The sequence below is a fragment of the Amblyomma mixtum genome, chromosome 1 (assembly GCF_055824585.1).
Source record: "Amblyomma mixtum isolate Tamu chromosome 1, ASM5582458v1, whole genome shotgun sequence".
Classification (NCBI taxonomy): domain Eukaryota; kingdom Metazoa; phylum Arthropoda; class Arachnida; order Ixodida; family Ixodidae; genus Amblyomma; species Amblyomma mixtum.
In genome coordinates this window covers 240,643,145-241,165,553 of record NC_143012.1, presented here as the reverse complement: position 1 = coordinate 241,165,553, position 522,409 = coordinate 240,643,145, and the positions used below count along the sequence as shown (strand labels likewise).

The following is a 522,409-nucleotide window of genomic DNA, read 5'->3' as shown; positions in this document are numbered from 1 at the left end:
CAAGTCCTTCTGCAGCATTTCTGTCGCCGTTTTTAAGGGCAAGGAGGAAAGCAGCTACGCCGCTGGGGAGAGCACCTTTCCTCCTTTCGCTGTCTTGCGCTGCGGAAGAGCGGGTTGCCCTGCTTACGCTTCAATGAACTAAGAAACCATTAATCTTCTCGTAGTTTCAGCGCATTCTAACTCAACATGCTCTTTGAGGTCATGTTCATACATGAGCTACAAATGACTATTTTCCGAGAACATACCTGCCTATCACGATTTTGAGAAAAGAAAATGCGGGAACGAAATGTGCCCTGCGCTAGCTGTCGCGACTTCACTGGTTGGCGTTGGACATGAATGTGTAGACAATTAAGCATGGCGTTGGTACTTTATTAGGGCCGCGCTGGGCAGGCGTGTATAAAAAAACAAGCACATAAGGATTGATCTCAATTTTTTTCGATGCCTACAAGCTGTGTACTACACGCTCTTTACAAGTTTTCAGGAAACTTGCGTGGCATCTATGTACAGAAATTAGCCTTTTCGACAGCGCACAATGTGATTATGCATGTCGACAAGGCAAGTTCGGGCAGTGAATGCTGTCAGCGGAAGAGTGGAAGGAAATGATGTGCAGATCTGAACTGAACGCTGAAAATGTGTACTATTAGCCAGTATATGATCCGTTCGTCGTTTACGATGTATATACCGGCGGAAAAAATCATTAAGCACCAAGAATTTAATCCAAGTTCCGAACCACCAGACTGCCAACTAAATGTTTTACCGTAACATTGTTACGTGGGGGAGAACGCACTCAGGGCGAAGAACACAATATGAAGAGCAGGCACAGAGTCTCGAGGGTGCATTTTTAATGATGGATGCTCGAAGGTGCTGTTTTACCCGCAAGTGCCATGCGGTTTGCTCTCGAACGCCGACAACAAGGGCGCGAAACAGAGGAGAGAGCTAAGATCAGCTAATTGTGTAACCACAAGGCCGTAGCAGCGGGGGCCTATAGGTTAGCTCATCCGGCTCGTATTCGGGAGGTGCCACTAATCGGAGGAGATGGGCTCGTGTGTGTAAAATGCATTCTTACTTGTGGATGCCCAACAGGCGCTATGCGGACGCCACATTTTTGATGAACGAGTAAGGAGCAACCAACGCGGTAAAAAACAATGCCTTTTTTGATGATGTCCGTCCTACCCAGCGCAAACTTCGGCTACTGCGTAAACGTCGATGCCAGCGCGGGGACGTGGGCTTCATAGGAGGAGGGGGTAGAAGAGGAAAGGCAGGGAGATTAACCTGAATAATAATCGGTTTTCTACCCTACACGGGGGGAAAGGAGTGAGGGGATAAAAGAAATGAAAGAGAAAGGGGAGGAACAGAAAATTTAAGACACTCTAAAAAGTCAGCGTTCGGTGAAGTCACAACCTATCGTGCAGGCAAGAAGTCCGCAAGAAGCTTACCTTATTGTCCGTGAACAAGCGTCAGTTCTCAGAAGGTAATATGAACGTTTCTGCAGATTCCTTGCGATGCCTTGACACGTTACGAACGCGATCGACGCCAAAGCTTTTTGGCGGCTTCAAAAGCGGAATTGCAGACGCATGCAGTGCTCGTGCACCATACTAAACAACAAGCTCGTGACGCCAGCGCTCAGAAACGGCACACGAAGAAAAGCCACAAACATTTCAGCAGCGTGGAATACTTTTGAATAATTTCGCCTCATTGTGGTAATTTTCAATTTTACGAAGAACAAAGTTACACTCTCTGAGCAATTTGTAACGCTGCATTCCAACAGTATTCGTTTGGCTCACAGGGCAACGGCAACACGGTCCCGTCGACGACTCGTTTCAATAACCGCTAATCCAGTTTGAAACGTTCAGCTGCCCCAATCAGGAGAAAATAATCAACCAGCTCTTAAGACTAAAGCTTCACCTTCGATGTGAGAAGCGTAGCAATGCAATCGTCCGCATTATTTTAGCTACCTGGCGTTCCATCTCGCATTAGTCGAACCGTGACCACCATAGCTTGGTGTCGAACGCCCGACCTAGTCCTCACCACATGAACGCCGCAGCCACTGATTCGCCCTCGGAGGCCATGTGTTAGAAGTCCGCAAAGTTTCCAACCAAAGGTTTCATGCAAAAAACGTAAGATCCTGTATATCTCGCTCCCTATGTTCTCAAAACAGAACCTTTAGCCATGGCATAAGAACCAGCTAAAGTCCGAACTCCAAATTACTTGTTTTTTTTATTTCATTCCAAAAATTTACCCTTTTGCATCGAAACAAAATAAAAAGGTACAGGTGGTTTCATTAGCAAAAGAGCGTGAAGGCTCCCGCTTGCCAGCGCTGGTAATAGCTGAAATTCTACAGGATAATGAAAGGTATGGAAGTCAATCAGATGAAATCATGCAACCAACTTCCTGCGACAGCTACAGCAGTGACTTACATAAACCATAGTCCATAGCCCAACTGCAGTCCTCTAGCGTAATACCTAATTTTACCACCCTGAGTATCCTGTCACCAGAGCTCTTTTTTCCTACACGCACTCACAGAAGATGCCGACTGCAGCTGCAAGAGTAGAACGTCATGGACGGGTTGCACGGTTCACTGGTACTTTTTCTTACCAGTCCTAGGCAACGGAAGTGCACGCAAAGGATGCCCAAACCAGAAGCCTCCCGCTTGCCTCCTGTGAGAAAAGAAATCTACAGCATACCTCACCCAGCACTCGGCTCATGCACAGAACCTAAGTGCTATAATATACCTAGCCTGCAGCTGATGTGTAAGATTAAGGTTTCAAACTTTTGTGGCAGCCTAATCCAATGCTGGAAGGCGCACTTCGTGGTTCTCATTACGGCCAACTGAAGGATGACGTCACGCGCATATCTTCCAGCATGTCAGCTTGAAGGAGAGAACCGGAGGCAAAACTGTCATAGCACTGACTGATGCTTGTGAATGGGCCACCCAGTGAGTTCACTACGGAAATAGTATTATCATCATCATAATAATAAGCCCAGTCGCGTTTACTGCAAGTCAAAGGCCTCACCCATTGATCTCAAATCAACCTTGTGCTGCGCTAACTGCGGTGAAAATACTAAGTACTTAAGTATCTGTAAACGATTACAGGGACAATGGCCTCTTCTATAGCGTGCCCTTTCATGGACCATGGCGCGCTCTGTGCACCCAACAAAGAAAGCCAGGCGGGCCAGGAGTATGACCTTAGCGATGCTGGAACCGAAGAAACAATATGGGATAAAGAAAAATTATTGGCGGCGTCCGAAGGATGCGGCACAAGAGTGGGATCGAGTAAGCCTTCGGGGACGTAAATCAGGGGTAAAGCCACAGGCCGTCCACGGGGGTCCGATGCGGAAGGCATTTAGTGGTGATGGCCGCGGACGTATTCCCGGCGGGGTTCTTTGTCTGCGGATCACTTCAGTCTTCATTTCGACGTCGGGGTCCGTGGCAGCTGAGGCGAGATCGTGTGTTGAGTCCAGGCTGACTCCCGGAGGGCCGCATCACCAGCCAAGCGCAAGAAGTCGGGTGATGGAGTGAGACTGGCTTATTGGCCTTGTCCACTGGCTCTTTGATAAGGACAGAGACCGTCCGGGAAGACATGAAAAAGCAAAGTAAGGCGATGCTATATAAGATCAAAGCTACGTTTGGCGGAAGAATGCACGCTCTGCATAGCCGTGGTTAATAGTAAGTATGCCTGCCCTCGTGAGCCTGTCTTCACTGGACCAAGGTCTAGCCAGCTCCCGACGGACAGCGCTTGATTGCCTGTCGCCAGTATATCCCTCTGTAAAAGATAGGCTGGCCGACACAAAAGACGACATGCACGAAACAAAAAAAAAGCGCTGTGCTCCGCAGCTTCTTCTGAGGTCGAAATGACAATATTTTTTGATGAGATGAAAGGAACGAAATTACGCTCAATATGCCTCGCTTATAGTATATTTTACCGAACGGACGATCTGACTCTGGCGCTCTTACTTTTTGAAGCTTCCTTTCTTCAAAAGCCTCAACGATTCAAAAAGATGATGGCCCAGAAAACAAAACATGCCCTGCTTCATGTGCCCGACTGGCGAGATCGAGAGTTTGTTACTACAGTTGATGGTTTCTTGATCGGAGGAACAATTTGTGCTTCAGCCACTGAGCGCTGAGGTATTGCTGCAGCTGCGCGACGGTTAACAAGGTATTTCGAGGTGCTGAGAAACTGCAAGAATTACTGAGAAATTGCTACGTGTTCAGTATGGTGACCTGGAGGACCAAGTTCTCAGCTAACACGAGAGGCGAAATACTGCTAAATATGTTCTTAACACGCAGTAAAGCACCTCGTTTCCACGTTTTGCCTGGTAACAAAGTCAGGATTGACTTGTGCATGATTAGGAAGCGCCCATACCTGGTGATTGCAGATTCTCTGCCGCGACACACCGAATTAGCGCCTCCTGTCGTCAACACGGGGCGTCCTCAAGGCGACAGAGAGATTTAAACGGTGGTACAGATGGTGGAACACCTTGGGCAGAAACCTTAAAAACAGCTGACGGGCGCATCCGGACACAAGTGTCCATACTACCGCAACTTCAAAACTCAGGACAAGACATCCAGAAATGCGCAGCAGCAAAAAAGGCCTCTCTACATGATAACAGACGTGGTACTCTAACCAACGCCATCGAGTCGGAACTTTTTCTAAGTTGAAGCCTGGAGATCTAGTTTCGGTAACAGACCTTAACGTAGAGGCTCAAAGTTGTAAAGACTCCTTCAAATCCAATATCATACTTGGTTTCGGAGGCATCGGAGGATGCTCAATCGCCTGCCAAGAAAGGATCTCAACGTCGCTTTTTATGGTTTTCCCGTCAGCGGGAAAGAATTTTGTCCCGTCGAATTGGTTTCTCTTAGTCAAAGCTCTTTTACTGCGACTGCGGAAGAGAATACGAACACGTTGATGCCCGGGGACCAAACCGCGACAAGGTCCGGAAAAGCAACGAAGAAACTGGTTAGGTTAGGTTTGGGAACGATGAATGAAAAGTAAATTTTTCCCGTTGTTCTGTGGTCGGCAGTGTTGTTCGCGAAATGCTTGGGCTGGTTTCTCACAAAAGTAGTTAGAGTTTGTAAATTGGTAGCGATGTTGCCATGTATGCCATAAAAAGCGGATGTACTGGGAGACCCCTCATAGGCGCAGCGCTGTCGCAATGGGCAGAAGTCAATAGGCGGCCGCAGGCGTTTCATGATCTTTTATTGCCTATGCACGTCATATATACCTAGTGAAGCAAAATAAAATAGTCTTCTTTCCTCGCCGCCACGAGCAGAAGCTTGGTCTTGACTATCCGCTGAGCACGGCGATGTACGGCCGCGATTATGGTGGTCACGTGACATTCTATTATACGTGCCTTCTGACACGTGTGTAACTGGTTGTAGCCACCGGTAAAAGTTTCACATACTGCCATCCTCGCTCGCTTCCCAAAATCAAGCTAGACGCGTTGTGCACTGAAGCCCCGCGGGTCCTTGAACAACTTACTCCAACGCAAAGAATCTGCACCGACGGTACCGGCTGCGCCATCTATGGCCGTCCTGATCTACTAGGCCTATCGAGCAGCGCGCTTCGCCACCGCTCGAGTCCGGCCGCGATCGAGCGATTACGACGACCGAATACACCGAATATGAACGCCGCGGTCAGGGTCGCGCTGTTCGCGCTCCGCCTTGTTACACACATGCAGTTTAAGCTGCAAAATTTATTGCTTTTTTTTTTCTGGCGAAACAGCGTGTTGGGAGGTCTTTCTACTACAAGTCACGTGAATAAATTCGCATGCTGCCTTCCCAACTTCAATTCATGTGCCTTTAATAAATTTCTCTCGTTTCCATTGCTTGTTCTGAAATTTGGGTTCATTCCACTTAAAGGCACGTCGTCACAACCTTACATTCTTGTCCAGCGTGACCTTGGTGAAAATAGCGGCATACGCCCTCAGAAAAAGACAAATTGAGGCAAGTAAAAGCGGCTAGCTATTCTATGAAACATCTTGGGCTAGGCACAAAGTCAAAATACTATTCAGGCAGACAAGCCACAGGGTGAAACGTACTGTAAAACCTCAAGACATCCTTTTATTTTTTCATACTACTTGTGAACCCTGCCGTGACAAAGCCATCCACGGTCCGTGCCTCACACTTTGCAAAATTCCATCCCTATGTTCCATTATTAGGTATTTCGATTTTCATTCACGTTCTAGAGTTCTGTCTTCTTTCTTGTCCTCTTTTCATCTTCCGAATCGTTAGAGCAAGCTGCTTTGTGGCCTAGTGGTATGAGAATCCGCCTCGCATGCGGGGGGTACAAGGCTCGATCCCTAGTTCCGCAGGCTATCCACCGCGGATACAATGAGTACAGGTTTTCCCCTGGACTGGTACTCGGCTTATGTGGGGTGAAATGCTTAAGATATAAGTATCTGACCCCACCTTTAGTAAAGAAAAAAACGTGTTCTTGGCGCTCCTTGGCAAAAAGCTGCATTGCGCCACAATTCACCATCATCATCATTAACATGTATTCGTAATGCAGTAAATTCATCTTCGCAAATGCAATTTTCGCTCCGTGTTGCGTCGACGGAGTTAAAACAACATAACGCGCTTCACACAAACATATTCTGAACGCCCGTGTATTTTGCTCGGAAAATAAAACAGGGAACAGAAGCCATGGCCACAACGCATCGAAGGATGCATCACTTCAACCCAAATGACAAAAACATTTATGTAACTTTGTCGACGTTAACAGTGTCAGTTGCAGCGATAACATCCGATTATAAGAAACGCCGCTTGCCTTCGAGCACTGAAGGCGAAATTGTAGAGGCCCGTGTGCTGCGCGATGTCAGTGCACGTTAAAGAACCCCAGGTGGTCGAAATTTCCGGAGCCCTTCATTACGGCCTCTCGCATAGCCTGAGTCGCTTTGGGACGTTAAACCCCATAAACCAAAACCAAGCCAACCTTTTCTACCATCCAATTAATCTTATTTTGCTTTTCTTTATTCCGCGGAGTCCCCATTTGTGCTGGAAAGCGTGCCGCTGTCAGTGACAACTTGCACTGCAGGCGTGATGTTGGCATGGTAGTGAACCATAATCTATCAAACTAAACTATAAACTATAAAGTCGAACTTGCACGGTACCTGTACGATAGGCTTCGAAGCGTAACTAACGCCTCAGCGCTTCCCGCTCGACAACAAAATAAAGAATAACAATTAGTAAGCAGCGCTTAATCAAAATTCATTACCTCTCCCAAAATATCTTGTGTCGCTCAAACTATCACTAAATTTCATCATTTGCGCCAGCAAGCACTCTATGTGATCGTCTGCTGGAACTAGCACTTAGGCACGCTGCAACGCCATCGCTTCCAACACGTCTGCTTCTATACGGCTATCAGCTATTGCGTTCGTGTCGTTCTGAGTGGCAGCTGTAGTAATTACAACGGCTCTTCGCCTTCTTTTCACAACAAAAGCAGTATTCTCTCCGCTCTCTATGCGCAACAACTGCCGGTTTTGACAGCCTGTCATTACAGGGCAAGTCGGTGATGCCCCGAGCGCGAACGATAGATTTTCGCGCGCTCCGATTGCTGCCTTCTGCAGACTTGACGCGAGAAAACAGCGCTCTTTTTTTTTTTTGCTGGATGCATAGGTTGTTTTTTGGAATTTTTAGCGATCCTTTCTTGCCATTATATTTTGTTGTTGATCATGCAGACGAATGACGGATTTGGTGTAAAGGAAGCAGACGCAGTGCGCTAGTACGCTTGCGTCAAGAAGTCAAACCCAGATATCGGAAACCCGATATCTTCTTCACGCGCTGCCATCTTCTCACATTAGCTCATACTGCAAGGAAGTTCTCTGCTGAAACGAAGGCTGTCTAAACACCGAAAGCTGGCTGAGCAGCGCTGGTGCAAGTAGCTGCTCGCGAAATGATTTGCGAAAGGCCCCACAGTGTGGTGAGCGTGGAAATCGTCCTCTCATAAATGTTGCCGCTAATTGGGCTACTGGCGAAATCTGGCGTCATTACTAAACGCCGTACATTTTCTGTGAGCCGGATTAGTGCCAATTTCAATACCGGGGCCGCTCGTGGCTCTGTCGCCACCCTCGTGGCAATTTAGTCATTCCTTTGTCAACCAAGGTTTGCAAACGCTTCTGGCGAGAGGCCAGCTATTGAGCTTTAGAGCAGAACATTTGACCGAAGAGTTTGTTGAACGTCAATGAAGCTGGGGTAGTGCTCGGGCCACTGCATGGACACAACATATTTCAGCCATGGTTATAAGGCTCGGCGGCTGACCTTAATACGCGGGTTCGATCCCGGCCATGGCGGTCGCATTTCGATGGAAGCAAAATGTTAGAGACCCGAGTACTGAGCAATGTGAGGAAATGTTAAAGAACCTCAGGTGGTCGAAATTGTCCGCAGCCCTCTATTACAGTACCCCTCATAGCTTAAGTCGCTTTGGGACTTTAAATTCCTTAAATCAAGCAAACAAATGAATATATCTTATCGTCTTTCACGGTCGACCGTTCTGAATCTTCAGTAATCAGGGTATGTGTATAGCTTGCCCCTGATAATTATTCTCGAGTTTGCATCGCTACCATTGGTTCGCGAGTGGAAAATATTAGAGACAATATTTAGGACACAAAGTGCGTCCCGACTCTCTCTTTCAGTACACCACGTGAAGGGCTTGGCTGGTTGGTTCATCGTGCATTGAATCGTAATGCAGGTATGCGAGACACGCATCCAGGGCAGACAGAATAAAACCCCAGCTTTAAACTGTTTTTCTGTAGGTGCCGTCTCTTTTCATACAAGAACAGGACTCTTGTAATTCTTAACCTGTTCTTCATGGCGCGCATGACATTTCCTCGCGGATGGAACTTTACCCTTACCGTAATTTCCGCTAAAGAGCCCACCCTCGGAATGTCCGCACCGGTATGTCCGCACTGGTATGTCCGCACCTGTATGTCCGCATACCGGCATGTCCACACCGGTATGTACGTATACTGGTACCGCACCTGCTACATACAATCATGTTCATCTTTTCAAGCTATATGGATGAAACTGATAAAAAAATGCTGTATAGTCAGCAAAGACCAAATTTATAACTTTAAACATGAAAGTCCGTGAGCTGTATACCGGAATTAATGGTATCCCTTACTATGGATGAAGAATTTCTCGAGGTGAACTCCAGGAACTCCACGCCAGTGAGCAAAAAGCATGGAAGCTCAAAACACAATTCTCTTTTCTTTTACCTCAGTTTGCTGCTCGGCCTTTTTTGCAGAGATTAAAAAAAGCTTAAAGAAGGAACCAACGATCCGGTCTATTTCCTGCACCCGGTTGTATAGGTGCTTTACGGTTCACTAACTTCTGAGCTGTGGCTTTATCTAGAGATTCCAAAGGGCGTAAAATATAACTCAAGATACTGCACGAAAGCTGCCAAAATAGAAGACATTTGATTGATGTTCTCCCAGGAACGAAGCAGCAAGATCGAGTCCGGGAAACTCTGGTGTGTTACGAAGACCAGATAACAAAAAATAGTTCAGGTTAGTAGTCGTAAAGCTTGACGGTGTAGTGTTGTTATTTCCTTTTTGTTCACCAAACTCTGGGGCTTCTTCATACGAGAGGGAGTTTTGTAGCCCGCTTCTCGAGAACAGTTACTCCCGGGTAAATTGATCAGTTCCATGCGAAGGACTTCCCCGAGTTCCTTTTCTCGGGCTCTGCAGCTGTTTTCTTTTCTTTTTTTTTTTTTGCTTGTCCTTGTGTAACTACGTCTCTCGAGACACTTGTACTTTTCGAAGTTTTAAGCGTGATGTGGCGTGAAGTTCTAGCTGACAATATCCATTAGGGGTTTCGCTAATTTGTTTTGTTTGTGTTATTTTCCGGTGATGGTCCCATCTGCGCGTACGCGTATGCACCGAACCTAACGTGCCGTGTACCTTACCTAACCTGTACAGCCCTTACGAAAGTTAATAAAAACTCGGCGCATTTGTCGAAATTCTTTGGCTAGAAGCAGCCGCTGTCTTCTAAAAATGGATGACACGGAACAGACGTGCTAGTCTCTGTCTGCTATGTCTGTCTGCTACCTATGTAGGCCTTGCCACAGGACAATGAGAGCGAGTAAAAAACATCGGTTGTGCATTTGGTGAACATGCTCTGGTGTTTGACATTACATTTCTTTTTTGTGCTAATTTTAGAGATACGTGAACAAAGCGGCGACAGTTTGGTGGGCGCAGAAAAGACTACCTTAACACCGTATTTCATGGCTACCTTTTTAACGTTATGTGAGTCTTTATGCAGGTATGGCATTAAAGCAGGTCTCGATTCTTCACTAGGCGTTTCGTCTTTTTTTCTTGATGCTTTTTATTCGATTTCGGTTTTTACAACCGAAAGATGGTTGTGATGTTTAGTAGGTGCTTAGGTCACGTGAGCCACGAAAAAAAAACTAAAATATAATCCCTGATAAGTAGGTTTAATTCATTACAACACTTAAGACAGCCTGTTTCAAGAGCTTCAATGACAATAAACGAGGTATCAGCAGTTAGGCTGCTATTTTTTTTCATGCTTCATGTGACCAAACACCAACTACACGTCACAGCCTCGTTCGGCAGATGACAACGAAATCGAAATAGCATCAAGGAGAAATTCAATCATGAATTATTTAGTTGTCATTGTCGAATACAAGGGGGTGATTCATGTATACTAACATCCAAAGCATCATTTGAAAGAAGAAAATACGCGAACAAAAATTTCGTTTCTATTCTCCTTTAAGCCAGAGAATCTTCACAGTATTCTTTGTCACGAAGCCACATGATGCGAGCTTCGGACTGTCATGTGGATAAGGCAAAACAACTGCTCTTTTATCTACGTTCGCGTGCACAGACTAGTGCACCAATAATGAAAGTGCACCAGTGCTGGTGGAGACAGTATGATAATTTGAAGATCACAAAAAAAATACTAAATCATTTTATCGTACACCAGAGGACTGACACCATGCTTGGTCCTGTGCCTGTCTGTAATTGTGCCCTTTTCTTCTCCAAGTGCAGAAATAGTTATATCTATTGATGAACACAAATTATTAATTCAAAATGTTCATCATTTGGAGCACTAAGGAGAGCTGGCAGCCAAACGCTGCGATCAGGCAGGAGTGGAGTAGACAGAGCCATCAAACTCTACAAAAGTTGATGTTCTTTGAATGTTCACAGTTCCACTTTATGCAGGTTAGCGCTTGTGGTGGTTACTTGCATTAGGCACCCAGTCGCTTACGATAGCATTTGCTGTTTACCTCCTAGCGTGGCAACAAGGAAAGAGCACCTCGGAAGCGGCTTTGGTCAAGGCCTCGCTAAGGTCAACAGTGATGGCGTGAGCGACGAGGTCCTTGGCTGCCTTCTCGTAGCCCCAGATGAGCTTCTGCGTCTGCGGAGTCTCACTGAGGCCATCGAAGGACGAGCGCAGGTTGCTAAAGGTGGCGCCCACAGTGAGGTTGGCCACCGGGTCGTGCCAAGGCGCGAAGCGCACATCTAGTCGCGCCACGACATCCCGAAAGGTCACGTTGGCTTTGACCTCCAACACCTCTTCGCCATCGCGGGTCAGGAGGCTGTCCAAGTACACCTGCGTGGGCAGTTAAGCGAGTATCACTCTATAGCCCTGCGCGTAAGGCTTCTTTCGTATCTGGGATTCGAGCACAGCGCGACAATATGACGATGAAAACCTGCGTAGCTTTTAGCAGTATACTATACTGAACCATGAGCTAACGTCTATCATGTCCAACATTCTCGGATAAAAATTCTGAATATTCGAAAATTTTAATGCAATGTTATGGAAATATTGAAGGAAATTGTCCATTCTTCCTATGTGTAGTAAAATCTTTCTTCTAAGGTTCCATCGCTCGCATCAAACAGTTAAGGCTGCCACAGAAAACCAATGAGGAACGCTTTTGACAATTGCAAAAACGTTGATAGCAAAAAAATGCAACCCTCTTGAGGGGAGATATGCGGATATATTGTTATAGTGAAATCTTATAATGTATAACAAAAATTGCGTTCATAAACTCATTCCCGTTCAAAAATTATTTCGTGCAGAATAGTTGGGCACGTACCTCATGGGTTTAAAAAATGTGTAGCGTGTGCGAGCTTACAACTGATCAGTCGTCTTTATGCAAGGTGAAAGAGAACATGCTACTAGTTGGCGCTCGAGGTAGAATTTCGTGGTTTTTTCGCCGAATTTCTAAAATACGTCCCGTAGCCATGCTCACCCTTCAGTCTTCATGCTATATTTGTCATGTTAGCATAGCGGAGACGGTATACGCATGGCCATTGCAAATGCGAAGGAGTCACTGTTTCACACACGAAAAGATGCTTTGACGGAGCCTCTTATCTCAAGTTCCGAGGTTCATGACCACACTGAGCGAAACGTCGAACGGCGCTGGGTCTTCCGACGCCGAGGAGTTCGCGCGGTAGTTGTCTCTCTGCCACATCCGGCGACTGAGACTCGGCGTCTCTTTGGCAGGCCGAAGTAATTTGCGAGACTCATTAGGCCCCCAAGACTAGCTTCTAACTGCGCATGTCAGGTGCTGCAGTAAGGATGCTTCTGTATTCGACGCCTCTGCGTTAAAAATTTCAGCATCCCGCTGACTCGAGCGCACCGTGTTCAATGAGAGTGTAACAGACAAATTACGAGTAGAGGCTAGCGGTCCACGTGAGTTCGCACCACGTCGCCGTTCCTTTCGGCGTCGCCTGGCAACCCTGCTCAATTATCACAACAGTGTATCAGGGTTCAAAGCATGCACGGAAGTTCTTTTTGTGCTTTGACAAGCTGTTCGTGGGGAGATAGCTGGAGCTAAAGGCCGATATTCTGCTACAGTCAGAAAGACAATGTAAATCATCGCGAAATGTGTGCACTCTCACTATCCCATTGCTCTTTTTAGTGTTATGGGGCAGTTCTGTTACGCTCCGCGGTGGCTCAGTGGCTATTGGCGTGCGGCTGCACAGTACGATGTAGCGGGATCGAATCCCGGCGTCCGCACTGCAATGCCCATTTGATGTGCGGTGTCAATGCACATTGAAGGTCCAAATTAAACCGGTGCTATCAACTACGACGCGTTTTTCTCTCTGCAGTTTTTCACTCCCTCCATCCTTCCTTCCCTCCCGGCACGGTTCACCTGGCCACCGAGGGTGCTACAATCACTGCGTCTTTCCTGCGTTTTTTCACCTCCAAATTTCCGTTTGACAGCGCTCATCACCATGCTGAGTGTGCTCTCACCTTAATGGCCTCGAAGCGGATGTGGCAGGTGACGTTGGCGCCGTCTGGGAAGTCGTCGGTGGCACTGGCGCACTGGTCTCCCCTCTGCACGCGGGCCAGCCGGCTGAGGCCCGCTATGTTCGAAACGTGGAACCGCACGGGCCCGTACTGCTTGTCGTGGCTGTTGTGCAGCGCGAACGGCGCCACCTGGAGCGGGTCTAGGCGCGCACTGTGCGCCCCCAGCTGCGCCTGGATTATCTGGTCAACGTAGCTGTTGGCGTCCCAGAAGGCAAGCTGCTGGCCACTCGTCCCTCGGGATACAGCCGCTACTACTGTGCGTGCCGAAAGAGGAAACACAAGGTACTCAGAACGCACGTCTCAGAGTATTTATCAAGTATTATCCGCAGTTTTTTTTTTCCTGGGCAGAACTGAGGAACGACACCTTAGAAGGCTGCGAACGGGGTCGTTTCTAAGCCCCGCAATTCTAAAGCACATAAATCCGACTTTTTCGGGGCACTGCAAGTTTTCTGAAACGTGGGCGCACGCATATAATATGGTATGGGCCTGCAAGAACAATCAGGGAATAAAGAGAATAAATCAGCCAACGGGAGAGGGCTAGGAGGCGACCCTCTCCTCTTGCTTGGACCTGGAGTCCCAGAGGGCGCTGGTTCAAAGAGCGCGGGCAGCGGCTACCGCCAATGGTGTGTTGGAATGAGGACTACCACCCAGGCAAGGAAAAGGTGAAAATCTCCACTCTCCCCTAAAACCCACCCCAGTGCATCCAATAAATTCCGTCAGTCCTTATAATCTGGTTTAATTCCTGATGGCTGGCTTGTGCTGACCACTGCGACCCCCTCATCTATCGACCCATTGCACTGACTTGCACCATCTATAATATCTTTGAACACGTCAACCATACTGAAATTATTCCTTATGCTGAAGATTACAACATTATATTTGAGTCCTTAACACGTTTTCCATTAGGGACTCTCATGTAACAGCTCGCTGAATTCACTAACGACTTACTTCAATAGACGCGGGGTACAAGCTCATGCTTTCTTTCTTGACTTTTCCAAGGCAGTTCACCGCGTTCTTCACCATAAACTTCTGGACAAGTTAACGCACCTCACTATTTATACTCACTTTCTAGCATCGATTAAAGACTTCCTCTCATCTCGCGTTCAGTTCATGTCCGGTAACGATTCTAACTCTTGAATTTCCCAAGACACGTCTGACGTTCCAAAGAAGAGTGAGCTTGATCTCTTGCTCTAACATTTATTAATAATTAATGCAATCGTGTTTTGTCTCCGATTATAATATCTTCCGACGACTCTGTAGTATACTGTAACGTTACTAGTGACATTGTCCGTCAATCTTTACAAACTGATCTCTATTCGATCACCACTTCATGTTCATCGTGGCTGAAGATTTCAAATAAATCTGAAACAAAGCTCGCTCATTTTCTTCTCTACTTCTTGTCGCGTCCGAACTATTTACTTTCGTGATAGCAAAATAGTTGAGATAGCTCCTACTTGGAAATGCTCAGGAGTTCGTCTTCAGTCCGAGTTAACCTGTAACTACCATATTAACCTAATTCTAGCACCTGCTAACCACTTTGTTGTCCTCCTAAAAGGGAGCCTTCAACAATCTCCTAAGCATTTACGAAAACTTGCTCATACCAGCCTGTTGACCGAAAATTGAAAAGGCTTCAGCCATATCGGACCCAGATCAAGATTACAACATAGGTGGCATCGACTCCTTGCAGAACCATGCTGTTTGCTTCTTTTTTTCGTGGTAATCACGTTCCATTAGCGCCATCGTGTTAAAATCTCGTGCTGATTTAGGTAACCTTTCCTATGGACGTAAACTTGCTTACTTATTTCTGTTTAACCAAATTTCTCATCCTCCGTTGCTTTATGACGACTTAGTCTCACCGTCTGCATTTTTTTTATGTTATGGTCATGTTTCCAAGAATAAAAGTATTACATCCTAAACTTCTTTTTAAGCAAATTCATTTACACCTAGAATCAGTATTTACCAAAACCTGATGTCCTCTAACATTGTAACTAAACTGAACAGTACCAGTTTCAAGAACCTTTAAGAAGTGATATTCGCATGCAGTTTTCCTGTTATTTTTATTTTGTTTACAACTTGTATTTCTTACCTTTGTTTATTTTCACATCATGAAGTTTAACGCCCCGAAGCGACACATGGGCTGTGAGGGACGACGTGATGGAGGGCTCCGAATTAATTTACATCCCCTTGGGTTCATTAACGAGCACTCAGGTCGCAGCGCACTCGGACGTTTTTGTATTTCACTTGCATTAAAATGCGGCCGCCATTTCCGGGTTCGAACCCATGAACTTGGGATCAGCAGCCGAAAGCTAAAGCCACTGAGCTACTGAGGTTAGCCCTAGCTTTACTAATTGTTATGTTTCAGTTGCATTTTGGCATATCTTTAGGTTTATATTGCATTCTAGTATTTTTGCCATGTCTGACCTTTTCTCCCTACGTAATACCTTCTACTGAAGGCCTCTGAGGTATTAGGACTAAATAAATAAATTAGCTCTTCCACCCTATCCATAACCCGGGGAATGAAATGTTCTGAGGCCGTATTTTCGATGTTTCGTTTTCTCTTCTTTTGTCCTGCGTCACTGACGTCGTCCGCCAAAGCCCATGTCGTCGGGAAGCCGCGACCAATGCCAGAACAAAAAAAAAAAAAAAACGAAACGAAATCTTACAAAATATGGTTCTTAGAAGCCTTATGTTGTAACGACCGTTCCCACAGCCTCCCTTACTTTATTTTGCAAATTATTCTGTAAGCCTCCTTTTCCTCTGCATTTCAATTGACGCTTTGCCGTTGGTTAACTTGCTTTGGTTAAACAGCTGCCGAATGACACCACTTATCGGCTATCAGCCCGGACGAAACCGCCGGTGGCTGCTGCCATTGATTAAGGGACGAAAAAAAAAAGGAAATTAAAAAGTAGGCTTGCAGTATACGGCCCCCGGTCGGTACTGGTAATCGATATAGGCAGACGCGAGCCACAGCTTCCGCGACATTTTTCACAAGCGACAGTGCTTGGTGTGCGCTGGAGACATTTGCTGGAGTCAGCATTCAAGAGAGCAGGTTTCCTTTTTACAAAGTTGGCCGTTGCGTATGAAGCTGTCTTCTTTATAAAATCAGAACTTTGGGAAGGAAACTTCTGCTAGCGTGCTAATATATTGTCTCTGCTGATGTTTCTAAACCATCTGCGTTTCTAATTCATTCTTGAGACATGCCCCGCCATTAAGTAACGAACAATTGCTATAGAGAACTGTACTAACGGCGCACGACTTGCCAGTAGGTTCTAAATATTATCGTCGAACTAGAGCCTACACCCACGTGAACATGCTTTGTTAGATGCCGACATAATTCTGATGATGCAACAACATCATTTTCATATTCACGTCAGCAGGTAACATCTGTACTCAACTATAAGCTACTTGCCATATTTAACATCGAATCTGCATTCCTAGAAAACTTCAACGGAGCTTCGTAAACGTCCTTTCCACATCAAGGTAAGAATGCACAAAACATTCCTTTACTCTGAACAATGGTAATTAACCTTCAATGACATAGCACCGAAGACGTTAGGAATGCGTAACGTGTCCCATTTTATTAACCTACAACCACACCAGCAGTATCGTGACTAAAGAGAAAATGTTGCTCTTGCCGCTGCGTCAACTGGGTAAAATAATTTAATAACACTGCTTATAGTTTATTATCCAGCCGAACTGGATCATCGCGTGGAGCTTTTCGTTTATTTTCTGCCACTCAGATGAACAGCACATCGACGCGGGAGCAATAGTGTCCCTCAATTGTTCATTGTTGCTTAAAGTGCAGTGTGCATCCTGGAACACTAATGTTTTTTATTATTATTATTTCACAGGTGAAAGGGCATAACAAAAAAAAATCACCTAGTAAACTAAGCTGAAAACGTTTTTAACAGTTTCTGAAGAGACGAAAGCTGTCGTGCACGAAGGACTTGCTTAAAACTAACGCAAGCTGCATTTATATCCTGAAAAGAGAAAGGAACGAAATCCGACGTTTTTACGTACCACCTTTTCAAACGATTTTTAATGATATGATCAAAACAGTAACTTAAGCTAAACAAAAGTGAGTGTGCTTCTTTCTGATTACTTTTTGATTACCCCGCCTAGCGAGACACGGGACGGGAGTGGGCCTTACTAAGCGGGACACGACGCAACTGCCTGGCTGTATACAGCAGCTACGGAGGTCTCCTCTCACGCTATCTCTACTATGTGCTAAACTGTTGCGTCGTTTCCCATATTTTAGCCACTTCGAATTCCATCGAACCTTATCATTTCTTCTGAAGCACCATTCACTTGTGGTTGTGTTAATGATGACACGTTTGAATTCTGTAACGCTCGTGTATTTTTCAGCAACCCTTGGCATCAATAAAACTTCAGTATTTTGAAGCATTTCAGGCTCTCCATGGATAATTTGTTGTTACTACTGGCCTTTATAATGCAGCAGGCAACTGTAGATGAATCGAGAACCAAGGTGAAACGAGAAAATAAGAAATTCTCTGAGACATCTCCGTAAATTGTATGTTATTTTATGAAAGTATAGGCTGGCATGGTCACAAATATTTGTATGCTCGATCTTTAGAAATATGTACTGTCTATGGCTGTTCAATAATCAGGTGAGCCGTGCACCTACGGACCCTGTCCTATATCGCACCACTGGTCATGTGACGAGCTTGGTTACTCATGCAAAAACAGCTCTCAAAATGGTCGAGAAGTTTCATACACAGGATATCAACTGTAGCAAAAAAAAAATGCGTAAACGCAAAACTCACCTGTCAGAAAGAGCCACAGTGCCATCGTTGTCATGTCTGCCCTGAAAAACAGAAGGTACGACAAAAAAGAGGTTACTGAGTAAAGGCGGATTCATTTTCATTCGAGTTGTAATCTGTTAAGCAGTGCATTTGTAAAGTTTTACCCCTTGTGAAGTGGATATAATATTTTTTCGTCAGTTGATTAGCTCCTGCTTCACCTTGGCTTGCCGGAGCTAATGGTACTTATTTTGCAACAGGCCGTAGGTAAAGGTGCCTTGTATAAGTATGCGTTGTTCATTTTTTTCTACCTTCTTTGTCAAAAGGAATGCGATTTTTTTTTTCAACGTCGCACTTTTACTACTACATTGTTCTAGGTTCTGCCTCTCCTCCTTGGACCATATTTAGTGCGCTGTATATAGTAAACAAAAATTAAAATAATCATTAGTTGTAATTATTTTGATTTGGCAAATTTGTTTTAATTCGTGTAAATAGATACAAATGCCACCAGTCACGGTTGGCAGGTGGCAAAATGGAGAGAAGGAAATGACCTGCCACGTGTATACTACAACTCAGCCTAAGGCAAAGAGATTGGTATTTCTCAGGAAGAAAAAAAAAATCCCAGAGTGACCCTTGCCGAACAAGATCAGTCAGAAAGAGCGAATTTCTGCAGGTCGTTTCTTTTTTTGGTACTACAGAGCAGAACCGAAGAAATGGTCGAGAGGTTAATTTACGCATTTATTTCATGCACTTCATTATTCATCTTAAATTATGTAAGGTTTAAGTGGGCTTAGTCCTCGCGTTCTGATGAAAACATTTTAGCAGTAAGTCACGTATGCGCAGGGCTACTTGGCCTTCTGTACAGTTTAAAGTAAAAATAATGACTTTACTGCTTGCTGCGCAGCTCCACCTTTGTTTTCTCGCTATCTGGGATTGACGGCGTCCCTCATAGCCTGAGTCACTTTGGGACGTTAAACGACTATAAACTAAACTAACTATAGGCAATACAAATACTGTAGACAGTCTATAGACAATCTATAAATTTTTGGTCACACACTTTAGTAGACGTTTGTCTATAGGCAGTTTATAGACTATAAATAGTCAAGAAGAACTATCTATAGGAAGGAAGCCAACAGCCACAGAAACCAAGGGGCACAGGGGATTTTTTTTAATTAATTTATTTATTTTGTGGTGTTGAACAATTCATAATATTAAAAAAAATCCCCTGTGCCCCTTGGTTTCTGTGGCTGTTGGCTTCTCTCATATTTATAACGGGCCCCTCATTCCCCTTCCCTTGTTTGCTTAATTGCTTAGCGAGGGCCTCGGTTCTGGCAGCCTTGACGCCATAGGAAGCATAAGAGGGTTCTCACACAGCTTCCACCCTCGCCGTTCGATGACGTTCTACGTCACACCAGCGGTAACTCAGGACGTTCCACGTCCGCCGCTTATGAACGTGGGTGGCGCTGGTAAACACTCCCAAGGATAGGTTATTTGTAAACATAAATACCCCCGAAAGCAGAAGATTCGACAGCCGTCGCCGTAGCTCAGTGGTAGAGCACCGGACGCGTAATTCGGAGGTCGTGGGTTCGGATCCCACCGGCGGCATGTGGTTGTTTTTTCTTCTGCTTTTCTAATCAATTAGCTTTAAGCGATAACATATTCAGTAATATTATGAATTGATCAACACCACAAAATAAATAAATTAATTTTAAAAAAAATCCCCTGTGCCCCTTGGTTTCTGTGGCTGTTGGCTTCTCTCATATTTATAACGAGCCCCTCATTCCCCTTCCCTTGTTTGCTTAATCTATAGGAAGGCAATAGAGTCTATAAGTAGTCTATAGGCTGTCGATAGACCATTTTTGTAAGGGAAACACTCGTAAAAACTCATAAACGTAAAAAACTGATCTTCCAGCAGAGAATTGCTCCTACCGAGGTACGGTAGTTGCCTTTACATGAAAGTAAAAAAAATGATCGTTCTTTTATTACAGTTTTAAGGATCACCTGGAGTAATTAGAAAATGGCCGCCTAAATCTCCACCCACTAGTCTAACTTAAAATTCAGTAATAAGGTACCACCTTGTCAGCACACGCACGGAAATGTAATAATTGGTGTTCTTGCTGTCCAGATTAAATTTCTGACATAGCATCGAAGCAAAATCTCTCTGTATGCAAAATCAGAGTGCGTGAAAAATCGTTTCGCATACCTTTCTGCGGAGGTTGCTGAATGATTCAGCTGGCGAGCAGTTTAGGAGCAGCGCCTCGGCGTAGGCACTCCTGCGGACTTGGATGAGCGAAGACCGGTCGTAGGGACATTCCAGTGGAGGTGATGGCGCTGCATTTGGCGACCCTATCAGATTATCGCTAAGGCACCACCGCAACGTAAGACATGCGCAGGGCTACTTGAGTGATAAAGCAAAAGAAGGTAGGGATGCGGCCGATGATGCGTGGGTCGCCTTCTCTCCAGTTCGATGATAAGGCGAAACAACAAGACATCCAGAGAACGGCTTGAGGACTTTATCCAGAACTGGGTCGGCTTCCTTGTACCATCTTAATCTAATCTCTGAAGATGTCGGTCATTCTCAAAGGAATCAGGAAGACGTCTGAGGCATTGGCTGTAGATTTGCTAGGTACATACGTTACGTGTCGGTGTAGCCGAGTAGGGTAAAGCAGGAGAAAGGTTCTGGCATAGGTGAAAGAACTTCAGGGTATTCGAATTCGTTACTCTGCGCCGATTTTTGTATTATTTTTTAACATCATCGCCATCAGTCAAGTGAACCAACCAGATGGAACCAACGAAGTCTCTGGGATCACTCATTCCTCCCCACCCCCTCGTCTAAAATGTTACTTAATGCGGTTATCACAAATAAATTCATTTCTCACTTTGGGGTAAGGGTGAGTGGTAGCCCTGCTTCAAAATCCATTTTTCTCGATGGCTCTATTACCTATACAACAGCGTAAGAACTACATCATTCATGTCGTTTTCTTTCATTTATTCTTACACACGCCGTTCTTTACTTGACACTTGCTGCACGTTCCGTTCCTTTGCAAGTACGCTCTTCACCTTACGTATTTCTTTTCGTAAACATATGGTTTGACTAGCCGGAACCTATTTTCACAAGGTTTTTCATAATAGTGAGGTGTCCCCTCCCTCTTGCATTGCCACACGCTTCTATCTAAATTTGTAACGGCCGTTCCTTAAATCTAGCGTTTGTAATGCATTCCATGGCAGCAAACATATCACATTCTAGACTAGAACTTTGTCTAGGCCAATCCACCGTTCCCTAAAAACAAAAGCCATTCAACCCAACTTTCCAAATATACCCACGAATGCTTCCGCTGTTATTCTCTGCATTGAACACCGAAACTAGCGCGAAAGGCCTCCATGCCTTTCGCTATAATACTATCTTTTATTTTCTGTACATAAGGCTTCTTCAGTTTTTCCCTCCCGCCTGCAATAGTTTACCTAGCAATAAGGATGTAATTTCAACTCTTGACGAAAGTATAAAAAGCCCACATTTTCACCTTTCTCTAATCTATTTGATTTATGCCTATGTTAAATTTCTCTAAATGTGTAGCCTAAAAATATAGTGGAGTTGGCAGCAACTGTTTTGCTGACGTCATTCCACACACCTCCTCTATTCATGCGGCCGGTTTCGGCGGAACCGATCACGCTAGTTGGGAGTGCTGCGTCATTGAGCGAACACGTGCAACTGCATTCTGCCGGAAAAAATGTCTGATGTAAAAATCGAACAGCGAATCAACATCAAGTTTCTTGTGAAACTTCAGAAATCAGCCATGGAAACATTTCAAATATTAACCGAGGCTTATGGAGATGAAACTTTGTCTCGTGCACGTGTGTTTGAATGGCATAAGTGGTTCTCAGGAGGAAGGGAGAGTGTGGAAGATGATGAATGTGCTGGGCGCCCAAGGTCAGCGATTACAGACCAAAACATTGCCAAAGTTCGTGATGTGATCCGTGGTGACCGAAGATTAAGTGTTCGTGCAGTGGCGGAGTTGGTTAACTTGTATAGGAAAGCTTTTCAACGCATTTTAACGGACGAATTACACATGAGGAACATTTGTGCGAAGGTTGTTCCAAAAGTTCTGTCCGATGTACAAAAACAGTGCCGTAAACACGCATGTGTAGACATGTTAGAACGCATTGCAAACGAGCCAAATTTGTTGGAATATGTTGTAACATGTGATGAGACATGGATTTTTACCTATGACCCGGAAAGTTAGCGCCAGTCAATCCAGTGGATGTCTCCAGGATCCCCAAGACCCAAAAAAGCACGCATGTGAAAATCAAAATTCAAGGCAATGTTAATCGCCATAGCTCTAGCCCTGACTGAAGCCAATCGGCAGGGACTGAGTTACTGGATAGCGACGGATTCTCAGGCTGCAACGAGGGCATACATAGATGGGAGGATCGGCTGAAAAGCCCCGAGGATCCTCTTCGAACAAAAACAACACAGACATGGATCAAACAACAAAAACATTTAACACACCATCATTTAGGTCCCTGCCACTGGGGTTGAGGAAAATCTCATGATAGACACCATTATCCGAGGGTTCACGAACCGGAGGGCGGGTTTGCCGGTCGAACCCTTCAGCACACCAGAATCTTACGGGGAGGCAATGAAGGTGTTGTTGGGAGCGCGCAAGAAGTACTCGGCTCCGGCGGATATCCTCAAGAGAGAGCAGGCCACCACGCTCAGACGACTACAAGCAGACACCTACCCAAGCAGAGCCATGTATCACAAAATGTGGCCGAACAGATACGCGAAAGAGTGCGTGTGGTGTGGGGGCTACGCCGCAACGTACCACGCCACCAGGGCTGTGAAAAAAGCCCTTTACTACCAAAGATAAATAGCCCTAGTCTAGAGCAGTGGGAGGCCCTCCTGGCTGACTCCGACCCGAGCACACAGCTTATGCTGGTGACGAGGGCCAAGGCAGCGGCGGAGGCCAACGGGATCCTGGACTAGGGAAGACCGACCACTGAAGCTCCACGTCTATCTATCCCCCACCCCCTACTCCCTAACTCTTCCTTTTGCAACAATAAATGTTTTTACTACTACTACTAATCGTCTTCTTCAACATCAATGGAATTGTAATGATGGGTGGGCTCCCAGTGGCCAGGCTGTTAATCAACACTACTACATTGATGTACTAAAAAGACTCCATGAAAAAATTAGGAGAAAAAAGGTCACAGTTGTGGAGTGATGGATGGCTGTGACAATGGTGATGGGTGCTGGAGTGACAATGCACCCGCTCACACGGCCCTATCTGTCAAGCAGTTTCTGACCAGCAAAAACTTTACTGTTATGGGGCGTCCTCCTTAATCACGTGATTTGACTCCATGCGACATTTTTGTATTTCCTAAAGTTAAATCTTGCTTAAAGGGAACTCATTTTAACTCAGTTGAAGAGGTTGAGGCAAAAACGGAGAATCTCCTGAAGGGCCTTCCAAAAACCTGGTTCCAGAACTGTTAGCAGCAATGGCAACACCGAATGCAGAAGTGTGTGAATGCTGAAGGCGACTACTTTGAAGGTGATAATGTCACAGAGAACTGATTCTGTAAGTACAATAATTTATTGGACCAATCTCTTTTTTTGTGTGTGTCACACTTCGTATATATCAGGCCTCATAACACTTGCTTCTCTGCACTCTATGGTTTCCTCCCAACTTTTCGCAATCACATTGCATATCCGCCTCGTTTTCGCGTGTTCCGCTCACTATCCTGTGCATGCTCACGAATTTATTAGGATTTTTCACACTGCGACTCTACATATTTCCACGACTTTCAAAGGGGCTGTTTAGGGTTTTTTCTTCAGATTTACTTTCCACCATTTTCTCATAACTTTTTTATTTTCTTGCATCAGTCTTTGGCCGATGTGCTTTTTTTTCTGTATTCTTCTTTTTTGTCTTTAGCCTCACTTTATGGCCTGTTTCCATTTACTGCTTGTCGATTCTTCGTCGGAAACTGCTTGAACGCTGGATAATGTGATCTTTCCGTCAACGTTCCACTAGCACTTTTTTTTTTACCTCTCCATGGGCTTTTAGGCAGTATAAAATCATTATCCACTTGAATCAGAAAGTATTTATTGTACGCCCATGATCTATTAGAGGTTTCCTTTATATATTTTTCATCTGTTTGTTATATGGCCACCAAATGAACATCACTCAAGTGCTGAATTTTGTGCTTTTTGTACGCTTGCTAAAACATTACGAATGGACTATTAAAGCTAATGTTATTTGCATTTATCTGTTCCCCCTTCATTGTCGTGTTCATTCAGCCTATTTAGCAGCGTTTCTGATTTCAGGCAGTAGATAAGGCTGAAGTGGAAAGTTCTCAATTTTCACAGCATAAGCCCGTGACGTCTCTCTTCTTTCCTTGCAATGATAGGGGTGTGCGCCTTACACGTATTAAGCATCTCTCTTCCCTGTATTAATTTTATTTGAGCGTTTATTCCCCTTAATATAGTCGCCTTCTTGACCTCCCATTGTCTTGATATCTTCCGCTAGCACTCATAGAAAGATACTGCGTTCTCTTCGTGTTGCCATCAGTCCCCAACTACACTACTCTTGATAGTACTCTTTGTCTGCAACAGATCTGATTCATAAATGCTCGCCGCCTTGTCGAGTAGCCTCTGACGAGTAGCTGAGTTCATAATCAACGTTCCTTAGTCTGCGTATTTACCATATCGAACTTGCCTAACTGCAGTGTTCTTAACTTCCTTGAGTAAGCGGCTCTCCTTTAGGCTCCCTAAAATGCCTTTTTTTTAAGCGCATATCCCCGTGCTTCTAATTTCTGCTTGTTTCGAACCCATTTTACTGATATTCTATCTTCTTAAGCATTCATGGAGGCTATATTGGTAACTTTACACTTTTTCTTCCCGTGTTTTCTTTAACATTCTCGCTCATTTTCCTGCTTACATTTCATCTCAGTGCTCACACTTTGTACTCTTTAGCTCACACTTTGGCCAGTGTACTCGGCGCAGAGGCCATCACTGGGAACCGTGAATGTCGACAGCTGAAAAATGGTTTTTGAGGAAAGGAAACGACGCAGTAACTGGTTCGCTTATCTCGGTGGACACCTGAACCGCGCCGTAAGGGAAGGGTGGTGGTTAAAACATTTAATAGCAAGGGACAGGAGGTATGTTTGGATCAGCCTGTAAGGGACCGATCCTTACAAGCACTAGGTGGAGGTCCCTAATATGGGACCCCAGTGGCGGTGGCCGCCGCCCGGGCGCGCCCGACTAAGGCTTGATGGGCCTGTAAGTCGTGGCAGCCGAGCAGGGTCGCCTCCCAGTCCTCCCGGGTTGGGTTGGGGATGGGGGAAATAGCCGGGTTGGACGGGCAGGCCCACACCATGTGATAGGTGTCAAAAGACACCGCACTACAGTGTGGGCAGCTGCCGTTAAAGGAGGGGTCAAAATGTTTCAGTGCTTCCGGGCACAGAAATGTATCGGTGAGAAGGCGGAGAAGGAGCCGCTCATCCGCCTCCTTCAGGCCTTTACATGGGCGAGGGTAAAGGCGATGACTGTCTTGATAATACGTTGTAATATCTTTGAAGATATAGATCGGATTAGGATCGGGTTCCTGATCCGGTGGGGAGGAGAAAACAGCCCGGTTAGAAAGCGTGCGGGTGGCTGCGTCTGCTGCATCGTTTCCTGCCAACCCGTGATGAGCAGGGGCTCATTAAGGTAACGGTGTGCGGGGTCCGTATCCCGTATAAAATTTTGTTAGATGCGATAGACTAGGAATGAAGTGCCGCCTTGTTCGACGTTCCGACAGGCCCCTCGCGAGTCGGTGATTATGTATTTAGAATCGGAATGTGAGGCCGCGAGAGCAATCGCGGCCTCTTCTGCTTATGTTGCACTGCGGGCTCTGAAGGTGAGGCCGTTAACTGTGTTGCTGTTGTTAACTACCGCGACCGTGTAACATCCCCCGTGATGAGGGTCGGAGGCATCCACGTAGTATACACCTGTTCTGTTGTCATAATGTCGGGCTAGGGCTTCCGCTCGTGCCAGGCGCGAACCATTATGGTCTTCATGTGACATGTTTGCTGGAAGAGGCCGCACTTGGAACGTCTCCACAGTTCTGGGATTTGAAACCTCTCTTCCATGGGAGTGGAGTGTTCAATATGGAGTCAAGCCGACTTCGACCCGACTCCGTTAGCGACAAGCGCGTGTACTGGTTTGTAAGGTGCGCCTCCCGAAGCTGCCGAAAAGCATTCACCACCCCAAGGGCCATAAGCCGGCTGTTTGAAGTAGTGATGGGGAGGTCAAGGGCACGCTTAATAATTTTGCGAAGGATGACCTCAAGCGCATCCTCCTCTTGTTTCTGTAGGTGGAAATAAGGAGTCGAATAGAGAATTCGACTGGTTACAAAGGCGTTTGCCAGCCGCAAGGCATCCTTACTACATAACCCCCCGCGTTTGTTGGAAACCCGGCGGACCATGCGGCCCACCTGGTCCCCCGCCTTACGGAGTTTGGCCAAGGTAGTCTGGCCATCTGTGTTTGTGGATGTAGAGTCCGAGTACCCGTATCTCGTCAGTTACGCGTATGGGACCACTCTCAAGAGAAAGAAAGATTTTAGTTGTGCACTTTTATGAGGGGCGGAGGTGCACAAATTTCGATTTTTGAGGGGAACATAGAAGACCGCAGCGGCGGGCGTAGCGGTCTGCTATCATCGCCGCTGTTTGAAGGCTGGTTTCAATGTCCCCTGTGCTGCCCTGCGTTGCCCACAGTGTGATGTCATCGGCGTACAGGGCGTGCTGCACGCCGGCGACACCACTCAGCTGGGTCGGCAGGTGCATCATAGCCAGATTGAAGAGAAGCGGGGAAAGTACCGCGCCTTGGGGGGTTCCCCTCATGCCGAGTAGGTAAGGACCATGCTCTCTATCTTGGATGCGGATGTAGGATTGACGATGCATTAAAAATTGGCGTATGTATCGCAATGTGTTGAGGCCACAGTCGATCTGGCTTAGGTTAGTGAGTATGATCTCGTGTGTTACATTGTCAAATGCCCCTTTAAGATCCAAGGCGAGTACTACCCGGTCATTATGGGGGCATTCAATGGGGGCAAGGACTTCAAGGGCGGCAAGGGGGCAAGTAGTGAAAGAAGAAAGAGGTGCCGTAGTGCTGGTCTCCACAATAATTTGGACCACCTGAATCTTTAACGTGCACTGACATCGCACAGACCACGGGCGCCTTTTCCGTTCCACCTCCATCGAAAGCGGCCGCCGCGGTCGGGTTGAAAGCCGGGTACACCGGCTCAGTAGACGAGCGCCTTAACCACTGAGCTACCGCAGCAGGTCATTGTCGACAGCTGCCTGTCCCTTTTTGCTCCCTCCTTCTAAGCAAACTGGCCCCTCGCAAAGCCTGCCAGCGGCCTCCTTATGGTTGTTTTCCCTATCCTGTAGATGAAATAAATGCCGTAACGCCATGGTCGTTGAGGAATCCGGAATTACCGTGACGCGACTATGACGCCATCCTACGGCAGGTCTCGTTGTAAAAACAGAAATGAAAACAAAAATGCCACGCCTTACTAAAAGCGACGTAATTGTTTAAGCGTCTCAGTGTCGCTTTCGCTGGAAGATCCTCAAAATGCAGCCGTAAAAGCATAGAGCAAGCTTAAATTATTCCTAATCAACCGCACAGGCATGTCTTGTTGAATAAATAAGATAGGATGGCAAGGGAACAAAATCTGCTCATGTCTCCAGTAAGAGTTGAAGCGCCTGGCGTGGTTAAGTTCTTTCCCTCAAAAATAAAAATTCTCCAGAATATCATTCCATAAGGGCTAAGTTCTTGAAGAATACCTGCGCTTGGGGCTATCAGAACTTCGACGACAACTGCTCGAAGCATACAGTCTCTCCACTGACTACAGAGAATTGAGGACGCGGTTCTACTAAAGCAGTCTTAAGGCGAACACTCGCCTTTAAAATTCTGTCCTTTTCTTCTTCGCTATCACATGCCGGAAACTGTTTTAAATGTTATATTTTTCTAAGAAAATTTACTTTAGCAACGTTAAACCAAGCAGGCTCATGCGAAACTTAACTGGGAAGGTGACTCCATTCCCCAATGTGCCAAACACTCGCCTCTAAATCTGCTCTTTTGTTTCTTACTTACGGCATACGGCGCAAATTATTCGAAAAATTCATTTCCTTGGAGGAAACTTATTTCTACATTAGTGTAGGCAGGTTTCCAACAAACACAATAATGCGAAAATCTACTACTTTAATTCACTCGTAAGTTACATCGCATTCTTAGCAAGTCAGCTTAAGCAGGCTACTTTTTATTTAATACCGCGAGGTGGCTTTTGATGAATTGTGCTCTAAACAATTACTCCGTAAGTTAGATAATCTTAATCTAGCCCCCAAGCGTGTCAGATAATCTCAGTGTTTCTTTATTAACCAACGGCGATCATTTTCTTCCCACGGCTTTAATCAACACTCACTAATGAGCTATCAGGCATAGAAAAAGGCGTACCACTTACGTTAACTTTCCTCTTATTTTGACTTCCAACACTTTGTATTACTTGTTGCACTTCTGCCATAAACTTGGCGAAATTGGTCTGTGTCATTTCGGTGGGTTGACTTTGCGGGGGTGGTGGCGGCGGCATGGGAGGGCTGCCTGACCTGAGGTCCTGTATCTCCTGCTGTAGCCTGTTGATTTTTATGTCCTGCTCTTCGCGCACTCTGCGGGTAATTTCTAGGTCTCGCCTGAGTGCCCTGTTTTCTTCCTCTAGCTGTTTTTCTCTGTTGTTTTGATTGTTTCCCGAGTGCAGAGACAGAGTTTTGGGAGGGCCTGCTTCCCAGCTCACCTTCGTGCCGCCGTCGGGTTTCTTCTTCTTTTTCTGTTGCAGCTGTTGCTGCCCCTTGATGGCCGGGGGCGGCAGGTGTGGAAAGGACCCGGACCGGCTCCGTGACCTGCTCCGTGACTGGCTCCGTGACCCGTCCTATACCATACCACATGGGCTTGCCAGAAAATAGGCGAGCTACCCATAATAGAAAACCCGAGTGCGGAACAGTGGGAGAGGATGCTATCCAGCGATATCCTGAAAGTCCAACAAGGACTAGTAAGGCGTGCACGCAGGGCAGCTACCCTCAGCGGAGCCCTGGACTAGGGGAACCGACCCTGATGATTAGATCCATCTGAAGCCACAAAAAAATATTGTAAAATAGAGCAAATAAACGTTTTCCACCACCACCATCACCAACACTTCTGTTTTTTGCTGCTATTGTGCGATCTTTCGAGAAATAACCAGCGATATATAACGACATTAACCTTCTTCAGTTCGCCATTAAGGCTGTACTTAACAAATGTAGACAGCGACTGATGTGGTAGCCAGTATAACTACAAAATTACATACGTCTCTCTTTCTTCCAACACTTTGCTCTCGTATTGCCTGAACGATATTTCTCCTGATCACTTTTTATTTTTCATATTAAATGGTGATTTAGCTTGCATTACTCCTACTGAACACACAAGTAACAAATCTAACAGCATGGTAGAACATTTTCGTCGCAACTTCGCTGCCCGACGTTCGTAAAATCTATGCTTTATACAATATTTTTGTTTCGGAATCGGAATGACCCGCGTAAGCACATAACTGCAGGCCATGAATATACTGCAGCTTCTCCATAATTCATGAAGAACTCACTTCTAGTTGAAATGTATGCTAGCGGGTTGAGGCTCCCGTATACGACCTTCGACATTTGTTAATTTTGTTTTGTGCTGTCTGTTGGCTTTAGACTCTCAAAATGAAAGCATACTGCGAGAATCACGGCCGTAAAACTATTTCCGTCCGCTTCTCAGAATTATTTTGCAAAACCTGTCGATTTGATTAGATGCATTCTCTCGTCACCATAATTTTGCAATAATTTTGTTTCTTCACAGAAGTAGCTTTCCCACGCAGTAATCATCGCCGCAAGGTTAGCACAGAAAGGTGCAATATATATATTTTTTTTTTTGTAACCTACACTCGCTTACTCACCCGTCGCTTGGAACAAAATTTGTTCCGATGGGAGAAGCATGTAAGATAGCCGTCGTTTTCACGAAGCACTCGCTAACAGTTCACATTCCCGAGCAGGTTGAATTTCCTTTGTAACAATTGTCACCGCATTTTCTGTTTCTTTTGTTTGTCGTAAACCGCTGCGGAGTGAATTTCTTTGCTTTGAGGGTGCAATAATCAAGCCATTATGGAATGAGAGCAATCGCGCGAAACGCGGCACACTTCTAGTGACTTATCTCTTCCTGTGCCATTGTTATTGCAGCGATCGCTGAGGGGCATTCGCACAGCACGTCAAGCTACGACTCCGTAATCACCGCCGTCAATTGCTCACAGCGAGCTCAAGATGTCTGTTCACTGCTCCAATATGATAAACGCCCTCTATTTTAAGCTTTATTTCTTTCTGTAATCAGAGTTCGGCTCTAAAAATCGGGCCCGGCCTTTTTCAAATCGAGAGGAGTTTTCAAGTCAAGTAACAACCGAGTTTTTGAAAAAATCCTCCTTTAATTTCTCTTCGTTTGTGCAAGTTTGGCACAAAAACATTACCTTTCGCCATTCGTTTTTCTGCGGGCCATAAATTGCTCCATTCTTTTCTTTATTATTAGTTTACACAACATAGAAGTTGCACCAATTCAATGCTAACAAAACGAAATATTTAATGTTTCTTACCTATTGCAGTCAATTCGTCACGTGCACCGTCACGTTTAAGTCACAAGGGTAGACGTGGGGGCTTGTTGGTGGTCCATACTTCTTAAAACAGCGCAAAAGACACGGACGCAGACAGAAGAGACACACACAGCGCTGTATCTCTTCTGTCTGCGTCCGTGTCTTTTGCGCTGTTTTAAGAAACGTGTAAGTGAAACATGCCCACCTTTCTACGTACGCTTCGAAGCATCTGAAGACATTAAGCATAGCGGAGACGTGTTAGCGTAGACTTATACCGGTTTACCGGATGCCGGCTGCGGACGCGCAGGGTTATGGGCGTAGACACTATGAGCGCTCAGCCGACATCCGGTAAACCGGTATAAGTCTACGTTAACACGTTTCCGCTATGCTAAAATTCTCTACTCCCCAAGCATCACGCCTGCGACCTGAAACGCCCAGTAGTGCCTGAGCGTGGCTTCGTTTCTGTCGGTTGCGTCTAATAGAGTGATGCCGATACGACGTCATGACATTATCTGTTGTCATGCGGGTAGCGTCTATAAAGTGCGTCTGGCTCGTCCTTAGGTTAAGCCATGCAGCGGATAACAAGCGTTACAGGAGGATTACAACCTGGGAAGCATAAAAGTTACAACCTGGGAGGCGTAACTGATTCAGCATCCCTCGTAGTCACTGCATACTAGGTCAAAGCATAAGTTTTATTCACTTGTTTGTAGGTTTATAGGTGTTCTTACTGGTAAGACAAAAATGAAGACAAATTTTTACATCCGTGTTTCACTTGTCTGCCATTATCTGCCATGTTTCACTTGTCTGCCAGGAAGTCAATCATGCCAACGCCACTCAGGTCAGAAATTCGTTAGTTGTACGGCACAGGTCTGTAGGCTCCCATCGGTCATTTGTTTACAATGTTGCGGCGGAGTAAAAAGAGGTCATGTCCTCAAACGGCCATCGGCCAAATGTGCGCGTAACAAAGCTAAACTCAAAATACATATGCACAAAGGAGGAAGGGCGTAAAAAAAAAAGCAGTAGCACGACACCTCATCAACCTTGCCAGACGCACCTCTTTATTGTCTCGTTCTCCCCCCCCCCCCCCCCCCCTGTTCCCACCCAACCTCGTCGCTCTAACCCTCATGATAGTACTCGTCCCCTCCGATTGCCCGCTTCCGGTGACAGCGAAGCGAATGGGAGCTCGTTTTCACAACGTCCTGTTCGTAGCGTGCGGACGCGCGCACCGAGCTTAGGGTAAAAAATAAGCCAATGTCAAACGCCACGTGGCACTCCAGTGATACCGAAACAAACTCCCTGCCCCGGATGCGGAAGTATGGGTGTGGGTGTGAAACGATTCTTTTCGTTGCATCAGCCCCTTCACGCAATCATCTTATTTCTTGCGTGCATCCATCGGAACGCTATCACTTCTTTTCTCCTCGCCATTACCACATCCGGTGAACCCCATGGTGGTCTGACAGCAACATGACATCAGTAGGTTGTCAATGAATCCTCGCGGTGCCTGAAGTTACAGCCAGGTTAAAGGCATGTCATATCGTAGAGAGCTCCGGATCAACATCGCACATCTTGCCATTTTTTTAACTGCGCCATAATATCAATGCGCGTGTGCTTTCATGTTCAGTAACCTGCATTAAAATGTGGTTATAGTGGCCGAGAACCACCCTCACGAACTCCTACTCAGAACAAGCCGATAGGCGTTGACACTTCTATACTCGTTAGTATTCGTGTCTTCAACTTGTCTGTCACGTTAGGTGCGAAATAATATAGCTTGCCTTGACAAACTATTTATTACTCAACAGACAATGAGACAGCTGTCCCTTTAAGCTTATACCGCCTCCGGGAAGCCAAAATGAAGTGTGCGTCAGGTGTGACGTACACAGGTTGCCTTGAAGTCAAGTGATACTTCAGGGCGGGCTGATCTAATATTCTCTAACATTTGCACAATGTTGATACTTTGCCAATGAAGTGCCCATAGGCTAGCTTACAATGACTGCTCATCAGCAGCCTACAGAAAATTTTCTGGGGGCATGAATTTACTTGGCGATTATCAATAGACGGCCAAAAATAGTTCCCGCAAGTTCGACAAGTGTCCAGAGATTTAGCACAAAAAGCCTTCACTGGACACGTGTGTACACATGCCTAAAGAGGTGCACCCTGGATACATCCAAGTTCAGCTCAAACTATGAGTATTGCATTACCGGTCCTAGATTTTCAATAAAATCAGCAGCCGCTTGATGAAACCAAACAGGCCGGCGATCCATTGACCGATAATTTCAGGCATTATAAAGTGACATGATCCACTTCAATTGTCCTACTTTTTATTAAGCTGGAATATCTGGCATCGCTATGTACAAGTTGGCAATCCAAAAATGACAACACCGTGTACACGACGCCTGTTTCATCGTAAGCGTACTCAGCGGGCATCTCTATGGATTCACAAGCAATACATCTATGTCCTTGCGTTTTCACCTCTGAAGGGAAAGTACGGAGAAGGCGAAGGGCACTCATCGTCGACGTTGGTTTGCCCCGGAAGGGAAATTGCGATGCAAATAGTTTTCTTCTTTAACGTGCAGAACGTACTGGAGCTCGACTCAAGAAGCACAGCGCGATATTGCATGCTAAAAGGTAAACGCACTACGGAAGTCGGCAAAAAGCAGCGGCAATATAAACAGCGCTGCCACGTAGCCTTCGAAGTGGAATATAACCGCCCGAGTGAGCACTGTTCGATTATCTTCAGCGAGAACAACGCCGCCTACAACCTGCGCGGAGCCCGCTTCAAAAAGGTGGGCTGGTTCATTTTTTTATTGTATGGCGAACTCCCAGCATTCCGCCTTTGCTGTTATGAATTAAGCGCGCCCTAGTGTGGGCCATGAACACGCGCCCCTCGCTCTTGCTTTCGCGAAACTATCCCACCTGCCGAATTCTAAAACACGTTCACCTGAAGCGATGATTTCGAGATCTGACGCGGGCTGCCAGCTCGCTAGTTCTACTCGAGTGTATAAATCAGTTCAAGCAGTTATGCCTGCTATTCAGCAAGCCTACGAGCAATGCAATGGCTCACTGGGACAGCTTGGCTCACTTCATAAGTGCAGTAAACTTTTAGAACGTTTCAAACTTGTGAGTTTCGAGCGTTTTCAGGCGGCGTTCAGCGTTAGGCGGGGATCAGCTCGTCAACAGATATATACGTAAGCTGTTTCCAAGTCTTGAAAGTTTATTGCCATTTCAGATTCATAAAATGACTATGTGGGCACCTAACTTTTCTAGTTATAGAAGGATACAACTTTAAAAAAAACAGCAGTTGTTAACAATGGACCACGGTTCGCCGCGTACTGTATTACTCCGCTAGCCAGAAACAAAAGTGAATAAAATCAGCTTTTTAATGTTTGACTTTATTATACAAGCCAGGTATTAACAGTCTAGAGCTTATAACTTTTTTCTTTTGATTAGCTTCTTTTTTAGGCGACAAAATGAGTTTTAACAACGGACTACTTTTTTGTCGTGGAGGAATTCTGTGCGCCGGTCCTGAATGTGGGTGGAGCTTCACTACAGACGTAACTTGTATCCGACTACAGACAGAATAACTAGGCCCTGCGCAATGGTCCCCCCATTCGATTATTGCGCAAATATGTTATTTATTTTCGCTTATAAACTCGCAGTTAAGTTAACTACTTCGCCTTTCATGGCAATGCGGGGAAGTTTGTGACGTCCAGCGTGACGATATGGGGCAAGCGTCAAGACTGGCCCAGCAGTCTGCTATGACAGTATTACCGGATTCGGTCGTTTTCGTACTTTTTCCCAATTTGCATTGCATCCTTGAAGTGGAACTCTAAATACACCATGACAGTTTCTTGTCCTCTCGGTTATTTTTCTTGCAAAGAACAATTCTCAAAGTACGGAGAATCTATTCGCCCGTCACAAAATAATCACCGCTCCCTGTGCGGGAGAGCGTACGGCGGGCAGCAGCCATCGATTTATGAATTCAGCGCTGTTCTCGCTCTGAATAAAAGGCGGGTTCGGCAAGCCCTGGATTATTTTTGTGCGTGCAAGTTACTATAATAATTCATCCCGACTCCATACTGCGGCGTAAAGACCCGTTGACAAGTAAAAGATCCGCCCTCGTCCACACCCCGTCTGGGGTCAAGATAAGCCTCTTCAAGGCTTTATCAGCAACGCGTTTTACTTGTCAGTGATGCAACACTTCCGATCACTGCAGAGTGGTTCGATCCCCATCATGCGACAAGATAGGTGGATCATGTCGTGTCAGTCAGATGGGCTTGGATCAATTGCGCATGTCCAAGTCTGCCCTGCTGTCAGTAAGCTTTCTCTTGTCCCACGTTTCATCGGGGGGGAATTGTCATTTACTTGCACCCAACGTTAAGCTGTTACTGTATAAATCCTTCTTTATGTTGTAACTAAACTGTAGCCATTCAGTTTGTGGAAGAACTACGGCTATCAATAAAAATAAAATATACATCTTAAAAAAGATGACTATACGCAATATTAAGCGCTGTTTACGATGTAAACACATGTTATTTATTCCACCAACTCAGCACTATAAAAATATTTGAACTGTATATTATTAGACTGGCTGTAAAATTTAAAAAAAATGCCAGAAAAACATGAACAATCTGCGCAACATGGCATGTCTTTCTCTTAATGTACACCACCAGGTACACGGAATTGAGGCACGCCCCAACCTACCGCATTGTGAAAATATTAATCTGTGATGAACCCTCCGGAGAGTGGTACGGAGTCTACGTGCTGCTGTCTAGGTCTTCAAGTACCTTTAATGCCTTGATTTCTTTGCCAGGTAACGCTGGCATGACATGCGAAATCGCAGAATTTTCTCTCTCTTTTTTTGCACACTTCGACCTTTTATCATCTTTCCAATGTGTAACTATGCGATACGTAAGTTTCAGTTTGCTTTTCTTTTTTTCTTGTTACGGTTTCCTGCTTTTTCTTCCGATGTGATGCACCAGCAATTCGGCAACTATAGTTTATGCATGTGCTTCGCGAGTAGTTTCCTTGTCGTTTCCATATTCTTATATATTGTTTGTTCCCTGCTGCTTTCTGATGTAGGGGAACGTCAAACAGCATTTTTGGCTTTTTCCCGTCGGCCCTCTCTATGTCAACATGGCAGAATAAACTGAACTGAGGTGAACTAGTCAGCCCTTTCTCTTAGTGTCCTTCGTTGCCGCAACAGCCGGAACATTGCACGATTACCCTTTTGTGAGCCTTCAGGATTTAAAATTCTGTTTTTTAATTGCCTGAAGAGGCTCATTTCTGAGCGCCACAAACGATTATCCAACGTTCTGCGTGGTACGAGGCTGTAACCTCTTTGCCACAAAAAAAAAAAAATCGCAGAACCTTTTGTCCCGACCTTTTTGTCCCATTCACTCCCGAGGACACCCCATTCAATATCTCTTATGACTGAAGTCAATAGAGCAGCATCTATTGTTGGCAAAAGTAAACGAGGGGATTTTTAGTTGTGGAAGGCTACTAGCGCGAAGGTAGTGGAGGGCTCCGGAAGAACCCCAGGTGGTCGAAATTTCCGGAGCCCTCCACTACGGCGTCTCTCATAGCCTTAGTCGCTTTGCGACGTTAAACCCCATAAACCAGCCAGCCAACCAACTTCGCCGCTTATCCCTGTGAAAGTCCCTCGCACAGCTTCTCTGCAGCTTTGCCCGATTTTATATGGTGTCGCTGTTTCGGACAAGCTCTCTTCACTTCACCCTGTCATAAGCTCATTACCTCCGCACTGCCTTTCCACCTCTTCCTGGGTCACCCTCTGGGCCTCCTCTCACCAACTTGAAGCTTCATGGCCTTTTCCAATGTATTCGGCGTCCTTTTTGATTACATGACCAAGCCATAGCAGCATTTCTTGTGGAACTTTTTAAAATATCCGTGACTTTTAGCCTACTTCTAAGTCGTCGTTGCGGACTCGGTCCTTTCTCCTCCCTCCACATATCCATCTCATGACACTCGTCATTGTCAACCGTCGCACACTGGCCTCCTTTGCAAGCTACACTTCTGTCCCATGCAAGACTTTCGGCTTCATCACTTTTCCGTAGACTTGGCGACTCAGCTTAACAGGATTCTTTTATTCTTTGTTGTGACGAAGTTTGCCTGCGAAAGCCTTCTAATTGTTCAGTTCTACAGATGACTTCCCCTGCCGCTTCTCCCTCTTCATTAATTGTCAAGTCGAACGTCTTGAAATGTCTTATTCTTTTGACTGCAGTGTCTTGTTACCTCAGTTCTTCGCACGTATGACCTAATAGATTGCAAGCCACGCATTTTGTCTTGCTTGTGCTGGCTTCCAGATCGCGCTAATCAGTATATTTCTCGAGGAATCCAGCTTTTCTTTCGCTCTCTCTTAGCTCATTGAACACAGTGCTATATCATCAGCATACAGTATACATCAAGGTGCTGCTTATCCACACTGTCCTGTGACAATCATCACTTTACTGAAGAAGATACGGCTCAGTGCAAAGCCCTGGTGCAAACCCACTGTCACATTAAAGATTCCAGTTTTGTAAAGTGTGAAACTTTGCTCTTTCTTGTCGATATATTTCCTTAGTAAGCGTGACATATATATCTTTGACACATTCTTTTCTCTAAACATTATCCGCATGTCTTTCCTCGGGACTGTATCATAGGCCTCTATTAGGTCTATGAAAACGGTACAAAATGCTTTCTTGCTCTCCCGGAACTTTTCTGTTATATTACTAAGGGGGTTAGCTCAGCAGCAGGCGCGGCAGACCGCATTCAGAAGGCACACCAAAACCGAGTCACCCAAGCACTAGCTGCAGCGTCCTCATCGTCGTCAACTGCCCAGCGGCAAAACAACGTCCTCTTCGCGTTGCAGGTGTGCATCGTAACACTACCCCTCTCCGACCCGCGGAAGAACAGTCCCTGGGTGTCCTAAGTTGGAGGGCTCGAATGGTAGGGCTTAAGAAGTGCGACGTGCAGGAGCTGCGCACCGTGCGACTGAGCACCGTAACAATATTACTGCCGTTATTACTTGGGTTAAGGCTTTTCTTGCATGTCAATCCCAGTTCATTTCTATCAATAGCCATCTTTCTTCTTGCTCATCTGTTTCCTCCGGTGTGTCCCAGGGACGCGTTCTGGGACCTCTTCTTTTCCTGATCTTTAATGACTTACACACTTGCGTATCATCCAGGATCAGATTATTCGCAGATGACTATGCTATATACCATAAAATCACTAATGACACTAACCGTCAGACACTGACTGTCCACAGCAGCTCAGTGGATTCTGCGCACTGTTTAGCTCCATAAGTGCTATTTCCACATGGTTTGTATCTCATTCGGATAATTCAAAGCTTGTGTATTCACTGTCTTCCCCTGCTTGATGTTGTTGATAGCATTTGTTCTGTAATGTTTTCACGGCATCCTCTACATTCTTTTTCACTCACCTGTTTCCATATCCTCACACATGGTTTGGCACGCTTTGGCTCTGGCTTGCACTATCTTCCCTTTTTTTTCCTTCTCATGCAACTATACGCGTCGCTTATATGGAATCCACATCAGACCTATCTAATAAATAAAGTTGAATCTCTTCAAAACAAAGCTGCCCGGTTCATCGTAAAGAACTACTCACGCACAGCAAGCGTGTCAAATAAAAAGGTTTCTTAACTTAACTCTGCTCGAGAAACGCAGGTTGCTTCAACTCATGTCCTTCTTTCACAAACTTTACCACAGTCGTTCACCCTTTTCTGCGCTACACGTAGTACCAGCTAACCAAGTATTTCCGAGAGTGGATCACCAACACAAAGTACAGCCCATTTTCGCCCGCACAAATCTGTTTTTTCAGTCACCGCTTCTTATTTCCATTCGCAACTGAAATCAGCTCCCGGAAAACGTTGCGTCCATCACTGACCACGTCACATTTGTCGACAGTCTGAAGTGCTTCCTGGGGCTGTGAATGTTGTATGAGCCTCATATATCTACCTGCAATGACGTATTTGCTTCATGTTCGAATTTTGTGTGCACTCGCCTGTTTGTGTATTTTTTCCGCATTCTAAACTTTTATTGTACCCCCCCCCCCCCCCCCATGTAATGCCCTCACGGGCCTTTAGGGTAACTGAATAAATAAATAAATAAACTATCATCGTGAAAGAGGCAACGAAACGTGGCGGTTCCAAAGCAAGAGAAGCCAACGACGGCGACGCAGGCGACGAAGCGCGTAGGCAATTCGTTCCTTCGTGACTGCAACCCCCGCAGTATGTTGGCATAGAATGAAACCTCCTTCCCTCTTTATGTCATCGACAGATCACCTCTCGCATTTTCTTCGTATTTGTCTAGTAAGCAGGTTCTTCGGTCGGACAATGGAGGGCTAAGGTGCGCTCGCTTCCAGAGGCCCGAACGGCAGCCGACGCCCTGCATGTTTACGTTGGCTTCTCGGACGAACCCAACCTCAATGGGGAATGTTTTTCCGAGCATCACGAATTAAGAGGGCAGTTGCACCCGCGAAGGACGTAGAGATGCACCCGTTTATCACACCGCGTATGTTCGGAGATAGCACGCCCCAGCCGACCTACAAAAGGGCTGCCATTATTTGTTTTGGCTCTCGTTTGGTTTTCTTTTCATCACAAACCAGAGGCCGCGTCGACACTTGTTCTTTGTTAAACGCAGCCCTATGTTCAAGACGAGTGGTTATGTGCCTCCTCTATGTTCTGCATATTTCCTAGTCACAGATTGGATGGAATTTCACCTGCTGGATAAATGTATTGGAAGAAAGTTTACACCGCTGTCATTGACCAAGTATCAGATCGAAACGACGGTTCTGAACATTTGTATGGGGTCCTTTGGTCGCGTCTGTGCGAACAAAAAACGGGTAAGAAAACCATTCCCAAACGCAAGAGGCCCTTATGTGCTCCCAGCCTTCATTTTTAAACGCCGTTTTTGTATCAAACTGCAATGCTTTCTTCCACATATCTTGCGTTTTCATAGGGTGGAATAAGCCTCCCCATACTTGACACTAACGCTTTATGCACCGATTCTGGTTTATTCCGAGGAGGTGTAACAAGATTTTGCGGCGTCAGCCAGACTAAGTTCCAAGCCACTGTGTATCGACACTGCGAGACCAGTTGTCAGAAAACAAAAGGAATCCTGGAAAATCCCCTAGTTTATTTGTCTTTCATCAAGCAGCTCAATCGACTTCAAAAATTTTTCTTTTACGCAACTAGTTAGCTACAGCAAGCAATTATTTCGCTCTGAATTAACTTCTAAGCATAATGAACTCTTCTTAAACGTGCACTAACCTTCGTGTGTAATTCATCATCAAAGACAGCCTTCTCAAGAGTCACGCAATTAGATGGCAGGGAAAAAAAGGGGGACTAGATGTCGATGATGGCTCGATGATGGCTCGGTCAGCTCGGCCAAGAATCCCATTACGCTCTATCATAAGCTCCCGATCAGCTGCGTGAGTGGCAATGGGCTTCGGTGGAGATCGCAATACAAGTTTGATGTTGCAGATTATTGGTAATGGGCCGACAAAGATAGGGAAATGAGGACTCGTTATTACTTATGTAAGAAGGAAGCCAACAATCACTGAAACCAAGCAAAACATAAAGGAATGCTTCCATTTTTTTTATTTATCATATCCTTAATCAATCGAAAATTAATAGTGTAATCATATCGGTAAGAGATCATGATCAGTAAGGACGAAACAATTCTCGTCTTAGAATAGCTTGCCCGCAGGCACTCAATGCGCCTCAACCAGTTTGAGTTATTATTATTTTTTTTTTGCACATATAAAGCACAAACCCGAAGACAGCGCACAGAAAAGGCTTACAGACAACCATCAGCACTGGCACAGCACTTGACTGGAGCGAAGAAAAAAAAAGAGGGTAAAGAAAGTATCCGCAGAATACAAAAATAAGGCAAAGATATGAAAAGAAATGGTAGTATGGATCACCGCGTACAGCAGAAATATGAACGGCACCAGCACGAAATAAAAAGCATGGCCATCAAAACCTCCACTAAAGCAAGATTCTATTTATATTTCAAAACATATACAAGAAATAACACTTAGGTCATTGTCTTAAACATACACGAAATTGACGTTTTCATAAAAATCACAACGGCAACACGAGGTTTTAAGCACGCAACGTCAGCGCGGACGAGAGATTCTCCGAAGTCGAAGACAAAGCGCGCGAGCGACGAACCCAAATGAAGGCACTGATGATAATGGTGTCCACACCGACGCAGATGAAGCCTCCAGCAAAAGCGAGCGACGCAGAAGCATATACGGTGGCAGCCATTTACTAAACGACCTAAAAGCGCACTACACTACAACATCGTTAGGCCACGATGGTCCAAGAGATGAGAGAGTGCCGCTGTGTACACCTAAGAATCCCTCTCCCCTTTTGGTCTTTGCACATCTCAGTTATAATTTCTCGCCACTTATTGTCTTTTCTGTGCGAAAGCACTACATCACGGGGTTACCGGCTCACTGAATTTGTGTGAAGCTTGACCTTGAATGTGACCTTGGTTAAATTATAAATAAAATAAACACTGCCGCGACTGGGATTCCAATCTGAGGCGGCGCGACGAGATCAACTTTGCTGGTCACTGCACGAAAGCACTATGCTATGGCCGCAGCCGATGACGCAACACACTATCGCGCTGTTCATTGCACATCGTCGTCGTCTTCAATTTATACTGCTATTTAGCTAATACACGCACTCTCGCGCAGTGCATTGCACGTCGCCGTCTTTATCAACTATTAGTACTCTCAAACTAATATCGTCGTCAGACGTGCCGACGACCCAGCAAAGAAAAACCATGAGCCAACCACGCTAAACACATGCTTTCAAATGTCTACTCGATTTAACTACGTTAAAACCCCAGCATTTTTTCTTTCTTTATTTTTTCAAAATAACTGACCAATTTCAAGCAGTTTTCTTTTATGTGAACGCATCAAAACACTTTCATGTATTCGCGCTTGTGTCAGAACCTTCTTGACATGACATAAGTTTTATTGATTAAAAGGCGTTAAGGTGCGAAAGCAGCAGTTAGGGCTATGATCCACGCCACAGTGGAGGATTCCAGATTATTTCAACCATTTGAGCCGGCTTAATATGAATCCAAATTTCAAATACACGGGGCTTCTTTCATTTCGCCGCCGTATAGGAATGCGCATGCAGTCGAACCCACATTATCGAGATCAGCAGCCGGATGCCGCATTCGCTATGACGGGTATACCTTCAATGGAACCCGCTCCTCGTATATAGCGCATTCGGCCTCACAGGCTAAGTTTCCGAGTTGTTTTGAATGACGCACGCTGCGCCTTGTTTAAGGATCTTTTCGCACGCTCAAATATGCCGCGCACGCATCGAAGCAACAGTTTTTTTACACGCTCTTGATGGCGTCGACAGCCTGCGTTGCAAAGAAGAGAGGAGGAAGAGAAATTTCCGCGAACCGATACGCCGCGTGCTATAGACGATTGATTCTTTTTTTTTTCCTCATTCGAGCGTACCTCTACCAGGAATCCCTGTTTTAGGCCTTGGCACGGCTTTCATAACGGCCTGGCATCCCACTTACCGGGCGTCGCAAGCGTCCAGTCCCACCCCGCATGTATTTGAATCCCAGCGAACCCCATTAAAAGAACAAGTCTGGCTGGATCTTCATATGGGATATATTTAGTGGATGCTCGTCTGCTTTTTACGCACTGCTTTGTTTTCCACCTTGGAGCCTCCTCTCTTTGCTTTCGGTTGTCCAAAGTATTGCTTTTTGTTTTTCTCAAGTAGTAAATATCTACCCCCATGCTAAATAGGTTGGCTGTTGGCGAACAGTCCAATGTCACGGCCAAGCATCTCCGTTCAGTGTGGGAGGATGTGTGGGAGGACGAACAAAATGAAGGCAGATAGGAAAACACGGATTGCAAATGATGTTGTTCTTTTTTCCGCTCGGAAAAGCCGGCGTTTTGTTTTCGTGAAATCTGAACGCTGTACGCAACGATAGGTGTGACATCCTGAAAGACGTGCTTAGGCCGCGTGCTTCGGCGAAAGGTGCAAGGTCTGGCGGATAGTACAGCACAAAGTTTCGACTTTGCGACCTTGCTGGAGATGGCGGTTCAGATCTGAAGTCAGCACTCGGTCCAGCCTCAAACAACCTCGCCATTTAAACGCGTGAGGCCCGTTAGACTGAACCAGGATGCCCATGAGGTGCAAACCAGTACTGCAGACTTTCGTCGACGGCGTTGGTGAGTGTCATACAGGCTGCTGCCGCCTTTACCTCCTCAGTCATTGCACAAGTATACAAAAAGACCTTAAATGGCCATTACCGCCAAATCAGACGCGCGTGACTTATGGTAGTATTTCGATTGACAGCAGAGTCAAATGTAACTCTTAACATTAAAGAGGGACAGTCTTTTCTCGGAGGTAAGTTCATCGTGCCTGAGCGCTCAAGACACCTTCACAGCGATTTGCAGTATGAGGTACATTACAGAATTTTTCTAAGCGGACACTTATAAGTGTAGGCGCATGGTGGATTATCGAATACTTGCAGAGCACGCGCACTGGCAGATGAGTGCTCCGCCTGACAGCATAGTTGCCAATGCGCGTACGCAGAATGCAACCGGTAATCCGGTATATTTTTACATGAATAAGTATTTGGTGTGCGATAACTTTTTAGCACCCCTTTAGAGTACTGCATGTTATATTTGGAACGTTTTGCAAAAAGCAGCGTTTTACCATCTCAATTCCAGTCATAAGGAATTAACACAAAGGACGCCTCTGGGCTTCACGATATGCCTAATTAGGCTCCTCTGAGCGTGTGTGTTTTCGATGTAATGTAATCATGTCTGCTTTAAAGGGCTTTAAACATGTTGATTTGTTTGCATAACGTCTTTTGTTACAAGAATAAGTCAGATCATAATTAAGACACTAAAAGCATGTAAAGTACCTATGTGGTCATTAGAGGATTGGACAGAAATTGCTTATTTAATCATTTGGGTGCGTGGTATTTTTCTGTGCAATCTTCGAATGTTTTTTTTAAACTGGTACACACGAAGATTTTTAAATTTAATAGTTTGCAACTGAAGGGGCTGTCTTCGAATGCATTTAAGAGTTGTGGGGGCATGTACTAAAGCTACTTCTTTCATCCAAAGAAGGCAGGGGGAAAAAGTTAAATTTTTTAGCACTTCTGGATTAAAGTCAGCAGTATTCGGTGAGGCTATCACCGTGAGCATTTTTTTAACGTTCAGAAATTTTTATTTTAAAACAATGCAAGATACGTTTGTGTGGTTGTGCAGATGGATTTTGCAGCAAGGTGGACAATATGTACCTGATAGCGCTCAACTAAAAGATCATTAGTTAACTAAATTAGGTAATCAACATTTTCATTTTTTGTTTCAGAGCAAACAATTCTATTGCGAAATTTAAGGTCGCCAACATCGAAGGCGAGCCAAGTTCTTTAGTTTTCAGAATCGGCATTGTGGTTCGGAATACCGATCATCAGAAATACACATTTGTACCCTCGCAGAGTTGGTTTCATGCAGAAAATATAGACGCAGTTTGTTTGTTTTATGATTTGGAAGAGGAACGCGTGATTTCGGCCACGGTACTACGCGCAGCGACATCAGTTCATAAGTTGTTCCTGCTATGCACCCTGGCCAATCCCCCGCCTTGAGTATGCGCCATTAAAACTGAGGATATCGTCATCATCAGCAGCAGCAAATAGTTGCTGCAAGGCCAAATGGTGGCAGTTCGTACGACGGCAGTATGTCTCGGCGCTCTTGTATGTTGTTTATTGTGAAGCGGCCACGAGGTTGTGGCTCACCGTATGGGGTTACAATGCTACTCCGATTTTGTACACACTATTTTGCATACTTATGCATTCTGAGCATGCATCGTTGGGGAGCAGACAGACTTCATAAACAAATAGGTTAAGCACTTGGTTTCTCACTAACCGTAAGTAACTGCCGTTTAGACATGGGTCTAAAAATTAATATAGACAAAAGTAATATTCAGTAGTCTCAGAAGGGGAAAGCAGTTTACGATAGGTAGACAGGCGCTGGAAGAGGTAAAGGAATACACCCACTTAGGGTACGTAGTGATCGCAGATCCAGACCACAAGAATGAAATAACTGGAAGATTAAGAATGGGATGGAACTCATTTGACAGGCACTCTAAGGTCTTTAATGGCTCTTTACCAGTTTTCCTCCAAAAAAAAAAGTTACAAGGGCTGTAGGGGTTGGGTTTTTCGGCTTAAACCGAAAACCTTCGATAAAGGTACGAACGATGAATTTTTGTAAATTCGGCTTTTAACCGCAAAAGGCCAGTATTTCTGGCTTTTCTTTCGCAGTTACGGTAGGTCCTGCTACAGTCGGTCGTAGGAGAAAATTATAGTACGGGAACCCTGTCCGCGGTGAGATAAAGTTATCTTTGGAATTTAGTACCGTGGCTGTAAGTGTCGAGGCATTCATCCGCGAACTAATATCGGGGGCTCCACTTCCTTACAGGCTCAAAGCTTATAGGCTAGCGTTTTGGAACCGTAACAAGCAACCAGCAACGCGGAGACATGCATAAATGGCACGAAAGCGTGGTGTCCTTGCTTCAGCGACGGTTAGGTGGCAGTTCTATTGCCGCAGTCAGCCCGTGAACCATATTATGCGCGGTCCTCAACCAAACTTCATTTACGTTTCTCCCTCAAGGCCCGAACATTTAACCTCGAAACTTTTATTGCTTGTTATGATTTTCCGGCTTTCTTCTGCAAGGGTAGCTCTTAACACAACCGTATGTGTTTTCTTTACTGCCACGTCAGCTGCTCATTAAAAAAAATTGACGCAGGCTTGTCGCAGTTCTGCCTAACCTTAATGCAGGGCAAAAGCTGCTTTTTTATTATTTTTATCTTTAGGCTTTATTTCTTTTTTATTTTCTTGTTGATTTTTTTTAATTTTTGTTGTTTGGTGTTTGCTGCTTTGTTTCTGTTTTCAATTTATTTTCTATTCTTCTTAATTTTAATTCTTTGTTTCTCTTATTATTTTGTTATTTTATTCTTTTTTATTTTATTATTTCATGTTGTTTCGTTTTTGTTCTATTAATTTTATTTCGCGCTCCGCCGCCTCCCAAGGTCGTTTGCACACCGGCATGAATTTGAAGAAAGGGAGCTGCACAACTTTCGCTTTAAAAAAAAAAAGCCAAGATAAACACTGCGTTAGCCTTGACCGCTGAGGGACATCATATATTTCACCGAAAAAAAAAAACAGCGCAATTTCGTGCGCAGACGATAATATTCGCAAAAAAAAAGGAAAGTTGCGTTCTGAAAAAAACATCGAGTGAATTCAGCCGAATTCCCAGAAAATAAAAACCGAAGTCCAACCCATAGCTGTACCTTACACAGGGTGTTGAACCGGAATTTTTCCCGGTTCGGTTCGGGTTTGGGTTCGGGTACGCGCATTTCGGGCTCGTTCCGGGCTCGGCTCTGGAGCGACATTCCGTACCGGTTCGAACCAGTTCTGACCGAATCGAACCGGTTCAAACGGGTTCACGATTAAAAAATATTCTGAACGTAAATGGGTTTCAATCAACCTTGTTATGCTGTTTACTTGTGTGTCACATTGGTATATAAAATAAAGATGCAAAATTTCTTTAATGCGAGCTGCTTTTCACGTAACCCATTTATTGCTGTCCGTGGCAGAAAAAAAAGTTAGAAATTTAAAGCAACAACCGGAAAATAAAAGGAACTCAAAATTGATGTATATTGGCTAATTATGCGCTAGAATCCATATGATGAGATACACATGGCGAAATTCTAGTGGATTTTGCATCTACAAAACCTTGCAGCGTCAGTATTTTCGGAGATCTCGTTAAACGAATAACAGCTCTCCCCTGAAGGTTTTAGGGGGCACCACACGCTATTGAGAAAAGAAGCTGTCCTCTATCAACAATCGGCCGCTATAAACAGACACCTTTAATTAGGTCAGCGCATGAAATTAAGAATTTTGCGGTGATAAGGTAGTCACGGCTGGCACAGAACCATCTTTAATGGAGAGATATGAAAGTGTCATTTGCCCTGCAGTGGACGTAGTCAGGTCGATGATGATGATGACTACCGTTTTCTTTCAAGCTTCTGCTGCAACTAATTATGCATGAGACCACCTAGTGCACGTACACAGGCCTCCATTTTTTGCACGCCGAATAGGTGCCTTAAAGATTTGGTGAGCGCAATTTCTACCCTAAAATTCGTACTTAACAAGTCCCTAACGTTGGAGACACCCCACCAAATTTAGCGGATGTCTGGTGCTTATTCCAGAGGGGCATTTTCAGTTAGATGTTAATTTTAAACCTCTTTTAACGCTTGTTATTCACGACGCGCCTAAATTTCAGGACACGTCACAAAAATCCTTTTAGAAGCGAGGGGTAGAAACACGGGGATTGAGCGGACGACTTTTTGGCAAGATTGTGCCCAGTGCTACCAAAGCTAACGACGCTTTTGTCCGAGGCTCGTGTGCGCTCAAAATTGTCCTTGTGATGTTGAATGAATATTTTCGCAGGGTACAAACAAAGGCAGGCAGTTCTTGCTCGGAAGCGGAAGACCTTCGCTGGAGGTGATAATTACTGTAACAAATGTAGCCGGCAAGTAACTTTAGAAAATGAGAAAAAAAAATATTTAATATGGTAGTGTTTCAGCGCTATGGCATATTGTTGACAAAACAGCCAGAGAAAAATACAAAATTTTAAGTCCCGCACTAAAACGATCGCTTCTTTTCTTGCAAGAAATGACCTCGAAATCCTCGATATTGAACTTTTCGCTGAGTAATTCGAACTTCTGAATTTGAACTCAAGTACAAACTGCCTAGCTCTTACTCCTCTAGATCCTCAAATATGTTATTCACAAACGAAGGGCCTTAGTATAATTAACCAGGGTGGAAATTTGGGCAAGTCGGTATTGATCCATAACGTAAGAGTAGCGCAAAACCAGGACGACGGACACAAGGGGAGAGAACACACACCAACAACACAGGCGCTTAGTATACGTAGGCGGGGTTGTTTGTCCCCACCGTCTCGAATCCAAACTCCCTTTGTTTTTTCTTTTGTTTTTTTTTTCTAGTAACAAGCTCTACATGTTATGCAGTGTGCTGCATGCACGAAATCTTTTCTTGTGTTCAAAGCAATCGCGTTCATGGTCACGTGACAACCAGATGCTGCCCGAATATTCGTAAACTATTTGTGTTGCCTCTCTAAACAACTAGCGGACGAGTTTCAAGGTTCGCGCCGCTGTCAAGAGTTAACCGGTTTCGACTCCCGGCCACAGCGGTGCATTTCGGTCCGGTCTAAATGCAGAACGCTCGAACATTGATGTTTCGGCTGTGTCAAACAACCATGCACTACTGGGATTCTCTTAGCCCGAGCGTCGCTTTAACACGTTACAACCAAATTGTTTCAATGGTGTTTTGAAGTTTGACCGACCGACCGACTATGGCTCATGACTCACTGACCTTTTCCATTAATTCTTAGAAAACTAACAAGCCAGGGTCTTAGGCGTATGCGCTGCGGCTTTCTATCCCTGCGCACGGTAAACGAGGGAGCCGAAAGTGTGAAGCAGCCTTTGAAACAAAAAATCTATGGTGCGGCCATTACATACCACGTTAGTGAGTTTTAGCGAAGTAGACGACCTCGCGCGAGAAACAAAATCACTAAAGCTGGGTGAATAGTTCGGCCCTCGCCATACTTACAAGAGTTTAGCGAATTCAAGGCTGTTTACCAACGCCTCCCCAATAACCTGTTGCGCTAAGATCCCCTGAAGCCCGTTATAGTAGCGATGTACGCAACGTGGCAAGCGTACACGGTACGAACGGCACAGGAGAGACCGTCCGTTGTCGAACACGTGAAGCCGAAGGCGCATGACAATGGCCCGACCTGTAAACGGCCTTTTTCCCTCCAGTGCAATGTTTATGACGTAGTAGCACTGCGGGCAAGGTTCTTCCCGCGCCGATAATCGGCGCGTGCTTCCGGCTTCGCTGTCCTCCGTGCTGAACCACGAAGAAATAGCAAATGTTGAAATGCACCCCACTCCGTCCGTCCGCGAGTCCGGAAGCCAGCGTGTGCGTTTTGCCGACCAGCCTGCAACATTTACTCAGTAGTACAGAAAGCCCTCCTTGGACTACTGCCAAAGCTCATTTTTCTCTTGTATGCGGTGACGCTAAAATTTACAGAACCCGATTTCTTTCTCTAAAACCTGTAGGAACAGAACAAGACATGTAAATTAACAAATTTACGCGTCTGATTTACAGACAACTGGTTTAACTGATTTATTACAGACAACGTATTCCATTCCAACCCAAAACCTCTGACGGCTTCTTAGCTTGAAGAGTTTTCCTCACACAGATTGAATTCCCCTGTCTTAACGCCTGGTCAACAATCCAGCGCGGCGTGTACCTGACGTCGTGCCTCGGTATCTGACCCTCGACGTGCGGCAGACTTTAGCAAACGGAAATCAGACTTCGCGAGTCTAGTGAATTACTTGGGTGCGGGCTTTGAGAAATCAAATTGGTCACCGTATAGCTATCGCACCCAGCTGCGAGCTCGTTTTCAAGGATGCAGAGAGGCATTGTCCAGCCTAGCAACGGACACTGCGCGGTAAGTTCACGTGGTCTATGGTGGATGTCCAGACGCTGTCCCGGACACCATCGCAGTTAGCTACTAAATATCTGTATACAGCTACTATATATCTTCGTTTGTCCACTCCACAAACGGTGCGGCACACTCTCGCCCGTGCGCTACAAGTGGAAGTGATGCGCAAAGCCCTGCGCGAGCAGGTCCCTTATATACGAGAATGAGCTCCGTTGATTTCCCGGCAACCTCTCGCTAGGGCTGCGGAGGCCCTCCATGCAGTCTGGACATGACCCGCGCCAGTTCTGGAGACGCAGCCGGGACAGCAATTTACCATATCCTGCAAACGACCCACCACAGGAGAATTAGACCCGAACGTTCCCTCAGCCTTGGTTGAAGTTTGCGGGGGCCCGCCTACTTACAATATAGTTCTGCGACGGGGCGATGGTCGTTTTATTGAAGGACAGATGAACGACGTCACTTGTTGCATGTTAGTACGCACGAGTGCCGACGGAGAAGTTTTGTCCCGTCCAAACGTTGTTGTAGCGTTCAAGCCACCTACGATAAATGCCTCGCATGGTGGCCCAGTGTTTATGCGTTCTGCAACTGAGCGCGATGTTAAGGGTTCGCAACCCGCTACAGCAGCTGCACACGCAGGCGAAATGCAAAACCGCTCGTGTGACCACATTTCGGTCAGCATTTGAGAACCCCCCGATAAATGAATATAGTTGGGAGTAATCCGCTATAATCGCTCTCCTGCCATTCACACGCAAAAAGAAATTCGCACTTGATTTGATAATAAGTAAACAAACAGTCCGAAGCTTTGGCATTCCAGGGAATGGGCTTCAAGATTGACGCACTGTGGACAGACAAGTTGAGTTGCACACCTCTAACTACGGTATTGAAATAAATAAGTTTTAGTTTTATTTTATTTTAATCGTGTGCGATTGTGCCTCTATCACGAATGAAATATACTGCGACTTCGACTGCAGGCAGGTGCGCGAAGGGCCTCTCGTTGCCTCTACCACCGTGACGAAAGTGGAAAGCATAGTGGAAAGCCTTTAGTGGGAAGAATAGCGGGAGCTAACTAAACTGCAAGCTTTTATGAGCAGGTCGTAAAGAGTAAACAAAAAATGCTGCAATTTTGAATGTTACGCAGCCATGCTGGTTCGCAGCTCCGTTCTCACGCTGGTGGCAAAGCTCTTCGTGGCAAGAGCGGGAAAACACAAGCGCTGGTACCCAGCACGAGCCGAGTGTGCATCCGAAGTACCCAGTTTTGCTCGTTTCGCTCTAAGCTGAATTCAAAATATTCTCACCTGTGGCCCTGCAAGAAAGAATGCCACGTGGACTATTTATACCACTAGGTGCGAACACCAGATTCAAAGCGTGTTTTTGTTCAACACCAAGGATGTAAAGAGAAAAGGCGTAGTCGTCGCAACCAAAGGTAACGAAGAACAGTTCCGTGCCCACGCCTCTGAACAAAACTCGAAATTTACAACAAGAAAACATCAAACACGCTCAAAAGTGCGCGGAATGATAATATCCAACTATAACAGCGCATCCATCTCTCTCGCTCAGCATAATGGGAGCCCATCTGAGTGAGAAAGAATTGCTCCATTCAGAGCAAAAGCACTGACCGCCTGCCCTTCATCTAGCTGGGGCACAGATTTTCCCGCCTACTGGGGCTGATGCAACAGCGCCTAAGGTTTGCAGAATGTGTAATGTTATGAAGTGATAAGCTACCTTACTGTTTTATCTTTATTTTTTCTCGTGCAGATGCGTACCTGAAAAGCTTGAGACTCGCGCGCAGTGCGGCCACACTTTGCTACCCACTCAAGAGGCGTCTATAGTATGGATTTTTGCACTGATTACACAGAGGAGTCAAACTACGAGCTCTTTTGAGCGTTGTGAACATGTGCTTGACGCTCACACAGTGTGCTCAAAAGTGTTAAAAGAATACCAGTTTACCCATCTTTAAAAACTTTCTTCTTCAAACTTCACACCGGAACACTGTCGGTCAAAACATGGATGCATGATAAAGGACTCTTTGTCCCTTGGTCAACGGATTGTTTTCTATGTAAAAACCTGAAATAATAGATCACGTGTTTTTAGATTGTTGGGATGCGCTTTTCTTCTGGGATTTGCTTCAAAGAACCTTAAAGAAAGATTTACCGCTACACCCGCATGGCATCAGGTTTTTACCGGTAGGAAAACAGGACATCCCTTATGACACTATTATGCTCCTTGGCCTCCATAGTTTATGGAAGACAAGGACGCAGTTCAACAATGCAGAAGTAGTTGTGAGATCTCCACGCGAGCATTTCATTGAAGGTGTCATACGTCTGAAGGAAGTGTCTCAGGCACTGCCTGATCAGCCAACTTGGTTAAATGTGTTGGATGACTTGGTTGAACTGAAAAAATTTTAACCTGCCGTGTCAGTGCAAGTGTTGCTGACCTGTTTTACTTCTTTGTACCCGTTGTGAAAATGCAATAAAGAAAAAAAAGCACTCTAAACACGAATAAGCCTATATGAGAGTAAAAAAGGAGTCAGTACTCCTCTAGCGCACTGTCGTATATAAAACGGAGTGCGTTAGCTTACTCCACTTTATAAAACGTGATATAAAGGGACCCTTTTTACTCCTTTGTGCTCAGAGTGCACCTGCTCTGTCCTGTGTGTACAACGCGCACAGAGCAGTCCAGCGAGCAGTATGGCGACGCGGAGGGAACACTTCTTGCAAAGGTTGATGCTCGTTCACTGCCGTTTTTAAACTTGTTCAAGACAATCGTCGAGCAAACACAGGTGGCACGCGCCAGGGAATCGTCACCTCGTGTTTACTGCGCGATAAGCAGCGGCGAGACACGGGCGCACGTTGATCGCTGTCCACGCGGGCATCGGAAAAAAACTGAACGCACGAGACGGCCGCGGTTTCCCCTCGGTAGGCGCCAAGATGGGCGCGTCTGTGGCTTCGAGTGCCTGGCACTACACGCGTGCATAGGGGGAGAGATAACCGGCTAGGGCCGCTAATAACGGAAGCTTGTGCAAGGGATGCTATTAAAATCGCCAGAAGTGACTACGAAACTGTGCCATCCCCGGAGGCATTCTTACCCGGTCTGCGAAAAGGCATTCAGTACGTAGAAGACAGAAGGAAGAAGGCATAAAACCTACACAAGCAGGCGCTGATTACAAATTTTTCGTTTATTGAGAGAGTATTGTGGGAAAGAAAGCTTTTAACTGCAGACCTGGATTTGGTTGAGTTCTGTGACGCCAACAGCAAGAGTGGCCTCCGCGGTGGCTCACCGGTTTTGGCGCTCTGCTGCTGACCTGAAAGACGCGGGTTAGAACCCGGCCGAGGCGGTCAAATTTCGATGGAGACGAAATTTTAGAGGTCCGTGTACTGTGCTGCCAGTGCATGTTTAAGAACCCCAGGTGGTCGAAATTTCCGGAGCCCTCATAGCCTGAGTCACTTTTGGACGTTAAACCCACGTAGACTATAAACCAAGAGTGGATTTATAGGGAACTTTGGAGGAAAGGGTTGATGGGTTGAAAGGGTTGCTGTAGTTGTTAAATTTAAAACAAAAATAGCTAGCTCAAATACTGCTTAAAGAGACCGAAACCTATGGCGTATCGGGCAACTATACGGTGGCGGTGGCGGTTGTAAACTTTTATTAAACAATGTACAGAGAGGGTTTGGGGTCAGACCTCAAGGTTTCAGACCTTTAAAAATTCAAGGGGGGGGGGGGGGGGGGGGCGTTCCTAGTCCCGGACCTCCGTGGCTACCGCGGCGGCCCGGGCTCGAGCATCAGGGCTTGTTGAGCCTGGAGGTCGGAGCAACCAAGCAGCGTAGACTCTCAGTCCGCTCGGGTAGGGTGGGAATTGGGTGGGAGGGAAGGATTTGAGGGGCAAGCCTTGGCGTCCGTGATAGGTGCCCGCAAACACCTCCCCACAATGTGGGCACTATCCTGAGAATGCCGGACTGAAATGCTTTAGTACTACCGGGCACAGTACCGTGTTGATGTATAGACGGAGAAGCCAGCCCTCCTCTGCCTTTTTGAGGCCTTTACAGGGGGTGGCGTAGTGGCCGTGCAAATTTTGGTAGAGGAGGGAAATCTCACGGAAAGTAATAGGTGTGAGTTCCCCGTCCTGCACTGGTTGTAGGTGAGGCGATGCCCGGTGAGTGAGCGCGCGGGAGGCAGAATCAGCTGCCTCATTCCCCTCGATGCCTACATGCGCTGGAGCCTATACAATGGTGGTGGGGATTGGAAAACCCTGGTACTCACAAGTTTTCAAAATTTTGAAGGCCCTATATAGGACGCGACCTTGTTCAATGTTCCGGCAGGCGCTCCGAGAGTCGGTGATGATGACTCGAGACTCTGGATCCGCGGCAGCCAACGCGTTGGCGAATTCCTCCGCGTGAATAATGTATGGGGCACAGAAGGAGAGGCCCTGAACAGGTTTGCCTTGGTGGACGACGGTTGTGGTGTATATGTCCTTTTGGTGTGGGCCAACCGCATCCATGTAGAACACTTCCGGCTTAGTGCACTATTGATGAGAGATGGCCTCCGCCCACTCGAGGAGGCGACCCTCATGAGAGTCCTTTGTCATATTGCTAGGGAGGGGGCGCACCTTCAAAGCGAAGCTCCAGGCTTCGGAGATGTCCACCCGCTCTTCCGTACGTGCTGTGTATGATATATGTACAGTCATTGCCAAAAGTAACCCGGCACAGGTGGTTTGTTTCTTAGCCCCGTATCGAAGCACTCATGGCAGCCCTTAAGCTCTGATTCTGTGTGAAGAAAGGTGAGGCCTTGTCCTTACATTATGGCACCGTTCGGTCTTTAGGGCTGGTGTAAATGCTCCGTTATGCGTTTGAGAAGCAAGAACCTGTTGCTCGGTTACTTTTGGCAAAGACTGTACGTGGGCCAGGAGGCGGCTGCCCGCGTCTGCTTTGCTGAGTCACAAGAATTGATTAATAAGATGGGCCTCTCGTTGTTCCCCAAAGGTGTTGGTCATCCCCAAATTGATGGGACGCTGGTTGGACGTGGCAATGGGGAGGTCGAGGGCTCTCGTAAATTTTGAGGAGAATTGCCTCGAGGGCATCCTCACCGCATTTTCGTAGGTGGAGGTATGAGACCGAATGGAGAATTCGACTAGATGCGATGGCATCCGCCAGCCACAGAGCGTCTTTACAATGTAAGCCCCCCTTTTTGTTGGATGCCCGGCGGACCATGCGCCCCACCTGGTCCCCCACGTTGCGTAGTCTGCAGAGTGGTGTCAGTCTTGCGTAGCCTGTGTACATGAAGCCCCAGGACGCGTATTTCGTCGTGTTCGGTTATCGGGCCACTGCCTAGTGTTGGTTGTTTGGTTTATGGGGTTTAACGTCTCAAAGCGACTAAGGCTATGAGAAACGCCGTAGTGAAGCGCTCCGGAAATTTCGACCACCTGGGGTTCCTTAACGTGCACTGACATCGCACAGCGCACGGGCCTCTAGAATTTCGCTTCCATCGAAATTTGACCGCCACGGCCGGAATCGAACCCACGCCTTTCGGGTCAGCAGCCGAGCACCATAAAAACTCAGCCACCGCGGCGGCTGCTGTGTAGCGGCGGCTGTTGTGGACGAATACGCACGTCGTTGCGGTCTCGAATGCTCCCCAAGCAAACGTGAATTCGTGCGCAATTTCGGGTGTGCACTTGGGTTTGGGGTGAATATGCACGAAGCTGCCGCGCTCCATCAGTTTCGGAGCTTAAAGCGCGACTAAAGTGTCCACTGTCCCAGGGGGCCAGTTATGCGAATTTCCTTTTCTTTCGAAACTCAAGGCCATTTGAAGGTGAAACTTGCGTCCACCGCGAAGCTGGCTTTACCTAGCGTAGTGAAGCTTTTGCTTCAAAAGCAAACCCTACACCACGCTACTCCGCTAACGAACCCCAATGCTCCAGTAACAGAAACGAGAACACGGTACACGTTATGTTAAAAAAGAAATTGGCTGTGGCTTAGTTAACGTTAAGCCTGGATAAGCGAAAAGCTCTCGCTGCTTTTCAGCCAACTCCCAAGCTACCACTTCTGGACCGGTGTTTCTGCGCCGTCCGACTGTTGCTTCTTCTTCTCCTTCCATGGCGAGTGTCTGCGCCTGTTCTATGGGCAGGCGCGCCTTATATACCCCGCCTTTCAAATGTGAACTGCGCACGGCTGCGGCGAAAGGTCAAACGGTGGCGAGGATGGCCGCCTCTTCTATGGCCGCCGCCGCCGCCGCTCACGCGTTCTCCCAACTCATTGCGAAAGAACCTGCTCCTCTTGGGGCGGCGGCGGCGACCGCGCGGCAGCGGCGAAGGGTAAAACGGTGGCGAGGAGGAGAAGCGGCGACGCTCAGACGACGGAGTCAGCGCACGGCGGCGACGGCGGCTGCGGCAGCAGCGGCCACCTGAGCTCCGCATGACGTCGCTCGGTTTCGCGCCTGCGCAGCTGTGGCTAAAATTGATCACGGCGCACGCCAGACCGCTGCTGACGAGCCTAGTGAAGTTTTTCGCTTCAAAACCTATGTTAATGTTCAGGCACGAAGTCAGAAGTTGTCGCTCTGGGAAGTGCGAAGCTGCACTTCCCAGAGCGTTCACCGCGTCCGATCCGCGCTATCCGACACTACTGAGCAATAGACTTTTTGAAAAAGTCTTGCTGCCCCGAAACGAGCCTCAAAACACTACAGCGGAACAGGGGAAAGAAAGGGGGACGCCCCAAGATATAAAGAAAGCAGAACAGAGTTATCGCGAGTGCAATGCGTTCTCCAACCAGGCGCCTGTTGAATTTATCAGGAATCAGCGAAAACAAACGGCACGCGCCAAGACAGGAGCACGCAGCATTATCGCAACAAGCCCAGAGAAAGAGGAGGACGGAAGACCGGGGGAGGGGGAGAGAGATAAAGGAGTGCGGCGCGCGCAATCCTCCGCCGTGGCACGCGACTCCTCCTGCTGCTTCGCGCGTTCGATAACATTGTCTCCCCTGTTCTCACTTCGTTTTTATTTTGATCGGACGTCGGTGCAGCATTGGATGTACGGAATAATTCATAAGGAAAAGTGGGTACAAAGAAAAGGAAAACAAGGAAGTAAGAGAGCAATGAGGAGTTGAAAAGGAGGAAAGTGGATTCGGAAATATCAGTGTTACAAGCTCCACTATGTTTGGATAACAAACGGAAGTTAATCCCTTTGCTTCGTTATAATTAGGTGCAGTGTGACGGAAGATGCAACTGTACCAGCCTGTTTCAGTGCGGCTAAGAATAAACTTATATCCATCCGACTCCTGCTTATTCTTAAACACGCGGTGTTTTTGCGGCCCATAATCAAAGCCTACAGCGTACTCTAAGCAAATTACCAATATGTTTTCTTTTTTGTCTGCCTCTTCTCGGTGAGCCCCACACGATGTAATATCCCAGTTTTAAGTGTGATGTGCGTTTCAGTGAAAGTAGCAGGGCCTGAGGTAAATGTATCAAACCACCGTTGTAATGCAATGAAGTGAAAGTCCAAGGCTACGCGAAAGAAGCAAGGATAATAGTGAATATGACCACATTATGGTTAGATACTGTACTGTACCCGAAATATAACGGCATTATTAAATGAAGACATTGTGCGCGTCGTCACGAAGCTTCACTGCACAGAAATTCAGCAGAGAACCGGACGACGTAGGGTGAAGTGAACGCATTTCGATGCCTTCGTAGCCTTCTCAGTGCTGCACCGTACTAATGAGAAGGCCGCTCGTGAGAACGACGCTCGTCCGGTGCGTTCGAGTACAGGAGGACTTGACTGTTTTCGGTGCAAACTCGTACGGAGGGAGGAGGTGGAGGCCGCACGTTGGAGTGGACGACGTCGTCTACCGCAATCGACCTGTTGATGATGAGCGTCTGTGTGTGCAAGCGTTTGTGCGTTTCAGATGAAAGATAACTGGTCGCGAGCCGGGATGATGGGAGCAGAGATAATGGAGCGGCTATATTAACCGGCCTTCTCACATCGCTCTCGGCTTTGCGGCATCACGAGCACGAGATCTGAAGAGTTGTAGGGACGAACGTTGATTCGTAAGCGCGTAGAAATCGCTCTGCTGTATACCTAGTTCGCGCGGCGGCTTGAAGGCCTGACTCTATGGTGCACAGTCTTCGGAGTTTCTTGTTTCTAATATCTCTAAAGTTGTTCCCTCAGGCGACCCGGGGAGTACCCTGTTTAAAACAAAATATTCCGTTGTGCTTCCAGCGAAGAGCCGTGCACCGCTGAACTTGCCACTATTTCCGAGCGAAATATATCTTTCCTTGTGCTGGGTAAGTGAATGACAGTTTCTTTCTTTTTTTTACAGCTTACCTTATCGTACCTTGCCTACAGACCGCTGCACATTTGCTGCCTGACTCAAAAGATTCAGTGGATGTCGCCGCGGCGTTGTTAGTGTTCAGTTAGCATGTTCCTCAGTAGAAAAACAGACGCATTTAAAATCGACTTTCTAATGAAATGTAGACTGAAAAAACACTGTTTGTCTTTCAGTAATGACATCGCATACAAAAAAAACAAGCTTCCTGTGCGGCTTATTTCCCGCCATGCCTGCAGTGTCGGTGAAGCAATCATTTTCTTTTTAATAAATGACGCCGAGCAGTCAGCAATAGCGAACACCAGACAGCAGCTACAGAGTATACATGGTTCGCTTGCCCGGAGGCATACCATGATGACATTCAGATGCTGTTAATTACAGCCTCAAGTTTCGTTTGCGTAGGTCAGCACTGAAAATCAGGCGTTTTTTCTTTTCTGAGATCAAGGTACTCAGCTACAGTCGTGCGCTCAAATGGAACTCTAGAGTGGTCAGTACGTTTTCTCTTTTGGTGGTGCATCGATTGCACCCATCTTTTACGAAAAATTTTGAAGGAGAAGCTTTGCAGTTTGTTTCTGCATGTAAAGCTGTTTCTTACCGTGCACACCATGATTATCCGTTTATATTCTGCGCTTGTTGTGTTATCTTCTTGTCCTTGTCTTTTTGTGCGCAGTACCCCCCCCCCCCCCCCCCCTTGTATTCACCGTTTATATTCGCTTCCTTTATGGTCAGAGATGCGCAAAAGTATTTTCGCACTTCAGCTCATCCTATTCGCCGCGATAAATGGCAATGCCGAAAAAAAAAAAAAACACTCAGGACGAAGATGCTAGGTGCGCTTCCTACAAGGTTTTCTTCGCCCCAGTAACAGTTGCGCAGAGGAGAAGCATTCGCGGGGTGCCGGCGGAGCGGCCAGGGTGAATCGAAGCGCGACCACTCACCTGCATATACGGTACCCCGCTGAATGTTCCCTATGACGTGGCTGTGTAGTAAGAACGAAAGCTGACGGCGCACATATGCGTTGATCGAAGAGCTTGGCGAGCAAGCCTAAAATGATCACTATCCATTGTGTCGACCGTTGCATTGAAGATATAAAAATCGCGAGGAAGTGAATGAGTGAGCAGCGTACGGTAGTGATCGAGTACATTTTGCCGCACGCTACTGCGTGAGTTACGTATTTAAATTTATTCACGCGAGCTTCTTTTTCAGCGAATAAGAGAAAATAAGTATTTATTTTCTTTTTTTTTTCGTAGATCTTTGATTAGCCCCTATGAGACAAAGCAGTCTAAGGTAACGCTAAGATTTCCGTATTAACATCAAACCACATAAGGATTACTATTTAAGATATGCACCGTTAAAAACACGGCAGAAGTGTCATCTTAAAAAAGATAGAGCGCCTTGAACGCAAAACAAACATCAAATAGGCCAATGCCTGAAAAAAATCACCTTTGTTTTCAACACTTCTAAAGAGAAGCTCAAACGCTTTTTGGAGAATTCGACGACATACCAGAATTGGAATAGTTAGGAGTACCAAGTGATTTTGCGGAAGCATTTAATGTATTGACGTAATCGCCGATTAAAGTCGCGACGGTCTACAGGCTTTTTCTCAAAGCATAAAAGAAGTGCGGAGAAACTAGATGACGTCATTGTGTCTGGCGATTCAGATTTCCGCTGCCTTCGCCTTCATCCTGCCGTGCGTCGTCTGACGCCAACAAACAACGCTTCCTCTGAGCAAACATATCTGCGTTGAAAATGTTCCTCCGCTGCAGATGATGACGTCATCGTCGGGCTCCCTAACTGCCGTTGTGCACTGCGAAGATGCCTGAAAGTCGCCGCAGGTTTATTCAGCGATCACGTCATCAGTTCAAACGCTATCGCACAAAAAGACTTGGCATGCTTTCCCTGCAGCTTTCACACAACGACCTCTAAGGTCGTCGAGTTCTCAAACCCATTCAGTTGCCCTTTAAAGACTCTTTAATGCGTTTGGCGCTTTATTCATAGTCTTGAAGTAAGAAAAAAGAATGATCAAGACCAGGCCGGCGCTGTATATAAATGACGAAGTTGCTGCTTTCCTCTGACTATGTTCCCATTTGTGATTGAGACTGATCGTGTATCTCTCGAGGGCAGAAAGTTAATTATTCAGTAATAAGTGAATATTGGCTGATTATTAATTGCTGGTTAACCACAAGAGCGTTTGCACCTGCAACCAACGCTTCTTCAGTGTTATCACCAAACTGAGGGGTTTCACTACAGCAAGCAATCTTTTCGCAAATCTGGAAGTGAGAGACTGATAACAAGTTAATATCGGGACCTCTAACGTGGTTCAAAGCCCGCAGCCGAAACGAGAACACTGAACTGTACACACCAGAGTGCGAACAGGTCGGTTCGAGGCCAGCACGAGCACTCGTTCTCGTGACGTGTCGATACGCACCTTGAAGATAGCCCAGCCACCTATCGGCGTTTCCCACACCCGGCGATAGCTCTGAGCAAACAATTTATCGCGATGTACCCGCTCAATAACCTCTGAAACATACGAGCAAGTGGTGCATTGTGCATACGTGCCTATCTCTAATGGATATAAGGACGTTGTGCCCTCGAAAGTACACTGGCGGCTGCAACCAGCAACTCACGTATGGTACACAAGCCTATCGCACGTCTAGACTGAACGCATTGACACCTGACGCTTCCGGTTAGCGGAGCTGGGCATCCACTCAAAACTTGGCCACAGTAGATAGCTATCGAGCACAGTTGTAGTATATACCAGAATCTGTGCTTCATCTAAGCAGGCCGTCATTGGACATTACAATTTTGAGCGTTCGGGTAAGGACAGGCTAAAAATTATGCATGGAATGCGAGGGGACCACAATACGCATTTATACAAGTTTTCGCAACAGCTTTAACTCTTGGCAGAATATTTCATTACTGCGTCGTGCTACAGTACTATACAGTTACCGACGAGGAGCAGACATATCCTGTTGACCATGGGTATAGAGTTATCCGTTTGTCAGTGTCGTGTGCGCGAGACGACCGGGTATGGACTTCTCAATGAACCGCAAAAAGTCGAAGCGTTCGTCTTGCCAGACATTTTTAGGTGAACTGTCGCATCTCGAAGCTATGAGTGCTATTCATCTCCCATAATGCTGCAAGCAAAAAGGAGAGAAATTGTGCAGTGAAAATTTACCTAGTTATCCACGAGGACATCTCACTGACACCCTCACTTTTTGAGAAAAAAAAGTTCAAGGAATGCATTGGACAAATAGGGCCACCCCCTCCCCCTCCAAGCGGTCTCCATAAAACTGTTCCTGCACGGGTAAGCCTAAGAAGTATCATCTTTGTGCAGAGAGGAAAAGGACTCGGCAGGTGCCATGGACCTCGGTGACGCCATGTGGCAACTGGTTGCCGCTTCCATCATCCTCCTCCTGGTGCACTGGTACATGTGAGTACACCAACCAAGCACAGCGCTACAGTCCGTAAACCTAACCTAAATGTTCGTCTGAAACAGCGCCTCCTCTATTATTTCAATGCCAGCCTGATAGGGCTCATCCGATCGATCAAGGTCCATTCCTATCCTCCTTCCTTTCTCTTCCCCGTCGGCTAGGCTTCGATCCTGCTCCACGATTGTGGGGGAGAGTACTCTTGGCGGCGCGCTATACGACGGAACGCGAATGAACTAAGCCGCCTCAGAGATCAGTGCAAGCAAGCGCTCCTTGAGTCAGAAAAATATTCGCTTGGCTTGTTTTAGGTTTATGCGGTTTAACGTCCCAAAGTGACTCAGGCTATGAGGGGCGGCGTAGTGGAGGGCTCCGGATAATTTCGATCACCTGGGGTTCTTTAACGTGCACTGACATCGCACATTACAAGGGCCTCTAGAATTCCGCCTCCGTCGAATGCGACCGCTGCGGCTGGGATCGAAACCGCGCTTTTAGGGTCAGCGGCCGAGCTCCATAATCAATGAGCCACCGAGGCGGCTATCCGAGCTACGGTTAGTGCCACCTTGCCTAGTAAATTAAAGTAATTATCTGTTTTATCTCATTCGTACTCCCGACCTCCTCTTTTTTTTAATCATGTTTTATTTAGTTTTTCCTTTATACTAGGCTATTTTTTATGTTCTAAGCTTTATTACCTCAGCTTCTGTGACGTTTCGCGCAATTTCTCCATTCTGCTATCGTGAAATCAACACTAGTCTTCCCCTGGTCGTCTCTACATCTGATGTGTTAATTTTTCTTTCACTTTCCCTAAAACCCAAAGCTACTGGAAGAGTCCCTGTGTCCTGTTTAATATCTACGTAGATGTACAGCTTTGCAGTCTACCAGAACATGCTTAAGGTTTTCTACATTGCTCCCGCATGCTACACAAATATCTCTTTGTTCATACTTGCTTCTATACTGCCAAGTTTTGAGGCAACTTTATCTAGCCTCAGATACAATTTTCTGTCTCTCTTTAATTTTCAAACACGTTTCCTTCGGGATTTCACTCTTACCATATCTGTACTCACGCACTGACTATTTTGCTCCCATCTTTGTCTCCAGTTAGGCGTCGCGGTTTCGCGGACTTTCCTTTTGATATTCGTGACAACTTCCTTTTTCCTATTGTTGCCTGCGCTCCCAGTGCACTCCCAATCACTTCACATTGCTAGCGCCGCATCGCGGCAAGCATCTTAATTAAGGAGTCAAAGGGTTCCCATCATGAAGCAAGAGATGCGGCTAACATTGAAAAATCAGAGGAGGCGCTGTCTGAACCTGCAATGAATGTGACCGGTTGCATGTCGATCGAACTTACACTGGCTGACGAGAACTTGCTTTTTCATGGAAATGACAGTGTATAGGATGAGGCAACTATAGATCATGTTTTCTTGAATAGCTGACGAATTTTTTTCTCCTGTTTTCCTGAATCACTGATGCAATTTTTTTACTTCTCTTTAGAAATAACACTGAATGGAGTCTTTAAAGTCGCTTTGGTGAACCGTATCTATAATGAACCCGCTTTCTCGAGCAGAAAAAGCCTGAAATCATTCAAACTGTCCGGGGCCCGGCCGCTATACATGCTCAGCTGTTGGTAATCATCAAGAAGAGGCCACTTTTTTGAGTCCATGATGTTCGCGATAAGAGGCTGTCGGTCGGCTTCTGACCTACGCCTCCTTTAGCGGCACGCATCACCCTTACACTCATACGAACGTTCTCGTCCATGCTCATAAACAGGAAGAGGAAGCAGCACTTCTGCTACTTCAAGGACCTCGACATCCCGGGACCAGAGCCCAGCATTATCACCGGGAACATGAACGAAATATACAAGAAGGTAAACCGTCGTGACTTTACATCACAGAGCGCTATCGACGTTGCAATATCCGGAGCAAGAAATTCGCTAGCAGCCAAGGGACCAAAATCGCACAGGCTACACTATGTTTAGTTAACTTGCTCTCAAGAGCAGGGGCGGCAGGAAGTTAGATGGGCGGATGAGATTAAGAAGTTTGCGGGCATAAGGCGGTCGCAGCTGGCGCATGACAGGGCTAATTAGAGAGACTGGAAGAAGCCTTTGTTATGGAGTGGGAGTAGTCAGGTCGATGATGATGATGATGATTAGTAGCACGCTGCCGCGGTTAAAGCTTTGTAACACGCATTTCCATTCGTGATCCACATGCACACGTTACCGGTACCACCCAGGAAATTCGCTCGTGCTAGGGCCGCTTTCTGGACCGACGTTTGAAAAGCGGTTGATGGTACACCTTTGCTGGCGCCCGGACGTATTGAACTCGGATACATCGAATTACTGTTTATACCGAACGGTCAAAACGTGCCCTTGAAAATCACGTGCAAAAGTATATTATTGATCGCGTTTACCGAAATCGCGTTCAGCGGAACGTTAGATCTATCGAACGACGCGCCGCGCCTCTGAAAGTGGTGCTTCTTCCAACAGCACTCTTCGATCACTCTTCGATCGCAACCTTGGGCACCTGCCTGCAGTACTAGCGCTGCGAAACCACGTGATGACGTGAACGTGGGGTAGGCTTGATGGTGGTCTGCGGTCTCTAGTAGTATTCATTTTCCACGACACATTGCTGTCATGTGGTAAAGCCAACCTAACCACGGTTTAGCGGCGACCCTCATCTCGCGTGCTTCGCTCGCTCCGCTGACAAAGGCGTTGCGGAAACCAACTGTACCTTACTTTTAATAAGTCGATCTTATTTTTAGTGCACTTGTAGCAGGTTTAGAGATATTACGATATGTAGTGGCTAGTTCCAAAGCACTGCGGCACAGTTCCAAAGCACAGTGCAATGTACTTGTTTAATCGTTTTCGCAGACCCCCGTAAAGGCATATCGAGAATGGTTTGAGAAGTACGGGAAAGTAGTAGGGTAAGTTCACCCACTTGTTCCTCTTACGTGTTGTGCTGGTACGTACTTGAGAATGGTGTTCGTTCCTTCGAGCAGATACTTCAACGGTTACCGCCCAGTGCTGCTCGTCGCTGACCTCGACTTGCTCAAGATGATTCAAGTGAAGGACTTCCAGGATTTCATTGACCGAAGCGTATGTACTCCGCATGCATATTAATCATGCAATGAACACGTACTGTTTATCAGACGCAGGTACCCCTTTACAGCGCTCTAATCACACAGGAGGAGATAGATGCACGTCAGTTGTGGATACATTATCGTAGCAAAGAAGTGCTACAACGCAGCATGGCAAGAAGGAGAAACAAGTATGCGGTACTAAAAAGTGAAACTTGTGCTGGGATCAATAAATGTTTCAGTTGTTAATACCGCACTCTTGTGTCTCCCCTCTGCTATCGTGAAACGTTGCAGTTGCCTGTCTTAAAAACTTTAATAGCACTATGATCAATATTAACAGGCGGGTAGTTGACGCCTTGGCGAACTTTAAAGTTACATAGCAGAAGTTATCTTTAAGTAGAGTGCTGTGCGGCGGAGAAAATTTAGAACCAGTTAATTTTCAATCGCGCAAGCATGCATACCAGGTCAGGTGCTGCCAAACTGTTTGGAATTGCTTGCGTACTGCGCTCTGTGAACAACACGATCACAAAAAAAAAAGTGAGTGTGGAGTTGCAACAAGTTCGCATATCGTCTCAGGTTAGTGAGTTTACCTTGTTTTCTTTTTTATTTCGCTCCATCTCCTCCAGCTTCTGTTCCAGTCCAAGCGGCCGCCCAAACCGCACAACAAGAGCCTCATCCAACTGATGGGCAGGCGCTGGAAGGAAGTCCGGAGCGTACTGACGCCCTCCTTCACGACCAACAAACTCAAGATGGTGAGCGAATCTGCAGCTCTGCCTTTTCTCCTAGCAGGTACGATCGGCTCGTCATTGGACGGCGCATTGGTAGCGGACTTCTTGCCCATCGTGACTAACTGGCGCCGGACTTTCGTGATATGAGCTTCCACGCTCATATATCCCGTGAATTGTGGCCCACGGTTACCTGGTGAAGCTCAGTTAAAGCGACAATTCCAAGAAAGCAGACGTACTAGCAGCGGTCAGCAGCTAGCTTAAGAGGCCTAATGGGATAAAGACCCCAGATAAAAATACCATGTTTGCTATGCGAAGGCAATTTTCCTCTTCTTTTTTTACCCATTCTCTACGGACTGGGTACATCTTATGGCCCTCACCTACAGTGATTTTTTTCCTCTCTTCCCTTTCTATATTCCCTTCCGAACCCCTTCCCACGAGTAAATGTACAGTAAAAGGTAGCATTCTGGGCATCGGCTAGTTAACCTCTCTGCCTTTCCTTTCATCTTTCTCTCTCTCTCTTTTACTACAAATCACTACCGACAAGAAACAAAGTTAAAGAGATGATTCACGTCCTTTAGGTATTCCTCTTGACTAATAGGAGTACCTATAACCTCAATTGGAGCTCATATAGAGCCATATGTCTCTCTCTCTTTTAGGCTGTCTGCGCATTAAGAAGAATCTCGTCAATTAACCCTTTCAGATGATACCGCACTATAAAAGCAAAACCTCGCAATGTTTCCTTCTGTGAGCCTGCAAATATGTCCAGGCATCCGCCACTTATCGCACCGAATGACTGTGACCCTTGTGTAGTCAGCGCTCGAAGAAGCTAGTTCGTGTACATGCATGTTTGAAGCGAAGCACACTTCCTGCGTCGGTTTATTTATCTCGACGCCCACTTGCAGAGCCCACAATGCGTCATCCTGTTTCCCAATGCATACAGTATTACGTTATCGTGTTTCTGCTCCGGCCCGCTATACGATACACGACATCACAAGTGCTGCAATATTCCCTGGTCGCGTATGTGCGCCGCGGCTAGAACGGAAAGCTCCCATTATCTGACGCTGTAATGTGACAGAGTTGCGACAGTGTACTACGTGTGCTTGCGATAAAATCGTGATGAGTGTAAAGCATTCCCCACCAGTACGAAAGAAATTTGCCTGAATACACGGTTGTACAAAACCTAGAGTAGAGAAGAGTAGAAGAAGAAGGCGCCAGGTTTGCGTGTATAAACCTAGAGCGGCATGATGCAGAGCACAGAAAGTGAAATCTGATAATCGCACAGCAAATGTGGGGTATACGCACGAGGTGCGGCGCCCGCATCTCGCTGAGTTAGCAGTCGGGCGTTGCATCCGAAACCCATAAACTACTTTTGCCACGCAGCGCAGTGCTACAGCGCTGAAGACAAGTCTACAGCCTTCCGTACATGATAGTATGAGAAGAATAAGCGGAGCATCTCCCGACATAGACTTTGAAGGCAAGTACCAAGCTTAGGAAAACAGTTTTGTCGCATCGTTCGCTTCCATGTTAGTGCGTCTCGCACTGTCTATAATTGTATTACATCTGGGTTAGCAGTGTCAAGTGTTTCAACTTTCTCAAACACTGGTACTACAAGTCCTCACAGGACTTTTCAGAACACGTCAGACATGAAAACGATTAACTTACACGCTGCTTAGAGGGGTGGCACGGCGCTAAGCGGAGGAGGGGGGTGCAAAGATCACTCAAGGGAAGGTCGAACCCATCGTTCACTTCCTGGCTGCTAAGCGATTCAGCCTTTCCGTTATTTTCTTTTCACGATCAGTTCGTGGGCGCCTGTATGTATGATCCTCCGCGCATGGTAAGCATTCACTATAGTTGACGTATTCGTCAATGCTGCCTTGCGAATCATGCAATTGTTTTGCTACACGAACTGTTAACAGCGTTTCAGGTGGATCTCTCTTATCACTGGCTCACCGTAATACGCATACATGCACCCAAGCTCTGAGCTACCCAGGATCACTTGGACCGCAGCAGTGACCTTGTGGTTTGAGCATCCGTCTTTGATGCGGAAGGTGCAAGGTTTGTTCCCCAGTGCCGCAGGGAGTACACACCAGGGATGCAATGAATACAAACTTTTCCCCAGCCTGGTACTCGGCTTCTCTGGGGTAAAATGCTCGGAAATGGGTCTCCGACCACACCTTGTGTAACGATACCTTCAAGTACGAACATTACCTTGGATCACTTAAATTAATTTTAGGTATATTTCGCATACAGCTGGTATAAAGAACACGGTGCCGTCTGCAATAACCATTTGCACCTGCAGCTAGTTAGCGCTTCTGGCGCGGATGAAACGGAAAGGCTCGAACTGCGCTTAAGTGAAATACTACGTGGAAACCGTACGAAGACACTACAGGCAACGCCCTTCCAGGGGCGTTGCTTCTAGTGATTGCCAGGAGCGTTGCCTGTAGTGATGTCCTGGGTTGAAGGTCCGTGTGTTTCCCATACACAGCATTAGGATCAACACGTGACTCAAGCTTTCCGCGCACGCCGCAGATGGCTCCGGGCGTGGTGTGCAGCGTGCGTGAGTTCGAGGCCAAGATCGCGGAGTACGCGCGGACCGGCGAGGAGTTCGACATCGGCAACATGTACCAGGCGCTGACGCTGGACGTGATCTGCCGGAGCGCCATGGGCATCGAGTACAACATCCAGAAGAACCCCGAACACAGCCTGTTGGTCAGCAGCCGCCTGCTCTTCAGCAGCACCTTCTCCTGGATCGCGGTCTTGCTGGGTGAGTGCGCAGAACACGAGCTGGTCGCAACAAGATTTCAGAGCGACAGCTCTACTCCTCGAGGTACAACTCCTCGGCGGAAAATTTGGCGGACTTCTTGTAGTTTTTTTTGGCATCGGAATGCAGTTTTTTGTTTCTTTCGGCGAATATTATTTACCGAGGATGAATTAGTTTGTTAACATTTTTCAATGGTGTAATGTGATACTTCTGTGCGGTCAAAAGAAACATAGTATATTCTCTATTGGCTCTTATGGCAGCCTGAGCATTCAATATACAAGCAATTAAAACGCAAATAGTCGTTAATTGCTGTACTGGTAAAGCACTTACCGATGTGCTTCCAGAAGGAAATACCATCGCCAATGAAAAAAAAATACGGGAAGTTACATGGAGAAGAAACTGTTAGGCAAAAAAAGCAAATGGAAGTTGGTTTATAAAAAGTAGAGTGCCATGTTATCGCCGGGTTGCTGCTCCAAGTTGAGCGAGAGGGCGGAGCGTAACGTCGTCTGCGTGTTGATCATAGCGACAGGACTGCCGCTTTAACGTCGCGGTAACATGAACATGACACTTTTTTGTGACAATTATTCATGCTTTCGAGTGTCCTTACAATGCAGCAGAGAAACCTATTTAAATAAGCAACTGCATGCCTTAACAGTGCGATAAGAGCTAAAGGCCTTAGGGTAGCCAAAGACCTTATAGGGACACGGAGAACAGATTGAAGTTGGCCTGTATCGATAGAGTACTGCGTTGATTTTCTAAAGAGACCACTCTCATGGGAAACGGAACTTCTATAAGCTAAAAAAGAGCGAGAAATTAAATACAGGTGTCGCCACCACCGACCGATCTGGGAAGTAAACTGCGTGCGTCGACACCGATTTTTGTGCGGGTCTCAGAGGCTTGGCTACATTGCCGATCACCTCCATACGGTCATCACGAATTCTTCTTGGCGTAGACGTAACGAGCTTGAATAGAGTGGCGGGAAAATTCTCTTTCAATTTTCTCAACCATAATTTTTTTCTTGCTGCCGGGCAAGCGTTAATGTAGTGGGAAACAGCCAAGAATCAATTTTTACTAAGAAGAAAAATTTCATGTAGTAATAAAAACACTAAAAAGATTTGGTTTGGTCCGCTTGTACGTGGTTTAACGTCCCAAAGCGACTCAGGCTATGCGGGACACCATAGTGTAGGGCCCCGGTAACTTCGACCACTTCGCGACCACCAAAAGGAGTAAACAAAATGCCCTTGGCTACCTTTCACCAGCCTCCTTCCCTGAACTGGAGTTCGTGCTGAGGTACCTGAATGACTGGAGACTCGCCAGCACCAACAACGGCGTGCACCCCTTCAAGGAAGTTCAGGAAAAGTGCGGAAACATCGTCAAGCAGCGCCAGCTCGACAACACAACGGTGAGTAACCCGAGCTGCTCTTGTAACTGCGCTAGGGAGAAACACTCGGCGCATCTGCGAAGAACCCAACTGCACGCTTACTTATGAAATTGAATTCAAGAAAGCTTTTGAAATCGCACGCTTGCATCCTACGGCCTCTCATAAGAGAGAAGTTATTCGATAAGCGATAAATTTTTGGTCTTAAAAATAACGATTACTTGTGCTGAGCTAGCCGAATCTCACTTGCCATAAATGCGCACGTTACCTAAGTTTCTGTAGACCTCATAGAAATTTAAAGTTAAGTACTCATAGATGACATGAACTCTAATGTCAGGCGACAGCGGCCTTTCGTCAGAAGCAGAATTATGAGAAGTGGTCATGTACGACCACTGCATTTCTTTGCACTTCGGTCACAGCCGCATCTTTTCTCCTGAGCCTGTGAAGCAGTACAAGCTTTCAGTGACATCCATTTTCCCTCAAATAGCTGCGAGTGCATCTTCAAAAATGTTTCACAGCGAAGGCCTTACCTTCTTTAAAGAAGTTAAGGCCATGTAGAACGGAGGAAGGGAAGACTCAGATCTGAAGGAGCAGGGGCTCAAATCAACGCTTCACGTAGCCTGACTAGTGCACTAGAGGGACAAAGACTCATTAATGGCAGAGGCTAAGCTGGCCAGAGATGAGCACCATATTCTCGAACCTAGAGGTCAGTTCCGGAGCAGTAACTTGCTGCAGCCCGAAGTGCTGATGTAACTCCAGCCTATCGCACGCGTTTGAATCTAATGACGGAAACTAGTCAACGGGCTCGTACAGCAGTGGGCCATTGCATATTTCATTTTTTCGATTTCCACAAACCACCACTCAGCAGCTCTCCGGTAATATTTCGTCATGTGCAGGCGTCGCAGAAGGATTTGCTGCAGCTCATGATAGAAGCAAAGTCACACAGCGTGGACGTCGGGAGCGTCACCTCAGATCAGCTGACGGCCGCTGACGACAACGAGCACGAACTGAAGCAAACTGCGCGTAAGTTCACAACCGCATAGTGTTATAATTTTCTTTTTAATTTTTTGAGTAGCCCCTTTGTTCCAATGGTGCGTACGGTTGGTTTAGGTTGGTTTATGGGGTTTAACGTCCCAAAGCGACTAAGGCTATGAGAGACGCCGTAGTGGAGGGCTCCGGAAATTTCGACCACCAGGGGTTCTTTAACGTGCACTGACATCGCACAGTACACGGGCTTCGAATTTCTCCTCCAAAGAAATTCAACCGCCGCGGCCGGGATCGAACCCGCGTCTTTCGGGCCAGCAGCCGAGCACCGCCACTGGGCCACCGCGGCGGCCCAATGGCTATGCGTACGTCATTTTGCTAACAAGCAATGTAGCCACGGCACTTCTATTTCACCAGTGCGTTCAAAGAAGAGATAAAGTGAGGCCCCTCAGGTTTCCTTGGCTTCTTCGTTCCTTGTTGACGATGACTGCATGTTCATTTCTCAACGAGCACCTCATCGCATAATTTATGTGAGCCGGTTCAGGGCGTATTATCGCAGATATGCGCCAAAGTCGCTATGGAGACGACCTTATCTGTAACCTGCGACCTTATCTGTTATCTGTGAGACGACCATATAGCAGTAACGTTCTGTGGAAAGAGTCGGCACTTCGGTGCGCGAAAGCTTCGTCAAAGGAACAAAAAACTGCGATGCTTAACATTTACTTTGTGCGTGAGATTAATGATATCACCTACAATTATTCCCGCGCCTTTTAGACGCGGAAAACTGTTTGATACGCGGGATAATCCCAACAGAACGAACAAATGTTTATTTCGTGCCGGGCTAGTCGATCCCGCGCCTTAAGAGTGACGTTGCAAACTCGTGCGCCGTGATATCGTTCACGTGTGTAATGACACAACCGCAGACGACTGTCTCCTTTCTGCATTCAATAGGCTACGGTATTGTATCGTTACATTCTTCTTAGTTCGTCAATTCATTCTCCGTGCTGAAGCGTGTAGGCAGACTGAGCACCGGACTGCCAGGCTGCTAAAACACCGGTCGCCCAAAAAAAGATGCCCAGGCTTAGCTTGGTTAAGCCAAGAATGCGTTGCATATTGCGCGGTCTTTTTGCGCGAGGTATTGCTTGGCGGCACTCGATTTTCTCAGCAGCTTTTCCTCAGTGACATATGGATGGATGGATGGGTGGATAGGAGCGCCCCCTTTGAAACGCGGCGGTGGCAACCGCCACCATGATCAGCCGTCTTTTTTTTTTCCTTTTTTTTTGTGGTTTGGTGACGTCACGTCACGTGGTTTGGTGGCTACCCGGCCGCGCCCAAGGGCTGAACTGAGTGATTGCAATATGCTACGCATAATATGCCCGTTCTTCCCTCTTTCCAACAGCCCCATCGAACGGCTTAGTGCACACGAGCAAGACGGTTCTGGACGATGACGACATCACGCAGAATGCCTTCCTCGTCCTCGTCGCCGGGTGAGTGCGCGTGCGGCTTTGTCCCGCGGACAGCGACACTCAGCTAGCCGCACTGATAACGCGGTATACACGCGAGACCCACCGCAAGAGTACAACTCATCGGCCGTTATCTATTCCCCTCCTTATCAGGTACGAGACAACGAGCAACACCCTCACACTCGTCTCCCATATGCTGGTCAATTACCCCGAGGTTCAAGAGAAGGTGCGTCAGGAGCTTCTGGCCACACTGGGACCGGACGTGAGTTCATCTACGAGCATGCATCCTATATCCTGCCATGCACTGACTGCACGCTGTGGAGGTGGACAGCATTTCAGAGCCTGCGGCCCCTCTCTCTCTCTCTCTCTCTCTCTCTCTCTCTCTCTCTCTCTCTCTCTCTCTCTCTCTCTCTCTCGGTTCGCTTTCGTCAAATTCGAACGACCTTACTCCACGGCCGGGATACGCACCGACAAACGATAGGGTGTATTGTTCGAGCCCCAGTGATAAGACAACAATTGACTTATGTGAACGTAACTTCCAGGATGACCTGTCAGTCAGTCAGTCAGTCAGTCAATCAACTTTATTCAGCTAAGGCTTGCTTCCCCGTGGGCCTCAGCCTAAGCCGAGGGCCCGGGGGTTGAGCTACCGGGCCGGGGACGGTGCCGTTGGTCGGTCACGGCCTCAGCCGCCAGGCTGATGTAGTTTTTCTGCGTAGCGGAATCCTCGCTTCGACCTGTACTCTTAAGCGGCTTACGTAATACACCACGAGGATGCCTCTGTGCCCTTATCGCAGCCTTTGAAATACTGTCTTGCAGCGATCAAAAAATGCGTTTTTGGGCCAACTGTCTAACGCTGATATTGTGTACTTTTGTTAGAAACATACCTTAAATGACGAGTGTTACGAGTGCACTATGTTTTAGGAGGAAGCTACAGATTAACTGCAACTGGGGACTATATTCCGCTGCGTAGGAAAAGGAGCGTTTCGGCTCTGTAGCATTCGCTCTATTACCAAAAAAAAAAAAGATTGCTGCCTGGCGCAGCATTTTTCTTGCGAGAAAGATTGGTTTATAGGGTTTTTAACGTCCCAAAGCGACTAAGGCTATGAGAGACGCCGTAGTGGAGGGCTCCGGAAATTTCGACCACCTGGGGTTCTTTAACGTGCACTGACATCGCACAGTACACGGGCCTCGAATTTCTCCTCCAAAGAAATTCAACCGCCGCGGCCGGGATCGAACCCGCGTCTTTCGGGACAGCAGCCGAGCACCATAGCCACTGAGCCACCGCGGCGGCCGCTTGCGAGAAAGAGAACACAAGATACAGCGTACAGAAGCATGACAGGCGATTGACTGCGTGAGCTGCCCGCGCTCCGCAGGGTCTGTTTGGATCTTCGTAGCATCCGACATTTAGCAGTGGCGACAGGGTATGGAATGCTCTCAAGGTAAATAGGCTGCCCTATCAGCTAGGGGAGTTTTAGGTCACCTTTCAGTCAGTTTTCGGTCTGCGCGTGCGGTTTGACTTCGTTATCTCCGGACTTCCTTCACATATTATGTCCGGAAGTTGCCCCGATCCGCTGAGACCCCAAATGGCGCGGGGTTTACTGCCCACCTATCCATCGGCATCGGTGCCAAATTCTACACGCATGCATACACGGTAAACACACACAGAGACGCACCTACGGCTTTTTCGCCGAACGAGGCGCATTTCGAACTGTCATCTCAAATGACGTCCGTGCTATAGGAACACCGTGCAGCAGCGCGGGTGTCGAAAGCGTCAGTGCTAAGCAGCTACCGCCTCCTCGTGAGATTTGCGACCATACCCGCCGAATTTTTCGGTAGCCTAATTTCTCCTATAATTCTCTCATTGTGCTGCTCTTCCTCCTGTACCACAGACTGGTGGCACAGTTCAATGCCATGCTTGGTTTTCGTGTTGTACACCCGTTTAAAAAAAGAACGGTAGGGTCATCTGAGAAGTGCGCTATACTGGGGACAGAAGCCCCTAGGACTCGCGGGCGGCAACAGAAGCCGATAGCTCCACTATGAGTCTGTGGCTTGTTGAGACTGCACTGATGGAGGCGATGGTCGGGTCCATGTGCTCAGAGAAAGAGAGAGAGAGAGAAGAAAGCAAGGAGGTTAACCAGAAAATTGTTCCAGTTGGCTACCTTGCACGGGGAATGAGGGGGCCTAATAGAGAAAGAGGTATGAAGCAAGATTGCCGATTGCAGTGACTGGGATGTGTGGTCGTCGAGTACAAACACCTATGCATGTAAGTCGCTTTTCACGCGTCCTGGAGACTTTTGTCACCCAACTGTACAACCAAACACAGCTGGATGGTTTTTCCGCTATTTTTTGCGCATCTTTCTTATTTTGTACCAATATAGTAGGCGTTATTGGCCAACCCTTTTACCCTAAGACGTCATGCGCTCGCGGCCATACCCTTGCAGGAGGAGATCACCTACAGCACCATCCAGAAGCTCACCTACCTGAACTGCGTCATCCAGGAGACCATGCGCCTCTACCCACCCATCTTCGCGTAAGTGAAACTCCGGGTTACGCGTATGCACGCTAAGCGTCTACAAGCACGCCAAATATTCCAGAAATTTTCCACCTACCATTAATAACGACTTTCTTACGCTGAAACATATGTCATTGCGAATTGGTCTCAATCAGAGTCATGGTCAGACCACCTGGTCAACCATATAGGTAGTTATCGCGAGGATTTATTCAATTGTTCCGTTTACATTTCCAAATCCTTGACCATGCCACGACAACAGACCTAGACTCTGAAAATATGCACATGATCTTCCTACGCCTACATTAAAATGGCCCTGTGAACATATGGTGATACTTCACAAGGTCGTTCACAGCCGTGAAAATGGCATACGCAGGTTCACGACGAGGGAGGCGGTGGTGGACAAGCAATACGGCAAGCTCAAGATCCCAGCCGGCACAGCGGTCATGGCTGCCACCGAGTACATCCACCGTGATCCTAGCTACTGGGAGGAACCCGACAAGTTCGACCCGGACAGGTGATCACTTTCTCAGCTGCTCCTACTGAGCTGTGTGCATTCCAGGAAACTCGGTGCGGCCCCGCCACTGGCTTGGAGCCGTGCAACTGAACATAACTCCCCACCTTCTACCATTAACCCTCTGCTTTGTTACTGATAAAGAGTTCTGAGGTCGCTAGTGCAAGCGGGTGAGGCAGGAAGCTGGACACAATACTGTACTCTTTTGCCTGAATAGCCTGGCAGGTATCCGACCTCGAGAGCTCGTTGAATACAAAAAGAACTATCGGCAGCGCGTGTTCACGCTGTTGCGAAAGGAAAACAAGACAAAGTACTCCGAAAGACTTCTAATGTGAACCCGTCAACTACGCACAGTTCTTGCGGCTTCCCAACATATGCTAGCCATAGAAAGGAGGCACAAAACCGTCACGTCAGCGTCGTCCGCTTTATTAGACACCTTTAGCATACCGTGTACCGTGTTACAGCTACCGCAATACCGGGAGCTCGCGCGCCGTCACAGCGCATGCGCAGATCGCCTGAGGGGCGCCAGATGGCGCCAGGTACCCGGCAGCTGCGCGCAAACCTGCAACATCGGAACCAGTCAGACGTGTGCGGACTGGCGGTGGGCGGACTCCCAGTACTCCGGTAACGCTAACATGGTACACGGTACGCTAAAGGTGTAAGTGAAACGTATATACGTGCGGGCGAAGTACAGATGCAGCGCCCTGCTGATCCTGTTGTCACCTGTGGCTGCAGGTTCCTCCCGGAGCGGCGCAAGGGCCAGAACCCGCTGGCCTTCCAGCCGTTCGGCGCCGGGCCGCGCAACTGCATCGGCATGCGGTTCGCTCAGATGGAGATGCGCTTCACGCTTGCCCACCTCCTGCGCAAGTACCGCCTCGAGGCGACGCCCAACAGCGACAAGGTATACGGGTGGCCTCCTTCTCCACGCTTGACGCTGACGGAGCATAGATCGCAGTCATTGTCAGACACGTAGCATGTGGCCTGAACTTCACCTCTGTATGCGCCGAAGCGTAACTCGAACACACCTGGGAGCAACAAGCAACGCTAGAACGTTTCTATGCCGTTGGCAATCTGCAGAAGCTGTCTTAGTACCGGTATACACTAACGGCATACTACTGCAAGCGATGTGGCTCTTTCGAGGTCGTCCTTTGGAGCTCCAAATGTGCCTGTTCAATCCCGCTTCCGCAACGTAGTATAATCTACCGCCTTGTGTGACACCGGACAGCTTAATATGCGACAAGAACAAGCTGTGCTACGCTAGAGATCATTGCAAAGCTAAATGAGTACTATGCGAAAGCTGCTTGCTATGAGGGGTGGCCAATGCTCCAGACGACGCGGGTTTATGATTCTGATTAAATCATTAAAATAAATCATCCAAACTTGGTGTTGAAATAACAAGACTGTCGTATGCCATCTCTGCGTCAAATTCCAGCGCGAATAAGCGAGCGGTTTAACCGAGAGAAGCATTTTACAGAGCGCGTTTAGCGTTGCATATACAAAGAATTCCGTTTTTATCTGCGGGATTTCAAAAAATTCCTGTGAGCAAACTACTGGCCTAATCGAGAGCAAACTTCACTCACGGGGTAGCATATTATGGTCTACGTTCTTTGAGACGTAATTAAACATCGGTACTTGCCTGCATTTCCTGAAATTAAGAAAAAAACTGCTGTCAACTGCGAGTAAAGCTGTCGCAGACGCGAGCTATACGCGAGCCGAGCAGCTGGTTTGGCAGGTCGCGCCATCTGCCGGAAGGCGAGGCAAACGACGTCCCGGCTCAGTGGGTGAGAGGGTAGCGCGCTGGCTTCGAAGATGCGGCTCGTCTGCTCGTCGAACCTTGCCTTCCGGCAGATGGCACGCCCTGTCAAACCAGCTGCTCGGCTCGCGTAAAGCTCGCGTCTACGACAGCATTACTTGCAGTTGACAGCAGTTTTTTTCTTAATTTCAGGAAACGCAGGCAAGTACCCACGTTTAATTACGTCTCAAAGAACGTAGACCATAATATGCTACCCCGTGAGTGAAGTTTGCTCTCGATTAGGCCAGTAGTTTGCTCACAGGAATTTTTTAAAATCCCGCAGATAAAAACGGAATTCTTTGTATATATGTGTACATATCTGTGTATACACTAAACAGCTGGAGTCCGGACAACTGGTAGTAAAACAAATGTCTCGCCTGCAACAGTTTCATACCCTTTCGCCGGACGTTTATTTTATTTTCCCGTCAGAATCGCATGCTAAACACATCCACACTCACCTCTATGGCGGAGTACGTTCACTCTATCGAATCACCCAAAAGGAGTTAAAGCTGAGAAACAGGCCCTCAAAAAAAGTGCGCAACACTCCCTGTTAAGGAAGTAACTCTGCTCCTTTTTGTGGGAGCAGTGTGTTCCGCAGATCCAGACCATGTATCCAAGAAATACAGCTGTGCGCACACTTCATCAACACGTGTAGTTTCGTGTTACGTTGCAGAGGTTGTAGACGAAGTTTCTCCCATGCAGTGGGACAACAAAACCACTCCGACAATATCTGCGCTGCATCTCATGTGACACTTTTGCGAGCCTTCACCAACTGGCCTCAAGAAGGCATGGTGGCGGTTATTTTCTAATTCCACACGTCTTTTACGGAAAACAAGAGCTCAAATTACCGCATGTCTTTTTCAGGACCCTGCCGAGATCGATATGAACCCACTGGTACTACGGATCAAGCGAGGAGTGAACGTCAAGGCAGTGCGAATCTGAGAAACGGATTCCGCGCCCACCCTGTAAATAGACGTGCAAAACAAAGTGTGCCACGAGCCCAGACCAAGGCACAACTGCTGGGTAGTTGAACTGAAACTCATTTACTCAGCAGCATGACCTCACCTGTATACTTTCTCATCATGTTCATACGCATTTCTAATCATTATCTGTGTGACTAATAGTGATAATAAAAAGTTCTTAACAAAGAATGCGGCATCACTTCTGCAGCCATTACTCGTTGCAAAAAAGGTAAGGCATCGTGTGAGAAACTTACCGGTCCTGGGTGTAGAACTAAGTGGGGTTTTATGAGTGCGCATGCTTAGCTGTCCGAATATGCTTCCAAAATCGAAGTTCTTCAGATGTCAGTTTCAGTTTATGGGGTTTAGCGCCCACAAGCGACTCAGGCTATTAGGGACGCCGTAGTTGAGGATTCCGGAGAACTTCGACCACCTGGGGTTCTTTAAAGGGACACTGAGGAGAGCACTATTAATATATTTTTTATAGCAAAATCCGATAGTTCGGCATGTCATGGCTTTGTTGCCACTTGGCCGGCAGCGAAAAATGCATTTATTTCTAAGAAATTTGGATTCGAAGTTGAAAAGGTTTTTCCCGCCGCTGTGATTCAAACTTTGGATTCGGCTATGACTACAGAGGACTAAGTGACGTGAAACATGACGTGCACATGACGTAACGCAGACTCCGTGATTTCTGCCGGCCAGCAGTGCGGCCCAGCAGCAGCCGAAAAGAAAGCTACCGCCGGCGGCCGCACGTTGAAGGCATCTGTCGGCTATTGCGGCCGTCGCTACAGTTGCTTCGCTTACGTTTGCACCGGCGTTTTGCGAGCGTTACGATGGATCTCGTTCTCGAAGTCGTCAACGAAGTTCTCGCAAATAGACACCTTTAGCATACCGTGTACCTTGATACCGCTAGCGGAATACCGGGAGGCCGCCTAACGCCGGCGAGCAGGCGCTGATTGGTCCCGATGCTTCAGGCGAGCGCGTAGCTGCCCGGCACGTGGCGCCATCTGGCGACGTCAAGGAGATTTGCGCATGCATTGGCTGCGCCTCAGTGATTTGTGCTTCTCGTGTCCTAGCGTTGCTAGAACCATTGGTTCTAGCAACACTGTTTTGTTATATGACGTCATGACGCTTGTACTTGCGAGTTTGGCCTGTGGCGGCGATACCTGTATTTTGGTTCTTGCTCTTTTCTACGTTACAAGAGCTTTGTTGTCAGTATGAGTGGCGTTTTTGTAATCAGGAGCTGGTATTCTGTCGATACAAGCCAACTTCAATTTCTCCTCAGTGTCCCTTTAACGTGCACTGACACCGCAAAGTACACGGGTCTCCAGAATTTCGCCTCCATCCAACTGCGACCGCCGCGGCCGTGATCAAACCCGCGACTTTCGAGGTGTAGGTAAACCACTGAACCACTGCGGCGGCACATATTTTTCGTATTTCGTCCAGGATCAGCCTCATGGCATAATTTCGTTGAGGCTCAAATCGGTTCGGGAAAAGCCAACTCCCATATCGGCGGCTACTGCTCACAGCAGAAGCCGTTTTTTTCGCACGAAACTCCATCGTTTCGTGAAGCGTCATGAGGCAGCGATGATACATTATTAGACGCACAAAATGTAAACACACTTACGTTATCAGCTGGCGTATGAGGCACCGAAAATTCGGCCTATGTCTGATCATCGGCCTAACTATACGTCCACTCCAAGATAAACACCTCTCCTATTCACCTCCAATTAACACCGCATTATGCCAGCTGCGGCCACATTATCCTTGCAAACTTCCTCATTTCATCCGCCCACTCCTACGCTTGCCTTCCCTCGGAATCCACTCCGTTATCCGAAGGGACGATCGCTTATCTTCTCATTGCACGCACTGCATACGTCCTCTACGACCTGATACGCACCACTGCCCACCCAGATGGTGCGCTTGTTTCTCAGTGCGTAAACTGCATCCGGGTGGAACGCTCCTTTGCGGCCATGTAACTGTGCTTATAGTGCAGTGCATCCACAGTCGAATGCAGCATAAAAAAAAAAGGTTGGTAACGGCGGCCCACAGTCCGCGGCGTCCTGTTACTCTGCTAGCCAATCCCAACAGTGAACAAGATAAGCCTCTTAATGTATCAAACAAGCAAGCATCATCAAAATTATCGAGCTTAAAATTTTTTCTCGTGATTAGCTTCTTGTTTAGGCAACAAGAAAAGCTTTAACGACGGTCTATCTTTTGTCACGGAGGAATTCTATTCGCCGGTCCTGAATGTGGGCGGAGCTTCACTGCAGACTTCAGTTGTATCCTACTATGATCAACATGTGTGCAAAAAGAAGCAAAAGTATGTGCGCAAACGCAGTGTAGAACAGTTCAAAGAGAATTATATGTGGAAACTATGCTGTGATAAATGTGTTAATATGAACATATAACAGTGACTGCATATGAAGAGAAACCGCAGAAGGGAGCCAATAACGCTACCGTTCCCACAAAGGCGGAGCTTAAAGGCCCGATCACAAAGCAGCGCTTCTTCCATGCCGCGCTACAGCGTCACCTACCGAAGAAGAGGGCGACCAAACACATGAAGGCATACGAAATGGCACCTCCATACGGAGGCGTGGTGAGGTCGTGGATAGAGCCCGTCAATTATCCGCTGTCCGTCGCTAATCGTCCTATTCAGCGGCGACTGGAATAACTATGTGGGGGCAAGGGGGACAATGCACAAGAACACAGGGGGCGCTGCAGCCTTCGCACCAGCTAAAAAGGGACAAGGAACCCGCCCCGGTGGCTCAGTGGTTAAGGCACTCGTCTACCGAGCCGGAGTACCCGAGTTCGAACCTGACCGCGGCGGCCGCGTTTCGATGGAGGCAGAACGCAAAAGGCGCCCGTGTGCTGCGATTTCAGTGCACGTTAAATATCCCCAGGCGGTCGAAATTATTCTGGAGACCTCTCTCTTTCTCTTCTTTCACTCTCAACTTCCTCCCTTCCCTTACGGCGTGGTTCAGGTGTCCGCCGAGATATGTGAGACAGATACTGCGCCATTTTCCTTTCCTCAAAAACCAATTTACCAACAAGCGATTTTGATGCCACGGTACAGTAGCGTGGTGTATTGTACGAAAAAAGTTGACAGTAGCTTAGCTCTGCTATGCCAGGATATTCGTAGCGTGAGCAGTGACGTCACGTGGCTCTGAGCGTCTGCAAAATTATACGGAAATTGTTGAAAATTATAGGTTACAGAGGAGACTGGTGCCACCACCGGATAAAAGTCTAAACAATAGGGAGGCAATCGCATGGCGACGCCTCCAAGCTGGGAACTTCGTAAACCCGGTCTGGGCCTATCATGTTCATAAAGATAAAGAAAACGATAAGTGCAAGCACTGTGCGGCGAGAGGAACCCTCGCCAACATAATCTGGGAATGCGCTAGCTCCCCAGGGGCTAACGAAAACATAAACTGTAGAGAATCCTGGGAAGCCCTGCTGCGGAGAGAGGCCCCTACTTCACAGCAACAAGCCATCCGCCTGGCGGAAGAAGCATCGAGGAATCAAGATCTCTTCGCCTGGTCCCGGCCCCCGTCACCAAGGCCTGCGTGCCGGTTGATGGAGACCACGGTCCGTGACAGACTATCCACCTACCTAGAAACGCACAACGCCTAAGGCAACAAAGCGAGCATTGGACCTCCCGGTGGCTACCTCCAACGCCAAACTGAAGGCGTTGGGAGCGGTAAACTCCTATCAGGAGTTGCGGGAGGCTCACCTCGTGAACCAAATACGCGGCTATCGCAGACGGTTCCTGGGCGCCGCCTGCTAAACCGCTTACACATCCAACACACATGCATACTAGAGGGGACGGAGAACATCCCGGTGCTGTGGCGCCACATGCTCTTGGTCGCTCTGCTCCCTCGTAACATGGACATGGCTTCACATGAAGGCAGACGACAAGCGCGGGTTCGCACGCTTGAGAGGCAGTATAGATATAAAGAGGGCGTTTACTACGTGGACATCACAGGGCCGTCGCCCACGGGATTCTTCATGGCTGCCGTAGTCCACCGGGGAATGAATGTCGATGGCCTATCTTTTCGGGCCCCCAATTCAACGCGAGCGGAGGAAGTCGCAATAGCTCTCGCTGCCGCCGATCCAAAATCGAGAACAGTTATCACGGACTCTCGCCGGGCCTGTGAACATTATCTTGCAGGCGAAATATCCCCTCTTGCCTCCCAAATTCTAAGACGCGCTCCCGCCGATCCAACTCGCACAAAAGTGATCTGGGCTCCTGGCCACCAGGGTCTAACGAGGCAATGAGGCCGCTGATGCGGCCGCCCGAGCGCTCACACACCGGGCTCCTCATCCTATCTCCTGGCTCAGAAACTCATAAACCGCTTCTGTGGTTCCGCGAAATCCTAATTCATTATTGCGACAGCCACCGTCTCTACCCAGTACCTGCCAAGGGGCTGAGTAAGGCGGAGGAGCGAACTCTGCGGCGCCTGCAGACAGGAACTCTTCTCTGTCCTGTCATAGCAAAACACTTCGATCCGAACACAGATGGGCGCTGCCCGCACTGTGGAGAGATCTGCGATATCTTTCACATGGTGTGGGCATGTACTCGGAATCCTCACCTTCCCCCTTCCCCCACCCCCACCCGAGAGGCATGGGAGACTGCCCTCCTCAACTGCTCCACACTGGAGTCTCAAAGGGCTCTAGTAAAGCGGGCGCGAGACGGGGCCTCGTCATGCGGTGTCCCGGACTAAGGATACCGACCATGTAGCAGGGTTTCTTGACCCTCAAACTCTCTCTTTGTAAATAAAAGTTTTTCACCACCACCACCACCAGACACCATGTATGGGTTCCGCCCACACCGCTCCGCACAAGATGTGCTGCTGCAACTTCATAAAGAGATTCTTGATCCCGTCGAGCACCCTAGCGATGACAAGGTGGTCCTCGCATTGGACTTGCGGGGTGCTTTCGGCAATGTGACGCATGACATCATCTTCTCCCACCTGTCCCAAGTGAACTGTGGGTACAACACATTCCAATACATTAAGCAATTCCTCACAGATCGGCAATCATATATCCGACTCCAAGACAGTGAACATTGCCCGTACCAACTTGGTACACAAGGGACTCCACAGGGAGCAGTCCTCTCGCCTCTTCTCTTCAATCTGGTCATGATGAAGCTCCCTACCCTGCTGGGTGAGGTCCCGGGTGTACAGCATGCCCTGTACGCGGACGACATCACCCTCTGGGCAACACACGGTTCGGTTGGAGAAATCGAGGCCAACCTGCAGCAAGCGGCGGCTATTGTGGACGATTATGCACACCGCTGCGGCCTTGAGTGCTCCCCGAGCAAATCGGAATTCGTGCACATACGTCCCAATCCAAGGTGCACAACAAAAATTGCCCTCTCCCTGCTTAGTGGCCCGATACCTGAACACGATGAAATCAGAGTATTGGGACTCTGCATACAAAAGAACCGCAAGATTGACATCACGCTGAAGAAACTCCGCAAGGTGGGGGATCAGGTGGGCCGTATGGTCCGCCGGGTATCAAACAAACGAGGGGGGTTGCGATGCAAAGACGCCCTGCGGCTGGCCAATGCATTCGTAACCAGTCGAATCCTGTATTCGGCACCGTACCTCCACCTGCGCAAATGCGATGAGAACGCTCTCGAAGTGATTCTCCGAAAAATCTATAAGAGAGCTCTCGACCTCCCAATTGCAACATCCAACCAACGTCTCCTCGGCCTGGGGATGACGAACACCTTCGGGGAGCTGCGCGGAGGCTCATCTCAGCAATCAATACTTGCGGTTACGCAAAACACGTGCGGGTAGCCGCCTACTGACCCGCCTCCACATCAATTACACAACCCAAGAGGAGAAGCGGGTATCCATGCCCGAGGCCTGGCGCTTCGCACTAAAGGTTCGCCCCCTCCCCAATAACATGACAAAAGATGCCCATGATGGCCGCCGCCTCGCACGAGCGGAGGCAATTTCCAAGCAGTATGGTGCTCGACCAGGGGTATTTTACACGGACGCGGCCGGTCCACACCATGGGGGTTGGTACACGGCTGCCGTTGTCCACCAAAACAACCCAGTTCAGGACCTCACCTTCCGTGCCCTCAACATTACATTCGCGGAGGAAGTTGCTATCGCACTTGCAGCTGCGGATCCAGCGTCCCGAGTCATTATCACCGACTCAAGGGAAGCTTGCCGCAATTTTGAACAGGGCCAAATTCCAGATCGTGCTTTCCAAATTTTACACAGATGTGAGTACCGGGATTTCCCAACCCGGCGCACCATCATCTGGGCCCCAGCACATGCGCCGATAGAGGGAAATAAGGTAGCGGACACTACCGCCCGCGCGCTTAACCACCGGGCATCGCCTCTCTCGCCGCCTGATCCGGCTACTGATTTTAATCCGGCTATAACTTATCGGGAGATCTCTCTCCTGTATCAAAACGCTCACGGCCGATACCCACCTCCCTGTAAAGGCCTCAAGAAGGCAGAGGAGCGTTGACTACTTCGCCTCTACACCAACACAGTACTGTGCCCGGCAGTGCTCAAACATTTCAATTCGGCCTTTTCGGGCGAGTGTCCACACTGTGGGGAAGTGTTTGCGGACACGTATCACATGGTGTGGGCATGCCCTGTCAATCCTGCTTTCCCACCCCACCCCCACCCCCCCCCCCCCCCCCCCCCCGAGAGGACTGGGAGGCTGCCCTGCTCGGCTGCTCAACTCTCCAGGACCAACGAGCCCTGGTGACAAGAGCCCGGGCCGCCGCGGAGGCCACAGGGGTCCCGGACTAGGGATCCCTCCTAGTGATTGTGAGGGCCGGCCCTTCAGGCACGGTCCAAGCAATACCTCTGTATATAGTATAAATAAATATTTTACACCACCACCACCACCCGGGGACGGGGAGTAGGAGGCTTCCTTGTCAGGCGGAAAATAAAGTTATCATCATCATCGCCGGCGGCAGCGGCGAGCCAGCTTTGGGCGAGCGCGCGCGTCAAGGCGCACAGCTGTCAGGAGTGACGTCACTCCTCGCGCATGCGCAGTATGGTCGACGGAGGGAGCACGCGAAACGGCGAGACTGTGGCCAATGTTGCTCACGCTACAAAACTATGATCCTTTGAACGTAAATATGGTTACTGAAGCAGAGCGGCAACCGCTGTACTGAGCAAACCAATGTTCCCTTCGTGGCCAGCGAGGAAAAGAGGGCTAATTGAAATGAATAGGATGTTGTGCCTTATACGCGTTTGAAGCATAAAGATGTCATGCCAGCGTCATTAGACCACGAGCTAAGCACTTGCAGTGCGGTAGCAATTCACGGCAGACCATCGCGTCGATTTCAGTCGGCAATATAGTATCCCTTGCGACTTAACCATTTTTCCAGCTGCGCGAAATTTCCCCGACAATTGCAGGTTTTCCAGGGGCCGAATTAGGGAACGATCCCAATTTCAAAACAGGCGCAAAACGATCGCAAAGCCCCGCTTCTTTCGGTCGGCACGGACTAGCGGACATATCGACCAGCAACTGCGGGGCCAATAGATTCTTTTGCGACAGTTTTGCAGTTTGATCGCTCCGCAATTCGAACCCCGGATACAGCGTGGTTTTATGGCTTTCGTTCCTTCTTTGCCGTTTTCCCCTCGAACTCGCAGTTTTAGTATTCCAGAAGGCTGTAGAGTTTACGCGCCGTTCATTGCCAGTCTTCGCAACGGATACTACCAGACTACGATAACCTTTACCCGGTAACCTTCACCGAGAGTTAGCGCTCAAAAAACAGCGAGGCTTGGCCCACGGCAAATTAAAGGCCGGTTACCGGCTCAAGGCCCTGCCAGTGCTGCGTTCCACAGCCATTCAGGTTTGAGGCAGAGCTTCTAAACGCTGCCATATCAATAAAATTCTCGCCCACTATTTTCGAGAAACGGTTACAATTTTGATATCAGCCATTGTGTGGTATAGAACATGTAGATTGTCTGAAATAGTGACGCTCCACTTAACTAGTGCATCCCATGACCGCTTGATGACACCACCCTATTTCAATTGCAAGTACACTAGCACACACCGCCGGCTTTTCTCGTAATGGGGCTAGTAATGCTTTCATGTCATAAATCTCAACTTGTGCTAATCAATGCACACGCATGTGATAAGACGCCCAGTGAGGCCTTTACAGCCTCACTAAAGTGACTACCGCACCTGATTAACATTTCATCAATGGGCCAAATGACTGACTTGTCATGCAGCAAGCACAAACAAGCAACACAGGTTGGAGTTGGAAAGTCTTTAATGGGACGATAGCCAATTCATGATGGACACTACACAACACATCGTGGTTCTGATTTTCATCTCTCCACTATTTTTTTTTGCTGGAAACAAACTTAACATGACAAAAAAAAAGTAATGGAATCACACAAGCAAGATGGTGGAAACGGCAAGCCCATTCTTCTGTCTTCCCACAGTTCTTCACAGGATGCCAGCAGCACAGCAGAGAGGCCAGTCCTCGGCCCTGCGTAGTTGGGACGCCACCCTTGCGCTATAGATCACTGCCGACTCTCGCAAAGCGAAGCAGACGCATGCGATGCGAAGAAGGCTCGCTGATAATGCTTTTAAGCCGAGAGGCGTCAACAGTATTCGGCGAAGGACGCAGGTCTTTGTTGGCAAGTCGATGAGCAGATATCTGCAGCGCCCTGGAATGCAATAAACTCAGGCTGCCTACCTGTCAACGCCTCTCCCGAGAGAGGGAGCGGCTTCCAGTGGACCTGCGCAAGCTGCGGGAGCGGCTACGGCTGCGGCTTCGGGAGTAGCGTCTTCTTGGAGAACGAGACCTGCAACGGCAGTTTAGGAGTTGAACCACTGCCCTAAGTGCAGGTTACAACAACTAGACCTAAGTGTCAGCCCACCACAACGGTACCCGCTCTTCGTTAAAGCATTCCAAGCCCATGCATCTGCCAATCAGGATCTTTTTACCAAATGAATGGTTTATTCATCTACTTATGCCCTCACAGCACCAACCAATAACAGCCTCTCCATCAGGCAATAGCTCCTTCCTCGACCAGCGCGAGCTAATCCTGTTTTGTACCCATGCGTTACCATCCTGCCTGCACGAATCCTTACATGCTCACTACGTGCTTACACGAATGTTAACTCAAACACAGACATAAACTGCTTTCTAGTTTTATGAAGAGCTAAAAAAATCACCTGTGCAAGGCAGCAAACTGGAAACTGTGCTAAAAGACAAAACCTCTCGCTGGTCAGATCAGATTTGCACAGCACACAGAGGGGCACAGAAGGTGCCCAGCAAAAAGGCCTGCCTCTCCCCTCCCCCAACTGCCAGTGACGCGAAAATGACATACAAACGGGTAACCTGTGCCAGTGGCAAAGAAGAGCGTTGAGCGCCGACCGGCCAGCTAGGCGAGCGGTGGCGAGCGAAGGGGGGCACGAGAAGGGAAGAAGGCATCTGCCGCTGAATGCGCTGCCATCCCCCAGCGGAAGTGTGTTGGTTGGGGAAGCTGTTGGCGCTGGCATTGCTGCCTTGATTTGCTCGCACGGGGGCGTCCCGACGTTTTCTCTCTCTCAAGGGGTGAGGGGGGTTGGTGGCTCAGCCAGCCGCGTTGGCGGCAAACCCTTCCCGCGCAGCGAGATAGAAGTGTGGCGGTGGTTGTAGTTGACGGAGGAGAAAGGTGGTGGTGGTGGTGGTGGGTTGGGTCACTTTAGTCCCTCGGGGGGCAGAGTTAGAGATGATGTCGCATGCCCTGTAAGATGCCCCGTCACGAGAATCATTACAGGAACCTGCACAGCAATGGCCCAAACGCCAAACCCAGGCACCAAGTGTGCCAAGTTTAAATATACATCACAAAATATTGCATGAAGTGTGAAAAAATAGGCAACAAAGGCTTTACGCATTAATGCTATTCCTAGACGCTAGCCTTAATGAAGCAGTACAGGTTACAAAGAGAACTTGTCTGGCATTAAGTCTGACAAGCTGTCATAAATGTTACGAAATGCTGAGCAATTATCAAAAAAATGGCAACAAAAGCTAGTACATTATGTCTATATCTAAGCCACACTGCAGTGATCATATTTAAACAAAGCAGTGCCAACTACAAAATGAACAATTTATCTCGGCATCAAGTGTGACAAGCTCAGATACACATCTTTACAAAATGCTATGTAGAATATATAATAGGTAACAAAGGCTTACAAATTATCGCCACACTATTTTCAACAATGCTGCGCCAACTACCTAAACCAGCTCACCAACAGCAGTATGAGCTTCAGCCAAAATTTGTTCAAAATATGACACGCAACACAAGACTTGCAACACTAACACTATAGGACAAAGGAACAGCCTATTGTCACAAAAAAGTCACTGGCTGCCTGGGCTTGGGCATGGCCTTTCCACTTATTTACCAGAGGTCAAAACAAGATAACAGTCGTTTTCATCGCAGCATCTAATATAAGCAATCTAAGGACTCTCCTCCCACCACCAACATTTTGAGCACAACACCTGCAGGTACAAAACAAGACCAGCAAAGAGGTGAAGAAACCAAAGCGCAGTAAAGCATGTCACTAGGGTCTAAGCAGTGACAAAAAAAGCACAAGGACCAACGGACCAACCAGGCACACAATCAGCCCGGAAAAAAACCTACCTGGACCGCCTAGCTCCATAACCTCCGTAGCTAGAAAAGCAAAAGAAAAAAAAGGAGGGACACAGATTTGGCATGCGTCTTTAACAAAACGATAAAGCTCAGACGTTTCTTCAGAAGCAAATTAAGACTACAAATCTGAGAACGCAGCTGCCCTTGTCCAGCCAAGTTTTAGGTTACATTTTGTGCACTCTATGCAAAAGCGACACAAAATTCAAAATCAGATGCATATCCAGTGTCAAGCCAAATTGAACCAGCAATGATCCAAGCTAGCTGACACTTTCCAGCAAAGAAAGGAAATAAGCGGTAAACAAGCTCCCAACCACGTAACACAAAAAGTATATGCTGCAAAGTCTGAAATAAACTTATTGTAATACAAGATGAGCTTGCCAGTGACTAATCAAGATACCAGCTCATTTAGCACTACAGTGAAATCTCATTTCCATGAACCTCACATTAATGATTATTTCAGATTTACGAAGCTCCCATAAATCCCTGCCAGAAGCCAATACTTGCAATGTAAAAATATTTCATTGCTTTGAACTCCAAGTTACCAAATATTTCAAAAGAACATGGGAAATTTATTTGCTCACCTATAATAAAGCCACCTCATTATTACAAACTAACCTTGAAGTAACAGGCCCTAAAGTCAAGCGCCTACTGAGACCAGATTTAAGACATCCTGACTATGCTGCTAGCTACCATCATCCATCTCGTACCAGATTAGTTACGGTTTATGGCGTTTAGCATCCCAAAGCGACTCAGGCTATCAGGGACACCATAGTGAAGGGCTCCAGAAATTTCGACCACCTGGGGTTCTTTACCATACACTGACATCGCACAGTACACGGGCCTCCAGAATTTAGCCTCCAAAATTCTACCACCGCGGCTGGGATTGAACCCATTTCTTTCGGGTCTGCAGCCAAGTGCCATAACCACTCAGAAATACGGTGGCTCGTACTACAAATTGGGTACAGGACTATCGATGGAAGGAGCAAATGGTGTGCAGAAGCACGGGACTTCCACCCCATTTTTCTTCACTTACAGGTGTAGCTTGGTTTTACTGTTTGTGCTTCTGCCGTCCTGCGTGCTCAGTCGTGCCAGCGAGCTTCATGCAGCACTGGGACAAAGTGCTTGCTGACACTAAGTCCTGACACCCGATTCAAGAGGAAGCAACTACTACTTTCACAGAAGGAGAAGGAACCCCTACTTTGCTCCCAGAGACCTCCCAGAGACCTGGCCTCCATCAGCAAGCTTTGCACCGTTACCTGATGCTGTAAAGATGTTCCCCATGATGTACACAAAAAAGTTGACATCGAAAATTTCAACCTAGCATGTGCCCTTTCTGGAAATGCGGAATTTTCATAGTCCAGTGCAATTACTAACTTCAAGCTTCAGAGTGTCAATACTCTTATATTTCAATACAACAAAGATTCCTCATAATTCAATGTATCGAGATTTCACTGTAGTAGCTCTGAAGCGATACAAGGCAGCTGTATCAATTTCACCAATGAGGTACCACCCACACACACCAACCAGCCTCCACATGCAACATATGCACAGGGACTGTTTCCTGTTGAAGAGCCACACGAACCAGAACCTCCACCTAGTCTGCACTGCAACACATGGCAATTCACTGTGACAAGAATGCTACTAGTAAGGACCAAAGCTTACCGAGGCGGCGGCGCAGGCGGGCGCCTGCTAGCCCCACCACGGCGCGAGCGGCCGTGAGACATTTCCACCCTCACCCTTGTTCCACAGAGACGGCTGCAATGCCCAAAAGGGAAGAATGACGTTAGGCCCCCACCCATAACCGAAAAAATTGCAAAGCCAATAGGTGCAATTTCTATGCAATTCGCAGAGTGCTACAACACACAAGGATCGCATTCGCAAGTTTCTTAAAGTGGTCACAATATGGCTAAGCAAGGAAGCAGATGTGGGACTCTGCTGTAACATATAGTAGTCAGACCAACCGTCAAGACCGACAGGTGCTTACAAAATGTGATTTGGTGACTATTCTTTCTGAGGCTCCAACCTCAAACACTGCAGACCACAGTATCAGCCATCTTTCAAAAATGCGCCAGTTTGGGAATAATTGCTTGGGACGTCAAGGCAACACTGCTTGTGCATCACAGCAGTCGCATAGCAGCTGTGCTCAAAAGCAGCAGCCACAAACCGCTTTTACAATGCTTCAACCAACCAGCGAGTAATTTTCCCTTGAAGGATCAATGTTACAATATGGGCCCATTAGGTGAAGTAATGTTTTATGAGAAGATAATCTACTCAAGCACCACAGGTCATCAACAGGTAGGTACCCAGTGGGACAGAACCACGCACTTCATTGTGCTCACCTGCCATCCAAAGCACGGCAGGCATCCTCAGCATCGCGAGAGTCTTCAAACTCTACGAAAGCAAAGCCTGGTGGGTTGCGGGCCACCCAGACATTGCGCAAGGGGCCAAACTTGGTGAAGGCCGCCTCGATCTCGTGCTTGGCTGCCCCGCTCCCCAGGTTCCCAACATACACCTTGCAGTCAAGGCTCCACTCCCTGTAGGTGCAGAAAGACAGAACAAGTTTTAATGCTAGAAACCACAAACATGCATAAGACAAAACGTGCTTCCGCAACTGCTTCATCAGGTGCATTTTGAGCAGTGGCTCACAGCTACACAGCTGGTCAAGTAAAACACCTGCAATTTTGATTTTCTGCAAGTTTCCATCAAACTTGGATGTCTAAAGCGGATGCAGAAAGCACAATTTCATCTGCCAGCTATAAAGGCAATTTGTACCTATTCTACAACAGGCTACAAGGTGGCTGCACAAACTACCACCATATCCGCACAGTACTGTCGCGCTCAATATGATTTGGAAACCCGTCAGGAGTGAACCTGTCGAGGATTCCGTTTCGGCCTATGATCTTTGCATCAACGGGTAAGCGCTCAAATTTCCAGCAGTGATGGGATGGCAATCACAGCTCTTGCAGTGCAGCTCTTACTGAGCGAGATAGTACTAATAACACACGGGTTGCTCAAACACCGGAGCAAATGATTATCCTGCAAACAAAAGCAGAATTATAAAAATTAAACAGGTATATCACGCCCTGTAGCGAGACACGGGCTATGAGGGATGCTGTCGTGAAGAGCTCCGCGTTAATTTAGACCACCCAAGGGTTCTTTAACGTGCGCAGACATCGCATGAAGGTTGCACAGGCGAATCCGAAACAAAGTAGTATTAGTAGAACGATTTTTGTGCACAAATGAGAAGGGATATTCGGGCCACATGACTTATACCCCTGTCACACGGCAAATTTAATGTCATTTCCATCTAATGTCATTCGTTCAAAACGACATTAGTTTGCTGCCACACGAGAAAACCTAATGTCATTCGATGAAAACGACATTAGGTATCGAATGAGTTCCCTGAACACATTCGCCTGCGACGTCCGAGCTAATGTGTTCCCTCGACACCAGAGACTTGGTGAGAATATACACCGAAAAACACGATTACAAAAACGTCACAAGCACTGTAATATTTCCGCGTCCCTACGATTGTGCTGTCGTTCATTTATGTATATAAAAATGCCAAATAGAATTGGAAAAAAATAAAACTCACTCTCGCTACCAGCCTTGCGTGGTTAACATTCACAACATGGCGACGCCCAGCTCGCCCGCTTCGGACCGAATACTGCGTCGCCGCTGCATTTTTCGACGCGATAGCTTGCTCTAAACGGTTGTATTCGCTTTTATTTTGTGCATTCTTATCCCGCCGTAACAATATAGGTTTGAAATATCAGTCGCTTTTGAGATAAATTTCAGAATTTCTTGATGCTAGGCTTAACTATGTACGGCGTACACTGTCGTCATAGCAACGACCCCGAGCGAAGTATTTCTTCAACTTTGCACTAGAATCTACATTTTCATTTCATCCAATTGATTTACATTAAAAAAACAAAGCCTTCGAATGCATTCATTACTGCCGTTAATAAAAGAGAAAAACGTTTTTTCGGCACTCAGTTCAGGAGGTTTGACTTGCTATCGTCTAGATGGCGCCACAGTATGTTATGCTTCTCGCGCGCTACGCTACGCTACGCTAGTCACACCCAACCACCGTGCTCCCTATCAAAACTGTTGTGAGGACGGGCGGCAGTGCGCGCAAGGTGCGCCCGTAGCATGCGCAAAGCTTTTGCGGACGCACAGCTAATACTGTCTAATTTCACCATAGAGAGCATTTCACAATATGACGTCCGCCATTTGCCTGCCGCCGCTGGCCGAGGTTTGGCTTGGCTTGGACTTGTGGTGGATAGCAGTGATCACCACGTTATTGAAATCAACGTTTTTAGATCCCTCGCACAGCGCGCCTATCTAAATACGTTGATTAAAATGAGGATGAAGATTTTAGAATCGGTTTCCATTAGCAAAGCAATACTTTTTGCAACGTATTGAAGCATACATCGAAATTTTTGTATGCTGTACTCTCTTTCCATCGCAATCGCCATCATTTGCAAATGACATTAGTTTTTGCCGTGTAGCAGCGCGCAGAAAAAATGACATTAAGTCGAACAAATGTCATTCGATGAGAATGACATTAAATTTGCCGTGTGGCAGGGGTATTGTTTTCAAGCAGTACGCGGCACGACGATAAGATACGACAAAGCTGAAAAGTAGTAGATAACACGCACGAGTCCACACAAATGCAGCAGCGCAACCGCGAAATATTAAAATTCAGGTAATGCGTCGAACGCTTAAATACCACCCTATGAAATTTCCAGTTTTACTTTCTCAGAATGATCGCCAGCCAGTACGGAAACCGGCGCGCTGATCGGCACGCGCTGTTCGGCTATGACCGCCCTTCAACGCTAAAGCGACGTGTGACGCAGATCGCACCGGAGCCACCTGCACAGATGTTGTGCACGCAATACACATGTCCTAGCGATCCCCAGGTAAAGCGTGATAACAGCTTGAATATAAAACCGCCGCTCCGACCATCGCTACCACCACCTTAGCGGAACCTAAATTCGACTCAACTGCGAAACGTTGGGGCCGTCTCGTTGCACCGCGCTGTTCTACAAGTTTCGTTCGAAACATATGTTCTAAAATTAAGCGTACAAAGTGCGCCACACAAATCAAGGCAACAACGATAAACAACCCAGGCGAGGCGTAGCTCCAACTAGGCTTAGAACACTTGCGTACGCAAATTCGCCAATTATGTTCCACTAAAACGGAGATAAACAGCCACACTCTCGTTAGAAGGTGTAACTGAGAAAAAAAAAACATACTCACATCTCGCAAAACTGCGGCGTTCAGCACTTTCTTCGGGCTTCGATCACTTGAGGACCTGTCCTGCGCCTCCAACACCGCAGAACGACGCAACGAACGTTCCAATCACCCGGATGAAGAAGCCCTCTGCCAATGACTGACCTGCCACTACCCACAATCAGCATTACATATGTGTAGATGGCGCTGCTTTTAAGTCTAGAAAGAAGCCGGAATATTTTGCTCCAATAAAAATTGGTCTTGAGGAAAGAAAATGACGCAGTAACTGTCGCACATATCTTTGTGGACACCCGAACAGCGCCGTAATAAGAGATAAAAAGAGGGAGTGAAATAATATAGAGAGGTGTCGTAGTGAAGGTTTCTAATTTCTCATCCACTAGTTTTCCCCCCTCTGTAAACGGAGTTGGAAGCAAACCACAACCTAGCCTTCATCGAACGTTCTTTCCAAAGTACTTCGTCCAAACTTCCCTAATACTACGACAGTCTCACTCCAATTTCAGTTTTTGCCATTTTCATCCTCCCATATCCGTTCCCCAGATTATAGTGCCTAAGAGCATTCGTGGCACTATACCGAGATATAATGGTTAAATTACAAGCGCAAACACGGTAGCTGCGATATTCTAGTACACTCTAGCTGCGATTAGGCATGTCGTACTCCACGCAAATGTCCTCATGCTGAAAGGGACAGTGAGGAGAAACTGAAGTTGGTTTGTATCGACAGAATACCAGCTCCTGATACAAAAGCGCCACTCATACTGACAACAAAGCTCTTGTAACGGAGAAAACAGCAAGAACCAAAATTCTGGTATCGCCGCCACAGGCCAAACTCGCAAGTACAAGCGTGATGACGTCATAGGACAAAACAGTGTTGCTAGAACCAATGGTTCTAGCATCACTAGGACACGAGAAGTCACGAATCACTGAGGCGCAGCCAATGCCATGGCCGCCGCGATCGGCTCCGGCGGCGGCACGCGCCGTTGCTTCGATCGCGGAGGCCACGCCAATGCATGCGCAACTCTTTCTCTGTCCCGTGTCCGCTGCGGTGTCTAGCTCCTTCATGTCTCACCAACTGGCCTACACATCTACCCTCCTAAGCATGCGCAAATATCCTTGACGTCGCCCGATGGCGCCACGTACCCGGCAGCTACGCGCGCGCCTGCAGCATCAGGACCAATCAGCGCCTGCTCATCGGCGGTAGGCGGACTCCCGGTATTCCGCTAACGGTAACAAGGTACTGTAACCAAGGTACACGGTTTGCTAAAGGTGTCTATTTGCGAGAACTTCGTTGACGACTTCGAGAGCGGGATCCATCGTAACGCTGGCAAAACGCCGGTGCAAATGTAAACGAAGCGACGGCCGCAATAGCCGATAGATGCCTTCAACGTGCGGCCGGCGGTAGCTTTCTTTTCGGCTGCTGCTAGCCGCCAGAAATCACGGAGTCTGCGTTACGTCATGTTCACGTCACTTAGTCCTGTGTCGTCATAAGAGAATCCCAAGTTTGAATCAGAGCGGCGGGAAAAACTTTTTCAACTTCGAATCCAAATTTCTTAGAAATAAATGCATCTTTCGATGCCGGCCAAGTGGCAACAAAGCCATGAAATGCCGAACTATCGGGTTTTGCTTTTTAAAAAAAATAGAGCTCTCCTCACTGTCCCTTTAATGGCACATACCCACGGCGGTGGATGCCTTTGAAATGTAGGGAGAGAACTACAAAAGAGACTCCCTATGATGGGTTAGAGAACTGTGCAGTTACTTCAAAGCTATAGCATTAAATTCTGCAAGCTACCATCAAATGGTGCAAAAGCCAATCCTAATAATATGCGAGAATGGCATTTCAGCAAGCAATGCATCCCATCATATCAAATTTAGAAGGCAGAGCGTAATTCTATCGCCCACATCCCTTCCTAGCACTGACAAAACCACAGCAGAAAACCACCACCCGCATCTAACTATACTCTCGACAGCATACTACCATTCAAGCAAATAGAGCACCCCAACTTTTTATTCATAATGATGCTCTGGTCCTGCCCACCTCAAGTACAATCACATAATTCAAATATTTGGTCCAAACAAGATGCGGCCAGAGTTGCACGAAGACTCCAAACTAGGGGTGTGCAAATATTTTTTTAGTATTCGTGTTGTTTCGAATACTCGACACGACGCGAATATTCGTATCTAGCCGAATATTCTATTGCGAGCACCAGCGTTCATTTCCGTCCGCAAGTCCCATCGACAGACATAACATGGCGGCGCCCAGAGCAATGCGTAACGTTAGGCCATACAGTAGCTGACTGCGCTGGTGAACTTTTGTGGCTATACCTGCGAAGCTGGTATAGTCAACCTCACAATACGCGTCAGTTCAGTGCCAATTGAGAGGGCATTTTCTTTGACTGGAGAAGTCGTTTCAACAAGGGGACTACTACTGCCCGACCATGTGGAGCAGCCGGTTTTTCCTTCACAACCTTTTACGTTCATCCCAGCAACGCGCTTTTGTGCTTATGGCAAGCTAGCCTTGATCAATGCTGTGTACTAGCCATCTTCTCTGATATTTCCACTCTTCTAAGAACAATGTTCGACACCGATACTTTTTGTGCAGCCACACACACCTTTTGTGCTGATTTCATCACTGTTAGTTGAACTGTGATGTTCTTGGGTGCTGAAATAAATGGTTTGTAGTGGTTAAATGCGTCTGTCCTTGATTATTCGATTCGATATTCGGAAACAAGTATTCGTATTCGAAAAATTTGATATTCGCACACCCCTACTCCAAACCTACAGTAACAACACAACCACAACAAATGATGACAGCACATTTTATTTTGGACACACAGGGAGACGTATGGCGGTATTGAATGTTCCGCAGCAAGACATCGTGGGCAGCTCGGCGCCAGGGTGTGCACTTGGAATGTCCTTGACATAAAAGACAAGTGTGCCCCTCCTGCACTTTTGTACAAATTAAATTGCTAGCACGATTAAAAGGACAGCACATCTTCCAAGGAGCAAACAATCAACACAGACTATATGCCTAGCCAAACTGAAGAGGAGGAGGTAACATGAAATTACTGCAACAAAATGGTGGTTTCGGGAAAGATGCTGATGCAAGTTTTCTGGGTGATGAGGGACTGATGAAGGCTTGCTCTGCTGGCAACTGCATTCAGCATACAAGCGTGCAATGCTTTAATCAAGGTTTCCGTTGCGAGAGTCCCTGCGGCTGGGCGACTTTGATCCACTGCGGCCCCTCTTGCCAATGGGGGACCTGGTGCGAGAAAATGTGAAGACGGCACATTGTTCATCACACAACCCACCTGTCACGTGACACTGCATTGCAAATAAAATGTAAGCAGCATCTAGAAAGCAGACTGCAACTGGTTAATTGGCAACACTAACTGGCAAGCAGATTCACATAAAAGTTACTGAACTTCAGAAAGTTTAAAAATGCAGCAAACAGAAGCACAACAAACTGGCTGCCATATTCATGGGCACGCTTTAGTTGCAGTTTTTGTTACTAGCATGTTTTTTTAAAGGGACCAAAAACTGATAACACCATAACCAATTTCAAAACAAAATTCAAAACCAAATCTAGTAAGCATGTGCAAAACGAGTTTAAGGGGGGATGAGGGTCTTGAAAACTTGCCGTTTTTTATTTTTCGACATAACTTGTTGAAACTTAGCACGCAGGTGTATCATAGAATGCTGATTTCAAATATGCATTTAGATTTCAAATATCTCACCTGGAAGGAAATTTATCGCAAAACAACATTCAAATTAGGCAATTTCTTACGGGCCTTTATAGTAATTTATCAGTTAAAGAATGATTTTTAAGAATAAGTAGACATTTGCAAAGGCCCAAAGCACATGCTAAAGCTTTCTTTTTTCCTTTAAACATGATATATGAGCAATTAGGCCAAGTGTGGGCTAATTACCACCACGTCATTTTTTCTTTCCAACTTTGTTGTTTATTTATGATCAACAAAATTAGTTTGTAGACATTCTGTTAGCTTTAGGATGTGCTTTGGGCCTTTGCAAATGTCTGCTTATTCTTTAAAAATGTTTATTTAACTGATAAGTTACTAAAAAGGCCCGTAAGAAATGACCTAATTAGGATATTTTATTTTGCCATATATTTTCTTCCAGGTGAGATATTTGAAATCTAAATGCATATTCGAAATCAGCATTCAATGATACACCCAGGTGCCAAGTTTCAGAAGGATATGTTAACAAATAAAAAAAAAGTTTTCAAGACCCTCATCCCCCCTTAAATTAACAGGGTACTTGTGGTCTCTAGTTCTTACACTTCTCTCCGCACAAACTTGAATTCTAGTCACAGTTCATGAGACTTATCCATCCAGAGTCTTTCACCCCGAATACGAAAAGCGGTAGCAGCAAATAGGCAGAACATGGGATGCAGATTTCAGAAATGCTATCCCCGGAAAACTTTTTTTCACAACTTTTGGGCCCCAAAGATCCCTGTCCCATTTAAATTCAGGCAAACTACACTGCTTGTTGTGCTTATGCAACACACTGTGCTCCGGCGTCATCAGCTACCCTGCGTCGTAAATGCAGTAGGTTTCCACAGCTGTCGCTTCATCAACGATTCATCTTCAAAAGTAATGCAGAACACCGAGACCTAACAGGGAAGACTCAGTACGAGCAGTGCATGCCCTCTTGCTGCCACTCGCAAAGTTCACAAGATTTCAGCAGTGCCAGCTGACGTGCACCGGGAACAGGGACTGCAAAAATGCTGGCCACGTGAGGACACAGTCCATTTCTAGGGGCTTGAGTTTTCAATTTAAAACAATAAAAGTTCACCGAACTCCTCCTTCAAAATTCAGTTTAAACTGAAAAAGGTCAGTATTCTTGACATGCGCCTGCAGCTGGCTGGCTATAAAGCAGGAGTTACACTTGGTCAACGGAGTAAGATTGACGAAACGTTGCCAGGGGCGTTTTGAGTTGGTTCACTATTTAGGTAGTGCACTGCGCATTATGAGGTATCATCACTCTGTTACTTTGCATGCCTCCGCTGGCTGTGGGGGCTACACCTTGTCACCATGTGTCTGCTGGCGAGCACTGTTCCCAGTCATCGCGAAATGACCACCAAAAAAAGTCAGCTGAATTTTTTTTAAAAAAAAGGCCAAAAAGTACAGCCCCTATCCACTTCTTAAGGCAGAGATGGCCAGGCCAATCAAGAGAGCAGACATGCAGGAAGCAGCAGGTGTCTCCAAAGCCATCCCTTCCCACGTGTAGCAGCGTCATGCGTGCCACAGCAAAGATGCTGGTAGCTGTTTGCCCTAGCCATGTTGACTGCAAAACGTTTCTCCATTTTCACGTACATTTACTTCTCATTTTCTGCGTGGTCCTCGTGCAGTGAAAAGTTGCCAATTCACCACCTTGCTATATAATTCCAACATCCACAAAAATCAGTTTTCAGTCCCTTGAAAAATGCGGCGATAGACAAACAGCAGAAAAGTTGAAAGCGCATACTAAGGTTCCTAGTGCATATATTCAATTCAGCTTGCTGATGAAATAACTGCATCAACTAGCCAGCTAACTTAACCACTGTCCAATAGTTGCTCACCAAACAATAGCATTATCGCAAACACTGACACACATCCGCAGAAAAAAAAAAAAAAAAAACTGCAATGCAACTAACAATCCCCGAGGCACATGCAGCAAACAAGTGTGATAGAGTACAGGAGCCAAAATAAAGAAAAAAAAGAAGAGACAGGCCAGAACACCCAAAACCAGACTGGCAAACGGAAAGCACTAGTTACATGCCACATGATGACACAGCAGACACTATGTTTATGACAGCATGGCTGCTACTCGCTAGAGAACCCTCAAGCACAGACTGAGCAAAAAAAGGGCTTAGCCTGAAATTGTGGTTACGCTGTATGGCAGAAGATCTTTCACGTTAGTGTCAGTTTAAACGTCAATGCTGAAGTAAACTTTTTTTTAAATAGCTTCAGAACTGACAGCGTCATCACTCACTGGTGTTTTTAAACATAGGTATACCGGGTGTTTTTTTTTAGAAGGTCCAAAATTTTTAAAGAAAGGTAAATTCCATTAGATTTATTTTAACCCTGGGGCTATACTGAGGGCTACGGCGGACACCAAGTAAGAGGCAAACTACTTTAATTAGTTCGCTGATTAACTGAATACATTAATTAACTTTTATAATTTTTATTTTAGGGGATATGTTGTATTAGCAGAATTGGAGATCGTCTTCCAAACAGTCCAGCCAAAAAAAAAAAAAAGATTTTCATGAAAAAATTTTTTGCGCGCGTAACGAAGCAAGAAAAAGTCACCCTGGTAGGCAGCTTCACACTGTAACACAGCGTCTTTGAGCGCCTGTGACGTAGCTCGCTCCGCCCTGCACTTTGTGTCAATGCGTTTTTGTTCCAGCATGGCATTCCGTGAGGCCACGGAGCGAAGCGAGATAAGCAGTGATAGCGCAGGCCGCCAGTCTGGGATGCGTGACGCAAAGTGCAGGGCGGAGGGACCTACGTCAGATGCGCTCCCGCCGCTGCGTTACGGTGTGAAGATGCCTACCAGGGTGAATTTTTCGCGCCTCGTAACGTGCGTGAAAAAATTTTTAATTGAAATTGTTTTTTCTCGGTTGGACTGTTTAGAGGACGATCTCCAATTCTGCGAATACAACATATCCCCTAAAATAAAAATGAGAAAAGTTAATTAACATATTTAGTTAATCAGCGAACTAATTAAAGCAGTTTTACTCTTGCCTGGCGCCCGTCGTAGCCTCCAGTATAGCCCCAGTGCTAAAATAAATCTAAAGCAATTTACCTTTTTTTAAGAATTTTGGACCTTCTAAAAAAAAACACCGGTATATGGTGCGCGCCACGCCACAGTAAAAGCTCGTTCATTTTAATTTCAACAGAAAGTAAATAATTTCCAATTTATCCAAAGTTCAGATTATCAAATGACAAAAAAAAAAAACAAGCGACAAGAACCACTCGCATCCCAGCAAGTTTATTTGGTGGGCAATAATCATTTGATTTTGAGTTGACAACAGTGTGACAATGACTTTTTTTTTTCCACATTCCTTTCAATGCCGTGTCTGGTGTGAAGAAGCAGAACTGCTCTAAAATGGTTAGGGCTTCATGATGCGACATGGTAGCGGTGGAGCTCCCTCACGAGTGACTTGTGAGAAGGCTTCACCTACGACTGCCTGGACTGGAACCATGGCCGTACTTCACTGTGCACACGAACAGCAAACGGCATGCGACGAGCCCATACTTTTGGAGCACAGGACGAACTACGCTACGCGGAAGCAAGGGAGACGCTCTGCGGTGCCAATCAGTCCAAACCGGTGCATAGCTAGGCTCAGTTCGCTGGCCAAAACGCGGCCGACAGCCGCAGTCTCCGAGGGCTGGCACGAAGCTCAGAAGAGCGAAACCAAAACTACACAACCGCACATCTTCGGAGATGGCGCACAGGTGACTCTGCAGCAAGCAATTCAGGTTTGAGTTAAGGCTATTCTGACAACGCAGGTGTTGGCCAGGACCAAGCCCACAGATAGAATTATCGGGATTTCCGAACTAACAGGGGTTGATGAGCTTTTACTGCATATGCGGGTGTCTCGACGAATAGATAATAATGAATTAGCAATTTTTCAATGCAGAGGCAAAAATGTGCACTGGGCTACGCCCATGACGCTTCACACAAAAATGCCATAAAACGAGAGGAAGGCATCAACAATGCAATGGCAGCACGTGTGCTAGTATTGAGAGATGTGCACCGAACTCTCATGCTCCAAGAACTTCACAGCCAGCCAAGCCATGCGCCATCACCAAGCATGTGGAGTAGCCCTATACACACTGAGTGAATGCAAAACAATGTTGGGACAGGGTCTCAAATAAAAGCATTTCCCATCGCAACTGCCAAAAGCAAGCTAGTGCTGCACTACCCAATGATTCGAGGCACGTTCTTCACCATCAACAGAGAATAAAATGTTCCAAAGCTGGCCTGACACCTGCTCAGAATCGGGTAAGTAACAGGTTCTAGGAAAAGTTGAGCCAAGAGGTTAGGAACCAGACTATAGTGCTACACAAACACTACTCCTGCTGGCTATAGTCATGACAACATCTTGGCACGTACATGCATGTTTCACTTCTACTCCGGCCACCGACAAGCAGGACTACATTTCAGTTTCCTACATCAATATTCCCCGCTGTCAAACAATTGGTCATGATGCCAATAGCCACTACCAGAGTTGAGAGCTAGCAGGCAAAAGCTGCAGACTTTTCATTTGTATGTGATTACGACGAATAGCGCAATGCTATGAGCTGGGATGAGCGCCTAGACACATGCTTATCACCTACACAACTGCCTAGATTCTTCAGCCAGTTCACAAGCTCAACTTTAGCCAGCGAAGACATTCCTTGTCACCAACTAAGTATGTACAGAGGGCAATATGCTTGCCTAGAACACATCCTAGGAGTGTTTCGGCCTGAACACATGATATAGAACGATAACATTTGATTCAAAATGGTCTGGATGTAAGCATGTGCAGTTACACTCATAGGATTTCATCGCAATTTTTTTGCATTTATGGTCGCAGCGGCTTTGGGGGCTGCATAACACAGTTCGGTCGTTCTAGACATGTTTTTTGCCCTCTGTACTGTATTCACTTGTGCAATATGCGCAGTTTTTTTTTCTTTTTAATTAAGCCTTCAAAAAGGGGGGTGCAGAAATTACGTGAAAATTTTCAGAACATGTCCTAAAGAAACTCTACAGAGGTCATAACGCGCCATATATACTGTATATTGCCGCCTTTATGTAGAACTCCGATCTCACACCCCTCGCTGGATTTTGGACTAAAACTTTTAATTCCGACCGTTTGAGAGGCCTCAGGCCTCTCACCTAAACGACGGCCAGAAGGTCTTGGCTCCTGGCAGCGTTTTCGGCCAATTGGACAAGCTTTTTTCGAGTCTCCGGATCAGAGTTGAGTAGGAAAGCCTTCCATTGGTCAAGCGGGCATTTCCAAAGAAAATGAAAAGAATATGATTAAGATCCGCTTTGCCATTACACAGCCTGCACTCATTTGATTACTGCCCCGGATAATAAAGACTACACACAACCTAACTCTTAAGCAATGATTTATCAAAGTTGGGCGGGGGGGGGGGGGGGGGGGGGTACTTTGCTCTTTGAGTCTGTAATGTGTGATCTCTATGTAACACACAGAGATCCTGGGTCACACAGAGATCCCTGGCTCCCTGGGTCAGTTCAGAACACCTCAATCATGCTTGCAGGTATGTGGCGGTGGTGTCCACCTGCGAAAACTTACTTTATGTTTAGTGCTCAGCACTGCTAAACCACCAGCAATTTTTTGCTTTTCGATGGAGGCAAAATGCACCAGGCAGGCTAGGCAGTAATTTTATAAAGGGCACTAAACCTGCGTTTTGAAACGCAATATACTCATGTCACAATTTCTGTCACTAATGTCAATGACAGAAAGAGACCAAAAAAAAAAAAAATGCTGCAGCCAAAAATAAGGAGAGCACCTGAACTGTCCTCTGCCCCTTTACAGCATGCTCACCACCTACGTTCCCATGCAGCAGCAGCAGCAGCAGCGGTGGCAGTGCACAGCATGCAGTTGTGAGGCAGCCCAAGCCGGCGGGAAAGCAGGCAGACACAGCGTCGTCGAGTGCAGTTACCTGCTGTGGCCGTAGGGAAGGGTTGCGCGCCACTCACCGGCTGCGTGAGCGGCTCCGGGATCCGGCAGGCGGGGACCTCCGGGGTGACCGGCTCAGGGACCGGGACCGTCCACCTCCACGGCGAGGGCTGAACGACCGGCTCCGGGATCTTGATCGGCTACGGCTGCGCGAAGGACGGCCCAGGGACCCCGACCTGTCACTGCAGCCGATGGACTAGGGCATCGCGGGCCTCTCCCAAGTACAACTGGGCCACTGGGGGCCGTCTCCCAGCCTGCCTTCTACGCTCGCCTGCCCACCCACATCGTTCCTCAGCGCGGCAGGACAAGATGGATTGCCAAATGAGACCACACATGGACAGCGACAAGATATCAAATGTTGCAACAGCTACAGCTACGCAGATGTCCACCACAGATATAGTGTCATGCTTCGCCCGTTTAGAGCCTGGCGCCTACTAAGTCGTCTGCTACAACTAGCCTGCCCACTAGTTCCTAGACAGTTAGCCCCTTTATAAAGCTATGCACCGGAAGACAACACAGTGGATGGTAACACACTGTGCAACCAGTCTCAAGATGTGCAGTAATGCCTGTGCACCAGAAAGATGCAGTACTGCAGCCGCGTATGAGCTCATGGCTGCAGCCTGCCGGTCTCTACCGTTTGGAACAATTCGTGCCAAGCTCTGCTACCACCACGCGTCAGTATGCTACCCCAACAAGGCAGCTTTGAAATGGTACAGGCAGTCATCCACCAAGCTTCCTTTCTTCATTAACAAAGAGGTGAAGTGATCAGGCTTAACAAAAAAAATGAGATCAAGCTGTGCAGAGATATGAAGCAACTGTGAAAAATCTAAAAAAAAATGAATCTTTAGGGAAGGAATGATTGATGCCCCCCCCCCCCCCCCCCCCCCCCCCCTCCATTATCTGAATGATACATGAAAAACAGCTTATGTCAACTATCATTACAGTACACCAAAGGCTTCTAGAACTTTTTGAGAATTTCCACACTTAACCACCCCCATAGCAATGAATGCGCTGCGAAAAGTGACCATCCAAACCTCTCTCACCAAAGCGCTTACAACTGCTACAACCTCATCACACCATGGCGCAGTAAACAAGTACAGGTCACAGATTTATAACTCCCTAGAATCCCACCCCCAGGATTCTCTCTAGGCTATGAATGCTAGTGTACGACTTAACTCAAGTACATGTAATGTGCAAGGGATATCCTCCACCCAACACAACATGCAGCACAGTGCTACCTATTCCCCCCCCCCCCCCCCCCCCTAACAACAGGCATGTAAACTTGGCCAAACTGCAGCAACTGAATGCAGAGCCGTTCTTCGCAACGTCACACCACATCAAGGCCATTCCCCATCCGGTGTGCGCCCACAACCTTTCCCACAGGCCACACGGTGCTCAAAGTGACAGCTTAGTGAACACTGCTCCTGTGCTGCTGCATCTCCAGCATGCCTCAACAGAACGGCACACACTCCTCCACAGTCCACAACCACTATAGACACCCACCATTTTTTTTCCGGTCTAAACCTCTCAGCAACCAGAGGACAAGAGCTCCTCTCTCTGCATACCCACTCCCACATCCCAAAAGCAAGCCTCCCTGCCGTTCCCACCTTTACGAAGAGAGCGCCCACTACAAACCAATGGGGAGGGGCCCAACTTTTCACTGACTCCAACGGGAGCAGGGCGGCAGCCCACCAAACCTTGACGACACCACCACTCACCTTTAGGCAGCCAGAAGCTGCAGCCGCTGCCGCACATTCTGCCCACGTTTGCAGAGGCGCAATCTCTTGCCGCTAGTGGCAACTCTCGCTCGCTCTCTTCCCGACACCCTCTCAGTGGAAGTAGTAGTAGTAGTAGCGGAAGTGCGCAGTGGAAGTAGTAGTGTGTTCCGCGGAGCGCCTCGCCCCCATCGTGTCTCAGTGGCAGAAGAGCACTCTAGCAGACTCTTAGCAGAAACGGCAGCAGTGGGAGAGCAGTGCCGGTCGCCGCCGCCGCCGCCCCCGTGCAGTTGCAGCAGAGTGGCGGCCTCTCTCGCTCATGTGATCATCTCTAGTAGCTGCCCTTCTCTCTAGGAGCTGCAGTAGTAGTAGTAGTAGGGGCAGTAGTGGTGGCGCTGTGGCACCGTGCGCTGCTGCCAACCCCCGGCCGACTCAACCGAAGCCTCTCGGGCGCAGACATTTACGACAACGGGGGCGAGGCTCAGGCCTACAAAACATGGGGCACCACCATTACTCGCCACACACAGGTTCACATCCCCCACACACACACACGCACGCACACATTCGCTCACACACAACACACCTCCCCACCACTTCCACCCAACAAGTTTAGAGGAAAATTCCAACACCAGAGACTTCACTAAACTGCTCTACCCTTGCCGACAAAGTAATTGAAAACTGCATTGGCGCAAGAGGATGAACAGTGAAAGACATGACAGAGCACAGACGCTCACTTTGGCAAGAATGCTGCAACTATTCTGTCCTGACCAACTGAAAAATGCACACAGCTACTGCCCATGCACGGGACTGACGGCACTTACCGGGAGGAATTCCTGCGCGAGTAGACTCTGCAGTCTCTGGCGTAGTGGCCCCTTTCTCCGCAATCATAGCAGCGGTCGGTCGGTTGGAAAGGACGCGAGGAGCCACGGTAAGAGTTACGGGACTTCCCCGTGGACAACTCTACACGCACACGCCGGCCGCATAGCATTCTGTAAAGGAAGAAGAAAGCAGCCACCATGGTTATAATGTGGCCGCCATTCCTCTGCACTACCAAGAGCCTTGTCAACACAGTGCATGCTGGACAGAAGTGAATACTGCCTACACCTTTGGAGTTGTTTAGCCCCCCCATCTTGCTAAGCACTCACACGTGCAACCGAGTTTGGGACTGCTGTGAAAGACTGGCTACATGTGCATTCAGCAAATGCAGTGCAGTCCATGCATGCACAACGAATACAGCATTCTGCAAATGCCAGGCTGCACTAACAGACAACAATTTGGGGCAAACTGGGAAGACTATGGCACTAATATCACGGCAAACCGGAAACACAGGTTAACCTGTATGTTTAATCCATGTATTGCAATGTACACCACACAAGCTATGTGTGGTGCTCCATTATGGCACCGAAAACGTCAAGCTCGAGCCATTTAGAGCATGCACATTTCAGCCATTGGTTCAATCCAATAACACAAGTTTCACCAACAGGTTGAAATTAACTTGCACCATACGTTTTCACAGATGCATCTGAGTGAACATTGCTGACGCCAGCTGACAAAAGCAATCTAAAGTGACCATGCAATTCACCACTGGTCTTTCAAAGGTTTTCATACTCTGTGAGGGTTTTCTGCACATTTCTACTTTAGCCCCGAGATTGCAACTTCATCTGTACCGTCCTCAGCACGCTTAACACGAACGCTCGACTGCGCGTCCTGCACTGATATTACAGCCCCTGAGCGTTGGGCGCTGAGTCCGGTGTGTTTGCACGATTGAGAAAGCTCGTGCCCTGCTTCCACCCTAATATTGTCTCAGACGCAGCGGTCGACGCCCAGCGACGCTAATGTCAGTGGAAGACACGCGCTCGAGCATTCGTGTTAAGCGTGCTGACGACTGTATACATGCCACACTAACGAAAGCCAGTTTTTGATCATGCGCGAGCAGCATCCATCAGCACATCAAGGGCATGCAAGATTTCACGAAGGTGGGCAACCAAGAAACGCGTGCGAACGCAGTACTCACTTGCCGTCCAGTGCGCGCACAGCGTCCCGTGCGTCGCGGGGGTCTTCGAACTCGACGAATGCGAAGCCGGGCGGACTTCGGGCCACCCAGACATTGCGCAGGGGCCCATAGTAGCCAAAAGCCTCCTCCAACTCATGCTTGGTGCCACTGTTGCCCAACTCACCCACGTACACCTTGCAGTCTATGGGGCAGGTGTCTCTGTAGCGTGCCATCTGCGGAGAATCCCGGGAGGAGGACATTTTTGCGCGGGACTGCTGACGCCGGGGTCAAAAGCTGACAGCGCATCCACTGGAGCTGTCCTGGCGAATACCACACGCGCGAGCGCCGCCACACAAACACACTGTTAGCGGCACACACACACACACACGCACGTCGGGCGGCAAATGGGCAACGAGATGAAAGGCAGTGCTCAAAAACAAATGCTCCACATCCTTACTTCAGCCCATGCGCCTTAATAAAAATACACAACACGCAGCAAAACCGAGTACCAATTCAGCCGAGCTTTACTGCTAAATCCGAAGCCTCTTCTTGCGTTCTAAGCCCACAACGTGGGACGTGATCGGTTAAAGCCGCCGAGTACCAATGCGTCCGCTACGCGCGGTGGTGAAACAAACTTCCACGCTAACAGAACATGCACACGCTAAGAGTAGCCGGCACTAATTTATTTATTCCTTCAAATACCCCAAAGGCCCTCCGGGGAGGGTATTACATTACATACAACTCTAATAGTGCTGCATTTTCACTCCACAGTTCAGATCTGCACAGAGGTATTACGAGGGGCCAAGTTTTGTAAACAGGAAAGTAGTATTTAAGCATGGGGTACGCGAGCAATATATTTAAAGCCTTCAGATGTCAATGGCCTCACTGAGCACGATAGAAGCTGTTCAATAGAAGAAAACCAACTGCAGAGTGCAGTCAGACACCGCTTGTTGACGACGCTAAAGCGCTACAGTCCGTCACTAGTTAGTAGTTACGTTTACTAAACAAGGGAGAATGCACTGGTAAGATCGCCATACTGGAACAAGTACTACCGCGGTGATAAACGTAAAAGCGGGAGCTAGTGCCGCCATGTTGATGCCGGCATGTGCCAGCTTACGCTAATCGCTGATGAACGCCCTCCGCAAATAGGCAAGTTATAATTAAACACCACAGTATGCGCCCGATACCGCCTAAGCATGTGTGACAGCGTTTAGAGGAGAAAAAATAGCTTCTTTCACCGAGAGTACCCGGCTAGAGGTAAGCCTAAAAGCTCCGGGCTCTTTGTTACAAGAGTTTGTTTCTTGCACGAGGCACATGAGCAGCACGTGCATTCTTTTAATATGTGTTTGAAACTATGCCGAGCCGCTGGCTATAAAATTATACAAGTGAAATGCGTCAAACCAACTCACCTTTTTGTTAATAGTGCGGCGAGCCGAACACCACTACCCACAACGCCACGAGAAGCGCCAAGACCTGGTCCCAGCATGCAACGCCACAAACGCGATAACTCGAACTTCTGATGGAACGCGCAAACAAAAATTATCATCGCAGTAGAAATAAATAACGAATAAAATAAAAATATTTTACTTCAGTGTTGCTGCGTTTATAAGTGGAATAGTGCTGAACGTGGTGAAAACGGCGCAGCGCTGTATTACTCGTAAAAAAAATAATTAAACAAATGCGCCAGCAGGCGTCATCGCAGTCGCAGTACTGCATTGTGAACGCTATGAACTTGCCATAATAATTTTAATAGCAGTTTTTACTTTTAAATTCTGCGTACTGCATGTCAGGCAGACCCAAGGGCAGAGCTTCTGTATTTCTGAGCGTCGAAAATGGGCAAAATTAGACAGGACGTATGATCACCTGAGACACGCCGGACATCAGCGTTTGCTCTGCGTGTGTCTTTCCTACGTCCTGTTTTTCGCTGAAAAAATGCACTCGAATTGCGAGTAATAAGATCTTCCCTTCCCTCTTCCCACCTTGCGCTTAAAAACAAACTTCTCGCGTCGAGAGAAACAGAAAGACTCTATTCCAGCGGTTCAAACGCGAACAGTTAATTTGCTTGGCTGTTGCGCGCGGTTTTTGAGCTTCCGCTACGAACGCTTGCATGTCTGAATTGTAGTTTCACGGTGGCCAGCTGAGCCAAGCTTTCCCCTATGCATAAATGCGTATCGCCCTGTCCCGAGGCACGCCTACAAATTGGGCTGTACCTTTTGCTCCAATACACCTCGTACTTCCATACCCCCTGACTACACTCATTACCACCCACTGCTTAACAATTAAGCCAACCCCACCCCCAACCCTCCCCGCTTACTCATGAAAGCTCACACAAACACGAGCATGCCCACACACACACTGTAACACAGAAAAAAATGCAATGCTTCCTACCTTTCTTGAGCACTTTTTGCGTCTGCGAAATTAATTTTGCACGCCTAGCTTGGTCTTCACTGCAACCTTTTTCTTCCTTACCGTACATGTGCAGAGTACGTATAAATGGCATGAAAGAGAATTTTTTTTTGTTGACTGCTTACCAATTAGCAAAATCATACAATGCATGCCTTCATGTGCTCGATTAAACGGTCGAGTTTTGCCACTAGGAATCAGAAAAACATTCTGATATTAGGTAAAATGTGAACAAAGTCCCAAATTATGCATAGAACACCAACAGTAGTCCTCACAAAGAATTGTGTAGTCCCTCGACACTTGAATTATCACATCTAAGCTGGCCACGGAAGTATTGTTCCGTATATAAATTGCAATCATGTAGGTACCAGCGGTCCCAATGCGCTTCAGCTGTGAAAGACTTGCTCAGATCACTCAATGGCCTTTCGTTCAACAGGAATGAAGGATTAGTGTCTTCCGCATGCCGTAGCCAACAAGTGAATTAGTAAAACATTTCATTGCATGACGATTTGTCTAGACTTGATGACTACAACCTGGGAGACCAGGTGACGACAATAAACTGGCCGTGGTGGCGGTATGCAAGGTTTGACATCCCAAAGTAGCACATGAGCTGTAAGGGACAGCATAATGGAGGGCTACTGGGTTATGATGGTAGGAGACACAAGACCAGAGCTCAGGAAAAAAAAAGGAATGGGGGCCCAACACTCGCATAAAATGATGGGAAAATGATGGGCATTCGCATGATGGGAATGTTAGGCCAGGTTATAGTGTGACGTGTTGTTAGGCACACAGGAGTGCGCAAGCTAGTGGAACACGGTATGTGCCATTTGTAATCATGCAATCCAAGTCTGTCTGTGGGGATGGGAATAGGCCTCATATACAAGGGTGGAAGCACAATCGGCACGCTGCTTATATCGCATTATAAAAGAAAGGCAAAGTCTAAAAAATTTTCCACTCTTGGTAAAAATCGATTACACGGCTCTTTCTGGGTATGCTAGAAGTTTGTCCAGCAGCAAAAAAAAAGTTTAAGGCTGAGAAAACTTACGTAGACATCGACACCAAGAAGCACTGGTTGCCGCAGGTTTGAAATAAATAGCTTTATAGCATAGACTCTAGAACTTCGCCAAAAGTTAGTGTAGATGCATACAGTTTACTTGCGAAATCAGCCGGTGATGGAAACACCTGCATTTATTTATAGTCTTTTCTAGCTTATAAAAGCTACATTTTCAGTGAAAATATCAACTATGTTGTTAGAATGCAGTTATATATCGATTTAGGTGCTCTCAGGGTGCCTTTAAATGGCATCAGGTGTCAATGGCTTCCTCGCTCTGTGGGAGAGCAAAGTGTCTGGGAGTTTTTCTGGTTGAGAACCTGCTCGATAACTCAGTAGATTGAAAAAATGTGGGTACTGCTTCATCCACATTCTTTATGCATGAACATTGATACTGTTGGAAGCAGTGATACTGTTGGAAGTAGTAAGAGAATATGTCTACTTAGGACAGGTAGTGACCGCAGATCCGGATCATGAGAGGGAAATAACTAGAAGAATAAGAATGGGGTGGAGCGCATATGGCAGGTTCTCTCAGATCATGAATGGTAGCTTACCAATATCCCTGAAAACAAAAGTATACAACAGCTGTATCCTACCGGTACTCACCTATGGGGCAGAAACGTGGAGGCTAACAAAGAGGGTTCAGCTTAAGTTAAGAACAACGCAGCGAGCTATGGAAAGGAAAATGATAGGTGTAACGTTAAGAGATCGAAAGCGGGCGGAGTGGGTGAGGGAACAAACGCGGGTTAATGACATCCTAGTTGAAATCAAGAGGAAGAAATGGGCTTGGGCAGGGCATGTAATGCGAAGGCAAGATAACCGCTGGTCCTTAAGGGTAACGGAGTGGATTCCAAGAGAAAGCAAATGTAGCAGGGGACGGCAGAAAGTTAGGTGGGCGGATGAGGTTAAGAAGTTTGCGGGGATACGGTGGCAGCAACTGACAAAGGACAGGGTTAATTGGAGAGACATGGGAGAGGCCTTTGCCCTGCAGCGGGTGTAGTCAGGCTGATGATGATGATTGATACTGTAGCGATTACTCTTGGTAAAGTCAGGGGCATAACACTACACGTATGTGGAATACAGGAAAACATCTTTATTATGCTCACAATCTTACAGGGCTGTGGAACTTTCATAATAATAAAAAAAAATGATGCACAACAGAGATCATAACTGTGTACACATTTGCTCTTTTTTATGTATTGCAAATACAAGCACAAGAATACTCTGTCAGCGCAGTGGGACAATGAATATAAACATGATACCATGTTGATGCAGCAGTGCTTTGACTGCTACTAAATGTACACACAGTACAAATACTTGAACCGCAGAACAAATACTTCTGTCGAGAGATATATTAGCAACATTTAGGCAGATCTGCAAACACAGCTACACGCACACACGCACGCAAAAAAATAAAAACGAATGACAATAATTATAGGCCGACTCATTCAGAACAAGGTGATGAAGGTTGTAATTATTAATGAGATGAAAATAACGAGAAGCATGAAACAGGAGACTCATCTTATAGGTAATGCGCAGCTCAGTCAGAATCGTTGAGCAAACATTTTTCAGATTTTTTCCTTTCAAATTCTAAGTCTGTGCCAACAGAATGTGCAGCCTCCTTGTAAAAAGAATAAGGCGCATACAATGACAGAAGACAACGTCTGTCCGGTCTGCTGCGACACAATGCTTGACATTGGCCCCATACAATAAGCTTTGTTCATGCGCTTCTGTAAATGGCCAAAGGTTCAACAGCATATGAATATAAAAATCTCAGCAGTTCACTCCCTCGAAAACTACGCGTCAAAACTTGAGTTCAGAGCACTTCACAACAGACACAGCAGAGTGTGCGGCAGAATTCCAACATGCACCGTGCAACAATGATGCAGTGGCAGCCTTTTCCTAGTGCGTAAGTTTGTGTGGAATAAAAGTCCAACAGTTAGGCAACTAATTAGCTAGCCAGGGCTTCTGAAAATTCAAGGCCACAAGCACTTTGCTAACCAATGGAAGGCTAGCTTCGTTGCAACAAAAAGCGACTATCTCACTCTTGGCAACTGAAGCCGTTTCAAACTTGCAACACCCAAGAGCAACACCCGACAAGGCTTCTAAGATGCCACATTACACAACTTCCATCGAATTAGTTCTTGTTTGCGAGCTCAAGCTTTTAAGACACAAGATTTTCGCGAGAAATATATAAATTATAAAGATCGATCGACAAACCAATTCATGCTCTAAATTGCCTTGCCGTCTGTCGCAAGACAATCAAATTAACAATCAGTTTGCAAATAGTGCGAGTATGTGCTGAGCCTCACAGCATTTCTACTACAACAGCCAAACAGTTAAGGTCCACAAATTACAAGCCCATAAAAAATAAATGCACACACATCTAGTCCGAGCAGCAAACCGTCACATGGCACGCGACTGTGGTGTGCTTACAATGCTAGTAGTATGTGTACGTGCGTCACCCGTATGCCAAGTACAGCTAGCAACAGGCAGCATGCAAAAGCGCACTTTTCTCGCGCGTGCGTAAATCACCTCCGCAAAACAGCGCACCCTGCAGAGAGCACAAAAACAAACAAACAAACAAAAAAATGGAGCGAACATTGGTGGCAGTCCAATTGAGAGACGCGAAGAAGGCTCCTTACAACCATATGCACAAACAGGTGTGTGGCAGTCAAAGAAGTTGATCCCATCAACATCTTTGTCTCGGCAAATTCACCCTCAAACTATTAACACAGCCTTGAGCCCCAATCCCAACCTCTCTCTCCACAAATTCCAACCTTCTACTTCTTTTCTGCAGGAATCCGGAATGATGCAAAAAAAAAAAGAAGAGAGTTTCGAGAAGCAAACAATAAACCATGGCAAGTAAGCCTGGTAAAGAAATAAGTACAAACATGGAAGTGCTCAACTTTTCGTGGTGAAGGTGATTGCGTTACCACTGTAATGTGAACTGAACATGACACTCAGGAGGGCAGTATGCAGCCATCTTTTTTTGTGTGTGAAATCACTAGCACTATTACACCAAGGCCATCTTCTTTGAAATGCCTCAACAACAAACACTGGCAGTTAGTACTTTCATGGCATACAAAAAAAGGGCAAAACAAATCACTACGGAACTAATCTCAAGAAAAACACAGCTAGTCATTGTGATGGGACTACAAGTGGTTACAGACACTCAACATTGCTTTGAACTGGGACTTACCCATCATTAAATCAGTGAAATATTGAAATACAGTTTTTTCTTTTTTTAGAACTGTGTGTCTTTAGTAAATGCACTAAAAACCAAGTAAGAGCTCTTGCAGCATCGCTGCTGCAGAGCAACCGGCAGCTGAAAGGTTCGTCCTATCTCCATCTCCCACTGAGACGAGCACAAAGGCCTAGCCGGAGGACCACAATGTCTGCCGGCCTCTTGCTTTGATTAGTAGCGGGGGGGGGGGGGAGAGAGAGAGAGACTGAGAGAGAGGCGGGACAGCTGCATCTGCTGCCGAAGAGGCGCGAACACACAAGCGCTGAGTGCAGAGCGAGGGGAAAGCGCAGTGGGAACCGCGTTCAGGCCTTGAAGCTGGTCCCGCTGTCCCTTCGCACCGCACAGCACAGCACCATGGTGAAGATCAGGCCGAGGATCTGCACAACAGTGAAGAAAACGGGGCATTCAGGCACCGCTCCAGCCAGGAATTGCAAAGGGTGTCAGACAGCAATAAGGCGAACAGTGGAGGATGGAGCCAAACTTGCGCTTCATTTGCGAGTGCTACGAGCTGAGTGAAATCATGTAACATGGTTCGGGTGTTCACTATCGTGTACTCGGATATTTAATGAAGTTTTCCTTTCAATGAATGTCAGCAATCAGTCAGCATTATCCAGTGTCTTTTCTGTCCTGCATATAGTTCCAGTGCACTGTTAGGAGCATGAATGCTAACACACAGCAAAGCTACGCACACCGTCATCATCTGCATAACGCTAATGATGCGTGCTGCATTTGGCATCTGCAGCAAGCAAAACCTGACAACCGATTTTTCTTTCTTTTTCACTCAAAACAGCGTTCTTTTAGTCTGACATTAGAACAATGCATTAGAGATTGAAAAAGAAAAGGAAAATCTGTGACAACCTAATTAAGTAAGCAGGTCAAACTTCACTGCACCTAAAATGTGCATTAGCAAGACCGGTCCGAGTCAGTGATGAAGAAGTACACCTGCGCACCATGTCAGGTGGCCATAGGCACTCACCTGCAACACTGCAATGCCCAGGCCAATGGCACAAACAAGGACGAGATTGTTGTACAGCCCATTCCACAGTGCTGTTCCGCAACCCTGCAGATGCAAGAGGAAAGCAGAGAGGAAGAAAAAAAAAATTGTCAGTCGGGGAGATTGATCTCCGGAAGAGTGCCGAAAAATGAAAATTAAAAATTAGTTTTGGGCAAGGGCACAGTATCTGTCACTTCTCAGAGACATCTCAACCCAACTGTGCCATGAAAGAAGGGAGGAAGGAGAGAATGAAAGAATAAAGAGAGAAAAGTGCGTCACACTCTGGCAAGCTGCACACCATACTTCATTAGCATGCACGCTTCTGTACCTAGACGTCAAGAATGCTCAGCGAAAGGAGAAATGACAACGTTTTTGCACCCCTTGTTGCACAACAGCTCGCGGCGCACCGCAAAGTGTGCTGCACCACTTGAGACCAGTGTTAAAAAGGGAAAAAGTGGTGCAATATGCGAGTGCCCCAAACACTAGCTAGCAGGGTCATCACGCAAAATGGAGCACCGCTATTTTCCAAATAACTGGATGAAATGAATAGCCTTTCTGGCAGTGAAAACATCACAAAGATGTGAACTACCAGCAGTACAATTTTCACAATGACAGCTTTGTTACGAAGCATTACCTTGTGTTTTAAAATAAAGGCAGTGACAACAAATAGTCTATGGCAGGATCACCCAATCTGAGCATGTTTCATCTGAGACTAGCATATGGCTTTAGGCCATGGCCAGTAAGCAGCCAGTGCTGCGGACTGGCCTAAGCCGTGGTGCGTCACAGCTACAGCACGCCTATGTCAATCCAACAGTTATACCTAGCTGATGAACCGCACAACAGCATGCATACTTATAAAGCTCTTCCTTTCCATCACATCATCACGTATGGTTTACCGAGAAAGCACAGCTGGTGGCAGATGTGCATGTCAGCACTGCCCGATGCACACCTGCAGTCAAAAGAAATTGCGAGGACACTTTGGCAACTAAGGTGTTGAGAGGCGAAAGCTGAGGACCCTATGCCGAGACGACTTCCGGTGAATGTGACGTCACACCATTCCCGTGGCTATATCGATACCCAATTTATACATCTTTCGGGGATCTTAAGTGCTAATTACGCTTAATTACACATTTTTCCATCTAATTTGACACAAATCAGACGTTTTCCCAACCATTCTGTGACAATTTTCACTATGCCGTGACGGCTACCGGTCGATGTGACGTCATACCATGGCTATATCGACGTCCGTGCTATTTTGATGCAGTTTTGACATTTCTGCCTATAATTAATTAACTAATTTCTCTACAGTCATCACACCTGGCTTCTAGGTTCATTTTTTCCTCCTCTATCTGAAGCAACCATTTATTTTCTTCTATCTTTCTTAGTTCCCGAGTTAACAGAGTTTAACGCTGCCAAAGGTATGACACCCTCTGCTAACGGACGACAGTATGAGCCATTACAGGCTTTCGCCTTAATATGCCCAGAGTGCCCTACCTAATATGTGCTCACCCGCATCGCTTCCAAGCAGGCGCTGCTCTTTCCATGCAAAACCTACAACCACCGCCATTCACACAGTCTCTCCACTTTTGTGCATGTTTGCACTACAACCTTTACTCAAGCCATTTCCCAACTCAGAAACAGTAAACTGGCAGCAAGCAAGCTGACAAACAACACCAATAAAGAAAAGAGCTGCAAGGAACTGGAGGGCACAGCACCTACCTGTGTATTCAGGCCTTCAAACAGTTTGCCGCCTCCACCAAAACGGCGCTTGCCTTCGCAGGACGCCGTCCCCTCTTCAACGCAGCAGGAGCTTGGCACATCGTAGACACCAATGGCCTGGATGCCGGCCTCCACGAACGGCTCCAGGGATCCCTGCTTTGTTTTCTGGTTAATCCGGGCCTGGGCCCAGTCCTGGGGACCATTCACCCCACAGCAACGCAGCTGAAAGAATGAAACGTTCGAATAAGCACGCTGTCAGGAAGTGGCTGCGACAACTCAGGCAGGCCAATGTCTCTGAGAGTTGATGAACTTGTGCTCACAAAGAAAACTGAGAACCTGCAACGCCAACAGTTACAGATTTACTCAGCAGATGTACGTCTCAACAGCTGTGGCTCACTGCTGCACTTCTTTTCAGCAAGACATAAGGACGCCTAGAAAACCAACATACACTGCTGAAAACAGGACTGGCGTATGTACGCATGTGTGCACATACACACAGCTATGGAAAGTATGGCCAGGCCAGAAACAAAGGTGCATTTGCAAAAAAGTGCATGCAGATCGCCTACTGTTGATGACGTTTGCACGGCCCCCCGCCTTCAATTGGTTGACACAGAAGGAGCAGCACATTTTTGAATGGCAAGGACATTGGTGTCATTTTGCTGTGCCACTTCACACCATTTTCGTGTAAGGCAGCTCTTAATGTGCCTGTGGCGTGATGTACACCATGCAAAATTTGTAGTTGCCCCCGAGATTAAACATGGACTTTCTCTCTTTATCTTTAGTGTGTTCCAAGACACATGGCAAGCTGCCCCATAAGAAGGCTCAAGGGCGCTGCTTCTGCCCAGTTACAAAATGCAACTGCCTAAGGTGTGGGCAAAAGAACAAGAGCTGCCACGGTGGCTCAGTGGCGTATGATGCTCAGCTGCTGACACAAAAACATGCGGGCTCGGTCCCAGCCGCTGTGGTTTCATTTCGATGGAGGCAAAATGCTAGAGATCTGTGTATTATGTGATATCAGTGCACGTTAAAACCCCAGGTGGCCAATATTATCTGGAGCCCTCCACTATGGCATCCCTCATAGCCCAAGTGGCTTTGAGAACCAAACCAAAGTAAAAGAGCACAAAATGAATAGTAAACTCCAGGCTGAAGCTGCAGTGAGATACCGAATGGTTTTCACACGTTAAATGAATAGAAAAAGTTATTTCCTTTTTTCTTTCATATGCCATCTCTATCCCTCCGCTGAATGTCACAGTTGCTAGCTGAACGCTATGTTAATCTGGAACATTCACCTTTCTCATGCCCCACTGCCATCCAATCCCCCCCAACGTCACTGCGTTGCAATGAAGTTCTTTCTCTCTATGCCGAATCCTGCTCTTGATGGGTACAAAAACATCCGTTCACTGCAGCCTGAAGAGCTGGTACACATAGATGTGAGCGAAGTGCCATTGCAACAAGCACCATTAGGGCATAAAAACTGCTGGCATAAAAAATGTGCCATATCAACCATACTGGCAAAATCAAGGCATGCACTGTGATGGGGACGTGCAACCACGATTATGTTTCCTTCTGGCCCAGCTAGAAGGCGCCGGTATGCAGCTCAGCTGCTGCTCACATGCTCTACTTTCTTCTGCCGGCGCCTACAGAGTGACGAGCAGGAAGAATATGTGGAGGATACCAGTACAAAAATATACACTAGTTCACACAAAGCACATGCAGATGCGAAATGCATTTTCAAGTGGGTAGCCGAGAAGCCACCTGGTTTCACTCGAGGAGATCATAGATAGCCTAGCATTACGGGGCAAAGGGAGCTTGCTGCATTGGAACATTGGATCCAGTGTCATTGGTTAATGTGCTGAATTCCCACTTCACGGGACATATTTTCTACTCTACTTCTCAGACCCTTGGTTTGCAAGGTACAAACAGGTCTCACAGTTTTTACTGTGAAGCTGACTGCAGTTTTATGTGTTCGTTCACTGCATTAGGCAGAAACACAGAAATGAAGGATGCAAGGCCTGGTTTCATAAAGCATGCCATTGCAACAGTTAAAATGGGCATAAAATAAGACAAAAAGAAGCAGAATGCAGGTAAGGTGTTCCTGTCACCATTTCCATATATCATTTTTGTGGTTTTTTTTAGATTTTGATGACTACATTTCAAGAACAGGGAACATCTCGAGGCAATGGCAGGTGTGATGCAAAGTATGAGACGAGGTGGGGTAAGCGCATTCTCCAAGCACAGAATTCAGGAACACACGACAGAAGGCAGGGCACAACACACCACCACAATCAATGCAGCGAGGAATGTGCCTGAATAAAATTGTGCAACTAAACAAGAAAAATACCTTTACTTGTGCGTCTTGAGCAGCATACATTTGCAGCTATAAAAATGGGTTTTTCATTATTTTGGCACGAGCAGCATGCAAGAGCATTGAGACATGTCCAAAATGCAAATTTCACTACCATCTCTGCTGCCCTGAGGCAACTGCAATGTCTTCCCAATAAAGGCAACAGCAAAAAATTTACAAAATGCACATCAGAACATGCTCCAGTCAGGTGACCAATGAAATGAAAAAAAAAAAAAAAATCCAGACAACAAAGCCTCGGTAAGGGACTTGATGCTGAACACAGAACTACAAGCACACTTCAATGATGCAAATGGTCAAAAGAAAAAAAAAATGCAAACAGCAGACTCACATCGCGTTGCATGGTGTCGATGGTCTTTGTGATCACTTCGGACACGTTGTAGTCCTTGTGGATCATGTGCTCCACCTGACCCTTCACCGCTTTTTCAAACTGAAAAGGTAACAAGACACAGATATGTGAAACGAGAGCAGTATTGCCTCATTCGCGAACAAAACTGGCACCTGAAAGCACTAATGCTTAGGCTACATCATGATCATCAGCCTGACTATGCCCGCTGCAGGGCAAAGGCCCGTCCCATGTCTCTCCAATTAACCCTGTCCTTCGCCAGTTGCAGCCACCTGAACCCTGCAAACTTCTTAATCTCATCCGCCCACCTAACTTGCTGTCGTGCCCTGTTATACTTGCCTTCTTTTACAAACCAATTACAAACATAAATTACAGCGAAAAAAAAAAAAATTGCCAACCCTCTTTGTGCTACATAGGATGTTGAACTGCAATAGCTGTGGGAGCTCCCTCAAAGATCAACTCTTCCGATGGGGATTGTCACACATTCTAGGACGAGGCATAGGTGCTGCCAGCCATACTCAGTCGATGTGGTCCTGGTGTTAAGGACAGTGCTCATCTGCCCCTTCTTGGGATCACAGGCAGCCACACAATGCTACAGTCGCTGAGTGGTCAAGCGCTTCTCTGCTCTGGCATCAAACCCAGTTGGCATTAGAGCTGTGCACGGGCTCGGGCCTTGCGGACGTCTGTTCACCCGGGCCCGGGCCGGGCTCGGGCCACGGTATATTTGTCTCGGACGGGCCGGCCGGGCTTCGCGATCGCGATTGCTCCTGCGTGGCTCACGCCGCCCTACTGAGGTTCGAAACTAACCTCCACATTCAGCGCTGCCGGGTTCATTGTGCAGGAGCGCCGCACTTGCCTCAAGCCGTCATCAATGGACGATTTGTTGTTTTTACATAATAACTTGGAGCGATAACTCTCTACATGCGCCGTGTTTGCATATACTCACTAATTTTAATCTACACCATGAGAGCCAAGCATTTTAAAAACATTGAAATAAACTGGTTTTCCTTAAAGGGAAGCTGAAGAGATTTTCGAATTCATTAAGATGCTCACGTATGGATGTGGGAACCTTAAAAATCATGCGGGTGAAATTTTTTTGCAGATTAATCACTTAAGAGCGACGTAATCGCCGTATAAAATTGCGCGGTAGCTCCGCCCCCCGCTGTCCGCCGAGCGCTGCTGATGACACTGACGATGCGAGCCGAAACCGGAAACCGTGGGGTGGTGACGTAAACGTTGGTGTTCCGTCGCCTCGCAGTCTCCACGACCGTGCTTGTTTCTGCGTGCGTGCCATCATAAGCTGCTTCGAGCTGCCGTGTGTTTCTTTATTTGTGCGTTTTTATGTTTGTGATGACGTACAGAAACGTGTGCAGCATCGAGTGAAGCGGTGAACCATCATGCCGGCGTTCTGCGCAGCCTTCGGCTGCACTAACACCAGCGGCCGCGAAGATGTGGTCTCATTATTTCCCGCAAAATAAGAAGCTTTCCGCGAGGTGGGTCGCTGCTGTGAAGCGAAGGGATTTCAAGCCCTCAACGACTACAGTGCTATGCTCTGACCACTTTCGTGATGAAGACTATAACCAGAGCCAGTCGATAATGCGTTCATTGGGCCTGTCAACAAAGTCAGCTCGACTGAAACCCGGCGCAATACAGTCTGTCTCCGCGCACAGGAGCTCGTCACCGGCATCGAGGCCAGCTTTCGCGAAAAGGAGGAAGCTCGAGGTAAGAATTTTTGTATTAACTCTATGATAATTTGACTGCTCAAACCGGTGTTCTGTGTAGTGTATGGCGCGTTATTTCTTGGATGCAAGACTTTTGGTAGTAGAGAGATGAACGGCGCTGGAATAAGAACATCAGGACGGCAGCAAACTGCAGCTTACAAAATAAGTCCTTGGCTTTTATGCTTGCAGGCATGCATCATGCATCTCGTACAGCATTACTCATATCAGAGCTCGGCCCTAAATTTTTTGGCTGAATAAAAATCTTAAACTGCTACTAATACTGCAAGAGCTGGAGCGACGCGAAGTGCGCCTCACAACCGGAGACTGCGCACCGCGCGTGAGAAGAGAACTTCGTTCGGTATGCGAGCATGTGAAAAGACGTTATATGCAGCCTCTTTACTCAATTATGTTGGAGCTCACATATTCAAGGATTCATGCGTAGCCCTCAGTGGCGAGAACATAGGGAGTAATACGCGGCTCATTTTTCTTCGTGCTCGGAGCGCCGAGAAAACTCTTTGCAGATGTTTCTGGTATACGGGCGCGCGGCGGTTCATTTTCAATTTTGTTTCGCCTGGGGCCTGGCTGATAGCCGCCTCGTCAGCGCCCAATGTGCGCAGTCATGACGCTTGCAGTCCGGCCCCAAAGCGTAGACTTTTTTTTTTCAGCAATCTACGTCGGACGCACCGCAGGCGCTGTGTTAGCGCGTGAAGTTGCCTGCCAGGGTGTAAGTTTTTAAAGAGATATTTTTTGCTTGGCTATAGTATTTGCAGGAGGTGCTCCAAATCTACAAATACAACATAATATGAAAATAAAAATTTAATTAAGATATGCAGTTTAGTGAGCTAATGGAAGCCTTCTGCCTATTACTGGTGTCTTCCATATCCCCCAATATAGCCCCAGGGATAAAATTAATACAAGGTTAGTTACCCATTTTATAAAATAAATTTTGGACCTTCTAAAGAAACACCTGGTATATAATAAATGACCTCACTTTGCACGGAGCTCGCCAATCAACAAAATGGTTTAAGAAATGAACCAGAAGATTTTACTCATACTGAAGCACACTTTTGTTCTGTTTGCAACAATAACATCATATGGCTTATGCCTTTCAGGTTCTTGCCGAACTGCTGCAAGATCAAGACTGCACACCAGACGATAGTGCAAATCAAGAGTGCATGGAAAATGACATCACACCTGGAGGCTGCACACCAGACAGTCAAGAATGCACACCAAACAGCAATACAAATCAGGACTGTGCAACAAGTCGAATGCCACTGGCAGATGCTGCTGAGGATCCTGCACTGAACTTTTGTAAAAGTGCTGACAAGTCTGTTCAAGTTCTAATGCAGCCAATACCAGTAAAGTGTTCTGGCAGGAATACATTTATCATAACACATGTAGTCGTAAAAAATTGCCGAGTGCAGCATGGCTTCATACATTAATAATAATATATAATTGTGCGCCACGTGTGCTACAGCCAGCCTTGCGATTCGGCCTGCTGGGTTGCAGCCCGAGGCCATCGAGTTAATGAAAAAAATCACTTGTCGCTTGATCTGAGAACAGCACGATAAAGGCGGCCGCAAACGGATGGAGATATTCCTACAAGGGCTTGCAGTATGAAGCAACTCGCCTAAACAAGGATTTTAATTTACTGCCAGATACCATCTTGGCACGCAGAACGGAAGGCGCACGTTTGTCACCTCGACGAATTCTGCCGCAAAGCGCCGCGAACTTCTGTTTTACGCGTGTGTTATGAACCGAGCCGGCACGCAGCGACCGTGAAGCGATGCCAGCATAAAATTTGCCTGCAAAAAGAGCCTGATAACTTCTTGCGCATGTCAGTGGTCTGTGTGGATTACAAGCAGATTTACGGCAGCACCGACAAGCGGCAAGACAACAGTGCCGACGATCGCATCCCGCTTACATTGCATTAGGAAAATTTCGTGGAGCAGTGCTATACAACATTTGCTCGCTTCAAAATGAATTTATTGTATCTCTGAATGAAGTTTCGCTAGAAAAGTATGCTTAAGAAAGAACACTTCCAACACGTGGAGATGCTGACACTTCGCTTTCGTTCAAGCCAAAAGCGCCGCTTGCGCCAGCATCTTTGCTTCCTTGGAGCGGTTTGCTCTTTGCGATTGGTTCGCACATGTAGGGGATGACGACAAGATCCTCCTGGTAATCTTCGATGTGTTCCATTGTGATATAAGCATCAAACCAACAGCCCGAACCACCGCGCGACGCGCTTCATGTGCTACATCGGCGGCGGCCAAGCCGGGCTCACCGAGCCGACGCCAGTGTTGACGTCACGAGGCGCCCAACCAATCACAGGCGGCAACGAGGCGCGCGAGCTGGCCCGAGGCTGCTGCTGCACTTTTCGCCAAAATAAAATAGGTTTACGCTTTCCTCTGCCTAATTTCGATGAGAAATTCGAATTCCGAGGGTGGAAAACTGTAAAGTGCATCTCTTCACTCAATTTTCTTGGGAAACCTTTCAGCATCCCTTTAAATTATCTCTTTCTGTGTCATCGTCACTTCAATTTCAGTATTGCAGGTCGGGCCGGGCCCGGGCCGGGCCTTAACTCGGGCCGGGTCCGGGCGGGCTTAGGTTTCTTCAGTGTCGGGCCGGGCCGGGCCTCCGTCAGTAGTGTAGGGCTCGGGCCGGGCGCGGGCTGAAATTTGCGGCCCGTGCACAGCTCTAGTTGGCATTCCATGTTCGAATGCACTTACTGTCTCCTGAGTCATCCAACCCCACCAACTGGCTGTGGCACCACTGCTTCCAAGCACATGGACGCAGTTTGCACATACAAATACTTCACGAGGTGTACCACCCGCAGCCTGGCAGCGACAGCTTAGTGGTCAACTGAGGCAAACTATCCGTCTCCCTGCAGGTTCAAAACCCACTTGGAATTCTTTTTTAACCAAAAACTGGCGTTCAGCATGTTTTTCTTGCACAAAATTTCTCACTTAAGGCAGGGATCATCCCCCCCCCCCCCTTAAATTCACCCAACCAGTTGCTGCGCATTGTTGTGCCCATATAGCAACTACAGATTTGGGTGCTTTTTTATTTTTCTGGTACATAGTCCTTTTTTCTACTGTAACAGCAACGATAACTACCAGTAAACTCTTGGAGTACATCCCAAAAGAGTGTATGCCAGTTTTCTCCTTTGCTGTTTCATGCCACAACCGATACGAGGCTGTTCACTTCTGCGTTCAGATGGGACACATGGATGCTACTGTGTGCATGGGTCCTTGCCAGCTGGAAAGAGGTTTCTCATATGAGAGCAAGGGCACTGGAGAAATCACACAACACCAACTCTGCTCTCTCTTCACCCTTTCCTTTGTACCTTCTCCCCTGTCCCCCATGCATAGTGCAGCAAGACAATAGCTTGAACCCACTCACCTCACTACCCTTCTTTTATCCCCCGCCCCTCTCCGTCTCTCTACACAACACTAATGTGTGTGCAACATGTGTTTATACGGTGTGAATTCATCTCTGTTGTGCTCCGGTACACAAACTAGCTTGAACCTATAGCACCTGTACGGCTATGACGCTGACTCTTCCACTCTTAACAACTGCTTTCCAGACTCTGGAACATGACAATGGAGCCCGACAGTCATTGATCACTGACTGGTTAGTTTCTTGTTGGTTACTGGCATCTAACAAGCAGCCTTCAATGCTAGAGTCACCACCATAAAAGGAAAATGACAGCTTTCCCAGCAGGCCACGCAGGTCACCTCACTCTCCATAGCTGAGTGCCTCTGCACGAATAGGGGCCACTGCTACAAATGTGTTTAACGCATTTTCTAGCAAAAAAAACTTACGCTCTCCAGGTGCATCCATGCCCAGATTCCACCAGTGACTTCAGCAGCAATGATGATCACCAGGAATATGAAGAACTGCAAGTGAAATGAACAGCACCAAACATTAGAAACCATGAATACAGCACTCAAAAGGCACCCCAACACTCATGATGTAAAAATAGCGCACAAGGAACACAAGGGATGGATAGGAAACGACCCAGACAAGCGCGTCCTATCCGTCCCTTGTGTTCCTTGTGCGCTATTTTTACATCATGAACGTTATCCAACTTGCCCAACTTTCGGCTTCACCCCAACACCCTTTGCTAATCCAATCCCTTAGTTACCAGCTAGACAAAGTGCTAATTGCCAAATGTCTGAATATGTCTGTGACAGAAACAATTTACACACAGCGTGCTGGCATTAGCATGTGCACTTCACCTAATGAGCTCACCTAGCTTTTTATGCCATGACATGCGTGAAACTGCATACATGCTCTCTGCCCTACCGTCATCGTATTGAGAAGAAAAGTTAATGGAAAGAAATGCTCGTTATGGTGGCTGTTGGATTTTGTCATAGTAGTGGGCGACTAAGGCAGCATGTCGCAGCTTTCCCCTCAGCTCCTTACAATTTTCGCAAATGGAAATATACAATAGAGCAAGCAAAACCACTCAACACAAAACTGATTTTTTCCCCCTTCTGACTCATCGACTAAGGGCAATATCTCTGCATTACTGAGCATCTATTTGCTGAAGCACTGGATATAATATTTAGCAGCAAAAACTCATTTTACATACAGTATGCACCATCCCTAGGCCTTCCACCATTGCCAGAGTCAAAAAGAAAAAGAAAATTACCACTACAGCTTTTATCTCATTCCCCACTTTCATATTTTGTCGCACTGTTATGATGTGTAGCTCCTTAGATCACAAGGCAGCAATGGCCAGGTATGGAAAGTGCTTACTCTGGCTATACAACTTTAATGGCACAGCCTCTCCTTGACAGCACTGTTGGTGCTGTTGATTTTGACATATGACGGTGACAGTGATGCTGCGTTCTTCAGAGAAGGTCCCCATACAGCTATCAGTACAGTAGCAGTAAAAGCAATTACTCTCAAAGTGATCTGACTCAAGTAACGCGAATTGTGCAGCAGGGGGCAGAGAAATGAAGCTGTTCGAGCTCAACATTAATTGGCTGTGAAAGGGAAAAGACCTGAATCTGCAAGCCTCAAAACAATCGATCTCACAGCCCCTCACCCTAATACATGGGTGTGTAATACAACGTGGTGAAATGCACCCATCAACAATGGCTGCCATAGCACTTCACTTCCTGGAGAATGTGAGGAACAATTTCATGTGGGGTTTACAACATGTGCAGATTGCACCTTGTATACGAGGTGAGAATACGCAGAAATGGAAACCTCACTCTCTAGCATGATGAGTGTTTCAAATGCTTCAAGCAGCCTGGGGCTACTCACAAGCTTGCGGTGCCTCTTGATCATAGAAACAACTATTTCCGTGCCCATTACAGTACACTCATGCCTGCTTACTAGACACCCAAAGGGGGCCCTGGCAAGGTTTAGACATTTTATGTAAGGAAGTGAGTTGCGTAGATCATGGCAGTTACTACAGGCTTCGAAAAACATTATGGTGATGCATGCTGCAAAGAACGGTAAAAGTTAAAATCGAAGCCTGCTTGCGCTTCTCAACACATCAAACAAAGATTTACAGGTGCACTGGGGACAGATCAAAGTGAGCCTGTATCGATATATTCATCGTTATCAGCCTGACTATGCCCACTGCGGAACAAAGGCCTCACCCATACCTCCCCAAGTAACCGTGTCCTGTGCCACCTGCGCCCACGTTACACCTACACGCTCCTTGATCTCATCCGCCCATTTAATTTTCTGCTACCCCCAGCTATGCTTGCCATCTATTCCAATCCAATCTGTTACTCTTACGGACCATCGATTTTCGTGCCTTCAGATTATTCTGCCCTGCCCAAGTCCAGTTCTTCCATTTGATTTTGGCCAGAATGTCTTTCATCCGTGTTTGTTCCCTAGTCCACTCGGCCCTCCTCCAGTTACAAATAGCATGTATAGTGGGTCAAAGTGAGTATCGACAGATTATCGTGTTCTAATGAAAAAGAGGCTAGCTTCGCTGAAAACAGCATTAATAAGCCAGAAAATGCTAAGAACTGAATTACAGGTACCGCTACCACCAGTCATTTCCGCAAGCCAACGAAGTCAAGACAGTTTTATTCTTTTATTGTGGATCTCTGAAGCTAGGCTGCAGAGTCATACACTTCCAAATAACAATCACAGAGTGATCGCTGCAATGATCGCCATAACACCAAGACTTTTTAGGCCCTGACATCTCTTCCACCATACACTTCCGAATGATGACCACAGAGTGATCACCGCAATGAACACTGTGACCTTTCCAGCTTTTCCATCAAGACCAAATGAGTGGAGCATAAGTTGAAATGCTCCACTCCCTGAACAAGTGTGCCGTACCTGTGCTTCTTTCTCACCTCCACTCTTACAATTAATGGTAGCACATCTTCACAAGTGGCAACAAGAACCTTTCACCAGAGCATGGTAGGGGGCATTTAAGATTCCTAAGCACACCACAGGTGGGCATTTAATTGCTGACTGGCAGTTTACCCTGACGCACAATAAGGCTTGCTCCATGGCTTTGTAGCATTTAAAATACCAAACTACAGACAGGTGGGACCGTACTGAAGAAATGCTCATTCTGGCTCCTGCTGCTCCTTCAGCTCCTATCTCATCAACCCCCCCGATATAAGCCCAAGTTGTTCAACAAGTTTCATTTGCCTTCCATGACCAATTAAGAAATGAGCCGCACTGTAATGGAAGTGAAAAGATACCAATGCTGCATGAATGTCAGGGCACGTTAAAGTAGCCCAGGTGGTTGAATTTAATCTGGAGCCCTTCACTACAGCACCTCTTCCTTCTTGCATCCCCTCCTTGATCCCTTCCCTGGTAGCATGGTTTAGGCGTCCACCGAGAGCAAGGTAGCTACTGCACCCTTCCTTTCCTTGTGACCAATTTTTGACACACCCATTGTTACCAGAAGGGGGCCCTGCCAACACCCACCGTGCAGAGCATGCAGGGGCTCTCCCTGAGTGCCCCGCAGCAGCCGAAGAAGCCCACGATGGCCATGAAGCAGCCGGCACCCAATAGGATGTAGATGATGGAGAAGTACAGCTGGCTGTCCTGGCCGTCCCCTTCGTAGGCCAGGTACTTGCTGCTGTCCAGCAGGAGCATCACGGACACCACCACCACCGCAATGCCCGCAAGCTGCAGGGAGGGCAAGAAAGACAGTGGCACACTTAACACCAGGGGCCGCATTTACACACCACACACTGCCTATGAGACAACACCTCTCTCAAGCGAGTATCACAAATGAGCTTTACTCTGCCATAACCACATTTACCATTCTGCCAAGACACAGACATGAGCGACAGCGGCAACAGTAACCCCTCAGAGGTTTCTGCTTGGCGAGAACACGGCAGAGAGTTCCTTGTGTTCAGCAGAAAACTAGCAACAGTGAGCACGTTATGATGAAGCAAGATCTTTTGTGCCATATTGTTCCCTGCTACCCAGAAGACATGAACGGGCGGGCTCAACCATGAACTTTGCCCCCCTAAAGAGAGAACTCTGCACGTCTATGGTAGCACAGCACAGTTGTATGTTATAATGCAATAATGGGTAACAACAGTAGCATACAATGTCGTCATTGGTGCTGCAACAGTTAGTACATCTGGGGCCAAAGAACAATAAATCTATTGCAGAGCTGTGTATGAAATGGACTTTCTGAGCCCATCCGGAATGGCGACAGTAAAAAGTTCAAACAACCGGAAAGGAACTCTGTCCAATGGAAACTAATTGAGCCAGGCATCTAGTGTGAGCACAAGTTGCAATTTTGATAGAGCAATCTTATATTAAGTGCTAGAAATGTTTCATCAGGTCAGCTAAAACAGGCGTTCAAGTTAAATTCATGAAAGTGCTCAAATGTATGAATAAATAAATATAACAATCGAGAGGAACCAGCTTCCAAATACACTTAGGATGCTTTTCCAGTAGAGTACCTTTCGAAGCAAACAGTGTACTCCGTTCAAGATTCAGTTAGAATGCATTGCTGTGTTATTTTCTGACACAGCCTCCACAAGAAACAAGCGAACAGCTGACAAATTTTATCTAGGGGCAGGTCAGCTTGCTTGTTGAAATACAGGACTTTTGCTCTCGATAGCCCCAGTAACCATACTCAATCTTCATGGGCAGTATAAACAATAAGAACAGTTTTCAATTGCCATTTTGAACTACCGCGACACCTAACTAGGCATCTTATATTAGTACACAAGGCCATCCGATATGGAATGTTTTCTTGCACACCCCCCTAGGCGCACAAATCGTGGCATATCTCCAAGAGCAAACGGCAGAAGGAAAAAAAAACTGTCGCTTGCTTCCCATTTCTTGGCCTTCCCACATTGCTATGGGGCAAGCACATCCTCTGTAGTAGCGGCGCAAATAAGAAGCTGGCAGCGATCCAGCACAGACACGCGTTATAAAACATGTTTATGGTGCTGCTATCTGAACCCCAGCAGCGTTATGTACAATTGCACACGTCTAATTAGCTTCTGCAGGCCAGCAGAAAAGTGCTATCTAACTTAGACAGTGGTACCATAACTGATAACTTTGGCTTCCCACCTACTAAATGCACACAGCCCCTAAACTGCGCGGACTGAGCTTATCAAGAAAGCAACCACCTCCTTGAATGATAACGTGACAGCTGGTCGGGATACCAGTATGCGCTAGCTTCTACCACATAGTGGTTAAAGTAACCAGTTAGCAACGGTAAGCAAAACGCCACTTCAAACACAAACGTAACAGGCACGCGAAGAACGCTCTCTTAAAATTTGGCAATCAATTAATGCCGAGCATTTGGGTGTAAACAAATTTTAACTCGTAGCGCACCAAACAGCTGCAAGGTTGAAGTACAGTAACCGTCGGAGCAGCCGCGTTTGCTCCGAGCCAAAGATCGTTGTTACGAAAGCAATTGTGCTTAAAAGGAAACGCGCTAATTGCGGACCGTGCGCGCTTATAAGGAAGCTGCTATTTTGAGAACGCAGGGTTGCGCAATATATATATTTCGCCGACGGCTCGCTCGAGACAACGTAGAGTGACTACACCCACAGGAATCAGCGGTACGCCACCAGAATTATCGTCGGCTTCATCCGTATCTAGACTGCGAAGGCTGTGGGGGCATGTTACCACGCACGACAGCCAACGTTTGTACAGCTGCAAGCCGCGCACACGCAAGGTTGCACACGCTGTCTCGGCGTGCGCGCGCGCTCAGCGCATAAACTGCACCTGTCGGGACAAACAAGGAACACAAACCAGCGGGGTACCGAGCAAACTGAACCGAATTAACCTGCAAAGAGGCACACACATGGGCGATGCGCGCGATATATCCACTCACAATAAACGCCGTGGTGAAGAAAATGCAATGCGCCAGAGTCCCGCTCAGAACCAGTCGCTTCCATCTGGCCCGGGCAGCGTCGACGAGATGGAAGCCCATGATTCAGATCAATCGACGATGTTCAGCATCACATCGACGGAACAGAGGATAAATGTTCGCTCGCAGGGTAGGCGCCGCACGCACGCACGCACACGGCCCGCGCATCCAGAGAGCTTTTCTGGGTGCGCACCGAGATGCTACCCGAACGTTTCGACAATCGAGCGTCAGTGGCGGCAGCTCGGCGGATCCTCTCGCTCACACCAAGATAACATCGCGGAGTTTGCTAATTTCACACGCACACGACACGGGGTTCGAACTAACGGTGCCCGTCGACGCATCCCGCACCATTGACCATCTGCGTGCGTGCTATGGCCAAGGGAGTGACACTCTCATAGAGCCAATGGGGACGTTTTTTTTAGAAGGCGATGGTGGAGACACCTGGGAGAGGCGGTAAACGCATGAATTGCTCAAAACTCCCCGAGCCAAGCCAATCCAAGCCAACAAGTCAATCCAGAAATCCAATATGGCGGCGCACGATCGGGCGGCTGGTTGCGACCGGTTGCTCGCGCGTTCCTGGTGCTGGCGGCCGCTAGCTCGATCCAAGCTTTGTAAATACTGGGGATTAACTGCTCCCGCGCTGCATTCATGCTTGATTTCCTGAGTACTTACCGAATCTGTTCCCTCGCTTTTGTATTTCGATGTATCTGTTGATGTAGCATGGTGGCGAGCGGCGCGACTGCTTTTAGCAGCTGCGCTCGCTCGAGAACGAAAAGCGTAAATGGTTTTGTACAAAGAACAATTTATTAAAAGAACATCAGCAGTGACAAACTGTGTTCAAAAAGTGATTTCAGGCATCAGTGGCATTGCAATGTCAGTGACAGGCATCCTAAAAATCAAAATTAAAAAAAACCATTATGTAAACTTAAAAGACATGAGCGCGCAGAGAATATATAGAGAATAAAAAAAGGTATCAAGGTAGGTACAGTATACATAATCAAATGCTACATGACTGAATATAGGTTTGTACATGACTTTGTAGGAGAGTCAGGTAAATAGCAGGCAAGTAAAACATCTGACATCTATTGAAATGCATCAGTCTGTGGCTATGAATGTACACACACAGAGAAAGGAACCGAAAAGTTTCAGCCTTTGACTCGTGCAGAAGCAATCACAGTGCATTGGGCTAGGGACAACATAATATGCTGCAGTGCTAGTGCTTAGTATAAAGACTCCAAGAAAAGCTCACTGTATGACTCGGCTAACCTTGGGCATGTTTAGCTAACTTTTGCAGATGAGTTACAGGCTGGCATGCTGTACGGCATAGCTCATCTGCCATTCCCTGTTTCGGTTACTTGTTTTTTTGTTGATGCCAAGGGTAGGAAGTTGCAACCAAGGCAGGTCGAGAGTCATGTGCAGAGAAGACTTTTTGAAAATCCACCGAACAATTGCGGCCATGGCCGGAGAGGTCATTAATTCAGTTTGCCGTTACGATACACTGGGTGGCAACCAAAAGTATGCGTGCATATAAATAGGTCGTTAGAGAAATGAAAACAACGCACAGAGTGTAAAACAAACCGGCAATTCTTCTCTTTGTTACAATATATTGCATCCACCACAGTGTCAAATTAATATATTACTGAGTGGTAAATTGCAAGCGGTCCGTGTACTGTACAGTATCAACACACAAAATTAGGGACGCTGTATAGTTTAATATAATCTGCAGGCCACTGATACTGCGTCCCTCATAGCCCATGTATTACTTCAGGAAGTGAAACCTCAAACGTTACAACTTCATGAAAAAAAAACGCACATCAACTGTGAATAGCAGTGCAGCATAGTCTGAGCACGCTTCTATTCGACATGAGCACATATGTCAACCAATTTGCATCTTATGCGTACAGCCCTCTTAACTGGTACAGAGCCGAGCACCTGAGCCAGTCTGTTTTTGCTGCCTGTAGGTTCTAGCCATCAGTAAATTTTCCAGCTGCACAACCGAGTGGAAGCCATGACCAGGGGTTGCCAAGTAATATACCACAAACCCCTTGGGTATGCACAGCACCTTTGGTTTTTGTGGGCACCTGTGTCTACGTGTGCCTCGACATTATGTATGATGTGTTTCACAATTTTAATTTTGCCCAAATCATGCTGCATACAACCAGTTATTATAAACTGATTTTTGGCATTCCTTAAGGGGCTCTGTGACTGCGTGGTTGTCGCACAGGAAGAGAAAGAAGCTGAAACACACGGGTTTTCCGCGGCACCCTGTGTAAGCTGTTGCCATCCGGCATTATTGAGTAAATTGCAAACCACTGGTCATAGCAATGTTCAAACTAACAGGGCACACAACCCCTCCAGAAAGCAAACTTGTACTTTCTAAAGGAAGTAACGCAGCAGGAGCAAAAGCAGTCGACATAGTATATGGGCAATCGGAGCAGGACTGTGTATAAACAGGCACATAAACACTTGTATACATTAAAAAAAGTAAAAAAGAAGTTAAAGAGAGGGCACATGTTCAGTAAGCAGCATTAAATAACCTGGTGCTTGGCTGCTGACCCGAAAGACACGGGTTCATTCCTGGCCACGGCAGTCGAATTTTGATGGAGGCGAACTGCTAGAGGCCCGTGTAGTGTGCAATGTCAGTGCACGTTAAAGAGCACCAGGCGGTCGAAATTTATGGAGCCCTCCACTACGGCATCTCTCATAGCCTGAGTTGCTTTGGGACGTTAAGCCCCAATAAACCATACCAAACCAAAAAAAAAACAAATATAATAATCCTAACTCAGTGCACCATTAATTTAGCCAGCTAATTTACGCTTTTTTCTAGCAGGAGCACTCTGTTTTGTTTTTGTTATTGTGTTCCTGTTTACGAATGAAAGGTGCCAATGTAGCCTTGTGTGGCAGAATAATTTGAGAAATTTCATTCTGCAGCCTAGTGAACAGAAAATGGTTTCCTGGCTTGGCATCCTTTCAACAAGGGTCCTGCACACATTGGATAAATGGGCACAGTACAAAATTTCTTTTCTGAAGGCCGAATCCAATTCCTTTATATAATTTAGGCATTCCTCAGATGTTGTGGCAATTGAGCTGAAAAGGTGCTCAGGAACACCATCCTCCTTGAGTAGTGCAAAGAACTGATGGCGCCCATGGAGAGAGCCACCGTCTGCTGCAAGGAGTGTTCCTTCACATGTGCAACCTGTAGTCCTCTGGTCAAGAAAGCTCTTCACAAGAGTGCCAGCGACATGGTATACGACATTTTCATATACTATGTCAAAGGCATCTTGTGAAAATGCCGGCACGTCAGATGAATCTGAGCCTTGCTGCCTGCTGTGGTTTGTGGTTGGAGTGCTGCTTGATGACAATAATGCAGGAACACTCCCCAAATTGGTGAGGAACGCATTTGTTGTCACTTCGCAGTTTCCTTGAGATAGTTTAAAGAGTTTGCCAATCCAAATATGTTTTAGAGCAGACACGAATTGGTACACATTAGGTGTCTCATTGCAGCCATGTTTTTGGCGAATTGTTGCAAAAAAATTTTCCAAGGGATCTTGCTGCAATCGACGAGTGAAAAGATGAGTGAAATCGAAATCTTCTTTTAGATCTGTCCACAGCAGAAGCAAGGCTTTGATTGTGATCTGCCAACCTTTGATGGTGTGAGGTTGCTTGTCCAGAGGACTACCAAAATGCCACTGAGCGATCCATTCTATGCACGACTCAAGAAAGACATGGTGCTCTGAGCCCTCAGCCATTGCGTACCGTAACTTGTCGTCCTGCTTTTTCAGGGCCGAACTATTCAGGCAGTCAAAAAGCTTATCCATCCTTTCCGTAAACTCTGCTGTAAATTTGGCATCTACAGGAAGCTCCTGAATGGCGATGAGAGTGAGGAGTGCCACAGACACAGATTCGCTGAACACTTGTGTGGCATACTTAACTCTCATGTCAGTAAAGGGCATCCTGTAGATGTGTTGGTCTTTTAGTTTTTTTGCCAATCTGCTTTTGAGATGTTCAGTCGGTGTGGTAGAGGCCTGATCTATGCTACGAGTTTTTTGGTAAAGGGTTTTGATGTATGTCCAGTCAACAACCTCAGAGCCAATTGTGAGCTTATGTGTTCGCAAATTATTCCTTGTGCATTTGATTAAGTGTGGGGTGTCAAACATGAAGTATATTTTGCGGTTGTTGACAATGAAATATGGCTCACGGATAGAATGGATGAGCATTTTTGACAAGCTGACATTGTTCGACCCTTGATCACAGATGACCGCTTTCACCAGAAGACCTTTTCTTTCAAGCTGCTGAATTAAATCTAATAGCAGCTTGCGCATTGCAAGGGCAGAAGTTGCATTGTGGGACGCTGCAAAGGCTACTGGCTGCATCCAACTTCTTGATATGCCAGACACAGCCACAACAAGAGCTGTGTTTGCCACACAAGAAGTCCTGGTACTCCCATCATCTGTGAAGCCAATTACAATGTCTTTGGATTGATCATACATCAAATTTTTTTTCAAGGATATTTCATCGAATAAAAGACAGCATGCTTTGTCTTGTAGTGGCCAATCTTTTGTAATTGATTCTATTGCATCCATGGCACCTGGAATAATACCAGGTGTCATTGGGATGTCTGCCAGCCAGCGCCTCAGCGTCCTCACATGTGGCAAATGCAGCATTTCTCTGAGGAATCGATAAGCTTTTGGAGAATGAAAGAACAAATTGAGAGCGAATTGTTTCATTTGTCTTGACCAATGCTTTTTGGATTTTGGAAAAGAATAGAGCCTGATTTGAGCTTTAACCAATTCAAAAAGGTCTTGTGGCAAATGCGGTTCAAGCTTCTTCAAAGCCTCCTGCTGCGTTATTCGGCTTGATTGGTGCCTTTTTGTGATCCTGCCCAGAGCTTTACGGTACCTGTCGCTTCGAGAATGCAATTTCTCGAAGCGCCTTTTTGTGCGAGGGCTGTACGCAGTTGTGCGTTTTTTACTTCTCCTTTTTGGTGTTTCTGGCACTGGCGTCACCTCTGGCCGTGCAGCGCTGACCTCTGTGGTACTACTCAGGCCGCTAGGACCAGCTTCAGCTGAAAAAAACATAGAAGAAAGCAAAGAATTATTTTTTGTGAGCCTCATAGAGAAACCTATATCCCACACAAAATCATGATTAGGGTGCAGTCATAGGGCTACTAATTGCCCACCACACAGTGCCATGTCGTTTTTTGTGCGAATCGATGAATGCAGTCGTGCCCCATTAATATGACCGCTCTGATATAGACAGCTTTACTGGTGACCAAACTTTTCCACTACATTTACGCGTTGCTTTATGGAAACTCACTGCGCAGACAACAGACAGGTTAAAAATGTATGGAGCCCATTGGTATCCATGTGTTTTTGTTCCTTTAATATGGACAGCAACGAGAACAAAGTCCTTATGCCTCTACCTGTTGTTCTACCGCTTATGATTTAAGTGCAGAAACCTGGCAGAAGGCAGCGAATGAGCAAATGTCGTTGTAATGGCCTTTCTATGTGTCTATGGTTTCATGCTTTACAGTGGCTAGGTGCCCGGTCAACATGCCTGACCATTTGCTGCATTGCACGAGTGCCTGTGACAACAAAATTCTGTATGCTGCATTGAAAACCACATTCAGCTGCTTCAGACGAGTGAGCACAGGGTCCTTGGATCCGAACAGTCGTAGTAGCAGATACTTCAACAACGCCAAGAAGCACTATCATGTGCCTCAAACACTGGTCCACTTTATGGAACCCTTTATGCGAAACCAAAGTGTCTCTATTAACGAGGCATGACTTATACTGTTCTTGGGACAGAAATGACCATTCATAAGGGAATTTTATCCTTTAATGGTCTGAGAATTTTCCTGTCAAAGGACCACAAATTCCCAACCACAGAAAATACAGTTGGCAAAAAAGAATTTGAACACAGAGCATGCAAAATTTCATGAAATAATGAAAGAAACCAACAGCCCTTACAAAGTATGGCTTTCCTATTAACAGTTGTCTGAGGGAATTTTCGAGGATACATAAGCAATATTTACAGAAATGTTACCATGGTGCATTATATACTTCCTTGTGTCTCTCGTTCAGCTGTTGTGCCATCATTTACATGCACCACATCAAGTCTAGTGGCGACATGTCCAGTGCAGGCTGCGGAGGGTCAAGCCGCACGCACTTTCTGCGTAGGCTGCTTTTATCTTCCGCTGGGAAGTGCTCTGTCCAGTGCAGGTGTTGGGAGGCAATCCAACTGGCTACACGTCACCTGTTTCCATTCACTGCTGCACTCTGCTTTCCCTTCTTGATCTATCCTCGTCTGGCTGGGTATAGGTGAGTGCTAGCAAAATGCAGAGAGGGACACACACACAGGACGAAGCACTCATATGTTCGTCCCTTTGTATTTTTGCTGGCACTTCCTTATACCCACAAGGATGCATTTCCAACTAGCCCCAGTAGTAGCTCTTTCGCTTACCACAATATGTATGCTGTCCTGATGCATTTCCCTCGTACAATACACCAGAAAGTTGAGACTAGTCACATTCATGTAAACACTGCTATGATACAGTTGGCATCACGAGTGCTCTATACATGTTGTTCTATCAGTAAATTAACAACTTTGAGAACAAAGCCGCTAAATGTAGGCTTGTAACTGCATGTTTTGTTTCGACAACATTACACAGCTTGGGTATTTACCCAACAGTGCCTGAAAAATGTGTACATTTTTCATGGAATACTTGAGTTAGGCAAATGAAAAAATCCAGGAATATAAACATATTTTTTTTGCGGTCAAGCACAACTTACCCACTATTATGGGCCCGTCAATGCCCACTATGAAACTATCAAGGTTACTGGTCCATAGTTTGCAATGTAGATGGGAGGTTGTATTTTGCAATAAATTCTCATGCTTTCTTGGAGAACCTACCATAATCAATTGATTCCCGTGGTGCTGGTGTGGGCTCTCTGAAGGTAGCGGTCTGGGTAGCGCCTGTCAAAGAAAGAAAAACTCAGCGACCACAAACGATTTAAATCAGGTATTTTACTGCTCAGGTTCACTTTCTTAGGCTAGATTTAAAGCATATATCTGAATGATGAGCAACAAGCTAGTGAAGCAAGTTTCACGACGTCTGCCTGAGAAGGGTATTCAACGTGTTCATTGAGCTGAACAAAAAAGTAACGTATATATAAAATGCTCTACAGAAAACAGAGATGTCCACCACGTAAACAATGCCTTCAAACATAGTCTCACAGAAAAAGATATGAAATACTACGTGGTAAGCATAAAGTTAAAACTTATTTCTTCTCTTTCAAAAGAATTTGTGGCGTTCGAAGTGGTAGTGTAGCGCGATGTGTGACGCAGCTAATTATTGAACACCCGCGACATTACTGTGCACTGATATAACTGCATAGTGTTAAGCTATGTGCAATGCTGTAGCAATAGTGGTGCAGTTAACTTTTCAATTTTCGTACATTGTCACTGCTGTAACAGTTCACTATACACACCTTCGTCGCCAGGGAGGGGAGGAGTGCTAGTCTCAGCAGCAGTAAACTGCGGGGAACCGGTGGTGTGCTGGTAGCCTGCAATTAAAGCACTATACTTAGTTGCTCCCAATTTAAACACATCAATTAGTAAAGTATACGCGTATTTTGCTGTGTGAAGACATAGCTCTCAATACCTTACGTGAGGATTGCGCATGTTATAAATCTTCACTAAGAAGTAATGCTCGATTGCAGTATTAGCCTCAACCAAATGGAAATTTCTTCACCTCGAGCATTTATGTAAAACAGATCCCCGCTTATTGCACTTACCTGTGCCATGGACGACGGAATCTGCGGCAATGGATGTCCCTGACGCATATGTCAGTGGTGTAAGACAGTAGTCTGAAATAGAGGTACCACAAAGTTACTTCCAAGGAAAACAAACCAACTAGTGTAGTGAATGCGTAGGGATGCTTTCCTATGTAAGAACGCAGGAAGACTTACCGTGGTCAAGCAAGATTTCCACTGGTGCACCAGCGGACTGCAATGCTGCAGCGGAACCGATACCTATGGGAAGAAGGAAAAAAACAGATAACCGGTCAAGCTCTGCATAGCAGCAGCTTCTGCTCAATACACAGTCTAGCAGTGGTGTTCTATTCGCAACGGTTTATCTTCCTCTCAGTTTGTCTGATCCTAAATTGGGCTGAAAGGGGTTTTGCAAGTTTGTAAGAAATTCAATTATAAAAGAACATTTTGCCAGATGAATATACCGCAACATACAAAATAGTGCTACAGCACACAGGGGCAAAAAAGAAAGCACACAAGCGTTAAACAGTTCATTGGAAACCACGAGGCCGTAAATGCATGGTGTGCATTGCAGAAATGCAAATGCAAAGTCCAGCAATTTTGTATCAGAGTTGGAACGTCATCTCTTTATTTCGTGAGTTTTGTTTGTTTTTGCCTGTTTATATATTCAATTCTGATTGATTGTCTGACTTATTATTATTATTTTTTTTTCTCTATGCATATGCTTGTCATTTCTTGTATTGAAAAATGTTTGAATGTGCCCCTCCTGCTAGGATCATGCATGGTCCGCAGTATTTCAAATAAATAAAAACTTTTTTTTTGAACAATGCAGTGTCACCACTATTAATGCTTGCAAACTTACTCGCGAAAAGGCAGAAATCAGATAGCTTAAGTGACATGTGCATCGTTAAACAACCTGGTGGCCTATATCTCAAAGAATTAGTTTGTCTAAGAAACCACTAAAATGTTCACCTCGAATGTTTGTGCAATATGTGGCCACTAAATGTATATTTACCACCTTGTGGTTCACAATAAACTGCTCGCAGTTAGTGCTTGTGTGTTTGTGTTTATTTGTACTTGGCTCTGTGTGCTGTTGTGCTATTTTGTATGTCATGCTACCAGCAAGCCCAAACTGCCACATTACTATTAGAATTTACCACAATTGTCTCAGTGAATTCCCGCACTTTGCCCTTGATTCATTCCAATGAGCAGCAAATATTATTGACAAGAATATAAATACCAAGCTGTAAGAATAGCTTTCCAAACTTCTGCAGGGGTGCATTGTCCAGCTCCTGTCTCTATAGTTTAGAGAAATTTAAGCTACAGCATGGTACATCACTGCAGACTGATGTAACTGAAGCAATGGCGACAGGACATTGAAGTAGGAAAGTTTTGTGCTCGGCAAGTTACGCTTGCAGTTGGCCCCGCTTTCCTTTTATCTTAGATTTACAGGATGAATTTTTCTGAAGAAAGTGCCTCACCTTGTGCCGCACCACCTTCCTCATAGAAATCTGCGATAAAAAGAGACAGAAGATATATTGAAGGATCAAGCTTGAGAAGAATTTACTGTGACAGGAATTTTGCTTACCCGGGTGGACCAAGGACCTCAGGCGAGGCTCTTGCACCTTCACGGAAGGGATTGCTCCACGCGTCAACCTTGTGCGGGCATCACTAGTGAAGCAATCCCTCGTGAAGTGTTTTGCGCAGAGCCTGTAGGTCCTGTGGATGTTATCCTTTTGATTGTGAAGAAGGTCTGCCCTGTTGGCATATTTGAGCCAAGGTGAAAATCTGAAAAAAACAGCCAAATAATAATTTTTTTTATGTCTGGTTGTAGTAATCAAGCCACAATCCTTAAAATCCTTGAGGGTACGATTTCATTTTGTGATCTGTTTTTCGCTTAGGTAGCAAAAACTACTTTTATGTTTAAGTACTTTTTGGGAGCGGCATAATTTTACGCAGCGGATGGGAATGGAGGCAGAGCTGCACAGCAGACTGAAGCCGAATCTTACCATAGAAATTATAACTCGCACTTTTCTCCAGACATTAGCAGGCTGACCACCACCCATGATCCAATTTTTTTTTATTCTTGCATGGAACCCACGCCAATGTAGCTATGCCAACAATGCTGTGGCAGAAAGCAGCTTTCCCAGAAGTTTGAAGTCTAGATTGAGAACAGGAGGAGGATGTAGAAGAGGAAAGGCAGGGAGGTTAACCGAAAGAATAATCGGCTTGCTACCCTACAGATTGAGAACAGCTGGTCAATGAACCAGTAGGCATAGTTTTTCACCTTGTGCTTTCACTGTGCAAAACAATAATAGGAAACACTGCTTTTTCAAAAAAAGTGAGGGGGGAGGGGGGGGGGGAGAGGCAAGAAAGTTGGGTCCCCAAAAAGTAAAAAAAAAATGCCCCCCCCCCCCTTCCCCACCGTGCAAAACGCGCTGCCTCGAAGACGGGTACCTAAGAAAAAAAAAGATGCTTCCCCCCCTCCTCCCCCTTTCCTCTCTTTCCGTACAAAAGGCGCTGCCTCTCCCGTGGATATCCCAAAGCTACATTGCCTTCAACCATCCGCCGGAAACGACGCGCGGAAAGGAAACACGAACTAGGCGAACTTATCCGAAAGCAGTCAAGGACCACGCATGAGATAAGAGATATGTCAGGGGATAGGAATCGACTTTCAGCGCGGTGTTCCAAACTACTGGTGTTAGTCAGGCCAGCTCGATAATTTTAGGTGCGACGCGCGCATCGCTGCTGCAGAAACCACGCACGTAATAATATGTAAGCGCTAAACATCGTAAAAAAACTGAACCGGAATGAGCATTAAAATTGCTCCGCTGTCGACGTTGCGGTGCAGCAGTTAGTATAAACATATACAAAAAAGACTTTGAGGGCACCAAAATCTAAGAGGGATTAAAGTTAGCGAGACAAGTCAGGCATTGAGCACACGCAAACACACAAATGCGAACGAGAAAAGCAAGGTAGCAAATCGCCCCACGCTTATGAGAGGCAAGTGACCGTTGGGCCATCTCGAACTACAGCACCGTCCCTTAAATTTGCTTTAATGTCCCTTAAACGTCCTTATCAAACTCATTTCGCAAAAAAACAAAGCCGCTGCAGTAAACCGTACAGGGAAAATTCGTTCTGTTCCATTGGCAATTTCAAATTGTAGCGCTCAAGGGCGGTCAGAAAGGCGCACAGGTGACTAACGGTTTTGTAAACTTGTTACGCAAAGAGGGGTGCGCTAGGTCGTGAATTCATAAATACCTTTGGTCGACAGGAACACTGAAGAGATGCTCTCCGCTCTTGCCGGATGTGCTGCACCACTTCGCGCAACAATACATATGCGACATGACTCTGCAGTGACGCTGGTGCAGCAGTGCAGTGCGAACGTCGCCGAAGTCGCCGTTTTCTGTGGTTTTCTCTTGCGCGGCTGACCGTGCGTCGTCTGCTTGTCGTCTGCTGCCGCGTTACCCCCATCGTCATCTTCGCAACTAATTTCTGTGATATCTTATTTTTAATACCTATGGCTGGTTATAATTTAATTCATAAGCACATTTTTATTATTGATAGTGGTCGAAAAATTTTACTTTTATTAGGCTTAACTGCAGCCGCGTTTACCGCCGATACCAGGATCGCTGCAATCGTTTCGACCGTGGCGGCACCCTCGGCGCGGACGCGCAACTTGCAACATGCCACAGCCCTGCTATGGCAACAATCACGTGACGTCGCTGTGCCTAGACTCGTGGCGCCCTCTCTTGTGAACGAAAAGAAGTGCTGGCATCGCGGCGCGCGCGCCTTTTTTTTTTCTTTGTTTAGCGTCCTGGTGGTTGTTCCTCGGAATGGTTGTTGGCCAGGGCCTTGTTCTGTAGTTTGAAACTGCGGAGACAAAATTTACGCAGCTAGCGAGCGACTTCCTCGGTTCACATGCCCGACGACACCATAACGCTGACGACAAAGCGAAACGCACTCGGCGACTGCTACCGGTTGCTGCGAGGGAAAAAAAGAAAAGCAGCCACGTGATCTGCGGCGCGCCGTTGAAAGATAGATGGGCAGAATCAGTGCGCGGGCGGGCCTGACCATACTGAAGAGCAATTACCTTGCCATTATTGCCGGCGATAATGGAGCCGGTCAATGTTCCTTGTTCGAGAAGAGCAGGCGATCGCACCCGCGATAACGCTAGCGTGCACGATCTTCAAGACTCTCTCGCTTGTTCCGTCTTTCTCTGCTTCATTACTTTTTGACGTCTGAGACGTCCTGGTCAGAAGCGCTGTTAGCGAAGTCCCTCGCACGGTGATTACAGCAATTATATCGTTAGAACGAGGAAGCAGCTTCCAGAGACCGTGTAATGGCTCGCCACACAGCTTTTGCTGCTTTTATTTCAAAGGAAGAGGCCCGCACTGGAAGCAGCAAATAAAACAGGCAGACGTAAGCACGACGCTTCCGTCCCATATCACGAGTGACAGCCAGCTCACAATTAGCTGCCACTCAGGAGAGATTCTGATTCATCAGAATACTTGCTGCGCACAACCTGTCGGTCGAGACGTTTCAAAGATATTGCACACACTATTACAGTGTTTTTTTTTTTTTTCCTCAATGAGCGTGTTAGTTACGTTTCAACATGAGTTACGTTTCAATGACGGATCGACCTATTAGTAACATGTAAAACCAGCAAATTGGGAAAAGCAACGAGAAAGAGAATGAGAAAAAAGTGGTTCAATCCCTTCACTACTGACCGATCACTCTGCAGCGAGAAAATCGCATTACGGGCTGGCGTTCTCGACCCGCTGCCATGGCATCCCCGCCATCAGAGTTGATGTTGTGGTATAGACTTTATTCGCCTTGAAAAAGACACAACCTAAGAATCAGCCACGTTTCTGAACACACAAGCGAATCTCGCAGAAAATCCCAAAGAAAAACAAAACGCCTGTACCGAAAACTAAACAGGCCGCTTTCGCTCAAGGACGGCGGCTGGCGCGGCGGGCGTCGAATTGCCGACCGCTCCGCGAATCGCGAAGCTGTCTTCCCCGCACGGCTCCCGAGCATTGCGCAAGGCCCAACTCAAATTTCGCAGGCAGGCGCTGGTCGCGGACGGGCTTCAAAAAGGGTCGTCCTCAAGGGCGCCAAAGCGCGCCGCAGAAAGCATTCTCATGAAACGCACACAACGAGAAAGAAGGAACTGCAGCGCCCTCAATCAGGTTTGATCGATAAGACGAAAGGATCCATATGCGCCAAATGAAATTGTGTAAAGAAAGTTAGGCTAACACGGCGCTTACTGAATGCCCCCCCCCCCCCCCCCCCCCCCCCCCCCCCCCCCCCCAAGGGCGCCCTTTTCTTTTTCCTTGACCCCTTCAGGTTTTCCGAGTTGCCATACTAGAGTGATAGGAGGAAAAGGGCAAAGCGAGACATGGTGCAACGGCGCCAGCGCGCATGATGGCAGTGCCGCCCTCGGACGTGACAAAGAGGGCGAACGCCACGTGCCGAAAGAGTCACTGGCGCGATCCCGATCCGGGCGTGGCCACCGATACGTGAGTGTGTCCGATATACAGCATCACCGGTACAATACCGCGCGACAGACCCGCCCGTGATTGCGGCGGTCAGGGCGGCAAACACGGCAGTCGCTGCTGGCCGATATGGAGCCGTCTGCAGGGTCGCGGAATTCGCAAATAGAGCGACAGATACGGCACCTCTACTGGAGTTTTTCGCCTCACTCGCGGTTAGCAGTTTCCTTTGCGACTGCACATGTATGATGGTTCGGTTGGTCCGGTGCAAATTGTTCCCCCGTAATTTAACGAACACACTAAATGAGAAAATTCGCGATACATTTCGCACTTACTCCGCCATTGCGTTCACAATCCCACTAAATGGCGCCGCGTTCTTCGAATTCGTTGCTACGAAAACTGCAGCAAATTAATAAAAAAAAAATAAATACCTCGAAATAGACGCCACTAGCGACGCTGAAAACATCACCAGACCTCACTGAACGCAACCAGCACGAGAAACGCATAGGTTAAAATTGGTAAATTGGTTTTTGAGGAAAGGAAAATGGCGCAGTATCTGTCTCACATATCTCGGTGGACACCTGAACCGCGCCGTAAGGGAAGGGAGGAAGGTGGGACTAAAAGAGGAAAGAGAGAAAGAGGTGCCGTAGTGGTCTCCGGAATAATTACGATCACCTGGGGATCTTCAACGTGCACTGACATCGCACAGTACACGGGCCTCTAGAATTTCGCCTTCATCGAAAAGCGGCCACAGGTTCAGATTTTATCTTTTGAAGCCTATTCACACTGAAGTACACCGCGGCGACTTCAGCGGCATCCATCAAATTAAGAAACCGCGGGTCACAATTAATAACAGTGCTATATTATGTTAATATAGTGAACGTTCTTGCTCTTTCTGGGTCACTCGATCGATGTGACGTCAGTAAAGACGTGCGAAATGGGTCTCGTGACAAATCAGAAACGTACTTCCGTTATAGGCTAGGCAGCTGGTACAAAGATACATTGTCTTGGTTTGGTTTACGGGGGTTTAACGTCCCAAAGCGACTGAGGCTATGAGGGACGCCGTAGTGAAGGGCTCCGGAAATTTCGACCGCCTGGGGTTCTTTAACGTGCACCGACATCGCACAGCACACGGGCCTCTAGAATTTCGCCTCGATCGAAATTCGACCGCCGCGGCCGGTCAGCAGCCGAGCGCCGTAGCCACTTAGCCACTGCGGCGGCTTTTATAAAGAGACACTGTGCCAGAGGGGTTCAATGCTTAATTACGTCCAAGAATTAAAACTCCCCTACACAGACTCCGAGGGTACACTTCCAAACTTAACTTGCTATTTCGACGTATCTCTTACTGTCGGTTCTTCCAACTTCTACCACCGAGACACTGAACCACCGCCGGCCACACACACACACCACCGACTCGTGCGGCCACTGTCAGCGAGCCTCTTCGAGCTCTGTCGCGCGCACTCATTCTGTTACTTTCCTGCCAGATTCGGTCTGAGCCAATTTCGATGTTCCCACTTTTTTCACGGCTAAGCCATTAGACAGTATAAGGCAAAAAGCGAATCAAAAACACACAAAAAAAACACAATAATCACTCCCCAGCGTGCCTCGGGCCTGTTTCGCTATCCCCTTTTCTTCCCATCCCATCTATCCCCCCCCCCCCCCCCCCCCCCGCCCTGGAATGCCTGCGTCACAACACCGCGCAAGCTACAGTTAAAAGTTTGTCCGGACTATAGACCGGACTCCGATACCCGCACGAGGACACTGCAAGGAAGTTCTGCCTGCCTTTCCCATCAGCGCTGTTATTGTCTCTCTATCAGGCGTCGTTATCACCCTGCTTCGCAGGACGCGATCTAGTACCTATATATAACATAGTTCGCAAGTATACACTCGCGCGATATGGGACTGCCTCGTTCGCAAGGGATTCGCTCAGGCGCCCACCGGGTTATCGGGAAGGTTGAAAGCTGTGGTCGTTCCGATTCCAGCGAGTCGTGGTTGTCTACATCCTATTCGAATCTCCAGAGGACCCACCCCCTCTAAGACTCGAAATCTCAAACCAAAAGTCAGTGGGAGAGTGCGTTGCTCAGCCCACAGCCGGAGGTACAACTCCGGATAGTGGGCTGGGCCACGAAGGTTGCCAAGAAGCGTCAACTTCAAGTCACCAATAAAACATTCGAGAGGACCCATGCGCTTGCCTAAACCTCACCCCTAACCTCCACTCTCTTTGTCATATGACAGATAAAAGTTTGCTCCTCCTCCTCCTTCAAGCGGGTCGCTCGCTATCGGCTTAACAAAGTTCGGCGCTCTTTCTGTTCAGTGAATTGGTTCGCCCAAAAACATGCTCCCAAAAACTTCTCCACGCCTGGCTTCTTGAAGCACTCGAGGTTTCCCGTCAAATTCTACACCCTCCCGAGAAAGGGAGAAGTGGCGGCGAAAATCTCGCCACACATCCTTTTCTGTCAGCACGGGCCCGCATTCTTAATTCGCTACGTATAAACGGGCATTGATCTTAATTATCAATACCCGGCGCGCGTGATGATACGGAAAACAGTACGATGACGCTGGGGACGACGCTGTTCCCAATATGATGGTCCGAGTGGCTGCCATGGCGAGTGGAGGTGGGGCAGCTAGTCCTTAAATACATCGCGCAGCAGACAAAAAACCAGCGTGAGGTGATCGGGCTGCAAATGTTTTGCGCTCCTGCGTTTCCTGTCGGCGTGTGCGACCCTGTTCGCGACCTTTGTGCGATGGCGCGAGTCTACTGTCGCCTGGCGGCGAGAAACCTCAACAGCGCGCTGACCCGGACACAGTAACGCGTGAGCATCACATGGGGTAGCAGAAAGCCCAACGGACTAAAGTCGTCCTTCGGCGCTATAGTTCGATTCTGGGCGGCCTTTTGCGCCGGACGCTGCAGAAGCACAAATAGACGAGTGCACACAGATAGTATATATGTTATCACGAGGTCCTGTGATGACCTTTTCTTTGTGTACTACAGTCCCTTCACACTCAGCCGCTCAGCTCACCGGAGATGACACGAGACGAGCAAACTACGAAGCACGACGCGCGTAGACGAACATCGAGCGTTATATACAGAGGACTGTGTGTCTCTCTTGCGTGCGTGCGTGTACGTGTGTGTGTGTCAACCTGTAGCAAAGTCTTAATTACATCCGAAGCCTAATTAAGTTCCCTCATCTTCCGATTGACCGCCTATCTTAGCTTCGACCAAAGCGCGCATTTCTTCCCTTCGCGAACTCCGTAGGCCCACTGCGCCGTACAGTTTCACCGAGCGACAATACCCAGAGCTGAGCCACACGGCTTCGCCATGCACGACGCAATTCCTCGCAATCGCGCGCAGCCCACTCCGGCGGCACGAGCATCTCTGGAATCAGGCTCCGCAAATAGCACCGCCCAGCGGAGCGTGCGTTGGCGCGCGTGCCATAATGAATGGGTTCAAGATGGAATGAGTTGCAACCATTCACCGGATGAGAGCGTGAGACGACGGCGATGTATATATGACTGAGCGAGCTGCTTAATGATAAGATTCCACGGTGTCGGCGCCGTGTGCAAGTATTTCGTGCGCGCAGACTTTTCATATCGCACAGAGACGGGACGGGACTTAGTTATGTCCGCTTTAGAGTTGTATTAGCGCCGACTTGATGTGCTTATTTTGCATCAAGGGTCGATTTCTTAACAATAGAAAAACTGGCCGGCACCGACTGCAGAACCGACTTTTAGATGCTCAAACATGGATCTAAAATTAAAAGGGAGGGAGGGAGGGAGGGAGGGAGGGAGGGGGCTTCATCATTACTGCACCTTCATCACTTACACCTTCATCACTTACACCTTCATCACTTCATCATTACTGCACTCAGGCAATGCATACAGCGTCCACGTGAACAGCGACGGTATTCCGAAACATTGCAACTAGGGCAGAAGGAATTCCTCTCCCCCTGAAAAAAAAAAAAAGAAAGAAAGCGGGGAAAGGATATCCTTCGGGCGCCAAATGTTCCGCGTGGCGTAACATAGCGGCAACAGCGCGACGGGACGCTTATTCTTGAGCTACTCGTACGTGCGCCTATGCGGCGCCACTGTGGAATGCGACAAAAGAGAGTAGGCCTCGCCAGCGCTTCGTTTCAGTGCACATCGCATGCTGCGCAGTGACACCTCTAAAGCTGCTGGTCGTTCGTTTGCTTGCCACAGTGTGGCTCTACTTAGACGCGTATCGGGAGCTTTCTTTATGCAACGCGACCTGCGCTGCGCTATGGTTGGCGAATGCTCCTCACAAAGAAGGCGAGAACGCAAACGTGGGGTATCCAGTTTCTTGTCGAAGCACGTTAGATGCCCTCTCTCACTGCACGTGCAGGCCAGGCTGGCGGATGAGAGGGAGAGAGAATAATCTGCAATTGAGAAGAGTTATGGTCACCCGTAGCCGCAGGTCAGGACCGCATGGCTTCAGTGACTGTCCTGGCCCGATCTACCTGCCAAAGCCGGATCTCGAGTGTGGCGTCGGTCGCGTTCATCCTACAAGGCAGGACTCGGTTTATACTGAGGCGTGGTACTGGGTATGCTATCAACCATGGTATACATACACCCAGAAAATGTGGAACGACGCAAGAGATATGCTCCTCGCAAAACGGACATACCCGCCGATACACATCCATGTCCGTGTGTGCGCACTGCAGCGTGGTATATGGACCTTGCAAAGACTCATATAAACACAGAGCAATGCGTGTCCTGTGAACAGGCAACGTATCGGGCAAAGTGCCACTCAAGCCTATCATTCCCCTGGCACGCCACCTGGATAGCTTTCCTCAGAAAAGAACAGAAGAAAAAAAAACTTGTCCAAGTCGCAATACGGGCTCCGCCCCCTCTGTGGGAAGGATGCAAAGCACTCGAGTCACAGAAATGCTCAAAAGACCTGCGCGCTGCACGGACGATATTCAACTTTCACGCGTCATATAATATCGCCTCCAATAGTAAAGTTGCAAAGTGATGCATTCGGGATGCCGTGTCTTAACCGCCGTCGCATCGCTATACCACTTCTGTAGAGGTCTGCAATTTTAACTCCCAGCCACCGCCAAATGAGATGCTCCCGACAGGCTGAACGACAATTCGTCCCTTCGGAGCTCATAGCCCGACAGGAGCCGTCTTGCATACGCCGCCATTCGCGGAATGAACTCCGCACAGACACCGTGTCAGGCAAATGGCAGGAGGTCACGCAGTTATGCAATTGTCGTCAGGGCGAGCCAAATGACTCGAGAACGGTGCAGGCACACTCGACGACCAACGTTACGCAGCAGGCCCCTCGACGGCGAGCAAGCACGCAGCGTACTACACATAGCCGGCTCATTAGTATTCATCGCTCGCGCCCCCGCGGCAGCAGGCGTTTCCGTCGTGTAGATAAAAAAAAAAGCTCGCGCGCGCGGTGCGGCGAGTTGGGCATGCAGGAAGCGGCGCACATCTCGGCACCCCATGCCAGCCTCTGCAATACTGGAAAAAGAAAAGTTCGCTCCCGCAGGCGTTGTTCTTCTCTACGGCGGCCGCGGTCGCTTTAAAATGCGCACGGCGCTCCGATACACACAGGATGTGGGCGGCGACGCCGGCGGCAAGGGCCACCGCGAACTGCGTATACGTACACTTGCACACACACAGAGACAGGCACGCACAAACGCACGAACCAACAAAAAGAAATCACAAGGGGCACGTGGTAAAACATCCGGCCGCGTCCGTCTTTCTCCGCGGTGTTTGTCGAGCGGCGCGGCCGACGTGTGCACGTACGTACACTGCCTGGGAATCGGCGACGGGCACCGCAATACAGGGGTTCCCGCGGTGCGCACACGCTAATACGGCGCGCTGCAGCCACTCCGCAGTGTTTGCCCAGACGCCCAATAAGCCGACCGGCTGATGGGCCCACAAATGGCAGGCGGACACTGCCGCTATACTCAGCACATGGAAATCTACCCCAGGGCTTTGGCAGCATACCCTGCCCCTTAAAGCGAGTGCGCTAGAAGACAGCTTACTCCCCTTTTTACTCCTTTCGTGTTTAGAATGGATGGGCGTGCTGGAGTGGAGCGGCAATGCGATGTCCCAGAGTTGATTTGCTGCTGGCGGTGCGAGCCCATGTGGGATGCCACGGGCCGGCCAAGTCGACGTTAATCCACGATGGAAAGAAGGTACACAGGACACGACAAACACGCACAACGTTAATTACTCGCGCATGATTTGCATTCTACCTTACCCATAACATTCAAGAAACGCTACACAAGAGAACAGGCGTCGCATGGCAATGGCCCTCGATTTCCTTCGTGCGGTCGACTCCTCGCTTCAGGAATCGCGGGATATCGAGAACTACAGACCCCCCAGCGTGATCATGTGATCAATCCTGCTGTGAGAACACAGCCTGCACAAACACAGAGCTGCGTGAAACATGCAGGAACGGGAAGCCCTCGAAGACATCGCTCTGCTATAAGGTGGCTAGCCCGAGACACAGCTACTCCTCCGCGGAAAGTCCAGAGTACTGCGGGCCACAGCTGACCCGCTTCATACATCCCGTGGTGCTGAATCAACAATGCGAGCGAGCCGTACTGCATCCTCACGTAGTTAAACAGACCATCTCTGCTACGCTTGCAGCGGAAGACTCTAAGAACTGGTACTCTTCTGATAGTGTACATAACGGCTACAGTACTTTCTCTAGAAGCAGTTTGCCCCGCACGAATCACCTAAGGAGTGAAACGCCTCCAGCGGCTAAGAGAACAACTTACAGTGCACTTTCTTTACGGCCAGAATTAAGGAGTTGGGGGATGTTTATTTTCTTCGCTTGTGTAATGAAGCGGGGATATATACAGTCACCTGTGCCCCGCATCTCACGCCAACTATAGGCTCGTCCCTGATTCCGCTGAAAGTAAAGAAAAAGCTCTCCTTTTAAGCTGCAGGGAAGAAGAGATATGCCTGAGCAAAGATTCTGAATAAGTATCTTTCAGCGAAGGCTGCGCTTACGTACATGCGTATACGAGAACGCAATTTATGCGAAGCACAGCTCTATCGCTAAGTCAAAACATTTCACGCCTTACGGAGCCGCTATTCAGATTTTGATACACCTGTTTCGAAGCAGCGATGACCTTCAGAGGAAAAACGCTTCGCACAAACGATCAATGCTTCGGTTCAAGCAAAACACTTCTGTGAGGTCCTGTAAAACTTCTCGGTTCGCCGCGAAACATCCGGTCTAGACACTTCATACTGCACTGCTATACTATGGTGTGAATGCTAGACGTGCTCAAGTCAACTCCAAGGGCGCTTCCTGGACGTACGCGCCCAGCGTCGGCGCTTTTCGCGTACGCCGGAACCCGTCTGCGCATGCGCACGGCAGGAGACTCCGGCGAACCTAGGCGAGTCTGGCGAGGCGCCGAGCCCCTGCTAGTAGACATCGGAGCCCACGCTCTGGCGCTCGCGTCAGAGGCGAGGTGCGGTTTGCAACAATCGGACGACCGCAAGGCTCTCCGAGACACTTGATTGCTTGAAGTTACCCCAACCTTTCTTCACGGCTTGAAATTCTTTCACTCGGCTCGAGAGGGGGAGCAAGCTATAGCACCAGGAATTGGAGACGCACTCTTCTTTTCGACGCCCGTCGCGACGCGGCGCTGGCGCTCTGCGAGTGCGCCTAGCGTCTACCGAGTTCGCGAAACGTATGCTGGAAGCAGCCGCTGAACTCAAAATTAAAGCATATATATGTGCTCAAAGGCATTATAGATACTTTAGTCTTAAAATTCGCCAGTTCCTTTAAATACGTTCTCAGTCCTACACTTCTAACCGAATGTCACCTTTATACTTCTGAGCCACCAATCTTCCAATCGCTTTTTATTGCGAAAGCAATACTACGCCAGGTCTAACCGCTCGTCGCGTGGACCCCCCTGCTCCATGAGGAGCCGCCGCCGCACCTAACAGATGGTGTGACGTACCAGCCTCCCCGTTGCTATGGCGACGCGTGACGTCAGCTTGCTCTCTCCACCGCAGCCAGGAGAGGAGTCTCGCCATGGAATTCACCGACGAATAGTCTATATCGCAATCTAGTAGCTATACTGCTTCTATTGTTTTCACAACCAACCATGTTTAACCAGAGCTAAACCACACCAATTTTTTGGTTAACTTCCACCACAGATTTATTTACATGACCATTATCATCTATAAACCCTATAGGGCCTCAGGGTGAGTGACTGATGCCTGCATCGACATCCGGATGGATATCATCACGTTCGATTATGAGGCGTTCAATTATTCCTACAGATTTTCCACACGCAGCACATGTTAGTGGATCGCGCTATGTTATAAATATGTAATATCTACAAACCACGATGCTAACACGGTGCTATTGACTCGTCCCAGTGGTAGTCAACAGGTAGCGCTCCCGGTTCGCAACGGAGAGGTCCTCGCTCCAGCGCAGTTTTTATTTTTATTTTTTCCAGTAGTTTCGTAATAAAGGAGTATATCTACTCCTGCAAAGAGCGTTGCTCTTTAAGGAGTGCGGCGATTCTGGGTAAAAGGAGTTGGATATGGGACAGGCGTACAGTTCATCCAAAGGCGTTCCCATCACTCCTTCAACAGAGTGTAGAACGGACGATGACAGCCAGGCACACACGCGAACACACACAGGCCGCTAGGTAGCCCGGGTTCCCGGTGGACTTCATACGACGCTCATAACTCCGAACCAATTGACCCAAATTTCTGCGCACGCGCACCTCCGTGCAAAGAACACCGGGGCGGTGATAAGTGGAGCACGGCCGATGGATCAGCTCCGCGCAGATTGCGTCGAAGACCGGAGCTCCACGATCGACGCGGAGGAGCAAGAGACGGAAGTAAGAAGAAAAAAAAGAAAAGAGCGAGAAGCCAGCGAAACAAGGGCCGCGCGGCAAACTACGCCAGAAACAATGACGGCGCCAAAGAGGAAAGAATTTGGCGTTCCATTTTTCTTGTTCTCCTCGCCGGGACAAGAGCGCCGCCACCGCCCCCACCGCGAAGGGGTCGGGTCGCGGATCGACGACGAGCGGTCGCTTCCTGCGCGGACTTCCTCCCACCCCCCTCCTCCTCTTTTTCATTAGCCGCCTCCTCTCCACTGCTGTTAAGAGCAGAGGGTGCCTGTGTGTGTCGTGCGGCGTCTCTTCTTCCGCAGAAACACACGAGAGTGAGAGAGACGATGGGGGAGGGAGTCCACATGCTGCCGGAACGACGAAGTCGGGGGTGTTCCTTTTAATCACCACCCCAGCGTGGAGAAAAACACTTCCGCCCCGCGCCGAGAATGCGTATATGCCGAGGCACCGCGAAAAGCAACAACACCACGCGTTCTTTCTAATTGAGGGCATCTTCCTTTTCACCTCCGCTGTCACCAGCCTCGCTGTGTGTTCCCAATCCAGCTCCGCGGACGTCTTTTGGGCACCACGGCTCAGTGGTGTCTCCCGGCCGCGGCGATCACGCACTTCGATGGAGGAAAAATGCGAAATACCCCCGTGCGCTGTAGTAAGTGCTTCTTCAGTGCAAGTTAAAGAACTGCACGAGGGAAAAATTAATCCAGAGCATTCAATGCGGCAACTCTGTCTCTCTCACCTTCATTTCGCCCCGTCTCTGATTGGCTCTTTCGCAGCTTCTCCGACCACCCGAAACCGCTAATAAAGAACAACACGGTCTCGTCTTGTTTCGCAGAGCCTAAATGCGCAGGGTCTGAACATGTTAATAGTGAACTTGAGGAGTTGAAGTAACAAACTGACACACTGGAGTAGGCAGGTACCGATGGATTTTATACCGCGTTCTTATAACAAAGAGGCTGCTTTCGTTCAATCCAGGAGCTTCTGTAATTTAGGAAAGGCAAAAAAAAAAAATGAAATGCTGCGTATCGCCGCCACCCGCCGTTTTCTTTTAAGCAAATTGCGATGACGTCATGATAGTTTTCTCCGCCACGGATCCCTGAGGCTAGGTCGAACTGCCATTCACTTGGAAGCGGTGATCACGGAATCTTTGTCGGACTTGACGTAAAGCGATTGATTACAGTAGTGGGGGAAAAAAAAGCTGCATTTTCAAACTCAATTTTCTCAGCGCCGACATGATGCCGGACAAACTTATAGCCAGAAAGGAAGAGCGGCAGAATTATTTTTCACTGGGAACAGTAATTGGACGGAGTTGCCCTCAGTGCTACTAGGCCGCCTCCTAGCGGCAGGCAGAGGTGGCCGCGGCACGAAGTAAAAAAACAACAGTAGCCACAACAGATCACACGTCCTGATACACGATAATCGGCGCTTCCGGCAAAACATCACACGCGAGTATCCACGTCGAAGACGGCGCTCCAGTCAAAACATCAACACGAAAAGCTGCCACTTGATTCGCTGCACTTCAACAGACCAGGAGAAAGAGCCCTTTTGTTTATTTATCTTTTTTTTTTGAAAAGCTGACGCATAGCACTCTACGCACCCTGGCGGTGGTATGCTGGTGGCATGCTTTAGTGGACGACACCTGATTAATCCCTACTTCAGCGCGTGCACCAAACTACCGGTGCGCACAGGGCGTTTTCGCATTTCGCTTCCATCGCGACGGGGCCGCCCGGTGCAAAACAACGAACCGACATGCGCTCAACGAAAACAGCTTCACATCCCAAGTAGTTCGTAAAACACGCTGCCTCCGCGCTGCCACTGCATGGACGAACGCTGAGAGAACCAGGAGGTGCGATAGGGGCATGCACTCCGCGAGATGAAGGGCGACTTTATACGCCGCTGGGCGACGGTTTAATGCACGCTCGAGATGCGTGCGATGTTGAGGCGCCATTTGGAACCCATTTCCGAGCCCTCCCTCTTCGCCATCATCACAGCCTAGCCGCAGATGCCGTCGGCACGCCCGGGGAACTGACACAGCGAAACGGCTCTCGGCGGAAGAGCCGAGCGCTGTAATATGCAGAGGCGCCAACGGGGAACGCGACGAGGACGAGCCTTCTCTCCGCAGTGCCAACGCCGCCAACTGTGCCCAGTCACGACCCCGACCCGCTTCTTCTCCCCTATTCTATTAATCCCCTTCCCAGCAAAGCCCGGTTGAGGTGACCCCCACGTGGAGGCAATTACCAGGCTGAGCTTTCCCACACTTCACCCCCCCCCTTCCCCCAGCGCACTACCGCGGCAATAACCACTATTATTATTATGCATCCACAACGCGAGGGACTCGCAGGCGTCCACCGCGACCGGGTTATATGAGCAGGCCTGTGTACGCGCGGAGAAGCCCTGCCAGCAGCCTTCCTCCGATACGACGCGAGCGGGGCAGAGTTTCACTTTCGCTGGAAGTGGCAGGCTTGAGCTAGAAGGGCGGACGGAGTAACGGAGACACTGACGCAACTTCCCGCCAGAGGTAAACTGGACTCCCGAAGTGGAGTGAATAATAACGAGGCGTGGGGAACTGGAGAGATGAACCACGTGGAAGATGAGGCACCGGTGACAGTGATTCCGTCGTATGAGGGACAGTGTTCGTCAAAAAAAAAAAGAAACAAACAATGGAGTCAGGTAGAACATACGATGCTTATAAAAGGGGGAAAAAAAAAACGTGAGCAAAACAGTGCAGTTACCGCGTGACGAAAAGAAAAACAGTGACCTACGCGATGAACAGAGGGGTTGACGCATGTAACGATCTCTCTTATTCAGAGAGGTACAGCGCAAGAAGCGTGGACAGAGACAGAGAGAGGTTTTTAACCATGCTCAACTCTGCACATGCTACGTAGGTATCAAAATTCGGCACGCTGTCTCCCCAGAATATGGAGGTGAAGCACAGAGGGGGTTGCTGTGCAACCCTCTGAGCCGCCATCACGGTATGCGACTGGTAGTGATAGCTTTAAAAAAAAATAATACTCCACTGCTTCGAAAGTTGGAAAGCAGTCGATGGAGAATAAACAATGCTGTGTGTAAAGTTTGTTTCACAGTAATAGCGGCAGTCACGGCACCTGGCCTTTAGAATCTTGAATTTAAAGAATCGTTACTGATGGACTAGCGGGCCCTATATCTGGTCCGCAAAGTAAGGGGTTCACTATCAAGCGGCGTTACCTCACTGGCTGCCACCACGGTTAGCAAAAATGTGGACAGCGTGTGGATGGGACTGCGGAAAAACTCGGTGTAATTCGCAAATAGTCGCAACACACGTGGCAGCAAGACGAACTACCCGCAATATATTGTACGTCACCGCTGGCAGGTGACGCCAAAGATCACAGCCAGCTAAAGCCCCTCTATAACAGCCAGCGCATCCTTCTGCTAACGTCTACGAAGTGCCATGCTGAGCTGAGATGCGCGCAGGTCCGCCACACTGCTCCCTTACATAGCTCCCGAGCTATGAGGAAAAGCACCTCTTCGTGCCGAAGGGAGTCATTGTACAAAGCTTATGTGGAAAAGCCACTCTTCACGTTCGCAGGAGCCACAACATGGCGAAGGAGTAGTATTGAGTACTGAATAAGACCGCGCCGATTACGTGGTTTTGCGAACCGAAGGTTGGGGGAGGAAAGGAGGAGTGAGGTTCGAGTCTCCCACATTATCAGGGAGCTCTCGCCATTCGCCGCTGTTTTCAATGCTCAAACGCGTGTCAGCCTTGAGCGCATCGCTGAAATTCTACAAATATACCGTAGAGCACTGACAACGACATTTTCCCTATAGCCAGACGGGATTCCGCAGCAGCATTGGATTGCACCGAACATCAAAGAGACGAAAGCGAAAAATGGACACTTCGCAGCAGCTTTGCTCGATGACCGAAGTACAGCACGGAGAATCTTCTAAAGTGATACAGAGAGAGGAGGGAGAGAGAGAAGATATTTACTACGAGGCATTCCGTCGACGTAGGAGTAAAGTCGTCGTTATGTCGTAACCAAAAAACTCTCGCGTTTACGAGCTTGCCAATGCGAGCATTATCCTTAGTTTTTATTAGTTGGGAACAAGTTTGCTAACTTTAGAAAGAGAGGCGGGCTTCCATAGGGTATTGATTGGGCCCGAAACCGCACAGAGGCCCAACCGTTTCTGGGGCAAAGCCGCCCGTCGCTGGGGTCCCCATTCGCATTCTACAACACGAGAGAGAGAGAGAGAAAGAGCGGTCAATACGCGATCGGTGCAGTGCGAGTGCACGGTGCGCTGACCCAGCACCGCGCCGTCACTGCGCCCGCTGCCGACGACACGAATATACAGCAAATAAATAAATAAACAAATAAACAGATATAAAGAACAGAATGAGAATTCGAACCAGCGCGCACGCCGGGTAAACGACATCAACGGCGAGGTTCGCGACAACTCAATTTGCACAATAACTCGCCCAATCTAAAACTCCCCAAATCCGCCCCGAGTTGACGAGAAAAAAAAAAGAAGAAAGAAGATAAAACTCGATCTCGCTTCCACGCTCCGCGTATCCGTCCCGAACATTTCAGCCGCCGGGTGGGCGGACGCGTCCACGTGGAGGATTATATAGACCGGTGCGGACCCCGTCCGCCCACGCCGTGCCCCATTTTCTGTGCACGCGATAACCGCGCTGGCCACGCTGCTCTTCGAAGGAGAAACGACTTTTCTCTCGCGCCGCTCCGTGAGCGGCTTAACACGCATATTTCTGGCACCGCCGTTCCCCTCTTCGGGGGTAAATTGCCTTCCATTTTACGCAAGCCGCAGGGAAAAGAGATGGGAACAATTCTTTAAGCGGTTTAAAGGAACCGGGGGAGAGCTTAACTCAAACTGGGAACGAGTGAACAAAAAAAAAAAACTGTCCAAGTTATTAAGTGTTTCGGGTGAGAAACTTTGAAGCGAGATTGCAACAAAACGCGAGGTTCGGATGCCGGGGCACAGCGAAAGAAGTGAAAGCTTGAAGCGCGTAGTTTTTATTAACTCTTGACCCATGAACTGTTTTGCCAGAAAATGATAAAGAGGCATAAAAAAGCCGAAATTTGTTTACGCATAGAACACTGAAATAAATTATTGAAAAGTGCGACCGAGTTCGGCTTCACTGCACACCTTTTTCGGGAGTTCGTGGTTATGCTTAAGGTGTTCACCCGTAAAGTTCACTTTAAAAAAAATGGTAGGGGTTCAACGCCGTTAAACCGACTAGACGTGCGAAAAAAAAAAAGAAGTTCATTCTTCAATTGGAGTGGGCACTTATGCCCCTCCTTAAAGGGAAACTGTATAGGCTTTAGAAATCAACGAGCTTAAGAGGGTTAAATGTCTGAAACTTGCAGGTAAAGCATGCGAAGTCTTTTCGGGTTAGTACTTGAAATAGTGAAGTAATCACCCATTAAAATCCGGCCGCCCTTCAAGCTTCTCCGCAGCGCACAACGCCAAGTGTGTGTGAGGGGGGGGGGGGGGGGGGGGCATGATGACATCATCGAAGGCGTCGGCACATTTCCAACGCACAAACGCCTGCTTTGAAGGAAAAGAACGCCACCGAAATCGAACCCCGAGCGTCTAACGCTGTTTCCCTGCACTTCTCCGGTGCATTGAGGAGAAGCGCAAAATTCAATCGTCGATTATACCACTATTTTGAATGCTAGAGCAAAAACACTTGGCGTGCTTCACCTACAGCTTATATAGATTTGAATCCTTGAATATCGCGAAATTCTCAAAAAAAGCTGCAGCTGCCCTTTAAGGGTACGACGTGATATCTTCAGTCGCATATATGCAGAATCGGTCATTTTCTACTTTAACATTCATAGCGCAGTGGCACAGCGGTTAAGCGATGCGCGCCACTGCACCGGCAGGTGGCGGTTCCTGTCACAGCCACCCGTAGGGATTGTGCGAGCCATGTGGCTCTTCCCGAGCAACTTCACGCTCAGCTTGGCGCGACACTCCTCCGAACTTACCCGAGCTTACCCGAGTTACTGCCCGAGCTTACCCGAGTACGGATAATAACTCCGTACAGTGAGAAGATTCTTGATCGGTGTTGGAAAGCGTATACGAGTGTTTTCGCACTAAAGTTTGTTACTGTCGCGAAAAGTGGTTAGAAGCAATAACTTCGTGGAAGAGCCGTTCTGACAGCTAACTCTGACACTCTCAGAGTAGGGTACCGCGCACAGCGCCACACCAGTCTTCGCACCACGTCCGGGTTTCTTTTCCGGTGATCTGCGCTTTGTCGGCCTATGACCGCGATTGAAGCAAATGAAGCAGCGAGCGCGGAAAGTGATAGCGAAAGACCTGACGCCAAATCGTCGGACACGCTGCATTTCTTATTTTGGTACTGAGGATGAACATTTTCAGCCATCCGAATCAAACTACGTTAATCCTGAAGTCCAGATGCGTCTCCTTTCCACCTCTAAATGGAAAAGTGGAGGCGAAGGCGGTGGATTGTCGACGTCGATCCTCGTCCACTGCCGGCACGCCTTATAAACGTCGTCGTCTTCAGAATCCGTCGCATACGAAGTGAAACACGACGGCACAATGGCATCGCTTTTACTATCAGAAGAGCTTCTATATCTGAGGAAACATCGACACACCTTTGTTATCGGCCAGTTTTTCTGGGCAGACTCGTTCAGGCAGGAATTGTCCCCACCGCAGGCCGCTATATCTAAAGCTGCCCGTTATTAGCGTTCGAATTATTAACAATAAAGGGGGAAATTACACATTTTTACCAACATGTTTGAATTATTTTCAGCCGCATTTGCCCGCCCAACAATTTCTTTTTTATTTTCCCCTGAAGCATCATATGTTTATGGCAGCGCATACTATAGAAGCACTGGGACAACCAAGCTCGCCTTAGAAACGGGATGGGAACCTTCACGAGAGACGACGTGCCGAAGTGGTACAGTGTGGACGAACCCAGCCCCAGCTCGTCTTCGGTAGCGAAAGGGTTAAATGGAAGGAAGGATGTAGGTGAAACATGTTATCCGTTATAAAGTGCCTGCAGAAAGAGGCGCAAAAGCCCGATGCTATCGAAAAAGGAAAAGAAAAAAAAAAGGCTATCAGTTCATCTTCCCCACACAGTTTCTGTTCTTTGTCATAAGCACGAAAAAAAAAAAAAAACTAAAGGGGGAGGACAGGCCCGTTCGTTCGTTATACGGCTTGTGTACACATAGTGACCATCTTCCCTCTTTGTTTGCTTTCAACCGAGTCTTTTACAGTCTATAAATCCACCGTTAGCCACCCCGCTCTCCTCAACGAGAAATTTTGAAGGGGGAAAACATGAAAAACCCCAACTTTCCGACGAAGGAAAAGATCTACAGAAATAGAAAGCAGTTCTGGAAGTAGCTATAGCTCCATAAACAGGGCCACCCCGTCGAAGAGGTACCCATAAATCCGCCCATGAATATATAACGTGGATGTAAGTAAGCATGCTGAGGCGACCGTAAACATGTTCTATCGACAGCGAGGCGAGATACGAGCAGCATTCGTTACGGCCATGGGCAGGTGTCCAAACCGCACGGCGAAGCGCACCTCAATCACAGATGTTTGGAGCTGGATATATCTGTTTCAACGCCCTATAGAAACACTCCAGAAGAGGAGAAATACGGGCTGGTTGGTAAATGCTTGAAGAATTGGATAAAACAGCGCAACGGAAGACGAGACAAGAGAAGGACAAACACCAGCGCTGAAAAGCTGTTGGCAGCGTTGCAGTGCCGCAAATTATGGGAGCTGTGGGTCCACCGATCGAATAACCGCGCAACGAACGCTCGCACAAGACCAGAAGGAGGCAACGTGCAAGTGCTGCCATAAACCACTGAAATATAAGTACGAGGTTCAATGTAAGCTTACTGAACAGTTCCACCGCCATAGAAGAAACGTGGTGTCACCATTTGGAGCCGGCGCCAAAACAGCAGTTCACGCAGAGTCGGCGACGTGTGAAGACGCCATTGCAGAGAAAATGTTCGCGACAAAGCTATCAACAAGTAACCGATGCGCACTCGCTTTGGGACACCGTAGGGCTGGTCCTTCCGCAGACTGCTCGAAATCCGAAGAGAGACACTGCTAAATGCGGATGCTACATCACAACGCTGGCTTGTTTGCGCTGCCCTCTATAACGTTTCAAGTATGACCCAACTAGCCCAAGCTCCACAATTACGTCACACGTCACTGCCTGTTTTAAAACTGCGCTGCAGCATGCAGATGCTATGCCGTTCGCATCAGTCACAGATCTCCAAAAAAACTAATAGTTGGCATACAAGGCTTTGTAGCCGTGTGGATGCGCTCAAGCGGACGTTAATCAGTAATTACTCCTAGATTCAAAATCTACTCCACATTGGGGGCTTTCCTGTATAAGTATATAACACTAACATCGTTCCCGCTTCGAGACGTTGACCAATTTGGCTTCGCATTGACCTCTGCTAACTGTCGCAGTTATCTCAGTTGTTAGAGCGACTTCCGCGGATAGACGGTGGTCACGGGTTCGATCCCCGGACCAGGACGAATTTCTCTTAAATTTCGAAGCTGCTGAGAAAGCTGCATAGCTTTCCTATGTAGCAGTAAGGGTGCGTTCAGGTGGACGCCAATCAGAAATCGCTCCCTAATTAAAAATTCACTCCATCTTGGGAGTTTCCCCTAAATACATTGGACTAATAGGATACGCGACCTTTGGTAAATGATCGTGTGTTGCACAATAGGTTTTCACCCTTATTGAGGGCTCGTAATAATACGGCGATTATGGAGTCCGTGGAAAATCACGAAAATCTATACACCTCAAAAATTCAACTGTGTGCGCGGTGCTTGTATGTTTGATAGTTCGATCCTCGAACGCATCACTTTACGGGCCGCTAATAGAGAATGAGATGGGCCGCCAGAGACAAAGCCGAGGCCTTCACCTTGGACGACATTGTGCTGTCAGTCGAGCGACTCCCATCAGGGCGGCGCTGCGATTCACGAGGCAAGACCATTTGTTTACGGGCCTCTGTCCTCGTCATCTCCGAGTCAAGTGCATGTACATTTAAAGGCACGTCCATGACAGGCCTGTACACCACCTCGGTCCCATATGCGCCGGCTCCGACTCAGAGGTAAACACAACATCCACATGCCGCACCTGATACGCGCACGAAACATTGGACGCACTGTTCGAGTGTACAAAACAAAGCTTGTGACGTCAGCAATCGATCATGTGTAAATATTTTTCACTTGTCAGGCTACACCTATAACTGTCGTGTTCAAATCAACTTCGTAACTGCAGAGGAAATCACGCCTCGACGCAGTCATTTGCTGGATTCCCTTAAGGCTTGCTGAGCCCCATAAAGTGCAAGGTGCCGTCGGCCAGTCTGCAAGCCCGCATTAACCCTTCACATTAACCCTCCTTCCCTTTGAAAATTTTCCGAGTGCCACAATGCGTACCACCGTCAGCACGTTTAACACGAACGCTCGAGCGCGTGTCTTCCACTGACTTTAGCGGCGCTGGGGGACGGCCGCTGGGTCTGAGTCAATATTAGGCTGGAAGCAGGGCACGAGCTGTCTCCAATCGCCGCAAACACACCGATCAGCATGGTCTTGGATTCAGCGCCCAGCGCTCAGGGGCTGTAATATCTGTGCAGGACGCTCAATCGAGCGTTCGTGTTAAGCGTGCTGGCGACTGTACATGCATGCCAGACTGCGTCGTCTTCTGACGGCGCTTCCCAGAAACGTAACAAGTCGCTCGTAAACGTGCGCTTGCAACAAGTCGTGATGTGAGGATCTAACAGCAGGCTCCTTTCTGCCGCTGCGTTTCAATTTTTACATTTTGCCTTCACGGCCATCCATGCGCGCAAAAGTGCGGCAGGGGCCTACCGCAACTATCAGCTATACTATACACTGCCTGTAACCCTAGTAGTCGCACTGCACTCCTTTCGCGCATTTAACCCCCCCCCCCCCCCCCCCCCCCCCATAAAAAAAGTGAAATAAGAAGCTTGCGTAAGCATGCAGTGGCGTTTAAGCCGACCAAATGTTGGTCGCCAATCTCCTTGGGCTAGTTTTATTGTTTTTTTTAGTCGATTACATATTCGAAAACGAATTTTTACCGAATAGAAACACTCGGCCGAGGGAGACGAACGCAAGGCAGTGCAACCAAAACAAGTACGAAAGAATAAAAGAAACGGTGCCAGCCTCCCCACCCCCCTCTGCTCGACATTTCGGCACCGCAGAGGCTGCAGCTTCGTTGCCCCATCAAGCCTGTCCTTTGTCTCACTGCTGAGCACCCGAATGTGCATTTCAGGGCGGAAAGCTAACCCCAACTTCCCTTTCACCCGCGCGCCCCTTTCCCCCTTTCTCCTCCTCCTCGTCTGTGACCGAAAAGCGTGTCACCCGCCAATGACAGTGACGAGCGGGGGGCCCTTTCGCAAGCGGCGGCCCTCGAGGGTCAGCTTCCCGTCCGTTTCCGAGAGCCCGTCCAGCTCGTACAACGCAGCTCCCTAGCTTTGCGCAGCAACACAGCCGAAGCAGCGCGAGAACAAAAGGAGACGACGGCCGTCTCGAGGAGTGCGCACGGGGCAGCGTTAAGAGGACACGCCATTAGCGTAGACAGCGATCGGGCTGCTGCTGCTGCTGTAGCCGTCGTGACGAAATGGGACACTCGGGCATAGACAAGCAAGAGCAAGCCCTTTAACGATCGCCCGTAGTGACGACACCGTGCGCTCTGATGATAGCCACGGGGAAACGAATGCCAACGGGCTTCGTAGTAAAGCTGGAGAAAAAGAACGAAAAAAAAAAAACGAAAATAATATAGATCGCTGCGCGCGCGCTTGAAACGCCCCAGCGATGCCTGTAGACGCCGCCTCAAATTAGTCGGGACGCAAGTTGACCGCGCGCTGTCAAGTCATTTCGAAACTACGCCCTAACTCCTGGACAATTACGAGGTCTACAGAGGGCGTTGCTCGCGTTGTATACTTCGTTCTTGCAGTGGATAACGAAACTTCGATTCCCCCCCGACCGACGAAGCTATACGAGGGCACGAGCAAAAACAAAGAAGCTCAGAAAGAACGCCCTCGTTTAATGACGTCTCGCTGAAGGCTTAGCGACGAGCAACGCAGGCTATACGACGCTTCCCGCAAGATATGCCCTGCGGACCTCTCCGCTTTGTCCGCTTGTGAGGCCGAGAGAGAGATAAAACGTGTTTATTGAAACACCAAGATCGCCGTTATCACGATAGGGCAGCTGTGATGTGCTCAACCAAGCTTCTTGGGATTTACGGAGAAGCTACAGGGTTTAAAGCATGGATTAGCGACAACGACTGGTTGACCGAGGGACTGTGAGCCCGAATACGAAATCTAATCACTCGGAAAATCCGCAGGCCACTGGTTGGTGTCTTAAAGGGCAACTCCGTCGATTTTTCGATGTGCATCGATTGAAATGAAATTTTAAGTCTGTATTCTTTATGATAGTCTGATGCCTCATGTAAAATTTCGCACCTGAAACTGGCGTAGTTTTTCCGCAAGCGAATATTGAAGACAAGCGCTCCTCGACGCGAGCTGACGCGAGCGACCCACTGATCGAGCAACTTCTACAGGCCACCCTGTTCTGTGACGTCACTGGCGGGGCGCGCGCTGGCGCTGGCAGTGCAGGGGAAAACTGAAAATTGGTTTCGAGGAAAGTAAATGACGCAGTAATGGACACCCGAAGCGGGACGTAAGGGAGGTGTGAAAGAAGAAAGGAAGAAAGTAGTCCGTAGTGGAGCTCTCCGGAATTATTTCGACCACCTGTGCAATATCGCGCCATCTCAACGTGCTTGATGTGATGTGTACGCCAGAGTGATGGGTCACGGCAGCTTCTGTTGTGCTGTGGGGTGCACAAATTCTTGATCTGTGACAACGGGCGTGATCTAGCGTAGGTTTCCTAGCGATAAGAACCTTCGAGACAAGTTGGTGAGAGCTGTCCGCCGTGTAAACTGGTATCCGAGGAAGCATTCCCGCTTGTGCTCGGAACATTTCGCTCCAGATTGCTATGAAGACAGCGTGTACTTCAAAGAGAGCTTTGGACTCGCTAAGGCTTCGTTCAACTGGCGCTTGAAGGCATATTTTGTGCCAACGTTATTCTAGTACAACCGTCTATCGCAGCGGCCAGCTGTACGAAGCGCGGCCGTCAAGAAGAAGCGGTATGTTGGATTGTAGAACTGTAGTAGCTGGCGTGACCTCACTTCCAAAAGCTCGCCGTCGAGATAAAGCTTCGCAGAGAGGACTGTTGGTGATGCATGCCCCTGCAAGGACGTTATGCACCGCGGCAACGTTCCGGCAGCAGATTCTTTCATCAGGCTGGGTCGGCCGGCCGGCACTGGCCACGCGAACAGCTGTCGGCGGGAGCATCTCATTAACTTTAGTTCTGACGACTCTGTCACAAATGCATGCACGAGAAATGACTCAAGTAATCACCTCTCCGAGTTCAGACCGTCTCCGTGCTGCAGGTGATGCTGCCTCTGGTGTGACTCGGCTGGCTCGCGCGGCGGTGGATCATACCTGAAAGGCGACTCGTCCAGTCCAAAATCGTCGAATGAGTCATCTTCTAAAGACTCGCTGGTCTCGGAAAAGCTGTCCTCCGCGCTTTCAGTCATGTCGACAGCGCGGCTCAGGGTAGTTGTGAAATCTCCGGGGGACTTCACAGCGCGGCGAACCCGCTCGTGACGTCACAGTCAATACCGCACGAAGGCACCTCCCCGGTTTCGGTTTTGCGGTTTCGGTTTCGAGTTTTGCGTTTTTTGCTGTTTAAAAATTATTTTACGGTTGCTTTTGAAAACCTTGTATCGTACACGTTACAGGAGGTTCTTAGGAACACAAAACAGCCATTAACTTAAAATGGCTGAAAAACGCCGGAGTTGCCCTTTAAGTACTCCTTCGTATACAAACCAAGAAAACAGGCGATAAGCTGTAAGCGTAGCGTACTGATCGATGTCTTAACTGGCCCGACCAGTTGAAGTCTGACCTCATTACAAAATTGCACAAACTACAGGCTCAGCAGCGAGCCATTCCACTACAAACGGCTCCATCAGAGCTACGCACGCTACGGAGCGCAGCGCGCAAACAGGTGTGAAGGACTGCGTACGGAAGGCCTAGGCATGGCCCAAAAGAACCCTCCATCGACTAACACCAGAGACACTGTGTCTGGCTCAAAATTATCGCCCTGCTCCGTCAGCGAAGGCGGTTGTGTAGAATGCAGCGGGCGCAACACAAAGACGTGCGAAATAGCCAGAGGGCAAAAGAGGAGAGGCCGCGCGCGGAGCCCTGCGCGACCACACGCATCCCTGCGGCCCGTTTTGCAGCGCGTCCCCAACTCCCCCCCCCCTTTGGCACAGAGACAGGCACGTTTGTGCGTTTGTGTGTGCGCGCATGCACGCCTGCAGACGGCCTTGTTGCGAGGGACGGTCTGTGGACTCGGAGGAGGCTGGGAGTTGGGTCTTTATTAAGGGAAGTTAACCCAAAAGAAAAGAGGGCCCCATGCCCTTGGAAAACAGACTGTCTCCCCGGGCAGCTGCTCTCTTCCGCTACTGAAGGAGGACTCCCTTTGTCCGTTGACGGCCAAGTTTTCGAATGCCCTGATCACGTGTCCAAGCCGCGGTTCTTGGAAGAGACCACCCCGGGTTCCGATGCGAGAAGAGAGAGGACAGCCGTGACCCTCATAAATATGTCAACTTCGAGAGGAGTGCGTCTTCGGCTGAGCAATGAGCCCCGCGTTCGCGAAGAGGCCGGCACCCTGCGGCGCCGAGGGTAGGCCGGGACGCTCGCGGCAAAAACAGTTTCCCGGAATTCGCGGGCCCACTGGCCTGCAGTGTCTTGCAACGCGACGGCCTTACTAATGGCTCGAGGTGGCGAGGGAGGCCGGCCAGTTAGCACCAAGAGGGCTCCCAGCAGAGGAGGCGAGGAGGACACCGAAGAAAAAGAAAGGGAGTCCTCAGAGAGACGCGTTGGGGACAGAGACAAACGACAGAACGAAGGGGAGAACGGGCAGAGACGGGCGAAGTGTACGGACGGGAGCAGATCGCGCTGGTCTGTAGTCGGTGAGGCCGGACCCGAGGGCATCCGTGGCAAACTGACCGCCAGCCGAGACGCTCAAGAAGCCGGACGCCACAACCCGTCAGAGGAGCGCCAGCCGAGACGCCCAAGAAGCCGGACGCCACCACCCGTCAGAGTACCGCCAGCTGAGACGCCCAAGAAGCCTGGCGCCACAACCCGTCACAGTCACCGAAACGTGGGACCGCCACCAGGCTGAGCGCCACCCCCGCCAGAGCAGCCGAGAGCGAGGCAGCGGTGACAGCGATGAGCGGAAGACAGCGGTGAGCGGAACTCCCAGTTTCACCTTCAGGCAGAGTGAGAATAAATTAGGTTGATTCGGAGGCGTTGTGTGTTGGCTCATTTCTCCTCGCTTCAGCAGAACCCGTAGATAGCAACAAACAACTGTGTTGCATTGTGACTGACCCCCGACAGGCGGGAACGTCACAAGTGGTGGCAGCGGTGGGATCTTGCTGAAGTTTTGGTGCGAGACCATTAACCCTCGTACCCGAGGAGAAGGGAGCCAACATGTCGCTACAGGAACCACCGAGTCTTCACGAAGGGATGATAGGTGCTAATGAAATGCTGTTGGGAGCTGTGATTCCATCATTCACGGGGGGTGACAACGGTCCCAAGATAAGGGATTTTCTGCAAATTTTAGAGCAGGTCGGTAATCTGGGCGGATGGCAGGAGAAACAGTTAGTCGGGATGGCGAGATGTAAGATGGTCGGGGCTGCTCTGGACTTTGCATGGTTGGATGAGGAGGTGGCAGGCGTGACTTCGTATAAATCGTTTAAAGCGCTCGCGCTGAAACGATATGATACTGAGCCGGCGTGCAGGAAGTTTGAGAAGTTTCTAAGCGCAAGGCAGAGTGCTGGTGAGCATGTGCGCTCGTTCGCGAGCCGGTTGCGTAGGCTCGGAACGGAGGCTTTTGAGCATGTCGATGGCGATGACGCGTCGAAGAGAGAAGCGAGGCGCGAAATCCTTAGGGAGCAGCTGACCTCTATTTTTCTGAATGGGCTCCGCGATCCGGTAAGAAGATTTGCTCTGTCACACGATCCCAAGACATTCGAAGAGGCAGTGGAGGTAGCGTCTAGAGAAGAGCAGTTAGAGGAAGTGACGAGCACGAGCACCGCGACTGTCCGGCTTGTAGAAAGCAGAGGGGAGACGGGTGATTTTCGTGAACGTCTGGATCGGCTGGAGAAGCTGCTCGAAAAGGTCCTTCGGATACGTGAGGGCCCTCCATCTGGGCAGGCGCGAGAATTGAATATACGCGTCAAGTCAATCGCCTGCTTCTCGTGCGGCAGGTTAGGGCACATCTCACGTTTTTGTCGTCTGCGTCAGATATCGCACGGGCACATATCAGGGCGCGTGGACCACTCCGAGCAGCGTAAGAAGGAAGGCGAGGGTAGCCCTGAAGGTATCAAGGAGCTAGATAGGACATCCACTGAGAGCCGTCACGAGCGAGGGTGTTCAGAAGCGGTAGTGAGCCTATGCACGGACAAAGCAGAAGGAGATCGCGAGCCAAGGGAGGCCAATCGCCATTCAGACGCGCTCAGCAGCGCGGCGGACGCAAGGCTAACCGAGGTTCCCCCTGTGATTGAGAAAACCCGCCTGTACGAGGAGCAAAGGAAAGATTCGTCTGTGCTAAAATTGATAAACGAGTGTGACAGCTCAGAAGGAAAAAAGTCAAGATTGTATAATTTGGACTCTTTTGGTATACTCCGTTTCAGAGACAAAGCGCACGGTACCGCAGATCGAGTAGTTGTCCCTTTGCTAATGAGGAGTGAAGTTGTGAGGTTATGCCACGATAAGGAAGGCAGAAGACAGTTAGGATTTCAAAAGACCCGCCGGGCGGTTAGCAAGGGCTATTTTTGGCATGGACTTAGACAAGATGTTGCAGAACACTGCAGAAACTGCCAGTGGAGAAAGACACCTAGGGTGAGAAAATTGCATGGACCACCTCCTGATCTTAGTGTGACTTAGGGGAAGTCTGGCAGTTGCCACGACCATCGAACTGTGTTCATGACTTTTCTGCGGTTGCTTGTTTTACTTAGAATGCGGAATTGTCCGCCGTGTGAAATTTACTCCTCTGCCTGGGGGGACTGAGGGTCCGCCCACATTGTGCCGTGTTGTGAAACCAGTGCTTGTGCGCGACGACGATGTTTGGCAGCTTTGTTGTGCTCGAAATATGACCGCTGCCATAAGATTGAGTTTGCAACTTTGCGACGTACTGTTGGTTGTGAAAGTGCGGTGACCACAAAATTTTCATAGAAAATTTCTTTATAAGAAGAGGGGGTTGTGAAGGACTGCGTACGGAAGGCCTAGGCATGGCCCAAAAGAACCCTCCATCGACTAACACCAGAGACACTGTGTCTGGCTCAAAATTATCGCCCTGCTCCGTCAGCGAAGGCGGTTGTGTAGAATGCAGCGGGCGCAACACAAAGACGTGCGAAATAGCCAGAGGGCAAAAGAGGAGAGGCCGCGCGCGGAGCCCTGCGCGACCACACGCATCCCTGCGGCCCGTTTTGCAGCGCGTCCCCAACTCCCCCCCCCTTTGGCACAGAGACAGGCACGTTTGTGCGTTTGTGTGTGCGCGCATGCACGCCTGCAGACGGCCTTGTTGCGAGGGACGGTCTGTGGACTCGGAGGAGGCTGGGAGTTGGGTCTTTATTAAGGGAAGTTAACCCAAAAGAAAAGAGGGCCCCATGCCCTTGGAAAACAGACTGTCTCCCCGGGCAGCTGCTCTCTTCCGCTACTGAAGGAGGACTCCCTTTGTCCGTTGACGGCCAAGTTTTCGAATGCCCTGATCACGTGTCCAAGCCGCGGTTCTTGGAAGAGACCACCCCGGGTTCCGATGCGAGAAGAGAGAGGACAGCCGTGACCCTCATAAATATGTCAACTTCGAGAGGAGTGCGTCTTCGGCTGAGCAATGAGCCCCGCGTTCGCGAAGAGGCCGGCACCCTGCGGCGCCGAGGGTAGGCCGGGACGCTCGCGGCAAAAACAGTTTCCCGGAATTCGCGGGCCCACTGGCCTGCAGTGTCTTGCAACGCGACGGCCTTACTAATGGCTCGAGGTGGCGAGGGAGGCCGGCCAGTTAGCACCAAGAGGGCTCCCAGCAGAGGAGGCGAGGAGGACACCGAAGAAAAAGAAAGGGAGTCCTCAGAGAGACGCGTTGGGGACAGAGACAAACGACAGAACGAAGGGGAGAACGGGCAGAGACGGGCGAAGTGTACGGACGGGAGCAGATCGCGCTGGTCTGTAGTCGGTGAGGCCGGACCCGAGGGCATCCGTGGCAAACTGACCGCCAGCCGAGACGCTCAAGAAGCCGGACGCCACAACCCGTCAGAGGAGCGCCAGCCGAGACGCCCAAGAAGCCGGACGCCACCACCCGTCAGAGTACCGCCAGCTGAGACGCCCAAGAAGCCTGGCGCCACAACCCGTCACAGTCACCGAAACGTGGGACCGCCACCAGGCTGAGCGCCACCCCCGCCAGAGCAGCCGAGAGCGAGGCAGCGGTGACAGCGATGAGCGGAAGACAGCGGTGAGCGGAACTCCCAGTTTCACCTTCAGGCAGAGTGAGAATAAATTAGGTTGATTCGGAGGCGTTGTGTGTTGGCTCATTTCTCCTCGCTTCAGCAGAACCCGTAGATAGCAACAAACAACTGTGTTGCATTGTGACTGACCCCCGACAGGCGGGAACGTCACACAGGCACCGCTGCACGGACCGAAATTACGCACAATCCCCGGAAAGTCGAGCGTGACCTTCAACGCCCTACGACCAATGAAAACGTATACGTCACACACACAAACACACGGCATAGATGGTCAGCGCAGTCGTTAGACGGACTAACGGCGCTTTTCAAGGCGACGTCTGGGCCGACGCCGGGGCACCGAAGTGATCGATGTCCGTCAAGGAGGAATCGGACATCCAAGGCAACGATAAAGGGACAAAGGCGACAAGCTAAAGAGCAGGGGAAGCAGACCGGCACAGGGCGGCTCACAAAAAAAGTCTCAAGGCGACGGCGGCAAAGCCAATCGTACGAGACGATGGCCCTTGGTGTTCGGAGGAGATAGCAGCCGCGTCTCTCTGTACAAGCTCGATGGGCCAGAGTCAAAGGAAAAGGAGGGGAAGACGACGCATTGTGGAAGAAGATAGCAGGCGACGGAAACGAATAGAAATAGAAGAAAACGAATCATGGAATAACGGGGAAGAGCGAAAAGAAATGGGGAACAAAGGCGGCGACGGGGGAACGAAGAAGAAAAGCGTGAACGTTTTCCCATCCAAAGCAGCAGCTAGCAGACGACCCGCGGAGGCAGGCGCCGACGAGTCGCCGGATCACAGGGACAAAGAGGGGAGAGTTCCCCCGCTGAGAGTGGAGATGGGAGGAATGGGGAGAACGGAGGGGGGAAGAGAAATAAGTTTGCGGATAGAAAGGCGCGAGGAGCTTGGGCAGCGGGGGGGGGGCAATCCACGGGACGCTAAACACGACGAAGGCTCGTCCCAGTCCTCCCGACCGTAAATGCGTGCAGCGTAGCTGCAGCGCCGTCAAAGCCATAGGGGAGACGAATGCACGCCAAGGTCTAGCGAAGACATTCGGTTGGACGCGCCCATCTCTCCTGCTATCTCGAGCTAAAAATTTTTGTTCAGCCAGCCCGCGAACGAAAGCACGCAGCAATCGTCTACAGGTGACGCAACGGTGCCCCTTTTTTTTCCCAAGGCACGCACCAACGATTTAAACAACCACAGGATAGCAACTCAACGTCACGAAAGCGTCAAGATTCGCTTCAGCATCTTGCGCATGAAATCACGTCGCAAATCTGTGCAGTGGGTAACTTCGGTGCTATAAAGGCTAGCCTTGATAGCGAAGGCAGTACTTGCTTGCCGCTGGCCCTCTGACACAATGCTTGTGCGCAAAAAACCAAAGACACTATGTCAGTTTCTGTAAGTACCATAAAAAATATAGAAAGTCGATATGCGAATCCTCGACGATGACGCCGGCAGACAACGCGAGCTCGCATCTGGCATCCGTAGCTGAAAGCTAAGCAGGCCCTTCAGCCGCTTTTGCAGTGGTGCACACAACTGGGAGACAGCGCGTTTCCTCAGCATGCAAAGAGACCGGGACCGAGAGAAAGCACTATTGAGGGGGAAGAACTGGGCATGCCCAGTTCTGCAGGGAAGAACGGCTGCTGGGGAAGGAAAATAGGGAAGGGAGGAAGAGTGCACCCTAACCTCCTTTCCCGACCTCATGCATGCGACCGCCCTGCGTAACGACGCCGGAGTCCTGATCGCCGCACGACGTCATCCAAGGATGCGTGTGCGATGGATGCGCGATGGGCAGAGGGCGTCGAGGACCCGCACATTTGGCAAAGCAGAGAACGCTATAGCTGCGCGTGCTTCATAGATCGCTGCGGAAAAGGAAGAAGATGGGAGATCCTGGCGAAAGCGGCTGCGAAAAGCCAAGCATGCCAAGGGAACTGGGGAGGGGAGGGGGGGGGGGGGGGGGGGAATGAGGCTTCAAAAAGGGCAAATCAGCGGGGGTTCTGAGCTGATTAGCGCCCTCTCCTTCTGGGTTACAACGAGCGGCGCACAATGCTCCGGACGGACAGACGAATGAGCGCGGCTCCCGCACCGACTGGCTGAGTCAAACTGCGCGCTGTGGTCAATGGCGATGAACGGTTGCCCCCCCCCCTGTTCTTTTTTTTTTTTCTGGCTAAAAGTTTCTCCTTTTACACTCGTCTTCAGCGTGTACTGACACTGAAAAGTGGATGTGCCAGTTCCCAAATAACGGAACGAGAAACTAACCTTCTCTTTTTTTGTTCTCAGATTCTACTGCGCACAAGGGCGGCACTGCAGTTCACTGGGGCAGCAAACAGATTTCTTATGCTAAAGCTTATAATAAAGCTTATACCAAAGGTGAGAGAGAGAGGGAAAAAAAGAAGCAAGCGTGAAATACGGGAGAAAAGTGTTGGAGGACAGCTTTCAAAAGAAACAAGAAAACGAACACTGCACAGCACCGCAGCACCTGTCGCGAAATTTTGGCAGCTCAACGTTTCCCAAACTGTGAGGCATCCCCCGGGTTCTCCTCGCTCCCTCGCCACTGTTGCCCCTTCACTTTCCAGCCACTGCAAAAAGCCAACCTTCACCCAGGAAGTTCCTCCTCCTCAGTCTTGCTTTTACGCATAACAAGCAGCCGGCCACGGCAACGATGAGCCAAGGGCGACGCTGCTGGTTAAAGAAAAACTGCAATACAAAACACGAAGGCCAGCGCAGGACCGCGCACAGGAGCACGCGACACCGCTGCTGGCAGCGTCCCGCAGACTCGCTCTTTCACCCGAACGAAGCACTGCCGCCAGTAAACAGAGTGAGCGAAAGTCGAGAAAAGACAAATAAAATTAAATAAAAATTTAAGTGAGGTGCGCTTCGCGAGGATGAAGCAGCGGGGCGACGCCGGCGCAACGAGGCGCCGACGAAGAACGGGGGAAGGGGGGGTCTGTGGCGCTAGAAAGAAGAGCTGCACCCGTCTCTCCCTTCCGGCCTGCGGCAACAAGAGGCATGCCCAGACGAATGCGCCGCACAGGACGCGAGAAACACACAGACAGAGCAAAACGGCACTGAACGAACGAGAGTTTGGCGCCCGTGGCCAGAGTTCCGAGTGCCAGGGAGCGGCGGCGCCGCTGCAACGTCTCGAAATAGAGCAAAACACACATACAGAGAAAGGACGCAGTGGGGAAAGAGGCGCCAATTTCTTGTTTCTTGTCGGTCGCTGCCGAAATTCGGCAGCAGCGCGGAGGCGACGGCCACCGCACGCCCCTCCCTCTCACCCCTTTACACGCACCCTCCCCCTTTTCGCTGAGAGGCGCTGCGCCAGCACTGCCTTCAGACTCTCTCTCTCCCGGATGAAAGACGAGGAAGAGAAAGAAAAGGTAGAAGAAGAGCTTGCGAAGATGCCAGTCGACGCTCCGGTGACTCTCTCCTCCTCCCCCGCTCCTCGGCCGGATTTCAAGGCAGACGCCGAGCAGCTGCGACGAGTGACGCGCATTTCCTGCGCTTCCTCCACTGGGGGCGGGTGGGGGAGTCACCACCACGCCCTTGGTAAACATACACTCGCTGCCTGCCACGCGTCCACAGCCCCCCCCCCCCCCCCCCCCCCCCCCCTCCGGGGCCGCCTTTCGACAATGCTCTTCGTCCCGGTTTCTTCTATCCGAGGAAACGCGGGAATGCTGTTGTGAGGTCACCATTTCCTTTCCCTTCTCCCTGGACTTGATTCCCGCTCTGCCGATATGCCAAAAATAAAATGACCAAGAGTATCTCCCGCCAAGCTACACCGGCGCCCGAGGGGACGCGCCAAAGGCTTCCACAAGCGCGAGGCTTCCACAAGTGCGATGTTCGCACGATCGCGAAGGCGTCAACTATGCAGGTCTGGATGCTGACGGCTCGCGCTCGTATCATCCTCACACGGACAAATACGACGGACAAACACGACGTTAGCGGAAGGCGCCGCCACCAACAAGAAGCAAAAAAGCCGAACACTACAAAGCATCAGAAAGAAAGAAAAAAAAACCCTCCTTTCCTCAACCATACCCGCCACTCAACGACAAACAGGCACAGCACGTACAGGCTCAACAGTGAAACAGCTCGGTGTCCTGACTGTCCTGAGACGGCACCGCAGCTTCGCAGGGGGGCGCTGCGGACGCCAGTGAAAAGCGCCCTCTCCGACCCACTCCGTATTTTTGTCCGGGCAAACCGGTCACCCCTCCCATTGAGTAGCTGCGCGAGCAGCGCGCTTTCCCCCGAAAAAAAGCCAGTTCTGCACGTACTTTGCACGTGTTGGCCAGCGTGCAAATCTCTTTGTACAGTCCCGAGCTTTTTCCCTCGTGGTTGAACGCTGGCGAGCTTCAGAGGATTAGCAAAAAGTACAGGGGCGCTAGAAAAAAATGCGAACAGCACGGCGCCCACGCGCTGCGCAGTCGGAATTTATCTTCAATGCGTTTTTATCGCGGTAATAACAAAAAGACGCTAGAGTGGTACATTATTGTATCACGGATGTCTCTAGCGTATTTGTGTTGCGAGCCAAGTATAAGCGTGACGAAAATAAATTCCAACAGCGGAGAGCCTAGGCACTCCGCTGTTCGCACTTCTTTCGGTCGCGGCAGTACGCTCTGAGATGTAGGTTAAAAGAAATAGTGGACAGTGAATTTTTTTTTCGCTGCGAACTTGAAAAAAGAACTGCTAGTGGATCAGGCCCACTACGTGAAGCAGATTGTTGACGAAAAAGCCGGTACCGTAACGGCGAAATGTGGATCGCAAGTAAATGACGAGATCATTTAAGACGTGGAATTCGAGGTAAATACCATTTTTTTTTTTGGCACGGCCATCTTCGCAAGATGCTTAATTTCGTTGGGTGACTGAGCACTTCGGTGCATGCAGGTTTGTTGGCCAAATAATAATGATTTTGTTACGTGTTTCGATGAATAATGATGGAAATAATTTTTATTTTAACTTAAAATAAAGTGGTCTTAAGGCGACACGCGAGGCTGAGGAGAAAAACGAAAACACGCACGAAATGCGCCTACCAGCTGCTTGCTATATACGGCTAAGAGAAAAAATGCTCTAGTTTGTCAATCGCTACAACGGAGATAAGCGGTTCGTATATTTATTTTAATTCCGATTACAGCGCACGCGCATTCCCAAAACAATTATTTGCAGAGCCATCGCTCATATGCAAACGCTCATTCATGTGCAAGCAAACATTATGATTATTTTTATTTTTTGAAATTTTTTACATGTAAAGCAACTTCGAAAATTGAGCCCGGCGTCACAAGTCGGAACATTCAGGCGATCACTGACCTTGCCTCACACGCGTCTGCATAATGCCGCTAGCTGCAGTCAGTCTCCAAAATAAAAAACGGTAAAAAAAATGAGTTTCGTTAGCGCGAGCTTTACTAAACACTGCATGCTTAGTGAATTACAGCAAAAACGGCGCAGAAATAATATTACGCGTGCGACATACCAAACGTGTTTAGTAACAGGAAAAAGCTTACTTCACCCTGCCCATAGCAGTTATCGAGGCCTGCCGTTTCTCGTTCTGATCCATTTCATACGCAACAATTCCGGACAAAAACATTTTTGAATAGTAAAAAATGCATGACCGCATTTTTTTTTTCATATACTGGAAGATTTGACTATAGCAATCTCCCATCGATAGGCTTGCATTTTTTTTTTCGTATTAACGTTTTTCCTATCGTCAACTGCTCGATACGAGCGATGAAAAATATTTAAGATTTTGCTGCATATAGAAAGGGTGGACCATTACCTTCAATATTTCGGTTACTGTACGTTACAATTTTCCAATATAAATTTTTTTTTTCCAAGAATGTAGGACATCACCAGGAAATCTGTAGATTTACACGGGCATTCCTTGGCCGTTGATGTTCAGAGAACTATTGTGACAGCCGCACACACAACCAGTTTCTCCACTCTTAGAATGTCGCGGAATTCACAGCGAGCGGCAACACCACTTTTGTGCGCCCGCGAGCAGGACGACACGTGCTCACAATGAAAGAGAGAGTGCCAGCTGCGCGAGCAGCACGCGCGTACCAGCCGACAGGCTGCTGGCTCAATGCGCTCCGCCGGCGACGTGCCCGGACAGCAACGCCAAAATGACCGGCAGGGGAGAAGTGGCGCTGGTGCAGTGGAAGCAAACTTCAGGTGCGCTTCCCTATAGAGAATATATTCTTCACGCATGCAACGCTTCCTTACCCTCCCTTTATTCCCAACGCCCTCCCCCTGTCTCCTGAAGTGCCTGGCTTCATTCGGACTCGGCGGATCACGATCGGGCCCGAGCAGAACAAACGCTTTCTTTTCTTGAGGCCTTATTCTTGGGCTGAAACAAAAAAGTGTTTTCCTTCTCCTTACATTATATGAAAAATTGCGTTCATTAACGCTTTTGTCCAGAATTGCTGGGTACGGCTAGCCGATTGTCACGCCACTTGCGGCATTCAGATGAACTACTTAGCAGTACTCGAAACACGGGCGCGGAGGAAAAATAGCACTCGCAGGGAGCCACCAATGGTTCACTGCGTAGGCGACAGGCGGCGCCTCCGTCGGCCCTACCTCCAGACGCACAGGCCGCGCTCGGATTTCTATCCGGGGTTCCGCAACTTGAATTATCGAAGAGCTGCGACGCAAGCGCATAGGCCCTGCTTTCTTGCAGCGGTACTCTTCCGGAGGAAACGGCTCTCGCAGCGCGGACGGAAAGGAAAAACAAACGTTCGCGGCCGGGGCCGTCTTTCTCAGGCGAACACAGCAGCAGCAGCCACTGACGTCACGACGAGCGTCATAACCCGAGAAGCTCCGGATGAGAACCTAGCGCCGAGACCGCGAATGGCGGACACTGCATCCGTAAGGTGCGTATACACGAGCATCGCTCGAAGCGGACATACACGTGAATGGCCGGATAATAGAGTCAGCGGGGTATGCGAGCCTTGGGAAGCAACGTCACCGCCTCGACGAGGGCGTTTCCGTAGCTGAGCCAGCGACGATATAAAGACGACTCAAGCTGGTGCACAGCCATGCTCATGCGCGTCTTTTCTTTCCTTTTTCTCTTTCCTCTGATCTTTTAACTCTCCTCTATCTGCACGTGGCAGCGGTGGTGGCTTGGCTAGAGCCAGTAGCAGGCCCGTGCAATTTCCTCTTCATCCTTCTCTCAGTCACAACAACAACAACAGCCATGCTCAGAATGACCTGAAGCGACCGTGCAGTGCGATTACTGCTTTTTCAGGAATTGAATACGCGTTGATCCGCAATGCGAAAAGGCCTCCAGGTTCCTACTGTCACCCGGATTTGTGGCAGCTTATCTCTTCGGATTCCTACCGTGCCCTCCGCATAACCTCGCCCTGCAAATGTAATGTATTGAGAAAATAAGAAAATTAATCGACAATTTAATCCCTTACGTCAGCACGCTATCACGAGAAACTGTTACGTGATCGCCACAATCTACGCCACCCGCCCCGTTACCACAGTCTATAAGCAGTGGTGTGCGCCCTAGCACGTATCGACGTATATGATAACGGATAACGGTATCTGATAACGGTAAGAGTCAAAATCGCATCCGATTATTCTCGCATCCAAAATATGTATACCGATAGCGTACACAACAGGCCACGGTTTAGGACGCAGTCCCGTGAAAAATCGCACACTGTCCACATCTACATACTATATAGCGCATGCCATACGTACATCCAGTAAAGAAACAAAGAAAATGATTGAGGCAACTAACAACCGATCAATACGGGAAAAATAACAGGGGTAGAAAGCACACGCAGCCCACCCGAAACCTTGGCAGCTCCCAGCCTTGTATCGCCCCGACCGGACAGAGAGCTAGAACACTGTGATCTGGCTCGGCTGCCAGCAGCGTAATCGCATTTACCCTCAATCCGATTACCGCGCGCCGCCCCTCCGGCGAATGAATTGACAGCACAACCGGGAAAGCAACAGTATGACCAGCTCCCCTTCGTCCCGAGCCCACTCGCCCGAAGCGAGCGCCTTTTCATCCAATGGAGAGCACAGCGGCTTCACGAAAAACACTGGCAGTATGTGTGTGTGTGCGGAGAACCAGTGGCGCCGCGCCGCGGAGAACGGCAACGTAACAAGTGGGAGCCACCAGCGGCGGCGCCATGCATCCCCATCACTAGGACCAAATAGAGAGAAGCGCCAGCTTTCAAGCGACATTCCAATATAGGGGACGCGACCTTACTTTCGAGCGAAAGGAAGGAAAAAAAAAGAAAAAGAACCGACGGATACGAAGCTCCGGCAAAACGCGATACAAAGAGCAACTCTTATTTCGTTTGTCGTCCACTGGACCCTATTTACCGCGCAGAAGCGGCGCAGCTCCCTGTTCTACACAGCGCCACATACACACAAACATACACAGCACGGAACGAAAGTGGGTCAGATGGCGGGCGCCAACTAGCCGAGAAAAAAATTTGGGAAGGGAAGGGAGGCAAGCTCCTCTTCCAAGGATGCAGGAGTAGCGGGGGAAGCGGCGCCGCACGCTGCTTCCCCATCGCATCCCAATCTTCCCGGGGATCTGGGGAGAAAAGGCGGGAGTAAATGGAGACGTGAGCGCCGTCGCCGCGGTGACGCGAACTTGGATGCAACCCGAAGCCCTGCAGGAGTCCAGCGACTCGACTGGGCGAAGGCGGAAAATAGTAAATAATACGCCAATGTACGGTTGTTTGTGCACACGTGGGAGCGACAGCGTGATGAAAAAAAAAAAGCCCATGTTTCACACCAAGCGTGCACGCTCAGTGCACGACCCTGTAAGGTTTCGACGGGAACCATCGAGCAAAAATCAGCCACAACGTGAGGTGCCCTATAGCTCCGTGAATTTTGGATTTTTACCGTCGTCTCGTCTTATACCGGCGTGCTTCTCCATAGGTGCTTCGACAGGCACTAGCACGCTGATTGCTTCTTCGTACAAGTATAGAATGTATGAAAAAATTCCGGGAGCACTTTGACGATCTAAAGTGCGCGAGCGAAAGCCTTGCCACCAACGAGACGACGGCAGTAGGCACACACGAGGCGGCTATGGGGCGACTTCGAATGGCTAGTCATGACTAATTAGGCATGATTGGTTAAACACTAAGTAGTCATGACTGCTTAATGACTAACTAGCCATGACTAATTGGTTGATTAGCGAGTCATTGTTAGTTAATCACTAACTAGACGTGACTGGTTAATGAAGGTCGGAGGGGGGAGAGAGGATGGGAACGTGCGAGTGATTATGGCATGTTGCATTAACTGGCCAATCGGCGGATCGGGTGACCGTTAAGTGCACATCCGCGACAGGCGCGCCAGCCTGCAAAAGCGCAGACGACTGGCCTCAATAGGCTCCCTTTTCACGGGGTTCCTGGAACAGCACAACCGCGAGCAAACACGCGTCCTCCATTCCCGGCAAAGAAACAGCTCCCATCAACGGCTCTCTTTCGCTCTCTTAAAAGAGCCGTCTCTGAAGAAGGACTGGCAGCGGGAGGGAGAGACCATCGTCTTCGGTCCACTGGCACCGACGAATTATGGTGTTGGTAGCGGTTTTTAAATCCCTTTATTACTTCATGCAGCTCCGCCTGTGGCCATGGTGGTGCATGAGACAACTACAGGTGGCTATAAAGCAGCACGTTTCACTGCGTTAAGTGAATAAACTGTTGCATCAACTAGCGGCAATTAACAGCTCACAAACCAGTGACGCAGCACGCGCACTGACAAGTACACATACACAGAGTTCGCATATGAGATCCAGTGCAGGCCCGCCCTAGGCACTTGCGTCTCGGTCAGGTGGAAAATTCGCGCCCTGGCGAACACCGTCACTCACACTATTCATTTACTTGCTTTCACACAAACAGTCTGAGCATTCATCCGGCCCCTACTCTGTACACAACTAACAGCATCAGCACACGATTTTCAAAGCGCTCGTGTTCCGCTGTCAACAGCGGTAACGCCACAGTTTAAAGGAATACGGCTCTTAGGTATACTGCATGAACCCGGCATGTTCCGCCCATTCCGTCGCACCGGTGAGTTCTGCCTCCCCGTCACGTTTCGGTTTGCCATTTTCCATTAGAGAAACTTTTCTTTCTTTCTTTTTTTTTTTTGCTATAATATATGCACAATAGGCTTCCTGACGTGTGTCATCAGCCATTTTATAGCACGCCTCAAAACACCAGGGCCACGCCGCGGTGGCTCAGTGCTGACCCGAAAGACGTGGGTTCGATTCCGGCCGCGGCGATTGAATTTCGATGGAGGTGAAATTCTAGAGGCCCGTGTACTGTGCGATGTCAGTGCACGTTAAAGAGCGCCAGGTGGTCGAAATTTCCGGAGCCCTCCACTGCGGCGTCTCTCATAGCCTGAGTTGCTTTGGGACATAAAGCCCCAATAAACCAATCTGAGTCTTATTTTTTTTTAACCGAGAGCTCCTCTTCGTGTGCTGCCTGGCTAAAACCTGCCTCACATCCACCGTTGGAGCACGGCGCCTCAAACCGCGCAGTCTCCGCGAGGCTTTCCAACACGTCCACTATTTCGCTCCAATAAATGCACCACAAGCAACGCCACCACCTATCAAGCAAAACCTTGACGAAAACATGCTATGGGCTCAGTTCGTTCGAAGCACGAAAAGAGCTAAAGAAGCGTCATGGGACGAGTCTCTTGGATTGCACTACAAAAGTGACACTCCGAAAGCGGGCTTTTTCCCTATGCACAACGCCGCTATAGCGACACGGATGAGGACGCCTTGCTTTACGGTGAACCTAAGTTCTTAAGAAATTTGATATTTTTCCGCACTGTGTTGATTGCATCTTGCGAGTGAGTCTTAAAAATTGAGAGATTCGGAAGGCTTCGTGCACAGATACTAAATAAAACGAAAATTTTTTAGTGCTTCGCAGTTTAAATAATTCCCACGACAACAATAAGAAATTCCGTTCAAAATTTTGTAAGCCAGCTTCTCTCTGAGACGGTCCATCAAGCATATACGAAATTGTGCTTCGCAGGTCAGCTTACTTGCAAAATTTCAAGCCCCCTCCACTATATAAGCAGGGCAGCGAATATTTAAAATAGAACAATACCTGAGCCCAAATCCGCTGCTCGAGCCACCTCCCAATAAAAAATTAACAAATAAGAACACTTTATATGAACTATGACATACGCCAATGAACCATTAGAACTCCACGTTGCCTTAAAACGGAAGAAGCTTAACAGTGAGGATGGATGGCTGAGGTCTCGCAGAGACGAGTTGTTAGGGGCTTCATGCGGGGCAACGTGGTCGACACAGAACGTTTGTACCAAAGTCTGCCGTTCCTACCGGCTCCCTAAAGCGACGAGTGAACAGGACGGCCAGCCTAAGCCCCAAATGACACGTGGTCTGGTGAGGCTACTTCCTCGGCAGTGTGCCATCTATGGCCATGTAATCGGATTTAGAAAGACACTGCCGCTTCTCGTCCTGGTAAAGGAAAAGGACCTTGTTTTGTCCCATAAATCCGGCAGCTTAAAATCCACGCTATAGCACGCGACGTACAGAACAAAAACGCTGCACGCTAGTGCACTGCCCGGAGAGCCACGTGCCCCGGAGCGATCAATACGGAGGGCATCGGGCGCAGGCGCGCGAGGCGCGGGAGTAGAATGGACAGCCGCGCGATAGAAGTAAATGAGAAAAAAAGACTGCTGGCAAAGGCGCGCCCGAGCCGCGAATTCCAGAAGCCCGCGCTCGCCGCGATGGAGTGGCTTCCCCCCCTCCCTCCTTCGGCCAACGCGCCCTGGGCGTGGTGTGTAAGTGGGGAGCGCCGCGAAGGCAACAAGTGACGGAGGGCAGCAGCATATGGGGCCTGCCGAACTGACCCGGCCGCTGTCGCAACCCACTGCTGCTGCTGGTCCCAATTAGCCTCCAACAGCGCCCTAGTCGAATATTGGTCCGAGGCTGACAAGGCGCGCGTGCTCAGCGTTACGTAAATCCCTGTCAGACGAGATTTTTTTTTCGCAAATTGACAAAGTGAAACCAAAAGAAAAAGAAAGTGGTAGGGTTTTTAACGTAGTTAAGCTGAGTAGAAGTGCGAAAGCGTGTGTTTAGCCGCGTTGGCTCATGGTTTTGCTTTGCTGGGTCGTCGGCACCCGTCTGGCGCTGGCATTAGTACGGAAGTAGTATTAGTTCATGAAGACGAGGAATGTGCCATGCACAGCGTGAGAGTGCGTATATTAGTTTCATAGTGGTATCAGTGGATGAAGACGACGCTGTGCAATGCACAGCACGAGAGTGTGTTGCTGTTTAAATAGTGCTCTCGTGCAGTGGCCAGCGAAGTTGTTCGACACCCAGTCGCGGCAGTATTTATTTTACTTAAGTAAATTTACGGTTTGGCCAAGGTCACCCTCAAGGTCAGGCTTCACACAAACCTCGGTGAGCCGGTTTTACCTCGTGAAGTCGTGCTTTCGCACCAAGTACCACTGGCATAGGCGTGCGCAGAGCGGGAGGGGGGCAGCTGCCCTCCCAAGAGACATGGAAAAGAAGGGCGCAAATTTCGCACCAATTTTGCACAGGACGGTGGGGAAAAACATAAATAATCTGTTCGTGTTCCTCAATCTACAACGCTTTTCAAAAATATGGTGACATACCAACCATCCCCTGTTCTATTTCTCCAATCACTCCCTTTCTCTTTTATCTCCTTCTCTCAATGGTAAAGTAACGTCTCATATGGAAATGAATATAATCCCGCTGAGCCAGAAGCCCACCTTTATCCTCGATACACGAGAAAAGGAGAGCGCAGCTGGTGGTTGCACGTAAGGTTGAACAAAGGGTGCAAGTCTCGAGCAATAATCAGTCAGCACAGCTTGGCTGGTGCACCCTCTGTCAACTTGATGAAGATAGCTCCCAATGTCTGCCGTAATGGACCGTCCGGAGAGGATCTATTGCTCCAATCATCGTGCTGGGCCGTGTCACAGTGCCGCCATTGTCCACAGAAAAGAACGTCGCGCTTACTTTTCGAGCATAGAAGGCCTCTTTTGCGGTGGTTCCTCGGCGTGCCGCCGAGCAACGCGGCGGCGGGTGAGCGTGCGTTATCCCCTTCCGCCATGTGTGGGGACAAAGGACCAGTTTCTGCCGGTTTCCTCCACCCCACGTGCCTGACAAAACGAACTCTCAAAGCGTCGCCTAGTAAAACGAGCGTCTGCTGGGGTGCGCGGGCGTATGCATAGTATTTGAGACAGAAAAGGAAAAAAGCGCTGCAAAAAGACGTACACAAGAGAGACTGACACAGGACTTGCGCGTTTTTCCTTTTCTGTCTCAAATAATGCACCATCTAGCCCAAATTGATGTTCTTCTAAAAGTATGCATAGTAGCACACGCATTTTCGTTTTTCGAAATTTTTCGTTGGCTTATTTTAGACTGGCGTGAAAGTTGGCGGTGTAAACATCGGCACAAGCAGCGCTAAGTACTGCGTTGTCTTACCAGAACAGACAACGGAGAGGCTTCCTGAATAAACTGTCTAGCCGGTTCTCATCTGCCATGCCAGAGGGCAGTGAGAGAGAGAGAGATAGACAATGGTAAGACTCAGAAAACAGGTGAATACAGTTGTCAGTAAGCTGGTGAACTACATTTTAGAGTTAACTTTAAGTGCTACAGTTATTATACGCCAAACTGTAATTAGCGCTTTAGAGATGAGTGGCTGTCAGTACCATCTACATCATTTTTTTTAGAACTCTGAGAGCGCTATCTCGTTGCGCAGTGTGTGCGTGAGAGAGAGAGAGAGAGAGACAGACAGAGATAGAGAGAGATGGTTTTTTGGGGGGCTTGGTTGAGAACACGTTTGGAGGAGGACACACGATTACACGTGTGTGAACATCCACAATGCACATCTACGCACACTTGGTTCTTCCATCAGCAAAGAATTGGGCTTTGATGCAGGCTAACTTGTACAATACAGTTGCCTGCTTGGAGACGAGGACGAGGAGGAAAACTGTACTAGTAAACAAAAAAGGAGCTGCCTGAGCTCATGGGTGAAGTCCTTATTCCAGGGCTTCACTGGCTTGAGCCGCCACACCAGATTAAGGCCGTTACGGTCAATCGTTTTTTCCTCCTAGGATTGATGGTCGGCAGTATTTTTCCTTCCTCTAGTCGTTTCAGCAATCCTCCCTTTACCCTTCCATTTTTTCTATCTTTCTCGTATACCTAAACCATTAGACAGAAAAAGAGCTTCAGAGATTGCGCAACGCTCCCCTTTCGCCTTTTTTTGTGTGTGTGTTTTCTTTCCGTTTCCCTCCAAGCCCATGGCCTCTCGCTCCGAGCTTGTTTCGCTTCGTTACATATAGAGTCTTACGCAGGCAGCGCCGGGTTCGAGACGACGTGCACAAAGGTCAGCCGATCGCCAAGCTGAGAACCGGAGCTCAGAGCAGCCTTCGGAGTCCCGAGAAAAAGCCCGAACCCCAGGGCCAATTTCGCCACCATATGCGTGGCTATTGCGCGAGTGTTACGCCACGGCACACGCTTTCGAAAGTGCGTTACGTCACATGGAGTAGTCAAAACAAGAGATTCCGCGAATCGTCCTCTCTTGAGCGCTGAGAAAGGGAACTAACACGCCATTAATTTTCTTTCCTCCTAACCCTCACCCCCCCCCCCCCCCCCCCCCTTCTTCCACTTTCCGCACACTGAACAAGGAACGTACGTTACGCGAGCCACAACGACGGTTGCACAACAAAATCTATAACTGCGTTCGGTGCGCAGTGCGCGGCACCGCGCGGCACCGCGCGGCACCGCGCTCACTGATGAGCTATCCCTGCCAAACACAATTCCGCGCTTACAGTGTTGAGAATCGGCCCCCGTGGGCACAGACATAACCCGCGCTAGACGAAAGTGAGAGCCAAGTGTAAGTAATACAGCGAGCAACGCAATCACCGGCGTTATCGGTTCGTTACGTCACGTGGTAGCGCAAACAACTGCACGACGACAGTTTCAACCCACAACGGTCGAAACGAGTGATGTTACTCCATGCACGGATACGTGAGAAACAAAAACAGAGATGAAAGATGGTGCGGTTTCTTCAGCCTGGAATTTTCGGGACCTTGTCGGTCGGTCTCTGTCAGCATTGTTTTTTTTTTTATGTCCGATATACAGGAATGTTGTGAAGACAGTGTATAGACGATCGCGTGGTGCACACTGCTCGACACACTCGCAGGTTAATTTTCACGGCCGACACTCCGACGAGAGGCAAAAACCGACTGATTACTGAACCACATTGCAAGCATGGCCCTATAGGGTGTGTTTTTTTAACCGTTTACAGATTTTTTTTTTTTTAAATGGAGCTGATAGCATCGTGAATGCCGCCTTCACGGAATGTATATTAGGCTCGGCGAACACAAGATAAGGACATAGCGGTCAAATTTATTTAATTAATTGGCCAAATTTCGTCAATTACCTTTTAAACTCCTCACTTTACGCTGCATATTGCAATCGCAATACTGAAGACCGCAAATATTCAAAGCTAATACAATTTGCATAATGTCCCCAAGTGCAACAGATATTGAGATATTCGCGATTGAATTTCCAGCCTTTTTGGATCCGATTCGGGAACTGAACGCCCAGAGTGCGCCGGAAATCCCGCCCGTGATACTACGTAAGAGATTGACAAAATGATGACGACAACCGACGGCACCAAGGCTAGCTCTGACTGCGGCAGGCAGGCGCTCTTTGCCCTTTGAAAAAAAAAACGCTTAATAAGCTAATCAAAACTTCTCATACCGACTGCACTCTGCGATCAGCGATGACTCGGAAGCGTCTTTTTTTTTTCGTTCTTTTTTTCTCTTTTTCGTTATGCGTAGGATGAAGAGATGAAACTAAGTGGAACTTTACGCAAGACTCCCAGCAATCCCTTTGCTGTTCTGGAGGGCGATATTTACCACAGCAGTTTTCGACAGTCATGTCCTTGAAAGTACTGTTAGGCGACGACTGCCGACGGCATAGCACTCCCCGGTCATTCGTCTTCTGCGTCATTAATCCATATCAGTGCTCTTCGACTTTCAGGCGGGACTACGGTTGCTGCCAACGCCACAACAAAAAACCTGCTAGAACCGGCTACCGCAAAACTAGTATTTGCACATTTGTACCCTTCCTTGAGCAGAACGCAAAAAAAAAAAAGAAAACAAGATTATACGCGTCATCACGGTGATCGTAAACGAACTCTAAAAATCGGCAACCTCGCCATAAAACAGTAATACTTTTCCCGTACGCCGACAAGGAACAGCATTTGAATTATGCAAAACCGTTGAAAGACGTTTCCCGGCTACCGAACGGAATTCGGCGCCCCCGATATGGCTTCCACGATTTCGATCTCTCTCACTTCTCGATGCCTAAAAGGCTCCGTTTTGGCAAAGGAAAAAAGTCTCGGCTCCAAAGTCATCGTGAAAATACATTAGACGCATTGTGGGAAACCCTTCACTGCAGTAATGCTGTTTTTTTTTCGTTTTTTTTTTTTTTTTGGGGGGGGGGGGGGGGGGCGCAAGGGCATCTAAGGCCGAAGAGCGGCTACAGCGTTGATCCAACTTGCACGAACTGATCTCTTGGCCTGAAATCTCCAGCAGCATTTCAATACTTTTTTTTTCTCTTTTTGTTTCGCTCACAACCTGAGGAAGCTGACGTTCAAAGAAAGCTGTAGCTGATTCACCTCCAACGTGGCCTTCGTAACACTGAGCGCACGCAGCGTTCATGCATGGAAGTGAACGTAACTCGACAAAGACTTCGCACGCACGGCTGCCCGCTTTTCCCAAAGCGTCTTTCAGCCGCAGCATTGCGAAGATAGCGAACGTTGGCAAATGTGCCGAAGGCAGACCAAGCAACGAGGCATATAGGACAAGAACCCAAGAATACAGAGAGGGCACACTATATAGTCTTCACTCCTAGTTTCTTACTGGCCTTCTGTCTTCCTCTGGCAGTAAGCATTTTCGCACAAAGCAGCCACCCAAAGCTTTCCAGACACTTCGCGTTTACGTATACTGAATAACAAAACGCTAGTGCCATGGCTGACACGCCACGCGGGTCTGTCGTCCGGGCAGCCATCGGCTTCGAGACCTCTAACAGCGCCGCAGACGACAGCTTATGAACACAGGAAGAAGAAGAAAGAATGCGACGCTGAATCGGCCTCCTGTTACGCTGCCCGTTACGACACCGTCGGCACGCCTACAGGCGACGGAGCCGGATGTGAGGCGTCATTTCCACCAGCGCAGCGATGGCGACGAGGCGGTGACCGGCCATAACTGCAACCGCAGGGGAAACAGAAAAAAAAAAATAGACGGCGCCGAGTTCCTCCTTCGCGGGCTATGTGTCACTCGGGTGACTGAGCGGCGGCGCACAAAAGGAGACCGGTGGACGACCAACGTTTTACAGGTCGCCGACGCGGCAGACAGCCAGGCATACCAGTGACTTTACGCATACCAAAGAGCGCGCGCGCGAATGGGGAAAGTGCCCTTGGGGTCATGGCACTTTCAGCCTACACCGATACCAGAGTCATTCGAATGCTTTGCCGATACCTATAGGAAACAACGTAGAGGAACTTTCCAACTGATCACGAAAGGTGGGATAGCCGGTTCCGTCCCGAAGACCGAGACGTCAACGCACAAGGTATCCAACAAAAACGACGCTTTTCAAAGCTAGCTTGGTGCGAACTTCGCCCAGCTGAAAAATCTGCCTATTGTCTTCGAGGCCCGTTGCTTCAATAGCGGCGGTCAGGATGCCCCAGTTCTTGCGCTAGAAATTGTTTCTCGACACCATGACACATCGACGCCCTCTGAGCTTGCCACGGTCATTGCTTTTCGGCACAAAAAACAAGACTGGTGTTGCGATGACCAATCCCTAAGAAGCCGTGCTCATCATCAACCTCCTTTATGCAGACAGTCCACAATACAGTCCATGGATAGTCCTCGGACTGTCTACTAAAACTCTTGCAAAGGATGGCCCCGACTCACCCTGCCCTTATTACAGACGGCCCTCTCCACCTTTCCTGGTGTATTAAGTATTTACCACTCTCTCAGCCCCGACGGCCAAGACATCGTCAACAACACAGCAGGCAGAAATCGCCAGCTTCAACACCGCTATGGCAACGGAACAGCCCAATTCTATCTTTAAGGGCTCGGTGCAATTATAGGACACCTCCAGTACCTCGCGTATACACACTCGTGTCCGCCACCTCGATCGCGAGGCGCGTGTGACAGCGAACGAAGCCAGCCAGCTTAGTCAGTCAACCAGCCATCGCCGAGGCAGCAGGCGCCGAATTATTCATCGCCACGACGCGTTCCCCGCGCTACGCACGCAAACACGCAAACAGCCCAGACGCGCCCAACGCGACGCGTGTGGCTGGCTGTACATGTGGGCCTCGCCGCCTTCTACACATACACACACACAGAGACGCGGCGGCACGCGGTGTCCGCCCGATGCGCGAAGGCTTCCGCGGGCGTCACCTGTCGCTCGAACTACGTCGACGTCGCGACATGCTGCCAGTCAGGCATGCGGGCAGCACGAAACACACGCGTTCGCTCTCTGCGCGTCGAGGTAAGTTGCACAGGCGGCCTTGGGAGGGGCTGATCTGAGCGGTTTTCGATTCAACGCATACGTATGCGTTCATACTGTACGTGTCAAAAGTGTCGTGTGAAGACGGCCGCTCGGGTGAATCGTCATGTACCTTGAATGGGCGCACGCTTATTTTACGTCCCCAAGGCGGCGTTTCCCAACCGTGTACTCTCTCTCCTGCAGAACGCCAGCGGAATTGAGCGATCACACCGGCCTCGCGTGACTTCGAGTAGCGCTGAGGAAATTAGGCAACTAAATCTGAAAAGAGACGGCATTTTAGGGTGAAGAAAGTATTTTGAGAGGTGTTGTAAAATGTACTAATTTTCCTTGCCAGGTAGGCATCAGCAAAAGGTTAAAAAAAAAGTAGTGTATACATAAAAAGGCAGCTCGCAACGGCCCCTGTCGGCAAAATTTCGTCCAACTTCTACACAGTCCAGCCCTGACTGTGTACAGTGTAAACGACTGCGAAGCTAATGAAAAACTGCTGGTATAGCCATCTAAATGGCTTTACAGCAGTTAAATGTAAACCGCGAAGGAAGTGAACAACCGTTGCTTATAAGAAGTTCACTCTCCCCTGTAACTGCGTTCACGGAAACTGATTATTACCCTGGGATCCCGAGTGGGATCGTTGCCCGGAGCCTTACTTCATATGCGGAGATTTCCCCATGTGGGGAGGCAAGAACAGAGCTTGTGGATTTGCTGGACCCACTTAAAGATGTCTGTTGCCAATGATGGATCGCCAACTTTCTTCCGTGCGCCTTCTTCCTACAGCGCCATAGACATCACCATGCACTCTGAAGACCTGTTGTCATCGTTGCCAGCGGAGTCTGAATGAAGGGGACCTTGATCGATTGATCCATTTATTGCCCGTGATGTTGACGGGATAAGTTCGAATGAGCCGGAAGATCCAATTCAGCGAGTCGGAATGAACGAGATCCCCCTGTAATAAATCCGTCGCCCTCATCAACACGACGTGCACCATCGGAAACTGAGAGCCTGAGAACACCACGAGTTCCCCTTCGAATGCGCTAGCGGCGGTCACGGGTAGATGCAGGCAGCTGGGCCAGCTGCGCATTTCGGCGAGCGTCGCTGCGACTCCGGCGTTAACTTGAGAAGGGATGGAGTTCGTCTGGGCCAGCAGCGCTTCCCACGAACCCTCGGAGCGATATGTCTGGCTCGGGTGGCTCAGGCGCATCTCGCTGCGGCCGTTTACGAACTACTCGACGCAATGTATGCTGCCCGGGCGTAAGGCGAGCCCGCGCCACGGCAAGTGCGATCCGGCGGCAGGACCTCTCACGTGAGATGAGCGGCGGGCAACAAGAACCCCGTTCCCCGGGATGCGAGGCTCGCGCTGCGCGTGATGCCGACTGCGGATTACGAAAGCCGCGCAGTATGGACGACCACGAGAGATTGCGTACGGAGTCGTGAGTGGTGCAGTGCAAGGAGAAAGCGTGAAAAAACGGCCCGTTCCGCCCGGAGACCGGAACCTCACGCCTTGTTGGTGCAGTTTGTTCTTTGTCCGACGAGGCTATTTAATGACAAGTCTTCGGGGGTTTTGGGGGGAGATCGAGATGCAATAAACGAATGAAAACTCCGCCAGTCGAGAATCCTAGCAGTCCTCTCCAAGGTGACCGGCAGGCACAGCCCAACTGACCGCCGGCCAGCAAGTTCGAGCACGGCGAGTGAGGGGAGGACCTTTTGCGTCGCCTCTCGGGACGAGCACGGCGCGGTTGAAAGCGGCTTCGAAACGTAATTCAGTCGCTGTATAGATTGCTGGCAGGCTGTTACCACCCCTTGCCCACTTATAAATCGACGACCTACTTGTCCGGCGTATCATGGAAAAGGAATCCGGAAGGGTTCCGAAACGTCGAGTCCGCTTTTCCACCCCATCAGGGACTACTTTTTAATGCGTTTTTCCAAGCTCAAGAAATCTACAGAAACGCTCCCAGTTCAAAACGCCTTCCACCCACTTGCCGCGTAGCTCTGAACGCTCAAAATCACCGCGGTAATTTCGAATGTTCGGCATGTCCAGATGATATTCTACTGCCGTCGTAAATAGCTGGTGTGAACGCAAGGAACGTTTTATAGGTCAGATTTTGCAGCGACGAGGAAGAGTCAGCCACGATAATCACCATGTACGCGAATATCTCTCGTGACTCTAGCTTTCTCAAAATTCCGCGTATAAAATATCCCCGTGGAGTTACGCGGTATTCGCTACCGGCGCTCTCAACAGATGGCGCTAGCTGCTAACGTCCACGAAAGCTGGCCATGCTCTCGTTCGAAGCAACTTTTCGTCGAACACGGGATTACGACAAATCCTACCACGACGCCGGAGGGGACGTGTGGTGGCTCATCTAACTAAACAAAAAGTGGACAGTATACAAGCGTGTCACTGACGCGTATCGCAAGACATGCTTGAGGGACTGCAAACATTAACACTGCTGGGCCGGGCCCAACCGCACACATCCGCATCAAAAGCACACACTTCCGACGAATCGCAGATTTGCCTCGCCCAGCCATTGTCTCGCCGGCCCATAGCAACACACAAAAGAATAACCGCAGCCTCTTTGATAACTTGCGCTTATCAGTCAGTGCAGCAGAGTTAATGACGACAGCCCGCGAGTCCGATACCACGGCCGCTTGATGCAAAGCGCGAAGCGAGTTATATCTAGCGGCCGTGCCGATACATCATCGGTATGCACGCCTGTCTGTTTTTCAGAAGTTCTATGCGTCAGTTACGGGCGCAAAATGTAGACCGGAAAATCGGACCTTCGCAAACCACGCTGTTCGCAAGAGGAGCCGCCGGCATCTACCAACTAAACCTCGCCGATCATCAAAGCGCGCTCCGTCTCAATTCCTCCGAAGGAAAAAAAGACAAAGGCCCCCCCGGAGGCGACAAAAGCGCGGAAGAGACGGTTTCGATGCGAATTCCTCCACGAAACAAGCGAATCAGGCGCGCACGCCAGCTCATTGCGCAATCTCGAGAGAAGAACAAGGCACGCTATATATATAACGCTGTGCAAAGCATTCCGCCGCAATCGCGCATGCGCGCACGCAAAGAAAAGGCGACCCAGAATCGCAGGCGCGCCACAACGCGGCAGCAGCGGGGCTCTCTTCAGGGCCAAGGTCGACCGTCGCGATGAGATCAGCTTCCGCGGCCGGCGGCACGCATTCGGCGCGCACGGCGATCTCGCAACGCGAGCGGACGGACACCTGCGGGGCACACTTGTGCGCCCTTGACGAGCGGCGGCGCCGTTAAGCGGGGAACCGGTCCCGTTGGGCGGCCGGAAGAAAGGGCCCCGAGGCACCGGCACGCAGGGGCGGGGAAGATCACCACCACCTGGAAGATGCGTCGATTGGGCAACCCGTCCGGAGTACGGCTCGGTTCCACGAAGACCCCGGGGCGGCTCATCCCGCGTGTACACCTCCCTCTTCCTAAGTGCGCGGAACGACCGGGTCCTCTCTCGGTGCCAGCAGGCCGGCGCCGCCGGGCAACACCACGTGGCCGGACGAGCAGATCTTTCGACTCTCCCATAAGCCAGGGTGTCGCCAGGATGAGGGATACATGCGGCCGGGGCTCCCCTCGAAGACGGAGACGTGGTAGAAGGAGCGTGCCCAAACGCACAGGGTCCAATGAGCATACGTCAAATGCCCCGACGAAATAGATTTCCAACAAAGGTGTACTAGCATGTTTCTGGGTGCAGCGACGGCTACAAAGAGACGTTACTGAGACGTACAGACTTTGTCAAAAGTAACCAGGCTGCATGTTCTGCTTCTAGCTTGTATAGTGGAGCCCTTGTGGGCTTCCTAAAGACCAAAAGTTGTTGGAAGGTAAGAAGACCCCCAGTCCTTACCTTCAACGACCATTTCAGCTTCAGAGAAGCTGTAAGGGATTCACTGTACGAGCTGGAAGCACAACATGCAGCCTGGTTACTTTTGACAAAGACTGTACACGTGTCACCAATTTTCGCAGTTAAAGAAATATTTGTCCTTGGGGGCTCGAACCTGTCTTGAATGGGTTTAGAACAAATCCCCTCGTGTCCAGAAGACTTCGAACAAGGGAGTAATATGTCATCAGTATCCACCTGTCGGCACTCCCATAACTTACACGCCACGAGGTCTCAACACGCCCGCGCAAGAGAGCGCTCCTGCACAGTATCCACGAAGCGCCCCGCATCCGACTCTCAGATTCAAGCGGCGAGCGCCGAGCGGAACAACCATCCTGCCTTCGAGCCAAGCTGAGTGGGGATCGGCGGCACATTCGTTCCCAAGCTTGTCAGAACACAGACCGTGCGGCCCGGGACATTCGGCGCCGTGAAACGTAAACCACGCACTCAGAGCGTGCCCGGGCCCGCATTCGGACTCCGAACCGGTAAATTTCCGAAGCCTCTGCAACCACTCAAGCGAAGAATGCCGGCGTGTGAGCCGTCGACAGGCACGCCGGGGAAAACGCAGAGCGACGAATGCTTCGAGCGAGGCCCAGGAGAGACGACCGAGAGACGCCGACGAAACGAGACGCGTCGGCAAAGCCCTCCCTACTCTGCAGAGCCGCCGAACCTCCTACGTATCTGTGATCCAGTTATCTCATTCTTGTATCATTAAGTTTAAATAAACCAGTTTGCTTTATTCGAGAAGAACCCGGCCACTTCTTGCTAACACACCTGAACGCAGCCTTTCCAAGAGAAGCGATCTCTGTGCGCCGCCTTGTTGTCGCTCAACTGTTGTGTAGTACATGTCATTGAAGCACTGGGAAAGAGGTAGCAGTCAGAAGAGCAAGAGCTTTTGCTTCTGCCTGAACAGAACGAAGGGTCTATATACAAATGAAATGTACACAACTTTCCAAAATCGTCGCAGTCGAAACACTGAGAAAGGAAGATAGCTTCGCGTTAGTATGCGAACGAATAAAGAGAAAGAATCAGTCCAAGGAAAAGACGACACCGGAAAATAAACGAGCCGATCTGGTAAATAATGCATAGCGTGAAACACGCGCGTTCTTCCTGTTCGGTTTTAAGCAGACGCGTGATGTCCAAGTTAAACGACTGCCACTCGGGCAGAAAAAAAAAAATCGAGAAGATTTCTACGGGCGACTTTACGTGTGTGACGTCACTGGACGCAAGGCCGTCAGTATTCGCTCTGCGTTTGCTGAAGGAGACAATTTCGTGACTTTCGGTCATCGCACACGAATAATGACCCAATCTCTCACTTACAGTCTCGCACGATAGGTTTTATGACAGTACTCGTGACGTCATGGGAGGGTCTGTTTTGACGCAATCGTTTGGTCGAGGGCCGGTTTCAGTTCCTGCTTTTTTAAAATACTTCTACTTGGTATTTTGAAAAACGGTTTTTGTGCCGGCGCGAGGGGTGTGAGGAATGAAATCAATTCAAAATGTTAAAAAAATCCCTGGAGTTGGCCTTTACGCAGCACCGCTGTTTACCTACGGCCGTTGATGGATATTAGACATTGCCGTGTGCTTCCCACACGCTTTGCTGCTTTCTCTTGGAGTGCTTGCGACGAAGAGACTCGGTTCAGATTTCCTAGCACGCACCGCAGCACAATTCAAGCTCATGTGGCGAAAGAGGACCGGCAACGGCACAAACTCGACACCACGAGAGCAGTGTCACGCCTGATCTGGTCAGCGTATGCGGACTCACGGAGAACGCCACCCCATAATTGGAAGTGGGTCAGTTTAGTCAGAACTCCTATTTATATGAACCACCTTTCTACCCTGAAACCTCGAGTTTACTTGCTTCTACTGCACAAAATAAATAAATAAATAAACGTAAGTTCGGTTGCGGACGGCGCTGGTAAACCGAGCAAGAATGAGGTCCGTGGAATCGAGCTTTCAGTTAGAGCGTGTCCAAATTTCCCTTTCTCGCGGTCTTACATCGAACTTAGGGGACACGTGACGGTGCTGCGAAAAAGCAGGCCCCACATTTAGTACTAGTTGAGCTTCGCCAAAGCAAATATTTCTTTGCGTATGCATTCACCATGTTTGGATTTTGAGAGCACCTCCGGAGTAGATGTGCAAAAAACACGCGCTCACAGCGTGTAACAGTAGGCGGCAAAAGGGCTAGAAAGCGAAACTGGACAGGTTTGGTTTTGTGGGGTTTAACGTCCCAAAGCGACTAAGGCTATGAGAGACGCCGTAGTGAAGGGCTCCGGAAATTTCGACCACCTGGGGTTCTTTAACGTGCACTGACATCGCACAGCACACGGGCCTCTAGAATTTCTCCTCCAAAGAAATTATAGCCGCCGCGGCCGGGATCGAACCCGCGTCTTTTGGGCCAGCAGCCGAGCACCATAGCCACTGAGCCACCGCGGCGGCAATGAAACTGGACAGGGCTGGATTCCATAGAGCTAATATACCAACTGCTGGATTCCGTCGGTCATCTTTCTCATCACACACCGGAAGAACGAACCAGAGTCATGCCCGTGCACATTAGGCGGCAGCCTCAGAGCCTGCGCATTCGCCGGGGCTTTTAGTCGCCGCAACAGCATTTTGGCGCAGGCTTGGCGCAATTTCATCAAAAGCCACCAATTTGTAGCAGCGTGTAGCGCGATCAATGCAGTGTCACAACATTCCCACCACTGCGAGGATAAAACAAAAACCCAAGTACAGCAGACATGGCGTTATAAGTGCCCACGCACACTGCCCCGTATCCGGCGTTCTAATAACGTGCGCAGTCCGAACAACGCGGCCACGTAACTCAATGAACAGCCGCGCGAGCAACGCGCCGGCGCACAGCGAAGCCACCCAAGCGTGTCAGCTCGCCGGAGAAACACTGCTGCTCGCTCAGCGGTCGATGGGATACACACAACACGCTCGTCTAACCCCCTCCCCCATCGTGGCGTGCGTTGCCGAAGCCAGGAGGGATCGTTCACCCTGCTGCCGAACACGACGGGGAACCCAAGGAGCGGTCCGGCGGGCTCATCGCCATCATCAGCGTGCGCGTACTCCTCCTCACCGTCCTCCTCTCCATCTCCACCCTCCTCGCACTTCCGCTGACCCTCCGCACACATCATACAGAGGCCGCCCTCTCCGAAAGTTTGCCGCGGCGGCGTCCCCAAAGACAAAAGACAAGCATGCGCAGACGCGCAGAAGCAACGCGCGTGAGAGTCAAACACGCACCAGCGCTTCAACGCATACCGAAATAAAGCCCCACCGTTCCACGCTGCAGTTGCGGTAGGAATTACCAATTCCTAGCTGCTAGCATACAGCGACGGACCAGGCGCGAGGGCATCCTGCTCATGCGCAGTGGCAAAGCAGATGGCGCTGGCCGGGCGAAGACACGCAGCTCCAGTGCGCAGGCGCAACAGGCACCCGGCTGTTCCGGTATGCGCCTACGTTAGCACACGTTCGTTTATGCGCGCAGATAGAGGAAGAAAACGTTGCGGTGCGGTCAGCGCAACGGTCACGCCTTCGCTGCATCCTCGGCAGGCAAGGTTCGCCGCGCAGTCGATGACGCGCGCGTAACTTGATTCGTAGTAAAACTCAGCGCAGTATACGTTAACGCACAACTAGACGGCTGAATCGGGCATAGCGCGATTCGCGGCGTCATCTGTATGCAGCGCACGGCCATGCAAACTCGCGCCGCGCACGGAATATGCAACGAATAACGGCCGGCCGAGCGGAATAAATTCCGCGCGAAGTCGGCTACGCGCATGTGTACTATACGTATATGTAAAGCCCGGGGGGGTTCGCAAGCGGTGGTGAAGCGAACGGGACGTTTCGTGGAAGGCTGGCGAGCGAGTACTACACGCATAGCATAATGCGGCTTCCAACCACCTACCTCTTTCTCGAAATGAACGGAGACACGCAGAACGACGGCCGAACTGAGCGTTCGTATACGAAGCATATAAGATACAAAGATATAGGGGTCGCTCCGATAGTTCAGCCCATGCATCAAAAGCGGACACCACCGCGCGGAATCGCTCATCGAAAACCAGCACACGCCGTAGGCGCATAAACGTAAGCTAATGCGACGATGCTGGGAGATACGAATTACTAACTACACGCCATCACACAGGTCGACAAACCAGGGCACGTGAAAAGGGTCGTGAAATGAGTGGCCTCGCTAACAGACGGGATCACGTGTCGCCGCGACATCGCAGGTATAGGTCGTGCTTCAGATGGGGCCGAACGAACTGACTGACGAATGCACTCCGCGTATTCCCATCCGCTCCCGTTGGAAACTGCCGAAGTAAAATAACTATACCGATGTGCAGGATCCTCATTCACGCATTCGACGTCTGCAAGCGTGCATTCAGTTCATACCGAGACGGCTAATCTGTACTATGCACACGACATTACGCTTAGAGGGACGCCGAAAACAAATGAAGTTGGCCTCTACATCGATAGTGTACCGCGCTCTACTCACCGAGAGGCCACTCTCATCGAGAAATACAGCTACTGTTGAACCTCGTCATAACGAAGTTGAAGCCCGGCAATTACTTCGTTACAACCATAGTTTCGTTATAGCCCGTGTTGCCCGAGCTTCCACGGGGAACCATCATTCCTTCGTTACATCCATTACTTCGTTATAAGGAGGTTCGACTGTATCGCCGTCACCGGCCGATATCACAGGTAAGTGCTTGCTTACGTCGACACCGATCTTTTTCGCGTGGATGCCAGAGGCAACGCTACGCAGCCATTTCCCTTCAAAACGGTCGGCATACCAGTCTCTCTCAGTGCGGACGTCACGAGTTTAAATCGACTGGCGGGAAGAGATTTTTTAATCCAACTTTCTCGGCGAAAAACGCATGCTTCTGCTATGGCACAGACGTGCAACGTACCCGTAGAATGAGGCGCAGAACCAATTTTCACTGAGAACAATAAATGAAAGTCCCTTTTAACGATTCAGAAAGCAAAGCGGTCGCTGTCAGCCACCGCAAAGTCTCTGGACCGACGACCAATAACGCTATACGCACTCTGTACAACCACCGTTCATTCCCAAATACGGGCACCGACAAATCACGTCACCGCTCCACGAGCGAAACAAAAGAATAAAGGGCGGCAAAGCAGGAAGGCATCCCCCCTCCTCCTCCGGCAAGCGCGCAACACCTCTTCTCACTGGGAGCCCGTTTCCCGGGCTTAATGAGTGCGTGGAAGCGTCCGACGCGCCGTATAAGAGGAGCCGATACAAATCAGCACGTCTCTCTCTCTCTCGGGGCGCTGAAACAAACAGACGGACAAAAGGCACCGCGAGCGAGGGAACAGGAGACAAAAAAAAAAAGAAAAACTAAACGAAGCGAAGACGCACAAATATTCCTCACGAGCACGCAGCGCGCACAGGGCACGGGCAGAAAATAGCAAAGACAGCAGAAGCAACGGCGCCGGCGACGCCAGGAAACGAGCATCCGAGACCAGGAAGTCCGGGGGGCAAACAGAACCGAGCTCCGAAGGAGGAGGGGGGAGGGGAGAGGGAGAAGAGGAGTGGACTGAAGCCAAGGGCATAAAGCCGTGGTGCAGAAATATGGGAGGAGGAGATGAGGGCTGCCGTAAGACGCGTTCCAGAGACATGTCACGCCCACACCGCTGGTTTTTTGTTGTTTGTTTGTTACGTGCGTGTGTTTGTGCGAGCTTGTCCCTTCGTCGCGCGTGTTGGTGCGGGACGATGCCAAGAGGCGGCCTGCAGCACTGCACGGAGCCGCCCTAGCTGGCTCCTCTTTGCTGGACCGCTTCCACGCTCGTAAAACCTGAACCTGACCCGACAGGGGAACCCTCGAGGCGGCGGCTGCTGCAGCAACAGAGACTCACTGCTCCGTTATATGGGAAGCGCACGTCCGGCCTCGCCGGTTCGCTTTGTAGAACCCGCCTCGATTCAGACAGCGCTTGCCACCACGAGCGCCGGTCATTTCATTAATCAACGTCTGGTTCAATTAACCTCTAACGTCATTCACTCTAGAAGGAAAGAGAAAAGGGGGAGGGTGTATAGGCAAAGCACTCGTGAAAAGTATGCGCAACATGTATCACGCGCTTCCCGAGCTTTTGGACCGGACGCGCTTCATCCGAGTCCTGTACTTCTGGGGCCTTGCTGAAACTCCATGTCTCCGGAGATCTTGACGTATTCGCATCTTGACCAAATAGACAACAGCCACTGCTGAAATTTTATTGAAAAGTAGCCGTCCGAATTGCACGTAATGAAAGCAACTGTCGTCCTTCGGGTACGGTTCTTTCTACGGAGGGGAAATTCTAGAGGCCCGAGTACTGTGCGATGTCAGTGCATGTTAAAGAACCCCCTGGTGGCCGAAATTTCCTGAGCCCTCCACTACGGCGTCCATCATAGCCCGAGTCGCTTTGGGACGTTAAAACCCCATAAACCAATCAGGTACGGTTCGGGCAAGGCATTTTCGCGCGTAGCACCTGTCTATCGAACATATTATGTTGGTATACAGCTTCGCTTTTTCCAGACACTCTGGTTATTCATGATTAAACTGCGCGTAAAAAACACGGACAGAGACAGAAAACACGTACACACTAGAGCGCAGACTCTGGTTAGCTCAGTCAGGCGAGGTGAAACTGCATCCCCTATACCCTAACGACGGTATCGGGTTCGAGAATCACGAATGCAACTTCCCTCGATCAATAGGAATTAATTCATCATCATCATCAGCCCGACTACGCCACTGGAGGGCAAAGACGACTGCGATGTTTCTCCAATTAACTCTGTCTATTGCCAGCTGCGGCCACTGTATCCCTGCAAGCTTCTTCATAAATGGGCTAGATTTTCCTCAGCACCCGTATGAATGCGGTCAGGTTGGTTTTGACAGTACTAGGCCGGAGGCCATGCGCCAATCCCTCCTATGCGCTATGAAAGATGAGTCGCACTCAATCTGCCTGCATACAAAAAAAAAGGGGGGCTCGAGATCCTAGCCATGCATTCAATTTGACGTAGTGCCTGCGTGTACCTACCAACCAATCTCCCAAGTCCTCGCTGCTCAATCCAGCAACATTTCCACTCGTAATCAGAGAATCACCGAAGGCATACAAGTCCCTATACGCACGCAATCGCTCGCCGACCGACACGCGATCACGTAAGAAGGACCGCGCCAGCCCGAGCTCAAGCGCAGGGCTCGACATCCTGTAGGACGGCAAACCTATATACGCCTCACATCCGAACGCTCGATACCCGCGCTGTGCATATACAGGCCGTCTTCCGACACCCTCGCCTCCCTGGACCATGGCAGCGGTGTAAGCATGGAGGGCAGCCCTTTGATTCGTCCGCGTTTCCCAGTGGCACCGTTCCTGCGAGAAACTCCCACGCGTGCGATCCATACCGGCGCGTCACTCCATCTCGCCCACGCAGCACGAGCGGAATTGCCAACAATTGCGCGGAACAGGGAAAAAAAAAAAAGTAATCGAATCGCGCCGCAACTCATCGCATGCAGGGAGCCCAATACGCAAGCCTAACCCACACTTTGCGTGCTCTGCTCTCTTCTCTGTAGCGGGCGACATTCATCAATGCCTCGCGAGGCGCGCGCGCCTTTGTGCCGGAATATACAGCAAGGTACCGAGGCCGCGGTGCAGACGCCAGCGAAGACCGCGTACACGCGATCTTGCGCGAAAGAACGAAAAAAAAAAAAAAACGTTCCACAGCCGACCGGCAATAGGGAATGGAACGTTGCAACGCAAAGTGTACCGCACAGAGAAGAGTGGTTTCAGTGGCCTGTCTATATGCACGGAGCGGAGAGGAATGCACAGCGGATAGTTGATAACCCTGCATTTCCCGGGCTCGTGACTCAGTCCGCTGTATTAAACAACGCCGGAGCGCGATCAGTGCGCGAGGAATCCCATGCGAGCAAGTTTCAGATAGCTCCAACCTTCGGTGCGAACGAACCGGTGTTTTGCAGGTTTTACCCATTCGCGGAGCGATGAAGCGATTGTTTCGAAGAAATCTCGCACGGGCTCAGTCGTTATAATCGCGTTCATTCGCGATTTGCGCCCCACACCCGCGATAAAGGACTATTTCGCCGGTGTCCATACGCTACCTTGACCGATGCGTCACGAATAACTGGCCGACAGAATTGAAACTTCCACGCTTGACGGGGCATAACGTCCTTTCGGCACAACTGTAATGCGCTGGCACAGGACTCGAAGGTATAGACCTTATGCAAAATTGCTGCCATCTATCGGAGAAAAGAAGAACCAGCGGAAATCCGCCATGTTGGAGGATGACTGAAGCTCGTTCCGCCTCTGCTCTCTGGATTTAGGCGTGCCCTGCGTTAGCTTCCTTACTGCTGTGCTGGCTCGAAAATCTTGTTTCCTGTCACTTGACCCTGTAAACATGACTGAATGGTCAGTCGACCTGTTTCTGCTGCCCAAGTTTCCAAGCGACTTCGCAGACACTTACTACGCGTTCAAAACACTTTCCGAACGCCACCGGGTACGGAGATACAAGTTTTTCACGGAGTCCTACGTCAGTTTGCCGACGCTGAACACCAAGAAATGTACGAAGCAAGTCTAATTTTCGTTTACGGCTGAAAATGTGCGCATTTCAGTCTAGTTTGAGTCAGTTTTTATTTGGTTGGATACTTTTTGCGAACGGGCATGCCGCTTGAATTGCTGCTGTTGTGGTAGCGTTTTCTGTGTGTTGCGTCGACACCGAAAGCAAACGATAGTAAACTTCACGCTCATGTTGGCAGTGTCGAAAAAAGTGGCCTGTCAACATGCGACACTTTTCATTTTCCTTGAAAAGTTCATACAGCATTTGTTTGTTTGCCCTAGTGCTCTAGCGCCCAGAGCCCCTAGTTTGCCCTAGTGCCCTAGACAGAGAAAGAAAACACGTTATTATTATTACCGGGCACATAGACCCCTAGGTCCTCGCACGACCCCACTACGCAACTGTTCACCATTCTTGGACTATCGCCGTTAAAAACACGTAGCCCGTGAATGCAGCAGTGTCTATGGCTTTACCACGACGAGCAAGCAGTTGTGCTCTGAGATTTTTGGAGGATTCTACATGCGTTATGCATTCCCGCTACTAGTTGGAACTATGGTACCGCTTGAGCGGCTTCCCTTACGGTCCTTTATTTTTTTTTACACAACACACGGTTTCGTGGAAACCGGTCGGTTAAGTGAAATCGCTACATGCAATCAAGCCGTCGCTCCACAAAATAGGCACCTTTCCCTGGTCTAACAGAAACGATTGACTGACTTGCAGTGCACAAACGTTCCGTGCCACGGGCACTTGATACCTGCTGGTGTTTCCGTCGAAACAAATATTCATACTTAAAACTCACGCGTGTGACCGCTGCGGCGGATAACGCTAGGAGCGACGGTTCTCACAAAGCGCGACCCGTACCACTGAACAGCTGATCAAGATTACTCTCTTGCGAGGCCGATAATCGCAGCATTTCACGGGCAATCGCAGGAGAAAAACAGGCATTGTGTGATATTTTCTTCGTGCCTACAAAGCTTATTTCTAATTTCATTTGCTACATAGCGATAACGAAATGCGTTTCGCGACGTCTCGACATGTAGGGACGGTACTGCAACATTTGTGTCGCCGATGTCGGGGATCGCAGTCCAAAAATAGAAATGCGCTCAAATCAAGTGCTCTTGCCTTTTTTCCCTGGGCGTCTTTGTGACCCTTCTGCGTACAGCAAGGCACTAAGCAATATGTGGGCATACTGAGGACGGTGAAACTCGAGCGCGCGCGACGAGCGTGTACCATTACGTGCTGCGAATCCGGCGGCTATCCTCCAACATGGCGGATCGCGCGCGGCGACCGCTAGATGGCAGTGCATTTCGCATATTTCAAAAAGTCTGCAGCCTACCTGGCCGCAGGGATTATACTTCTGGGGTCTCCGCAGTACGGCTCGAACGGCATCGCCATTGCGCGACGAGGAAACTTTCCTTCTCACCCTGCCACTGCCATGAATCATCAAAGGTGCTACTAGACCTCTACCAAACAGTATTTTTACACAGAGAGAAGCATTTTATTTCGCGACATATCAAGTGCCTGGCAAATGCACCAGAACTATAGTTAATGGGCCAGTTGTGCCGACCACAACCCTGCAGCCACGCCAAATGGTGGGTGGGGAGATGGGGCCTGTAGCCGGTTTGCAGTGCGATGCAAGAGGCAGTGCTCTAGGTTATCACGTAGGTGGGGGCTACTGAAGGGCTCGGAAAGCGCCTGAAAGAGGACTAATCGGGCTGGAGACAGGAGTGTGTTCTCCTGATTTTTCCGGAAGGGGTGAGAGTGAACAATGGAGATATTCGGTAGGGGAAAGGAGGAGGGATTCATGCAGATGATAGTATAGTGTTTCGTGATTTGCTTCTTGTAGAGGAGGGCTTCGTCGTCACCTGAGGTTGGAACATAATAGCCAGGAAACACTTGAGAAGGAAGACGACAGCGCGTTTGGTTAGTGGCTGTGTCTGGCCGACGGTTTCCTACCGACTCTTTACCCTCAATACGACAGAGAAAATTAAGGCGCTCACAAATGAGCAACCGATCTCATTTATACGCACGCGAATGAAAAGGCCCCCCCCCCCCCCCCCCCCCCCGAGAAGCTCGTGTCTGCACCCGCGATCTCCCTCCCGAGCAAACCGCGAACATTCCAACCCTGTTCCGCTAAGAACGGCGTACGTTCGTCACAGCCACCGATCCGTCATCGAAGGCAAATGGGCGTGCGAGAGGTGCCGGGGGCCAACACGCATTCCTAGCCGATCACGTCTCTCCGGCGGCAGAAAGAGAGAAGCGAGCGTGACGAATCGGAATGCCTCGCGGGTGACGAGGAAGAAGATTCGCCCTTTTCCGCCTTCGCTTCAACGCGCGCGCGCGGAACGTCGCGACAAATGCATCCCCCCTTCCGTGCCCGAAGAGGACCCAGCTGGAGTAAAGGGGCTGAAAGGACTGGAGAAGGGGAGGAGGTGGGGGGGGGAGGGGGGAAGAGGTGGGGGGGGGGGGGGCGAAAGAAGAAGAACAGAGCGACCCCGGGAGCTCTAGCGCCGGGTCCATCCCGTCAGCCGGCGAGCCTTATCTCGGTGGGGATCGCCCGCAGCAGGATGGGGATGGGGAAGAGGGTGTCGGGCACGAGAAGGCCAACGCCAAAAAGCGCGTAGACAGGGTTCCACGCGCCCCAACAACGCACGCGACACACTTCCCGGTCGCGAGAGACGACGCACCAGCCAAGGCGTCGGCCTCAATGGCGCGGAGGCGCCCACGCTGACGGGCTGAAATAATGCGTGGCGTAGAGTACGATGACAAAAAGCACACCTGCGGCGTGCCAAAGGCTTAGAAGTGCATTGTTCTTTTTGCCCGGCAAAGGACGGGAGGCCTCGACTTGTCTCGGGAAGTTGATTGGTTTGGTTTATGGGGTTTAACGTCCCAAAGCGACTAAGGCTGTGAGAGACGCCGTGGTGGAGGGCTCCAGAAATTTCTACCACCTGGGGTTCTTTAACGTGCACTGACATCGCACAGTACACGGGCCTCTAGAATTTCTCCTCCAAAGAAATTCAGCCGCCGCGGCCGGGATCGAACCCGCGTCTTTCGGGTCAGCAGCCGAGCACCATAACCACTGAGCCACCGCGGCGGCCGTTGAAGTTGTCGAAGACCCCTCGAACCGATAGTCTACACGGGCAGTTTCAATGGCCATCGGGTCAATAGTATATCGAGTTAACGGAGCAGCGCGGAACTCTATCGAGATTTGCAGGGCCTTCGAGCGTTGCCCAAGGTTGCTAGCATTGCTTCGAGCGGCGCGAACGCTCACTTTCGCTCACGATACAAAAGCATGAACAAACATTATTCTCCTAAGCTTCAACGCAAGCAGTAAACCATTAGTCTATACAATAATTTCAATAATGTATCGGTCTGGTCTAGAGCGCATTATTTTTACTCACACCGCAAAAGACAGAGACGCCAGCGGTATCAATGTTGCCAGAGCGCTGCAAAACAGAGAGAAAATAGTATAAAAGGAAGTGTCTTTCAAAACAACGCAACTGGTTTTTAATAACAACTAAAAACCTCCCACGACTCCAAAAGGTCCATCGCAAAATTTAATTTAAAAAATATTTGTTATTTGCGCGAAATCTAAAGCAGTGATTGTGGCACCATGCAAGCTTGGCATAAAACAAGAGAACCATTTCAATGGCCATTGAGAATTGCCGTGTAGCAGCGACACAACTCCTTCGAGTTCGATAGTGATTCAGAATCTCGAAGGCTCTTGACTCAGTGGCCATTGCGGCCCGGAACAAACCCGCATATTTTGGGTCAGCTGCCGAGCGCCATAAGCATGAGCCACCGAGGCAGCTGAAAAAAAAAAAAGGTTAGCAAAATGACATCAGAGAAGAGACGAAAAATGAGACCATGCGGCTGGCACAGCGTCGTGTTTCGCGGACACGCCTGGCACTTTCGCTATCGGCATGCTCGTATAACCGCAGAGCCGAGCGTTGCAATATGCCGCTCCGGTGACACGTCACAGTGCTAATTCTTTTTCGTTGCGACTGTGCGTGCGAGGTCAGGCGCTAATTTCGCAAGGGCACGTGAAAGTGTTCACGTTCTCCACCCTCCAAGAGAAAATTCAATATACTAATAGACCCCCGCCGTAATATGTTCTCCAACAACAAAGTTTGCAGGAGGAGGCAAGTTACGCCATTCAGAAAGAAAGAAAGAAAGAAAGAAAGAAAGAAAGAAAGAAAGAAAGAAAGAAAGAAAGAAAGAAAGAAAGAAAGAAAGAAAGAAAGAAAGAAAGAAAGAAAGAAAGAACGCCACCACTCCTTTGCCTTGTCTTACACCGTTCACATTCCGTCGCGCCCCGCCGCGGTGGCTCAGTGGTTACGGCGCTCGACTGCTGACCCGAAAGATGCGGGTTCGATCCCGGCCGCGGCGGCTGAATTTCGATGAAGGCGAAATGCCAGAGGCCGAAATTTCCGGAGCCCTTCACTACGGCGTCCCTCATAGCCTGAGTTGCTTCGGGACGTCAAACACCAATAAACCAAACTAAACCAAACATTCCGTCGCTTCACACGAGCCGATTTTTAACGGAGAAAATAAACGTACACGTATATTGCATGTAGGAGTATATATAATCATCTGATCCGATCGTGATTAGGATGTATGCTTAAGGTGATATGTACTGCTGCGCCCGGCGAGGCCAAGACCTAGTCAGGAGACCAATAGTCTCCTTTTGTCTTGCCTCGTGGGCAATACTTGTATTGCCTAAAAAATGAATAAATGAAATGAATGAAATGAAAATGAAGCATCGAGTAAGTGCGGCGTACATTCCGCAGGAATGGGAGCTTGAAGACGCGGAGAAAAAGAAAAGGAAACAAGGAAAGCGGCCCTGCTCCGTAGTTTTTGACCTATGTTAGTGAGCGCTACGGGCGCTCAGCCTGCGAGTATCAACGTGCGGCCGGTGTCCGCTTGCTCCGAGGCAAGTTGTGACGTCACACGAATCGTCAGCACGAGAGGAAAAGCACCCCGCGACACTGAAAAGACGCGCCGTAATCGTTTTTCGCCACCTCCTCCCTTTTGGAGCCGCGACGGGAGTTCCAGCCCAAGCGATAAGACAGATTCACAGACGAGCCTAATGCGGTGTGGACAACGTCGCCCGACTCATCAGCCGGCCCGTTTCTCTCCGTATACACACTTTTTTTTTTTCGCACTGCTCACATCTTCCTGCCATACAAAGGCAGCCATGCTACACACTTCACGGCCCAGCGTTCAGGGGATGATGTGCATCTCCCGAACATTGAACACGCTTTGTCTGCTGGCGCGTCGTGTGACACCACCAAACTAGAACAACCCCGGTAAGTGCTCGGGCCCGCAGCTCGCATCCCGCACGGTACATATCGAGGGCGGTATAATATGCAGTGCATGTCGTCGAACTCGTGTACATGAACAAAATGGCCTATAACAACACATCGCGAAGAAACTATTAATTTTCTCTTTCTTTGTGATCACAAGTTCTTAAAAGCCAAGCGCTGCACGTGACAACGCGCACTTCTAACAAGCATCCCCTCAACTACTGTACTCCCCCCCCCCCCCCCCCCCCCCCTTTCTTCTTAGCGACAGCGCCCTTTCTGTCGGGAGACTGCGGTACAGCGCTAGAAAAGGCAGGGTGCGAACTCGGCAGATATAATTACCAGCATACTTCTGCAAAAGGAACTGAAGCAGCGGAACCACGCAAATAAGGGTCGAAGCGGATGCGTGTCACCCGTTGTCGAGCAGAAAGAAAACCGGTGACTAACACGCGATACAGGGAAGTGGAAAAAAAAAAAAACGATAGACCCCGCTAGAACGTTCGTGTAAGGAAGGAACGTATGCAGCGCCCAAGAGCCAGCAACATCATCTTGTCCGGACAGACAACAAGTCCGCCTGATATGACCACGCTCGGCAGTCACAAAAGGGTGTGCGGAGCACAGATATCCAGGCCGCAGATATAGCAGAAAAAGAATGCTCAAACATTACACGCAGGGGAAGAACGCCAAGGAGCTGCTCTTTCAAGCTGTCAGGAGAGGCCACACACGGGCGCACTCTCAAAAGTTGTGTACGTACTCCGCCAACCGAATGCGCTTATATACGTACACCTCTGTCCAATGTACTCAATGCAATGTGGCCAGAGGTTGTCTACAGTAGAACACTGACTTGGCGCACTGAATTCAGAACGCCATCGGAGATACGGTCACTGAGCGCGGTTATCTTGATGCGTTACAGTTTACAAAGGCGTGCAATGCTGTCACGCAAACGGGGAAAAAGAGATAAACGAGAACTGTTCATCAGTTAGCCAGGAGCAGCGGCAAGCATCTCCGCTATAAGACTCACTGAAAGAAGGCACGCAACGGACAGCAAGAAGCCATCGGTATGCACACTTTCCCGTCGTTTCTTCAAAAGGGGCAATAAGGGAAAGGCTTCGCATTCCAGAGCCGCGGAAACGTCGAGACAGCGAGCATTCTCCGAAACATAAGGGCCGTGTTTAAACCCGGCGTAACTAAACAAATCCCCTCTCTTTCTTGCTTCTGGGAACAGCTGTGAGCGACGAGACTTTCCAGCGCGCCCGCGTACGAGGCAATAACCCTTGCCTTCGGCTCTTGAGCCGTCGCAAAAAAAAAAAAAAGAAAAAAAAAATCAGGGTTCGGAACAAGTTGAGTAAAAAAGAAAGACGTCCAACGAGAGCTACGGGCTCACAACGCCTTCTTTCCGGCCGGGGCTGCTTGTAGCACGCGCCATGCGGTAGTGCGCTAACACACGCGCGCACAGACCACAGGGACGTGTCAGCTGGAGGGAGGCCCTCGTGTGCTGGCCCTCAGTTTCAGACCTGGGTAGTTTGAAACAGTCCGACAGGCAGCATGCCACGACGGAACATCGGATCGCGGGCCGGCGCCTTTGCGGCTCCCTCTCTTAACAAGGGAGACGGAGGAGCAGAACCAGCAGCCGCGTACAAAGACGCGTGCCATCCCCCCCCCCCCCCCCCCCCCTCTCGAGCAAGAGAAACCCAACGAGGAGGAGGAGGAGACCACGAGAGTACAGGAGACGCCGCGGTTACGTGGAACGGCGCCAAGGCGTCCTAAAATACGGCAGACGCACCGGGTTGCGCATCCATCCATCGGAAGAAGAGTCGCCGCACCTATCGCCGCCGCTCCGCGGACAGAACAGACACGGCCGCTTGAAAGAAGGGCCCGGATAGAAAAACTACGCGAGTCGAAAAGCACCAGGAGGCGAGAAAGCCCAGCGACGGCGAGGGCCGAGGTCGGCGTTCAGGGTCGCGGAGCAACGCTCGCTGGGGGGAACGGACGAGCGGCGGCGGGACGCGCGCCGGAAAGAGGAGGGGCGGGCACCTCCGCGGCTACCCCACCCCCACGCGACGCTACATGGCGAGCTATGGACCCGCATATGTTCGCCCCATATATGGACCCGTGTAATATACCCGCACGACCCCAATACACACTCGCATACACGCGTACGACTCGCACGCACTCCTGTATTCAAATATACCTGCATGTGCTCTAATATACCCGCCGACATATGCTTCCATATTTGGAGGCACGTCAGGAGTAGGAAACTTCCTATATATACCATTGTTCAGCCAATGCGGACGTCTGCGCCGAGTGCTGCCATAGCGGCCGGTGGAAAGCCACTTGGAGCGTCGTATCGTTGCTATGGCAACGTTATTCAGAAAAAAAAAAAAGAAACTAATCGCCGAGTGGGATTCGAACCACCGCCGGCGAAAAGAAAGCAGTTTCGTTTCCCGCTGCCTCAACAAATTCAGCCGTGAGTATTTTTTTTTTCTTCAACATGGTACTTAGTACAGTGATGTAATGTTCTATGTACATGAACTATATACAAGCCATTATGAAAACAGTGTTAAACAATACATATTGAAAAGACCATGCACTAGAAAAGGGGCAATGCAGAGCACATCACTAATAGTGAGTGCCACTCCGGTTCGTACTCAGTCTGGGCATACACGTCTCTTAGATGAACAACCATTCGACTGAAGTAATCCTTTGTAGACACAACAGGTTCACAGTGTCTGTTCAGCCGTGAGTATTACTTCAGCCGTTAGAGTATTAACACAGTGCCAAGCCAGGTGCACGGTGAGACAGCGGGGTTGTTGGACTGAACAGTCATCGTCAAGCTTCGTCTACTAGTGCAGCGCCTGCAGTTCACAGACTGTCATCACCTTATAACATAGACCTTGCTTGGTTAAGGAGCTTTCTCATGACATGCAAGAACACTGACGTTTGTAGCCGTGACAAACGATCGTAAACTATAGAAGCCACGCTAAAGCGCGAAGAAAAAGTGCAATATCCTGATTTCTGAAACGGTTCAGCGGCACAGCTATCGCAACCATCATCACGCGGACTACGTGATCGGAGGCCTTCTGGCTCCTTCTGTATTACGGCCGCGGTCACTTTTCCTCTATTTGGTTTGGTTTGGTTTATGGGGTTTAACGTCCCAAAGCGACTCAGGCTATGAGAGACACCGTAGTGAAGGGCTCCGGAAATTTCGACCACCTGGGGTTCCTTAACGTGCACTGACATCGCACAGTATACACGGGCCTCTAGAATTTCTCCTCCAAAGAAATTCCGCCGCCGCGGCCGGGATCGAACCAATCCGAAACTTTGCTGCTTCCGCAGTTGGCTGCGTGACTGAAGGAGTGAGCAGTGTTTCGCAAGCAATAAATAAGCGTGCATTCATCACAACCGGATAAAGCCGTTACATGAAGGCGACTAGACGGAAAGGCGTTGTTTCACATGCATAAGCGAGGCTGATGTATATGTGTGCATTGCTCCGCTGTGGCTATCTATCGCTTGTTTTTTTTTTTTTTCTCTCTCTCTCTCTATCATTGTCTTGTGGTCCGATTACCAGCTTCCCCATTCTTTTCTTCTTTTACAGCGACTGAATTTCATACAGCAACAACTAGTCTAAACACGGCCATATGTTGGCTAATTACTTGTACATGTGTTACTTTCGCTAAGGAACAAGCCAAAATAACTATGATTACTGAACCCACAAGGGTGCCCATATATCAGCGAAAATTAAAAAAGGTAATTCTTCCACAGGAAATAGTATCCACCGAAAAACAAAGCGGAAATTACGTTCTCTCAGTGGTTAAGGCGCTCGTCTACCGAGCCGGAGTACCCGGGTTCGAACCCGACCGCGGCGGCCGCGTTTCGACGGAGGCGAAACGCAAAAGGCGCCCGTGTGCTGTGCGATGTGAGTGCACGTTAAAGATGCGATCGAAATGATTCCAGAGCCCTCCACTGCGGCACCTCTTTCTCTCTTTCTTCTTTCACTCCATCCTTTCTCCCTTCCCTTACGGCGCGGTTCAGGTGTCCACCGAGACATCTGAGACAGTTACTGCGTCATTTCCTATCCTCAAAAGCCAATTTTCAATTTTAAACCGAAAAAAGCCCGCCAAGTTAAAAAAAGAAAACGAATAGTCCGACCACTAAATATATTCAGAGACGCGGCCTTTCCGAACGGCGGCTAACGCGTAAACGCACTACAGAGCCCCAGTGGCAGCGCTTCAGAGGGCGCCCATGTTCTGTTTCGATCGAGGCTTCTGATGTTTCAGGAGATTTCACACTGAAGTGAGCGCAGCAGATATCAGTAAGTTTTACATTCGCGTCTAATGTACTTCCCGGCGTTTTCAGCAAACACGGCCGAAAAGGCTATACGCGAAAGGAGGATCGATAGGTACCGAGGTCGATTAGTCGCAAGCAACAAGACCCAGTAAAAAGCAGTTACTTACGCCTCAGAGCCCTGCGCTTTTTTTTTTTTTTTCGACCAGTGCGACACGCAGCCGTATTGTTCTATTTCTGAGTTGGCCTGTTTTCGGGAGCCCATAGTTTGTATAATCGATCCGACGTAAAGTTGGGACTGGCGCGTGTCCAGAGCTGCCATATCCACTCCTACAGTGACACCTTGACATTTTGAGCGATCGCGACTTCTGCTACAGCAAACGAGAGCCGCCTAAACATTAACCGTCAGCCTCAACATAAGAGATGCCGGGAAATACACTTTTTTTTTTCTCGCTCATTTTGCCCGGTCATTATACTGTGGGTGGGTTCCAATTCGGCACGTTAGCGAGGATAACCTTGGCCCGGTGCGAAAGGTAGTAAAAATAAAGCGCAACGTTACTGCGAAAGCACTCCGCTAATGAGTGTCCAGCACGAAGCGTTGCCTAGCACGCTCCGTTCAACGCAAGAAAAGGTAAACATTGCCAAAGGTTACCTTTGCTGCCACGAATGTCCCTGCAAAGCGTACAATAACTTCTGCAAAGCGTGAAACGCAGTTCGTACTCCAAGCGGCTATACTTAAAAATAGTTAAATCGCGTTATAGTTCAAATTCGTTTGACTCGAACTTTCCCTACTCGATCGTCCCCCCGTATATATATATATATATATATATATATATATATATATATATATATATATATATATATATATATATAGAGAGAGAGAGAGAGAGAGAGAGTGTGTGTGTGTGTGTGTGTGCGTGCGTGCTTGCGTGCGTGCGTGCGTGCGTGCGTGCGTGCGTGCGTGCGCGCGCGCGCGCGCGCTTTTTCCACGGTTCGAATATATGAAGACACCCAGCAGCTTTCCTTTACTTACTTTCTTTTTTTTCTGTGTCGAGTACCTTTTGCAATCATGTTTCGTTATTGAAGGTTAGCAGATCAAATGCAACGCACAAGACAAATTACGCGTGAATTAACCTGTTACAGCTACATAACCAGCAAAGAAATGCTGCAAGGCTGCCCTGATTTCAGGCTAAAACAGAAGCTTGGACGAGTTGGTAATCCACACTGATAAGAAAACAGCGCGATTTTGATGAAACTGGGACGAACGAAAGACACACAAGGACTAGCGCTCGTCCTTGTGTGTCTTCCTTCGTCCAAATTTCAAATCGCACTGTTTTCTTACCTTGATTTCAAGACGCGCTCATATAGTAAAGGGAAAATCCTTGCTATCCTTTCCCTGTCCCTTTACTTCCTCCGGTTGCAGCTCGGGTGCTTAAGATATTAGATAACCGCCGCGGCTGGAAACATTTTTTCCTTCCTTTTTCTTTTCAATAAATCACTATACTGAAGTCTAATGTTTGACGAAATCTCGTCTGGTTGGGTAGCAGGGTCATTATTAGTATCAAAAAAGGAAAACGCCTTTAGGAAGTCATCACGAAGAGCACCCACACGGGAAGGTAGGTGCCTGCATTTCAACTCTGTGAACCCGACCTGTCATAAACGCACCGTTGCGGATTCATTAATTCAACGATCACGCAAAGTCTGCTCACGACCTGAGCACCAGGCCTCAGATCTGAAGCAAGTACACCGTGAGTTGGCCAGCTGCGGCTACCTCAAGAAATTTGTAGACTCAGTGGAGCGCCGCGCTGTGCACCCAGAAAACCCGGACCGCAGCCATTGCCCATCACGTGTCGCCATTCCGTATCTACCGGGCATAAGTGAGGCACTGGGACGTGTGCTACGTACATACAACGTTCACGTTGCCCACGTTCCCACCCGCAAGCTACGGCGCGAGTTGGTGAACGTGAAGGACAAACAAAGAAAAGAAGAATTTCCCGGCGTCGTGTACAAGATTCCCTGCGCTGGGTGCGACCATGTTTGCTTAGGCGAAGGTGGGAATTTTAAAAGGCGCTTGAAGGAACACATGAAGGACGTCGAAAACAAGAAAGTCAGTTCCAGAGCACTTGCAGAGCACGCCATATCAACTGGACAAGATATCTGCTGGGAAGAGGCTTCCGACATCGCCAAGGAGATCAAAGGGTTTCAAGCCAGTATCTCGAGTCTCTGCTGATACAGACGACGGAACAGACGCTTAATCGCAACGATGGCAACCTGCCGCCTGCGTATGGTGGTGGTGGTGAAAAACATTTTTAATACTCAGAGAGAGTTTGGGGATCACAAGACCCCGCTGCATGGTCGGTATCCTTAGTCCGGGACACCGCACGACGAGGCCCCGTCTCGCGCCCGCTTTACCAGAACCCTTTGGGACTCCAGTGTGGAGCAGTTGAGGAGGGCAGTCTCCCATGCCTCTCGGGTGGCGGTGGGAAAAGGGGGAAGGTGAGGATTCTAAGTACATGCCCACACCATGTGAAAGATATCGCAGATCTCTCCACAGTGCGGGAAGCGCCCATCTGTGCTCGGATCGAAGTGTTTTGCTATGGCAGGACAGAGAAGAGTTCCTGTCTGCAGGCGCCGCAGAGTTCGCTCCTCCGCCTTACTCAGCCCCTTGGCAGGTGCCGGGTAGAGACGGTGGCTGTCGCAATAACGAATTAGGATTTCGCGGAATCGCAGAAGCGGTTTATGAGCTTCTGAGCCAGGAGAGCTAGGATGAGGAGCCCGGTGTGTGAGCGCTCGGGCGGCCGCATCAGCGGCCTCATTGCCTCGTAGACCATCCTGGTGGCCAGGAGCCCAGATCACTTTTGTGCGAGTTGGATCGGCGGGAGCGCGTCTTAGAATTTGGAAGGCAAGAGTTGATATTTCCCCGGCAAGATAATGTTCACAGGCTCGGCGAGAGTCTGTGATAACCGTTCTCGATTTCAGATCGGCGGCAGCGAGAGCTATTGCGACTTCCTCCGCTCGTATGCTAGATGCCTCGGACGATTATTGAAACGTTCTTAAACAGAGCTCCTCGAGCGAAGTTTTCAGTGAACAAGGCTTCCGTATGGAAGCCGAAACGTCTACATTTTTTTTACCCAAACCTTTGGTCGGCGTTTTCCTTTTCTGGTACTAATAAATCACTATACTACCACGATGCGCGTACTGAAAGGGGGGAAAGGGCGCGTTTAAAAAACAGAAAATCCCAGGGGCCATCGGGTCCGGAATGCCCCGCTCTTGCAAGCAACGCTAAAACGAAGTCGAGCTATGCCTACGCCGATGCTCAGCAAAAAAAGAAATGAGAAAGAAATCGAATACACCGCGAAGCACGAATGAGAGGGCGAGAACGGGAGAGAGAGGGAACAGGGTACGGCGCAAGACGGCGAGCAACAGGCGAAAGGCGTTCCCGTCGTAAACATCTGCACAGCGTCCAGTGACCAGCATGGCCCGCGGAATGTGGCCCGCGTGCTTCGACCATCACTGATGGTTCCGCAAACGACAGCCGCCTGCGAACATCGCGGTGATGGTGAAAGTTCGACGGCTCCGGCGCTCAAGATGCCACAAAAGGCCGCGTCAGCGGCGCAACAAAGAATAAAGAGCTCCCATCCTCCGTGCCCAACCGACTACTGTTATTACGGTTAGCAAATGGCGCACTACGGAGTGGGAAGCCGCGCGTTTAAGCGTGTCAGGTTCAAGGCGCGCTCATACAAGTTCGGTACGCCGGTCTCGTATTTCAGGCATCCTGCTGCAACTTGCATCGAAATGTGCTCAAGCAGAGCAGAGACAGTAGTAGTAGTAAAGCATCTTGCAAAAAAGTTTGACGATCGCTTCACTCCGTTGCGGGAACCACCACGACGTACGCGCAATCTAAACTATACAATTAAACAGACTTGGCTATTGCCAGTTTATTAAGTGTTAGTGAGTGAAAAGCACCATTTACTCGCTTCTAACGATCCGAAACACGGAGGTCCCGTGAGCAGCCAACCATACGCAACGGAGCAACGTTCAGGGCAAGCTCTCGTCTCTTTCCAACTACGACGGGCCGCGGCTGAAAAAGCTGAAAACAGAGTGCGATCAGCGAATGCGGAGTGGACGTTACGCAACCCATGCGCGTTGCCAAGGCCCGAATTTTGCATTGTAGCGGTGAGGTTTCCATGCCAGGGCAAATTTTGCCGGCGTCCCGTAATGAGATCGTCGGAGCGGCAGAACTTCAGAACTAATACAAATGACCAAGGTTTGTCACCTCACATAGTCACGACTGGACTTCATTTCACGTTTACTTTTTTCTTTTCTCGAAGAGCTCCGGCCAGACGAACAATCGAATTATTCCACAACACGCTATCCACGTCTGTGTTATTGAAAAGTCACCAATTGATGCTCTGAAACGAATTGAAAGCCCCGAAAACCGGCGTTCGTTGCGAAGCACGAGATCCGATGCATTTGGCAGGTTCTTAATCTACCGCCCTGAGAACACGCGCGCGCGCGCGGCAACGCGGGCTGGATCGCGAACCGTCAGAAGTTGCAGGCGGCACGACAGGACGCCGCTGTCGCGTCGCTGGCGACAAAGTTCGGCGGCAAAATCGGTTCGCTTGTCTTCCGGACGCCACTTACCCAGAAGAGAAAGTTTAGGATGACCACCGTGTACTTGAGACAAGCGTAGCATCCTTTTAGTGCCATCTTGTCCTGGCGGAGAGTTTAGTCCGGGCTCGAGATCACACGGTTCAGAGCGTAGAAATCCTCACGTCGAACGACCTATCGCCACTACGTCCACTGTTCCGAACACACACACGCTCGCCAAGTTTCCTGAGGAAGAACGAGAAGAGCCGCTCCTCCTTCCTCCGCCGATCAATAATGGTTTGTGCGCATGCGCGCAATGTTGATCTCGCTTCACTCTCTTCCTCAGAGGACAACACTCCTCCTCTCTTTTGAGTTCGCACAGCCCTCTATCGGTAGGGAGAAGAAAGAAATATTCCTAACTAGACGTATGGCAGGCCTTTTAAGCTACGCGGCGCTGCGTACCTTACAAAATGCAACTAGTAACTCATTCCTCCATGGTACTGGCCCATCTGAGGACTCGCATTAAAGGGTGCCGATCTCGGAGCCCGTACAGTTTCCCGAATAGTGTTGTGATAACTCGTCAGAGGGCGATACCTAACGCAGACAGCGAAACTCGGCGCCTTGTTTTTGCAGAAACCTCTTGCGAATTCGTTACAAAGCACCGCATTACGGGTGAATTAACAACCCAGGGATACAGCTATTTAGTGGAGGTGTGTGGGGGAGGACCACAAAAGAAGGCTGTGCGACAGACGAAGACAAAGGAGGCACACAAAACGACTCGACAGGTTGAGGACCATGGCCACTCTACCATGGCGCTGAGGGCTATTAAATGAGCGGACAGAGGCGCCGCCTTTGAGCTAGGCAGTCATCAGCAACTTATCGTTTCTGAACTACATGCTCCGCCGAGAAGTTCATCCCCATGCAGAGAGAGGACCTTCAGCGTACCGTTTACAGCTAACTCGCAGCTACTGCTCTAGCGCACAGGTACAGGTACTGCGCAGGGACAGATGCAATCGAAGCATGCAAGGAACTGCGCGTATTCTACCTTACGGGCTCTACGTACGCATCTACTGCCACCTTGCGGCAGCGGCAACGCCACGTTAAACTTCGCTAGCAATGTAACCAAAGCCGCGCGATCCGATCCCGGAGTGCAACACGCCAATGTAGCTTGCTTTTACAGCAGCTTAGTGCAACCTGCTACTGGAAAGCAAGTGGGAATTTCATCTGTGATACTCAACCAAACATACCGCCAGATGAATTTTACCTTACCAACACCCTGGCCTCCCTCCGCCATGAAGTCAAGGCAGCGCACCAAAGTGTAGCCTGAACAGTGCCAACTGACGCATATGCATGTCATATATAAATCCAAAATTCACCACCACCGATATGCATACGAACAACAGTCTTTATTGCAAACACTGGCCGAAATGATGCTTGGAAGAATCGTAGACACTGCTTGGGCTTACAGGGCGCACAAGGAATGATAAGACTTGCAAGTTTGCCTTGGCTGGCTGGCAACAGTAGCCATGGAGGTAGAGAACAAAACGTCGATAGTGTCACAGAAATGGAAAAAAAAAAAAAAAGAGTGCTTCTCTTCACTTTTCAGACAAACTTGAAAGCCAAATGACTTGATCACTGGGTGCAGAGAAAAAACTATGATGACGCGGGGACAGATTCAGGTGGTGGTGGTACGTCTTTCTCTGCTTCTGCAGCAGTTTTATACTCTTCTGGTGTTGCAGCCTCTTGGTTGTTCTCATCAGAGCGGTTCCAAACACCTGGCTCCAGTGGTTCCTGGCTACCAGATTCCTTCACAACACTGGGCGGAGCGTTCTGTTCAAGCAATAAAAACAAACAGCATATGCATTCAGGTAGCGGCACATGAAGATTTCATACAGTGGTGTTTCCAGCAAACAAACCACTGACATGCCAGGGCACATTGCACAGTAAGAAATCCCCTTCTTTACTTTATTTGACAAGAAGCATACTGCACCGCTCTTTCAACAATCCATTAACAGCTTGTGACGTTACGGCAATTTTGCCAGTGCAATATTCAACAGAATATCTTGCCTAACAGCAGAACAAGAATTCACAAGCAAATGTGTTTCACGGATTAAAATGAAGACTTGCTGTTACAAGGTTTTCCAGCAATGAATTTAAGCAACATCTAAAGAAGCGATTTTGCACAAAATGATGGCAATAAACATAGAGAACATATTTGAACACTCCTCGCAATGGCCTCGCAGTTGGCTCTTGTACAAAATACAGGTGGTGTGCAAACAAAAATGTCTATGCCATGACACCTTAATTACTTGCTGCTGTGACATAAACCGCCTGCCATGAAAATATTCTGCTTTATTTCAGGGCTCCCACTACTAAAGCCATCATTGCAAGAGAAAAAATAATAAAAAAGTAAACAGAGCTGAGAAGCAAAGTCTGTTTTCAATGAGCCGCAAATAAAATAAAATAGCTGCAGCCCAATATTTTCATCTGGGTGTGTAGACTATCACAGCTACTTTCAGATAAGCTGCAAGACAGACTTTTGCAGAAAAATATGGCAAGACTAAAACTCCGGCTCCTCTTTAACATGCCTCTGCCCTGCAAATATGACAGCAGCCAGTACGCTTCAAGTCTTGCTCCTCCATCACTTTCATGCGCAATATGCTGAACCAAATGATCTACCATGTTATCCATCATGTGCAAACTCTCTCCAAAGAAGAAACAGAGAAAGTTTGATAAGCCCTTCTCACACATTGATCAACTTATGAGCTGCACAGTCTTCAGCCTGCTCCCCTTTTGCACAACAAATGCTGCAAAGCGTGCACTCACAGCTTGAGCCTGGGCGGCCATGCGCTCGAAGATGTGCTTGTACATCTGCTTCTCCTTCTGCAGCTGCTGCTTCAGCTTGACCGTGCAGATGCTGAGCTGGTTTCGTGCAGCCTTGTTGTTGGCGTCAATCTGCAGCACCTCCTCAAAGTCCTTGCGGGCCAGGTCAAACTCGTTGCACCCAACATACGCCTGAGAGGGTTGAGAACGAGGAGACGAGGGCTCAGGTCTCAACAAAGACTGCCTCCCAGTGTTGGTCGAATATGACCAACATGGCAGGCATCATGGGCCTGCCTAGCTCACAGCAGAAGCACAGTGCAATTTCATAACATGGCTGAAAGCTTGCACAAACCTCAACCTTGACTTCTGATGACAGCATGAAAATCAGTATGTAGTGTTACTTGACAGCATAACCAAAGGCAGTGGAGAACACAAATCAAAAACTCTGCTGGCTGAAGCCACAGAGAGAGATGAAAGATGCACAACTCTGTAGAAGCAAGATCGAACCAGTAACTAATGTCACAACTTTGTTTAAACTTTTCGGCATTCACTGAATAACCAAACTACACTCTCCATGTTGCTGGCTGCAGGCAAAACTGCTTTCTTGATTTCACAGAACCTCTCAGACGTGCAATTAACAACATCTTTGTTCTTAGAAGCTGGCCCCGAAACATAGAGGTCATGATTCATCTAAAAATGTTTCATTGCGGCATGCACACAAAAAAGAAAAGAAAATGCAAACAACAGGGCACGAGTGGCTAACACCCCTAAAGCAAAGTAAGTTCCCAAAATGAAAGGTCCCACTGCGTGAACCTAGAGGCACATGTCCAATAATGCTCTCGTGCAAGAGCATGTAGTAGATAACTATACTTCATGAAGTGCATGAAGTAGATAACTATACTTCAGTTATCCTTCATGTAATGTCCATGAAGACCTTTATGGTAAATGAACACCTCCAGCTGGCAATGGTTATATGAGTACTAAGTACCATACTAACTCGCACAATAAATGCATTTCTTTCTAAAAAATTCTGAAAAATTTCTTTTGGGGGGAAGAGAGCATTCATTTGCGTTTATACGATATCTACCCAAGCCCAGTCCAGTGACATCCACACCCTAGTGCCCACGCCTGTCCGCTGTAGTGCAAGTCCAAGCTCAGGAGTGTTGTATGCACCGACGAGGAGACAACGCACAGACCACACGCTGTTCAAATGCTCAGCTCTGTTTTGGAAGGCGCTTAGAACAATGCTGTGGTAGCTGCTACGCGCCGGGAGGCAGACACCCACCTGACCCCTGCGGAAGTAGGCCTTCTCAGAGCGGGGGTCCAGCTCGAGTGCCTTGTTGCAGGCTTTAACGGCCTCCAAGGTGTCGCTCAGCTTGAGGTAACACAGTGCCATGTTCAGGTGAGTGGCCAGCAGCACCGCCTGGCGCTTCTCTTTCTGCTCCCCCTCCAGGTTGTCCTCATGTTCCAGCAGGCCCACCGCCCGCCGGTACTTGCCCAGTGCCGTCTGGTACTTCTCCGCCTGCACCCAGAAACACCCATCAGTTTAGATGCAGGGACACAAGGTCACTGTCAGCGAGAAGAAGGCCAGGAAAACATGTAAAACCCAAGCCCCACGCAGCATCGCATCAAATATCCTGCTTAGGTCAACGAAGTGACAAGTTTTAGAGCCACGAAAAGATACCAAAGGAGCGGTGACATAAAATATCAAAGCTCAGCCTACCAGTACGCTCAAAAGTGACTTTCAGAGAGTATTACCAGCTGGACTAGTATGCGGGATTCCTCAATGTGAAGCTGCATGCAGGCTGTGAAGGCTCCTGATTAATTTTGACACTCCCGATTCATTTCGACCTCCCAAGGTTCTTTATATGCACAGCACACACTCAGTTTGCATTTCGTCTCCATTGAAATACAACTGCCGGGGAGATTTAATCCCACAACCTTGGGCTAAGCAGCCAAACACCAAAGCCACCAAGCCACACAGCTATGTCAATAAAGCAGTTACCACATTGACATTCCTCGCAACGAGACGTACAATGGCGACAGCCGCCCCCTACGGCTTCCAATGGTACAACCAGCACAATGCGACGACCAAGTCTCGAGACTTGGTGGCAGAGCAGTGCATTTCAGCAGTGTTAGCACCTAACTACATTTCTGAGGTGCTAAGAGTTGTAACAAGTAAGAGGCGTACCTTACAACACCCTTTGCTGTTTCTCGACTCAAAACAAGCTCTCACTGAACTATTTCTATGCTTGAGCGATGAAGTGAGTGTTGGCTGCTTCTTCGCTGAAACCACACTTTTGCAAAATAGAGCGGAAATCATGTTTCCACAATTCATTCTGCTATTGGCTAGTCTTGCAAGCCATTTCCAGGTAATCGGTGAAATTTTCTGCAAACCCAGAACCCGAGTGATGCGACGAGTGACAGTGGCTCACCGGCTCTAAACTTATCGCATAAAGCCAATGCACGGCATGTTGCCGCAAATTATAGCCATATGCACTTGGTGCTTAAAGACAGCGCACGTGACTTGACTATAAAGGGCGGCACCTAACAATGTGGGCAAACATGCGATGAGGTGGATTTTCTCAACACATAGCATGGCCCTGGTAAGCTTCTCCAAATTTAGTTCAGTGGAGAAAACCAATGTTAGGGATTCATCTTCTACTTGTGGTTGAAGCAAAGGCCTGTTGATAACAATAGAAGCAGTCACAACCTATCTAGGAGCAGAGACACCTGCATCTGAATTGAATTGTTTAGAAATTGCCTGAAAATGAAATGCCACGCTCAGAGCCATTCCTGGGATTTCAGTTTACGACAAGCAACTTTCACAGTTACAAAACAGCATCCTGACATCTCCATTGGCACCTGCTCCCTCCTTTGTCTTGTAGATGTGAGATCTGTAGAAGTGGGACACTGTACATGTCGGATCACTGTATGCTCCCAGGTGCAGGTCAAACCAGGAATGATTCAGTAATTAACTAAATGACTTTGAACTCAGTATTTCAGTATTTCAGCGAATGGAATTTCACCAACATGCATGAAAATGAAGACAAGCAATGGTGGAAAATTGGCAAGATATATTAAATAATCTTACTCCAGTAGTGCCCGATCAGCCATACATTCGCAGCAGTGGGTAACCGAGGCCTTGACGCCATGCAAACACACATGCACATAATACAGTAACACAAAAAACACAGAGTGACACTGAGTCTCAGCTTCACCTAAAGGTGAGCTCTGCCACCAAGAACAGGTTAAAAGCAGAAAGGAAGAACAGCACTTACTTTCAGGAACTCTGTGCCCTTTGCCTTGGAGATTTCTGCCTGTTCAATCTTCTCCTCTGTTTCCATCTCCCAAGACTCTTTGATCTGAAAAAAAGCAGTGTAGTCCTCCATTTCAGGAAATGCACTACTCAAGCGCTTTCAAACTGCTACGTTTTTTTGAAGCAAACAGACAACACTCTTGCATAGAATGCAGCCACACACTAGAAGGAAACTTCAGTAAAACTAGAAACAAAACTGAAGACCACTAGACGGGCGTACAGAAAGTGAAACAGTGCACCACACTATAGCTCTGCAACACAATAAGAAAAAAAGAAAGAAGAATAAAGCTCACAATCCAAAACAAAGCACGAACCACAACACCCAATTGCAGTTTGTTTTGAGTAAACAGAGAGCTGATGAACAGCAAGAGGCATAATAAACAGGCGTTCAGTTTCATCGATTCAAGAACAGTCTATAATTCTGCTGATGAACAAATAACAGCAATAAATTTCAGTTGGCCTTAAGGGACACAGAGATGACACACACAACCTACAAGCAAGAACCATACTTCAATTGCACCAGTTCATTACTGCATGAAAGGTGCACTTACGGCACATCAGGAAAAAAAAACTTGCTATAAGCCTGAACATGCTGCAAAACTACTTAAGGACTTATCTAAAGACTGTGTGCAGTCACACAAGAGCACCGGGTGAATATAATACCCGTGCCACACAGACAAATTTAATGCCAGTAAGTGTTTACTCCCTCAACACAATTCATTCGCCCGACAAATGCCTACTCTTGATGCTGTTCGTCAAGCTGAAAAGCATGCAACTCCGTTAGAAACAACCTGCGATCGAAGTAGCAAATGCGTTATTCATAACCTTCAGTCAGATAAGCCACCTCAACTGCATTTTTCATTGTGAATGGCACCATTTCTACTGGCATTTCTGACTGACACCAAGAGCTTGAACGTTCACACGACAGTTTATGGCAACTTTTTCGACTTGTCAACCAAGAATACCAGCATTTTCTGCAAGATGATTCTACATTACATTTGGACAACATTGACGAAATTTAACCGACATATAATAAGATGAAATCTGGATGTGCAGCACCAATCCTTAAAATAATGGCATTAACATATTTTAGGAATCGCACGTTTACTGTCGTTTCTTGTGCGCATGTGGCACGAGTAGAACAGCGCGTTCCTGTGTCACTGTCTGTCAGTGCTGTTAATTCTGGAAATGCTGCCCCATGTTCAAACAGCCGCACCAAAGGTTCAAATCGAGACTATGAATCAACTCTAGCACCACTGGAAAAGAGCATACTGCAAGAGGAGATGAAGTTGAACAGATTCTAGAGCCAGCCATCTATCTCCCCTGAACAAAGAGGCACTCACGTTCTCAAAGCTCTTCAGGGTGACCTCATACTCAACGGTCGCATCAGGTGGGATGCTAAACTGTGTGTTGCCCGCAGCACCAAAGGCCTTGCTAGGGGCGATCCGCAGCCGAGACTTCTCTCCTTTCTTGAACTTGAGCAGGCCGTCCTCAACACCTCGCACCACACCATGGTTGTCGCCCTCGCCTATCACAAACTCAATGTCCCGCTCCTCAAAAACACGGCCTTCGTACTTGCCCTTGAGGTGAACTAGAAGTAAAGGGGGAAATGAATGAGAGAGATGACATTAAGGCCCCTCGTTTAGGGGAATCCCCCAAGGTGGAGTAAATTTGTACTCCACCTAATCTACTCCACCTTGGGGGATTCCCCTAAACATTTGACCAACACTGTTCCCACTTCGAGTTATTGATCAATTCGCTATCGCCCTACCATAAGCTTGCCGTCCCGGTTAGCTCAGTTGGTAGAGTGACTGCTCCGGTGTAGCGGTGGTCCCGGGTTCGAACCCCGGACCAAGACGAATTTTTCTTTAACTACGAAGTTTCTGAGAAAGCTGTATAGCTTTCCTTTGTAGCCGTATGGCTGCGCTTGGGTGGATGCCAATGAGTAATTACTCCCTTATTACAAATTTACTCCACCTTGGGGGATTCCCCTAAACATTTGACTAGCCCTATCATCATATCAGAATCTATGAAGCACATCAAATATGGCACCATTCAGAGTGCTTTGCCACCCTGCTCACTCAGTTTCGCTCAGGGATGGTATTCACCAGTTTTCTATGTTAAGTTTGAGTAGTAGTGCCATGTTTCCGTCTCACTGAATTAAGACTGTAAGTAGCCTGCAGCAGTTCCAGATCAGAAGAAAAATTTTTTGCACTAGCTGGAGCAGCGGCGCCATCTGTTGGCATGGAGATGAAATGCCTTTCATGATAGTGGCAGAAAGCAGTGGCAACGTGTAAAGCACATTTTGCCTCCATAGCGATGGATGACGCCACCATTCCCACCAGTGGAGAAAGAAAAAAAAAAAATCTAGGCTTAGCACAGCTGTAGACATCGAATTTCCCAATTCATTCTATGCTTTATCTCACAAATTATTTGCAGCGCTCATTCTACGCTTTATTTCACAAGTCGTTTGCTGCGCTGTTAAGGCTGCGGCGATCTGAGCAATCAGAATGGTGTGCGTCACACAACTATATACAGAGGAAAAATTTAATGGGGGGAGGGGGAATCATAGGCTTGGTGGTGCAAGCTGCTGCCCTATACAAACGGTACCGCCATTAACACCCATCCATCCATCCACACCATAAGTACTCGCAGGAATATCTTTCAATCATATTTTCTCAACCATAAATATATCTTTTGCTGCTGGACAAACGTCAACATAGTCAGAAAGCGACAGGGAATCAGTATTTACTGAGAACAAGAACTGGATGGAGCCGCCCTTAGTATCCCTTTGTTATGCACCAGGTGACATAACCTCTCTCCTCCTCCCCATTCTCAGCTGAGCTTTGTTCTAGTCCACATTTCTCGGCCTCTCACCTTTCACAGTGCCTCCCTCTTTGGGATTTGTGTAGAGCTCGCCAGCAGTGATGATGCTGCGCAGAATGGATCCATCACTGTCCGGGCTGATGTCCTCTAGCTTCCAGTCAAGCAGCTCAACCTCAAAGATGAGCGTTGCATCAGGTGGGATTTTCGGCGGGCTGCCCTGCTTCCCGTAGCCGTATTCGGACTGGCAGGTGAAGATGGCCACTTCACCCTTCTTCATGGTCTTTATGCCAATTTCCCATGCCTTGATTACCGAACCTGCAACCGCCAAGATAATAGGTGAACACCTATTTACAGCAAGGCTCAACATGAGCCTACATGCAAATGCATATCCTATCTCATTTATCAATGGTATCCGGTAAATTTACAGCAGTAGAGGGAAAAATGCCTGCCTAGAGCTGCTGGGTGCAGCTTTTCTTCCATCTTCCTTGCCTCAAACTGCACTATTTATACAAACAAGTCTGTATATTTCACATTTTCTGCATTTATTCTTTAAGAGCACAGTGCAACTGTCCATTGAATAACTGTGAGCTCCTGCAAAGATCATAATTTGTCGTGTGAAAAGTAACAATAAAGCAAGAAATTAAGAAAGTCCATAGTGAATGCATGATATGACTGAAAGTGAATGGATGATCAGCCATTACAACAAAAATTTGAAAGTTCTTTAAGGACAACCCCAGAGGCATCACAGAGACAAAATGACAGCATACATTTTCTTTTAGATGGGCCTACTACAGTCCTTTGATCATCGACACCAAGCTGAACCCTTTCTTGAAGCATACTTCATGCCTTACATCTTGTGTGCGTGATGGATTTAGTGGCGCATAATCATCTAAAGCCATCATGCGCCAAGCTCATCATGCCTTACATTCATCCTTTTAATTAGCCTTGATAGCTTTCCTATGAAGCAAGTTGCCCACTCACCTAAAAATCGATTGAAGAGCTACCATGACCAAAATGTTGGCGCGGGAAAGGCAATTTGCACGCAAAACAATACAGTAAGAGGCGTGATCATAAATCGTTCGCGCATATCCTTATTCGTTCGCTTTGCAGCTGCTGCGCGCGCTGGAAGGTTCCAGAAACACGCAACTTCGTCCTACAATTTTCAATCTTGATTTTCAATCTGGAATCCTCTGGAGAAAGCTCACAGCATTTTTTGCGATGCCCCGTTGGTTAGAGCAGGGAAGACGTTTAAAGACCCTGGTTAGAGACACATGATCACGCGATGTAAATTATGATACGTTGGAAAAAGCGAATGCGCAGCGCGCGATATCCATCCATCCATCCATCATCTTGATCGGACCGCAGAACAAGCACAATAAGAGCAAGTGAGCGTTTTTATTCTTGCCATGTTTTCGTTCGCGAGGGACGAACGAGGGCGTATAAACCTTGATGCGGAGCGCAATGAAATGATAAGTTCGCACCATAACCAGAAAGGCTGCATTCCGCGTGGCCAAGCGCTTACCGGCAACGGTGCGACAAAGCTACAGGCCATTCTCACGCTCAGTAGACTCGCGATCATGCTAGGTATACACTGTTTGGGAATAGCTCCCAAAGGGGTGCCGATCGGGGCGAAAACGGCTCGCGAGGACGACGCCACGCCGGCTTTCGGCGCTAGAGCACGAAGAAAGGCGTCTACAACCGACAAAACCCGAAAGTTAGGGCGATAACGCTTCCATATTCACGCTTCGGCGCTTAAAACCAGGCAAGGAAGAGCAACGTAAACAGAGACTGAATTTAATTACGACCTACCGGGAGAAGGGAGGCTGTATACTCACCATTGCCCAGGGTGAAGTCAAATTTTCCTCGCTTGCGGCTCGAGTCGAACTCTGTGCCGTCCAGCAGCTTTCCTGTGTAGTGAACGGAGACAGAGTTTCCATTCTGCGGGGTCTCATCGCCCGTTCCGGCCCGGACGATCTCCTTGAGCACGCCGCCGTCCTGATTGGGAGTAATGTCCACCGCATTGGGATTCACCGTCGCCGCGTGCTCGCCCTGGGACGCGGCCGTTGTTTGTTCATCGCCCTCAGTCATCGTAGATGCGGTGTCAATTAATTTGCTACGAGCTGCAAGAAAACTGCTCGTCCGCTGGCTCGAAGACAAATATCTCCAAAATGCTGGACACCGATCCCTGGCCTCGCTCTCGGAGCGTGCTCCTCGCGGTTATTCTAGAACTTTCGCGTCGGCGATCTGTCGGGCTCCTTTCTGCAGGCGCAACTGGGCGCAACAATCGCCGCTTACAGCGGCACCTAGGCGAAGCCGAACTGCTGCAGCGAGCCGGCCTTGCAGCTGCTGTGCCGAAAATGCCGTAGCCGTAGTGACGTAGTTTCCTGGCTGGCTGCATACCGTCGTGTGTGTGCGCTTCGGCGAAGGATGCCTCTCCCAGATCGTGCCGGGTTTCGGCTTGATGTGCTAGCTCGTGTTTGCCCGGTCTGAGCTGGTCCTCATGACCGCAGGTCAGGAGACTGCCTGAAAGCGGGCTCTGCCTTTGGCGAAGGCTTCCCGCGGCGTGGTCATCAGCTGTGCTGTCGGCAGAGTGCAGTGGGTAAACGCCCGACGGTCCACTACGGCGACATTTGCAGCTGCTCCGACCTGCACTCTTCGACCCGAAAAGATGCTGCCGATTCGGCCTAGATAGCCCACAAGAAAGCTATCCGACACGCTCATCTGAACGCTAGTAAGCATACATCGATGGCTTACATTAGTAACGTAAACTCGTGCACCGGCGGCGTGTTACCAGTACGCCCGCTTGCCAAGCTAGCGCAAAACACTCCAGCGTCAGCAGCTGCTCAAGTCTAGAAATAAACGATCAGCAATCGTCACGCACACGTAATCCGCACAGTGCATGTAGAAATGCATACACATGTTACTGAAAGGCGGGTGTTAACGTGGGCGGGTCATTCAGGTGCAGTCAGACAGGAAGAACCGAATTTCAAGAAGCGTTTAAGGTAAACAGCGATCGCCACGGTTTCTGAGCTATGATAAATGTGTTGTCATTGTAAATCCGTGACGCATTCTGTGCCGGACTTGGATAGTCCGTGTCATCGTGTATTAAGAGAGCCGTTAAGTGCTTATGCTAAACGGTATGGTTTTTCCCCTCCTGCAAACACAGTTCACCATGGACGTGTTCAACCGGCTAAGGACCACAGTATCAAACCTGAGCACCGTGTTGCCAGGCAATCCAGTGACACGAGAGTACGAAATCGTCAAACATGTGGGCAGTGCTGGGCCTGGGCTCCTGTGGAAAGTATTCCAAGCCACAAAGCGAAGCACCAAAGAGGTACTCACTTGCTCATGCTATGTGTACTCTGCCTTCTAGGAGTGCAGTTGTACGGTGACATTAGTGAATATATCTACAAACGACTAAGTGACTTGTGGAAGTTTAAACACTTAGTTGGTTTAGTGAGTGTTTGTTTGGCTGCACCGCTGTCTTAGCCATCAAGTTGCCTGTTAATTATTCTCAAACAAGCTGGCGCAGTAATGTGCAGGGCTCGATCTGTGCAGAACTATTTATTGTTTCTGTTTGGTTTATAACACCCCATAACAATATCAAATAGCGCAATGGAGAGGCAGCAATATGTTTGCCTCATAGCAGCAATTTTGTAATGGCCTTAATTCTTTTAATTACAGGAAGCAGCTGTGTTTGTTCTTGAAAAGAAGCTATTAGACCGCTACTCAAAGAGGGATAGAGAGCACATAATTGAGCTTCTCAAGCAAGGAGTGGCTCAATTAACGCGCCTTCGGCATCCCAGCATTCTCACGGTTCAGCATCCCATGGAAGAATCAAGGTGACACCACATTCAGGCACTCCTTCATTATGAATCATTTTGAGAAGGTGGGCCCAAAGAATGTACAATTCAAACAAACCTGAGACGCCATGCTTTTTTGGAGTGATTGGGCACATTTGTTTACATATTGAGAAATTGTGAATGGTTCATGGAGGTTTAACGTCCCAAAGTGTCTCAGGCTATGAGGGACGCTGTAGTGAAGGGCTCTGGAAATTTCGACTGCCTGGGGTTCTTTAATGTGCACTAACATTGCACAGTATACAGGCCTCTAGAATTTCGCCTCTATCGAAATAGGACCGCCTCAGCCAAGATTGAAATTGCGTCTTTTGGGTCATCAGCCAAGAACCACAACCACTGAGCCACCGCGCTGGCTTGCATATTGAGAAATGAATGTATATGTACTGATACTAATGCCAGAGAACATCAGGTTAGTGGTGTTGTGAATATGCTTAAATTACCTTTTATAATGTGTGCTGCATTGGCATCAGCTTGTTAGTTTCAGATTCCTTCAGATGTTGCACTTTTAAACTGCTGAGACTCATGGTGAAAAAGAAAAATAAAGTAACCGTGCACTGCTCACACCTCTTTTTGTGCGTGCAGGGAAAGTCTGGCATTTGCAACAGAGCCAGTGTTCTGCAGTTTAGCCAACGTCCTCGGCGAAAATGAGAACATGCCCATTCCACCTCCTCCTGAGTTGAAAGATTATCAACTGTACGACGTAGAAATCAAGTATGGCTTTTTACAGGTACGTTTTGCACAACACCTTGATTTGTTCACAAACAATACGGACAATATGCAGTTACGTGTAGTACTCAAGTGAGGTTCTTGATATACTTTTGTGTGGTATTAGCAGTCATATACGTATGCTTTCATTGCTCAGAAAGATAGAAATGAATGGTTCTCCCTGCCAAACTGCTGACTGTGCATTTAAACATTGCACGGAAGTGGCATTCAATAAAGAATTTAGTTTTATACCATGTTTAGGTGTTACCTATTTTGGCAAGAATGGGTTGCAAATGTGTATTGTCTCTGCTGTGATGCCAAGCCAGAAAAGATTTTTTTTTTCACTGCTGAAAACCATGCATTTGTTGCTGTTGAAGTAAAACTTCAGCTGCACCATGCCTCCCACCTGGCCTGTGCATTTTACTGTTTCTTCCATATCACTACAACCTGTACAAAGTGCTTGACAGTAAATTATAATAGCAGCAATAGCAGTATCACAGTGCCATTTACATGTAATACTCCACTGAATGAAAGACAAAATAAATGTTCTTTCCTCAAATTTTAGTCAGTCATCACGATATTGGGTGTTGTTCTGTACTTGAGTAATCTTTGCTTACTCTCATGTAGCATTACAAGGTCGACATACATTCGTGCCCAACCCATATTCAAATGAGTTTAGTGTACCTGTCTTCCTGAGCAGTGCTGCTGTCAGTTGACAGTTTTGGTTTGTAGGTCTAGCCATATTGGAAATGCCAGATTGGCAATACAGAATTCTCATTCTGGCACTTGTCTGTGTTAATGTATGCGTTAGTGCAGACACTTCTACTTTTTGGACATCAGTCATAATGGCAAACATTTCAAGCGTGCAAATACTTAGTAATTAGTAATTATAGACTACTGCTGCGAATGGGAGGTCAAAGTAACACTTCCACCATATTTTTGTCAAACAGTTTCCTGAACTGTTGCAAATAGCATGTCAGGTTCTGGCTGTGTGTCATTTGTAGCTCTTCACGGATGAATCTCTTTATAGATGTAGTTGTCTTCTCACTATATTGCAATAAATGAGAGAGAGCAATTAGCTGATTCGTCTTGGTGACCGTTTGTAGCTTGATAACCAGTTGTTTTCACAGCTGTCATAGCTAGGCCTTGTTGAGATCTCATGGTCATTGTTCTCATGAAATGACATCACCATATAGCAGGGTCGTGTTATCTGTCCCATGAATGGTCATGTGACTGAAGCCCTGAACTCATGCCTTTGTCACATTCTTGCTTCCACATCTCTTTTACGCATACAGTTGATGCTGAAACTTTTACTTTATGTGACTGCCTTTTCAGCCAGTCTTATCTAGTTAAGGGTCGCATGCCGGGAAGAGCTGCCAACTAAACCTTTTATATCTCCAGCTCATGCACTCAACTTCCAAACTTCCAGGTCTCCGAAGGTTTAGCATTTCTTCACAATGACGTCAAGCGCCTCCACCGTAACCTGTGCCCGCAGTCAATTGTGGTCAACAAGAAAGGTGCCTGGAAGATTGCTGGTTTTGACTTCAGCGTAGGCGCCAGCAATCCACAGGACCCACAGGTGGGCCCGTTTCACTCTGCTTCAGAGAACACAGCACGTGTGTAGCCAGCCACACTGTTGTTAGCTTAGAAAAGGCAGTTGGGAGATAGGCTGCCGTAACTTAGAAAAGGCTGCGCTTGAGATTTTTAGTGTGAAAGCACTACTTCACCGAGTCAAACCCAACCAAGAATCTTGTGGTGTCCCTGACCTTCAGGGTGCAGATAAAATAAATATTGCTGTAACTGGGTTTCGAACCCATGGTGGTGTGAACAGATCTGCTGCGCTGGCCACTGCACAAGAGCACTGTGCTATCGCTGTAGCCGATAACAGCTCATGTTAAACTGCAACACACTCTCGCGCTGTGCATTGCACATTGTCTTCATCAATTTCTATCTGCGGCGCGAACAGAACAGAAAGACATGAGGCAGCCAGGCTAAGCACATGCTTTTGCACATCTACTCAGTTTAACTGCATTAAAACCCTACCACTTTTTTTTTTTCCTTTTGCTTCATCTTTCATGGCCATGGCTGCCTTCTTAAAGCTAATATGATATTCGTGTTGTTGAGTTTTGCTTTTCATCTGAAACCTTTGAAAAGCCATGTTTTCATGCCATATTTTCGGTCTCCTTGCATGTGTATATGGCACAGAGTGGTCACTGACAAGCTCAGCTTATTGTGGATTAAACTACATCCTGCAGACAGTTGCTGTTTGAACCAGATCAGTTTGAACCTATCTACAGTTACTGGCTTGCTATGACAATCGGTGTTCTAGACATTGGCGTTTTGCCTGGAAATTTTTTTATCGAATCGTCTTTGTCGTAGTGACTGTGCCACTCAGAAACTGCAGGTAATTTTGGTGCAGCCTCAGTTGTTCACTATAGTAGTGAGATTTACCTGCCCACGAAATGGTGCTTGAAAAGTATGAGACGGTGTGTTGTCGTGCCTTCGCTTGATGCACAGCCCACATACCGAAGTCTAAACCTGGAGCCAGACCTGCCACCTGTAGCCCAGCCAGACCTGAACTACCTGGCACCCGAATGCATCCTGGCGGACTCTAATGACTCTGCGAGTGACATGTTCAGCCTCGGCGTTCTCGTCTATGCCGTCTACAACAAGGGCAGCACCCTGTACGATGCAAACAATAGCGTGGCTGCGCTCAAGCAGTGCATAAACAAGGTGATTAAAACTCGATGCACTCGAGGTGCACGCATTTGCAGTGTGATTTGTGTTGCTCAGCACGCTCTTCTTCCTCAGCACTTGAAGCATCTGTCTGCCGGGAGGCTTGGCTCCCTGCCCGAAGATGCCAAGGAGCACGTGAGGATGCTGCTCAGCGTGACACCCGACATTAGACCCGATGCGCACCAGTTCTCTAAAGTGAGTGCCACCTTGTTTTGAGGTTGTTCATCCCCACCTGTTCTCTGCGCCTGTAACTTCAATTTATTTGCAACATTACATTGCTGAGAACAAGGCTGCCAGTCAAATTATGTCCTTATTTTAGTGGAAGGGTTTTGAAACTGGATTCCAGGGAACGACTCCCTGGAGTGCTTTTCGGGTTTGCCAAGCACCTAAATCTATGCATGCTTCAAGCTGTAAACCTTTCATTCAACCACTTTATTTTGGTGCTGACAATACTGTAATTGCTTGTACCAAACTGTTTCAGTCTACAGCCAGTTATTGTTAATTGAATCTGAACATGATTCGAGGGGCCATGCATCTGCATGCTCATTTTTGCATGAATTTTAGGCGGGAAGGAATGAAAGCCAAGACATGTGGGGTTCCTTAGCACCTTATGCAAGCCATCGGGGCTGCTCCCAGCGGCCAAAAAGATTGAGAATTCCTTTTTTATGTATTGTTTATCAGAAGCATACAAACCACTTTTTGCGAGACTGGCAACTTTATTACACAAATGGCAGGGCTTTAGTGGCATTTCGTTGTTCGCTATCTACAACTTTCATGACTGCCCCGCAGAGGTATGCGAACTGACATGATCACTGTGAACAAACACTGCATGCATGCAAATGAGCATAGGTAAGTGGTGTGTAGTCATGTGTTAGCAGGGGTGCTGCCAAGCGTTGTTTTAACAATCTCACTTCCATCTCCAGCTGAAGTTCTTGGAGGATGTGGGTGTGAAGACACTGCAGTACTTGGACTCCCTCTACCAGTGGGACAACCTCCAGAAGTCTCATGTGTACAAGGGACTGCCCCAAGTGCTTGCCCAGATGCCCAAGGTGCGACAGTGCAACACCAGGCAGGGTTGTGCGATGTCCCAGCCCTCTCGCCTTGGTCATAACTCGTGATTATTCTAAGTTCCTTCTGTAATTAATGGTGCGTGGAGCTTCTGCACTGTCTGTGTCTATTCTACTTTTGCTTCCCGTGTCCTGTTGGCTGTGTTTAGTTTCTGTTACAGCAATACTACTTGTGTCAGCGTACTGGTGTTGCAGTTTGTTTTTCTTTGTTTTGCCATTCTTGAAAGAGTACAGGAATGCACATGTAATTGCAAAAGCAAAGTCATGTAGTCTGCGGTGGAAATGTTTGCAAAGCAGTGCTGTACATTTCTGTCTTCCAAGTCTTCCACAAGCCTCTTAAAATATTGGTCCTACTGAAAAACAAGTAGATCTGCCGATCGAACTCTTCAGTGGTAAAAGGCAAGCCCATTTTTTGTTGTTGTCATTGAACATACCTTTACCACGAACCCATGCTTTTGTACCTTTAAAGCTACCCATACAGTTTTAGGTGGAGGTCACTTGCAGACTGTCACTCGTGACTCTGCAACTGGTTGAGAACTGTGTTGCCTGTAACAAGCATTTGGCTGCAGTTTGCCACCTCCAAAACCCACCTCTTTTGGCTTCATTGCCTGCAATTGTACTGACATTACACGTGGCCATAAGACTACCTCATTTTAGTGCTATGCAGAGGTGAAGGTGTAAGAAGCACGGTTTCTGCCGTGCTTTCTGAGGCTTGCTCCATGAAGCGACTTTATTGAGGCACTTAGGGAGGCCACTAATGTCTCCTTTTGTGGAAGACAGCTTTGGAGCAACGTTGCCTTTTAATTCTGAGCCTTACATCATGCGTTTGCGCTCTGATCCCTTTCTGGCTGCAATTTCAGCGAGTGGCACTGCACCGTGTACTGCCGTGCCTGGCCAAGGAGTACGCCAATGTGGACATGGTGCCGTTTGTGCTGCCCAGCGTGCTGCTCATCTCTGAGCAGGCCACCAAGGAAGAGTTTTGCTCTGTCATCCTGCCGGACCTGATCCCAATCTTCAGACTCAGAGAACCTGTGCAGGTATGCACGTGCCTGTGGGCAGATGATGCTGCTTCTACGATTCTGGCTTTTGAAGTTGTGTCCTATTTTACGTTACATGGTGATGCCCATTCTATGACCATTCTCATGTCAAGCAGCAAGTTCCATCTGCCAGCAACCCAACTGCATGCTGTGCACATACATAAAAATGGCAGTGGTAATAAAAGAACAGCCGTAACATTTTGGCAGAACTTGGCTGGAGAATATGCGCAAAATGAATGCCTTTAACAAAGCACCACTGTTGGCCTTCCCAGTTTTGTCTGCAGGAGATGACAGTGGGTCTCGGAGCTTTTACCGTGGGCACAAAATTTTAGAGAAAGGCTGCCACAGGTTTAAAGCAGCTGAGTTTGGCTAATGAAAGCGGACAGCTAAGTGCCGCAAATTTTAAATATTCGCTGTTGCAGGTAGGGATGTCAGGTATCTGAAATTCAGCTATGTCAATCTGAAATTTAGCTGTGTCATTCTCTTGCGTTGTGGCTTTAGAAATGCACTCGAAACGTGAAGTTGTTTCAGTTCCACTGGCATTGACGACTGTTTTCATTGTTTTCCTAATTCCAGCGAAAAGTAAGCAAACTCTCTGCTGTTCATTGAGAACAGCAAGCTGAGCCTGGGCAAGAACTGTTAAACATTGAGCTTATTCTTTTGTTTTCTTGCAGATACTGCTGATATTCATGCAGAAAATGGAGCTGCTTTTGACCAAGTGCCCTCCCGATGACATCAAGAACCACGTCCTGCCAATGATTTATGGGTCACTGGAGTCAGATGCCCAGCAGATTCAGGTATGACGAACAAAAACAGCTGTGACTAGTTGTGGTGTAACGGCAGACAGCTGATTATAGCTAAGATTCCAGGATCGTTAACAACGGTTTTTTTAGAAGGGCTCATGTGTCAGAGCATGTCATGGGTTTGACAAATTGCTAGGTTGTGTAAGTGAGTGATTCAATAAACAGCTTTCATAAACTGCACCCAACTTCGTGATCTACTTGGGTGCTCACTTGCTGCTTCTTTTTTTTCTCGTTTTGTCTAGGAACTGTGCCTCAACATCATTCCGGACTTTGCCCATCTGATAGACTACCCATCTATGAAGAATGCCCTGCTGCCCAGGATTAAAAGGCTGTGCCTTCAGACAAGTTTCCTATCGGTATGACTGATGTGCTGTTGTTGTGCACATTTTACGGTATACAGCGGACCTTCATTGATCATTTTCTAAAAAATTGGGTGGGAGAAAGCGTATCATCTGAGAGCACGCATGATCCAAAACCACCAGTATTTTGAAAAATGCAATTTGTTTACACTTTCGCTGCCTGCAATAGCATTTTTTGCAAGATCCAAAAAATCGTTTATGGTGCTTGTAGGCTTCTGTCGGCATTTGCGATATCTTTAGCATGAAAGAAACATCGCCACATATCTAGTCCGACGATGGCAGAGGCAAAAGTAACTGGAAACGCCACTTGTCACCATTGGTTTCGGGTGGTGCTTCATCCCATGGCACATTTGCACTGCAGAGAAGCCACTCAACCCCCTGTTTACATATTGTTCTTGTTTTTTTAATGCTTTACCCAAGTCCACTGATATGCGCGGAAAAGCTGCCCCGGTAGCTCTCCACCACTGCAGTCCAGGCTTAGCCCGCTCGTTAGTTTGCTTAACATATCGTTGATCAGAATTCTATGAAATTATGAACACACTTACTGGGAAGTCATCATGTTAACCTGAAGATAAACTGTAACTGTACGGAACATTGCCATCGCTCATGATTTTGAGTGTATTAATCGGGAATGCATCAACGAGGTTTTGCTGCACCTGTTGCAGTGTGGTAGATATCAGCATTGTAGGTTACGAGGATTTCTGCATATTTAAAAAGATAAAGAGAAGCAGCTCTTTCCTAGCGGCTTTTATACTCAGAATCAGTTTTCTTCGCACAGCACATGTTGATGTGTAAAAGTTTTGCAAGTCCCATAGTTTACGGACTGTGTTGACACTTCTTGTATCGGTAACAATAACAGTGTGGAGATGGTTTTTCTTTGCATATGTTACGTATTAAGAAAAAAGCAAGGACAAAACATGACATACATGACATGACATACATGATGACATACATGATTAACCATGTATGTCATGAAAAGTAATAGACAAAAGTAATAGCAGTTTTGTATTATGGTGAATCGCAAGAACAGAGAGTACAAAGTAAAATCACAATATTAATGAAATAGTGTAACGCTTTAGTACATACGAAATACCACGTGCAACATTAAGTTAATGCTATGAATGAAAGTGATAGATGAAACTTTTGAATGACAGCTGTCCTGTTTCAGTGATACCTGCTCCTAATGCTACAGAAGAGTAGTCAATAGACTAACATTTCGAGATAGCTCATTTGTTATGCGATCACAATCATATGTGGCCTGCTCTGCTTGACGTCACAGGCACTGACACGAGTTTTGATTGCGGAGTCACTGTGCACACTTCTCTCTCACATCACTTTCTGGTTTGCAGAAGCTCTGTTCTTGGTAAAATGACAGTGTTCGCTACCAAGAATGCTCATAGGAACACTCATGGCATATTTTCTCCTAGTGTCCTTATTAAGTATTTGGTCACAAAATTGGAGTCTGCGACCTAATACTATAAGTTGTACCTGAATGTGCTTCTGTATATGCCTCAAGTGCACGCATTGCACATACTCAGTAGGAGTGATTAACAGCTGTGAATGTAGTGAGGACTGCTTGAGTCCAGTGAATATGGTTTAGGGACCTTGGCGCGGGGAGCAGGAGCTACAGACCATGAATTGAACTTGCTTTATGAATATATATATACTGTATAGAAGAGATTTTTGGCTTGTTGTTCAGACTTGCAGCAATTGATTTCACTAGTTCAACCGTGTGCTGTGTGGTTGCATTGCCGCTCTGAACTCTGAAGGACTGCTCTTTAAGTACGTGTTCCTGGATTATATCTTGTTTCTTTTGGGTCTTGTCAACTTGCTGAGTTAATGTGGATGCTTCATGTGATAAGATGTGTAGTATGTGTTTATTAGAATAAGCTCATTTCGAACATCAGCCAGGCTGGGAATACTGTTATCACGTTTTCTTTTTCCTTGTTTTGTAGAGCCGCTGCGGTGGCTCAGTGGCTATGGTGCCTGGCTGCTGACCCGAAAGACGCGGGTACGATCTTGGCTGTGGTGGTCGCATTTTGATGGGGGCGAAATGCTAGAGACCCATATGCTGTGCAATGTCAGTGCACTTTGAAGAACCCCAGATGGTCATACTTATTCGGAGCATTCCACTGTGGCACCCCTCATAGCCAGAGTTGCTTTGGGACGTTAAACCCCATGAACCCAAAACCAACCTTTTCTTGCTGGTCAATTTGATGCCTGTAGTAAAGCCAAGGCTGTGAGCTAAGCTGTCAGCAATTTTTTTTTTTATTTTTCATTGCTTGGACATCTTCCTCATTTACAGTAAACTCTCAGTTGTATGAACGCTGGTTTATCGAATATTTCAGAATAGCGAACTTTTTAAAAATCCCCGGCAATTTTCTTATAGATTCTATGTACAAATGTTTCACTTAAACGAATTTCGGAATAGTGAATATTTCAGTTGAACGAACTCGCTCAGAGGACCCAAGATTATTTTTCCGATCAGTTCAACGAATTTTTCAACCGATGCCCACCCTTATCGAACCGCCGCTCCTGCGGCAGTGTAACGTCACAGGCGCTACAGCGCCCATGGGGCAAAGCGGCGGTGCGGAAGAAAAACGGCAGCGAGGCATGGTCTCCGAGATGAGCGGCACAAGTGGGCGCGTAATCTTGGCGCCCTTGAACAAAATAATATTGCTGGCGTTTACAGCATGTACAGCCTTTGTCAAAAGTTTGGAGCCCAGGGGGTTTGCTTCTGAGCCTCACTGTGTGGTTCGTGATGCATCTCCAGCGCTCCAAATTTCATCTGGGTAAGAAGATTTCTGGTTCTGCATTCTCCAATGGGTAGGACTTCCCAGAATGCTTCAGTAGTCCCACTACAAGGCTAAGAAGTAAACCGCCTGGGCTCTAAACTTTTGACAAAGACTGTACCTATAAAAGCAACCAAAAGGCATGGATGACCAGGAATATATTCAGCGAATAACTTGAGCCTGAACGAAGAAATGAGGAAGGCAAAGAGAAAAATTCTTCTGATAGTGGACAATTGTTCAGCCCACCTTGTTGATGTTGATTTGAGCAATATTCGTGTCGAATACCTCCCGCCCTACTGCACGGCTGTGCTTCAACTGCTCGACCTGGGAATCATTCAAAACTTGAAGGTGGAGCACCGACAGCGGCTGGTTTAGCGAATTTTGATCAATCTTGGGATTGGCAGCAATGCCCCCATCAACATCAAGCAGGCGGCCGTGATGGTGACAGGCTCCTGGTGGTCAGTACCTCCGGCTGCCATTAGAAACTGCTGGCAGAAATCTGGCCTTTCCCCCCGGGCAATGAATGTGAGCCTGAGGAAGCGCGACGAGATGATAGACTCCGCGATGTGGACAGAGATCTGTCATGAGCTTGAGGTCGATAACAATACTTCGTTTGAAGACTATGCACAGTGTGACAGTGCACTGATTACCTGTGCTGGACAGACGGATCTGGAGATTGTTTCCATTGTTTGTCCTGAAGAAGAAGAGTGCGATGAAGAGGAGGCAACTGCAGAGCTAGTTTCAAGCCCTATAACTCTAGCTGAGGTTATAGGGTGCATTGGAAAGTTCAGAGATTTTGTGTCTCAACAGCAAGGTGTGCCAGAAGTGTACAAAAACATTGACTCTTTGGACAGTTTTGTTACTTCCTGTGCTTTAAAAGTACAAGTGCAGAAGAAGATTACAGATTTTTTTTTCAAAGTGAGAAAGGCAGCATTATAACAGCAATGCATTTTGTATATGTTGATATGTATAAATTCCATTTCACACTTTTGACACTATGGATGCCATGTCTTATGCTCCATGAATTGCACTTCAAACTTTTGACTCTGTATGCCATGTCTTGTGTTGGTCTAGTGAATATTCAGTTTAGTGAACTTTCAGTTTAGTGAACTAATTCTTCGGTCCCTTGAAGTTCACTCAAGTGAGAGTTCACTGTATTACTATCTATCATTATTTCAGGTGCGTGTCAACTGCCTGGTGTGCTTAGGAAAGCTGCTTGAGCACCTGGATAAGTGGCTAGTGCTCGATGAAATCCTTCCTGTGCTGCCAGAGATAAGATCCAAGGAGCCTGCAGTCCTCATGGGAATACTTGGTATGCCCTTTTTTTTTATAAATATATCCCCGACTTGCAAGGTGGTTATGCTCATGCATGGTGCACGGCACCAGAGGCTGCTGGTGCTTTCCTTGATACATGCTAGTCATGTAAAGATAACAGATGACACATAGTTTTATTTCAACTATTTGCCAGGTCATGGTCCTATTCACCTTTTGACACTAAGATAGTTTGGCTTGACAAGATGTGACGTGTACAGTATGACGTGCTATAGCTGTTGATGTGTCATTATACTGCAGGAATATACAGTACTCTGTATCTATCAGAACCAGCAAGACTGAATGTTTTATATAATAGCCGAGCTATGCAGATTATGACAGAATGTGTTTAAATATCAGCTCGTACATCTTACTGTACAATGACGCTCCAGGAACCAACCAGTCGGAAATGCAGTGTGTTCAAAATATATCTGCATTTCCTGTCTTTTCCATGAATGTTGCTACAGCAAAGCCGCTGAGCACCCAAATCACAGTTTCAATTTGAGCATTGTACCAGGACACTAAGCATTGTGTTGGCAGCGCGATAGGAGGTAACACACATTGAGTGGTTCATTTTAATAAGAAAGTTTTACCGTAGCCGATGTGCACAACTCTTAGCCTTCAAATGTAAAACCTCACATACATTCCACCTGTGCCGTCCAGGCATCTACAAACTGGCCATGTCACACAAAAAGCTGGGGCTCACCAAGGACGTGATGGCATGCAAGGTGATCCCATTTCTGATGCCACTGACCATTGAGAATGGGCTGACACTCAACCAATTTCAAGCCATCATGGGCGTCGTCAAGGACATGGTCGCCGCCGTCGAGCTGGAACACAAGGCAAAGCTCGAGCAGCTCAACTCCATAAAACAGGAGCAGAGGTCTGTGAACTCCCCTGCTTTTTTTACTTTTGGGCTTCCAGCTTGTATTACCACTGTTAGAGTAAAGGATGCTTCAGTGTGAACTCTTCTGTCACCTACAAAAACAGAAAAAGCTCTCTTGCCGGTGTAGAAAAGGCAGGGCACCATTGCGCCTACACTGGTGCAGATCTTGGCATCGTGCATGCGTCACGTGCCACGCGTTGCCCCCTGCTTACTAAAAAGTGCTTATGCTCAAAGTGTACCTGCTTGGTGACTTGGGGCTTGAAAACTCTGGCGCCACATTTCCAGCAGACATGGCATTGCAACACGTGTTATTGCAGTGCAGATATTGCCAGATGTCGGCGCTGCACACGTTGCCTGCAGCGTAAGGAAAGGCACATGGTGTGCCTACTCCTGGTAACAGCTATGCTGTAGAAGGAGCCAGGTAAGAGAGAGAGGCACGGATATCCTGTTGGGCATCTTCAAAGTGCTCAGAGCTGTATGGAAAGCGAAAATCAGAAGAAAAAAAAAACAAATAGCAGCCACTGTTGGATACAATGAGAAAAACAGAGGAAAAAAGAACACTAGAACTATGCCATTTCAAGTAGGATAACATAAGCTTTTTTAACGCCCTGTCGTCAGCTCACTTCATGCATAGTGCAATAAATGCTCTATTTGCAATTATCCCCTCTCTCTCTCTCTCTCAACACACGCGCGTACACACACACATGTACGCACATGTGCTCACATATATTTTTAGATGCATTTCTGACAAGGTGAACAATTTCTCTGGTCTCTTCAACTTTGTTTTAAAGGGAGTCTACTGTACAGTGAAATTTCTTCAAGCTGCATGATCACTTGTGCAAGTTCCTGCATTCGTGTATAAATGTGCAAAACCTTTGTTACTTCTTGGCAAGTGTAAAACTTGCAGATCTGAATGAGCATTGCAGAGTCCTTTTTTAAGTTACAAACTTTCTAATGCTAGGAGTAGCATTATACTTTTTTCCTATTATTCCATTGTGTTCTGGATTATAGACTTTTCAAATGCGTCATGCCGATATTTACACTGCTTGCACATGAAATGCAGCATTATGTTTGATGGACCAAGTGTATGACTGCTCATTCCAATGTCTGTTTGGATTTTGTTAAAAAAAGTACCTTGCGGTTTTAACCTAGGTGCTGGCCATTTGTTTTGTTCTATGACCTAAGGTACTACTTCCAAGCAGGCCTGTGCCAACTGCTTGGCACATGGGTGGATACATATGGAGCCCCCACTTAAATAGACGAGGCTCTCGAAGGCAGGTCGTTCACTTCTGAAAAGAAACCTCCACTTTGGTGGCATGCATTTCTCTCTTCCATATTTATGAGAGGATATGGCATACCAACAATATCAGGAGGCGGGATATGCGAAGCCTAGTTGGTAGTGTGTCAGAAAACCACGTCAAACAAGGTTCTTGACAATGTTATATGTGTTTCAGGCTTTCTGTTGTTATTAGAGTGAAATATCTGAGCTCTCGGCTTGTGCGCTATGCCTGGGTTGTTCTTGCGTTATAGTTACCTTAATCAGCGTAACAATATAGGTAATCCTCTTTTTGTTTATGCTTACAGCTCAGCGATGGAGATGGCCAATCCTAACGAAATTGTTCCTGGTCTCACACTCTCAGGCAAGGCCAACTCTACGGTATGTAAAAAGAAGAGTGTTCCTAATACTGTGGGCCTAAACAGTGCGGCTTATTAGATTTATCATTATTGATTTCCTTTTCCTTCTTTTTTTTTTTAGACAAGCAGTGTGTATGATGACCTAGGCATTTCCAATTTCTCCGCTCAATCACCAAATGCCAACGCCACAAAGTCACCTACACAGAAGGCCAAGGTAAGAGGATTCACAACAAAACTTGCTTTCAGGCTATTGCATTCAATTTTTTTTTACTGTCTCCTGCAGACTGTTTTGCTCAGGTTTATTGATACACTAGCGTGGTTTAGGGCAGTGATTGCTAGGATGCTTGAGCGAACGTACTTGTGGAGTTGTGCAGCAGCATGTGTGCCAGAATAGATAACGGGGCTAGTGAGATTCAGCTGCATGTTTAATAAAGCTCGAGCCATTGCTTACGTCAATGTCAGCTAGGCAGAGCCAGTTTGTCATGTCATTCATTCATTTCAGACACGTTGCATATATGGGTAAAACTTTTGGAGATAGTGCAGCTTGCATGTTTTTTGGAGATTTTAACATGGAACTTCTCCCTGTCTTTAATTAGCGTTAGGACTTAAAAAAAAACCTGCAGATGCATAAGTCACTATGATTTTGTCAGATGGGCTGGAGATTTATTGTGTCTGACATTATCGGCAGCAAACTGGAGAGCAAAGACCATCAAGCAGCTTTACTTCTGCCTGTCAAGCAGGGTACAGCAGTTCCAAGCAGTTTCGAACAGACCAGTGGTGTATGCTAATTGGTGCTTAAACATATTTCACTGCAATGCAGAGACTTTTTTTACACAACTAAAAAGAGAGGACTCTGTTGGCGCCCTATTTATTTTGCCTTTCATGTCTCTCAAATTGACGCAGCAACAGTCCCTCACCATAGAAGAAAAGCAGAGGCTAGCCCGTGAGCAAGAATTCCAGCAGCGTGTGAAGTCACAGCCATCGCTGATTCCCGCCAAGCCCACTCCCGCTCGGCCAGTGCACGAACCGAAGGACCTCACATCCACCCTTATCAACTCCAACTTGGCCTCGCTCAATATCCGCAGTCCGAGTGGATCGTCCAATCCATTTGGGGGCTCACCCGGCTTTGCATCCTCGCCTGCCGGCGACTTCTCTGCGACTGGACCACCAGCAGCGAGCATGCCTCAGTGGACATTCCAGACCCAGCAGGCCATGGCATCACCAATGGGAATGCCTTCACGTTTTGCAACACCATCGCCACAGCCGAAGCAGCAGCAGCAGCAGCAGGTTAACATGTCGGCGTTCGACAGCCTGTTCCCTCGCATGACTTCGGGGCCACCGATGGGTGCACCACGCCCCACGCTCAACCAGATGGCAGCACCCGCAAGTTTTGGGAACTTTGTGAGCGCCCCGCCAGTGCAGAATTCAGCACCTGTGAAGCCCTTGTCCAAGAGCGAAATGGATGACTTTCTCAGCTGAGCACCTGATGCTAGAGGGACAGGGCACTGTGACAAAAGGACTGGGAATGTGAGACTGCGTTTGTAGCAGCTGCCCTGTGCTTCGGGAGGCATGGTGGACAGAATTTTTGCAAATATTGGTGCAATGTGTCAACGGCTTGAACATGCGGGACATTGATGAATGGCTTATTTAACAGAATGAACGCTGTTATGCATTGCTCTGTCCTTGTGCTATGCTTAGTTCCATGCCTTGGCCATTCAGTGCATTAGCCTTGAAACATTTGATTGCTTATGACATGCACTGACAGAGAAGCACAATGTGTACTGTTTTTTATGCACCGAGCGGTATGTACAGTGGCGGCCATTATTGTGATGTAGATCAGAGCCTAAGAAGCAAGACTTGTCGTGAAAAGCGGAAGTAAAAGGTTTAGCGAGCTTTCTGGGCAACATGGCTTCCATGCAGCAGTAATAACGAGTTTCAGGCTACTTGTCTACTTTATTTGGCTGCACCTATTGTTTTCTGACTCATATTTAGGGGTGTGCGAGGAGTACTTTTTCACATCCAAATCGAATACAAATTGACTATTTGTATGGTTATTCACCACTTGTGTGAATATTCACACAAAACGAGTATTTATGCAAAAAAACAAAAAGCTAGCAGGAGCGTAAACTCTCAGATTAAAAGCTTTCGCTGTCGAAAGATGCAACAGAGATCTCCACTATGAGGCATGCAGCACGAAGCCAGTATGTTAACTTTGTGACCCTCATTTCATGCGCCTTGGAAAATTACCTTTTGCTACAGATGACGGCGGCGAACAAACCAGCGCCCCTCTCGGTTGATGAGAGGGACAATAGTCATGAGCTATGGCCTTTGATATCAGGCATGAAGTCAGGGTTTGTTGTACCTGACTGAACCCTGCCGCATCACCCAGGCTTGGAGGCCATATATTTGAAGCATGCTGCACAACATAGGAGCGGGCTGTGTTTTAACGCGAAAGCATTAAGGCTCCCATTCTACAGAAAATTAGGTATCGTCAGTGCATGGACCACCTAGGTCATGTGATCTTGTAACGTCATCACAACCTGCCCACCAAACTATGAGCAAACTGACCACCATAGCAGGTGGCAGTTCAGTTAATGATTGGTTGCGAGAAGCCCCACTGGTGGCTGTATCTGCCATTGCAGGGCCGTGGTGCATCGCTCAACTGCTGCACCTTTGTGCTGGGAGTGGTATGAGCACACCCAGGGATCTGTGAATGGAGAGAATGACCAATTCCACATATATGGGCATTAACCCATTAATGCTATTGCATCATACCCTGAAGGCAGAGGTTAAGTGCCCCTTCGATTTTTTTAAACAGCCATCGAAGGAAACTACGGCATGCCCGATTCCAACTGTGTGCCTGTTATTTGAAAACTTAAAATCAAATTTGAATAGTTTCGAATAATTTTGTTTATGCACTATTTAATTTGTTCAGTGAATTGGACAGAAGGATATTTAATTTGATTATTGAAAATTTCGAATATTTGCACACCCCTACTCATATCCTTACTGTCCTCAAAATTCAGAGATAAATTAACCATGAGACTTGCGTTGTTAATAGAGTTGGCTTTAAACAATCACTTGCAACACAGTGTTTGTGCACGTCGTTTTGCTGGCATCAACACAGCTCATTTTATCTAGGCTGACTTGGCTTATCTCGTGAACTAAAGTAAATTTTCAATGCTTGTGACCTTGTTTAAAAACAATTAAAACTGTGCTAGCAACCACAAGTACTGTTTCTTAGCTTTTTTTATGTATTAAGCCCTTTTTCAAAAATTTGCAAGCAACAAAAAGTGATGGGAAAATTATGGGTAAGTTAAAAAAATTACTTTTAACTGTACATGCTTCACGCTGATCAAGCAGTCTGAAAATGTTAGTACATACGAAGCCACATGGTTGTTTCAAGCCAGCTCTGTAAGTGCGACCAAAACACATAAACAGAAGTGGCCTACCTGCGATATGCTGAAGTTCAGTTGAACGACAGCTCTTCCATGCCATGTTTACTCCTCTCACTATTCCTCCGATATATGTATTGCCACACCAGCAGCCCCAGTGCTCACAGCAACATGTACACTGAATCGGACTGCCTCATAACAAATCTAATCTGATGAAGTTCATATGTATTTTATTTTAATTTCTTCGTTTCAATTCGATCATAAACCTTTTTTTCATGATTTAGCGAAGTAATCTATCACTGAAGATGCATTATAATGAGATTCTTTCACATGACGTGCACATACTAGATACCCTCATGACAAGCACAAGAGAAGGTACAGGTGCGGTCACAAGAAAACAAAGCACACAGTTCCGTTCCAAGAGCAATCGTGCCTTCCCCACTGGAAGTGAAGAAACATTGTTTGTCTTTGAGAAAGCACACACCATAGCTGGCAATTTCGATTGGGCAACACGCGAGAAATGTTAGAAGGAAGTAGCACGCTCCATTTACTTTTGGCTGCACCTGTACGTACAGCTGTGACTTCACTCACTGTACTGTGGGGAACCTATTACATGCAGGTGCTGTACAGTACAGCGAGTGAAATGTGAAATACTATACGGCACCTGCATGAGTTCAGGTTTATTACATAAGACCCTTCATACACGAACACCAGCTGTTGAAATGTACATACTACAACTGTGCCACCTGTTGTGCAGACACGAGAGCCATGCTGAGTGCCCAAATTTCAAGCTTGTGACACATGTATGTTCCAGAATGTGTCAGCTGCCAGTCACAATTGGGAAACTGCAGATAGAAATGTGCATGCCTCATGCATGGTTTCCTTGTGTATTGACAGTCCTTTCCTTTGGAATGATGAGCAGTATGTCTCACACGAAGTTGCATCCTTTGATGTGAAAGTCCAGATAACTCATCCAGACAGCGCAAGAAACGCTAAACTTCACTTCATACATAGCAGGCAACGCTGCGGAAGTAGTGCATCCGCGAAACAATGTTATTCCGCCACGTATCATTAACTCTTCCCGAAGCCTCCGTCAGTGTCTGGACGAAAACAAAGGTCGGTATAAAGCAAAGTGCTAGCATCGGGAATTGTGAATGAAGCTGTGAGGCGCTCAAGTGTTCGTGCCCTCTGGCTGTAATTTGCACCGAGTGTGAACCATTTTTTATGCATGGAAGGGGGTAAGAGCAATTCACCCTTCCAGCCGCGTATCATTACCGGCACATGTCATTTTTACTTCTTAAAGTCTCATTGAGTCATGGGACAACAATCTGGCAAGACGTAAAACTAAGTGCAGAAGGTGCCAGTCGCGGTACTTGAGATTTGTCGCAACGAAATATGCCTGTGTTCACTTTGGTTGTATAGTGAACTACTTTTTGAGCGTGGACTTAGCCTGCTCAAACAGGCGTGCTAGCTTTGTCAGTGTTGGTTGCTATGTATGAAACAGCATATAATGGAGGAGTTCATTCTTTCCTCTATCCATGTTTTTCCTGCAGTTGAGATGAATCCTTTGCTCAGTTTCGTGTTCTGCCAAGATAATCACTGACAATCACTCCATTGATGAATGGAGTAAAGAACAAGCGAGATGGCTGCATCGAAATTCTTGAAAGGGCGATCTGAATTGCATGCTGGCAGTGCTGTCTGCAACATAATTTGCTGCAGTGTGTTCATGGTGGTGAGGTAGTTTGTTTTACTGGAAGATGAGCAGCGTTCACCCAAGGAGAGAAAAAGAACACTCGCTCCTTGAATGAAATAAAGGCCAGCAAAATGCCCCAGAAATACTCTAGCTTGATCCAAGGTCAATGTTGCACCATTCGCCAAGAGTACACGTCACCACTTCAGCCCTGAATTTTCCACGAATGTTGTTAACAAGATGCTATGTTGGCTGCTGAGCTGTACGAATCCTCAACTGATAAAATTTGCAATACAACAAAGCTTAAGGATGCAATTACAACTTTGTTATGTCATGATTCCACTGTACGATGTACTTGGCATTAAAAACAACACTAAATAGGATAGGTGTGAAATTAGTTTTCAAGACATTAGATATCGTCAAACTTTTACCAGTAGCCGAGAGAAAACCTAGTACTTCCTCAAGCTGAATGACCTGGAAATATTTAAAAATATCAGCAGTCACAATTTTGAACAGAATGGGCTACCACACATACACTAAAAAGACTACAGACTACAGCTGTACGTAGCAACAACATTGACACAAAATGAACGAAAACATTGCTTACAAGCTTGAGCTTAGTGGACTAGACGTGATCTATCTAAAGAAAAGACCTCCCACAGTGGCTCAGCGGTTTTGGCACTCGGTTACTGATACCAAGGTCACAAGTTCAATCCCGGTTGTGGCGGCCGGATTCCGATGGAGCACAATACAAAAATACCCGTGTGCTTTATGATGTCAGCTCACGTTAAAAAACCAAAGGCGATTTATGAGTAAATTATTCCACAGCCCTTCACTACGTTAATTCTCACAGTCCATGTATTTCTTTGGGAAATTAATACCGCACAATTTTATAAAGAAAAGCGTTACTGAAATGCAGTTACTGAGAAAATAAGTTTTCTGTACACAAATGCAAATTGGACAAGAATAATCTTTCCACATCAGAAATGCAAAAGAGGCACTTTCTCAAAATAAATGGCCAACACTGATGCACTAATATACTAGAATATTTTTAACTGTTTATCAACAGAGAAGTGTTTCTAACTTTTTTGAATACTACCAGTTTAGCAGGACTCTCATCTCACTCTTTATATACAGGATTGTTGATCTCAAAAACTGCCATGAAAACACAGAACAATTTAAAAATTCATTAATATATCTTACATTCCCGGAACTCAGTCACAAATGCAACCTTTAAAGTTCTTGCTACAGACTAGGCACTGTAAATTAAAAAGTTCACACAATCAGCAACAGTGGCGCAATTTTTCTGTTAAAGTCATTTTATTTACTGAGAGCTTCAGTGAGTGAAGCTACAAATTCATTTCAGCGCTTCGCATTCTTGTCTATAAATTACATTAATACGCTGCTCGCTCCAGCTGGCTGAAGCTGCAGCTATGCGATCACTGCAATATTATTCCATTCCTAATGACTACTACTTCACCAAAGGCCGAACAACACAGCAGCAACTGCCACAAGACCCTGAATCTGCTGCAAACAATGTTCGTGCAGCATGGACCCTCAAGATCGCCATGATGGAAGACCATTGTGAAAAGAGGCACTTTTTGGCTTCGTCTCTGATGGTTTCTTGAAAGGTGATGTGCTCTCCGAAAAGGTGAGGTTCTCCTTATTGAATTCCAGCGGCACTGATCCGATGTCTCCATCAAATCTGTTCTTGGTCACCTAAGGGACCAAAATTCCGTTAATACACAAGCACTATATCAGGAAAACAAGATATGCACAGACTACCTTTCAAACAAAAATCCAGGTGAGTTCTGTTCACAAGCTACCAACAAGACAAATGGTTGTCGTTGTTAGATATCAGACTCGAAGTAATACCAGGCAGTGCGGAACGGGCCCAGCTTTCAAACAAAACCAAGATGGCGGCCAATGGGGATGAGGTCGTGGGAAGCGACGGACGCAAGGTTCTCCGCATTTCGCTCCAAAATCGATATTTCCGGGTTTGTTAGGTGCGAAATATATATATTCCTATTTTAGTAGTTGAAGATCGAATTTACCCATGTAACTTTTTAGGCAAAACTTGTACTGAGCTCGAATCTGCCATTTTTGCAAAATCGAAATTTTCGCATTTTGTGATCATTTAAAGACCCACGTCCCCCTTTAATATCAGAATTCACAAGCATTTGTTGCAGCACCTTTCTAATTTGCCAGGCTCTCTTAAAAACGGCACAGTTGCATTTTGCCTGGTGTCTTCTTTTTCAATTTCCACTGTGCTTGTCACGATCTACAGTGAGATTCAAGACGGGAACATGCCAACACATGGCCTCTGTTCTGAGCAGCCTAGGTAATTTAATTCTGTTACGAGCCATATCATATTGGACACAGCAGGAACAGATGGCGCAGAAACTGTGGCTGCTTAGCGGTTGGCAAATGCACTAAGTTTCCTTGCATGTCACCTGCTCGCTTAGCCTGAAACACAGGCTTACGTGCTCTCTACTCCGCCATGCAAGGGACTACTAACCTGCAGGTGTTTGCGCCCCTGTTGAGAGCTCAGCCGCCTGTCCTGCAGGATGAGCACATTGTCTGCCTCCTGGCTGGCCTTGGCTCCACCAAAGATGGAACTTGTGCTGAGCTCCTCAGAGTCACGCTCCTGAGATGATGGCGTGAGGTTACTTTCAGCAGTCAGTACACGCACAACTGCATTTGCCAGCACATACCCCTGAGGCTATAGATGCAATGCCTTTCAACAAGCTTCTTTGGTATCTTTCCGATGTCTATCTTGCTCCTTATTGGTGAATTTTCCAGCAAAATCCTGAACAATGCCATGCCCTTCGACAAGCTTCTCATATCTTTCCAATGTCTACTTTGCTCCTTATTGGTGGGTTAGACAACTACTATCACATAACCACAGTGGCCGAAACATAATACCGTATTTTCCGGTGTATAAGACGCATTTTTTTTTCAAAAATCTTGCTGGTGCGTCCTATACAAGGGTGCGTCTCATATGCAAATTTTCCATTTTTTTTTTTTTGCGAATTCAGAAATTACTCAGGTTTATGTTCAAGCTTTCTTCACCGAGAAAATATTACTACCAATAACGCGGTCGTAACATGGTTAATACTTCAATACGGAGACCGCCGTGCGCAACTTTTTTAGGTGAACTTTATCATGAAACGGCGGGGTTGACCACTTCCGGGATCTTAAACACGCGGCCGTTTCGGAGGTCCCAAGCAAAGGTAATGTGAAATGCCAAAAGATGGCGACAGTCGCGCTTCTCGGCATTGTCAAGACAAGCCAAGAGAAGCCGATGTTTTTTTTTAGTCACCCTTTGCAAGTACGTAGTGCGAAGAGAATGCTTTAGACGTGTTGCCTTTTCGATAGCGCATCCGAAGATGAAGACTTTGAAGGTTTTATGTAAAAATAAATTGTTATGGACATAAAGAGAGTTCTTTCACTTTTTTTTTTCTTTTGTGCTTTTGGCACTGCTTGTATGCCGTGGTATAGCTCCCGTAGAATTTCTCGATGCGATAGTTCATCCAGCATGGAGAGACGCAGGAATGCCGGGAATACGAAGTTTCGTATTTGGCTGGTATGGCGTGAGTGTTGCCTTTTTCGATCACTTAGCGTTGCTTAAGAACTTCTCACACGTACGGTGCATTTTGCGATGGTCGCATAAGCATGTTTAATTAAGCCTCACTAGCCTAACTGGGTAAATTGGGGTGCGTCTTATATACCAACTTTTTCAATGACAGCCTGCATATATGGCGGGTGCGTGTTATACAAGGGTGCGTCTTGTACACCGGAAAATACGGTACATGCCATAAAATTTTTGCCACGAAAGGGACTGCCATAGCAGCAATACACTGTAGAAAGCTGCTTGCTGTCCACAAATTGGGCAAAGTTCCCATAAACTGGCTCTTTCTGGACAATTTTCTGGGGTCTTAACGGACTCTAGCCCACTATACAGCTTATCCCAGATATGCCAAATTATTGTTCAAATTTATTATCCAGAACAACATCCCCTTAGAAATCCCATAAAAAGGTATAGCACTACTGTTCGCGCTTACAGAACTCCCATTCACCGGAACATTTGAAATACCGAACAATGCATTGCGATCCTGCAGTAGTACTTCTAACAGCGCTCTCGCGATCACTTTTTGTGCACACAGCCACGTTGGCTACAAAGACTTGGGCACCTGCTAGCAAGGCTGGTGCTGTAAAACAAAGTGGCAATGTGAACACAGAGTGTGCTTGAGGCTAGATCAGTCTCTCGTATTCAGTGGTGGCCCTTGCCTGGCATAATATGCTCGCTTCACTGCCATGGACATAGCAGAAACAGACTGTACCCTAACTTTAATAAGTTTACACAGTACTAGTCACATGATTACACCACTTATGATGGGCAGTGGTTAGTTCCAACTTCCAAGGCATTGTTCGCTGCGGCTTCGATGCGAAGCAGGCTAGGCCTAGCGACGCCTAGCGAGGGGGCGCTATCATTACCCCAGTGGGTGGCACATCGCTAGCATGGACGCAGGGTGTTGTTATTGCATCTAGGTTACAGATAAGCTTACCTACTGCCATTTTTATGCATTGAATTACCGCTCTGGCAAACTATTTTACGATACCCTTCAATTTCAATGCATCTGGCATCAACTGCAACACACGCAGCCAATGCGATGACTTAAAAGTGAAGTAAGCCGATACTGAGGCTCGTTTGGCTTGCAGCATTTTTCAACAGCTTCCATGCATCACGCTTGAAAGCACAGACCCGTACCTTCCGTGGGTGCATGACGAGAGTAACGTGACAGTTGTGCTGGGTGGCAAAGCGTCGAAAAGCTGCGATCAGGAGGTCCTGCCTCCAGAAGCGGTCCACATTTGAGCTGTCCATGCCAACGCCCATCATGAACTGTACGTTGTCCACTACCACATGCTGAATGTCATGCACATAGACAGCATGAGACATGGCCTGTAGAATTAAATAAAAAATGGGAAGAGAGCAAAGGCAAGAGGTCAGAAAGCCTTGAATCTTGCCAAGCAAGCACAAGCCCTAGACATCACCTTACACTAAATTACAAGCTGGAACTAAACCAAATATTTGTGAACTCAGTACCATTCCATTGGCGCCTCTGAAATCGCACAGAGGCGCATCATTAACACCCCCATGTAAATTCAAGAACATCACGAAAAAGAATGAGGAAGCACACAACCCCGCTCATCCCACCTTGCCCAAAATTACTACATTAGAGTCTCGTCAATTTGAACATGCTTACTTTCATTATAACGGTTTGGTCCTGTCAATGTCAAGGTTACTAACAAGATTCCCGTCAATCTTACTTTCGCATTAATTGAACAAGTTTGCACTCCCGTTCGAACAATAGTCCACTGTATGCATGCATGACCCGGCTGTGATCCTATGTTAAAGCCCCAAAAATATGATCCCAAAGCATTTCCAAAAGCTGCCCCCCCCCCCCCCCCCCCCTAAAAAAAAAAGATATAGCATGACAAGCAGAGTCCCTACACATATTCTCTGCACAAAAATTTCTAACATTTATTGTGCAGATTCTGTCTGTTGTAGGTGTTTGAAGCTCTCAAAGCATTTGTGATAAAGTTTCTTTTTTCTTTAATCCGACCATAAATCCAGTCCTTACAGAACTTCTTTGTAAGCAAAGACTTCACCTAGCAAGCACATGGTTTTGTAGTCTTCCCATACAGAACACTGGGTCAGTTATGCTACTCTTAGGACCCTCATCTTTCAGGGTTTCCTTGACAGATAAGAATCTTTTAACTTCCATAGCTACAGTAGTACCCCCTATAGTAAGTCACTCAGACCAGCAAAAATCTTTACTATATCTGTTGTTGGCGATGGCATGGCTCTCAGAATGCTGTCTGGTAATTAGGCCACTAACTAAACACACACTGTCGGTCTACAAAAGAAACACTTGTAAACACCTTCTATCCTGCTCTTATCATTCATTAGCACTAATTATTTATTTCCAGTTATCACATTTTACGTTATAGTGTTTTCAATTTTGTCTAGGCTTGTATGCACGAGTATGATGTGACCATGTATATAACATGAGGGCAGGGGTTTGATTTCATAAGCAAACCAAAGCTTTACACGAAGATGGCATCATCTTCAGAGGCCTCAGTATCATTTAGGAGGCGACAGTTCAGAAATGAACCCAAAGCAACCGATCGATCGCGACAAAACCATCCACATATTTTCGCCATGCATCTGCTTCTTGCCACTGCTGCTTTGTGGTTCACGCAACTCAATGTAACGAATGCTCGCCAGCCTTTCTCCTCTCCTTCCCTACTTCTTATTGTTCTTTTACTGCCTTCCCTTTCTCAGTGGCCTGTGCTGCCTTCTTCAAGGGTTTAAGGCCAGCTGTTCTTTCTTCTTTTTATTTTTTCGCTCACGCTGCACACTTTGCCTTACAGCCCCAAGGCCTCTGAAAAGTTGGCTTCTCTTCACAGCTTAACAGCCTGGTGGTGAAGCTAACTAAAAGAGCACCATTTCAGTGCTTTTTACCCCCATTGGCCTCCAACTGTGGGCCTTTAAATTACGCTGCTACTTGTCTGTGGCACTGAGATGTCCCAGACTGCGAGTGTGCCATGACATCATCATTCTGTGGGAGCACGTCGCCATGGCCAGACGCTCTTTACTATAACTATTTCTTTATTAGCCTATACTACAAACGGAAAAAATGTACAGTTGTCTATGGAAGGCAAAATGGAACCGCAGTTTCACTTTACTATATCTGAGTTTACTGTAGTGGGGTTCAACTATAATTCCAAAATGTAAAGTAATAGAGACCCAGCGCACTCCATAATTAGCCCTGAACACATAACAAAGCTGATATTCTGGATGCTGATACACCAGCCAGAATGTCTGCGACGTGATTTGAATGTCTTCTGCAAACAACTGAGAAGCGTGGCACCTGGGAAAGAAAAACTATCCTGTTATGGTGCCTCAACCTCCCTTGCCTTCAAAAGGTCCTTGTTTAATTATCCAGAGAATTAGCAAGAGCAAAGTAAAGAAATAAAAAACAAAGGCTTACATCCATCACATTCTTCATGGTCTCCTCCCCATGAAATGTCATAAAATAAAGAGGCAGAAGCTCAAATTTGTCAGCCCATGAATCAAACTCTTCCATGTTGTTCTCTAGTGAAATCCTGAAAGAGACATAAGAGGCATACGCATCAAATGCAAGGGCACTTCCAGTTTGATTCCGAGAAGCTTGAAAAATGGCAAGGCAAATCGCTTTCCTGAATGCGCTTACCTGGAAAACTGGGTCAGCATTATCTTGGCCAATTTCTCGTTCTGAATTTCAAAGCTTCCCCACAGAGTGTTAACCTGCAAAAAATTGTTGCAAAGTGCAACAGCACATGTACAAAAGTTCGTGGAGGACTAAGTGAAGCTGCTTATATCGAATGGTCACCAGGTTATATAATGACAGAGAAGCTGCTTTCACTGAGAATGGAGCTTTTATAAGCTGGAAAGGGCCAAAAAATGAAACACAGGTATTGCCACTACAGGCTGTTTGCTACAAGAGCGAGATATATGCAGGGTGTCTTATGTGTGCGTGTATGGCCCTTTAGTTTTTCCAATCTGGCTTTTGTTGCCTTTGTGCAAACAAACATGCGGAACCAACAAACAAACTGTGAGAAAGTCAAGTACCTTTCTGTTGCGGATCTCCCAAGCTAGATCACATTACTATTTACCCGCAGCCAGTGATCACGTTGTCCACATTAATTTCGATATCATTAGTTTCAACTCAGTGGCAGAAAAAAAATATTCCAGCTTCAACTTTTTCTCAGCAATAAATCTGTCTTCCGCTGCCTAACAGACGTCAATGGAACCAAAATAAAGCCGAATAACTTAATTTCACTAGCAGAAAAAATATTGGATGGCACTACTCTAAGTGTCCCTTCAACTATTAGTCTGTGTACTAGTCAAAATGCACACCTGTGATGGTAATGCAATTACCCCACCGCATGAGAGCTTGTGGCCATTATATACAGCGGCAAATAAACAATAAAGCGGGTACTTTGCATCGGCTTGTAATGCACACTTCTCACACAGGGACTCCAAAAGCCAGAAGAAAAACCAAAGAACCAGAGATAAACAGGATGCCCTGTGTGCGATTTCATCCTTCGGTATACCTCATCAGGCTTTTGACGCCGCTGTACGAAAAATACACAGGACCAACTGGTCCAACAGTAGGTTTTAACCGGTTTAACCAAAACGCTCACCACAGCTGATTAATTCTACAACAGACTGCATGTGTTAAATTGCATAAGCTAGAAAGGCATCTCACAAGTAAAAACTGCAACACAGGGCATCCCTTACTGCACAGGAGACTAAAATACATGTACCTAATATTCCGACAAAAACATCAAAAAGACAGCCTAGGTGAACTTATAATAAAGAAACTGAACTTTAATTGTGTGATGTAATGATTGCACAGTTACAACATTTCATTTCATTTATTGTTTCCTTCTGTAATGTTTAACCGTCCAAAACCATGGCTTGATCTGATCCTCACTGCTCAAAAATTTCGCTGGAGTACAGCCCTGCTATCAACGTTTTTCATGAGACCGCAAAAAAAAAAAAAAGAGAAAATAGTAACAGTCAAGAAACGTAGTAGCCGACTACAGCGCATGTAAAAATTGCACATCGTTGTCTGCCACAATTTTTTGCCTTTCCTCGCAAGCACAACACGCTTCTCTGGAATACGCAAGGCTTTGCGGCTCTCGATTATTTTGCACGCACAGAAAGTCTGAAATGCCCTGCAATGGCTCTCCATCTGCCTGAACACCTGTCTACGGGTGGCGTCGAGGCAGCATGCATGGAGCAAGCCAAGTTAAAGGTGCACTGAAGAGGAATCTGAACTTGTCTTTTTGCCGCGGGAACTCCATCTACACGTTCCGAGCTTTCTTACAAACTGCGATTTACTGCCCTGTGTGGCCGATTTCCCCAATTAAATCGAATTAACGTCCGGCTCCCGCCTTTTTTTTTTAAATTCTGCCTCGTACGGTGGGCGGAGTCGACCAACGCGTGCAGTGCCTTTCACCCAGTCCCGTGGCGGCTTGCCGCTCTGTCATCGGCGGAGTAATACGTAGTAGTCCGCAGAAGCAAATAGTCAGCGCGTATTTTTATTTCTGTGGGCTTATTTTGCGGCTATATTATCTGCGAATGAAACTATTTATTCATGGAAACCTAAAAAACAAAATAAAGCGAAAGCAAAGCCTCCACGGGACTGGGTGAAAGGCGCTCCACGCGTTGGTCGACTCTGCCCACCGTACGAGGCAGAATTAAAAAAAAAAGGCGGGAGCCGGACGTTAATTCGTTTTAATTGGGGAAATCGGCCACACCGGGCAATAAGTGACTGTTTCTAAGAATGCTAGGAACGTGTGGATCGAGTTCCCGCGGTAAAAAGACATGTTCAGAATCCTCTTCAGTGCACCTTTAAGCTACAGCATCCGGGCGCTGTTTTCACAGTGGCAGCTTTAATCCTGCACAATCCTCACCTGTCTGAATCTATAAACGGTGTCTTTTAGCAACACAAGGAAAGCGGATGACAGACACAAAAGCCTCAGAGCCAATTTGCGCAACTGCATCTGGTACAATGCTGTCCGCACGGTGTCTGCCACGACAGAGCTTCATTTCTGTGTCTTAGGTTGTTTGCACTCACAGTGCAATGGCGATGGAAGTGTATCAACTGCCACAACAAAGTTTGGGCCTCCCGTAAGATTGCATGGCACTAGCATGATAGAGTGCTCCAGAGGCTGCCGAACATGGTGGCATTCAAGTGCCTACGAAGTGCAGAGTTCCACTTTGGCCGGTATGCTGTCTCCATTCCACATGAGCTCAATGTAGGACATCAAAATGCCAGCATGAGAGAAAACACTACCGCGATGTGACAATAGCAACATACCAAGCAGAACGCTGCCACAATTTTAAATTCAGTGAATGGAGATCAAACAAACTGCAGTATCCTGTTGGAAGCCTGAAGCGAATTAACACATGCGGACATTCGTGCAGCAGCGGCCACCATGCTGCCACTTCTTGACTCGCTACTTTCATGTTTTGTGCTGCACAGTTCAGTGCCCATTTTGCCCTTTCTTCCCTTCCCTACTCCTCATGGTTCTTTCATTCACTGTCTTCTCTTCTTTCCAAACAGCCTGCACCGTCTTCTTTCCGCATTTGTAGCAGCTCTTTCTCGCCACAGCATGCCATAGGCTTTGCCTCGATGATCAGGGTCATCAAAGGTGGCTTTTCCCCGCATCTCACAAGCCTGGTGGCTGAGCTCCAGTGCGTATATCAAAGAACAGCGAAAAAAAAAAAACTACAGACGATCAATACAGTTGATGCGGCAGAGTAATGCACCAGCATTGGTGCGAATGGCTGCATTTGTTAACACGCAGAAGGCTCCCCGTGGAATACTGAAGATTCTTTGTTCTCAATTTGTGCAATTAAAAAGTTTCCTGTCGCACAAAATACTAATGGGCCTTAAGCATGGTTGCCCGTGGAAGCTAGGACGGGACCGGCTCATGAAAATGTAAAACCCAGGAAAACGCAGCATCTGGGAACGCGACAATGGGATTCTACTGTATAAGCCACAAAAAAATGAAGTTGAAAGAAATATGCATACCCCCTGCATGCAAAGGTCCAGGGAATACTCGCACATAAACGTGGTCTTGCCTGAACCAGTGGGACCCGTAAACACCGTCAACTCCCCTGTCCGAAAACCCTTGAGCAGTCGAACAAGCCCAGGAAACCTGAAAGCAAAGCACAGGCTGCATTGAAAATGCTTCATGGCCCAGCAGGTCCATCTGTTAGTTATTTAACCTTACTTAATCTGACAGAGTACAAAAATGTGCATGTTCTAATGAGTGGCCAACATGAGTTGCATCCTTCTATAGAGCGCTATGTATTTTTTTACATTTCGAAACGAAAGCTTTACTAGCTTAGCGGCGCCGATTCCACGGTGTCTGCACGAATGATCTTGAACAGGAGGAGCGGCGCTGCGTAAGTAACCACATGAAGTACCACGTGACTCACAGCAGCTGCAGCCGCGTGCTACACCACCACCGTGGTCACTGCACGGACCGCTGCACGCTGCCTATCCAGTGTCTCGCTACGGATGAAGCAAGTCAGCCAGAGCTGGTGTCCTCGAGAGTGGACATTGCCAACATTGCCAACCGTGCAAGGGATTTAGCAATCAACAGGGGGCACAAATGCGCTAAACAGCCAGCTGAAACCGATGAAAAGCGGGAGCTTCAAAAGCAAAGGAAAGGCGCATAACTGGCCCCCTAGGACAGCGGACGCCTCAGACGTGGCATGGTGTGGCGGTAGTGACAGATGTGTGCCGCATGCGCTGGCATCGGCAATGCTGTGGCAGAAAGGCGGCACTGAAGCTATAGGCTAGGGTGGCAGGGTGGGCGCGCTGCCTATCTAGTGTCCAAACACACTCAACCTAACAGACGCCAACAGACGCCAAGATTGTGTTCATTGGCATTGGAGCGCTGACAACCTTCTAGACTCCCTTGATTTTGAGAAAAGGAAGGGCGCATAAATGGCTCCCTGGGTCAGTAGACGCCTCAATCGCACTTTGAGGTACATGGCAGTGGTGCCAGTGAGATGTAAGCTGCATGCCTTAGCCCTGACAACGTTGTGGCAGACATGCAGCACTGCAGAAATAGGCCGCAGCATGACTGCACACCGGTTATGCAAGCGTGACTTTCTCTTGCATAGCCAGGGTTAGCTGAGCTAAGTTGCAGACATTTTTTAACCCTTAGCTCAAGTTACAATGAGCACTCTGCATAACCCAGCCGTGCATACTAATCATGTTTAGCTAAACGACTCTGGTTAAATTTGACCATGTTGGTTTCTTTAACGTACATCAAATCGTCCAAAAATGGGCATTTCTGTACACTGCCCATGTTGAGATGTGGCCAACAACTCAAAGCTCGGTAGCAAAACAAAATTATAGCCAGAAAACCATATTAGAACATTCGCAACAGAAAACAGGAATGCAAATTCGAATTACCACCTGCAAACAAAAAGGCTAACAGAAAGAATGGCTAATGCCAAAACGCTGAAGCAGTACTATTTGACCAGTGTCATGTCACTGTGCTCAGACTCAGTGGGTGACTGACCTCTGCCAGCGAACGCCCACAAACGTGTCCATGTTCTGCAGCAGGTCGGCCACCGCTGCCCTCAGGCTGTGGAAAGTGGTGATGGCACGATGGCTCACTGGCTGGCACCTCTTCAGCACATCTGGAAGCTGGCTTCGAGGCTTGGCCTGCAGGGCTGCCAGTGGGTAGCCCTCCTTGGGCCTAAAGGGAAAGAAAACTGACTTCAAACTCATTTCACTCCTGACATTTCACTGTAGCTGTAGAGATGTGAAAGCTTTCTTTGGCTCCTCAAAAATTATTTCATCTACTGAGGGACATTGAGGACAAACTAAGCTTACCTTTATTATTGATTACTGCCTCCTAATGACAAACAGGCAATTTTGACTCAGAACGGAGCGTTCATAAGCAGGTGTCACTGGCACCATGGTTTTCAAAAACAAATGACAATAATATTGATACTGATTTTCACACACGGATCTCTGACACCGGGCCACATTACCTTCACTTCCAAATAGTGATCATGAAATCCTTTTAAGTCTTGACGACATCCCTCCGGATCAATTGGCGGGAAAAAGGTGTTTAATTTTTTAAATCCAATTTTCTCAGCAATGCAGCTTCTACTGCCACAACAATACCAACATAACCAAAAAGATAAAAATATTCAATTGTCAAAAAGAACAAAAATTGTATGGAGTTGTCCTTTGCATGATAGCAACTGAAGCCTGCACAGCATGGACTAGCAGAAGCGACAGTGGTCATGTAAACTTAAAAAACAAATTCTCGCTATTTTATATAGGTTTGTTAAATTTCAGCCCAAGGATTCTGTACTCGCTACACTTTGAGCAAAATGGTTGGCATGCGACCACAAGAAACAAGTTAGATGACTGAGCCGGTCGATTTCACACAACATTTAAAGGTAACGTCACAGCACATTCTGCCTAAAACTCTCCAGACACACCAAAAAATTTCAAACCTTCACACATTTCCATTGGCTAAGATAACCTGTTCAGAATCAACCCATGATCTGGAGCTGAAGTTACTCCTAAAGTGTCAGACAAATAAGAGCTAGCAGTACACACCTGACATAGTAGCACCTTTTTTCACCCAGCTTCCTTGCAAAGACCTTGACGGACTCCCAGTCCTGAAGGCGGTTGCCAAACCACAGGGTGATCTTGTCAAACTGCTCAAACAAGGGCAGCACCTGCATTGTTATTACAAAAGGGGTGAGGGAGAACATTCAACAAGTGAAGGTGCTGCACAGAGTGGCCTCTGTGAAACGAAAGCAAAGAGAAGTGAAAGGAACGAGGCAAACCTCTAGAGGCAGGTTCGAGGTTCCGGACAGGAGGGTGGCCACAGGCAGGTTGGTCTCCTGGACCACAGCCAGGGCGTCCTTTTCAGTAGCAGTCAGGATGAGCTCCTGGTGGCCCCTCTTGATCCTATGCCAGCCAAAGAGGCCAACTACTGTTGACCTGCGGGATGCATGGCGAGCACTGGAGTGTCAAGCAAGAGACACTAGAGTGTCACATAGTAACTTCCCCAAGCGATGAAACAAAAAAGGCAGGAGGAAGTATAAAATTTTCAGCCATCAAGAGCCCCAAAACTTCCCTTGATGCTGCTCCCGCAGGCTGCAGCTGTGCACACGAATGGCCCTTGAACATTCCATCACTCAACAGTGATTACCCATCAATGAGTGCTTAGATGTTCATGTGACATGGATATTGCACATTAATCTCATTAACTGCAATAACAAATGCTGCACGCATATGCTTGGCAAAATAAAATAAAAATTTTAATAACAAAGAAGAGTCTAAATCATTACCTAGGAAAGACATTTGTTGCTTCATGGTCCCCTGTTACCCCAACGGATTTGAGGGCAACAAGTTTCTTGCTTGGTCCGTAAATGGGAAACAGAATGCTGGACTCATCTTCGGACAGGCGGACATCCATTGCCTTCATGGTAACCGGGTGTATCCTCTGTACCAACAAGCAAACACAGTACGGTTTAAATCTCGTTGACATGGCATGGTACGGCATGCTATAATTTAGTATGGTGCGGCATGAGCAGTTTAACATCGTGAAATTGCATGGGGGCTATGAGATATGGCACAGTGAAGGGCTTTAGATTAGCTTGGAGCACGTGGGTTTTTTCAAAGTGCATTGACATTTCAGAGCATATGTGCATTTTTGCATCGCACCTCCAAGAAAGTGCGGCCCCTGTGGCCAAGATTTCATCATGTGACCAGGAGCTTGGCAACTCATTGCCAGAGCCATTGAGCAATTGCAGCAAGCTTTGAATCTCACTCCTGCATCCTGAACATAGGTTACAGAGAGACACTGTGCCTTGCATTTTAGCAGCATGATACTTTAACAGCTAAGGGCATGACATGGTATGCATAGTAGGCTATGCAAGGTTACCGTGTGTTAAAAGAACCCCAGGAGGTAGAAATTAATCCAGCATCCTCCATTACTGCACCTGTTTCTTTCCTCACCACCAGCATTCCAAAATGGCAGATGTTAAGACACAGGCGAATGCTATATATATATATATATATACATTTTGCCATATGTGTAATATACTGTCTTTCTTATTAGGCAATTTTTTTTTGTTAACTTTTAGCACAACATTCAATAAACCTTTCTTCAAAAACTTTTGCTATTGGAAGAGCATTTCATACATTTCAGTATGCTGCAATAAGAACTAACAAGCTTTTTGCGGAAGAAAGGGTTACCTTTTTTAGACCTTTGAAAAAATGCCAACATCTCATAGTAAGGACACAGTAAAATTGAATTAGTGTAATTGCATTGTATTGGTGAGTGTCTGGCAGCTCGACCCAAAAATTGAAAATACAGCCAAGATGCCAAGGCAGTCACTGAACAATGCCATGTACTACTGGTGCCAAAGTTCAGAATACATAGAAGTCACAACAAAATAAATTTTCATGCAGTATAGCCAAGTGAGCATCCACTACAAAGCACAGTCTGCATTTCTGTGTAAAATTAAAGCCATTCAGAGCTCAGTGCCCAGTTCCACACACATACAGGCATGCACAGAGGCTGGCATGCAGGCACCCACATTCATGTTCCCAAGCATAGCCATTTGTCGGCACTTATCCTGATGTTAGGTGCTCCAACCAGACACACACTGTTTCATTCCTTCCTGGAGACAACACTACTAGTATCAAGAAATGCTGAGCATATGAACACACCTGGAGGCCAAACCTGCTAATGACTTGTTGTAACAGTGATGACTCAGCATCTGCCAGCCGTGTGGAAGACTCATAGAGGGACTGCACATCCCTGGTTTCTTGCTCATCAGGGAAGACAGCAGACCCGACGCTCATTTTTTGCCTGAAGAGAGAACAACGCAGCCAGCCATACTGAATGAAAACTTCAAACAAAGAATGTCGATTGGAAGCCCCAAAAAAGAACTTACAGAAAAAAAAAAGAAGCATGAATTTTGGGTTTACCTCGTGGTTCTTAGAAATATTAAAGTTCACTCAGCAACTTTAAATGATTTGTTTCAATTCAGCATTTCTTGTGACAATAAAACTATGAAACTAATAACATGTCTGCATGTCGTGCGCTTCAGTCTTTCTTCAGATAAAGTGTACGACTTCCTACTGCAATTTTCTTTCCTTCTTTTTTGCTAAACAAAACTAGTCTGATTGCCACATATGCCAGAATAAGCAACTGCTCCACAAAGCCTCTAAAATTGCCTGCCACTTTTTATTTCTTTCACACTGCGGACCTTGTACAGGTCCGGGCAGGGTGGGTACAGTGATAGCAACAACAAAAAAATAAATAAATAAACAAAGTTAAAAGGTACCAAACCACGCTGAAATGCAATAAACAATCATTCCAATTGGTTACAGTGTGTGGAAAAATAAAAATTTGAATAAATCTATTCGTGCAAAATACGGCGTCAGAGAATGCGGATGACTGTGGCCGATAGATAGGGTGATGGGTTGATTGCTAGATTCCAATTCCAAAGGAGGAAAGAAATTGTAACCATAAATTTTTCCTTCGTTGTTCGAGACATTGGATACCATTAGCCTGCATTATTTCAGACGGCAAATCATACGGTAAAATTTTGAGTAAGTAAACCTTATAGCTTTCCTGTGTACTTTTTCAAGACGGTTATAATATCCACCAACCTGAGCTCTGCCATCTCTTCGATTGCAAAATAATCTTGAAGATTTCGCCAGCTGGTCACAACTTGGCACTTGTAGCATGTGAACAGACCTAAGCAGGTAAAAAAAAAGGGGGGTGTTTTACCTTTGGCACCCAGCGAATGCAATAAACTTTGACCTTCTACAATCGACAAAGTGATGTGCTCACCAGAAGCAATGACCATCTACTTTACCTGTTATAACGTTGATGAATGCCATTTCCGGAGCAGTCTTATGAGTGTCTGCACAAGAACCGTGCTGACAAATAGGGCACAGAACCTTGAGACATGTGTAGCCCTCTTCGAACCCAACAGAATTCTCCCTGAGGACCTTTTTGATTTTTGACACAGTGACGGGAGCAATGTCGGTTGCATTAAGCACTGTTGCCATGGTCCGCCTTTGGATGAGGCCATTTGGAAGTGCCAGAGAATGCCTTTGCATACCTGCAATTAACAGGAGGTGATAGGCTATGAGCAACACTCACTAATGGAGACATTTGTGGCTGGCCATCCACCTTTCTCATAACATGATAATTTTTTCTATATACAGAGCTGGTTGAAAACAAACAAAAATGAACGCTGAACATGGACACTGCAAACAAATGCACACGGAACGACCACTGGCATCATGGGAGAGATTACGTCTCAACAACAATGCTCTCACAATGAAGTATTTTGTAGCATGGAGCAACATCTTCCGAATGATGCATGGATAATAAGATACAAAACATGAAATGCATCAAAACAGTAAAGGAAAAAATACACAATAGTGCCACCAGATGCGTTTGGCCCAACCATTACAGCAATTTCTCAGTTCGCATGCCACGCGTTTGACCACCCCAGGGAAAAGCAATTAATCCATTGGTTCAATTTTGAGTTGCTCAAATAAAAGCACTGCTTTCTCCACCAGAGAGAAATAATAGCAATGAGCTTGATTATTTGACTGCATTAACTCCTTAACAGGGAAGAACATCTTTCACAACCTTTAGATGTGCAATTTTAGAGCTTTCAACCTGGGGAGTGCGTCGAAAAATGCCACTTGTTTGTTGTCAACGGCGCGAAGTGCACCAAGTAAGTTTACTGCTTCGCTTGTAGAAACTAATATGAAGCATGTCTAAGCAATTCTACTGGAAATTATTTGCAACAGAGGGTGTGAATATTGATCGTCTTTGACAGAAACCGCAAAGTATGCAGCATATATGCTCGAAAGTGGCACAAGTTTCCCTCTGTTCCACATATGCTTCAAGATGTATGTCACAAAGAAACAAAGAAAAATGGGAGGAGCAAAAGAATTGAACTTTGAGATGTCACGGCTTTTAAGAAAAAAGGAGGTAGGTTTCATTTATTACACGTAACAAACTGCTGTGTTCATTTTGGGCAAGGAACTCCACAGGGCATGGTTGGTAAGGAAAAAAAGAAAACTCCCTAGCAACAATGTCAATTCTTTTAAATGTCTTTTAATCTGGTTCGCTTTATTTTTGTTGCCAACAGTGCACTTCATTTCGGTCAGAAAGAAGAAAAAAATGGAAAGGGAGAGAATTTTTGCATACAAAATATGTACGATTGAAAATTGTCTTACCATGCAGCTGTTTCATAATGAAGTTGTAGCGTACATAGGACAAGCCGGAGACACTAGAGGTCACGCCTGCCACATCGGCTACTTTTGTGTCAGGACACCTTGTCAAAAGGTAGGAATACCGCATTAACTTGCCAGCCATATCTCAGCATCCCTATCAGATATTCTTCTGACACCGAAGTTCACTTTTGGAGAAAAAGAGGAGGGACAGGAAAGAATAAGCACCAATTAAAAATGCGCACAGGTATACAGCTTAGCACATCTGATGCACCTTCACAAGGGATTTTGCAATATATGCTGAAATGAGCAATGACATCACCTAAGAGTGAAATTTCCTATATTTTATTGCTAAACCATGAAAATCAAGGGTGAAGAATTACAATTTTGACTTAATTTAGATTATTTTTATTCTTTTTCATACATCATTGTTTTCATGGCTCTCCAACCATTGCAGGGGAGAAAGTTAGAATATTTCTGTGTTTGCGGAAGATAGTGTAAAAGCACCCCCCCCCCCCCCTCCTTCGGGCATCTGCGCAGTCTTTGTACGCATGTATGTGGTATAGAGGTAATTTTTTCCTGATAATTTCTATTAAGTGTTTGAATTCCTGATTACAACTAAAGCGCCAGGCCGGAGATGGCGGAGTACAATATTTTTAAAAGAAAAGATAATGCTTAAGCGTTCACAAGCAGCACACAGTACAATGTGCAACTTAGGGCGTAGTGCGCAAAAAATCAGATCAGCTGCTCCAAGTCGTTTTTGAAAATCGAAAAAGGAGCAAGACGTGGGCAGTTCTAAAATGCGAGCAGCACGATCAACCAATTTTATCACTAGCTTCCGAGTTCTCATCTGACAAATCTATTCTTTTGGGATTCACTTACAAAGCTGTAACTCCTCACGTAAAACGGCGATGCAAGCGTTACGGGTACTTACCTTCTAGGCGACGAGCGCCAAATTTCAGCGTAAACAAAGCAGTAGAAAGGCGGTTCTCGCTCGAATACCCGTTTTTCAAGATGCCACTTTACCTAAACAACCAAATATCACAAACTCCCATCCAAATTAATGCGTAAACTCGCTTCACACCGTTCAATTAATCTGCGATGCCGAAAAGCGCGCGGCGGGGCACGCGCGCCCCGATTGATGCAACCCCAACGTGCCGAAACAAGCTCGAAATCGGTCAATGCACGCCATGTGCTTTCTATTGTTGCTAGCATACCGACGCAAATAATTGCCAACTTTAGGCATAGTTTTCGTGTGCGTTGCGTCAGTAACGGTTAACGCACATTTTCGTGACATCGGTTTTTTAAAGAACTGCTAAGGAAAGCAACTGCAGCATTTGCGTAAGAAAAGAGCTGGAAACTATACAGAAAATACAAGACGTTAGTAGGTGTTAAAGACCTTTATTTGTGCTCTTGAAAAGTTTGAGAAAGCAGCGGGCAGTTAATAATCAAATGTACCGCGTCTCAGGGTTTGCTCGTTTTTTGGCTATTTCTCGCGTGCAGTGAAAAAGGTTCGAAAACAAAACTGAAACAGGTCGGCGGCCGCTCCGGTGGGCGGGCCGTTGTCGGCCTTTCCTCTTCTCTTCGTGCGCTCAGCGGCATCGGGACGGTAGCAGCAGCAGCAGCGGCCGCCGCCGCCGGTCACTGCGAGTGGGAAGGTCACAGCGGGGAGCCTTCAAAAGGGTCTTCGCGATGGCTTCCCGCATCTCGCGCCGATTTTACCGGCTAGAAGGCACCGAAGACCTCGTGCTTGACCGCGGTGCGAGCGCCGAGGCCGACAACCGATGGGTATTCGAGGTAGCGTGGGAAGTCGTCAATAAAGGTGAGCCGCTCGCACACCCGCCGCGGTCCTGCGCGGCTCGCCAGGCCACATTTTTTTGGCAGGGGGCACGGCCGGCTTTAATTGCATGCCAACCGGCAGCGATGCAGAAGAGCGACTCTTCCGCTAGCAACCGCGCTTGAAGCGCTGATTTTGACGGGTACGGCTCGTTTTCCACTATGGCAACTAATTGACCGGACACTTGCGTTGGCCCGTACGCTACCAGTCATCTAGGAGCTCTGCCGGAGAGCCAGGTGTCGGTGCGGTGCGGTTGTCAACCCCCCGAATCATTTTTATTCGTGAAAATTTTTGCGGTTAGTTTGACAGCATGCGATGAGGGTCGTAATACCGGTGCATAAAGGCGCGATATATTGACTGATTCTCGCGGTATATGTGCGTACGTGTGCTTCGGCAATGCGTACGTGCTGGCGTGATCGTTTGCATGTGCCGTCGTCGTGCGGCCCGCTCGCCATACGCCGGCAAGGACAGGGCAACGCACCAACGGTCTTGTTTTGGGAAAGTGCCGGGCGGCCCGTGATGCAACTGGCACGCCCACCCGTTGTCACTGTTGCCAAAACTCTCGCCAAGGTCGTCCGATCGCTGCGAAGGTCGCGGATTACATTTCGTGGCTCGGGCGCCGGATCCCGAGTCGAAACGGCGACGCGTGATACCACGCAAACGCAACTGGGTCATCCTTTACGGCTGACGGCTCGAGCGGTGATCCCACGTGCAGCCATTAGACAGATATCTCCCTCCAAAAAAAGAAGCAGAGGCACGATTGGTGATGAAATGTGACAGATAATACATTTCGTTACTGTAGGTACTCGCGAAGTGGATCACTGCTATTTTGCTTTTCTTCTTTCAGATGTTCTAGCCACATTACAGACAAGACAAAAGGCCGATTTCCTGTACATTGTCTGCAGCCTTACTACATCTGTAACTGAGCAATTTTTTCTGCATTGGCACCATATCGAGTAGCAATGCCAAGAATGTTTCTGTTGCTTTGTCTTGGAACACGTACAGAAAAAAAAAAAAAAACGATGCTTGAGACTATGCAGGAAGCTGCTGCTGTTTGTCATTTGTCAGGTCTCGCAACCAGATCCCGGAAGAATTCAATCACCCTCATCATGTATAACACAATTTTCCTACAGTTGCAATGAGAGAATTCATGCTGTGTCTGTGCTGTTCTAAAAGGTTTACCTTTAATTGTTTCTATAAAGGCAATTGGTACTTAATTCCATATCACACAGGGAAGGCGAACATACAGGATTACTGAAGGGAAATATCACAACATTGTCTTACCGTTCGCTTTTCAAGTTTAGGGTTGAAAACGCAGCTGTAGAACAACTACTGGTGCCACCAAAAATAACTTATTTTAACCTCACAAGATGAAGCAGGTTTAACAACCAACCATCATATCTAGTTCATCCTGCATATATGCATGGACAGCATTACAAACGTTGGCTTTTCTGAAGTGCATCTGCGTTCTACATGGTGCATCCGTCTGTTTTCAGAGCAGTTGGTTCCTTCTGGTGGTTCCGCTTAATTAATGCATTCTCTACTCCTTGCTTCTTGGGAGTAACATGTGACTGTGCCACTTCTTTTGTCACAGTTAAATCTACCAGGGATATTTCTCTTTAACTAGACCCATAATGCCAGGCATTGTACCCCCTTTTGAGTCCATGACCAATCTTGCCTTGTCTTTTCATTTTCTAGCTGTCCTCATTTGCTTGTTTGATAGATCAACTGATCAGGACAGTGGTGGTACCAAGTTTGATTCCTTGGCAAGCACAGACTACTTTTCAGCGCTAAAGTTCTATGCCTTTCCTACGTAGCCAAGTGACTGTGCACCAGTCAGTTTCAGTTGTAATTGCTCTTATTAGCAATGACATCAACTAACATGTCCACATATAGTTACCAGCAAAAAAATTATTAAATATGAAGACTTGTGTGACAGTAGGCCTGTGGTGTGCACAGCTGAATGCCCAAGCTGTGTGTAGTAATTGCCATAAAAAATTTCTGTAGGGAGTTTAGTTCTTAAATATCTGTGCTGAAGAAATTAAACACAAGTATAAGAAAAAAAAAACGAGAACGGCAATTGAGTAAGATTTTGGCAGTCATAGGTCAAATTTCAGCATAGTTGGGCTGCAACAAGTGGTGACCACTTTTTGTAAACTAGAATTAATCACTTTTTGCGGTTGAGAATTAACCATGCTATCATTTAACATCAATCAACCAGCTAATCATAATACAACCTGCAGGAAAAATTTTTGTTAATGAAGGCTAAATAAATTCAAGATTAGGTCTTGTAACTAATTATAGTCTTTTTTAACCTGCATTCATGAAAATCTGACTCTTGTGTGTTTCATTCTAATTGTGCTTTAGTACCTAATGTCTAATGAGTGGAAAAGTTAAACTGAAGGTGTTTAAATTGTTCTTCACCATCACAAAAGGCAATGAGGCAGATGATCTGAAATTCGTTTTCATTTTCATGCAGTCGGTGGTATCTATACGGTGATCCGGTCCAAAGCAGAAGTGAGCGTAGAAGAACTAGGCGACCAGTTCTGCCTTCTGGGCCCCTTGAACGAAAACCTTGTGCGCACGGAGGTGGAAGTCCTGGAGCCGCCTTACAATGTCTTTTGGAACAGCATCAAGGCCCTGAGAGAACAGGGCATCAAGGTCAGTCACTCACTCAGAAGTGGATTGATTGCGACACCCTAGTATGAACTTAGCAACAACGAAGCTGGGAGGGATGAACATAACATGGCGAAGTAGCGCTTATCCCATCATGCTTGTTACTCCCAGCTTCATCTTTGTCTTCTTTAGCACTGGCTCAATGAAAACAAACAAACAAATTGCCTAGTATGTGACAGTTTTCGTCAAATGTTTTAAGGAGAATTTCCCACCATGCAGTAAATTGTAATCAGTGGAGCAATGAGTCATTATCATCCACCTAAGTGCAGCCAAACAGACAAAAGGAATGTTGTGCTCATGAAGATTTTGAACCCCAGAAAGCTAAAATGCAAAGATCTCAAGAAATCTCTACATGTTGCTCTTGCAGCTCTGACTGCAGTCAGGTGGATGCTAATAAGTAATTACTTCCTTTGGGTGACAATTTTATGCATTAGATTTGTAAAATCTGGCAGCGATAAATTAGCGCACATGAGGCATGTGTGTAGCTTTATTGAGCAGGTGTATTGAATTGCTGAACAAAGTTTTAAACATTGTATTTTTGCCGTGTCAGTGTTGTACATTCCACTACGTGCACACAGCCTTGCTGTAGTTGCCACTGTGCTATCAAGCAAGAATTAAACACAAATGGACAGAATGGAATGAATTGTGTCCATGTGAGTACAGACGAAATCAGCTTGTGTTCTTAAAAGTAAGCTTCCTAGCTGTAAAAAAAAAAATGTCCTGGTCAGAGGCTCCAACATCAGGCCACTGCCTGCCCACCACCCAATCTAACGAAGAGGTGATTGAAGTGTCAATAGCCGAAAATGTTTGAGTCGTAAAATAAAATGTCAGCAAATCAACGCTGTAAATTTTCATGGCAAGGTGACTTTCATGAAAGCAAAATTTGCCTTCCACATAAATGCAGTCATGTGGGCACAAAAAAGAAACTGACGTTTTCTTTTCATGAGACTGCCCGGCTCTTGAGAATTTCATTCATGCTCTTTTCTGCCCAGGTGGATACAATTAAGTGGAAGGCAGATCTTCTTTAAAAAAAAAAAAAATACACTTGATACTTTCTGGTTTTCACAGAAATGTGTGCAACCATATGATGAACATGCATTTCACACAAACCCACAGATCTGAATCATGCCACTTTTTGATATGGATAACATCAAAATTTGAAAGTGCTTTTTTTTTCTCGGTTCACATAAATTGCTGTTACATTTTGACCAAATAGCACACGGCAATTTTGGAATTGGCCAATGCTTCAACAATCACTTGTAAACTGGTTGAGCCTCTGGTTGGCAAGGTGGCTTCACTGCATACCTGCACTCACTGATGTGAAGCCAGCTTGAAGTGCTAGCCTTTGTGTGAAGTAACAAAATCATATTGCCAGCATCTTCTTACTTCACTAGCAAGAATTGGTTTGCGGCCGCGATTAGAACACATTGCAGTGTTTGTAATGAGTGTGTTATCACAGTAGCTCAATCAATGCACTTGCACTTAAGGGGTCACTAAATGTAGTTTCGATTGTGGCTGCACGCTATATAAACATGCTTATGATAAAAAAAAAAGAAATGCCCAGGTTTACTATGCCTGTGTAACGCAACATGCTGCGACAGCTGTTTGCAATGGTGAACATGCTGTTCGACGCATTGCACAGTGTTGCCCTCTCTGCCCAGAGGCGTGATCAAACAGTGTAAGCGCTAGTTGGCGCTGCTGCACGCAGAAAACGGCACACGTCTATCCCATAGCGCAACGCCACTACCCTTTCCTCCTCTTTGACCTCCGTGCTATGCTGCAAATGTCGACGCTGCAAAACCGAAAAAGGTGTCCTTAACTGCTGTCGCAGTAAAACGGCCGAAGCACGACACACACACACTTTTCAGTCAAGTTCTATAGCCACCAACTAGCCCAGCTACATACTGTTAACAATATATGTTTAGGATGGTTTAGGCTGTACAGATGTACTTTCATTGGCCTGCGAAATTCAGATATGGAAAGACCATCTGATGACAATATTGGTGCTTCATGAACTACTGGGAATGATAACAAACTGCGTCACTATTGTTATGTTGGATTGAGTTTATTGGTTTTATGAAGGAACCTTGCAAATTCTCAGCTAGTACAGTGTGCCCAAGCGGAGCCAATTTCTTGTGAAGGTGGCCTGTGAAGGTTTCTATGATCACATCAGAGATGATGTCAACAGTTGCACTGAAAGCACAATAAGGACAGTCTTACTGAGAGCAGTTTTCATGTAGAGCAAATGTCCTTATGCAGAGCAGTGAATATGATCTTGCAACATTGAACTGCAGTTTCTGGATGCAAGTAGATCATTTTTACAAAACCCTTCTTAGCCTTCTCATAAGGAAGTTATGTATCTACTCTTTCCCTTCTTCACCCAGGTGGTTTATGGAAGATGGCTTATCGACGGCTACCCGCAAGTGCTTCTTTTCGACATTGGTTCAGCTGCTTGGAAGCTTGACGAATGGAAGCGCGACCTCTGGAACACATGCAACATAGGAGTTCCGTGGCATGATCGGGAGTCAAATGACGCTATCATCTTTGGCTACCTTGTGGCTTGGTTCTTAACAGATGTGAGTATAGGGCCTTGGTGACTAGTACTGATAGTCATTAAGGAACTTTCCTTTGTCACATTTCTTAGCTTCTACCTTACCGATTCACTTCAGATGCAGCTGTTTCTGTTCCTGTTTAGAATTACCATGCCTTGCCAAACACTGCTGCAGCTGTTCCAGTAAAACAATTATTTATTTCAGATTACATTTATCCACTTCCATTGTAGCTGTGATGTTAGTTTAGTAAAAACTTGTTTGGCATTAAGTCCTAAGAGGTGATGGAGTGAATGAAATGTTTGTTGCAGCAAGGTAGATTAGGTTGATGATAGCAGTGTTGATGTACAGTGGTGAGCAGCCTTGTCTAGAGCGCTTGAGCAGTGCGCACTTGGTAACAAAAACCGAAATTAGAGAGCAGCCCCTCATTACAGTGCAAAGTTTTCGCGCCTGCTTTGTTTACGAGGCTATCTGGCGCTACTTCCGTGCAAGCGTTGCAGCTGGACCCTAGAGGCTGCCACAAAATTTGGATTTGTTTGCAAGGAAGTGCACCGCCCGAGCGCTCTAGACAAGACTGCTCACCACTGTACTAGCTGTGTCCACATGGCTGCGTCAGAACATGGCTCAAAACACAAATTCATCTAAGTGTATTTAAAGGCGTGGTTACCTTCTGGGATCATGGAATTAACGAGACTTCACTGTATTCAGGTTGGCTTCACTGCATGAGAGCGATGCGGTGTGGAAAATGAATATGAGAGACCACAGGGCGCCCTCATGCATACCCCACATACACCTTGTCTAGCACTATCACTCCTAGCAGGCGCCCAAGATCTATCACTGGGCACAAAAAGGGATCCAAGAGCTCCGTCAGTAGAAGCACCACTGTCCGATGAAATTGAAGAGCTCTATATACTGCGCGACTTTCCTATACTTTTATGTGGGATTTTCAAGGGGATAGCCTGGGGTGTTCAATATAGCCAATATCCGGGTTCAGTATATCCAGAAGAGTTGAAATCTGGGTTAGTTGGTACATTATACTTAAGAAAAACCAGCCAAAAAGACGGGGACAAAGGAGAGACGAGGCACACACAACGACTGGACTATCAACTGTGCTTTATTGAAAAAACAGCCAGTCTCCAAGAAAACCCAACAGAGCATGCGCAACTCAACGGCACCGCAAAACCAGCACAAAAAACAACAACAGCGATCTCGTAAGATAGTCAAACTGCGGTGTCAACGGGACAAGTAACCTAATTCTTTCTGCATCAGCGTGATAGAAGCCGTGCTAACACAGTTATCTCCATGATCAGGGTTGCCAGATGGCTCCGACCTCAGGTAGCCAAATTGGCCACCGTAGTAGCCCAAACATAGCCAAAAGCGAAATTTTTGCGTAGCCCAAAAGTAGCCAGAAACATTTGTTTTTGTGACGACATTTCTTAAGCATATTGAATTAATTTTCGGCAGGAATATTTACGCATTAGATTTCTTTCCCGCACATGATGTCTGAGGCGGTGCGCACGGCGTGTTCTTTCCGTTGTTATGTTTCGCACCCGTCGTGCGCGCTAACCAGTGCGGCTAACCAGGAGCGCTAATGAGGTCCTAAAGATGGGGCCGCAGTTCCACTTTGCAGGCGCAGCAGTAGGCCATATCACCTGAGGCGGGTGACGACAGCCAGTCTGCACGCGGAAAAGAACGGCGGCGCTATATAACGCAATCGCCGCTCTAGTTTAGGAATATTTCACATTGTAAATGCTCGCTCGCAGATTAGACACATCGACAGTGAAAATACCTTACTCTATACTTACGCAGCCTCACATCTCAATTTTATATGCTTTAAGAGAAAGGTTCTCACTGAGAGCGTCACCTCAAAGCATCTAGCATGAACAAAACTTAGGTAGGGCCTAGTTGGTACATGATGTTGTGAAGGTAAAGGATGCGCAATCAAAGGACGAACCACGAAGAAAGACACAGGGACACCCACAAGCGCACTATGTTGTGAAGGTAAAGGATGCGCAATCAAAGGACGAACCACGAAGAAAGACACAGGGACACACACAAGCGCACACAAGCGCAAGTGCGCTTGTGTGTGTCCCTGTGTCTTTCTTCGTGGTTCGTCCTTTGATTGCGCATCCTTTACCTTCACAACATCTAGCATGCGCCTTCTTGAAGCTACATTCTACGGTATGCATGAGCTCGGAATAAATCAAGGATATATGCCATTAGATGATAATCTATGTCTATTTTATCTTCAGTCTAACAGCATGTTCACAATAATGAGAAAATCATTACCCTTGAATTCCGGCTCCTTTTTCTATTTCTTTTTGTAGTTCTGGATGTACATCGCCCACTTGCCCATTCTGAAAGTTCTCGTAGCGACGGATCTAATGCCATGTCATGCCACTAACTTCCGCCGCCTTCGTTAGTTACAGTGGGTTCCGCGCCGCGCCGAAGGATGGCGCCATGGCTCCGCATGAGTGCATGCAGATTACGCAACGGACACGGCGCTCTCGCGTCGCTCGCAATGAATCTCGAGGGCTGCACGTGTGCCGCTTGAGGCTGCAGAAAAAGCGTAGGCTCTTGCGAGTGGCGCGCTTGCTGTGTCCACCACGAGAATAGGAAGAAACAGAAAAAGACCTTATTAATGCGTAAGCATTACTTGCCTCATCCGTATCTTGATCACAATGTGTCCGCAGAACCAGAATAAAAATACCAGAAAAGGACATGCCAGGCGGTGGGTTTCTAACCAGCCACCTACCGCAGCCGAAGCGGACGCCCAAACCACTAGGCCACGTCTACGGTTAACATGTGAGGATCACGAAACCAGGCAACAGAAGCGAAACAGTAGCATTTAATGCTTACGCATTCGCACCATGTAGGCAGACTTAAGTTCTCTTAGTGTTTTCCCTCTATTCTGGCGCCAAGGTCACCCGTGGTGCACCGTCAATGGAAGAACGCTCACATGTGCAGACAGCAACAGTCTGTTCGGTGGCGCGCGCGCGCGGGTGGCGTTAGTTCGCGGAATAAGTGCAATCTGTAGGCCGTGAAATGTTTCCGGGGGGCAACTTTCACGTAGTGTCCACTCCTTATAAACGAAATCGAAAGGCCATGATCCTTGACCGCCTGAAACACACAAGTTTTGTCGAACACAGCGTTTACAAATTCTTATTTTGTAGCAGACGCTCTCAATTTATTTAACCTGCTATAGCCTGCATTTTGATTCCAGGATGCCTTTTATTTCTGTAACTGTATAATTGTAACAGAGCACATTATAACTACTTTAACTTTTTTTCACGCATGAAAAAGATGTAGCCCAAAAGTAGCCACATAGCGAAAACGAAATTTCTGACGCTAACTCGGAAAAAAGTAGCCCAATTTGGCTATTAATAGCCCAATCTGGCAACCCTGTCCATGATTGCTAATGTGAAATGCTTCGAGGATTTCCCGCTCAACCTTACCCTTGCCTCTACCGAGTATATCCAGGCTCTACTAATTTTATGCAAGTTGAGAATTGCATCCAATAGGCAAAGTTAGGTTTAGGGAAATGGAATCATAATTTGCTTGCTAATAAAGTATAAAATCTGTAACATCATTAGCATTACATTAAGGTTTGACTGCAGCTACTATGACAGAACATCATACAAAGCTTCAGTGAGCTAAACTCAACTGATTTCTTTCCGAGGTGCCACTGACTTGCTCACTTCGCTGCTCGGTGCTTCCTAATAACACTTGGTTGTGCTTTGCAGTTCCTGAAGGCAGTGAATGCTGAGAAGGGTCCCCCTCTGGTGGTGGCCCAGTTCCATGAATGGCTGGCAGGCATTGGGCTGATCCTGTGCCGCACCAGGCACTTAGATGTTGCCACCATATTCATCACCCATGCCACCCTGCTTGGCCGGTACTTGTGCGCAGGAAATGTGGACTTCTACAACAACCTAGACAAGGTACGCCCTTGGTTGTATATTGCTCCCAGCTGTGATACGCGCAAGAAGTAGAATGCACTGCTGCAATGTATACTGTATTGTACACTAGCACATGTGTCTGTCTCTTCTTCTTCTTCTTCTTCCGTCCCATCTGTCAACACTGTTTTGCCGTACCATTCAACATGAACCAACTAGCCCGACTCAGCCCTCTCCTTGTATACTGTATTTGTTCGCATGACAAACATACACATATAGTAAATGCCTCTCCTACATTGGTCAGCAAGGTTTGAGAAAATATCGTTTTCCCACAGTGTAAATCTTACCCTTAATAAATAAATGCATGTTCCAAATTAGCACTAATTTTTTTTTTTTTTTTCAAGTGACTGCTTTCATCATGCGAGTAAACATACTTAATGCCCCATACAGCATATAGTACATCACAGTCAAAGCCCCTACCTACCCGCAATTTCGCGAAAAATCTCGGATTTAAGCACTTTTCGCGGAACTGTGTGTTAGCAGCCTCTCTCTTGTTTTGATGTTGTGTTTGTGAACGGCAAATTTTAAATTGCCTGCCTGACTCTGCTTGGACACGCATGCTTTTACACAGGCATAAAAATTTTCTGACCTTTGTATTACATAATTCCTTTTATTTCTGCTGCAGTTCAGTTTAGACAAAGAAGCTGGCGACAGAGGCATCTACCACCGCTACTGCATGGAACGAGCAGCTTGCCACAGTGCTCACGTTTTTGCCACAGTCTCTGATGTCACAGGGATGGAGGCAGAACACTTGCTCAAAAGGAAACCAGGCAAGCATTAGCTCACGCATCAACTAGCATGCATGGAAGGTTGTTCGCCTTAGTGTAGAGTGTCTAGGTTCTTTCACTAGCTTGCCACACATGCATACTTCACGCAAACTCTAGCACCTTGCACGCCTGCAAAACTGTCTTGAGACTGTTAACGTTTGGCCCTCTTTGTCTTAAGTTATTATGCTTCATCTTGTCCTTTACAAGTTGCTTCCAGATATTTACTGAGTTTTTAAATAATTTTATTTCATGATGTTTGCAAAAATGTCTGTGTGACACTAGCTTGACTCTTAGCAAGGATACTAGTTATCAGGTTTAGTGTCTAATAACAGTGTTAATAGAGGCAGCGTTCATTTTTTTTTTTTTTTCCAGAGCACTAAGCTTTTTCTCCTCGTAACATGCTGAGCATGCACAAATAATGGACAACCCACTAGCAGAATAGTAAAACTGTGGTTTTGAAAGTGTATGACAAAATCAAATCACCTATGTTATTTTCACGGTGCTTTAAAAATTTAACAACTACTAGTGAAAAGATCATTAGTGCTTTTCAGTCAACTATAACACTTTCTTGATGAGAAAAAAACCTACTGCACTGCACGTTTGTGGTGCAATTGTGATAGCTTTTTCTGTGCAATGTCATTTAACACCATTTGGTAATTTTGTTTTTGACTGTCATTTTATTTCTGCTAGGATGCCATCCTATAAGTATGCAGTATATTCATTCTAAGCATAGAACTACCAAATGATCTCTTTTCTAGCTAGTCAGTCAGTTTCACCAGATGCAGTTTTTGCGACTAATGTCATCACTGGCTTCAAGTTGATGAGGATGAAATAGTACTGATTATACATACTAGCACTTGACATATGCGAATGTCATCACTGGAACTGCTTTGGCATCTTCTGTGCTAAAAACACTAATTGTGTACATTTTTGCAGCTTCAAAAGTACCCTGTTCTGTCATTTAATATGCAAGCAGTATTATGGTGAAGCCATGCGGAAAAATGTCAGTTGCGCTGATAACCCAGCCCATGCTAATGATACAAATGGTGTGCCAAGCTTGTCTAGAGTGTGCAGTGCTGTACTGAGAAACATAGAGGCAGAATCTATCACCATCTGTGTTGGCTTTGAGATTCACTTCCTGTGTCTGTGCTGGCTGTCTATGTGGATATATATGGCTGCACCTATGTACAAGCACTGATTTTAAATCCCAGCAACCATCGTTGGATGTAAGCTTATTTTTTCACAGCACACACATGTTCTAGACCAGTCCAGCACAATGTGTGATGCATTATTGCTATGGACGCACTAAAAATTCAAAACTTATTTATTTTCTCTCGTTCCAAGATGCCATCGTGCCAAATGGGCTCAATGTCAAAAAATTCAGCGCACTGCACGAGTTTCAAAACATGCACGCCATAGCGAAGGAGAAGATACATGACTTTGTTAGGGGCCACTTTTATGGGTGAGCATTATTTTACCATCACGGTCTTTCAAGGTGGCAGTGAAAAAGAAAAGGAAAATAAAAAAATAAACGGGATGTTTCAGGCACTATGACTTCGACCTGGACAAAACTCTGTACTGCTTTATTGCGGGACGATACGAGTTTTCCAACAAGGGAGCAGACATGTTCATAGAGTCCTTGGCACGTCTTAACCATTACCTGAAGGTGAGTTGAGATGCAGTACACATCTCGGTAACGTGTGTAGATTTGTGCAAGTGGAGTTTCCTCATCTTCTAGATGCAAGTGTGCATATTAGTAATCATTTCTACGCATGTGTGCATTCACTAGGATGTGGAAAAAAAAGATAATCAGGGATAGGGTTGTCCCAGCTAGTTTATAAAATGAATGTGCTTATGTACTGCTGAGTTATTTGCAGTCCATGTAGCAGTGTATTATTGTCATCTATTTTGTACAAAAAAGCATTTCTGTACTTGCCTGGTTTGTTGGGCGAAAAAGGAGAATGGCTGGTCTATAAACCTAGTGACAGAAAAGCAAGCCCAACCAGCTGACTGGACTAGTTTCGCCTTCCGTTAGGAGCTGAGGGAAAAAATAATACACTGCAGTTAACCCTGCTGCAAAAAGCAGCAAGGTTAACTTACCCATTTTTGGAAGACGGCGACACAGATATGAATGACTTGCCAAGCATGCTTTTGCTTAGCTGGGTTTACTAAGAACAGCTTACTTTTTGTGTTTAAAGCGAGTGCAGGCACAAATGCATCTTCAAAGAATTTTTGAAATGCAGAACACTGACTGTATTCATGATTTCTAACCAGACGAACTGAAAGCATGCAAAAGGGTTTCAAGTTGACACTGACCAAAGATAGCATAATAGACATTACGACGTTTTCACAGAAACTTGATGTGCAAGAACTAGTTCAACAGAAAACGCTTACTCGCACCTAGTGTTGATTGAAAATGCGTATTTTTTTTCTTTCGTGCTCTATGAAGTTAAACACAGCTCACAAGCCTCACACTTTCTGGCATATGCAATAAAACAGTTACGTAGGCTTTAGCAGTGTATTTTCATGTGCACCCTAAAAAAAAGTGTTTAACATGTGTTTTGTCTGCCTCATCATCCCCAACAGACTTCAGGAAGCGAGGTCACTGTGGTTGCTTTTCTCATCTTCCCTGCCAAAACAAACAACTTCAACGTTGAGTCATTGCGAGGCCAGGCAATCTCAAAGCAGCTTCGGGACACCGTGCACCAAATGCAGTCCACCATCGGGAAGCGCATGTTCGAAATCTGTCTATCGTAAGCGAACCTGCTGCTTTTTTTCATTCTAAGCTAATGATCATAGTGTGTAAGCTATGCTAGCATTGTGACACTCCGTTTGCATCACACATTTTACAGTTGTTTTGGCTGGTAGACTTTGTGTCACGGGTTAGCAAAGAAACTGGACATGTACCTGCTGCCATGTTCAGTATAGCAGCAGGGAAAACACAGAGGCAAAAAATTTGTTATTTAATACAAACTGTGTTAAACTGCAGCGTGTAATTTGTTTGATTGCGTGTTACTTAAAGTTTGCAAATATCATAGTAATACAGTAGAACCCCTCTTTAGGAGAGTTGCTCGGACCAGCAAAGATCTTTACACTGTATCAGTGTCTTTACTTTATCAGTTTGACTGCATGGCTCTAAGACTGCATGGCTCTCTCGTAATTTGGCTATAATTTATTTTCAGTTATCACATTTAATATTATGTTTTCGACGTCATCTGTCTTGTGGAAGTACCATATTTGCACAGCTATAGCGCGGCCACATTATTCAATGCGAGCGGGTAGTTCGAGTCCATGAGAAAGCAACCACTTTTTGTGAACATGGCGTCATCTTCGGTGGCCTCACAGTCATTTAAAAGACAATAGTTAAGAATTCCGATGGACACAATCAAGTGCAGCAAAACCCTCCTTTCCGACCTCCGATACTACGTGCTTTCGTATATTAAAGGGACACTGAGGAGAGCACTATTAATATTTTTTTTATAGTAAAATCCGATAGTTCGGCATGTAATGGCTTTGTTGCCACTTGGCCGGCAGCGAAAGATGCATTTATTTCTAAGAAATTTGGATTCGAAGTTGAAAAAGTTTTTCCCGCGGCTCTGATTCAAACTTGGGATTCGTCTATGACGACAGAGGACTAAGAGACGTGAAACATGACGTGCACATGACGTAACGCAGACTCCGTGATTTCTGGCTGCCAGCAGTGCGGCCTAGCAGCAGCCGAAAGGAAAGCTACCGCCGGCCGCACGTTGAAGGCATCTATCGGCTATTGCGGCCGTCGCTACAGTCGCTTCGATTACGTTTGCACTGGCGTTTTGCTAGCGTTACGATGGATCTCGTTCTCGAAGTCGTCAACGAAGTTCTCGCATATAGACACCTTTAGCATACCGTGTACCTTGTTACCGCTAGCGGAATACAGGGAGCCCGCCTACCGCCGGAAAACAGGCGCTGATTTGTCCCGATGCTTCAGGAGCGCGCGTAGCAGCTGGGCACGTGGCGCCATCTGGCGACGTCAAGGAGATTTGCGCATGCATTGGCTGCGCCTCAGTGATGCATGGTTTCTCGGTTCCTGGTGTTGCTAGAAGCATTCGTTCTAGCAACACTGTTTTGTTCTATGATCTCATCACGCTTGTACTTGCGAGTTTTGCCTGTGGCGGCGATACCTGTATTTTGGTTCTTGCTCTTTTCTACGTTACAAGAGCTTTGTTGTCAGTATGAGTGGCGTTTTTGTAATCAGGAGCTGGTATTCTGTCGATACAAGCCAACTTCAATTTCTCCTCAGTGTCCCTTTAACCTCGTTCTTGCAAAAAGGCGCCAAAAATTCACAGTAGACAGAGACTTCCTGCGTCCTCTTCTCTGTCTGCCGTATATTTTTGGCACCTTCTTGCAGGGGTGTGGAACAAACTCGCCCACCAGTACGTATATTAACCTTGAATATAATGAACGTTTGGCTGGTAACGCATTCAAACGATCCACCGAGTATCGGCTAAAAGTTATGAAAAGATTTCTTCTTTATGAATAAACAAAAACAGTGTTCAGTTGACCATGAAAAGTGAAATGGGACCGCAATTTATCTTTACAGTATCCGTGTTTTTACAATATGCAAGTTTACTTCTGTGGTGTTCTACCGTAGCATGTTCGCAAAAAGTGTTGATAACAAGGGTGCATAGGGACTTTTTGTACCTGATGACAGGTCACTCAGAGATAAACAGTAAGGCTACAGTGGCTGCGGCAGATAAGTAAAAGCAGACTCCTGCAGGGGCAAGATTCCCAAGGGTGAAGAGCTGATCTACCCAGAAGACCTGGTACGGTTGAAACGCTGCATCTACGCCACCCAACGCACTACGCTGCCCCCAGTGTGCACTCACAACATGCTGGATGACTCCTCCGACCCCGTCCTCTGCCACATACGGCGCTGCCAGCTGTTCAACCGCAGGGAGGACCGCGTCAAGGTGTGGTGGCTTCAGTTCACTACCGCGAGCTAGTCTCATTCATCGTGTTGAATGTGAAGCAAACATTGATGCGAATTGTGGCTTTTTGCTGGATGACTTTTGTGTTCTGCTTTATTTGCCACCGTTGTGGCCACACAAGAAGTTGGTTGGCAATGCTGACATATTTCAGTCATGTTCAGTAGCAGCAGGTGGTTTACTATACAACTGTTAATAACAGACAGATGTAGCATCATATGGTATGTGCATTAACATCATCAAGGATGGTGCTGTTAGGCTGCCAGTTGGCTAAGAGGGATGCCATAAATACGGTGGATAAATTTCGGTTACTTGGGGTATCTTAACGTGTATTGACACTGTAAAACACATGGAGGTGCGTTGCACCTCCATCAAAATGCGGCCCCGGCAGCCGAGATTCTACTCCGCGACCTTGTGCTCAGTGGCCAGTTAGATGCCCGAGCAGTGAGTAAGAGCTACTATGACTGGAGGTACCCTATTTGCTTTTGGTCAGCTTCTACAAGACTGCAACTAATACTTGCACAACAGGACGGGCAGCATTTCATCAGCAGTAGCAGCCGATTTCTGTGACCGCTAGTGCTGGATAACATGAAAAAATTAGTTAAACTGGCAAAGAAAAGCGTCAGCCATGTGACCACGCATCACTACTTGCAGGTCATCTTTCACCCAGAGTTCTTGTCATCTACAAACCCCCTGTTCAGCATGGACTACGAAGAGTTTGTTAGAGGTTGTCATTTAGGTGTCTTCCCTTCGTACTACGAACCCTGGGGCTACACGCCCGGTAAGTTTGTTCGCTCACACACGGAACTGTTATAATTTTCAACGTTGCACAACAGTGTGCATAAACCCAGAATGAAACATGACTATGCTAGCATGTTTTGTAAGTCACAGTGCTAGCTTGACTTCTTGAGATGAGCCTCATTAATACAGTATTAATCTGCTGTTGTTTCCATTCAAGTTCTGAGACTATGAGACATGGTCAAAAATAGCACTGTCAGCTTCTTTTCAGTGCCTCCTATTTAGTTGTGCTCAGGAGATAAAAACACAGGTCCAACCAGAGGACATACTACTTATTGCACCAGAGAGCAAAGTGTTTGCATTACAGCAGTACACACTGTTTATTATTTTGGCTGTACCTTGCATACCCTATTTTCGGATTCAGTGCTGCATGCATGATTGTGGCTCCTGGCTGTTAAAGGGATATTGGAGGAGAACTCTTTCCACTCCTAACTACAAACCAAATGTATTGCTCCTTCTTGCTATGCTATGTATGGTAGCAAAGTACAAATTTTGGATTTAAAAACTTTTAATCGAGTGGTGGGGAAAATAATAAAACTCTTGATGTCAAGAATGAAAAAAAGACTTTATGATCACAGTATCGAGGCAAATGGTAATGCAGCCTAGCTTGGGAACTGTCATCACGTCACCACAGCTTGCTTGCGGAAATGGCAGGTGGCATCAACAGTTGTATATTTCTGCATTTTCAGTGAAAGTTGCCTGCTTGTCATTAGAACGTGGCAAGCGCCCCTTTAATGTTCAGCATGCAAGAGCAGCGTGGGAGGGAACTCTATTTCCCTACAGTCCTCCACGGGATGCAGTGTCATACGCTGTCGCATTTAACTGAACGCCCTGTTGGTTTACAGCGGAGTGCACGGTCATGGGCATCCCCAGCGTCACCACCAACCTCTCTGGCTTTGGCTGCTTCATAGCCGAGCACGTCGCCGACCCCATGTCGTACGGCATCTACATCGTTGACCGAAGGTTCAAGAGCCCCGAGGAGTCAGTGCAGCAACTGGCACAGGTGCTTCAGCCCTTGGGATATTATAGTACTATGTGGGCCCACTCTGTGAGCAAAAGATGGTCATGTAAATTTTATAGCAGTGCAAAAACATGTTTTGGGTTCTGTAGGACGAACAAAAATGCACTAAACTCTATTTGCAGACAGGGTTCCAAGCAACCGAGTTTTCACAAATGAGCCATTCACACACTTAAAGGTGCACTGAAGAGGAATCTGAACTCGTCTTTTTGCCGCGGGAACTCAATCTACACGTCCTGAGCATTCTTAGAAACTTCGATTTATGGCCCCGTGTGGCCGATTTCCCTAATTAAATCGAATTAACATCCGGCTCCCGCCTTCATTTTCGAATTTTCCCCCGTACGGTGGGCGGAGTCAACCAACGCGTGGAGTGCCTTTCAGCCAGCTCCGTGGAGGCTTTGCTTTCGTTTTATTTTGTTTTTTAGGTTTCCGTGAATAAATAGTTTCATTCGCAGATAATATAGCCGCCAAATAAGCCCGCAGAAATAAAAATATGCGCGGACTATTTGCTTCTACGGACTACTACGTATTACTCCGCCGATGGCAGAGCGGCAAGCCGCCACGGGACTAAGTGGAAGTCACTCCACGCGTTGGTCGCCTCCGCCCACCGTACGGGGGAGAATTAAAAAAAAAAAAGGCGGGAGCCGGACGTTAATTCGATTTAATTAGGGAAATCGGCCACACGGGGCAATAAATCGAAGTTTCTAAGAATGCTCGGAACGTGCAGATTGGTTTCCTGCGACAAAAAGACAAGTTTAGATTCCTCTTCACTGCACCTTTAAAGGGCAACTGCAGCACTTTTTTGAGAATTTCACGTTATTCAAGGATTCACATTTATATAGACTCTGGGTAAAGCATGCCAAGTGTTTTTGCACTAGCATTTAAATAGTGACGTAATCGAAGATTGAATTTTGCGCTTCTCCTCAATGCACTGGACGAGTGTAAGGAAAAGCGTGACGTCACGGAAGGTATGATTTCAAATTACGGCTGTCGTCAGCCACACCCTGCCCTGACTCATTAAACGCTGCCAAACAACCCTCGGCAGGGTTTGCCTTCGGTGGTGTTGGTTTTTTTTTTTTCAAAGCAGGCGTCTGCGTTCGAAATGCACCGATACCTTCGATGACGTCATCATGCGCCCCCTACTTGGCGTTGTGCGCTGCAGAGAAGCTTGAAGAGCGTCCGGATTTTAATCGGCGATAACCTCACTATTTCAAGCGCTAGCCCAAAAAGACTTCGCATGCTTTACCTGCAAGTTTCACACATTCGAACCTCTTAAGCTCGTCGATTTCTAAAGCCTATGCAGTTTTCCTTTAAGTGCGTGGTCAAAGTTTTTATACAGTGTGTGCCGTAATGTAACTCCAGCTTTAATTTATTAGTGCTCAAAGTTGCAGCAAATTTTGTCTGCAAAAAAGAAGGGCATGCGAAAAGAACTGGACAAGCAGTGTGCTAGAATATAATAGCTAACTGACAAACAGGAGGTGAATCACTGCTCTCCTGAGCAACTCATAGCTGGCTGCTAATTTGATGGCGGAAAGACAAGACTACTATCCCCGGCCGCTTGTTCCGGCTTTTACGATAATACCACCCAGAAGAATTTAAATAATGCCTTTGAGTACACACAGCAGTCCAAAGCAGAAGAGGAAATGGTCCATTTTGCTTTTGCTCTCACAGACACCACAATTGGTACCTCATGCCATCAACTGCCCCATGAGCAAGTCCTTTCACTGGCACCTCTCATTTTCCTTTCGTGTGACGCTGCCTGATTGTGTGCTAACATTAAAATAGGAGGGAGGTTTTCCTTCCTGTATGTTCTCGCTTTATACCTTAGTCATAATAATTTAAATGCACCGGTGTTTCAAATTAGCCTTTTCTGTAGATACCAATAGGCTAGGTTTGCAGGGGTGCTCCTACAGTTTACTGAAAGGTAGCCCACATGCGACTTTCTCTACAAAAACCCTTTGTTGGACAACTACATGGTCCTGTTTGTTTGTCGCATAGCCATTTGGGATGCTTGTGGAAAACAATTTTCATTCAGTTGTCACATGACCGCACCTCTGTGCTTTTTCTTTTCTCTTTGCAGTACATGTTTGACTTCTCTTGTCTCTCCCGGCGGCAACGGATCATCCAGAGGAACCGCACAGAACGCCTGAGCGACCTCTTGGACTGGAAGAACCTCGGAGTGGTATGTATCGCATGTTTGTGCTTGCAAACACTGCAAGACCTATGCTCTGTGATCACAGAGCTAGTATTAGATGCAAGTTAAAGGTGCACTGAAGAGGAATCTGAACTTGTCTTTTTGTCGCGGGAACTCGATCTACACGTTCCTAGCATTCTTAGAAACTGCGACTTATTGCCCTGTATGGCCGATTTCCCAAATTAAATCGAATTAACGTCCGGCTCCCGCCCTTTTTTTTTAATTCTCCCTCGTACGGTGGGCGGAGTCGACCAACGCGTGGAGTGCCTTTCACCCAGTCCCGTGGCGGCTTGCCGCTCTGCCAACGGCGGAGTAATACGTAGTAGTCCGTAGTAGCAAATAGTCCGCGCGTATTTTTATTTCTGCGGGCTTATTTTGTAGCTATACTATCTGCGAATGAAACTATTTATTCACGGAAACCTAAAAAACAAAATAAAGCGAAAGCAAAGCCTCCACGGAGCTGGCTGAAAGGAACTTCACGCGTTGGTCGACTCCGCCCACCGTACGAGGGAGAAATAAAAAAAAAAAGGGCGGGAGCCGGACGTTAATTCGATTTAATTAGGGAAATCAGCCATACAGGGCAATAAGTTGCAGTTTCTAAGAATGCTCGGAACGTGTAGATCGAGTTCCCGCGGCAAAAAGACAAGTTCAGAATCCTCTTCAGTGCACCTTTAAGACTTTGAACAGTACTCATTATCAGCTTCGGTATTTCTCTTGCGCTCACTGTCACAAAATAAATTTGAAAGGTACTATTAATTCAAGTAAAAAAACCAGCTGCAACGGGATCATATTGTGAAGTCATTAGATCAATTGCCCCTAAACATTTTTCCTAACAGGGACTGTCACGCACTGTGTACAGGCAAAGCTGGAATGTTTGCATTTCAACATTGTCCTTTTTTGTTTTGTGCAGTTTCTCTTTGCAGCATTTCTTTGTTTGCTAGAATGCATTACTATCGCTCAAAAATTTAGTTTACTTGGGATTGTGTCTCACTTCATTTTTCTGAAGCAGGCACAAAACTATTGTGGTGGTACTATGCTTCTCTGTAAATTTTCATAATGCGTACTTGTTCCCAATAAGTACTGATATCTGTATTGCAATAGTTACAGACCAGTGTACTGACACTTGCATCAAAATACAAATGTGAAATTCCGTGGTGGTGTGCCGCGGTGGCTCAGTGGCTATGGTGCTCGGCTGCTGGCCCGAAAGACGCGGGTTCGATCCCGGCCGCGGCGGCTGAATTTCTTTGGAGGAGAAATTCGAGGCCCGTGTACTGTGCGTTGTCAGTGCACGTTAAAGAACCCCAGGTGGTCGAAATTTCCGGAGCCCTCCACTACGGCGTCTCTCATAGCCTTAGTCGCTTTGGGACGTTAAACCCCATAAACCAACCAACCGTGGTGGTGTAGTCTTTCTGACCAGTTTTCAAAGATATGCCACGAAAAGAGCAATGCAAAAAATCAAATTTAAAATATGAGTGCAGTTTGGCTAGGACTTATGGTTGTTCCCTCCTGTCACAGTACTACCGGAAGGCACGACAGATGGCCCTCCACAGAACACATCCGGAGCTCTTAGAAGGCGACGTTGGGGTAAGTGGACAACCCCAAGGCTATTTATTTATTCAAATGCCGCACGGGCTCCGACTGGAGCATTATGTGAGGGGGGGTTACATAACTGCTAGTTCTTATCTTCAAGCTCACATGAGATCTGTCATAGCAGTAATTTTTTACTGAAAGTTTTGTGGTTTTATGCAAACTCCCATTCCTTGGTGACCCATTATTTCTGGTAGCAGTACATCCAGACTGTTGAAACTATGTTCTAATGCATGGTACTAGCTGTAAGTATTGTGTACCAGAGTTTGATGGCTCATAGTAATTATACTAAACCATGTAGCACCTTGTTTTCTTCATGCCTTCTCCCATCAGTTTACTCGTCTGATAAATTGCATGTTTAGATTAGCTTATAAGGTATAAGCAAGCACAAAGTTCACACCACACTGCTTTGAAAATACTAAAGAATACTCAATTTTTTTAACTCTAGTTCTCACTCCATGCGCTCCAGCGAACTAAGACTGGAATAAAACTTCCCCACAGGCATCCCTCACCCTGTATATAATCTGCATTTAATAAGATGAATTTCTTCAGAAATGCCAGGCAATTGATGCACTTTATTAATGCATGTAAAGGGATGTATGTATCACCCAAAAATCTGCATAGCTCAAAGACTGCAATTACAAGGTTGAGAATACAGCAGCATGCCATCCTCGTTTTTAAGCATTCCTCACACAGCTAAGCACCATCCAAGGATCTCATTCAGTGTTTGAGCCACCTTGGCTGCTGCCTTGCAAGCACAACTGCAACAACTTTTTCCTCTCTCGGTGCATACTACCAGCAGCACAAGATCCGATGCATTCCTCGGACACCTTCCCTCTATGGGCAATCTCCTGAACGCTGCAGACTTGTAAAGCAACTGTGAAAAACACTCTTTGTTTTCCCACCCGTTCCCTCGTTCCCTTCTCGCAAAATTACAGCCCAAGCTGCAACTTCGGTACCCACGGCCCATGTCAGAACCACCCTCACCATCGGCATCGCGAACCTCGACCCCAGCGCCCTCGGAACACGGTAGTGATGAGGAGGATGAAGATGATGAGGAGTACGCAGATGCCTCGGAACGAGCTCTCCTTAATGGCAAGGAAGCCAAATAGGTGCTGCCAGCAATTCAAGCTGCTGTGGTGATCTGATGGAATGCTCCAAGTGGAAGCACGAGAAGCATAGCCACACTAAAAGGCATACCTGGCTATATTTGTATTGGGCTCTCTTTTCTAGACTGCTGTCGAAAAATGGGCCCAACTGTGACTTTGAAGGCACATTCGAAGATTTTCACTTTTTCAGTTGAACAATTTTCAACAGCTCTCCGGATTAGGCACTACAATATTTTCTTTATTCAGTTTGCTCAGTAAAGAGAGAGAGAGAAAAAGGTGGAGAGAGATTGCTCAGTATGCCACCACTAACACTGGCTAACTGAATTGGTCACCACAGACATGCATGCGGCCAGCAGGTGGGTGTAAGAGCAAATGGGCATTCTTGCAGAGTCCTTCATTAGTGATGGTCTCAAATAAGCTTGTGCTTTCAACTGGCAGCATTTCTCAGATCAGCCACTACACCCCCTGTTCCCATCCGTCAATCCTCCCTCCCTTATCATTTTACTCACGGTGGCGTTGGTGAGAAAAAAAAGGTGGTGGCCATATCTCTGCGGTAGTGAAAAAGGTCACTTACCATCTCTTTGTTCTTGAATGCAATATGTGCACCATGTGGTCTTCGAAATATGTATTTAGGGCAGGGTGTAGCACACGTTTGGATCAGTTTGTTACCAGAGGCCAGGCAGCAGCAATAGCTGTGCTTGGAATGCACTTGTGATAGTGATGCCCGTGTATTGCTTGTTCCTACTTTCCGCTGGTGTTCCAGGGTAGCAAGTATTTTTCGCACCTGTTTCTGGTTTCTCCGGTGTTGCCAACCGTCATCCTGCTGCCCAGCCCAATATGGTCCCCTGCCTTCCTAGTCCCCTTCTCGCCTCCCTTCCCCCCCCCCCCTTTCATTTTTCCATCCTCCTCCTCCCCTATTGCACTGTTCTGCTCGTGCATTTCTTATGCCTTGTGCCCCACTCGATATCTCTCCGTTTGATGCCAATGTATCTCACGCTGTCTCTACAATCCAAAGCAAATTGTGTGTAGACTGCTGCGTTTTATGCTGTTCTTAGCTGATGACATGAAATGACATGTCCTTTGCTTGTTGCCATGAGTGGTATACAAGTTTTGAAGATGTAAGCCAACAAATTGTAAGTTTGAGCTTAATGGAATGATGTTTTTAAGCGATGTCATAGGGATGTATCTACACGTTCGATCTGTTCTCAATCATGCACTGTTTATGCGAGAACAAAAGCTAACATTTTACTGTTGTGTCCTATTAGCTTGTGCTGATGTCTCTGTCGCTGTAGTTGTAGCAGTTTTTCTTTTCTACATGGCCAGCATCATTTTGAGTGAAGCACCCTTGACCTGTGTATGTTGGAGGTAGACTGTGCAATCTTGGTTATGGGAGTCATTTATCAATACTAATAGGAAACCTCTGCTACAGTTGTTGGCCACTGTGAGCAACAGTCGAGGGTTACCGGGGGCTGCATTATAACATAAAATAGAAAAATGACTGTTCCTTCAAGGCTCTTTCCCTTTAAACATTGTTGCACCAATACTCATGCTTTTTTGATGGATATGTTGGGTATTCTTTTTTCAAATTTTTAAATGTGGCTCCCTCCCAAGACCTGTGCCATATGTTTGCAATTTCTTCGGAAAGAGAGGTGCCATGAATGTCCACTGCACTTTCGATTGATTTCCTGTTGCTTTTTTTTTTTTTGAAGAATAGAAAAAGTGTTGCATGCTACTTTTTACATATTGATGAAGTAATAGAGGTGCTTTACAACCGAATATGTATTTACAAGCATGAAAAAAAAAAGGAAACAAGCTATTCTTGTATAGGTTTCTGTTTTTACAAGGTTCTACCATTCTGTCTTATGCCCTTCCCCTTGGCAGTTTAGGACCACAAAATAAATTTTTCAAGGCAGTACACATGCAGAAACGATAACTGCTGTCAATGAAGAGTCCCTGCACAACGTAGAATTTACCTCTCGCAGGTCTGCGTACAAGGTACCCTAGTAAACTCTCTCAGCCTGCATGTTAAGAGAAATGAAGTTAGCTTGCAGCAATTGCCACCTGTTTTACTATGGACAACAGACAACAAAGGCTACACTGTCACCCAATCCTCAGAGATTTTGGAGGTTATTTTATTCACAGCCACGAAACTGTAGAACCTATGGCTTCAGAAGCATATTAGATTAGCTGTTTTAAGTTGTTCCCTACAGCCCTATTAAACTTTGCTACTGCAGCTATTAGCATCTGCATAATGTTTTAGCTTCACTTCAGAATAACTGTTTAAAACTAATGAAGACAAAGATGCCTAAGCTTTTGCATTTCCTCTTATTAGTGCGAGGATAAAAATGATATCTATGGAACAGGAATGTGCAGCCAAAAGGACTTGTTTCACACAAGAAGCCTACCGGACAAATTGCTGTCGAAATTTGCGAGTGCTGTAGTTCAAGTTAGAGCAAAAACAATGAGCACGCAACTGTGGTAGATAAGATATGCCTGCAGCGCAAGTGGTTATTGCCGACCTGTTCCGCACAAGGTGAGTAAACTACTATTGCCACTTCTCAACTGTGTTCCCACTTGTAATCTATTGTACAATTTCATGTCTCGTGGCCCCCTAGGTTTGCAACTACATGTAGTAGCAGAATCAGTGAAATGTCTTAATATCTAACGCATGGCAGTTTAGTGATGCAAACACCTACGAAAGAAGCCAACAGTCTTACAAAATATAGTTGAACCTTTATATGCTGACCATGAGCATAATTAATTACTGGCTACACTGAAATCTTCCAAAATATTTTAACATGCACTTCTTACTTCAAATACCGAATGCGATTAGCCATAAAATGGATATACCAAACTCCTCAGCGCCAAATACATGCCCGCTCTGATGCAGGCATGCTTCGCCACACTACACAAATGGCTGGTGGTGTGGCAAGCATTTGTGCCATGCTTCACGGCTGGATCTCTCGCATGCAACAGCACCATGACAGATTTAGTGATGTGGAAGACTGGAACTATCCTGTAGTGCTGCTGTCAAAGTCATGTCGGCTGACATTGAAGTGGCAAAAACTATATTAATCCCCATTCAAATGTACAATTCTCTGCAGGACACTGCTGTAATGCGGAGAAGCCAACATAACTGGCATTGGGCACTGTTTTTTGCACCCTCCTAAATGGCTGTGAGCACTCAAACATTGGAAAAGGTCACTCCTCAGTTGCCGTCCCTTCACTGACTAAACTACACTGCTCTTATGTGCATTTGTGATGAAATTTTATATGAATTTCAGCTACACCAACCTACAGTTGAACACTGATATATCCAGCTTGCAGGGGATTGTGAAAGAGTTTGATATATAAAAATGGCTTAGATCAGCTTATCTGTAATACAGCAAGAATACACTGCACCCACTTTAGTGACTTGTTTCTTGTAGTGACGTGCCGCCCGTTAGCGCGTTGGCAGCTAGGGGTTAGGCCTAACATGCTTCGCATCGAAGCCAATACCTATCACAAGATGTCTAATTGTGTCACCAGTAAACTATAAAGTTATCCCTCATTAAAATTTACGTACAGCAACACCTCCGGTAGAGACACGTCACGCGAGAACCGCCGCTAGGCTGGCTTCACCACATGAGACTAATGTAGCGTGGGAACTGAGTACAGGAGACTGAAGGCCACTTTTAAGCCCGTCGCACTTCACGTCGTCATGCGGTTTCACAGTGCTGCCAGTAGGTGTCCAAGGCCCTGCAGCTGACCTGTCCTCACAAGCAGAAGGTGATAGAACAGCGCCATTAGGAGAAGCGCCACTAGCAGGGACACGATGCACTGTATTTCACCACAGGTGAACTAGCAGTTCGACCCACAGCGCGGCTTTTCTCTACTTTCACGCAGGATTTTCAAGGGAATAATCTGCATGTTCGATATAGTTGGATTCAACTGTATTTGCTACAAGGTACAACTGTATAAGCAGCAACCTTATATAACTACCTAGCAGATGCTATCGGACTTTTCTGCAACCATATCTGTCAACTGTTCATTGTGAGCAGCCTCCCAGGTTTACAAATGGATCAGAGGTACCGTCGAGCGCAAGCCAAGCAGAAAAATGTTCTCTTTACAGACCAGGTCGCCGCTGCTGTCGTCCAGTGCTGGTTCCCTTCTCAAGTGACATGCTGGCGTGCTCTTCATTTCAACTTCAAGGCAATAAAAACACATTTGTTGCACATCTGTACAATGTTCCTAAAACATTGCTGTGCAGAACGCTAAGTGGAACGCGTATCACCGTCAAGCAGCAACAGCTACCCTCCACAGGTTATTGCTGCTGGGCTTATTGATGTGTTTTCAATGATCAATCTGCAATTCAACCCCTCATTTTAACAGACTGCACTCAGAAAGCTTCAGCTGAATTGCACTGAGTCTGAAAGAAGCCAATCTGTAAACATGAAAAGGTTACGCCTGACTCTTTGCAGTGAGCACCTCAGCACTATCTGGTGTTATACAAGCAAACTCTGCTGCAACATGTCTGACACTGAGTGCCCCTATAGACAAGCGTCATGTTTGTAAACAAAGGTGGCGCTGCGGTCGGCAGCGACGCGGGATGTAGGCAAAAACGTAGCATGCCCAAGCGATGCTGCCTTCGAAACCAACTCGCGTACACGCATATTTCAAAGCATGCACGTCGCTTGTGGTTAGAAACATTTCTGTTGGTGACCGGAGAGCGGTTCAGCAGTTTTTCAACCTGTTCGCCAGATGAAATTATCTGGTGAAGCGCTGCATAGGCTTCCTTCTGCGCTCCTATATTTGGCAGCAACGGCGCCGCTACGGCGGTAGACAAGGCTGACTTATTAAATGAAACAGAGAAAGCACGAGGTATACAGGTCTGCAGTCTCAACATTTGGGGCGATACAGCATACCCGATCGCTAAGTGCAAGAAGAAAGACGACGGGATGCACGACGCGAGGCAGCTTTTTCCCATGACAAACCTTTGTGATGTGCCTGCTCTCGTCCACCCACTTCTGTGCGGAGAACGTCGAACACTACTGGACACTGAAGCCATGCAGTTACTTTGAATGAGTCATGTGAATGCGATCTTCACTGTAACGTCTAAAAAAATGCCTTTTTATTTTTATTCGCTTGGCTTAAAGAGAGGTGTACAGGCGAATGAATAGAAGTTTACCTCGAGCTACAACGAAGTTACGTTTGTTCTCCAGAGCTAAATATGTCAAGTCATTCTGCTTGTAGGCCTTATTCTGCTTGATAACTGGTTTTTGGTCCGCTATTTGCTGCTTTCGCCAGGTTCTGATTGACCAGCAATTGTAAAATTCAGGTAATATGGGAAATAACTGCATGATTTTGCCGACATCTTAGCGACGTTTAATCGTTTTCTAGGATAGGTGGTGAAAAAACGTACACGTTGAAGCTCGTGGAAGTGAAAATAGAGAAAAAACTACGCGTCATATATTCCTACTACCGGACTACAGGGCTGCTTCAAATGTTGCGCTTAGTGGCCCGATGAATGTTGAAGGCGACTGGCAGCAGCTGTTTTTTGTTTTAGTTTTTTTTAGCACAGAGATGCCCGGGACGTAGTCCGGGTGATTGCCACCTGAAAACGGTCCCCTGCGTTCAATTTATGGTCACACCCACATGGAATGTCGCGTCCAGGCTTCTTATAATGAGAGCCCGACAGAATGCGAACAAGCTGCAGACGTTGATTCTTGCATTGTTCGCCATGCAACTGAAGAGTAAACATGCGGATTAAGAGATGCAAACTATCATATTTCGATGCAGAAATGCATTACTAGCCGCGCAGCCAATCCGTCAGATTTTCTCTCTCCACGGCCGCTGCGCATCACTTTGGCCCATATCTAAATGCGATAAACGCGCAAGCGTGGCATACCCAAGGCACATGGTACCGCCTTTTGCCTACACAACGAAAGTCACTGCTGACTACAGCGCCGCCGCATCTCCGTGACATCACGGCCTGACGCTTGTCTATATCGGCGATATGAAAAGCTTCCTGGAGACTTTGGCTACACAAAAATTATGAGCAAAAATGCAGAGCTGAACACACAACAAAGAACACTGAGGCTTTCCTTAGAACTCTGGCGTATACAGACTACATGTGAAACAATCAAGATGTCAGTGGAGGCTCTGTCAAATATGTAAACCTGCGACTGAATGCAGCAATCGACTGCCATGGTTAAGATTTACTGTTGCAGAAGACACCACACCAGTTTCAAAACCTCCATGTTTGCTTCTGGTCAAGGCGACGGATGGCGTATTGGCGCACTTGCAACCGGCATAGCCTGCTGGTGAAAAATTTGGCTGCTTGCTGCATGGTGCTGCGGATTGGTTCCCGTCAGCAAAAGCTAGCTGTACTTTTCTTGATGCTGCGAGTTGTTACACAGTAGAATGCACCGACTGTATGCATAAAATGTGCAAAAAGTATGTTTGTGAAGACTGAAAAGCAAAGTGGCAGCCAGAAAGAGCTGACATGGTCTGCAGCATGCGCTTAATGGTGGGTACAGCGCTTTCGCCATGCTTACTATAGTGTTGAGGCGCATCTTTTATGCGAAGCATATTACTAAAGCTACACTACAGCCCGTCGAGCGCGGCGGTGGAGCTACCATTGACCTTTAGCGTGACCACGTGACAACATGACGTTACAGCAGAGGAGAGATGGGCTGCCGGCTCGCGCGGTCGGCCGCGGCGGTGGAGGCTCCACATCAGAGGCGCTGCAGCTGACCACGTGACGCTACAGCAGCGGTATAAAGCTGAGCTTGCCTCGCTCTCCGGGCACTTACGAGGCGGCCAGGTGTTGGGATGCCGCCTAGAAGCAGGGCTGATTTGAACGAGAAGCGAAAGCTTCAGCGTGCCACAGAGACCGATGAAGAGCGGGGTGAACATCAACCAAGGAAAGCCAACCAAGGAAAGCCATGTATTACCAAGCCTAGCCATCAATATGCTTCGCATCTGACTAGGCTTAACCTTAGCTAAGCCTCAGCCAATTTTTTTATTGGAGAGGTAAGTACTCCTTGTTTGTGTATGTTCATAGTTGTGCTGAACAAATGTAATCAGGATCACTATGCTCACATGCTCAGGTGGCAATACTGTAATGCTAACATGCAATTTCGGGAGGAAAATGCTCATCTTTGTAGAGCTCCATGCAATTCCACTCTGTAGAGGTGCCCGGCAGGAAAGGGCGCTGGCCAACTAAACCAAAATTTCAGGCCACTCACAATGCCGCCCCCCAACCCATTGTTTGTAAACAGTGCGACGTTTCTGCTTTTGCCCTTTATAGTACAGCTGTTTTGAACTATTTATTTGTCAGGAGTGAGACAACGCCGCTCTGGTTTTTCTGACCTAGGGAGAACAGCATATTCTTAACAATAACATGAAGAGTGACTCATCGCTGTTCTCCTCAAACTGGCTATGTTTAAAGTCTCACAGTTGTATGCATAGTAGCTGGTAGGAATAGTACTTTTAAAGCTGTGCCAGCGGGCCAAACGGATGCCATCGGAGACAATGTAAGCCAGGTCTTTGAAAGGTACAAATGGGATGCCTGAAGAATGAGTTCCTGCGTACCCTACCAGCAGCCACAGAGCCTTCTTGCTCTTTTCTAAGGTGCAGCTCTTAAGTGCCCATTCATGGGTTGAGTGGCGTCCGATGCCGTTGGCCTCGGCCTATCCGGCAGAGCGAACAAGCGCAGCGGAAGATGAAAGCTTGGCAAAAGTGAAGAGTGTGAGGAAGAAAGCGGAAGAGGAGAGTATGGAGGCAGCCTGAAGATGGGCTCCGCCCACTAAGAGAGGTCGCCAGAGTAGCGGGCACCGCAGTCCATTCGCCCAAGACGATACTCAGCAGCAGCAAATCGCTACAGGCGCTGCCCAAGCCAAAACCCAGAGTCGCGTCCGTTTGGCACTGCGTGTTCTGTATCCAATCCCCTTGGTTCAAGTACCACAGCAGCTGTGCTCAAAATTCTCATTACCAAAAAGTGCAATTGCTGGCTTTTTTTTTTTTTGTGATGCCACCCACTCTCCCACAGCCCCCAAGATTTGTCTCGAGCCCTACCGAAAAAAAATTTCTCGCTACGCCACTGGGCACATCCATCTAATGCATCGTGTTTCCATTCTGCATGTCACCCGTTTAGCAACACTACAGAGAACTTGCATTTTAGGTAGGCTTTGACAGTACTAGGTAAAGGGAAATGGTGAACTTAGCTCTTCCTGGAGTAGACCTTCAGAACACTACCTAATATGTTTTCATGGTTATTTTGGTGATGCTAGGATGAAGAGCCTAGGTCAAGCACCAAGGAACTTCAAATGGGGACTGAGCAAATCTGTTGCTCAGCACAGCAAAGTGCAGTGAAGAATTTTGGTTTTGTGGAATATAAAAAAAGGGCAAGCAAAAGGCACGGTTGTGCGTGTTGGAAGTTTTTGGCTGGGCTCAGCCATACATTCACTGCATATGTTCTATTACACTTGCACTTAGTTTGCAATCAAGCCACACACTCCTTCACATCTGCTTAAGTACTGCTCTGGACATGCTGCCACATCTTCAGGTTACTATCATTGCTACTAAGGTGGTGTACACGAAGGTAATGTGGGCCAACACATATTCACAACCGTCTTGCTGCGTGTACACTGTGATCAACACAGCGACCTCTCCAATCTTTCAGAAACACTTGTGTGCAATTTTTTTTTGTTCACAACAACATAAATAATTCCTGCGATGGGCTTCTGCTCTCATGTTTGGCATAACAATGCACTTGTTTAATAGCCAAGTACTAACTAAAGCATGTACCATATTTACTCGCATAATAAATGCGCTTCTTTTGTAAAAACAAACCGGGCTAGTTAGGTAGGTGTGTTCGTTAAGCGTGGTAAAATTTGTCATTTTAAATTTTCCCCAATTTTAATGTCTAATGTGGACAGTGCATTTCTTATGTGAGAGCCAGATGCTTTAAAGGGATAGTTTATTGACTTTTATAGAGTATATTTTTGTTGCGTAAATTGACAGCTCCATGCCCAAATAAACGAATACTCAGCTGTGGCACTGAGAAACATAGAACAAGTGAGTGCCCAGCTTTCCATATGGCAGTCTCTGTTCCTCAATGGCAGATGGTGTCTGCAGAGCCTTACGTCGGGGACATGATATATAGTCAGTATGGTAACTCTATGCAACTCTGCGGACACAGCTGCCTATGCAATATAATCAGTGGCAAAAACGAGCATGACACTAACCAAGATGCATAGATTTTGTAAAAACTACAAATGAGAGCACTAAGTTGATTAAAAATAAAACTATCAATAAAAATAAAACTGGTGATATATCACAGGTAAGAGCAACCACTTTTACCAGCAGCAGCACAGCCGATAGCAGCGTCAGTTGTATAAGTACAACGGTGGTGTCGGTTGTGTGAATTCTTTTTTGAGAACATTTTAAAAAAGGGTCAAGCAAGCTTTAACAAAAAAAAGCAGCTTTCATTAATTGAAAGGGTTAAGGTTAACTATTTGTCCGCTCAGACCCAACTTTCTTTACTGCAAGTACTTTCCTTGTTATTGCCACCACATGGTGAGATCTCCAGAAAATGTCAATATTTTTAAACTCATCTGCATGTCAGTAGACCGTTTCAAACACAGCCATGAAGCCTGTACTAAATATTAAGGATGCTAGTGTAAGCTGGGCTGTCCTTTTCCAAGTGCCCACTATCTTTGTCACTAGGTCCCCTAGTTCCACACGATTCTGCGAATTCAGCGAATTCTGAGTTTTGCTTTAGCAGCTTTTTTCTTGAAGCTATTACTGTTACGGACATCAGTAAGAACAGCAGCATGATGAGATTGCTAATCAGTTTAATGATCTGAACTCTCTCGAAAGGCAGAATTTGGTAACACATGAAATTCTGCCGATGCTCTGTTTGCTTCCCCACCAGTTCAAGTCAAGCGCGGGGGCCCAGGCAAAGTCTCCACGCCCTTCCGTGGAGAATTTGCATTTTAAAAGCAACAGTAATAGCAGTGGCAAAAACTTCTTTCGTTTCGAATAACGCCCCATAAACATTCTGGCACTTTCCTGATGCTTTGGCATAGGGCCACTTGGGAACGAAAATGAGTGGCAGGTGGACACCAGACTTTTGTACTAGTTCTTAACAGACTTGCTTTCTGGGCTAGTTGGTGTTCCATCACTAGAAAGCATATACGCAGGTGAAACGAGCACGCAAAATGAGACTAACAAAAACAATTCATCCTTCCCGGTCTGTGTTCTCGTTTCACCTACGCATATGCTTTCGAGTTTTGTGGGGCTGTGTCTGGCCTGCACGCACAGTCAATGCAGCTGGTGCGGGATTGTTCACCTGGGCATCATAAGAGATGATCGGTCGCTGCAAGGGAACTGCGTCGAACAAGTGGCATTCTTCAAGTGAGGAGAATAATCCGGCACTACCTGATGCTGAAACAGCCACCTCTGATTTTAATGAAGGTACATTTGAAGTATATATGAAGCATATATAAAAAATAAACCGAGATTTGTTTCACAAGCGTTATGTTTCCTTCGGGATATTGTAGCTTCCGTTCCTGAATTCTTGGAATTAAAACTTTTTCACCACAGAAAATAAAGGAAATTATTAATGACAGACAAGCAAGCATGCTTGCCAGCTGCTTCGAAGCTTATTCCACAATGGAAATGTCCAAATTAAAAAATGGACAGGTAAGTACTTTTATCTTTCACAAGGTTACCTTTGTGTTTGAACTACGTGTGCTCAAAACTCTCCTCCTACCAGCAAAATCACTTGAGCTAAGGCATATCTCTGATGCCTAATTGACACACTAAGCATACTGTGAAAGGAAAAGCTTTTGATTCACACAAGCTGAGTTCTGGTGTCTGCCCCGGAGGCACTGGGACTGGACTCCGGGGCATGCAAAGAATGTGCACAGCTTACAATATTGCCTTTATATACGTTTGTCTTCAAATGAAACAGCTGCTATCAGAAGCAATTTGCTTGCACCTCCCCCCAAATCACGAACGATGATCACGAACTCTGACAGAGTCCACATTGCCCGATGGGTTCCTTTACCTGTCCATCTCGGGATTGTTGTTGTCGGCACTGTCCGCAAAGCACGTGGCGAGGATGTGGGCACAGTGGTCGTGCTCTTCGCGAAACTCATCGTGGCCGCGAGTGGCAGCCAGGCTGGTGCGCAATGTGTCCTCCAAGTGGAGCTCGGGGCGGCGGCACTCTTCGCATGCAGTGGGGCACTCGCTCACCAAGGTGTCCAGGGTGGACAAGAGGTGTTCGCGGTGAGTGCCCTGCTCGTGACGAAGCAACACAGCCAGCTGCTCCACAAAGCCCATCCTGATTAGCGTGTCTGTAAGGGAAAACGGCACACTTACTCGCCTCTTCTGCTTGCCTGTTTTGCTACAAATGAGAAGACACCACCACTGAAACTACTTTTCTTACTAAAAAACCATAAACTGTCTATGAATGCAGACCCCTTCCTCAAACCTAACACTACGCGCCAAACACGAAATCATCATACACAATCATTAACCCCTTACAGTGCTAGGATTAACGCCTTTAAATACTCATTTTTTCCACGCACCATTGAGGAGTGGAACAGGTGTCCGCCAGATCTCTTAACCAGAGCTGATTCTTTTGACTCTATGTTTTCTTCACTGCATTTAATTTGAGAGCCATTTATTTCTACGTTTACTTTTTGTATTTTGCATCTGAGCCTTGTATTTATTGCTGTATTTTGTGTTACAACTTGTATTTAACATTTTTCAATTTTGCTAAACCTGTTCTTTTTTTCATATATTATGTATTCCCCCCTCCTGCTTGGGCCTACTGTAGGCCTGCAGTATGTTCTAAATAAATAAATAAATAAATAAATCATCGGCCAAACTATGTCGATTGAAGGGCAAATGTCCCTCTTTCATGTCTTCTCTCTCTGTTAGCCCCAGCTATGTCCGTTTTGTCTCGGAATATACTCTGTTACTCCAAGACGTTAACAGTCACATCTGTTGACCACATTGCATGACCTGTTCATGCTGATTTCCTCTTCTTTATCTCAGCTAGGATACTATTAAATTGAGTTTGCTCCCTAACCAAATCTACTCTCTTGCTGTCCCTTAGTGTTACCCCCATCAGCAAGTATCAAACCCAAAATGCCAGACAGCTCCTCCTACGACATCTTCACGCCAATGAAAACATGCTCACCGAGCAGGGCGTCACATTAGACACTCATTCTGTAGCATTCAAATGCCTGTGACTGGCTCTAACAATATGTCTAGACAGAAATTCATGGCAACCTGTGCACAGTGCAGCAAACTACCACTGACCAATGCAGCTGTTTACCTCGCCAAGCTCTTCAATAACACAGCTGCTAGCTGATTTGTCAATCTACCTGCAACAGGAGCCTCTAAAGCTTTGCTTGCCTGACTAAGCAAATGGTACAAATCTACTATTTTGCCTTGGGCATATATTATGCTATGTCACATTGGCACGTAAGCGGCCAAAGCTGTCATGGGCCAAGCACATGTTTAGAAAGATCTATTTGTTGTGCTAAAGAGGTAGAACACTTCAAAGTTATAATTTATTTTGAATAATTCCTTCTTCAAGGGACCTAATGACACATGAAGGATCTACAACTGCATTTTCTCTTAAAAGCAAGCTAGGGTTAAAGGGCTGACATAAAACAGTGTTAAATGTTTTTAATGCAGAACGCATTTAATGGCTGCACTTTTGCCTCTTTATGTCCGTCCTGTGTCCATCTAAACCATCCTGTAGGACCTGTATAAGTGCGCCAGGTGCTGCTTAAACAAGACTAAAAAATTCTAGTTTCTTGTTTCATGAAAGTGTTAGTTCACGATATCGTCGATTTGAGCTGTGTCAACTATGCAGGGTTTTATATTATAATCTACAATAAGGACATTGCAAAGGTATATACGCACAGCATTCCAAAAGGGATTGTTGAAACACTAGGCAGCCACAGTCAAAGGAGCTTCCAGCGCATTATGCAGCCATCTACACAAGAATCACTGTGAAGGCACCAGCAGCCCCACATGCCAATGAGGTGGGTGCACACCTGCCATATTAGGATGAATCGGCCCACACACACTGGTGGTGTGAAAGTCTCCATAGCCCGGTGCTGGAGATGAAACTAACATTTTGACTTGCATCTGAAAATCTCACTAGTTAACTGTGCTACTATGATATAACACAGCCATCCACAAGTACTGCTGCCGATCGCCGAGAACGCGATTGCTTTTGGAAGTGACAGGTGAGATCTTTTATGGTTTTACAGGGATTAAACGTCCCAAAGCAACTCAGGCTATGAGGGACGCCATAGTGAAGGGCTCTGGAAATTTCGACCTCCTGGGGTTCTTTAACGTGCACTGACATTGCACAGTACACGGGCCCCTAGAATTTCGCCTCCATAGAAATTCCACTGCCGTGGCTGGGATCAAACCCGCGTCTTTCGGGTCAGTAGCCGAGCGCCATAACCACTGAGCCACTGCGGCGGATTCAGCGAGATCTTTAATCACGGAAAAGGACCAACAGCGCATTTTCCTATGGCAACAAAACACGGTCAGCATGCATGCATTCCTGCAGTGGGGTAAACACGTAGCACGGATTACACCGCGACTTTTTTGCTAAGTTGCTCAAGTTGAACATGAGCTGGCACTAAGTCAGCTCAGTTGACGAATAGCCTTCAAAAATCAAGCTAAATTTTCACCAACGTTTTAGCTCTGCACCCTGCATCCAGCCCCATGCGTAAGGTTGAATTTTCACAAATTTTACACAGCATTTGCAGGAAAGTGCTGGATATGAAAGCCACACGAACACTGCATGTTCAAAAGCTGCCTCCCAAACACTTGCCTCTGCTTTTCTCCTGCTGGGAGCACAGTGAGGAGAGCAGGAAGCAGGCCTTGGTCTTGAGTTTTGACGAGTCCGACTGCAGCGCCCTCAACAGCACCGAGAAGCCGTCCGCTTTCTCAAATGCCAGGTACATGGGCAGGTTGTGGCGCACAAGGCCTGGTGGAGAAAGAAACAGATAATATGACAAAAAGTAAACTGCAGCAAGCACTCGGTACTTGAAGATAACCTGCCAAACAAATTCTTCATGTAGCAGTCTTGTAAACAGAATCCAAAATACAACAGAAACAAGTGTGAGGCAGGAAAGGAGTATCATTACACAATACCGAAAAAAAAGTAATATAAATGCAATGCAAACATTCAATGCAGTCATTACAACATTAAAGAAAAAAAAAATACTTCAGCAGGATGGAATAAAAAACAAGAGTGCAAAAACAAACATCAACAGAGTAAGACCATGAATTGACCAATTCATGCCAGGTAGGCATGAACTGTCTGCCAATCACTGAAACAAGATCAGTGAAATTGATCCCACCGCAAGAACCACTGCTCATTCGCAATATTTTTTTTTTTTTGTCACGTCATCCCGGGACTGGAACGATCTACCACAGGACGCCGTACATCACATCAACGCCATCCATTTTAAGAACGCCATCAAGACCATTATTGTTTAACTGTCATGCCCATCCCTCATGTAATGCCCCATACCAGGGTCCTTTGAGGTATCAAAAAAAAAAAAAAAATACAGTAGATCTTCGCTGATATATTCTAAAAAGTGTAGAGAAAAGGCACATTAACAGAGAAAATGTACTGTCCAAAACCTAAAAGATTTTGTAAAAATATAAGTGCTAAGGAGAATTACCGACACTTTAACATCCTCTAAGCCCTGTCGGTGCCCGCTGGCGCCAGATCTGAAGACCTTTTCTGGTCGTTGTAGGCTTTTAAACTTCACAAAGCATCCAGTACGGTGACGGAAAGTGTGAAAGTAGCCGGTATTTTCAGCATCGCTTTCGGATGCTTCGTCCCATCACATCTGCGCACTGTGGAGAAGCCACTCTGGTATCCGACAGCTGCTTCGCTTCTGCTCTTCGCTTCATGTCCCCAGGCTCGACCCACTGACATGTTCACACAGCTTTGTCGTCTTCAAATTCTTTGCCACACTGCATTGATGCACAGCAGAGATGCCGTTGCAGCAGTTGACTGCCAATGGACCTTTGCTGATTTCACATGCTCCCTGGCTCAGCCCGCTCGTAAGTTAGCACATCTAGAGTCGGTTGCTATGCGCACGATACAATCAGAATTTGATGACATTATGCTTAGAGGGAACTGTGTTATCCAGCATCATATTCACCAAAAGAAAAACAGTGCCATTCTATGGGACACTTTTACTGCTTGCAGTTTTGAGCGCATGAAATGGGAAATTGTACAAACCAGGAATGCACAAGGTTCTACTGTAAACAAAAATTCTTTCAATTGTAAAGAGCTGAACATTTTTCGCCTGATATTTTGTTTTACTCTGACACCAATGGTTATAGGACTGCATCAAATAGGGATCTTAAACTGGGACCAACAGGAAAAGTTCACTGAAAACTCCAAATGAACCAATTCAAAACAATTAGAGTGGGGACAACTGCTTGTTCATGTAACAAAGCTTAGAGCTTCTACAGACTTTTCCACTGTTTCGGACCATTACAAACATGCACGGAATGCTGGTATTGCCACTTCTTAGCAATGCAATTCACTTGGGCCATGTGTCCAAGACAAGCAGTTCAGTAAGAGTTGTGGCGACACATGCAAAGCGGTTTTTAAGCCGAAAGCCTTTAATGCCTCATACTGTCGTTAGCAGACGCGTCGGCAGCCGTGTCGACAGACGCGTCGGCACATTCGTCTGCCTTTCGGCGTCACTGCTTAAAAAAGCTCAAGGTTCCAGCATGAATAAAGGCGCATCTAGTGAATGCATGGGCTTCATAAATAAAATAAAAGGAGCAAAGTCAAGAAAAAGAAAATAAAAATAAGAAAATAAACAAAAATAAAAACAAAATAAAAATAAGATGTGAAAATACAATTAAAAAACAATAATATTAAGAAAATGAGCAAAAAATAAATAAAAAGAAACAAAATATGAAAAATAAAGTAAATAAAAACAAACAGTGGCCAGGAAACGCTTTCGCCTTGCAGCACTTCAGAGAGAGCCAAAGTGCCCCCTGAATTTTTTATTCGAAAGATTTATATGCTACTAAGACTGCAACACGTTTACCCGCTGGCACTATAGATAGCTAAAGCTAGACCCAGACATAAAAACTCCAGAATATACTCAGAAACTTAAGCTGTAATATCTGCATTGCCTAGAGTTTTACGTCATCAAGCCTGGTTAGCCAAAACTAACCAGTATTTTGTTAGGAAATCGTGTTCATATACCTACCGTGTTACGGTAGTGAGTACCTGCAAGCAAGCAAATGAGGCTGCCTGTAGCTCTTACAGAGGAGCTTGCATTTTGTTTATGTTGCTCCTGACATAATGTACCATCAACAGATACGCAAAACCATTCTGTCTAAGCATCTGTGCAGATGACAAAGGTTAACCACAATCTGATTGGTAAGTAACATATGAATGCAAGCCACCGGAGAGCCAATTAACATAGCAGCGAAAATGGCCTGCATCCTATTAATGTACCAGGGTCTTTCTAGAAACAGCTGAAATGGTGCCACATTTGTGGGTATCTCCAAGTTGCACATTCTTGAAATCGACAAGTCTCATCCCGAGTTGGAAAAATTGAACTTACATGTTGCCAACCCAAAGAAGTAAATTACCTAGAAGATCAAAGTGAATTTCTTTTTCCCCATAGAAAGCATAGCACGGGCACCACTCACATGACACGGCATAGAGCGCTTTCAGCAGGACAGCCTCTTCTTTTGCTGTGTCCACCAGCTCCAAAAGCCTCTTGAGGTGCTTTGCAGCTTCTCTCTGGCAGTAGGGGTTGTTCTGCACCAGCTCAGCAATGAGCTCACAAGTCTTGGACTGTACCGGACCGTTCGGAAAGTGGAGAAGCTGTTCGAGCACATCAAACCCACCAATCTTGTGGAAATCTGCGTGGAAAAGCAAAACAAAAACACGATTAAAAAAAATTACAGTCGATTTGCATTGTTAGACCAAATTTGAATCAGGTGTGCTAGCACTTTGATTTTCACTTCGGTTCCGGTGTTTGGATCCTCTGTTCACGAAAGGAAGTGGTTCGGATAGTGATAATGGGTTAATGCCCACATATGCTAAATTGGTCATTCTCTACTTCACATTCAGAGATGGCTTGAAGTCCTGATATCACTCCTCACACAGTGGTGCAGCAATTCAGTGATACCCCACTGCCCTGCGATGGCAGGTGCTGCCGCCTGTGGGCCTCACAACCAATCATCAATTGAACTGCCATCTGCCACGGTGGGCAGTTTGCTCACAATCCTACAGGATTGTGCGAGGGCCTCGGTTCTGGCAGCCTTGACGCCATAGGTAGCATAAGAGGGTTCTCACGCAGCTTCCACCCTCTCCGTTCGATGACGTTCGACGTCACACCTGCGGTAACTCAGGACGTTCTACGTCCGCCGCTTATGAACGTGGGTGGCGCTGATGAACACTCTCAAAGTTAGGTTACTTGTAAACATAAATACCCCCGAAAGCAGAAGATTTTGACAGCCGTCGCCGTAGCTCAGAGGTAGAGCACCGGACGCGTAATTCGGAGGTCGTGGGTTCGGATCCCACCGGCGGCATGAGGTTGTTTTTTCTTCTGCTTTTCTAATCAATTAGCTTTAAGCGATAACATATTCAGTAATATTCTAAATTGATCAACAGCACAAAAAAAAACAAACAAAAATAAATAAATTAAAAAAAATCCCCTGTGCCCCTTGGTTTCTGTGGCTGTTGGCTTCTGTCATATTTATAACGAGCCCCTCATTCCTCTTCCCTTGTTTGCTTAATCCTACAGGTAGGTTGTCAGAGAGAGTGTATGTGTGTGTGTGTGTGTGTGTGTGTAGACACACATTTATAGTGGCCATTCCCCGCTTATCTGTTGTTTGTGTGACCTACTTTGCGGCATGCTGCCCATCTGAAAAAATATAAAATTTAACACTGTAACTGCCCAAAATATCACACATAATACAAATTGTAAAAATGTGAATAGTATTCATTTGTGCACACAGATTTAGATCAAATCACTTTACTGCAGAAACTGTCCTTTTCAATGAGAATGTCTAAGCAAGGTCAATGTGTCAGCTTGCAGATACATAGGAGGCATGCTGGAAGATTACTACAAGAGCAAACAATAGCAAAAGAGCATAAAATTTCCACAGTCGTACAGCTGCATCAGGGGGCGATGGAAGAGTTTTCAATTTATCATGATAATGATTAATTTTACATTTTTTATAACAGCTTCCCATACTAAGCATGTTATATAGATGTAGCCCAAACATACTGTATTTACTCACTTCATGAACCAACCATTTTTTTGCAGAAAAGTAGACATAAATTTGGGAGAAGGGTTCCTTACATGAGGGGGAAAAAGAAAGATTTGACAGACTGTTTTGTAAAAGTTGAAATTTCGTATCTCTCCACCCATTTGCCCGCTGTTGCATCTGTCTGTCCATCTGTCCGCTGTTGCGTCTGTCTGTTCATCAATAAAAGTGCGCAGTCCACAAGCTGCGTCCCCGCAACACCCAAGTTCGTGTTGCTGGTGTTTAGCATCGATTGTTTGGTTTATTGGGGTTTAACGTCCCAAAGCAACTCAGGCTATGAGGGACACCGTGGTGGAGGACTCCAGAAATTTCGCCCCCTTGAGGTTCTTTATCGTGCACTGACATCGCACTCTACATGGGCCTCTAGAATTTCATCTCCATCAAAATTCGCCTGCGCGGCCTGAATCGAACGTGTGTCTTTCAGGTTAGCATCGATCGCTTCAAAAGGTGTTTGCTGTATCACAGTGCCATACGATGATTTCGTAATAGTCGAAGGCATCAGCCAATCGCCGCGAGATAAAGCAAATATATTAAACACAAGCTACGGAGGTCAGATGCGCCTTTTTTATGTGAGGTTAAAAAAAAGAAAGTTAATTCTCAATGACAAAAGTGAGGGATGGGTTCATTACATGAGTAAATACGGTAGCATAACACAGTTAATCTTTGCTTAATAAGAGCAATGATGCAAGTGAAGACCAACCATGCAATTGTCAAAACTCTATCAATCAACCAATATCTTCTTGTCTTGCATCCTCATTTGAGTTTTACGCCGCCGCAGTGGCTCAGTGGTTATGGTGCTCGGCTGCTGACCCGAAAGACGCGGGTTCGATCCCAGCCGCGGCGGTTGAATTTCTTTGAAGGAGAAATTCTAGAGGCCCGTGTGCTGTGCGATGTCAGTGCATGTTAAAGAACCCCAGGTGGTCGAAATTTCGGAAGCCCTCCACTACGGCGTCTCTCATAGCCTTAGTCGCTTTGGCACGTTAAACCCCATAAACCAAACCATCATTTGTGTTTTACAGCTTTTGCTACCTACACTTTGCACTCAATATTATATCGCTGCATATCTGTTTCAAGAAATTTAGCCCCCTCCCCTTTCTTTTTCTTCTTTTGTGTAGCTGAGGTCCTATCTCAGTCTTTGGCTTTGAGACTTCCTCCTCCATATGATCAGCATATAAGAAAATTTAACGTATTCATAAAAAAGATTCTGATTCTGAAGGGAAGCATCACAGATGAAATATGCAAGGATCAATTTCGACTCCCTACTCTTCAGTGTGCACTGAAACCTTCGTATAAGGGCATTTCTACCCTTTGCCTCCATCTAAATGCGGCCGCCACAGTCGAAATGAAGCCCGTGAATCCAAGCTCGGCAGCCAGACTCTACAGCCAGGCAACCATTGCGGCATGCTCACAGTGACTTCATAAAGCTATACCAATAGTCACCTTTAGCACAGTCTATGGAACCAACGTATTCAGTGATGCTCTCAAGGGCAGACTCGAGAGTGCAGCACGACTCCTCTGTCGGTGCTTGTCCAGCAGCCTCACTCTCATGACTCAGAGTGTCCTGGATGACTTTCAGGTTCTTCTGCATCTCCTCTACAGGAGACAGCACCATGTTTGAGACCGCCTCTTCCAGCCATCTCCGCCTCTGGAAAAGGTCAGGCAATAAAAAATGAAAATTTTATTCAAACGTACGCATCACAGATTTGTGGTCAGTACAGCAGGCAGGGAACGTGACGCAATACACAGCGGTGGTTGTGTTCCTGCCTTAATTAAGTATACACAGGAGTGTTGGCTGGACTGCACCCAAGAGGATGCACTGTCCTTGCATACCCAAGAGGATGCACTGTCCTTGCATACCCAAGAGGATGCACTGTACTTGCAGTTGCGTTGAACACAAAGACGGCGCAGCGTATGCATACCTAGTAGTGCTGCTGCTTTCAGTATGTTATGTGGAACTTATGAGTCAGTGCTGCCAGTAACGCCACACTTACAAAGGAAAGTGCCTCATACAACTGTCGCTCTAATGACAGTTAAACATGGACATGCAGTCGGGTTTATGTGCGCGGCGCACGAAGGCAAGCAGAACGCCCTGCAAGAACATATCAGATGCACTGTAAAGCGGCAAAAGATTGCACATACATTAGATGTTAAAAGTTCAAACACGTGACGTGAAACTGACTGAGCAGGTCCCAGTGCGAGTCGCGACTAGGCAGCGGACTAGAGCTCTGGGGTCATGGCAAGTGATTACGATCGCAATCCGCGGCTCCTCACAGGTCAAGTTTGCATATCAGAGCATCAGAATGGAAAAACTGCGCAACTTGTACCGAGTTTGCCGTTAACACTTTGCTTAACCCAGTGGAGTTTTATTTTCTATTCTGACGCAATGGTCACGGCCCCAAAGCGGTTCATTGTATTTACCTCGGGATCCATCGAAGCGGAAGACTGATTCGGTGCATCCTCGGCGGCTGCATTCCGGACACAGAAATTGAGCAGAGCTGGAAGGGTTTTAGGGGTCCTGGGGTTGTCGTCTCCTCCACTCATGTTGTTAGCCACGGAAGGATGATAGTTTATGAAGTATAGCAGCGTGTAAGAGGTCTTTGACTGCCTCAAACAACTTGCTGTGCCAAAGCCTCGAAGCAACAAATTTCCCGGACTTTCGGTCGTTAGCTCACCGTGGTCAGAACCAACGTTTTTAGATCCCGTCAGAACCGACAAGCCAGCGATAACAACAATAGAAATGAGAACTGAAAAGTTCAACAATGATGATGATGGTGCGTCATAGTTAGCTGCCTAGCACGGTTCTTGTGCTAAACTTGGTCGGTCTATAACTTTAAAGTATAAAAAAATTTAGGTTGTATAACTTAAAAATAAATAATTACTTGTATTTTAAAATAAGCAAATATAAAGTAATAGTTTTTACCAATTGCTCAGAACAGTGGTCATCACTTGTATTATCAACATCATCGAACTTCAAATGCCGCTCTCTCCTGTTTCCTCCGCTAGGGGAAGGTCATGAAACATGCCGGTGTTTTGCATGTTATTGGAGAGGTAGTCGTACACACCGTATAAAATTTGAGGACTCCACCGACCTCTGTGCTGTGCGCCGTTTCGGTTATGTTCATACAAGACCTTGCGGGAGGAGAAAGGCTGAGGCGTCCGTGTGCGAAGAAGTTTGTGTAGTGCGTGTTGAACTTTTAAAAATGGGGACCGTCCAAGCAAAGGTAGTTCAGTGAATCTGCCTATATTTAACTCGGTGATGGATTTACTTCTTTCTGGAGATCCTTGCTTGCGTTAACACCGCCCTTAATACACGCTGTGTGGAATCGGCCAGTTTTGAGCTGTAACTTGTTCACATTAAGTTTGATTCACTCGATCGCATGTGACGTTTTGGCAGTTTGGTGATGCTTGCTTACGTGTGTTGCAGTCATTTGAGAGGCAAGAGGCGAAGGAGATGCAAGTGCCTCTGGACCAAATAGAGGTCAGTGTGTTTTTTCTAGTTCTTAGCCGATGAATTACACAGCATTGCTGTTGCAGGCTCGTGTTGACGCGGTGTTCATTGACGGTGTTTGCCGGACTAAGGACGATATCCTCAAGAAGGCTGTCAATGAACTTTTCAACGCTAAAGACTTTCAAGAGGTGAGCGTGGAGTCGCCAGAGCATCGAAGGTGACCATTCGTGCTCGCGATTGTACTTGGTGACGAACAAACCTTTTGTTTCAGGTAATATTAAAAACGCGCTACGTGAGAAAGCAGCTTGAAACATTGGGAGCATTTAAGCAGATTGCTGTGACAATCGACACAAGTTCAGGTAAAGAGAGTCAGTTTCTAGCTGAGCCTGAAGCTTTCTGCTAGCATGATAAACCACAGAAGTGAAATTATTTGCTACCTTTCAGGGCCCGAGGCAAGTCCAAGCGGGTTAGAAGTGACATTCAAAGTTCAAGAAGTGAGGCGACTCGTAGGAGGTATCAATACTCTAGTTGGCAACAATGAAGGAAGCATGGTGCGTACCTATCACTTATCATCTTCCTTTGAATAGCATGCTTTTAACGACCAAACTCACCCCAACGATTGCTTTCTAGGTTGTGGGCCTCAAGTTCCCAAACACGTGGGGTCGGGGAGAGTTCGTTCAAACAGAGTACCACTATGGCACCAAGCATTCTAGCGGGTTCAACATTACAGTTAGTAAGCCCTTCCTAGGTTGGCTAAATCCCAGGTAGGACCACGAACTGCATTTGTAGCCTGACTGTGCCTCAACACCACGTCCTCTTTACAGGATTACGGGGGCCGTATTTCAGCAGGCAGCTGACTTCCCATGGAGCGGCTTCAGGCAGCTTGATCGAGGCTTGCTAACGGAGCTTTTGGTATTCACTCTTTGTTGTTCTTCTTAGGTGTGTGCTGCCATTCATAGGTGCATGGCTTGGCATGAGAAACTTTATGTGTTTTGCAGCCTTTACTCTATGTTGGTGTGGAAAGACGTCAGGCTGCTGCTTGTACTCGCTGCCCACAATCGCACTGCTTACATAAGTCGCACTTGGCATCATCATCATCATGCATTGTTACCATGCGAGGTCACCAAATATATTCGTCTAATCCGAAATTCGTATTTTCCAAAATGAACAAAATTCGAATGCAAAATTTACAGAAATCTTTTTTTCAGCTGGAGTGGGCGCATGTGGCCGCCCACTCCTCGTGGTGCGCACCATGCAACCGGGGATCGCAGCATCGCCAATGTATGGATAGGTGCTCAAGGGTGCGGTCGCGGCTCTTGCGTTCATATCATCTACAATGGGGCAGGGTTTGTTCGTAACATCTGACTTTCTGCCCATTGCACACAGTGTACTCTCGCCAGGACATTTTATGAAGCCGTATCATCCTGAAATTTGCATCAACGGGGATCATATTATTGAGATTCTGCTGTACCGCTTTGAAACTCATGTACCAGCGTAGGAGAAAAGTGCCTGGTTTTCTCAATTTTTCTGGATTTTTTTTTCTCATTAATGAAGATTAGGCAGCAAGTGGTAAAGGCAGCTGCGCACATTCCTTGGAGAAAAAGGTGGCTATGCGATAGATTCTCTCCCTTTGATCGCCAGCTCCACACACAACGTTGCAGGCAACTGCAGCCTTCCAGAGTTAATGGGGATCAGCTTATGAGAGTGGTGGGCTTAATGCATTTCCCCTTCTTATGTTTGTAAGTAAATACGACAGAGGTGTCTGTGGACAGCACTTATTAGCTGTAACACAGCTGTGCTTTGAAATGTGTTGATGGCAGTTAACAGCCTTTAGTGTTGACATACAGTCAAATAATGCACACCGCAAAATTTAGACAGCACAGTGTAAAATGATATAAACACCAGAGGACAAGACCTACACATATTTCTTTTGTGTTCTTGCTTATTTCATGCAGTGTTTTTTTGAACTTATGTAAAATGCTGACTTGTGTAAAGTGCACCAGCAAGAAAAAAATGCCAAAAAAATGTGGTGGAACTACAGCCTGTTGGCATGCTACGCAAAAAATATTGGACTCAGAGTCAACTGTGTGGGCGCACAAAGATTTTTAAGGACGCAACAGTCGAGAGACAGGAACAGAAAAGAGTGAAACTTACGAAGAAACAGTCACGCACTCAGTACAGTGTTATTTAAGAGTAATGCGTGTTCTTGATCTTCTTAGTTTGAGTCGACTCCTGGTGTGCATCATAGCCTTCGGTGGGAAGCTCTGTGGCGCGAACTGTCCTGTCTTGGTTCTACGATTCCCTTCATTGTTCGTGAAGAGATGGGCCACTCCTTGAAGTCTTCCGTAAAGGTACGCATGCCAGGGCTTTCTTTTTTGTTTTGTCATACCGACAAGTTCATTCAGTGTAATGGTCTTTTCCATTTCAGCACATAGTGACAGTGGACAGGAGAGATAACGCTATCCTGCCAACGGAAGGAAGCTACTTCAGGTTGCACCAAGTAAGCCCAACTTGATTGCTTGTCATTCTCTGTACACAATATCCACTGGTTTTATGGGATTTAACGTCCCAGAGCGGCTCAGGCTATGCGGGACGCGGTAGTGGAGGGCTCCGTATAATTTCGACCACCTGGGGTTCTTTAACCTGCACTGACATTGCAAAGTACATAGGCTTTTAGCATTTCGTCTCCATCGAAATGCAAGCGCCGCGGCCAGGATCGACCCCACGTCTCTCGGGTTAGCAGCCGAGCACCATAACCACTGAGCCATCACGGTGGCTTACTAATATGAGTGTGTTCTTATTTTAGGCCGCTGTGCTATTCTGTTGTTTGTGTTTACTTGACCTTAAGCATCCTTTTTTTTTTCATACCTGTGGCACTAAAGAGTAAGTAGAAGGGGCACCTTGGTTCGAAGCATGCCTAAAAGTCGCGGACATATTTTTCTTGCTCTTCTGATTGGCTGCAGAGTAGGGTGCTCAAGAAAATCAAGAAAAATTTAATCGTTTCTGGCCTCTCTTTGTGCCATGCTACAGCCTGCTGTCGTTTACATCCCAGCAAAGTTGATTGCATGTTTCGTTCTGTGTTTCAGGAGTTTTCGTGACACGATTGTTACGATTTCCATCTTGATTGTTACCATTTGCAACCAGAGAGGCATCTGTTCTTAAAACGACACTTGCTGTGCTTGTTCCAAAATATAGAAAATGAGGAAAGTAAGCACCAGTTGAAGTACATAAAGCATTTTATGCTGGCTCTTCAGTTTGTTACTTTGAACTGCTCATTTCTTTTCTTCCTCAGGAGTTTGCTGGTTTGGGTGGTGATGTTGGCTTCGTCAAGCACGAAGCGGAATATCAACTCAACCTGCCTATAGCGAGAGACATAGTGAGTGTATTTTTTTTTTGTGCCAAGATTTATACCCATGCCACACTTACAAATTTAATGCCATTAACTGCTTTCTTCCTTAAATTTTAGTGGCATTTGTGCGGTGCCACACGCATAGATTAAATGGCATTAGCCTTACTGCCATTTGTGACTTATTGAGTTCGCCACAACTCATTTGCCCCAGCAGTGCATACTCTCGTCCCCATTCCACACTTAGAAAAACATGCAACTGGCTTTCATGCAACTGCCTGAAGCATGAAACTGATTTTCATGAGGAATATCTACTGCATTTTTGATCAAAGGGTGTTATTTTTACCAGCACTATATTGCACCTGAACACCTGAACAACATTCCCGAAATATCGTGTGCATTAGCGCAGTGTTTATTCAGGTGACATTTTGGCTGTAGCACCAACTTCTAAAATAATGGCATTGGTGTATGTGAAAGCATAGGGTAGGGATGTTTAATGGACGTACATTTCGTGCATGAAATTACCAACTTCGCACACTGAGACCTTGCGTCTTTTTCTTTAGCAGAATATATAACTGTTATGTAGGTGATAGCTGAAACACAGCCTCCCCATCCCTCAGCTTATTGCACAGCCACTTTAAACCTTCTAGAAATGGCGTAACTTACTAAGTGCAGGATTTTGTTGAAGAATGTTGGTTGCATTTTTTTCTTTTTACGACAAACTGTGGCGTGGCTCCCCTGACGCAGGTGCTGCAGGGATGTTGCATGGCCGGCTACATGATGGGCTTTGGGCACAACAAGACGTTCAGCATCTGCGACAGGTTCTTCCTCGGCGGACCACTAGGTCTGCGTGGTTTCCAGCAGAGGGGAGTTGGGCCACACGTGGAAGGTAGTGAACTCTCTCAGTCCTTGTACTACGAAGTGAGAATATGCAAAAGGGGAAACAGCCAGCTGACTGGATCGCAAGCCAGAGACCGCAAGACATTAAGCATATGTGCACTCTCATATGCACAAAAAGTGATGCTAAAGGAAGGCCCACAGACCCGCAACACCTGGTGGCATGGAACAGAAGCTCCTTGCGCAATACTTTGTGATGAAGCGATGCGTTATGCATCACCAGGCACTTGTGCAGGATATCTGAATACAGTAGACTCTCGTTAAGACGAACTCGCTTAAGATGAACCCTTGGTTAAGATGAACAGTGGTGGTCATTTGTTTGGTTTCCCATAGAGTCAATGCAAAAAAAATCTGCTTAAGATGTACACTGCACATGTGCTAATTGGTTAAGATGAACTTTCACGACCAGCCGTGCCCAAGCCATGCAGCTTTACTCAACCATTCGAGCAGTATTTTAGCGGAAGGAAAGAAAAAAAGCTAAAAAATTGAAAGCTTTTTTGCACCGCTGACGATCCATGCGACGCGGGGAGGCTCAGAGACCTAACCACGTCTCCGTTGAAAGGGCGATTCTGTGAAAGCAGAACTGTCGCTGCTCCTCCCCTGTGAGGGCAGTGAAGGATATCTTGAAAGGTTAAGTGATATGCCTACGCTTGTAGCAAGCAGACGGTTTTCTCGACAGACACAAAAAAAAATAACAGACTGGGCAACACTCAACAGTGCCTGATGCACTGCACAGTAGTGCAATAAATGCTTATGTTGCAATTATTTTTTTCCTAAAAGACTATTTCATGGCTTTGTTCACATATACGAAGTATTTGGACACACACTGCATGCTCGAACATCATTTTAAGAAGCACTCCTAATTAGATGAACTTCTGATAAGATGAACAGTCTTCATGGTCCCTTGGAGTTCGTCTTAAAGGGAGTCTACTGTATAATGCTATTTTGTTTTTCTGGGAGGAATTTCTTTAATAATCTTTTTAACCTCAAAGAACCCCGGTGGCTTTTAAAAGGTGCCGAGAAAGTCTGTGTCTTAGCTTCCATCTCTTCCTTCTTAACACGCATACAATAAAAAAGAGTAGACGAGGCACATGTGCTTTAAGCAGTTTCGGTGCAGTCAACCCTAGAATAAAAGGGGGGGGGGATTCGTGGAACCCATCTTGAGAACCCATAGTCTTACGGTAGCAAACACCGAGTTTCAGTTGGCTCTGTTGCGTCCATACAAAACCTAGTTAACTGAATTCTTGCTTCATTTTTATCGAGTGGGCTAAATGAGCACACAGAGATATCTGTAATGATATTCCACAAAAAAAATCTGGCGATTTTATCACAACTGTACATGCTCGGAAACCACTGATTAAATGTGTGGTGGTAAGGATAACCACCGCAACAAACATGACAAATGTCTGAAGGGACATTTATCTTCCTGACATAGCATTTTCCCTACTTGCATATTCTCCCTCTTTATTTCCTGTCCTTGATTCTGCATTCTGGTGAGGCCGTAGCAAACCTAGCAGAGTATGGATTTTTTTTTATTATTATTGATGATCGAGTGGCAGGAGGCTTGGCTGGAGATTGAAAGGGATACTGAACCAAATTTTTGGAGCTGCGTTTTTGCATGTAAACAAGAGCTTGACTGCTAAAATTGATCAATATGACAAGCATTTTAGCGAAAAAGGCGGATAACACGTTTTTTTTCGCGATTTATTGCCGTATAGTTGCACCTGGCGGCCGCCTGTGGAAGCTGCGACGAGACGTCATAACACCCGCGTGCCCACCGTTCCCGCAGAAGCACGATTGCCATCGCTGCTCGCAGCTTTTCCATGTCTGTCGTCTGCTCACGGCGTACACAGATATGACAAAATGTTAATCGATGCTGTCTACATACCATAACCGTATGCACACTTACGGCCGCTAAATGCAGCTACTTTTTCCGGACCTTACGCCATTTCCAACATTCTCACTTTCAAAACAGAAGTGCGACGATGTTCAGACTAGTGGCGCCATCTGGTGGTTAGGAGGGGAAGCATTGTTGTCAACAAACCGACATCCCTCTTAGCCTAAAGGGGGCAGAATCGTCGCTCTAAATAAAAAGTAAAGCAAATTTATTACTCGTAAGTTTTCTTATGGGCGACAGGATACGAAGCGAAAGACCGGTGGCCCATTTATGGCCAGTGAACGCGCTGAAGAAGCCAGTAACAACGACGCAACCAGTCTGAAGCGAGGTTTCATGCATCGAAGGGCGCCGCCATTTTGTCGCCGCGGGAGGGTGCTATGACGTCACGCTCTTCACCTCGCGCCTGCCAAGAGGGCTTGGCGCGCGCTCATGAAACATCGAAAATAAAACCATCCGCTGAAAAATATGTGCAGTGACGACTAGATTTCGGTGTAATCACATTCTGAGAATCTATTTTCAGCGTTTTTGTTCAATTTTCAGATTTTGCTTCAGTATCCCTTTAAGCTTTCTGGGGCTAGTAAAATAATTAGAGCCATTTGGCAAAATGCGGTAATGGTAAAACTGTTCCCAAAGATCTGTACTAATGACAGGGCATCTGGAAATGACACTATGCATTCTTCGTTAATTGGGTGTACTGTGTTGTTTTCTATTATTTAATGTTCCTTTTGTGCCTAGATTCTTGATACTACTTTGCCCAAAAGCCAAAGTAGTATCACAAATCACAAAATGGGCGTTTTTCTGCATTATGGTCTTGTGCCTAAATACTCTCCTTGTGGAGCAGATTTCTTCACAACTGTTTTATCTGTTTTGAACTCATGTTTTTTTTTTTACATTTCTATGACCACAGTGAAAGTCAAGAAATTCTTTGTTTTTAGAATTTATGAATTTTAAATTTCTTATATAAAAGTTTCTTCTTAATCTAGATACATCAATGAGTAATTACTCCCTTATTATCAACATACACAACATCACAACAATTCAGAACCAAAATTTGTGGCTTGCAAAAAAAAACAAGTAAGAATGTCTTTACCTGTATTACCCCAGTAGGAACGCAATGAATATTACAGCAGCCTTCTGCCACATTTTCTTAAAGGTGCAGTGAAGAGGAATCTGAACTCGTCTTTTTGCCGCTGGAACTCAATCTACACGTTCCGAGCATTTTTGGAAACTTTGATTAATGCCCTGTGTGGTCGATTTTTCTAATTAAATCGAACTAACGTCCGGATCCCGCCTTTTTTTTTTTTTAATTCTCCCTGTACGGTGGGCGGAGTCGACCAACGCGTGGAGCGCCTTTCACCCAGTCCCGTGGCGGCTTGCCGCTCTGCCATCGGCGGAGTAATACGTAGTAATCCGTAGTAGCAAATAGGCCGCGCATATTTTTATTTCTGCGGGCTTATTTTGCGTTCTATATTATCTGCAAATGAAACTATTTATTCACGGAAACCTAAAAAACAAAATAAAGCGAAAGCAAAACCTCCACGGAGCTGGCTGAAAGGCAGTCCACGCGTTGGTCGACTCCGCCCACCGTACGGGAAAAATTTAAAAAATAAAGGCGGGAGCCGGACGTCAATTCGATTTAATTAGGGAAATTGGCCACACAGGGCAATAAGTCGCAGTTTCTAAGAATGCTCTGAACCATGTAGATCGAGTTCCTGCGACAAAAAGACGAGTTCAGATTCCTCTTCACTGAAACTTCAACTCTGCAGCCTTTTCACAAGAGTCAGAGGAAAATATGTATTAGAAAACAATTTTCTGGAGATATAACAGTGAAGTTTCATGAGAGTAGTCTTAAAATTATTTGTAATATATCTGGAAAAATTGCATGTAAATACATCAAGAAGTAAAAAAAAAAATGCTGAAAGCCGCATCCCCCCTTAACTGGAAGATGAGTGTCCGGAACAAGTATTGTGTTCAACTCAAATACTCACCTTTTACGCATTTTCTTGGAGTAACTTGTGTACATTGGCCAGCCAAAGGTGTAGCCATTAGCTGAAAAAGGGATAGCAAGTCAGCGTCTGAGAATCAGTCCTGGAATCTATGTATACGTCACAGTAGACGGTATCCTCATATTTTAGGTTACCATCACGGTGTTCTTAAAGCCAGCTCGTGCTACTCTGACAGTGTCTGCCTTTCAGCGTTCTCACCTCTGACTGTGCTGTGTCCCCAGGTCATTCGCTGGGAGGAGAGGCGTATTGGGCCTCTGGTCTTCATCTTTACACACCGCTGCCTTTCCGGCCTGGTGAAGGTGGCATTGGGGACTACTTCCGTACACATGTCTTCGCCACAGCCGGAAATGTGGACGACTTCAAATTCAGTGAGTGTTGGCTCAGGGGTACCCTGCAGAACTGTGAGAATGTTTCCTGATAGGATGGAGAGAAATCCAAACAGTTTCACTTGTGTGCTGTGCCTAAAGAAGATGTCTTGACGTTTAATATCACTGTACGAGGGAACAAATGTTGCTCCATTCATGCTGAATCAGCTGTAGAATGTATGGCCAACGTGTAATGCTCTCGTGCTGTTCGTGGAACTGTTAAGGGGGGACAAGGGTCTTAAAACTGACCTTTTTATTTGTGGCTAGAATCTCTTGAAATTTTGCACTCAGATGTGTTTTTCTCTTCTGATTTCAAAAATGCAGTCATAATTGAGCTGGTGGTCTTAGATCAAAAGTTATCTTAAAGACTAGAGAGCAATTAGGTAATTTCTTACACAGCTTTAATGAACTTTCCCACTGCATTTTGTTGCTTTTAATTACACAGATTGATAGCCAACGAATTCCCATACCCGATGACATTCTTACTTCGTTTGTTTAAGCCACGTGTAAATAGCAATTTACAATTAGCTTAACGAGTTTCAGTGTAATATACTGCAACCTTTTACTCTCGACCTAATATATCAGGATGACATGCCTTAGAGAAAACGAAGAATGTCATCGGGTATGGGAACTCTCTGGCTATCAATTCATGTAAATAAAAGCAACAAAATGCAATGAGGAAGTTCATTAAGTCTGCGTAAGAAATTACCTAATTAAATTCTAGACTTTGTAAGATCTAAGACCACCAGCTCAATTATGATTACATATTTGGAATTAGCAGTGAAAAACACATCTGTGTGCAAAATTCCATGAGGTTCTAGCCATAAATAAAAAAGTTAGTTTTAAGACCCTCGTCCTCCCTTAAGAGGGACAGGTGGAAGTTATTGCCAGCTCATTTTTTTCTTTTCCTGCGTGAATGTACGCTTCTGTCTCTGTTTCAGCGAATGACATGCAGCAGAACTTTGAGCTGGCCACGCGCAACCTGCGGTGGTCGGTTGGCGCAGGCATTGTGCTCTCCGTTGGACACATTGCCCGCTTTGAGCTGAACTACTGCCTGCCCATGAAGGCAAAGTCTGGCGACAGGTTAGTATATTATCCAGCAGGAAAACATACCAAAACCACTATTTTTAGAAATTAGGCTTAGTGAGGCAGTACAGAGGCATTTCTTGACACATACCGTATTGTGCGTTTTTATCGTAAAGACTTTCAAAAATTTTCATGCCTCAACTGCTCGCTCGTTTGCGGTGAAACTGCGCACAGAGCTTGCGCAATATGGTAACTTTTGTATCGTAGCAAGTTTTACAACGGTACTTACTTAGTTGAGCCGTGCATGATGCGAAATCGTAGTTATCTGCCTAGGGATCGTCGAACCGAAACCCGCAGACGGCGTTTTTTTCGCTGAAAGGCGGCAGTGGTGCCATCTGTTTTCAGCAGTGAAAAGCGTTACGACAAGGCGCCGAGGTAGCCGAGGTGAGCGTTGCATGAAGCGCGTGCCTACACTGTACGCGTGCCCTTTGAATATGCCGTTTTTTCGGCTAACTGAGCGAAAAGAAATATCAGAACAACTGATTTAACGAGGCTTTATCTTTCAGATGATATTATTTGCAAAATCGCCGCGGCACCTTGTTGTGACGCTTTTCACTGCTGAAAACAGGTGGCGCCACTGCCGCCTTTCAGCGAAAAAACGGCGTCTGCAGGTTTTGGTTCGATCTCTGCGCAGACAACTACGATTTCGCATCATGCACGGCTCAACTAAGTAAGTACCGTTGTAAAACTTGCTACGATACAAAAGTTACCATATTGCGCAAGCTCTGTGTGCAGTTTCACCGCAAACGATCGAGCGGTTGAGGCGGGAAAATTTTTGAAAGTCTTTACGATAAAAACGCACAATACGGTACTTACTCAAAAGGCCAGTCAGTGCGTGTCGGCGCAAAGGCTGAAGACGAAGAGCGCTTCTGGTGCTTGCTGGCGTTTGTCTGCATTTGCGATGCCCTTGGCGCTAAAGTAACCAGGACATCTTCCTTGTCACCATTGTTGGTTTCGAGTGCTCTGCCCCATTGCATTTATGCACTGCGAAAAAGTCACTGTGTCAAGTGCACCTCAGATCTTGTTGAGAGCCTCAAGCAAACTTGTTGCCTCATTGTTTTCTGAGGGTTATTAAAAAACAATAAAACAGCAGGAGTGAAGTTCAAAAGACATCTTTGGGCACAAAAGGTGGAGGGGCTTCAGACTGGCAACACTCAGTGGCTTGTTGCGAAAGTTTTCTTTCTCCTCTGTCCTATTTCTGGCTGGGTGTTGTGTGCATAATAAGCTATACATTAGAAACTTCCTGCAACAAGGAGTTTGAAGCAAGAAAAAAAGTGTTTACCTTCTCCAGTGTGCTTATACTTTCACTAGATTTACGAGCAACAGGCGATTTCATGTGAATGTGGTTGGAAGGAGATGCTTCTGTCACCAACTCCTTTATGCTTATTCCAGGTTGAACCAAGGCCTGCAGTTTGGTATCGGAGTCTCCTTTTTGTAGCACTGCCAGCCTCTATATCACATCTTTTTTGTTCGTTCGTTTCTGATAGGTAAGTTCTGGGTTGACCCCCTTGTCACCCCTGCCTTATTCTTGGCTAGCATTTTCTTCTTTTGACACTGTTCCTAACTTCCAGGTTCCTACTTTTGAAGGACAAACAGCGAGCTTATGGATGCAGTCTCCTGGAGACTGCACAACGCGCTGGAAATCTCTCCACATGCTTTTAGGACCATAGTGTACAACCATTTTTTCAAGGATGCACATTTTTTTTTTTTTTTTCGTTTCCAAGCTCACAGCTTGCGTAATTGTTGAGTTTGAATAAAAGGAGATGCTGTGTCGAGAGCAACTTTATGTATATTTTTCTTTATCGGTGTAGGTATGTTATGGCGCCTGCCATTCGCATCAGGTACAGCCTACATGCCCATCTACAGTCCCGGACATTATTGGGCATCCGTTTTGTTGCATTAGGTGAACATGCATTGCACTAAAAACATGACTTTCTCCAAAAAATTCTGTGTCATATACTGCTTGGACGCAAGGACCACATCATTGATGTCCTGGACTTCATTAGACCAGCCAACCATTTTTCATTCATTTAATGATCATTTTCTTCCGATCATCATTATCTACCTGCTTTACACCCTGAGGCAATAAATATTGCCTTAAAAAAGCGCAACTCCTAGAACCTGGTGCATAATATGCGACATGACGGGTACTTGAAGCCTGCTGACTTCCCGACATGTATGAGACAAGAACAGACACACCCTCATTAGGCATTGACTCGTGGTACACTCCAGTAATCATAGAGAGATGGGAATCAGTAGTCCTACTGCAAAACTGTGATTTGGAGCAGTTTTGGAGTAGCTACAGAGTTCTCTTGGAGCACTTTAGAGTGGTGGAATCGACTTTATAGAGCAGCTGTGCTCCGTTTCTGAACATGGCTTGCCCATCAAGCTCTGGAACAGTAATTATAATGTGAAGAAACAGAATTCTGGCTAACATCTCATGCCTCAAAGGAATCTCTTTTCTGGGGTACCTTGAAAAGATCATTTCAAAATACTTTACATACATTTTAGCTTTTACAAATGCTGCTGATAGCCGCAATTGCAATGTCAGTTCATTTGCAGTGCACATGTTCTCATTAAAACAACATTCTCGGCCAGCGTTCCCATGTGTTGGGGACAGAAAAGCATGTACCAGTACAAAGGACATGCAACAAGCTCGTTCCTTATGTGTTGGGACAGAAGACCCAACCCAGCTGTTGTGTTCTTGGGTGCTGCATTTTCCTGGCTGCAACATTCGTGTCGGCCAGTTCCACTGTGGCGTCGATAGATGTCCATGCAATACACACTGGGCTGTTGCATCACAATGTGGAAGCCTTTCTGCATGATGCATCATGAATGCCACACCGCGCCTGTCCATGCAAATAGTGCTGAAGCAATTTTAAATTTTGACACTGGCTACATACACACGACACAAGTATCAACTGCGGCGAGCACTGTAAAGGCTGCGCGCACCTCAAGGCACATTGAGTGCTGTTATGTTTTGTGCGTGTGCGGCACGGTTGCAGCACGCCAGCCATAGCGGGACCCCGTAATGGCCACCAAAGCTTGACCATGTTCCACTGTGTCGGGCAGCTTCCAACGCGCTCTAGCTATGCCGACAAATCAAGCGGTTAAAGGCGGCATGAATTTTGTCGCTTCTTTTGACGAGGTTCCATCACCGCAGTAAAGTGAACGGACGCAAGTGAAAGCGCGAAAACGAAACTATGCCATTCTGGGTGTGTGGGTTTCAGTGGGGCTTTTGTTTCTGTCGTCCGCTTCTTCATACTGCCGTGTGTCTTAAAAGCCGGAGTTTCTTGATTATAAGTACAATAGATGATAATTGGGTAGAATTAAAGTGGTAGCAGCACAGGAGCATAAGCGTGCCGCAGCTTTGCCTGTTCTGCACGTACTCCCTCCCTGCCATTGCACCTTTCTATAGACAGCTGCTCCGGCGGATGTTGAACCATCGCAGGACCTTCTGCGCAGACAGAACAATCACGAATGATGGTCACGAGAGCCACAAAGACTTACAATCTGGAGAAGTATGTTGCGCTGCTGGAAAAGAAGAAAAAAAGCGGCAGACAATGGTGCACGACTTTTCAAACCCACCGAGACAAAATAAACCACCAGTCAGTTCTTTCCTGCTGCTTCGCTTTTCAATGTGTTTGGTTACTACGTTTCCCGGCTCGTATATTTCATTCATGCGGTCCCGTGAAAAAGGTAAGAGGGGGTGTTATTAACGCAACATTCAGCGGTTCGCATAGCTGGCAGTCGGCTGGTAATGCAGGGAATGCTACTCTTCAGCGGGATGCTTGTTCATTCCCAAGCTGTGGCACAGAGGCAGCTACGTATATTAAAAAAACGCAAAATTTTGAAATGGCTTATTCGTAATTGCAGCTGTTCAAAATCTCAGTTCATTTGAAAATTTGAAGTCCCATAATTTGCAATGATAATACTACCACATAAATCAACTGGCCAGCTCGTTGCTTACCAGATAATTCATCGGCTTTAGTTGTGTCCTCTAAGACTCCCAGTGCGGGCGGACGCCGCTGCTCATTTCACAGTGAGTCAAATACACTTTTGGCAGCCCCAAAATTTAACTAGGACATTAGCACATTAGCGACGTGCTAATGTGTCTCTCCAGGCACATCCCCTGAAAGCCTGTCTAGAAGGCCTGCCATTTTATTATTGCTCAAGACGTTCATATTGGCGCAATTTGGCACAACTTTAGTGATGTTTATCAGGATGAAGCGACAAACCTCATTTGTAGCAAAATGGCACAGTTGGCACAGGAGTGGAAGTGGAAGCTCTTTTTGACAGTGTCTTCAGTTGAGTTTAATTCTATGCCTTATGATGCAACAAAGAACGAGCATCACCGAACAGCTAGGCCTTTCTCGCGTTTATGTATCAAAGGGATTTTTCCCAAGTGAGATATACATACTGTTTTTTCATCTGAAGGGATTGCTGGCAATATATTTCTTTCCTTCAGCCCACTAAGCAAAGCTGAGCAGACACTACTACCTAAACGTGAACATGAAACAGCACCTTTCACACATCCAAAAAAGCAGCTTTGTATAAAACAACTCACGGTGGGTAAATGGTAGCTTTATTTTCAACAGATGAGGGCGCAGGGGGGCATTGTGAAATATCGTGCACATGGTTTTAAAACTTGAACTCCTTGTACTTCTTTGCTGCTTTGGTGGTGTCTTGTTGCTGTTTTTTCCTCTTGTTCTGTGAATGCACGAGAAGAAATATGGTAAGCTTGCATGCGTGCAGTGGCTCATCTATGGCTTGCCTCTGATCAGTCAAGCAAGCACATGACTACAAACTGGTGTACCAATGACTGCATTCACATGCATCCTCTGAGTACATATTGCATATAGTTTTGTTTCAGCAGATGTACTTTTCCTTTCTTTGAAAGCTTGAAACTTCAACTGTACAGCCATATTTCTCGGACACATTCTGTGCCTTTTCCAAGGCTCTGAAAATCTGTTTATACAGGACTGTGTGCCTGCTAAAGATTACTTTTCATTAACCATGATGGCTATGTTAGCGCAAAAAGAAGAAAGGCACCATTAACACAGTCATTCTTTTACGGCTCCTTTTTGCTGCTCATCATCAAAAAACTGGTGATGGTGCTGTAAAAGCGTACATATCACAAATACCACGCACTACAGCATGGCAGCTGGCCCGTCAACAATGCACAGCCAAACACATATAATTTTCTTTTTTTGCTCCCTCGCAAAGAGCAGAACAGTACGATGCGTTTAAAATATTGAAGCATAGCATGATTTCTGCTGTACAGTGGAAGAACCCTTGCCAAGAGCTATGTGACAGTGGTTTACAGAAGGTCCGAAAACCACTTGACTGCTTCATCACGTTAAGTTTCTCGCTGGTAGCTAACATTGTTGCATAAGCAAGGAAAGCTTACTGCTTGCTGAGAAGTCGTACAATGCCCCAAAAATAAGTGGGATAAAGCAACAGGGCTATCTGTGCCACGCGCCTACAACGGAGCAGCTTGACACAATAGACAGTTTTAGTATAGCGTTTGCGTTTTTTGCGTACGCAACACGCAAGATGTTTGCGTACGCTAAATTCAAAGCGCGAACAACACTTTTAGGTGAGCGTTTGCGGACTGTTCCGCAATAGCCGCCAAGTAGACATACAACATCCAAGTTGAGCCCCGTTTGGGTAAGTACCTAGCGCCACCACACGTCGAAAAAAAAAAAATTGAGGTCGTTTTGATCCAAGTGCTAAAAATGGCCGTTGCCATGACGACAGTGTACACAACCTGTCGTTAGGCTTACGGGCTTGAAAACAGACTGCTATCTCAAAAGTACCGGCAAGTTATCGCACATAGCATTGCGTCCCAGTGAAACGACAGAAAGCGGAAGCGAATACCACCATTTATTGCCAGTTGAGCGCCGAATAACTCAATGACGAGGTATTTTAGAACCGAAGCGGGCAAACAGGGCGCCGCCATGTTGTCTCCGCAAGCCCCGCAAAGACGCTACGCTATTTCCAGAAAATTGCGTGCGTACGCTAAACGCTAAGCTTCTTTTAGCGTTCTGCGCATGCGCATTCTACATGCGCTATTTTATTGCGTACGCAAAGGTTTTGCGTACGCTATACTAAAACTGTCTATTTGTATGAATTTTTTTGGTCTCAATAAGTGACGTTTAAAAACTTCCTGCAACTGGCCTTCACTGTACACAGCAGCTCTGCTGATTGCATTACCTCACTCAACAGAGGTGACACTAGTGCATTCTGCATTCACTGAGTGCACATGTGTACCAGCATGAGTAGTGGCCATAAGCAGGAACGTAGGAGGCTGTTAACGTACAAAGAACGGACAATATCTACGCTTTGTTGAAAACTTGCTCTCGCTTATGCTAAGGATGCCACTCTCCGAGTGCCAATGAGTAAGTAAGGGCAGCGTCCGCAGTTTGCTGCTGCAATAAAACCACATCAAACTGAGTGCTGCAGCTTTCGCCAAAGCCATGACAGGAAGACCAGTACTACAGTAAGTCCCAGATAATCCGAATGTGGTTAATTCGTAATCCCGAACAATTCACAGAATTCCTGCGGTTCTGTAAACCATAATGTAAGTATTACAGTATAATTCGAACCAGTGGCCTGCATCAAGTAGATTAATTCTAAGATCAGGAGTACTTTGTGAGAATGCCCGATAACAATTTTGCTGCAAATCTGGTGACACAATGGTGACGGCCCTTCAGAGCCACGAGGTGGCGCCTGAGAGCAATGCCAATGCTTTATATACGAAGCTACCCAGCCCCAGTACTTCCAGTGCAGAAGCTGGTCTGCGTAGCCGAAGTGTGCACGTGCAGAGAAGACCTGCTTCACTGCAATGCAGCAGGGGGTACCGGTTTCAATGTTGCGTGCTCTCAGCACCTTGTCAAGGCAGTGTCTACTGAGAGCCAAGCATCAAAGCACCTCCCAGCCCTAGCAGTGTCAGTGTGTATCCCACAATGCAACAATTGTTCCTTGCTCATAACGGGTTGACTATGCACCACGCTGACCAATGCCATTTCTTTGTGTGGTGTGCTGTGGTTAGGGGAATAGCATCTCTGATAAATACATACTTCAAGTAATCGCAAGGTTCACCCAATAAAGGTAGCCCGTTCCCGCGACAAACTTTTTGGCCGGGGTCCCAATTTTTATGGTATGCTTGGTTAGCTCGGGACCCGCTTAATTCAAATATTTGTTGCCGTCCTAATGACTCTGAATTAACGATGTAAGGTTTTACTGCATATTAACATGGAGTGTCAATGTCACAACTACCGTGCACTAAAGGTTAGGCAAAAGGCACTTAAGTGTGCACCAGCCTGTTTCATTTAAATGCTTGTCACTCAAAGACTGCACCATAGCCCCAATGAGCAAAGCTAAGCAAGGTCTGACCTGCACTCATGATTTGCGGAGGGGCTGAATGCTACAGTTTCAGCTACACCATGCACTGAATGTCTCTTTGGAGCATACAACTCACGTAATGAGGCCAGCAATGATCACCCCTTTCCATGTGAGTCCTGTGGATTCTCGATTTCCAGGCTGTAGATGACTATGCCACTCTTCTGGTGCCCAACCATTTAACATGCTCAGTTTGCATCCTACAGGCTACTGTTCCAATGACACCATTCAGAACCTTGTTCAGTGCAACCTTGACAGTCCTGTAGCTACACGAATATCAAGTCTCCCCCCAAAGAGTTACTTTGGTTCCATCAACCTCCCTTCCTCAAAAGCCATGCAACACCACCTGAAAAGTCACCAAGTTTGAGACAGAGAGAAAGGGGGAAAGGGTCCCTGACCTTCTGGCGTGCCGCGTGCTCGGCCACCATGTCGCTGAGGTCCTCCTTGGCGAGGTGTGATTGCTGCTCACGCAGGGTCTGCTCGTAGCGGGCCGCCATGGCCGCTGAGTCCATCTCCAGCTCGCTCGGGTCCAGGGCGATTTCCACCCCACCCGACTGCTTCGTGGCCACTGCCGATCCGGCCACCGCCGTTGGCATTTTGGGGCCCTTGGCCATAGCCTGCAATGTGAGGCAAACCAACGTCACCATTTTAAAATGTGACATTCTTTTCAATGGGATTAGTGTTTCTCACAGCCCACCAGCTCAGTTCTCAAAAGGCAGGGCACTGCACTGGTTATGAGTATGGTTCAGCACAAATGTGCCATCCTTGGAAATCCAACATGGCCGTACAGGAATACAGAGCTGGTAAGCTCAGCTCAACACTGACCTAGCCATTCCAACATCTATCCTCAGCAAATTATAGCTGCATATAAAACACCTGTGCACAACATGCGAGAATGTTCTTAACGTAGTTTCCATCATCCTTCTCCTTTTCTTTACCAAAATTCGCCAACAGCCATTATTTGAAAAACTATTTGTGAAGCACACTAAGGGACAGATTTTGCAATGATCGCTCTACTAGAGTGCACTGTCTGGAGCATTTGCTTCTTCACTGCCACAATTAGTAGCACAGCAAGCTTGAGTCAAACTTCCATGACCAGCCACGCTGTGCACTGAACTGGAGTGGTTTCTGTCAGTGTTCTTCCAGGCACATAAGCTCTGACGCATTTAAGGATGCCATCATCACCTCCTCTTCCTCCTCAACTACAAAGACACATGAAGAGGGCAATGGTAAATCCGTCCCTTGACAACTAAGCCCTGTTAACAATAGCTTTCAGTCAGTGCCTGTAAAAAACAAAAAATCCTACCATGACCAGCCTCCTCTACAACACACTGAAACTCATAAAAAGTTCAAAATATATGCCAAAAGCACACACTACTAGTACTAAAGACACAACTAGTTTTAAACAAAAACAGCTCGTGGCTGCACTGAATGGAAACAAATTGAGGTGGAACGGTGCTGCACGTGAGTGCAGGAGGGAAAACCTACCGCACTCATATCGTAGACGTGTGTTGATCCCATCATGGCAGCGCCCACCCTCTCCGTCTTCTTCTCAGGCAGGATGGTGTACAGAGCTGGGGTGTCTCCACTGCAGCCAAAAGAGATAAAGGTAAACTTCATCATCGAACAGCACAGCTTCCTTGCAGGAGCAACAACACTGCAATGGCAATGCTTTCCTCTCGTACTGACCAAAGCCAGTTATTTCAGTTATTTCGGACTATCGCCAATGCCAGGAAAGGCATGCGAGTGATCAAGGTCAATGCTGCGAGCTGGCATTTTAAGAACAGTTCCGATGAAGCACCTTGAAAGAGGAATGAGAAATTATCACATCCTCTGCATGTATCTTGAACTGCTATCAACTGTCTTCAGAGTACTGAGAGAGGGAAGCCCCTGTGCTGCCTCTTATCACCTTAGCTCTTCAAGCTTGTGGCAACTGAGGTACAAAGGATGGGTGCTCATCGTACGACACTCCAGCACTCAAATGTAACTGCTGTAAAAACCTCTAGTAACTGCAGCGCGCAAGTGTTGATCTTGAAACACTCAGTTTCAACACTAAAGCCGTCCTGAAAACTGCGGCTGGCCAAACGAATACCCCTATTCAAGTACATAAAAGTGCAAAAAACACAGAGGGGACAAATAGAACAAGAACACACAACAAGCGCTGTGTGTTCTTGAAGATGATTAAACAACAAGCCCAAGCTGCTGTTACGGCTAAATACATTTCTTGTACCTTGAGCTCTTTTTAGTGTTTCACTCTCGACTTCCCAGCCCTTATAGCCCTCATTGTCAATGTTGTTTAAACAGCGCTCATTGTGTGTTTTTGTTCTATGTGTCCCGTCTGTTTTTGTGCAGTTACTTGAAGATGAATAACAAACACGCCCAAGCTGCTGCTCTGGCTGAATACAACTAGAATACTGCAGTAGATTTTTGGCTAGCCACTACACTGACAAAATGAAACCTCTCTCTGCTTCTGCTTCCAACAGTTTTTTCGCATCACGATATGCTCTTCACAACATCTTTAGCACATCACTTGTGTATCCATGTTGGAAACTCTCACTGACATGCTCACTTGAAAGCAAGCTCCCCTTCCTCATTTTAGTTCTAGTTTTTATTTCAACCACTTATGCCACACACCACACAGTTCGGAAACCAGAGTTTTACTGCAGAAAAGCAGCGTTTTACTTTCAACACTGACAGTGTTGCAGTCTCTGTTCAAGGTCACCATAACAGATAGATATGACAAACACACTCGGACCTTGGATAAGTAACTTCCAAGGGACCATGCAGCCAAGAAATCTTCCTCAAATAAGCATTCCGGTGAAATGGGTGCAAACAGGTGATTTCGCTGTTAAAAAAATTTTCTGACAAGTTAAAACTGCTCCAGCCTAGCTGCAAACACCAACTCAGTCAATGTTCCGGACTCTGAAACCACCATGCAAACAAAATCTGCACTCGCTTTTGAAAGGCACAAGTCTAAAAATGTTAGTGCAGCATAGCCATGCATTTATCACAGAGTGTGCAGTTGAGCATGCCATCCTCACCCTTCCATCTCAGACTCGATTTTGCGCTTTCGCAGCTCAATCATGTCCGGCGTCTCAACTCCAGTCGGTATCGAGCTGAACCCGCTGGGTGTCACCAGGCCCTCAGCTGGGGTGACCAGGCCAGTCTCATCTTCTACACCCTCTTCCTCATCCTCGTCCTCATCTTCTTCCTCCTCGGAGGACTCGCTCTCGAGCTCACCCCACAAGGTGCGATCTACTTCCTCCTCAACCATGTTGTTCTGGAATACAGTGAAGATAAAAAAAAAAAAAGAATGAGGTTTTACGATCAAAGTTCGTGCTTACGAGAAGAATAATAGGCACTTCATTTAATGTGAGGAACTGATAGCATGTGTGAAAAGCTTGAGCCAAACAGACTCCAAAGGGACTGTACCAATCCCTCTCACGCAGTCCAGTGTTAAACAAGATGGCTTCCACTGAACTCTTTTTGGAGAGCTACATGCACAGATGAAAAATTACAATCAGTAGAAATGCACGGTGATCATCCTAAATACCAGAAATTTTATAATGAACTGCAGTACAATGAGAGGAACTAATGAACCATGAGAAATTAGTCCTGTCTTAGTCAAAAACATTACACAAATAAGTATGACTTAAAATTAAAAACAAGTTTCTAAACTGGTCTCAAGCTCATAGTCTACTTATGAAGAACACATTTTTAGTATGAAAGCCCCTGCCTCAAGTACCGAATTTGTTGCTTGTATTAAGGTGCCATGCATCACAAATCATGCCACTCTCTCATGTGGGGTGCAGAATAACAAATAGAGAGCATTTACAGCGTTCACAAAGGTATTCCTCATTACCTTAAATTAAATCACAGACGAAATCAAAACTTTTCATGCCTCCAGTCCAGCTCACACGTGAGCTGTTTTGGAGTCGCGCATAGCCAAATGAAACCTTTGAAAATTGGGCTCAGCAAACTGTTTATGCCGATAAACTGCCTGCAAACTTGCAGATAGACCATACGATCATGTTCAAAGTCACCACGCTGCATTTTGAAGATCAAACCCAGATCCAGCATACCTGTATACTGACCTACGGGTCTGTGTTTTGTCTTAAGTTAACATAGATGAGAACAAATGCCTAAACAATGCTAATAGTCACAAAAAGACAGCAGGATTGAAGAGAAGGCTCGAATGACAGAACTGGTCAGCAATTTTTACACACCATGGAGTCTGTAGACTGTGTGCCGAAGACGTCACCGTACAGTGGTCTGCCCATCTCGTCTACGGGGGGCTTGCCCCAGCCGCCGGCATGGTACCCAAAGGAGCAGCCCTGGAATAAACAGGACACACAATAACAACTTCTCTCAGGGCTCGAAACCAAGAAACAAATAGAAGCTGCTCAATGTGCTTCCCTAATAGTGATGAACTGATGGCTAAGCAAGAAGCCAGCACGAATGAAGCACACATCCAAGCGCTTTCACTTCTGCTTCCCTGCTTCCTTGCTTTGTTGCTCTCTCACTTTACAACTTTGGTCTGACAACAGATCTTAAGCAAGATGGAAGCTTCTGCTGCCAGTGCTAAGGTTGCAGTTTAAAGACAGATTGCAAGTTAACAATAGCCTTGGAAAGTAGAAGAAATGGACTCCACAACTCAAGATTCCATGTCAGGCATAAAACAAGACGCAGCTCAAAGCATTATTTTCTAAGAAAATTTTGGACACTACTGTCATGTTATGCTCTTTGTTTTCAACGAAACCTGTTTAAAGTAACTTCCTTTGGTGAAGACAATGCAATTCTGCATTATTAAAACAAATATAAAGATGCAACAGTCTCCTCTATAAAAAAAATTCAGTTACCAGGTGATGAGGGTGCACATAAAAAAATGGCACCATGGTTATGACACATTATTTCTGCCAGGACAATAAAATAGAACTTCTCTTTTACAGGTTCACTTATGGCTGAACTTTTTTTTTTTTTTAATCAGTATGTGGACCAACTCAGTGAGAACTAGGAATATGAGAAACAAAATATCTCGCAGCAGTTGCATAGTTGCACCTGCATTTGGGATGAAGATCTTCGCTTTGAGCAGTGACAACAGCTTTGATTAGAACATTAACAGAATACAGCAGGTCAGGAGTTAACATCTGCAGTTTAGACTGCATTTAAGTAATTCAATAGATGTGACAAGCCAAGCCAGCCACCCTCCTCTGATTAGATCAAACATCTGAAATTTGAATGGCACTCCCAAGTGAGTGCCAACCAAGTGCTCACTACCAGTGTGGTATGCGGTGACCAATGCAACAAAAAATGAGTGAGTGAGAGAGAGAGAGAGAGAGCCTGCATGGCCCTGCCATCACACCACTCACATCTGGAATGGGTGCATTGAGGCCAGGGATCTTGAGGCTCGGGTATGAAGGGGGTGGTCCGTACCGCTGCATGGCAATGAGCCAGGGTGGAGGACACCGGTGGGAGTTCTGAAAGCAACGTGAGAACAAGCACAGTTAGGCAAGGGTCACACAAGGCTGTGCTCCGACCATTTCACAGCAGGAGCTGAGACAGGGCACAGCTTACTTCATCTTTTTAACTTCTGATGACCTGAATCCAAATTTAAGCAATCACGCACTAAGAGTAAAAGAAATGACCTCTTCTCCCAAATTTCAAATGTGGCTGCAGGAGCCCTGTTACAAACACTCAACATGACCTTAACAAATTGGCCAACTGAGGACTACAGTAACGAAACATGACACTGCCCAATTTTTCCCAACTTCTCACAATATCTATCCAAGGCTCCGATGTTGTGTCAACCAGAAACTCACCGGACCAGTTGGCATTCCGAGGGCTATCCGCAAGTCATCAGTCAGGTCGCCAGGCTTCTTTTCCTTGAGGCGCGTCTCGAATTCCTTACCCTGCAACACAAAGAAAACAGGCATGACAATTCTGCACAGTCAAACACCTCCAAAACAGCTAGGACGAAAGAATGATGAATAGACGACATAACACTGCACTCACAACTAACATTTTAATGAAAAAGAAGTGAAATAAATACTAATGGGCAAGCATGTCCATGGCAAAAAAGCAACCAAGAACAGGAGATACAATACCTAATCCATGAAGCTGCCAAGAAAAGCCCTTCTTCGTCACCGCACATGAAGGAGCATGCTTTTCTTAACAGATTTTGTAGATTCGATCTTGTATTTCCTACATTTTTTGTTTTTCTTCCTTGTGGCATGCGTGGCTAGTTGTAGTATTATTCCATTTCTTTTCCTTGAAAATCTTAGCTTTGAGTGCACTGCTGTGTCATCCACTCATTGTTCTTTCATCCCCATTGTTTGTGCACTGTTTATCCACCAGAATCTGACAACAGACTCATCCTCTATTTTTTGCTTTTTGCTTTTACATTTGAGGAAAAGGAAAACTCACTCAAAGGATCAATGTGAGAGAAGCCAACAGCCACAGAAACCAAGGGGCACAGGGGATTTTTTTTTAAATTTATTTATTTTGTGCTGTTGATTAATTTAGAATATTACTGAATATATTATCGCTTAAAGCTAGTTGATTAGAAAAGCAGAAGAAAAAACAACAATATGCCGCTGGTGGGATCCGAACCCACGACCTCCGAATTACGCGTCCGGTGCTCTACCTCTGAGCTACGGCGACGGCTGTCAAACCTTCTGCTTTCGGGGGTATTTATGTTTACAAGTAACCTAACCTTGAGAGTGTTCATCAGCGCCACCCACGTTCATAAGCGGCGGACGTGGAACGTCCTGAGTTACCGCAGGTGTGACGTAGAACGTCATCGAACGGAAAGGGTGGAAGCTGCGTGAGAACCCTGCGTGAAGCTGCGTGAGAAAAAAAAAAATCCCCTGTGCCCCTTGGTTTCTGTGGCTGTTGGCTTCTCTCATATTTATAACGAGCCCCTCATTCCCCTTCCCTTGTTTGCTCAAAGGATCAATGTTACACCCCGCCATCTGCCACACAGTGGCACCTCCAAAATCAACAGTGCACCACCAGTGGGTCAAAGCGAGAGAAGAAGCCAGCTGCCAGGGCCCCTGCTCCTCTCACCTCGTAGTAGAGGTCGCCGTGCATGGTCATGCGGGGCTTTGTTTGCCACTTGAAGAAGGCGTCGTGCAGCTTCTGGTAGTCGATGTCAATCTTGCCCAGCTTGGGACGCACTTTCTCACGCATCTTGGCCTTCATGGTCTTCTGGTCTTCCTGCAAATGATCGAAGGACGGGCAAAAAAAAGCAAGGCTTGGTTTATGGTTTACGAGGGTTTAACGTCGCAAAGCAACTCAGGCTACGAGGGACGCCATAGTGAAGGGCTCTGGAATTTCGCCTCCATCGAAATTCGACCGCGGTCTTTGAAAAAAGCACGGGGTTTAAGGACAGAGCCAGTGAGGTTTGTTTCACTGGTAGGCAGCATGCAGTGTGAACTCATCACAGAGGATGTGCATTACAGGGACGGACGTGAAGACCAAGTCACGGGCGAGCGTAAGGTCCACAAGAGAATTTAAGCTGAGCATAGCCCATTAAGGATGAAGGCATAGACAGACTAAAATTTTTTGCTTACTTTCAGGCACAAAGGTTTCACTTTTATATAAGAAAAAAGGCACAGTTACAAAGGCTCATTGTGCCAGTGTTCAATGCAATCAACTTTACTTACTGTTTGAACTATGTGCAAACTATTTGTGCAAGCAATGCAAAATGAAAATCAGGCTCAAGGATCTCAATGCTTACTTTTGTTGGACTTGTCTATGAAACAAGAGAGCTTATTACAACTAGACAACTAGAGCTTATTTCTGAAGGCCCTGCTTTGAATATGCCGCATGTTCCAGCAACAGCAGATTGCAATAAAGATGCTCATAGACTACCCAAGCAAGGTGAAATCAAGATTTTTTTAACTACAGCGAATGAAATGAAACCAAACATGACGACAGTTATAAGGACTACTTGCAGTTACGTAGCTCCCTCTCTCTAGTCTTCATATAATCAAATTCTCTAAAATTTTGGCAGTTATCATCTAGAGTATAATCTCGTTACAACGGATCCGGTTAGAATTGATATTTGGATATAAAATACCAATCTGCTATGTTTGATTGTCTTTGCCACTGATTGAACTTTGTTTATTGTGCATTCGTCTACAACATACGTTCGGATAGAACAACAGATCAACATCGCAAGCAGCTGTGAGCTCAATTAGGTGACCAGTGAGCTAGTTCAGGCTTTGTTACAGTGGACTTTTAGCCAGCAAATGCTTAGCACGAACAGACAGCACCCACTAGCCACCTTTGCAGCTTTGCTTACGCTGGTTTCGAGTCCCTGTCGTAGTGCTTCAGCACATATCGTGCCGACAGTCTAAGACACAGAACCAACTAGCCACCTTAGTAGCTTTGCTTATGCAGGGAGTGATTATTGTACTTTCATTTCTTGCATACATCATCTGTTTTAGACACTGCCAATATTTTCAATAAAATGGTCCACAGCATTCCGAAGTTATCACCATGATGCATGTGGCCCTGACACATACCTTACTTTTGCAGTCTATGAAAAAGAACATGCTGCAGGCTGTCTAGGTTTCTGGATCAGATTCTTATTTCACGAGGAGCTCACGGCCCTCTTCAAAACAAGATGCCCACTTGAACGGAGCTGCCACACACACCTTTTCCTGCAGGGCCTGTCGCATCTCCATGATGCCCGTCTTCTTGATGAAGCCGGGCAGGTCGAACGGGGGTTTCTCAATGCCCCTCTTTCCCTGCAGGTACTTGCGCTTGAAGCACCAGTGGCGTGGCACCGGCACCGTGTTGCGTGACGACTGCACCAAGAACACTCGCACTGAGGCCACACTGTCCCACTACCGCAGCGCAGCAGCTGTCTAAAGTACAATAATATTTTCTGCAACCCATATTACACTACACTAAGGCAACGAAAAATAAGGAATATGACACCTTTAGCTTCATATAACGAGGCACAATGAAAAAGCAGCCATTCTGAAGCGCTGCATCGTTATGTTAGTTGCTCACCACAAATATTTAATTCAAGCTGTGCATCATGGGCTTGTGCTACTACAACAGAATGGCACCTTGCCTTCCTCAAGTTCCATGAACAGTGTGCCATGTGGCAATGCTGTCCCACAAATGGTGCTGCAGAATAGGCGATGTTATTTTTAGTTCCCTTTATTAGCTAAGTGCACTTTTTGCCCAATGAACACAAAAGCAGTTTCCTCACAACATTATTAAAACAGCTTCCCAGGCTTGGGATCAAAACCCTCTCATCAGAGTTGCATGTTCAGTTCAAAGCTACATCCGTGCCTTCTCGCGCTAAGCATTTCATCAAGACAGTAACAAGGCACAACCAAATCTAGAGCTGTCATGGTTAATGATGTCTTCCAGCTGTCAGAGCGAGCTGTCGGATCACTTTAGTCTTATAACCTTGAGAAGCCAAACTCGCACAACCACGCACCTTGAGGTGGAGGAGGAGGACAGGATCCTTGGCAGTGACATCATGCATCTCCACCAGCTCTGGACGGGTCACCTTCTGCAGAGATAGACAAAAGAAGTGAGAAAGTTTCTTTCTCTCACTCTCACCCCAGACGAGAACAAAGGAAGTTCATCACAGCTTCCATTTGCTTCTCAGAACTGCCGAAGTTCACCTAAGCCACAAAGTTTACACACACTGCTCGCAAAACAAATATCAGACAATTGAGTCCTCAACGCATACACGTAAGGCAAACGGCAGCATGTGGCTTTTGACACTCCAATGCAAATAGCAGCACACCGAAGCAGAAAAAATGGCAAGGCCAAGCATAAACCTCCATGTTTCTAAGCACTTTTCAACTGCAAGAATTTCGAAACTGTAGAGAAATAGGTAAAACATGTGGCCCTGCAGAAAGGGGCAAGAAATGAAAGAAAAAAAATGACTGATAGTTACACCACATGGCCACAGCAGGATGCGATGTTGCTGTCGGCCACAGATGGCAGACAGCACCTACTTACTGGCCAGCCTCTCCATCCCTTACAGCTTGGGTTTGTCTGAGCAAACAGCCTCTTTGGGCAGCGTCTGAATGGAGCATTTTTTTACTGCAGCATACGCCGACTCTGGCTACACTGCACGAAGCCTCACACAGCTCTTGCAGAACAAGGAGAGAAAAGGCAGGGAGGCTGACCAAAAGCAGATTCCATTTGGCTACCCTGCACTCAACGGTTGGGAAGTAATGAGAAAAAAATTAATAAAAAGACGGGGGGGGGGGGGGGGCAAGGTTAGATCATAGCCCAGACATATTCAGCTCATAGAGCAGAAACTTGGCAATAATTTGGAAGCTGCAATTGTTATGTGGGATAAAATTTAGAATATGTTCAATGAAAATTCCTCCTAATTTTAACAAATAATGCAGGACAGGACACCGAGCGGATTCATCGTACTGACAGTATTGTTGTTCAATGCATTTACAATGGTATTAAATAGGCCATGTTCAACTTCTCCAGTGCTGTGCACCCACCTGCTTCAGCTCTGCGATGGTCATCCTGCTGAGCTTCTTCAGTTTGCGTTTGGACAGTTTTGGCTTCTCTTCCATTTTGATCTGCAGCAGAACAAGAAGAGAAGCAGCATTACTAGGTGTGAACGACGTCGAGGGTACAAGAACATGGCTGAAAAAATCGAAGGGCAATGTAACATTGCTACACCAAAGAAGAGTTGAGTGTACAAGCCATGAATACTGCACATGGCCTTGTTGAAATTACGAAAGATATGGCACAGAGACCTACTTTTCGGGATAGTGAAGTACAGTAACACAGCATGGCATAGCAGGACGCTCCACTATATTTTCCAAGCTGAGAGCAAACAGAGGCTGCATTACAATGGCTCTCAAAGGATGTGAACACATGGGCTTTATGTGTGGCCCAGCAATACCGCACATGCATTTTTGTTGCATGATAGCAGCCAATTCTGTGATGGAAGACCAAGATCATTAACGCAATAAGTGCACAATGTCGTAACTAACCAGCGCCATTTTGAAAATGCTGCAATGTTTGCTCGCGACTTGAGATGAACACGAAAGTTCACAATTCCTAGATGTTCAGAAGACCTGAATACTACAAAAAGCAAAAAAAAAAAAAAAAAATGTAAATCAAACTGAAGACCAAACACTACTTCCAAGGTACTTGAAATTTCAAACATTCACATACCCCTAGCAAAACCCCCTTTATTAGAAAACCTTGTTTATTAGAAAACCTCTACGCTCCTTTAAAGCATTCCATCAGCGAGAATCCGAGTGAGTCAGTCACTCACGTCGTCGTCATCTTTCTCATCCAGGTCGGCTGGTTTCTTGCGTTCCAACAGCCTCTGCTGAATGGCAGCAGGATCGGTTGCTGGTCCAGTCTCAGCCTTGGGCTTCTCGGGCTCTTGCAACTTGAACTTCTCAAAGATGAGCAGAAACTGGTAGTAATATGGGTCCTTGGTATCTATCGTCTCCTGAACATACCTGATAAAAAGAAAAATTAAAGAGACAAAAAGATAAGGTGACACCTACTCTCAAGGCTTGCCCTCTCTTATCAAGGGAACATGAAATAAAGTTCTACATATTTTACAAACCACGAATCTCCCCTATCAGCCCTATCTGCTTAGTTCCCATTTCTCTCATGTACATGAGAGCACTGTTCAGTGAGTAAAAAAAAAATAAGGGGGCACTTTGGCTCTCTAAAGTGCTGCAAGGCGAAAGCCTTTCCTGGCGCACTGTTTGGCATTGACTGCGAGACTGTTTGTGCTGTACTAGTGCTTTATTTGACTACACATTACAACTAGACACTCTGACTGCCGACTTTGACTGCTTCTTTAGCACGACTGTCTCTCTCTGCTTCGATGAGTTCGGTTGTATCCATGGCTCTGTTCGCAGTAATGAGGTATGTAATGTGATCACCCATGGACGCCTTAAGCCCCGTCAGAGCGGACGACAACTATTTTTTATTAGTAGTCGTCTGCTCCAAAAGGGGGCGTCAGGCATTCGTGGGTGACCTCATTACTTCGAACCCGCACACTCTGACATCATAACCATTTCGACCAATCGAAAAGCGCGACACCTCTGCTGAGAACCTGTCGACAACAATGAGGCATTAAAGGCTTTCGCCTTAACATGCTAGCAGACTCACTCGACGTCCACGTCTGCTGTGTCGCCCTCCTTTTCGTCGGCGCCTTTCTTGGCAGCGTCTCCCTCTTGCTTCTGCTGCTCCTGCTTCCGCTGGGCGCGCTTCTTCTTCTTCTTTTTCTTCTTTTTGTTCTTGGACTGCGAACAACCAATATGGCACGGTCGACACAGTGCAAGACAATTCCATCATGCATGCAAAGGAGGCCTCTCTCTGGCAGGGCAGCCAGCAGCTATGGACTCCTGCATGCAAGTTGCACCTTCAGCTGCCCACGTATGGCAGTAATCTACTTTTTCAAAACGGAGTTTTCAAAAAGCATGAGAATTTCACTCTAAATGGTTTCAAGGAGGAGAGGGGTCTCTGGGGTCTAAAAGTCGCGTTTTCGAGCATTTTTTTTTTAATGCTTCGCTGCTTTGCAATCATGGTACTGCAGAAAAGCCACCACAGCGAGTGACTCCCACAGTATTCCAGCTCGGATTGTGTGCCCAGGTTCGGCCCACTCATATGCTTGCAACCCAAGCTTATTTTGCTTACTTTAACAAAGTTTTTGTTGAACAGACTACTAGTTCTCACCAGTGTTGCTGCCGTCGCAGCCGCTGCGGACCAACAGCACATATGATGACATCGCATGGAACAGCCGTGCATGCCGAATTCCGCACACAGTTTTCAGAGACGCTCACTTTACACATCTGTTTGGAAAGCTTCATCTCCAGCCAAAAACCTTCACGACTTCGGCCCAAGAAAACCTCGGCGCTTGGAGTCGCACACAAAATTTTAAGCACGCCGCAGTCGCAACTACCGCACTTATCTGCCACGTCGAAATTCTAGCCCACCGCACACTTGCCATGTTCGAGAGCAAACTCCCAGCCGTGCAGCCATTAAGTGCTTGCCCATTGTGCTAAAATTGCAACATTGGGCAGCTGCACACCAAAGCCACAGCTACGATGAACTAACACGGTACCACAGCTTCCGTGCCCTTGACAGCCACAAAAAGATGGGGCTGGTGAAACTGATGCCTTTGTCATGTCTAAACTTTTGTCAGGTCTAAACTTGAGTACTCTTCTGAAATTTGGGACCCGCACACCAAGAAACATATTTATTAACTAGAGCTCATCCAAAGGAAGGCAGTACGTTTCATTTTAATAAATATAGAAGGTCTGACTCCCCAACACAGCTCATGAAAGACAATAGCATTCCGTTGCTTTGTACACGCAGAAAACTTAACCGTATTTCTTTCCTTCATAAAATTATCTCAGGCAAGCTTAGCATTTCTCCCCCTTCATTCATCAAGCATTCCACTGCTCGAAGGACCCGCCATACTACGGAGCACTCCTTACAGCCTCTTTTCGCTAAAACAAACTCATTTAAGCACAGTTTCTTCCCTCAAACAATAGCAGATTGGAACGCACTCCCTGAATCGATTTTTAACTCTCCTGACGTAGAACAGGTGCTAAAAACATTTTTGCTTCGGTAAAAAGGAAGTGACTCTCCTGTATTCAATTTTAAGCATGTATTTCTCTTTGTCGTTGCTCTGTTCATCTTTTAAGTTCCATTTTTTCTGTGTGTCACATGAAATGTTTTCACGTGGTGTTGTAATTTGTGTTTTCTTATGCCCCTCCTGCTTGGGCCAACGATGGCCTGCAGTATTTTGAAATAATAATAATAATAAATATATCACAGATAACGGGAGCAGCGGAGGTAGAGTGTACTAGCGGGGGAAAACGTTTACGGTGATTATGATGGCCCACGGGCCTCTGGTGCCATCTGTGGGTGGCACCTGGAAGCTCCTGTGCACGTGCGTAGCCTCCGCGATCGAACACCCTGTCACTCGCAGCTGGAGTCGATCGCAGAGGCCAAGAAGCGTGCACTTCGAAGGCTATTTTCGCATGGGCTGTGGAAAGTGTGGGTGCTGCCCTTACACGTGTGTGTTTATATGGTATGTTCAGTTTTAAAGCGTGACAATGCAAGTCGAAAAATTTTTGGAAATTTTACCCCTCGTTATATTTGCACCCTGAACTTTGAGCCAGATTTTCTGAAAAAAAAAAAAAGCACATCTATTATGCGAGTAAATATGGTATAAGGACCGAATTTGTCGAAATTTTGAATACAGAAGCAGGGAAATCGTGTTCCCCGGGAACAGATTTACCGGAAGAAAAATACTGTAATGCTATAGGAAATCTTTCTCCTTGCAATTTGAACATATTAACCAGGAAATCAAGTGAATCGGGAGCAAATCAACAATGTTTCACTGTGCCTTGACAGACAGGGTTGGTGAGCCCAGTCCCACTCCAAAAGAGGAAATCCCTGCTAAAATTTATTAAGGAAGAATAAAATTGATTGACAGAACGATTGACTGACGGAATGATTTATTGATTGGTTGGGCACAAAGCTCCTACCATTAATTTGGTTTCTTTGACACCTGCGCTTGTTTTTGTGAGGATGCTGTCTCTGCTAAGCAGTGTCAAGTGATTATTAGACATGCAGAAGGTTCTGTAATTGGCCCTTTCTAAGTGGTTTTTCTGAAGCACTGCTCACCCAAGGTACTGCATTTTATTACTACTATCTATGTGTATTTTGCATGAAGCATTTTTCTTTCTTTGCGGCCAGTTCTATGACTGAAAAATCTGCCAAATTCAAGATTTGCAAATGAGGCCGGGACCATTGCAAAACACTCTTTTCTGCTGTCTTTATACAGCTGTCCCTCCCTTAAAGAAAATAAAAAATAAATAAGCTATCAAGTGAAAGTAAAATGTCTTTGTTCCTAGCTAAAAAGAAAAAAAATTGGTTGGCTCATTGATCTTGCTAGGCTAAAGAACAATGTTGCCATAAACTGGGCGTCCTCTTTGAAAGTGGGACTTTGGAAGCACTGACTGCACTGACCGTCACCACTATGCAGGCAACCTCAGAGGGACACTCCCTGGCAAAGAGACACACCTCGGACGGTGTCTTTGTTCCTTCTGGTTCTTCGTCGTCCTCATCATCCCCTTCATCCATGGCCACAAGGCGAGGCTTGCTGGGTTTCTGTGGTTTTTTGGGTGCTAGATAAAAGAACAAAAAGAGTTCAAGCATTAACAGCCAGCAGCAGAGAAGTGCAGCGTAAGGTGCTGGCCTTTAACCCTGCGCTAGGAGTACTCAAAAATTTTAGCCTCGGGAGAAGCTTAACAGCTTTCAAAATGCGCTGAGGAACACTGCATCTTCACCTCTATCCTTTCCTGATGCATGCAGATGCATGGCTCCTAAAAAATTAATTGTGATTGGCTGCAGAGTGAAACAGCTTCCAAAATAGTGGATACGGGAAATGGGTGCCGAGTCTTGCATAGATTTAGGCCCCTGGGGAACCAGAGAAGCACTCCAAGGAACCCAAAGGTTCTGCTGAACCCACTTTGAGAACCTCTGCCCTGTACCAAGGATAGTTCAGTTTAGTTTATGGGGGCTTAACGTCGCAAAGCGACTCAGGCTATGAGGGACGCCGTAGTGAAGGGCTCCGGAAATTTCGACCACCTGGGGTTCTTTAACATGCACTGACATCACACAGTACACGGGCCTCTAGAATTTCACCTCTATTGAAATTCGACCGCCGCAGCCGGGATCAAACCTGCGTCTTTCGGGTCAGCAGCCGAGCGCCATAACCACTGAGCCACTGCAGCGAAGAGTAAGGGCCAACTAAATAAAGCTCCTCTGTTGCACCATTGTCTGCACAGTCCCAATTTTCAACCATATACATCTCACTTCTATTGCTACCTCCATCATCCCTAAATCCTGTCACCATATACAGTTAAACATGGATATAGCGAAACTGACAGAACTCCACAATTTTTCATTATATCCAGGCTTTCGTTGCATGCAGTTTTCACACGAAGACTCATTAACTTTTGCAGAGATGAGACAAAAATGAGAACTAAATGCTGGTATATTCACTTGAAAAAAAATTTACAGTGAACAATTGCAACTCAAAGTCGTAAAAGTGGTGAAACATTTAAGACAAATAGACTTTGAGATAAGCGAAAAACCGAAATTTTAAGTGCGCTGACTGAGCATAGTAAAAATCTTGCAACACACACACACACACACACACACCGCTATAAAAACTGAGCAATAACAAAAGAAGCCCCCTGCAGTGGCACGACAATGCAAGAAACAGGGCTGAGAAATAGCAATGCCCAAGGGGTGCACAATCGCAATGATAACACGACAGTGGCAGCAGCCAACACCATCGCCTCCATGGTCCGCATGACGCTGCTATCCGTGGGCGGGGAGTGAGAGGCACCCACCTCTTCCTGCGTGTCTCCTCTCTCAGCACACCCAGCCATTATTGCCCTCGGAAACGGGCGAGGTATTCACTCAGAGTCCCTGCCCCCCTCCCGGCGCACGTAAGCTGTCGGCACTAAATGTCAGCACAGGTGTACGCACTGCTTGCCCCGTAACTCCTTCGCCACATGCTGCAGTTTCACAGTGCTTCTTAACACGAACGGTCATATGACTTGACGTCACACTAGAAAAGCGAAAGCTCCAGCATCATCATCAGCCTGACTACGCCTACTGCAGGCCTCTCCCATGTCTCTCCAATTAACCCTGTCCTTCGCCAGTTGCGGCAACCGTATCCCCGCAAACTTCTTAAAGGGAAAGTGAGGAGAGCTCTATTAATATTTTTTTTATAGCAAAATCCGATAGTTCGGCATTTCATGGCTTTGTTGCCACTTGGCCGGCAGCGAAAGATGCATTTATCTCTAAGAAATTTGGATTCGAAGTTGAAAAAGTTTTTCCCGCCGCTCTGATTCAAACTTGAGATTCTCTTATGACAACACAGGACTAAGTGACGTGAAACATGACGTGCACATGACGTAATGCAGACTCCGTGATTTCTAGCCGCCAGCAGTGCGGCCTAGCAGCAGCCGAAAAGAAAGCTACTGCCGGCCGCACGTTGAAGGCGTCTATCGGCTATTGCGGCCGTCGCTACAGTCGCTTCGCTTACGTTTGCACCGGCGTTTTGCCAGCGTTACGATGGATCCTGTTCTCGAAGTTGTCAACAAAGTTCTAGCAAATAGACACCTTTAGCATTCCGTGTACCTTGTTACCGTTAGCGGAATACCTGGAGCCCGCCTGCCACCGGTGATCAGGCGCTGATTGGTCCCAATGCTGCAGGCACGTGCGTAGCTGCCGGGTATGTGGCGCCATCTGGCGACGTCAAGGAGATTTGCGCATGCATTGGCTGCGCCTCAGTGATTCGTGGCTTCTCGTGTTCTAGTGTTGCTAGAACCATTGGTTCTAGCAACACTGTTTTGTCCTATGACGTCATCACGCTTATACTTGCGAGTTTGGCCTGTGGCGGCGATACCTGTATTTTGGTTCTCGCTCTTTTCTACGTTACAAGAGCTTTGTTGTCAGTATGACTGGCATTTTTGTAATCAGGAGCTGGTATTCTGTCGATACAAGCCAACTTCAATTTCTCCTCAGTGTCCCTTTAATCTCATCCCCCCCCCCCCCCCCAACTTTCTGCCGCCCTCTGCTACGCTTGCCTTCTCTTGGAATTCACTCCATTACCCTTAAGGACCAGCGGTTATCTTGCCTTCGCATTTCATGCCCTGCCCAAGCCCATTTCTTCCAGTTGATTTCGACTAGGATGTCATTAACCCGCGTTTGTTCCCTCACCCACTCCGCCCGCTTCCGATCTCTCTTAACGTTACACCTATCATTTTCCTTTCCATAGCTCGCTGCGTTGTTCTTAACTTAAGCTGAACCCTCTTTGTTAGCCTCCACGTTTCTGCCCCATAGGTGAGTACCGGTAAGATACACCTGTTGTATACTTTTCTCTTGAGGGATATTGGTAAACTGCCATTCATGATCTGAGATAACCTGCCAAATGCGCTCCACCCATTCTTATTCTTCCAGTTATTTCCCTCTCATGATCCGGATCAGCTGACACCACCTGCCCTAAATAGACATATTCTCTTACTACTTCCAGCACCCTGCCATCAATTGTGAACTGCTGTTCTCTTGCTAGACTGTTGAATATTACTTTCGTTTTCTGCATGTAAATTCTTAGCCCCACCGTTCTGCTCTGCCTGTCTAACTTTGCAGTTCTTGTCCTGAGTGGCTTAGCAAGGCAATGTCATCAGCGAATCGTAGATTACTTAGGTATTCTCCATTAACTCTTATCCCCAAGTGTTCCCATTTCAGGCCCCGGAATACTTCCTGTAAACAGGCGGTGAGTAGCATAGGCGAGATCGTGTCTCCCTGCCGGACACCTTTCCTTATTGGAATTTTATTGCTGACTTTATGGAGAACTATGGTAAAGCTCCAGACTACTGCGTTTACCAAGGAGCAGCGCCAGTGGGAAGTGCCACAGTATATGGGGAGTGGCCACAGAGTGCATTACTTTTGAGCTCTAAGTTCTCGCAATATTGCACCTACCAAGGGTGAGCAAGAAGCAAGTGTGTACCTGTCTTCTCGGCGGGAGGCTCTGGTGGTGCCAGAGCCAGCTCCTGCGCCCGCTCCGAGGTGTTGGCGAAGATCTCCTCAATCACCTGTGGGATCTCCACACTGGGTGCCTCCGTGCCTGGGGCACTGGTGTCCATCTTGTCCCCTGGGCCCATGCCGGGTGGCGGTGGAGGCTAAGTAAAAGTAAAAAAAAAAAAAGAGTGAACTACTTGCATGCACGTTCATCCAAAAAAATCAGGGGGGCACTTTGTTGACCTAAAGTGCGGTGAGGCAAAAGCCTTTAGCGTGGTGTTGCTGCTTGTGTCACTGATGTGTGGTTAAGATGTCAATTAAGTACACAACTGTTTGTGAATCTTAAATGCTGGAGACACTAGAGGGCGTTTGGGAGGCATCCGTCTGATTTGATGCCTTTCAGCAAACACTCCAGCGTCCTAGACAAGGAGACCCACATATGCATTGGTAGGAAGTAGTGTAGCCATTAGCACGCTCGGCTGCGGAACGGAAGGATGGTGGTTCGAATCCCATCGTGCACAAAGATTTTTTTTCTGGTCTGACTAGAAAAAGTGTGACACCTCTGCTGACAGCCTTCTGTCAACAACGATGAGGCATTAAAAGCTTTCACCTTAATGTTTAAGAGAGATAAAAGTGGCTAGATAGTTGACAATGGCTGAATGAAGAATGGTGCATGCCTGCTGAACATAATGAAACATGGCAGTGCCTGAAAGCATGAATACCAAGCAGTTACAAAAACCACCTTACAAAACAAGAAAAGCAAAGTGCCAAAAGATCTGAAATTTTTTTTCTTAGAATATTCAATACCATGTACAGATCCGTGAGGGAACACTCAGTTAGCACTCAAGAACCACTTTTATTTTTTTTTATTGCGTAAGCAATATTATGACAGGTTTCAGCCCTTCGCGTCGGGGCGGCCGCGAGGCACGTTTGACCTTGAAGGTCGGCGCGAGGCGCGGCGCACTACGGCTGTAGCCGCACCGCTGCCGAGTGGAGGCGCTGCCCTCGCCGCGCTCTCGCCAGCTGCGGAGTGTGGAGAGGAGGCTGGAGAACAGGGGGGGGGGGGTTGTAAAATGCGTTCGCTCGCTTGCCGGCTCCGTGGTTATGCCGCCTGATAAACAGAAAGGGAGGCTACGTCGGCTTGACGAAGCCAGGAAACGACAACGGAGACAGATGAAGAACGCGAACAGCGCCTTGCTAAGCGGCGCGCTCAAGACGCTGCTAGACGGGCGCACTGCACCTCTATCGAAACCAAATCGTCTACGACCGGTGATGATCCCGAATGGAACGCTATGGATGCTTACGCAACCTACCAGGTTTAACCAAAGCTAAACCCCAGCCATTGTTTTGCTTCAGAACTGAGGTTGAAAACATATTAACACGATCATGAATCCAGGGAGATCACCTAGAAATAAAAAATATGCTTCTCTCTCGGGTTTGGAGAGTAGTAATCACTGGCTGCAGGCTGCTAATCTGTTCCATTTCATAATGTCTGTACCTGCACATGTCTCGAGAGGAAAGAGACAAAACTACTATCTTGTGAAAAAAAAAACTTGACGATAGTTAGGCCTTCACATGCGAGTCCTCCAGCATGCAAGACCTAGTGTGAAGAGCCAATATATTTAAAAGTTATGTGCACTTTTCCAGATCAGCTTCTGTTGCATACGAGGCTTGAGTATCTGCAACACTCGTAACCATGGTACGTTGCACTATTAAAAATTCATGGGAAGAACCAATGCTTTGAACAATCTTTCCTTCTTTAACTGCTTCTATTGGTGTCCCTTCAAATACCCCACTCAAAGAGCTTAATATGCAGGTGTTCCTTCAGTTAATATTCACTAAGATTCTTTATATTAACTAAGATTCTTTATATCAGGAGGTAGAGGCTGCGGCTTATGCTTAAATACAAGCACACCCACTGTCAAAGGTTTATGGAATACAATGCTGTCAAAGAAATTCACCCAGCGTCTAACAGCCGATCTGACATTTCTAAATAACAAAAGAAAAGCGATTTGAAATGCTGCGTGTAATCCGCGAGTCCTTCAGTCAGGTCTCCACAGACAACCTGCCGCCTACTTATACCCGAACTGTGCAAGCTTCCCAGATGATTTTGAAAACTCAGCTGGCCAAGCAGCCGCAGCAAATGGAATGGCAAAGGAATGGAACTATAAATTCAACCAGAAAGGACAACTTCGTCAAAGGCACAGATGGACACAAAAGTGAAAATACAGCATGCACATTCTACAAGACAGAAATCCAGACTATTTAAACCACCCCTATAGAGCAAGTGACACCAGAAGGGCAATAGTGAGGCAGCAGTTACAGAAACAGAAGCAGTGAAGAATTTGTAGTCTGATCTATGCGAGCACATACCAAAGAACTAAAACAAGGTACAGGTCAGTGATAAACGCATCCAAAGCCAGAACAAAAGAGCCACATAAAGCATGCGAGCTACACAAAGGCCACTTTAACTTGCCAAGCAGGCCTGTCAAGAATAAAAGCCACAGAACAAATGCATTGCTTGGCCATTATGCTTGCCATTAAAGTCGCCTCCCCACTTCTATTATTTCAGCCACTGAGCCAAAAGTACAAGTTGACGAGCCTGAACATGGTGTAAGGTTCCCAATTAGCATACCATACTGTTCATCATAGGTTTAGGTTTAGGTTTATGAGGTTTAACGTCCCAAAGCGACTAAGGCTATGAGAGACGCCGTAGTGGAGGGCTCCGGAAATTTCGACCACCTGGGGTTCTTTTAACGTGCACTGACATCGCACAGTACATGGGCCTCGAATTTCTTCTCCAAAGAAATTCAGCCGCCGCGGCCGGGATCGAACCCGCGTCTTTCGGGCCAGCAGCCGAGCACCATAGCCACTGAGCCACCACGACGGCATACTGTTCATCATAGACCTGTAACTGATTAAGCGAGCTCTTTACACGGAACCTCAAGGGGCCAGGAAAATATGTTTCATTTATCTGGAATTTTGTTTAAGAGAGACTGGAAACTTTATCGTGATAGAGTAAGCAATGGATATAAATGTTTAATACAAAGTGCTGAAAATGAAAACAAAAAAGTAAAAAACTGTAAATTGATTGAGTACTCTTTACAACCATAAAATACAGTGAAAATGGCTGCTTATGCAGTTGGGGAAAAAACATTCAAATAGCTTTTTTGCTTTAGCTCCTGCAACCATTTTTTTCTCAATGGTGTCACCCATATTTCAGAGGTTGAGCAGAAATAGTTCTAAACTCGCTTTTGCTGAAAGCAGCTCGCCAGCATTTGCACAGCAGATTCTGCCCGTACTAGAAAGGAAAATCCAAGGAAAAACTGGAAATGAAAACCAGATAACAACAAAGCATACTGTGATGGCAGTGAATTTTCAAAACTAACGTATTTACCTCTTTCTAACATGCATCTTGATTTACTCGAAACAGCACACACCTCACAGTCCGATACAAAACCGAAAGCATGCTACAACCAGCCCCATCACCATAAGCATCAAAGATGGTGGTTAGGTAAATTGTGGGGTTTAACATCCCAAAACGACACATGGGCTGTAGGGGAGGGCTCTGAATTAATTTAGAACATCTGGGGTTCTTTAATGTGCACTGCCATTGCACATCACATGGGCATTATTGTATTTTGCTTCCACTGAAATACGGCTGCCGTGGACAAGAAGACTAGGCTTTCCTGCTGGCATAGTTGATACACTAGTGATGTTATACCCAACTATGTATATTGTCGTGCACAATACCCATGCCACACGGACAAATTTAATGCCATTATGCGCTTACTGCCTTAAGTTTAAATGTCATTCGCTCTGTGCACACACTCAAATTTAATGATATTAGCTTTACTGAAATTTGCGACCTACTCAGATCACCGTAACTGATTCGCCTGAGCAGTGAGAACCCTCGTCCCCATTCCACATGCCGAGAAGCATGCAACTTTTTTTTTTTTAGTAACACCTTCCAATAAAGCAGTAAATGGTTTACTAACAACTTTCAGTATATGAGGCACCTCTACTGCATTTTTGATGCGAATGGTGCCATGTTTACCAGCACTTCTGACAGACACTCTCGACTTCTGTGCGTGCATGAGAATTTATGGTCACTTTTTCGACTCGTCAAGAAAGAACAGCGTCATTTCCCGAAAAATAATTTTTACATTACATATGAATATTCCCAAGATACTGCGCTCATTATGACTGTTTATATTCAGGTAAAATTTGTGACTGCCTTGCAGGCGTTATAATCATCGTTACTTTCGTATACTGACATTAAATCTGGACGTGCAGCATCAACTCTGAAAATAATGGCATTAACAAACTTAAGGTGTTAAGCATTTACTGCCCCTTCTTGTGTGTGTGTGTGTGTGTGTGCGTGTGTGTGTGTGCGTGCACGCGTGCGTGTGCGTGTGTGTGTGGGGGGGGGCACAGGTATACATTCAGCCAATATTTACGAAAATGACCACCCAAAATTTCGTGGCCAAGCCGTGGTTACTACGCGTCCCTCACCGGGGCCTGCTCCTGAGACACGATGCATACAGCTCCATGTGTAAAGAAAAAGAAAAAGAAATGAATATATATGCAAATTGGTTAACGAAAATTGGAACTGAGCGTCATTGGCACACTTGGTATGGCACTCATTTTCCCAGAGGAGCTGTAGGTAGCACAACAGAAAACTTCTGGTTTGTGACTTAACGTTCGGTAACCTCCGCAGCGCGAGTTGCGCTGGAAACCAAAACTACAGCACTGCCAGCAGTTCAGTTTGCCGCTTACCAGACTACTCAGCTGGGCCGCAAGCGAGTGTGAAAAGAGTGAAAGGTGCACTGTGTTATCACCTTTGATCTCCATCTGTTTCTGACAGCTCGCCCTGCAATTGCATTGTTATGTGTATGCTACTCTGTGGTATGTGCACTGCGATGACAGTGAAGAACCGCCTAGTGACCAGTTACACTAGACGTGCTGAACATGAAAATTGAGTGTGAATTGGAGTCAGAGGCGCATAAGAATCTGGCAATTTCAGTAACTGCAGTTTCGGCTCTGTGACTAGTTCCAACTACCCGACTGTGCAGAATTTTGGTTTTGATTAACGAGACTTTTTATACTGCCTTAAAGAGACCGACCACTGACCAAAACGTGTCACGAGATTATGATCAAAATGAAAAGACCATGCCTTGTACTGTAAGAATTGAGCACTGCAATATCAAAGAAACGAGGATTTATAATTTAAATTTGGCACTGAAAATCGCATGAAACAAACTGATGTGCCATCATGCAATGATATCCTGCCAACATCAGAGTATCCAACCACGTGACATACGATTTGTCTCAAGTGCGCAGTGTCCGAGTGTTTATCACGTTTTATTATACTAGTTTACACTTTCTCCAGTGCACCTTTCGATTAAAAGAAACGCTCCCTTTGCTTCGCCGATGATGTGCTTTAAGCTTTTGTCGCAAGATGATGTCACAGTTTTTTCAGTTTCTTGGACAGACCGGCAACCATGATACACTAAAACTTTCATCAGCGAGGCATACATCCCCGTGCCGTAACAGCTTCGAGTGAGGAAAGTATAATGGGTGCTAATTTATACTAAAAAATGTCAAATTAATGTCTGGCGGGTGACATTTATATCAGTTTTGGTACACCACTTTTAACAACATGCAATCACCATAGTGCTCACTGATCATGGTTTCCAGCATTGGGATACATAAAAACAGGTATATGTGCTGAATGAATAATTCTTGGTAAAAATGTTCTACACAACTTCTAACAAAATCGTTGCAGAATCGATCATCTTGGACAGCAAGCTTTCCGATGTGCTGAAAAAAATTTCAGTGCTTAAGGAAGGATGTGCATATTAAAAGTTTTTTTTTTTTTTTTTATGGCACGATCCTCATCGTAATTACCATGAAAGTGTGCTTTCTTGTGTACAGTAATGACAGGCAAGTGGTTGCATTTGTACAGGGCAGTGCGATAATAACTTGGAGAGGCTTCAGGAAGTTTGAAAAAACTAGCACGCGCATTATACAAAATCGCCAAACACTCACTGGTGCTCCAGCAGCTCGCTGACTGCCCATGCTGGTTGGGGGACGGCTTGACGGTGGCAAACCCGGCGGTGGACCCCTTGGGGGAGCCCCCCTCGGTGGAGGAGGTATTCCAGAAGGTGGAGGGGGCACTCCAGGAGGGGGAAGCCCAGGAGGGGGAAGGCCAGGTGGGGGAAGGCCAGGTGGGGGAAGACCAGGTGGGGGCAGCCGGGGTGGGGGCACTCCTGGTGGGGGCACTCCGGGCGGGGGTGCTCCCGGTGGCTGGAGATGTGGAGGTGGTGGTGGTGGTGGGGGCACAGCACTGCCGGGTCCAGGCAAAGCCACTGGCTGTGGGGGTGGGGCTGGAACTGGCAGAGGTCCAGGTGGCGCTACCCCAGTCGGTGCAGAGGCAGGAGGGGGAGGAGGAGGAGGGGGAGGTGGTGGAGGTGGAGGAGGCACCACGGTCGGTAGCATGGCGACTGCAGGCGTCAGGATGGTGGTCCCCTGCGCTGCCACGGGTGTCGCACCAACCAGACTGACCTGGTGAGGGACATCGGCAAGAACAAGAAGTGGCAACATCAGCACCTTTCCTTAACCCCGCTGAAAATTGGACGACCCCTGAGGCGGGAGATCAGGTAGGGTTGAAAAGCTGCAAAAGGGCTGCAAAGTGCGGCCTGTTTCTTCGTTACCCTGTGTGTTATGAAACAGTTGACGGTATGTTTGCTCCTTGTGTTAAGAACATGTCCCTCGTTTTGTGCAGAGCACCTATGTCCCAGTGTGTCAAAGGACGTGCCTGCAACTCACTTGAAGCCGACCGCTGGGCTTGTCGACCGCTGGGAACAAATGCAGCGACGGTGCTTGAAGGCAGAAACAAAAGCACCACAGATGGACAGAACGAATGCTTCAACAGTTCATGGTTGGTTGATACCAGGCATTCTTGTTTTGCATTGTGTGTCATTGCTCCCCCCTATGTAATACCCTTGACTGAGGGCCTTTAGGGGTTTATTGAATAAAATAAATAAATTCGTGGAGGGGATAAGGCAGCCGCAGCTGGCACAGGAAAGGGTTAAATTTAGGCCATTGGAAGAGGCCTTTGTAGTGCAAATGATACTGTTAGGCTGCTGACGATGATGATTAGTGGTGTCCCTCTCTCATTCTTTCTTTCCTGTCACTTAGCATTTCTCACTGTGCCCCAACTTGCTGTGTCATGAGTCATTCTGGGAACAGAGGCATCACTGAGGAGTTTCTTTTTCAATTTCTTTTCCAAAGCCGAATTTTTAAGAAGTGGATGCGATGCGCCTAACACTTCAAAAGGAAACGGGTGACCTTTCCTAAATTAAACCAAGAGCGTCACGACTACGATTATCTTAAAAGCAGTAGGTTTGCTTGATTCAATGTAAACAGGCAAGTGATACTGCTGCAGTGTGACGCACCATGTCTAATAGCTTAAGCAATATTTGAAAAGCAAAAGACCAGTTTCAGTTTTTTTGAAACACTCAATGCAATCGCTTAGTAAATGTGTAGCATCCTCCATCTTTATTTAAAAATTTAAAGAAAAAATTGGAGGGGATACTTAAGCTACGCCTTAAGGATATGATGCGATAGCTAATGGGTTAATGCCTATATAAGCAGAACTGGGCACACTCTACTTAACGATCACAGGTCCGTGAGAGTTGTCACACCACTCCTGGCACAGTGGTGCAGCGGTTAAGCGATGCGCCACTGCCCTGCGATGGTAGGTGCTGCCACCTGTGGGACTTGTGCGATCCAGGTTGCTCTTCCCAGCAACCTCTCATGATCAATCATTTTTTTGCCACGTTGGGCAGGTTGTGATGATACCGTAAGGTAACGTGACCTAGCTGGCCCACCTGCCTCCTAGGTTGCTTCTCGGGGGATTTTTAGGGCTTTTTTTTTTTGCTCACAGTCAACCACACCGTCGCCAGATTTTTTGCGACACGAGCTCCCTAACGTTATCGAATTAAAACTGGGAGGATATTGGGTTTTTCTTCACATCGTTCCGCAATCCAAGCTTTCTTTAGTTATTTTTACAGAGAAAAGCAGTCATTCTGTGGTAGGATATGAAATACTTTAATCAAACAAACAAGCCACCAACGCTGGGCTGCACAAAGGAGCTGTACAATATCTCACATGTCCCACCCCTCTCTTTTATTTACAATAATTTTTCTGATACCTTTGTAATAACTGGCATTTACAGCATCTCTGCAACCCACTTAAGACCTTTTAGAACACGCATGTACTTTAAATGCAAAAACACAGTGCTTAATACAAAGATGACAACTTATGTTTCTGAGATTTCCCAATCAAAGAACAGCGTTTGATTTCTTCCACAAATAAAGCCCCGCCTTTTGTAAAAAGAGTTAAAACAAGGGGTCTCATGACGGTTAATTTACCGATAATTAACTGCGGAAGCCTTTCTCATGTAGGTCGAGAATAGCTGTTGGTTTCCACAGGGTGCCCCAGTTTACCCATCCTTTTCAGGAAAGCAGGTTTTGAGCAGAAGTGATGTTTCATCCATTTTTTTATAGAAGTCGTTCGTGGCGGGCAAAAAAAAAGACAATTGCTGGGTCCTGTTCATATTGGATTCACAAAAAGCGTGCCCAAGGCACAGTTGCCTGAGGTGCCCCATGTCTTTCTTTTTCTTCGCAGGGGCTTATTATTTTTATTTCCTTTTCGGTTGCCCCAACCTATTCTTTGTCTTTCTTTTTTTGTGGTGTACCAGTGTTTCACTTTACATGTAAAGCCATGAACTTGAACCATACTGACCAGATGTCAGGGTAGTGCATGAAAAACAAGCTCTTGAGCATCACTCAGCACATCAATGGCTACAAGAATACAAGCATGGAACCAGCCACTGCACCCCAACGTTGATGTTACCAGCAAGTTTTGATTTCATATTATGTGCACAGATCCGAACATTAATTCTGCACTGCACATATACCAAATAAATGCAAACACAGTGTGAAAGCAGCTTGAGCCATCACCAGCCACTCCCACATTCCAGCAACATAAGCATTTGCCTGCTGCCCTACAGCCAATGCAATGAAGGCACCACGAGAAGCATTCTGTCCAGGATTTTGAGTTTTACGACCAAATAAAAAGAAATTATTGAAGAACTCTGCTCATAATTCAACCACCCATCCTCTCAAACAAGAAAAAAAGTTCAACGAGTTTTAGACCGACTGCATTTCAACAACAGCAACTGGCAGTAATTAAACACTATATTATAGAGGCTTCAGCAGAACAGGCCTATCTGTTCTTTGCATGCAGTACAGAGGTTTTATAGGATAGGATTGATATCAGTACCTTGCATGCAGGGTTAAGAGCAAGAGTACATGACCAGCATAATTTATTTTAAGTAATTTCTCCAAATTAACCATGATTTCCGAGGGTAATACACACTGAAACATGCATACCTGCGCAAGCGAAGCCTGTTAGATACTAGACCAGACAGAAGACCTTAATTCAGCCCATCCATAGCGCAGTCCTTCGTTCCTCCCTTCCTCCTGCTGCCCATGCCACACCAATAAAGAAAGGGAGTGACGTGCGGGAAAGATGAGTGGGTGGGTGGGGGGGGGGGGGGGGGGGAACTGACCGGTGCCAGAACCGTGGCCTGTTGGGGAATGGCCGTCGCCACGGGGGTCATGGCTGTGGCGGCTGTAGCCAGTACGACAGGGGCAGCGGGGGCAGCCGCGGCTGCAGCTGTAGCCGTAGCCACAGCCAGCGGGCTACCGGCCGGAGCCACCAGCACCGCCGGTGTGGTCACCACCTGGTGGGCCACTACTTGCTCGGTCACAGGGAACAGCTGCACGACGCAGCGGAGTGGCCGCACCTCAGAAACTCACCAGCCGACCCCAACACACGACGCTTCATGCAAGGACTGTGCTCTTCAAGGAATGTCGACACCAAACTTTTGGTTGCGTGATTTCTTCCCTCGAATCATGCGTAAAATAGTACTAGTATGGTTTATTGGTTGGTTTGGTTTATTGGGGATTAACGTCCCAAAGCAACTCAGGCTATGGGGGACGCTGTAGTGAAGGGCTCCGGAAATTTCAACCTCCTGGGGTTCTTTAATGTGCACTGACATCGCACAGCACACGGGCCTCTAGAATTTCGCCTTCATCGAAATTCGGCCGCCGCGGCCGGGATCGAACCCGCGTCTTTCGGGTCAGCAGCCGAGTACCATAACCACTGAGCCACCGCGGCGGGGCGGTAAGATAGTACTATCATGCTCAGTATGACCTACACCACTCAAGCGTCTGGGCAGGCACTTGCGTAGTGTAGCTCACAGATAGTACACATGCATCACCGCGTGGAATTTGCTTATGCCTGGTAAATGACATTTATTTATTTTTTCTCTCATCTTGTTTCGGTTCTAACAGCCGAACAGTGGCTACAACGTCAAAGTTTAGTTCATGTCACGTGGGCTATAATAAAACTCCAATTTAAGTGCTGCTTTATTGTTTTAATTCTGCTATTAAGCCAGCCTGCCCCAAGAGAAGGAATGACAATGAATCAACAAGTGGCAAAAAGCCACTGCTTTAGTGTGCCTAAGTTAAACTCTGGCATCAGAGCCACTGTTTGGGTGCTGAAATGAAACCGATACAGCACGAGAGACGGAATTTAATTATAAATTATTTACTGAACCCAGGCAAACTCCATGCGGCTATTTATTTTAAGTCACTGCCAAGGAAGAGCACACAACCAAAATTTTGTGTCAGTACTCCTTTAACTGATAATTTCTCGTAAGGCTTTCCATTTTGTGCAAAACAACATCTGGCACAGCACGTCAATACCAAGAAGGACTTGACTTCACATTACGTGAGTAATTACTCATTGGCATACCCTTTAGCTCAACCAACCATACGGTTCCAAAGGGAAGATGCATGTTTTTTCACAAAGTCTGTGTACTTTAGGAAAATACACCAATCAAAGAGAACGTTCATGACAGTCATTCCATTAACACTTTCCCCCAAATGCGATGCCTTCCAGCATTCTCAATTCTGACGCCAAGCCACAAAACAGTCTCAGCATACTTCCTCAAGGAAGCCAAACAAGTTGCTATAGCAAGAACAGCATTATTCTAGGTGGCAAACCTAAGGGGGAGCACTTACAGCCTGTACACAGGCAATTATATGGCTGCTTGAAGAGGAATTTGCTGGAGGCTGTGCCATTCTTTGACAAATGTCATTGCGCTCAGCCACAACACACCGGACCGACGCTGACACAAGAAGCCCCAACTCAAATTTTCTTTTGATATCCTTGATTCCAATTCTCCAGTCAAAAAAAATTAGACACTGAAAGCGATGTGCCCAAAAGTAACCTTCGTGAAGCATGAACTTAGTTTTGGCCTAAACCGCACACACCAAAGGTAATATTTTGGAAAGTGTCTGAGGTCCCTAAACCATGTTCTACGCATTTGAGGAGCATTTTATGCAGCTTTTAGTCAAAAAGGCACCTTCAATGAGGTCTGTTTTAACACCCATGCTCTCAACATGATTAGCAATGTTGTTCCCAGCGCCACTGTAGAAGTCCTAGTGATGGGAGACATTTACTGCTACAGAAGCTCACGTGCTCGATGCAATATGGTCACACTAGCTTAGATACTGATGTCAACTGCTGGACAAGGCAAAGTGACAAACAAAAGACACTATTATTGCGAACAGGTTCACATGAGCACCAACAACATTCTGAAGTCCAATTTAGTCCCCACAACTGAACACTGGGAATGAGTGTATGCCCTGTGCATGTGTCCACACCACTTCGAACTGCACAGTTGCGTGCTGCAGCACTGATGTAGCCGGCAATTTTTCGACCACTTTTGAGGCAATTTAGGAAACAGTCTTTCAATACACAACAAACCTCTAAGGCAACACAGATTTCACCATTGTCACTGGCGCTGGTCTCTAAGCTCCTTCAACTGCTTTCTGAATTAGGCAGAGTGAGAAGTGCCATTCCTCAATCTGACAGCACCCATACAAGACAAGGTTCATAGGAGCGGGGGCAAAATTTCCCCTCATCACTGAGAGATTTAGAACACTGCCGATGCAAAGGAAGCCAAACTACACAGCCAAAAAACAGACACACTGGGCTGAATATTTCTGATAAAAGCTGTCTTATATCCACAAAAATGCAATGGATGAAATAATTTCATCTTAGCAGCTACAAGAACACTGCACCAATGCATAATAGCACGAATGAAGCTCAGGATGCGTATTGTGAGTTCTACAAGCTAGTTGCGGATGTTGGCAAAAAGAACAACACCGAACACCAGTTCCGAAGAGAGCAGTTGTCTCACCTGTTGTTGAAGTCTGTGGTGCCTCTCCTCTTCAAGGATGCGTGTTTGCTCCAAAATCTGAAAGCATCAAGGTAAAGAGATAAAGGCGAATTCTACACAATTCTGAAAGACAGCTGTATGGCATACAATGCATGTCCCAGCAGTTCCTGCACAACAGCCCCACTACCACTGCTTGGGCACCAGACAAGGTGATGACCACACACGTTACAATTTACATAGCAGCACACAGAGCAGTACTGCAACAAGGCTTCAGCAAAAAATTTTTCAGCTGTACTGTTTGTCAACTCTGCAAAACGTAAACAAAAATAGCCGCCCTAACAAAAGTGCTGCTTTAGAGTGCACAAGTAATGGAAAACTGAAGTGTGTTACTATGATGGGCCTGAACAGGTGGTTTCTCATGCAGGCCACTAAGTGGCTAGCAAAGATGTGAAGTTGTGAACTGCCATGAAATAATAATTAGCAGGGGCACTTAAGGAACTTACATGCAAGTAATGCAAAAGCGTTGCAATTCTATTCCAATCCCACTTTATTCCTTTGTTTGTAGTTGGTTAATTGGTTTATTGGGGTTTAACATCCCAAAGCAACTCAGGCTATGAGGGACGCCGTAGTGAAGGGCTCCGGAAATTTCGACCACCTGGGGTTCTTTAACGTGCACTGACATCGCACAGCACATGGGCCTCTGAGCGATGTCAGTGCACGTTAAAGAACCCCAGGTTGTAGTTGGTGCCCTTGTAAATGCTACTGACTATTGCTGGTTAGCATATCATAAATTCCCACCTTCAATTTCAACCAATCATGAGTTTTGTAAAGCTACCACTCTTTGGACAATGCCAGGTTTCTTTGTCGATGAGCCATCTAATGCTTTTGAATTAAAGGGACACTGAGGAGAGCACTATTAATATTTTTTTTATAGTAAAATCCGATAGTTCGGCATGTCATGGCTTTGTTGCCACTTGGCCGGCAGCGAAAGATGCATTTATTTCTAAGAAATTTGGATTCGAAGTTGAAAAAGTTTTTCCCGCCGCTCTGATTCAAACTTGGGATTCGTCTATGACGACAGAGGACTAAGAGACGTGAAACATGACGTGCACATGACGTAACGCAGACTCCGTGATTTCTGGCTGCCAGCAGTGCGGCCTAGCAGCAGCCGAAAAGAAAGCTACCGCCGGCCGCACGTTGAAGGCATCTATCGGCTATTGCGGCCGTCGCTACAGTCGCTTCGATTACGCTTCCACTGGCGTTTTGCCAGCGTTACGATGGATCTCGTTCTCGAAGTCGTCAACGAAGTTCTCGCAAATAGACACCTTTAGCATACCGTGTACCTTGTTACCGCTAGCGGAATACCGGGAGCCCGCCTACCGCCGGAAAACAGGCGCTGATTTGTCCCGATGCTTCAGGAGCGCACGTAGCAGCCGGGCACGTGGCGCCATCTGGCGACGTCAAGGAGATTTGCGCATGCATTTGCTGCGCCTCAGTGATGCATGATTTCTCGGTTCCTGGTGTTGCTAGAACCATTCGTTCTAGCAATACTGTTTTGGCCTATGATCTCATCACGCTTGTACTTGCGAGTTTGGCCTGTGGCGGCGATACCTGTATTTTGGTTCTTGCTCTTTTCTACGTTACAAGAGCTTTGTTGTCAGTATGAGTGGCGTTTTTGTAATCAGGAGCTGGTATTCTGTCGATACAAGCCAACTTCAATTTCTCCTCAGTGTCCCTTTAATAACAAATTTCCAACAGGAAAGGCACAAAACTCAAAAACTTCACGATAAATAAACAAACCAGGGAGCAACTCTACTGCAATGACTGCTAAAGTGATAACAAACAAGCTGTGCTTAATAATCGATCACAGTGCAGTGTACAAGGCAAAAAGAGAAGAAAAGCAAAAGGAAACTGCAGGTCTTGAAGCAAAGGGCAAAATGACGCAAGATAAATGACTTTAAAAATGCCAGGCATGCCTGTATGGCATAGCAGAAAAACCGCATTCCCACCTTCTGCTGCTTCTCAGCTTCAAGCATGATCTGTTGTTGTTGTGCCTTGCCGAGGAGTTCCTTTTCTTCCTCGAGGAGGCGGACTTGCTCTTTACCCAATACTTCTTTCTGGTGCTCCAAGAGCTCCTACACGGCAGCCGTAGAATAGAGTAAAGCATGCCAAATAAATAACATGGGAAACGGAAGCAAATCAAAAGAATGTTTCAAACACTCTGCCTTCAAGGCAATTACAATGCTAAGACGAAATAGCACGATGCATTGTCATCACAGCATTAACAGCACTACTGGTGCTGTTAGTTTTCTCCCGGGAACCGATGAGGCAATGGTATTTGAACTAACATGACTGCTTAACCTACAGACCTTGTTTGTAGTTTCCCACTGCCCGTCACACAGTACGGCTACAGCTATGATTTTTTCCTTTTTTGGTACACACAGCTAGTACAGTGTTACAGCTGCACTACTACGACCATACTCTGGTAGAACCACATACCCGAGAAACACGTATTGCATAAATAAAGAGGACGGCAACTCACCATTAGAGCAGTCTACTTATGAACTGCAGTGGCAAATTGTGAACAAAACTGCTGTACAGACGGAAGCAAAAAGGACTTATGAAGCCACACGAGCATAAACTGCAACCCTGACACTTGCTTTCAAATGACAGTGTGACCACTATGTGACGGAACCCTTTGGAATCAAAATTTTAGTTTAAAGGAGATGAGTCGATAAAGCAATCGAACCTAATAAAGCAAGTTAAAAGGTACCTTTCACAGTGTGTGAAAGTGCAGAGGAGCCAAAACGTACCTTTTCTTCTGGTTTTTCTACAGGTGCATCATCTCTTTCATGAATATCAGGAGCTTCCTGAGCCCCCTGAAAAAGAGAAATGTAATGTCAATCGACGAGTCTCGCAAACTCAAACAACATAAACACTGTTTATTACTAGAACGAACGCAGTCATCGGCACCAAAAGAAGCAACATTGTTACCTGGGAGTCTTCTTCGGTATCCATGCTGTCATCCTGAGCTGGAGTCACCTCCTGAGGATGCGAATTCCACAGCAATTAATGAAAATTAATTGGGATTCCGAGCTACAGAATAGGCCGGGAAGGCTCTAGTTCGAATTTTGCAATAACAGCATGCGATTTCGCGAACATGATGGGGTTATTCAGTTTTTACTGGCATATCACAATGATTAGCCAGTTACTTACATTTTCTTCATCTATGGCAGCCTGAAGTCTCTTCACAAGGTCGGCCTTTAAGCCTGCGAATGAAACGAACAACGAACGACGTCAACACCGGTTCCATTGAAAAACAAATACCGAAACTGGAGCTGTGCGTTCCTAAGCGTAGCCGTAGGCCGTAAAGCGAAATAACTCCACATGAAGGAAACATCATCATTTAATATGCAGGGCTACACTGAGTGTAACAACCTTGTGAGTGAGAAAAGCATCAGATATTAGTTGCAAACGTAGAGCAGCCCAAGCTGTGAAGTTGCAGCGTGCGATCGCCACAAAACCGCGCTTGCAACAAGGCTCCTCAGGCCTATTAAATGACACAGTTTGTCTTCCGCCGCAAGCCTAGGTGTCAAACGTGATCATTAACATTACCTGACGTTGACAGTCCACGTTCTGATAACTTTTCTTTCAAATCAACCACACGTAACTTCGAAAGATCGCCACCACTGCGCAACGCCATCTTTGCGAATTAGCGATTGAGCCAGGCCTGGTAAACACAACAATAAATGGGTTTAGTGGCGCTGCAGGTCAGTTTACTTTTATGTTTTTTCTGCAGCTTCCTTGCAGCGACCGGTGGAGGGAAGTTTTCTTATTTTTATAATAGCACGTTGGGTGACAGCATATGCAAACGTTAGAACGCGAAGGAAGCAGTGATGGGCTCGGTTTGGTGAAGGCCACATGTAGGGACAGGACGGCGCACTTGTGTGCAGGCAGCACCCATGGCAGCACCCTCCAAGACAACACCGCTAATTTCATAAACGTGGCACACTTCATATATTACTGAGGGTGTGTTTTGTTTCTTCGGATCGGCACGTCGAGAAAGAGCTCATACACTAATTAGCAGATCGCTGCGCTACCTCAAGATTTATACTTTGGGCCAAACTTGATAAATCTGATCTCCATGCAGTATTCTTTGAAATGTGCACAGTGTGACTTTTCTTCGCTCGAAATCATCAAATCAGCATGAACAGGTCACACAAGACATTCCCGCAGCATTGTGCGTTGCTCAGTTGGAAGGGACAATGCAACTTATAAATGGCCCGTTGTGTCGCGGGCAAAACAAGCCGTGAGCGGTTATTGAAATGGCCAAATGCAATACTTACGTTCCACTGAAACAGCGGCAGATGCACAATCTAGTCAACCGCGATATCTTGTGAAGGACGCAGTCAAAATAAAGCACCAGACTGGTATGCACAGTTTGATCCCTTTGCCGGCTGCCGTTCCTGCTGCGTACGCGTCGAGAGAAGACACATGTGTGATTTATTGCGGGTGTATTCGTGCGAGCTTCGTTGGCGGCCGGTCAGCTTTATGCAGCTGGAGGCACCACGTGTCAAGTGCACACGCGAGAAGCATTTGAAAAGCGCAGCCCGTGGATGCAGCTGTATGCAGTTTGAACGTGTGTTTGCTGACAGAGGTCTCATCTACCTGCGCAGCCTCGCGCGCGTTTATGAATCAAAGGGCGCGCGTTGGTTGTACGAACAAACAGTCCTGTTCCTTCATATAAAAATGATATGTGTGGAACATTTTAATCATCGATTTAATTTTGACCAATATTACATTGCCAAAGGGCGCTCTTTCCGCTGCCATCAAAATGCGGCAGCAGTGGGCGAGGCCAAACTTGCGACCTCACGGGCCCTGTAGTGATCTCTTTTTTTATAGAGATCACTATCTTTAGTGCGATAGCACTTATAGTGGCCATTCCCCGCATTTAGCCGTTCTGCGTTTGTCTAATTGTCAGTCTGTGTCTGTTTGTCTCAATCCGGTTTTGTGGCAGGCTGCTCCCCTGCCTACCGACACCGAATGGCGGGGGGCAGCTCAATTAATCGTGAGAGGCTGCTCGGGAAGAGCAACCTGCATCGCAACCCAACCCAAGCAACCCAAGTCCCAACGATGGCAGCACCTGCCATAGATGGGCAGCGACGCATCTCGACCGCTGCACCACTGCGCCAGGCGAGGTAGCCCTCAGGGATCTACGGAAGTAGAGATTAGCCGATTCCGCATATATGGACGTTAAATCTCTATTTCTATCCGAACAACTGCCATCTGTGAAGACTGGATCTGAACACCGGAACCGAAGTGAAAACCTAACTGCTAGCGCACCTAATTCGCATTTGACCTAACTACGCAAAATCGACTATCATTTTTTTTTGTCAGACTTTCCAGCAAAATGTCCTGAACACAACTAACATCTATAGTGAACACCGAAGTGCTGTTGATACGTTTAACACGCAGGACACATACTCTACGTCCAGCCTGGTCTGGATATATATCTAATCCGGGTATTTCGAATTATTGGATATATCGAACGCGCAGATTATATCCTTGAAAATCCTGTGTAAAAGTATAGGAAGTCCCGCAGTATATTGAACTACAATCTCGCCAGTCGTCCGATACGTCGGACGCCGCGCCTCTGCAGGGGCGCTTCTCATAAGGGAGCACTTTGATCACTTTTCGTGCGCGGAGACAGGCCGGCTGTGCGGCCTTGGACACCTGATGGCAGCGCTAGCGCTGTGACACCGCTTGACGAGGCGAACGTAGGGTGTGCTTTAGGGTGGCCTTCGCTCTCTTGTACTCATTTTCCACGCCACATCGCTGACATGCGTTGAAGCCACCTAACTAAAGCCTATAGCGGTGCCCTTGACTTGCTTCGCTGCAGATTATGCACTGGCAACATAATTAGACATCTTCTAATAGGAAGTCGCTAGTTACAAAGCAGTGCCCGCTGCGGGTTCGATGCGAAGAAGGCTAGAACAAGCAATTCCTAGCGAGCGGTACGCTGCCAACACACCCGGCAGCTGGCATGTCTCTGCGAGAAACGACTCACAAACGTGGGTGGGATGCATTCTTGCTTCTGGGTTACAAGATAAGCTGCCGTTCTTATGCATATAATTATCATATTGAACTATTTCCCTGTCTCCTTCGAGTTCGATATATCCTGGTTCGACTGCACAAGTCAAGATGTGATATAAAACTGTAATGCGTCTTATATTTATTTCTCCCAAACATGTGCTTGCAATGCCTAGGTGATTACGCCTGACGCTCAGTGTAACTAAAACTTTTTATGCAGATATGAATCTCAAGTCGTGTATAAAAGAAGGAAATTTGGAACCAAAATTGATTTGATGTATTTGATTTATTGGGGTTTAACATCACAAAGCGACTCAGGCTATGAGGGACGCCGTAGTGAAGGGCTCCGGAAATATCGACCACCTGGGGTTCTTTAACGTGCACTGACAACGCACAGTACACGGGCCTCTAGAATTTCGCCTCCATCGAAATTCGACCGCTGCGGCAGGGTTCGAACCCGCGTCTTTCGGGTCAGCAGCCGAGTACCATAACCACCGAGGAGCCGTAGTGTGCGTCAGTCTCGGGTGACACCTCAACCGCGCCGGGGGGAAAGAGGTGAAGGCGGGAGCGAAATAGGGAAGAGAAAAAGAGGGCCTACCGTGGATGACTCCTTGCTTCACGGCGAACAGCTGAAGCGCGCCGAGAGGAAGATAGGTAGATAGGTTAAAATTTTATTGATGAGCCTTAAAAAGGGTGTTACACCCTGATACCAGGTGTTCCTGATACCAGGTGGTCCTGATACCAGGTGGTGGCCAACAGTCTATGACGTGCGGCGACCTTTCCAGCCAACCCTACCAGCTTCTTTCTGGTTCGGAGCTGGAGTCCGCGATCTCCCAACCCTCTAGGTCCGTGGTGTTCCAGAGAGATGGTGGTTGGAATTCTCGGCTGATGTATAGTATGTGGTCGAAGTTGGCTCTCGGAGCCCCACAAATCGAGCATTAAGTTTTGCAATGGCCTGGGCGGATAAGAGCTAACAGAGCCGGGGAAGGGAACGTGCGATCCTGGAACTGTCTCCATGTCGTTTGCACTTCTTTCGAGAGGGAGACGTGTGGTGGGGGATAGATGCCTCGGCTGCCTGTAGTGGCACCTCTTTCTCTCTTCCTTCTTTCACTCCCACCTCCCTTCCCTTACGGCGTGGTTCGGGCGTCCACACCGAGATATGTGAGACAGGTACTGCGCCTTTTCCCTTCCTCAAAAACCAATTTTTCACCTAAACGCGGCCACCGAGGCTGGGACTGAACACCCGTCCGCGGGTTACGTAGAACTGCGGGAAATATTTAATGCTGAAAAAGAAAATGAGTTTTTTTTTTGTTTTTTTTTTACGGGAATAATTGGAAACATTCGGAAGATTGATATTGAGAACAAAAATAAATTCTACGACTAGAAGGCGGACCTAGCTATACGATATGGTATGGGCCTTCCAATGAAATCAGGCTATTGATATTACCAGGCAGCCAACGCAGGAGGGGTGGGAGGCAACTCTGACCAGCTCGGACGAAACGAGTCAAAAAGAACTCGCGGGCAGCATGCCTACGCCAATGGGGTTTAGGGCTCAGAACTCCAACCGACGCTACAGCCTCCTAAAGAATTTGAATAAAATATTTTTTACTACGACTTTATGCGCCGGTACGCTCGAAGTTAACACCGAAAAGACTTCGTTCGTGGATTCGTGATCACATATACGTATTATTGTTCGATGCTTTGGCTTCTCACAGACTGCCATTTGCTGGCGTGTGGTATCGATGGTGGATACTTTTGTCTGCACGTACAGCGATTGCAGAGCAAAGAAGGCGCATGCGGGCAATCAACCCTGAGAGGTGCGAACGGTGGGCGCGGAACCGTGGCCGAAGTTTTATCCGTTCAGTAGGCGACGGTGTTACAAGGATTCCGTCTGGCTACAATCGGTACAGAAGCCAACCCAGTGAAGTTGTGAGAACCGGTAGTATGTTTCCGAAAGCTGACTGCACCAAGCAAATGCTGGAAGGTGACAGACAAGCCGATCAATGGACTACTTAGAAACGTCTGTTGATCAAATTGCACCAGAGTGCCAGGTGGTACTTCATGAAGCGCTGCCACAAAAGATATGCACCTGTGGGACAGCTTTAATTGTTGCTAAGAACTGATACTGGCTTGAAGCCTTCGATCTTCGAAGGCTCACATTCGAGCTGCCGTCAGATGTATTCGCTAAGGGGGCGAGTCTCGGCGGTTGTATGTGACAGCATGATTAAACAAGCAATAAAACAAAAATCGAAAAAAAGGAACCCCGATGTGGCTGCATTGGTTCAAATGCCATCCCCCCCCTCCCGTTACATGTGTTGCTCTAAGCTCGACAGCTGACCCTTCCTTGAGCATTTTTTTTGTTATAAAAAAGCTAAAAAATTGTAGGGTACAGTTAAGCTCCGTCTTAAGGGTACGACGCGACAGCGTAATGGGTTAATTCCCGTATATGCTGAAGGTCATTCTCTATACTTCCCGTTCACAGATCCCTGGGAGTCGTCATACCCCTCCTGGCGCAGTGATGCGGCGGTTAAGCGATGCGCCACTGCCCTGCGGTGGCAGGTGCTGTCACCGATGGGCCTTGTGCGGCCCAGGTTTCTCTTCCCGAGCGACCAGTCATTGCTGAAGTACCACCTGCCATGGTGGGCAGGTTGTGATGACGTCGCAAGGTCACGTGACCTACGTGGCCCACCTGCCTCCTATAGGTTGCTCTCTGGGCACCACCTGTGAGAGTCATGCTCGTGATTTTTCGTTCCTGACGCCGACAACGTCGACGCCGATACCGGATTTTCTGGTGAACGGGGCATTAAACGCTATCGCGTTAAAAACACAGCTGTCATGGAGAATCGCCCGCTATGGGGATATAACAAATATTAAGTTATTCGGAGAATCTAGAAAGGTGCATTATGGTACCGGGATTGACGTTTGCAAACCCTGTGGTCTGCTTGAGATCAGCCACAAATTTGGCACTCGAAATAAAACAGGGGAGAGTCAGTAGGCTTGCCTTGGGGGCACATGGAAACGCTACTAATGAAAGAGTTCAAGGTGATATGAGGTGGTCAACATTCGAAGCGCGTGAGTCAAAAAGTAAGGTGCAGTATGAAGAACGGTTCATTCCAGTGGCGTAGCCAGAAATTTTTTTTTTTGGGGGGGGGGCTCATGTTGCAGCGTGGCCTCCTCATAGAATTTGTGGAGGGATCAAACTCAGGAATAATAACTGCATTGCCATTGACAATGCCGTTGTGTATTAGATAACGTTAGACAAGTTAAATATGTGTTTTTTAAATGAAATAATGTATTCGTATATCTTAAAAATCGTGGCAGACATAACTGATACCAATGCTTCCATGTTTTTGCGTATTTAGTAAGTAAAGAAAATATCACACGAAGTCTAGAATTATATCAGACCGAAACCAGCAAAGCAGTGCATGCCGCTGATATGAAAAACGTAAAGGCCATGAAATGAGCAAGTAGAGGACAAATATTGTAATGAATGTTTGTCTTTCAAGAACCTTCGCATTTTTGCACGTATGCAACGGCCAGGGAAAAATCTTAATGACGCTGACCTTCGTTCCAGTGCACTGCGCAGCAGCAGCTGTCACTGGTCTTTATTGCGAGTAATTGGACCGAGATTTTGGTCGCAACAGCGAGCACATGTACTAAGGAGGAGTTCTGCAAAATATACATTAAAAGTTCGAAGTTAAAATGGAGTATTAGAAGTGCGAAGATACTATTTGATAAAAGGTAAAAAAAGTGTCACTGGAAACATAGTCACTGTATGTATACACAAAACTCCGCAACAAGATGTTTAAATACACGTATGTCTCCATTAAATCTACGTATCTAAGCGAAAGCCACTCTTTATAGCGCGTCAAACAAGGCGAATAAACATCTTCCTCAATCACAGATAGTAAACTTTACAGACGGAAAGAGGCAATCCAGGCGAGAACAAAGCTATTATAGCAGAAGTCGCGATATGTACTTCGGCCATGCTGCGGTCGGCGACAGGTAGAAAACAATTCCGGGGGGGGGGGGGGGGGGGGAAGCACCCCCCCCCCCTCGCCCCGGTTACGCCCCTGGTTGGAGCATATGAATAAGAAGAGATGAGTGGCAAAATTCTCAGGTGCTTATACCTATGCAGTGTCGATACTACGTCGAGCGAAGAACTAGATGTCTTGCTTATAAATACAAATGTCAAAGGGAAGAAACCGATGGTAAGACAACCTTGAAACAGGAAGTAAGACCCTCAGAAAAACACTCATTGGAAAAAGAAAATGCTGGATAAGCCAACGTTGCAGCTCTAAAGGACGGCTAAATCTAAAAACTTTTCTGATAATTCCAACGGAAGTGGCGGGCTGGGTGCTTGAGGACGAAAGGTTGCCGGAAAAAATTTGACACCAGTGATGACGTTTGCTGTTGCTGCATGAAAGACAGGGAAACGATAGAACATACAGGGTGCTTCAGGGAAGACTGAGTAATTCTCAAAAATAGGTTTTTTGAGGTAAAAATATGGCCTTTTCAGCATAGCATTACCAGTGTTGGCGGACACCAGAAAACCGGTAAATTGTTTTAAGTAGTAAGCTGGTTAACTAATTTTTAATAATTAGCTTTTTAACTGTTACAGTAAGGCGCTTAGTTGCAATTCGAGATTTGTAGCCGGTCGTTGGTAATAGCCATATCAGTTTTTACAATTTCGAAAACGTGATTTTCTGCGCTGTGACTCGACAAAATTTGGCTTTTTTGACTAGTTACGTGCACTGGAAAGGTTGTTTTGCCTGCGTGCTTTTCGAAAGAGCATGTATTCTGGCACGATGTAGCCAGATTTGTCTTCCGTCCGTCCGTCCGTCCGTCCGTCCGTCCGTCCGTCCGTCCGTCCGTCCGTCCGTCCGTCCATCCATCCATCCATCCGTCCGTCCGTCCGTCCGTCCGTCCGTCCGTCCGTCCGTCCGTCCGTCCGTCCGTCCGTCCGTCCGTCCGTCCATCCATCCATCCATCCATCCATCCATCCATCCATCCATCCATCCATCCATCCATCCATCCATCCATCCATCCATCCATCCATCCTTACCTTACCTTACCTTACCTTACCTTACCTTACCTTACCTTACCTTACCTTACTGAAAAACGCGGGTTCGATCCCGGCCGCGGCGGTAGAATTTCGATGGAGGCGAAATTCTAGAGGCCCTTGCGCTGTGCGATGTTGACACCTCAACCGGCGCGGTTGAGGTGTCACCCGAGACTGACGCACACTACGGCTCGATCCTTTCGTTTCACAAAAACTGAAGCTCTATACGGCGCCGCCGCGGTGGCTCGGTGGTTATGGTACTCGGCTGCTGACCCGAAAGACACGGGTTCGAACCCTGCCGCGGCCGTCGAATTTCGAAGGAGGCGAAATTCAAGAGACCTGTGTGCTGTGCGATGTCAGTGCACGTTAAAGAACCCCAGGTGGTCGGAATTTCCGGAGCCCTTCACTACGGCGTCTCTCATAGCCTCAGTCGCTTTGGGACGCTAAACCCCAATAAACTCAGAAAACAAACGTACCTTACCTTACCTTACCTTACCCATTTATCCACCCAACCATCCTGTTGCATGGGGCATCCTATGCAATTGATTCTTCACGCTGCAAATGCTAGTCTTTAGTCCAGTCGCGTATAATTATTACACAAAATATTTTCCGCCCTCGTCTAACAAACAAGGGCACTTCGCTATGTGCCTGTCTTTTCTCGTCACTCTGTCCTCGTCTTTTAAAGCAGTTTTCGAAATTGTACATAACTTTAACGCCAGCCTTGCACACATTAACAGGCAATTACAATTACTTTATCTTAAAAGTAGCTGATTTCAGTGGTCGATTACAGCCTATGAAAAGTCACTGAACAATTCCAGGGAAGTAATCGATTACTGTTAGGTTATTTTAATGCGAAAGCATAACTTGGCTATGTCGAAGATTTCGTGTCCGCTAAAGGTGTCGGTAGTGATTTCTCAGTTCGTGTGAGAGTTAAGCAAAAAAGAATGTGTGCGATAGAGGACGATGTGAGGATGATGCACGTGAAAATTTGGTTGATGTATAGTAATTATTTAATTAGTTACAGCCAAAAATGTCCGACCTCAAAATAGTATCAGACGTCGATATAGTGCGAGGATGTGAAAACAGTACAGACGTCAAAATGGCTGAAAAAAACGCAATCATGTCACAGAGGATGATAAACTGTCGTTGCACACCAAATTTGATTGATCTGGAATAATTAATTAATTAGAGGCCAAAAGGTCATTTAGACGTTAAAATAGCCCCGGTCGTGCATATAGTCCGAGGACGTGAAAATAGCGGTAGACGTCGAAATCGAAAATAAATAGAGAGTAAAAATGGAAGTAAAAATGAAACACCAACTAGCCCCATGCACTTGCCGCATTGTTAAAAAGAGAGGCAAACAATCAAAAGAGAGAAAAAAGAGGCAAAAAGGCAAACAGTCGAAAGTGAAGCAAAGGTAGGCAACGAGTGTTAAGGAGGCATCAGTGATTTGGCATTCTCCCAATGCGGGTCGCCGCAGTGATCTCAAACTTTTTTCATTATGTTTTGTTAGAATAGCACTAACATACACGGACGAGAATGAGCGGGTGCTGCTTGCTTGATCTATATTCTGTTGCAGTACATACGCTATTTCACCTGCAGTTGTTTATCTTAGTTTTCTTCGGCATTTTTTCCATGTTTCCTTTTTATAATATAAGACACCGAAGAGTATTGCGATGTACGCGTCAGGGGGAAGTGCGTTGCTTTAACATACGAAAACCTTCTCGCTGCCTTGAAGTTGCGCAAGGCGCCGCGCTTCGCTGTTTGCTCGCTCTCTGAGGGGACAAAGCCCAAGCTCACTAAGCATGGCAGTCCGATGTGCCGTCGGGGTGAAATGCGGAGCGCGGAACAGAGGCTAGTAAAATGCAGGTCACTCGGGCTTGCATGTGCAGGCATCCTAGCGTGAGCGGTATATCCGCAGTTTTCGATCGTTGTCGTTAAGGCGGGGGAGTTCAGTGATACAGGAGTGTTTGCCAACTAATCAGTTTCTCGAAGTTATACCACTGGTTCTTGAACTTGTCGTGTCTCCGAAAATTTCTCTTTGAAAAAAAAAAAAATAACGCATTACTACAGTTACAAAATTTTTAGAGTCTATAGACTGTCCATAGACTTTTGTCTATAAAGTCTATAGACTTTCTATAGGACAGTTCTAGAGAAAAGTCTATAGGCAATACAAATGGTATAGACAGTCTATAGATAACCTATAGATTTATGGCCATATCACTTTTGTCAGTAGAGTTTTGTCAAAAGAGTGTCTATAGACTATGAACAGACAAATGCCTATAGGAAGGCAATAGAGTTTATAAGAAGTCTATAGACTGTCTATAGATAATTCTTATAAGGTTAATAATTCAACTGCTGAAAGAAAACTTGGATTATCGAGAACGTTCAACCTTACAAAAAGTAATCAATGCATTATAAATTCGAAGTATAACAATTAATCAATTACTTGTAACGCGTGACATGCAAGTCTGCTTGACGCATATTGTTACTTTGCTCATTTTTCATTCTCATGTCAAGCCATTTTTGATCTCCAATGTCTCGTCACTTGAAGCTGCTGAAATATGTGCGTGCGTATGAAAATAAACTCACCTGCACTATACCTCACCTCAGAGAGCACGTAGATTGACCTACGCGTACGTTACGGGAGCACCAACCGATCTTCAACTTACGAGGGGACCCGTGAGATATACTGAACGTGCACGGGTCGTGTATTCTCGTTTCTGCATTATCAGCCTATGAAGTTGAGATTGACTTACTTGCGTTCAGTGGCAGAAACATACTAGCGGGACAGCATGAAAGGTCCCGTTAGCCAGAAAATCCGGCGTAGGCGTTGCCAGCGATCAATCACGAGCATGACTATGGCAGGTGGTGCCCAGAGAGTAACCTAGGAATAAAGTGGGTCACCTAGGTCACGTGACCTTGTGACGTCATCACAACCCTGCCAACCGGATTATGAGCAAACTGCCCTCCATGGCAGGTGGTAGTTAAATTAATGACTGGTGGCTCGGGGACAGCAACCTGGGCCGAACAAAGCACACCGCTGGGAGCACCTGCCATCGCAGGGCAGTGGCGCAACGCTTAACCGCTGCACCACTGCGCCAGGAGGGGCATGAGGACTCCCAGGGATCTATGAATGTAAAGTAGAGAGTGACCAATTCTGCATGTATGGGAATTAACCCATTACGCTATCGCGTCGTACCCTTAAGGCGGAGCTTAAAGGTGCAGGGAAGAGGACTCTGAACTCGTCTTTTTGCCGCGGGAACTCAATCTACACGTTCCGAGTATTCTTAGAAGCTGCTATTTATTGCCCTGTGTGGCCGATTTCCCTAATTAAATCGGATTAACGTCCGGCTCCCGCCTTTTTTTTTTTTTTTGAATTCTCCCCGTACGGTGGGCGGAGTCGACCAACGCGTGGAGTGCCTTTCAGCCAGCTCCGTGGAGGCTTTGCTTTCGGTTTATTTTGTTTTTTATGTTTCCATGAATAAATAGTTTCATTCGCAGATAATACAGCCTTAAAATAAGCCTGCAGAAATGAAAATACGCGCGGACTATTTGCTACTACGGATTACTGCGTACTACTCCGCCGATGGCAGAGCGGCAAGTCTTTACGGAGCTGGCTGAAAGGCACTCCACGCGTTGATCGACTCCGCCCACCGTACGGGGAGAATTAAAAAGAAAAAGAAAAGGCGGGAGCCGGACGTTAATTCGATTTAATTAGAAAAATCGGCCACACAGGGCAATAAATCGCAGTTTCTAAGAATACTCGGAACGTGTAGATTGAGTAAAGACGTGTTCAGATTCCTCTTCACTGCACCTGTAAGTGTCTTCTACAATTATTTTTTTCTTCCAAGTTTTCATTGACATTTCAGGTCTGGGTCTTTCTTCGAGAGGACGAGTAGAAGCGGAGGCTTGTGTCGGGCTGTTACCCTCCACGGCGAGGGGGAAAAGAACTCTGATCGCAGCGAGAGAGATTTTGTTTTTACTAATAAAAAAGTTATTGCTTACATTTCGTACAGGGTTGAGGAAATGGGAATTGCAGATCATACCGGGATATCTAATGCCTTTCGGCGCTATGTGCTACTCTCTCAGCTCGTCAGCCCTAATTGAACGCGGGCTTCGTAGTAATTTGTAAAGCCTCATTTGAGCGGCGGAGGCGTTGTCGGAAGACGCGCAGCACGTGACTTGATAACGCTCGCCACAACGTTGTTGGGCCACTGACCCAACAGCTATCAGTACGTATACAGGGTGTTTCACCTAAGACTTTCTGCAATTTTTAAAAATAAGCTATTTGAATTAGATGCGCGATTTTTCTGGCATAGCATTGTCAGTGGTGTAGTACATCATAATGCAGCTAAGACGTGCTAACTAGCAGGCTTGTTAACCAATATTTAATAGTTAACTTTTAAACTATTACCGTTGGGCTCCTTAATTATTGAGAGCCATGTAGCCCACCGTAAGTGATGTCCATATCCGTTTTTAGAATTTCGAGAACGCGATTATCCTCGGCGCTGTACCCCAACAAATTATGGCTATTTCGACGAGTTACGTGCACTGGAGAGGTTGCTTTGCCTGCAAGCTTCTCAAACCGCATGTATTTTGGCGCGATGTAGGCGAAATTTGTTGGGCCACAGCGCCGAGGATAATCGTGTTCTCGAAATTCTAAAAACGGATATGGACATTACTTACGGTGGGCTGCATGCCTCTCAATAATTAAGGAGCCCAACGATAATAGTTTAAAAGTTAACTATTAAATATAGGTTAACAAGCCTGCTAGTTAGCTCGTCTTAGCTGCATTATGATGTACTACACCACTGACAATGCTATGCCAGAAAAAGCGCGCATCTAATTCAAGTAGCTTATTTTTAAAAATTGCAGAAAGTCTTAGGTGAAACACCCTGTATATGGTCCTTACCCTACAAGTATAGTAAGCAGGAGCCAGTGCGCACGGCAGCGTTCAAAACGCTGCTTAACGCTAGAACACAGGAGCATTGTTGGTCAATACTAGGGCCATTCTATATCAATAACCATAATCTTTACCTATACATGAGTCAACAATCTGTTTTGGCCAAGATTTCTTGAGGTTTTCTGGTGTCACATCATGAATATTATTTCGATGCGGCCTTCTTTCACCTGCCGTAGTCTCCAAGACGAAAAAGAATGGGAGGGTGTTTTTTTATGCATATCTGTTTCCTACGTTTAGACGGCTGTTTTGTCAGGCGTCGTGGCTGCAACAACTTTTCGAGCGTGCTTCCCCGTGACATTTATCTTGGCATATATAGGCTGCATGTCTCATAAATATTACCCGGCGCCAGCTTCATTCGTCAGCATCTTTTTTATTTGAACACACTAAAGAAAAAAGGTAAGCTCGTACCATGCCTTCACATAAAAGAATTCAGTTGTCTCACTCTTAGTAGCATGCAGACAGTTTATCACACCGCCTACTTTTTCGTTCTCTTGGAAAAGCATCGTGGTAAACTTAACAAATAACCGTTCAGCGTAAGGATAAGCTGCAGTTCCTTTTTTTTTCTGTTTGGAACCCGGGAAGGGAACACAAAGCTAACCGAGCATTGCAAAATGCCTTCGGGTGTAACGATCACCTGTGTTTGTTCCTCTCCGAGACACGAATGCGTAATCTTCCAGTCTGACGCAAGGAACTGAAGCTTGCGGAATTTCATGCGTACACACTGTAAGCGCTTTCCCTATACATGCGAAAAACAAAACCGGGTGCTATCGTCGTGTTCTGTCGGAAAAGTTTTTTTCCTCACTTACCTTTTTTTCAAACAGCACAGAACAGAACCAGTTTTCAACACGTCACGTATATCTGGATCCTATTGAAATTCCTTTTATTGTTTCCACACGAGATTGCCACTACAGACTGGCATTCAACTATCTGCTTGAGTTGCCAACTGCCCATAGTCTGTCGACTTGCTTCGAAGAGCCCGATATTTAACTTCCCTCTAGGTTCTAGTTTCCAGCTGGTTTTATCAGTTATCTCCAACATTCTCACAACATGTGCTCAATCTTTGTCAACGCGGCACCTATACGTTGAAATCAGGCTCAAGACGGTTGCATCCACCGCGCATTGTTTACTCAGTTGTTTTTCACTTGAGGTCTCGTTTCACTTCGCCGAATTTCCGGAACAACTCGGAGTAGCTGGCTTACACCTTCTTCGAGCGAGGCTTCAGGCACCAGGGCCGGGACAAGGATAAACGCCCAACACGCATAAACACTTGTTCAGCGAGACCGAGTTATGTAGAGCAACAATGAACAGGTCGGGATCCCAGTCTTATAATACAGGATCTTCGAAGGGGGATCTCGAAAGCTTCTTCCTTCACGGTTCCACCTTGAGGTTACGCCAAGGTTTGTTTGAGCAACTGGGACGCCAAAGACGCTCCCTCGTCACCATAGGCGAGCGTTGACGGTTTCGAGGACGGCCCGATCTTTCGCTGGCATGCTTTGAATGCGAGCTGTTCCTTTTGTCTTCCCTTAACGATTCGCGCGCATGCACCGAGATTACGCAAACAAATATCGCCGGGAGCAGTGCTGTATTTGCCTTCGTTTCTCAGTTGTTTTTGTTTTCAAGAAGCAGATATTCCGTCCTTCCTTACGAAAACCGCGGAGAGACTCACAGTTCCGCCTGCGCAGGACTTGTGTTCAAAACCGGTTTTAGTCACAGGTTTCTTGTATACTGCTCGGCATTCCGATTAACGCCACCTACGCGTAGGATTACGAAAATCCTCTAGAAATGTCTATTTCGACCAGGAAAAAAAAATAAAAAGCTGCTACTTCGTCTGGAAGATGGGCCGTAACAAAACGCATAGGGCACATAAAAAGCAAATTGTGCGACTTCTAGCCGTGCCCCTGCACGCAGGCTCTAAGCGGCGTTTGCTATACAAACACTGAGCTCTGACAACGAGTTCCAGCACGCTTTTTAATCTCAGCTGGTGGCGATGCGCCTACGCAAAACGCTCAAGCAGCGCGTTTCTGTAAACGCGTTACAAGACATATTATTGTCGGCGTCCCTGTTCCAGCCCCTTCCCAGCAGCGTAGTCCGTAGTTTGTTCTGAAGCAATAGTTTTTTTTAGTTGCCAGTAGCGCAGGTAATAGAATGGCTAGTTTGCGGCGGTGCCTTTGTTACGCAGGGCAATTCGTTACGAAAGGTTCATGGTTTTATGATGTTTAACGTCCCAAAACGACTCAGGCTATGAGGGCCGTAGTATAGGGCTCCGGATAATTTCGATCACCTTGGGTTTATTTAACGTGCACTGAGATCGCACAGTGCACGGGCCTCTAGCATTTCGCCTCCATCGAAAAGCGACAGCGGCGACCGGGATTGAACCCTCCCTAACATAATTCTCCCTAAACACACTAAAAACACACTAAAACATTTCATCACCACGATAACTTCTGTGTTCATCGTCCCATTGGAGTGCACTGCAGGACGAAGGCTTCTCCTGATTTCCTTGAAATCATCTGATTCAGCTCCAGTCGCGACGACGTTTCCTGGTTTCCGACGAATTTCTCAAAGCTCGTCACTCGATGTGAAACTCCTATTGCGTCTTCCTTTAACTGGCGTTCACTATATGACATCGCAGTAGACCGTTGGTTTCAATTCTGTACATTTAATGACGTAATATGTGTTCGTTAGCTCGGATACATAAACAGAATGAATTATTGCAGTGTTTCAGTGCAACCAGCGGCTTTTAAGGCTATTTGTTGGAACTGAAGGGCTAAAATACGTGGCTGAAAAGGGCTACGTATGTAAAGGTTACTCGTCTTGTGCACGAACTGTAGCGTATTAAAAAAAGAAACAGTAGCTGTCATTTTAAGAGAACGTGCACCACTTATTACAATTCAACGAAACTGAATGGGTGCATGCTGCTATATCCGGATATAACTGAAGAATTCAGCGGCTTTTCCTCGACAAAGAACCCCCATCCAGCCAGTGGCGTCGGCCGATTCTCGTGACCCTGCTAGGGTGACAACGCAGGGAGTGGCAGATGAAAGTGGATACCCCCTCCCCTGCATTGTCACGCTAGAAGGGTCATGAGAATCTACCTACGCCATTGGCTTGAATGGGGATCTTTTGAAAGGGAGAGACACTTCGTTCTTGAGTTGTATCCGACTATAGGAGCCCATCGATGGTGCGGTCACAGTTGGCACACAAGAGACATTTATCCTTGCTGGGAATATTGAAGTATATGTACGTTCAATCTGTTGGTACAATACAGATGCCTGAAAAAAAAAAAAAAACCTGTAATCAGAAAGTTAGCTGTTAAAAGCGGCCAGCTTCGCCATCTTCAGAACTTAAAAACATGTTGTTAATGATGTAGATAGTTTACTGTGCACTAGGGGGTGTGACAATATAAAAGTTTGCGAATACGAATCGAATAAGAATAGTTATAGCTTCGAGGGTCGAATTAAATATCGAATACATAAACAAAGATTTAAATTTTTATGTTCGCATGTTGGCTCGCATGAATTTGTCGACGAGTGAGCCAGTATGCCTCATAGCTAAAGCAATTGTTGGAATCAGCTAAATATAACAATTTGGAACATAATCCTTCATTTCGAAAGCACTATGACCATCTTTTCAAAATCGCAAAAAAGCGCTGATGCATTGTGGGCAAATGTATTCCAGTTTGGAGCCTCATAATTATGTACACAAAGAAACAGATATTAAATTATCAATAAAAAAACGACATAAAAATATCACACGCTGTGATGTAAAAAAGTCGTGTCGCATTAACATCATGCAAATATAATTCACGCATTACAGGAAGGTGCACGGAGACGCCATGTGGCGGTAATGCTTCCAGTGAAGCTTCCCGAAAAATGTTAAAGCTTCACGAAAAATATTATTATTCTGAATGCACTACAGAATATTCGAATTTTATGGCGCATTCTTGTCCTTCCGGATATTCGGTACAGAAGCTGACTTTCGAACCGAATACGGCTATTTCATGTACAATATTCGATCCGTATTATTTGAAAATTTTAGAATATTCGCACACTCCTACTGTGCAGAGGCACCGGCTATGGAGGGACAATAGGCATCGAAAACAGCAGCTCTGTGAATTTTTGTTTAGCGGAGCCACACAGATCTAGTAATACCTGATCTCGGTATCTCTTTGTGTTTAAGTTGCTACTCGATCGTTCTGCTGTGTAGGTCGATTGCAGGCTTTAAATGTTAGGGGCCGATCTAAGCTTGCTCTCTAAGTGCGAAAGGCTTGGAAAACATCTCAAGCAAGTTAAAAAGATGTTCCGAACCTGTGAACAGATGTTGTCTTGTGAAAACATTACGCTTCGTCTTTAGTGCGCACTGAAATTTCAGCTGCATCCTTTTCTCCAGGCCGCTATCCTCTCTGAGCCCTGAATCCTTTTCTGTGAACACAGGTGTTCCCTTATTCCCTGGTGCGTATATGCATCCTTACCCGCTCCCCCTTTCTCGAATGAAGAGTCTCATTCCAGAAACTCCGGCCTGGGGCGACCTGGAGGACACTTCCCATCGTCTGGGAACCTGAGCATCGACACTTAAAGACATATAAGGTTCATTCTGCTCCCGCGGCTGCGGTAAATACTTCTTGCGACCGCGTCCAGAAAGAAAGGCTCCATGGGAAAGGCACTCAGAGCAGAATGGCCTTATTACGGACTGGCCAACCGTAAATATGTGTGCGTAGAATGAGGAATAGTAAACTATATAAGTCTCTTTTACGTTACCTGTGCGGAGCGTGCATATGGCCTCACTTGCAGTTCTCTGGTAATACATGCGGAAGGAACAGAAAAGAGTCATTTAAACCAAACAAGCTGTCAAGCCAGGCATCTTATTTTACGTTGTTTTGGAATATCCTTGTCATTCGTTAATTGACGTTGCCATCTTTCAACTTAAAAACAAAAATTACTGAATACCCGAAACGTGCTATAAACAATAATAAACAGTACATGACATATTCACGTTCCATGTTTTGCCCTCTCGTGATTAAAACCAGCGTCGTTTGGTATATTTTTTTCTGTCCTGCGAGTCTCCATTGTGGCCTGAATTCCTAATCCCCATTGACGCTACATGAGAGGACGGCGCGATGAAGCGCGATACCACTGCGAAAAAAAAAATTATGAATTTATACTTGCGCCTTGCTTGTTGCACAGTAATGTCAAATGATAACGCTGAGTCGTCGAATAAGAACGCAGAACGGGACAAAATATCTTTTCATCGAATAAATACTGTACCGACAATCGCCGACGCCCACCCGCCGCTGTTGCTCAGTGGTTATAAGGCGCAGCTCGACTACTGAGTAGGAGTGCCCGGGTTCGAACACGGCAGCGGCGGCCAGTTTCGATGGAGGTGGAACGCAGAATGCGTCCACGTGCTGAAATGCTTAAGCACCGCCGGGCACAGCACAGTGTTGGTGCATCCTTCGATGGCGCGTGCCAGTTCAGTGGGGAGGTGGCTGACACCTTCCACATAGTTTGGGCGTGTCAATCAAACCCACCTCCCCTCCAAACCCACCAGAGAGGACTGGGAGGCGGCCCTGCTCGGCTGTCAAGACTTCAAGGCCCAAAAAGGCCTTGGTTCAACGGACGCGGGCGGCGTTGCTTGCCAATGGGCCCAGGAATAGGGATTCCACCTAGTATTATGAGGGGAAGGGGCCAATACGGACCTACCCCAATCACCTCTCTGCAAATATTTAATGGGTGATAAACTTTTTTTCAGCACCACCGTGTGCTGTGCGATGTCGGAGCACATTAAAGATTCCCAGGTGGTCGGATTATTCCGGAGTCCTCTAGTGCGGCGCCTATTTTTCTCTTTTCTTCTTTCACTCCCACCTTCCTTCCATCCCTGACGATGCCAGTTACGGCGCCATTTCCTTTCCTCAATAACCCCCCCCCCCCCCCCCCCCCCTTCCGATAAAAAAATACGACATAAGTATAGTTCCAAATTGTTACGAGTCTCGTAGACAAAGACATCCTAACTTGGTCTGTCCAGGCAAGTATTAGCCTTCTTTCCCTCGCGTTTCTCCAGCGCGGTTTCTGACCTATGTTTGCTAGCACCTAAAAAATTCGATGGAGGCGAAATTCAAGAGGCCCATGTGCGATGTCAGTGCACGTTAAGGAACCCCAGGTGGTCGAAATCTCCGGAGCCCTTCACTGCGGCGTCCCTCAGAGCCTGAGTCGCTTTGGGACGTTAAACCCCATAAACCAATCAACCTGAGCTCTCTGATGCTACGCCAGTGCCGCTAATTTCTTTGCAATAGGATGCAGGGGGAGCACAAAGAAGCAAGCTCATCGATACGATTCTGGCGAGTTCTCAAACAACGCCTCTATTATCGATGGTTGTAAGATAATATTTCTTTCGAAAGGAGCAGCGCGTACGCATCATTCGCCCATTATCCACGGTGTGGCGCGCTCCGGCTGTAGCTTTGCGTTACGTCACTCGGGCTGCGATTCCACATGGCGCTTCCTATATCCTCCACGACGCGGCGCAGAGGCTATAGGCTATAGCGGTATAGCGCACGCTACGTGCCCAGCGTGACGCTGGGACGGGCAGAAAAATTCTCAGGTACACCTAATCCCAACTATGTGTGGGCAATGTGGTTGCACTGCATCTCTTGATGCCTTTACCAGAAGTGACGTCGCATCCGGTTTAGTGACGCCACTTCCCTGGAACCAATGGGAACGCTCTGGACTGGGGACTCCTTCTCTCCAGCCAATGGGCGAATGTTATAACCCGAGGAAATATTTCGGCCCCATGGGGCTTCTCACGCTATAACCAGTGAAGGGAAAAGGGCAGGAGAGTGGGTCAGGCGAGCTTGACTGGGCGTTTTCGGCTGATATGACAGGCAATTAGATTAAAAGAGGCGCTGTGTCAACCTCCAAATCTACTACTTATAACATTCACGCGCAACTTAGTGACAGCAGATAATTACTGGTCAACTTGTTGTGCTCAAACCACGTGGACCAGCTCGGAAATCCCCAGAGAGGGATGGAGAGAGGGAAACTTTCATTCTCAGCTCATGTCTCAGCCTACTTAGTCGCCCTTTTTATGGACGCTATGCAGCGGCTGAGGCCCAACTATGGCGCTACGTCTGGTTCTTTTCTTTTCTGTTTCGATTCTTTGTTCAGGGCTGTCATATTTGCCGACGACTGTGCGAGAGCGCTGTAAAGGTGCGTTTTACGGAGGCTACGCATTCAATAAGCACCACATAGACTTTTTGATCTGAGGTTGTGTCATTTAAAGTGTGCCTCATTATTGAATCGCGCCGGCTATTTCGCACTGAACAGTCGAATGCTCGACGCAATTTCTGGTCGGCACAAGAATGCGAGTCTGAAAGGAGGTCACGCAATTGGAGCCTGGCAAAACATTGCTGGTCCAGGCATCCTCTCTCTTTCTTTTATGTTTTTTTACCTCTTTTTTGAGAGGACCAATAAAAGGATAAAAGACTTATGTGCCAGTAAATGAAAACTACTTTGCAAGGAAGGCGTAAGAAAGTAAAATAAATGACAGTTGGCGTTTATGGGCAGTGTTCGGACTTTTCGGCAGAGGGAAGAACGGCTAAAATAACAAGAATTAAAAAAAATACCTGCAGTGGCAATACAGCGAGTAACGTCGTGGAAACCACGTGGAGTTTAGAGTTTAGGGAGTAAACTCGAAGCAAACTCCCATTTAGTTTTGAACAAAACTGGGTAGTGTCGTAATAAAACCGCTTTACCCGCTAAAGCAGCACCGGAAGGATCAGTTCGGATTGCATCACACGGAATAGGATGGGTGCGAAGAATTCCGTACACCACAATGCCGACGACCTGATGACTCAGACGACCGCGTTCAAGAAAAGGGAAAGGAGAGAAGAAAAAAAAAGAAAAGCACTTCAAAACGTAAAGGTCTTAGAACAGAAAACAAATAAAATACAAAAGATCTGAGGGTAGCGAGCTGAGAGTGAAAATGCAGGGGTGTGGGAGTTGTCTAGGGAAGAAAGAAAGAAGAAAGGAAGAAAGAAAGAGGGAAGAAAAGACAGGTGTCGTAATCGAAATCGACATTCCCCACGTGCCACATATACTACCATTGGGCCGCTGAAAACGACGCCGCCGGCTGCCGTGCTTTCTCGGAGAAGCTATTTGGGTCTGCCCGGCGTAGAGAAAGCACAGGACTACGGGACGGCGAGCGAGAAAAACGGACAATGCAGCTCAGAGACATGGGTGGTTGTGGAAAGCGAAGGCAGACGGGATTTCCGGGGCGAATGTAGCGAGGTGAGCACGTGTCCCCAAGGTTGTTTCCGCATACATCACGGAGCGGGTGCGGCAGATCTACGGGGCCGTTTGAAGCCAGGCAGCGTGCAGGCTGTTCTGTCATGAGCCCCCCCCCCCCCCCCCCTCCCACTCCTTATTTCGCCTCTCTACTCCTCTAACCCATTGAATTGTCGCGCGTTACCTACGCCACTGCCTGTCTGGTTAGCAATTCGCAAATCGTTAGCATTCGCGCCGAGAGATACTTAGAGAACGGGAGCCCACGAAAAGCACGAGTCAGATCCGAAGCCAGCTCCTGTCGGATGCTAAATTTGTTGTCTCCCGGAACAAGTGTTTGAAGCTGACACCTACCAGAAATGTACCTTCCTGTCATAAAGCGAGTGCACTGTTACGCACTATTATGCACCGCCCTACGTACTTGTCGGGGGGGGGGGGGGGGGGGGTGATCACTGTCTTTTCACTGAGATATTGCGGACAGGTTCTAGCGGATGCCATCATGAATGAAAAAATTTACCGAAGATACTTTGGAAATTCTAAAGTGTGCTTGGCGAAAGCCTTGTGGTCAACCCACTGCCGTTTCCCCGAAACGCTTGGCGCGGAATCACTGGGCCGCTTCGGAGCCATCCATCTCACTCACTCGACAGCAACGAGACGTCTGTCGAAGAAGCGGCGGTGTAGCTGTCACCGCCGTCGCGTGCGCTCGTTCTACCGCCACTGTGTGACGTCACGGTTCATATGCACAGCTGCGCCTCCCAAGATTCCAGCGCACGGACGGACACCGCGAGCATGAGCCATTAAAGGCTTTCGCCTTAATAATGTTTTCCGGGCATCTAGTATCTTATTGATCGGAGCAATAGTGGCCGCAGTATCAGCTCGTTGTTAGTGGCGCAAGGCAGGAAAGACAGGGTGTATGCCGGAAGTGCATTCTGACGTCGACCTCGGAGTCGGCGGAGGGACGATAGAATGATAGGAGAAAAAAGAGAGAGGAAAAGGTAACAAAACATGCAGATGCCCCCCCCCCTTCCCTTTTAAGAAAAAGAAAAAATTAAATAAAACGAGCTGAAATAGTAAATAATGCGGGCCCACAGCTTAACTAGCCAGAGAGAGCGCAGCAGCGAGTCTAAGGACCTTTGAAGCAAAACAGTTTTTTCTTGAAAGCACGTTTTTTCTTTCTTTGTGCTCTGACAACTGCACGTCGAGGCTGGTGCTCTGTTAATGTCGACAGTAGCCATGTCACCCAGACGACCTAGAACAACCCTAAGTGTACAACGTGCAGTTTACGAGGCGCTAAAGTAAAAAAAAAAATCAAGCCAGCGTCGTGAGAGTTAACTAAAGGAAAGACAAAAGCAGACTATCAAGTCCCTCAACTCGAAACGACTTTTGTTGAGCTTTGTTTGACGTCCGCGAAATGTGCCTCGAAAATCACTGAGCAGAACGTGTGTTCTCGAATTTCTATGACCATGCTTACACGTACGGAACAAAATCACACAATAAGGCTGCGAAATTAAAAAAAAAAATGAAAAAGTAAAACAATTTGGGACTGCTTCCAAACCTGCCGCGAGTAAAAAACGCGATCCGACACTTGAGCTGATTAAAGGCAGTGTAATCCGTTTTGGGAGGTCCGGCAAGTGCCTTTGTAAACAGGCGTCGTGTCACTCGACAGCAAGCAAATCAGGCATAGTCACAGCGGCGGTTCTCATTCGAGAGCCCGTTTATTTATTCCCTTATTCTTTCCTTTTCTCTCCTGCCCTCCCTCCCTCTCCTTTTCGCGTGCTTCAAAAGCAGTTATCACGCTTTGTTGAGCTTTCCGAAAACAACCGCTTCGCCCCCGTCTCGTGTTTGTAACGATCCCACGCTTAATTTTCAACGCAGAGAAGGCGGCGGGAACGACAGTTGTCTAGGCCGTGTCGTAACAAACAGCGCCTACACGAGGGGTCGCAGTCAAAACAGGAACTCCACGGAACGAGGCTATTCGGAGCACGTATACATAGTGTTGTAGTTTCTTCGCTTAAGCTTCAGGAAAGCGCTTGCAGCTATGAACAGTATAAACACTAGGCGCTTTTAATGCAGGGAGACAACAGAGTGACTACGATGGCTTGCTCATCACTGATGTATGCACGGCCTTGTACCGCATACATTTCTGTATTCCGGGGCGGATGACGTTGCCTCTTAAAGTCCGCTTCTTCGCTTGTCTTTGCAGGTCTTCTTGCCATGTCCTACTTGTATTACATTCTCACGTTAACGGAGGAAGTCAGCGATAAAGGAGTAGTGTAGGTGGAAGCGAAATGGAGGAGTAACAAGGACTGGAGATGCTGCACGGGTCACTGTAGGCCTAGCTCCTACGAGAGCTTCAAGCCATCAGTTTTAATCTAACGTGTAGGTGTAAAAAAAAAAAACAATATTCGTCTTCGTCTTGTCCGCGCTGTCAGAACGAAGTTCGTATCGCAGTTTGTATCATAAAGAAGAGTGGCGTGTTTCTTTTTTGTTAGGTGGGCAAATTTGCACAACATTCTGTGCAGGAAAGCATTGGTTGTGAAAACTTTTTTGTTAGTTTAACTTGGAAACCTTGTTTCCACATTTAAACGCTTTCCTTTAGCTACAGACTTAAAAGAACGTTGCTACATGTCCAGTGATAGTTGTCGAGTGCTTTCTGAACAAATAGGTTCCAGTTGATAAAAGTGCCACGTACTTAGTGAAAAGTGGCGCTATACCGGCTGCACTCAAGGAAATCGATGTCAAGTTTTATTGCACTTGTGTTACATGACGTTGGTGAAAAACGTGAAACGAGGTAGATGGTCTTTACTGGCGCTTAACGTATAGGAATGAAATGTTATTGCCTCTATTTTCATCGCGAGTTTTTAAAAGCATGACCGTCAAGTGTTGTAAAACTGTCGACCCTTGTGTCCCGAAACACAACGTTGGGCGTTTGGTCGAGTTTTCAATTACACGTGTTCCTCTTTGCGCAGCTTCCTTGCAACAGCTAAAAGCGCGGTTGTCGCTAAGAGCGTCAGCGCTTCAAGGCTTTCCTGCGGCTTCTTTTAGAACGTCAGCTTGAAAAAACAAGATTCTGGTTCTGTAACGCAGCAGTGAGCACGTGGCCAATAGGGAGGAGTCTATTTAGAATGTCCATGACATGCATGTGCAATCGTAACATACGAGGCATAGCAGTGTCGATGTCAGGGCGTTACATGAGCGTGAGGGTTATCTAATTCCGAACGTTGACTTCTCGGACATGCTTACTGAGAGGCCCGTACGAGACAAGCGGGACCGATGTCAGGGCTCAAATCAGTTTTTAACGACCAGTGTCGCGAATTCACGACGTACGTTTGCACGCCGTGCACTTGAAATGTGCTGCGGCATCCCGGCAGACGATGACAGGCTCCAGGACGCTCGGCTGCTGCGGTGCGCCGTACCAGCGCGATTATTAGACTGGCTGCAGGGGTGCAGCGATAGCGTGATCGCACGTGGACATCTGAAACGCGATGCGGCGTAGTAGAAACTATGGCTCGATAGTGAGGAACCGAAGATCCGAGTCAGAGGACCAGAATTCGGGCACCGTGGGCACGGAGACCTGCAGACTCGCGTGTTGGTGGCGGAGGTGGCAACGCAGGCGGGACACCATCGGGAGCATCGCTGTCATCGCTTACAGCATGTGCGACGGGCGTCGAATGCATTCGGGGTCTCGAGGTGGGGAGGCTCGAAGACCGGATTCAACAATTTGTGGAACAAAAGGTGTTAGGGTTTTAGCGTAGTTAAATCGAGTAGACGTGCGAAAGCATGTGCTTTGCCCGGTTGGCTCATAGTTTTGCTTTGCTGGGTCGTCGGCACGTCTGGCGACGATATTAGACTCAGGTTAAGCTCTGATCGAGGTTAAGCTGATCTGACCAACCAACCAGTTTAACACGAGGCGTGATCGGCTGCGGCGATAGCTTAGTGCTCTCGTACAGCGGCCAGCGAAGCCGCCGCTAGTTCGCAACCCAGTCGCGGCAGTATTTATTTCATTTCTGCATAGGCTGTGCTAGGTTTTGTCAAAGGTCACCCGCAAGGTCACCCTCTTATTGTCCACAGCTTTCGTGACGCTCCTTCGAACTTACCATAGCTTCCTCTCGTTGGCTGCAGCTTGCGCCTCACACAAGATTCGTGGTTGGCCCCGCGTTAGTAGTGCTTTCGGACTAAAGCTTTCAGCTAGAAGACAGTGTTTGGTGTTCGCAAATTATTTTTTTTAGTGCGCTAGCACTTATAGGGGCCGTTCCCCGAATTTAGCTGTTGTCCGTCCGTCCGCCCATCTGTCTGTCTGTCTGTCTGTCTGTCTGTCTGTCTGTCTGTCTGTCTGCCTGTCTGCCTGCCTGCCTGCCTGCCTGCCTGCCTGCCTGCCTGCCTGCCTGCCTGCCTGCCTGCCTGCCTGCCTGCCTGCCTGCCTGCCTGCCTGCCTGTCTGCCTGTCTGTCTGTCTGTCTGTCTGTCTGTCTGTCTGTCTGTCTGTCTGTCTGTCTGTCTGTCTGTCTGTCTGTCTGTCTGTCTGTCTGTCTGTCCGTCTGTCCGTCTGTCCGTCTGTCCGTCTGTCTGTCTGTCCGTCTGTCCGTCTGTCCGTCTGTCCGTCCGTCCGTCCGTCCGTCCGTCCGTCCGTCCGTCCGTCCGTCCGTCCGTCCGTCCGTCCGTCCGTCCGTCCGTCCGTCCGTCCGTCTGCCCGTCCGTCCGTCTGTCCGTCCGTCCGTCCGTCCGCCCGCCCGTCCGTCCGTCCGTCCGTCCGTCCGTCTGTCTGTCTGTCTGTCTGTCTGTCTGTCTGTCTGTCTGTCTGTCTGTCTGTCTGTCTGTCTGTCTGTCTGTCTGTCTGTCTGTCTGTCTGTCTGTCTGTCTGTCCTTCCGTTCGTACATCCGTCCGTCCGTCCATCTGTCTGTCTGTCTGTCTGTCTGTCTGTCTGTCTGTCTGTCTGTTTTATAGGAGGCTGTTCACCTGCCCACCGGGTGGTGGGGGCAACCTGTCCATCGTGTCAGGCGCCAGCCCAATTAATCGTGAGAGGCTGCTCAGGAAAAGCAACCTGGGTCGCAACCCAACCCAAGCAGCCCAAGTCGCATGTCAACACCTGCTACAGCACCTGTCTTGTGCCATTGCGCCTCTGCTCGCACTCCCAACGGGTGGCTTACCTGCCAAGGTGTTACCGGTGGCAACCAGGCGAGAACCCGGGGCGCTGATTAGGCGGCACAGCCCCTAAGCGCACCGGGCTAAGAAGAATGTGCAGCAGCGGTTAGGAGGAAAACGTGACTCGAATGATGCTTGCACAGCAGCTAAACGGGAGAAGAAGTTGGGGCGGTAATTAGGTGGCAGCCTAGTACCACCTAGTACAGCTCGTAGCTCCAAACGACAAAGGACGTCATGCTATAGCGCACATTACCGCATTTGGCCTAATTACCCAAAGCGACTGACTTTTTTTTTCGGAAGTAATCGGCCACCTACGATAGCATAATTTCTTGTTTTTTGTTCACAGATGTGCTTTGTGCCTTTTTGTGCTTTTTGTTCACAAAAGGAACACAAATGTGCGATCTCAAACTAGCGTTCAGCAACACTTTGTCTCTCATTTTGCAACAATTTTTGCGGGAAGAATAGGACCACATTCTTGGGATAGAAAAATAATCTGCTCTTTTAGGCCTTCGATCTGGTTCCAGACCTTCGATCTACTCTTTCATTCGATTCAGACTAGCTGCATGCTCAAAACGGAGCAAATGCCCGTTTTTTTTTACTTTGCGACATACTGGTTTCTCAAGTCTAAGAATGCTAACAAGTTTTTGATAGTGACTTTAGAACGTGGGTTGGCATAACGTGGAGGTAATGATTACTTTTCTTTTATTCCTTCATAATGCGGGCGTTAAATAGAAGTCAGGTCTTCCGGCTCGGGGATTGAGCCTTCGAATCACACGAAGCTCCTGAAGAACAATACGTCCAGTAGCTTTTATTGTTCACTTATCGGCACACCGTCGGGAACAGAGCTGCGTTGATGTTCCACATTGTGAAAGCAGCCACTCACTAGCATTCTCCGAGACAGAATTCCCGAACAACACTCGCCCACCCCATGCATGTAAAGCGCAGAAAATAAAGCGGTCTATACTACTACACAGGCGACAGCAAACAGCAGCGGTGACTAGTCAGTCCAGAACAAGAAATTCTAGCGTCTCATTACGAAAAAAAGAATTCCCGAAAGCACTATCAAATCGCGTTGCCCTTGTAAATGTACACTTCGAACAGTGTCTCCAAGTTTCACCCACCTCCAGACCCTAGCAGAAATGTGTGAAAACACCCCAATGTAGCATTAGAATAAAACATGTTGCTATTTTCTTGTTCAGATTAGTGCATAAAACAAAAACAGCCCATCTTCCTGATAACATGTCAATATACATTCTTTCTTTTCTTTTTTCGTGTTATGATTCTTGCGCTTCAAACTCTGCGTGCGAGCCTGAAAACAAATTTACAAAGCAAATACGCTAGTTTATGCAAACAATTTCCGAGTAAAACACACGAAGACACCCACCCGAGAGTTTAAACAACTCTCGAGACACAACCTGACGCCTGATTTGGCCGAGTGAGGCATTCGGACAGGTGAACTGCGCGTTGCATTTTGGTATAGTCGGAGAAAACTTCAACTCCCTGGAGCTACAACAACAACAACAACGAATGCCGGGTGTGCAACAACATGGGGGAAAAGAGAAACATCCATGAAAATTCGAAAATGTCTGCTTGTTCTTGGCAGGTGCCCACCGGTGATTCTTTCCTGTTGCAACACAGCTCTGGTCACTCACGTCAGGCGAGGGAGAGAGTGAGTAGGAGGTATCACCCCTTTACTACGCTCGTAATTAGGGTTGCCAACTCGTCAGCATCCGAGGTCGAGACAAACGGAGAGAGAGAGGCAGGCATTTTTGTGCGTATGTACAACAGAGTCTTGTTCGCATGTTTACCCAAGGTTTGCCCAAAGGGATATGAGCAGTAGTTAGACGGCTGCCTAACACAGCTACCTGTCGATAGAGGAATTATAATTAGTCTTAGTAAACGTAACTTTTAAGTCATAAAACAAAAATCGTAACATGGCAGCGGAACGTTCGCTTTGCCCACCAACAATGCAACAACAGATAAAACCTGCAACAGATCAAAGTATCGCATTATGAAAGCGAATTCGCCTTAGCGGTCACTATTCTGCAGAAATAAAGCAAAAATAACTCATCAGGCAGTTGCTGGATGAATGAATGAATCAAATAATTTTAATCACCCCGCGATTCCCTGGAAACATGTTTACACATTTTCCCAGAAACGTTTTTCCCAGTTTGCTGGCGATATGTAATATCCAGCCACTGAGACTATACTTATATAACTATGGCCTCTTAAACCGATACTATCCTTGTCTGTCTGCTGCTTTTATCACATGTTGCTTGCAACACTTTCACCTTCGTGTCATCTAAGCCTGCGCTCATTTCTGCTTATTCGAACATATCAGATTCGTCCAAGCAAAACAAACACAGAAAATAGCCAAGAGCACAAGCGGAGTCGACACAGCCGGATAGACACCAAGAATACAACGATAACGTCACGCATGACGTCACCGCAGTGCGCCACGCTGATTGGCCTGCATGAAGTGACGTCATTTATGACGTTACTTCAACGAGCCAAGGAAACACACCACTCTGAGTGGGCTGAACACAGCGGCGTCACGGGTGACAGCACAGTGACGAATAACGAATAAGCGATATTATAGGATATTCGCAACCGCAAACAGCTGTTCCGGAATATCTCGTTGCACCGTGGTAACGCTGTGTGAGATTTTTTTTTGCTACAGTGGCTTTCAACTTCTGCGATACAGATATGTTCCGACTTTTTTGGCGACATCTGCGGCTACTGTAGCCACTAGCCGTAGCCGACGCCGGTGGTTCAGTGGTCGCCGTGGGTGTGATCACTGGTTGTCTTTCGGTCCACGGAGCTTGTAGCGTGAAACCCGAAGCCTACCCTTATTCGGGACTTATAGTGACTCGGCTAAGTCAAATCGATACAGTGTGCAATCAAAATTGGGACGCTTGGCAACCCTACTTATAACAGGGAGCCAACATAAATCATTCGCACGCTTCGAAGTGACGCGTGTGAAGGTCAACAACGAAGCAAGCAACAGCATCCCTTTGTCTCCTGAAGGGTACAACGTCAAAGGAGGCTGTTTATTAGCAAAAAGGAACAAGGTGAAAATATCATTGGCTTATCATATTGAAGAATACATTTTCGTGTAAAGATATCGGAGAGTGAAAGGAAATGATTGTACATGACGCCAAGCTGAAAGGAACGATACGAAGCCCGTTTGAAACGTTAAGAAACACAGAACAGGGAGGAGAATACAGTGGTCGCGGGAAGAAGCTATTTACATATAAATGCATGCGGAAGTAACATCGGTGTTTTTTTTTTCATCTTCTTTCATTTGCTGTTGTTTGCCGCTCTAACAAGGGCTCTCGACCGTGTCGGTAGCTGAAGCACCGTCTCCGGGTTGGTTGTTGTGGTGGCCCTTGCACGTAACGCTACCCGAAGGCTCTGAGACAGTCCGAAGCTTAAGCAACTATTTACATTTTATTTTCCGGAATATTTTTCTATACCTTTATTTCAGTCTGATTGTGACGGCTCTTGTTGCACATCCTACACAATCACACGCCTTGTCGGAATTTTGGTGAGAACGCGCCAGTGGTTTTGCATGAAATCTGTCCTTCGAAGGACTCTGGACTGTACAACAAGAATTACAGGCGTCGTGGAAATCGTGAAACGACTCGGTGGCTATTTGTCTCGTGGGCTACATGGTACGCGAAAAATTGGCCTGCAGGTCACCTTGAAGACCGCTAGTCCACTCCGGACTCGAGCTCATGCCGCTTTTCTGGGATGCAGCAAAAAACATTTCTATTGTGACGTGGTGCAGCATCACTTAGAAACAAAAAACAAAACAAAACAAACCCTCAGAACGACTAGGGCACACTGTAATACGTTATTAATGTGAAACTATTGTGGGTGATTTCTGTCATTGAATGAAGAAATTTCTTTCTTATTTTTATGGTTATTGAAGTATTTAGAATATTTTATTCAGACATCGTACAAGTTTTCTCATTAGTTCTTTTTTCGTAACGAATTGTGAGAACCAATCCGAGATGTAGGAGTGGAAACGCGAGTCATGACGTCAATATTCCAAGACCAATCAAAAGCGTTGCGTGAACCACGCGATGACGTCACAATTGCGAGAGCCAATCAGAAGAGTTGTACGAGTTACTTGGTTGGTTTGCGGCCACGTGATCTGGTTGCACCTCCACTTTCGTCGACACCGCTCAAAAGGAAAACGAGCCATTTACAGGTGCCCTGTAAAAACGAAATGCAAGGCCTCGTACTACACTGGACAGCGCCATAACTAAGTGACCTGCCCGCAGCGGCCAACGGCCGCACTAAATCAGCAAGCATGGCTGTGGAATCCGTTCAGTTCGTTTTTTACCAGTGCCTAGGCACAATTTTTGACCACTGCCCGCCCGGAAAACACAGCTGGCTTATGAGAAAGCATGCGCTAACAGCATGACAGTAGTACCAGCACCAAGTTCAGTGCAACGTCCACCTCCGTAGGGTCTCCTCAACGGATGCCCGAAACCTAAAGAGAAGGAACGTGTCTACATTTCGCGCCAGTTGAACTTAACGCGTACTCCCATTCTGTACTCGCCGCGATCGTGCATATTCCTAACCAGCTTCGTTTTTGAGCGCTCCGCAGTATATGGCGCTATTAACCCAAAGACCTGCCGATGGCAACGACTGGATAAAATCCGAAGGAAGTCTGCAATCTTTGTTGATTCTGCAATCTTTGTTTTGCCGCTGGTTTCTGTCATCCATTACGCAAGGCAAGGCAGAAAGGGCGTTTTTTTGTTTTACAAGGTCAGGTTTTGTTAACGCCCGACGCACCTATGAGACGAATGGCTTACGATCGGTCACCGGACATCTTAATCAGTGATCTGACTGTGTTGTGATCTTTCCAGGCTTTGCATTTCTTACCTCCATTAAGATAGTATTCACCGAGCGTCATTACTTGATAAAAACCGTGCCTTCGTCTCTGCACCGATAGAGTGCATTCGGGAAAAGGCTGATCCCCACAGTGCTTCGCCTCCAAGTATCTCTCCGTGAGCGCTTCTACGTGCTTGTCGTAGCATTTTATTTCAGCACAAAGCTCAGGTCACAACATCGCTATTCTAGAAGTAAAGCATCCTTAAAACAACTACGTAACTGAAAATAAAACGTGACGATCCGGAGGGCGGAGCTTAGGGTGCCTCTTAGGAGGGCCACGCTTATATAGTTGCATGGGGTACGCGGAGGACCACAATGCAAGGTTTGCCCGAATCGTTCATTTTTCATTTCTTTACGTATGAGAGACGCTTGCAACAAATCCTTCTGGCTGCTCGTGTGCAACGCCCCAAACGAAGCAAATCGCGCAATAAGTCGAATCAGCTTTGACAAGCTTCCCGACGGTGACGTCAGTGCAAGGTCCCCACCGTAACGGAGATAAAAGGCGGCTCTATAGTTTGGCTCAAGAAACGAACAGACGAAAGTGACGACGTCGCGTCGCCTCGGTCGTCGTTCGCAATGGGGACAGGTTGGGTGTCTCGCGCGTCGTCTCTTTCTGGGGTCTACTTGACGGGGCTGAAGTCTCCGAAGCTCTCTTCGAAGATGTCCTCGTGGAATCCCCGCTGGTCCACCTCGGGGAACCGCTTCTCCAGGCCCATGTCGTAGAAGGACATCCGGTGTCGACCCGACCGCCCTCCGCGCCGTTCAGGCTCGCCGTAGAACACCGCCGAACTCCGGTACGGCACCCGGCCGCTTAGCAGGGCGTTCCTTGAGTAGCCGAAGGCAGACGCCGCGGCGTGGCAGCATCGGAGTCCAAAGGATAGAGAGGAAAAGAGAAGAAAAAAGGAGGAAGAAGGTGGTCAAGGTAAGAGATAGAGGGAAGAAAAGAAAGGCGGCAAGGTTTTTGAGGAGAGAGAAAGAGGGGAGGTGAGAACAGAGAAGAAATATCGAAGTCAGACAAAGTGGCAATGATAGCATGTAGGTCAAGAATGCGAATATTCAGTTGGTCGAGCATGCCAAATGCCAACGACAAAACAATTCATATTCGTGTTACGCGTTGCCAACCACAAAATAAAAGTTGAGACCAATTGAAAGCGAGCCTAACAGTACTGGCGACGTTTCAGCGGTGTACCCATCTTCTTGCTCAAAACGTCATCGAGACTTCCCGATGCGTTTTTACTCGGCATAACGTTACTGAAACAATTCAGAAGTACGGAAAGTAATGTAAGCATAATAATTTGCGGTTCCATACAGCACTTATAGCACCTTAAAAGAACGTTATGCTGATCGCAGTTGTCTGCGCCATTTCGAACGCACGTATTGAACTTGAAAGTAGGTGCAGTGCGTTCCAAGAGTAATTTTTCATCGAACAAAGATCCCATATATAAACGTCCATATGTTTCCAGAACGTTCGGTGAATGTACTACCTCTTTTATTGGAACAGTGAATTCCTGTCTTATTAAATAAAAAGAAACAAAGGTACATCGTGAAGTATGTAGGCGGGAAACCCTCTCGTCACAAATGAAAATGGCAGTAATTGCAAAACTGTGCGTCCGGAAGCAAGAAGGTCCCGCTTGTCATCCCTAGCAATCTTGACTAGGGGTGATGTGGTACGAAGAAAGGGCAGCAATTTGCTTTAAAAAAATTGGATTACGATTGTGTTTTGAGGGGACATGCCTCCTGTAAGCGACAACTAAAATTATTTAGGCACTGTCAATCAAAACGTTCACATTGCTGTGTTCTCACTAGCATTCTCCTCTTGTGCTTCAGAAACCACGTTAGCCCACTTCGTTCGTACAAGAACCTGTATAAAGCCATGTATAGACCGTAATAAGATTTCACCAAACGTTGCATATTATGTTACCTATTTTCAAACTACTGCTTACATACTTGTTGATACACAGTATCGCGGTGGCTCAGGGGCTGTGGCGCTCGGCTGCTGACCAGAAAGACGCATGTTCGATCCCGGCCGCGGCGGTCGCATTTCGAGGGAGGCGAAATTCTAGAGGCCCGCGTACTGTGCGATGTCAGTGCACGTTAAAGAGCCACAGGTGGTCGAAATTTCCGGTGCCCTTCACTATGGCGTCCCTCATAGCCTGAGTCGCTTTGGGACGTTAAACAACCATAAACCTAAACCTAAGTATCGTGGAAGACTACTGCTATTTAAGAATTTACTCAGTGCTGTGTGTTTCTGCCAAAATAATTATCTGTTTTTCATGTCTGCATATAGAACAGCTTGCAAAACGCATTCAACTGTTTCTGTGCTGCATGAACGAATTAGAAAATGCGCCTCAAAGTGATGCCCAGGAAGCTCCCTGTAATGCTAAAAAAAAATAATTCTCACAGTCAGACGTTGTAGCGCTGATAAATGAGCGCAAAAATACCTTAAGTGGCGAATTATTAAAAAAATCATTCAAAGATTTACAATTTGGCTAGTAGTTCATTCACTTTCTAAACACACAGTTTGCACACCCTTAGTTCAAATAGGTTTGAAATGTTTTTTGCAAAGCTGCATCGCGGCTAAGCACGTGCCATTTGCCGCCCAGTTTCGGTTCTAGTCCATTAAACAGACGAACGGATTGATTACTTCACATAATGGAACGAGAATGCTCTTAAAGAGGATGCTTTACGGGGTGTTTGAACTTTAAGTCATGCGATACGCTGTTACAAAAATTGGCGCGCTAAGAAAACACGCTGCAGTACGCTGCAGTACGCCGTAGAACGGAGGAGAACGATCGGAAGAAATCTACTCATGATTCACAGAGATCGTGCAACCTTGTGCCTATCGAGTGATGCCCTTTGCTCGGAAACGGCGGCAGCGGGTCGGTCCGGAAGAAGTGACTCGAAATCTTCTGGGACCTGTCTCCACGTCTGACCAATGACGACGCGGGGTTTGCATTTTCGATGCTATGCGTATGTGCGCGTCTCCATTGGCGCCAAGTGACAAACAGATGCGGAGCGCCATATAAATGAAGGACGTTTAGCACCGCGGTTCAGCCCGTGCCCTGGTTGTGGTTAAGGCGCCCGTCTACTGAGCCGGAGCACTCGGGTTCGAACCCGACTGCGGCGGCCGTGTTTCGATGGAGGCGAAACGCAAAAGGCGCCAGTGTGCTGTGCGATGTCAGTGCACGTTAAAGGTACCCAGGTGGTCGAAATTATTCCGGAGACCTCCACTACGGCACCTCTTTCTTCCATTCTTCTTTCACTCCCTCCTTTATCCTTTCCTTTACGGCGCGGTTCAGGTGTCCGCCGAGATATGCGAGACAGTTACTGCGTAATTTCGTTTCCTTAAAACCAATTTTAAAATGCATCCGCATGACTCCCGGCTAAGTACCACTGGCTCAGCTACGGACCTGCGAGGGAGCGCGGGCCAGCCTCCGCGATCATTGCATCGTGATACTCCGGTCTCCTGAGTGTCTCGATGCCCGGTGAACAAATTGTGTTTTCGTTTGGTTGCCTCTCGTGTATTAGTGCACTGTTGCTGCAAGATCTCTATTTGTGTTGTAGCCTATGCTTAGTATCGCTTTGCATGTGCTACCTTATTACGTAGATCACTTTGTATGTGTTCGAGAGAGCGATTAGAAATTCTTGTGTATCGTCTATCTGCTGTATAAAGGTTGTTTTTGTTTGTGAACCTTTCACTCCGATCCATTCTCGGGCTTCCGACCGCACAAAGCTGGACATAAAACGACAACTCCCCTTTGTCACTCAATATCGGGTTTTGGCTGAGCTTGCCAGACTAAGTCGAGGGCATCTCCTGAGAGACCGGAACAGCTACCTCCTCACGCCCTAAGGAAATCTGGGAGCGCACAACAGCAGCGCGCATGTGGCACAACTATAACTAATCTATGAAAAACTATAAGAAAAACAACTCTAACTAATCCCCCCACCCCCCACCCCCCCTGAAAAAAAAAATAAATCAGAGTGCCATTATATTTTGCGTCAGCCTAAAGCGAACCATTGCAGCGTAACGTAGACGCGGTAACGAAACGCAGTTCGGACGAAACGGGCGGGTAAATTATTAGCACTAGCGACGTCACTTAGCGTTGCTGTAAACTGCATTGTACTTTCGAGCATGAACTCCTTTGCTGAGGATTTGTTTGAGGAGGACATTTCGCGTTGGATGCCCAATGCAGTGCTCAGTGATATAGGCCTGGACCTGGTAATAAACATACATTAATCCAGAAAACAAAAGCAATACAAGAAAGGAGATAAACATTTAAAATCTTAGCCTTCCCTCGAAGCAAAAAAAAATATCAGTGATAGCAATATCTACCGCTTTCTCCACCACCTCCCCTTCCAAGCATTCTAATCCTAACAGACTCACGGACCTGGGTAATACATTCTAGTGCAACTTATTCTTTAGGCATGAGCTGAACATGACAATGCTCCATTCTTTAGGGTTGGTTCGAAGGGGGTCACGTGATAGCGATGTGTGACGTCACTGAGTCTTCGGTACTGGCGTATCATTACGATGAGGAATGACGGAGTCTACTTCTGAAAGCCTTCCTGACCCAGCTACGATTATTCGAGAAGAGAGCAGCAGTAGTGCATGCAACAACAGAAATTGTCGCAGTGAGCGTGCAAGCTCAGAATAACATAGACAGCCCTCTCTTTGTTTACATTTGCGTTGTGATTGCACGGCTCGCTGTGACCGGCATTTAAACTGCGTTGTCAGACACGGCTGCAGTAAGCCTTTTCGAACGATGTTTTTCTTTTTACGAGCCAAAACCATGTGTGGATCGAGATCAAAGCATGGCATTTTTTTTCCTCACTTTTTTCCGCTGTACATTTTTTTTGCTGTGCATATTTGCATTGCTTATGCAGTCGTTTCCGAGCTAAGTCAGGCCGTAACTTCATGTGAGTTTCCGTTACTGATCGTTACTGATTGCGAAGAAAGCGTGTGGGTGCCACATAGATGTTTTTTTTTACTGTTGTCTAGCCCCTCGTGGCGCCGTGCTAGAAATGGAAGGGAAGGCAGTTCGTCGCGGATTTAACGAGAAGATTAATCCGCTGCGATCCTCGACTCAACTCATTCCTTAAAGAAGAAATGAAAGGCCCAGAGCCGGCGTAATGAATGAACTTCTCAAGTTGGAAACGATTTGAAGTCGAGAAGAGGTTGTTTACAAAAAAGCTCCACTTTGCTGTTTCGTTGAAAGTTGATCAGAGTGGGATAAGAAATATTGTTATTTATTCGAGTCTTTCACGAATGACACTTCGAAACGAAGACTTCCGTAACTAAGGGTCACTGCTTCGCTAAATTATTTGTAGGTGTCTTTTGAAGGGACTCTGAAAATAGCTTCTGTCAAAGCTGGGATTATTTTGTCGTTGAGGCTTTGCCTTTTCTTTTGCTCTTTTTTGCTTGCCGAGGGCCCGGAGTACGTAGCGCATGCAATGCTGACAGTGCTTGGACCATAGCACTTCAATGTACTGCACTTTTTTTACCTATCCTTTTAACGCGATACCTTTAGGAGGGGGGGGGGGGGGGGGGGGGCATGAAGGGGAAACTACGCTGGCGTCGGCGTTTGTGTTAAGCCTCTACCTGCCAACCGTCCCCTCTCTCCCACCCCTCTCTCTCCTTGTAGGGGAGAAGGGATAGAAGCCGAACGAAGAATGACTTAGCAGGACTACGCGCAAAACAAACAGTCTCCCGAAGTACTATCCGCGCAAAAATGAGGCTTGAGGGAACTATTCTTCCGGAGCATTGCCCGGGCAGAACAGCCTGGGTCCCACAAACCCCTTCGACGGCTGTGTCTGAAACAGCCACTTGCTGGTACAGTGCAGCATTGGCTGCGCCACAGTGTGGGTAGCTGTATGAGGACTCGCCGCGATCTATCAATGTGATACATTTTGCGTAGTTGTGTAGTCGGAATTGGAATATATTATGGAGTGAAAAACAATAATCGGAATAGAATCATATTTGGAATATAATCACAAGTGGAATAGATTGGCGGGTGAAAGAAGAGTGCTCTCTCGTCTCCTCCGCAACAGTACAATTGGCCGGCCTTTACATGGTTTGTTTTCCTTACGACAGATTTACCTTTAAAATTCCTTACTGCAAGTACCGAGTCACATTTCACTTCCAAATTGTCAAATCATCATCCCTCCATCCTTCCATCCTTCCATCCCTCCAGCTTACGTTCAGAGAAGGAGAAACGCGCAAATTAAGACTGCGTTTCAGCGTAGCGAGCTGTCGCTAATCTGTCTGCTCTAAGGAGAAATTCGGTTTCGTGTTTACTTACAGCATGTCTGAGAGCCTCGGCGTTTTGACCGACGAGTGACAGTCGTCTTATCACTATCGCAGGCGAAGAGATCAATGTATTTAAGTGGCTTTTACGAACCAAAGCCACTGTTTGTGGCTTTGGCAGTGTAGTGTAGTGTAGTGTAGTGTAGTGTAGTGTAGTGTAGTGTAGTGGAGAGCTCCGAATCGATTATGGTCACCTACGGTTTCTTAATGCGCGTCACCAAAATAGTCTACACGAGCGTTTTTTGAGTCATTGCTAGAGCCGCTGCCTCCAAAAGTTTCATTTAATTTTCTTTCGAACTCTTCGCCTGCAAGCCTGTCTTCCTGCCTGCCGTCACCACCACGTGACAATATCTATCAAAGAACGCACAGCGCGTACTACTCCTGCATCCTACAATAACCAGTACATCGCGCCAGGTTCACAGTGCTGAAAGAACCTCCATGCGGCATAACATGTTGCGAGACTGTTCGGAAAAAAGAAACAGCAAAACAAAACAGAAGCGCGTGACTTGTCTTTTAATTTCCATGCACGAGGTGAGCCTTTGGACAAACCTAATTACGATGGCACCCACCTAACCCTTCACCATCGACGCAGCGTCGAAGGAATAATATTTGCGCACGTCGCACGAGCGGCTTGGATATACGTCACCACATAAAATTTCGCTCAGCTCGCTTGTGCGGGGTCGCAGCTAAAGCGCCAGGTGTTTGGACCCGCTCCTACGCTGTGCAAATTAAATGCGAGCCCTCGGCATCACGCATAATCGGAAAGCACACTGCGATATTGCTGTCATTGGGACAAACGTTCCACGAAAGAGCCGATAAACTAGTGCTTTACTACATGCACAGTGAACACTGACATAAATTTTACATTCCGTCTCAGCTAACCCTAAGCATAAACAATGTTATGCCTTCGCGAAGTGTTTTGCCTTTCAAATCATTGGTGCCAGTTGCATATGCCCTGCCGGTCGAAGCACACAAACCCGGAAGAGGGCAAGCCACCATCTTGTCTGGACAGAGTTTTTTTTCATCATTTTACATCTTCTTTCTTACTTGTTTACCTACCTCCACGTGTGTCCGGCGCCTGCGCGTTTTGGCGAGACTAGACACATCGAACGGTCGCCGCTCCCACCATAGCATCTCTATACTTTTCCAACCTGGCGTCGCCATATTGCTGGGTGGACTACTTTGGGCACCTGACGTTACCAAGCGCTCTCTGGGCATCGTCATATTGCTCACTGGGTTGCTGTGTGAGCTTGGCGTTAGCACGGTGGAAGCAGTATTGCCAGTTGCGCACAGTTCAGCGAGCAATATGGCGGCTTTGTACTGCTGTGCACCGCTGATGCTACTCCACTGCTAACAGTGTGTAGAGAAGATGGCCGCCAGAATCACGTGATTTCCGCTGCAAAATGCGATACTGGTAGAGCCTTCCCTATCTTTGTGTCCCTCCTCCATGCTTGCACCAATAGCGCCGCGGAATTTGAACCATCTAGCCAGGAGGGACGACAGCACGCTTAGGCGCCGCTAGAAAGACGGCAGCGCCACAATGCGGCCTTCTAGAAAAGTTAACTCGAGCATTAGCCGTTTGGCGGCGAGAGCAGGTTGCGCACGGCAAACTCCTGAGCACATGAAAACCTCGATTTCAAGCAATCTCTCTATTTAAGTTAAAGTAACGTGCCTGTCTTATTTGATGAGATCATTAACAGTCTTCTTGTTGGCATGTGCTGGGACTTCAAGGTTGGCTACTCCAAGGCCAAGTGTCAGTGGATGGTTGATCATCTTTAAAATGTCCTCCATCACCCGACAGTGCTGACACTCATGCATGCGTCACCTACGGTGAAGCCTCAGGCGAATTTTTGCTGCCGAAATTTCCTTTCTGACCACAAATTCTACGACCGCATGCTGCCGAAACAAGGCACCATGGGTGGCCACAGGCAAGTAAAGCGTTAAAGCGCGTATAAAGGCTGTTGTGCTAATCATTTACAGCGCCATCATGGTGCTGCCAAGGACGCTTGGCCATAGAGACAAAATCAACGACTCAAAGCTTCAGCAAACGTTTAGACCTGTTTAAAGAACATTCTATTAATTTTTATTTATTTATTTACGAATAATGCAGGCAGCAATGCTACCCAAGCAGCAGGAGAGGGTTAAATATGCTGTAGTATCAATTCAGCAAACATTTTTTCAGTGGTTGATTAAACAATAAATGACGTACTTCGTACTTTTGTATTTTGGAGCGCCACAATCATAAAAACACTGCTGAAATGATATGCCTCACCGCGGTCATCTTGACACCAGATGCAATCAGGCGATGTGAAAAGATCGTTATTGCCAGTTTAAAACTCTCGCAATTTTTTTTCCTCAAGGTAACTGCGGGGTTTAAAGATGTGTTACCGTAATGGCTACCGTCTGGGTTAGCAGGGATGTGGCCAGGACGTTGACGAGAGTGAGACCACCGGCTTCGCTCTAGAGTCAGAATATCAACAACGGATATTAATTTTATCAACGGCCATGCTGTTTCGTGCGCTGGCGGAGAGATGATGCAAACTATAGATGACAAAAGAATGATTGTACAAGAGATGGGGCCGCGGACAAACCAGTGCTGTCTGTTGCCCACTTGATGACTAATATGAAATATTCGTTGCCTATTACTTCTGCGCGATCATCGTATTTTTAATAATTTTAAAAAGTTACTTACAAGGCTCACAGCGTCCCCCCCCCCCCCCCCCCCCCCCCCCCGCTCCCTTCTCATTTTGACCATTAAGTGAAGCGGTTTGACTTCTCAGAGCTTAGGCCGAGTTTATGAGCGCATCTTTAACCCCCACCCGACGATTCTGGACAAAAACGCGAAACCGTTTGTGAGCGCGATTTTTTTCATATAATGTAAGAGTTCCCTATAACAATCAATTATCCGCAGATCACCGGACGGCAGTCTCGTAACATTTTTGCTATCGTCAAAAGCCTTCCTCATTGGTTTTCTATTGAAGTCTTAACTGCTCGATGCGATTGATCGAAGAACTTTAAAAGATTTTGCTACAAAACAGAAGAATGGACCTTCGATATTTCCATCAGAGTATCTTACAATTTCTTGGTTTTCAAAATTTTTGTCCTAGAATATTAAACATGCATAGTGCAAATATTAGCCAGATTTTTAGACAGAGTATGTGTCAATGACATGTGTCGGTGTGTGTGTTCAAGACATGAATTTCACGTGCATCTACTCACCGCGATGCGACTGCCAGCCAGTGTGTGTGTCTGTGTGTGGACATCACTCATGAAACTCATTGTATTGTGCCATCATCAACCTTCATTTGCACTTTCCTTTTCCTCCCCTTCCCTTTCCCCTGTGTGGAGTAGCAGGCCAGGGCCATGTTACCACCGGCCGACCTCTCCACCTTTTCCTCTCATTAAAATTCCTTTCTCTCTCTCGCCTTTGGTGATTGCTCTTGCATAGTGGTGACGTGCGCTGGCTGGCAACTCACAATAAACTCGTGAAGCAAACTGCTTATATGAGAGAAATTTTTGCTCTGAAAGGAGGCATAAAAAAAAAGCGCAACGTCTGCAAATATTTCATCATTAGAGCCAGCTGGTCACCAGTTTCCTATAAGGTGTAGCTCTCATCTGAGAATCAGCAGCCCGGACTGCCATGACTACTCGTTGGGCTCAGCCAGGAAACAAGCGGAGAGCTTACTGAAGCCACTACTTCGCGAAAACTGGACCCGGGTTTTAACTAAATCTTTTTTTTTATCGCCATAGCTGACGTCTCCCTGACTGTGAAGTTCAGTCATTACCTGCTCCTTCTTGCATTTTGTCTAGGGGAATTTGAGGAATGAAGGAATAAATGGCGCTCATACGGCAGAACCCACATTTTGAAAACCTTGAGGTCGAGGGTTCGATTCCCGGCTTGACAAGCAGTGCACGATTTTCTCTGCTCTACCATCGATGGCTGACAAACTGTGGGCTAATTCAGCGAGAAGGAGCGAGGCTCTCTCTGAGCGCTTAGTTGTAGCCTGCTTGAAGACGCGCATCAGTCATGCGTACTTTAAGGAATAAGCTGCACTTATATTGCGAGCCATGTACAGTACGCGTGCTTCCTTAAACCGCAGAACAGCTCTTGGCAACAACGGTGTTTCCCATTCACCAATGCTCTTGTTATGCTATACGCCATCGACCCACTCCAGGAGCGGGTTGCGCAAAAGTCTTTCTTTTTCCAAGCTTTTCGTCTGTCTCCGCAGGCCGCCCATAAATAGGCTCACCACTCCATGCTGATGGTACGCGAACTGCGCGAACCACGAGGGCTGCCTGATGCATCCAGCGAGACAATGTTCCCTGGTCGCGCGCTCAGCGGTGAGTTTAGGCCGCGCTAATTAGAACCTGTTCCACAGCAGGCATCGAGAAAAGTTGTATGACGGGTGAGAGTAAACAGATGCGACAGCCCACGCTCACGGATCGTCGACCTGATCGTGGCACGTTCATCTAGGCGGCCGTTTGTTTTAAGGGCAGAGATCTGGCGGAAAAGCTTAAGCTCAGTTTCGAGCTCACACGACGGCACAGAAACGAGGTGAAACACGTTGCGCTTGCGTGAACTGTTTGACGCCTCACAATATAAAGAAACTACAGGAAAAGGAGCAAGGGAATAAGTAAAGGAAGGAGGAAAGAAAGAAGCAGAGAAGGAGAGGAACGGGAAGGAGAGAAGGATGGCGGGAAGAAAGATGATTAAGGAAGGAAGAACAGAAGAAAGGGGAGAGGAAAGGAAAAAAAGAAAGGAAGGCAAGGAAGAAGAGACGAAGGAAGGAAGGAAGGAACGAAGGAAGAAAAGAAGGAAGGAAGGAAGAAAGGAAGGGAGGAAGAAAGGAAGGAAGGAAGGAAGGAAGGAAGGAAGGAAGGAAGGAAGGAAGGAAGGAAGGAAGGAAGGAAGAAGAGAGTGAAAGAAAGAAAGGAGGGGAAAGGAAGGAAGAAAGAGAGCAAGGGAAGAGAAAAGAAAGGAAAATTTGAGGAGCGTTATTGAGCTACTTTACTGCAGCTACACGTGCATTTCTCTTCCTTTTCGCTTAGGTCAACTGTGGGGTTGTTGCACGCTTGCCCAACAAGTAATTCTATTTTTCGCTCTGAATTAAGTACGCATTCCAAGTTAGCTCTTCCGCGGTGTTGGTTACTAGCGGCGAGTCACCTGACAGCCCTCATCGCCCGCTCTCACGACGCGCAGACGCCGACCGCACTACAGCGTCGATGCTGCGAATGACGCAAGTATCGCGGAGCGCGTGTGGGGAAAGAATCTAGATCCCGAGATAGATTCCTTCGCGATCCACAGCTCAGGTCACGTTAATTAGAGTAAAACGGCGATGACCAGTTCGACGAACGCCCCTGCTCCTGTTTCTTAGAATTTCTTTGTTTCTTCAAGAGGGAACAAGCTATTGCACAGGCTGCGTTGAAGTTCCCTGATTGTGGCCAATGCTGCTATTGATGAAACGTATTACAGGACAGGCCAAAGATGAATGAGTGTAATCGAATGGGATAGGAAATGTTGGCAACTTCTGCTGCCCGGCCTCTGCACAGCGTTGAATGTTTAGTGTTCAATGAAAAGCGATTCAGACAAGTTCTTAAAACCGCCGAATACTAACATTTTCCACGAAATTTCTGCGGATATAACGGGTTCTTTGATAGCAAACTTGCTACAGCAAACTTGCTACAGAGTCACCTGGGGCAAGCAAGTAACCCTGGCAATGAAGTTAGAGAAATCTGAGTATGATCGGTTCTTGTTTTTTTTTCACTCTTCTGCTTCTCCTATGAGTTAATTACGTGCCTTGCGCAATAGTGTGTTCATTTACCATCTGTTTACCATTCATTTACCATCCTGGGTTAACGCCTCTATTAGCTATTAGTGTTTGTAAATCAGTTGTGAGCCTTTTGCTAGCTCACATGCGAACGTTGCTAGCAATTTCATCTCCACTCAAAATAATCAATATTTTCTCCTGCAAGCTACCCCTACAAAAGGTAAAGAAAGCATTACCTCATTAAAGGAAGCATTAAAGCATTAAAGGAAGCACACTTCTCCCGAACTAATTTGAAGCCTTATCTCTTTCCGCCTCCTGTGAAGCCCTAGAGATGCTTCAACGTGTTTCTTAACGAAACATTCCAGAAATAATATTTAAAATGACAAAGAAACGAAGCTGCTCATGCCCGTGTGTACATATTGGTACCCTCAGTGACTAAAGTTCTCTTAAAGGGAAACCGCACCACTTTTTGAGAATTCATCGAAATTCAAGGATTCAAGTCTATATAGGGTGTAGGTAAAGAATGCCAAGTGCTTTTGCGCTAGCATTTAAAATAGTGAGGTAACCGAAGATTAAAATTTAGGCTTCTCAGAGTGAGGGGAAGCTTAGTGTGACGTCACAGAACGTAAGACTTCAAATTTCCGCTGCCGTCTGTCACAACCTCCCATGCTTCGTTGGATGCTGCCAAACAACGTTCGGCGGGCTGTGCCATCGGTGGAGTCCGTTTTTTTCCCCCTTTAAAGCAGGCATTTATGCGTTGTAAATATACCGGTACCGTCATTGACGTCATCATGCGCCCCCACTTGGAGCTGAGCGCTGCGGAGAAGCTTGAAGACTGTCATGATTTTAGTCAGTGATTATGTCACCATTTCAAATGCTAACCCAAAGGAGTTCGTATGCTTTACCTGCAAGTTTCACACATTCAACCCCTTTAAGTTTCTCAATTTCAAAAAACCTACGTAGTTGGGCTTTAAACGCGGCGATTCTGTACTTAACCTGTGCATTGCTATGGCGTGGATTACAGGCACACCTTACATTTTCGGGTTCCCTTGCGAAACAGACAAGCTGATTCAACTTGTAGTTAAATTTTGAGCATTATGCACGCGCTTTCTCTCACTGCGTTCATGCTCATTAACTGTTCTCGCGGTGCAGCTAAACGGCACCCCCCCCCCCCCCCCTCCCAACTCCTTTCCCTTTGTCTCCGTTTTGTTTTGGCTAAGAGTCCAGTCTTTCTTTTCGTCTCAGCAAAACAATAAGAAAGACAACAAATGCGATGAAATGAAGTCGCGGTCACTCTTTATGTACGCACATGCACGCTTTCAGGGGACACAGAAAACGAGAACTTCGTTTCGGGGCCGAACAATGCCCCTACTCGTCGGAGCGCGGGTGCTCCTCGAGATGTCGTGTCGCAAGCGCTGTATACCTGAAGAAGGCGTAGTTCCTCTGTTCCGCAGGCACGGCGTCCTGCTTGACGGGGCCGAAGAACGCCGTCCGCTCGGGCGACCCGCCCCGCTGGTGCTGCTGGGCTCGGCACTGCACCAGGAACACGACCAGCAGGCACAGCCAGCGCGGAGGCAGCATCACTGCGAAGCGACCAAACGAGACCCAGCATTATTGTAGAAAAAAATTTTCAATATTGGAACACTGTAAGATACTGTTATGGAAATAGTGAAAGTAATAAGTCTTTCTTTTAAACTCTTTGCATCACTCGCATCGAGTTGTTAAGACTAGAGGTAAGTAGTAAGGGTGGTTAAGACGTTTTTGCTTACTAGTAGTTAAGCAAAAACGTGAATAGCAAAAAAATGCAAGCCTGCTGAGCGGATATCTGCGGATATATTGATTGCTATAGTGAAAGCTTGTAATATATGAAGAAATTTCGTTCATAAACTATTTCCCATTGAAAAGTGGTTTTGTCTGGAATTGCTGGGTATGCCCACGGAGCAAGGCAGGGAGAAGGTCACAGGCGTGCGTAGTATTGCTCGAAGGCATTGCATGCCCTGTCATTTTTCTCTCAGTGCCGCTCTTCTGTTTTCCTGCATTTCCATGCATAATCGACATTGTACCCGATATTTAATCCTGACAAGGCAAGTTGTTGGGAGAGTTGGTTCCGATACTCCATGACTACTTCCATGGCTTTCCATTTTTGGCCGCCAGTTAAATACTTATTCCAGCTGGCAGATAATAAAGATTTCAGGTGTGAGTCAGCGCTGTGTTCTGTCCCTGCCTGTGTCCTTCTTCTTGTCCCGTTCGTTGCGCTGTAGTCATAGAATATTTAATCCTGCCCTTGTGGTTGATGGAATCCTTTAATAATGCTACTTGCAAGACTACCGCACAAGGTCGCATTATTTGTTGCCACCGTTTCTTTGAAGTTAAAAGATACGACTATGTCATCGATTAAGTAAACAGGTAAGAAGAGAAGGTATTAGGCATTGACGGTGCTGAAAGATTTCTGGGCAGTTAACTTAAGCGTTAGCAGGTAATGCGACAGTCAACAAGCCTCCAGATTTAGATCTCACTAGAGTGTCGCTTTTTTACCATCAGGCCTGCGGGGAGCTCCGAAACAGGGGTAATAAAACGGCACTGGTCCACACCCAGATTATCAGGCTACACTTTTCATAGAGAATGTTCTTATAAAAATATTTTCTAATTATACACATCCCGCAAAGAACAAAGTAATGCGAACGGTCAGTGCCCAATGCCTAGAGAGTAAAGCAAGTGGGGAATGAAGTGATTGAGCACACAGTACACTTTTTTTTTATATGCATGCGTTACTATTCGTTTCTACTTTGAAATGAACACAAAACTAATCAGGTTCTGCATATTACTCTTCAGGTCGAATTCATCATTCTGAGATGCCGAATATGCCCCCAAGGAAAACTGTCGCAGTATAATTCGTCAAGGTGCAAACAAAAAGTATTTCAACAGATATGTTTTTCAAAAATATCAATCGAAACAACTTTCGAGCTGGAATTGAAGATTACAATAAAAACCACAACGATGAAAATATTATTGCTCGTGTTAAACTTAATGTGCTTCTGACACTGTAGAGCTCTGAGTTCCCGCTCAAAAAAAAAAAAAGAGAGAGAGCAGTTCTTGCATGATCGTGATTTAAACTTTTTCTCATCAACTGGTGCTCAATGTTTTTTCGTGTAGGGGGCATGTTAATAATCGACATCGTCCTCATTGTAATCGGAAGAGTTAAGTGCACTTGCCAGCCGGTTTGATGAAATTTGACAGTAGTGCCTCTTCTACCTTGGTTTGGGAGCTAGAGAGGCTGTCATTGACATATAACGCAAATACGAAAGGGCAACTGAAAGCGCCCAACTTTTTTCAAGATGGAAATGGAAAAATCTTTTTCGGGGTCTTTGTCATTGCCTTCACGCATCTTGAACAAGGAAAGGGTGGCGACTGCGATAGGAAGATAATAGGACTCAGTCAGCGCTCGCCAAGTGATTCATACACACACAAAACGGAAACCAAATACGCAAATATGATCTTGTGGCATTTACTGCACGTTTTTTTTTTTTGAGGGGTTTCACCACTTAAATGCAACTTCTCTTAATTCATTATGAAGGAATGATGTCTTTTCCAGCGCTTCGGATTAATGACGCAAAAATAATAGAACGCGTTCTGCTGCGTTATCTGGTCAGCAGCCGAACACGATAACCACTCAGCCTCTGTGGCGGCTTCTCCACCGCTTTGATGAAAAATTATTTATTTATATCTTGAAAAGGATTACCGCCAAATTATTGCTTCTGGTAACTCCCAGAGCGCCGTGTGTGGCAGTGTCAACCTTCCAGGTTGCGTTGAAAGGTTTCCTGCCCTCGTATACAGCAGAGTGAGATGTTATCGCTCACGAGCGGATAAATTCCAAGAACTGATTATTCGAACAGACTGCATGTCTGTACGCCGGTGGCTGCAAGAACAGGGAGTCTGCTGCACCATATTTCATATCGTGCCTACGCGTGGCAGTTAGTGAAAGTATAAGTCTTTAAGGCGAGTGTCGACAACCACAAGAAGATAAAAAGAGAATATATAGTCTGAGAACTTGAGGTCTGAACTTCTGCTAAAAGTTTCACACGTGGATTTTATACAGGTATTCACTTAACGCCTACAGTCGCGCTCCTCGGCGTCCGTCATGCCTTCGGTATTCTGTAAGGTCACTCAGGGTTAATTAAGTGTAGGGAGTCTGTCTTACCCTACACTGTATCGTGACCAAACAGGTAGAAATGATAGACACAGTCTTAACCGCAGCTACTGATTTTCTCTCTGGTTCGGTATTGGCGCCTTCATGACAAAAATATATTTTAATGCGTTTGCATTACTACTGCCATCTCTGAAAAATATGTCCGCCTGCTGTTATGTGATGCCGCAACCTACAGAATCCTGCAACCGCCACCAATTAACCTACCTGCATCCTACCGAAGCTTCAACCACCACTATTCACCCTACTACACGCTTCAGAAGGCTCAACCCACCACCCGCCCACTCGTGCCCACTCTCAAGAACGCCTCCACCAACGAGAAGCCCACGCTGCACTTACGAAAACGAGACTGCGAAGTACACTTCAAGAACGCAACGAGACAGGTCATTATTATATAAGTGAAATGTACAATCCATGCTGCTAACGCAGATTTTGCCGCATGCCATCGCATGACTGCCTGCGCATTTGTCTTTGTTCCGCGGGCTATATTGGGTTTTCAAGATACGGCTCTAAACACTTCTTTCTTTCCGTACCAAACAACGTTCGTTACCCTTTCGTGCTTACTTGCTTGTCTCTTTCTTTCGTTTTTCAGATAGCACGAATATTCGCGACATGTGTTCTTTTGCAGTTATTACGTGCACCCCGTTCGCAGAAGTGCGCAAAAGTGCAAAAGAATTCGCAGAAGCGCACACATGTGCAGAGGGCAATTACAAATGCGAAGTACGGGGGCAAGAAATGTTGAAAAGAGCACACCTACCCCTTATACTGTTGTGCATTTCATCTTCATAAAAATAGATGCACGTGCCCAGAGTGCTCCACGCCTACAGGCCGTTTATTGGTGCATTTAGTCTCAACTTGAAAAAAAAGCAGAAAAAAACCCTACTGATTCAGCCATGCTTCACATGGCTCACATGGCTCTGCCAGTGTGATATTATTAAAATAATTTCCGTATCATGCTTCGGCGACAAGAAAGAATTTCTCGCAGCTTAACTTGCGTATACATTGGCGACTCGTGAACACCACTGCCCGGTTTCTTTATTTATTTTTATTTATTACAGATACCTGCAGCGCCCGAGGGGGGGGGGGGGGGGGCAAAATAACTTCTGCTCATTTGGCCGAAAGTACACATAATAACAGAAATAATAACAGAATTTCTGTTAGCGGAATTCAGTTGTTTCTTTTTGGTTTTGTTTTTGATGAAGTTTGCTCATGTTTTGAGGACGTTAATTGCTAGTGGTTTAAATCCAAAAGCACATTTTAATCTCAAGTAATTATGCCGCGCTTAGTAACAAATGAATTAGTTTTGAAGTGTTCGGGGCAGCGCTTGAATCTACTAAAATAGGGCTCTATCCTGAAGCTCTCCACGTACAAGTTACATGCAATTCCCGTGAGTGCTAGCACACTGTCGCTTTGTAGAAACTCCCTTTTGTACTTTCGTTCGACGCGCGAAACAAGATTAGGCGAAAAGTCCGAACACCTGCTCTGTCTCTGCCTTCAATTCCAGTGCGGAAATTGGTTGCAGTATCTGTCTTTCCAGATTCCGTAACTCCTTTTTTGTAATGGGCTTGAACACTTGTTGTCCTCGTAGTTGTCGACAGGCTGCTGCCGGAACGTTCGAACAGCCCAATTTTTTAATCACTTCAGCTGAATATACTGCCCTGCCTTGGCTCATAGCTCGTATAAGGTGCCGATAAAAGAACCCAAACTCCAGAGGGATGCATTGCTTGTTTTGTCATCAGGCTTGGTTATCGCCTGAAACATACCTGGGTGTATGTGTTTAGTTTCTCTATTTATACACATGGGTATTTTTTGCGTGACTAAGGCTGCAGTACAGAGAAACAGGACCATGCACTTTTCGCTTTCAGTAAGCACTTCTTAGCGCGATGAAAAACAGAACTTCAAGGTAGACGGCACTTGCCCAAGCACAAGAGCTGAAAAAATGCTCTTACCGATACAAAATCATAGCGAGTTGTTATCACTGAAACTTCGTTCCTGGCGCAGTAACAATAAGCATAACAGCAGACAGCCATTCGACAAAAGGAAAAACAAAGCAGCACGTCTGATAATCATGTTTCAGCGAGTGGAAGAAAAAGCTGTCTTGCTCTAGTGGTGTACATTTTTTTTCTACTCATACAGGTAAAATGACTGTTTTCTGAGACTGGAGTTGAACACATGGGCTTGCTAACGGATTGAAATTGTGGTCGCCTACTCACTGCGTTGTATGTTCCTTTTACCCGCCAAGACAAACCATGTTTCAGCTGAAAGATTTCACTGCGTTATTAGTGCTGCAAATGAGGCTGGTTGATGATCAGGGGTAGTATAAGAGGAGGACCTTGAGGAAGAAGCACTGGCTCTCGATGATAAAGCGGCATTACTTCTCACGTTGCACTGCTTGTTTGCATCTTATGTTTCAGTGACAGCTGTGTATAAGACTGTCTCAGGGCAAATGTAAATGGCTTTGTCGTCGTCGTATGCCGTAAGCACAAAACTCCGCTTTAACCTGCTTTCAAATGAGAGTGCGAGCCAGGCAGGCCTGAATCAGATGGTTACGTGGTTTTTAGACTGGGCGCTGCTCAAGAATGTGCCTTTGTTATCACGCAAAACAGTTAAGTTTTTGAGTGGGCTTTACTGGGGAGAGGATGCAATGTCCCTATTGTTGTGTACCCTTCTCTCTGGTAAACGATGATGGGCTTGGGCACCTCGCACTTATGCACAGGAACGAAATTGTGGGGAACCACACAGCAACGAAACAGATAATTATGTGTGCAAACTATCAGCTGTATATAGATAGCGCGGTTTTCTAAGTATATCAAGGCATACGTCATGCACATAACACTAAGAATGGCCATACTCGCAGGGTATATATTTTTTGCTTGGATTCATACTGATATGTGCCTGAGCTGTATTGTACCAAATTATCGAAACCCTGCTAATAATATACAACTCGCAGTTCGCACACAATGTTATCTGTCTAGTATGCGCGTCGTTTTCAGTTTGCTCATCCTTGGAGCTCTGGTTGGGGTGCATTAACACACCTTGCCTCCTGAATTCCGGCGCATTAAAATGTTATAAACGCAATGTTTATTTCGATAATTAAGCTACTTAACAAGCGTATTTTACCCTATAGCGATATAAATATCTGTCTAAGATAGCGTAATTAACTTTTAAACATCGGCAGACGCGTGGGTGGTAAAGCGGAAAATGTCAAAACATTAAATCATGAACGCACGAAGTGCGAAAACAAAAGGTTATCCCGAAACGTCTTTCTTTCCCTCCGCTTCGAAAGAAACGAGCGAATGCCCAATGTAGGTCATGAATGCTGCCGCTTGCGCGCGTTGATAGTGGTTACGCCTGCGCCAATTTGGCCGCCCCATATGTCAAAACAAATTCAGAACCACTGCAAAAAGCGTTGGGCTTGGAACAGCGCGCGTTTCGCGCGCTCTGTTCAGATCTAAGAAAAATACTCTTGAATTAAAACTACAGTTACCACTTTCTCTATCCGCTGCTCATTGAAGCGGTGTTCATGCATAGAAGAAAGAAAATGTTCTATTGTTCTACCACACTTCTTTTAAACAAGTGCGTCTTTTACAGCGACTTCTTCCAAGGCAAAAGGCTTCGCTGGCGACGTTTTCTGCTGCGTATTCAGGCTACTTTCTCCGAAGTTTTATTTACTCAAAATCCGTATGAGTGCTGTCTTCCTGCGGGAAGAGGAGCGAATTTTTTTCCCAGTTATTTTGGATTTGGGTCGATTTATTTGACTTCCTTTCTGTGCGTATTGCACAGAGAGAAACTGACAGAAAGAATCCCACGCACTAATACCTCCAGTTTTTTCCACGTTTGTTTTCTCGACACGCAAGAAGCTGGGGCGCATGCACTGTTCGGGCGTACGGAGTGGTACGACAGCCCGGCATTGAGCCCAAGTGCAATGGTAGCTCCCACGCACTTCCTAAACCGAGTGTGGTATCTAGTCTTGGTCAAAAGTCTTCGGCCAGAGAGTCTGCTTTATAGCTGCAAAGTGGAACACTTACTGCATCCTTAAAGATCAAACAGCCCTGGAGGGCAAGTACAGTGGTTTCTCCCGCCTCACAGAAGTTCACAGCTTGACGAGTGTCCCGAATTCTTCGCTGCAGGGCTGAAACCAAGTACCGTGACCTGAAGACCTTTGATGAGGAGCGTATGTGCCTCTGCCTCTTCCTTCCCGCTTTATTCACCCACAACGTTTCGAAGCGCTGTTCTCTCATCCCTCCTCCTCTTCCTCCTCCTCCTCATCTTCCTCCTCCTCCTCCTCCTCCTTCAGTCCTCCGGACCTTCCACTTGCAAGTACCCTTCCATGTCTTCTCTGCCCAACTGTCCAGTCTTGTAAAGCGTGCTCTACCTTCTTAAGAGCCTTTATGCGGTGAAGCCACCTTTCTAGTCACTGTCACGCTTAAAAAGGGGCACTGAGGTCAAACTGAAGCGACCTGTATCGATAGGCTACCGCACTCGACAAAGACGCTCATTTCACTGAAAACGCACCTCTAATAAGCTACAAAAGGTCAAGAAATGAAATTCGGATGTCACCACTACCAGCCGATATCGAAAGTAAACTGCAGTGCGTTAATGCAGGTTCTTGTGCGCAGATTCCAAAGGGTACGCTACATTTTACATTCACTTGCAAACAGTAATCACGGAGCTCTTTTCGGTGAAGATGTCGTGAGTTTAAATCGGCTGGCAGGAAAATTTAAAATAGAGTTTTCTCAGCAATAAATGGGTCTTTTGCTTCTGGAAAAATATCGACACAGAGAGAAAGAGGCATATAATCATTTATTTTTACTAAGATTAAAAAAGGAATGGAATTGTCATCATGCGTTACTTTATGCAGTGGTTTTAGACTTGCAAGAATGTGACAGCGTACTCATTTCCTGACATTCCTTTTTATGGGGTCGTAAAGACGTCTCATTGAGAGTTGGGACAAAGCCACCCGATGCGCTCACTGATGTTTTAGGCCCAGATGTAATTAAAGATAGTCGCGCTACACATCGGAAATATAACTGAATAAAATGGAAAGAACGCAAAAAAATACTACGGTTGAAAAGAGCATAGGAGTGTTACTCACATCCAGCGGCAAGAAAATGTACACTTTGAGAGCGAAAATAAAGGAAAGAAACACTACAAATTGCCATATACGCAATGAATAAGCATCCCTGTGACGAAGATTTAGCAATGCGCTATTTTTCTCATGGCATCCCTGCGCTCCATTGTCGAGAAAGTTAGACACGCCTTGCGTGGACTGTTTCGTTTGCTTTCGCGCCAGAGGAATGTCCCTAAAGAGGCCACGAAATCTTAGCAGTCGCCGGAACGAAGTCCTATAAGCTAAAAAACAATGAGAGGTATAAATGGGAGTGTTATGCTTTTGCTGTAATTCGCGGGAAGTAGAACACCTCATTCAAGCAATTAGGCAGTAATCTGAAGCTCCTCAAATCTGTCTGATTTGTTTATTTGGAGTGATTTTTTTCTGTAATAAATGAAAACAGATCAGGTGGTGCATGGGACGTTACTAACAGACCCGACGCCAAATAAAAACAAAGGAATACAATTTAAAATATAATGTCGAGTAGCACCATATATGTTTATTAAATACCAAAATACGAAGTGATTACATAATCGTGAGCGACAAAACACACACACACACACACACACACACACACACACACACACACACACACACACACACACACACACACACACACACACACACACACACACACACACACACACACACACACACACACACACACACACACACACACACACACACACACACACACACACACACACACACACACACACACACACACACACACACAAAGGCACGCACGCACAGTTTTGCTAAATGCAAAGGAGCGCTACGAGGCGTTCTTTGAAATCATAATTTGCTTACCGGAGCGGTTTGTTTACTTTTTTAAGTTTTTAAAATGCAGATATCCAATATAAAACATTGCTGGGAAATACAAATCTTTCATCCTTACTTTCGCTGCTGTCTGCAGTGAGAGTAAAACTGCGGCATATGGTGGACTAAGCACTAATATGCTGCAGGTGTTATACTGCCACAGATAATCGAAGAAACCGTTAATCCGGCTTCCCGCGATGCGCTCTATTTACTCATCACCACCTATCTTGAAATGTGAAAGTAATTGTAAACTTGAGAAACACGACAGCAGTTGAGCTGCTCCTGAAGGTAAATACGAGACAAGGGACCACACAAAAAGAAAATCCTGAAGCAGAGCTATCAGCGATGCATCAGTAAAAAAACTAAGAGAAAGATAAAGGAACCATTGACCGGTTGTCTCCTGCAGAAAACTGTTCAACTGCCCTCAGTACTCGCGAAGGCAGTGCAATCAGGGCCTATTCCACGAGGGTTCCATCTTCTTTTGTTCTGGCGACCACGGACGAACAGAAGGCAGCACAACCCTGAGGCATAAAAGACATCAAAGACTCTCCATTGCCCAGAGGATTGTCCTCTCGCTAAGGCACCAAGATGAAGCAGAAGGAAGCAGAGACCAAACGACGGACGCATGGAGATGGGGGCGCGCGGAACAGAGAACTGTACTCACCACCACCGCGATCCCTTATAACCTGGACAGACTCCAAAGCTGCCAGCAGGGTACTAACACCAGTGTTCTGAGCCCGAGACTGTGGGGGTGGAGAAGGATGCTACTGCGGGAAAGAGGAAAAGGGGATGAAGGGATGGGAGCTGGAGGAGTAGGAGAGAGGCATAGGCCCAGTCTTGGTGCGGGCAGACAAGTGGCCCGCTTCGGACTCTCTCACGTGGCCGGTTTTAATTACGGAAGAGGAGAGCGCGCTAGCGGATTTTACGGCATCCCGCTACGAGCGCGGTCGTCGGTCGCGGTCGTTCGTCCACGCACAAGGGAGTCTGACTGGCGTGACAGCCTTCGCCTAGGCTTTAGGCCTGGACGCTCCTGCGAACTCTCACAGGACGCTCAGTGCACGCCTGCTGAGTCGCTGCTGCAGTGCTTCGAGTGAAAGGGTGGACGAAGGGTGGGAGAGGAAGCTGCGAACCTTGTTCACGTCAACGGTGGAAAGAAAGGAATGCTCCCATTGTCTGGATGTGTGGCGCACGTGTTTTTGGAAAGGAGGGAGGAGGAGAGGCGGAGGCCAGATTGGAGTGGGCACTGCGGGACAGACCACCGGTGCACTGCCGGCGCCGTGGCAGGAGTGGGCATGACGTGCACAGAAGACGTAAAATTGCCAGTATCTTTCATTGGGAACTTGCCAGAAAGGTTATCTTTCTGCGGTTATGAACATGCTTCCTGCCTAGTATCAACGCTACTAACGAAGGCACATGGCGCCCTAAACTACCGAGGCTTTTATTTTTCAGACTTCCTTTTGGACTCCTCTTCTTTTTTTCTCTTTTTCCTTACATCCCCTCTTCTCTTTCCCCCACTGAAGGATAGCAAGCCGCTTCTCTCTACTGATTAACCTCCCAACCTTCTCTTTTTTTCTCTCTCCCTCTCTTGCTCTTTCAACATGTATGTTTTTTTTTTGTTTATGGCAATCGCCTGCAAAGGCCTGCTGCACACTAGAATTCCCACAATCATGTTTAGGTTACACTAAAGCTGCTCATTGAGGCTTGAAATACCACACTAGGTTTTTGTCAGCCAAATTTTATGTAAAAAAAAAGTTTTTTCTTGAAATCTATCAGGTATAGTCTACAAGCAAGGTGCCAGCAGAGCGCGATGATTGCACGAAAACAGACAACTCCCAGAGAAATTTCAGAGTAATTCTGCAATAAAATTTATTCAGGCCATTCCACCTTGACACACTGAGCCTAAACAAGGCGCTATAAATTAGCCGCACGCAAACACAGGCCTACCGCTCCTTGTCCATTTATTATCACGTTACTCTCACTAGTTCAAGCAGATGCAGGTGAACTAGCTTTCGTTTATAGCGTACTGTGCCTTGTCAGCTCTGCGGCGTTTTACAGAAGCAATGCTAAAAATCGTTTTTTGTAGTTTTTACGCTTTCCGCCAGCGACGTTCAGTAGGTAAAAACACCATGGGGCGTTTAGCATGCAATTATAAAATACACTGAATGTATTTAAATGAGATGCTTATTCCTATTCTTTGGCAATAAATATATTCACCGTAATACTGATACCACACATTCGTTTAACCCGCAAGCAATTAAGCTCAGCTATGTGAATTACACCCTGGAGTATTGGCTGCCATTGTCCTTGTTCCAACTAAGGCGTAAATTCAGTACCTATATCTCCAGTATACATCGATTTCTCGACGAGAAGTACTTTATCGCTGAAAGCCATCATTCTGCAAGCTGAACTGTTGATACCAACTTATCTTTCAGAGGCCACGTCATTATTATCTCAAGCACAGTGGGCTCATGGTCACCTTGAATAAGAGAAGTAGCCTAATAAGCACCTGTTGCTGTCAAACAGACTCCTATAATTTGGTTCTGATCTGATGGTGACTTTGATCTGTCGAGTAAAGCAATGACAGTATATTAAATTAACAGCCCTGCGCCGAAGACTGCATCCTCTGTCGGCCGAATGTAAAATGGCCCGACCAATGTACTGGCGTCCGTTCGTCATATTGGCATAGGTGGGTGAAACTTCTCAAGAAAGCGCGGTGAATTCACGCACCATCGAACGTATCGGCACAAGTCTGTGTGTAGAATCGAAACAAACCTCTCGGAAGCCATCGTGAAGCAGGAGAAAAGAAAAAAAAGAAAAGACGGAAACAATACACGCAGCTACCTTGCAGCCGCAAAAAGGAGGTTCAGTGTAGCACGACTAGAAATTTCTACCGGAACGGCATCGATAGCGCTCATCCTCGTCGCACTCAGCGGCGCCGCAGAAAAATGTTTTCGGCAAGCCGCAAGAATGATGGTCACGGAAAGCATAGCGCGAGGACCGTTATTCACCATTAGAATGCGTTCGCCTATACAGCCACACTACTATTGAGTTCCTAAAATTAAAAAAATATTCAGTTTACGACTCAATCTTTAAAGGCCGGAAATGGATCAGAGTAAGTGTTTTCTGTTTTGAGAATAAAAAAAGTCACCTGCGCGGTAAGAAGCTCTCAAGCCCTAAAAGAGTGTTTAGTCACGAGAGCGAATTTGCAACACTAGAATAATTTCATTCCAGAATTTCTTCCAAAAACTGGTCTACAAGAACGCGAAAGTGCATTCTGTCTTTGTTCTGTAATCACGAAGGGTACCACCCCGTATTTGGCACAAGTCGCTTGGCCAACAAAATGAACCAGACAGGCTTGCAAGCGACGTGACGTGGTCTGATTGGCCAAGAACCCTTCGAAGTCAGTAATTTATTCTCTTGTATGAAATACACTCCACCTTGAGGGCTCTTCGTATACTCACACTAGATTAATATGCGAGAACTAGGCGCATTTGAATCAAGTGGGATTAATATGCGAATATGCGCAGGTCAGGTGGAAGTCTATTTAATCTTGTTTTGACTGAGGCCGTACGGATGGACAGAAAACTTATACCCCTTCCAAATAGCGCTTCAGTCTTTCGTGCATATCAATATCTGCCAGCTACTGGGCCTACCGCTGGAGCTACTGCCAAGGACTGACTTCCTCGGGCTATCTTTCTTCGAGGAAATCGCCATGCACAGTTTCTTGTTTTTCTTTTTTGGATTTGTGCCTCCCGCTTATCATTCGTTCCTTTTGTGACTGTAATGTGATGTGGCAACACGTGTTTGTGACGTCATTTTCACACTACCACCTCTGATTGACAGGAGATGAACTACAAAGCTTGATCAACGAGTTAGACAGGCAGAGCAGAACGGTGGGTCTAAAAATTAACATGCACAAAACAAAAGTAATGCTCAATAGCCTAGATAGGGAACAGCAGTAGACAATTGGTTGCGAGGTGCTGGAAGTGGTAGGGGAATAGGTATGCTTAGGGCAGGTAGTTACAGCTGGCGGATGATGAGAGAGAAACTAGAAAAATAAGAATGGGGTGGAACACATATGACAGGTTCTCTCAGATCAGTAATGGCAGTTTACCAATATCTCAAGAGAGAAAAGTATACAATATCTGCATCTTACCGGTGCTATCCTAATGGGCAGAAACGCGGAGACTAACGAAAATGGTTCAGCTTAAGTTAAGGACAACGCAGCGAGATATGGAAAGAAAAACGATAGGTGTAACGTTAAAAGAGTGGCAGTGAGCGGAGTGGGTGAGGAAACAAACACGGGTTAATGACATTCGAGTCGAAATCAAGAGGAAAAAGTGGGCTTGGGCAGGCATGAAATGTGAATGGAAGATAACCGCTTGCCCTTGAGGGTAACGGAGTGGATTCCAAGAGAAGGCAAACGTAGCAGGGGGCGGCAGAAAGTTAGGTGGGCGGATTAGATTAAGAAGTTTACGGGGATACGGTGGTCGCAGCTAGCAAAGGATAGGGTTAGGCGAGACAAGGGAGAGGCCTTTGCCCGCCAGTAGGCGGAGTCAGGCTGATGATGATGATGACCTCTGAGCGAGAACTATATACGCACGCACGCACGCACGCACGCACGCACTCACTCACTCACTCACTCACTCACTCACTCACTCACTCACTCACTCACTCACTCACTCACTCACTCACTCACTCACTCACTCACTCACTCACTCACTCACTCACTCACTCACTCACTCACTCACTCACTCACTCACTCACTCACTCACTCACTCACTCACTCACTCACTCACTCACTCACTCACTCACTCACTCACTCACTCACTCACTCACTCACTCACTCACTCACTCACTCACTCACTCACTCACTCACTCACTCACGCACTCACTCACTCACTCACTCACTCACTCACTCACTCACTCACTCACTCACTCACTCACTCACTCACTCACTCACTCACTCACTCACTCACTCACTCACTCACTCACTCACGCACGCACGCACGCACGCACGCACGCACGCACGCACGCGTACACGAGTGCTTTCAAATGTGGCGTCATTAATGGGTTATTGCGGAACGTCCGTGCAAATTTTGTGGCCTATCAAGGGCAGCAGGGGTGATTGCACGGGCAGGACAGAGGAGACGTCAGGACCACAGGTGAAGGCGACAATGAAAGAGCGATAAAAAGCGCCGAGTGGAATTGGGGTGAGAGAAAAGACGGTGAGGTGTTACAGGCTTTTATCACATCAGGGGAGCACTGCGTTGCGCATTGCGCCATCGGCCAATTAGGGAGCTTTTCAAAGTCCCGCACCGATATCATCTGCCTCGACGCAATCATTTGTTCAAGGATTTCCTCTCTCGTAATCGCAACATTGCCGAGAAAGTTACGGAGACATGTCAGTGATATATCTTAAAGACAACGTGAGTTGCATACATCTGGCAGAAAAGAGCGATCTCTTCGTCAGCAATGCAAGCGGGACACTAGCAATGCGAAAGCAGCTCGCGAGAGGATAGAAGAGTGCGAAGTCATGCTATATTAGGAAAAGGCTGCTCGCGTCACCTTGCATTTTCTTGCGAAGCCTGAGGTTGACGCTGTGGAATTCTCTGTTTATTTTTTGTTTCTCCGTACGCACTGATTCGAGTTCCGTGCTGTAAGCGGAAACTCCTGTCAGCGAATCATAAGCTGCAGAAAAGTGTTGAGCAGCATGTTGCATCTCACCTCACATACCCCATTTTGAGCATCTTTAGCTGCTTTGGGAAACTTTGGTGGATATTTTGACCGTTTGATATTTCGCCTAGGCTGAAAGACAGATGGAGCCGTTTCTAGCACACGACGGTGGGATTCAAGCTGGTATCCTTAGAGACGCGCCTTGCGTGCTGATCTGGAGTTGGATCGATGCTACGCTCCTACTAGAGCGGTGTCTTGAGCGGTCGACGCATTCCGTTCCCCGAGTGCGACTGTAAATACGACAGACGTCTTAACCCCTTCGTGAAGCGGAACCCGCAATGACGTCAAGTCTTGCACAGAACACTCCTGTAGGGTCGAAGTTTATGGACCGAGTGGCAGATAACTGGTTTGCGAAGTCTATGACCACCAAGTCGTGCACCCCCTCCCCCGATTGCCCTCGGCGTAGAGCTGTCACAGCAGATTTGGACGTCTTTAAATCTGAAAACCAGCTGTGCCAAGGAGACAGAACTTCACGCAGGCCATTTCAGCCTTGTTAACACCTGCGCACCTAACGTACCAAGAACCATATCCGCCAACGTAGCGCCACCATCAATGCATCGTTAGTCCGATACATAAAAACGTGCACACACAACACCATGGATTAAGAAGCCTAAAACGCTTCCAGCGCCCTACACTCCCGATTACACTGACAACCTGGTGTAGTCTATATCGATGCGGCCATATACCGAGCTCAGCAACCCGAGGCGGTGGTTATTACCACCGCCTCGGGAGGTTGAGCTCGGTATATGGCCGTTCCGTTCCGTTTGTTCCGTTATTACGGAACAAAAGACGAAAGTACTAAACTGCGCATCCGTCGAAACTCCTCTACCAAAAGAGGCAGAAGAGGTCGCATCGTCCTAGGTGTAGCTTCTACAAAAACAGCCATCATTATATCCGACTCTACGTCTGCCATACGTACTTATTTCCAGGGCCGCATCACAGGAGGGTCCAGTAAATTCTACTCACAGATGCTCACATCGACAAATCATCATATGGGCCCCCACTCATTCCTCCCTCCCATGCAATGAATGCGATCACGCTACCGCTCGTTCTTTAGCGAACAGAGCACCCATGAGAGAGGAGGATCGAGGGGGTACAGAACGTATGTCTGCCTACAATGAAATCACGCAACAGTACAAACCGGCGCAAATCAAAATTTTCCTGGTTCATCACTCTCTACGTAAATCAGAAGAAGTTCACTGGCGACAACTCCAAACCAACACCTTCCCTCAGCCTAGTTTACTAAATAAAATCTTCTCCTCTCTATACACCACTCAGTGCCGAGTATGCGGCAACTAGTACTCTAATCTACTGCACATGATTCAATGCAACTCCCAACAGAATACTCCCACAAACTACCAGAGTGGGTGGCCTTGCTGCTAAGCTCCGAGCCGCCTTTACAGGAGAAGATTGTCAGCAGGGCCCGGGATGCTGCCAAGGTCGAGGAATTCCTTTAATTCCATGCCACCGTAATTAGCAACGAAAGTTTTCACCATCACCAAAAACAGGGCTCAGATTTATGCCCGGATAACGACTCAGTTTATTGTACTTGTAAGAACTAAGAATCTTTACTCTTTACAATGAGAATCTTTGCCCTGGGAGTTCCTCGGATGATCACTTGTGACCTTGACTTTCAATCCTGTGCAAGGCTTTGCGCTACCTCATGACAGCGTGTAGAACGATGCCCGTAACTCTCTGGAGGAATTTGCGTGACTATTGTGTACGTTTAAGTTGTCTATAGCTGTCGGCCGGTTTCCAGTCTAGGAAGCTTACAACTACTGTCGGCGAACAACAGCGTCCTACCAGTATTTACAGCTGAATGTGTGCAATTCTCTTCCGCGTCTTTATACGCAGTCGCGCTGACGAATGCGTGTTCCGTAATACGGCGAGTCGCAAATCGGACGACCTACAGCATTTGAATAACCCGTTCCAGTACTGGCTCTTCTGTTCTCCTTCAGGAATTCACAAATGCCAGAAATGTATATAATGACCACAAGTGGACAACTGGGACCATTTTGTGACCAAGCAGCGCCGAAAACACCGCTCGAACCCGCTTTCATCAGACAGGTGCGCCAAAGTTTTGCAAACGGTGCAGACACGTCGAACGACACCCCGTTCGGCGAACGGACACCGGGAATAATAATAAAAAAAATGTCCGGTCGGTCAGGTTGGAATTGTTTTCGCATCAGCATCGTTCGCGGCGGAAGTTGGTGTACCGTCAGAGTCCCCGGGGCATTCGCTGGACTAGCTTTGACGCTGAACATGCCTGCGTGAGTCTGTGGTGGTGCGTGCATGGTAAATGCGATTGACGACCACCTTGCTTAGGCGAGCGTTTTCGCGCTGTAGTGGGTGAGTGCACCGTATAGATCGGACAGAACTCCGCTTTATGCCTGCCGCAGCAACTGTCGGTTCGCACGATGGCGTGGAAGGTAAACAGAAGAGATCCGAGCGAATAGTGCAAATGCGATAAAATGGACTTTGTTTATTGTGCGAGGTTATGAATGTTTACGATGTTTCGGTTCGGCCTTGGCGGTGACCTTGCTCCTGAGTTCACCTTTTTTTTCATACTATCGATTTACTTTCGGTGAGTGTCCCCCCCCCCCCCCCCCCTTTTTTTTTGGCTACCCAGCCTTTTTGCATTGTTGGTTAGCAATATCATCTTGGCAAGATGATGAACTCTTCATCCTACAGCTAGAAGGCGCCATGGCGCCCGCTAAATTTAGCTCCGAAAGTTAGGCCTCAGCTGTACGGGTTGTCAGCACAAGCGCTACGGCGCACAGCAACTTGGCGAGCTCCTTCAGCTGTCGCTTAATAAATGAGTACGAGAGTTTGTCTCCGTTCTATATGAGACAAATAATTTCTTTAATATTGGGGAAGTTCAAAGGTTTGCTCCTAGGTTTGCGCTTTAATATGTATTGTGCAGGCCTGTAGAAATAAAATAAATATGTCCGCGTCTACGCCGCGTCTGGGTTACAACCACGCGGTGGCGCGAACAGATCAGCTTAGCTGGCCACTGCACAAGAGCACTATCCTATCGCCTTTATTTATTGCACGGTAAACATCAGGTTGCATAATACGAGCCCTCCATACCCCAGACGACCCCACCTTCCCAAACATAAAAATTCTGGGAGGCACACACATGCATCCAGATAGGGGAGTCAGCTAGGCGGCTCTTCCAGGGCAGCATTTACTCCCCGCACCAAAGCTCACTACTCCCATACAGACTTCGATAATCGCGATGATTCGGCATGGCGGTCCATCATACAGCTCTACCAGAGATTGAATAATCCCATCAAAATGAAGAGCTCGCAAGGCAGAACACACTTTTTCTCAGCAGGCAAAAAACGGATACTGTAGGGGTGATTTCAATGTACTTCTTAAGCGTTCGTTGTAATATGTCCCAGAAGAACGTAGCTTCACTGCACAGAATAAAACAGTGTTCAATGGTCCCTGGCGTATTGCACAGACGGCAATTCACCATACATGGCACAGACATCTCCCTAGCGTGAAGTCATGCCTTGAGAGGCAGCTTCGATGAGTGCTATGTAACGAACGTTTTTGCAGCAGATGAGATGCGCATTCGCTTAACAAGCTTTAAAAAACAGGCTTCAGGAAACTCCAGATAAGGCTACCAATATAACGGTGTAGGAAAGAAATGTTCAGTATGTACCTTAGTCATCTGCCTCCTGGAGATGCTATACAGGTAATCTAAAGAAAAGCGCACATTTAGGTAATTGAAGGTGTCACTCACGAGTCTGTCCAGTGCTCATTTGCCTTTCATATTCATGCTGTCGCCGCAACCGATCACCTCTCGTGCTTAACTGCTACTCTCTCACGCTGTGAATTACATGCCGTCTTCATCAACTTCTATCCATGTGCAGTGGATCCAGAACACACAGCTATCCCAGTGCCCTTTTAAGGAGCATTAAGTGGTCCCAAAATTTTATAGTGTGCTGCCACTAAGGTCCTTAGTTACCGAATTTTCTGACCTTTGCCTGACCTTGAAAGCTTAGCCTTGAACCTAAGACGAAATGAAACGCAACGTGCCAGCGCACATACTTCGCAGTTGGCCAAGTGAGCTAAATCGGCTGCAGTACTTTATTTTTTTGCTTTTCCAGGGCCCGCATTTCTCATTTCTCGCGCTCACTCTACCCGTGTCCACTCTGCCGCGTTTTTACAGCACTGCCTGTCCGCAGACGTGCTCTACCAGGATAACGAAGGGGGTCTAATCACGCTTGGATAAGAGCAAAGAGCGCGTGGTCCTTTACGAGCGCACAGTGTAAATACATGACAGTGTATAGCGTACTCAGCATGCATGGCACCATGTGTAGGAGGTTACGTCATCAACACTATCTAGGAGAACAAGAGTGTGGTGGAGTAAATTTACAGGTACTCTCAGGCCACGAGTAACAGCTTACCAGTATCCCTCAAGAGGAAGGTACGTAACAGTTGCATCTTGCCAGCACTCACCTACAGGGCGGAAACTTGGAAGCTCACGATGGTGGTTGCTCTTAAACTGAGAACAACGAAACGAGCTATGGAAACGAAAATGATTGGTGTGAGATTATGGGACAGAGATATAGAAAAATAGGTCAGGGAACAAACACGAGGCAATGATATCCTGCTCTAAATTAGAAGAAGGAATGGGTATAGGCAGAGCATGTAATGCGAAGGCAAGGCAACCGATAGTCACTAAGCGCAACGGAGGGGATTCCAAGAAAAGGCAAGCGTAGCAGTGGACGGCAGAGAGTTAGGTGGGCAGATGAGATAAAAAAGTTTGCGGGGATAAGGTGGCCGCAGCTGAAACAGGACAGAGTTAACTGGAGGGTTATGGGAGAGGCCTTTGCACTGCAGTGGGTGTAGTCAAGTTGATGATGATGATGGTCATGTTATCCAAGGGAACTTATAAGAAGGAGAAGATGCACAAGAAGGGGTATATATGGAGAAGAAGAAGAAGAAGAAGGGGTATATGGACTAACAAGAAAGCATAGCCTTAATGTATATATGGACTTCTACACGAACTCTCACAGGAGAGTCCAACAAAAAGAGTGAACAGAGAACTAAGGAGACCCTAAGTACTCAGGATCAAATCTCAGTCACCGCGGCCTCATTTTGATGGTGGCGAAGTGCAAGAAAAGCCCGTGTGCTGTGCAATATCAGTGTACGTTAAAGAAACCCAAACGATCGAAATTAACCCCGAGCCTTCGACTACGGGGCCAACTCTTTCTCTCTTTCTTCTCTTAATCCCTGCTTCAATCCTTCCCTAAAAATTATTATTAGTGTTATTCATGTGTAGCCCGGACTTCTCTGCATACTTTATCTTGTAGTCATTACTGGATTAATTCTATCCAGTACGAAATTTTGAAATTACCTTAGAAATTAAACCGAGATCACCAAACAGCGTCCGTTCGTTCGTTGCCTTTGCGGTTGCCTTTTGTGTTGCCTTTTGCCTTTTGTGTCATAAAAAAAAAATAAATGAGGTCTATTGGGATACACCTCCGCATAAGGTGCGGTGCACGGGCAACCACGCTTGACATCTGCGGTTGCACTGACATGGGAATAAGTCGCCATGACCTTGGCCGCATCTTGTCGCGATATCGGACGTCGATGAATAGGGTGGTGAACAAGAAAAACATAATTTCTTTATTCCATGCGGCGTAAGACCGCTCAGCTAGAAGCCGGCCAGATATCATAAAGGGTGGCCTGAACGTCAAGTATGGCAATGATAAGAAGACAGAAAAGAAAGTGCAGCGGCATTGGGTTATCAGTGCGTACTTCTGTGTGGTACAAATGAACTTACTGAAGAGCAGATTACGTGCTTTTGGGTCGCTAGTCTTACATTCCCCATAGAGAGAAAATTCCTTTCCTTCAGGGTGACAGACTACGTTCAAAACATGCCGCGCATGGAGCACCAGGGAGCACTGAATGTCAATTTCATCCGACGCCAGCCAGGCATTCCAGATGGTAGCGGTGCTGAGGGGAATAACGAAGTTCGGAGAGCTACTGGGCACTGAAAGAGACTGCTTTGGAGTGACAAAGGATGAGAGGCAGTTGGGGTAGGAGGGGTCAGACAGCAGGCACATGAAGTACAGGTAAGGCGAGCTGGTGTAAGAACGTTGCTGATGCGGAGCTTGCGGAGGATACGAGCCTGGGCCACGCTAAGCTGAGGGAGAGCTTGAAAAGAGTTATGGAGCTGTCTATAGTGTGCCTTGATAATGCGTTTGTAGCGCAGCTCTTCGTCACAGGCCGGAGGGTTTGAGGAGAGAATTGCAGGCACCCTGAGGAGTGTTTCGTGGGTGAGATGCTGGGCCAGCTAATTGCCTATAATTAATGTGACCGTGAAAGGGGAGAGGGTATGAAAGCCTTCAGTGAGGCTGCCGTGAAAGGAGCCCTCACGGCTTACATCATTTTTGCTTGCGTAAGATTATAGTCTGTACTCTGTAGTTGTCAGATTATTTGATAATCATGAAGAAATTAAAGTGCGGTCAAGTGTTATGAACCACGGCACTGATTGCTATAACCGCTGCGCAAAAATAAAAAAATGCGTTGTTGCGAGCGAAAGACAGCAGCTACTTCCAGCCGGACGAGAAACGCGTAAAAATAGACGTTGAAGGCACGACATGAAATCTGAAAATTCTTTCGCCCATCTTCAAAGCGTTTTCTTCCAGCGACGCGCGCTCTGTGGAGGAAGCAGCAATTATTTTTCCTTATTCAACGACGAGTTTTCATTACTCACGAAAAGTAACTGTGCCCTCCTGTTTGTTCTCCTCCCAGACAGGTCATATGGATTAAGTTTCAGCACTACCGAGTTCTGCTGCACGGCCTCGTGTACGAGCGTCACCTAAGACGTGCGTTTATCATCTGTTTTTTTTTTCTTCTCTTTTCGGTCGTCGCGTGCGGGGAATTTCTTTAGCGGGGACACCTTGCCGGCATCCACTGACACTTTGCGATACGAGGTTTATTCGTTGGATATGTACTTTATGTATTTATTCTCTTTCCTGTTAACGTACAAAATGGACAAAAAAGCCGATTCACAAATACCCGCAAACAGCATAAGTTACTGACGTGAAACAAGCAAGTATTCACATCTGCGTTGCAACGCCGTGCAGTTACAACGTTGCCTTGTGTTAGTAGCTATATTTAGCAAACCTTTGTGATTTCGTTGTAAAAAAAACCCACTCGCATTCACACCACAGCCAAACTACGAAACTACGAAGTCAGGCCCATTATCTGTGGCGATGAATTTCTTCGATATGACTAACTATCGATTAGTTTGCAGTGGAAGTCAAGTCCTCCATAGAGGTCTTGTATACATGTATGTATGTTGTAAAGTGTGATACAACAAATAACTACTGTGAAAGCTATGTTGACACGTAAACTATACCCAAATTACATGCATCCTTTGCGGTACGCTCATGACTGTAGAGCTGACTTTCAGCTGAAGCTTATTATCATTGGGTAGAAAGCAACCCATACAAAGTGGCGCCCACGTTAGCTCGTACTAACCTCCTCCGGCTCTCGCAAGCATGCACTACAGTCTCCCATCGAAGTAAGCCCGATTCTGACAGTATTTCCGTGTACTATAACGCCGTACTCGCTTCCTAACTGAAGTATTCTCTGAAGATCAACACTAGCACATTGCGTTTCATATTTTATTGTATACCCGTCTTTCTAATTACAAAAATTCGTGGAAGTTTTTTTAAAACTTGTGACCAGGTAGATGTATTAATGTTGTTCCCACTCATGTTATTCAGGGCCTTCAAGTACGCGCACAGAAATATATGCTTTGCACTTTGTTAATACCGAAGCAAACCAAAAAATAGATGACGCATCGTGAACAGCCGAAATGACATTTATTCATGAAATGACGTCACGCAAAGGTGGTTCACGCATCGTTCGTCGAGCAGCTCCACGTGAGCAGCTTTTATGACTTTGTGCGCGTATAGCTCGTTGTTGTTTCACTGAAGCTTACCACACGAAATTATCTGCCGAGCAACGCTTCGGCCGGTTTTTTATTGCCTAATCGCATTAATAAACATCGTGCTTGGGGGCGTAAATCGTCTGTGGAATGAAAGCTTTTTTGTGTGTTTTTCTTGTTGTAGCGCGTAAGGCAAGCTTATATTCTCCACGCAATGAAGATGAATGCACCGTCGAGTCGCAGGGTCGCATTTTTCCGACTAGTTTCTCGTGCGTAGGTTGCTTGCGGATAGATTAATGATCACGAATACGCGACGGATTACCCCCCGTGCACATGACAGTTTTGTACGCAATGTGGAATTTTATGCGTAGCTGAGTAACATTTTTGCAAGGTGGAATGATAATTACTTTTCTACTGTCTTCACTTCAAAAAGTGCATTTCAGGAAAGGTTTTAAGCTGCTGTCTCCCACTCTGGGAATACGCCTGGTGATAAAATCTGGGCGCATGCTTGGCCTCACTGTCCTGGTAGAAACGTAGAGACAATTTCAGAATATCTCCAAGTCGCTCAAACGTCCTTTCTAAGAAGTGCTTTTTAAGCATGAAATTCTTTTAGATCCCACTCTCGACAGAAGAAGGCCAGCATAGTTCGGAAACAGCGGAAAACCTCAGGACAAACATATAAGGCCGAACGTGAAGCATGAGTTGTCAGAAATATCACGAAATTTCCTCTACGAACAGTATCCAGCAGAAAAGTTGTACTGAAGCACCTAGAGGGATTCGAACCAGCTGCCGCGCAAGCAGAGCAGCTTCGTTCCTCGATGCTTTTGACCCCTCAAAATTAGCTGCAACCTCTAGCGCCCTCTATTCTGATTCGTCGTCTCCGTAATCCTTCGCCTGTTCGTTCAGTGCCAAGAATATCTGCGAAGGCTGTTGAAGCGTGAGCGCACGCTATCGAGCTTCGAACAGCGAAAGCAGCGAGCCGCCGAGCGAACTGCCATGCACGAAAAAGAGAAGCGGCTGAACGCGACGGCACGTAAAGCAGCAAAAGCAGCGGAGACCGAATGAGTTGTCCAACTAAAAAAAGCAGCTGATGGCGGAGGAACCTCAAGCCGCGAAAACAGCGAGGGAAACCATGCGTACTGTCCAGCTCGAAGTAAAACAGATGAAGACAAGGCCTTGTTCAGCAGACAATAGACCTGGCCAGCCCCCGTGTGTGACTGCCATTGCCTATGAACCATTGTAGTAAGCGCTACACCTTCCCTGCATTGCATTTAATGCTTACGCCTACTCTCGATGACAAGACAGACTGAATTGTAGCTGTGATGGGAACTGCTTTTACGATAGCCTCACACTTGCGTTTCCCAGACTGGCTTACCATTCTCTTCCACGAGGTTCCACGAACATCGGTGCAGGATTTAACGAGTTGCCGAGCAAAGCTGAACATGCGCACCATAGTGCAGACTGAAACAACGGCCGATGGTTGTCTTGGCGCGAATGCAAGTTATGGTTTCTTTTATTTCTGCCTGATGGCGAATCCGAAAAAGTCAGTAGCTGCAGGTCTTGAGACAATAAGAAAAAAGCATCACTTCTGGAATCCTGAACGTCCAGAAATAAACGTCAGCAGGGTGACGCCTGGCCACCACGTCTTCTCTGAGCAGAAGGACGGAACTCACAGTGAAATTAAAAGGTTGTCTCCAGCACCTTCGAAAGAGCCGTTGAACATGTACGGAACAACGGCGCTGGCATCTAGTCAGCGCTTCTCTCTCAGTCTCGTTTTGAGAAGCCGATGAAACGAGGGGTTCTTCACAGAATTTTCATAAGATTCAGTGCGTTCTAGAAATCGCGCGAGCGGACGGCCAGAAATAGCTCGCCTGCAGGTCGAACACTGGGAATCCACAAGAGGCTTCGCACCGCCAGCTTTCTAGTAGTTGGGAAACTGCTCCGCGAATCTTGTGCTGCGTGGTTGCATATAGCAACGCAGGTGCCCTATTACGGTTTTAGAGCATCTTCTTCAGACATGGATGAGGTGAAGACTGCCGCTGAAGAGTCTTCGTTAAGCTGTTCGAAAGAGTTGATAGAACTCTGGGCTGTCACCCACACGAACCAAAGCACCATTCCTGCACCTATGATTGCGGCCCAAGTGAACGGCGCAATGCGCGGCGCCTCCATGAGACAATTATTATTATTATTAATCACTTCTCAGATCACCCTACCCGTTCTAGCCCATGCTGTGATGTGCTGTCATGTGCATCAGTCAGAACGTGGTTATAAGGTAAAAAGAAGAAGACTTCACTGGAAGGACTCTGAATCACTCGTTTCTGTCATTAAATTTAATCTGGCTTTTTTATTTTATAAGCTATCGTCTTTGAACCTCATCGAGACGAAAGAGTGACACAAACAAGCGCTTGCTTGTGTCACTGTTCCGTCTCGTGTCCCGTTCTTGTTGCGCCTTTAAGGGTGCGTCCATTTCTTGGACCGAGAACAATGACAATGACCACCAAGGTCTACACATAGATACGACGTTAAAAAGCACATTCGCTTTACATATGGAACCCAGCCGAGTCCTGATGTACCAGATTTAATTATGCCCATTGACGTGTATTAGCTACATTTACTGGAGCACTGCTCTTCACAGCGCTGTGAAACAATGTACAAAAAAGGAGCGGCATGCATGCGACTTAGAAGTACACTGCTTCAGGAATCTCCTCCAGCGAGAATTTTTTTAATGCTTTTAATAGACACGAAATTCTTGGGACTCAAAGTCTACCCTTCGCCTTCTTCGCACCTTTCCTTCTCTCGTGATTCCTAGCCCGCTGAAATGTGTCGGTGTCTCCCCGCTGGTCGCATCCGGTGATACGTCCCCAATGACGCAATCATGTCGCCTGCTTGGTTTTTCACTTATTAATCTCCCGAAGCCGCTGCGCTGCCGGGATTGGTGTGCTTGCTGCTGTATGCTCTGCTCCGCTGTATCTTGTACGTCACGTTCATGTGGAGTTTGGAGGTATCTGACGAAAAGCTCAATCAATACCTATGCACGTAGACACGTTTCACTAAAACGGTGCCACTATTAAAAACTCGAAGGAAAGAACGAGCCAATTTTCAAACTGGATTTTGAGTTCTCTGCTGTGTATTGAGAAGTAATGTTTAGCTTGGATGCTCACGGCAACGCGGCTTAAAGACTGGTCTTATTTATGTTCAAAGGGGTGCCAGGGGTCCTTTAAGTACGGGCGCAGCTATTTAACGCACTGTGATATGAAATCCCACAGTCGAAGAAGAAAAAAAATCTAGTCCCAAATAGTTCGAAACGCATTTAGGACATCAGCCCTGAAATTGTCTGGGAATTCCATCAGGGACAACGCTTTAAAGGGAGTTCTAAATGAACGAAGTCGTCTTCGTAGATAGACGTATGGCATTACACTGACCTGTGTTAATGGGTGAGAATATGGCACTTCATGAGAGCAGGGTAGACGCGTCGGTCAGTAGCGAGAAAGGAATTTACGCCGAAAATTCGGAGAGAAAAACGACGCGCACACGCATTCACATACAAGCATGCAAGCACGCAAGCACGCAAGCACGCATATATGCAGAGGTTTAAAAGCAGACAATTTGCACACTCAGCTGTAGGTTACGAACAAAACAGAGGGAACTCGTGACAAAGTTATAAAAATATATTTTTTTCTTTCTACCCAGGTCAATATTAGCTTTTTTTTTTGTTTACATTCGTGCGCAGGGAAAGGGGGAGAAAAAAGAGCTACGGAAAAAAAAGGATTAACGTATGCTTACTCCAGATAAGACATGTTACCGGTCTTGGATTAGCACAGTGAAAATACTTGCTTATAAAGAATAAGAATGCAATAATATCAACAATAATAAAAGTAATATCAACAAACACGTGGCTACTTACTGTTCGACTCGACGAAAAGCGTGCCTGAAGAAACTAAAGTTGATGAGCAAGTTGGTTCTGCTTAGTTAAAAATCCTAACGCAACAGGGGTGGAACAAAAAGAGACAAGGGTCGACGATCAATGTCACTATTACGAGTTAGGTAAAGTTTTTAACAACGCTTGCTAAAGATTAAAAAAAAAAGAAGCAGGCTTGACTAGAGTGGAGGGGAGGCTTTTTTTCTGTGCTTCATTTCTCAAGAGAGTGCCAGAAATGTGAACTATTTATCCACGTTCTACCGCGATGCTCTGAAAATGCGAAAATGCTCTCTTCAACTAGCGCAACCCATTTGATTATACGGCAGACGGCACCAGAAAGAGCACTCGCAATGGCGGTTTAGTTTTCATAATCGCCCTCCAAACCTAACTTGGATAGACGGGCCTAAAAATTAACTAACTGATAGCAAAAACTTCCTTGGAACTAAGCCACATGAGTCAAAAGAAATGACGCCTTGCATTTCTGCTTACTTTTCCGCTAAAGTTAATAGGGATAATCTACTTCAGTCATATTCATTACATGGAAGAGTTACAGCTCGGAATTCGGCTCATGATATCTGCCCGCGGTCTACTGCAGAATTCCGCGTTTTGGGGAACATGGGCTGATTTTTGTCAGGGAGAGGTGTTAGCAACCGACGGTGCACACTTGAGTGCTGCTTTGTTCACGTAGTATGTATTTTAAGCACTTTTTTTTTTACTTTCCACTGACCTGCTTATTTCCAAACGGTGAGAAAATGTTCGTTACAGGTGATGTACAAAGTTATTCTGTGCACATATGCTCGTGTTTTGAAAAAAAAAAAAATGAATTATTGTGTCTTTTGTTTATTGATAAGAAAACAAATGAAATTGTACGACAAAAGAAAGTGTTTACTATTTTTTTTAAGATGATATCTCTGAGAAGGACTTTGCAGAGCATAGCCGCGGCCGAAAGGATGGCGCACATATATACAGACTAGAAAAAGAGCTTCTTTTTGGTATTAAGGAATTTCGAAGATTGTGTTGTTTCGACTGGTTCCAGCGTCCAATTTGCCCCTATTTCACCTGCACATTTCCTCACGAATCTTTTTTTTTTTTTTTTTTTCACTGAGAGCTTCAAGCAGTTTTTATCTTAAGGACGCTGGAGAATTGCACGAACTTCACGGATGATCTGAAAACATTGTCCGAATTAAGCGGCTTTGAAATACGCTCAGACCATAAGTGGTCAAATAAAATTTTGAAATCTATTTGAATGCTTGAGACACATGAACATACAAATTATACCGCTAAAATCTGCCGCAAATCAGTTGTGCTGTGATGAGGCGAAATAAAGAAACAAAAAGAGACCTCTACCACCTCCTTCTCCCGTCGCGGAGGAGTAACTGCGATAATGTCCTCACGAAAACAAAAAAATGATAAAAATTGCGAAACAAGTTTTGAGTCTTGCAACAAGCACACGCCACCAGTATAGTTCTCTGATTATTACGCAACAGCGCTACAGGACGAAGACAAAAAATAAGGGACAAACCGTCTGTTTGTCCCTTCTTGTTCTTGTCTTCGTCCTGTAGCGCTGTGGCATAATGAAGGAATACTAACTAGCCCAAACCACAGTTCCTCTATAGTTCTCTGAGTGGCCAGCACGCGATGCTGGAGTCCAACTTCGAAGCTTACCGTGTGCGCCTCAGCATCGATGGAAGAAGGCACCCGACCGCACCTCCTTATACCTCGTATGGAAAAAAAAAGTCGGACTGCCCTTGCGAACGATTTACCGTACCGCATTACTTAGGAAAGGCGAAAATGTATTGTTGGTTTCGCATATTCAACGCACGGGTGCACGCGCGCGGTGTGCGCGTGTATGGGTGCGTGTGCGTGTGTGCGTGTGCGTGCATGAGTACTTGTGCATGCTTGAGCGCAGTTCTCAATTTTGTCCCGTGCGGCTTTTGGCACTCGACGAATATGCTTTGAAATTCCCATCGCAGACTGCACCTTGGCTAGCATCGCACTTAAAGTTGGAGTGTAATATGACAGCTCCGCGTAAAACTAAGTAATCCGCCGCAGTCCCGTCCTTCATACTCGGTTCTCGGAGAAGCTCGAGCATAAAATGAACGAAGCAACAGATCGCATGCGGTCAGCTCCTCCGTATAGGGGGCGCAACAGGCGGGCCGGTTCGGCGTTGGCCAGGGAGGCCACGACCGGGCGGTCGAGCGCGCCCCCTCTGGTCAGCCACGAGAGGTAACTCGGTGGGCAAACACACGCAACTGGGACGAAAGTCGCGTGAATAATTTGCAATTAATAACGGATCCCGCACGCGCCCGTCGAGGGGGTATACGACGTCGGCCCGCCAGCCGTGCATTATGCATGCGAGCCGTCAGACGAGCCTCTACGAAGGCAGCTCCCGGCGGCCGCTGTCCAGTGCCATCACTGGGGCCAACGACGCGCAGTTGTCATTACCCACTCTCCCGCCCGCCGTGCTTTTTGGAGAGCCGTATATTCCGTGGAAAGTATGTACTCGCGTGTGCGTGCGTCTGTGAGGAGCGTGTCTCGCGTGACTTGGCGAAATTGATCCCTCTTCTCATTCATCTTCTTTTGAGGGCCCGCCCTCTCATGTGAACCACGGCGTTCTGGGGACACCGGGCTTGGCTCGTCCCTTGTCGCTCTATGGGAGCAAAGCGTAGGGCTTGCGCTTAATTTGTCATTCGGATTGTTTTCAGACTGCCTAGGTTAAGAGGGGGGGGGGAAGGGGGGGAGAGGAGGGCCAGAGAAGGGTGCCCATGAGAGAGAGAGGCGTAGCTCTTTCACAGCGTTCATAAATGCGCTATTTTCTCAAAGTGGAATGAGCTAAAGTAATGCTGCGGGTGACAAAGAGGGAAAAAGAAGAAAGGGCAGCGATTTCACGGTATGTAGAATGACGACGAAAGCATTGTCTGATTCACGTATAAAAAATGAGAAAGAAAACCTTCAACCAGTTCCAACCAGTCGTTTAGCCAACCAGGCTAATTACATGCTTTCGCACGTCTACTTGGTTCAACTACGCTAAAACCCTGCGGCTTTTATACACCCATGGTCAACAGTTTCGAGGGTGCGGATTCACGGAGAAAAAATTTATTTCTGGGTTGTCTCGCCAGTCAGTCAGGCGGTATTCTTCTAGCAGATTGAGCGCGCATGTCTCCTCGTTCTTCTATTTCATTGGCCTACTACGGCTCACCACACCGCAATAATATTTTCTGCGAATCTGCATCTAACAAATTTTTGTCCATGACTGTCCATGACTGTACCTGCATGGCCTAATCGGTAGCATGCCTGGCTAACAACCCACTGGTAGTGGGTTCAAAACCCGACTAAAATTTATGAAACTTCTTTGCGTAAAATCAATCACTTTACGAAGTGCGTAGCTTGAGACATGCGCCGGCCTCTAATTCACATTAGAAGTTTTCTTTTCAATTATTTTCATTGCAGGCATACACGCGCGACGTGGGTTGACTTGGGACGTGGGGCGTCGCCACGAAGACGCCAGGTTTTCCTTTGAACGGGAGCCTTAACGCTTTCGCTTTAAAGTACACGAATGCTTGCGCCGAAATGCCGGGAAGACAAAGCGCGGAGAAAGTGAGTTGTCAGCAATAACCTGCTGTTTATATAACAGAGGAACAGGGCCGTACGGCGTGCATTCTTTTACTGCTCGACTGTCACCAAGTTGACGTTTTTTCGACTGCGCATGCTGCGGCAACGGTGATGGCACTCTCACGTGTAATGACACAACAGTGAAGTGCGCTGATGACTAAGCTGCTTGGTGGAAGTGAGAAGCACGGTCGGCGTAAGTTTGAAGAAGATCGTCATAGGGCAAAGCTACTTGGACAAAGTGCTCTGCCGCAGTTTATACTGGCCAGAAGACCGGAAAAAAATGTATCAGATTAGATGATCATTTCTCCTTTTAACCTATATCACGATTTTTTGGGGGGAGAATAAGGGATGGCGTTACCGGGAAAAGAAAATATTATTTGCTTTCTTGTTTCGGGACGAAAATGACTACCTTAACACTGACGCCGAGTGCACTCCGAGGAAGGCCGGAGCTCCGCCGTGGTCTTCTCACGAGTATTCACAATGGAAGACACGGGTTCTCCACGCCCGCTTATGATGAACTTGTGATGAGCTTATGATGAACCAGCCGTGGCTACTGCAACAAAGACGACGACGTATTGAAGAAACCGCTGTCCTCTTTCCCTGGTAGCGAGCGCTATGCTTCTTCGAAATGCCCTCTGTAAATACTTTCCCATCATTGTTCATTTCGGCACAGCAGTATTGCTCTATATTACCCAGAGGTTTACACAACAACAGTGGTTAGTGCATACGCCGATGCACAGACGTAATTGTTATTTATATAAAAAAAAACTCAGTGTATTGCAAGAAAGGAAACGTCGTGAACTAAAAGGTGCTCCAGTATGTTAACTTACGTCGAAACCCAGTTTAATTCAGTCTCTCCCAGTCATACAACAGAAGTGGCATAATGAAGCTCCGGCGTGCGCCGGTACGGGGAATGGCGGTACATTTTTGGAATATGACGCGGGAAAAAGTTTCGAGCATCTGTCGACGTGGCTGCAAGAGATTCGCTCATTATAATGCAACGGAAAAGTCACTGGCATCGTATTCCTGCTCAATTTGTGTTCAAGGCTTTAACGCGAGTTCTACAGAGCTTGAGCTCAAATTGAACGCTTTTGAATGCAGACGCTGGGGGGCACCGCCCGACACGGAGACTTTCAGGAGCACTCACAAATGTTCCTTGACTCAGGTTCCTGGACGGGTGACCTTATACATGCACACTGTTTTTCCGCAGAACTATTCGAAAAAGAAGGCTTCGCTCTCAGATGTCTCTGAAACAAATGGCGCCTTAAATAAACTGAAGTAAGAGCTCGAACCCTCATTAAATTGGAACTGTGCATGCTTACTGGACAGAAAGTGTTTGTCTTTCTAAGCCCCCTCTAATCGAACCATAACATTTGTATAGAAAAAAAGGGAATACAAAAGTGTATTAAAAAATCGGAGTAATTTTGGTAACATAGGATGTATATTGTGCAGGTCTAAAGTTGGGGTTAGCCTTTGCCTTTCGACAAACACACACACAAAAAACAGAAAAGTGAAGACGAACTTAGGGATTCAACGTTGTCAAGTTCACTTTAGATTGCAGTGAAACGCTGAATAACTTCTTTGGCGCAAAGGCGGGTACTTTGTTCATCTTTTTCTTAGCTGTGTTACTAAATGGTATAAAACGCAGCTTTTGCTGCGTGATTAGGTTGCGAGTGGTTAAAAAATGCACAACCTAAAGTTAAGGTTTTTCTTAACAGCAAGCTCACTCACTCCAATGGCCCACTGGCTATGCGGTTGTTTTGGGGAGAATAACTTCGTAGTTTAGATATCCGCTTCACTGTACTGAAGCGAATTGCAAAAAGGTACGCCTTATGAGATTGTGGCGTAAGTTTGTATATATTACAATACAAACTTATTGCGTCATGCCCTATAGTTTGTAGAGAAGCGTTATGACGTAAAGTTTCAGTAGTAGTTCCCTAAACATCAATTTTATAACAAAAGTCTGGCTGAAAAAAAAAAAAAGAAAAACGGAAGCTTCACTTCATCACTCAAGCTTCTTCATCGGGTCTTCAACGAAGCTTAATGCCAATGAAAGAAACCCCAATGATATCCAGGGACTGGCTGGAAACATCCAATCAAACTGACAAACTGGCATGTACTGACTAGGGCGCTCTCTCGTGGTTTCTGGAGCGGTGTGTTGCTGAACAACAACAACAACAAAAAGCAGATCTTAGCGCTCTTGCAATGTTGGGGCTCGGTGTTTGTCCTTTTGTCATCATTGTAGGTACGCGGCAGAGACTGAAAACAAAATGTTTCCTAATACCCACTACGTGTTTTAAAGTTTAGCTTCCTTTGCCCCGCAGAGCAGCCCGCGAGCACTCTAGACAAATCAAATCCGTTGACCTCTGCATATATGCGAAAAGTTGATCTGCGTGAGGTATTGGCGGCTTTGCCACGTTCGAATCCTGACGTGTGAACGACACGACAGTTAATTTATTTTTTTTTTGCCTCTGACTTTCACGCTGGGGGGCGCGGAGAATGTTGAAAATTTATCTGTAGCATGTTTTGAAACTTTATACTTCACTGTTTTTCTTCTTAATCGTCTTCAGTTGTGATATAATCGGTATTAAGTCCGCAAATACTTAGAATCTCAAATCCCCTCATTAATACGAAACATAATGTACGCAGCTATGCTAATTTTGCAAGCGATTGAGAAAAGCTCGCAGTGGAACCTCTCATTAAATTGCCGAAGGTGAGGACCTCTTCCTTTTTTTCGTCTTTCTAAGCAGCGACCGTGAAAGACCTTAGTTATTTTGATTCGTCAGAAGCCACATGACGCAATACTATTAAAATTTTGCACACCTTACGAAATATACGGTTCACCGATTTGCATAATTGGCCAAACTTACCGGGATGTTGCAGAGCACTGGCTCGTTATGAAACCGCTTAACTTCAACTAGTATCACGATTGAAATGATGGCGTTGAACTTCACTTTCGAAATAAAGTACAAACATATGAAGGCGATGGCTTTTTGGCAGCTTTAGGGTTAATATTGACCGGTGTGGTACAGACTATTTCATTTCTGTTCTATTTAATTTTGCATTTTTTTGGGAGGCGGTTGTCTTTACTTGGCCCAAGCGCACACCTTTATTTCTTCGCGCTTGTTTTTGACTCGAGCCCATCGATAGCCAGGATGTAGTTTCGTTTTAGCAAATCAGAAAGAGACAGAAAAATGAAATGCTATAGAAAAAAAGAGTATTTGTTTCCTATCAGCCCTATGAGCCTGAATTGGACGAAGCAAACTCGTCCAGTTGCAAAGACTAAATTATCGCAGCTGCTACAGTCGCAACAAATAGATATTGCCTAACCTTGAAACTAGAAGAAAAATATCTCGACTATGCCTATTCCACAAGTTCTATCATTCACCTTTAGGATCATCTATCATATCAACAGCTCATCGTCCTTCTAGCCGCAACAACCACATCAAGACCGTATACCCACCCGCTGCAAGAACAACATCTCATTTCCGTTCTTTTTTTGTCATATCATCTCGGGACTGGAACGATCTGCCGCCGGAAGCCGTACTCATCGTCAACTGCATCGACTTCAAGAAAAAGATTGAGGCCATCCTTATGTAATCAGTAATCTTCATGTATCCTGTAATCTTTATGTATCCTGATCTTTATGTACTCTGTAATCTTTATATAATCTGCATGTAATCCGCCCATCCCTCATGTAATGCCCCACAACCGGGGCCTTTGAGGTAATAAATAAATAAATAAATAAATAAATATAAAGAGAGGGAAGTGTACTTAAACTCAGAAACATCCTGGGTAACAATGAAAACTCTCCGCTGGTTTCCTCATGCCTCATTAAAACCATTTTTAGGGCACAACTCAGGCCCATTTCTTGTCATGTATATCGAGACACAATTAAGACACGTTTTCTCAGCAACTACACCACAAAGCTAATTCTGGTTTGCTTAATTTTACACCCCATTTTGTTTTCCTTGAAAAATATTAGAATTATTGTTTTGCCGCAAACATTCACATTTTTATAGTTATTTTCCAGGAAACACATATCTTTATGCGGCTTTTTGGAAAACAAGCCTTCTAAGGAATTCTACTGCGCGAATGTGCACCATTCTGCTTCATTAGCTTTGCATCTCTTTGTGGATAAAGGTGGAGAGAACTCAGCTTTCAATTTTTTTCTTTATAATAATGGACCAAATGCATCAAAAATGAAATTTTCAGATATTGAAGGTGAAACGTAAAAGTTTGTGTATTTCAATTTCGGCCTGAAGTAATATGGTCAGAAACACTTCTTTACGAGCCACAAGCTATGTCGCCAGTACCAATATATCAAAATTTACGCTTATTTTATTTTTACTTAGCCTTCATAGACTCCTTTGAGATTTCTTGTGCATCTGTCCAAGTGCATACTGGCCAACTTTCCCTTTCATACAGGCTAATCACGACGTAGCTCCCCATGTGATATCCCAGGTGCCTTCAGGACCTTAACGCAGACCATGCTGCTGCCTTCAATGAATTTGAGAGCAGCGTCTAAGGCGGCAGTTCTCAGAAGTGCATTCTGAGGAAGGGATACTTTGGTGAGCACTAGTGATTAGAGACACGTCGAAGTTTTGGCCTCACCAGTGGTGACACTTCTTGATAAGCTGAGGCTGAGATAGCTGCTGATTTGGGCGGGCATTTGTGTTCAAAAGCCTAGTTTATCATTTGGATTTTGTACCCAAATGAAGTATTGTGGTGTTTTGAACAGAGCCCTGACAGGGATCGCTGGCGGTAACGAGGTGTGAAAATACGTGACTCGAAAATCCTTAGGCTTTTTTTCGCATTGACCAACCAGAACCAAAAAAAAACTTTCCAGGTAATCACTATGGAGAGAAGAAATCGAACGCCTCACACGAGGCAATAAAAGCAGAGAGTGAAAAACGCCAGCATTCAATAAAAGATGCCACACACCTGTTGTTTTGCCTGACGGCTCATAAAGAATCAACTGAGATTAGCGAACTTCCCAATTTTTTGCAGAGCTATAATTGCAGGCTTAGCGTATGAATCAGCGAAAGCTGTTATAGCTTTGGTTCAGCCATATCGCCTTGCATAATTCTGCCGTGGAACCCCTCAGATCGCACATTACTCTGCCCTCGTCATTACCTCGTCCTTCCAGGGTAGCCACCCTATGCGTTCTTCCCATGGCAGCCAACTTCTGACCCCCCCCCCCCTCTCTCTCTCCTCCCCTACAAGTGGAGAGAGGGATTTCCCTCTGCCCTCACTGCCACATTACAACCGTGGAAAGTGGGAACTGAGTTGATTTGAATTTATTTTAATTGAATCGAATGAACTTAAATTTCTTTACCTTAGCTCAAATAAATTATTTAGCTTCGCAGATAATGTTTTACGGCTTACGCTGTTGGCTTCACAGTAGAATGCAGGGCTCTTTGGCTAAAAAAAAACTTATAACTGCTTTTGCTGTAAAATGAGAGGAGTGGGAGCTCCGAAAAAATCAGACCCGCCCGCTCATCTCTTTGTTTCGAAAACCGGGCTGCTGTGTCTCTGAGAGAAAAAATAACGGAAAAGCATCTTAGTGACCAAGTAATGACGAAGAACGCATCGGCATCCGACATTGCCAGAAAACCAAGAATTGATTTTTTTTTTCATTTTAGCGCACCATGTGCACTTAAACATTTTACGAACCAAATTCCCCACCAAGAAAGATTATAGATTGATTTCTCGGGCGCATATGAAGGCATACTGCTACTTCATACTGCATCATCGCTGTAAACCAAATTCGACCGTGGTTCATTCACCATGACCCGTACGCTAGTGTAAGGGTCCCCGTCTTTTTTTTTTATGCAGTGCTTCTTAATCCGATAATGAGCTTACATTCATCGCACGAGTATTTTTTATTTACCGAAGCACTCTTGTTTTTCTGACACGTGACTGTGATTAGGGACATGCATGCACATGTCAGCTCCACTACCCTCCTGAACGTCGGACAGTTGTATGCATCCACCGTCTCTGGTCCCATTGTCCTCATAGGCAGACTAGAGTGATGTGCCTTTACGCTACGAATCAGCAAAGCGTTTTTTTCTCCTCACTTCCTAGTCAGAAAAAAAATCTCAGTATATCGCCGAAAATGCGACAAAATATTTTGTAGGTTTGTCGTAATTTCAGATTTTTCTGCAATATTGTCGTATTTTTGCGTAGCACTGTAGCGTTTTTTGTTTCCTAGTATGTTTCTGTAGCAGTGTCACTGCGACAGCGGGCTAGACATTACTACAGAGAATTATGTTGTTACTACAATAATTGTTTTGTTACTACATGCTCAACACCAAAAATACTGCAAAAAAGTGTGCTGGGACGTCAGAAAATTTTGTGTTGAGTTTTTCGACAGGGTTTGCATATTACTACCGTTGTTCCCTTGATTTACTCATGCACGCACGGGCGCACACATGCCCAAAAAAATAAAAATGCACTCAAGCAAGAAGGAAGAACAAAAAAAAAAGAAAGATCGAACTAAGCCATACCTATGATAAAGCAAAAACAAGAATAAATACAAACACAAGACGACAGTCACGTGCAGGTGACAGCAGGTGGCAGATTAACTGCAGGCAGTGCTGCGCACTTCCCTGTGCGGCCTGCACAGACTTCCCCACAACGGCAGCCCACACTTCAGGGCAGCGAATAAATTAAAGTTACTCCTGGATTTTGGTTGGTTGGTTTATGGGGTTTAACGTCCCAAAGCGACTAAGGCTATGAGAGACGCCGTAGTGGAGGGCTCCGGAAATTCGACCACCTGGGGTTCTTTAACGTGCACTGACATCGCACAGTACACGGGCCTCGAATTTCTCCTCCAAAGAAATTCAGCCGCCGCGGCCGGGATCGAACCCGCGTCTTTTGGGCCAGCAGCCGAGCACCATAGCCACTGAGCCACCGCGGCGGCACTCCTGGATTTTCGTATTCGGAAAACTTCTGCGTGCACTTATATGTCCCAGCCCTACTAACATGCCCTCCAGTTACCCTCGCAGGAAACTAATCAACAGAGCAATGAAAACTCCTGAGTTTCATGGCCAAGCTCATCATCATCATCATCACCATGATGATGACGACGATGATGATGATGGCCAAGCTAATTGGCGTCAAAACATCGTGAAATATGGACTGGACAGAAACAACTCTATATATTAGAAAAAACATATCACAGAAGCAGCATCTGCACAGGCAGGTGATATGTTGATAGGAATGAGGGAAGCGATCTATTGTTTCTGTTTCGCTGCACGAGAAACGCAGACTATTGTATGAACAGCCCGATTGGTGAAAATGTAATTCGGGGTGGGTAATCTTCGAAAGGCTAGTTCTTCACCTGTCATCGCATGAAAAGACAATGCTTTGCATCCCTCGATAGCTCCAAATGCCAGGCAGTTTCAAACTGAGTTTAGTACTTTTATGCGGTAACTTCTCCACGTTATTGCACATTCCAAACAGGAAGAAGTAAAAATGGAGTAAACTGTCTTCTGGCGCAGGTCTTTCTACAAAAGGGAGTACGCTGAAGGACAGCTTACTGCCCCTTTACTTCCATATAAGCGCATTCATGTTTAGAGTGACCATTCGGACTCCTAGGGATCCTCCCGGGACAAGGGCCAACATAACAGCTGTTTTCTAACTCTATAAGGGCGACCGACTAGCGTTGCCTCATTTTTCATAGCATCTTGACAGCCGGCAGTTGTCAGGTGCCGCTGAGCAAATGTTCGCAAGGCATTCGAGATTTAATTAGTTCCTTTTTATGGTGATGCAGGCCCTGTCCGCGGCTACAGGCAGAGCCGGTGGTTGTATGCTTAAATGCGTTCATGCCTTTTCCATGTCCACTTCGTCATCGACCTTAAGCCTTTTTTTTTTCGCCGCCGCGGTGGCTCAGTGGTTATGGCGCACGGCTGCGCATCCGAAAAACGCGGCTCCGATCCCGGCCGCGGTGATCGAATTTCGATGGAGGCAAAATTCCAGAGGCCCGTGTACTGTGCGATGTCAGTGCACGTGAAAGAACCCCAGGTGGTCGAAATCTCCGAAGCCCCTCACTACGGCGTCTCTCATAGCCTGAGTTGCTCTGAGACGTCAAACCCCCATAAACCACAAACCATAATTCTTTTTCCTTCCAGGTGCAGAGTAGCAGACATATAGTCACGCCGCAAGCCGAACTGTATATTTTTCTTTGGAAATAAATGTTATACCTTTCCCTCACAAGAAGCCTGATTATATCCAAAGTCAACAAAAGGGATTATTCTGTCACTCTTTAGCCACTCAACAATTTTCACTCATTATAATCATCTCAAGACTTATGATACTTCTGCCATTATGTCTTCATTATATACACTTTTTAAATGCAATTATCTATCTAATTGCCTCTAATAACGCAAAAAAGGTGTCTGAACCGAGTGCTTGTCATATGAGGAAAACGTTAAATCTGTACTGAAACAGGTCCACTAAAGGAGAACCGCACAGCAATGTCTGCTGAATGACTCAAGAGTATTGCCCCGCCGCGGTGGCTCAGTAGTTAAGGCGCTCGGCTGCTGGCCCGAAAGACGCGGGTTCGATCCCGGCCGCGGCGGCCGAATTTATATGGAGGCGATATTCTAGAGGCCCGTGTACTGCGCGATGTCAGTGTACGTTAAAGAACCCAAAGATGGTCGAAATTTCCGAAGCCCTTCACTACGGCGTCCCTCATAACTTGAGTCGCTTTGGGACGTTAAGCCCTAATAAACCAGACTCAAGACTATCAAGGCGTGACGAGATACTCAAAAAACAAAAATTTGATGAACGCTGTTCGACAATTAAAAGAGAAAGAGAGAAGAAAGGCGTCATACTTACGTGTACATATGACACCGGAGAATTTTCAAGGGTGCGTTTTAGTGCGCACATTTGAGTTCTTTGGCAAGAAAACCGAGGAGAGTACCCAAAAGCAAAACTTGTCACACCTAAAACACTATTCGGACTGTCCTATGTGCTCGAAAGACTTGGTCCTTTTACGGTGTTAATTTTTCAGCTCTGCGAGTCCCCCTCTATGAAGGCAAAATTTTTGCGGTGGTATATGGATCAATGCTCCTCAGTAATTTTCCTCCAAACTCTGCTCTACGGGTTTCTGTGGGTGAGAAAAGCTGGGAACAACTTCTAACTCGCGTGCGCTTAAATATATATGTTGTGGAAAACGCATCCGCGTAAAAGCTAGAGATAATCTCCGTGCAAAGAATTAGAAAGAGGGGAGTCAACAAGTTGTAGTAAGCAGAACGCTGATTTAGAGAAAGCAATTATCTTGCAAGACTGGTTGTTCCATCTCTTTGGCTGCACAATTCTTGAAACGGCAACAATGTGCAAGCAGGCTAAGTATTATGTCATTGAGAACCTTATCTAGATTGGGAAATAATGCCCTTTCTTGTATGACGTATAACGCAACCTTTAATCACAACGTACGCTAGGTTTGACGACGATCCTCTCTAATCTGAGCTAACCCTGTCCGGACTGTATAATCACGCACGTAGTAACGCTGGCTTCGAAGGCGGTGTCAACAATTTGCAAAGAAGGAATGCGTTTATCCCGGCAAGAAATGCCGAAAACACGTGCATTCCTTTTGCACTGCATGTCTGCTCAGCACTTTGAGTTTGCTACGACGGTCCTCAAAACCACTGCGAGATCTTTTCAGCTGAACTTGGCGCAAATTTTCCTCAACACCGGTCCACAGCCGAAGGGACGTCCTCGCTTTCATGTGTGCACACATGAGCCGAAAATAAGGTTCTCTTTGCTACAGAGACAATGCTTCGGAAATCCGGTCGACATTTTGCGAACTTAAGGGAACTTACCAAAACGAGATCAGCTACCGGCTTTCGTGAGGCGCCAACTATACTTGAACAGCCTTACAGATTAGTGTGCGCAATTAAAGTTAACATTTGGTGCAAGCCAGAACTTTCACCAGTTGAGAAATTCAACATACGGAGGCGCCATCAAGGAGTGGCAAACAAAGACTATCGCCGTTAGCCTTCATTAACTTCAGAAACGCTAAATTGCATAGCTTGCTTTGGCTTTCCATTTATCCCCTGAACTATTATATTTGTCCACAGGCGCCGCTACCGTCAGCTAGCCTCTGAGTTTTAGTCCAACCATATCACAAGATTTCATACATGAGATTTCACATTGCTATGATGAAAGAGCAGTGGCGCAAGAGACAGGTGTCACCGCACACCTGCCACAGCGCAGGCGCAGTGCCCCCCCCCCCTTCCCCCCCCTCCCCCGCATAAGCGAATAGCGGTATCGCGTCACGAATCACGCGATGATAGAACTCTTTAATGGGAGCAAGAGTAAGCAAGGAGAAGTCATTACTTTGAGGGAAACAAGTTCTTCGGCACCAAGAAAAAATATTCGTCGGCACATATGCATTTTGCGTTGACCGCGCTTGCATACTCGATCCTATTTGTTGTCCCAGTTCGGGCATGCTCTGAGTTCGTTAAAGAGAGCACTGACAAAATCATGGCGCCAAACGCAGAGGCTGAAGCATCAGTAACATCTCTGATATATTCGCGCTCCGTGTAACTCTTAAATCATGCTCTTAAAGCAGAATGTACCCTTAAAGCAGGGTGTACGAAGTGTTTACGACCATGTCTGCGAACATTTTCTTCAACAAATTAGTGTCAAGAAATAACTCAGTCCTTAGTTAATTAAATTAGTTTTTTTTTCTCTCACATAGCAGGAGGAAGTGTTGAGGTAAAAAAGGCATTGAACTGCTTCCCAGCGGACATTATCAGTGTAAGCAGACATGCAAGAAGCGGTGAAAAACAAATATAAATCTGAAACAAAGGCTGAGCGAAAAGCCTTGATGTGTGACGCTCAAGCATCTGGACAGGCTTTCATTATGCAAAAGGCAGCCGTGCGGACACCCAGCATAGAAATCTCGAACTATTTACGAGCTGTCAATTTTATATTGTTTCTTCGTGTACATGCGTCCTTGTTTTCTTTGATGCTCCCGCAAACCGGTAAACAAAGGCATGCTAATTTGCTCTTTATTCTAACAAAGAGAAAATACTCACATCCTCTAAATTGTTAGGACACACATCATTCCCGATTTTTATCATTTGGGCCTCGATCTGCCATCTGCTAGCCATCCTGGTTAGCCTAGTAGATGTAGGGACTGCCCCTGAAAGGCGGTGGCTCTCAGCTCGAACCTCGGTTTAGAACGAACCTTTATCAGATTGTGAGATTTATGAGAAAGCTAAGCAGCCCTTTTTGTAGCCGTATGGCTGCATTCAGATAGAAGACAGTGAGTGTATTTACTCCCTTAATTGGAGATCATTCCAGCTTAGGGATACGCCGTTAAAATAACTAACAGAAAGGTCATGAGTACACGTGTAACGCGAATGTTTGAGCGTTAGCTGTGGTGCGAGAGCGAAAAATAATTCTGGCCTAAACTACTAGGCTTTGTTTCAATGCTGAGTGCATGTACTACAACACATGCCACCTTATGCAACATGCCACCTCTGCACAGTCTCTCCGGCCTTCTTAACATACATACAGTGCCCCAGCCTGCAGCAGCGTCTTGTCGCGCTGCCAAGTTCACCGAGAGAGCCACCACCGACGGCGCTCCCGTCAATACAAACACGCTGCGCAGTTACTGGCACGCAGCATTTTGGCGCGATGCCAAGCTCTGTGGTGCGGACGGCGTCGACAACGCCGACAGAGCTGAAACTGAGAAACGAGCTAAGAGCTAAATGACTGAAAATATTCTATTTAAGGTCCGATTTACTGATACTAAACAGACCACAAGCACAGCTAAGAGCAGCTAAGGCCGATCGTGCAGGAACCGCCAACGGGAGGGGATAGCTCAAGTAGGGTACTTGTGGCCTGTGGTGGAGCGGCACATGCCGACAGTAAGAGATTGGTCAGGGTGCGTTTCAATTTTAAACAGGAGAGACACACTGACGTAATTAGACTGGACAGTCATTGACGAATTTTGAGTTAAAAGTAAATAATTTCGAAAATTATAACTTACGAAATAATCTCTCTGAAACAATGATGAAGTTATGCAGATAATCGCACACTGGTTTTAGGACATATGCCCTGGTGCTTGCCTCAAAGGAGAGAAGAACCGGGGTAGAAAGAGGAAGCCAAACCTTGGCAAATCCTGGGTATCTGCCATTCTTTCAGAGGCAACAACAGCAACAACAAGATCTAACGCTACAACACAGTGAAAAAAATCGTTTTATTCTTTGTTATTCGCAGTTCATTGTTTTCCGCCTTGATTTTGCCATTTTGCTCTGAAGAACAAGAGTGAAAAATTTCTGTTGTCTTAGTTCTTCTTCAAATTCTGAAATTAAGTAACTCGATACAACGCTTTACCGCTATCCACAAAAGCGCAAACGCTGTTCGCTGAAAAAAAAAAAACAAAAAACGTCAGTTTTACGCTTTGTCTGATCTTTTTTATTAACTCGGCCGCCATGCACTTAGGGGCGTACAACTTTGTCACCTACATTTTTGAAAACCAAAAGCTCTGTTTCTTTCCTTCTTCGGCGCCTATGTCTATTTAACGTAGACCGTGACCGTAATTCTAGACTGGAGCGAGATAACATTTTGATAAGTGCAGGTTCAGTTCCTAGCCTTCATGAACGCGCCATCAATTTTCACCCGGGCGGCTTCTCTTTTTTTTTTTTATTTTGTCGAGTACAGCCCAAGCTGGTGTCGCGCGGCTTGTTAAGTACCGAGAGATGTGGAAATCAAAAGTCGAATACGAAATAATGAAATACCAATACTTCGATGTAATCTTTCTTTAGCAACTGCAGGCTCGCGCTGTCCTGTTTTTTACAAGCATTGTGGACGGAAGCAAATGATATGTAACTCCGTCGAGTGGTGCTCATTGGGGAAAAAGCAAGACAATACAAGAAAAAAATAAAACCAGCTGCCCCCGGAGTAAAGAAAAGCGGGTGGCGAGATAAGGGTCTCTGTTTTTTGTTATGAGCGCATTTTTCCTGCTTTATTTTAGAGAAAAATTGCTTGCTTACTTTTTTTTTGTTGTTGTCGCGAACGAAGTTTTGAGGAAAATTTTGGGCGAGAAGCGTTGTAAGCAGCTCCCTTCCTGCGACCACAAATGTTTCCATTCAGAAATGAGAAATTATGCTGGCGTCTCCGTCGCTCGCGTGCGGCCTGTTTGTTCGCGCGTTTTAAGAAAAACGCGACACAAATTTTTGGTGGGTGCGTGAAGAAAATATGACAATATACGGCCCTCCGGAGTCGATGCGAGTCTTCCAAGGCCGTAAACACAAATATTTTGCCGACGAAAACTTTCGCGCTGTATAGTAAGTGCGAGAATTCGTCCTGCTATAGGAAAATTGCGGGATATCATAGTGAAGTAAATCCGTGTTTACGAGAACGTGTCAACGCGCCTTCAAAACACATTGAAGGGGCCGTACAGTAGAGTTTCCTGACACCAACGCAGGAGTAATTTCGTAATGTCGTAATTTCTTGCATACTTATTTGTTTTTTTTTTTCCTTTTTGAGGTCATGACACACACCGTGTGATAGGGAAGACCACGAAAGTGCGTTTTCTGTGCTTACTCAGTGTTGGCTCACGGAAAGAGTTTTTCTTATGAGCGCTAGATGGCCGCAGGCTAAAGACAAAGGGCGAGACTTCCGGCCAGCAGAATTAAGAAAAACGCTGGTTGGTACTGAATGTTAAATAGTGTCTGAATGCGCTGTTTTTCTTTTTTTTACGAAGAGACGACACAGACACAAAGGACGCCAACTTCATGAGACCGAGAGATCCATCCTGTGAAGATGTCGCTCCTTAAATTTGTCCCCTGTCTGCGTGACAAAAACTTAGCGAATTCGGAAGTAGTATTCAGCACTTCCGGAAAACTTTGAAATAAAACAAAGCCCACCGGAGGTAACTGAAATTAACGTGGAATCTACGTTTTCCACGGCGTGTCTAAATGAGCGATGTCGGTTTAATCTTATATGCATTAAGGTGTTTCATATATTCACTGACTGCCGACTTCGTTTCTGCTTTGCGGGTATCACGTAAAGTACTCAGCAAATACTGATTAAGGAAATGAGGAAAAACTCATATCAATGCATCTCCCAGCTAGAGTGCTACGACTGCTACTACGCTGCATGGTGAAGTGATTAATGTAATAAAAAAATTTCCTAAGCGTATTCGGCGAACTGCAAACAAGCCTTGTTATCTAAAGCAAGAAAAGTGCTTCAGCTCAGACACTCACGCGAGCTTAAACACATAGTCACGTACTAATGTTTTGGGTTCATAAGCAAACGCACCTAAGCGTTATTCCACCAATGTGTTGCCCAACATCGAAGGGGTTGTCTTTTCGTGAATATACATTTCATTTTTCGCAACACGGGTGTCTCGTGAACTTTTGTCACCAGGTTTACGTTAGCTCCGATGATCGATATTTTAGCAGAACCTCTCCTAGGCTTAGATCTTCGAGGAATGGTTACAGCATATATCTGCGTAATATCTCGTAATATTACATCAGCGGGACAGGGTCAATTGGAGACGTAGGCCTTTGCCCTGCAGTGGGCGCAGTCAGGCAGATCGTGATGATGCTTACGTTAGCATGCAGCATAGCATAAACTGTGTTCACGGCGATGTCATCTCTACGCTTGTGCTGAGCACCCGTCTGTTTCTGCTTGAAATTATTGCGTCATCGAGCAGTCGCATTATTTTATGAGCCTTCCTCCAAATTCAACTTTAAGCATACTGCTGTGGCAGTGGTTGCTTAGTTCGACATTACGCTGCCACTTTCAGCCATCACTCACAGCAGCGTTAATACCGTGATTACAACATTATCCTAGTGGCGATGGCTAGCGTCTCCACGTCGGTGTGAATTTAGAATGTGAAGCGTACTGCAGCTCGACAGCATCCCAGATTTTGCGTTGCTTGTGGAACAGTCACGCATGAAAAGACTGCACTACACTATTAAGAAGCAACTGCTAGCAAAAGATAGCAGACCTGGCGCTTCTGAAGCGCGTTCACTGACCGACCTCTGAATGTGCTCTATAAAAGCTGTACAGCTTGTAAATTGCAATGTAAATCAAAATTTGTAGCGCGGGGCCCATAAACGGCGCAGCAAAATTTAAAGCTAATTGTGGAAGGTAATAAACTTCGAGGTATGACGGCAAAATGCGAAAGGGAACGCTTCGTTTACCGCGACTCACAACAAGGAAGTGAACGAAAATGTGTCTTATTTTGCGTTGTGGAGAACTCTAAAGCAGACATTTTTTTTTACCTTGTAAGGAATAAAAGGATCCTACGCTTGCCACAAAAGATGCCACTCTGTCCTGTTCACCTTGTGTTATGTATCGCTTCTCCTGGTTCTTGCCGCAGAAGCGCGAGTGTCCCAGTTGATAATACGTCACGTCAAAAAAAAACACATGTTCAAAACCTGCATAGCCCTCCTGGAAGACAACTGTGGACAAGGTGAAGGCTTTCCCCATATCTGCAACACCCTCTCCTATTGAGCTTTGCAATGCGCTTATGTAACGCTTAGCGCGGCACCCAACACATCGATGTGCTCAGCAGGCATGTGACACAGTGCATCCGGCTTTCACATGTCGTCAAACCACGTGTTTACAATATACGAGTTCATAACATGGGAGATAATAAGTAGTGTTTGCATCTTGACCAAATGCAGCACCAGTGACAAGAAGTTTCATCTCATCCATTGCCTTATGCGGCGCGGATATCTCTCGGCCAAGGAGAAAACAAAACCTGTTCATGAGCTCACCACGTACGCGTTTGTCAAGAAAAAGCATCCAAACACACTGCGTTGTTTCCAGCGTCGAGGGTGCGCCACACGTGCTGCACGAGCGGTGGTGCGCGAGTTGCAGTGTGAATACCCCGGTCGCTTCTTGCAGCTCTCTGCCGATGCTCGCAGGAGGAAGAGAGCGTTTAAACCAAAAATGACGTATAAGCACAAGGCCAGGGGTCTATTTGTTCTTACTGTTCCTTTGCTGCAGTTGCTGTTCACCAACAAATGTATTTTCATTGACAGGCTCGGTCCTAACATCCACCTTCTACGATAGCAAGATATTTCCATGTTCTAGTTCATATAAACGCTAATTTAAGATTTCGTCTAATTGCCGCGAAGAATTGTCGTGTCAGCAGTCCAACAAACTTATCAGCATAGGTACATCTGTAACAAGACTGTCAGGACATCCTCTAGAAAGATCTTCACTTAATGGTCACCGCTGCCCGACTTTGAACCCTGGTGGCGACAATATCATACATGTCAAAAACCTGATGCAGCGAAGTCTCTATGCATTAAATAATATTTACGACGCTAAAATGAGCTTGGAACGGCGTTTCACAAAGCATTTAAATATCTGAGCGGAAAAGAAAGATTGGTTAGTGACATCAAAATCCACAAAACTGTTATACCACGGCTTTTCAGCCGTGCCTACCGTGCTGCTGCTTCTTTTTTTCTTAGAACGCACAGCTCAGTGTAAATGTGAGAACAGAGACGCCGATAGCAACAGGGATCCCGAAGGAACTATCTGGTAACAATTAATGGTATTTCCGTCCGTTACCGAGGCGCGAGCGGAAAGTTCGTGTTGTGCTGTCAGTTGACACCACCAAAGCTGAACATGGCATCTGTGTGTGTGTGAAGGGAGCAAGTGTTCTTAAAATAGCTTTAAAATTTCACGCAGCTGTTACCTATAATTATTTAACAGGGTCTAGAAACGCTGCTATCTTCCAGCTGACCCTCGTGTATTCCGCGCCTTTCCTACTTGTTGCGGGAATCTTCGGTGTAAAATGTACAAACTAACTCAGCAACTTACCCTTCTGTTACACGTAGCTGTAAGGTGCATCTCATAAGTCGCCTCTTTGAAAATAAGAGGAAAGAATATAGTGAATAACAAATATAATATGGTTCCCATAATACATGGTTCCAAAAATATACGGTTCTCAACATGGGACAAACAGTACGCCACTGACGTTGTTTGTAAATCACTGTAAAGTCGACGGCAGATCGCTTCGTCGTCAGCGGAGCTGCGCACAATAATAAACAATAAGCTGGAAGCCCATGGTGACTTCCAGCTTAACCCCGAGATATCTGAGTAACTGCTTTAAGTTATGACATTTTGTCTGGCTGTAATAGAGCATGAATAATTTTGTTACTGTTTAGAGAACATAACATCTGAGTAACTGCTTTAAGTTATGACATTTTGTCTGGCTGTAATAGAACATGAATAATTTTGTTACTGTTTAGAGAACATACAGCGCAAGAAAACTCAGCGACGTAGTTCTCGATAAAAAAAAAAGATAAGTATCTTGATTTATTTCCTTCGTTAAAATATCGTTTCTATTATGTCACAAGTAACAAATACTATTACTACGGTTCTTTCCTCACTTCATCAGCATCGCCGGTCATATATTGGATCGTTAGTGACATCAAACGTCAAAGTCAACGCGGAAGCAACGAGGGCTTATTGATCTTTGCGTTTTTCATACTTGCGGCTTCTTCCGAGAGAGTGAGTATATGTGTCGCGAGGCGACGCCATTGAGCGTGGGTAAATCAACCGATGAAGTCGTTAAAAACAAGCATGTAAGACGCGTGTTCCAGACACGACCTCTAGACCCGCCCCGCCGGGCATTATTTATGAACGTCGGCCCCCGTTCTTGGGAACCGGCGCTTCTGCGACGTCCTGGGACCAGAGTTCAAAAACAGGGTCGCCGACATTTGCGTCGGGCCACAAATGTTTTGCGGATGAGCGCACAATGTCAGCACGGGAAAAAAGCGGCTTGGCGGTATTGGTGCACTTGTCGATGGTGGCGAGACTCAATTTGAGCACCAGTTTCGTATTGAGTTAGTGAAAGAGCTTATCTTTTTTTGTTTCTATTTTCGATTTCGCTGCCAGTCTGACCGAAGTCCGGGCTTCTGATCATGCTTATTACATCTCCCAGTTTTCATCAGCTAAGCCTTCCAGGCAAATATATATATATATATATATATATATATATATATATATATATATATATATATATATACCAACAGCCACAGAAACCAAGGGGCACAGGGGATTTTTTTATTTTTTTTATTTTATTTTTTTAAGTTATTTATTTTGTGGTGTTGATCAATTTAGAATATTACTGAATATGTTATCGTTTTAAAGATAACTGATTAGAAAAGCAGAAGAAAAAACAACCACCTGCCGCCGGTGGGATCCGAACCCACGACCTCCGAATTACGCGTCCGGTGCTCTACCTCTGAGCTACGGCGACGGCTGTCAATTCTTCTGCTTTCGGGGGTATTTATGTTTACAAGTAACCTAACCTTGAGAGTGTTCATCAGCGCCACCCACGTTCATAAGCGGCGGACGTAGAACGTCCTGAGTTACCGCAGGTGTGACGTAGAACGTCATCGAACGGAGAGGGTGGAAGCTGCGTGAGAACCCTCTTATGCTTCCTAAGGCGTCAAGGCTGCCAGAATCGAGGCCCTCGCTAAGCAATTAAGCAAACAAGGGAAGGGGATGAGGGGCTCGTTATATTTATGACAGAAGCCAACAGCCACAGAAACCAAGGGGCACAGGGGATTTTTTTTAAGTTATTTATTTTGTGGTGTTGATCAATTTAGAATATTGCTGAATATGTCATCGTTTTAAAGATAACTGATTAGAAAAGCAGAAGAAAAAACAACCACCTGCCGCCGGTGGGATCCGAACCCACGACCTCCGAATTACGCGTCCGGTGCTCTACCTCTGAGCTACGGCGACGGCTGTCAATTCTTCTGCTTTCAGGGGTATTTATGTTTACAAGTAACCTAACCTTGAGAGTGTTCATCAGCGCCACCCACGTTCATAAGCGGCGGACGTAGAACGTCCTGAGTTACCGCAGGTGTGACGTAGAACGTCATCGAACGGAGAGGGTGGAAGCTGCGTGAGAACCCTCTTATGCTTCCTAAGGCGTCAAGGCTGCCAGAATCGAGGCCCTCGCTAAGCAATTAAGCAAACAAGGGAAGGGGATGAGGGGCTCGTTATATTTATGACAGAAGCCAACAGCCACAGAAACCAAGGGGCACAGGGGATTTTTTTTTAAAGTTATTTATTTTGTGGTGTTGATCAATTTAGAATATTATTGAATATGTTATCGTTTTAAAGATAACTGATTAGAAAAGCAGAAGAAAAAACAACCACCTGCCGCCGGCGGGATCCGAACCCGAACCCACGAATCTACAGATTGTCTATAGACTGTCTACAGCATTTGTATGGCCTGTAGACTGTTCTCTAGGATTTGCCTATAGAGAGTTATAGACTTTATAGACAGAACTCTATGGACAGTCTATAGACTGTCTAAAAATTTTTGTAAGGGACATGTCCGTCGCGCTGACAGCGGCTGCTTGCGGCCTTTAACGGGCGCTCCATAAAGAACATTTGGAACTGACTTGGAGCGCCTGAGCGTATACGCAATCGCTTGCGCTGTTTACTTTGACCATGCAGGTGTAGTCACTGTGAAGACGGTAAGTGACTAATTGCCGCAATAACTAATTTCGCTTTATATGGGTGTCCGCAGCATATATTCAAGCTACAAACCAAGTCACACACACGCCCGTCAATTGTCGCGAACTCAGACTTATTTGCAGGGCACAGAAGTTTTTAATTGAACACATGCAAGTTATAAAAAATTGCGGAATATTTAATGTGGTTGGGCCAGATGCGAATTAGGTGCATTAACACTTCATTTTTCACTTTGGTTTCGGTTCGATGATCGGTTTCAAGGTCAAGCATGCTTCAGACAAAGATAGGCGAAATCGGTGCTGGCGCTCTAAAACTGGAGGGGACACTTAAGCTCCGCCTTAAGGGTATGCCTCAATAACTTTGATAAGTTATTGATCGCTTGTTTGATCGCTTGTTTGATCGCTCAGCCGCTCATGGAAAGTTCTTGCTTCCAATATCTAACAATCATTATGGTCATCGATGTCTCCGTTTTTCTGGTGTCAAAATTTGGAATGCTATCCCATGGTCAGTGATATCTTCACCTAATACATTTAGAGCACTGAAGAATTTTTTCCTTCAAACAGGAGCGTCTCAGTGAAGCGACACTATATGCGTCTGTGGCGTGGCATAATACTACAAATCTATTGAACGTGGCAATCTGAATGTAGAATGACATTTATTTTTTATTTGGTTATATGAATTTCATACGATAGTGTTTCAGTCTGTATTTTGTATTGTATTTTATATTGTATTTTGCATTGCAATTGTTTCATTCTACACCGACAGTGTGTGTGTGTTTTTTTGTTTTTTCTTGTTTGTTTTTTCCTCCTGAATCGTCAGTAGACTTATTTGTATTCATTTTGGGATCCATGACTAGCCTCTGGCTAAGGATCCTTGAGTGTCTTCATGTAATTACATGTGTACTTTGAAATAAAAAGAAAAAAAAAAGTTAACGCCCATATATGCGGAATTAGTCATCCTCTACCTTACATTCACAGATCGCTGGGAGTCCTCGTGCCACTCCTGGTGCAGTGGTGCAGCGGTTAAGCTATGCGTCACTGCCCTGCGATGGCAGGTGCTGCCAGCGGTGGGCCTTGCGCGGCCCTGGTTGCTGTTTCCGAGCAACTCGCCTCGCCAAACAAACAGTGGCAAAATCGGTGAGCGGGGGACTTAGCGCTAGCGCACTTTAAAACAAAATGTTAAACCTTTTTGCCTGCCCCTAGGTCATGGTGTGGCGAAAGGTGCACTGCGCCGCACCCGCTTTCATGATGGTGACGCCAGGAGTAGGAAACTTTCATGTATGTACACCATTGTCCAGATAACACCGACGTCGGAACCAATTCCTCCCATAGCGGCCGGAAGGCAGCCGACTAGAGCGTCGTATTGTCGTCACGACAACGGTATCCACCAGAAAAAAAACTTCATCCTCGAGCGGTATTCGAACCAGCGCCGTCGAAAAAAAGAGCAGCTTCGCATCCCGGTCACTGTAGTTGAAACCGAAACTAACCAGAGTTTTCCCCTGGTGACGCCTTGGTGACATTAGCTTTCTTGACCTCGCACTCTCGTTCCTTGCTTCCAAATTTTTCCTAATCATAGAAGCTCTAAAGAGACAATGGGATGCTGCCTGTCGCGTTTATATAAAAACAAACTTTTCATACAGCTGTGGTATAAATATCAACTTCATGGGCTTAATTCTTGCTAATGTTGCACGCGGGATTGTGAGCTGCGTGTATGGGTCACATATTCAGCAACGCTTGTTATGTTGTATGAAGGACAGGCGTGCACTCTGCGTTAAAATTCCGGCCCTTGAATGCTTCTGCTCATGCGTAGGAGTGTAGCCCTTCATTCGTAAATAGCGTTACAACACCGTTCGCAACACCATTGGCAGCTGAAGCTGTGTAAGTCCCGTGAGAAATTTTGGCACCACGTGTACAGCCATGTGGACAGCTGATGGCACTCAGCGACGTTTTGCAAGTTGTAGTTGCGCTATCGGCCCTGGCATTCAGGTTCGCAAAACACACCGAGAGGCCGTTCAATAACCCTAGTACGGCGGCCAGCTTGATCTTTAATATCTTGCTCTACAAAGTAAAAACTGCTCCTTAGACAACCTGTTCATTGACACGAATGATGTCATACACGTCAAAGTTTTTACACAGACATTGACATACGGGAAACCGAATGCAAAACCTGCATTTTACTGACGTGGTATGGCTTGCTTTCACTTTTCGCGCCTTTAGTTGTCGCTAGGCAAGATGTACTGTGTGCCCTGTGTTCCTTTGTGGCGAGAACGCCAGCCAGGTACACAGCATGCGTTCGGCATCCTACTTAGCACCCGCACACAGCAACTCCTGTCCTCATACGTAAGATTGTCGGCAAGAACTACGTGCTAATTCCTCACGATATCACGCACTTACAAAGGCAGATACTGTTCCTGCCTTCTGCTCGCTGCCCTTGAACGACCCCTAGCACCGCGGTGCGGCCGTTCCTGGAAGCATACAGAGCTCTCCCATAGCGTTGAGGCTCAGCTTCGTAACCAGTAGAAGAATTGGATTCCTGCATTATAACTGCTAATACTAGCATTGCTCCAACACGACTACTACTATACTGCTACCAGAACAACAAATACTAATGCTGCGACTACTAATGACACGACAACGACCTCGGAAACACCGGGAAACATTCTTATTATAGCCACAGCTACAAAATAGAAGCAATCGTGCGTGCTCATACACAGATGGTTCGGATAAGGTAGAAAAAAATCTACAAGCATTCATAATATAAGGAACCATGGCACTAAAATTTATTGCCAGAAACTGTTTTCTGCACTTCGTTTTCTGCACTATTATAGCCGTGCTTTAAAATCCGAGCTTATATAGAATTGGAAAAATGAAGGTTTCAACATAGAAATTTCAAAATTAATTCGCTCGTGCTCTACGACAGCCACGCGGTCATATGTGTTTCTAAACGTTTTTCTTGGCCATGACACAATGGGATCAACCACTTCTCATTTCGCCCTCAAGCAGACAAAGCCCTCCCACTTCCGTAAATCTGTCTTGGGTTTATGCAAGGGCGCTAGCACACGGGAAAAAAAACGTATCGGGTCATTACTCCAGCCAGGCAAATTACCTAGCGACATGTTGGGCATCTGGCTAACTTAGGCAGGAAAAACGATGGAAGGAATGGTCGTAATCAGCCTGAAGTGGTTTCTTGAGAAGAGTGGCCTTTTCCTGAAGGTGATGATAGGATTTCGTGAAAGGTGCTCTTCTGCCTAGCGCGTAATTGGTTTGGTATCAACGTTGAAACAAGATAAACACCATTGTCTACCGACAGTTGCTCTTTTGCTTTGTATCAAGAATGCATTTGATAAAGTTTGACACAATGCGATATTAGATGCCCTCCAGAAGTTAGGCACTAGGGGATGCTTACAATAATAGCTTGGAAGCAAATCGAAATACGAAGCTTCAGGATAACTCAATCAATGGAATGTCCCGTAGCCTGAAGCGTGCGCCCCAGTGAAGAGTAGCAGTCCCTACGATATTTATTGTCGTTCTCAATGGCACACTCAAGAAGCTCCAAAGCGCTATTTTGATCCATGCACGCGCTGATGATAACTCCATTTCGACTTCCAGTCCATCAAAAGTAACCGAAGACGCAAGGCACGCGACGCCTTTTAGGCCCACATTCTGGCATTGTGAAAGGGTCCAGCTTTCAGAGAAGCAGAATGTCAGTTTGACCTGGCACTCCTTTATATTTGACGCTATTTCATACCATATTTTACAAGCAACAGATCTCTGCATGCCAGCATACGACGTGATTTGTGACGGTCCAAGAACGTTTTTCCGCAAGATAGGAAACAGGACAATTTAGTACAAGTGGTATGGCGCACGGCTGTTAAGGAATGAAAATCATCGCAGCCCACTAACCTTCAGTAACAACCGTATCCCAGACACTATTTTTCGCTCTCTGTGCGAACAAATACTGCATTGGGTCAGACAAAAATTTGAAAAATCGAAGTTCCTACACGTGCGCTTAACGAATAGCGCACTCTTCTTTAAAGTATGTGCAGAGTACGTCTGTATTTGTTGTCTCCACGCATGTGTGTAGTGACTTTTCTACAGCCTGCGTCCAAGCGGATGGTCTGACTTCCGCGGACACCGAGCTAACAAGAATTTCGGCCTCGACTCTGTTGTTTGTTCGATTTGAGAGCGGAGCGCCAGGCCACAATGAAAGCTCCCTTTAATCAAGGCCATCTTTTGTAGACGACAATTCTGTGATCGTCGTATTATGCCGTAGGCCGGTTTCGCGCACCTCATCGTAATACAGCATAATCGATTCCTACTTTTATTCTCGTACCTTCTGTCAGTCCAGCTTATCTTCTACCTGTGAGTGACATTCCACGCTGTAATAAAAAATTCCCCTATTTAGATATAATTATCCCTATTTCTGGCTCTTTTTTTAGCAGCATCTCGAAACGCCCAGCTATATTAAAAAAAAAATGTGAGCAAATTTCGGCTCTTAAAGGGCAACTGCATAGGTTTTAGAAATTGATGAGCTTAAAGGGTCGAATGTGAGAAGCTTGCAGGCAAAGCATGCGAATCTTTTTCGGGTTAGTATTTGAAATGATGACGTAATTGCCGATTGAATTCGAGATGGCCATCAAGCTTATCCGCAGCGCACAGCTCCGATTGGGCGGCGCATCGTGACGTCATCGAAGGTACCAGTACATTTCCAACTCATAAGCGCTTGCTTTCAAGAAAAAAAAAAAAACAACAACGCCACAGAAGGCAAAGGCCTCCGAGCGTTGTTTGGTAGCATTCAACTAGGCGCGGCAAGATGTGTGGGAAGAAGCCTAAAACTTAACCATCGATTACGTCACTACTTTAAATGCTAGCATAAAACACTTGGCACGCTTCACCTGTAGCCTATATATATTTGAATCCTTGAATAGTTCGCAATTCTCAAAAAGTGGTGCAGTTCCTCTTTAAAGTTTCCTGAATCTCCCCAATTTTTTTTCTCAACTTTAATTCTTCAGATTTCCTGAAAAAATTCGGGGAGAACTTAAGCTTCGCCTTAAGGATATGAAGCGAAAGCTTTGTAGATTCATCGGACATCTCGATTACGTGTTGCAATGAGAACACGCGTAAAACGCAGATCTACAACATGAAAATATATTACTTAGAAGAGTGCCAGGCGAGGCGAACAAAGGTCGTGACTGACTGCGATGTTGCCAGAAGAGAACACTGATTCGTTTAGTGAAGGTCGCTGCGCGCGCTTGGCACGAACACGGAGGGCGCCGAGCAGCGGCTCTGTCCCGCATTCAATTGCGTAGCCGCCGGCAATGGTGCTGCTACAGCGTTGGCGCAGCGTCGTTCCGCGGCGCGTCTTAGTTCTGGCAGCCGCCGCATGCCGGCGCCACTACACGAGTCAGTTGCGCCGTTTCCACTCCAGCCGACCAATCCGAGATTTCAAAGCGATGGTTTTTTCGCTTCCGGCCAACGCACGGCCAACGCCGACGACGCCGGGTTTTCTGCTTAATGGAGCCCTTAAAGCTATCGCTTTAAAAATTCAAAATCTCTGAATAGAGCACCACTGCTACCGGTGTGTAAATGCAGGCCAGAAGCCGTTCCTAAGCTCATCTATATAGCTTCCGTCGCTTATGTTAATGAGGTATATGCTTCGTACGGGACTTTGTTCGGACTAAGCGGAGTCTGCGCTGCCCTAAGACACCACGTCAGCTGGTGACCAATGAGGATAATGCTAAACAAAAAGAGCGTGTGTGAGGTGGGGGTGTGAGGAGGGCTTTTGAGAACGTTTTGTGACCATGTAATCTAGGCAAGCAGAGGGCGCTGTCACGGCTGTCGGAGACTCGCAGATAGTACCAATAAAAAAAGAAAACGAATCGCAGCTAAATTCAGTACATTAGAAAAACACCTGTCCAGGGGTCTTGTTTGAAGGTGTTTCAGTACCCTCCCCCCCCTCCCTTCCCCCTCATTGCTAGCACATTCATCTTCTATCAAGAATCTTAGCTTCGTGAACGAATGGCGTGGTTCACCTGCGACGCTTGGCACGACTTAAGCAAACGAGAGTGGTGCTTCTTAAAGGGACGTTGCAGATAAATTGAAGTTGCTCAATGTATATGCATAACTACCTTGTAATGAAGAAGACGTTACTCTTGGTCGTGAACAGCTTTTATAAGCCACAAAACCGTAAAATATGAAATACTAGTATCGTGCAGTTTTGACTATCAAACTGCGATGACGATAAACATTAAATTGTGGATCTCTGAGGCCAAGCTGTACCACCCTTCACTTCCAAATAGCAATCACGGAGTCCCTTTCGGTACTGTTGTCACGAGTTCGAATCGACTGTAGGGGAAAAAAAAAGTAGCATTTTAAAACCAATTTTCTCAGTAATGAGTAACTGTATCTTTTGCTGCCGAAGAAATATCAACGCAGCCAGTAAGTGGAAAACATTTCACTGTGACTAACAACAAAGATTAGATGGAGTTTCTCTGAGTGGGCGTTTGATGCGCGTGTCTTGAAGCGGCGCTTTTATGTATGTGCTAGATGACCGCTCCCATTTTTCATAAGCGACCTTGCCAGGCTTGTCGGTGATACATTGTCCCCATGCGCACTGATTTATTTTGCATAATTTTGCACTTCAGACCTATAAAAGTAGCAAATTTTTACTCTTAATTCTGTTCCGCAAGATCTGGAAAGATACTGCGACGCACCATGCCGTTAAATTACGTAACAAGAACGCTTTTTCTCGTTCTAAAGAATATGCCCAGAGACAAGCTTGAATAGCTTGTTTTGCAAGGATTCTCATTTGCTTGCGCTGTTTTAGTTGTCAAGGGAGAATTTATTGGAGTGGAATTTAGCAACGACTCTAGATGAATAACATCTCTCGCCTCGTACTCAACAGCAAAAATGCACGAGTTCTAATAGTACACGACAGGAGTGAAACTCGAGCCTAATCGTGCTCGATAAATGTACGAAACGTATTGGTCGCTCTAGCGGTGGCTCCTTAACGCAACTGAGATCCGCGCAGCACAGCAGAAAAAGCAAGTATTCTTCATAGAAGCAGAAAAGACTAGACGAAGAGAACGGTTCGTAGCGTTTGCGTGCCAATCCGCCTGATTGCTCTCCCTGCCTCGCCCGTACAATCCCCGCATTACGCGCACACTCAGCTGCCCCCCCCCCCCCCCTCCCCCCTCTCCCTCTTTCCGGGTCTGTTTCCTATCGCATGCACGCCCGCAGAGTGCGGGAATTTCTTGTGTAAAATTAATGAGCTTAAAAACGTGATGCAATAAATCGGCCTTTTCATTCAAGATTCCCCCCCATTTGTAATTAGCCTAGCCCTTTTTACACTTTTTTTTTTACTGAAAATGCGCCAGGAACTTGACCTTGTACCGTGTGCTGCAATCCGGAGTGAAACCCTTTTAGTCTGTTACGCTATCAACGCGTTTACGACTTTTATTTTTTCGACCGACATACCCTGCGCAAAGCAGGGCATATATGTTATTTGAAGGCGGATATGCAAGTTCTTAGGGTATTGGATACGGATAATTGTAGATCGATGATTTTAAAAAGCCTTCTGGCTGAACCCATTCGTGGCATATCTTACAGCCACAACAATTCCGTGCGCAAATTATTAGTTTAAAGTAGTTTTCAGAGCGTGTTAGAAAGCATACAATTACATAGGACAGCGGCATTGGAGAACCACCCCAGGCAGTCGTTACATTAAAAATCACACAAACAGGTTCTTTGCTTTGATATTTTGCTTCACAGATAGAATCCTCTTTACGGTTACTCACCACCAATCCTGCTTTCTTTGTTCAGACAATGGCTTAGGCCGTTCAAATCTTGTTTCCGCTTCCAAACTCTGATTGCTGAAATTCGTGACGTCCTTAGCGAAAAGGACTGGTCGCCAACGTTTTGAAGCGAACGGTTCTGTAGCGTTGCCTCTGAGATCCGAGTTAGAAATGGGTGTCGACTCATGCATTTTACTTGAGAAAACGACCGGTGATGGCGACACGTGCATTTATATCTTATACCTTATAAAAAGCTCCATTTTGGGTGAGAGTTGTCTCTTGGTGATTGGAACGGGGTAGCCTATCCATATACAGGCCCGATTCTATTTTTCCTCGTGGTCCTTTTTGTAGCCCTCACGGCCACTGACGGCTCATTACACAAGGCTGTGCTTACACGCGCGTGTGATTTTCTTTTTTCTCAGTGAAAACGAATGCACTCACGGGGGAGACAATGGCGAATGTTCGATCGGTTCTTCACCTGGTGGTATTGCATTCATCGCGGCGGTGATGCTTAATAAGCATGGAGCAAGCAGCCAACTGGGTGAGTTCTGCGCGAGTGCTGCGGAGACACGGTCACGCCAAGGTCATTTGACATAGGTTGCGAAGGCGGGGCTCGATAGCGGTCCAGAACCAAGTGCCAGCGATATCAACTGAGGAGTGAAACTGAAGCGCCAGAATTGTTGGTGAGGATGACACAAATATGAGAAAGGTATTTTGCGTGTCTATTTGTTGTGTTTTTACCATTTAAAACACCTCTATAGTTTATGGTTTTAAATGTGTTCAGTTCTGTACATTTGGTTGGAAAGTTTGTTTTTTCTAATATTTGTGTTCGCATTCCGTCACGACAGTGGGCAGCGGCTATAATGTCATCCATCTTGACTAACACGTGGCTTGCTTGCCGCTAGCTGTTGACTCTTTGGTAGCCAAGGACGGCGTATGTGGCCATTTCGTGACTTCATTTTTGCGTGCGGCGTTAATTTCAAGTGCTTCGTTACTTTTTCTCCTCGTGCTATGTTCTCGTCAGTTACGTCTGCGCGCTTGTTTTTTGCCATACCAGCCACTGTTCCAGTCGCAAGGTTTTGACGCTGCAGCCTTCGGAAAGACGGCGAGGTTCGAGACGAAGAGCGCACAGCACGCGAAGAACTGGTGCTCTGTAGAAAAGGTGAAGGTGTAAGCTGCTCCGCTGGCATTACATTGCAACGGCAGGTTGTTGCAGTCGCTTTGATATTGTGGTAGAAGAAGAAGACTTTATTTCCACCATGTGCAGTACACAGATGGAGGACGACGGAAAAAAGCCGTCAATAGGCGGCTTGACGAGTCCGTCGCCCCACTTAATGAGCAGCGTTTGGTCAACAGCAATCAATTCATACAGTCAAACAAAAGAAAATGAAAACACTTGATCAGTGCAGAACAGAAGCAAAACAGAGTGGTCCGAAAAATGAAATCCCAGGATAAGTAAAATCAGTTATTCATCCTCAGTAAACATAGAGCGAAGCTTAGCAGTGGAGCAAATAAATAAATCAAAGTTGTAGACAGATAATGGTTTAACAGTGATGGTAAAGAATAACATAGGCGTTCCATGCCAGAGTTCAAACGGGGTGCAATGATTTTCCAACATTCTCCATGTCTTGTAGCATAATATTGTTCATTCTTTTCTAAATATGCCAGAGTACCAAGGTTATGTATGTTATATCTTACTTCATATTTAAATCTAGTACTCAGACGGTAGAGATATAGGTTATGAGCCGTAATGACATGCGCTCTATGAAAAAAACCAGCAGTTGTTGCATTATAACTAGCGTTGTACACATGACGTAGGTATCGCTTCTGCATGACATAAATTTTTTGTAGATTAGAGAATGTAGTTGTACCCCAGGCAAGTTGGCAATAGTTAACATGTGAATAAAAGAGTGAATTATAAACCAATAGTTTAAGTTTTGTAGAAAGAATGTATCTGAGACGACCAATTACTTCAGTTATCCGAGCTAAATTCGTCACTAGTAAGTTCACATGAGTTTCCCAGGACACGTGAGCAGTAAATATCACACCAAGGCTTTTGAAATGGTCAACAATGTCAACAGGACGAGAGTTAAAAATAATATCGGCATGAGGAAGGAGTGGCTTATTCTTTGCCCGAAAGATAACAGCTTTTGTTTTATTTGCGTTAATTGTCATAGAATTATAGGACGACCATTGTTGTAGTTGAACTATTGTGTCATTGCAATTATTGTGTCAACTATTGTGTCATTGCAGCAGACTGCCACTGGGCGCTTGTAACAGTTAGAAAGGTTTGTCTCTGCAGGAAGTTTCAGATATGACTTTCGGATAAACGCTTGGTACTTCGTACGCTAAGTGCACGTTCATAGTTAATTCTGTTGACTTCCTGGTACCTGCAGAGGGTTTGACTGATTCTGTTTTGCGTTGACTGTACTGAGTGAAATATCGCATGAGGATTATTTGTGTTTGTGGCGAAGACACGCTACGATCAACGTGCACTTGGCAATGATTTGAAGAACACATCCCTCTAAATATTGGGGAACGCTTTGATAATGTGGAAACATATAGTCCTATATTTTGCAAACACGAAGTGTATGCTGCCTTGAGCGTTTTCGCTTCTCTCAAGTTAGTGAGCACTGAAAATTGCAACTGGAAAAATTTTGTGCACATTGAGTTAGGTAGATGTTAAGTAGATAAAGTTCTGCCTTTTTATATTGCTTTATTTCATAGTACAGAGAAGAGATAGTTGTATGTCATATGTTATGGCCCTTTACAAAATTTCGGATGCTCAGGTGCTATTTATATTTTTGTGTTAGCATACTGCAGCCTGTAATGAGGTCACTTGCTTCATTGAAATCTGCCTTGGTAGTCCCTGCAGCATGTGGTTGCTTGAACGTTTTCTGCGATTTCACGGTCACACTTTTCGTACTTGCTCATTTTTCGTTACATCTGCTTGCTTTCACATTGTGTGAGCGCTTGAATGTATGTTTAATATGGTCTGCATAGGTTTTGATCGTACTGATGAAACTGTCTGTCCTCCATATGTTCTAAAATGCAGCCGAACTTTCACTAGAAAAGTGCAGCTCTATTTACAGCACTCTTATGCCATTTATTCACAACTGGCAACTAGCTTATTCTCTGCATATGCAACATTTCCAGCGAGTTGATTCAGCCACTTCTTATAGAGTCACTATTCGGAGTCTGAGTTCGTGTTGTGGTTTTCAACGAATAAATGAACTTTTATTTAAAAAAATTTGCACTGTTGTCTTCTCTTTATGTGAGCAAAAATCTATCGACACAATTCTGTCACAATGCATTGCTCGCAAACACTGGAGCAGAAAAACAGCTCCCATACAACAATCTATAAATATACCTAAAAGCGTATCTCTTGGGCATTAAGACAAATAGCTGGCCCTGTTTGGTACGTTAACATGCTGCAATTCAGTGTGACACACGAGGCGAGGATAAAAGAAAGAGACTCAACGAGAATCGGCTGCCGAAAAATGTCTTTTGCAGTCGGTAATCGTCGTGTCTTCTTTCTTCGCCCTTGTCTCGTGTCACAAGGAACCTCGAGTTGTTCGAACGTTTATTTTTACCGCCAGAAAACACGTGCTTATGACACCACGTTTTTTGTTGCTTTTCATTTATGGCGTCATTATTTAGCTCACCTCTTCCCTTGAAGACGGCGCTGGCTACGCACCATAAGCCACCATGTTTTGAACGTACGGCCTTCTATGCAAGCAGCGCTGCCACTCTGCATCTACCTTGGTCCCGCTGCCCGTGGACATCGCGGTTGCGGAGGCTCGTCGCAGTCGCCGACGTGTTCCCGGACTGCGCTTGAGCCGCTGCCTTATGCGGTACCCCGCCTGAGTGTCTGCGTCTACCACAGCCCTATCACCGTATTGTCGCGGCGAAGCCCTTTGCTATTTGGAACTGCCGCTATCTTATTCGCTTTGTAGGGCGGATTTGCATGCATTGTTTTTCTTGTTTCTCTGCTACGATGGCTGTGTCGCGCGTTTGAGCGTTTTAGTTGGGCAGGAATAAACCAGTGTTTTATTCCTTGCTTGTGGCGTCTTACTCGACGGGTGGGTATTATGGCATCCACGAACCCCAGGGGTGGTTTTCACTTTAAATCTACGATTAACCTACGCATTGTTTGGTTTTAAAAAAAATTGGCTCCTGCAATACTCAGGGTCTCTGAGTCGAAGCTTGTAAAAACACAATGTGAGGAAGTCACGTGTTTTGACAGGGCCAGTGTAACCCCAGTGCGGGACGGTGAAAAATTATCTCATCTAAACATTAGCATCGTGTGCCACATGGAACACAATTCGAGACACAGTTTGATGTCCTTGTGAATGCTTGTTCTCTAAGTTTCCTCAAAGTGCATATAATTTTTCTTTGGAGGAGAGTTTATATTCTACTTCCGCATTTTGGAGCTGACAACGGTCACTGTAGAGCTTTGACGGAAAAGAGGAGGCTCGAATAGAAAGAGCTGGTGCCTTAATATCGCACTCAGATTAACACCGCCATGCTATATAACCACTCAATCGGGCTTTGTTGAATGCCACACACGAGAGATTTCCTCATGGTATGCTTTTAACCCGCGATTATTACTAACAATTACGGGCAATGCACACTCGAAGCAAGACCAAAACTACTCAAGCCTTACTATGCACAGCAAAGCGGTCGGAATTGAGAGGGACAGTGACAAGAGTGCACTGAGCAACGCTGTTAACTGTGAAGTTTTTCTTTTTCTTCCTTAGCACAAACTAAGAACAACCGTAACCAGAGACTAATGTGCAGTTCTTACAAGAATCAGTAGAAAATAAGTGTCCCATACTTAACCGAATTGTTTAAGCATAGCTAGATTGTAATTTTTGATTCGGCCTTTCATATCTGTAATAAATCTGGCCGCTGGAAGCCCGTCCCCCGAAAGCGCAACTCAAAGCTGTGCAGCCGTATTTCAAAACTTGCGACTGGACTCCATATTTTACCGCGCTCATTTCACTTTTGCAATGATTCTTCCTGCGTTTCTTATTTTTCATCTTGAAGGCGCAAAATCGCGAAGACCTTACGCTTTCCTGCATTTCTCTTTTTTTTTCTTGAACGAAGGGTAAAAGCATCAATAAAGATTTCCTCTTTCGATGACATCTTTCGTGCACAGGGCTAGGAACACCTTTTACTTACTATACCTGGAAGGAGAGCAATAAGGTGTCTTCGCGTTAAACGAAAACCTGAGGTGGCTGGTCTAGCTCGTCGGATTTCACATTAATAGCATCAGAACGGTTGTCATGAATACCCTGAGCAATTTGAGACCGCTCACTCTGGAGTATAATTCAATCGCAGTTAACCACGACATGCGTTCTCGTGGAAACATGCAACAACCACAAAGGGCGTCCATTGCTGCGGCTGCATAGTTCTTGCGAACGCACAATGCACAGAGCAGTTGCATAGGATTGGGAACGCACCATCGATTTAAAGCTTTTCGAACCGTTCTGCGGCGACATTAGACGCCATTACTTGAGCAGTTATACATATATAGTCGAAGTATGGTTTGCGTATTACTCTTCAGCACTTGTTTAAGGGAGTTTCACTGCAGCTTTCCATGAAAGGGCCGAAATTGCTTTCTGCATGAAAGCATGCGGCATGAAATTATCCACGAGCCTATACAGCCCCGCTCCCCGCACTCGAGCTAATTATGAGAAAAAGTAGCTAGATGTATAATGACTAAAGAAAAATCCTAAAGTTGTTAAATTACATAATATAGGTGTTTTTAAGCAGCAGATAACTCTTACCATCACCCGAATAATTGGGATGGAACCAGAACCTTCCCACAAAAGTGGTAAGTCAGGTACACTTCCGCTAAAAGTGTGCTCGGACTTGCATACATCAAAAAGGTTGTAACACAAACCATCTTGTGAGCAAAAGCCGCATGGAATTTCAGAAACCTCGGAAAGAAACTTGCGAAAATCGAATACCTGCTGCACCTTCGTGTAGTTCAGCATTAAGAGGCAGTGAATGACGACATAATAGAGATAAGGCAATGTCTTGCAAATTAAACCCAGAAATCGTGCTTATATCCAGCCTTCAGCGTTCTGAATATCCACAGACTAGCACTGGCACGTAGATGCGCACACATGTACACATACCTCCATCATAGTCTGAGTCGCTTTGGGACGTCAACCCGATGAACTATGCACATTTACACATACGAGGTCTGTTAGAAAAGTATCCGACCTTTGGCCGAAGAAAAAAAACTGGCATAACTGGAGCATTGGAAACCTAATCACCTTCAAAGTAGTGTCCATGGGACTCCACACACTTATCCCAGCGGTGCTGCCATTGTTGGAAGTATTCTGAAAAGGCCTCTTTCGAAATGGAGTTTAGCTCAGCTGTCGTTGCAGCCATAATGTCCTCTCTTGTCTGAAATTGCGCTCCTTTCAATGTCCTCTTGACTTTGGGAAACAGCCAGAAGCCGCAGGGGGCATTATCAGGAGATTAAGGAGTCTGTTGAACCACAGTAGTCTGGTTTTTCGCCAAAAAAGTCTGAATCAAGTGCGAGGAATGTGCAGGAGCATTGTCGAGATGGATGCGCCAATTTCCTGTTGACCTCAACTCCGGTCTCTTGCGTCGCACAGCACCACGTAGGCGACGGAGTACGTCCCTATAGTACTATTCCGACATTGTTTGACCCTGTAGGGTGCGTACTCGTGGTGTGCTACACAGAGGGAGTCAAAGAAAGCAGTCAGCATTACTTTGACATTGCTGCGCACTTGGCGGACCTTCTTTTGTCTCGGTGACATGAAATGCTTCCACTGTGACGACTGGGATTTGGTTTCCGGGTCGTACCCGTACACTCAAGACTCGTCACGAGTGATTATGGTGTTTATGAAGTCGGGGTTACTGTTTGTGGAATCTAGCATGTCCTGCAAGACTTCAACACGCAGCTGCTTTTGCTCCACCCTGAGCAGCTTCGGCACGAATTTCGCCGCAACTCTCTCCATGGCCAAATCTAAGGGGATAATGGAATGTGCAGAAAAAATGCTGATGTCCACCTCTTCCACAATTTCTCGGATAGTCACACGACGGTCCCGCATCACCACAGCATTCACTTCGGCAATTACCTGGTCATTTAGGCATGTTGATGGCCGACCGGAGCGTGGCTCGCTCTCCGCCGATTTGCGGCCATCTTTGAACCAATTGTACCACTGTTTAATTTGTGTGCTGCTCATAGCATCTTCACCGAAAGCCGCATTAAATATTCCGAACAGTTTCCACCCGGTTGTCATCCAGTTTCTGGCAAAATTTGATGCAGTAGCGCTGCTACTGTCGCTCCGCCATTTTCCTTGTAATAAAAAACCGACGAGAGCACTGCGCACTGCCTCACTCAAACGCTGAGTCCCAGCGACTGACGCTATCGGCAGGCCGGAAAATATTCGTACATGCGCACAAAAGTTCAACGTCGGCTGGTGCAAGCGCGCTTGTTTCATATCCATCAGGTGTTCGCAAAAAAAAAATAAAGTCGGATACTTTTCTAACGGACCTCGTACATGAATATCCAAGCACAAATGTGCGACGTTTCGTACTGAAAGTAGGCACCATTTTTTACAGCTGTATACAACTTTTCGAAACGAGTGGGCAGCATTTTAGCGGGAAAGCTTCCTTCAATAAGAATAATCCATTAATTTCTCAGTCTCTGTTGCATAAAACACTACGACATTGTCCGAAATGGATGGCTGACGAGCTAGAAAATGAGCGACCCTTTCGAGCCTGTTTTCTGCTACGCATGAGAAAAAAAAACATAAATCTGCAATGCTTTCGAGAGAGCGCTGAACCAGATGTGCTTTCTTTTTACGCATCCATTTAATAACTTGTGCCGAAAATGAATACCTTCAAAATCACGGATACATCGCGTGTACACAATAGCAATAAAATTTCGCAAAGATCACCTTTGCCTGAGTGCGACCCGCCACGTTTCCATTGTAGCGTTGTTTCTACGCATTTACAATACTTTCCGCAGGCATACGCAAACACACAGAAGTCGCATCGTCTCTCACTTGAAGAAAAAAGGTTGTACGGAGTTTCAAGGATAATTGCAATCTGACATTCTCTTTTTATTTGAACCTTACTTATATCGGAGCGTCTTGTATTCCGTTAGTTGCCCGTGATTCATCTCGGCTCTTGTTACCCCTTGCTTAATGAAAGCGTTGAAAGGCCGGGGGAGAAAAGCAGTTTCGTTGCATCGGTCGTTTATTGGTCGAGAGTGATCTGATGTTGCGTAATCACAGGCAATAAAACAAATTAATCTACGGGGACGTTATGCCTGATTTCTGCACATATTTCTCTCACAAGCACGCACATTCTTGCCAAACTAATCCGCTTTAGTACGCTTCCAGAATGCTGTAGGTGTTTCACGCTTCCGTAGAAAGAGTTCTACGGTAGCCCATTATGAGACAGGCTGCGAAGCGCTGCACTTAAGCCTTACTACGTGTAATTTATACTTATTGCTTAAACAGCGTGTTATTTAAACAGGACAATCGCGCTGAGGTATCTCTAGGAGACAGCATGTTCTGGGCTTGTTTTGTATAACGATTGATCTGGAAGGAAATGTCACGGTAAGGTTTCGTCTAATGCCTATGCAAATTCGATTTTAGAACAGAACTCCCTGTGTCACCATATCATTTTTGTTATCTACAGAGCGAGATCCGTCGCTGAGGCTTCTGGAGTGAAACGCATGGCGGAAGCATCGAACGGATATGATGTTCCAAGCAGTTACGTGGTACATGAGTTATGTAGTACATGCACTCAATACAAAGTTCTGGGGTGTCCGTTCTTTTTTCTTGAAAAAGGCATACGGTTCTAGTAATCATGAAAGTGATCTGAAAACATCAGTGTTCAGCGTGAATAACTAATTACAGTCGATTTCGTACCGGCAGTTTTGTTCTCGGTCGGCACCAGCGCTGAAGTGCGCCTTGACGTCACGATCGACCGGCCAGTCAGGGCTATGACAATACTGATGAAATCGGCGTTGCCGCAAGCACTGGTTTGTCTTATGGGCAGCCACTGGGTTCGGTGACGTCACAATGATTGGGGCATCGACGTCACTAGACGTGGGTGGAAATGTCAAGCGGCTTCTCGAACAGCATTCAAAGTGAAATGAAATTATGTTCCACTCAACACCTGTAACTGAAACTTGCTAGAAGGCATCTCCTTATGACCACGAAACAAATAATTTCGTTTGCATTAGAAATTTTCTGTCTGTGCCTCTTTAACAGACAGTTTTCAGCCTTTTTTTTTTCTTGCAGAGCGGATCACTACAAAAAGCATAGTAGAGGGCTTCGAGTAAACAACGACAGTGAAAAAAAGACCGTTGGAAGCATTAGTAGCTGCACGATATATAAACACAGCTTGCTACAGATGATAACAGCGAGAGTGGGACTGACAAAAACAAAACGAAAAAAAGGGTGAGCGCATTCACGAAACCTAAGAACTTTTTGAACCATCGCTTGTGATTAGCATGCTTTGTTTCAGCGAGTGACCCTTACAAGTGAGCGAAACAAGTATGTAACTTTTATTTTTCGGCTCAAGTCCGAGCAACCTTCGTCGCCCATTTGTTGGACGCTGTGTAGTGGTGGAGGCGGCGTAGGATCATGTGTCCCTTGGATCTGCCAGATATAGGTGGCGAGGAGAGGTCAGACTGTAGTGAGCTTGGTGAGCTGCATATCATGCCCAAGTGAGGTGATAAGAGGGAGGCACGAGATGTGAGGGTGGTATGATGGGGGAGTTAGAGACACGGGATATTAGATAATACGCTTACACAGAATAAGTAGTATTGTACGCAGACATATTGGATAAATATGAGTCGTGTCACTTGTCTCTTTGTCTTGTTTCTTTTTCTTTCTTGCTTCTTTCTGTAACCTCACACGACCTCTCCCAGTTGGGAAACCTACGCCTCCACCAGCATCACCCCCACCCCCCCCGGATTTGTTTTGTAAAGCTGGCTTCTCCGCAGTAATTTAGTTAGTGTTACAAAACGCGCTTTACAGGCCGTTGGCAAAGCGAGGGCTGGTTGGCTGCTCGGGGGGGGGGGGGGGGGGGGGGGGGGGGGGGGGGTTGAAGATTCTATAGCAAAAATGAAAAACCAGATGACCTCAACTAATCCTCAACAAGCAAAAAAGGTATGCTGGTAGGCGAAAAGAAGGTTTGTTTACTGAAAGGTAATGGTAATGCATGCAAGCTCTAGGAAGAAAGAAAAACCGAATGACCTTAACTAAACCATAAGTACTTACATGCGTACTTACAACTGAAGGAGACGAAGGAGAGAAAAATTAAGGAAGGTATATGTCGTGTCCGGTCGCTGTGTTGAATGCAGCGAAAGACGCACACGGTACTTTAAGACTTCGTTTATTTAAAGCCGATGAGGGTGCGACCAGCGTCGACCGAGGCAGGAGCCGAACTGGCCGCCCGAAGAAAGGAGGGAGTGGAGAAGCGTCCACGGCAGGGAGTGGCTTCCCAGAACAGGAGGAGGGTGCGGGGGCGCACCGTGGGGGGGGCATCCGGCGACAGCGTGCGACGAGGGGCAAGCGGTCGTTAGGAGGAGGATGCGAGTGGTCGTTAGGAGGAGGATTGAGTGGTCGTTAGGAGGAGGATGCGAACTGTCGTTAGGAGGAGGACGCGGGGGCGCACACACACAAAAGCAATAAGGGGACACAACACTTCCTTCCCCCTTAGAAAGTTGCCTGGTATCGTGCAGGGGGTCGGCGCTCACGCGTGGAGGCGCGCTGGCTTTGTGCGCTCGGGGGAGAAACACTTGTAGGCTGGCTGTTGTTCGCTGTGTCTCCTGGGTCTGTCCTGGGCGAAGTCTCTTCTTCCGGGAAGAGGTGCCAGGCTATGTGGGAAAATGGTGCACGTGTTCTCTCCGCTGGCGGACAGCTCTCAGACGGCGTCGTAAATCTACGCAGCTGGTTGAGATGTCGGCGTGCTACTGTGCCATGTATGTTGACGAGCCAAGAGCGCGGGCCTATGCGTCTGACAATTGTAGCTTCCTCCCAGCGTGGCTTTTTCAGAAACTGTCGGGCGAGGACGCGCTGCCCCTCATTAAGCGTGCCGCAGCGCGGAATTGCTTTTTCTTCCCGGAACGTCTCTGCCTTTGGCTCGGGGAGGATGGCTGTGAGCTGGGTTCGCATTTCACGCTCGAACATCATTTTCGAGGGGGTCTCGCCTGTTGTGCTCTGAACCGTCGTGTGCTGCTTGAAGAGAAAGCGCGCAAGGCGGCGCTGCAGCGAGCCTGTCTGATCTCTTTCAAGGGCGCGTTTTAGCTCGGCTACGTAGCGCTCGGCTTGTCCGTTTGTCGCTGGGTGGTAGGGGGCCGATGTAACTGATGAGATCCCGTTGTCGCGATAAAACTTGAGGATCTCCGCAGACACAAACGGTGTTCCGTTGTCCGACACTACCTTGCGCGGCAGGCCGAACGTTGCAAATAGTGATCGGAGGTTGTCAATGACTGCTGCCGAAGTCGTCTGTCCCATTTGCCTTATCTCAAGCCACTTTGTGTAGGCATCTACGACCACAAGGAAAGTGCAGCCCTCAATTGGTCCTGCAAAATCAATGTGCAGTGTGTGCCATGGTGTGTCTGGCTTTTCCCATTCTGGGACAGGAGCTTTCGGCGGGGCGCTCCGGCTGCTCTGGCAAGGCTTGCATTCTCGCACCACTGTTTCGATGTCGTTGTCAATGCCAGGCCACCACATTTAGCTTCTGGCACACTTTTTCATTGCAACGATGCCCCGATGTCCGGCGTGGATGAGAGACATAGCTTGTGCGCGTAGTTCTCTCGGCATCACAACTCGGGACCCAAATATGATGCAGCCGCGATGGGTGCTCAACTCTGTAGCTCGCCTGCGGTAAGCGTCGAAGTTGTCCCCTTTGAGTCTATGCACGTTGCCTTGTTGAACAGCTGTGTAAACTAGCCGGAGAGCTGCGCACTTCTGCGTAGATGCTGCAACTGTGCCTGCTGTAAGCGGAGGTTCTGGCAGTGCTTCGAACATCAGAACGTCTCCTGGTGGAAATGGTTCGTCAAAAGTTGCGTCTAGTGGCAGACGGCTTAGCGCATCGGCGTTTTGATGTTTACCAACCATGTTCTGGCTCGGCGTCTGGTGTATGCCGCATATCATCACGCCTAGTGGAGAAAACCAGTTTCTCCCTAGAAGGCTTGATCCTGTGCCCTTCACAACAAGCAGAGGTAGCGTATGGGTCTGGCCGTTGTAGTTAACCTGCACGTTGGCAGAGCCCAATAGTGGCAGATTCTGTCCTGACCACGTTCGCAGGTGCGTGTCGTCTTGTTGCAGGGCGGGTGCGTCAGATGGCCATGAAGTTCGGAACGTGTCCTCACTGATCAGAGTACAGGCTGCGCCGGAGTCCACCTCGAACTTAATCAGCTGGTGATGTACGCTTACTTCTGTAAAAATCTTCGGTCGCGTGCCGAGATTCATGGTGTTCAGGTCGTACAACACAGATGGTGTTGCTGATGTTGTTCCATGGAGATCAGATAGCGGCGTATTCTCTGAGGCGTTGACGCTGTGATTAGGCTGGGAAGGTGACTTTATCTTGGCAAGTCTCCGTTTCGTAATGCATGCTCTTTCGATATGCCCTCGCTTGTGGCAAAAATTACACGTGGCTGACTGGAATCGACATCCCTGGGGGTTGTGTTGGTCGTCACACCGCCAGCAGCGTTGTGCCTTTTTGACCGATTTTACAACAACAGAAGGCTTGCGCACCTGGTTGCTTGTCTGGTGTACCGGCTCGGTGTTCCGGCGAATCCCTCTCTGCTGGTGACCGGCGCTCTCCGCTCGAACGGCGATGTCGTAAGCTTTGCTGAATGTGAGGTCCTTCTCAGCGAACAGGCGCTGCTGCAGTGACTCGTCACTCAGTCCGCACACAAATCTGTCGCGTAACATCACGTCCAAGGGAAGCATGGTGGTGTTAGCAGAAGAAGCTGCGTCTCCCTCCTGCCCGGTAGCTGTTGTCGACAGCGTTCCAAAATTGCAGTCGGCAGCGAGCTTCTTGAGCGCGGCTACGTAGGCGCTCACAGTTTCTCCTCCCAGTTGATCTCGTCGTTGGAAGCGAGCCCGGCTGTAGACCTCGGATGGCCTTGGGTCGTAGTGCTTTTGCAGCGCTTTTACGATGTCGTCGTAAGACACTGCCGCTGGTGTGCTTGGCTGAATAAGGGCGCAGACAGTATCGTAGGTCTGCTCCCCGCACAGCGTCAGCAGGTTGGCCCTCTTCAAGGCTGGGTCTGTGATGTTGTTAGCTTCAAAGTAGAACTGAAGGCGTCCAACCCACGATGACCACGATGAGCCGTTGAACTCTGGTATCTGATTGGGAAACCCTCGCGTAGCCATGGCTTGTCAATAGCGTTGCGTAGCGCGGGTCGAATCCACTTTCTCGTCGCCACTGTCGTGTCCGGTCGCTGTGTTGAATGCAGCGAAAGACGCACACGGTACTTTAAGACTTCGTTTATTTAAAGCCGATGAGGGTGCGACCAGCGTCGACCGAGGCAGGAGCCGAACTGGCCGCCCGAAGAAAGGAGGGAGTGGAGAAGCGTCCACGGCAGGGAGTGGCTTCCCAGAACAGGAGGAGGGTGCGGGGGCGCACCGTGGGGGGGCATCCGGCGACAGCGTGCGACGAGGGGCAAGCGGTCGTTAGGAGGAGGATGCGAGTGGTCGTTAGGAGGAGGATTGAGTGGTCGTTAGGAGGAGGATGCGAACTGTCGTTAGGAGGAGGACGCGGGGGCGCACACACACAAAAGCAATAAGGGGACACAACAGTATACAAAAAACTTGAGGCGACACTTAAGCCCCACCTGAAGGGCATGAAACGAGAGCTTTCTTTCACCATAACATAACTCTTAACTTATCCTTAAGGGTACAATGCGATAGCGCTTGAGAATCCTTCCACGCAAGTACTCCCTTTCTGTCACCTAGGTTCTGCATAAACGCCCACATATGCGCAATTAGTCATTCTATAAGTTGACTCGTGGGTTGTCCTCATACCCCTACTGGAGCAGTGGTGCAGCGGTCGCTCTTCCCGAGCAACCTCCCGGGGCCAATCATTAATTTAACTTCCATCCGCCACGGTGGCAAGAGTGCTCATAATCGGGTTGCCGCATGGGAAGGTTGCATGACGTAACAAGCTCACGAGACCTAGGTGGCAGACGGTCCACCTGTTTTCTCGACACGCCACTGCCGCCGACGCCAAGCTTTCCGCTGAACGAGACCTCTAACGGCATCGCGTTAAAATGGAGTTCAAAACACAGCAGATGAATTAGGAATGACAAGTGCCTTACGAAACGTTTGCAGAAATAAGTATGCGTAAACATGCAATAATCACACTACTGCGAAGAAGAGTGTCAATGGTCCACACGTCCTGCCTGTCAAGGTGTTCCATTTCTCACACTACGGTCGGCCACGCGGAAGCTTGTGACATCGCCTTTGTTTCGGCATCAACTGCCAGTGCCTTCCATCGAAGCAAGGCGTTATTGAGCTTTCAGGCAAGGGAGAGGCCTTTCCAAGATAAGCTCTAAAAGATAAGCAAAGATAAGTGCGTGCTTGGAAGCCTAAACACAGGAACATAACAAGATATGTTCATGTATCAGCAACAGTGCGCCTCGGCGTTGCGACGACAACGGTAGGAACTTCTGCACTGGTGTCCAGAAAGAGATTTCCCTCTCGTGCAACACCGTACCTTGTTTCAATGGGATTGAGCCTTGAAAATGAGACATTTTAGTCCAATCTGAGCCCCTGTTATACTGTGTATGCTCCCCCTTGGTGAAAATTAGCACGTTTTGGAGTATACAACGGGATATTTATATTGCATTTTAAACATAGTTTGTATCAATGATTGCTCTAAAAATATGTCAAAAATAGGTTTGTCAGACTTTTTGCTTGGTGTTCGAAATATGTTCTTAAAGTTTCTTTGAAGATATCTTCCTCAGAAGCATGCTTTGAGCACATTTAAAATACGTGAAGAAAAAATATGTACACTGTTTTAGCGAGTTGGAAATGAATTAGAAATATACTGTTGTAAATATGAAATCAATTCGTAAGAAGTACACTTAATTTCTAACATATGGGCATTTCTTAGAAACACAAATGCTGCTCATTTCAAGCTGCGTAGAACAATCTAGTGCTCGAAATTATGTTTCGGGGAACAGTCAAAACACTTGATTTTTTTGTCGTTCATTCGTTCATAATAACTTCCAGCAGGCAGACAACCGCACGCTAAACAGGAATACGCCTATATGGGAGTAAAAAAAGGAGTAAGCTGTCCTCTAGCGCACTCTCCTCTTTTCACTCCTTCTTGTTCAGAATGCATTACCCTACGACCAGGCTCCACTCAGCCTGCTAAATTCATTGACGGAAGAGGACAGCGTCGGTAATAACAATTTTTTTATACTTCTAAGCACCCAGAAACCTCCTTTTGAGCGGTGGGCTTGGGATAGAGCATCCGTATCCCGCTCAGTGGGTGCTGGGTTTGACCCGAGTGCCGCCGGGTACCGACGAGTTTTCTAATGGGTACAAGATTTCCCTCGGCCTGGCGCTGGGCTTTTCTGAGGTGGAATGCTTGGGAAAGCGGTTCCGCCGTCGAACCTAAATCCTCCTCGTGTGGTAGAGCCCGCTTGTGGTCCTTTTTTTAACCAGAATAAGCCTGACTGAATTTCGCATATCTTTAATGTGCCAAAAATATAGTACGCGGTAAAAGTTTTATTTATGACATAACTGTAAAAATGTTCATAAGTAAATTTACTTCTAGCATGCTTATAAAGCATTCATTCTGGTATATAAGTATGGAGACAAAAGAACACAAAATTAAATATTTCAGTGAAGCCCCCCCCCCCCCCCCCCCACCCCCTTTTTTTTTTTTGACAAGGGCCTACGTGCTATCAGCAGCCTATAACAGCCCGATGCACTTTGAGAAAGACCAAAATGGGGATGGGATGTTGTTTGCTCCGCACAAGACTTGAGGCTTGTTTGTAGCAATGTGCACGTAATGCAAGCAAGCTAAGACCAGGGTGCAAAGTGGCGCGCAAGAAAATCTGAACTCTCTTAATCCTAAACTGCATGCTCCCAGAGAAACTCTCTGGCTTCATCTAAGACGTTACGAGAGTTCTTCTGTGGCTTTGACGCTTGGGGATTTTACGGAACTGCTAACACAGAAGACGCGGATTCAGGAACCACCAGATACCAACATTTAGGCGCAACTGACAGCTATAGCCTCGAAACACCTGACAGTATTAATATACGAATTCATTGTTTATTTTAATACTCTAGTTCTTTAACCACTTCTTTTCTATCCAAGTGTCAATTGACACCTGTAAACTGTTATTCAAACAGCTTAACTTTATTCGACGTAAATAGAACGTAAACTCATGCGCGCGCCTATTGAGCCCGTTTTTATGCAGTATTCCTTAGGAATTTGACTTCTTAGACAGTTTCTAGAGAATACCCAAATCACTGGACCTGGAAACTGAGCTGTGAGATTGCATTCCTCGCTGTGGCAAGCCAATTTTCTTGGCTATTTCGATAGAGAGCACAGATTTTCATGTTTTCTCATCGTCTAGTTTACAGATCTTCCACTCGCCCCCCCCCCCCCCCCCCCCAGGGGTCTTGCTAACAAACATAACCACTGTGGAATTGACTCCCATACAGACTGAACAGATGTGAAAAGCATTCTTGCTAAATTTTTTTTTTAACGCAATATTGCCGCACTGCAGCATGTCGCTAAAAGGAAGTGCGTGCGTTGTTGGCGGTTATTTATTTAGGTTTGGAGAAGAAGGTTGATTTAAGAGAAAACTACCCTGCTATGTTTGTTCGCCTAATTGGTGGACGCATATAAAAGGTTGTAGCCAGTTGGGCTAATTGGAGATGTATAGGAGAGATCTTTGTACTGCAGTCGAAGCAGTCAGGCTGATTATGATAGTTTTCTCGCCGGCAGTTAGTTTAAAATGCTAGACGGTCATATCTGCGTAATGGTTACTGAATTCTTACCATTGAAAGAGGTTACCGTCGATCCCTAACCTAATGTGCGAGCACTGTTTTCTACCTTAATTTCAGTTTGATTTTAAGAACTGCCATAAACTGTGAAAAGCATGCGACTCTCTCTCACACACACACACACACACACACACACACACACACACACACACACACACACACACACACACACACACACACACACACACACCTTGAGACAGTGAATATACGGACCCCGACCAACGTCTCAAAAATCTAGAATGTCTGGGGGAAGACTCTGAAATGCCACTAAATGTTGAAATTCCTGCTTTCTAGGGTTATTGCTAACACGTAACCACATAGTGCGTGATGCCTTTATCATTGTGCGGAAGACGCTGCACACAAAACAAAAGCGAAAAGTACTTCATAACAAAATTTGAATGCAGCCAAGTGCAGGCACTTGATAACCAGCAAAGATTCATATCTTGTCGCACTCTTCACAAAGACACTAGTATCCAAGAAAGAGCACGAAGAGCGATCAATTAAGATGTAGCTGACAATGGTATGCAAGTTCAGACTGCGGCACCAAAGAAGCCGTAAATTGCTCTAAACACGAACGCCATCGAGGATAACCTGTCGCCGCACAACCCGTGGCCAGGAGTGATTGTTTCTACGTTGCTATGAGTTTCGGCTGATGCCTCTGTAACACTATTAGGGACCGCTGTACCCATGCAAAGCCCAATATTGAAGCTTGCTGCGTTGTGCCCTACAGCTAGTTTTCTTCTTGTTACGATCTACGTAATTCATCGGGGGTTGTTTACGTGCATCGGATGGTTACGGACGTCATTCGCTGCATTACGAACATGACAATGTCGGCTCCAGCTGTGGTTAGCTTCATCAGCTGGCACTGTAATTGAAGAATGATGATTTCGACGCTGACCTCATCGACATGACCCTTATCGGCGCACACGAAGAATAGTGTATGCGGCAAAACGAGATAAGGAGAGTAATATAGAAAAAAATCTTTTCCTGGAGCATGTGGTCCACTAAATAATGTTCTAAAAAAAAGCAAGCTGTGGATGGAAAGGCAAAAAGTGCATTGCGTACAATTAAACAAGCGAAGACAGCATGGTCGCAAGAAGACACTGAGCAACAAAGAGATCGCAGCTCTCGAAGAATAATTTGGATTTTAATCGGTAAATTTGAAGTTTTCCTTGTGTATAAACGTGAGTATTGTACATCATGCCCTACAGATTTCCTCTTTCGTGTACACGTATGCGTTCTAACAGCTCTTGATAAGTCGCTGTGCTTTCGTTTTCCGAAAAGCTTTCGAGGTACGCAGAATATTCACTGCTAACTTCAGACGCTACAAAGTGGCATCTTAGCACCAAAAAAAGAAAATAAGCAAGAGCGAGGTAAGCGGGGAGAAATCAGCACATTCCACGCATTTCTTTTGTCAAATTCAAGCTAATGGACAAGTTCATAAGGGAAGACTTACCACTGTTTCGCATGGTGTTTTTTGCTAGATTAATGTGAAACTGCAGGTACTGGTCAGGTAGCATGATGAGGAAAAGTGATGCTGGTTTCTGCTTGTACGAATGACGCTACTCGGTGACGACATTACCCTATGACTCTACCTGATCTTAAATATTGCGCTGTAGCGCGTAGGAGAAGTGCCAGAGGTCAGGGAACTTGGCTGACAGCACTGTCCTCTTGACGGGAATTGAGCTTTTATAACATGCATGTGCTTTCATTGGCAGTGGCAACACCGTATCAGTTCTTGATGCTTTTTTTTCTGAACTATATTGCCCAGGATTAAGATCCGGTAGTTATATTAGCCTTTGCTGTGGCATAAAACAAACAGACAAACAAACAAAAAAGGTAAATTTCTACAAAAGAACCACTGAGTGGACACTGGAACTAATAAAATGCAAAGCACAATAAAGCGATAGCGTGCAGACGAAATCACGATGCCTCGAACTTGCCTGTGATGTGCGCCGAGTCCAAGGACAACTAGTCGAACGCACGACAGGTGCAAATCCCCGCTGTCAGACTTATGCCCCGACCGACTCCAAGTTTCGCTCGGCCAGGTTCGCTGGGTTCGTCGAACAGTAGCGCGCTTCCACTCGCTTCGACGGCCGTCGGCTTTTTGACCAGACACGCTTAGCTTTGGCCGGCCCCTTTTCGCTGGCCGCTCCTGACGTCGCTGTCACGTCACGTGCTGAGGGGGACGCGCGCTGAAAGAGGGCGAGCTGTGTGACGTCACCTGTGGCGAGTCGTCGTCACTGCCGCCGCTGGACAACTGCAGCAAAACGCGGGCACGCGCGATCCGGGACGGCCCGGCGGAGATTATAAACGGACTCGGCGTCGCTACCTGCGAGGGAGTGAAGGGTTTCTATTTTTTTTTTCGCGAGTCCCTTCGGTCCTTTTCCACCTCCCTGCCGCCTTCCCCTCTTTCCCTCCTTTTTATTTCTCACCCTCTCCCACGGCGCGACTGCGCGCGGCCAGCCAATAGGAGCAGCGCGCGCGATACGGTCTTCCCCGAGGAGGTGGGGTCGGAACCGTTGCGCGGAGGAGGTTTTCGGAATGCTCTGCTGCATCGCGCTTCACTTCAGACTGAGGCGAGGAGAAAAACAAAAGGATAGAAATAGGAAGAACGGTACGGAAGAGGGGATAAAGAAAGTACTCTAGACCAATTCCGTCACTGCCGGAACCTGTGCGTTATTCTGGCGTGTTTGACACCCCTACTCGGTGTCGTTAAGCGGGAAAAGGGAGATGATAAGTGTGGTGCTAAAGGCGGAGGAGGTGAGTGGGACTATACGTCGACGACAGTGTGGCGCCCTTTTGTTCTCGGAAACGCCGACGTAAAGTTCACGCGGTACGGAAGGATGACGTTCGAGCATTCAGGAAGATTAAAGGATATCGCATAGAGGAACCTTTCCTTGCCGCTAAGTTCTAAGTTCTACCTGCAGGCGTTCATCTCTCCGATTTTCTTTGGTGTGTTATAGCTTATTACGACAGACGTGAATGTGCACTCGGGGACCTGGGGATTAGATTTTGTTGCTCCACGTGCAAATTCTTATTCAAGAGTTCTTGCCTGTATAGCAAAAGCTTGCATTTTAGTATTGGAGTGTCGTAACTAAGCACTTGTTATGGGAACGAAGTGCTTGTTAATATAATTGGGAAAACTCCGGGAGTGTAAAATGAATGGAAGAGTTCAAAACTCAGATTAGTGACGGAGAAAGTTTGAGCAGAGCCTCTGGTAGACAAGACAGAACAAGAGCGCAATCATCGGCACAGTTAAGGGTTCACAATTTTGCGTCTCAAGAGCTAAATGCTTGCAACCTATGCAAAAATGATGTCTGCCATCTCCCACTTTACTTGCCCCTCCGTGCGTTTTTTCTCAATCTCTGCTCGAACGTTGTGCCGAGAGCTCACAAGATAAAAAAAAAGCAAAAATTAAAAAAAGTGAACGCCTGTCCCGCCACTTTCTATGACTTCACTGCGGGGCCAACAGCGAATAAATTAATATAAACAAAGCGTGATATTTTGACGCACCAAAGGCACCACCATGCAAAAATCAAAATTTGCTGCTTTCTATAATGGATTAGGATGTGGCAGCACATCAGTTCCAGCTCGAAGTGGAAAACTGACGCGACAGTTCGAACACGTCACTGTTTTCTGAAGCTAAACTTAAAGCTTAACGGCGATCAAAAATATCGTTACGTGGACCTCAGTTTAACCTCGATAGTTAAAACGCAAAACTATTTGCTCTTTCACACGTGTCCAACATTCTAGGACAAAATATTTTGAAAATTCGAAAATTTTAAGATACTTTTAGAGAAATATTGAAGGCAATGGTCCATTCTTCTGATATGTAGCAAAATCTTTCTTTTAAAGTGTTTCCATCGATCGCATCGAACAGTTAAGAGTCCCATGGAAAACCAACGGGAAAACGCTATTGACGGCAGCAAAAAAATTAATAAAAAAAAGAATTCAAGACTTCTGTCGGGTGATCTGCGGATATATTGGCTGTTATAGTGAAATCTTAATTATTTAAAAAAAATTGCGTTCATAAACAGTTTTCCGCTCAGTAATGCTTTTGTCCAGAATTGTCGGGTATGCCTAACGTTTGTTTGCGTGTGACTTCTCAATAGTCACCGGCTTCGTCTTTTACTATTTTTGTTTGGACAACGACAAGCGAACGATAATTGGCGAGTCCAGTGCATACAGAATTACAAGGCAGCACAATAAGCGTGAGGTTAACCACGTTTTGGAAGTCGAGTGGAAATTCATTTCTTTTTTCTAACCATTTGGATGGCGCTGCGCCGCCGGTCATTCTCTCGCACCACAGGAGGAAAAAATACCGCAGTGACATCTTGCAGGGGAGAGCAGCACCAGCATTCTGCCTCCGACTGCGCTCAAGCAATATGGCAAGTAAGGAGCGTCGGTATTCCAGTGGCTTGCGTGCTCTGTGCTTCACGGTAAACGCGTACGTGACCTCAGGCCTAGCAGTATACGGGGTCGCCTCGTGTCAAGTCATTTTTTTCTTCCCCGGGGCCCTTTTTCTCAAGCGGCGTTTACAATATGGGGTTGAGTTGGGGAGTTGAGTTGAAAACCAGTTGCTGGGTTCATGTAAACACCCCAGAGTCGGGTCCGGGAGTCGAGAGAGCGAGTCCAGTCAACCAGTCAAAGGGGGTGGGTTGACTTTCTCGACCCCAACGGCGAATAGCATGTAAACCGGACAGAGTGGAAGAGTCGGGTTAGTGGGAGGGGAGAGGATAAACGCGATCCTGTTTTTCGCTTGCGCCTTCGCGCCTCCGACACAGTGGTACCATGCCGCAATCTTGGAGGCTACCACTGCCCTCTCCCGCTGCGCTGGTCGACGCTTGGTGGCGCTGCAGTTAAACCGGTCTCGACTCCCTAAAATCGAGTTCGTGTAAACACGCAGTCGTCGAGTTGGGATGAAGTTGCTCAACTCGACCCCCTGACTCGACCCATCACTGTCGGGTTCATGTAAACGAGGCTTCAGTCGACCGGAGACTCTGCAACTGTAAACGCCAGAGCGCCATTTTTGAGAACCAAGGCGGACATATACGATGTTCGAACTATACGTCAAACTTCTGACGGTGAGAGTTCAGCCCAATTACATTTGCTTCCAGCGTTGGACGCCATTCCTTACATATTTCGGCAAAGTGCCTATTCTACTGAAAGATGACAAACAAGCATATAAAGGTGTAGCACCTATCCAGAGAGAAGCATGGTTTTGCTTCTCAACAACAGTCAACATAATTATATTGAGAACAGCAAGCTGCATTCAACAGCATACTCTGTTGTTTTTGTCAGCTGATACACAACGAGGGGTTTGTATTTTCGATACTAGTGTCTCGAACAGCTTCCGAAGAGCGCAATTTATCTAGATTAGTGACAGTTACCTCAGCCGGTTTATAAATATGTTCTCCGCAAACATGTAATTACTAACTATTATAGCGGATGATAGCGGCTGTATCGTCATACTTGACTATTAGATTCACGAAAAATGTCCAACTGCGATGGGCCAAATTATTTTCGGGACATTTTAACGTAGAACGTAGTAGACCTGGTCGCTGCATTCTGAGAAAGTGACGTTCAAATCGCCAACACAACTCCTACGCACAAGTCACTGTGAGAGTATACAAAGCAAAAGATTTTTCACACGTGAATGACGTTCCCGCAGCCATAACCATTGGATTGCGAACTCGGTCCTTAAGCCAGATCAACGCAATTATGTCACTTTCACATCACACTCGGAGACACATATGCTGTCATCACCGTTACAATCGCTCGACAAGTACGTCGTATGTACTCCAGGATCAAGATTAACAATTTCGATGGAAAACTCTCAGGGCTAATTTTTTTCGCTCTTTTGTGACATGTAGTTGATGATACTAAAAATCGACCGAGGAATCGAGCCCGTGACACATATCACATTTCACGGGATTTAACTTTGACAGTCACAAAGTTACTTTAAAGCATTTATTTTTTGTCGTACCGAGACCTTTGTACAACGCAGAGAGAACTGCCACCCACTCGATGCGCACAAATCAAATAACTTGAACCTGGCGTCAAGGTTCTATCGATTGAAGGGAATTAATATGCAGGACGTGCGTAGAAAAAGCAGATATTCGTTGATTGCAGTTTAGGTGACAACTAGGGCGCTCCAAACATTTGAAGTTATTTGCTGTTTTTCTCTATAACTCCACAACTCCTTTGCTCGGAATAAAATAGACCACCCAATATAGGTTCGTCAATGTCAAGCAAGTCATGTACCACTATCGGTAACTGAGTGGGCGAAGCAATTAGCGAATAGGTGAGGCACTAAGCTCTTGCACGTGAAATATTCCAATCTTCCCGGCTACTCCCCGTATTGAATAAAATATTTCGCAGCAAAATCTTTCATTTGCACAAAGTACCTTTATTGCCTTCAAAGAGCGCAAAGTGGGCTGCAACAACTGTTTGCGGCTTGCAGTCAACAGACACCAGTGATGAAGAATGCACCAGACACCCTTTTGATGCCTTCGAACTTGGCTTTTCTTTAGTGCAAAGCAACTGTCTCTTTCTTTTTAGGGCGAAACGATCGGTACAAGACACTCAAGGCAAGCGCTCATTCTGAGTTATTCGTGTAGCACTTATTTACACTGTTACTTGTTTAAGACGAACCAGCCTTAGAACAATGTGCGCTTAAGTGACGCTGAAGATGCTGAAAGAAGGTGAAAGAGTCGCGGTGATACCCGTGGCCTGAGGGGGAAATCTGCAATCTGGCTTTACTTGTTGCCTTTGTACAGCGTGCCGTCGTTTTCCTGTAGAACCTTTGGCCCTCCTTCAAAAAGCTCCTCTAATGTATGTGCACAACTGGTTTGTGCGCGAGTGATAGTAAATAATGATAATCCACATGAGAGGCGCTGACCGATAGAAATGGTTTGGTTTGGTTTATTGGGGTTTAACGTCCCAAAGCAACTCAGCCTATGAGAGACGCCGCAGTGAATGGCTCCGGAAATTTCGACCGCCTGGGGATCTTTAACGTGCACTGACATCGCACTGTATATGGGCCTCTAGAATTTCGCCTTCATCGAAATTCGTCCGCCGTGGCCGGGATCGAACCCGCATCTTTCGGGTCAGCAGCCGAGCGCCATAACCACTGAGCCGCCGCGGCGGGGCCGATAAAAATGAAGTTACGATATGAGATGCGATAAATCTGCCTCAACAGTGTTTTGTGCGCACATCGATTTTGCTCCGATCGCCTTCCCATTGCGTCTTTTAATGTGATTTCAACCTGGACATCCGGTTTGTGGACGTGGGTAGTGGGACGTGGTAGGTATTTTTACTGATGGGCACCCGGAACTGCATTAACCGGTGGGTGTTTGGAAAGTATCCCGACGAGCTCCGATCTGCTAGGAGAGCTGCAAGTGTAAGCTTCACACAGACCACGATTTTTTCGCTGAAAGAGGACTATACTGCTAACGCAGGAAACACGTACTTATAATGTTGGCTGGTGTGATTATCAGGAAAGGAGAGGCACAGTAACTGCATGGTGGCTAACTGCATCACCCGCGGCTGGTTCCTGAACCATGCCGCGTAGGAAGGAATGGAGGAGGGGTTTAAAGGAGGGGAAGAGATAGATGTTCCGTGCATTATTTTGATTGCCTGCGGTGCCTCAGCGCTCACTGACACCGCGCGCGGACGGGCGTTTTACAGCGACGTCTGTTAAAGGCCCGTTTCCTGGGTTTGGTGTCGTTGTAGTAGTGGCAGTAGTGCAACCGGCGCAAACGGACGGCGGTTGCTGCGGGGACCACCCAGAGGGCGGTTACCATGGCAAGAGTCTGTAGCGAGAGCAGAGGAATGCGTTACCAGAAAGGTGGTTATCGTGGAATGAAGAGGAAGGGTACGGCGAGAGAGGCGGTATGTAGCACGGTCCGTATGCGGCGGCTGCTGAGAAAAGCACCGCCCGGGGAGAGGCCCATCGGAGGTAGCGTCGCTCGCCTGGAATGGTTAACTGGAGAGGAGCGCTAATCGAAGAACGAGTGTGTGTGGATAACTAAGAAAAAAGCGCTCTCAAAATTTTATCTCAATATATCGTGAAACAAAAACACCTTAACAGTTGTCGCTGAATCTCGCGTTACGCAATGGAATCCGTCCTGTGAGCTTTTTGCATTTCTCGTCGGTTTATATCCGGCCGCTCTGGCCAGGATTCGATCCCGCAGCCTTACACTCAGCAGCTGAACGCCACGGCGGCTGGTGCGAGAGAGGCATTTTAACTCTCGCTCCTAGCCCATAATGGTTGCGACTTCCGAACTGGACTTCCTTTAAGACCGGTGACTCTGATGAAGGCTGCTGATTAACCTCGGCATGCTGCGCACTCTCAGCGATTTCTTTCGTGATTTCTTTCTCGGCTGAGGGGTCGAAGGGTTAGGCGTGGTTACCCTGTAAGGTAATGAGTGCGTTCTGAGCGGTTGCTATCTTTTGTGCTGATGCTCGCTCCTCGCTGTTGTCCTACTCATTGCCTTCATTGCCTGCGTTTGCAGGCACCCAGGAAATCATCGCTGTAATGTTTAATTCGAGGTTCAGTTCCTGAAATGACGGTAGTCACCGACGATGGTACTGTATGCTGACGGGCTTGCGCTCACTTGTTTGCACGTTTCATATGCGTGATACGAATCCACGAAGAAAGAAAATTCTTGCCTGGAGTAACGTGCAACCCCGTCAAGCAACCTTAAATCCGCCTCGTGCGGTAGAAGCCCGATTTGTGGCCTTTTTTTTTTTTTGCCCACATTTGACGAGAATTTTGCGGCGCAGGCTGTCCTTCCCACGCGGTGCACCTCTGAGGAGCCGAGCGCTAGGCCGGGGGACCGCCTGTTCCCATTGGATTGACCGGCTGGGTGGACCGGCGGCCGGGGGAATCGAACCCCCGACCTCCCGTAGCCGAGACGAGCACTCAAGCACGAGGCCACGGCTGCGGTAATAACCGCAGCTGTAAGGCGCAGCTTTTGCTCAAGTTGGCGCAGTGCCACTGAACTCACGTTAGTGCGAACTCGTTTAAACTTCATCGAACTCTCCAAACTCCGTCGAAACTGTGAAATCTGAATTGAATCACGAACCACCTTTGCAGGCTGATGGTGTTCGAAACTGGTTTTGCCCCCGAAAAGGCGCAGCGGGGTATGCGGAGCCTCCTCCAAGCTCACACCCCTGAAGAAGCCGGGCGCCGGGCCGGGGGTGGCTTGTACCCATTTTTACCGGTGGGTGTCCGGCGGTGGGTTTCGAACCAACCACCTCCCGCAGCCGAGGCGGACGACCAAGCCTCTAGGCCACGGCTGCGGTTATAACCGAAGCGTGGCCTTGTGGTAGAGCATCCGCCTCGCATTCGGGAGGTGCTGGGTTCGATCCCCAGTGTCGCCGGGTACCCACCGGTTTCTTTAATGGGTACAAGGTTTCCCCTGGCCTGGTGCTCGGCTCTTCTAGGGTGAAATGCTTGGGAAAAGGGTCTTAGACCAAACAGTTGCCTTGACGGATGAGTGATAAGTTCCTCTACCAAGCAAACTTAAATCCGCCTCGTGCGGTAGAAGTCCAACTTGTGGCCCTTTTTCGCTTTGTCCACACGACTCTCTGCCTACAGTGACGGGATTTGAAGGCGCAGGCTCCTTTCCCAAGCAATGCAGCCCTAGGAAGCCGAGCACCAGGCCGGGGCATAGCTTGTACCCATTTTGAGAAAACCAGTGGGTACCCGGCCGGCGGCGGGAGTCGAACCCACCACCTCCCGAAGCCGAAGCGGGCGTTGTGTGTGCCTGGAGTAACGTTGTGTGTGCCTGGAGTAACGTTGCGGGGCCCACTACGCTCCTTTTAGGAGAGCTGTAAGTTCTACCTCCACAGTGTAGACGTCGTCGACGATGGGTGTACAGCCGTATTCACCACGCGACGGGTGATGTCGACCCACGCCACTCTACGCACTTGCTTGGGAGCTCCATTCTCGCTAGTATTATGCTCACCAGCTGTACGGAGTATACAGTCTATGCCATATCGGTGCTTACGATAGTGGCAGTAGCCGGTGCTTTGTGCGTTCCGAGTTTTCACATCATGAAACCATGTTTCATGGCAGTGGTCTCTGCAAGCACAGCTCTAGAGGCCTATGTAGGATGGACGTAATCTATTGAGGGGTGAAATTCTCTGCTTGGCGCAATATTAAGTTCTTCCAAAATGTGAAGTCCAGCTGGGGTGCTGCTGAGCCAGTCCCTTTGGTTGATATTTGCCTGTTCAGCAATCTCTGAGAGCACGTTCATACCGCTGTGCACGTAAAGCTCTGAGAGGTGAATGCTTCGGCAGAACCGTGACAATGTGGATGGCTTCTCGGTTTAGCTTCTCAAGGTTGACATCGTAGGAATAGAATTGGCGATGAGTACTCCTGATGGACGGAAAATGGAAAGAAGTCAATTTGTTATATTTCTGTTCAATAGCTGCAACAGGCGGGACTTTGAGTATTGGGAAACATTCTTAACACGAATAAGCCTACATAGGGCTAAAAAGTGATCAGCTGTCCTCTAGCGTCCTCCCTTTTAGGGGCAGGGTATGGTTCCCAAGTTTCAGAGTAGATTTCGATCGCTAAATATGTGGAATGATTATTCTTGACAACGGAGGTATATTCCCACTACAAAGCATATCAACTTGATGCAGTTAGAAATGGGATGAGGCTCTTAAACACGGCATTGGAGGTCCTGAGGTTAGCAAATAGAAGAGATTGAAACCTCGGTTAAAATGTATGGACTGCTAAAAATTCGCATATTCTGAAGAGGACACTTGTTTTTGTCGCCAAGTGTAAGTATTCCGTATTTTTAGTGGTGCAAATCTACCCCAAGGACTTGGGCAGCATGCCCTGCCCCTTAAAGACATGAAGCTAGTGCACAGCTCACTTCCTTTTTTCTGCTTTCGGGCACAGACTGCAGCAAACCATTACTCTGTGAAGTCATTGCATCACGTGATACGTTCAGACCAATTTCAACGGGTTTGTGCTCAGACAATAAGCTTTTTCTATGTGACGTTTCACCCACGCTTGTGACCATCTCGAGTCTCCTTCGCAATTTGCCTTTGTGCCATCTTCGCATGGAGGGGAAGGAAGTCACAAATTCTTTTCTCTGCAGCCGAGCGGCTTCTCGGCATATCATGGCCGCAAGAGCCATTATGATAACAGCCACTGAAGTTCCAGGAGACACTGGAGGGTTACTCTTATCATGCTGTTGGCTAAGTACGTAGGTACCATGAAATACTACCAACTGGATAACACATCGGAAAAATCTAGTGTGCTGCTCATAAAACGAAAGTACACTTTTAAGGAAAGTGAAAGTGAAGTGACATAAAAGGTGTTTTATATTGCAACACAGGCTATGCTGTGACTTGGAGAGGCGGAATTTTTTGTGAGCTCACTACAGCTCTTTTCTTGTATTAAGGCGAAAGTCTTTAATGGCTCATACTCCCGTCCGTCCGTACGACATTACATACAGCGCCTGGGGTGACTCATCAACGAGCGCAGCTGCTAAAAGAAAACGAGTGGTAGCATGAGATATAGGGGGCAAAATGTAACCCCGACGCCAAGTTTGATGACTGTGGAGTGCATAGTTAATTGATTATAGCCAATTATAGCGATAAAAACAAAGAAAACAACGAAATGCTTCGATATAGCGTGGACGTCGATATAGCGGCGAGAACGGTGTGGCGTCACATCCACCGGAAATCGTCACAGCATAGTGAAAATTATCACAAAATTGGCGGAAAAACCCCGTATTTGTGTGAAATAAGACTGAAAAATGTGTAATTAAGCGTAATTAGTACATAACATCGCCGAAAGATGTATAATTTGGGCAAAGATTTCTCAAAAACGAGGAAAACTGGATGATGACGTCACATCAGACGAAAGGACGTCGAAGCAGTGTGACCCGCCGCCAAGCAACAACTGACGACATGCTGCGCATGCGCAGGGTGACGTCACCGTTTTCTCTCGCCACACTCTTCTCCTCTGTCGTCAAATGAATTCAATTCCGGCAAATTCAAATCAGTGCAGTGAGTCGCAAACGGCTTTCGCCTTCCCGCACTTAAGAGATATCTAAGTGCCTCCAACGAATTTTTCTATCGTCAGTCGACTTGTGTCCAATAGTTGAAACTTACAAGAGCGATTAATGCCAGTAATTTATATATCTCGGACATTGAAGTCCACCGTGTAAGACTGCTTTTGAGAGAAAAAAAAAACTAATGCATTGCATATATATGAGAAACATTTTAAGGTACTGTGCATACTGAATTGTTTTGAATCTATACAATAGAAATAGCATCTGTGATTTGAAAGATCCCCACCGAGTTCTTTTCTCATTGATTCATTAGGGGTGTGTGGTTGAAGTGGTTACTACTGAGCGCACTCAGACCATAGGCAGCCTGGGAGAAAGCGAGATGAGGAAACAAATTTTTATGCGTTTGGTGGCGCGAGGCTTTACTCAGAATACCGGGTTGGGTGAATGAATAGAAGAAAGTTGGAATTTCAGTGATAAAGATAACGATCAGTAGGTAGTTCTCGTGTTTATTACTTCGCTGCCTCGGCCTGGACATTTGCTCCACGATCAGTGGGCTTCGCCGCTGGTGCTTTCAGCACCCGGAATTCTCCTCTGAACTGCAGGTTGATCGGGCTAGTTATTGTTCACCGGACATCACGGAAGCGCACGAAACCGGGCTTTGACAAAGGGACCAATAGGGACATAGCCAGGCGCAAAACTTCTGATTTATACGTCGGAAGTTGCGACTGGTGGTAATGTCCGAGGATTTCAAGACATAAATCAGTCGACAGTATAGCGCTAGTCCGTGTCCAACTTTTTGCGCACCCAACGTGTGATCTGGTCTGAAGCCTGAAACGCATATAGAGTGGAAGTCGTCGCTAGTTCTTACGTGGTGAGTTGCAGGTACCAGTTGCACTAGTTTCGCAGAACACGTACGACTTCAACTAGCGGTTTGCTGCTAGAAAGGCTAAACCACGAGCCATACATTACAGACTATCGCAGACACAAATCGTATACACGCAAGGCTTTGGTTTCTAACAAAAGCGCTGCTTAAATTGAATTTCCTTTATCTCCTGCTTCCCCTTGTAGCGCATCCGTAGTTGTTGGGTTCCCAAAACAAGATAGCTTTCTTCGGCTTGGCTCGTCTCTTTTTTTCTCGCTTCCTTTCATAGGAAGCATGTTTATTCCTGGCGTTTGCCTTGCCATGTCCGGCGTCATTGAAATCGTAGCGTAAACTCGTGCTTTTACTATTACGTCGTTGCCAGCAAAGAGGTTTATTACGAAACGTGGTCAGAAAGTGCATTCAGTACTAAGTGAGGTATGAAACATTGCATGTGCCTCCTCGGGTTATTACCTGCCCTGAGTGCCGAAGCGCCATGATTTTTTTTTTGTATCGGACAATTCGTTCTTCAACTGGCTCTAATGAGCAAAACGCCCCCCACCCCCAGCCCTTCGTACGTGTTCCTTAACCACCGGTCAAAGACGGGTTGAAAAACAAAAATATTTTTTCTTCCTTTGTCTGATAACCTGAGCAAATATATCTCCTACCCTGCCTCAGAAGGGCAATGCCCCAATAAGAGCTTCAATACAGGCTTCGCTACAGTGCTTTGGTATACAGCATGAACGACGCTGTCAAACTGCTAATTTCACTTCCTCAGATCGCTCAGAAATCTCTCTCTTATTGGAAAATCAGGGGTACACTAGAATAAAATGTTGTGCAACACAAGCACAAAGGTTACGCCTTACGATGGAAATTGAGCAGCCATGCAGGTGTGGGGCGTTGTCATGTGTCCAGTCTATACAAGATAGTGCTTTTTTCTCGTGTTAAAACTGGTGGTTACGTAGGCAGATGAAAAGGCGGCTGTAGCGATAAGTAGTGTGCCACATGCTGCTTTGCAAAACTCTCGTCTTTTGTAACTGTAGCAGGCATGACCGAGCTTCTAGAGTAATACAGTGAGAAGAGAAGAGCACCATTGTAGGAACACTGTAAGCCTGTCATGCTTGAGTTTCCTTATTTCAGGTTGCGAGCCCAGGACTTAATTTGTCTAAGGCAGTCCAGCTTTTGAGACGCTTAAGCGGTAACTTGGAGTCTCGGAATCGCAACACTGTGAGGTTAACACAGAAAGAGGCTTTTAAGAGTAATTGCAATGCCTACTAATTCTGCGACTGTACAGGACACAACAGCAAAGACGCGAAAAAAAAAGGGGGGGCGTGGGGGGGGGGGGGGGGGGGGGGAGAGTAGGCAAAAGTGGTCTTTAAAAATATTTTGCAGCGACAACGCCGATGTAGACAAGAAAATTGTTCCGGTATGCTTTACATGGGAAGTCCTTGCTGCTCGGGCTGCATATGCTCAGCTGAAGCAACAGATCGATAGGGTTTCTGTGCTGGGCGCTTTGTTAAATATTCCATTACGCTAAATTGTTAATGCAGTGCTCAAATTTTGGGTTCACAGTTCTTTTCTGTTTTTATACCTGTGGCATAGGAAATCCATATTTGTAAAGTCGGGCCTACGTAAAACCAAAACACGAACAATCAAAATTACGTCTGTACAGTGGCGGTTAACGCGCTGCGCTGCTAATTTTGGCCACTTGGGTTTGAACTTTAACGCAGCATTTTGCTTCTTATTTGTCGACCGCACCGGATGCATTTTTTATGGTTCTATTTATGGACACTATGAAGCCGCACTCACCGGATCGGAAGGCAATGTTCACCGCTCCATATCGAGGTTATTATCCTTAAGAAGAAGGTTAAAATCAGCCTGGGGAACTGAGTTCGTAATGGCACTACGCATCCAAAACGTAGAGCCGCTCAGGACACAGATGGCCATGTTTTGGAACCAGCGTACGCCAGCTGTCACTCATGTGGTCCGCTGTTATTTCTGTGGCCTGGATCACGTAGACAATTGAGAAGTGATATCATAGGGTTTACGTCTACAACACCCCACGCTGACAACAGGTAAACTATGGCGTTAACTGAAAAAAGTCCCATTTATACAATCACCACTGTTATAAAGAACGACCTCATTGGTGGACCCAGCTGCTAGTATGACGTGAGTAAACTCTAAAAAGAAAGCAGCAAAAAGGGACTACCCTGTCCTTTACAGTACTCTCTTTTATAAAAGGGAATGTGCTAGAAGACATCTTACCGCCCTTTTACTCCCATTTAGGAATATTCTTCTTTAGAGTGCAGAAGCACATGCTGGGTTTCTTTATCTCCGACGACGTTGTTGAAGCTGTTCCCTGACTTTGTGTTTTAATAGTGTTCGGCACAACCCATTTACATTCACTGCTGAAGGTGTTTTCACAGCAGTCTAGTTTACTGAGATTTTTATCTGCACGCCGGTGTCAATGCATGCCGCCGCAATAAAGACCAATAACGTACTCGTTCCTTAATGTTTTGTAATTTATTGCCCCAACAAACAAGTGGCAAACGAGGCGCTGTGCTGCAACGGCGTCTTCTTTGTCTTTTCTTTTTTCTTTAGAATGAAATAAACAACAAAAAAGTGTGGTAGCCTCTGCCAGAACCAATTGCTCAACACGACACTGCTTATATAAAGAACGTCTTCTTTGCATTTCCTCTTGGTTAAAACACAAAGAATGCCGACTTCCTTTCACCACCTGCCCAGAAAAAAAAAAAAGTGCTTCAAGAACCCGAGACGACGTATCCTGCATTTAAAGTTCTAAAAGCTCCTTAACGCTCCCCCCTCGTGGTCATTTGAATGCGAATTCCACAAAACAGATACAAACCCGCTTGAATTTCTGTGGCAGAAATGCGAAGTGAACAGCCTTCGTTCTTTGTTTTTAACGCACAGAGCTGCCCTTCAGCCGTCTGTCAGCGGCATTTCCATAGCATCATTCCCAAGTGTGACCGTAAAGTGACCTTACTCTTCCTTTTGCGTTGACCAAGAAGGATTGGAAGAAAGCCGTTCGCCCCGAGGTGGGTCTGTGACGCCGAGATTCACGGGCACATTACGTCTGGGCATATAGAAAAAAAAAAGCACACTTTCTTTACCTTTAAGAAAAGTAAGGCTCCGAATTCCCCAGACACATCTGAACTAAATCCTAGAGAAACGCGAAGAATAAAAAAATGCCTTGAATGAAACCTATAGCTATCTTTTGCGAAGGAGATAGTGGCTTGAGTTTTGTCAGCGCGCGTGGCTGATGACTATGGTACGCTTGGTGTTTGCTTTCTCTTTCAATATGTCCTCACTGCTGGCGAGCAGGCTCTCAACACCACCTGCAATAAAATCAATAAATTTGCCACCAACGCACTTCACCCCTTTAAACAAAGGGCAACCAAAGGTTGCATTCCTAATGCACTTTCAAGTTACCGGCTCATATTGCTGAAGGTTGGTTCATTTTATATTCTGTAGCCGCACAGAAGCGCGTGCGTGAGAGTTTGAGTTTGTAAGATTTTAGTTTGATGCACTCCCAAGATCCGCGCGAATCAATCCTCACCACTTGCGTCGTACACGCTGAAAACCTGCTACTCGTTTTTCCCGGTATAATATTTTTCACAACGCGAGAGAGACAATACAAATACCGGCACCAAAAAATCGCAGCTTTCCGTACCGCCACAATCTTGAAGCCTTCACGCAGTTCTCGTGTCATGGCATTATATTTTGGCTTGCTCTACTCCTCATGTGCCATTTTTGTACTGCTTACTGTCATTAAATTGTTGGCGCGCGCACGCACGCACACACACACACACACACACACACACACACACACACACACACACACACACACACACACACACACACACACACACACACACACACACACACACACACACACACACACACACACACACACACACACACACACACACACACACACACACACACACACACACACACACACACAGTCAAGTTATTATATATAGAGAAGTGCGATATGTTCAGTGAAAAGGAAATTGTCTCTGAGTGATGGCAGGAGACCACCTTAACTCCGTCAGTGAGCATTCAACCTCAGGTTTTAATAGCACGAATCTCGACATGACTTTTTTATGTGTCTATATTATATTTAAATGAAATTCTGCTCAGTGACGAGCTTGTTATCCGATGCTACATCGGACTAAGCTGTCGCTCATCCCGTCAGCGTTGATATGCAATCAAAAAGCTGAAATCTAACGCCAGAGGCACATGCTGCATTGCTATCGGTCGAAGGCGACAACTAGTTAACTTATTGATCAGAGGATAGAAGACAGAGTGAACTCAGCCGCTCTGTCATTTCGTTAAGGGAATAAGAGGATCCCAGTAAGCACTGCGCACTTGGTTACATGTCAGTTAACCTGCATGACAGATTCGATAGTGGCTACACCATGCTAAATAGCATAACTGCTGACAACAATTTTTCTAGACTTGTAATTACATAAAACGCTCTTTGTATTAAGACAACTTATTTATTTTACGCTAGCTAATGGCTCATCCCTTTGGGTTTATCGTCCTCCTAAACAGCGCGTGCTTCTCTAGCCATGGAAACAAATACAGCGGTCCCAATAGCACAGTTCTTGTCTTTCGTATGCGAAAACGTTGTATCGACTGATATAACGCCTTAAATGAAGCGGCTAATTATACCAGCCGGTGCACTTTGGAGAAGTTGGAGGGTGAAAGGGGTCGAAAAGCCTACGAGTGAGCCTTAAAAATCAAATTCATATGTTGAAGCTGTCCGGTGCTTCATGTTCTCCTCAAGAGAAAGAAAATACGAGTGCAAAACCACCAGAAATTGTTTTATTCGGACCTACTTGGTCATGTGTTGCAACAATATTATTAGAAATTAACCTCTCCCAAGGCTGTTTTCCTTCGATATCCTTTCCTGCACTTGGCTTTCAATATTTAAACGAGTACAAAAATGAAACGAGAGCTGAGGTTCTAAGGACAGAGCGGGAGGCATGAAACTAGTGCATTTGCACCAGTGCAGCTCGCCCAGTACAGTACCGTCCTCATATTCATCCCTTCAAATAAAACTGTGCGTCCTTATCTTCTTAAGTGGACCGGCGCATAACTCGGCTGACATAGCTCATTTCCTCTCAGGACGAAAATTTTGGGAAAGGGTGTCGGAGTAATCTTATTTAACTAAGGGACTGTACTATTCTCGCCGCGTTTGTTCTAAGCGCCAAGCCGCCTCTTCATGATACAGCGGGGCACAGATTTTTCCCAAACTCACAAAGCGACTAGTTCATCTCGGCCGAGTAAAGGGTTAACTTGGACCATGGTGGAACAAGATCGTCCCCTCCTAGGCGACTAACTCCGAGTTGGTGGATACAGGGCTTTTTTTTCTCTCTCTCTTTCTTTTTACAGCCCCGACTGCCGACATGAGAGTCTCTCTCCTCAGCTGTTGCGTGAGCATCTGGATGCAAAATGGTCTCGCTTTTCAAGCCGCGGTACCTCACGTTGAGCGCTACCCTTTTTAAATGCTTTACTATTTGTTTACTCGTGCAGAGCGGTAATCTTCTACACATACATTCTAAACATGAATACGCCTAAAAGGGAGTAAAAAGGAAGTAAACTGTCCTCTGGCGCACTCCCTTTTATAAAAGGGACTACTACACTACACTACACTAAACAACACTACACTACACTACACTACACTACACTACACTACACTAAACAACACTACACTACACTACACTACACACACTACACTACACTACACTAAACAACACTACACTACACTACACTACACTACACTACACTACACTACACTACACTACACTAAACAACACTACGCTACACTACACTACACACACTACACTACACTACACTACACTACACTAAACAACACTACACTACACTACACTACACTACACTACACTACACTAAATAACACTACACTACACTAAACAACACTACACTACACTACACTACACACACTACACTACACTACACTACACTAAACAACACTACACTACACTACACTACACTAAATAACACTACACTACACTAAACAACACTACACTACACTACACTACACACACTACACTACACTACACTACACTACACTACACTACACTACACTGCACTACACTACACTACACTACACTACACTACACTAAACAACACTACACTACACTACACTACACTACACTACACTACACTACACACACTACACTAAACAACACTACACTACACTACACTACACTACACTACACTAAATAACACTACACTACACTAAACAACACTACACTACACTACACTACACTACACTACACTACACTACACTACACTACACTAAACAACACTACGCTACACTACACTACACACACTACACTACACTACACTACACTACACTAAACAACACTACACTACACTACACTACACTACACTACACTACACTACACTAAATAACACTACACTACACTAAACAACACTACACTACACTACACTACACACACTACACTACACTACACTACACTAAACAACACTACACTACACTACACTAAACAACACTACACTACACTACACTACACACACTACACTACACTACACTAAACAACACTACACTACACTACACTACACTACACTACACTACACTACACTACACTACACTACACTACACTAAACAACACTAAACAACACTACACTACACTACACTACACTACACACACTACACTAAACAACACTACACTACACTACACTAAACAACACTACACTACACTACACTACACTGCACTACACTACACTACACTACACTACACTACACACACTACACTAAACAACACTACACTACACTACACTAAACAACACTACACTACACTACACTACACTACACTGCACTACACTACACTACACTACACTACACTACACTAAACAACACTACACTACACTACACTACACTACACTACACTGCACTACACTACACTACACTACACTACACTAAACAACACTACACTACACTACACTACACTACACTACACTACACTACACTACACTACACTACACACACTACACTAAACAACACTACACTACACTACACTAAACAACACTACACTACACTACACTACACTGCACTACACTACACTACACTACACTACACTAAACAACACTACACTACACTACACTACACTACACTACACTACACACACTACACTAAACAACACTACACTACACTACACTAAACAACACTACACTACACTACACTACACACACTACACTACACTACACTAAACAACACTACACTACACTACACTACACTACACTACACTACACTACACTACACTACACTAAACAACACTACGCTACACTACACTACACACACTACACTACACTACACTACACTACACTAAACAACACTACACTACACTACACTACACTACACTACACTACACTAAATAACACTACACTACACTAAACAACACTACACTACACTACACTACACACACTACACTACACTACACTACACTAAACAACACTACACTACACTACACTACACTAAATAACACTACACTACACTAAACAACACTACACTACACTACACTACACACACTACACTACACTACACTACACTACACTACACTACACTACACTACACTACACTGCACTACACTACACTACACTACACTACACTACACTAAACAACACTACACTACACTACACTACACTACACTACACACACTACACTAAACAACACTACACTACACTACACTACACACACTACACTACACTACACTACACTACACTACACTAAACAACACTACACTACACTACACTACACTACACTACACTACACTAAATAACACTACACTACACTACACTACACTACACTACACTACACACACTACACTACACTACACTAAACAACACTACACTACACTACACTACACTAAATAACACTACACTACACTAAACAACACTACACTACACTACACTACACACACTACACTACACTACACTACACTACACTACACTACACTACACTACATTACATTACATTACATTACACCACAGTTTACTCCCTTTTACTCCTTTCTGTTTAGAGTGCAGATACACCCGATTCACCCGTAGTGGGATAGTACCGTCAATGAAGTCAGCTATTGCATTTACCTTTTTTTTCGTCTCGCATAAAGATAGTTAATGAAAAAATAAAAAACACTTGAGCAGCCAGACATAACTGCCCATTCGTGTACAGCATATTTCATAGAGAAAGCAAACGGAGCATTGTTTTAGTTCAGTGCTTTATTTTGCATACGAATGGGAGTGCTCGCAATGCCTCTTTAGTGCTGTCCCTTCGTTTCACTACCGTGGTTACCATTTTGACAGCGTCATCAGGCTTCTGCGCTGAAGAAAACATTTATGAGTATATTGTTACGGGGGGGGGGGGTATATTGTAACAATATGAAAGGGCGCAGTAACTGTCTCCTTCTAGGTGGACACCTCAACCGCGCAGTGAGGGGAGAGATAAAAGAGAGGAAGAGGTGCCGTAGTGGAAGGCTGCCGTAAAATTTTCACCACCTGGGGATCTTTAACGTGCATAGACATCTCAAAGCACATCGGCGCCTTTTGCGTTTCGCCTCCTCCGAAACGCGGCCGCCCCGACAGTGTTCGCACCTAGGTATCAGTAGCCAAGCGCCCTGACCACAATTCCACCACAGCGGGTTCTGCGCTGGGGATTCAGTGGTGGGACGCTGGAATGCAAAAGGGGAAAATGTTCAATAATCCGTCAATTATATCTGAAACCTATTCGCCTAACATGTAACAACGCAGACATCTCCCTTCAGCAAATGGTGCACAACAGTCCACTAATGAACTTATAATATCTTGACGTGTCGGTGCATATTTTTAACATTTTTGAAGCAGCCATGTGAAGCTACATTAAAATATCAGACAGCGGTGTGAGAGGAAAAGAAATGCATTTTGAGACAATTTCAGCAGCATTGGGCTAACGTGCATGGTGCAATGAATGTCTTGAATGCATTCTTGATGCCATTGCTGAAAGTACAATTTGAGAAAGGCTGACTAATAACAGAGTATTTTAAAACATGCGAAGCCGCAAGGGAGCGAGCACAAGAAGCTGTTTGGCTGCTTGCTTTCCTGTGAACGAAAAACCCCAAGATTTTGAACAGGACACGATTGCAAGAGTAACACCCTTCACTAGTTTACCAACCTAACTCTCCACACGGAACCTCATTCAGCAAAGTGACTTTCAGCGGTCTTTCAAGTAGATCGAGCGTTCAGTTTAAGACATCGCTGCGACGTGATAAGAAGGACGAGGGGAAGGTTCAAAGTTCGTGAATGTTGTTCACAGCTCCCTTCACTCCTCATAAACGCTGGAAGCGTAGACGGTACCCGCTGATGACGTACGGTCCTTCGCAGAACAGAACATACAAAAAAGAACAAAGTGTGCGCTGCGGCACGTAAAGTTATCGGCGCAGATTCTTCGAGATTTCATTGAAGAGTGGAAACATAAACTCAAGTCGAAGTTCAATACGCCGCGACAAGCCCTCTCCTTTGTGAACAAACGAACGAGCGCCAGAGTCGGCGACGCTGATGGTGCTGCTGGCCACCGACGTCTGTGGCAATTATGTCTGCGAAGTCTTAACCAGATCAGTGGCGGCGCGGGCTCGAGAAGGGGCGGGTTCCGTTGCCTACACGAGTGGAGCAAAGTAGACGCAAAAGATGGCGCTAAAGTCTGGGAACTGCGAGGGTAGAAAGGGAGAGAGAAGCAGGAACGGGGGAGAGAGCCAGCAGTTTGCGACTCGGGGCGTGTATGTGTGTGCGTGTTTGAAGAGCATCTGGATCTCGTCACTTGCAGCGCGGGGAGGCCAACGCCAGAAAACTCAGCCTCAGCGCCTGGACCCCATCTGCCCTTGAGTCGGCCAAAGCAGATCGCAAATGCTGCGGCGGCTTGGATGAATTTTCTATAATTGGAGAGATGGCGAGAGAGAGCTGTGGCGCTCCATTTCTCAAAGGCAGCGATAAGGAGGATGAGGAAGGATTAGCACAAATGCGTGCAGCATTGCGCATCGCCGCTGTGCAGTATTTAAACTGCACACGTGATGAGAATGTCATGAAGTCAGCGTGTGCTGCTCATCTGTTAGCGAAAAGGAATACAACAGCGGGAAAGCGCTTCAGTACTGACAGAGCTTCATTGACCCTCCAGGATAGTCGAGTGCTACTCAGCGCTCGAGCGGCCGCATTGTCGGGAGACACTACTGAGTTTTGCAGCGCTAGGTTCAAAGCGTGAAAAAATGGTGTGAAATGAAGAGATGTTTTTCAGAAGCTACACTTCTCTTCTGTTTCCTTTTCACCCTTTACAACCTTTTAACTGATTTTTTTTTCGTATCTCTAGCGACTGAAAACTTAATCATCCTTAACAGCATAATTCAGGTGACCGCCAGGAGAATTTCCATGAGGACATTTTTGCTAAAAGACTCACCACAATTGCAAATATAGCGTCCATTGTGATGGAATATATTAGAACACAAATGCACATTCTAGAAAGACTATTTTCCTCACGATGCATTTCCTAGAAGTATTCGTAGTAAGATCGCGAGGCCCAAAGTGACGCACCAGTCTTACAACAGGAAAAAATTCCTTTAAGGTAAAGGTAAAGGCTTCCGCAATTTTAATGCGGTAGCTTCAAGGAGCCCGTGTCGCAGAAAATACAGCGTCGTCATCGGTATCTGTGTCGGCGCTGTTGACCGTGAGCGAAAAATTCACAAAAGGTACCCAGAGAAGCAACCTATATGTGGGCCCCCTAGGTCACGAGACCTTGTCACGTGATCACAACCAGCCTAGTGGGTTGTGAGAAAACTGCCCACAGTGGCAGACGACAGTTCAAAAATTGGCAGTGGTTTAGCTCTGGTTAAACCTGGAGGATTGCGAAAGCAACGAGGAGAGAGAGAGAGAGGTGATGGAGAGCGCTCGGCAGCGGCGGCGGCCCCTGCACGCTAGCGATGCGCCGCTACTGCGCATGCGCTACTGGTTAGCGCGGCGGCAGCTTCTCTGAGTCATCCGCGCAGCCACGGCGCGCCAGCTGTGTGCCGTGTGACGTCACTGCTTCTGGCGCGTGCGCAATATGGCCTTTCCTTAGCTCCGCGAAATAGCTCGGCGACTTGCGTAGTGTTGCTTTCGCAGCAAAAAATGATTAGACGCGAGAGTTTGCTCGGGATGAGCAAGCTGGGTCGCACAAGTCCTACCGGTGGCAGCACCTGCCATCGCAGGGCAGTGACGCATCGCTTAACCGCTGCACCACTGCGCAAGGAGGGGTATGAGGACTCCCAGGTATCTATGAATGTAAAGTTGAGACTGGCCAGGGCCGCGTAAATGGGCAATAAGCCATTAACGCTATCACGTGATATCCTTAAGGCGGAGTTTAAGTGTCTCCTCCAATTTTTTATCGCAATGCCGAGCTCTAAGCCAACTTTGATTTCTTGCTTTTCCTACTCTTGCATGATTTTATTGGTCGGCTCCGAATGCTGTCCAGTCTTCGTCTGGACGTGCATCCTCAATGTAATTTTGCATACACGTGGAGAGACCGCTACAAAAATTGCAAGGCGCTTGTCGTCATGCGATCAAAATACACCATCATTCGGTCTTTATGATATTAATATTTTCTGTTCTACTTCTTATCTTCTATATTCATATTTTCTTACTAGTCGTGATCAATTTTACAATGTCATTTACTGGGGGTTATTCTTCCGGCGACAGCCACCACCAGACACCACCTGCTACAGACGGCGACAGACACCACCTGCTACCTTTGTCGGTGGAAATTAAGTTTATCCTCCTCCTCCTGGTCATGCTGAGTAGCAGCTCTGCTAACGCCGATGAGGTAGCGCACTGTGTTCTACAAGTAGAGAAAAGCTTTTTCAGCCTTGAGTACCACTCAAAAGATCACAAAATTGATTACGTCGCTCTTCATCTGGTGCTAAATTTAATCGTTTGATATGTCATGTAGACGCGCCCTGTTGATTTTGAGCAATTCGTCGTCCGCGTCACTTGTGGGTGCTGCAGCGATTTCTTGTTCACAGCGACGTCTATAGATTCCGCGCAGCCCGTGGTGCTCTGACCTCGCACTAACTAGTCAGTAAAAACAAAAACTAGAAATAGTTGGTCCGCTGAGTTGTGCGCCACGCTCTTCAACTTACACAGAGTCAGCAACTCTCGTCAAAAGAAAATGCGGTCGAACTCGGTTATAACGAACCTGACGGTCGCGCGGATTGCGCTCGTTGCATCCCAGGTTTGTAATAAGTGGATATCTCGTTTTGCAGCCAGAAGTACGAAGCCCAAAGAAACTGGCGCTTATTTCTTACCAAATTTCGTTATGCGCGTTGGCTTCTTCAAGGGAGACCATATCATGGCGCTTGGCTTTCAGGAGCGGTTATGCTTTGTTTCTCGCCGAGGCTTAAGTGCCAACAATTAAGCTATTTTAAGAACAGGGTATAAAAAATCTTGGCTAAAGCGTTCCCGACAACTGGTGGCATGTCGACATCCTCGTCATCGTAACAGCATTTATCTCAACATCTTAATATCTCGGTCGTCGGGCAGTACTCGTACTTCGTGTACAATGCATTCATCTGTGTATGACATCATGATGCACGCGTCGTAATCCGTACCAGCGAAGTAACCTTAGGTCAGATCATGTTCGTCCGTCCGTGAATCAACAACGCGTTGCTACGGTGCGTTGCTACCACGCGGATTTTCAACGGTGTTCTCAGTTCCTTGTCCCATAAAGCATGCTTTAAGAAAGCAATTCGCGATGCACTCCGCATTCAGTCTGATCCACATGGCCTTAAATAGTTTCCGCAGCACAGAACAAAGATATCCGAGCCGGAACATCGCCATCTGGTGAGTGAATTGCTATTAGCATGAGCTGTGTGATGCATGGACACCTGGAGCACGTGAATGACGCCCATGTCCGGTGGCTGGGTCTTCTACTTGGCATTTGATGGCGAGAAGAACGTTGTAACTATAGCCAAAGAAAGCAACACGCGTTGCGCTCCAAAACTTATCAAGCACAAGTTGGAGCTCGTATATTTTCACCATTCCACGGGCCAACTCAACAAGACAGTCAGCGAACAAATCGCGCGCAATAACATGCATCCCGCCATTGGAACTAGTGCCTGGCTGCACGCTCGTCTCACGAGAACAAAAAGCCACGCGTTATCCAGGCCCTTGTGTTCAGTCTGCAGCGTACGAAAACGTAACTTGCAAAGCATCGCAGTGCGCGAGACTTGCCGGTGAGAAAGGGCCGCTTTCAGTCACTGCCATTCCGTTCGAGCTCAACGGGCGGCAGTGGCCAGCGGAGCCCTGGACTGAGGGCAACCGACCACTGATTAGAGGCGGACGACTTCGACAGAGAAGGCTCCTGGGGGTAGAACCAAGACGTCTCTGATGATGCCCCCAAACCGCAGGAAAAACCATTAGTGTAAATAAAGTTTTCCCTTCCTTCCTTCCTGTCATTCCTCCTCCTGCAGAGTATAGATGTTAACGCAAAAGCTTTCCCTGCCTTTCACCAATACATGTGCCGCCTTTCAAGCCATGCGTTTTCGAACGTAGCATTGGGTAAAACTGTGCCGTTTTGGTAAACTGTGCCGTTTCGGGGGAGGGTGTCACTAACACCCGGAGGCACTCTTTCACCTTCGCGCTTACCGGCGATGCGTGCGACAGCGTGCGATGTTCCCAGCGCGCCTTTGCTCGTGGTTCTTCGATTAGCGATGCCGCAGCCGCCTGGTGGCACGCCTAGTTTACGGGTGCGATGATTACGTCGTACTATAATTTGTTTAAGGTTTATGGGGACTTAACGTCCCAAAGCGACTCAGGTTATGAGGGACGCCGTAGTGAAGGGCTCCGGAAACTTCGACCAACTGGAGCTCTTTAACGTGCACTGACATCGCACAGTACACGAGACACTAGAATTTCGCCTCCATCGAAATTCGACCGCCGCAGCCGGGATCGAACCGGCGTTTTTCGGGTCAGCAGCCGGGCGCCATAACCACTGAGCCACCGCGGCGGTCACATACTATATATAAAATCATATGGCAGATACGCATATGCCGCATCGCATCCCGTTGTGTGGTCACATGTAACGTTTTTCCCCTGTTCTTTTTCTTCAGTCTTGCTTTCTTTTTTATTTTATTCGTATTCTCCTCATTATCTTCTCAGGCAGTGACAAAGTTTCTTGTCGGTTACGCTTGCTGACTGTGTGTGGTTCGTCCATATAATTACTTGCGTATATAGACCGCCACGTAATGCGAATAGAAGCCACGACAATCAAGCGTCCTCTCTTGTTATGTCATATCACGACAGGACAATGTTTATAGATATACGGTAAAAGTATATCTATAAATTTTAGAACGTGAAGATAAGGAATCAGTGTAATATAGCGATTAGTCAGTTAAATATCGCTGTCACTGTTTTCCAAGGTCAAGTAGCCGAATCGATCGAATGATGCAAAAAACTCTTCTGCGCACCTTGGAGTGGGCATCGGCATCCCATTCGAAAGGCTGTATCCTGAGTACAGATATGAGTATGGCCTGTGTTACTCTCTTTAACGCCCCGATTTCCGCTTACAGGCTGAGTAAATTTACATTCTTGGTGTCAAACGGCTGCTCGTAATCGAAATACGGCGAAACAATTCGAGCATTTCAGTTATGAACTATGAGCATTCCGTTTCATGCAGATGTTCCAGTATCGCTGAATGTTGTTGATTACTATTTGCATTTCATGAAATGTGCGTTTTGTACGTCCCTGTTTTTCGCTACGTGCTACCGAGCTACCGGTCAATGGCGTTTAGATGGTATTGCGTGACAGAAGATAAACGTTTTTTTTGTGTGTGCGTGTTTCTTTTTCAGTGTTAATTGGCCTTCATGACATTTGTTGCATATATCCATGCCCCTTCACGCATAGTTGTTTACCGCCGCGGTGGCTCAGTGGTTACGGCGCTCGGCTGCTGACCCGAAAGACGCGGGTTCGATCCCGGCTGCGGCGGCTGAATTTCTTGAAGGCGAAATTCTAGAGGCCCGTGTGCTGTGCGATGTCAGTGCACGTTAAAGAACCCCAGGTGGTCGAAATTTCCGGAGCCCTTCACTACGGCGTCCCTCGTAGCCTGAGTCGCTTTGGGACGTTAAACCCCAATAAACCAAACCAAACCAGCATAGTTGTTTGCACGTGCTCTGCTGCTTGATGGTCAAAAACAGCAAGAAAACGGTAAGACTTAAGACAGCTTCACGTGACAACTTCGAATGAAATCCCCAACTCAAACGCTGCCTAAAGCACTCTTGGTCGCAAACTCACTTGAATGTGAGCACTGCTGGCGCTAAAGAGAGGAAGAAAGTGTGTTGTGACTGTCGTGGTGGGTACAAAGTAGCACTGTGCCACTTACGATTGATCGACAGTATCCTAGGCAACCCCTTTTCACCGCGTTGTTGGCTCTGCATGAACTTAATCTGGATTAATTGCAGAAAGAAGTACGCTTCGTTCACCAGGTGTTTGCTGCATGGGTTTTTCAGACGATTTTCAGATTACAAAGTCGGACCATGAAAATCATGAAAAACGAGAAAGAAAAACAGTGACCTCCTGTTCGCAAGACTCAACTGATTTTGATTTACGGACGACGAGCCCTTAATAACCGCAAGAAAAGTGAGAACAAAACTACCTAATTCGTTTGATCACATCTGTTTATGGTTTATGGGGGATTAACGTCCCAAAGCGACTAAGGCTATGAGAGACGCCGTAGTGGAGGGCTCCGGAAATTTCGACCACCTGGGGTTCTTTAACGTGCACTGACATCGCACAGTACACGGGACTCTGGACTTTTGCCTCCATCGAAATGCGACCGCCGCGGCCGGGATCGAACCCGCGTCTTTCGGGTTAGCAGCCGAGCGCCGTAACCACTGAGCCACTGCGGCGGGGCCATTTTTCAGCTGTAGCTGGAGAGGCTAAGTACATGTGGCGTTTGGCTAAACATCGCCGGCGTGTGGGTACAGGTGATTACTACGCATGCGCACTCGTGACATCACGCGTACGCACATGCCACCGTGCAGTGGAATGGAACGACGAGCGGGCATAAATGTATGCAGCCAAACTCATAAATGCCTTTCAAATGAACGACCGCGTCTATAACGGCGTTGTTATGATCCCACGTGGGTACACATTACAGGTTCTGATAGGAGGCGGCCTGCCTTGGCAGTCGTTGTGTTGACTTGTCATGAATGACCGGTTTGTGGGCAGGTCCCTATAATACGTCCGTCTCAGGTCTCTCTATACCCGTTGGATCACGTGACCAAGAAGTGCAGTGGCCATGGTCAGTGCGAAAACGGCCTCACGTGCGCACAACAATGAATAAACCTGTGAATCCGACAAAGTGTTGGGGAGACGCTGTAATAAAAAAAAAAAAAACTTAAGCTCCGCCTTAAGGGTACTACGCGATAGCGTTAATGAGTCCTTCAGTGGTCTGGGTACACTTAGCGTATCACTTCGCAGACACGGACACCGCTCTTTGTTTCATCAAAACGCTTAACCGACCCCTAAGAGTACAGTGCGATAGTATTTGACATCCTTCCTGGGCTAGTACTCCTCTTTCGCTTGCATTTTGCCTGCATGCCCATGTATGGGGAATTAATCCTTCCCTACATTCATAGAACGTGGCGAGTCCTCATACCACTACTGGCGCAGTGGTGCAGCGGTTACGCGATGCGTACACTGCCCCGGCAGGTGGCTCTTTTAAACGCAGCCACCGGTGCAGCTTGTAAGACCAACGTTGCTCTTTCCGAGCAGCCTCTCGCGACCAGTCATTGCGTGCCACCTGCCACAGTGGGCAGGTTGTGATGACGTCACAAAGTCACTTGACCTAGGTTGCAGATGGACCACCTGCTGTTCTCGATACGCCGACGACGGGGCTGCCGCTGAACGGGACCATTAACAATATCGCGTTAAAAGATCAAGAAATCACCCTGAAGAAACGGGCTCAACTTGGCAGCCAGTATGGGCTTGAAAGCCTGTAGTTGAAGTAATAGCAGGAAATGTGATAGAATTAGCATTAATGATAGAATTGATAGAAACAGTAACTGCAGTAATTACCTCAAGAACACGCTCAATGAAACGTTCGTCACAAGAGCACATTTCTAAATATTATGTTAAATGATGCGGAGGAAGGAATAAGGGTCCGATCGCGCTTTACATATCTATGACAACACTCGGCGTATGTGATGTAATCTCTTGGAATGACACGAATGTAGATTACGAAAACCCATTACAGCTATTTCCTTACCACCCAAACAAGTTAAATGACAAACAGGTAAAAGAAAAGAAGCTCCGCCACTCGACATAGACTGCATCTGCACCGCCGCGGCGGAATACAACACAGGCCACTGTACACATACGCGGTCCAGTGGGTACAGATGACCGTCCCCACGTCACGTCCCTTTCGAGCGACGCGCTGTCCGATGCATATCCCCGTGCCAAACAACCCGAGAGCAAAGAAAAGCGAAAATGGACCTTCTGACCGGCCACATACCGCGGTGCCTCCAGTCCGCATAGGCGGACCCAGGCGCATCCCGTAACAAAAGTTGGGAATGTTTGGTCCTAAGGGGAAACGCAGAGGAAGGAGCGAGCAGGAAGAGCTGGAGGAAAGGGAGAAAGGGGAACAGAAGCGGCGATATTCGGTTCAAAAACAACCGGAAAGTGTCAAAAGACGCGGCGAGACTCGTTTCGATGCGAACTGTCCTGCATAATACATCAAAAGCCAGTGACGGGCGCCGCTGGCCTGGTGGGGAAAGCTGGGGACGGAAGGGTAAGTGAGGGGTGTCCTCTTCTTCCCTAGGGAAGAGGAGAATGTTAGGGAATGGAGAGGGAAGAGAGGGAAAAAGCAAACTGCGCCTGCGAACGGGCTCCCTGTAACTCTCTTGTTCAACGAGTGTCGAGAGGCACAAGGCGTCGACGGTACATGAACACCGTCTATGTTCCTCCTCGCCCGCACTTGAACGAGAGCGTTGTTGCAAACGCGAGTCCCACCGCTTGCTGTTGAACGCCGCGCGTTGAATGCGCGTGGGTGTTTCGAAAGGAAAACAATCATAACAAAAAAAGACAGGGGTTGTAAATAGAAAACGACACCAGCGAGACGGAGGAGAAGGGGTGACCCTCCTCGTTAATGGCGCTAATTAAATGCCAGGTCTATTGGGCCGCCGTCTCGTGGGAAATGCCGGCAGTGTGCACAGTGCACTTGCTGCGTGAACGGGATGTATGATGGTGCAAAAAAAAAAAGAAAAAAAGAAAGGGAAGTGCGCGCGCGCGGGCCCTAGCGTAGTGTTGGTGTACTGCGCCGCGTTGGCGGTGCGACCAAACCGTTCCTGACGGCTAGACACCGCACGCTTCATTCGAGACCCTTGCGAGTTGTTTGCTGGCTGGGGCTGTGCCTCCATGTATGCTGCCTCCGCAGTGCGCTTCGCAGCGAAGCCCGCCACTTCTATTTTTGTTCGCTGCTGGTTTCGTTGCTTTCAAATTTGGTTGTTTGGTGGGACACAACGTCGTTTGCTGGGTGCGTCGAAAGGGCCAGCTCTCATTAACTCATTTTGTACACTTACTTTATTCGTTCTGCCTCCTACTCCACCGGGATCACTCACGCGCGACGATTTTGGTCGTTATCCTTTCTTTTTTCTATCCGCTCACATCCCCCTTTTTTTTTACGCCTGCGGCATTTTAAGCAAGTTTATTTAAATGGTGGAAGCCGTCATTCGTTTCCTTTGGTCATTGCCTTCGTTTCACCTTACGGCTTGTTGACGTGCATGTGTCGTACGTGTTTACCTTAAGATCCGCCTTAAGGGTACGACGCGATCGCGTAGTGAGTAAATTCCCATATATGCAGACGGTCATTCTCCACTTTACATCCATAGATCCCTGGGAGTCCTTATACTCCTCCTGGCGCAGTGGTGCAGCGGTTAAGCGGTGCGCCACTGTCTTGCAATGGCAGGTGCTCCCAGCGGTGGGCCTTGTGCTGCCCAGGTTGCTCTTCTCTAGCAACCAATCATTAATTTAACTACCACCTTACACGGTGGGCAGTTCTCTCACTATATATGGTGGGCAGGTTATGATGACGCCTCAAGGTCACGTGACCTAAACGGCCCGCCTGCCTCCTAGGTTGCTCTTCGGGGACCACCTGCCAGAGTCGTGCTCGTGGTTTTTCGCTCACAACGACGACAACGCTGGCGCCGGATTTTCTGCGTAACGGGGCTCTCAACGTCATCGCGTTAAAATACGACGTAACCGTTGGGGATCGGTTAAAAAAATGTGTACCGTCACTCTCGGCTGTTGGTACCTTTCAGAATTTAGCGCATCGTTTCATTGCGCTTTTTTACTGTAAACCAACGACACCACACCGCCGTGTTCCTACCATGAGGTGCGAAGCAGGTTTATCCTTCCCGGTTTTGCAGTAGCCTATAAGCAAACACGTACAAAGGTGCTGTCATGGCGGTTTCAGCAAAATATTTTTCACTGCACCATTCGCGAAGCGATCCACAAAGCCGAAACTACGCGGCCCAGGCCACAGAGCTCGATATCGGAATCCAGCGCTTCAACTGACCCAGAGCTCCGATGTTAGCTTAATTTACTGCTATATGCGGCCTTAAAATCAGCTGTTCACGACTGTCAAAAGCGTGGAGATGGCACGGACGGGTGAGTTCCAGAAACTGGTCCCGGTTTTCGGTTCGGAGTTTCGTAACTACTATGCATAAATAGCTCTGATTTCGACATCGTCATGGTCGGGGATCTGCCCTCTATTACTGTTACCTCGTGACACAATTTTTCGCCCTCGCTTCGATGGTAGAACAAAATCAATTTGAGGCCACCACTCCGATATGGTAATGTGGTTTCTTCCCTGGTCCGTTTGTTTCGCTTTCTGCAAAGTAGCAGATGAGCGCTGGCCGCTTCGATTCAGACGCTTCCGCGCTTACGGCGGGTCCAGCACTTCATGTGCAGCGAGGTTTTGTGCAAATCATCTCTAATGCTGGGGTTGCCCCACGGCCTCTTCATGCCTGCCTACTGCTCTTCTAAGATCATTCTTGCGTCACAATAGTTAGCTTTTGCTTTGTGTCTTTTTTTTCTTTCCCAATTATCTTCTTTCACTTCTCCCTTCACAGAATCTTGTTCAGAGAACGAAATCAGATGCGCCATAGCCAGAATCTACACCACACAATCAAGCGGTCGAAATTAGTAATAGTAGTGTAGTAGTAGCGGTTCGTTACTGCAGAAAATACAAAAAGGAAGAAAAAAATGTTTTCAGCTACGGGAGTTTCGAATAACTATTGAAAATAACTATTTACAATATTCACAAAAATATTAAAGAAATTGAACAAGGATCTAGGCACTGTCCGAATTAAAACCGCGCGAGCGACCACAATACACGTTTGCAACAATATAAAAACACGCAAATTTCGCCAAAAGCGAAATTTTACGAAATGCACTGCTGCAAGCGATATAGCAGGAATATGTTTGCATTTGAGGACCGAATTCGTTTTTTACTTTTATTTTTATTTACACGAACAGCAGACTTTTCTCAAATGCAAGCAGGAATGGTCACGATAATTAGCAAATAAAAGAAGTCACTCGGACAAAATCTGCGCAAAAATATACCCAAATACGTATAAAAATGCCATCCAACAAGGAATGCATAAATTTTAAAGAAATCTAAGCGCTGGAACCTAAATAAAAAGTAAAGTACAAATAAATTCACAAATCGCTTCAAAATGCCAAGTTTTCTACACTATTTACAAAAGCATCGGCAGAAAAACAATGTACTCCCATGGCAGGCAAACGATTTCAAAGCGCGACTACACTTGGAAACAAAATATTTATATGAATTAATGTGACTCATTGGTTGGCGTATTGTTTTATAGTGGTTAGTTCATAAATTCTATTTATTTATTCACTTTTATGTACCGTAGCTTCGCATGAGGCTATTGTGCCAAGCCATGGCAACACACTGTCTCCGGTTGCTTAAGTACAAGGAAATAGATTAAGTAATTTTGCTTTCAGCCACAATTGGAAAACGTTTAGTCTCTAAATCATGGCGAGGGACGACGTCAAACGCTTTAGAGAAACCTTGAAAGATCACTTCTATTTGGGCAGTGGTGTTAAGTGCGCTACCTAAATCGTGAGTTATCTCTGCTTGTTGCGTAACTGCAGGCGGTCTTGAGCGAAATCATTGGTGATTACAGCAGGACAGGTTACTAATTTCCAAATGTGTAATGATGACTTTAATAATAATGAGCTTTAGTATCTTGCAGCACGTACTTGTTAGTGGTATGGGTCTAAAGTTTTGCTCCACATCGGAAGAATGGACTATTACCTTCAATATTTCCGTAGCATCACCTTACAATCTTTCAATATTCGAGATTTTTGCCTAGAAATGTTGACATGACCACACCATTCTCTAAGGATATGTGATAAATTCTGCTCGAGTGCTTTGTTAACTAAATACCATGTCCGTTCAAGAAACTGACAGGAATCATGTCAGGGCCAGGGGGTGTTTTTAAATCAAGTAATTTAAGGAGGCAAAAAACGTCATTTTCACTAACAGATAACTATGGTGGGGAGATTATCAAGGTGAAGGGGTTGCAGTGATGTGCGTAGCTGCTGGCATAAAAGCTGACTGGAAAAAGTTATAATTTTCTGACTATGATATTAGGGTTGAGAATATTTTTGGTCGCCACATTGATCTGCGGGAAATGGGTCAATTTCTGGCTAAGTGGTGCTCAAGCATTGCCAGAAATTCGGGACAACGCTCAGCCAGCGTCTCTAAGCCTATAGAGTCCTACAACGCTGTATTCTGAAGCCACTCGGTCGTACGCTTTCTTTCTTACGTCACAGGTGATGCCAACGGACTATTTTTTTTTAATGCTCAACGCCATGCGCCACGTAGCAACAGCCGAAGGAACTAGAAGCACGTTGTTGGTCGAGTCGATAATTCACTATCACGTAAGTAACTGCGCAAACACAAACAAGGGCGTGAAGGATATTGCTTTTGTGCCGTCGCTCCATCTGTTTTTTCAGTTGAATGATATTGCGTGTCACCCAAGGATATTCCCTACTGTAATTTTTTTTTAGAAAAATTGAAATTCTGAATTGAACTTGAAGAAACACTGCGGAACAAGGTCATTTAGTCAAAGGACAGAAACAACTTAGAGAAAAACAAACCGCTCGCAAAGCCTTTGTGCATATGTGACTTGGTAATTTTGGGACAAAATTCAATCTTCCGTAGTCTGCAGACAAGCGGGAGTGAAATACTAGCCTGTCCCAGTTTAGAACCTGTGGGTGACGCAGGAAATGACATCGTACTTACCGACATGTTGCGTCCCAAATACTGCATCCCAAATTTCATTCCAGGTTGCAAAGCAGTTCGTAACAGTTCTGCCCTTGCGCATCACAGTCGGCCATCACCTCGGAAGCCTCTTGCGCTTATCCGCGCATCATAAAATGATGGTCGGCATTCCGTTCAATACATAAACTCCCGCGGGATTTTGTCCTTTTACAGAGTCTGTTCTTAGTGGCTCACTCGTATGCTTGAGCGGCGTCGTCGTCGAGCGTCGGCATAAAGCACCACGTGACTGGTGATGTCACGTTCGCGTCGTCGAAGCGCGCTCCGCACTCTTCTTCGTCATTGCTCAGCAGAAACGCATTTTACTAAGAGCCCACCGAAGTGTAAATGACGTACTGGAATTTGTCAGCGTCGCGTAGGAGCTAATTCTGAGAGTATTCAATAGTGCGACTATTGTACCGAGAGTATACCAGAAACCTTCGAGAGCATACTTCGATCAAGGAACGATCAAGAGCATGCGTCCAAACCATACTACTTCAGCACATGATACCACCTCATTTTCGCATTTATATTTGAGGTCGTTTTTTTGTTGTTATAACTTTTTGTTTCTTGCTGGGTGCAGTCACAATTTTTATCATGACTGATTATTTTCAGCGCGCAAAAGTTTAAAGTATTATGTGCATCTCGAGTCAAAACTAAAGACTCCAATCCCCCTCTACAGGGGGATTGTTGTAGCATCCGTGCAAGTCCGAACTTTTGGAGGGATGAGAGAGAAAGTTCCTCTCGCCTACAGGCGATTTAGAACACTGGCGGTGCATAACGAGCCACACAGCATGGCCCAGGGGCAAATTCCTCGGGCTCTAAACTTTTGACAAAGGCAGTAGATGCAATGTAATTGTCTAGCCTCGTACCAGCTGAAAGACCCCGCAGCTGGCCTTTTTGACTCAGGCGTAGAGCATCGTCAACACAACGCGCTGCGTCGCAATTCCTTTTACTCTGTCTTTCATGCAATGTTATATGCGTGTGTAATGTACCATGTACACGTAATGTGTATAATTTACAAAGCAAACACGTGCACCGATGGAGGCGCGTAATCTCAGATTGATCCCGCGTTTCTTCTTTTCTTCTTCCAACCATCACTTTTCGTTTCTTTTCCTCTAGACTTCTTTAATTCCTTCCCGGTGCTCTTTTGTTTCGGGTATAATCCTTTTCCGATCAGGCGAGCGCAAAACTTCCGGAAGGTTGACTCGGCCAAAGGAGGAAGAGGAGATTCGCTACAGGCGGTTTTGGCATAGCGATATAACGCCAGAAACAAAAGGCAGCCTCCAACCTTTTTGGGAGAGAAAAAAAAAGACGGAAAGATTTCTACTCCCCAGAATACGGAAATGCAAATTGGGTGGCCCCCACCTTTCTGCACACCACGAGCACTGTGGTCTGAAACGAAAGCGATCCCTGCGCCGGGGATTAACGTGAACCAGGAACTCTAACTGGAATCTGTTATCTCACGACATAATAAAATAAAATCCTTTACGCGACCGCACGTTGATTCTGTCATCAGCTCCAACTTCTGAACCGCCGGGAAATTCGACTTTGAAACCACACAGCTGGATCAGTATAAACTTTGTAGCTTTTTAAATTTTATTATTAGTGTTCTAAACAGAAGATAAAAACACTAGCATGTTGCTCCAAATTTGCAGAGAGCTAAACGGTATTACTATACTTCTCTTGTGTTATCGTCGCTTCATTCTCTCAGTCGCATCCTGCGAAGTATTTTTGAGTTGCAGACCTATTATCACTAGAAAGAAGACAAGTTCATAATTGGTGGCTTACCGTCACAGCTTTGAAATCGAACTTAGCGCACTGACCTCCCTCAGTGAGGATGTCTAGGTTATTTGTTACCGCTGGTTTAGACGGTCTGTCGGGATAGGTCAGTTAATTATTAATTGGGCCAGAATAAAACTGCAGATGAAGTTTCGAAAATAAACCGCGAACAAGGCTGAACGACACCGAGTTGCTATGAACGCGACGTTTGGTATTCACGATTGCATTAGACCTAAAGCTGTCAGTGACAGATGACGGTAAATGTCCATATTTTAGAATCCTTCAATACCTCTTGGCGATTGCAGCTTACTGCTTAGCAAATCTTGGAAGCTACCGTTCCATTGCAGAAATATATTTTTGTCAACTGCATTAGCATATCTTGTTTCGAGTTTCGTAAGTTTTAATAGGAAAACTCTTTGAGGTGCTGCGTCAGAGGAAATGTCACGGCCATACATGGGTGTCAAAATACTACGCGAATCACTACTATCTTACACCTGCGAGGTCAGTACTTGGAAAACTGGTTAATTTAAGCAGTGTGTGCGTGCTGTACAGGGGAGTGTCCTCAGCTGATGAACCCACGAAGGTTTACTCCCTCAAAAGTCAAGATTCACATCAGGTCGTTGCTGCTCGCCAACATAACTTTTGCATTTGACAGAGAAAACAAGTTGCATGCCTGTGCTATGGTAAAAGTATTTTCAAGCTTTGAGCTATAGCTGTTTTGTCCGTGACCTTCCGCCACCATTTCCTCTCCCCTTGTCTATGTAATACCTTCCACAAGGGCTTTTGACGGTATTTTGAACTACGTACATCTTATTTTTTCCATGTCATGATGATGATGAATTTTTAATGGTGCAAGGGCATCTCTGGCCAAGGAGCGTCAAGGCACAAGTACCCGCTTCCCGAGCATTTCACCCTTAAGAAGCCGAGCACCGGGCAGGGAAAGTGTGTACCATTGTTTTACTGGTGGGTACACGGTGGCACTGGGGATCGAACCCTGTACCTCCCGCATGAGAGACGGATGCTCAAACCACTAGGCCACCGCTGCAGTAGCTCCTTTTTTTTCCATGTCAGTATTCTAACCTGAGTACTGTAATGCCACCGCCTCCGACCACTAATCACTGATAAACTGAACAAGAGTCACTGATAGATTTGGTTTAGTTTATTGGGGTTTAACGTCCCAAAGCGACTCAAGCTATGAGAGACGCCGTTGTGAAGGGCTCCGGAAGTTTCGACCACCTGGGGTTCTTTAACGTGCACTGACATCGCACAGCACACGGGCCTGTATAATTTCGCCTCCATCGAAATTCGGCCGCCGCGGCCTGGATCGAACCCGCGTCTTTCGGGTCAGCAGCCGAGCACCGTAACCACTGAGCCACCGCGGCGGGGTAGAGTCACTGATGGAGAAAAGAATGCAAAGAGGATACTGAGGACTGTTGCTCTGGATGTAATATGAAATTGTTGTAGCACTCAGAATTGCCGCAAAGATAAAGACGATTTTTGTAACGCCTGCATAACAGACACTAATATTTCTTATTTTATTTCCCACTGCCTAAAAACTGACAGCTCTCTTACCACTTTGCGATAACCATTCGGCCTCGCCAGTATTACTGCGACAAACAAACGCACTCCACTTACGAGGCAAACTAATTCTTTGGTGTTTTTCTACTATACGTAATCGAGGGAGGACACCGTGTCAAGCGAGCAGCCTCGGCTTCTCTTTGCTTGACTCTTTCTCAGCCAGTGAGCTCCTTCTAGAAGTAAACCAATTTCAGATACATGTGCGACAAACGCTGGGTGCAACAGATGCCGAAGCTGACCGGAAAACTGGTTGAACACAAACGCACATGGGCGACGCTGGCGCGATCCAGTTTCATGGGGTGCCAACTACGCTTGCGAAGTGGTATGGTTTGGTTTAGTGGGGTTTAACGTCCCAAAGCGACTCAGGCTATGAGAGACGCCGTAGTGGAGGGCTCCGGAAATTTAGACCACCTAGGTTCTTTAGCGTGCACTGACATCGCACAGCACACGGACCTCTAGAATTTCGCCTGTGTGTGCTTGGCATCTGCCGCCACCTGTCGCTTGCACCTGTCACTAACATGAACTGCGCATGCGCAGTAGAAGCTGTCGGTTTGTTTTCAACCGGTGGAGCTCGAAGAGGAGAGGCGTTCACGCACAGAACAGCCGTGTAAAAAAGGTGGGTTGCCCATGAAGTAGACGTATTTTATAGGAGGTATCTCCTTCTCATTCACGTGCTACGCTTCCTCTTAGACTTCTTGCGCTTCTTGCAAGCTCCACCTGGATAACATGTAAAACCTAGCTTCCTACCTACCTGGCCATTTACCAATCTTTAAAGGTGCGCTTCATGCTTACCTGAGTGAGTTTTAGCTCAAATTTCACTCAGGGGAGCTCCGATGTGCGGACGCAAAATTGTTGCCGCGATGTGCGGACAAAAAACTGGGTGATAACCTGGCCTGTAAGGCTTAGAATGAATATCTCCACTAAAATTCCAATTTCATGCGGCTCATTATCTTATTAAAATTTACGCCGTGTATTGAGCGCCTGAAGTTGTTACGTGCATCAAAAGGCATTGCATGTAATGTGTTTGCGCTCCACTTATGAGATATAAATTTTGTACACTGAACACTGCATTCCAAAAGTGGTTCAACACTAGGAATAATACCGCATTCGTTTGCAGCACAATGCTTGAGCCACGAGTGGATATCACGCTGGTTTATCATTGGTTTACGAAACCTGGTTCATGACACGCACGAAAGCGTAAGAAGTGGTATTCCAGACCGCGAACCTTTAGCCCATATCGGCATCGGTCCTTAAGGACAAGCCAACTATAAACAATCGTTTTCCTTTGTGAGAAGATGCCAGAATTCTCGACAAGTGGCTGAAAGGTTCGTGCCCAGTGTCTGCTCGACTTAGGCGCAGTAAATGCCAGCAGTTCGCTCGGGCTTATCGACAAATAACACGACCGCATCGTCATCTCCAAAGAGCGCCAACATCAGCATACCCTCTCAAGTTACGCGTATGCTTACGCACGGCGAAAATCCGTTTCCAGGGCGGCCTGTACGGCTCCAGGCGACCTTCAGTCCAGCGCTCTTCAAGCAAAGGTGGCGAGTATTTCAAAACAAGTCACTCGATTCCATTTCACAGTAAGGTCGCGCATGGTGTCTGACTGCCCTAAACGTCAGGCTGGTCGGGTAGCCCTGGCATCCACCCAAACGCATTTCACAGTCTGCTTACATGAACCGCCATCTGACTGGCGGTCGCTGAGAGGTCGCTGCAGGTTGTGAAGACAGGTATCGGCTGTCAGGACACGATTTTCCCATTAAACCGCTGACCCTGTACAGCGAGCCGAGTGTCACGGGAGCGCTGTCGAAAACAGTGGTGTGGACGACGCGCCGACGCTTCTGAAACGTGCTTCCTGACGCATTTGCCAGACCTAGTAAATACAGGCATCTGTAATCGCAGGTCGTAGATCTTTATTTATGTTATCCTCAAGGCGGCCGCACTGCACAAGTCAGGGACTCAAAACAATATAAGAACAACGAAAACATAAACGATAAGATGCAAAAGTGGACCGAGAAATACAATGGTAATCAAAAGTAATTAAAAATGAAAGCCTCCGGAAGAAGAACAAGTAGTGTGTTGAGGCATCCCTAAAAATAACGAAAAATGTAATGCTTCAGCCCGTGTCACTCTATGAAGTAGAACAATGGTCGTTGTGTTGAGGCTCACAAGAGGATTAAAAAAAAAACATTCGTTAATTTGGGCTGCCCTAAAAAAAATATAAAAATGCCCCGATAAAGAATAGTATAAATTGTTGTGGGCAGTTATAAAAAAATAAAAATAATATTGCCAAGCCCACATCACCTAAAAATGAAAAATAACACGCAGCCATGCCTTCGTACTTGTGTGCCTGGCTCTAGTCACAACTACAGAAGAACAGCTGACTTTAACTAGGGTCTATGAGGCAGCGCAAAACGGGACAAGGGCCAGAGAAATACGCACACGACACAGCGCCTGTGACGTGTGCGTCTTTTTCTGTCCCTTGTCCCGTTTCGCGCTACCTCTCATACCATGAATCACCGTGACCGACTCGCCTAAGTTTCTACCGTTGTGAATTATATTTAACCAGGCGCAGAAAGCAAGCAATGAAATTCCACAAACCCTAAATTCTTTGCGAAAGAGTCCCTGGACTTAAAACCTCTCACTGTGGACACCTTCCTGTTCTTTGCTTACTCGTAAACCACTTGACATCGAGGTAGAGGTCTCCACATATCAGAAAACAAGTGTGAATCGAGTCCAATTTTGATGTAAAGCAGAAAAAGCAAACAAAAACCGCATGAATTCTGGCGAAAAAAAAAGAACTGCAATGGCCAAGCTACTGCTGAACAGGATCAGTTCAGTCATGCTGCTATTAAAATTCGATTTGAAGGAATTTTTGCAGTTATAAATTTTCAATTTGTAGCTATTTGGAGAAAATGAATGTCACTTTAGGGTCACTCAGGAACACTAATATTTCCATTGTAGAGCACTTTGGAGCAATAAAAGATTGATTTGGAAGCACACTGGAGCTAGTATTTTTTAGTTTTCAAATCCCTTTGTTTTGCAAACAATGACGAAAAGCTTCGAATGTGATGTAAAGATGTTCTACGCCATTAACTTTATTGTTAATGGCACATAGTCGTACCTGACAGGTCTTAAATTCTGTTTTGCGTTGTATAAATGAAGGAGAGCCACCCTCGCGAAATATGTCGCACAATGTTCACTTGAAGAACACGAACTTTGCATATACTCGACAGCCCAGTAGTTCAAATATGCTAACGTGTGGCTCTCTACCTCTTGGCAAAGCTCTAAAGACTTCATTTAATCTCCTCCACACTAAAACCTTTTCGTTTTTTTATTTATATTAGCCAATTCTGCCACTCTTCTTTGAACACTTGTGCTTGCCTCACCCAGAAGCAACTAATCAGATTCAGCAAAAACACATTCCGGCACCTCTTTTATCATGCAGCTTGGATAGCGAGCGCTTCTGCTAAGCGTTCCTCAGTCCATGAAACCCAGCGAGAAACAAGAAGCGACTCGAAAACGCGTGCCAAAACTTAATCGGACCGACGGTGGCTAGCACATACGGTATAAAAAGTACACTATCATAGTCCGGTCAGCGTGGCGGCGTTCGTTGTTATTAGTTCATTTAATGCAAGCTTCGGGACATCGCGAACGAATGCCACGTGACGGTCATGTTCGTTATAGCTAGAGACCGGATTTTAGGCAAATGCCTATATTTTTCAACGCTTCGTAGGCGCGCCATTTTTACATAGAGCACGAATTAGGTGTTGACGATATGTTTAATACTCTTTTTATAGTGCCTATAAATGCCTATTTTGGATGTCAGTGCCTATAAATGCCTATTTTCGACGTCGGTGCCTAAAAAAGCCCTATATTACAGAAAAGGGGCCTGAAATACGCTGTGGTTTTGCATTCAGATTCTGTTTGCTTTCGAATCCATTTCGGTTTTGAGTAGAACACACACGTGGCAACATTACATGACCTCGTCAGTTGGCTTTGGTGAACACTGCACCTACGCCGGCTGCGTACACAATACCAACCACGTCAGCCGAAAATATCGAAGCAATCTTTTTCCTATTTTCTGCCATTTTATCGTGGCAGCTTGTTCACTAACTTCACTTTTCTTACGAACACTATAAAAAAAATGGAAGGGGGGGGGGGGGGTATAATGCTCACTACCAACATTGGACTAATTGAGAATGTGCAGCAACGAATCGCTGCTCTTCATCATGGAGAAGTTGCCGAGAAAATCCGCGCAAAGTTGCAGTCCGTCTTGAAAAAAAACGAGGGGTTCTGAGTCCTCAAGCAAATTTCAGGAGTATTTACCGGTGAACATTCTATGATACCGAACAGTGTGAAGCCATCAAATGTTCCTAAGTACAAGCACGCTCCTGTAACGTTGATGTTGAGCGTTCCTTTTCAGCATACAGGCATGTTCTTACTGATAAGAGGCATAAACATAAATTTGAGTCAATCAACATGGAGATGGCGCTTGTCTGCTACTCCTTCCATAGCTTTAACAGTGATTTCTAGATGGATGATGTTTATTTTACCATGGATCCTCGTGGATGTACGTAGGCCTGTGCAGAACAATGATTTGCCGCCGCGGTGGCTCAGCGGTTATGGTGCTCGGCTGCTGACCCAAAAGACGCGTGTTCGATCCCGGCCGCGGCGGCTAGAATTTCTTTGCAGGAGAAATTCTAGAGGCCCGTGTACTGTGCGATGTCAGTGCACGTTAAAGAACCCCAGG

At 46.8% G+C, this 522,409-nt stretch overlaps 13 protein-coding genes and 1 pseudogene across 24 annotated transcripts; 4 read left to right on the top strand and 10 right to left on the bottom strand.

Moving 5' to 3' along the window:
- Nucleotides 1-1,794: 1,794 nt before the first annotated feature.
- On the bottom strand, nucleotides 1,795-20,423 carry LOC149371335 (uncharacterized). Its single transcript, XM_089565353.1, has 5 exons — nucleotides 20,240-20,423; nucleotides 18,061-18,101; nucleotides 13,220-13,530; nucleotides 11,244-11,569; nucleotides 1,795-3,549 (listed from the first exon to the last, which is right to left on the bottom strand). Exons 2-5 carry the CDS (start codon nucleotides 18,092-18,094, stop codon nucleotides 3,528-3,530), a joined length of 693 nt encoding a protein of 230 aa, XP_089421479.1. The 5' UTR covers nucleotides 18,095-18,101; nucleotides 20,240-20,423; the 3' UTR covers nucleotides 1,795-3,527.
- Nucleotides 20,424-57,263: 36,840 nt separating this feature from the next.
- Nucleotides 57,264-77,403, top strand: LOC149371334 (thromboxane-A synthase-like). Its single transcript, XM_089565338.1, has 15 exons — nucleotides 57,264-57,585; nucleotides 60,961-61,056; nucleotides 62,819-62,915; nucleotides 63,918-63,970; nucleotides 64,046-64,142; nucleotides 64,750-64,875; nucleotides 67,381-67,615; nucleotides 68,872-69,014; nucleotides 69,887-70,013; nucleotides 71,374-71,461; nucleotides 71,591-71,699; nucleotides 73,879-73,967; nucleotides 74,323-74,463; nucleotides 75,196-75,361; nucleotides 77,117-77,403. The coding sequence occupies exons 2-15, from the start codon at nucleotides 60,986-60,988 to the stop codon at nucleotides 77,192-77,194; spliced, it is 1,620 nt and encodes a 539-aa protein (XP_089421464.1). The 5' UTR covers nucleotides 57,264-57,585; nucleotides 60,961-60,985; the 3' UTR covers nucleotides 77,195-77,403.
- An 8,047-nt stretch (nucleotides 77,404-85,450) lies between these two features.
- Nucleotides 85,451-93,246, bottom strand: LOC149371333 (RNA-binding protein 1-like). Of its 4 annotated transcripts, XM_089565313.1 has the most exons (6): nucleotides 93,105-93,246; nucleotides 90,182-90,376; nucleotides 89,505-89,597; nucleotides 87,834-87,863; nucleotides 85,901-86,009; nucleotides 85,451-85,690 (listed from the first exon to the last, which is right to left on the bottom strand). In XM_089565313.1, coding segments are annotated over exons 1-5 (426 nt in total). In that variant the 5' UTR covers nucleotides 93,107-93,246; the 3' UTR covers nucleotides 85,451-85,690; nucleotides 85,901-85,903. The 4 variants fall into 4 exon arrangements, with proteins under 4 accessions (XP_089421439.1, XP_089421448.1, XP_089421437.1 ...); XM_089565322.1 differs by lacking the exon at nucleotides 87,834-87,863; XM_089565311.1 differs by lacking the exon at nucleotides 85,451-85,690 and having other exon boundaries at nucleotides 85,907-86,936.
- Nucleotides 93,247-95,897: 2,651 nt separating this feature from the next.
- LOC149371332 (serine/arginine-rich splicing factor 7-like) lies at nucleotides 95,898-108,056 on the bottom strand. Of its 4 annotated transcripts, none has more exons than XM_089565310.1 (5): nucleotides 107,907-108,056; nucleotides 106,519-106,817; nucleotides 105,326-105,493; nucleotides 102,773-102,935; nucleotides 95,898-96,354 (listed from the first exon to the last, which is right to left on the bottom strand). In XM_089565310.1, the coding sequence occupies exons 2-4, from the start codon at nucleotides 106,755-106,757 to the stop codon at nucleotides 102,806-102,808; spliced, it is 537 nt and encodes a 178-aa protein (XP_089421436.1). In that variant the 5' UTR covers nucleotides 106,758-106,817; nucleotides 107,907-108,056; the 3' UTR covers nucleotides 95,898-96,354; nucleotides 102,773-102,805. The 4 variants fall into 4 exon arrangements, with proteins under 4 accessions (XP_089421436.1, XP_089421432.1, XP_089421434.1 ...); XM_089565306.1 differs by having other exon boundaries at nucleotides 102,810-102,935; XM_089565308.1 differs by having other exon boundaries at nucleotides 102,810-102,935; nucleotides 106,519-106,730; nucleotides 107,907-108,053.
- A 2,968-nt stretch (nucleotides 108,057-111,024) lies between these two features.
- LOC149371330 (CD9 antigen-like) lies at nucleotides 111,025-214,830 on the bottom strand. 2 transcript variants are annotated; one of them, XM_089565305.1, is made up of 7 exons: nucleotides 214,599-214,830; nucleotides 127,259-127,462; nucleotides 124,165-124,239; nucleotides 118,605-118,703; nucleotides 115,912-116,133; nucleotides 114,175-114,258; nucleotides 111,025-113,575 (listed from the first exon to the last, which is right to left on the bottom strand). In XM_089565305.1, the coding sequence occupies exons 1-7, from the start codon at nucleotides 214,662-214,664 to the stop codon at nucleotides 113,501-113,503; spliced, it is 825 nt and encodes a 274-aa protein (XP_089421431.1). In that variant the 5' UTR covers nucleotides 214,665-214,830; the 3' UTR covers nucleotides 111,025-113,500. The 2 variants fall into 2 exon arrangements, with proteins under 2 accessions (XP_089421431.1, XP_089421430.1); XM_089565304.1 differs by lacking the exon at nucleotides 214,599-214,830 and adding an exon at nucleotides 129,645-130,068.
- LOC149371331 (uncharacterized) lies at nucleotides 133,422-139,323 on the bottom strand (annotated as a pseudogene). Its single transcript, XR_016288204.1, has 7 exons — nucleotides 139,041-139,323; nucleotides 138,934-138,963; nucleotides 137,651-137,713; nucleotides 137,477-137,548; nucleotides 137,171-137,245; nucleotides 136,593-136,655; nucleotides 133,422-134,745 (listed from the first exon to the last, which is right to left on the bottom strand). The product of XR_016288204.1 is annotated as an uncharacterized LOC149371331 (transcript).
- A 1,101-nt stretch (nucleotides 214,831-215,931) lies between the features above and the next one.
- Fkbp59 (FK506-binding protein 59kD) lies at nucleotides 215,932-225,845 on the bottom strand. Its single transcript, XM_089565301.1, has 7 exons — nucleotides 225,348-225,845; nucleotides 223,564-223,827; nucleotides 222,030-222,277; nucleotides 220,649-220,732; nucleotides 218,653-218,889; nucleotides 217,371-217,559; nucleotides 215,932-216,374 (listed from the first exon to the last, which is right to left on the bottom strand). Exons 1-7 carry the CDS (start codon nucleotides 225,598-225,600, stop codon nucleotides 216,198-216,200), a joined length of 1,452 nt encoding a protein of 483 aa, XP_089421427.1. The 5' UTR covers nucleotides 225,601-225,845; the 3' UTR covers nucleotides 215,932-216,197.
- A 6-nt stretch (nucleotides 225,846-225,851) lies between these two features.
- On the top strand, nucleotides 225,852-244,377 carry LOC149371328 (SCY1-like protein 2). The gene is made up of 16 exons (XM_089565294.1): nucleotides 225,852-226,243; nucleotides 226,679-226,846; nucleotides 227,197-227,354; nucleotides 227,955-228,099; nucleotides 229,507-229,656; nucleotides 230,595-230,810; nucleotides 230,889-231,008; nucleotides 231,737-231,862; nucleotides 232,741-232,917; nucleotides 233,592-233,714; nucleotides 233,963-234,076; nucleotides 238,051-238,183; nucleotides 238,846-239,065; nucleotides 240,653-240,725; nucleotides 240,825-240,917; nucleotides 241,607-244,377. Exons 2-16 carry the CDS (start codon nucleotides 226,685-226,687, stop codon nucleotides 242,180-242,182), a joined length of 2,586 nt encoding a protein of 861 aa, XP_089421420.1. The 5' UTR covers nucleotides 225,852-226,243; nucleotides 226,679-226,684; the 3' UTR covers nucleotides 242,183-244,377.
- A 2,708-nt stretch (nucleotides 244,378-247,085) lies between these two features.
- On the bottom strand, nucleotides 247,086-265,031 carry mtDNA-helicase (mitochondrial DNA helicase). The gene is made up of 15 exons (XM_089565299.1): nucleotides 264,605-265,031; nucleotides 263,677-263,858; nucleotides 262,293-262,541; nucleotides 262,084-262,171; nucleotides 261,136-261,277; nucleotides 259,749-259,903; nucleotides 259,242-259,398; nucleotides 259,009-259,130; nucleotides 257,951-258,130; nucleotides 256,444-256,570; nucleotides 253,069-253,142; nucleotides 252,847-252,961; nucleotides 250,560-250,751; nucleotides 248,307-248,435; nucleotides 247,086-247,507 (listed from the first exon to the last, which is right to left on the bottom strand). Exons 2-15 carry the CDS (start codon nucleotides 263,813-263,815, stop codon nucleotides 247,346-247,348), a joined length of 2,031 nt encoding a protein of 676 aa, XP_089421425.1. The 5' UTR covers nucleotides 263,816-263,858; nucleotides 264,605-265,031; the 3' UTR covers nucleotides 247,086-247,345.
- Nucleotides 265,032-265,247: 216 nt separating this feature from the next.
- Glys (glycogen [starch] synthase) lies at nucleotides 265,248-289,037 on the top strand. The gene is made up of 14 exons (XM_089565297.1): nucleotides 265,248-265,492; nucleotides 267,987-268,168; nucleotides 270,568-270,759; nucleotides 274,476-274,670; nucleotides 275,311-275,455; nucleotides 276,797-276,914; nucleotides 276,998-277,118; nucleotides 278,039-278,205; nucleotides 280,209-280,401; nucleotides 281,071-281,197; nucleotides 282,060-282,217; nucleotides 284,313-284,414; nucleotides 285,942-286,010; nucleotides 286,952-289,037. The coding sequence occupies exons 1-14, from the start codon at nucleotides 265,363-265,365 to the stop codon at nucleotides 287,123-287,125; spliced, it is 2,073 nt and encodes a 690-aa protein (XP_089421423.1). The 5' UTR covers nucleotides 265,248-265,362; the 3' UTR covers nucleotides 287,126-289,037.
- LOC149371325 (hsp70-binding protein 1-like) lies at nucleotides 267,954-308,220 on the bottom strand. 2 transcript variants are annotated; one of them, XM_089565302.1, is made up of 6 exons: nucleotides 307,895-308,220; nucleotides 306,917-307,121; nucleotides 303,848-304,063; nucleotides 300,981-301,136; nucleotides 298,179-298,467; nucleotides 267,954-268,147 (listed from the first exon to the last, which is right to left on the bottom strand). In XM_089565302.1, the coding sequence occupies exons 1-6, from the start codon at nucleotides 308,015-308,017 to the stop codon at nucleotides 268,117-268,119; spliced, it is 1,020 nt and encodes a 339-aa protein (XP_089421428.1). In that variant the 5' UTR covers nucleotides 308,018-308,220; the 3' UTR covers nucleotides 267,954-268,116. The 2 variants fall into 2 exon arrangements, with proteins under 2 accessions (XP_089421428.1, XP_089421429.1); XM_089565303.1 differs by lacking the exon at nucleotides 267,954-268,147 and adding an exon at nucleotides 291,288-291,306.
- A 248-nt stretch (nucleotides 308,221-308,468) lies between these two features.
- LOC149371324 (sorting and assembly machinery component 50 homolog) lies at nucleotides 308,469-320,302 on the top strand. Its single transcript, XM_089565289.1, has 15 exons — nucleotides 308,469-308,697; nucleotides 308,901-308,954; nucleotides 309,011-309,112; nucleotides 309,196-309,283; nucleotides 309,369-309,475; nucleotides 309,555-309,688; nucleotides 309,749-309,836; nucleotides 311,144-311,275; nucleotides 311,353-311,424; nucleotides 312,217-312,300; nucleotides 313,018-313,159; nucleotides 317,292-317,438; nucleotides 318,377-318,518; nucleotides 319,914-320,008; nucleotides 320,093-320,302. The coding sequence occupies exons 1-14, from the start codon at nucleotides 308,677-308,679 to the stop codon at nucleotides 319,957-319,959; spliced, it is 1,359 nt and encodes a 452-aa protein (XP_089421415.1). The 5' UTR covers nucleotides 308,469-308,676; the 3' UTR covers nucleotides 319,960-320,008; nucleotides 320,093-320,302.
- Nucleotides 320,303-323,084: 2,782 nt separating this feature from the next.
- On the bottom strand, nucleotides 323,085-361,327 carry LOC149371323 (splicing factor 3B subunit 2-like). Of its 3 annotated transcripts, none has more exons than XM_089565275.1 (23): nucleotides 360,448-360,557; nucleotides 360,049-360,101; nucleotides 359,827-359,877; nucleotides 359,646-359,711; nucleotides 358,842-358,967; nucleotides 356,854-356,910; nucleotides 354,151-354,360; nucleotides 350,562-351,077; nucleotides 344,500-344,671; nucleotides 340,995-341,098; nucleotides 338,067-338,200; nucleotides 337,210-337,402; nucleotides 336,422-336,502; nucleotides 335,386-335,460; nucleotides 334,586-334,738; nucleotides 332,991-333,140; nucleotides 331,745-331,834; nucleotides 331,295-331,402; nucleotides 330,152-330,259; nucleotides 328,967-329,205; nucleotides 327,414-327,513; nucleotides 326,324-326,542; nucleotides 323,085-323,231 (listed from the first exon to the last, which is right to left on the bottom strand). In XM_089565275.1, exons 1-23 carry the CDS (start codon nucleotides 360,533-360,535, stop codon nucleotides 323,163-323,165), a joined length of 3,162 nt encoding a protein of 1,053 aa, XP_089421401.1. In that variant the 5' UTR covers nucleotides 360,536-360,557; the 3' UTR covers nucleotides 323,085-323,162. The 3 variants fall into 3 exon arrangements, with proteins under 3 accessions (XP_089421401.1, XP_089421407.1, XP_089421409.1); XM_089565281.1 differs by lacking the exon at nucleotides 360,448-360,557 and adding an exon at nucleotides 361,179-361,327 and having other exon boundaries at nucleotides 323,090-323,231; XM_089565283.1 differs by lacking the exon at nucleotides 354,151-354,360 and having other exon boundaries at nucleotides 323,090-323,231.
- A 25,832-nt stretch (nucleotides 361,328-387,159) lies between these two features.
- On the bottom strand, nucleotides 387,160-481,268 carry LOC149371322 (uncharacterized). Its single transcript, XM_089565270.1, has 3 exons — nucleotides 480,926-481,268; nucleotides 404,766-404,925; nucleotides 387,160-392,095 (listed from the first exon to the last, which is right to left on the bottom strand). Exons 2-3 carry the CDS (start codon nucleotides 404,921-404,923, stop codon nucleotides 391,891-391,893), a joined length of 363 nt encoding a protein of 120 aa, XP_089421396.1. The 5' UTR covers nucleotides 404,924-404,925; nucleotides 480,926-481,268; the 3' UTR covers nucleotides 387,160-391,890.
- Between the last annotated feature and the right edge of the window lie 41,141 nt (nucleotides 481,269-522,409).

Excerpts from the sequence above, each read along its gene's own strand:
- LOC149371335 (XM_089565353.1), bottom strand. The coding sequence starts at position 18,094 with ATGACAACGATGGCACTGTGGCTCTTTCTGACAG. Across the intron at positions 11,570-13,219 it reads TCCGCTTCGAGGCCATTAAG|GTGTACTTGGACAGCCTCCT; the intron begins GTGAGAGCACAC and ends CTGCCCACGCAG. Across the intron at positions 3,550-11,243 it reads CCTTGTTGCCACGCTAGGAG|AGCCAGTGGACAAGGCCAAT; the intron begins GTAAACAGCAAA and ends TCCTTATCAAAG.
- LOC149371334 (XM_089565338.1), top strand. The coding sequence starts at position 60,986 with ATGGACCTCGGTGACGCCATGTGGCAACTGGTTGCCGCTTCCATCATC. Across the intron at positions 62,916-63,917 it reads TGAACGAAATATACAAGAAG|ACCCCCGTAAAGGCATATCG; the intron begins GTAAACCGTCGT and ends TCGTTTTCGCAG. Across the intron at positions 74,464-75,195 it reads GACAAGTTCGACCCGGACAG|GTTCCTCCCGGAGCGGCGCA; the intron begins GTGATCACTTTC and ends CTGTGGCTGCAG.
- LOC149371333 (XM_089565311.1), bottom strand. Across the intron at positions 89,598-90,181 it reads TGCCGTGCTTTGGATGGCAG|CCGTCTCTGTGGAACAAGGG; the intron begins GTGAGCACAATG and ends TGGGCATTGCAG. Across the intron at positions 87,864-89,504 it reads CCGCCTGCGCCGCCGCCTCG|CTACGGAGGTTATGGAGCTA; the intron begins GTAAGCTTTGGT and ends TTGCTTTTCTAG.
- LOC149371332 (XM_089565306.1), bottom strand. The coding sequence starts at position 106,757 with ATGTCCTCCTCCCGGGATTCTCCGCAGATGGCACGCTACAGAGACACC. Across the intron at positions 102,936-105,325 it reads TCGCGCAGGAATTCCTCCCG|CCGTAGCCGATCAAGATCCC; the intron begins GTAAGTGCCGTC and ends TCCTTCGCGCAG. Across the intron at positions 96,355-102,809 it reads CGGAGCCGCTCACGCAGCCG|GTCCCCCATTGGCAAGAGGG; the intron begins GTGAGTGGCGCG and ends TTCTCGCACCAG.
- LOC149371330 (XM_089565304.1), bottom strand. The coding sequence starts at position 129,743 with ATGGGCTTCCATCTCGTCGACGCTGCCCGGGCCAGATGGAAGCGACTG. Across the intron at positions 114,259-115,911 it reads TTGAAGGCCTGAATACACAG|GGTTGCGGAACAGCACTGTG; the intron begins GTAGGTGCTGTG and ends TTGCATCTGCAG. Across the intron at positions 113,576-114,174 it reads TGGGCATTGCAGTGTTGCAG|ATCCTCGGCCTGATCTTCAC; the intron begins GTGAGTGCCTAT and ends ACTGTTGTGCAG.
- Fkbp59 (XM_089565301.1), bottom strand. The coding sequence starts at position 225,600 with ATGACTGAGGGCGATGAACAAACAACGGCCGCGTCCCAGGGCGAGCAC. Across the intron at positions 222,278-223,563 it reads AGAGGGAGGCACTGTGAAAG|TTCACCTCAAGGGCAAGTAC; the intron begins GTGAGAGGCCGA and ends CTTTACTTCTAG. Across the intron at positions 217,560-218,652 it reads CCTACTTCCGCAGGGGTCAG|GCGTATGTTGGGTGCAACGA; the intron begins GTGGGTGTCTGC and ends CAACCCTCTCAG.
- LOC149371328 (XM_089565294.1), top strand. The coding sequence starts at position 226,685 with ATGGACGTGTTCAACCGGCTAAGGACCACAGTATCAAACCTGAGCACC. Across the intron at positions 227,355-227,954 it reads CATCCCATGGAAGAATCAAG|GGAAAGTCTGGCATTTGCAA; the intron begins GTGACACCACAT and ends TTGTGCGTGCAG. Across the intron at positions 231,009-231,736 it reads ATGCGCACCAGTTCTCTAAA|CTGAAGTTCTTGGAGGATGT; the intron begins GTGAGTGCCACC and ends TTCCATCTCCAG.
- mtDNA-helicase (XM_089565299.1), bottom strand. The coding sequence starts at position 263,815 with ATGGCTGGCAAGTTAATGCGGTATTCCTACCTTTTGACAAGGTGTCCT. Across the intron at positions 262,172-262,292 it reads ATTCATCAACGTTATAACAG|GTCTGTTCACATGCTACAAG; the intron begins GTAAAGTAGATG and ends TTACCTGCTTAG. Across the intron at positions 253,143-256,443 it reads TGGACCTTTGCATGCAGGGG|GTTAACACTCTGTGGGGAAG; the intron begins GTATGCATATTT and ends AATTTTTTGCAG.
- Glys (XM_089565297.1), top strand. The coding sequence starts at position 265,363 with ATGGCTTCCCGCATCTCGCGCCGATTTTACCGGCTAGAAGGCACCGAA. Across the intron at positions 276,915-276,997 it reads GTTAGGGGCCACTTTTATGG|GCACTATGACTTCGACCTGG; the intron begins GTGAGCATTATT and ends GGGATGTTTCAG. Across the intron at positions 280,402-281,070 it reads GCAGGGAGGACCGCGTCAAG|GTCATCTTTCACCCAGAGTT; the intron begins GTGTGGTGGCTT and ends CACTACTTGCAG.
- LOC149371325 (XM_089565302.1), bottom strand. The coding sequence starts at position 308,017 with ATGAGTGGAGGAGACGACAACCCCAGGACCCCTAAAACCCTTCCAGCT. Across the intron at positions 307,122-307,894 it reads CCGCTTCGATGGATCCCGAG|AGGCGGAGATGGCTGGAAGA; the intron begins GTAAATACAATG and ends GACCTTTTCCAG. Across the intron at positions 304,064-306,916 it reads TTCCATAGACTGTGCTAAAG|ATTTCCACAAGATTGGTGGG; the intron begins GTGACTATTGGT and ends TTTTCCACGCAG.
- LOC149371324 (XM_089565289.1), top strand. The coding sequence starts at position 308,677 with ATGGGGACCGTCCAAGCAAAG. Across the intron at positions 308,955-309,010 it reads TGCCTCTGGACCAAATAGAG|GCTCGTGTTGACGCGGTGTT; the intron begins GTCAGTGTGTTT and ends TTGCTGTTGCAG. Across the intron at positions 313,160-317,291 it reads AGTTGGGCCACACGTGGAAG|GTCATTCGCTGGGAGGAGAG; the intron begins GTAGTGAACTCT and ends CTGTGTCCCCAG.
- LOC149371323 (XM_089565275.1), bottom strand. The coding sequence starts at position 360,535 with ATGGCGTTGCGCAGTGGTGGCGATCTTTCGAAGTTACGTGTGGTTGAT. Across the intron at positions 356,911-358,841 it reads AAGCTGAGAAGCAGCAGAAG|ATTTTGGAGCAAACACGCAT; the intron begins GTGGGAATGCGG and ends TGATGCTTTCAG. Across the intron at positions 354,361-356,853 it reads ACCACAGACTTCAACAACAG|CTGTTCCCTGTGACCGAGCA; the intron begins GTGAGACAACTG and ends TGCGTCGTGCAG.
- LOC149371322 (XM_089565270.1), bottom strand. The coding sequence starts at position 404,923 with ATGCTGCCTCCGCGCTGGCTGTGCCTGCTGGTCGTGTTCCTGGTGCAG. Across the intron at positions 392,096-404,765 it reads AGGAACTACGCCTTCTTCAG|GAACGCCCTGCTAAGCGGCC; the intron begins GTATACAGCGCT and ends CGGCTACTCAAG.